Source organism: Lepidochelys kempii, chromosome 5 (assembly GCF_965140285.1).
Source record: "Lepidochelys kempii isolate rLepKem1 chromosome 5, rLepKem1.hap1, whole genome shotgun sequence".
Lineage (NCBI taxonomy): Eukaryota > Metazoa > Chordata > Testudines > Cheloniidae > Lepidochelys > Lepidochelys kempii.
Window position 1 is genome coordinate 42452249 of NC_136384.1, and position 542334 is coordinate 42994582.

The following is a 542334-nucleotide window of genomic DNA, read 5'->3' on the forward strand; positions in this document are numbered from 1 at the left end:
ACAGATCCACACCCATACTTAGTTGGGTTTGTTATTATATAAAGATACATAATTTCATTTGTTAATTTTATTTTTAATTAAAGAGTTTGAGGGGGGAAATCCTTTTCTGTGGCTTTTTATTATCTGTCTTTATCTGAATGATAGAAGACTTAATAATCGTGATAAATCAAGCAGCACTTGTATATATCCATTGATACAGAATATAAGAAATTTTCTTTAGTGAGCAAAAGTTATTTTTAACCAGGTGAGACTCTAACTTTAACCCTTCCTTAATCCCCTGCTAGCAGTGATATAACCTACATGAAGTAACAGATTGAGTGTCTCATTATTTTAATATTCACTCATGCAATTATTAATATCTCCTTTTCTTTCCCTCCTTCTGTCTGTTCCAATCTTCTTAATGTTTTCCACCATAGTGGTGAAGGGCAGTGATAGCTATACCTGACTCTTCTGGTGCTGTTAATGGAATGGACAAGTAATTAATCTTGTCATCTTCTTGGTAACCCCTGACACCTTTATTATTAGTCTTTTAAAATAATTACTGAGGGCCAATCCCTTCCCCCTCCCCAATGCGGCCGACTTTGAAGGGGATAAAAGGAGCAAAGATCCTGTTGAGGGTCCATAGTCAAGGGGCCTAACATCCTTCATTGGTAACCCCTGGGAAAATTCCTGTGGAAGTGAAGGCTGAGTTTAGTAGCATGATCAAAGCTATTACCTCAAGATAAATATTTCGACCTTTAAACATTGTATAATGATATCTTTACTATTTTTAAGACTAGGTAAACCTGCTGGTTTCACTTGAGTGATCAGATTACAGAGCTAACAGTAGCTTACTCAGCATGTGCATTTTTTCTAAATTAAATTATTTATGATTAAACACATTTATTTTAAAAGGTTGTTTGAGATCTGTAGTGATTGGTATTTACAGAGAACAGATCTCTGATCACCATGGTCTCAGTTCTGTGACTTAGGGACAGATCCTCAAAGGTATTCAGGCTCCTAACTTCCATCAACTTCCTTGGAGTATCTGGCCCTTAATAACCTACATTTTCAAACTGCATGAACATGATCTGCAAAGGAATAGGTAAGTGGACCCCACAATGCCTCTGTTAGCCTAGGAAGTGTTTAGTTATCAAGAAAACTTCAAAAAATATTTAAAACTGATGCTGATTTTATTTATTTTTGCAGCTTGTAGTAAGGAGCAGAGCCCATTATCATTGATCAACATACATTGAGGAAAATTAAACCTCTCCAAATTATTACCTCATGATGGTTAAGGATATTTCAGAAGTTGTTTAGTTATGTGATACGTATATTAAAAAGGAAGGCAAATGTAAATCTGACTCATGTTGTACTGTTCTCAGTGCCAAGCCAAAGTCAATTACAGAAGAGATTTGTGAGTTGTAGATATTTGCTTTACTCATAAAACTGCCACTCCCCTGTGCTTCATGTTCTGAAAAAGTTATCATTGAGGATTACAATAGGAACATCCCAACTTGCTATCTATGTTTAATAGGATAGAACTGATTTATCTTAGAAGAGAATATAATGCAAGAGTGTAGTCTTGTTCTTGATTTTTAATTAGATTTTGTCCTAGCATGTGGCTTTATCAATAATTGGATAATTGCATGAGTTCATCCTGTGTTTGAGAGCCTCTCTGTACACTTCCTGCCAATAGACTTTTATTATTAGCAACAACACACCTTTGAATAACATACTTCCTTTAGCCGGTCATTAGTTTGATCTGCTAAAGGACTGCAGTGTATTTAAAGGAGTGTTAAGAATGGACAGCAGTTTAAATTAACATTTCCAAATTTACATTTAATTTAGATTGTAAGGGACACTCTCAAAGCATTTGGATCTTGTCTGTTAAGTTGTAGGTTATATTTGTAAAAATGCTGCTTATTTTGTTAGCAGTGGGGGAAGAAGGGATTTAAAGTAACCTTTCTAGCACTGAATAACTTTCTTTTTCTAAAGCATAACATAGAATAATTCTTGCATATGTAGCTGAGTTTATTAATACTACTTTGTGGCTACAAACATAACTAATTCCTGGGCACCCTGCTGCCATGTGCAATTCTCAGCCCTGAGTTAGGTGCAAGGCACTGCATGCATTGTATGGAGAGAGTAAAGCACCTAAGAAAGGGATTCTCAGAGGCAGCAAACCATCTGGAGAGCCACCTAAACTAGTCAGGAGTGAAATGCAAAGGAAAGGGACAGGACTTGGGCCCAGAGCCACAAAGGCATTTTGATTCTTAAATCTCACTGATCTGGGCCTTAGGCACCTGACTGACAGGCTGGGGAGAGGCGCTGTGAATTCTCTCCTAGGTGCCCTCTGGTCAGCTCTCTCACAAAAAATGAAAGACCCTCAAGAGCCCAACTTGGATCCAAGAGACCTACCTTCAAAGTCCTATGCTGCCCGATTTGGTGTGGGGACTTGAACCTAGGTCTCACACATCCATGGTTAGAGCCCTAAACTCCATTGCTTGAAGGGGGCAGAGATAATTTTGCCTGAGCATGAACCTTAATTCTCTTTCCTGGTTTTCAGACGTTTGAGTTTTTTCTGAACTTGATGTTCTGTAAGGGCACAAGATGGCACTGTGCAACACTAGTTCTGAACTAAGTGTCAGTTACTTTCCTTGGGGTTTCGGTTTGGTTTTCGGTGTGTTTTTAAAAATGAAAGACAATTATTTGTTTTGTTTAGGAGTTAGTGACCATTGGCATGTAAGAGTGTAAGGCTCAAGCCTAGCCACTGACCCATCTACGGAGCGTAATCCTTCATTGAATAACATTTTCAATACTGCTTCCCCAAAGGGTGGTGGGTGCCATGCAAAAGCAGAGGTAAGTGTTGAGTGATTTAGACCCGCCGGAGCCCAATCACAGCTATGGTTTGAACTTCAGGAAACACTGGCAGAATCTCAGTCTTAAAAAAAATGCTGGTTTTGGTGGGGGACTCCATCAAATGACCCTAAATGTGGATCACTAACCAGGCCCTGCACCTTAATGAGGCACACCAAATTTCAAGGCAACTTGAGTAACCATGTGGGTTTTAGAGCACTTAAAAAAAGTCTTCCTATAAAAGGAAGGGTTTTCTCAACCTTAACTAAGTGGAGCTGGCATCCCCTGTAATGGTCAGGAAATCCTTGCCTGCATACTGAAGTTCAGAATAAAACTCTCACTTTGTTTTATCTTCTTTTGCAATAGCAGTATATATGTTAGTGATCATGAAGTAATAATTTCACATTCTGAGCAGTTAGTGGCATTGTTTCAGAATCACTACTTATTAATGTCACCATACCTCAGAAGTACAATAGTTAACCATAAAAACATCACTGTAACAGTGATTCTAATCTAGTGCTACCCTAGAATGTAGCTGCTATTTTAGGGGGCGAGTAAATAGCCCATACACCAATAAGATTGGTGATAACTAGAACACAGCCTCAAATGACAGGTTAATATATTTACAGTTTGATTTTAAAAAGGGTACAATAAACATGGTAGTTCTGTACTGTGTAAAACTAGTAAAATAACGAATGTGCATATTATATTTTTGCATTTAATATAAATATACCAGATTAATCAATGAAGGAAAAATACACTAAGACATACAGGTACTTCATAGGAGAAGTGCTAATGTGTTACTCGTGAAAAGAGTTAATTTCTGGAACACTAATAGGTCTACCTCAAGAAATTACTCATTTAAAAAAAGATTCTAGAATATATTTGTAAGAAACAACTGAACATTTTTACAGCCACACCCACAGGAAGACTTTTACCCCTTATACTCTATTTCCTATATGACAAAATGTTTGATCAGAGAAATTAACCTGGTACATTAGAAAGACTGTGCTGTTAGAAAAATCTATATATAGCTTAAATACTGGTGTGAAGCTCACTATCTGTGAGCTAGACTAATGCTATGTGGTATTCCAGGAGATTCCTTAACAGAATACAGGTTTCAGAGTAACAGCCGTGTTAGTCTGTATTCGCAAAAAGAAAAGGAGTACTCTAAGGTGCCACAAGTACTCCTTTTCTTAACAGAATACAAACTCTATGTCCCTAACATTTGGTCAGTCCAAAACGTATCTAGTAATCCTGCTGGCTCTAAAGTTAACAAAGCCTGGTTGACATATTAAACCAGGTATATTGTATACAAGGGAGAGTCAATGGGTTACTATGAGTCCAGTCAAGAAAAGTCTACTCACTTTATAATTTATTTTTAATTTGCAGGAATCAACTTGGAAGGCTGTTATATAAAATTCAGTCAGGACACTTACCTCCCTGAACCAAGGAGGTCATGGTGTTTGTAATTCAAAGACCATTCAGCATGGTCGTCTTATTCAATACCATGAATTCCAAATATAAAAATCTTAGCAGAGTTGGCAGCAAGAATGGAACTATTTCTACCCTCATTTAATCGCACTGGGCAAACCAGATCTATTATGACTCAGTGCCCCTGGAACAACTGGAGAAGGTTATCTGATATATTACATTACACCAGGATAAATAAGATTAAAGATCTTATTATATCTCTGGAAACCAAACAAGTGTTCTACTCAGGCTATATTCCCTCCACACACACACACACTCCCCACTAGTAAAGAATATTTTTAATCTCAGTCCCATATTTATATCCTGCATACACGCACGTGCATAACTACAAGCTTTTGCTGCTCATATCTTAACTGTTCTAATCTGCACTGCTTGTCAGAGAGTTCTCTTTCCATACTGCCACATATTTAATAACTGAACATCTTGCTGGGGTCAGTCACATTCCATTGATCTGATTGTACAGTTAAAACAGGAAAAGCTATCTGATTTCTATAATTATTGATTACAGGCCTTTCATAATCAGCTTCCTGTTCCCAATTGTAATTACCCATCCATAGTGCCATCCTGCTTGTAGTTTCAACACTTGCCCAACTTGTGGGCTTCACATTGAGATCATTTTCTGGTTTACCTTCCTACCCTTGCCTATAAACGTAAGGTTAATTTCTTAATGTGAGGCCCTATTTGAATCTAGTTTAGACTCTTAAGTATTGCTCTCTATCCTTCTATCCATGTCTTTTAAAACTTTGCACATCTAGGAAAACTATCACTTAGCTATCTTACATAGGGATGAATTGCATTGCACACTGTTTACAAGTAGGAGCAGTGGCAGCTCCATGACAATGGGTTTCAATTCTGACCTCATGGGGCTGCTTGTAAAGGGTGAGAGGGTAGTTCTGGCTACTTCTCCATTCAGCCCGTGGGAAATTACTTTGTTTGAGACAATGGCGTTTTAAACTTTTTTAGCTAAGAATGAAGACCCCCCCCCCATACCTTTTTCTTCTGCCTGTACAGCAGCTAGCACATCGGAGTCCTGGTTCATGATTTGGGGGTCCTAGGTGCTGTTGCAATACAAATAATGAACCTGGTTCATTTACAAGTAAGGTTGCTACAGTACATCTAACTCTTATACACCGCACAAAATGAAAACACTGCAGGTTTTTGGGGTTGTTTTTTTTATTAAAACAAAAGCCTAAACCTTAAGCTACATTAACAGGTACTTCAAAGTCTCAAAATTCATATATTTTGTTAATAGAGATTGGTTAGACTCTCAGCTGGTGTAAAGCGGCATTGTTCCATTGACTTTCAAAGGAACTATGCCAATTTACCCCAGCAGAGGATCTGGCTATGCTATTGCTGTGTGAAAATTCAGCTTATATATTTCAGTAATAGTCTTAACTCTGACTAGAGCGGGTAAAAGAAGAAAAAATGGACGTAACTTTTGTGAATGTTTTCATGCAAATCAGATCATTTTTGCTCTCCAAGCAACTCTTCAATGAAAAGTCTCATTGAGATGTTTCAATCAGTTTTTACACCTAACCAAAAAGTTAGATGAAAGTTCCCCAAACACAGCAAAATCTTAAGTATGTTTTGTTGTGACTGAAATTCAAAATGGCAATGGAAAATTGTCAGTGTGATTCAAAAATTTTTGACCAGCTGTAACTCAGACCCACAAGACATATTGACAAACTCTTCCAACACTGACACTTACAAATTATACATTAGACATAAATATACACATACAGTAACTCCTCACTTAACATTGTAGTTATGTTCCTGAAAAATGCAACTTTAAGTGAAACTATGTTAAACAAATCCAATTTTCCAATAAGATTTAATGTAAATGTAGGGGGTTAGGTTCCAAAGAATTTTTGGGTGGGCAGACAAAAGGCATTATGTACTGTACTGTGGTTGGGAAGTGCCCCTGGCTTACCTCACATAGGCACAGCCTGCTGCAGGCAAGGACGCTAAGAAGCACCTTGTGAGCAGCAGCAGCAGCTTCCCGCCAGAAGAACAGGCACTGACTTTGCTAGGGGATGCTCCAGGCCCGCCTCTTCCCATCCCTGCTCCACTCCAGGCTCACCTCTTCCGAGCCCCCACTACCTCCTCTCCAGAATATGCCCTGTCCCCACTCCTTCCCCCTCCCTCCCAGCACTTCCCTGTTGCCAAACAGCTCTTTGGCAGCGCTTTGGACTTTCTGGGAGGGAGGGGGAAAAGCGGAGACACGACGCTTCCCCATTCCTCCCCCTCCCTTCCAGAAAGTCCTAAGCACTGCCAAACTGCATCTTCTAGGGCGCAAAAAGGCATCTTTTAAAAAGTGGAAGTCAAATCCTAGAGAGGTAAATAGAAAGGAGCATAAACACTGCCAAATTAAATGTAAAAATGTAATAAGAAAAGCCAAAAAGGAGTTTGAAGAACAGCTAGCCAAAAACTCAAAAGGTAATAACAAAATGTTTTTAAAGTACAGCAGAAGCAGGAAGCCTGCTAACCAATCAGTTGGGCCCCTGGATGATCGAGATGCAAAAAGAGCACTTAAAGACGATAAAGTCATTGCAGAGAAACTAAATGAATTCTTTGCTTCAGTCTTCATGGCTGAGGATGTTAGGGAGATTCCCAAACCTGAGCCGTCTTTTGTAGGTGATAAATATGAGGAATTGTCATAGATTGAAATGTCACTAAACGAGGTTTTGAAATTAATTGAGAGACTTAATAGTAACAAGTCACCGGGACCAGATGGCATTTACCCAAGAGTACTGAAAGAACTCAAATGTGAAAGTGCAGAACTATTAACTATGGTTTGTAACCTGTCCTTTAAATTAGCTACTGTACCCAGTGACTGGAAGATAGCTAATGTAATGCCAGTATTTAAGAAGGGCTCTAGCGGTGATCCTGGCAATTACAGACCGGTAAGTCTAACGTCAGTACCGGGCAAATTAGCTGAAACAATAGTAAAGAATAAAATTGTCAGACACATAGAAGAACATAAATTGTTGTGCAAAAGTCAACATGGTTTCTGTAAAGGGAGATCATGTCTTACTAATCTATTAGAGTTCTTTGAGGGAATCAACAAACATGTGAACAAGGGGGATCTAGTGGACTTGGATTTCCAGAAAGCCTTTGACAAGGTCCCCCACCAAACGCTCTTTCGTAAATTAAGTTGTCATGGGATTAGAGGGAAGATCCTTTCATGGATTGAGAGCTGGTGAAAAGACAGAGAACAAAGGGTAAATTTTCAGAATGAAGAGGGGTAACTAGAGGTGTTCCCCAAGGGTCAGTCCTAGGACCAATCCTATTCAACTTATTCATAAATGATCTGGAGAAAAAGGTAAACAGTGAGGTGGCAAAGTTTGTAGATGATAACTATCTTGAGCAGTTTAGTAAGACCAAAGCAGACTGTGAAGAACTTCAAAAAAACTCACAAAACTAAGTGATTGGGCAACAAAATGGCAAATGAAATTTAATGTGGATAAGTGTAAAGTAATGCACATTGGAAAAAATAACCCCAACTATACATACACTATGATGGGGGGCTAATTTAGCTACAACTAATCAGGAGAAAGATCTTGCAGTCATCATGGATAGTTCTCGGACGATGTCCACACAGTGTGCAGCTGCAGTCAAAAAAGCAAATGGGATGTTAGGAATCATTAAAAAAGGGTGTGGCAAATTGCCAGCACTACTATGATGGGTCTCACACGTTCTCTTCTTGGTGGGGAGGGTCAGGGCACCATTTCTTGCCTCTGAACTGGGGTATTAATTGCCCCACTAGTGTCCTAGAGGAGAGGAGTGGAGAGGGAGGGACCGGGCCCGCCCTCTACTCCGGGTCCCAGCCCAGGGGCCCTAGGGATAGCGGTAAACCACTAGAACTAGCGGTTCCTTCCCCTGGGCTACTTCCCTCTCCTGCCCTTCAGCTTGTGGGGCTTCCTGCCCTCCCTCTGCACAGACCAGGTGTCTCTTTACCTAGGGTCTTGGTCTTCTTAGCCCACCGCAGCACTTCTCCAAACTCTCCTCTGCTTCTCTCCAAACTGCTCTCTGCTTCAACACCAATCCACTCTGTTTCAACTTCTCCAAACTGCTCTCTGCTTCAACTCCGCCTCTTGTCTGATTGAAGCAGGGTTTTTTATCATTTGACTGGCTCCAGGTGCTTTAATTAATTTATAGCAAACTTTCTTCCCTCTAGAGGGAATAAGGCTCCCTTCTAACACTCTCCTGCTTCACAAAGTTACGGGATCTCCTAGTTAACCTCCTCCTAGCCCTAGCTAAAACAGCCATTTATAAAACCAGAGAGGGGAGGTTGGCTAATGAAGCATCCTGTGATTGAAGGGTCGTTTTCCGATCCTCAGTACATTCACATATCCGGGCGGAGTTCCTCTAGGCAGTGTCCACCGTCTCCCTTGACGCCTTCGGGGAGCGGTGGGCGCTGTCCGAGGTTCTCTGTTCGGTGACCCCGTCCAGTTCCCTCCGTCTGACCCTTTGATTGAGGGGAAGAGCGAGAGACCCCAGCCCCAGCTGTTGCCGCTGTGGATACTATCATCACTGTCACCTAGGAGGGGTCCTATAACACGTGGGTGTAATCCCCCCCACCCTCAAAGCGCCCACCCCGCAGCCATGCCCATCTTGTTGGGCACTCTCAGGAGAGGAATAATCGGTGACACTGGGCGTGGCACTAGGTAACTCGAGGGGGTGCAAGACCACAAGTGTCGAGGAAGCCCCCCCGCTCTAGGCCACCAGGTAACTCAGGAGGGTGGAAGACCACGAGTGTCGAGGAAGCCCCCCCGCTCTGGGCCCAGGCTAGCCTGAACAATTCTCTCTCCTGAAGGCTGCTGTGTTATACCTTCTGTTTGCTCTTGTTTTGTTGCATAGTTTTGCTTTATCCTCTTTGGTGATTCTTTGTAAGTGTTACACAAATAAAATTCTTTTCTGCTTCAAAAAAAAACCACTCTCCTGCTTCACAAAGTTGCGGGATCTCCTAGTTAACCTCCTCCTGGCCCTGGCTAAAACGGCCATCTATAAAACCAGAGGGGGGAGGTTGGCCGATGGAGTTTCCTGTGACTGTGGGGCCGTTTTCCGCTCCTCGGTCCGTTCACATATCTGGGCGGAGTTCCTCTGGGTGGCGTCCACCGACTCCCTTGACGCTTTCGAGGAGCGGCGGGCACCGTGCGGGGTTCTCTGCTCGGTGTCCCCGTCCGGTTCCCTTTGTCTGACCCTTTGATTGGGGGAGAGAGTAAGGGGCCCCAGCCATTGCTGCTGCGGACACCACCACCTTAGAGGGGGTCCTTTCACATGTGAGTGCACGTGCCCCCCCCAGTTTGTCTACCCCACAGCCTGCTCCTCTTGTTGAGTGCTTTCAAAGGAGGGAATTGTTGGTGACACTGGGCGTGGCACCAAGTAACTTGAGGGGGTGGCAGACCTTGAGAGTCGATGAAGTCCTCTCGGTCTGGGCCACTAGGTAACTCAGAAGGGTGGAAGACCACGTGAGTCGAGGAAGCCCCTGCCCTGGGCCCAGGCAAGCTTGAACACTTCCCTCCCCTGAAGCTAATGAGAAAACAATTGTGATTGGTTGCTGTGTTACACATTGCATATGCTGTTGTTTTTGTTTTGTAAGTGTGTTATACAAATAAAAACACCTTTTTTTTTGCTTCCAAAAAAGAAAAAAAAACAACACAACACTCTCCTGCTGCTTTCTGGCCATGCTGTATCACAAGGGATAGAGAATAAGACAGAGAATATCTTATTGCCCTTATATAAATCCATGGTATGCCCACATCTTGAATATTGTGTACAGATATGGTCCCCTCATCTCAAAAAAGATATACTGGCATTAGAAAAGGTTCAGAAAAGGGCAACTAAAATGATTAGGGGTTTGGAACTGGTCCTATGAGGAGAGATTAAAGAGGCTAGGACTTTTCAGCTTGGAAAAGATGAGACTAAGGGGGATATGATCGAGGTATATAAAATCATGAGTGGTGTGGAGAAAGTGAATAACGAAAAGTTATTTACTTGTTCCCATAATATAAGAACTAGAGGCCACCAAATGAAATTAATGGGCAGCAGGTTTAAAACAAATAAAAGGAAGTTCTTCTTCACTCAGCGCACAGTCAACCTGTGGAACTCCTTGCCTGAGGAGGTAGTGAAGGCTAGGACTATAACAGGGTTTAAAAGAGAACTGGATAAATTCATGGAGGATAGGTCCATCAATGGCTATTAGCCCGGATGGGCAGGGATGGTGTCCCTAGCTTCAGTTTGCCAGAAGCTGGGATGAGGGACAGGGAATAGATCACTTGATGATTACCTGTTCTGTTCACTCCCTCTGGGGCACGTGGTATTGACCATTGTTGGTAGACAGGATACTGGTCTGGATGGACCTTTGGTCTGACCCAGTATGGCCATTCTTATGTTCTTAAGATACCACAAAGGGAACAGGGAAGCGCTGGGAGGGCGGGGGAGGAGGTGGAGAAGAGGAACTTGTGCAATTCTCCCTTGTAAAGTCACTGCTCTTCCACAGAATCTTACAAGCAGTGGACAGAGCAGGCAGCCAAACAACATTATAAGGAGTACTTGTGGCACCTTAGAGACTAACCAATTTATTTGAGCATGAGCTTTCGTGAGCTACAGCTCACGAAAGCTCGTGTTCAAATAAATTGGTTAGTCTCTAAGGTGCCACAAGTACTCCTTTTCTTTTTGCGAATACAGACTAACACGACTGTTACTCTGAAATGTTATAAGGGAGCATTGCACAACTTTAAACGAGCATGTTTCCTTATGGAGCAGTGACATAACTTCGAAACAACAATAAGCGGGAGGACGTTAAATGAGGAGTTACTGTATATTAATGATGTAATAGGACAAAAGAGTTTATCCATACGTCTTGTGGATCAAAGTTAAAGTTGTTACTGGCTACCTTGGTAAAGCTTCTCTGGGGAATGAGAGCTATTCATTGCGAGGGTTGAGAGCGGCAACTCCAAGAGGCACTTGAAGCCAGGAATAGCCCTTTTGAGCTTGTTTAAAGTTTTATGATTGTAGAAGCAAAAGGCAATCTCCAGCATTCACTACACCCCCTTTTGAAAGATGCAGCATGACAATTTCCCCCAGCTCCTGCTGCTGCTGGATGCTGTCACTCTCACACCTTTCCCGGTAAGTACCCATTGGGGCATAGAGCGCTAATGGACACATTAGCTAGTCCCCCAGTTTTGGTTGGAGAACATTAGGGCAGCATTTTTTCCGGACCCTACAGTGGCTCAAAGAATTGGGAAACTACTCTCTTTCCTCCCCTCCCCTTCCCCATAGGAAGGACACCAACATGTGTTTTAAAATGTATAATTGGCATAAGCTGGGCTCTTAATGTCACTGTTTGTGTGAAAAAAAATTTCAGTCTTTTCTGAAATTTGGCATGAAAATATGCTAATATCTTGAGTCCATACAAAGCGTTTGCTGTTGGAATGATGCTATCCAGCCCGTTAGATGTGTCATAATCCTGAAAGCAGAGTTGTGTTCCCACAGAGATCTTTTGCCCTTAATGGAAGTCCTTAGCCCATCCCCACACACCTCCTCTAAGATTACTTAACAGTGGTGGATCTCTAGGGACAGACCACCTCATCCTGATGTTGACAAATGCATCACTAAAGGGAATAATGAGTAAAATGGGCCCATTTTGGAATGGGAGAGGAGAGAACACTGCAACTTTCTGTGAATTTAATTATATTTCCTGCATTTCATAGGTGAGTAATAGAATAGAGGCAGCATCCTAGCTCACGCAGACAAATTTGCCATCCCAAGGGGTCCTGGAAATCCCACTGCATGAAAAAAAAAAAGAAAAGAAAGACAGATACTTTATTAGCTAAATATTGTCATAGTAACACTCCATCAAGTGCCTGTAGAAGTCCAGATTCTGCATGGCTGCTCCGTAAGTGCTTGACAGGAAGATGCAAGGTTTCCTCCAGCCTTTGCACCACTCTGCAGTGGCCAGGGAAGGGACAATGTCATTCCACGATGTCCCTCTTCGCATCTTCTAGGGTGCAAGATACCCCAAAGGGAACAGGGAAGAGGGAGCCCAACATGCTCTACCACCTAATCAGTGATCAGTAGAGCTGTCTCCTGGAGTACAGGGAAGAGTATGCTGCCCCAAATGGACACAGGAGTGTGATGAGGAGCTCCAGGAAGACTTCTGCTTCTCTAAGGTACAATTCCTCCTGTGGCTCTGCCCTCCCACTGCTCCCAATGCAGGTCAATGTTTATAAGGTCCCATGCGGCCCCGAGTGAGTAGCCATGGTTGTATAAAGTGGAGGAAAGAAATGTCTGTGGGTTAGTTAAGAAATAACTATTCGGGACTGTGGTGCAGTATGTGACTAGAGACTGTAACTGCTATACCCAGTTTTGGACATCACCTGATCCTGATTTATGAAATGTCATCTCCATTCTGCTAAATAACTATAGCAACAGCCTTTCAGAGTTGTGTCCACAATATTTTAATGTTGTTATGAGTAACAACTATTATTATGCAGAAAAAAACTCCTTTCCAATCAATACATGTGAACTCCACTTTAAAAGTGAATTAATGTTGGCTATTGACTTTTGACTTTGTATTTTAAGCAGATGGGATGTGTCCATGACAACTTCCCTTTTGAAAAGTTAAATCCCAGAGAGTTCAATTAAAAAGGTCCAGGATTTCTGTTGTTGATAAAATGGAGGAGAATTGGCTGGTTTTTTTGTGGTGGTGGTGGTTTTTTTGTTTTTGTTTTTTTTAGCTGAACTCAGAGTGGATATGACTCTTAGTATTTCTAATTTTAATGATCATAGCCTTAAAAGGATAGGTTACATTTTAGCATTTCTTATTCTGAAATAAAACCTTCCTATCTTCTCTTGGGCAGGAGCTTAAGACATCTGTGTGACTATGGAGAACTAAAACTCATTTAAAGTCACCCTGGTGGAAGGTTGCTGGGGAAGCAGAGGACTTGAACATCTTTTGAAAAGTTGCAATTTGAAAAGTCACAAAATTGGTACTAGTGATTTTAGTTACGGAATGACATTACTAATTAATGTATTTCTTGCATGTATCAATGATACACTCAAAATATAGATTTAATATTGAATCACTGTATGATGCTATTATGGATAGGATTTAGTCTGATAAATGAAATATATCAGCCAATTACAACATAAGCAAAACGCTATTGCTTGAAAAAGATGGACTGGGTCATCTTGTATGGCTGTTGGAGAGATTGTCTGGGTTTCTTCCTCCCTATAATCTTCAGGTTTGCTACTGAAATGGCATCCATTTCCTTTTTTCAGTTCCTTCTCCAAACTTTATAGAGCCATCATGGGGAATCTCCTTGATTCTAGTGCCCTTTCTCTTGACACTGCATAAATTAAGGGTGAAACTGGAACAGTGAATCATCACAGCAAAGGAGAAGAGCTTCTTACTAGTAATAAGTAGGGAAAAGAAAGCCACAGGGTTCTGCTGTTCCAGTTCTAACAATGCTTTCCTTTCTTGTGTCATTTTCACATTGATCAGGTTAACTGATGCCTCTTTAGACACTAATTGCTGTATTGATGAGTCTGAATTGGCTGGTCACACTGGTTTGCTGAAAAAAAAAATTCCTAAAAGGTAAAAATGTTAATTGTATTGGTAATTACTTCAAAGCTTTTACCTTATTTTAGCCAATGCCCATTTCCATGGAAACAGGAACAGGTATAGCAGCATTCAGCAGAGCTGTTCTGAACTCTTGGAAATGTCAGCCATGGCTGAGGGTGGAAGGACAATTATGCAAACTGCACTTGCAGATTTTATAAGACTCCTGAAGTTTCTAGTGTTTTAACTTAGAATTATAGGAAGGAAATTCATCTTAGGGATGAGACTCCACCTTCGTAGGCAGTATGGGCCCAATTATGGTCTTGATTTTGCCCTCAGCTGCATTGCAGGAGGGTCTGGGGGTTGCTTGGCAATCTGAGTCCTCAGGAGAAATTCTGTCTGACTCAACAACAACTTTTCTAGGGGGCTCTTGGGCTGAATACAGCAGCTACACAACCCTTGGCCCTTGTCTTCTAGGAACATCTTTGAAAAATTTCCCACCATGACTACCAGTTCATCTGAAATTGCAAGCAGTCTGATTATGTCTAGTAGTTTAACCTATCCAGATAATTTGTTCCTTTCTGTCAAGCAGTGACATAAACAATTTAAAGTGCTATCAATGTAACTGTGGAAACTTCTTAAATATCAAATACCTTTCAGTATTCTGGAATAAGTATTTTTTTTTATTTCAAACCCTGCAAAGGTTCTATATGTCTCTGTGTACTACTTGCACTTGCTTTATGAAGTAGGAATTATTTTGAATTCCTGTGACTAGTTTTTCAGTAGATGATGTTACTGGTCTTTATGAAGTTCTCATGTTTTGTGAAGCAGATTTAGGTAATGAATTATGATTTAAGTAAAGCATGAATAAGGGGTAAGGGAGGAGAACTATTGTGAAACTTAACATATGTCAAGGTGAATAAGGGTAAATAAGAGCCCACATTGGGACAATTAAGGCAAGTTGGCTGATATATGTGATGACTTCATTCGGCATCTGCTCTTTGCAGCCCTTCTCCATCCCTCACCAAATGAGAAGGAGGAGAAGCTTGGTAGCCTTGATGTCAAGGGGCCAATCTGAATGACTTGTTCATCAGAAGTTCAAACAAGGGGCAGTGTCACAGGGTAGCTGGTCCCTGTGAATAGACAACACCTAGCTCCCCTGGACCAGAGCAGGTGAGCCCAATCCAGCCAATTAAAGGGGGTTGGGGTACCTATAGAGGGCCTATACAGGACTGCTAGTGGGCAGCTGAGGGAGGGACTGAGAAAGGCTATGCCTGGGGAGGGAAAGATATTGCCTGTGGTGGGTCCCTAGAGCAAGGGGCTCAAAGAAGTAGCACTGGGGCAGTTTCTTCAGGGTGGGAGCAGAGCTGATGGAAACTGGGAAGCTACCAGGAACAGGTGTGCCAGACACTCCTGGGAGAAGGGGCCCTGAGGCTAAGCTGAGATTTTTTTTCTGTTTAGACTTTGCTAAATTTAGACTTTCTGTTTGTTTGTTAACCTCTGTAAATCAATAAATCTTGCAAGTGACTGGGTGTGGCGGCACATGCTTTGGAGCTGGGGAGAAACACAGCCTGGTGACACACAGCTATCACTCTCTACAGCAGAACAGTCATGCTATATCAATGACATAATTAGTACCCAGTGGGCAGCACTAACTATGGAAGGCATGTCTTGATCTGGCTTGCTGCTGAAACGGATTTTCCTTCCAAATGTCAAATTTAACCCCATGCACGGTAACCAAGCTGTCTCTGTCAGTCATGTTTCCTACAACATTTCATCAGCTATTGGCACATGATCAGGAAGAGTTTAACTGCTCGTCATGGCACTGATGTGATGTTACATTATATATTTTTTTAAAATTGTGTTACAGTAGCACTAAGTAATAAACACTTAATAAAAGACAGTTTCTGTCCCAAAAAGCTTACAATCTATATAGAGAAGACAAGAATGATTATTTTTCTCATTTTACAGAAGTACAATAAGGTACAGATTGATTTAGTGACTTGCCCAAGATTCTACATAGATAGATAGATTCTATGGCAGAGCCAGGTTTACAGCCTAGTTCTCCTAAATCTTGGTCCAATACCTTAACCACAAAACCATCCTTCCTCTCTAAAACAAGATTGAGAGACTGTGACCATGGGAGATAGAAAAAAGATTAAAATATCTAAACATGTCAAAGCAAATGTCAAGGTTTATAGTACATCTTAATTAAACATATCTGATATAGCATGAAAGTACTTCAATGCCAGCATGTTTTGTTTGTTTTCGAAATACCTCCTCCGTTGTATAGCTCCAATCAAATGTCAGTTTGATTGAAAGTTATAACTAGTGACTTGTTTTCTTTCAGTAGCCACTAGGACTACTTTAATTAAAATAACTTGTTCCATGAGCGAGCAGAGATCCCACTGCTTAAAAACACTGCACTGCTACACTCTAAATTATTTTGCTTAATGGCATTAGAAGTACTAGTTTGTCTGATCAACCGTTCTGCTGACGTCCTAGGTGCCAACTGAGAGCCAGAATGGGTGGGTCTTCCATAAACAAGAGTTTTAAAGGGAAATGTTAGGCCATGTAAATATTGTACCACAGAACAGATCTCTGCTCCATGGCACTTCTATTATAAACCCTGTTTTCCTGAGGTTTATGACCTGCCTATATGTAGAATTATTTTACACACAACCATTAACACTGAACTGAAACAGGGCCAAAAAAAAAGGAACTGCCTAGGACAAATAGAAATTCACAGTCAAGCCCTGTGTTTAAATGGGGTCTTAGGCAAAACAGTTCAGAACTGTCCTGAATCTGTGGCTCTCTCTCTAAACAAACTGACCTCACAGAATCACAGAATATCAGGGTTGGAAGGGACCTCAGGAGGTCATCTAGTCCAACCCCCTGCTCAAAGCAGGACCAATCCCCAATTTTTGCCCCAGATCCCTAAAAGGCCCCCTCAAGGATTGAACTCACAACCCTGGGTTTAGCAGGCCAATGCTCAAACCACTGAGCTATCCCTCCCCCCCAAACCTCAAACCTTACCTGTGGTTCTGCTCCTGTTGGAAGAGGCACTGCCAGCTCCCACCCCACCTGCCCCATCTTCCTTCCTTCCCATGACTTTCCCAACAGACCTGCTTCTTCCTCCATCATAATCATCCCAGACACACCTGTACCCTCTACATTTTGGAAGAACTGATTGCAGAACCCAGCAGTTCTGGCAGCCTCCGATAGTCCCTGGCTCCCATGGAGTTAAAATCTCCAGTGCTCTGATGTAAGTATTGTACTGTAAATCATGTAAATCTTAAAGACTGTGACTTTTGAATTCAGTGATGGCTGTAGCCCGATCACAAAGATGCCAGGGCTACAGTTCTCATAGCAGGATTGAAAGAGTGTGTGAGTTAGAAATCACAATACGACTTTCTCAAGGGTCATATCTTAGGAGTATTGGAGAGCCATGGAAAAACGGCTTCAAGATATGTAGATAACTGGATTCTTTTGCCCATCTTGGAGTTGCATACTGCAAACAAACATGCATGTTACACTGTTACCAATGAATATTGATAAAAATCTAAAATATCTTTGCAAGCCCAGCTCTACAATACTACCACACTGAACCATTAAATTTATTCCACTGATTTGCAATCTCAGAAGAATTCTAGCACACAGTGATGAGCCATTTTAATTGTGGCCCTCTCATCAAGTGCTGTGGAGTGAGACACTGTCTTCATCCCACTGGCAGCCCAATTCCAGGGGTTTGTATTCCTGGGTGGAACAGTTCACTGTTCACTCTAGGCTGAAATCTGGTGTATAGAATATCTAGGTATTAGACTGCTTTAAATAAGTGTCTTCACTTTGGAGAGATGTCTCTGGACACATGAGTAGTCCCACTGACCTCCACATATTGTATGTATTGCAGGATTGGACCCTAAAGAAGTAATTGCCAAATGTCAGCAAAGGCCCATGGCATGTTTGACAGCTTTGTCATTGTCTGGTGACTAACTACCAAAATAAATAGTACTTACACAGTATGTTTCAGTAGTCGGTACTCTGAACTTGTTGGGGAATCAGTGGATAATGTCTCCTGCTTTACTTACCATGTGACATGAAGGATTCTGAACGTACAAGTGCAGTGACTCATTGACTCTCTGGAGAATAATCAGCGACTTGCACTGGTGTTTCATACTGAATACCAAGAAACCTAACTGAGGTATGTGCATAATCTCTCTGTGATTGCCCAGTCATATGGTACTGTTCCTTTGGGATTAAAATGGGAAGGCTCCTTCTCCTTCCTAATGCTGCTGTGCTCCATTTGCCTAAAGGTTGCCCATGTTAGTGGATAGTAAAGTGCAGGACATACTCATGATAAAAAATATTTATGAGACGACAGAGGAACAGGTATATGCTCCACCATGCTAGTCAAACACTGTTCACCAAATTCTCTGACATGGTGTATATAATTTATAGGCTTGCCTCATTACTGAGCTACTTGCATGCATAGATGATTCTGCATGATTGGATAAATTGTTGGCATGAAATTTCCTTTCTCCTTTTTCAAACTATTGCTCTGTATGGTGTTACATTACTCTACATATTTGTCTGAGGTTCCTGTAATCTACTTTGGTCTAAACATGTTCTAATGGGTAATCCCTGGCAGCGGCATTTTTTGTTAAATGTGTCTTCGTTTGGAAAATTAAATATAAGCATTGGGAGGAAATCCCCCCCAATAATTTTAAAGCTAGAAATGGTTTAAAAATGGATTTTTGTTTTCAGAGCCGTTTTAAGTATAGGGAAGTAAGAGTATTGTATAAGTCATGCTGTGTTGGTATTTCCTTTTAACCATAATGTTTACTACCCCTAATCTATAAGTGATTGCACAATAACTTACAACCAGTATATACCACATAGAAGCATTCTAACCAAATTTTAATTATACTTAAAACTGATGTTTCCAAATTAGTATCATACTAACTTTGAGATTTTTCATCACTAAAAAGTCACATTCACCAAATTACAAAACATCTCTCTAGAGTCTACGCACTTGCTGTCAGTAAGAGGTGCAAATTTTCAATCTTCTCCAACTGAAAACAGCTGCTGACTAGTATTGTTAGGTACTTATTAGGTTCTAAATTTTATTTGAAAACTAAATAAGGAGGGAATTCCTAACATTGACAAGTACTGCCCAGAACACAAGGAACAATGGTTAAATGAGAAAATCTAGCATAATCAGACTAAAGCTATTTGGAAGAGTTAGAAACTTTAAGAAGTAACTCTTTAAACGTAATAGCATATAAAAGCCAAATTACCCATAAATCTATGCAGAGTGCATCTGTCTCTCCTGGATTAAAAGAGCTATAATATTCTCTTTATAATACAAAACTGTTCCAACAACTGGTAGCATCAAGTTGTGCTCAGGTGGAATTTTGGAAGAGAAATGAACCCTCTGATAATATTTTATGGGTCAGAGTATGGGATATACTCATAATGAAAAGCTCATGGATGGTCTGAGACATTGCCCAGAAGTGTTTGGAGGAGCAGGGTCTTAGATTGCAAGTCTTTTATGGCAAGAGCATCTATTAAATGTACGTAATTCATTTTGAGAGACATCACTCAGTTTGTCTCAAAGGTATTTATGTTTCACATAACTTTAGAATTGCCTCACTTTTATTGATAATTCATAATTATTTTTGTTAGAAATAAAGAAGTTGAAGTTATAGGATTTATTTACACTAAAGGAATGAATCCCACTGAATTTGAAGTTTCCTGAAGCTATAATCATTCTAAACAGTGTCTTGATATTTATAGACCTTTTAAATCCCTAGAATAACTTTTGTTATTATATATATTATATTATAAATTTTCTTACTTTGTATATATAGTTTTATCTTGTCTACATAAAATGTCATGAGGAGCTGTAGGCTAACTATTTTCTTTTAATCTGGGGCTACATTGTTTGGTTTGGGATGGCGAATACCATAAGTAAAACAAAATTTTACACTGAAACTAAAACTGACGATACTAGATGTTGCATGGGAACAACAGCCACAGGGAATTTCCCACACCCATCTATTATTCCAGCTGCATTATTAGATACATTAGGCAATTCACAACAAACATTGCTAAAGAGTAATCTGCACTAAACAAAGGGTATGGTAATCTCATGCATAAGGCAAGTGCCTGAAAGAGTTCATGAAGGAAAAAAAAGGAGGCCATCACTGGGAAATTACCATCTTGTGATAACATTAATTAAGATAAAGATGCATTGCTGGATACTGGGTAGGAACTCTCAGTAGTTCATGTGGGATGAGAAACTTGTGTACAGGTACCACTGTTGTGACACTATGCTGATGAGTCAAGAGGTACTTTGATTCAAAGTCTCTATTTTTGATTTTGGGGGCTGAAGTTTGTCATACTTGATTCTATCCCAAAGGTGAGTTGTTTTGAAGAAAATGACTTATATGAGCATGAGAAAATGATAGTGGTTTTATGGTTTTGAAAAAATATGTAAGACCTCTTCCCCTCTGACGGTTCCAATGCTTTTATTTAAAAGTTTAAAATTTGGCATAGTTGTTCTCAGTTCGGTATGTGTGCTTTATTAAACTGAGAAGGAGGGGATTATCTGAGAAAAATATACGAGCAATAAGTGAGTGAAAGTAGCCTAATGCATTATTGTTCTAATAAGTATACAAGTTTCTATATTTGGATAATTGAACATGATAGAAAAATATTATATATATGAAGATATTCAAATAAACAGTTGAAGGCATAGTCAAACTTATGTGCATTTATTTAAATATGATCATCTGCACTTAATTCTCAGCTACACTACTCTCACCCAAAACCCGTCATTGAACTGAATGTGGTAACTGAATGTGTCTTGAACTGGAGTGGTAATTGATCTAATGATCAGTCTCAGGGGAATGGCAACAGTATATAAAACTTTACACTTCTAGGGGCTTGCCTTCATGTACAGTGCTACAGGGGTGTAGCTGTAACGCTTTAGTGAAGATGCTACTATGCTGATGGAAGAGCTTCTCTCATTGGTGTAGTTAAACCACCTCCACGAGAGGCGTAGTTATGTCCATACCCCTGAGCCACAAGATTTCCCCCCCCACCCCTGAGCAATGTAGTTATACAGACATAGGTCTTAAGTTGTGTAGATATGGCCTAGGTGTAGGCTGTTAGCAACCAGAAATCATTACTATCTGAGGGCTTTTCAGTACCCTACATAAAGTGTTTGGGTTTAGTCCAATTCTTAATAGGCACATATTTATATACAAAAAGAAAAGGAGTCCTTGTGGCACCTTAGAGATTAATAAATTTATTTGAGCATAAGCTTAAGTGAGCTGTAGCTTACGAAAGCTTATGCTCAAATAAATTTGTTAGTCTCTAAGGTGCCACAAGGACTCCTTTTCTTTTTGCGATTACAGACTAACACAGCTGCTACTCTGAAACATATTAATATACAGAATCACAATTCCTACTGGCACATTTGCAGTCCCACTGCAGTGGCGAAGGATTAAATGGGCATGAAAACGTCATCCTTAGAAGTGGTCCCTTCAGAACATGATTAAGGAACATAAAGGGACCAGCATGTGGAAGTCTGCCCTCCTGTTACTAGTTCTCTCTGTCCTGTGGCTCAGCAGAACTTCAGACTCCAGAGTTGTCAATCTGGCATCTTACATAAGCAACAGATTCACTAAAACATTTAAAAACAACTAAGGCTAAAAAATGCAAAAACAGTTACTACTGCATATTGTTGAGATTTAACATGCACAGAAAGAAAAGGAGTACTTGTGGCACCTTAGAGACTAACCAATTTATTTGAGCATAAGCTTTCGTGAGCTACAGCTCACTTCATCGGATGCATACTGTGGAAAATACAGAAGATGTTTATATACATACAAACCATGAAAAAATGGGTGTTTACCACTACAAAAGGGAACTATAAGGGAACCAACTATAAGATGGTACTATTATTAGCATTTAACTCCTTTAACAGAACACACAAACATTTGTTTATTATCTTTTGGAAACTCCCCATGTGGCACTGTGCCCTTTTCTCCCTTCTCCCCCATAAAATACTGGATGTAAATTATACATTGGTGTGATAACTAACAAGGTTGTTATGAATGCAAGAGAACAAAAGCCAGGCACAGGACTGACTGTAATATGTGCAATTAATAAATTATGATGATGAGTTGCTTATACCGAAGGAAACAACTGTCATTCCAGAATCCAGATTGAGTTTGTCTAAACAACTAACACCTTCATTAAAAAGAATGAGCCACCGCACCTTTCACTGCATTAACTCTGCCAAAAAGTAGAATAAAATAGTTACACCTTTACCCTAGAAAAAACAGACAGCGAAACCACGTGGCGATTGCTTAATGAGGAAGAAAAAGGGCACCACCAATAAAGAGCTGTTGCTTTCTTATACACGGAACTGTAGCGTGCTAAAGGATACAGCTGCTGTAGCAGTGTGGGTGTAAAGAGAGAAACGGCGAAGTGAACGTTACGCTGACCTATGTCAAGCCTTTTCTCGGCTACTTGATTTCCTTTGCATCCTTCATTCCCCTTCCCCTCCCCCTCCTCTTCGCCCTCGCCTCTCTCGCTTCTACCTTCTCGTTCCGCCGCCGCTGCCGCTTCCCCCCTCCCCCTCCCCCTCCCCCTCCCCCTCGCCCTCGCGTGTTCCTCGCTCTCTCCCCCCCCACCCACGCTTCGCTCTCCCACTTCCCAGTTTCACGCAACGTAACTTGCTGAGGCCTCGCTCGCGGAGCGCAGTGATTGGCTGGGGATGGCCGCCCCTCTCGCGGCTCTGGCTCTGGATTGGCTGTGTCCCGCCGTCGCCGCTGGCACTCAGCCCCAGACTCGTTGTCTGGCTCGCCCCTCGCGGCCAGAGGGAGGGCGGGTGAGAGAGAGGCGCGTCCGCCCTTCCCTCCCGGCGGCGCTGCAGAGTCTCCCGCTGGTTAGGCGGCGGTGCTGCTGCCGCCTCTTGTATCGCGGGTCCCCGGCGGCGTGGGCGGGAGGTGGCTCGGCTACTCGCGGTTCCCCTGCGGTCGCCCGGGCGTGGGGAGCGGGCAGAGGAAGGGGCAGGTGAGGAAGGAGCTTCTCGTTCTTCGCCTCGCGCCCCTGGCGGCGGTTGAGGGCGCGGGGCGGGCGGGGCTGGGCTGCATGCGGCAGTCGCTATAGGACAATAAAGCGGGCGGGGCGGGGCGGGTTGGGTTCGGCGCGCGGAGCTGGCCTAGTGCGGGGAGAAGGCAGCCTGGGCTGGGCGGCAGGGGGCGGTGGCGGAGCGGGCCGGGCGCGGGGGGCTGCTGGGTGGGCGCTGCCGACTCGCCGTCTGTGGCTGTGCCCGGGGCAGGAAGTGACTCTTCAACTTCAGCGTCTCGGCCGGGGGAATGTGACTCGCCTGGGATCGGCCAGCTGCTGAAACCGGGATCGGGGGTGCCGAGAAGCCGGCGCTGCTTCCCCCCTGCCCCAGCCCTGCCTCCCGGCCGAGAGCGACTGCATCCGCTCGGCCCACGGGAAGAAAACTTGGTTGGATTTAAAATTCTCCTGGGGGTAGAAAGGAGCCCCGCTGGCGTGGGGTGAAAGACAGCCGCGATCAAAGGTAAGCGGTGCAGAGGAGGTTCGGTTAAGAAGCCTTGCGCCGAGGGGAGGGGAAAGGAAAGAGCTGGCGTTTCATTCTCATATCCTGTTTTTGGCCTTTATTTTGCTTGCTGGATTGTGTTGTCTGCCTGAAATAAGCACGAGTCTCCTTTTGTCTCTTCCAATGCTGTTTGTGTGAGTGGGATGGTTATTTCCATGGAGGTTGCAACAAGAATCTGGTGAGATCGAAAGTTTTTAAGCTCCTCAAACACAGAAGTTTCTTTGTTCAGCAGGATGAGGTATTGAAGTGAAACTGCTTGGTTATGCGTTTGTGATTTTTTTTTTTTAATCGTTCTCTTCAGAAAAAGTTACTAAGTCTGGCAGCTTGTTCCCTTCTCTGTGAATAAGCACTTCGAAAGGGTGCTACTCTTAAGCGTTTTACTTGAAAGAAGTCCAGAGGTTTTGGAGATCACTATATTTACTATTTTTCTTTACTCTTTCTGGGTGTTGGTTCCTTTCCTCTGACCATCTGATATGTGCACCCTTTAAAAAGAAGTACTGGTCTTTTTTTTTTTTTTTTAAATGTTCATTTATTTCTTTGTAAATAAGGTTGCATTACTTTTTTTCTGCTCTTCAAGATGAAGAGTTTGACTATGTATTTAATTGAAGAAGAGTTAGTTTAATTTTTATTTTAATATCTGGGGCAGGATAACCAACACTTCATATAATACCTCTCCTTACAATATAAATTGATTTTTTTTCATATGCAAGAAATATGTCCTAAATTTAGAACCTGTAGAAGATTATCCTGATAACATCTATGTAGAAGAAAGGATGGAAAACAGCGTACTTTAATGTGAGTTACTGTAAGGACTGATTCTAAACATTGATATGATATAACTTTGGTTAAAAAATTGGTAACAAAATTTTAGTATTCATTGCTTTCGATAAGACTTCTCATCAAAATCTGTTTGTAGGGGTAAGAAGATGCACAAGCTCAATTCAATGTGATATCCTTAACAAGATGTTTTCAGTATTGCATAATTGTGACTAGTGCATGTTACTTTGTGTCTTGACTAGCTACATTGAACAAAAAACATATTTAACAAAGTTTCTACATGATGTATCACAACTTGGTTTAAGTTGCTTCAAAGAGGCAATTACCAGATGTTGATTACATTGGGGTTCCAAAACTACCTGTGCTGAGAGAGACACTTCCTCTCCCCCAACCCGCATTTATGTAGAAAATCATTTATAAGTATACCTTTCCAAATAATGTATTAAAGGCCATAGCTTGGGACTGATTTGTGTTCCCCTTGGTAGAAGACAGTCTAAATTATTGTTCTTTTATAACAAATTGGATGGTGGTGTGTTTTCAGTTTTACTGATTGGATATGGTGTCTGATCAGTCTGGTATAGAAATATGGAACTGGCATGTCTGAGAAATGTGTGCATCTGACAGTCAAATAAGTTCACTTGTGTGTGAACTTTTTATACTTACTGTATATGTATCTGTGTATTTTTCAAGGAAGTAAAATATCCAATGATCCAGATCAGATAAATAACAGTAGGCAGTTTTGTGTAGATATGAAACAATTTATTCATCTAGCACAGACTGCTGTAGTAGTAGTAGTAGTAGTCTTTAGTGGAAAAATGACACATTTGTGTTGATACAAAATAGCTTTTTCAAGTGATAATGTACAAGTGATCAGGTTTATAATTTCTAGACTTCACAGGCAACAGAAAAGGTTATTCTTGGGCATCTGAAAGAACTAAACAAAACAGATGACACTGAACTTCATCTTCCTTATATGGTTTATGCTTGGCAGTAACATAATGAAGTCTAAACAGAGTAATCCTTTTACAAAGAATGATCCTTTCCAAAGCAGTGCTTCATTTCCAATAGTGACTAGGTTCTATGGGGGGTGGGGGGATGTAGTAACACATGACAAATTTAGTTGTAAACCACTGTATTCCTAATGGATGCAATTTTTGTTTCTTTTCAGACCTTTTGTTTTTCTGATGATGCACTAGATAATTTTCAGTGCCATGTAGAAGAAAAGATCCTTGTATTTTGGGGCTGCGACTTTTTAAACTACAGTTTTGTCACTGTGGTAGCTACAAGGCCCTTCTTAAATGATGAAAGTGCAGTTCACTGCAACTTACAGCTAGTGGTTATGACACAGAATGGCATTCATTTCATTAACATAGTTTAGTATTAGATAATTTATTCTTTTTTGCAGCCAGCAGTGTTTGAGACTAAAAAATTACATGGTAGTCAAATCTTTAAATTGTCATTTTTGATTAATTCATTTTATAAAATATTAAACCTGCTGGGTGGGTTGTGTGACTGTATATATGCTAACTGGTATTGTTTCTGTGTTTTCAAAAATGTATTTGGTATCATATTGAAATCTTTTAACTTGGTGTGCTACTGCCACTTCCCCCCCACCTCAGTTGAGTTAAATATGTACAAACAAATATTGTCTTATAACATAGCTACTTAAAATTAAAATATCAAAAATATAATTATAGTGGTGTACAAAATCCAGCTGTGGGTAGTAGAATAGCCACAAGAACTTCCCTATTCATGTGTAAACACTTGTTATTTAAGTAGATATGTACAAATACTGTCTAATAGCATATCACATTCAAATAGAGCTGATTTAGGGACTTTTGGGGATGAAGAGCAATTTTCATTCAAGTATTCATAAAATGTGGTGGTGTGCAAACGTAAATGTATGGGTTTTTTTCTTTAATGGCATTCATGCATAGTGTATGGCTTTAAGGTAAATAGCAATATTGAACTCTTCCCATGGGCTCAGAATATATTTATTACTTTTTTAGCAAGTTTGGGGAAGTTTGATATGATTACTTCCACTCAATTTAATGTAAATTGAATTTTTTTCACCTTTACAACTTTAAACCATTATTAGTTTACCTTCTTCTCTTTGAAAGTGAAACACTTCAGAAGAGAAAAGTTCCCTCTACTCAATGTGATGGGCATACTTCTGTTATTTTAGTTTGCTTATTTTATTTTAGTTCTATTATTTTAGTTTCTATTATATTAGTTTAGGTTACTTATGAATCTCTTGTTGCTTTTTGAGAATATTTACATTTATGAGAATATCAAGTGTAGGCTCTTCAGTGAGTTTCCCTTCTGGAATAAACTAATACTTTTGAGGGAAGCTTTGACAGTTATGGGAGGGAAAGCTTTTCTTATTGACCTGAAAGTAGCTCATACCCATGAGAGCATACTACTGTTAGTACAGACAGCTAACGTAGGTGCTTACAGGTGACGTGTTTGATTAAAATATGTTCTGTGTGGAAATTGCTATAAACACAGAGGTTCAGATGGAGTAATGTTGATGTTTTTGCATGGTTAAAACAGTTGAATTGATGTTCAAGTGATGATGATACAGTACTTGTCACAATAGAATGTAAATATTCAAACACAAGCAGAGTGTTCGGTTTATTTATAAAATGTATTCTAAATGATTGTGGGGGTTTTTTTTTGTAGTATTTTTGGGATATCCTTTATCTCTATTTTTTGTGCAATGTTTTTGCTTAGCAGTTACCTACTATTCAGCAATGTAAAATGTTTGTTTTATGATCCTTGATCTTTTCATATAGCTGGTTTTAACACTCTTGGTCTTCATTTAATCTCTTGTATAGTTTTATGTTTCTCTGGAGGTAGTGTAGAGGAATACTATTTCAGCACTGAGTTGGTGTTTGCACTTTGCAGATATAGGATGTGTCCAAGGCTTTGTACAATTGAGAGAAAGAGGTCTAAATGGAACCAAACTTTGTTTTTAACTCTAACAGAACCGTACTTCAGTTATGTTGGAGGACATCAGCATTGGAACGGGTTCTCAAATAAGCAAACTAATTTAATCTAGATCACATTTTCCTATTTATAATGTGGGTGCACAACTAGTTGAGGGACCATGCTGAAACAGTAGTTAGCAATGGTTCTCTGTCAAATAGGGAGGACATATCCTAATGTGGTCCTGCAGGAGTCAGTCCTGGGTCTGATGCTATTCAATGTTTTCATTAATAACTTGGATAATGAAGTGGAGAGTATGTTCATAAATTTGTGGATGACACCAAGTTAGGAGGGGTTGAAAGCACTTTGGATGGCAGGATTAGAATTCAAAACAACCTTGGAAAATTGTTGTCAGATGAAATTCAGTAAAGACAGGTTGAAGATACTGCATTTAGGAAGGAAAAATCAAATCCCCAACTACAAAATGGGGAATAACTGACCAGACAATAGTACAGTAGAAAAGAATATCGTGGTTATAGTGGATCACAAATTGAATATGATCCAACAATATGAAGCAATAACTAAAAAGGCTAGTGGTATTCTGTGGTATATTAACAAGAGTGTTGTCTGGAAGTTGTGGGAAGCAGTAGTCCTGCTCTACTCAGCATTGGTGGGACTTAGTTGCAGTACTGTGGCCAGTTCTGTGTGCCACACTTTTGAGAATTATGTGGACAGACTAGAGGGAGACCAGAAGGAGCAGCAAAAATTAGAAAAGTTTTAGAAAAACTGACCTATGAGGAAGGGTTAAAAAAAACTGGGCATGTTTAGTGTTGAGTAAAGAAAGCTGTTGCGGGACCTGATAAGTCTTCAGGTGCGTTAAAGCTTGTTAGAAAGAGGAGGATGATCAATTGCTCTCTATGCCTACTGAAGGTAGGACTGCTTAATCTGCAGCAAGAGAAATTTTGGTTATGTATCAGGAAAAGCGTTTTGACCGGAAGGGTTGTTAAATACTGGATTTGGCTTCCAAGGGAGGTTGTAAAATCCCCATCAGTGGAGGCTTTGTCTAACCTGCTCTTCAGACACCTGTTGGGGATGGTCTAGGTATACTTGATCCTGCCTCAGTGCAGGGCGCTGGACTAAATGATTTCTTGAGGACTCTTCCAGCTAGGGCTGTCAAGCGATTAAAAAAATTCATGATTAATCGCAGTTTTAATTGCACTGTTAATAATAGAATACCATTTATTTAAATATTTTGGAATGTTTTTCTACATTTTTAAATATATTTATTTCAGTGACAACAGAGAATACAAAGTGTACAGTGCTCACTTTATATTTTTGATTACAAATATTTGCATTGTACAAAAATAAAATAGTATTTTTCAATTAACCTATCTAAGCACTGTAATGGAATCTCTTTATTATGACAGTGCAACTTAAAAATGTAGAATTTTTTTTTTACATAACTAAACTCAAAAATAAAATAATGTAAAACTTTAGAGCTTTCAAGTCTGTCCATTCAGTCCTACAAATCCACTCAGATGTGGTATGGAACATGCTTTCAGATGTCTTTTAAAAAGCAACAGTCTCTGATGGGGAAACTATAGAACCCCAACCACCAAAAGGAAAATCAATTTTCTGTTGGTGGCATCTGACCCATCATCAGCATGGAAGCATGTCCTCTGGAATGGTGGTCGAAGCATGAAGGGGCATATGAATATTTAGCATATCTGGCATGTAAATATCTTGTGATGCGGGTACAAAAGTGCGATAGGAACACCTGTTCTCATTTTCAGGTGATATTGTAAATAAGAATTACAGCATTATCTCCTGTAAATGTGAACAAACTTGTTTGTCTCAGTGGTTGGCTGAACAAGAAGTAGGACTGAGTGGACTTGTAGGCTCTAAAGTTTTACATTGTTTTATTTTTGAGTTATGTAAAAAAAAAATTCTACATTTGTAAGTTGCACTGTCACAATAATCTTGTCTTGTCTTTTGCAAACAGGTTCCCCTTTAAGTATACGCCTACAAAAGCAATTCAGTTTTTGTTGGAGAAAGCTGTTTATTTCTGAATAATCTGTATTTTAAAAAGTTAGAAATCCCATCCATCAATTAAAAGAAAAATAGGGTACAACCCCTGCCCTTGCTTTCCTGTCAAGTTTTATGACACACACTTACATATTCCCCGATGTTGTATGAAAGACTCTTGGGAGCAGGGGAACAGCAATATTGGCTGTACACAGAGTTGTGTCAAATGCACAAAGGAAACATGGGGGGAGGGCAGGAATAAAAATTATTTTCTAATTCCATTCAGCTTTCTTAGGTGCTTCTTGTAATAGTAGAAAGTAAAAGCGACTGTCATACAGCGGGTGCTGAATCTGGGGTGTGGTCCTAAATGGATTTCCTTTCCCCTCCCATGCCAGAAATTCCTCCAGCATAGAATATTCCCCTTGCTGGTATAGAGCCAACATAATGGAGCTATGCCACCACATCTTGTAGTCCCTGTCATAGTCATTTGCCAGGGGTGAGGAAGGATATGTGTCCTATGTGCTTTGGCTATTCTGGAATGCCAGACAGCACCATAGGGAGCTATTGCAGGCAGCACAAGTGGAATTTAACTGCTAGAAACAGCCAGAAAGGAAATATATTAAAAACATCTCTACTGAGCTGTTGAGTGTGCGCACGCGCTCTCTCTCTCTCAGGTCATATTACCTGTTTGAAGCAGACACTCCGGCTATATTTGTCTTTCTGCAGACTGTTAGGTGAACTCTGTTTGTATATTCACGCACGCACGCACTCTGAGTGCTAGGATTTAGTTTTAGTAACTGAAGTGGTTGTAATCTCGCTAACCATTGCAAGTAATTGAAATTAAAAATTCCTTTAATATTATCCTGCACAAATCAGTTATTCATTCGCATTTGAAGAGATCATCACCAGAATTCATGCTTTTGAGGGTCAGCTCTCCAGTGATACTCTAAGCTTTTTTTTTTTTTTTTTTAAATCCCTACAGACAGCCATAGAGGAATGGCACAAGAGTCAGCCTTTCTGTTGGTCATCATGTGCCTGCCTCTGGAGTCTTCCAATCAGTTCTTTCTTGACTACGGTCAGTGTTGGAGCTTTCTGCAGGAGCTGTCTCTCTCTGATCTCTGCTCTAGCATTGTTTGATATCCTTTACTGTGCCACGCATTCTAGCAAGGGAAAATTTTATTAAAATTGTTGGGTGCTTTGGCTCACCTTTCCAGTAATGTTTTTAGCACCTTAGTGTGTTAGTCCTTTGCCTTTTGGGTGCGTATTTCAGCAGTTACGTAGTTTTGTGGTGCCTTGATGCTTACCCCTAGTGCTCTCGCACCTGCTTGTTGTACTTCTTATTTTCAAGCAGTTATTAGTTTCCTAGCCCCTCAGAAGGAAAGAAGATTGCTCAGTTGCTTCAGGTCATGTCCATACAGCAAAACAACATCTGTAACAGACTAACACACATTGCATCATTTGCTTCAGTGTCTGATTTGGCGGCTGCTGTCACTCTGACTATTGAGACAACATGGGGAATGCCTCCAAACTCTCTTTGAGGCACCTCAGGGGGATTCTTATGAAGCTGCTCGGAGTTGCTTATAGGGCTTACCGTTGGAAGAATAGTCAGAGTTGACTAAGAAGGACAGTTGATTGCTTGAACTCTGGATTGGTACAAATCTAGCTTCCCTTGGTAGACCTGGAGGGATTGCCTTACTATCGAAGTATTTTACATTGTTTCCATTTCAGCCAAATGCTTTGACAAGCCTTGGCACTTGATATGGGTGGTACTGAGCTTCAGCTCATCTTGGCATCTGGTCTAGTGCCCATTAAGTCAGTGAAAAGACTCCAATTCCCCCCTGAAGTTAATGGGATCAGGCCTCTGAGATGGAGCCTTGATGGAAGAAGCTAAGATAGGAAGTATCAGGAGAGCCAGCGGATCTTTGCATTGCTGTCAAACCCCACAACTTCAGGAAGTTTCACAAGAAGGTTTATGGAATTCCCCAGGAATTTGTTCTTGTGCAACAAATGAAAATGATTCAGAAGACATAGTGTATGCTCAGTGATTGAGCTAACTTGTTCCTGATACTCTGAGGTTGCTTTGAAGACATCAGTAAACTCTGATGGGGGAGTGCTAGGAACTCTTGTTGCAATTAGAACACTCCTTATGCCAAGTTAAGTGCCTATATTACCAGGAGCAGACTCTCTGCAATTGTTTAGTTTCGGCACTGATGTTTCTTGTCTTACAAGTATTACCAAGGCAGCTATTTGTGCTTCCTGGGGTGCATACTGCTTTCCTACCCCAATCCTTCAATTGTTTAGGCAATTCCAGATATTTGGGGAGGGAAGGCTGGCTGAAGATAAGAATTGTGAGGGTTGCTGCCTGGAACCCAGAGAAGTTCCAGTGTAGAAAAATGTAGAAGTTAGAGTTCTGGTTGTCTTCTGAGACCAGAACTGAGAATCCTTGTGGAGCTTATACCTTCTAAGCCAGGTGGGCAAACTATGGCCCGTGGGCCAGATCCAGCCCATCAGGGTTTTGGATCTGGCCCATGGCATTGCCATCCCCATGGCATTGCGGGGCTAAGGCAGGCTCCCTGTGTGCCCTGGCCCTGTATCTCTCTCCCGGAAGTGGCCAGTGCCACTTCTCTGCAACGCCTGGGGAAGGAAGGGGGCAGACGGCTGCGCGCGCTGCCCTCGGCTGCGCGCGCTGCCCTCGGCCAGGAACGGGGAATCATGGCCAATGGGAGCTTTGGGGGGAGCTACCTGCAGGTGAGGGTAGCACGCAGAGCCCTCTAGGCCCTGTCACCCAGGGGCTGCAGGGACGTGGTGCCAGCCACTTCCAGGAGTGGCGCAGAGCCTGGGCAGGCAGGGAGCCTGCCTTAACCGCGCTGCTGCCACCCCAGAGTTGCTCAAGATAAGCAGCGCCGGGCCAGAGCCTGCACTCCAAACCTCTCCTGTACCCTGCACCCCAACCTGCTGCCCTGAGCCCCCTGCCACACCTCGCACCCCTCCTGCAACCCAACCCAATGCCCAGGCTCTACGTTCATGGTCCTACATGCAATTTCCCCACCGAGATGTGGACCTCGGGCCAAATAGTTTGCCCACCCCTGTTCTAAGCAGTAACTTTCCTCCTTTATGTAGCAAATTGCTGTAAAATAGAAACTACAACTCATTTAAATCACCCAGAAGATGGGAGGGAAGCTTTAACTTGAAACTTAATTTCAGGAAACATTTACATCCAAACTGATGCGATTAAACTAGTGGGAATTATAGGCATAACTTTTTCTTTTGAAAACTTCTATGCAAATTTTGGTTCTGATCCTGCAAGTTCTTATGCATGTAGTTAAAATTACTCATATGCATAAATGTTTGCAGGATCAGGGCCTGTATTTTAACTAATGATAACAATAATACCTAGCTCTTAAAATGCAGCGTTGTTGTATCCATGTTGGTACCAGGATGTTAGAGAGACAAAGTGGACAGAAGTTGGTCCAATAAAAGATACTACCTCATGCACTTCTGTGGCTCTTAATAGTAAGTCAGGGTGGGTTTGGTAGCATACCAATCTAAGGCTTTCATGGAAAAATGCTCAAAGTACAGGATATAGTATGCAGATACAAAATTTGCATTGTCCTCTTTCTCACTGCAGTACACTTAATGGGTCACAAGCAAAGATGTTGATAAGCTGTTGCAAACAGAAGTGAAAGTAACTGCAGTAAACCAATGGTGGTTCAGAATGCTGGCCTGCCATCTAGCATTGGATGCTTATAGGAGGATATACCCAAATGAGTACTTCTGGTCACAACTTTTCTTACAGGACTATACCATAGATACAGGTTGTTAGAACTCAGGGTGTCAAGTCTTGGGTTGTCTTGAATTTTTAATTTTCACACTAAATGTAATACATCTCTGTGACCTGGAGCATCCAGTCATCTTATAATGGGTTATTGCAATGGTGGTTCATCGGCTGGCTATAAGGAGGGTCTTAAGTAAAAGAGAGTGACACTCAGTAGGACTTGCTTTAGACTAGTGTTCACCTCCTTCTCCCCTAAACAACTGTTCCATTTCTTCTTTTTATTGGGTAGAGTATTGAAAACAAACATCTGAAAAAAATTCTGGGTTTTTTGTAAGTCTCCCCTCCTCCTCCAAATCTATTTTACAGTGATGGGGAAAAATAACTTTTTAATATTGCAAAACACCTTGTTCTGTAGGACGTTAATAGGAAGTAATATGTGTAGGATATATGGATACCTTTTTAAGTTTTCTAGTTACAGAATGTTAAAATGTCACTGCTTGAGTGTTTCAATTTTAAAAGGAAAAAAATACAAAAACCCAAGAACCCTGAACTTTGAGTCTGATAGACAAGATCAGAAGTGTAAATACAGGAGAAATAGCTAACAGAATGTTCAGTTATCTCTTTCTCTAGTACATTACCTTTTTGCGTAATTCATTGAACAAAGAGAGGCAGTTTTTGAATGCTTTTTTTGGTTAACTTTCATGGAATCATGCTGTCAGAATTATTTTAAATTAGAAAGTCCTGCTTTTTCTCAGGATTGTTCTTAACACAGACTTTTTCAGTTCATAAGCATATAGTATCAAACTATTCTGAAACAACAGAACATTTAAAAACAACAGCAATAAAAAAGGAACGATTAGAAAAGCCAAATAGCTCTAGGAACTGCAGAGATGCTAACTATTCTAATCCTTCCCTCTCTCAATCTGTCCCAAAAGAGTTGAGCTGCAACCATTCCCAGCAACCAGAATTATGGTCCCAGCTTTGTCCTGAACTAAAACACATTGGCATAGGACCACTGAGCCAGTACCACCTTATTCCTGTCTGTCTCTATTACCCTACCATTTGTGTGTACCTTGTTGCATTCCCCTACTACTTCTGAGGAAAATAACATTTGTGCTACTGCATTTGTTTTCCTTAGCAGTGTGAAACTGCTGAGACTCATGCAATTCATACTGCTTCTGTGGGAGATATGTGGTGAAATAGGAATATTGTTCTGTAGGATTTTTCCTGCTTTAATCTTAAACAGGAGAGAGAAATCCTCTATTTCTCTCTGACCTTACATTTAAGGAATAATAATGAGGATTGGTGGTATTGCAGTAGCAGGCAGTGGCATCCTAAGTGAAGGATTATGCCCCCATTGCTGGAGAAAGTGGAAGGCAGTAGTGAGATGATTGCGAGTTCGTTAAACACTCTTCTGCCTCCCTCCCCATTCACTTCAATAGTGAAACGTGAAAAACTTTGGCTAAGTATCAGACAAAAACTACCAAGTAAATTCCTTGGGGTTGATCAGTTTTTGCTCTCACTAGTGAACACCTATTTAAACACTGGCTTCAGTTGGACTCCTCACACAAGTAGATATTTACCAATGTGATTCAACAGTGCTGAGATTGGACCCCTTATATGAAATGTTTAACCCTGTAAGAACCTGTAGATATGACTGACTTCCTTTGCAGAGGATTTTCAATGAAAATAATTTTTAAAATAGAAATTTTGTGAAACAGAGCATACCATAAATTGGTGTCGTTTACTGCTTGATTCTGAGTCTGCAAATCTCTCTGCTCCTCTCCCCTTCCCCTATTCCCCTGTTTGTTCTCTCCAGTTGTTTGCTGTTATGGTACCTTACCCCTTTTCTAGACCATTGCTTGTTCAGCAGTCTGAGAGAAGTTGTGGAGCAGACTTAAAATTAATTAGACATCTCCTGCCTAGAGACTATGAAAGTTGAAGCCCCAAAATTACATCCTGAATGGAATCCCAGCACTCTTCCCCTCTTTTTGGTGAGTGGGAGTTAGGCTTCTTACTGGAGTATTTTTGTATTTGCTTTTGGGTAGTAGATATCTAGCTAAATAACACAAGCCCTGCACAGAATAGAATAAAAGTAATTGTAGTTGGAGTACTATAGAAATAGAATTGAAACAAAGATTAATTTTAGATTTCTGACAAAGAATGGTAGTGGAGATAGATATCTGAAACTTAGGTAACATTAAATATCTAAACCCCTGTACAGACATGTCAATGTGTCTTTCACTTCCAGTAATGAGCAGGTGAGGGCAGAACTGAAGGCTGCTGCAAATTCTTTTTCCTGTAATTTGTTCTCTCCCTCAACTTCACTACTTACACGCAAAAAGGAGGGGTAGACAGACGTGTGATCATGGTTGCACAGGCATCTAGGAAACTGATTCTCAGTTTCAGATCATCTCACCTAATGAATAACATGTTTTGGTATTGTAGAAAAACTAAACATACCAATATTATTTAAATTCTGCTGCTTGTGACTGACAACATTAAGATCAAAACTTTTAAAAATGTTTTTTTTATTAAGATTCAAAATCCCTGTTTAGGCTCCTAAACAAATGGTGGACTGACTTTAAAAAGTACTGAGTATACTGTAATGACCATTGACTTGCAGGCACACAGTAGCCCACCCTTATTGTAGGTGCCTTTTAAAAAAAAAACAAAAAAAACCCCCAAGAAACTGAAAACTTAAGTGGACTAAAAATATCTATCTCTGAATATTAAATATTTATTGGTGGAAACCAGGGATATGGAAGCCGATATTAATGTAGAAATTGGGAAGATGAACTGGCCCATGACTTTTTCGGAAGTCAGTGGCGTTTCCCTTGAACTAGGACTAAAATACAGTAAACAAATATTTATTAAATAAACATTTAAAGGGACTTGTTATAGTTTTCTTCACAAAGGAAGTTTTTTTATTACCATGCAGTTTTTCTGTCGTAGCCAGCATGTCTGCTTAATGGTTGATTTCCATAAGTAGTGGTATCTTTTTCTGCTCTGTATAAAGAGAAAAATATTAGGCCTCTGGAAACCAACATCTAATAATTTTGTTACAAATATATTCTGAGAACCAAATTATTCTAACACCAAAACTGCCTATTGCAGCAGAAAACATGACTTCTATAGCTCTTCATATTGCTTCCTGACCTGAAGAGTGCAAAACAAACTGAAGAAAAAATAACTTTGCACAACTGTATCAGATATAACTAACAAGAATGACTTTTTTATGTTCTACCACACTTCTAACCTCCCTTCCTCCAGAAGTGAGAGAGACCATAAGTAGATAAACATTAAGCAGATTTAGTGAGAGTAAAGCTAAGTGAACATGGGGAAAGCAAATACTGGAACACATGGTGACTCACTATATGGCTATCCAAGCAAATGTATGGGAAGAGGCCACATTGGAACCAGTCTTCAAAGCAAACAGACTAATCCTCCATAAACTGCTATAAAAAGCTAGTCATATGGACCAGGAGGTATGTATCAATTAATGTAGAGGAAGCTAGGAAATAAATTAGAACAGGACATATGCTTTATCTCTAAGTTGTAGTTGCTGGCATTTTTGTCAAAGATTAACCTTTCTTTTGGTTTCCCAAAAATATTATTGAATTGGTATGTGAAATAATCATCAAATTAGATGCATAAAATCTTTTATTGATACACACATTATATGAAAAGAAAAGGAGGACTTGTGGCACCTTAGAGACTAACAAATTTATTTGAGCGTAAGCTTTCGTGAGCTACAGCTCACTTCATCGGACGAGCTGTAACACAAAAGCTTACGCTCAAATAAATTTGTTAGCCTCTAAGGTGCCACAAGTCCTCCTTTTCTTTTTGCGGATACAGACTAACATGGTTGCTACGCTGAAACATATTCTATAATGTACATAGATTTCTTACAACTTGCTTCCTACATACTGTGTGTGTACGTGTACGCGCACACACACACACTATAATATATATAATATCTCACTGAGATTCTCCAAGTGCTTTCCTTAGCACCTGACTCTAGAGCTTCTCTCCTTAGTATTTAATAATCGAGCATCATATATGAAGCTGTAAGAATGCTGAAATGTATTTCAGTTTCCATTGTAAGATGGATCTTCTCATTTCTAGTTTTACATTTTTGTACTGAGCTCACATAAAATTAACAGAAAAGGTACTCCGTGTGAATAACAAATTCTTTCCTTATAGTTCTTTGATAAGGAAGAACTTGCGGTTAAGAAGGAATGTTGAAAATTACAATAGTAAAAGATAGAATGACAGATGATCTCTGCTATGCAAAGCTGAGACAAACAAGTTGAAACTATATTACCTAGGATAAATGGGTCTGCTGTCATGGGGGTATAAGGTAGAATTACATACTGTAGGTTGCAGTGATAATATCCTCTAGTCTAGGTCCAAGGACAGTATCATGGTGAAAATCCTAGTCATATGTGTTCTTTCCCTTATCTCTAGGATTCCTTTTAGTGTGTTGTGCTGCATCTTGCTTGGGGGGGTTCATTTTTTTTTAGTATTGGCATCTGGGTGGTAGATGTTTGATTAAATTTGAATTCCTAGCATTCCTTCTCTCACCCTGGCTGCTGAAAGGAAAAGGAGCTTTTCTCCCCCTTCCTTATCCCTCCACACCTTGACCTTCTGGATCATTTTAGGGGATGGTGTCTGCTAGTCTACACTTCCTCTTGGCTAAGCCCAATTTGTGTATCTGGTGCTCTTTTTTTCTCCAGATTCCATGAAGTGGCTCTTATGGGAGCCCATTTAATTAATTTCTGGGTTCAGAGTTTGCTGTTTTCCACCATACTATTAACCAGATTGTTTCTCCTTCTTGATTCTGTGTTAAAGATGCAATGTGTCTTAAAGATGTTTTGGGCAATGGGTCCACTACCCACAACTCCATTCATTTGATTTGACTTACTGAATCTTTTTCACTATACTAGTTTTAGCTAGAAATTCTTGGACTTTTTTTAAACCTGTAATCCAGTATCTTTCCATTCCCAGGTATCCTCCAGATGGAGTAGTCAATACTTTGTCCTCGTTGTCTTTGAGGTTCATGTGAATCTGGGGGAGATGCAGGGAAATGCTTGCTTGTGGCTTTTTGTTTGTCTATTCTAACTGTCACTCCAAATGATGTGGCAGGAATTAGTAATTGCAGAGATTAATATGACTTTCATGGGAAGATGTGACAGGGGCCAGAGCAAAAACTCTGACAGGCAGCATCTTTGTAGTTTTTGTAGTACTTGCAGCTACTCTTAGTTAACTTAAACTTATTGGAGTTGAGGTTCTCCCCCCTTCCCCCCCATATGTAAGGATAGATTGTAATATGTGCACAAAGCGTTGCGTAAATGCTAATAATAGAAAATAAGTCACCAATCACTTCTTTAGTACTTTCTGAAATATTACTTGTTTCCTAAAATTTTGCACTAAACTGATGCACTGCAGATAAATTAAAATTATCTTCCGGTAATGTGGATTTATGTGGAAAATCCACTTAATAGATGAGAAGTTTTCTTGAAGTATCAATTTAAAAGTGCAGTTTTAACAATACAGCTTACTTTGAATATCTGCTGCAGATCATTGCATAATTTAAGGAGTGGTTTCTTGGTGGTTCTGTACAGTGCAGTATCAATATTATGAACCCATTTCTCTTCTGTGATGCCAAAATATATTAAATAATTGAAGAAGCAACATGTGTAGAAAGAATAAAAATGGTACATTCCTATGCAAAACAGAGTAGTATTCTGTATTTTAGTGTTAAAAATAAAATCTGATTTCTTTCCCCTAATTCTAAAGAATAGCATTAAATGAAGGACTTGTTAAGCAGCATTTTCAACACTTAGTACTTATTGACTTACACTTAGCAGTCTTCTCTTCTGTGTTTTCTTCCTGCTTCCTTTTCCTTTTTTATAACCTGTGCGCCAGAGTAACTTAATTTTTTTATTTATTAATTTTTTTGGGTGGCTGATGAAACCTCTATGGTTATCTTGAAGCTGAATCTCGGTATGTATTCCATTTAGAATTACATTTCACTTATGAGGGAAACACTAACTTGATGTCTACATATGTTTGCGTGGAGAGTAGATCTATCAATATGTGAGGTAGATGGATAGATAAATATTTATGCAGAATATGTATTTAACAGTGATACCATTAAAAGTGTTTGGTAACAGATGTCATCTTTTAACAGTAGCAGAAAACACTTTTTCTTTCTTCAGTGCAAAAATCCCCACCCAAAAAATCCAGAGTTATTACAAATATGAATTTGCAGAAAAGGACATTTCTCTCTGCCCAGGAAACTCTGCAGTTCCGAACAGACTGTCAAGGCAGTAAGTAGTAATCATATCCCCAAGAAGGGTATAGTACAATTTTATTATAATGGAGAAACAAGCCCAGGGCAAGATTCTTACATTATACTTGAAAGTGAAGTTGTATTTGAACTAAGGGACAGTCATTCTTTGATTCCTCTTAATTGGAAGGTGATACTATAAAAACTACATTGACAGGAAAAAACATGTTTTTGGAAGCTGTAATTTCAACATTTTTTCAGTTAGTCACTTTACCATAACTTGTGTAGCTTTGAAAGTGAAATGTATTAGACTCTTTAAATAAATTAAAAAAAAAAAAAGCGCTGTGAAGTGACCAGTGGACAGAAAACTTTTACTTTGACAGTTTCTTCTTTTCACCTTCTCCTTGTTCATCCCTCCAACCATTCAGGCGAGGCATATGGAAGTATGAAGGTACATTTAATGTCCACTGCAAGTTAACTCACCAAGAGCAAGTACAGGTTCCCCCAATGACATTTCTCCTTTGTCTAAGTAGAGCAGGTAGTGTGGCTGTGTGAAAGAGGATCTAGTTGGAGAGGTCAGTTCTGTTCCTTGTAGCAGTGGAGAAGTGGGTGCCTTCATGTTAGTCCTAGATAGAGTAACACAGTGATTTGAGGGCTGGCCAGGGCAGAGACCATAGGGATCAGTATTTCCATAGATTACAAGTGGATCATGGGGACTGGAATAGCAGTGGTAGATGGCAATGCAGCCCTGCCCCCCTGTATCTGAGGTGGTGATGGGGTGTGTGTGTAGGGGGGTGTTGGTATTTCTACTATGTCTTTAACATGACTATGTTCATGACAGTTATGCCACCAGAGCAGACTGTGGATGTGCTTCCAATCTGAAGAAAATTCTGCACTGAATTCCTTATGTCCTGGTCCTCTGACCAGATGGCTTCATACCTTTCCTGGAACTGCAGCAGTCATCCATGGCTGAGATGTTTTATTTTGTCTGGTCTGGGTCTGCTTTAGATTAGTCCTTGAATAAACTCTAGGAATTATTTGCAGGAAAATGGAAGAGCTGCCCTCATAGCTTTTTGCACCAACCCTTCAATGTGGGGTCTGTTTGTGTTCCATGCACCAAGTTTCCCTGCACTAGTTGAATGCAGAGATGTTGCACGGCTGCTGTTAACCAGAAGCATAGCCGAACTGCGTGACTGTACCATGTTTCAGTCCTGCTTGCCTTTTCTGACTGGGCACTGAAAGCTGATTTTATTTGGTATCTGAGAGGAATTGTAGGAAGAGCCAGAGGAGGAAGGATGTAGGAGATTTCCCCCTTACACACACACACAAGTACTTCCTGTGCTGTTTGATATTCTGCCTCTGCATCATCTTAAAAAGGTCTTCAGGTGCACCCTTCCAAGAATCTGTGGTCTCCCGTGGTCTTCACCTCATGTTATCCAGAGACATGTTTTTTATCCTTTCCAGAGGGGATTCCTTTCTCTCTGCCCCATCTCCTCTCACCTCCTCTCTTTCAGTGTTACCTAAGAAGGTCCCCTGAAAAATGCATTTGTTTAGTCTCTCATGGTATGTAACATTACTCCCACAAATGAGGTGGAAGATAAGGAGGAATTGGGTCTTCCTATCTTTCTCCAAGACAACTACAAAGGAGGTGCTACTTGTGGATCCTTCTCTCATTATGGTGGTCACAGCTGGGTAAGCATCACCTGTTTCTGTTATACACTCTGTGAAGAAAGCCCTTCAAATCTAAAGGCTAGACTTTACTTCCAGGATTCCTGAAGCTTTCTTCCTAAAGTAGGCTTAGTAGTGATTTTGCATTCCAAACACGCTCTTGAATTCTGACATCTCCCCCTTAGGTCTGTTAGGCACAGACCAAGAGTGCCATACAGAAAATTTGCCATTTATGCATCATACTAGTTATGACCTAGGGCTTTGCTGCTCAAGTTTATGGTTTTATGTGGTAAGTATAAATGAGGTTGAGCGTGTGTGTGTGTTTCACTGGGAGATTTGTGTTGACTTGTACTGTTGGCAAATGGGTGTGTGCTTTGTTAAGGGACTGTCTGTGTTTGAGATTGTTGTGGTATTGTGTGGATGGTTATGAAGAATTGTGGGTCTTAGGCCATCTAATCCACCATCTGGGCAATCTCCCTCATACAACCAATGAGATTGTTGCATCCAAAACAGTTGTACAGTAATGGTGGTGGTTGGGTGAGTTACCACTGATCTCTACAATAGTTTAGAACTCCTGGCGTGCCATAGATACATGCCTTACTGTTTTTTTTTTTGTTTTTTTTTTAATCTGTGTAATAAGATTCCACGATAGTCACACTGTGTGGTACTCTGAAGCCTAGAAGGTCTGTTGAATCAGCATGAAGCAATGGAAACGGCTATAAGCATGATTTGAGAGCTCTTTTTGTGTTCAGAAAGCTTCATCTTCCAAATGAGTTGCTTCTACATCCCGAGCACCTCATATGTGGTTTATCATATCAGTTGGCCCTTTCTCAGCTTCCTTAATCCTTTCAGGATTGGCGTAGGGTGAACGCCCTGTCACACCATCCATTTTGACTCTGAACTATACTTGTGTGTACAGCTATAATAAGGGCATGTATCTGTCATGTCAAGAGTCTATCACCATTGTGATATCAGAGTTAGCTCAACTAATCACCACTCTTAGTCTATAGCTAATATGTATGCAACAGTTTCATTGGTTGTATGAGGCAGACTACATGGATGGTGAATTACTTCGCCCAACTGCCACATCATGTGACAGCACAGGCTTTCAGCTACTGGTATATAAATGTGACTTGATAGATTTTAAATTCTTGAGGTCAGGATGTGTGCTGTCAGTTTGTGGATGATACCTAAAATTTTGTGGCTGCTACTGGAAACTTGGCCTTCTGTTTTCCCCCCATTCCTTTGGAACCCTCAAAAGGGACCATGTGATGCAGATCCTAAAATATTTTATCCACATTGGGGTGTGTGATCATTTCAAATTTGCAGGAGCAAACTGAGGGGCCAAAGGTTTATGCAAGAAACTACATAGGCCAAGAGGTCTGGGGAAGGGTGCGGAGAGAACATGTGGCCTGTTTTGAACTTAAAGTGGCTGAACCAGTTTGAAATATCAGAAGTTCAGGATGTAGCCTCTCCATTCAATTTTAGTAGCCATGAGCGAGAGGACTTCATAGCTTTAGTTAACTTGAAAAAATGATTGTTCAAACATGCTTGCCTGCCATAGGCATACGAGTGTCCTCTCTTGACCTGGTTCTGTGGGCCAAACTTTACTTCAGATTTTTCCAGCACTCTTTGCTACTAACAGGGGAGAACTTAAGCATTCGTATACAACAACTCCAAGATCTGGCCTTTTCCCTCCATACCGAGGGCTAAAATTCTCATCTGACCCCTCACCATTTCATGTCTGGACTAGTGCAACTGCTTCCTTTCTGGCCTGTCCTGCTGCAGCATTCCCCTTAAAGTCCATTGAAAATACTTCTGCTCAGATCCTCTTTGTGGTTTGTTGGTCTGGCCACATCAAATCCCTCTTTGAGTCTCTTCAATGCCTCTCCCTTCACCTCTACATCAAGCATAGGCATTTTGTCTTTATTTCTAGCCCTTCATAACTTAGCCCCACCCTATGTAGCTGATATAATTGACAGTCAGGGTTTAATGCTTTGTTTAAAATGATTTAGTTATCTACATTTGGCATCTTTAATTTGGCTGGGTACGGTTCATCCTTTTATATCCCAATCTCGGCTGTGTCTTCAGCCTGGGTATTTCTGATTTTCCTTCTCTCCATCTTTCCAGGACATTGCTAGTCTGACCTAGAGTCTGCACTGGCAGACAAGCATGCCATGGAAAAACAATTCACCTATTCTTGTGTGGCACCCTCCAAGGATATCACATCAGGCATGTATAAAGCAATTTTTAGGTGGAAGCTGTAGGCAGCACATGACACTTTTCACTTTAAAATGTCAACTGGAGGCCAGCTACTGGGAGGCTTAGAAGAGGTAGGACACTTAAGGGGTTGGAAACTTCCCATGCAGAAGAGAAGCCTGCCTATTTGACAGAGAAGCTGGCTCCACTCAGAACTGCCATTAGTTCCTCCACACTGCAGAAAACAACTTATTGATAGCTTATTACTAAGGCTTCATGTAAGAAAATGGATTTAACACTGGAAGTTAGGCTGCAGACTGCCATAAATATCAGGGATTCATTCCCGTATAGCATCTGCGTGTTTTTTCTGGTGGAACTGCTGTATCACAATGTTTTGTCTACTATTTCAGAGTAACAGCCGTGTTAGTCTGTATTCGCAAAAAGAAAAGGAGTACTTGTGGCACCTTAGAGACTAACCAATTTATTTGAGCATGAGCTTTCGTGAGCTACAGCTCACTTCATCGGATGCATACCGTGGAAACTGCAGCAGACTTTATATACATACAGATCATGAAACAATACCTCCTCCCACCCCACTGTCCTGCTGGTAATAGTTTATCTAAAGTGATCATGATTATGGCCCAACTTGATGATCACTTTAGATAAGCTATTACCAGCAGGACGGTGGGGTGGGAGGAGGTATTGTTTCATGATCTGTGTGTATATAATGTCTGCTGCAGTTTCCACGGTATGCATCCGATGAAGTGAGCTGTAGCTCACGAAAGCTCATGCTCAAATAAATTGGTTAGTCTCTAAGGTGCCACAAGTACTCCTTTTCTTTTTGTCTACTATTGTTACAGTAGCATCAAAGATAAGGATTTTTTTCTTTAACACTAATCTTCCAGTTAAGTAGTTTTTTGTGTTTGTCAGCACTCTTTTGTAAAGTCAGTAAATTTTTCTCCCTTGCATAGTCAGTTAGCTAGTCAGTTCCCCTGTTTTACAAAACAGGAGAAAAAAGATGCTTAAAAAAAGAACATGGGAACTGAGAGCCCACAGAAGGACTCCTGGGCACATACAGTAACTGAAACTTCTTTTAACCTTTTAAAAAATACTGTCTAGTTGAGATTTCTATCACAAAATGTAATCTTTGCTTTGATCTTGTATTAATAGCAATTTTAAGAAAAAAATAAATCAACCTGAAAAAGTTCTTATAACAAACTATTTTTAGCAGTTTTATCTTAAGATGTTTTTGCTTTTTGTTGTTGAAATAGTAAGTTTTTGGGGTATTTCCTTGTAGGTATACACTTAACAGAAATTATCCGTTTTATGGTAACTTTAAAATATCTCCCCCCTCCTAAAAATTCAAAAAATGTTTTCTGCCATATAGTCTACTGTATGTTGCAAAAATATGAACAGCTTTTTCTTAGCATGGGTGTCTTCAAGTTAAGAAGACCACATCCTGTAAATAGCTCTCTACAGTCTGAACGTAGAATGCACACTACAGCAATTAACATCTAAACTGCTGGCTTAATCTTAATCATAAAATGTTTACTCTGTTGAATGTTGTACCCTTTTCTGGGTATCTGACGTAGTTGTGGGTCAGAACATGTCAGTAGATACTCGGCAATCTAGGCGTGTGTGTGTGTGTGCTCTTATACCACAGTCATGACCATAGCGTCCAAGCACCTTCCAGTAGTACATTAAGCAGTATTCTGAAGTATCCTGTTACATGGTGGTTGGTGTCTCATCCTCTGACCAGGGGGAGAAGCTTGTGGAGTGTTGTGTTTTTGTTTTTGTTTTAAATATATAGGTTGCTATTTATTTGTTTAGAGAGTGCAAGGTCAAAGAAATGCACCTTGCACTTGAAAGTGGTGCAGTTAGCAATGATCCTTAGTTCTTGGAGTTAGTTCCAGTCTCTGCCTGTGTCTGGAGAAAGTTCTCTCCTGCACAGATGAGTTTTACTGTTGTTGTTGAGAGTTCCATTATTCCAGAAGTATGCAGTTGTTGATCATGGTCTTCATCTCAGAGCTTTAGATGCCCTTTTAGATATCCTGGGCGTAGACCATGGAGCAAGATTAACCACACCAATATCTTCTTCCTAAATCTTTGAACATTTGTTTTCATTGTCTGTTTTTTTTAAAATAGTGATTGACTAACACAAATCAGTTCATGACGTGTTAATTATGTTAAATTGTATAATGTAACCTAATACAACATTAAATCACACTGTAAGATTGTACTCCCATGCATGCTGTCACAGATACTAAATATCTGTGCTGACATGTGACAATTCTAGTTGTAGTACCCTGATCATGGAGAAGGCTGCAGGCTCGGTGGGAATCAATCAGTGTGTTACTGGTTGGGATTACTGATATGTAGTGACAGTTGTTGGGCTAATGAGGTAATTGGTTTAGTAATGGGGAGGATATATAATTGGGAGGAACCAGAAGTAAGGGGAGCTGAAAGGTAAGCTGGGCAGGAGGGAAAGCTGTGGAAGGTTCCTCCTGATTCTACTGGTGCGACGTCCTACTCTGTTTGGAAACTGAGGATTAAAAGTATATGGGGTGAAAAAGGAAACAAATTGTGTGTGGTTTTGACTGGGGGGGGAACCACAAAATCAAACTAAGCAGGGCTGCTCACTGGGTAGCCAAAGCAGCGTCTTGTGACATATCAGGCTACTTCCTTGTATTCAATATTAAAAGTAAATATACAAAATAATGAAATGACAGCTTTCACTTTAAAGGAGGCTGAATCCAGAAATCATGTGACTGACTTGGTGTTTCAGTGGAGCTCCATTTTTAGAATCAGTTGTAGCTTTTTCCCTTAAGTCTCTCACACTCCAGTAATCCCAGGCTGATGGGGTGAAATGTTCCTTAGCCAAGAATAATGAAATTCAGTTTAAAGTTCTTCATCTCTCCTTTGTTCTGTTTCTAAATCTCCCATAATATTCAGAACTGCTGTTAAAACATAATTTGGGAGAAAACGAGCATTTAACAGTAAAATGTTAATTAAAAACGCAATCATCCTTTAGCTTTTCTCACTGTGTACCAGGTACACCTTCCCTCAGACTTCACCTCCAAAGGCATCATCTCCGCTTGTTACCTGAGATTTTCAGAACCCAAACCTGTGGTAACTTAACCTGTTTTTGTCCAGGCTGTGTCAAGAATAAATCAACGGAGACACAGCTTTGTCTGTTAAATGATTGATACCAACAAGAATTCTTTCACCCAAAGTTCCTTCTTAATTGAGTTTCAAGCACATACACATGTGCAAAGACAATAGGTTGAGAGCATCGCAAACATAGTTACCGAAAGTCTGAGATGCTTTCTAGTGCTCAGCAGCTGGGCTTCTGGGAGCCCTCCTTTCGTCTAGCTGCTGGGGAGAGGATGTCAGTCTCTCTGCTTCAAAGAAAAGTTCCCTCAACTGGCTCAATATTTTGTTATCGTAAACATCGCACATACTTCATAGTGACTCCTAGAAGGTCACCATAGTAACCCCTAGTTTGTCACCAATTCACCTAGCTTCAGTAAATTTCATGACTTACCAGCAAAGTATTTCTAGTCATAACAATAAAACTTCAGAACCAAGGTTGGTTATTTACACACTCCCTTCCATTCTCATGGTACATTAACTCTCTGTTCCATCCTTCCATTCTGATTAGCAAACTGCAATCATGCAGCTATTTGGCCTTGCCTGTCAGAGTCCTAATAATTATTTCTAGCTATGTGGTATTTGGTTTTCAGCTAACAGTGGCTGGACACACAAAATGTATGCAGTTAAGTCAAATTCACTTCTCTCGTAACACAGTTACCTTCTATTTGGATTCTTCTGATGCTCACTCTCTCACACCAGTACGTGCCAGGCACCACATTCCATGTGTTCTAGTCTCCCCTTCCAACCTTCACGTGGGCCCTTCTATATGCAGTGTAGTTCTTGCCCTTTGAGACTTGCCTTCTACAAATTCCAGTGAGAATCTGAATTGTTTGGACAGCTGATGCTTGGGCAACAACAATATTTTACTCCCTGTTGGAAATAGTCTAGCTGTAATAAGTCCTAATGTGTGGTTCTTTAATTAGAAAGTAATGGTTGTGTGTTTTGTTAGTGGAGCGTACTCATGAGAGCTTTTGAAGCAATGAACATTAGCCTCTTGGTGTTTGGCACAGGTTGCTGGGAGGAGATGCCCTCCCTATCCATTGGAGAGGGAAGTTTATGTATGTATGGCTTTTTTTCCTCTTCTGCCTCTAGTAGGAAAGGTGTAACACCAAATTCAGAGGCAAAAGTTCTATGATCCCAGTGTCACTCCTTTTGAGATGTAATGTGCTAATTCTTATCCTCGTAAGAAAGAAATCTTGCTGTCTCTTAAGATGTAAATGAAGCTGGTCTTGTTGAAGCCTCCTTTTGTGTTGAACAGGGGATGTTTTCCCAGACATTGTGACGTGGTGTCATGGTTCCTTCCCAACTCAGAACTTGGGGGTACAGATGTGGAGACCTGCATGAAAGACCCCCTAAGCTTATTCTTACCAGCTTAGGTTAAAACTTCCCCAAGGCACAGATTCCCTCCTTGCCTTGGGATCACTGCCACCACCAAGTGACTTAACAAACAATCAGGGAAGGGACCACTTGGAGTCCTATTCCCCTCCTCCCTGCACAAATATTCCCCCAAGCCTATACACCCCCTTTCCTGGGGAGGCTTGAGAATGATATCCTAACCAATTGGTTACAAAATGCTCAAAGACCCAGACTCCTGGGTCTTGGAACAGTGGAAAAATCAAAGAGAAAACGGTAAAAATCACCTCTGTAAACTTAGGCTGGTAGTTAACCTTATGGAGTAGCAGAAAATTCAAAGAGCACAAAGGAACCCCCTCTAGCCTTAGTTTCAAAGTTACAACAAAAAAGAGATAAACCTCCCTCTAGCAAAGGGAAAATTCACAAGTTGAGAAAACAAAGGTAAACTAATACGCCTTGCCTGGTTGTTACTTACAAGTTTGAAATAAGAGAGACTTGTTCAGGAAGATTTGGAGAACATGGATTGATGTCCAGTCGCTCTTTAGTCGCAAGAGCGAATGGCCACAGAAAACAAAACCCAAAACAAAATCTTTTTCCCCTCCCCAGATTTGAAAGTATCTTTTGTCCCTATTGGTTCCTTTGGTCAGGTGCCAACCAGGTTACTTGAGCTTCTTAACCCGTTACAGCTAAGGAGGAATTTAGGCTACCCGTATGGTTATGACACCTGGCTTCTTTTTTATATCTTCCTGAGGAACAGGCACAAACTGCCACCCGTCCTAAGTAGTCTATTGTGAAGAAAGCAGAGGTTCGCTCTACAATAGTCTTTTGGATTCTCTGGTGCTCTAGTCTGAAAATGAGTTTACTTCTAGTTGCAGGTAAGGCTGTCAGAGATCTAGGTAGGGATCCAGTTACAGCATAGTAGTGTCACACATGGATGACTGAGACAAAATAGCCGGGTTACATTATGAGTTAAGTTTGCTTGTGGCTTCTGAAGAACTGACAACCTTATTGTTACTGGGGGCTTGGAGGGCCAGGTGGCCTAGTGATTAGAGCACTTTTGTGTCCCCCTACTTGGTAGGGGTGTAGAAGTCTTTAAGGTGAGGGGGACGGGAATCCAAGCCTTCCCACTCCACTGGGTCCCAGCTCAGTTTAGTCAACCACTAAGTAGGAGACCTCCTAGTGGGGAGTCTGTGTCTACTGACTGGGGCTACTTCTACCCACTGTCCCTTCAGTTTGGGGCATGGGCCCTATAGTCCAAGTCTCTGTGGTGGCTTGCCTCTACTAGTGCCCATTTATGGACCTTGGGCTTCATCCTGCTGCAATCCCAGATTCTTTTGGGTGGGACAGCTGTAAGTTTGGCAGAGTTGGAACCAGACAAATCTCTGTACTTCAGTCACCTAGACCAGGTGCTCCTCAGCCTCTTCCATCTCCAGTAGGGAGACTATGCTTGTTTCCTAGTGGCTGCCTTGGCTGGTAGGCTAGTGACCATTCCTTTCCAGTCGGGAGGGAGGGAGGCAGCTAGCTCCAGACTGAACCACGTTCTCTCCAGGCCTGGCATTGGGTGCAGGTGTAACAGGGTGTTGCTAGCTAGGCCCAAAGGCTCTCTTTAACTCCTGTGGTGCTGTCGGGCAGCTTCTCCACTTCATCACGCTTTTATGTAGACACCTGAGAACTGTTATGGAGTAACTTGGCAGTCATTGTTATGTTTCAGTCAGTAGCAGCAGCAGATCTAGGAAGTCGGTTCACTACTGGCTGCTGACTGAGGGAATGTCTACACTGCAATCCTAGAGCCAGGGCTGAAACCTGAGCCTGAATGGCTATACTTCAATTTAACAGCCTGTTAGCCCGAGCCCCTGGAGCCCAAGTCAGGGGTTTGGGCCAGCCATCAGTGTCTAATTGCAGTGTTAGACATACCCTGAGGCACTCTCTGGATCTGCCTCAAACACTGCTACTGCTTAACGATGCTCAAGCTGCTCCCTGGGACTGTCTTTTTGTACCAGATAGAGACTAGGTCTTGCCTCTCCAAAGAGTTTGAGGAAAGGGAAAGATGGATATGAAAATTATAAGATTTTGCTTTTTACACTAATTCCAAATGGTACCTGTGTTCTGCAAAAGTTTGTCTTGATAAGACTAGCTATTTTGCATGCTCTTTTAATCTTTTTTTTTTTTTTTTCCTCTTGAGATTTCCCTGTTTATATTTTACTGCAAGCCCTGAGGTTTTGGACAATTGTCTGGGAATTTCACACACGCTGTTCCAAAAAGCTGAAATAACTTTGGCCTCTAAAAGGAGGCTTCAAAGGAATGTTATATGGATCCTCTCCTGCTCAAAATCTATTGTCAAGAGTCTACAGATCAATGTGTCCTCTCCCATAAAGTAGGCCATTTTCAAGGTGTGGCCCTCCACATGGTTTTGTTAGTTATTGCACGAGAACTGAGGTTTAAATATTGTTAGACATGTAGATGAACATAATTTGTTGGGGAAGAGTCAACATGATTTTTGTAAAGGGTAATCATGCCTCACCAATCTTTGAGAATTCTTTGAGGGGGATCAAGTGTATGGATAAGGGGGATCCAGTGGATATAGTAAAAAGAAAAGGAGTACTTGTGGCACCTTAGAGACTAACCAATTTATTTGAGCATAAGCTTTCGTGAGCTACAGCTTACTTCATCGGATGCATCTGATGCATATCGGATGCATTCGATGAAGTGAGCTGTAGTTCACGAAAGCTTATGCTCAAATAAATTGGTTAGTCTCTAAGGTGCCACAAGTACTCCTTTTCTTTTTGCGAATACAGACTAACACGGCTGTTACTCTGAAACCAGTGGATATAGTGTAGATTTTCAGAAAGGAACCTCACCAAAGGCTCTTAAGCAAAGTAAGCTGTCATGGAATATGAGGGAAAGTCCTCTCATGGATTGGTAACTGGTTTAAAAGATAGGAAACAAAGGGTAGGAATAAATCAGGGTGGATTTGATTTAAATTAAATGGATTTAAATCATAATTTAAATCACTAGTCAGGAAGACTCTATTTAATCATGGATTTCTACATAAAAGTGCATTCTTGTTGGTTGTTATAACCTTAATACACATTCTTCGTGACTCAGATACGTGTAGGGTTTCATTTTTAGAAGGTAAACACTAGATATTTTTGATGTGATTTATTCTGAAAACTTTTCAGATTAGTTTTACAGCTGTATCAGAAAATGAATGATTGTTTGGTTATTTCATTTACCAAAGGTAATTGAAGCAGATATTTATGAAGTCATTGGGAAGTGAACTATTTCCAATTCAACGGTTAATCATTAATATTTGGAGGATTTTCTTGCCATGCTGTATTAGGAGAAGAACATCAGCAGACAAACATTTAAATTGTTTTATTTAACTAAAACAACAACATTATGTATTCTGGATTTTTTTTCTTCAACAGCAAACCTGTAATATTTTAACAATACAAGCATATGAATTTTTGAATTTAGTTAAACATTCCTGATTTTTTTAAAATCAGGTTTGTTTTTGTTAAAATTGTTTTTAACTAAAATAGTTAAATGAAATATTTAAAAATAAAATAAAATTTAAATAGACTATGTCAGCCAGGTCAACATGCCAAACTTAAAATATTGGCTTCTGCAGCTAACTCAGTCATCTTCACCTCCATTTTCCTGTTTGTTCATAATCTGGAGAAAAAAACCCAAGCTTTCCTGCTTTTTCAGGTCCCAAACAATTTCTCAGTTTGGAATGAATTAATCCAAAGGAAGAAAATATTCTTTCTACACCGGCAGAAGAAGCTACTGCTGTTAAAAGTGAGATTATCACTTCAGCGGTCTCTGAATCCAAGAGATTAAGTGACGTCAGCCAGTTCACTGATGTGACTTTCTTTAAAATATCATCAGCAAACATATTTCTTGAATGGTTCACCCTTAGCTCTGAAGTTTTATAGTTGGCATTATGGGGGGATGATTGCTGAATGTCCATGTCATAGACAGCTCCTCTTCTTCAACAGTTCAGGTTTGACCCTGGTACCGAGTATTGAGAATATTTGCAAGAAAATGAGCTGGAGATAGTGCTTGTCCCATTTGTTTTTTTTTTTAATGCTTGTAACTTAACTCCGTCATTGCATATTTCTTTTTTTAAGATCTCACTCAGTTCCTTCCAAATTTCAACAGCGTCCGCAATAAAACAGCTATTTCCCTGCATTTTGTTCAACACTACAGAAATAGGCTTCAGGGTACTAAGCATGTGTTCAACATTTCTCTTAAGCCCAGTGTTGAGAACTTTGGCTGTGACAGTGCCATCTATTTTTTCACGATTTTGTTCACAAACTGTCGTCAGATTAGGTCAGATCTTGATATAGTGTTAAACAGTCCACTACTGAGTTACATCGTGCGTCTTGTGGGAGAGTTACCTTAGTTCCTCCCACTTTTTTCAGAGCAGCTGCTGCAACGTGGTTGTTTCGGAAGTATTTTGTAATTTCAACAACATTAGCCTTTATTTCTGGAACACTGACGTCTTTGGCTAGGAGGTGCATCAAATGAGCACTGCAACTGTATGTTATTAGCTTGGGACTCTCTTCTCGCTCTTCTAAATTTCTTATTTTGGATACATTTGAGGCATTGTCTGTGACCAAGCTGCATACTAGACATTTGAATTTTTTTCAGTTTGTTATAGCTTTTACTGCTACTTCTTGTAAGCATTCTGCTGTATGTGCATTTCCTGATGTATCAATTGTTTCTGCAAGGAAAACATTCCCTTCTGTTGTCACACAAGCATATACAACAGGATCATTGTGGACATTGCTCCACCCATCAAGACTCAGATTTACAGTTTTACTCTCTAGACCTTTTGCACACTGCTCAATTTCTCTTTCATACACTTTATCCAGCAATTTGCCTGCAACATCTGCTCTGTTGGGTCGACTATATTCTGGTCTTAATGACTGAACCATGTTAATGAAGTGTGGTTTCTCAATCATACGGAAAGGAGAGTTTGTTGCATAAACAAACTGGTCAATGTTTTCATCAATTATCTCTTTTTGTAATCTGCTGGTTCTCATCACAAACTTAAATCTATGGTTGTTTCTGGATGATGGAGTTTTTTTTCTTTTAGCTACAGTATATCACCTGTAGCAATGTGACATACATGATGTAACTGAAACACGATCGTTGGCAGAGAACTCTGAAAATATAGAAAATGATGGTAATCTTGAAGGTGGATAGTCTTCAGAATCCTGTATGTTAAGGATGGATTCTCCTAAACAAAATAAGTCAATGCACTTAATTATTATTACCATGCTGCTCATTTAGTATTACTCATTGCATTCACTGACACTCAGTACTACTTTAAAGGTGAAATTGTAAAAGGAAGATCTGCCTCATTCAGCTATTTATTTTTTAATCACAACTGCATCTAAAATGGTAGTACCATAGAATAACAACTATATTTTTTCTCAAACATGAGAATTCAAGAATAGTCCAGAAGGAAGACAGGCAGTCCTTAAGAAGTATGAAATAAAAGAGTTTACCAATCTGAAGATCCTGCATGTTCAGACATGTTCCTTTCATCATCTTCAGCGCAGCTTCCTCCTGAGAAGGAACACTTCTCATGATTTTGTTTCATTTGGGCAACCAGGGCTTACATTTCTTTGTTGTACTGTTTGCATTTTGCATGCATGCCTGTCTTACCCACAGGTATAGGAACTTCATTAAAATATTCACAAACTGGGTCTCTTTTACGGCCTGCTGCCATTATAGGTTTTCCCTTCTAGTGAGAGAATGGTATGGTAGATCTCAAATCAATAAAGGTTACACTCAGAAAGACCTCAAGACTTCTGGAATAGGCTGCTCAGACAGTTTCACTTGTTTCTATTACTTGTCCCTCCCATCTCACATTTATTTCCAGACTTATCCTTGTCCAGATCAGTTACGCCCCCAACAATCTTCTATTCATTGAACTTTTTGAAACTTTGCACTTTTAGAGAGAGGTAAGGGATTGACTCTGTGTACACAAATTTGCGGTGAGACAATGGGGTTGAGGTCTGTTTCTCACCTGTTTATATATTTATATATTTAAAAACATTTTTGCTGTTAACGAGCATGTTATCTCTGGAGAGACAAATCCACAGTTTGAGAACGGCAAAACTAAGCATCTCTGATGGTATCTTCTAGACTGAGCACTGAGTCCCAGTGGGTAGATAGAAAGATTAACCTAAATCTATACAGAAGCCGCTGGAGCCCCATAAGATTGGGTCCCTAATCCATGAACTATTGGAACTCGTTTACAAAACTTAATTAAACATTACATTAATATATTCTCTCATACTATACAATTAGAGTTTATCCCTATTCCATGATGAGATATGTTATAGCTCAAAGATATCTTAATTAAAACTATCTTTAGATAGGTTTTTTTTCTCAAAGCATTTTATCAAAAAAAAATCAGAGTTAATTTTTTTTAATTTTTATTTTTTTTTAATCATTGATTTTTATCTACCCTGTAAGTGGTTAGTTTTCAGCATGGAGAGAGGTAAATAGTGGTGTCCCCCACAGATCTGTATTGGGACCAGTTCTGCTCAATATATTCATAAAATGATCTGGAAAAAGGGGTAAACAGTGAGATGGCAAATTTGCAGATGATACAAAAGTACTCAAGATAGTTAAGTCCAAAGCAGACTACGAAGAGTTATAAAGGGATCTCACAAAACTTGGTGACTGGGCAACAAAATGGCAGATGAAATTCAATGTTGATAGATGCAAAGTAATGCACACTGGAAAACATAATCCCAACTATACATACAAAATGAAGGGGTCCAACTTAGCTATTACCACTCAAGAAAGAGATAATTGTCATTGTGGATTGTTCTCTGAAAACATCCACTCAATGTGCAGTCAAAAAAGCTAACAGAATGTTGGGAATCATTAAGATAATAAAATTATCATTAAGATAATAAAACAGAAAAGATCATATTGCTTCTATATAAATCCATGCTACGCCCACATCTTGAATACTCTGTGCAGATGTCACCCCATCTCAAAAAAGATTTATTGGAATTAGAAAAAGTTCAGAAAAGGGCAACAAGAATGATTAGGGGTATGGAACGACTTCTGTATGAAGAGAGATTAGTAGGACTGGGACTTTTCAGCTTGGAAGAGAGATGACTAAGGGGGATACGATTGAGATCTATAAAATCATGACTGGTATGGAGAAAGTAAATAAGGAAGTGTTGTTTACTCCTCCTCCTCATAACACAAGAACCTAGGGGTCACCAAATGAAATTAATAGGCTGCAGGTTTAAAACAAGCAAATGGAAGTATTTTTTTTCACAACACTCAGTCAACCTGTGGAGCTCTTTGCCAGAGGATGTTGTGAAGGCCAAGATTATAACAGGGTTCAAAAAAGAACTAAATAAATTCATGGAGGATAGGTCCATCAATGGCTATTAGCCCAGATGGGAAGGGATGGTGTTCCTGGCCTCAGTTTGCCAGAAGCTGGGGTTGAGCAACAGGGAATGGATCACTTGATGATTACCTGTTCTGTTCACTCCCTCTAGGGCACCTGGCATTGGCCACTGTCAAGAGAGGATACTGGGCTAGAAGGATCTTTGGTCGGATCCTATATGGCTGGTCTTATGTTCTTAAAAATAACATCCAGTTGTTTCTACTCTTTACTGGACTTAAACAGAATAGAAACAAACAAGGTGCTTTGCATATTCGTGTCTTTTTGTTGTTGTTGTTGTTTGGGTTTTTTTGGTGGCTTTTTAAAAGACTTACTAACTAGCAAGTCTGCTTTTGTGAAAAGTGATATTTGTATGTTTGTTAATATAACTTTTCATAACAGCAGACTTGCTCATTAGCTGGGAAGCAGTAAAAAGTGGTATTAACAAATATACAGATATCACTTTTCACAACAGACTTAGCCCTGGAAAGTAGAGGGGAGAAATTTAAGACCTGGATGGGGAGGTGGGTAGGGAGGCAGCAGGGGCCAGGGGCGATGGGGGGGCCAAGTGAGGCAGTGGATGCCTGTGGGATGGATGTAGGACCAAGCGAGGCAGCAGGGGCCAGATGCAATGAGGTAGGTGGATGAAGGGTTGGGGGAGGCAGCGGGGGGCTCGGGGTGATGGGCTGGTAGCAAGCCTGAGGCTGGAGCCTGGGGGCCAGAGGACACAGTGGGGATCAGGAGTGATGGGGGTGGGCGTGTGAGTGCAGGGCTGCCACCTTCTGCTGCGTGGCTGACCTAGCTACTGCTGATCGTAGTGGGTAGCTTAATTAAATCAACGGGAGAGCTCTCTTCCATTGGCTTAGAACAGCTATACTAGAGGGCTTACAGCGGTGCAGCTGCATTGGTACAACTGCGCCCTGTAAGCTCTCTAGTGTAGCAATGGCCTAAGTCCCAAGGAGAGGAGATTTGTTCAGACCCCATTAGCTGAGTAGCAAGGAAAACTGTTTCAGCCATATACTTTTTGGAAATAGCAACCCCCTTGTTTCATTTCAAGACAAGCCGAGGAGAGTGTAACACAGGGAATGGAACCATGAATGTCCCTTACAGTTTCAGGTTGTGTTACATTAGACAAATGGCAAAGAGACCTTGTAGATGTTTGGGTCTGATGAGATGCTAAATGCATTAATTCTTAATTGTAAAAACATAGCGCCCAAGGCCATGGGCTAACTCATTAAATCAAGTGAAGATTCCAAAAGGCCACAAACCAAAATAGTTATCTTGTCAAACTTTAACTGGGCCTCTGTTCTTTTCAATTTATTATTCTAAGAATATTAGGAATAATGAGAAGTGTTTGGCAACATAATGGTTTTCAGCATAATGGCTCCTTAGAGCAGTTTCGTTCTCAGACTGGGGTGGGGTTGGCCCGCAGCTGGCCTCTGGGGAGATTGGGGGTGTGAGTGTCTGGGCTGGGAATGGCCCATGGCTGGGCTCTGGAGGGAGTGAGTGTGTCTGACTCCCTGGCTGGGGGAGGGGGGAGAGAGGAAGGGGCAGGGAAACTGGAACTGGGCTGTCATAGGGGTTTCTTTAACTCTGTACTCCTGGGGGAATTTTTGTGTGTCTGTACTGTTACAGATGTACTTGCTGACAGGTAGTTTGAAATAAATTATCGAAGTAAATGAAACTGGCATGGTTATATAGTGCTATTTTGAAAAAGAAAATATCCAGAATTTTAAAGTACTATGTGCCAAATTTTTAATTTGTTGGTGCAGAATTCCGCCAGGAGTACTTCATGAAGAATCTTGTTCTCATTTGAATCAAGGATTATTTATTGTCTGTGCAGCACACAACTGCTATTACAGCCTCGTCATTGACTCTTTGCCACCTTTGATGACGCACATGTTGCCACACCAGTCAGCACCAACTGACCCTGCAGTCCCATCACTGCACTCGGCACGGTATCCATCGGCACCGCAGTTTCTTTACCAAAGGGATTTTCTTGTTTCACCAACCCCTGAATCTTCTTTACTGGGTTCTGATGTCTCAGTGAGACTGTTGGCACCAAACTGACGATTATCCCCTCTCCCTTCTCACTTTTCTAGTGATGAGGATGACAAAGTGGAGGGAGTTTATTCGCCACACTACTCCTCCACATTCAACACACCCACTAATGCTGTACCAATAAGATCAAGGTCATAGAATATCAGGGTTGGAAGGGACCTCAGGAGGTCATCTAGTCCAACCCCTTGCTCAAAGCAGGACCAGTCATCACTTCTTTTTTTTCCCCCGATCCCAATTGGCCCCCTCAAGGATTGAACTCACAACCCTGGGTTTATCAGGCCAATGCTTAAACCACTGAGCTATCCCTCCCTTCTCATATGCCAGAGAGTTACCATCCTGGTATGGGCACCCTTGGATGGGACCACGCAGGCCCTTCCCCGGACAATGGCATTATTGGAACCCATGGGGGCCCTAAAGGGGACATCACACCACTTGACACAGCCCACATAGAGGTGACACCAAATCTCCTCCTCCAACCCTCACACATGTCTGTGATGGATGTACAGTAACGCCTCACTTAACGTCGTCCCAGTTAACGTTATTTGGTTATGTTGCTGATCTATTAGAGAACGTGCTCGTTTAAAGTTGCAGAATGCTCCCATATAATGTTGTTTGGCAGCTGCCTGCTTTGTCCACTGCTTGCAGGAAGAGCAGCCCGTTGGAGCTAGCTGGTGGAGGCTTGGAACCAGGGCGGGCCAGCAGTCCCCTTATCAGCTCCCTGTGAGGCAGTTCAGGTGTCCCTCCCCACACTGCTGTGTGCTGCTCCTGGGAGCCTCCTGCTTGCTGTGCAGAGGGTGGGAGGGAAGAGGGGTGCTAATTTCAGGGGGTCCCTCTTTTTCCCCACCCCAGTCCTGCCCTCCTGCTCCTGTACCCCATCTCCACAGAGTGGTGGGGGACGACGACATGACAGGGCTCAGGATGGAGGGAGCTTGCTGGCAGTAGCTACTGTCTCAGCTTGCTGATTTACTTAAATGGGCAGTGCACTTAAGAGAGGGGTCAGTGTACTTAAAGGGGCAATGCGCGTTTCTCATACACACACACACACACACACACACACACACACAGAGTGTGTGTCTTGCTCTCTCACACACACACACACGACCGTATGAGTTCATCATCACATTCAGTTTCCACAGGGAATGTTTGCAGCCACTGCCATGCGTCTATTGTGTGTCCTCCCTCCATTTGTGCGGCCTTATAGAGTGTGAGGCTACATTAACAACAATGTGTTAACTCTTGAGGGCTCAGCCGAGTGCTAGTTCATCATTTAGTAGCGAGGCATTCCCTGGGAAATATCCCACCCTGTGACTCTACCACCTCAACTAAACTTCACAGTCATCATTGCTGTGCATAGTATTAACTTGTTTGTTTAAAACTTATACTCTGTGTGTGTGAATATAAAATGTCTTTTTGTCTGGTGAAAAAAAATGTCCCTGGAACCGAACCCCCCCCCCCCCGATTTACATTAATTCTTATGCGGAAATTGGATTTGCTTAACGTAGTTTCACTTAAAGTAGCATTTTTCAGGAACATAACTGCAACATTAAGCGAGGAGTTACTGTATGGGAGGAACCTGCAGTGGTGCACACAAAGATGTGCCGTCTGATACCTCTCCAAATAACAACTCATTTTCCTCCCCTGGTGAGGCTATTATGCCGCCACCGCCAGCAACGGCAGACTATTTCATCCACTTTCAGAACCTATTTAAAAGGGTGTCTAGCGAGCTCAAGATCACTATGGAGGAGGTGTCAGAGACTCAACAGATATCTTGCAACCTACGGCCTCGTCCAAGATTGCCCTCCCGATCAATGAAGCTATCATGGACCCAGTCAAGAATATCTGGCAAACCCCAGCCACTATACCCCCAACCTGCAAGAGTAGATTGGAAATACTATGTCCCTTCCAAGGGCTCAGTGGCTTTTCACACATCCCAGCACCAAACTTGCTGGTAGTGGAAGCGGCGAACCAAAGAAACAAGCAGCAACATTTCCGGTTTACTCCTTCTGACAGGGAGAGTAAAAGAATGGACTTGGCCACAAGGTTTATGCATCCTCCACGTTGCAATTTAAGGTGGAAACTATGCCGCCCTCCTAGCCAAATATTACCATAGAAACTATAAGAAATGTCCCAGATTCTGCTCCAGAGTGGGTCTTGGAAAACATTCCATGGGGGACACATTTACGATCAGATGGAGCAGCAACCTACTTATACGCATTCCCACCGATACCACTGCTACACAAAATAGTATTAAAGATACAAATGGAGAGGGCCAGGATCATACTGATAGCCCCTATGGGCCCAGACAGCTATGGTACCCACTTCTAACATGGATGTCCACTTGTCCACCATTCTTCCTCCCCCCTCCCCCCACATGCCTCCGAACTTATTGTCCCAACGCAGGGGCCATCTACACCACCCAAACATAGGAATGCTCCACCTCAAGGCATGGCTCCTCAGTGGTTCTCCAATGAAGAACTAGACTGCTCTGAGCAGGTGCAAACTGTACTGTTACACAGCGGGGCACAATCTATACGTACCACATATATCCATAAATGGTCTAGGTTCATGGCATGGTGTTCTGCCAGGCAAACAGCTCCTACTTCTGCATCTCTTCCAATCATACTGGACTACCTTCTGGAGCTCAGACAATCTGGCCTCTCCTTCAGCTCCGTAAGGTACATGGCAGCAATCACAGCATTTCACCAGAAGATCAGTGACACCACAACCTTTGCCCACACTATCACAAAAAGATGCCTTAAAGGCATCCAGGCACTGTACCCAGACATCAGACCACTCACTCACCATGGGACTTACACTTGGTCCTCACATGTTTGACGGAAAAGCCATTTGAACTGCTAGCATCCTGCTCTCTACTACACCTATCTGTGAAAGCTGCATTCTTAGTGGCAGTTACATCCACCAGATGTGTAGGAGCTCTCATGCCTGACTCACCATACGTCTTTTTTTTTTTTAATTTTATTTTTATTTAAAAGATACAGTCATGCTCCAACGCATCCCAAATTTCTCCTGAAGGTGCATTGGTCCTTGCACCTCAATGAACCTATCCATCTACCAACCTTCTTTCCTAAACAGCATGCAAGCACTTTTGAAGCAGCAATGCACACACTTCATCTGGATAGGACTAGACTGTTCAGGGTGACCCCAAAATTTTTTTCTCAACTGCAGAGCTATCTAAGGGCAAATCGATATCCCGCCTGAGAATATTCAACTGGATATCAGACTGCATCCATTTATGCTACCAATTAAAGAAGATCCATCCTCCAACTTCAATTAAGACACACTCTACCAGATCTGTGTCAATGTCTGTTGCATTCTTATGTAATATTCCCCTCGTAGACATCTACAAGACTGCTACCTGGGCTTCGGAGCACGCCTTTAAGGGCATAGTGTTTAGCACTCGGGAACTCTTGACTGACACTGGAGTGGTCTGAGCTATGCTGTCTGACTTTTTTTTACCAGATCCAAAGTCCCTACCATCCTAAAGATACTGCTTCTAAGTCACCTGGAGTGGAGCACTCACAGGGACATCTCTCGAAGAAGAGGCTACTCACCTGTGCAGTGTCCATCCGGGTGTTCCACTACCCACCCTCCTCCTCTCCAAACGCCAAAGTAGAGAAGGAACTGAGGAGTCAGGGACACGCACGAGCAGTTAAGGCGCCAGCAGCACATGAGACCTCTGCAGGTACTGCTGTACAAATCTCCAAGCCAAGGCGCAGGGGTGTATCAGCACCTGGAATGGAGCACCCACAGGGACACTTGTCTCGAAGAATGTCAGTCACTGCACAGGTGAGTAATCTCCTGTTCTGAAATGGGATGCTAAAACTATGAGTACGTAACACCACCACCTCCTCTTCCTCCTCCTCCTCATGTTCTTTGCCATATTTTTGTAAGGTTATTTGAGTTGGTCTCAATAAATGTCATGAAGATAAGGTGATGGGTATGTTCTGTCTTAGAGTTATAGCTGCTGCTGTTCCAGTATACTAGCCAGGAACGTATAATAGAAATGTATGTCCTCAACATACATAATATACAGTAACAGGCTTGACAAATCACTGGCTGGGATGATTTAGTTGGGGATTGGTCCTGCTTTGAGCAGGGGGTTGGACTAGGTGACCTCCTGAGGTCCCTTCCAACCCTGATATTCTATAATACAGCAGCTCTCCAGAAGAGTTCTCTGTGTAGAACAGAACTTCCAGATAGAAATGGATCAAACCATTCAAGAGCAACTCCATCCCCTCCTATCAATAACCACAGACAGACATTCCTGTAAAACCTTACGTTGAACTAAAATGAAGGGCAGCTGACAGGTCTGCCAAATAATTGTGGACTCTTTATCCTAATCTGTTGCTAAGAGGGTCCAATGGAGAAGCATCACGACACAATGCTTTCAGCATACAGGTTCTCTGTCTTGTAATATGCCTCTGATGCTCTGAGATTGCGTCCTTAAATGGATACTGTCATCTGGTTTAGGCTCAAGATTTAATTTTTGTAAATGTTGTTTTTCAGTTGTTTTGTTTACCTATTAACTGTGTTCTAGAAACAAAAATGTTTTCTCACGCTATTTTGCATATGTGGGTTTTTGTTATATTTGAATTCAAACACTTTTCTGCAACCCAAATACTTTGGTGCATGAGAATGAAAAAAATTAATCAGTCTTATAGTTTCTGTTCTGATTTTACATTCCATTCATGTTTGCCCTTTTAGCAATAGCTGGGTCACATTAATATTCAACAGCAAGACTGATTGGTTTAGAACTTAGGTACTACGCTAAGTAACTATAGGAAATAAGGCAATCTTAGTATTTTCGATTTGTTGGATTGTATTTCCATTAGGCACTGTTAGTGGAAAAAAATTCTATGTACTCATTAAAATGAGTCTTAACTTTTTTACAGTTCCATGTGGATGGTTATATTGAGCTCATTGCTGCATCCCACTGAGTTCGAGATCCAAGTTCAGAAACCGATTCAGGCTGCAATGGTGTCAACTGGATGAGGTGGAGTGATTCGGGTAGGTAATAGTCTGAATGGACTAGAGGGAAGTACAACGCAAAAGTATGTCATGTTGTTGAAGGTGAAGGCATGTACGTTAGTGGATATTCCTTCCTCTGATCCTGTTTTTTTTGTTCTTCCGCCCACCACAAATTAGCAACAAAAAAGCATGTTTGTTTGGAGTCTGCATTGATAGCAGCATCTAGGGAAGGTATGGAAGAACTTGTGGGTGGCAGGTGGAGCCCCACTTCATGGAGGCTAGCCCCCGGCTCCACCCCTTCTCCCAAGGCACCCCCACCACCATCTATGGCTGGAGAACCATGGGCTGGCTGGAGCTGCCCCAGCTGCGCTGCACCTCCCCTCCTGAGACCCCAAGCTGCCCCGCGGGAAAAGCTCTTGTCTCTTCCTGAAGAACCTGAGCTTTTATGCCATGCAGGTTCTAGGGTGGCTGAGGAGGCGGTATCTGCTACTCAGCTTCCCGGGTTCTGAGATTACTGATGAACCCCGGGAAGGTGAGTGGCACATACTGCCTCCTCAGCTGCCCTGGAACCTACATGGGGCATAATAATCAAAAACTTCCCCTGTGCAAGCTGCCAAAAATCCTCAACTGGGCATCCGGCAGCAGCAGCTGTGTCAGGGGAGGCTTAGCCTCGACTGACCTATTCTACCAATCGCCTATGGAAGAACTGTTTTGAGAAGTGGTTCTTGCGAAGAAGTGGTTTGGCGAAGAGTGGTCAAGATTGTGCCACGTTTGTTACTCTTTTTATAACTGCAAAAGCTGATACATCGGGCTTCCTGTCTGCTTCCAGGCTCTGAGGGTAATAAAGGATGCATAGACTGGTTCACATCAGTCCACCGAATGAAAGGGAAGGGGAGAGAGAGAAACCAGAACTGTGTGATTATATATAAAAATGTATACTATGTATATTCTGTATACGTGCAGTATAAATGTATGTGTTTAATTGGAGCCTGTTGCATAATTCTTTGAGACTGCAGTTTATTTGGATCTTTTTGGAGTATAGGTGGTGGTCTCAGCCTTCTTAGGTAATTTCACCATAGAGAGCCAATTAAACCCATTAAGCAAACACACTCTCCCCCCACACCCTCTTCTCCTGATGCCAGAAATTAATGAACACTAGTTTTTGCTGATAGTAGGATTCACCCTAGGAACTCCTGACTCTCATATCGGAGATTTCACTTAAATTTGAGATTTAATAGTTCACTAGTAAAAACTGTTTCATTAAGCATTTTGTTGGTGAAATACCATTTTAGAAATGAAATAGCATGCTACTAAATGCAAATACCCAGCAAGACTGTTGATTGTTCAGTGGCTATAATAAAGAAAAGGTAGTACAGGAAATGTTGCTTGGACATTGTGTTGAGTCTAGGCAGTAGCATGGCAGTAAGTTTTTTAGGAGACGGAGACAAAAATAGTAGTAATGGAAAAGAGAGATGAGAATAACTTAGGGTGTAGCCAGAGTTGTCCCTAGCCATTTTGGTGCCCTACACAGTCCCACAGGCCTCTGCGGGGTGGGAGGTGGTTTCCAGGCCAACCCTGCACTCACGGGGGCATCAGGAAGTGGAGCGACCTGGCCCCAGCCCGTTCTGCTCTGCTCCCCTGGCTCCCAGCCTTGGGAGGCAGGGGGGAACCGTCCCCCAGCACTCACCGGCTGCATGGCTGAGAGCCAGAGGAGCGGAGCAGGCTGGGGCTGGGTTGCCCCACTTACTGCTGCCGGTGAGTGCAGGGCACCCGACCTCTGCTGCAGTTCTCAGGGGAGTGGGGGCGGGTGTTAGCCGACGGCCAAGGATGTTTGGTGAGGTGCCAGCTATGCCCGTTTATACCATCCGTGACTTTAACCGCTAGGACGCACTGTCCCTTCGCGGCGGGCAGCCCGGGCTAGGCTGACGGATGCCCCAAGGTCCTAACCACCCGTGACTTTAACTGCTAGAGCTCAGAGCTCCTTCGCAGCGGGCAGTCAATACTGACTGACAGGTGCCCCAATGGCAGCACTAAGAGCCTCTCCACACCCGTGACTTTAACTGCTAGAGCTCAGAGCTCCTTCGCAGCGGGCAGCCAGGATTGACTGACAGGTGCCCCAAGAGTTTGCCCCGTGGAGGCGGCACAACTCAACGCTAGGCTCTTAGTACTCTCACCTAATGGCCAGGCTTTAGAGCCAAAACGGCTGAGGTTCTTTAATTGTGTTGGCTGCTTTACAGTAAACCAGAGAAAACAAGTCAGGCTTATGCATAAATGGTTACCAAAATTTATTAAGCTAGATTCTAATCATGTGGTTACAAAATTGCTAGTGCCTACTTATTTAAATGTGGAGATGTTACACACACAAACAAGTTACAAAACTGAAGCCACAATCCCAAAGAAAGAAAACAAAGTATAGAGCTCTATTTCAAAATATGTGTACACTAAAGATAGGACTTGTGGCACCTTAGAGACTAACCAATTTATTAGAGCATAAGCTTTTGTGAGCTACAGTGAGCTGTAGCTCACGAAAGCTTATGCTCTAATAAATTGGTTAGTCTCTAAGGTGCCACAAGTCCTCCTTTTCTTTTTGCGAATACAGACTAACACGGCTGTTACTCTGAAACTAAAGATAGGAGATCAGGTGTGGGTGCTTCTTACCCTCCTTGCATCTCTCGATTCCAGCGGTGCCAAGCCAGGATCGGTCACTCAATTCCGCGGAAAGACGAATAAGGGACAAGGCGTAGGGACCCTCTTAGCTGCAGAAGCCTTGGGAGGCTGTCACTTATCTGACCAGCAGATAGATAGTGAAAAGCACTCAAAAATCATGGTGCTGTAGGTCCCCTACTTATACCTCTGTACTCCTTTATTCTCTTTCTCCTTTCTTATGCCAAATTGAGGCTGGTCTGTCGGGGTGACGCCAGCTTTCGCAAGAGTAGTTTACACTTGCAAAGGAGAGAAACAATAAGTTTCGACTACTGGACATTTCTTTTATCAGGGTAAATATTTTCCCACCTAGGATGTTGGTGTGTGTGCATCACGATATTTAGTAGGGGCTAAGAGCCATGTCTGTCACAGGGCCTCTGCCTGCTGTGAGCTTAATCCTTGTATCTGCTCCCAGAGGCACATTGTAGCAGCACACCTGTGCTTTCACAGCTTCAAAGGCTGTGCTGGAATATATGTTAAGTGCCCTGTTCCTGCTTCCTCCTGTGTTTCCAGCAATGCTGGTCTGGGGGGGGACGGGACGCCTGTCTGGCTACAGCGGGGCAGGGGCTTTGGGAAGGGGTCAAGTGGGAGCAGAGCTGGGGTGGGAAGAGGCAGGGCTGGGTCAGAGCAGAGGCGGGGGCCTTAGTGAAGAGGTGGAGCAGGGGCTGGAGCAGCACGCAGCTGCGTAGGGCATCAGGAAATTTGGTACCCTACACAGCAGCGTACTTTGCGTATGGGTAGGAACGGCCCTGGATGTAGCTTCCATGTACTGGGAGAGGAGATTAACAATTAAGTGTGTGTGTGTTTGTTTTAACGCTCTTTCTTGATGCTACGTTTGAGGTCTGGAGCAAACACTGCAATGCATATTGTAGACAAGGATTTTGAAAAGCAAAGAATCAGATTCAATTGCTGGCTTTTTGAGTCAGAAAGCTTTCTTTCATTTTTTGCTATTGTGGTACATACTTTCTTTTTTTTCATAATACTAATTTACATCTCCTCTTTGTGCTGTTTCTGATTTAATTAACTGGTAACTTTAATTGGGTTATTGGTAAGCACATACATTAGAGCACCACATAACATAATAATTAAGCTGGGAGTTTAAGAAGCAATGCAAAATGTTAACTCTGAGGTGGTCCATTTCCTGTTTGTTATGTTGGCTCAGGTTGCTTAATGTCTGTAGGGAATAGAATACTTTTCCCAGAGCCTCATACAGTGAGTATTTATTAATTTCTGCATGGAGAAAAAAGTGATCACCTTAGGCCATCAGAAAATAGAATACTGTTCTTGAAATAAAACTTTTTTATAACTTCTATATTAGTTTAATAACCTCCATTATATTAGTTTGTTCCATCTGAAGATTAATCCAGTTCTTTGTCCATTTCATCTTAAAAGCGACAGTGAGTAAGACCTGTTCCAAAGCTCACTGAGGTTTAATGGAAGGATTCCCGCAGACTTCAGTGGATCAGGACCTTACTGGCTTGTGTGGAAAACTTTAGTAGAGAATGATAATGCATCTCTGCTTGGGAGAAAAAATCATTAGCTAGCGGCTAATGGACAGGACTAGGTTAGAGCTGGTTTTTATTCCTGGCTCTGCTACAGACTTGTGTGGCCGCAGGCATGTCTCCTCAGATTTTTCTTTTGTAAAACAGGATTGTATGATGTACTACATCATAGGGGTCTTTTGAGGCCTAAGCAATGTTTATAAAGAGCTTTGAAATACTTGGATAGAAGCTGCTATAGAAGTGCCTGTTTGTGAAATAACCAATACACAGTTATAACAAAGTGCAGTCCATTGTTGAATTTATTGAGCATTCTGCAGATGCTTTAGTGTAAAATTTTAAAAATTCATTGCTTTCTGGGAAAGAAGCCATAATTTGTCTGATGTTAAACTTGGAATTTGGCACGCTGCTAAATGTCTAGATCCAGTGTGGAAAAAATATTAAAAATACGGCATTTAAAAATACAAGATAAAATCTTCAAGACTGACAAAAACAGTAAATTCTTCTTTGTGCAGAGATAGAATATGTGAAAGTCTAATTCCTTCTTAGCATTTGCTGAGGGATATTTAAGGCTGAATATTAAGCCATTGGATTTGCCATACTTTTTGACACCTCTAGATTGTTACTGGAACATACTGTACTTGGTGGATGGTTCTGACAAACTTCTGATATTTTCAGCTGTACGCAGTAGTGAAGTCAGTTCTTTCAGTATAATAATCTGAACAGTGTTCTTCAACTGGATATCTTTTAGCATCTTGCAAGGAGCTAGAGACATAAGTCATGCATGATTTGGGTGCTAACTGGAAAAATCTCTGTCTTGCCATCAAGAACACAGACAGGATTGCAAGGCCTGGGACAAGCAATGACCCCATGTCTCTATCCCATCCACTTGGCATATATGCGGCTCTTTCACCGCGTCACGGTGACCAGATATCTCAAGATTGCTGAAGGGAACTTTGGTTTCCTTCATGTTTCCTTTGTTAGCATTCATGACCTGTTGACACACTCTTGCATTTGTAGCAGTAGACATTGGCCCAGACCTCCTGCCTTACAGTTCTGCTGAACAGTTCCGGCAGGGAACCTGCACTCAAGGCTGTCTCTGGAACAACTGTCCCACCAACATGCTACCTGTTATGACACTACAGGCCTGCTGGGGTTGTCTCGGCTATAAGTATCAGGAACCCATCTTTCCAAAGGAGAAATGGCATTTTCCCTTATGAAAGGGTTTATGGAGTCCTTAGACAGTCTGATTCAGGAAGTATAACCACCCCCAGTTCAACAAAAAGGAATTGGCCATCAGAGAACCAGAGAATGTGGAAACCAGAGAGGAGGCGTGATGGTTTGTAAACAACAAAGGCAACAGGTGAAGCGGCATTCTACATGGCTGAAGGTACATAAATGCTGAGACTGCCAAAGAAGAGGACCAGGAGGAATTCCACACAGCTAGAAGTTTCCATTTGTTATAAGCATGGAACCTACAGCAGATATCTCTGAAGATCCAGCTGACTGAATGGAATAGGGAGCTGTACAGGACATAGCTGAGGATAGGTTCTCCACCTAATCACCAAAACAATCAAGCATGCCAACAAAGGGATCTGCAACCATACAAGGAAAATAGACAATGTGCTTAAATATTCTCCAAGGTGTACTGGAGTGTGACTTGGCAGTCCTGTCCTTGTAGGTGGAGGCCACAGTTATTTCCACTGAAAGCAAATTTCTGTCAAAGCACCCTTCAGACAAAGAGAGACTCCTCAACAGGGAGAAACTTGTAGATGACGCCGGTAGTACTAGTGTTTCAGCAACTTCCATGTATTTTTCCAGGGTTGTTAGCCTGAATGAATTCCTTCTAAAATCTCATATCCCTGAAGGTGTGTTTCTTTCATTTGAGGGGGTGCATCCCCAAGGAAAGTGTCCTTACGAGTGTTCATCATCACTGCCTCTCTAAACACTTTGTGCTCTCCCAGTAATCCTCTTGTTTAAGTAGACACAAAGACAGCTTTTTAAAAATTACATATATTATTTTGCCCGGTAAAGATAGTTTCAAACTGTACCTACACAGTTAATTAGTTTTCTCTGATTACAGGTATTAAAAATAACTTTTAGTAAATCTCAAGGAAATTAAAATATTCTCAAAATTAAACCTTCCTTTGAGTAAGGTGTTAACTTGAAGAAATAACAATTATCTTGCAAATATACAATGGCTCCAGAATATAAAAATCTTTATTGCTGTAATAATTTATTTGCACTTCAGCACACATCACTTGTGGCCCTGGATGGCTTTTACGGGTCAAAAGAGGAATAATGACTTAGATTCTGTTGTATTATAAAAAATCCAAAGGAACAGTACAGTTCTAGTTCAATCATATAACAAATCATTTATTTAGAATTGCCTTTTGTAGAAAATGTAAGAGCCTTGCATCATAGTAGAGTAGTTCTAAATTATATGACAAAAGATAATCCACACATTTTATCATTACTTACGTGGCAGGTAGTAAGGAGTTTTGAAACCGAGCCAAGGTTTAGTGTTTATAAACTGGCATTAGTCTTCTCAAGTGTAATGTGATGATGTCACATAGAAACAGATCATACCTCACTAGCAGATGGAACATGTCTGTTGGAAACACAATAGAATGAAAAGTATTTTTTGGAGTGATGTATACGGACAAGCAAAATCAAGTAGCTGTTGCAGCAAGATAAGAACCTAGTGTCAGTCACTACCATTATGACATGCAAACAGGAACTTATACTTCCTGAAAGTTGCGTGTTTTTAATTGCCTTGTTTTTAAAATGCCTTGACACTTGACAGTGTGTCTCAGTGATATCTTCCTTTTGGGCGGATCCTTCAGATTTTAAGAAGTTGTTCACATTTGGAGTGGAAAAGCATGGGATCTTGTCTCTGTAAGGCCAAACTCCTGGAATATTCAGCAACTTTTAAGGAATGGAACTGTAATAGAATGACATGTTCAATTATAAATTCAAGAATGAGCATACAAGACTACAGCAGTTCAGTACATATTATTAAACTCAGTTTAAATGAGTATTGCATTTTAAAAAGATCTCCATATAAAGGAGAGTTAAGATTGCAAAGCCAAATACTCAAAAACTAGGAAATTTCCAGCATTAAGATTGCTTTAATTTGGCTACCTTATGCATGTGCATTATGATAGTCTGGAAAAAAGAAGACTGAGAGGAGACATACCTTTTCAAGTATGTCAAAGGTTGTTACAAGGAGGAGGGGAAAAATTGTTTTTCTTAATCTCTGAGGATAGGACAAGAAGCAATGGGGCTTAAATTGCATCAAGGGAGGTTTAGGTTGGACATTAGGAAAAACTTTCTGGCAGGGTGGTTAAGCACTGGAATAAATTGCCTAGGGAGGTTGTTATACCAATAAAATAAAAACCAGCAGGATCTTATTAAAGAGGAAAAGGCAAAATACCACATTTATTGTGAATACAGAAAGAATCATAGTAAGCAGTTAGTTATAGCTATAACATTCCATTCAATCTCATATTTATTCTCACATACATTCATTCATACAAACACACACACACACAGGTTCTGCAAGGTTATCATAGTTACCAGCCTTAGAGTTGCTCATGCCAAGCCACTGGCCAGGTGGCCTGGACATGAGGAGGGAGCAGGGCCTTGTCAGATGCTCATCTGATGCTCCTGGAAGTTGGTTTGCAGAATCGGACCCCCAAAGTTCTCATTTTCTAGAGTCTATTTTTATAGGAATTTCTTCCTATCCCAGTCTATGGGAATTGCTTCATCATGCTGTTGCTGAATCAGTCAGCAGATAGCACATTCCTGACAGCTCCGTGCTGCTAGATGTCTTGTTCTTTGGTTCTCCCATTCTTGAGGCTGTTGGGTGGATTCCAGTCTGCCCTCTGGGGAGGTTTAAGAGCAGGTTAAACAAACACCTGTCAGGAATGGTCTAGATAATACTTAGTCCTGCCATGAGTGCAGGGGACTGGACTAGCTGACCTCTCCGGTCCTCTGATTCTATGATAACCTTGAATTCCATTATTCAGACTATTCTTTTTCTACATGACCCCGCCTCATTCAATGCTTAGGGTAGACTGTGCTCACTGGATGGGTAGCCATTAAATATTTATTTTTATTTTCCTCATTCACCATGTGACCCCTTCGCTTTCTTTGGTGCATGTCATTCAAACCCTGTATGGAATATGGAATGATCAATTTCCTTATGTGCTTTCTTATAGTACTCATCACTGTAGTGTATGAATGCTTCGTGAAGATAAATATTTGTAACACATGGAAGGTGAGGTGACCGTATTTTCTTTTTACAGGTAAGGGACTGAGGCAAAGAGAGTACTTTTCATAATTTGAGCCTTATCCAGCAACTTCAGGTCCCCAACTTGAAATGCCTGGGGTGTGATATTTCAGAGTACTTAATGTTTTTGTAGCATTTTGTATGTTCACAGCACAGCTCCAGTCAACTTCAGTTGGAGATGTGTGTGGTCAGCATTCTTGCAAATAAGTCCTCAGATGTTTCAAGTCAGCACCCATTTGGCCACCTGTGAAAATTTTAGCTTAAGTGACTTGTCCAGCCTCAGATAGGAACTGCAGCAGAAAGAGAATCTAGTTATTAAGGATGGCTTTCCATTGCATTAATTATGAGACCATCCTCTTTTACTGCAGTCCTTTGCCTCTTTCATTTAACACTTTCCAATTTCGCAACAAATGTGGCTGGGGTCCTGCAGCCAAGTCTCCATTAATTCATAGATTTAAAGGCCAGAAGGGGCCATTGTGATCATCTAGTTTGACCTCCTGCACATTGCAGGCCACAGAACCTCCTCCATTCAGTCCTGTAATAGGCCCATAACCACTGGCTGAGTTACTGAAGTCCTAAAATCTTGATTTAAAGACTTCAGGTTATAGACAATCCACCATTTACTCTAGTTCAGTCGTCTCCAACCTTTTTTGCACAAGATCACTTTTTGAATGTAAGGGCAACCCAGGATCTACCCCGCCCCTTTCCCAAGGCCCCGCCCCGCTCACTCCATCCCCCATCCTCACTCACTTTCTTCAGGCTGGGGTAGGGGTTTGGGGTTCAGGGCTGGGTCCGAGGGGTTTGCAGTGTGGGTGAGGGATGCAAGCTGTAGGAGGGAGTTGGGGTGCAGGAGAGGGCTCCGGGCTGGGGCAAAGTGTTGGGGTGCAGGAGGGGGTCAGGGCTGGGGCAGGGAGTTGGTGTGCAGGATGAGGTGCTGGCTCTGGGAAGGGGCTCCAGGCTGGGGCTTGAGGTGCAGGAGCGGGTATGGGATGCTGGCTCCAGGAGGGAGTTCAGGGATGAGGATTGGGGTGCAGCCTCTCACCGGGCAGTGCTTATCTCCGGTGGCTCCCGGTTGGTGGCAGGCACAGCGAGGCTAAGGCAGGCTCCTTGCCTACCCCGGTCCCACACTGCTCCTGGAAGGGGCCAACATACCCTTGCAGCAGGGCAGGGGACACATGGCTCTGTTCACTGTGCCTGTCTGCAAGCACTGCACCCTCAGCTCCCCTGGCCAATGGGAGCTGCAAGCGTGGTGCATGCAGACAGGAGCTGCGTGCGGATTGAGACCCATTCCCCCCCCTTCCCCCGGGGACCACAGGTAGTCTGCCCTAGTATTAGCCACACTGCACCACCAGAGATCGCGATTGATTGGGAGATACTCGAGGGTCGATCGCGATCAACCAGTTGGAGACCACTGCTCTAGTTCAATCAGCAAGAGGAAGGTGAAAACTCCCCAGGGTCTCTACCTATGTGACCTGGGGGAAATTCCTTCCTGAGCCCAAATACAGTAATTATTTAGACTCTGAGCATGAAGGTGAGACCCATCAGCCAGACAGCTGGGAAATAATTCTTTGTAGTAATTTAGACGACCTCATCTAGTCTTATACCAGCCGTTGGAGATATTTGCTAATAGCAGTCACAAATGGGCCATATGCCATTGTAGGCAACCTCACTATACTATCACCTCCATAAACTTATGAAGCTCAGTCTTGAAACAAGTTAAGTTTTTTGTTTTTTGTTTTTTTTTTTTGTTTTGCCCCCGTTACATCACTTGAAAGGGGTTCCAGAACTTCATTCCTCTGCTGGTTAGAAATGTTTTGTCTAATTTCAAGCCATGATGTGCCATAACCTTTGTTTTGTTAGATTAAACAAGCTAAGCTCCTTAATTCTAAAACCTCTCCAGCGCATCATCAAAGATTTACAACCTATCCTGAAAAATGATCCGTCACTCTCTCAGATCTTGGGAGACAGATCAGTCCTCGCTTACAGACAGCCCCCCAACCTGAAGCAAATACCAGCAACCACACACCACACAACAGAAACACTAACCCAGGAACCTATCCTTGCAACAAAGCCCGATGCCAACTCTGTCCACATGTTTAGTCAAGTGACACCATCATAGGACCTAATCACATTAGCCACACCATCAGGGGCTTGTTCACCTGCACATCTACCAGTGTGATATATGCCATCATGTGCCAGCAATGCCTCTCTGCCATGTACATTGGCCAAACCGGACAGTCTCTACGCAAAAGAATAAATGGACACACATCTGACGTCAGGAATCATAACATTCAGAAACCGGTAGGAGAACACGTCAACCTCTCTGGCCACTCAGGAAGAGATTTAAGGGTGGCAATTTTGCAACAGAAAAGCTTCAAAAACAGACTCCAACAAGAAACTGCTGAGCTTGAATTAATGTGCAAACTAGATACCATTAACTTGGGTTTGAATAGAGACTGGGAGTGGCTGGGTCATTACATCTATTGAATCTATTTCCTTAAGTATCCTCACACCTTCTTGTCAACTGTTCCAATGGGCCATTTTGATTATCACTACAGAAGTTTTTTTCTCCTGCTGATAATACCTCATCTTAACTAATTAGCCTCTCACAGTTTGTACGGCAACTTCCAACTTATCTCTCAAAAAGAAAAGGAGTACTTGTGGCACCTTAGAGACTAACCAATTTATTTGAGCATTAGCTTTCGTGAGCTACAGCTCACTTCATCAGATGCGTACTGTGGGGTATGCATCCGGTGAAGTGAGCTGTAGCTCACGAAAGCTTATGCTCAAATCGGTTAGTCTCTAAGGTGCCACAAGTACTCCTTTTCTTTTTGCGAATACAGACTAACACGGCTGTTACTCTGAAACCAACTTATCTGTGTGTGTGTGTGTGTGTGTGTACATCTTATTATATGTTCCATTCTATGCATCCGATGAAGTGGGCTGCAGCCCATGAATAAATTTAATAACATTTGTTATATTTATAATAGTATAGTAACATTGCTCTAATAAATTTGTTAGCCTCTAAGGTGCCACAAGTACTCCTGTTCTTTTTGTGGATACAGACTAACACGGCTGCTACTCTGAAACCTCTCTTTACGTGGTTCTCCATCCTCTAATCAATCTAGCAGTCCTTCTCTGCACTTGTTCCAGTTTGAATTAATCTTTCTTAAACATAGGAGACCAGAATTGCAAACGGTATTCCAGATGACTCACCAGTGCCTTGTATAGTGATAAAACTTTCCTTTATCTGCTGGGAATACCTTGCTTGAGGTGATACTATACAACCTTGATTAATTCAATGGGCGCTTACCCATTTTGTGCACTGAATGATTCAGGAATCCCTTAAGGAGAAACATAATATCATATTGCATCACACAAGAGGATTGATTTACATTTGCAAATTTTTGCATGTTGAACTTCGCAACCTTAATGTTTTTAATTTAGTTTTTTACATACGAAAATGCCTAGATTTTTAAAAAAGCTAACTGGCACGCACATTTCCACCGTGTGCAAGTTATTAACACCCACATGAGTCATTGGCAGGTCTGGAAACTAGATCTACAACACAGATGTCCACTATTTGAATGAATGGAATGTAGCAGGCTATTATCCTTTATGTGGGCCAGACACTAGAAGAGGATCAGACATACTTTGCTTAGGGCTTTCATGGGTATTTGCTGGCAGCAGGATGAGTCTTGGGTTTCAGTTCCATGTTCTGGAGGGGAGTGTGCTCTGTTGTTTCAGACCCTTCTCGATCTTTCTTCCCCAGTCTGCCCCCTTCTTCCCTTACCAACTACCAGGTCCTCTGCCCCCACACTACCAGAGTCCCTCTCTGCTTATCACATTCCCCCTACTCTGGTCCCTTCTTATTCTCTCTCCACTTCTCTGCAGCAGCTTTTTCCTTCTCCTTCTGCTTCTCTGTACTTTGTGGGTGGCAACATGACAGACTTTCCTTCCTGCTCTTTCAAATGTTTGTGTACAGTACCCTGCAGCTCAGACAACAGGGGTGTGAATAGCAGTGTGCATCAAAGTGCTGTGCTATAACTCCCCCATGTGCATGCTGCAGGTGTGAACTGAAAGGTTCCTAGTTTGCGTTAATGTAGTTCTCTTCAAACAGGACTGATATCCAACTTTTGTGTACGTCCAGTAGCAAGTTGGCTTTCAAGACCCTTTTGTAAAGATTCAACAGTAAAATGTCTTGCATTTTAGAAAAAAAAATATTGTATTTGGTATCTTTAAATGTTCAGACAAGTATATAAAGACTAGAGCTTTTAGGGTATGCACTTTTTAAAAAATGAAGTTGAAGAATTATTATAATGGTAACATTTTGTAAGTAGGTTTCAGAGTAGCAGCTGTGTAAGTCTGTATCCGCAAAAAGAAAATGAGTACTTGTGGCACCTTAGAGACCAACAAATTTATTTGAGCATAAGCTTTTGTGAGCTACAGCTCACTTCAAGCTTATGCTCAATACATTTGTTAGTCTCTAAGGTGCCACAAGTACTCCTTTTCATTTTGTAAGTAGGTACTACTTTCCCAGCCTACTTCAAACAATTCTCACTCCTCAGTCTGGTTTAATGAGTACAGAGTTAGTCTCAAACAAATTCATTGTTTTGCATCCTGGGTCTAGTTTAATGAAGTCTCTCTCAAAACAGTTTTCAAACAATTATACAGGAAACTGTCCTGGCCAAAGCCTTCTGCTCAGGGCTCCTCCTCCCTACACGAATAGGTTCCACACACACTCAGTCTTCGCTCAGCCCTCTTGCTCTCCAAGTCCTCCCTTCCCCCTCCCTCATAGGAGATAGCTAAGGATCCACTTCCTGCAGTGAGTCACCACCTACTTATCACTCTTCTAGCCAACTCATTCCTTGCTAACAGGGTGGGTGTGTTATGGAACACTGCTAGCTTGTTACACATTACAAAATCCTTAGCAGATTTAGTGTCCTATTTTCATAGGAACTCTACAAACACAAGTAAGACACATCCCTGTCCTGAGAACTTTGCTGTCTAAGGGCTTGTCTAAGCATACAGTGCTGCAGCGGTGCAGCTGCAGCTCTTTGCCAGTGGGAGAGAGCTCTCCCATTGGCATAATTTAACCACTCCCAAGGAGCAGCGGTAGCTATGCCAACAGCAAGCTTCTCCCACTGACATAGTGCTGTCGACACCAGCGCTTTTGTCGGTGTAATTTGTCACCCAGGGGTATGAACCCTCTTCCCACCCCCACACCTGAGCAACATAAGTTACACCAACAGACACGCCAATGTGGACAACTGTTATGTCAGTGGGAGCAGCTCTCCCATTGGCACAGTGGCTACATGAGAGATCTTACAATAGTGCAGCTGCATTGGTACAGCTGTGCTGCTGTACGATCTCTAGTGTAGACATGGCCTAATTTAAGATAAGAAGCAAGAAATGGGTGTAACAGAATATTTGAGGGGGTGGGGGGGAGGAGGGTCCTGGGGATAAAATAACATTTCACAAGTTAGTTAATCCGTAAGTTGATTCAGGGGTGGGTAGTATGTGTGAGAGAGAAAATGTGGCCCACATTCAGTTTATTTTTATAATTTACTTATTTACAGTTTTTAAACCTCTACTTTCAATTTAAAAAAATATTTTCCTTGATTGCTTCCATTTTCTCCTAGCCTTTTCCTTCCCAAGTTCCATTTGCCCTCCTCTCCCTCAACTAGTGTGAATAAGAATCGATTTATTGTGGGGGAGGAAGGGTTTAAAGTTTTTTTTTAATTTAAATCAGATTTTTAAATTTAATTTAACCAAATTCAAAGAATCCAGTTATTTAAATTATAAGTTTTGTTTTTTTAAAATCTGTTTAAGATGAAATCTGAATTTAATACACAATATATTAAGGCCTAAATTTATAATCATAAAACATTTAAATAAAAATAAATATGCTCTTTTGTATGCTTAATTAAATTCCAGTTACTATTCTAATACACCTTAACACAAATCATGAGCAAATAGTTAATTATCTAGTAAATAAACCCTATATCATTCACCATTTTCTAACATACTAAAAATGAACAATAAATAAGAATCTGAAAATATTAAGGTGAATAATTGCTTAAATGTAAATAGTTATAATATACCCTCCTTGGCAGCAGAAATAAGTCTAAAATCTAGTGAAAAGGTTCTATTTAGTTGCAAATCAACTTGTTTTAATGGTTACATCAACTCATGAGAATTCACCTTGCTTTAGAAAAATAACGGAAGTACAATGGAGAAGTTGACTAAAATCGACTATTTAAATTGAGGCTTTCCACTTGGTGATTTAAATCAATCTACCATACCCCTACATCCTCAGAAGTACACCTACAGTTAACCATTTATGATAGCAACTTGGGCTTCTGAAGTTGGATAGATATATTGCAAGTTTCTACATTGGTGCTGCTCCTCTGTCTGTGCTGCCTGGGGAGAACTTTTTAATTGTTAGTCTATGAACAGTTGTAAAGCGGAAAGAAACAATTTTTCTGAATTGTCAGCTCTGTAAACTTAAACTTGGAGTCTGAATCAGGTGGGATTTTTTTCTGTCACATGTATCATCACCAGTTATGACGAGTCTGCAAGCCAAATTAGGCCCAGTTGATTCTAGCCCAACTTCTCTTTTCCCATCAATGAGTTTGCACAAATGTCACTTTGGTTACTTAGTAAACAATCATGTCGACTCACAGGGCGTAGAATGCAGCTTCCTTTTAGTTCTGTTTGGTTCTCTTTTTTGTTTGTTTTTTAAATCAAAACTTTATTTTTATTGTTTTTAGTAATATAATCAGATATGGCTTTGAATACATATGGGAAGTAGTTTAGAGTTATAGGGGGTCATTTTTCAAAATAGACCTACACTTCAGATGGTCAACAGGGCATCCACAAGGAATTGTCAGACAACTGAAATCCAGGACTGCATGGTTAGGGAATGGGGACAAGTCAGGTGTAGAAAAGTAGATTTGCTAGTCTGTTCAGATATCTGCCCCCTCTGCCTCACCAGAACCCCATGCCCTACATTAAAAGAATGTTTAGGTTGCAAAAAAACAGTTTTATGAACTTTCAAATGTCATGACCCATGGGTTTCAAACCCAGGTCTACAAGTTTCATGGGAGTAGCTACGCAACAATCTTGCCTGTGGCAGCCTGAGTCTGCGACTCATGAAGTCGTGCCCCAATGTGAGGCGCTGGAACAGGAAGTTGTCCTGAATAACTTGGCTCAACTCTGGTCTGGACTGCCTGCTTCTCTGGCTTGATCTGGCACCTGACTTGTGGTTCTAGATCTTTGGTTTGTCTCCTGCCACTGACCCTCTGGTATCCTGACCCAGCCTGACTCTGGTTCCTTACTAATAGTTCTGATCTCCAGTTTGTCTCGCTTCTGACCTCCCAGTCTCCTGACTCAGCCAACTCTGGACTCTTGTCTTGTGATTGCAGATTCTGGCTCCAGGTACTAAGTCTGCCTGACCACAACCTGGCTGTGCAAAATGTTTGATTTTATTTATTTATTTATTTATTTATTTGCAACTGAAATAATGTTCTCTTAATGTAACCTTTTAAATCTAACTTCTAAGGTTTTTTATTTTAAACAAAAAGTCTAAAAATTTTGTATTAGGTATAGCAATCAACCCCATCCGTGAATGAATCATCATTAGCATTTGAATCCTGAGCCTTCGGCACTGCAGCACAGACTGCTACTGCTTGAGCTACCGGACTAACACCGCCACTAGCTGACAGCAGAAGGCTGCATTCAGGGGAAGGGAGGATGGATAGGCGCTGAGTTTTTCTTTTCCCCGAGGGTGCTCCACTGCTGCTTCGCCCCAAGACCCTGCCCTTGTTCGGCCTCTTACCACCCCTGCTCTGCCCCCTGCCTGAGGCCTCCGCCCACTCGCTGCTCTCCGCCCTCCCGCAAACCCCTTCTCCAGTCTCCAATCAGCTGGTTGGCAGTGCCTTCAATCAGTTATGGCTGGTGAGTGCTGAGCACCCTCTATTTTTTTTCCATGGGTGCTCCAGCCCTGGAGCACCCATTGAATCGGCACCTATGGAAGGATGTATTGGGGTAAGCCTGGCTTTTGATTCCCTGCTCCTAGAACTGGGCTGGGTCTTCTGCTGTATGTGTTGAACCCAGAGTGGGGATGTGCTGCTGCCATGTGCTAGGTCCCAAAGGTGTTTTTTTTTGAGGCGCCTGGCCCATCTTACTGCCCATCTGGAAGTTAGGGGAGCTCCTTCCTCACATGGAGTTCCCAGATGTGTGTGTAAATGGGTCATTGGGAACCACATGCTAGATTCCTGGGTTTGGAGAGCCAGGTTCTCTTCTCTCCTTTGCTACAGATATTGCAGCAGTTTTCTGAGACTTTCTGTGCAGTACAGGGTAGATTAATTTAAATCACTGGTTTTAATCATGATTTAAATCAGAAAGCAGGAAACATTGATTTAAATAATCAGTTTTAATCTTGTTTTATTCTTTTTATGTTCCTAAAGAGAGGTTGATTCTCAGTGGTTGATGTAATTTGGTACTACTTTCTGCTACTCAGGAGGCTATATTATATTAATACAAATTTATTTAAGCAATTATAAAGCTTAATATACATTTTTCAGATTCTTATTTTTAAATTTTTTATTACAAAATGTCACATTTCTTATTTATTAAGTGATAATATTTTTTACTCATGATTTGTGTCAAGCCACATGGATAAAAACTGGAATTCAATTAAAAATGAACAAAACTATTTTAAAATTGGTTTTATTAAATAAAACTACATTAAATGTGCTGGTTGCATAAGAAGAAAATGCACTTAAAACTGACTTATTAAACAAAGGGAATACTATTTCTCGTTAGTGAATTGAACTGATTTTCTGGTCAACATGTCCTTCAAGATTATAGAACTAGTAGTACTCTTTTTCTTGCATCTCATTTTTATTCCTAGATTTGAAGAGGAAGAACAAGCTTTTCTGCTTTTTTCCCCAAATGTTTTCTCAACTTTGAATGAATTAGTCATTGAGCTGAACTAGTTGAATAAAGTGAAATGAAGAAATATTTTCTCTACACATGCGGAAGAGGCGACTGCTGTCAAAAGCTGGTGTACCACTGTGGTGAACTCTGGTTCCAGGTGCTTAGCTAGTGACATTTCAGCAGTTCAGTGGATTGACTTTCTTTAAAACTTTGGTGGCAAACGTACTCCTTAAATATATTTTTATTTAATTTAAATGATTTTAAATAGATTTTAGTAAATTTAGGCTTTAACATAGGTTGTCATAATTTCAAATTTAATTTTAAATAGGTTTATTTTTAAAAAGAAACATGTATTTAAATCTTTTTAATCCACTCTGATGCATTGAGTGGTAGTGGCACTGCTGCTATTGCTTTGGTAATGGTTTGAGCCATGGCGGCGTGAGCCCAGCAGTGGAATGAATGTTGAAAGATTTAGGTTTGCGGCCCGGATTTTCCTGGAGAACACAATTGAGAGAAGACAATGGTAATAATTAATACTCTTTCTCGCCAAATCTGAATGGAATTTCATGGAACAAAGAAAAGGCTCTTTTGTAAGCTGAGAGGATTCCAAATATCGAAGGTCTGTTGCAGAAAAAGGAAATGTGAGATAAGCTTAAATAAAAAAATTATTCATAATGGAAAGTATTTAGTAATTGTCTGCTTCATAGCTGTATATCAAAGAATCATAGGAATGGAAGGGACCTCGAGAGATCATCTAGTACAGTCCTCTGCACTCATGTAGCAGGTTTAAAACAAACAAGAGGAAGTATTTTTTCACACAGCGCACAGTCAACCTGTGGAACTTCTTGCCAGAGGATGTTGTGAAGGCCAAGACTATAACAAGGTTCAAAAAAGAACTAGGTAAACTCATGGAGGATAGGTCCATCAGTAGTTATTAGCCAGGATGGTCAGGGATGATGTCCCTAGCCTCTGTTTGCCAGAACCTGGGGAATGGGTGACAGGGGATGGATCACTTTATGATTACCTGTTCTGTTCATTCCCTCTGGAGCACCCAGCATTGGCCACTGTCGGAAGACCGGATACTGGGCTAGATGGACCTTTGGTCTGACCCAGTATGGCCGTTCTAATGTTCTTATGTAAGTATTAATATCTACATCTGAGTAAAATCAGGTAGCTGTAATAGTATATATATATAAATAATATTAACTACCATGCCTTTTACTTTCCATTCTTTCACTCTCAGCTTGGTCTCTAGTTGGCTGATCTAAGAGGCAATGGCACCTTAGTGCTTATGTGCACTTTTATACAGTATCATTTTGTCCCAGAAGGATTAATCAAATATGGAATCACTTCGCTATATTACAAGCACTCCACACAGATGGTTTCTGTGTGTGGACTGATACGGAGAGAGGCGCCTCCCTAAAGCTCAGACTTCTGTGTCTGCCTGTGTAAAGGGACAGGCTTAGCACATTCTCTGTTCATCGGCATCTCCTACTGGCTAATTTAGGTGGGGAGCTGCCTAGCATGCTGGATTTTTGTGGATGGTATTCTAAGACTTCTGTCTATCTCAGTTCATTGTAAGGGGAGCCTGGATGCCTCACTCAGGCTCTGTGGAGGGCAGTGTTGTTCCTGAGACTCTTGTAGGCACCTAAAAGTTAGTTGCCATGACAGTGAGTGTTGCAACACCTAAGCCCCTTTGTGGATCTTGACCTTAATGCATGGTTCCCTGTGGTCTTCCTTCCTACTCAGTGTTCTGTAGAATTACGTTTATGTTCAGCAGCGCTTCAATGCATTTTACAGCTTTACTAAATGCAATGGACATGTTGATTCAGAGAACTGTTTTGATAGCTTTGTCCATTATTGCAGATGACATACTAATCTCTAAATCTAGACCTTGTTTAGGGCGTGTCTCTTCATACGAAATGAGAAAAAATGGTGGGGCGTGTGTGTGTGTATTATATCTAAAGTTATATATCTAAAGTTATATATCTAAAGTTAAGATTTTGTCACTGTTTGTTTTTAGTAAAACTTGTGGGCAGGTCAAGCGCAATAAACAAAGTCACGGGAAGCCTGTGACCTGTCCCTGACTTTTAAAAATAACCATTAGAAAATGGGGGCGGGGTGTCCAGCACCTACCATCTGGGGTGACTTGGAGTTCTGGGGGCCTGGGGCTGAAGCAAAAAAATGTCATGGAGGTCTCTGGAGTTATGGATTCTGTGACTTCCAAGACATAATAGCTTTAATTATACTGTATATGATTTTGAAGAAAAGTTTGCCAGTATGTCATAAATATGTTCATGCAGATATGGTGGTGGTTTGGCAAACTCAAAGGAAAAAGCTGTGTTTTGGTAATTCTTGTATATATTGGTGGTGAATTTTTCATACAATGATGTATATACAGAAGCATTTTTAGTTTTATTAAACAGCTTGATCTATAGGTCTGTAAGGGTGTAATGATATCCAGTTAATTGCTAGAAGAACAGCTTTAATTACCTAACATGCAGTTATAAAAACTGTAAAATAGTATTAGTGGTTGGTAGATAATTTGGAAAAACTAAAATATAGTCAAACACTACATACAATAGCCAAATGAAAATATAAATTCACAGCTTAATCTTTTTTTAATACTATGGATATACACTAAGAAAACTATTCCTTCCTCGATCATAGCAGAACTACAAAACAAATTAATACTACCAAAATTAGATTTTTCTAAACAGTTGTCATTCCCTCACCTCCTGTGAATAATCATACATACACTTATAGTTTTGGTATCAAAGATTAGATTATTTTTGGTGGAAGAGATCTGAAGTACCATATATCTTTAGGATCCAATGGAAATCCTAAAAGTACAGATTTTGTGGGCAGATTTTGAAGGGATGCTGTCATTTTATTTGGGTAGACTGACCTACATATTGTACATCTTACTTTGTAACATTTAGTGGCATTCCTTAGAATCATAACTATCCATTTTGTTAGTATGGCATACTAAATCAGTTATTCCCCCTGTGTTAATATTTAACAGGGTTATTCCTAAAGTTGGGCAGTGTATGTTCCTGCTGATGTCCTTGATAACGCTATAGTACTCAAAGAGGTAGTCAAGATCCCCATATTGAATTCTGCTCCCTTTTACACAGAGAAAAATCAATGATTTAACTAGATGAAAAGCTCAAAATGGTGAGAAACTAAAATTAACTTCTTCAAGACTGCATTGAGTTGTTTTGCATATCAGTAACAAAATATTTGGAGGCAGCATTGTTAGCAATAAGACAAGACTTTAGGAAACTCTTGCATTATGGCTTACTCTCACTATTGCTGTGTGATCATGAGCATGTCACTGAACCTCTTCGCACAGTAGTTTCACTGTGTACTAAAGACATTACATATCTCTTTTAAAAATGCTTAGAGATCCTAAGATGCTATATAAGTCAAAAGTATTAAAGAAAGCTGTATTTAGATCACAATCTGTTAAACCATTTTTTAGGAGTTGTGTAACATAGGCGTTAATAAACAAATATAATTACATCTAGTATTATTGTAGAAGTCATTTTGCAGCCAGGTACTAGCTATTAGCTTAAATTTTAAAGAAAATGCTTCATGTGTCTGGAAAGACATTGTTTTAAGCCATCAAAGTAACTCTAATTTTTTACTAGAAACTAATCCATAATTATGGAAACAAGTTAGCTGCTTTTGGTAAGATTACGTTTCTGTAGTGCATTTTTTTAATTGAAGTTTAGTGTTTTTTTTTTTTTTTTTCATTTTTAGCAGGAGTAATTTTTGGGAATCCTTTCTGTGCATGGAATATAATTCTCTCTCTAGTTCTGAGAACTACTTGTGACTGACATGTTTTATTATGGACATCCTCCATAAAATGTACATCTTGATAGATCTTTGCTTTTAGCAATGTGCAATGTCAAAGGCACTAATAGAATGAAGATAAAATTGTTATAGTGGGGAGGGGAAGGGAAGAGGACAAAGCTAGTCTGGGGTTTACATGTCAGATGTCAGTGTAAAACGTTGACTACCACATTATTCTTAGAGAGAATAGGGTTGCCATCTTTCTAATTACTGATAATCTGACCCCCTCGAGGCCTCATCTCCTGTCCTACCTCTTCCTGGGAGGCGCTGCCCATTGCCCTGCCTCTTCTCCCCAAAACCCCTCCACCATTTTGCTCACGCCTCTCTCCCTCTGTCCCTCTCCCTATTACTCATTGGATTGTCTCAAGGAGCCAGCCTGCAGGCAAGAGATGGCCCCAGCTGAGCAGGGGCTGGGGCGAGTCAATGACCCAGCACCTCCCCCTGCCTGACAGTAACCGAACTTTTGATTCAGGTGCCATTTAGAGTTGCCAGGTTCCCTTTTCAGTTGAACTTCCCGGTTGAAAATCGGGCACCTGGCAACCCCAAATGGCACCTGGACACAGAAGCCAAAAACGGGTGGCAACTCTAAATACAAAGTGGGTTAGGTAATATATTTTATTGGACCAGTTTCTGTTGGTGAGAGAGATAAGCTTTTGCGCTACACAGAGCTCTTCTTCAGGTCATTGTGTAGCACGAAAGCTTGTTTCTTTCACCAACAGAAATTGGTTCAGTAAAGATATTCTTTCACCCATCATGACTCTCTAATATCCTGGGACCAAAATGGCTACAACAACACTGCATAGATTATTCCTAGCAAATTAAAAAAAACTAAGGAGCCTTCTACCTGTCTGAGGACTTGTGTACGTTAGGGAGTTTTGCACTAGACAAGCTATAATGTACCTAACCTAGTACAAACTCTGTTTAGACACACTGCTCCAGTTTGCACCAGTGGAAATTATTCTGATTTTAACAGAGTATGCAGATCCTGCTGCAAACCTTCCTTTACACTTGTGCAGCACATATACATTAGTTTACCTACACTACTGAAAAAGTCCCTAGTCAAGACAAATTTGTAAAAGAGAAATTTAGATTTGTCTTAACTTGAGTCATTTTGGAGGCTCCTCCTATTTCCAACTTCCCATAAGAGAATAAACTATTACAAGCCCCTATTCATTATGGAGCCATGTCATAAATATAGAGGAAAGAGTAGCATAAAATCCCTTCTTGGCAGCTGTACTGAATTGCCTTACCTGTAAGGGGTTAAACAGTTCAAATAACCTAGTTGGCACCTGACCAGAAGGACCAATGAAGAAAGAAGATACTTTCAAATCTGTGGGGGGGAGCATTTGTTTGTTGCTTCTTTTTTTTTTTTTTTTTTTTTTGTTGTTCCCTCTCCAGACGGAGGGAGAAGCCAAGCAGGTATAGTATCTCTTGAAAATATACCTGGAATAATCCATCTAAAATCACTGAAAATGTAAGTAGGACAAGGAAATGCGTTAGGTTATCTTTTTGTTTTGGCTTGTGAATTTTTCTATGCTACAGAGGTAGTTTTATTACTGTGTTTGTAACTGTGGAGCTGAGCCCAGAGGGGAATCCTCTGTGTTTTTAAATCTTTTTATTAGCCTGTAAAGTTACCTTCCATCCTGATTTTGCAGGTTTGATTCTTCAATTTTTTTCTTTATGAATAAAGTTCTTCTTTTAAGAACCTGATTGATTCCAGTGTCCTGAAGACAAAAGGTCTGGTCTGTGCTCACATCGCTAAGGCAATTGGTTGGTGGTATTATTCTCAAGTCTCCCCAGGAGAGGGTGTTTGGGGGATCTTTTGTGGGGATAGGGACCCTTCCCTGAATTTTTGTGTAACACCCTTGGTGGTGGCAGCAATACCGTCCAAGGACAAGGAAAATAATTTTTGCCTTGGGGAAGTTTTAACCTAAGATGGTAGAATATAAGGATAGGGGGTCTCTCATGCAGGTTCCCACATCAGTACCCCAGAGTTAAAAGTGGGGGGGAACCCTGACAAAGCCATGTTCTACACATGATTGGTTTATTTGATTTTTAAGATTTCATTACGTGAAAGATATTTTAGAAGAAAGAAATCTGTTTTCAGCATACTTTAGTGTGAGAACTCACTTCTGTTCTAGTCTTCCCTTTCAGCCTTCTAATTTATCATAAAATTGACTCTTGGGTAAAATTTCTCTATTGCTATACGCCTCATGGTGAAATTTAGGAAAGTTTGAAAATCTGTTCAGCTGTTCTTGAATTATTAATGTTTAAAAGATTTTTTTCATGCCTTAAAATTGTTCAGAGGCTTTTTTTGGCATTTGCCTAAAACAAATAATGTTGTTGAAGTTCAAACTTGCCATGCATGCAGTTCTTTGAGGACTTGGCCAAGGGGATTTTTCATAGATTCATAGATACTAAGGTCAGAAGGGACCATTATGATCAGATAGTCCGACCTCCTGCACAACGCAGGCCACAGAATCTCACCCACCCACTCCTGCGAAAAACCACTCACCTATGTCTGAGCTATTGAAGTCCTCAAATCATGGTTTAAAGACTTCAAGGAGCAGAGAATCCTCCAGCAAGTGACTCGAGCCCCATGCTACAGAAGAAGGAGAAAAACCTCCAGGGCCTCTTCCAATCTGCCCTGGAGGAAAATTTCTTCCCGACACCAAATATGGTGATCAGCTGAACCCTGAGCATATGGGCAAGTTTCACCAGCCAGATACCCAGGAAAACTACAGTAATACAACATTGTGGTTTAGCTTGTACATGCCTCAAATCAGGAAATTCAAAGTTTTAACATTATTATAGAAATTGTGGTTTATCCTTATTGTGCATATACATATATTAGAGATTATTCTCCTCTGACCCCCCTGCATGTATGTATGTTTACACACATGTGCTTTAAAGACTCCATCCTGCTCCCAATGTAATCAGTGGCATTTCTTTAATTAGACTAGGAGCAAAAATGAGAAGACATAGGGTTCGTCTACATTACAAAATTATGTCAACCTAAGTGACGACTGGGAACATAATTTCAGTGTTCCATAATGCAGTGTTCTCCATCCCATAATGCTTCATGCATCTTTTCAAAAGCCCCGCAGACTCGTGTGTCCCTCCTCATTGTCTGCCATCTGTGGCAGAAACATGAATCCTGCACAGCTCTGCACTATTCTGATGAGCTTTGCGAGCATGGGGTGCCTAATCTTGCAGTATTTGCAGAGCTACCAGAGGAGCTCTGGGGAACAGAACAATTCCTTCGAGGCTAGATTGCTGTGGGACATAGAAACAATTCAAAGTTGTTGGTGGCATTCCTGGAATAGGTGCAGATGATGGAGCCGCTGGTTCTGGGCCTGAGAAGCAAGAACTGACTTGTGGGATTGCATTATCATGCAGATTTGGGATGACTACCGGTGGCTGCCGAACTTTTGGATGCACAAGGCCACATTCCTGGATCTGTGTGCAGAGATCGCCCCAGCCCTCTCGTGCAGTGACTCCAAAATGACACTGCACTGACAGTGGAGAAGCGAGTGGTGATCAGTCTGTGGAAACTTGCAATGCCTGATTGCTACCGATCAGTCAGGAGTCAATTTGAAGTTTGGAAATCCACTGGTGGACGCTATTGTGATGCAAGTGTGCAAGGCCACTTATTGCATCTGCTACGAAGGACTGTGACTCTGGGCAATCTGAAAGACAAAGTGGATGGTTTTGCAGTAATGGGGCAATAGATTGCACACATTTACCTATTTTGGCACCAGACCACATTGCCAAAGAGTCAAAGAAAGGGTTACTTTTCTATGATAATAAAAGTGCTGGTGGATCACTGGGAACACTGACATCAGTGTGGGCTGGTCAGGGAAGGTGCATGATGTGTATGTGTGTACATCTTTAAGAACACAGGACTCTTCAGAAAGTTGCAAGTAAAGACTTTCTTTCCAGACCGGTGGATTACCATTGGGGATGTTGAAATGCCATTAGTGATCCTGGGAGACCCAGCCTACACCTTACTTCTCTGGCTCATGAAACTGCACACCAGTCACCTCGACAGCTGGAAGGAGTGCTTCAACTATAAGCTGAGGAGATGCAGAATGTGCTTTTGGTTGTTTGAAGGGATGCTGGCATTGTTTACTCATGAGATTGGACCTCAGTGAAAAAAAATCCCAATGGTTATATTTGCCTACAGTATCCTGCATAATATTTGTGAAGCCCAGGGAGAAAAGTTTCAACCAGGGTGGAGGTGGCATAGCTGTCTGCTGAACTTGAGCAGCCAGATACCAGGGCTATAAGAAGAGCTGAGCGGAGCTGTATGGCTCAGGGAGGCTGAGAGAGACCATTTCAATAGTGAACCACAGTAATGTGTGTTGCTGTAGTGTGCTCTGCCTGGCCCTGCTCTTTTGCACCCCAGTATGAACCTTGTAATGAGTATGGTGTGTGTGTGCAGTAATAAACATTGCAAAGACACACATTACTATTATCTGTGAATGATGTCAGTCCCAGCCAACATATGTTGTGAACTAATAAAAATGATTCTCCAAGTCCTGTGCTTGATATCTGAAGCAGCAGAAGCTTGCAGGATCTGTTGGAACATGTCACCCAGGCCTTCTGGGGGTGGCGGGGAAGGGGCAATTGCCCAGGGGACCAGGAGATTTAAAAGGGCCTGGGGACTGTCGCCACTCCCCTCAGCACAGTGGAGCTAAGGCAGGCTTCCTGCCTGCCCTCACTCCGTGCCGCTCTTAGAAGCGGCCGCAATGGCCCTACAGCCCCTGGTGGGGGGGAGACCAGGTGGTCTCCATGTGCTGCCCCCACCCCACAACACCAGCTCTACAGCTCCCATTGGCCTACAGGCAGCAACATGCGGAGACCTTCTGGGTCCCCCGCCTAGGAGCTGCTGCAAGAGAGTGTGCCAGTTGCTTTTTGGTAGCCGCCCGAGGTAAGTGCCAACCCTCTGATCCTTTCCTGCACCCTGCCCCAGCCTAGAGCCTGCACCCAAACTCCCTCCCAGAGCCTGCACCCCACACTCCATCCTACACCCAAACTCCCTCCCAGAGCCTGCACCCCCTCCCACAGCCCAAATCCTGCCCCAGCCTGGTGAAAGTGAGTGAGGGTGGGGGAGAATGAGCGATGGAGGGAGGTGGGGATGGAGTGAGCAGGGGGTGGAGCCTTGGAGAAGGGGCGGGACAGGGATGTGGCCTCAGGGAAGGTGTGGGCAAGGATCTTTGAGTTTGCGCAATTAGACGGTTCGCAACCGTACCAGGCAGGCATGTGGAAGCCCTGGCTGTGCCAGAAGAGCGTGCCCAAATGTCAGATGGACTGCATCCATGTGGGCATGGCTTGTGTGTGCGTGGGGGCCCATTGACTGTTCTGCCCTGGGGCCCGGAATTGCTGTTGGTGGGCCTGATGTCATCCCATGTCGTGGGCATGAGTATATGCCAATAGGGCAGTTAAACTGAATCCTGGCACCATTTTCATCAGATGGTGGTGATTCTAGCTGGTACCTCTTTCTTGAGGATAATGTAGGTGGAAAGGGAATAGCTCTGGCAGGCATCCCACTGCAGACCAAGGCCATATGCTGCTAGCCTACGTGATGCAGTGGCACCTGCTGACGTAATTGGTGAATGGTGTGGGACAGTGTCCTACTGTGATGGAAGAAATAAGGCAGCCTTCCCCAGAAATCTTTGGTAAAGGATTGCAGACTACCTCCAGGAAAGTTTCCTCAAGATCTCTATGGAGGATTCATAGAACATCCTCATGCACATAAACTGTTCTGCGGGGCTCCCTCTTCCTAACTCTACAGGGGAATGAAAAGCAGATGACCTGTAGAGGTAGAGTTGTTATTTCACTATCTCTTGTTCCATAAGTAAAGAAGAGTAAATAAATAATGTCATGCTACTTTGGGGGTTCTAGAATGGTCAGTTGCATAGTTGCTAGGTGAGCTCTCCAAGAGAAACAGGAAATGCCGCCGCAAAATTTTGCAGGGCTTTAAAGGGCGGCTTCCTATGTACCTTGCGCTGGGCAGTGGAGTTCAAAACGGTGAAGGTGGGGCATTGTGGGACACCTCTTGGAGGCCACTAAAATCAGTATAAGAAATGCAGTATCTACACTGACACTGCTTTGACCTAACTATGTTGACCTACACTCGACACACCTCATGGAAGTGAAATTATGAAGTCATTGTAGGGGGCATTAATGTCAGCAGGAGTGAAATTTTAGTGTAGACACCTCCATAGTTAGGTTGACGAAAGGCAGCTTCTGTTGACCTAACTCTGTAGTGTAGACCACGCCTTAGTTAGCTGCTTTACTAAAGGTGATCCAGTTGATGGTCTTAGTTCAGTGGACAAGTATTCACACTACAAAACTGTCAGTGTTAGAGGCACTAATCACTTGTTTTATGTACAGTGTCTGCAGATGGAAAGAGTTGATCGAGCATAAGGACTGAACTAACCTCTCCTTTTTTTAAAGCTGATGCTGACAGAACAGGGTTGAGATGCATTGGTAGAGTGTAGTATATAAGGTTACCTTTTTTTGTAGATAAATAGGATTTTAGTCTCTATGGTTGCACCCATCTTTCATGAACAGTAGATTAACTTAAAAATCCCCCAAACCGTAAAACATTTTGTACGTGGTTGCAGGAGGAAAATGTTATGATGGCTGTGAGAACCATAAATGCAGTTGTCGTGTTTCACTAATGTAGCTATCGTAGTTGTATTTAATTTAAACTGTGTTTTGTAGTTCAGTGGTCAGGTGCCATATTAAAGTGCTTTGTGGATTTGTATATTGTCAGTTTCATTGATATATGTAGTATTGTACAACTAATAACTAGTGTACCATTGAACAAGCTTGTGCTAGATACGGTTTTCTTTTTACTTTGGAAGGTGTAGTGCAGGGGTCGGCAGCCTTTTAGAAGTGGTGTGCCGAGTCTTCATTTATTCACTTTAATTTAAGGTTTTGCGTGCCAATAATACATTTTAACGTTTTTTTAGAAGGTCTCGCTCTATAAGTCTATATGTTATATAACTAAACTATTGTCATATGTAAACAAGGTTTTCAAAATGTTTAAGAAGCTTCATTTAAAATTAAATTTAAAATGCTGATCTTACGCCGCTGGCCCGCTCAGCCCGTTGCCGGCCTGGGGTTCCGCTCACCTAGGCTGGCAGTGGGCTGAGCGGGGCCTGCGGCTGGGACCCCAGCTGGCAAGGGGCAGGCAGCCAGAACCCCAGACAGGCAGTGGGCTGAGCGGGGCTGGTGGCCGGGTCCCCAGACTGGCAGTGGGCTGAGCCGCTCTGGAGTCCCGGCCCTGTTCTAGCCTGGTTCTCTTCCTCTCTCTGCACTGAGATGAGGGTGGTGGTGTGCTGAGAACAGGGCTGGAGGTGAAGGAGCAGGTTGGGGTGCAGGGTCTGGCCAGGAGCTAGGAGGAGGGAGGGGGCTTAGGGTTGGGGCAGGAGGTTTGGGTGTGGAGTGCTTATCTGGGCAGCTCCCATTTGGTGCGAGGGGTGCAGGTGGGAATATGTGTGTGTGTGGCTGGGGGGGTGCAGGCGCTCCTGTTTGGTGCTCAGGGTGGGAGTGGGGATGTGGGGGGTGCAAGACTGAGGGCATAGGGTGTGGGGGGGCTGGGTATGTGTGGGGGGGATGCAGGAGTCAGGGCAGGGGGCTGGGGAACTGGATATGTGTGGGGGGTGCCGGAGTCAGGGCTGGGGTGTGTGGGGGTGTTCAGGGGTCAGGGCAGAGGGCTGGATGCGTGTGAGGAGGGTTCAGGGCAGAGGGCTTGGGGGTGTGAGGGGTTTGGGGGTGTGGGCAGGGATCGTGGGTGTGCTCCCAGCCCCCTGCCCTGAGCGGCTCGCGGCAGGGGCTGGAGGGGATATGCCCTGATTCCACCCCCTTCCCCAAGGTCCCCGGAGCAGAGAGCGCGCTGCGGCTCCACTTTTCCCTCTCCCGCTCTGTGGCAAGGGCAGTCAGCTGATCGGCCGCAGGGAGGGAGAGAAGGAGGGGCAGGAACCCTGTACGCTGGGGGAAGAGGTGGGGGGAGGGGGAAGCTTGCCTGCCCTGCAAGGAGAGAGCAGTGGGTGGAAAAGAGCGGTCTGGGTCGGGCAGGATTTTTAGTGCACGCTGCCGTCTGCCTGGGTCCAGCAGACAGCAGCGTGCCATTAAAAATTGGTTCACGTGCCGTGTTTGGTATGGGTGCCATAGGTTGCCGACCCTTGGTGTAGTGGATGGGGATATATCCCATACAGTATCTGCAGAAGTGATATCTGAGGCTTGGTTTCTGTCCAGTAAAGGCATAAGATCAAGCTCCTGAATTATAAGTGTCTCACCATTTTGTATCGCTAATAACCTTAAAACATCTCTTAAATTACTATCTTTAGTATTCTAGGTGAGATCTAGTTCATTGTAGCTCAATTGTGAGCATTTATTTTGTTTTTTAATAGTCTGACAGTTGTGCCAGATTACATACACTAATTTTTATGATATGTACTTGTCTGACCATACAGATAAGAATTCCTCCTTACCTGTAAGGGGTAAGAAGCTCAAATAACCTGGTTGGCACCTGACCAAAAGGACCAATGGGGAAAGAAAATACTTTCAAATCTGTGGTGGAGGGGCTTTGTTTGTGCTCTTTGTTTTGTGTGTTCCCTGGGGAAGCAGAGAAGCATCAGGTCAAAAAACTCCTTCTCCTAAAATCATCCTAAAATGAGTCTCAGTATTGCAAAAAGAGTAAGTAAATAAGGCAAGGCACGTTAGATGATCTTTTGTTTTTAGCTTGTGAATTTTCCCTTTGCTAAGAGGGAGGTTTATCCCTGTTTTTTTTTTTTTTTGTAACTTTAAAGTTTTGCCGAGAGGGGAATCTTCTGTGTTTTGAATCTGATTACCCTGTAAAGTTACCTTCCATCTTGATTTTACAGATGTGCTTCTTTAACTTTTTTTTCTTTATAATAAACTTCTTTTTTTTTTAAGAATCTGGCTTACCAATTTGGTTGGTAGATCATTCTCAAGCTTCCCCAGGAAAGGGCATGAAGGAGCTTGGGGGGATATTTTAGGGAAACGGGAACTCCAAGTGGTTCTTTTCCTGAACTTAGACTAACTCATTTGGTGGTGGCAGCAGTACCCATCCAAGAACAAGGAAGGATTTGTGCCTCGGGGAAGTTTTTAACCGAAGCTGGTAGAAATAATCTTAGGGGGTCTTTCGTGCGGGTCCTCACATCTGTACCCTAGAGTTCAGAGTGGGGAGGGAACCCTGACATGGTGTGAGCCATGGGATCATTTTGAAACAGAAGCACAAACCTCAGGATATTAAAAAGATTTTTTCTCTCTCTCTTTCTTTTGGCCGCTTGGAAAGCAGGGAGGCTTTTGGATTTTTTTTGTTTGTTTTTTTTTAAGGATATTTTTTTTTCTTTTAGCTGAGAGCAGCTATAGTTTTTTGTTTTTTTCTGCCTCAGTGCAGAGTAGTTAAATCCAGCAAGGGAATTCACAAGCTGTGTGGGTTTTTTTTCTTTCTAGCTCTCGGGTTAAGCTAGGCTAAGTGCAGAAAGGCTAGGATGACGGAAAGTAATGTCCAGAAAAAGCTGGAATTAGCCAGATTTGAAGCTGAGGAAAGACAGAAGGAACATGAAAGACAGCTGGAACTCAGACAGATGGAGGCTGATGCACAAGTGGCCAGAGAAAAAGCTGCTAGGGAGGCAGAAACAACCAGAGAAGAGGCTGCCCATGAGCGCGTTATGGAGGCCCAAAAGCATGCTCAGGAAGAGAGGGAAAGAGAGAGGAAGCATGAAAGGGAGTTAGAGATGGCAAGGGCTAAGCAAAATATACCAGACAACCCTAGCAATCCTTCTCCAGGTACCGCTTCCCATCCCAGAAAGTTCCCCACTTACAAGGGAGGTGATGATACAGAGGCCTTCTTAGAAAATTTTGGAAGGGCCTGCCTTGGGTACAGCATCTCTACAGACCAGTACATGGTAGAGCTGAGGCCGTAGCTCAGTGAACCCTTAGCAGAGGTGGCAGCTGAAATGCCTAAGGAACACATGAACAGTTACGAACTTTTTAAAAAACAGGGATAAATCTCCCTCTTAGCTCAGGGACAATTCACAAGCTAAAAACAAAAGATAATCGACTATGCCTTGCCTTATTTACGTACTCTTTTTGCAATATTGAGACTGATTTTAGGAGAAGGAGTTTTCTGACCTGATACTTCTCTGCTTTCCCAGGGAACACACAAAACAAAGAGCACAAAGCTCTTTTGGGGGGTTTGTTTTTTGAGACCACATCTCACTACATACCTCATGTTAGAGTCAGCTGAGATTCTTGTTTTTGGTTCTGAAGTCTTTTTAAACATTCCGTGACTGGTCATAGAATATCAGGGTTGGAAGGGACCTCTGGAGGTCATCTAATTCAACCCCCTTCTCAAAGCAGGACCAATCCCCAACTAAATCATCCCAGCCAGGACTTTGTCAAGCCTAACCTTAAACACTCCTAAGGAAGGAGATTCCACCACCTCCCTAGGTTACCCATTCCAGTGCTTCACCACCCTCCGGGTGAAATTTTTTTCCCTAATAGTCAACGTAAACCTCCCCCACTGCAACTTGAGACCATTACTCCTTGTTCTGTCATCTGCTACCACTGAGAAGAGTCTAGATCCATCCTCTTTGGAACACCCCTTTCAGGTAGTTGAAAGCAGCTATCAAATCCCCCTATCATTCTTCTCTTCTGCAGACTAAATAAGCCCAGTCCGCTCAGCCTCTCCTCATAGGTCATGTGCTCCAGCCATTTTTGTTGCCCTCCGCTGGACGCTTTCCAATTTTTCCACGTCCTTCTTGTAGTGTGGGGCCCAAAACTGGATACAGTACTCCAGATGAGACCTCACCAATGTCGAATAGAGGGGGACGATCACGTGCCTTGATCTGCTGGCAGTGCCACTACTTATACATCCCAAAATGCCGTTAGCCTTCTTGGCAACAAGGGCACACTGTTGACTCATATCCAGCTTCTTGTCCACTGTAACCTTTAGGTCCTTTTCTGCAGAACTGCTGCCTAGCCATTTGGTCCCTAGTCTGTAGCGGTGCATGGGATTCTTCCGTCCTAAGTGCAGGACTCTGCACTTGTCCTTGCTGAACCTCATCAGATTTCTTTTGGCCCAATCCTCTAATTTGTCTAGGTCCCTCTGTATCCAATCCCTACCCTCCAGCATATCTACAGCTCCTCCCAGTTTAGTGTCATCTGCAAACTTGCTGAGAGTGCAATCCATGCCATCCTCCAGATCATTAATGAAGATATTCAACAAAACCTGAGAAAGCAGGACAATCAGTGAGTTATCTTAAGTGCCTATACACAAATGCAAGAAGCCTGGGAAACGAGCAGGGAGAACTGTAAGTCCTGGCACAGTCAAAGAATTATGATGTGATTGGAATCACGGAGACTTGGTGGGATAACTCTCATGACTGGAGTACTGTCATGGATAGATATAAACTGTTCAGGAAGGACAGGCAAGGCAGAAAAGGTGGGGGAGTTGCATTGTATGTAAGAGAGCAGTATGACTGCTCAGAGCTCCAGTATGAAACTGGAGAAAAACCTGAGAGTCTCTGGATTAAGTTTAGAAGTGTGATCAACAAGGGTGATGTCGTGGTGGGAGTCTGCCATAGACCACCAGACCAGGGGATGAGGTGGACAAGGCTTTCTTCAGAACAGAAGTTACTAGCTCACAGGTCCTGGTTCTAATGGGGGACTTCAATCACGCCGATATCTGCTGGGAGAGCAATACACCGGTGCATGGACAATCCAGGAAGTTTTTGGAAAGTGTAGGAGACCATTTCCTGGTGCAGGTGTTGGAGGAACCAACTAGGGGCAGAGCTCTTTTTGAGCTGCTTCTCACAAACCGGGAAGAATTAGTAGGGGAAGTGAAAGCGGATGGGAACCTGGGAAGCAGTGACCACGAGATGGTCGAGTTCAGGATCCTGACACAGGGAAGAAAGGAGAGCAGCAGAATATGGACCCTGGACTTCAGAAAAGCAGACTTTGACAACCTCAGGGAACTGATGGGCAGGATCCCCGGGGAGAATAACAAGAGAGGGAAAGGAGTCCAGGAGAGCTGGCTGTATTTTAAAGAATCCTTATTGAGGTTGCAGGAACAAACCATCCCGATGTGTAGAAAGAATCGTAAATATGGCAGGCGACCTGCTTGGCTTAACAGTGAAATCCTTACTGATCTTAAACACAAAAAAGAAGCTTACAAGAAGTGGAAGATTGGACAAATGACTAGGGAGGAGTATAAAAATATTGCTCAGGCATGCAGGAGTGAAATCAGGAAGGCCAAATCACACTTGGAGTTGCAGCTATCAAGGGATGTTAAGAGTAACAAGAAGGGTTTCTTCAGGTATGTTAGCAACAAGAAGAAAGTCCAGGAGAGTGTGGGCCTCACACTGAATGGGGGAGGCAACCCTAGTGACAGAGGATCTGGAAAAAGCTAATGTACTCAATGCTTTTTTTTTTTTTTTTGCCCCTGTCTTCACAAACAAGGTCAGCTCCCAGGCTACTGCACTGGGCAGTACAGGAGGAGGTGACCAGCCCTCTGAGGAGAAAAGTGGTTCAGAATTATTTAGAAAAGCTGGATGAGCACAAGTCCATGGGGGCCGGATGCACTGCATCAGAGAGTGCTAAAGCAGTTGGCGGATGTGATTGCAGAGCCATTGGCCATTACCTTTGAAAACTTATGGAGATCAGGGGAGGTCCCGGATGACTGGAAAAAGGCTAATGTAGTACCAGTCTTTTTTTATAAAAAAAAAAAAGGGGGGGGGGGAGGAAGAGGATCTGGGGAACTACAGGCCAGTCAGTCTCACCTCAGTCCCTGGAAAAATCATGGAGCAGAGCCTTAAGGAATCCATTTTGAAGCACTTAGAGGAGAGGAAAGTGATCAGGAACAGTCAGCATGGATTCACCAAGGGCAAGTCATGGCTGACTAACCTAATTGCCTTCTGTGACAAGATAACTGGCACTGTGGTTGAGGTGAAAGCAATGGATGTGGTGTTCCTTGACTTTAGCAAAGCTTTTGATATGATCTCCAACAATATTCTTGCCAGCAAGTTAAAGTAGTATGGGCTGGATAAATGGACTATAAAGTGGATAGAAAGCTGGCTAGATCGTCAGGCTCAACGGGTAGTGATCAATGGCTCCATGTCTAGTTGGCAGCCAGTATCAAGCGGAGTGCCCCAACGGTGGGTCCTGGTCATATTTGAGTGCTCCCGTTTTTGGAATTGATTCTCCTTCTTGATCCAACTGGCCAGTCTAACACCCTTCAGGGAATGATGTGACATGCTTCTTTTTGTTCAAAGTTTGAGAATTGGATTTTCAATTTGTTTTTGAGAACAGTATCTCTAATTTATATTGTATAATCAGACATCTATTTGTGATGGTTACAGGTCAGCTGCACATTTTCTGATATATGAGTGCATCCCCATAGGTATTAGGCCTTGTGCTTTATCTTTGCTGGGGTGAAATCGCCTAATTCTTCCACTTTTTGAAGGGTCCTGGGCTACAGTATGCTGTGGACCAACTTTGCTTACCCTAGGAGGTCCAATTGGGTTCATGTACCTGTGGTTCTTTCCATTGGAAGCTTGTGAACAGTCATGGATACAGTGACCCCAGACAGTCCTTTTAAATAAAGAATTGTTTTTTCTTAACAGTAGGAACAAAGCCTAACTTAAGAGAAAAGGTTTTTAAAGCAACAAAAGGCCTATATGTGTGTCTTTCACCTAGAGTATCACCATACTCTTAATGGGGACCCTGGTATGTCATCTTATCCCCAAACTCTGGAATCTAGGTTCACATTCCTTTTTCGTTTCTGTATATGAGTGAGTCTTTTTATCTAGTCTCAAGTCTTGTTGCTCTCCTCTGTTTTCTGAGCCTAGATAAGCTGGTTTGGGTGGCTCAGCAGCAGTCGGTGTAGCAATGTTCTGGTGAAGAGAGTCATGGGTGTTTGCTGAGGTGATTATCTGAGTTGGCCTCTTCCCTGCCTGCATTTTCTGACAGTCTTGCTATGAAGTCACTCAATATATGCATACAGTAAACCACATAATAGTCAGACGAACAGAACGTGAAATATTGTTAAGTTATTACATAGCAGCTATAGATCTGTCATACTACTCACTGTGATGACAGGTATTATTAAAAATGAATTAGCAAACTCAAAAACAGCTAAACAGTTCCTTGGAAGTTTAAAAAAATAATTTTGCTTTTGGACTGAGTACATAAATGAAGAATTCCAGCCAACAGTGTAACTTTTAAAGGAAGTTGTAAGGTTTGCTAAATAGGTGTGTGTGTGGTGTGGTGTGTTTTTTTTTTTTTTATAAGAATGGGAAGGCCCAGGTTATCCATACCTATCGCTAAGCTACAGATTTTATTCAGTATTTGTGCCAACACTAAAGTTTGAGCATGACCAAAAAGATGGTTGCATTCTTTGGCTGAGTTGATGACACAGACACTGAAACAGGACCAGGTCAGGTTCAGGAAAGAGGTTACTACTTGGTATTCAATGTGACACACAATAATTGTTACTAGAGCTAACCAAAAAAAATGGTAAGACTTTATTTAAAACTAACTTTTTCTGCAAATTTAAAAACCTGTTTTTTCATTTATTTAAAGTTTTTAATGGAAAATTTTTCATCTAGAAAAAGTTGGGGTTTTTATAGGTTGTTGGGTATTTCCCCTTTCTCTTCCCTTTATTTTTGCCCCATTTTTCCATTGAAAAAGTGAAGGGAAAGGAGAACCTGGAGAAATGGAAAGAAAAATGAAAAATTACCATCTGAGGTTCCATTGAAAAAAATAAAATACACCCCCTCACCCCCCAAAACTTTCCAGATCAGGATGATGGGGAAAGAGCAAATTTTTTAACAAAATAAAAACTTCTTAGAAAGACTTTTGACCTGTTCTAGTTGTTACACGATCCAACTTTCTGGATTATGGTGACATATGTATACACATATAGTTCAACAGGGTTGAGAAATGTTAGATTCACTGGACAGACCTCTTCCCCAGGAAGTACTTTGAGGAAAAATTTGACAAATGGTTGTTAAAGCTTGGTATAGTTGGGGAGAGCATTATCAGCTTGACTGCATACAATATGATAGATATAGTGGGACTAAATTTAAAATTGAAGGTAAGTAGCTTGTTTTTGATGTGCTGGAGAAGGCACCAGTAGAGCAGATGGGAAGAGTGGGTGAAATGGTCAAAATGGCAACCAAGAATTTTATTTCTAAATTTCAACTGGGGATTATAATAAAAAGATCTTAAAGGTCTCCACAGTTGAATGGAGAATAGGGTGTGACTTTTTTTAAAATTGAGAGTAAGATATGCCAGGCTTACACTAAAAAGTTAGGTTGACCCAGCTATGTCACTCTGGAATCTGAAATATCCACACCCCTCAGCACTGTAGCTAAGCTGATGTAACCACTGGTGTACACAGCACTAGGTTGACAGAAAAATAGAGTTGATGTTTTATCAAATTAGAGTTGCCACTTGCCACCTCTGAAGTACAAAAACTCCATCACATCTGAGATGATCCTGAGCCCATGAAACTGGACAGCTGGCAGTCTGAACTGAACACTCTTACAGATTTTCTGGGAAAGCTATCTCAAAGAAGGGAAAACATGGACAAGTGGCAATTTTACATCAAATATAGATGATGTTGGAGTAAGAAGAATTAACTGCCAGAAAGATTCGTACTTGAAACAGAGAGCTAAGATTTTCTTCAAAATCATGAATTTTTTAAAGTAATTTTTTTCCCCTTCTGATTTTTAAGCTTTTTAAAGAATACATTTTCAGTCTTTCTCTATGGCCGTGATAATTAGAAACTTTTTTTAAAATGTAAGTTGGGTTTCTCATGTGGCTTCCAGAATCCAGAAGTTGGGGCTTGAAGAAAAACACCAAATATTTGTGTGTTGGGATTAGGGCTTTGTGCGCCATTAGCAATGGTTCAGGAAGTTGAACGAGAAGTAGTGCCCACTCTGTTGTGCTCATTATCAACTTGATCCTTCCTGGTATAAAAGTCTGAGGAATGCTGGTTCACCACTCCTACTTTGGACAGGCAGGTAGGTGAGTGAATTTTTCAAGTTCTGAAATTTTACAATATTTTTATGCCTGGCTGGTGGCTTGTATGAAAGCAGGAGCTGAGCAAGGACTGATAAATAACTTACTTATGTACAGAGAAAAATGGATTTTCATATTCCATCTCTTGTTTTTCCATCTTACCACTGTGTTCAAATAGAGTTAGTTAATGTGCTGCTGCTGCTTGTAAGAAGTTAGAGTATTTACTGTTGCAGTTGAGATCAGCGGGGATACTCAGCCTGTATCCCATTTGGTATAAAAGAGCGGGCACTACTGGCAGAGTGTCCTACATGAAGGCTAGCTTCCTTTGGAATTCTTTCTTCTCCCACCCTGTTCTGAAATAGCCCAATTTTTTTGCCCTTGTGGGGAGTTCTCAAAGCTCATATGCTTGAGTGGGTGTTGGTGAAGGGCTCAGGTGGTTGGGGGAGCAGGGGGGATTTCTGTGTGGCATGATAGCATGGTGAGGACAGTTGGGTTTAAAACCAGGTTAATCTGATGACTGGATGATATGTGGAAGTGTAAGGCAGAAGGAGAAATATGGTATTAGGTGATTTGTTCACTAACTTCTATGTACTGTTTTACCAGCTCATGATGTTTCGTGTTTATTTTGGTTAAACCCCAGCTCCTGCAGTCATCTGATTACATGAGAATTTCAGCAAAAACAACGAGGAGTCCTTCTGGCACCTTAAAGGCTAACAAATTTATTTGGGCATAAGCTTCATGGGCTAGAACCCACTTCATCAGATGCATAGAGTGGAAAATACAGGATCAGGTATAAATACACGAAAAGATGGGAGCCTTACCAAGTGTGAGCTCAGTCTAACGAGACAATTCAATTAACAGTAGGATACCAAGGGAGGAAAAATAACTTTTGAAGTGGTAATGAGTGCCCGTTTCAAACAGTTGACAAAAAGGTGTGAGTAACAGTAGGGGGAAATTATTATGGAGGAAATTAGGTTTAGGTTTTGTAATGACCCAACCACTCCCAGTCTTTATTCAGAACTAATGTGATGGTGTCCAGTTTGCAAATTAATTCAAGTTCTGCAGTTTCACACTGGAGTCTGTTTTTAAAGTTTTTGTTGTTGAAGAATTGCCACTTTTAAGTCTGTTATTGAGTGACTAGGGAGACTCAAGTGTTCTCCTACTGGTAAACAAGCTACTTACCTTCAATTTTAAATTTAGTCTATATCATATTGTATGCAGTCAAGCTGATAAGGCTCTCCCCAACTATACCAGCCTTTAACAACCATTCGTCAAATTTTTCCTCAGAACACTTTCTGTGAAATGTTATGTTGAATGTTATAATTCCTGATGTCAGATTTGTGTCCATTTATTCTTTTGCATAGAGGGTGTCTGGTTTGGCCAATGTACATGGCAGGAGGGGCATTGCTGGCACATGATGGCGTATATCACATTGGTAGATGTGCAGGTGAACGAGCCCCTGATGGCGTGGCTGATGTAGGTTAGATCCTACAATGGTGTCCCTTGAATAGATATGGGACAGAGTTGGCACCAGGGTTTGTTGCAGGGTTTGGTTCCTGGGTTGGTGTTTTTGTTGTGTGGTGAGTAGTTGCTGGTGAGTATTTGCTTTAGGTTGGGGGCTGTCTGTACGCAAGGACCAGCCTGTCTGCCTGTGAGAGTTTCAGCTCACTTTCATTTTCTTTATTAAAAAAATATAGTTTCTGGCCTTCATGGCTGTTTGAGTAAAGTTTGAAACTGTAAACCACGGAGGCTCAAAAATCAGAAGACAAAAGAACTCAGAAAATATTTTTATAATGTCATGAGTTCTAAGGCAATCTTGTGATTTTTTTTGGGTGGCTGACTTTGAATTATTTAGACGCTTAGGCAGTAATGCCAAAATGTCCATGGTATTATTTTTAATTGTATGCTAAGGGTGCCGGAGCTTCAGATGGGTAATATTTGGTGTGGAATGTTTTAGACTAAAATTGAAGTAAGTAAAATCTTACTCCTCTGTATTGGTATAAAGTTGCTGTCCGGTCCAAATATACTCTCTTATCTACATAACGTGTATTTACTTCAAAGGATACTGCAACCAACTCGAACTCCTTTGTGCATAATTGTTGTCAGCTGCAGAAAATGTTTTTAGCTGACAACACTAATATCTAAAGGAAAAAGTAGACAAGGTAGATTGATCTTTAGAGGCAATTGTACTACGCTCATTCCTGTTGTAGATAAAATTGCCCTTTTTATTGGGGCAGCAAATAATTTAAAATATGCACAAATTCATTTGAAAAAGAGATGTCTTTCACCTATGGGACAATTTTTGGTTCAAAAGCTTACTTATTACAAACTGTTCGTCCAATTAAAAAAAACAACAAACTATCTAATGTGCCTTGTCCAGCATTTGCTGAGAAGGCAGCTGGTAGAAAATTAAGTTGTTGTTAAATTCATCGGTGAAGTGCAATCTTGTCATGCTCCATTAATTTCTAGTTCTTATGTTTAGCTTCTCAAATAGATTTCTTCAGAATCATATGGAGAGAATGTTGCTGATATTCAGTTTATTAGGATAGATGTCTTTCAACATCATTATCATGAATTCTCAACTTTTTTTATATTGGGATTGGTACTTGCTAAGTATTCCAAAAATGATAGGTAAGGATTATAGAAGAAACAGTGTAGAAATAATCCTAACTCAAAATTAAAGTAGAGGAGAAAGTGATGTTGCCCTTTACTGTAGGGATACTTTTTGGCTACTGTTTCTGAAAAACCTTTCAAGTTCCCTCAGTTCTTCAGCAATCAGCACAACTTTTTAAAAATGAAGCTGACTTTTTTAAAATGACCTGAATGCAAAGTAAAATATCTAATACAGTGATTCTCAAACTTTTTTTTTCTCCTGCAGACCACTTGAAAATTGCTGAGGGTCTAGGCGGACCACTTAATGATCTTTCCAAATGTTGTTTGTACTGTTAGCTAACTATTGTAAAGCGCTTTGGATAAAAGCGCTATATAAAATAAACTTAATTAACGTTTTTTGTTCTACAAATAAAAGCACACAACTCATATTTTAATATCAGTAGTCTGACCTTTCTAATGCGATGGATGTGCCCTCTCTCCCCTGCTGTGGCAGCCCCCGAGCTGGGGCGGGGAAGGAGGCATGGGGGGAGAGGTGGGTCTCTCCCCGGCAGCCGCAGCCCTGGAGCTGGGGGAAGTCCACTGGCCCGTCCTACTTATCCCCTATTCCCTCCAAGGCCACCACCTCACCTTACATGTGCATCTGCTCCAGGGTCCAGGAACCTAATTAGTGGAGCCATGCCTGCACGGCTTCACTAATTAGGTGGGTGGCCCTTCATTCTCTTGTGTGTGGCTTCCCAGGGGCGCACCTTAAAGGGAACTATCTGCAGACCACCTGAATGGAACTCGCAGACCACTGGTGGTCTACGGACCACAGTTTGAGAACCTCTGATCTAATACATGTAAAAGAACATTATATCGAATTATGCAGAACATTAAGTAAATTTTTTGTCTCTTTTCTTTTCACAGAATGTTGGCTTTGAAAGCTCAGGGAAGCAGTAGGGGAAAAAACATAACACAGTGGTAAGTATCATGTTGTTTTTTTTCTTTTGAACCAACAGTATGTTTGTTAAAATATTTAAACACACTTTCAATTCTCAAACAGGATTGACTAAATTAATGTATTTTAAGACTTTATGCTACATCAGTCCTATGTTGTTGTTCTAAAATATTTTCCAATGAGAACTGATGCCAAATTTTAAGGTTAAAAATATCTGCTGTGAGAGCCAATTGAAGGATGCATGTTTTCAAGCTAGTTTAAGCACATTTATGTGTTACTGTCTATGTGAAAGGAGGATATACAGGGAACTAAGGGGAAAATGCCAGCCCTAGAATTTAACTGTCCATTGTAAAGCTCACAATATTTTTAATAAATGTTTGAAAGATGGTTTCTGGATCATAAAAATATTTTAGAATCATAGACTTTAAGGTCAGAAGAGACCATTATGATCGTCTAGTCTGACCTCCTGCACAATGCAGGCCACAGAATCTCACCCACCCACTCCTGTAACAAATCCCTAACCTGTGTCTGAGCTATTGAAGTCCTCAAATCATGGTTTAAAGACTTCAAGGTGCAGAGAATCCTCCAGCAAGTGGCCCATGCCCCATGCTGCAGAGGAAGGTGAAAAACGCCCGGGGTCTCTGCCAGTCTGTCCTGGAGGAAAATTCCTTCCCGACCCCAAATATTGCAATCAGCTAAACTCTGAGCATGTGAGCAAGACTCACCAGCCAGACACCCAGGGAAGAATTCTCTGTAGTAACTCAGCTCCCACTCCATCTAACATGCCCAATGGCCTGTGATGGGATATCTATTGCTAATAGTTGAAGATCAATTACTTGCCAGAATTAGGCTATCCCATCTCCTCCATAAACGTATCAAGCTTAGTCTTGAAGCCAGATATGTCTTTTGCCCACACTGCTTCCCTTGGAAGGCTGTTCTAGAACTTCACTCCTCTAATGGTTAGAAACCTTCGTCTAATTTCAAGTATAAACTTCCTGATGGCCAGTTTATATCCATTTGTTCTTGTGTCCATATTGGTACTGAGCTTAAATAATTCTTCTTCCTCTGTGGTATTTATCCCTCTGATATATTTATAGAGAGCAATCCTATCTCCTCTCAGCCTTCCTTTGGCTAGGCTAAACAAGCCATGCTCTTTGAGTTTCCTTTCATAAGACAGGTTTTCCATTCCTCTGATCATCCAAGTAGCCCTTCTCTGTACCTGTACCAGTTTGAATTCATCCTTCTTAAACATGGGAGACCAGAACTGCACACAATATTCCAGATAAGGACTCACCAATGCCTTGTATAAAGGTACTAACACTTCCTTATCTCTACTGGAAATACCTCGCCTGATGCAGCCCAAGACCGCATTAGCTTTTTTTTCAGGGCCATATCACATTGGCAGCTGATAGTCATACTGTGATGAACCAATACTCTGAGGTCGTTCTCCTCCTCTGTTACTTCCAAGTGATGCATCCCCAGTTTATAACAAAAACTCTTGTTGTTAATCCCTAAATGCATGACCTTGCACTTTTCACTCTTAAATTTCATCCTGTTACTATTACTCCAGTGTACAAGGTCATCCAGATCTTCCTGTATGATATCCCAGTCCTTCTCTGTATTGGCAATACCTCCCAGCTTTGTGTCATCCGCAGACTTTATTAGCACATGCCCGCTTTTTGTGCCAAGGTCAGTAATAAAAAGATTAAATAAGATTGGTCCCAAAACCGATCCCTGAGGAACTCCGCTGGTAACCTCCTTGCAGCCTGACAGGTCACCTTTCAGTGTGACCCGTTGTAGTCTCCCCTTTAACCAGTTCCTTATTCACCTTTCAATTTTCATATTGATCCCCATCTTTTCTGATTTAGCTAATAGTTCCCCACGTGGAACCATATCAAATACCTTACTGATTTCGAGGTAAATTAGATCCACTGTGTTTCCTTTGTCTAAAAAATCTGTTTGGTTTGACACGATCTACCTTTTGTAAAACCATGTTGTATTTTGTCCCAATTACCACTGACCTCAATGTCCTTAACTACTTTCTCTTTCAAAATTTTTTCCCAGACCTTGCATACTAAGGATGTCAAACTAACAGGCCTGTAGTTACCCGGATCACTTTTATCCCCTTTCTTAAAAATAGGAACTATGTTAGCAATTCTCCAGTCATACAGTACAACCCCTGAGTTTACAGATTCATTACAAATTTTTGCTAATGGGCTTGCAATTTCATGTGCCAGTTCCTTTAATATTCTTGGATAAAGAATATCTCGGCCCCCCGATTTAGTCCCATTAAGCTGTTCCAGTTTGGCTTTTACCTTGGATGTGGTAATATCTACCTCCATATCCTCCTTCCCGTTTGTCGTCCTACTGTTATCCCTAAGCTCCTCATTAGCCTCATTAAAGACTGAGGCAAAGTATGTTTAGATATTGGGTCAGGCCTAGATTATCCTTAACCTCCACTCCATCCTCATTGTTTAGTGGTCTCACTACTTCTTTCTTTGTTTTCTTCTTATTTATATGGCTATGGAACCTTTTACTGTTGGTTTTAATTCCCTTTGCAAGGTCTAACTCTACATGGCTTTTGGCCTTTCTCACTTTATCCCTACATGTTCTGACCTCAGTAAGGTAGCTTTCCTTGCTAATCCTTCCAATCTTCCACTCCTTGTAGGCTTTCTGCTTTTTCTTAATCACCTCTCTGAGATGCTTGCTCATCCAGCTTGGTCTACAACTCCTGCCTATGAATTTTTTCTCCTTTCTTGGGATGCAGGCTTCTGATAGTTTCTGCAACTTTGACTTGAAGTAATTCCAGGCCTCCTCTGCCTTTAGATCCACAAGTTCTTCAGTCCAATCCACTTCCCTAACTAATTTCCTTATTTTTTTTTTAAAGTTAGCCCTTTTTAAATCAAAAACCCTAGTCACAGATCTATTTTTGTTTATCCTTCCATTTAGTTTGAACTGAATTAGCTCATGATCGCTTGAACCTAGGTTGTCCCCTACAACCATTTCTTCTATGATGTCCTCACTATTCACCACAACCAAATCTAAAATGGCATTCCCTCTAGTCGGTTCAGCAACTACTTGATGAAGGACTCCATCAGCTATCACATCCAGGAAAATCTGAGCCCTATTATTATTACTAGCACTTGTCCTCCAGTCTATATCTGTGAAGTTAGTCTCCCATGATCACACAATTCCCATTAGTATTTACTTCATTAAAAACATTAAAGAGGTCTCTATCCATATCAAACTCGGATCCCAGCGGTTTGTAGCACACCCCAAGCACTATGCCAGGCTCTAGTAGCTTTCTTCCCCAATGTGATTTTTTTGCCCAGACAGGCTCTGTCTTATCCATTCCATCACTTATTTCTTTTCAGTCTACCTCATCATTGATATACAATGCTACTCCACCACTTTTGCCTTTATTTCTGTCTTTCCTAAATAGCACATACCCTTCAGTAGTGTACAAACATCTTAATTTTTGCTGTTTGGCTTCCTCACATTCTTTACCCGATTAGGCACAGACATTCTACCGCCAGTATCACCTATTAGACTGGTATGTACACTACCCTTCCGCCTTATGTCCATTCTGCTACCCCTGGCTGTATCCTTTCTTACTTCGTTTTCTTCCCTCTCAATGTTAAATCTGGCGTGGAGATTACCTGGCCATCTCCCAACCATCTCCCCCAAATTCCTAGTTTAAAGTTCTCTTGATCAGTTGTGCCATCCTCCATCCTAGAAGTCTATTTCCCTCCTTACTCAGGTGAAGTCTATGCCAAGAGAACAGTCCTCTGTCCATGAATGCTTCCCAGTGGCCATACATCCCAAAGCCCTCCTTATAGCACCACTGCCTGAGCCATCTGTTGAGCATCATAATCTTGTCACACCTTTGTTGCCCTTCTCTAGGAACAGGGAGAATGCCACTGAAGATCACCGGAGCCTCGATTTCCTTAAGTGTCTTACCCAGCCAGGCATAGTCTCCCTTGATACGTTCCAGTGAGAATCTAGCTATATCATTTTTCCCACATGAAGGACAGTCAGTGGATTCTTTCCTGCTCCTGTTAGGATCCTCTTCAGCCACAGGTCCACATCCCATATCTTAGCACCCGGAAGACAGCACACCCTTCTGTTCTCTGGATCAGCTCTTGTTACAGGCCTGTCTGTCCTTCTCAGTAAGGAGTCCCCAATCACGTAGACCTGCCTTTTCCCGGTTATGGTGTGATTCTCCAGTCTATCCCCTGTTCCCTCTGGCTGCAAGTCCTCCTGATTCCTGTTGTCCCTTGCAATCCTCTGCAACCCATCCCGTATCCTTCTGGGGCTCGTATTTGGGGTGATCTCCATTGACTCTTGCTCCCTTCCTATAGGACTAGCTGATCTTCTCTTCTTCCTTGCCCTCTCACCTTTAATGACCCCTACTGTGCCCCTTCATTTTCCAACTCTGCAAACCTGTTCCTGAGCTCTATTTCTCTTTCACTAGCCCGTCTTTTCCTCTACCTGGTTCTCTTAGTCACATGCTTCCACTGTCCCCTTTCCTCACATAGCAGCATCCCCTCAGAGTTCTTTGGTCCTGCTTCCCATTGCAAATATGAGCTTTTCCCGTCAGCCTCCTCACGCCTTTGCTCCATCATCCGCTCAACCCCCCTCCCCCCTTCTAAACTCAACCAGAATTTCCACCTGCATCTCCAGTCCTCGGATCTTTTCTTCCATCAGCTCTATCAGGTAGCACTTCATGCAGACAAAACTCTTTTCAGGTACCCCCTCCAGGATCATGTACATGCCGCAGCTTCTACATCCAGTCATCTTCATTGTGTCTTCCACTACTTGGGTCACTACCACTGCTGCCTCTGTATCTGTCATAGCCTTCTTGCCGAGGTCCTGTTAGTCCAGGAAACCAAACCAAAACACCGCCACCCACAGCAAAACAAACCCCCAGCAAGCACCACACACTCCCTTCACTAGCCTGTTGGTTCCTTTTCCTGGCTCTTAGTCTTCCCCCCAAAGTCCCCTTACAAACGCCCACTCAAACTCCCCTGTTTACAGCTCTGTTTGCTGGCTCCTGTGCTGCTGCAGCTGTCTGTGAGGCTTTTATGTGAGGCAGTAGATGCATGGAGGTTATTTGACAATTTGCAGGGCTTTTCCTCACCTTTGCCCCCAAATCTGCAAAACTTTTGCATCTTGGAAATAAGAGTTCAGTGCTGCCCTGTTTAATGTAGGATCATTGAAAGTATTTAAAATGTTTTTTATATATATATATATAGATTCATACATATCATATATATATATGATTAGCATATATTAATATAACATATATATGACAATTAATATTAATATATAATTAATTATTATGGATTAACATTATAGGTTTTTTTTGCTGCTTGTGGCCCAAATTTTATAGAAAAGCCACAATACGGAAGTCAGCTATCTTTAGGCTGATGTCAATTTAAATACCAATTTCACCTGAAGTTGTAAGGATATATAAAGTGTCTGCAACTGAAAAATAAAAAAGAATATTTAAATGAAATATTTGCTTATTTGTATCTACCAAACGTGTAGACAAACTTCTATGGTATGTCTTCCAAACAATATGACAGCTACTTCTGTTTACTCTGAGTGTTTTAATAAGATTTTCTAGTTTGTGGAAATGCTAGTTAATATTGACACCTCAGTGGTCATAACTGTATTTAAACTGACAGTATTTTTAATTAGTGTTCAAAGACACTTGTCTGAGTATTTTTCCTTACCATTGTTTCAAATAATGCATAAGATAATTACAATTGAAAGAGTTTTTTTGCTTTCTTTATTTGTGCATTAGACACTGCTTTGGGCTAGTGATCGCAGATGCACTCTGCCCTGAGTTACAAGGGACAGTGTGTTGCTGTTCTCTGCATTCTTCTTTTGCTGCACGAGGATTGTCATTTGCTGCTGTATAAATTACTACCACTATCTCTTCTCCTCCCTCCCCCAGTACTGGCTCAGCTGAGCTGGATAATATATGGCAGGTGAAACTAAGCCTGCACCTACTCCCAGCTGTGGGGGTGCTGGTAGTAGGAGCACAGCATTTACTTGTGTACATCCAAATGGAAGAACCATAAGGGATTAGGGAGGTCTTAATCCTTCTGCCCACTTGCTCAGCCCAAGTCACACTCTAGCCCACTTTTATAGGCCATCTTCATTGTTTGCTTAGTAACACTCCTACTACTCAGCCAGATACTGTGGATTAAAGTCAAACATTTAAAAACATTATTACTTCATCGGAGTACTATCAATACTCAGTAGAGAGAGACCATTCTTCAGACGAGATATTACACACCGTTTTGGTCTGACAATTTGATGGTTGTCCAGGTGGAAGCTAGTTTCCATGGCCCTTTCTAGGAAAAAAAAAAACCTGTGAGATGATAACCACCCATCCACCAGTTAAGGTTGTTTCAGTAGCCTAATGATCATGTAATGGGAATTTGAGGAGACTGGGGAAGAAACAAAGCTAATGACCATCAAATTAAACTGAACTAATTTGGGGCCCCAAACACTAAAATGCCTTAATCACAATCTTAAGGTTATTGTATGGTCTCACTATAGGTCAGACTTAAGGTTGTTCGGGTACCTTATCTGTACATTTCTATACTTGAACAATTTGGATTTCTTTTAAGTTTTTACCTTAACTCTGAATTTGATGAGTTTATAACATACTTGTTTTTGGATAATTACAACAACCCTATAATATATTTTAACTTAAATTACTGTCGGATATGTGCTCTCAACCTTTACTCTGTTAATGTTTTTGTCTCGAAATATAACCCAATAATGCAGCAGGTAGAGATTGCATGGAAACCGTATTGTGGCTTTTAAAAAGTCCTAGTTTTAATATAAGGTTGTTTGCTAAAAAAGTATCTGCTTTTCATCTCATATTAACAAGAAATGGTTATTTGATTTTACAATGAAGAACTAATGGTATTTTACTTGTAATTTTGGCCTAATTAATAGATGAAGTGTACTCATTTCCTAGTTGAAGTATTTCTTAATTATCATGAAAACTAATAGAAATAATAATTGTTCCAGAGAGCCTTCCTAATACTTATTTTGGTAAATTTCAGAAGTGCCTGCTAAGATGCTTGAGGTGGGATTGGTTTGTGTGTGGTTTTTACGAACACATTATCATAAATAAAAGCTGTTGATTTGTTGAACTAGTTATCAAAAGAGGGAATAATCATTACAACAAATTTATGGCTTGGTATGGTTATATTTTTAGTGAAATGCATTTGTGTTAAAGCAGGAAAGCGTAACACACCATCCCTCTTAATATTTTATTTCTAACTTGATAAAGAAGGCTAGATATACGTGTAAGATTTGACTAAAAACTCACAAATCTTAAAACGGAAAGACTGAATCTTTAATCTTTAATGTTAATTTTGTAATGTTAAGTTATCAGAATGAAGCTATTTAGAATTTTCATCATGAAACGAAAAATAGGTCAGCGAACAATTTAGTGAATAAAAAAAAAATTGCCTCATGCTAGTGTCATAATGCTGTGTCATGTGATGCATGTACAACTTGGCATCTAGACAGAAGATGACCTCCTCCTTCAGTTTAGGATTTTCATCCTGTTAGATGTCAGACCTGTGGGCCTCTGTGGGCATTTACATATTGATCAAATGTACTAGTGATTATATACAAATGCTAAAGTCTAACTAGTAAGATGGGTGAACTAGAGTGCCTGGCATTAAGTGAGGATACTGATATAATCATTACGAAAACTTGTTGGAATGAGGATAATCAATGGGACATGGTAATACTATAGTATAAAATATATAGGAATGACAGAGTCAGTCATGCTGGGTGCAGGAGTGGCACTGTGTGTGAAAGAAAGCATAGAGTCAAATAAAGTAAAAAATCTTAAATGAATCAAACTGTACCATATAATCTCTATGGCTAGAAATTCCATGCTTGAACAATAAGAGTATAGCAGTAGGAATATACTACCGACCACCTGACAGGAGGATGATGGTGATTGTGAAATGTTCAGGAAAATTAGAGAGTTTTCAAAAATAGATAACCCAGAAGTAAGGTAGTATTTCAACTATCTGTATGTCACCTCAGAAAGGGATGCAGAGAAAATTTTTGACAACATAAATGACTGCTGCTCGGAGCAGCTAGTCCTGGAACCTACAAGGGAAGAGGCAATTCCTGTTTTAGTCCTATGTGGAAAATAGGACCTGGTCCAAAAGGTGAATATAGCTAAATCGCTCAGTAATAATGACTATAATGTAATGTAATTAAATATAAAATCTTTTTGTGTCGGGGGGCATACCAAAGAAACCCACCACAGTACCATTTAACTTCAAAAAGGGGGAATTACGTAAAAATAAAGAAGCTAGTTAAACAGAAATTAAAATAAGCCACAAGGGTGAAATGCCTGAACACTTCATGGAGACTATTTAAAAACACCATAGAGACTCAAATTAAAAGACCAAATAAAAAACAGCAATAAGAGAATTGTCCCAGATTGAGGTGTCAATAGAGGAAGTTGTGAAACAATTTAAACAGTAATAAGTCACCAGGACCATATGCAGGTACCCAAGAGTTCTGAATGTTGAGTTCTAACTCAAATTAAATTGCAGAACTACTAACTGTGGTGAACTAACTAACTGAAGAAAAGGAGTACTTGTGGTACCTGAGAGATAAATTTATTTGAGCATAAGCTTTTGTGAGCTACAGCTCACTTCATCATGGATCCGATGAAGTGAGCTAAAGCTCACGAAAGCTTATGCTCAAATAAATTTGTTAGTCTCTAAGGTGCCACAAGTACTCCCTTTTTTTTTTTTGCGGATACAGACTAACACGGCTGCTACTCTGATAACTGTGGTATGTAACCTTAAATCAGCTTCTGTATCAGATGACTGGAGGGTAGATAATGCAACACTGATCTTTAAAAAAGGCTCTGGAGGCAATCCTAGCAGTTACAGCCTGGTAGGAGGATTAACTTCACTACCAGGCAGATTGGTTGAAACTATTAGTAAAGAACAGAATTATCAGACACATGGATGAACATGATATGTTGGGGAAAAGTCTACATGGCTTTTGTAAAGAGAAATCATGCCTCACCAATGTATTAGAATTCTTTGAGGATGTCAACAAGTATGTGGACAAGGGTGAACGAGTGTTCTTGGACTTTGAGATACCCTTTGACTATGTCCTTGACCAAAGGCTCTTAAGCAAAGTAGGCAGTCCTGAGATAAGAAGTAAGGTCCTGTCATGGATCAGTAACTGGTTAAAAGATGGAAATAAAGGTAGGAATAAATGGTCAGTTTTCACAATGGGAAGAGGCAAATATCAGAGTCCAACAAGGATATTTATTGGGACCAGTGCTATTCAACATATATTCATAAACGATCTGGAAAAAGGGGTAAACAGTTAAATTAATTAATTAAATTATTAATTAATCAAGATAGTTAAGTCCAAAGCTGACTGCAAAGAATTACAAAAGAATCTCACTAAACTGGGTGACCAGGCAGCAAAATGGCAGATGAAATTTAACATTGATAAATGTAAAGTAGTGCACATCGGAAAACATAATCCCACTTATATATACAAAATGACAGGAACTAAATTAGTCATCACTCAAGAAAGAGAGATGAGGCCATGTCTACACTACAAAGTTATGTTGACCTAAGTTACGCTGGCATACAGCCACTGGAGTTATTAAATCGTTTGTGTGCATGGCAGTTGGGTCCTTTTTATTGGCAGTGCACATCCTCACCAGGAGCACTTTTATTGATGCAGAATGCAGTGCTCCATGGATAGTATCCACTATCCAAATCACCACCTTCCAGTGCAGGGTCTCTTGGGAAGTTCTTGCAATGCCTGATGAGGCTGAAATGAGTTGTACAGGGGTGACTGGGCACATACAGTCAACTTCCCATAATATAGTGTTCTCTTGCCCATAATTTCATCTGTAGACCATAATATTGCATTCCTTCTTTACAAAAACCCACAAACTCATGAGTCCTTCCTTGCCGTCTGCCATCTCTGACGGAAGCGTGGAGCCTGTACAGCCCTGCACTATTGTCATGAGCATTGTAAGCTTCAGGTGCCTGATCCTGCAGTGTTTGTGGAGCTGTAAGAAGACCCACAGGGAACAAGACGATACCTTGGAAGCTAGATTGAAAGAAACGATTCAAGATTATTGGTGGCATTCATAGAGCAGCTGAAGGTGGTGGAGTACCAGTTCTGGGCCCGAGGAACAAGCACTGACTGGTGGGATTGCATTGTTATGAAGGTTTTGGATGATGAGCAGAGGCTGCAGAATTTTTGGATGCAGAAGGCCACATTCCTGGATCTGTGTGCAGAACTTGCCGAAGCCCTCCAGGGTAGAGACACCAAAATTAGAGATGCACTGACCATGAAGTGATTGGCAATTGCAATGTGGAAACTTACAATGCCAGATTGCTACCAGTCAGTCAGGAATCATTTTGGAATCAGGAAATCCACCTTAGGGGCAAATATGCAGGGCAATTAATCACATCCTACTATGCAGGACTGTGACTCTGGGCCAGGTGCAGGACATTGTGGATGGTTTTGTAGCAATGGGGTTTCTGATCTGCATTAGGGAAATAGATGGCTCACACAGCTCTATTTTAGCATCAGACCACCTTGCCACAGAGTACATCAACATAAAGGGCTATTTTTTTATGGTAGTGCAAGTGCTGGTGGATTGCTGGGCATGCTTTACTGACATCACTGTGGACTGGTCCGGGCAGGTGCATGACCCGTGAATCTTTAAGAACACAAGACTGTTCAGAAAGCTGTAAGCAGGGACTTTATTTCCTGGCAGGAGGATTACCATTGAGGATGTTGAAATGCCAGTAATGGTCCTGGGAGACCCAGCCTACCCCTGGCTCATAAAGCCATACACCATTCACCTCGACAGCACCAAGGGGCAATTCAGCTACAGGCTGAACAGATGCAGAATGACAATTGAATGTGCTTTTGGGCGTTTGAAGGGTCCCTGGCATTGTTTACTCACAAGATTAGACTTCAGGGGAAAAAAAATCCCAATGATTATAGCTGTCTGCTCTGTCCTGCATAATATCTGTGAAGCAAAGCGGGGAAAAAATTCTGCCGGGGTGGAGGTGGAGTGGCTGTCTGCTGAATTTGAACAACCAGATACCAGGGCTATAAGAAGAGTTTGGCTTGGAGCTATACAGTTCAGGGAGGTTTTGAAAGACCATTTTAATAGTGAGCCAGAGTGATTTGTGTTGCTGTACTGTGCTCTACCTGGGCTTTCTCTTTTGTGGTCCAGAATGAGACTTCTAGTGATTGCTGTATATGTAGGAATATAGCATTGTCAGTGCGCCTATTAATATTGTTTGTGAATGATGATGTTATAGGTTCTGTGACACAGTGCAGTAAGAGGAAATTGCTGTCAGACCTGCTCATTGCCATCCAGCATATGTTGTGAACTAATAAAGATACATTATATTTCAAAAAATAGAATTTTATTCTGTAACATGAACCAGTGAATTAAATAAAACACTTAGAACTTAATAAAACTTAATAGATTAAGGGAACAACTTATGAAAGGGAAAGAACAGTCATTTCCATTTCAGGTATAAATACGCCAATCATGTCTTTCACAGGTCAGTGTATGTGAAGCTGTTGTTTTCTTTAATGTCCCCCTGGGTGGAGTAGTAAGGGTAGTGCACTGACCCCTGATGCCACGTGGAATGTTTTAGGGTGGTACCAATATAGAGTTCTCTATGGGCTGCAGAGGGAGGCAAGCACAGGATTGTTGAACCTGCAGGTCCACCAGAGAATCCAGCATCTCTGTTTGCTCTCTGAGATGTGCAAGCATCTCTTACTGCATGTGTCTCTCCTTTTTTTGTGCCTTTATCCTCTCTGCTCTATCCTTGCCCATGCTGTCTGCAAGGATGATCCTTCAGGCCCTGTGCTCATTTCCTGGTGCACCACTGGCTTGTAGGATCTCCTGACATGTTATCCCGAGTCCTCTTCTTTCTCCTTCTTATCTGGGTCAGGCGTTTTGCAAGTGTGGAGGGATAGACCCTGAAGGCCACAGTGGCAACAGCTGTAGATACAACACACACAGTAACCATTGTCCTTGTATTCATGATGGAAATCGAATCTTAAAATGCTGAACTCACTCCCCTTGCTCTCCAAAAGTTGTAAGCACTACATTCTCACTTTTGCTTGGGAGTCATGATCAGTATGGCCTTCTGGGGTTTGGGACATGAGGCGGGAATAGCTCGCTTGTGTGATTCTAGTTGTATTGGGCAATGGAACTGAATTCTGGCCTAGGGAAAAATGGAAAGTCCTGCTGTTCACTGAGCTGGTCCATTGTTATGGGCATACATGTATTAATGGTCCGGTAGAGTCTGCAGGATACCAGTACTGTGCTTTGTCAACAACAAACTTGGCCGGGTGCCTTCATCCCTTAACAAATCTTGTGGTCGTTGGGCAGTTCACTCGAGGTCTGCTGTGCCAGCTGTCTGTGCAGGGCTGGGGTGGCACACAGAGGAAACACATGCAGCCAAACATCACAACAACTACTTTATTGATTTTGTTAATGTTATCAATATTTTTAAATGTATTTTGATGTTAGTATTTTATTTACTAATCTGTCTGCTAAAATTGTCCCATCACTATAGTTTCTGAGAATAACCCAAGTATCTTAAAATAAGTGGAGTTCTAAGTTGCACTAGCTGTTTAAGGGACCATTTGACAGTTGTGTATGTCTGGAACCCATTATGCTGTGCCTAGTCCATTCTATGTCTGAGATGCTCCTTGTGCTGGGGGGCATGTGCGAAGGGAGAGACAGGATTTCGTAACACTGACTTGATTTCTGCTTATTTCATTGACTATGCAAAAGTGTTGGCTATATCGGATGATATCTATCTTCAGAGAACACTTGCAGACATGGGGATTCCAAAGCATTTCATTGAATTAATTTTAAATCTCTACCACGATCAGACACAGCACTGTGTGAACAGGAACAGGTGGCAATGAGTGTTTTTTCACTGGACAGGGTGTGAGACAAGGGTGTACTCTGTCCCGAAGCCTTTTCAAGGTGTGGGCAGGGTATGAGACAAGCTGTGGAGGGCTGTAACAAAATGGAAGGATCTGGGGTTTTTATTGGTAGATGCCTCTTAACTGCCCTCAGATATGCTGTAGCTCTTTGCTACAATGACTGATGCAATGCAACAAATGTTGGAGTCTATTAAAAACAATTAGTAAGGAATATGGACTGAATATGGCAAAAATCAAAATGCATGGGTATTGACAGGATTAACAAAAATGCAAGCAGACCTCATGTTGCCGAACTAGGTAGTAGATAGGGTCCTACATATCCGACCAGCGGGGCTGTTCCAAAGAAATTAGAAGAAGACTAGGAATAGGTTGCTTACAAAAGTTTGGAAAAACCACGCCATCTCAAAACGTGCAAAGGTTCGCCTGGTGAAAAGCTTAATTTTTTCCATAGTGACTTGTGGATGTGAATTGTGGAAAATAAATGCTGCTGACAAGATGAAAAATTAAGCTTTTGAGATGTGATGGTGGCAGCAAAGGTTCTTGCGAATCTCCTGGTTCTAAGCCTCCCTCCTTTCCCCAAAATATTAGTTGGCAATATTATTTATTTATAATATTAGAAATCAGCAGGTGCAAGTTTGTGTACTTTAGTCACATGAGGCATATAGATGGAAATAACTTCAAGAAAGTTAGGGAAGGAAAGGTGGTGGTCATTGTAGTACAGGGCAAGGAAATGGATAGATGGCTGTGTGCTTGAAGTTAACAATAGATCAAGAAGGCATCTGAAAATTCTGCTATGATATCACCAATATTCAGACATGAATAAATGGATTTTTACTTTTCTGTATTCCAATCCCTGTACACTGATTAGGCAAAGAGATTATCTTTTTTATTTTGATTTAAATGACAAAAAAGATGACTATACAAAGCCCTATTGTAATACTGCTGGAGTTTTGTTGTCGTATTAATTATTTAGTAAGGAACTCTGACAGCCTGCCATCTACAAAAGGCTGCTTTTCCACCCTTTTATGATAGATGGAAATTCAGGCACTATAATAGTACTAACACTCATGCATGAGTTAAATAAAATTTGGAATGTAAGGCACCCCCACAAAATGAGTTCCAGATGAGCAAAGTATAATTTGGAATATGTAGCAGACTAGATACTCACAGAATCAAATTTGTAACTGCATAAATTCAAAGGTGGAACATAGATTGCAGTTACCTTTTGCACTGCCAAAAAAAAAAAAAATTCATTGTTTTCCATCAAAATCTTTTTCCTATTGCCTATTCATTTACTTTTAAGAAGTAAAACCAATGTTTAATGGCTTTTTTCTTAAAAATCTGTGTTTTGAAGCTTTCCAGACTGTGGGTGAAATTGCAGAAAATGAATAGAATTCCTGTGTCTGAGCACCTTTTTAAAAGTGTTTCTTTATAGTGCAATTTTTAGTGGCAGTCACGTTTGTAGTTGGATCAATTTACAGAAACCATACTGATTCGTTATCTATGTCCTACTTTTTGAATGAGGGTGCGGAATCAGAGAAATGTACGGCTGGAAGGGACCTTAAGGTCATTTTGTCATGCCAACAGATATTTGTCTAACCTGTTCTTTAAAACCTCCAGTGATGGAGATTCCACAACCTCCTTTGGAAGCCCAATCCAATACTTAACCATCCTTATAGTTAGAAAGGTTTTCCTAATATGAAATATAAAAGCACCTCTTAAAAGAAATGTCTACTTAATTTTCTAGGAACTAAAGCATAATGCTCCTGAGAAAGTGAAACTTTGCTGTAAGAAGTGGAGGTTTCAGTTTGATACTCTTTTTCTCTTTTTAAAAAAAAAAAGTAAAAATTTATAGCCTGATTTTCACCACTGCCAAGCAGCCACAGTATCCTTTTCTTCAATGGAAGTTGCAGGTGCTCTGCAGTCCTTAAAATGTAATAATTCTAAACTTTGCGTCTAATAAGCTGTTGAGGTAAAAAATAATATATTAGTTTCTCAAAGTGTAAAGATATTTCAGAAACCTCATTTTTGTTTACAGTGCCTGAAAATGACAACAAAGCGGAACTTGTTTGTGCGGTTGGTGCCATGCCGCTGTCTGCGTGGAGAAGAAGAAACTGTCACTGCACTTGATTATTCTCACTGCAGCCTGGAACAAGTGCCGAAAGAGATATTTACCTTTGAAAAGACCTTGGAAGAACTCTATTTAGATGCAAATCAGATTGAGGAGCTTCCAAAGGTATGGTGTTTGGGGTTTGTTTTTTTGTGAGGTGTATTAACCTTATTACTTTACTACATCTATATTATACAGCAGTGGAATAATAATTCTAAAAGTCTTTTGTCATTGAGGGCCCTCGTAGGTGACCAACTTCCATTTTCAACTCACCAGTTTAAACGTCTTAATATGTTACTGAAGACTTTGTTGCTTTTGCTTCTTTTCATCTTCATCACCAGTATATGGAAAATTTGATCATTATCCTGCCTGAATCATTGTTGAATATTTACTTTGCTAGGCTCTTTAAAAGTTGACAGTTTTTCACATTGATAGCTTTTGTAACCATTGGAAGTCCAAGCAATTGAAACCAATGAGGACGTTATTCAGTTTCTTGTTTACCCCAAATAGGGTGGTAGTAGCAGCTTACAGTTAATTAAGCCCACTGGATGTCAGTGGGAGCAGTTAAGCCAACACTACTACTAATACTACTACTAAGAGCTTGTCTACCCTTACTGGGGGATTGACGAGCAGCAATCGATGCATTGGCGGTCGATTTAGCGGGTCTAGTGAAGCTCTCCTGTCGACTCCTGCGTGCGTAAGTAGATCTAAGCTATGCCAATTTGAGTTACGCTATTCACGTAAGTCAAATTGCATAGCTTAGATCGAATTTCCCCTGTAGTGTAGACAAGGCCTAAGTCAAGATATTGTTTGTTTTGTCAACTGTCCAAACTGAGAATTCTCTACCTTTTCAGTAGGAATAGATGTTAATAGCAACTTGATGTTCTACAGGTCTTAAAAAGGCCAGAAGTGACCGTTTTATGATGATGTCGTCCAACTTCCTGTATATCACAGGCTATAGAATGTCTCCAAAATAATTTCTAGAGCATATCTTTTAGAAAAACATCCAATCTTGATTTTTTTTAAAAATTGTTAGTGATGGAGAATCCACATAACCCTTGGTAAATTGTTCCAGTGGTTATTTACTCTCACTGTTTAAAAATGCATGCTCCATTTCTAGTCTAAATTTGTCTAGCTTCAACTTCCAGCTGTTGGATGGTGTTATACCTTTCTCTGCTAGATTGAAGAACCCATTATTAAATATGGGGGAAGACCATGTGACATAGTGATCTAATGAATACATTTATAGATTCAAAAGGGACCAGTATATCACAGGCAGTTAAATTCACTCAGGTACCCCCTGTATTACAGCCAATAACTTTGTTCTTGACTAATGCATATCTTCCAAAAGGTCTTTATTTTTGAAGACTTAAGAGATGGAAAATCTACCACTTCCCTTGGTAGTTTGCTCCAGTGGTTAGTCATGTTCACTGTTTAAAAATGTGTGCCTTATTTCCAGTTTAAATATGTCTGGGTTCAGCTTTCAGACATTGGTTCTTGATAAGTCTTTGTCTGCTAGATTGAAGAGCTCTTTAGTACCAGGTATTTTGTCCCTGTGAAGGTACACTGTAATCAAGTTTCCTTTCAATCTTTTTTTATAAGGTAAACAAATTAAGCTCTTTGTAAGATTAAACTCTTGACGCTCTCACTATAAGGCATTTTCTTCAGCTCTCAAATAATTTTTATGGCTCTTCTCAGCACCCTCTGAGTTTTTCCAATATGTGGATACCAGAATTGTATACAGTATTCCAGTATCTGTCTCACTAATGTGAACTGTGAATCATAGACTCAAATATTGAGAAAGGGAAAGGTAGAAGGAGACTTAGGAGGATTAAAAATAAATATTTAAATAAAAATATGTCCCCAAGGAACTGACATAACTTAAGTTAGAAAAATTTCTTGGTAGCTGCATTGCATGTCTTCCAGCTAAAGAGAGAACCCGCAGAGTTAGAACCAATTTTTCAAGCTAGGCACGCTTCTGCCTACATCAAGCTTACTCAATCTTTCAAGGCTGTAACAGACATCTGCCTAAGATAACCTCCCAAAGCTAGATTGATGTGTAAAATTTGAAAGTCACTTATGCTCCTAAGTGCTTAAATTACGTGAAAGCTCCCAAGTTTAAAAAAAGTATCCTAAATTTTTAGGACTAGAGTAGGTTTTATCTACCATAGCTCCTTCCCCAGTAGGCTTTGACCAATGAGCCATATCCACTTGATTCAAAATGGAGTCTTCCAGCTAACACTAAACACTGAAGCTTCCTAAAGCTGCAAAACACCTCAATTACTAGTACAGCTTCCTGGAGGTAAATCTGTTAGAGGAAAGGATCAATCATTCCTGCACAAGCATATCTTTTAGTTGGATTCTACCTTCCTATTTTCCTTGCAACTTAAAGGACAGTTAGCCATATAGTTTTTACACCAGCCAACTCTAATTGGCTCCACACTCCCAGTGATGGACCACTGTATCAGAATACAGAAGATGAAAAAACAAAATTTTAAAACTTTTCACTTTTGTAAACCTCTTCCCCACTGCCTGTGCCATATGTTTTTCATTCTTTTCACATGAATAATTAGATAAATTTAGTATGATTTTTAAAATCTATATAACTGCATGCAGGGGTACGTTTTTGAGCACATTGTCTTGCTGGAAATAGTAAGAAAAAAGAATGGCTCCAAAAGATGTATGCCAACCAAAGCACCTATCCAGTACATAACCCAAGGAAATCCAACTAATGAAAGCACTGATGGTGCAAGCTAGTAACAGGTCCATATTTCTGAAGAAAAGGTACTGTGTCACTACACAGACTAGAGTTATTCTCTTGAATAATTTATCGTCCAAACTTTTATGGTTTGGGTGTTATGTGAATATCAAATTCCTGGGACTTGTTCCATGGTTTGTGGTTGAAATAATGGTTTATTATGTGAGCAATGCAATCCAGTGACTTCTCACTCATATTCATGGCAGTTGTTGTGGCAGTCACTAAAAAGTTAAAGTAAATCTTATCTATTCCAACCACATTCTCACTGTTTGGCCAGTTCTTCCTCAGAATTCTGTTTGAACATAAGTCGGGGGAAATGTTGCAAAAGAGATCATGATAATGAGTTGTGACTTACTCAAGATTATCAGGAACCAAATCTTCAACACCAGTGTTATGCACTACTTAATGACAGATGACAGTATTAATCTTTTGGAGGAATTACTGTCCATGGACAATGAATTATCTCTGGCCTACCTGTCCTCTCCTATTTGCTATCGAAACATTGACCCTTGCCTCTGATCCTCAGATTGTCTTGGCTGCCCGTTTGTAAAGTTTTCCAACAGGCATTGTCATGCTTTCTCCCATGTGGGAAGAACTCCCCATAAATACGTACGAAAACACTTGGTAGTCCTTTAGATCCTTCCTTAAAACTCTGCTGTGATATGTACAAAAACCTTGACAGTGTTTCGGCAGCCAGAGTGCTGTGACCACCACTTAATATGCTGGTCAGCATCATTCCTTTCTTTCCTTGTGCTTTCCCCCTCAACTTTATCTCTATTCACCAGCTGTCTCTTGTCTTTTATAGTTCGATCGTAAGCACTTTGGGGTAGGGGCCATCTTTTCATTATATGTTTTGTACAGTGCCTAGCAAAATGGGACTCTGGCTCTAGTCACTACTCCAATACAAATAATTTTTGTTAATATTGTTGTTAATATTTACAGATGCCATTGGCTGTCTATTCTCAAATTAACCCATGCATATATATGCACAGTCAGACTATCCTGCTCGTCTTAATAACTTCAAAATGTTAGTCATTTTCTCCCCTCCCCCCCCCCACTCTGTTAAACTTCTTTAGTATTGCCTTTTAAGGCAGGGGAAAATAAGGAGGCTGCATAATTTAGATTTATTTTAAATATATTCAATTTAGATGAACTTCATCCCTTTGTAAAAAATTAACACCACCTGTGTGGGTGTTAAAGCTTGTGTTCCAAAATGTGTGGTTTTAAATGCAGACTTCAGTTGTATTTATTTGTGGAAGCACATGTAATTGCTGTAGAAGAGGGGAATGTTGTTGCTGTTTAGTGCTTTTATTTTTGGAACTCTAGTCTTATCAGCACTAGTAGAGAGTGCAGCCTGCTAATTTTGCAGACCTTGATGTTATTCATAGAGAGAGACCACAAGCACAGTTTGGTGACAGAGGTGCTTGGCCAGATTTATTGCCCTTAAGGCACAGTTTTAACAAGCTGCACAACTTGCCATATTCATTAACACATGAGTGCACTATGGCAAGGAGCAGCTCAGTTATCAGGAATTTTTGCTATCCCCTCAGCGACACAAAGGGTTCAGGTGAGATACCCTGACATTTATAGACTGAGGTAAACAACTTAGGTGCCACTTTGTGTTTCTGTGTTTATCTCCACTTGTTTCTGATATCTTGGACAAAACATTTATATTTATTCATCTTATTTTGTACTAGATTGGGGTATATTTGTACTAGCCTTCTAAAATATATTTATGTAAATATTTAATGTCTAGTACACTAGCAACAACTTGGCCAAGTGTATGTAACAAACAGTGAACTTGTAAGCATTTACTTTAATACGTGGCCTGACTGCTTTACAGCCTCTGATGCAGGCCTCAAATTTTGCACCAGAGCCAGTGCTCCAGTCACGCGCGCGCCCCCTCTCTCTCTCTCTTTCTCTCTCTCTCCTACATTTGCTTCTGCTTTTTTATTTATAGATTTGAGAATTGTCAGGCATTTTGACTCTGAAAAGTGGATGTTAGTATTCCTCATTACTACATATTAGCTCTAGTTAATGAATTCTGAAGCATTGGAAGGCGTTTGTAGAGAGCATCTAATATAAGCGTTTGCCACACTTTGCTGGCTCTGGACAGTTACAGCTTTTCACTGATGCACATTTTGTAATTCAGTATTTCACAAATATTCTGATTTTCTAGTGAGACGGTCAGAAGTTAAAAAGAATTAAAAACAAAAGACATATAAAGAAAATGGAAAGATGCTCAGTCACCTTTTTCTTTGTTTCGATAGCAACTTTTTAACTGTCAATCCCTGCACAAGCTGAGTTTGCCAGACAATGATCTAACAACATTGCCAGCATCCATTGCAAATCTCATTAATCTCAGGGAACTGGATGTCAGCAAGAATGGTAAGTTATTTTATTTGTTGTTACGTTTTAGAGGAGCGAAAGGGCAAAACAGTATGAATATACAGAATCCCAGAGGCAACTATTATTACTTTCATAAAACACTTGTCTTAATATTAAATATAAATCACCAACCTAAGTGACCGTCAAACTTACTGTATGGAAAAACATGTTGATTGTAATGTGTCTGTGTGACATTTGTTGTTTTCAGAGGTATCAAAAATAAAATAAACTGTTTAGTTTGAAGTTCAGTACAAAAAAAAATTGATAGGGGAATGAAATAGACACCGATCCTGCAAACTTAAACATACCCATACCTAAACTGCACTACCTTGAGTTGGCCCATTTATTTTAAGTGGCCTAGTTGCAAAGCATATGCATAATTGTTTATAGGATCGGGGCTGTAAGTAGCAGTCTGAAGTCTGAAATATTGAGATCCAAGTTTTGTGAGTGGTAACAGGCAGAGAATAACCAGGAGCTCGTAATAATGATAGTTATTGGTTTACTGTATATTGTTTCAGCAGTGGATTCCATTTGCTGAATCCAAATATAAATGATTTATTTTGCTTAATACTAATAAAATTAACTGCTGAACACAGCTAATACTTAGTGTAATAGGAAAGTCAGAAATTTGAATGTTCTTGATTGAATTTTTGGTTTTTAAAATATTTATTTTAAGGTTTTGTTTTTTTGTTTATCAAATTGGTAGTTGTGGGCTAACAGGAGCAAATTCAAACATTTCATATTGTCAGGGCCGGATTAACGCAGGGGCTTTAGAGGCTGCAGCCTAGGGCCCCAGGCTAAGGCGGGCCCCGGTGCAGCAGGGCTCAGGCAGGCTGCCTGCATGCCGTGGCCCCACGCTCTCCTGGAAGTGGTTGACTGCTGGCATGTCTCTGTGGCCCCTGGCAGGGGAGGCAGCTACGCGCACTGCCCCAGCACCGTCCCCACAGCTCCCATTGGCTGGGAACCGACCAATGGGAGTTATGCTTGCAGGCACGGGTAGCACAGAGACACACTGCCCCCTCCCCCCAGGGGCGCGCAGAGATGTGCCAGCAGCCGGCCGCTTCTGAGAGTGACGTGGGGTTATGGCAGGTAGATAGGTAGGCTGCCTGCCTGCCTGCCTAAGCCCTGCTGCGCCGCCTGGCGGGAGCTGCCTGTGATAAGCACTTCCCGGCCAGAGCCTGCACCTCGCACTCCCTCCTGCACCCCATCCCCCAGGTCCGAATCCCCTCCTGCACCCAAACTCCCTCCCAGAGCCTGCACCCCTCACCCTCTCCTGCACCCCAACACTCTGCCCCAGCCTGGAGCCCCCTCCTGCACCCAAACTCCCTCCCAGAAAGAAACTAATATAACAGCTGTTCTAAGGTAAGAAGTAGGCTATTTTGAATTAACTTAACTATATTCTACATGTTTTAAGACTGAAATGTAACCACAGAATGGCTTTGTTAATTAAAAGGCAAGTTTAGTATAGTGTTAATAGCCTCGATGCCATAATTGTGGTGATTTTGTTTTAAATTAGGAAAAAGACTTGTATATAGGGGCCCCATAAAATCTTATAGGCCTGGGCTCACAGGAGAGTTAATCTGGCCCTGCATGTTGTTAGCAGACTTGTTTTTCTTGTTTATAGGAAAAAGTGGTGTGCCTGATCAGAAACTAAGTTGCTGCAGAATACAGTACAGTATCACCTCATTAATTCACTTTAATGATGGGAAACCTATTGCAGATTAACATACTTTGCCTTAATTAAATTCTCATACAATGCATAGCAATTTAAAAAAATAATTCGTTATAACAGGAGGTTGGATTTACCACAATCACAGTGAAGTTTTCTCAGCTTGGATTAATGGTTTTGTTTGAAAACTATTAAAAACATTCAAAGCCCAAGCAAAGTTTTGTTGCCTTTCCAGGGAATGAAAAAAATCATTTGTTATCCAAGAGGTATTATTGGAAAATAGCTGTTCTCTACAAGATTTTTCAACCTGGAGGCCTCCTAGTATTGTTTAGTAGTGTATTTCTGCTATCGTCTCTAGTTTCTCCTATAAAGGAGCACAATTACCAGACAATCTTGAATCCATATTGTAGGTTCTGCGCATGTAATTTAATCTGAAGTTTGGCATTCAAAGGGGTAAAACTAAAGGATATAGAATGTTTATTACAATATGCAAATATAGCCAAATAGGATGATAAAATTGATGTTATGCATAATGAAGCCTGCTATGGAAATTGTAGATGTCTGTTTTGTACATGATATCTCTTTCCTGAATGTCTCTAATGAAGTCCAGAGCTCTAAAGAAAGGAGAGATCCAAATGTCAGATTAGTCATGTTAATGAGTATTCTGTATATTTAAGCTAATTATTTCTGCACAATTCCATAATCTAGTTGTGTCAAATTTATTGCTTTATTTGGACGACATGTCCATTCATCCAACTATGACTCCACAGAGTTACAAAGGGTTCTGCTTTAAATTAAAATAATAATAATAATAATTATTAATCTTGTGGAAATATTGGTTTCCCCCTCATTGTCCTTTGTGACCAGCTTTATATTTGAGCTATTTTATTGTATTTTCTAATGAACACTGCATTTTTATTGAAATATAGTAATTTGATTATTATTATTATTCTGTTCCTGGTACAAGTGAATTAATAGTGTTAACTAAATAAGACCGTCCTTAAATACTTCCATTATGGCAAGAATTATAAGTTAAAAGAAGTGTTCTTCTGTCGAGCCTGAACTGCTGAAAGAAATAACTGTTTCCAGTATAGCAGTTATTAAATTATATTTAAATGAATCAAAAGGTTTTCTTTGTTTTAGTTCTAGGGCTAGCAAATTCCTCAGCTCACAGACAAGGAGAAACTGATCAGTTACCAGCTGTAGAGAGTTGTCCTTCCAAAATAATGCAACCTTTAACTAAGCGTACAAAGATCTACTCAAAGAACGTTTGTTACTGAGGCATAAAGTATTTTAAGGAGGCAGTAGCTGTATAATTTGGTATTTCAAACTGTGTGTAATAACTTTGTTTTTTGTAATAACTTTGTATTTTAAATGTTATGGGAGCAGTAGTAGCTACTTCATAGTTAAGATTGAAGTTCGCTTCCTATCATAAAACCTAATTTTCAATCACTCACCACAATTTGAACTCTTCCATCCCCAACCAAAAAATCCCCACCAATCTTCCTGAAATTTTACATGCTACATTTTATCCTCAGATAGACTCTTTCTGGGAAGCTTGGTAAAAAGCCAGAAAAGGAGTCGGTCTCTTCCCTTTCATCCTGGCTGGTGAGATAAGGGATACTAGAGTTCCCTCCAGAGCGTGTGATAAATTTGAAGCTGTCCCAGGCTTTTCAATTTGCTATGTAAAGAAAGGGGGAGATTCTCCCCCCCCCCCCCCCAATCACTCTCATTTTCCCTAGCTGCAGTTACTCCAACAGGGGAAGTTCTGTTGTTTCCCCCTTGTATCCTCAAAGCTTATTCCTGGCAATTGGCTACATTTAGTTGTAAATAATAAACATTTCAATGGTTATACCAACCAATGAGACTGAATCTTGTACAACCAAAAAATATGATTACAGTCAATGATTTAAATCAAGGTTTCCTATTTTCTAATTTAAATTGGGGATTGATGCAAAATTTTATTTTAATTGTACCCTAAGGCTAGGAGGTCCAAAATTTGATTTACTTGGAATAAGACAGCAGTCCAACATTCATCAACAATCCTGATAGGACAAACCAGTATATATGTACAATTAAGACAAGACAAATTGGTAAGGAAAAAGATATTTCAGAACTCTCAAATAGTGCCTAAAAATCTTTGTAAAATTTAGGCAGGGGTGGTGGTGTGAGGGGGAATCTTGGTGTCCTCCAGTAAACCATCACCAGGATAGTGTTTGGTGGATCATTAACATCATATACATTCTGGGAGGCAGTCTTATTGGTTTTGCCAACTCAGGGTAAGTTCAAATGGGAATGGGTGAATCCAGTGGAGACAGATTTTGTGAACTTCATGAACTTTAAAAAGTATCTTACAAATATACAAAATGTACATGAACTCCTTTTCTCCATATATGTAGTGAAAATATTATTCCACAGATAAAATGCAGTAAAGTATATATTCAGGCTCATATTGCATGTGTCTGGCAACAGTGGTATTATTTTCTTCCCTGTGCCTGCCATGGCAATTCTGAGACACGATGCTACCCTAATGTAGGCCAAGATTCAGCAAAGCACTTAGTCAGGTGTGTGCTTAAATGCCTTGGTGAATTGGGATCTCATTTTACTTGTATCTGTAATTCTTCCACCTACTGAGAAGCAGGCAGTGATTAATTTTGTCACAGATTATTTTAATTGATCCATCTGTATTTAATGTTTTCAACATTTTGGTAGAATGTTTTCTTGAGACAGAGTGTAATTGAAGTTACAGAGAATGGGCTAACGCAAACCCCTAACTGTCAAGACACAATGAAAAATTAGGTGAGGCACCACTCTCATCAAATAGAAGAGGCATGAGCAATTAAACTAACACAGTTATTGGTACTATATTTTTAATTTATATTTTATAATGGTTGAATGTTTGTACAGCACCTAGCCCAATAAAGCCCTGATGCTTACTGGGATAAGCAAAACACAGACCCTGCAGTTAAAGAGCCTAGACTAACAGTAACATACAAACCACATATAAGCAAAATATTGTCATAGTTACGTATGTTGGATTTCCCCAAGCCATTATTTTCTCTCTTTCCCCCATCCCTCCAGGACTGCCCTGGCCCACTTCTCTCTCCAGGGGCCTCACCCAACTATCTCTACCAGGGCTAATCCAGCATATCCTCCTTCCGCTCTGCAAATCCCACATATATTTTACTTAACCCTTCCTATTATGTTACTGCTACTTTTTGGTTTCTTCTAATGCCTTAAGTCTCACTCTTTCTTTAAATGACCCTCTCTAATCACCAGAAAAATGCTTTTTACCGCCTTCTACTTTCATGTATAGTTCAGTTCAGTTTTGCATGTGGACATCAGAGATTCTGAAAGCAAACTGAATGTCCTGAGTCTCTGATGGCATGACACTCCCCATGCTCTGCTGCTGCTCTAGCTGCCATTGCCTCAGTCTCTGCCTTCCTGGGGGAGTAAGGACCTTATGAGTAACATATCTTGTCATTGCCAGTTTCATTATAGTGACTCAGTGTCTCCATCCAGAATACACTTGAGTAATTAAATTTTGTTCAGTTCACGTTCAAAAACATTATATGCTCCTATTTAGGGAGCAATCTGGATCCTGGTCTCTTGTATTATTTTTGTGTTAGGGATAAAGGTATTAATTTAGGATTAGAGCCAAAGAGTTCCTAAATGATTTCTCAATGTCCATTAAAATTCAGTGAGGATTTTGTGACCCATGTTGTTGTGTTTGAAATAAACATCAGCTGTATGGTGTTTAGGTTTTATTGTGTAATTAGTAAAAACAAACATAGTCACTTAAACTTGTCGCTAAAACTAAATACTAAAAATCTTTCTATTTATCTAAGAATTAGCAATACAATTAGCGAATTGGAGCTACAACTGAAATTGAAATTGAGTTAATAAATCAATCAATTGATGACCATATGGAATGGACTCAGCAACTGTCCAAAGCATTAAATTAACACAATCGAGATTTAAATCATGAAGTTAGCATAAGGCTTGATTAACTGGTATCACTGGAAACTTAAGGAGACACCATCTACTTCCTTGCCCTTGGAAGTAGTGCTGAGTTCCCTTCAAAGCTGCATATTACCAGGTGACTTTCACCATTGGCTCTTTCCCCATCTGATTTATTCACTGTGATACAGGGTGGTTAACCACCTCTGTCTGTCCCTTTATGGGCAGACTGTGTGAGGTAATATCTTTTAGTGGACTAACTCGTCTCTCTAATATCCTGGGACCAGTACAGCTATTGCATACAACAGTTTCTGCAACATTCTTATGGCCCAGGATAGCACAAAGTGCTTTGAAGTAGGATTTATTTAATCTAAATATACACATGCTATTTCTTTGATATTCACCCACTCATTCACACTTTAAAAAGGAAAAATAAATAATATTGTGGATGTCTCCACTAAAGGAAAAAAAAGTGTTACTTAAATCTCTTTAGCTTGCATGGTCTTAGCTTCAGGGCTAGGACTGCAGTTCAAGGATCACGTGATGTCATCTGGGTGGTATCTCATGCTGGTGGGCTTTCTTTGGCTCTTGGCTAGGCCAGCTGGCATGGCCTGTGAAGTCTTGGTCTCCGCTTTCCTTCAGCTAGCTTCAGGACATAAGATGCACCTTTTCCCCTGTTTACTTGGATCTTTAAGGTTGCAACTTCTGGGTCGCTCCACCCCATGATAACTCACTGGAAATCTTCAGAGCAAATGGGGATTATAGGCCTGATACACCAATAACATGATCCACTCAGAGTTGAGGAGTGAGCAAGCTGACTTTTAAATTGTCTGAAAAGTGTTTTACTGACAGTTCTATGATACCATATAGAGTACCACCAACTGCAAGTATAGGTGTCCTGATAATACAAAAAACATGGAATCAGTAGGGGATGACTTAGAAGTGCTGAAAAACACATCTCTTAAATTTGGGGTGCCAGTTAAGAGATGCAGCTGATTACATTCCTCCTTAGGCTTCCACATGCTTTGTGCAGGATCAATGGCTATTGTTGTTGTTCTTAATCTTCACCCATACTTCCAGTCATGAATATTTTCACTCAGCATTTAAAAAAAATTCGGGGCCTTGCTAGCAACATTGAGGAACTTCACTATTTTAGCTTGGTAAAAAGTCACTTCTTGGCAACAGAGCTATCTTAAGCAATACAATTAAAGGTTGTTACAAAAACTTCTATTTTCTTGTGTTGCGTAGGCTTACATCAGATTGGCCTATTTGTCTCATCTGTCATGCTAAACATCTTCTCAGAATATACTTGTTAATGGATAATTTTGCAATCTAAGAGAAGGTGACCATGATTTGGTTTCCTAATAGTATTGAACTGGACAGGTGTTTAATATCCTTACGTGGTTCATTGAAGTACCAGCACACTATTGCAGGCATGTAATGCTCGACCTGTGGCTGGATTTGCTGAGCAGAAATCTGTCATTTCATCAAAGGTAGATTTTTGAAATTTTGAGTAGCAGGACCGCTAGGCAATGTACTGAAGAAACAAGGAGGTAGAAATTGTTGGAACAACTGTGTTCTATGTAGTGCTTAACTGAACAAAAATGTTTGCTCTGCTAACACTTTTCTGTCCTTCAAGTGCACCCAAGTTCCTATCCTGTCACAGTGGGTCTTTTGTCAAGTGTTTTGGAAGCTAGAAAATCTTGAACCTTGGGTCTGTTAGTGTTGCAAGCGCATAATGTGTCATTTTTAATATAACTTGTAATGTCAAGATCTTAGCTACAAGATGTGGATCGAAGCCGTGTCCTGGCTTGAAGGGGGCTTATTCCTTCACCCACTTACTTCCCTGGTCCTTCTCGCACGAACAGAGAGCAACAATACCCGAAGTCCAAAGATGCAAACAATTCGATGTTTATTGGGGTGAACTTCCAGCAAGCATGATTCCAGTTTCCTTCCTTAGTATCCTCCTTCCCAGCTCTGACACCACAGAGCCTTACACCTGTGTCCCTGTTCCCATTCCTACCCTTAGCCAAACATGATTCCAACTTCCTTACTCCCATTCCCTGTTCCCATCTCCCCCACTCACCCCCTCCCACCCACACCATGAGGTTTTCTGTTCATTAAAACACAACAATGCTAGCAACAAGACAAACACCACAGACAAACAACACAAAACATAGATCCATGGTATTCTGAGTTATTCTTCCGCTGGCGCCAGCTTGCTTGTAGAGTGTCTGAAAAACAAAAGAAACAATTTCCACCCCCCTGGTGGGGACAGATTATTGCTTAATAATAATACCACTTTCTTTTACAAATTTCCTTGCTAATTGCAGGAAAAACAGAAGAATTACCTCCAGGCTGTCCTTATTTTGTTCTATAGTCAGGCTAGTGAATTACCTCACTCACTGGTCATTTATGAAATTCATGAGATGGTGTACCTCAGTTTCCCCTCTTGTACAACAGACCAAGTTTGCAATAGTTTTTCTGCTGTACCAAGCTTTAAGTTTATTCTCAGGTAATAGCTGAGACACAGCTTCAGATTTTAGCACACCACACGCGCGCACACACACCTTAAGGTTAACCTGTCCCCCTTATTTTCAGGCTTGACTTTTTTTCACCTCCCTTTCCTGGAGGGCCATAATCTGAGTCTTCTAGTGGCTTGTTTGCTGACCAGATGTATTCGTTATTTGCAGCTCCTTTGTGCCCATCAGCTAGGTAATTTGCATTTACACACAGAGGCTTATTAGCTTGCTTCTGGATCCAAAGCTGTTAGCAGCTCAGACACTGTCTTAAAAGGAAAGCATTTTAGTTCCACCAGAGTTCTGATTACTTTCATCTCCTGCTCCAAAACACACAGAGATCTGAAAAAGAAAGCACAACCTATTATGGCTCCTTTTGGAGTCCTATTAGGATTTTAATTAAGTACCATGTTTTATTTGCATTTCTTTTACTCCTTCTCCAATATACACTGCACACGTCCTGAGAAAATGGCACATTCCTTCCGTATAGTTTAACCTCCATACATTATATTAGCCATATTAATTTTACACAAGGTGTAACTGCCTCCCCCATGCCTACAGAGTTTTCATGCACACCAACCAAAGCAACAATCCCCCAGAGCCATCCCAAGGCTCAGTGTTCCCATCAACCATCTGGACTAAACCTTGTTAAAGCTAGAATCAGCAGTCCATACTATTATCATGCTATAGAATCAGTTGGGAATCGGGCTCGGGAGCTGCACCGGGTCAGAACCAAGGCAGTCAGCTGAGGTAGAGTGAATGGAACAGAGGCAGGGCAATAGATGACAGTGTCAAGGTTCCTCCCCCACTCTGAACTCTAGGGTACAGATGTGGGGACCTGCATGAAAAACCTCCTAAGCTTATGTTTACCAGCTTAGGTCAAAACTTCCCCAAGGTACAAAATATTCCACCCTTTGTCCTTGGATTGGCCGCTACCACCACCAAACGAATACTGGTTACTGGGGAAGAGCTGTTTGGACGCGTCTTTCCCCCCAAAATACTTCCCAAAACCTTGCATCCCACTTCCTGGACAAGGTTTGGTAAAAAGCCTCACCAATTTGCCTAGGTGACTACAGACCCAGACCCTTGGATCTTAAGAACAATGAACAATCCTCCCAACACTTGCACCCCCCCTTTCCTGGGAAATGTTGGATAAAAAGCCTCACCAATTTGCATAGGTGACCACAGACCCAAACCCTTGGATCTGAGAACAATGAAAAAGCATTCAGTTTCTTACAAGAAGACTTTTAATAAAAATAGAAGTAAATAGAAATAAAGAAATCCCCCCTGTAAAATCAGGATGGTAGATATCTTACAGGGTAATTAGATTCAAAAACATAGAGAACCCTTCTAGGCAAAACCTTAAGTTACAAAAAAGATACACAGACAGAAATAGTTATTCTATTCAGCACAATTCTTTTCTCAGCCATTTAAAGAAATCATAATCTAACACATACCTAGCTAGATTACTTACTAAAAGTTCTAAGACTCCATTCCTGGTCTATCCCCGGCAGAAAAACCAGCATATAGACAGACACACAGACCCTTTGTTTCTCTCCCTCCTCCCAGCTTTTGAAAGTATCTTGTCTCCTCATTGGTCATTTTGGTCAGGTGCCAGCGAGGTTACCTTTAGCTCCTTAACCCTTTACAGGTGAGAGGAGCTTTCCCCTGGCCAGGAGGGATTTCAAAGGGGTTTACCCTTCCCTTTATATTTATGACACAGGAGCAGAGCAGGGGACCAAGAACCAGGATCGGGAATGAGACAAGGTATTAGGAGCAAGGCTGGAGCCGGGAACTAGAAACAAGGCAAGGCATCAGAAGCACACAGAAAAGTCTGTTGCAGCAGTAAGCTGAGGATCCACCTGGTTGCACAGACAACCTCTAAGCGTTTTCCTTATGCCTTAAATACTGTTCCTGGGTTACTCAGGAAATGCAGTAGGCACTGACAGGACATCCAGTCATGCTCGAACCCATAGGGCTCATAGACTGTCATTACCTCTTCGCCAGAGCTGTTGGTGGTGGGGTCAACACAGCAGTTTGCACACCTGGGTTCCAGACCCATGGATCCTCAGATGTAATCTTTCAACTGGTCAGTCACTTTCTGAGATTGCTGGCATGTAGGTAACGTGGCAGTCAATCACAGAAACATAGAATTGTAGTGCTTCGAGACCCTATGCTGAGTCAGGATCAAGTATACCGTAACTATCCCTGACATGTGTTTCTCCAGCCTGTTCCTAGAAACCTCCGGTCATGGGGATTCCACAACCTCCCTTGAAAGCCTATTCCAGAGCTTAACTATCCTTATAGTTAAAAAGTAGGGCTGTCAAGTGATTAAAAAAATTAATCGCATGATTAAAAAAAATTAATCGCGATTAATCGTGCTGTTAAACTATATTAGAATACCATTTATTTAAAATTTTTGGATGTTTTCTACGTTTTCAAATATATTGATTTCAATAACACAATACAAGTGTACAGTGCTCACTTTATATTTTTTATTACAAATATTTGCACTGTAAAAAACAAAAGAAATAGTATTTTTCAATTCCCTCATTACAAGTACTGTAGTGCAATCTCTTCATAATGAAAGTTGAACTTACACATATAGAATTATGTACAAAAATAACTGCATTCAAACAATGTAAAACTTTAGAGCCTACAAGTCCAATCAGTCCTACTTTTTGTTCAGCCAATCGCTCAGACAAACAAGTGCATTCACGGTTGCGGGAGATAATGCTGCCCACTTCTTGTTTACTATGTCGCCTAAAAGTCAAAACAGGTGTTTGCATGGCACTGTTGTAGCCAACATCGCAAGATATTGATGTGTCATGCTTCAACCACCATTCCAGAGGACGTGTCCATGCTGATGACTGGTTCTGCTTAATAATGATCCAGAGTAGTACGGACCGACACGTTCATTTTCATCATCTGAGTCAGATGCCAACTGCAGAAGGTTGATTTTCTTTTTTGGTGGTTCGGATTCTATTGTTTCTGCATCGGAGTGTTGCTCTTTTAGACTTCTGAAAGCATGCTCAACACTTCGTCCCTCTTGGATTTTGGAAGGCACTTCAGATTCTTAAACTTTGAGTCGAATGCTGTATCTTTAAGAATTTCACTTTGGTAACTTCTTTGCATTTTGTCAAATCTGCAGTGAAAGTGTTCTTAAAACGAACACATGCTGGGTCATCTTCCAAGACTGCTATAACATGAAATATAGGGCAGAATGCAGGTAAAACAGAGCAGGAAACGTACAATTCTCCCCAAAGGAGCTCAGTCAAAAATTTAATTAACACATTATTTTTTTAATGAGTATCATCAGCATGGAAGCATGTCCTCTGGAATGGCTGCGGAAGCATGAAGGGGCATACAAATGTTTAGCATATGTGGCACGTAAATGACTTGCAATGCCAGCTACAGAAGTCCCATGCGAACACTTATTCTCACGTTCAGATGATATTGTAAATAAGAAACAGGCAGCATTATCTCTCTTAAATGTAAACAAACTTTTTTCTCTCAGCGATTGGCTGAACAAAAAGTAGGACTGAGTAGACTTGTAGGCTCTAAAGTTTTACATTGTTTTGTTTTTGAGTGCAATTATGTAACAAAAAAAATCTACGTTTGTACGTTGCACTTTCATGATAAAGAGAATGCACTATGGTACTTGTATGAGGTGAATTGAAAAATACTATTTCTTTTATCATTTTTACAGTGCAAACGTTTGTAATAAAAATGTGAGCACTGTACACTTCGTATTCTATGTTTTAATTGAAATATATTTGAAAATGTAGAAAAACATCCGAAGTATTTAATAAATTTCAGTTGGTATTCTATTTAACAGTGAGATTAAAGCTGTGATTAATCACAGTAAATTTTTTTAATTGCGATTAATTTTTTTGTGTTAATTTCATGAGTTAACTGCGATTAATCGACAGCCCTATTAGAAAGTTTTTTCTAATATCTAACCTAAATTTCTATTTCAGCAGGTTAAGCTGAGTACTTCTTGTCCTATCCTTCAGTGGACATGGAGAACAACTGATCACTTGATAACAGTCTTTAACGTATTTGAAGATGTTATCAGATCCTTTTCTCCTCCACCTCCCAACCTCCTCCTCATGTTTTCTCAAAACTAAAGGTGCCCAGTTTTTTAACTTTTCTTCAAGGTCAGGTATTCTAAACCTTTTATGAGGTTCATGCTGCAGATTTTAACCTTATGAGATTTGTTAAAGGATTTGGGGTGAAGTAGTACCATTTTCATTCTGTCTCTATTGTAAATGTTTATGTGAATGGTGAGAACGAAGCCAGTGAGCAAATAGACTGTCCTCACGACACTGGTGAAAAGGCCACTTACTTGCGTGACTGTTTTGTACAACTTAATATATATTGGGAATTTCCACAAAAGAGAAATAGTGCACCATAGCTTTATGAAGCGAAAGTGATTTGACTTTTTCTTCTGTAGAAAATGGCATTAGATCTGTAGCTGCCATCTAATTTTTTCATGAGTACAGAGCAGAGCATTTTATCTGAAGAATGTTAATTACTTGTGTTTCTGCAATAGTAATGGAGAATCTAATGCAGGCTGAAATCTTTTTACAAGTCAGTAGGTCGTACTGGTGGGAGACGTAGGAGATGTGGCAGTAGAAAGAAGGGTGACACAGAGCTGCTGATCTTAGAAGTATCATCATTATCACACTTATAGCTCTCTTCCTAGTATCAGATTTCCATATTGGATAGCAGGCTCTTCAGTGATGTTCCTATAGGTCTCTTCCTCGACTTATGCTTTTATGATATGTACAAAATAGGATATACACCTCTACCCCGATATAACGCTGTCCTCAGAAGCCAAAAAATCTTACTGCATTATAGGTGAAACCGTGTTATATCGAACTTGCTTTGATCCACCAGAGTGCACAGCCCCGCCCCCCGGAGTGCTGCTTAACTGCGTTATATCAGAATTCATGTTATATCGGGTTACGTTATATTGGGGTAGAGGTGTACCAAGGTTCAGCTGTGCTGACTAAGATAGACACCATGCAGATGGGTTTTGTTGTTTGTTCTGAGGGTGCTGAACTCTTCTGTGGGCCTTGTGAACCGGCAACATAAATGACATAGCAGAAGATGTAATATTGTAGCAAGGTTTTGTTCCTTCATCACACTTGGATCTGAATTTCTATAATACATACAGTTGTAGAGAATGTTGAAGGCCTTTATAGGCCATGTCCAGCATGGAGTGGAGTATCAATTGAATTCCTTCAGGCTTAGTAGAAGACAAGTTTGTATGAAATTAGCATATTGCAGGACTGGGATCTGGGTAAGAGAGATCTCAAACTTTTTGTGTAAGGACTAGATCTAAATTAATATCCTCTCAGGAAATGAAAAGTTGTAAATAGAGCCAATTGTTAATGTTCTAGGTGCAACAAAATGTATTATTTCTTGCTTAATATTTTTTTTTGAGGTTTAAGCTCATCATCAGAATAAAAAATTAATTATGCATGACTGCTGCTAAGCTCATCTCCAGAAGAATAATCAAGAGTAGCACTGCCTTTATGTACTATGTTTGATCCTCAATCCTTCAAATAGCTGCATGTGTGACTACAAGTGGAACATAAACCCTCCTTCTCCCTCCCTCCCTCCCTCCCAACAAAAGCATGAGTGGCGTATTTTATAATTAAGGATACAATTCTGTGTCAGAGGTCATGAATTCCATGACTTTCCAAGATCTCTGTGACTACTTCTGGGAGAGGGCCGAAATAGCTGTCAGCCTTGGGCTTGCTGGAGCAGTGGCAACCGGAACAGCTGGCTAGCAGTCAGCCCTGAGAAGCTGGAATAGCTGGCTGGTGGTTAGCCCCTCTGTGGGGTTGGAGCAGCAGCAGTCAGGTCCTGTCGCAGGAGCAGTTGCCAGGCTGGGGCTGGAGCAGCTGCAAGCCCCAGCAGTGCTCTGTTTGCCCTCCCTCCACTCCAGGGTATTTTTAGTAAAAGTCAGGGACAGGTTGTGGGCTTTCCTGAATTTTTGTTTATTGCCTATACCTGTGACAGAATCTTAATCTTATTTATAATCCCACTGCATTCAGTACCAGTTAGTGTTTGGGTCTTTCTTACCACAACAGGATGTGATTTTTTTTTTCTTTAACGAGATTTTTGGCTTCTGTCTTTTGACTTTTGCCTGCCTGCTGAGACTTTGGGCTTTTTTTCTTGAAGATGGAGTTACTATTCCTACCTTTTGATTCTGGCAAGATGAAGAATATTGGCCCTTTTTTTTTTTTTTTTTAATGATGATACTAGTTGTTGGATTACCGGTGATAGGTGCCTATGGCTGGTACATTTATTTACTACATTTCAATCTATAACAAACGAGAGCTCCAGCCATCTGAGTTGTTCTTGATACAAGTAGAGTATTTACACAGATTTCAAGGCACAAGTTTTTTACACACACACTCACTCACTCACTCACTCTCTCTCTCTATATGTGACCAACCATATACAAACAGTGAGGACCCAAATTGCTGGGATTCTTACCAGTAAAGCAATTGTATCAATTGGCAGCATCTCTCAAGGGCTCAGAACATGAATTGATGGGACATACTGTAGGTGTCAAAAACTTTGTGCTCTATGGCTAAAGGCAGAGCTAGAGTAAGGCATAAATACTATGGATCCATGCCTGGGTCTGTGGCTTATAGAGTCATGTGATTACATTAACACTGGTTTTCTATTTTAAAAAAAGTAAATCTCTAGCTCTTTTGATTACGTAAAACATGATCAGAGTGTAACCGATGCAGTGAAACCTATCTTGAGTCTGTAATAAGCCTGGAACAATAGCTCTGAAAGGATTGAACAGCCCTGTTCATCTCAATGGAGTGTTGACTCCAACATCGGTTGCACTGAGGGCCCTTGCCAGCACCACCCCAACAAGAGTATGTATGACTGGAGAAAAGTGGGTGGGTAGGGGGAAGGTTCCATTTCTACTCAAAGTGAGCTGAGCATTGTTAGGAACTTAAGCATGGTGGATTGGATTTTCAAAAGTACTCAAAGTGTATATTTGCTCTTCTATTGGGCATAGCTTACCCTCCACCCACCCATCCAAGCAGATACAGTCTGGAAGAGCACATACACACTCTTCTGAATTTAGAGTTCACTCTGAGGGAGACAGAGATGGCCCTTGTTGCTTCTGGTAGGAAGAAAGGTGTCCCATGCCAGTGTCCTCCTCTCTCTGGGAGAGGAGTGGCCCCTGCCACTCCAAGTGGTGTGCAAGGCCATGGTGAGGCTTTGTGTCATGGTATACTTCGGGCCCCAGATTGCCTCAATCCAACCGTAGCTGTGGGAGAGACAAACTTGCTACCCTGAGATGCACTAAAACTACCCCGTTAAAGACAATAGAGATTATATAGGTGTAACAGAGTCTGTTCCTGGTGGTTTTGCATAAGGAAGGAAGAAATTAACTTTCAACTCTCAGCTTCTGTTTGTAGAGTCGATGGTTACTAAAAAGGAAGCTTAATGACAAGCTGCTCTCAAAGCCAGGAGGATCACCGGTTCTCTGGGGAAATGAGGGGTTACTTTCTGAACACCTAGTGATCAACCTAGAAGGTGGGGAGAACAACAATTTTTGGAATTCTGCCTCTAGGGACAGAAGGAAGAGAAGAGAGAGAGAGAATGAATCATCTTGCTTACTGCCCTTCTTGACCCTCTTTTCTAATCTCTTTCTCCAGGCTTTCTCCCCTGCCTGTTGTGTTTATCCTTCTACTTTTCCTTCTTTGTATCCTCAATTTCAGTTTGTTTTCTTACTAGAAGGAGAGATGAAAGATGGGATAGCAAAGAGAGGACAGAAGTGACTGCAACTCCATGCTTCTAGCGTGTGGGAGGTAAACAGCAGAAGGAAAGCGGGTGGCCTGGGGGTTTGGTACAATCGATTGATAAATATTGCCTCCTACTTCCTGATGGTTAAAGCCACTGAGACCCAGAGAACAGTGTCATTTAATTCACTTCCAGAAATAGTCTTTAGAATCCATAGTACTTGCAAAACAGCAGCAAAATAGGTTTGTTTTTCATTACTCTCATCCTTTATTCCCACTATTATGAAGTTTTGTGCTTTGAATGACGGCTTTTATCAGTGTTAAAAGTACTGAATGAGACTGGTAGACATCTTTTAGCAGGTAATGTGGTAGAAGAAGCTTTTTTTAAGAACAAGACATTAACTGCTGACCAACTTCAGTGTCAGACTTCTAGTATATGAGTTGTTCATTTTGTTCTTAATTATTGATTTAATAGGAATTTACCTCTAAGAGTTGTTCTGTTCTTTATTTGTAACTGAATGTAAAGCCAGATCCTCGGCTGGCATATCTCACTAGTAGCACCATTAAAGTTTATGTACACCAGCTGAAACTTACGTCTGTAGTGCATATACACAAAATCAAGACTTTGTCCCTGTAGCCAATACATTTTACTGCACAGCAAACATTTTCCCTCTCCAATCATCTCTAAATATATTTTCCCCTTTGATTACTTTACAGAGCCACACTTCGATGGAAAAAGGAGTATTGTTCTCTCAGATAAGCAATAACTTAGTCTTCACTAAGCAAATAAATTGTGTAAAACACACAGGGATAAGATTAGTGACAGTGGGCATGGCTACACTTGAAACTGCAAAGTGCTGTCGTGGGAGCGCTCCCGCGGCAGCGCTTTGAGGTGCAAGTGCGGTCGCCTGCGAGCGCTGGGAGAGAGCGCTCTCAGCGCTCCTGGTAATCCACCTCCACGAGGGGATTAGCTCCAAGCACTGGCAGCGCGGCTCCCAGCGCAAGGAGCCTGTTTACACTAGTGCTTTAAAGCGCTCTGACTTGCTGCACTCAGTGGGGTGATTGTTCACACCCTTGAGCCAGCAAGTTAAGCACTATAAAATGTAAGTGTCGCTAAGCCCAGTGGTGCTTTTAATGCCTTTTGCCGAGGCACAATCAAACATAAGGCTACTGCAGAGCCGTCTGTTTTATATATCAAGTGCAGTGGATTAACATTTCTATATTTGGATACTTGATATATACTTGGCTGTTGAGCAAATTTATGTTGATATTTTACTCTTCCTTAGTAGATGTTACTATATATGCAGTTTTATGTTTTTTGTAGGTGCTCATCACCAGTTTCATATGAAAGTTTAACAAGTCTTTTGTGACTTTTTCCTTAATACAACAAGTCTTTTGTGACTTTTTCCTTAATACAACAAGTCTTTTGTGACTTTTTTCTTAATACACGTAGTGTACTCTAATATTAAACATGCAGTTCAGCTGATGCTGGTCATGTTTGATACAGAAGAGTGGCAATATGCTAAAGTATTAATATAATAGTTTTTATATCTGTTGTACTCTTGTATGGCCATGTATGGCTTTTCTTTTAATGAAATATTTTCCACACATTCTTTTTCAAATTTGCCTTAACATTTTGAGACTGTTAACTGTCGGATATGACTTAATGAATCATAATAATTTAGTTGTCAGTGATACTCTGATAACTGGATAAGGATGCTATCCAGTTAATATAGTAATTGCCTATCATATTAACATGCATAACCTTTCTGAATCTCAACTATGTATATTTTTAACTTACTTTTGCCAATATTTGTTTAAAGATGTGAGTCAGATTCTGCTCTCATTAACGCTAGATGAAATCTGGAGAAATTTCAAGGTAGTTGCTCTGGATTTTCACCAATTTAACAAAGTATGCAGTCTGGCTGAGTGTACTTCAAACCCACCTTTGCATGTTCTGTTTCCTGATCAGGATACCGGTAGAGTACCAAGTGCAGCTTTTATTTCAAGTGTTTCAATTAGGGAGAATTTTCACTAAAAAGAAACAGCCTGTGTCTTTTGCAAATTTGGTATGATGTGATTTGCAAACAAAATGGATCACTTATTCTCAAAAAGATATAGGACCCGATTTTTGTCTGGAAGAGAGGAAGGGAAGTAGGCTCCCTGATTCTCAGAGCCAGTTTGCTCTGGTCCTGCTGAGGATTAGAGTAGCTGAAGAGTTGCTCTAACTTCTGTCCAACAGGGAACCTATGCCATCGGAGAATGTGTGATGGAGAAGCCATGCTCCCTCCTTACAGCTGATACAATTGCTATGCAGGTGTGGGAGGATGGGGCTGGCACCAGGAGTTGCATCAGTCTTCTTTACAGTGGTGGAGAGGTCTTCTGCACCAGGGCAATTCTTGACTGGCTTTTTATGGCCAAAGTCTGTCCCTTTGGAGGCACTTGACTGCTGCAAAGGGCCTGGATCTCAGTTGATTATATGGCCCATGACCTGTAATTTCATAAACGGGTATTTCAGGATATGAGATTTTCTGTAGATATCTGGCCAAGTGCAATGAAGTTTTGATTTTAGATGAGGATAAATGGCTAAACAGTGCAAAATAAAGAGTTTCAAGTTCCCAATTATATTTTGTGTCCTAATCATCAACATTCAGTGGGATGGTCAAGAATATTGTCTTTTGGGGATTTATATCAGTAACTTGTTGAGATTCCATTCTATATATTGCCCTCAGCAGTGTCGTGTGTTAGTAGTGCACTAAGTAACATAACTAACATCTGTCACATGTGATACGTTCTCTGTCTCATTCTGTACCCAAGGGGGAAACTGTGTGTGCAGTGTAGTGTTTTTGTTTTGGTAGGATTTTGGTTTTGGGGGCATTTTTTTTTTAAATGTACATACTTCCTGTGTGTATGTTAGAGAAAACAAGGTCAAAGAAGCACTCCTTGTACTTGGAGTGGAAGGTAATGAGATTTATGGTGGTCCTCAGTTCCTGTGGGAGTTTCTTCCACAATCTTTAAACAGTCCCCAAGAAGCTTCGTCTCCTGCACAAACTCAGTTTATCTTTCTGGAAGAAGGTTCCAGTGAATGGAGTTGTTGACCATGGTCTTCATCCTGAAACTTTATTTTGATATTAGAAAATTGATCAGTAAACATGCTGTGCAACAAAGGAGCTCTTACAGTTCAGTTTAGCAACCTTTTTCCTTCGGTAAGATTATTATAAATATAAATATTAATATAAAGTAGTCCTCTTATTGCCTTATAGATATTGTTTGTATTGAACAGTATTGTATTGTTAGTATATATTCTGTTAATTTAGATGGAATAAATGGGCCAAAGGTGTTAACATAAGCCCAGTCACTATCCAACATTAAACAGTGTTAATCAATGTTCAGAATTTGGTATAGGGAAACCTGCTTAGTACTATGACAAACAAATCATTAAAAATCATTTTAACCTTTTATTTAAAAGAAGGAAAAACAATTAACATTTGAAATGTAAAGTATCAAATAAGGCTTTCATTTTAACAATTTTTTTTGTTCCCTTTCCTTTGGCTGGAGAAAGTTTTACAAGGAGAAACCACTTCAACAGTCTCTTAAATAGTATCAAAGATGGTAATAACTGTCCTTGTGAGGAAAAGAAAAGGTAATTGGGATGGGCTGCCATTGGTGCTGCGGTTTTTAAAATTTAATCTGAGATTGAAAAGACCCCGTGATTGATAGTCTCTTAGCCCTGGTCTACACTAGGAGTTGAGGTCAAATTTAGCAGCGTTAAATCGATTTAACCCTGCACCCGTCCACACAACGAAGCCCTTTTTTTCGACTTAAAGGGCTCTTAAAATCGATTTCCTTACCGCACCCCCGACAAGGGGATTAGCGCTGAAATCGGCCTTGCCGGGTCGAATTTGTGGTACTGTGGACACAATTAGACAGTATTGGCCTCCTTGAGCTATCCCAGAGTGCTCCATTGTGACTGCTCTGGACAGCACTCTCAACTCAGATGCACTGGCCAGGTACATAGGAAAAGGCCCGCGAACTTTTGAATTTAAATTTCCTGTTTGGCCAGTGTGGCAAGCTGCAGGTGACCATGATGGAGTCCCAGAATCGCAAAAGAGCTCCAGCATGGACTGAACGGGAGATACGGGATCTGATCGCTGTATGGGGAGAGGAATCCGTGCTATCAGAACTCTGTTCCAGTTTTCGAAATGCCAAAACATTTGTCAAAATCTCCCAGGGCATGAAGGACAGAGGCCATAACAGGGACCCGAAGCAGTGCCACATGAAACTTAAGGAGCTGAGGCAAGCCTACCAGAAAACTAGAGAGGCAAACAGCTGCTCCGGATCAGAGCCCAAAACATGCCGCTTCTATGATGAGCTGCATGCCATTTTAGGGGGTTCAGCCACCACTACCTCAGCCGTGTTGTTTGACTCCTTCAATGGAGATGGAGGCAACATGGAAGCAGGTTTTTGGGACGAGGAAGATAGCTCACAGCAAGCAAGCGGAGAAACAGTTTTTCCCGGCAGCCAGGAACTGTTTCTCACCCTGGACCTGGAGCCAATACCCCCCGAACCCACCCAGGGCTGCCTTCCGGACCCAGCAAGCGGAGAAGGGACCTCTGGTGAGTGTACCTTTTAAAATACTATAGATGGTTTAAAAGCAAGCGTGTTTAATTATTAATTTTGCCCTGGCATTGGCGGCTCTCCTGAATGTACTCCTAAAGCCTTTGCAAAAGGTTTCTGGGGAGGGCAGCCTTATTCCATCCACCATGGTAGGACACTTTACCACCACAGGCCAGTAGCACGTACTCGGGAATCATTGTACAGCAAAGCATTGCAGTGTATGTTTGCTGGTGTTCAAACAACATTGGTTCTTTATCTCTGTGTTATCCTCAGGAGAGTGATACCATTCATGGTCACCTGGTTGAAATAGGGTGCTTTTCTTAAGGGGACACGCAGAGGTGCCCGTTCTTGCTGGGTTGTTTGCCTGTGGCTGAACAGAAATGTTCCCTGCTGTCAGCCACGGGGAGGGGAGAGAGGCTAGCCACGTGGTGGGGAGAGGCAAAATGCGACGTTGGAACGAAAGCACATGTGCTATGTTATGTGTAATGTTAACAGCAAGGTTTACTGTGAAAGAGTGTACCCATTGTTCTATAAAATGTCTTTTTCAATACCACTGTCCCTTTTTTTTCCTCCACCAGCTGCATGTGTTTCAAAGATCACAAGATCTTCTCCTTCCCAGAGGCTAGCGAAGATCACAAGGCAAAAAAAACGCACTCGCGATGAAATGTTCTCTGAGCTCATGCTGTTCTCCCACACTGACAGAGCACAGACGAATGCGTGGAGGCAGACAATGTCAGAGTGCAGGAAAGCACAAAATGACGGGGAGGAGAGGTGGCAGGCTGAAGAGAGGGCTGAAGCTGAAAGGTGGTGGCAGCGTGATGAGAGGAGGCAGGATTCAATGCTGAGGCTGCTGGAGGATCAAACTAATGTGCTCCAGTGTATGGTTGAGCTGCAGGAAAGGCAGCAGGAGCCCAGACCGCTGCTACAGCCCCTGTGTCACCAACCGCCCTCCTCCCCAAGTTCCATAGCCGCCTCACCCAGATGCCCAAGAATGTGATGGGGGTGCCTCCAGCCACCCAGCCACTCCACCCAAGAGGATTGCCCAAGCAACAGAAGGCTGGCATTCAATAAGTTTTAAAGTTTTAAACTTTTACAGTGTTGTGTGGCCTTGTCCTTCCCTCCTCCACCACCCCTCCTGGTGCTTCTCTCCTCCACCACTTCTCCTGGGCTACCTTGGCAGTTATCCCCCTATTTGTGTGATGAATGAATAAAGAATGCATGACTGTGAAGCAACAATGACTTTATTGCCTCTGCAAGAGGTGATCGAAGGGAGGAGGGGAGGGTGGTTAGCTTACAGGGAAATCAAGTGAACCAAGGGGCGGGGGGGTTTCATCAAGGAGAAACCAACCGAACTTTCACACCGTAGCCTGTCCAGTCATGAAACTGGTTTTCTAAGCTTCTCTGATGTGCACCGCGCCCTCCTGTGCTCTTCTAACCGCCCTGGTGTCTGGCTGTGCGTAACCAGCGGCCAGGCGATTTGCCTCAACCTCCCACCCCGCCATAAACGTCTCCCCCTTACTCTCACAGATATTGTGGCGCGCACAGCAAGCAGTAGTAATAGTGGGAATATTGGTTTCGCTGAGGTCTAACCGAGTCAGTAAACTGCGCCAGCGTGCTTTTAAATGTCCAAATGCACATTCTACCAGCATTCTACACTTGCTCAGCCTGTAGTTGAACCGCTCCTGTCTACTGTCCAGATTGCCTGTGTATGGCTTCGTGAGCCATGGCATTAAGGGGTAGGCTGGGTCCCCAAGGATAACTATAGGCATTTCAGCATCCCCAATGGTTATTTTCAGGTCTGGGAATAAAGTCCCTTTCTGCAGCTTTTGAAACAGACCAGAGTTCCTGAAGATGCGAGCGTCATGTACCTTTTCTGGCCATCCCAGGTTGATGTTGGTGAAACGTCCCTTGTGATCCACCAGTGCTTGCAGCGCTATTGAAAAGTACCCCTTGCAGTTTATGTACTCGCTGACTTGGTGCTCTGGTGCCAAGATAGGGATATGGGTTCCGTCTATGGCCCCACCACAGTTAGGGAATCCCATTGCAGCAAAGCCATCCACTATGACCTGCACATTTCCCAGGGTCACTACCCTTGATATCAGCAGATCTTTGATTGCATTGGCTGCTTGCATCACAGCAGCCCCCAGAGTAGATTTGCCCACTCCAAATTGATTCCCGACTGACCGGTAGCTGTCTGGCGTTGCAAGCTTCCACAGGGCTATTGCCACTCGCCTCTCAACTGTGAGGGCTGCTCTCATCTTGGTGGTATTGTGCCTCAGGGCAGGGGAAAGCAAGTCACAAAGTTCCATGAAAGTGCCCTTACACATGCAAAAGTTTCTCACCTACTGGGAATCATCCCAGACCTGCAACACTATGCAGCCCCACCAGTCTGTGCTTGTTTCTCAGGCCCAGAATCGGTGTTCCACAGCATGAGCCTGCCCCATTGCCACCAGGATGTCCAATTTGCCAGGGCAAACTTTGAGAGAATTCTGTTTCTGTCCTCATCACTCTGGTCACCACGCTGAGGTCGCCTACTCACCCGGTTTTGCTTTGCCAGGTTCTGGTGCTGCATATACTGCTGGATAATGTGTGTGGTGTTTAATGTGCTCCTAATTGTCAAAGTGATCTGAGCGGGCTCCATGCTTGCCGTGGTATGGTGTCTGCACAGAAAAAAGGCACGGAACGATTTTCTGCCGTTGCCCTGACGGACGGAGGGGCGACTGACGACATGGCTTACAGGGAATTAAAATCAACAAAGGGGGTGGCTTTGTGAGAAACAGAATGGCCCCTTCAAAGATAGAACTCAAAACTGGGTTTAGCAGGCCAGTTGATTTCACGGAGGGAGGGAGGAGAAAATGAATACAAAACAAATCTGGTCTATTTCTTGTTTTCAACCACTTCATCTATCTTTATACATATTGCTGGCAGCAGACTGTGCAGTACGACCGCTAGCCATAGTCATCTCCTGGGTGCTCTGCAGAAGATGGTGCAGTATGACTACTGGCCATCGTCTTCTGCTGGCTGCTGATTAAAAGACAGTGCACTGCCGGTAGTACTCAATCGCCATGAGACGAAACATAAAAGGGAAATGACCTGGCTGAGTCACTCCCATGTTTGCCCAGGTGCCCCTGACCTCATCGAGGTTGGTTAAAAGAGCACCCAGGACTACGTCGACGACGGCTACCAGTCATACTGCACTGTCTGCTGCCAAAAGGCAATAAACTGCTGCTGTGTAGCAATGCAGTACCACGTCTGCCAGCACCCAGGAGACATACTGTGACGGTTAGCTGAGCGGAGTCCATGCTTGCCGTGGTATGGCGTCTGCACAGGTAACTCAAGAAAAAAGGCGCAAAACGATTGTCTGCCCCTGCTTTCACGGAAGGAGGGAGGGAAGGGGTGCCTGACAATATGTACCCAGAACCACCCGCGACAATGTTTTAGCCCCATCAGGCACTGGGATTTCTATCCAGAATTCAAATGGGCGGCGGAGACTGCAGGAACTGTGGGATAGCTACCCACAGTGCAACACTCTGGAAGTCAACGATTGCCTTGGTACTGTGGACACACTCTGCCGACTACATGCACTTAGAGCATTTGTGGGGACACACACAATCGACTGTATAAAAACACTTTCTTCAAAACCGACTTCTATAAATTCGACCTAATTTCGTAGTATAGACATACCCTTAGATGGTAGCAAAGATGGTGGTAACTGTTATCTCAGGTAGGGTTTGGGATTCAGCTGAAGCAGGTAAGCATGGTGATATCATCTGGATCCCTTTCTTCCTGGCCCATTCTAGCCAGGAGATCACTCAGGAATCAGGTTGATGAAGGCCTGAGGACCTGGGAAATGGTGTGGGTGGCAGCCACAATGGTGAAGCTCACTACAGTATCCTCCACCTGTTGTTCCAGTCTGTTCTTGTTGTTGGTCTTTCATTGTTCTTTCATACTTTCCTCAAAAAATCTTTCTTTTAAAGACCCCAAGACCAAATGCGAACTGTGGGTGGAATAGCCCATCCCCTCATTTTGTCCACCAATTAGTCTTAATATCTGACATTCCAATTTTGTTTCTTTAACTTCTGGTTCCACATCTCCTATTTTTAACCAGCATAATTTCAACACAGTCCTCGAATCAAGTCAACTTGGCCTTTTTGTTTAGACTAATTCAGTTATTTTGTCTCCCTTTAATACCTTTACTCGTCAACATTTGTTGTTCTAGATTATTGTAACATCTTACATACCTTTACCTACTTTTTACAGTTGAGCTCACAATTTGAGTAAATATGTAGGCCCAGTTGTCACAACACATCCAAGAGGTCCCAATCAAGGTAAAGCTCCTTTTGTGTTGGCCACTGCACATGTTAAGGGTTAAAAATAGTTACACACAATAAAGGAGTTCAGGATCAGGTTGGTCTTTGGTCTAAAGTTACCTTTTAAACAGTTTTCATCTTTTGCTTTGTTTGTGCCATTAGAGTCTGATCTTGCAATATGCTTAGTGTTCACAATTCTCATCTCAATCAGAGTTGAGGGTGCTCATCATCAAGCCCTTCATGTGCAATCAGGAGAACTATATCATTAGTAGCCTAGTAGAAAGATGGCTTTTTTCTTTAGTAACCAGAATTTTATTGGCATGTTATAATTAAGATTTCTCAATCACTATGTTGTGGTGGTAGAGATAATCAGCTGCTGAGTCTCAACAGTACAGCACATGCCGCTTCAGTGTGAGGCCACAAAACATACTAGGCATCTGTTTAATTCAGATAGTCAGTCCTTTACATACAACCTTGTTGTGGACCTGTTATAATTGTTCAGTTGCATCAGTAGGTTTGCTACATGTCATAGTTTTGTGAGCAGCTCTCAATATGAAGGGGCTGGACCATGCCTTGTGGTTGCGACATAAAGGACACCCAAAATATTTTTGTAGCTGACTTGAGAGCCATGACACAACATAACAGTATTGACATGTTTGCAGTAAAGCAAGATGGGTGATAGAATTACCTCAGATTTTATGACACTTGCATTTATCATACAGAGCTTAAGAATTCTTATTCTTTGCACATATGACTTTAATTCAGCTTTTAGTTAGGTGGAACAGAAGAGACAGAACCACTATAGGGTCTTCTCAGTTTTATTTAGTTCTCAAGAACTCTGACATCCAGGCACTATTGGACCTCCAAAGCTCTGAACAGACCCTTTCTGATCTCGGGTAACTTGATGGCAGACTACATAAGCACCTTCAAGAGAAAGAGCACTTTATTACACCTTCACAATTGTCTAGATCCTAGAAGATCATGGATTCTTAATTCACCATGAGAAGAGGACTGATGACCAATCTAGAATGGGTTTTCTCAAGGGCAGGGATCTCTGGGTTAGTAAGGATAATGGTGACAACGTGCCAGGTTGGAAGGCTGGGAAGCATTCTTGCAACTCATTCAGAGAACTTCGGAAGTCAGATTTTAGTTTACAAACAACAACAAAATGGCTGTCATGCAACAGCAGGTGGGAAGGAACAAGATAGGGGATCCTCCTCCATTGGAGACCTCAAGACTTTCTAATCTGGGCAGGAATCCTCTTCTATTCTTGCATGCCCTCAACATCAGAGGCAAACTTACTGTATGGCAGACTGGCTAAGTAGGCTGCTGGTAGATCCAGTGGTGTTGGATCCACCTTCCTATGAAGAAATTCAGCTAGCCTAAGGTAGAACTCCTTGCATTTAAAAAGTCAAGTGCAAAATACCTATGTATTCTTTGCTTATCAAAAGGATCCAAGAGCAATAGCCCTGATGCACAATTCCAGTCTTGTTCAAGTACTGCACCTTCTCTCTCATATGCTCCCAAGTGAAGTGTCCCCATCTCACCTTTTGCTCTCCCTTGTTAAGTCTCTTGTGCTAGCTTCCCGGTTTACTCCTTTTTCTTAGTTCTTGGATGAACTAATAATAACAGCAACAACAAAGAGTTATTAATATGTTTGTGTGTAAATTCTGGCCTTAATTTGGAATTGGTAAATTATACGCTTGGGAAGGAGGTGAGAGAAAAAATGTTTAATAATTCAGTTATGTTTTTTTTAAAACATAGTAGTAGTGGCCTCATCACAATCACTATAAACTATCTAGAATTAATTGAAAACTAAAGTACTGTATGTAAATAGGTTGATATTTTTGAGAACTCTAAAGAATTTATTTTTAAGCCCAGCAAGGTCTACATTTCTGTTTGCAGTTGAGTTCACTAATTGCTTGTTTCCCTTTAATGTCTCTCACTGTCTTTTCCCAAAGGGGATCTATTTTAGGTATTCAGAGTTTCTTTAAAAACTTATTACCTGCTCATCCTTATATTAACACGGATGTGCAAAGTTCATAAAAACATTGAAAACTTTTACAAAGATACGTTTAACTGGTTTTTCTTTTGTCACTCTGTTGTTTAGACTGCCTAGGAAGGAGTACGGCGGAAAAGGATCTGGGGGTCATAGTGGATCACAAGCTAAATATGAGTCAAAAGTGTAATGCTGTTGCAAAAAAAGCAAACACCATTCTGGGATGTATTAGCAGGAGTATTGTAAGCAAGAAGTAATTCTTCCGCTCTCCTCCACGCTGATTAGGCCACAACTGGAGTATTGTGTCCAGTTCTGGGCACCACATTTCAGGAAAGATATGGACAAATTGGAGAAAGTCTAGAGAAGAGCAACAAAAATTATGAAAGGTCTTGAAAATATGACCTATGAGGGAAGATTGAAAAAATTGGGTTTGTTTAGTATACCCTTGTTCAAGTAAGTGGAACCAAATTAAGGTGTTTTGCATTGCCAAGAGAGATGCCAACTGAGATTTGGCCTAATTTATTTTTCCTTGTCCCATTTCAAATTTGGTTTCTTGATAGTTTTCAAAGTTTTAAATACATTAATTAATGGGCTACCTGCACACTTTTCTTATGTACTTCAACTTCTGGCTTAGTAATTCCCTTTTTTTTCCTCCAAAACCACCAGGGGGAGTAGAGAGGATAGGTTCATACCTTTTACAAGCAGAGTCAGCTTTGGCATTTTTTGCCATGCCTAAGAAATATTTTGCCACCAATCATCCGGTGCCTTCCCAGCCACCTTAAAACTTACTGATTACTATCCCATTCTTTTAAAAAATAAGTGTTTTATCCACCATGCTCATGTTGGAATGCTTATTTTGCTCACTTGAGTAGTTCATTAAAGGGTGACTGTTCATATCATTAACATTTAAGCACATGCACAATTGTGGCCTTGGTTTTATATATACAAAAAAAGTGTTAAGGTTGCCTAACGCTTTCCATTATTTAAAAAAAAACAAAAAAACCTTGCAATCTTTTTTTGGAGAGCTTTGTTGCTTCCATAGCTTGCAGTAGGGTTTTGAAATCTTGCAGGAGGGTACAAGTAGATTCATGGAAATTCATTCACATTTGGCTGAGTTATATGCTGTAGAAAATCACCAATTCCTGTTTGAGCTTTTCATAACAAAACACACATTCCTTTCTTTCTCTAGTTAAAAATAGAATAGATGATGTTACAGCAGCGCATCCACCAGCCAATCTGCATAGCTCAGACTGCACTGTCTTGCACTCATAAGTCAATTATGAGCAAGAAATTACCACCAAAAAAACCTTTAAATGTATTTTCTCAGTCCATCAATAGCTGATATTTTCATTCAGAATACTTAACTATCCATTTATCTAATAAAAACAACAAAAATCCTACCTCCCAGCCAATCTACTCTTCTCTTCTGCCAGCTCACTTGTCTAGTCCTCTGTGTCTGCTCACCAGATAATCTTTTGGTTTTAGATAAAAAGTTGAGTGATTAGTGTAAATCTAAATCAAATCTACAAACACCATTCTGTTTTGTGGATTGTAAACTGTACTGTGCCCTTCACTTTTGCCCTGTGACTTCCATCTTGAGCTGGGTCACCCAGGAGATATTAGAAGAATTTCTTACATCTAGCAGAAAAGGTAACAATGGGAAAGTAATCAAAATTCCTCAGCCTTGATGGACTGCTGTTCAAATGTGTTTATGCTAGAACAGCAGGCTGTCTGCAATTCCAGGGAAACTACTAGTTCCAGTTTAGATGCATGAGGAGGAGAGGCCTGTGAGTTCAGCAACTGATTACCTGACAGGTCCGAAGGTCACCTGACAGAGGAGGCCAAAATTTTATTTAAGGCCCAGATTTTTGTGTGTCCGGGCGCTCTCACTGTCCCTCTGTAGACAACCAGAAGATTGAGCAAGAGGAGTGGGGTGCAGGAAGGTACTGGGACCCTGAAAGGATAACAACCAAAATCCAAAGGGCTTTCAGAGTGGTAAGGACACTAGAGGGAGAGGGGTTTTACGTGCAGGTGTTTGTTACTTTTATCTATATCTGTACCTCTTGTGCTTTGTCTGTCTGTTTAGAAGCTCCTTTGTAAAGTCTGTGTGCTCCCTTTTTTTAACTATCACAGGGTGCTTAAAGGGTTAAACAGTAAACCAGAAAACCCACAAGGATGGAGCTCTGGGAAAGGGAGGCTTAAACTGGTGGGGAGAATTAGGGGTTCAGCACTGGTCTTGAGGCCTTGGATAGCTGGATCACTGGGTCCAACCTCCCAATAAGATGGTACAGGGTGTCTGTAGGCTTGGTGTGTGCCAGAGAGGCTGGAATAAGAGACAGTGTCTGGATGCTGCTCAGACCCAGTAAATTTAAAGGCACATGAGATCCAAAGGTTCAGTCCAGTACAGCAGCCTGGTGTCAGACCACAAGCGTGAGCTCAGCCAGGGTTGTAACAGAAGTTATTCCCAATACCATTCCTTCATTTTAAGCAGAAAAGTGATACCCTTAAGCAATACATTAAATCTTGAGGTACACTCTCAGTTAATGACAGATGAGTTCAAGAGGCCTCCTTAATTATATCTGGAACATTAGTCAAGCCTCGCAGAAGATTCTTCATAGTGTATATCTCATACATTGGTTTAAAGTTTCATGCCATATTAGGCTTGTTCTATCAGGAGATTTGGATGGCATTACTTGATGCAGGTCATATAGAGACTTCATGCTGCAAGTGGAATGTAGCTATTGGGTATTTCAAGTTATTGGAAATAACCTTTTGTTGTATAACAATTTTTGGAGCACTATAGTTATGAGTTAGTTTCTAGCTTTTTTTCAATTCCTGATAACTTTATTTAAAATCTTTTGAGATACAAATTTCTCTGCTTACTCTTAAAAGTGAACTTTTCTTGGAAAACGTGTGTTAAATTTGTTCAGTTTTTGTTTGAACCATAAGAATAAAAAAAATTGTTCTTTTCTTGTAAAACTTGTAAATACGTAGATCATGGAAATTATGCATGTTTTGATTTTCTGATATACACACCAGTTTAGAGTACTAAGCCAGTATTTTAATTTTGGAACTTTTTCATCTCTGTGGTGTTGAATTACAGCATAGATCAGAAGACAAATTTACCAGAAGACAAATTTAATGAAAATATAATTAAAACGATTGTAGTTCTGTTTTAGTCCCCATCCCAACTCCATTTGCTATCCCCATCTTTTATTTTCTGGGCTTTATTATTTTAACCAAAACATAATTTTTGTCTACTTGTAACTTTCTTTTAAAAAGTTGTTTAAGTATTAAGTTGTGGTAATCATCAGTTTACATATCATATAGTTTTTACATACCTACACGTTAAGTATTAAAAAATGCATTTTTCTTCAGAAGGGGCGTCAGACTTATTTGATGGATAGAGATGGTTTCTCTTTTTAATTAATCTCAGTGGGCGTGGTATATTTGTGACTGCCAAATGTTCTGTAATGTTTTTATGAAGCTGGTATATACCTCAGGTTTCAGAGTAACAGCTGTGTTAGTCTGTCTTTGCAAAAAGAAAAGGAGTACTTGTGGCACCTTAGAGACTAACCAACTTATTTGAGCATGAGCTTTCGTGAGTTTCCCCTGTGTGTTGCATTGTTACCTGGTGGGTGAAGAGAGACGGTGTATGTTCTTGGGGCAGGCTAAGACACAGGTGTGAATGATGCCTAGTTATCTGGGCCTTAGGTCCCATATCAGCAGAGCTCTTGAGAATATAGTGGCAGATCCAATTGCCTGGACGTGGACACATAGTAACCAATGACCCAGAGAGATCTAGACTCCGTGCCTCTCAGCACGGAGGCAGAGCCACATCTCCCCAGTTTAGATATTAAGGACTTGTGAGGTGGAAGTTAAGTATTGGCTACTGGAGGAGTCAGGGGGATGCTCACTGGGAAGTCTGATTGAGGAAGTCAGACTGACAGCGGGAGAGAGATTTGAGCTCTGGCTAACTAGAATGTACTTTGCAGTAACTTTCATTTCTCTGTGCTATCCAAGATCTTCCTATGCTGTGTTCTAGTCAGCTAATAAACCCTACTGTTGACGTCACTGACTGTCACTGCAGATGCTTGTGGGAGGTTCATTGCTCACTAAGGTTAAGTTTCCCTCAAGGGTCTCACAGAATGGAGCTCACAGTGTAAAGAAGGAGTGGTAAAGGCCCAATCTAAGGAAGCGGTAAAGCCGCATGGCTTACCCTGGAGGAGGAGTGGGACCTCCTGTGGAGTCTGGCACACTGAAGGGGTTCTCCCAGAGACTGTTCCTAAGCTTACTGCTGAGGGTATTCTGCTCCAAAAAATTAAAAATTCTGCACACAATATTGGAAAATTCTTCAAAATTCTGCCAATTTAATTTGTCAATAAATAAATCTGGAGGCTCCAGAATGGCAGTGGGTAGCACAAACCACTGACTGCACAGAGGTAGGAGATCACCTTCCCACCCCGTGCAAGGACCAGGATTGCCCCAGAAACACCCGGGGACCCTGCCCCTCTGTGCCAGGCACAGTAGCTGTAGGCAGGCAGGCTCAGCCCAGCAGGATACAAATATGGAGGGCTTAGCGTAGGGAGATCCAGGTGTGGGGTGATAGGGTTCTGTGTGGGGCAATCTGGGTGCAGGCAGCTTGGTGGGGGGCCCAGGTGTAAGGGAGATCTGGATAAACAGGGGCTTGTTGGGAGGGAGGGGTTCTGGGTACAGACACAATGGGACTCTGCAGGGGGATCTAGGTGAAGGTGGTTGGGGCTCAGCAGGGGGTGTCTGGGTACAGGGGATGAGGGTTGTTGGGATGTGGGGTCAGTGGGGGGGTTCTGGGTGCAGGGGCTGAGGCTTGGCAGGGCAATCTGGGTATGAGGTGGGTCCGGATGCATGGGGATTAGGCGGTGGGGGAGCAGCTCCCTGTACAGTGACCCCCTCCCCCGCCACGGCTGAGGAGCAATGGTGGCAGGAAGTGGGGGTTTCAGCGCTTCCTGCAGCTGGAGAGGTTTCTGGGGGTGGGTCTGACCCAGCCCGGGCCATTCCTTACAGGGGAAGAGGAAATTCTGTCCTCTCCAGCCCAGCCAGGAGTAGTACCTGAGCCTGGCACAGAGTAGGAGCCACTGGCTGAGGTGTCCCCAACTCTGCTCCTCCAGTGATTTACCACTTTGCTGGCTGCTCTGGGCACCCGAAACAATGCACCTGCACTGCTGGGGAGTGGTGCACGACCACTCTTGCAGCTTCCCTTTGCTTCCCTGTCAGAAAGTCTTTTCTTTGCTTCCCTGCCACCAAAAAAAAAAAAATCTGTGTGGGACATTAATTCTGTGCATGTGCAGTGGTGTAGAATTCCCCCAGGAGTAAAAGTTGGGGCCATAGCACTATTCCTGTGGATTTGACAGTATTACCTGAATCTACACCTGGACTACCACTGATTTGAATGAGAGGTTTGCTGAATATTTAGCTGTTTGTTCAATACTTTATTGTTGTATTCAGAGTCACTCAGTGAGAAAATATTTACTTTTAGGGCTTTGCTATACTATGCAAGTTAGAGTGCATTAAAGCAGCCCCAGGCACCCTAACTCCCGACCTGTCCACACCTGCAAAGCACTTACAGCACCTGGACTCTGCAGTTGGAGTGCTCCTGATAATCCACCTCCCCGAGAAGCATAATACTTGCTGCACCTTTGCTGAAACGCCCCAGTGTCAGTGTGAGTGAGGTGTTGTATTACTGCGCTGTGATCGGCCTCCGGAAACATCCCATAATCCCCTTAAGTTAAGTGGCCACTCTTGTCATTGTTTTGAACTCGGCTGTAGGAATGCAGATATCCCCTTTCAAAGCTCTGTTTCTGACAGCTGGCATGTTTATCAGCGCCGGGACAAAGCAACCGTTAGTGTGGAATACTGCTTGCTGTGAGTGTGTGAGAGAGAGGCAGGGGGTCTGAACTTACAAGACAGCATGCTGACACACTTTCAGCACCCCAAAACTCCCCCTTTCTCCCCCCACATACACACAACACACTCCCTGTCACACTCCAGCCCCACCACCCCCATTTGAAAAGCATGTTGCAGCCACTTGAATGCTGGGATAGCTACCACAATGCACTGCTCTCTGTGGCGTTGCAAGAGCTGCTAATGTGGCCACGCCAGTGTGCTTGAATCCGACAGTGTGAACACACTGCAGCGCTTTCCCTACTGCGCTCTCCAAGGGCTGGTTTAACTCACAGCGCTCTACATCTGCAAGTGTAGCCATGCCCTTAGACCATCACAAAGGTAGCCCTTTGTTTCTCTTCCTTCCCCACCCTTCTTTTTCTTTCCCTCTTTCTCTCCTCTCTCTTCTGTTCACCCCTGAGCATTTCCTACCCTGCAGAAGTTATTTCCCATCTCTCCGTGGGCTTCACTCCTACTCTCCACATTGCATTTGCTTACATGATCATTTGTGATTCTGTATGTTGTAAATATTTAAATATTTTGGTCTACTCAGCAAATGCTGCAACTTGTTTCACTTACTGGTATGAATTAATTTGAGGCTGAGGGTGGTAGTGTGTGCTGAGGAATGGTAACCCTCTTTGCTGAACCTAGGGTTGAGAAACAGGACTGTTAATCTTGTCTTGGGCTGAGTAATATTACATTGACACTGAAGAGTCAAAATTGGGCTTTGGAGTCACCATCCCAATGAAATTAATAGGAGGTAGGAAAATTTCCACCTCTGAAGTTACCTTCACTGCAGCAGGTGGTGTTGTTTTACAGAGGGATAACTAATCTGCATTAGCTGTCCCACTGTAAAATCCTGTTGGAGTCAAAGCATTGTAGTTTGAATAAAAACTTTAATGAGAGGTAGCTAGGTGAGGCTAATGCTGAATCCCCACCTGTGATTGGCCTGTCTTAACTTACCTCACGGCAAAACTACAGTGCCATGTCTCCATTAGGATTTTATGGTAGACTAGTTAATGCATAAAGAACGAGGAGTACTTGTGGCACCTTAAAGATTAACAAATTTGTTTGGGAATAAGCTTTTGTGGGCTAAAACCCACTTCATCGGATGCATGCAGTGGAAAATACAGTAGGAAGATATATATGCACAGAGAACATGGAAAAAATGGGTGTTGCCATACCAACTATAAGAGACTAATCAATTAAGGTGGGCTATTAACAGAAGGAGAAAAAAAACTTTTGTAATGATGATCAGGATGGCCCATTTCAAACAGTTGACAAGAAGGTGTGAGTAACAGACAGGGAAAAATTAGCATGGGGAAATAGTTTTTACTTTGAAATGATCCATTCACTTCCAGTTTTTATTCAAGCCTAATTTAATGGTGTCCAGTTTGCAAATTAATTCCAATTCTGCAGTTTCTCATTGGAGTCTGTTTTTGAAGGTTTTTTGTTGGAGTATTGCGACTTTTAGGTCTGTAATTGAGTGACCAGGGAGATTGAAGTGTTCTCTGACTGGTTTTTGAATGTTATAATTCTTGACGTCTGATTTGTGTCCATTTATTCTTTGGCCAAACCGAACAGTCTCTACGCAAATGTACATGGTAGAGGGGTATTTCTGGCACATGATGGCATATATCACATTGGTAGATGTGCAGGTGAACAAGCCTCTGATGGTGTGGCTGATGTGATTAGGTCCTATGATGTCCCTTGAATAGATATGTGGACAGAGTTGGCAACAGGCTTTGTTGCAAGGATAGGTTCCTGGGTTAGTGTTTTTGTTGTGTGGTGTGTGGTTGCTGGTGAGTATTTGCTTCAGGTTGGGGGGCTGTCTGTAAGCGAGGACTGGCCAGTCTCCCAAGATCTGTGAGAGTGGTGGGTCATCCTTCAAGATAGGCTGATGATGTGCTGGAGAGGTTTTAGTTGGGGGCTGAAGGTGAGTGCTAGTGGCGTTCTGTTACTTTCTTTGTTGGGCCTGTCCTGGAGTAGATGACTTCTGGATATTCTTCTGGCTCTGTCAGTCTGTTTCTTCACTTCAGCAGGTGGGTATTGTAGTTTTAAGAAGGCTTGATAGAGTTCTTGTAGATGTTTGTCTGTGTCTGAGGGATTGGAGCAAATGCGGTTGTATCTTAGAGTTTGGCTGTAGACAGTGGATCGTGTGGTGCGGTCTGGATGAAAGCTGGAGGCATGTAGGTAAGTATAGCGGTCAGCAGGTTTCCGGTATAGGGTGGTGGTTGTGACCGTCGCTTATTAGTACTGTCGTGTCCAGGAAGTGGATCTCTTTTGTGGACTGGTCCAGGCTGAGGTTGATGGTGGGACAGAAATTGTTGAAATCATGGTGGAATTCCTCAAAGGTTTCTTTTCCATGGGTCCAGGTGATGACGATGATGTCATCAATGTAGCGCAAGTAGAGTAGGTGCGTTAGGGGACAAGAGCTGAGGAAGCGTTGTACTAAGTCAGCCATAAAAATGTCGTTATACTGTGGGGCCATGTGGATACCCATAGCAGTGCCACTAACTTGAAGATATACTTTGTCCCCAAATGTGAAATAGTTATGGGTGAGGACAAAGTCACGAAGTTCAGCCACCATGTTTGCCATGACATTATCGGGGATACTATCCCTGACGGCTTGTAGTCCATCTTTGTGTGGAATGTTGGTGTAGAGGGCTTCTACATCCATAGTGGCCAGGATGGTGGTTTCTGTAAGATGACCACTAGATTGTAGTTTTCCTCAGGAAGTCAGTGGTGTCTCGAAGATAGCTGGGAGTACAGTAGCGTAGGGCCTGAGGAGAGAGTCTACATAGCCAGACAGTCCTGCTGTCAGGGTGCCAATGCCTGAGAGGATGGGGCATCCAGGATTTCCAGGGTTATGGATCTTGGGTAGCAGACAGAATACCCCTGGTTGAGGTTCTAGGGGTGTGTCTGTGCAGATTTGTTCTTGTGCTTTTTCAGGGAGTTTCTTGAGTAAATGGTGTAGTTTCGTATGGTAATGGCCTGTAGCAGCCTCTATTTTCTATGCCTGTTACCTGTGAGGAAAAAAAACATGCTTTTCTGGGCAGTGAAAACAAAGCCTATCATTGTTTCAGGCTCTTTGCAGAGTTAGGAAGACAACAGCATCAATTACACTTAATTAACATTTGGAAGTTCTCTGCAATCATGAAGGCTAGACTCTTAGTTATTTAAAGGAATGAAGTTTATATTCTGCATAATCTGAACATGTCTTGCAGGCCACATAAACCCATCAGGTGGTGTTGATCTATAGTCTGTCTAAATTTGGCAGGGGAGAAGGGGAGCACAATTTGTTACTGAAAATGTATCTTAGTGTAATTGATTGAAGGCTGACCCAAAGGCTCTGGATCAGGCCCTTTATTTGCCTTACTGATCTATGAAAATCACTGTTGCAGTGGTTCTCTGGAGTGTTGGTGGGAGCCTTTCCTGATAGAGCACAGAATGAAGCATTTTGAGAAACAAATAGTGGGTATCAAACAGGTATTGTGAGAGAAGGTAGTGCATGAAAAAGGATATTTCTCATATGAAGTGGTCCTCGAAATGAAAAATTGGAGAACCACTGCATTAATTGTTAAATGAATTAGTTTTTTTATGGTTTAAATTAAACATTTTTCTGCCTGTGATTGAGTCTAATAACTTAACATAGTTTTTCTGTTCTTTATTTAACAGGCATACAGGAGTTTCCAGAAAACATCAAAAACTGTAAAGTTTTGGCAATTGTTGAGGCCAGTGTAAATCCAATTTCAAAGTAAGTGTTTGTTTGGTTTTTTTCTCATTCTGATAACAAAACCTAAACTTCCTTGTATGTCTGTATAGCTACACATGGAGGTAGTAGTGCCTCCCATAATTAAAGTTGCCCAGCAGGTCCCATTATAAGATGCTCTTTTTCAGTTGCTTACAACTTTGCCAGACTTTAACTGTCCAGGCTGAAATTTTCTATGCTGGGTGTTTGACTCAGGTTGAGTTTGATTTAGGGATACAAGCCTCCAGCATTGTCCTGGAGACTCCAGGAATTGAAGATTAATCTTTAATTAAAGGTAATGTCATGTGATGAAACCTCCAGGAATTCGTCCAACCAAAGATGGTAACACTAGTTTGATTAAAGCTTCAGCAAAAACAATTCAACCATTTCTGCAAACAGGATTAGAGGAAGAATATATATTTGCCCATGGTTAAAAGAAAAACAAACAAACTGAATTCTTATGACTCTTTCATTGTGATGCGCTAGTGCCCCCATGCTCTGAAGCACAGACTTGAAATTTAGCAGGGAGATAGCCTGGTGTAAGGGACATGCTATCTAGTGTTTGTATGACTGTTTGCCCAAATTTGGCCAAGTTATAAACCTTTGAAAATTTGCATTTGCCACAACAAATAAATAATATAATAATAATTACTGTATAGTAGCAACTTGTTCGAGTTTGGCGGGTAAATTTCCCAGAGTCCATCTGCACTGATCAGGCCCAAGCCCAGGACTGCAGGCTCTGAGCAAGACTTTCCCTGCAATTGCTGCTCTTGGCTGCTAGAGGTGTCTGTGGCACTGGGCACTGGAACTAAGAATAGTGAGACTGTTTCTGGTGTCCAATCAGCATGGAGGCAGAAGCAGCCTGATTGAAATTCAGATCGGACAAGAACTGAGCCAGGATGGGGAGATAGATTGGTACAAGGAGCTGAGGCAGGGAAATGAGACTGGGAGCATAAGGGGGTTGTTGAGGGAGAGACGGGACTGGCATTGGGACAAGCTGGAGCAGGCAATGGCAGAAATGGGCAGACTTGGATGGGAATGGGGCAGAAGAGTGTGCCCACAAGAACATACTCCCCTCCAGAATCTGGAATTGAACCCAAGGTTCTTGGGTCTCCCCTGTCAGCAAATAGCTATGGATCTAGAGCAGTGGTTTTCAACCTTTTTTCATTTGAGAACCCCTACAAAATTTCAAATGGAGGTGCTTTGGATTTCCTTTGGAAATCTTAGACATAGTCTGCAGACTCCCACGGGTCCATGGGCCACATGTTGAAAACCACTGATCTAGAGGCTGATCCACACAGAGGATGACACAACCTACAACTGTTCTGAGTTACTCCTTTACCTCAAGTGGCAGAGGCCTGTGCTGTGGATCTAAGAGTTCCAACCCTGTTGATGAACCATGTGGGTATCAGTATGGTTCCACAGGATGGAATTTTTATTTTTCAATTAAAAAAAAACCAAAAACCTTACACACACAACTACATCTAAAAGCATGTTAAGGTTGCAAAGTCAAGCACTCAAAAATAAGGTAACCTGTACAACCTTAATTCAGCCCCCTTGTGTATATGCATTATGGTGGAGTCTTCACATGATTACGTCCTGTGTTTTGCACAGGACCTCTGCATCTTTGAGTACACAGGATGGACAGTGTTCTGGAAACTTATCAGGGTTGTGTAATGAATGTGGCTGTTGTCTGTGGAACCTAGGGTAACTAGACAAGAAGTGTGAAAAATCGGGATGGGGGTGGGGGGTAATAGGAGCCTATATAAGAAAAAGCCCCAAATATCGGGACTGTCCCTATAAAATTGGGACATCTGGCCACCCTAGTGGGAGCCCTGCTTCATTTGAACAGAATTTAGAAGGAGTTTAGTGAATGAGGCAGTTAAAGGTGTGTAGTGAATGGGGAAGAGAAAGCATGGACTTAGGTTAAATCAGTTGAATGCTGCTCTAAAAACTGGATTCTTTCCCTGCCTTTGCCACAGAGTTCTTGTGTGATGCTAAACAAGTTACTTAAACCAAACTTTTCATAGGTGCTCACTAATTGTGTGTTCCTCATTTTCTGGGTGGCAGACTTGAAATCCTTGGATGAGTACTAAGAGGTGCAACTGAAATCACTGGGCTAGAACAAAGTGTGTTATATAATGCTAAATACTGTGAAAAATCAAGTCCTAGATATCTCAAAGTGGGCAACCAAAATTAATGAATAGTTCTGACCTTAATTTCTTTGATCCTCACTTCCTTATCTTTAAAATGGGGATCATACCACCTCACCACACACAGGGTTGTTGTGCAAATCAGTTCATTAATGTTTGGGAAGCATTCAGATACTTTAGTGAAGAATACCATGGAAAAAGCCTATGAGAAGCTCAGTATTCAGAGCAAGGTTTGAATATGTGTAGTAAATAAGACAGTCACATGTTGAAAAATAAGGATAAAACAAGAATAGCTATTGGTTCTGTGAATACCATCTGTCCTGTGCACTGAATGAGGCAGGAGTTCTGGGGGAAGCAGAGGGAGGAAGTGACCTTGTTATTAAAGACAGTATCTTAATGGATACACATATGGGAGGTGACTTAGGGTTGCACAGACAACCTTAATTCTGGCATTTCCTTACTTTCCTTACTTCTGCTTGATTTTGCAACGTTGATATTCTTTTAACATAGTTTTTGTGTATAGTTAAATTAAGAAAGGGATTAACATTTTTTAAAATTTTTATAACCTTAATAAAATACCATTTGAAAATAAATTCAACATTATGTGCATGCACATATATAATTATATAATTTATATTTTAATGTGTAACTGTATAATTACATAATTATTGCTAATTAAGTGGAAGGTAAACTGTACTAAATTTGTATTGATTAATTGATCAGATGATCCACTACGCTCTAGTCAATTTAAAATGATGGAACTTTGTAGGCATAAGGGCTGAGTGGGCATGTTGGATAAGGATAAATAAATAAGTAAATATTTATTGATATAGCACACACTGCTTTACATGAGGGTCAGATTTTTGTTATCTTTTTAAGACTGTAAGGGTTAGAACCCCCTCTGCCCCCCCCCCTTTTTTTTTTTTTTTTTTTTTTTTTTAAGATTAAAGTTTAAATTGTTCAGGAAAGTATGACTTAGACAGTTTCTTGGGCTTCCCTTTCACTACTGGAGTGTATTTTTCAAGTCTTGGTTTTGGCCCTAAACTGAGCTTTTAATGGAAGCATTGTGTTACCCTTACTATAGAGAGACTAAGTTTACATAAACTTTTGGTTTTTAAAATTACAGAAGGTGCAGGGAACCACAATACCATCTCCTAGGGTGGGCAGAAACGTGTAGATTCTCGGCTGACTGGGAACATTATTTTTGCTTTTTATTTTAATGTCAAAGTCAAATCTTTTAAAATAGGAAATCACTGCTGTTTCTATTGCTTCTACTGCTATTTCTTAGGCACCTACAGCCATAACATTTGAATGCCATTACCAATATTTTTAGAAGTTGCCAGTTCTCTGAAGAAGATGGACAAATGTACATTACTCTTCCTCAAATATAAGTTGCTTAATTAAAAAGAATCCAGTCTGTCTAGTTTATTTCATGGAGCAGAAACCATGGACCATTTTGCAAACTCGTCTCCTTGGATAAGACTCGGCAGAAGCGATGTCTCTTGTCTCCCTGGTGACAAGATTTAGGCTTGGCCCAGTTTCTAGAAGTAGTGCTAGCACAGGTGGGATTTCTGCTGAAAATGACCATCACCCCACTTCCACCCTTAAAAAACAAACTAACTCAAAAAGTTTTACTAGTTTTTCGTTGGCTTCGGTATCTCCTCTGAGTGCATCTTCCACAGTGCGAAAACAAGCCTTTCAGATAACTAGACCATAACCTGTTCATAGCATTGAAAAACAAGGGCCTTGAAACTGATTCTTGTGTGAACAGTTAGCCCAGTGTAGGCTGAGACAGCCTTGTAGAAATGCTGATAAACCTTAATTTTACCATATATGTTCATTATGCTATACTAAACAAATTATACTGTGTTATAAGAGAATACGATATAATTACCTATGCTTCATTGAAACAAAAACACTACCTAAATTTTTTTTGTTTATCTAGGCTTCCAGATGGATTTTCCCAACTGTTAAACCTAACACAGCTGTACCTGAATGATGCTTTCCTTGAGTTTTTGCCAGCCAATTTTGGCAGGTAGGTTTTTAAATTTGAGTCTGAAAACCTACAATATTAATTCTTTCTTCTTAACTATTCAGAAGAGGTTTTGCTGCCTCTTAAGCAAGTGGTGGAATATAAATCTCCAACAAGTTTTTCATGTATTACATAGCTTAAAATAAAACAAAAAACACCAACATACTCTTTGGTAGGTCTTCCTGAGTGTTCTATTCGTACTCTTGAGAAACCTTACCAGACATCACTTACTGGAAAATAACAATTAGATGCTTGTCTCACTTCATGAGGTAAGTCTGTCTGGTTTTAAGTATGAGAAACTAATCTTGCTGAAATACAGCTTGGTCACCATTTAGTTGTTGGAATGAAGCAAAACAATGTCTGTCTTCAGCAATCCACTTATGAATTTTCCATCCGTTTCTGGTAGACACACAGATGTTTTTACACATAAGTAAACTTATGTAAACCAGTGATTCCTGAACTATTAGTGCTTAGGAACACATAACATATTCGCTATCAGTTACGCACAGAACCCTGTGTGATGGGTTCCCCCCAGGGTGTCACCTGGAACTGGGGTACCACTGAGCCCTTTGACCCACCAGCCTGGGCTCCCTCTCACACTGTGCTGCTGTGACAAGCTGTCAAGCCCTCCAAGCTTGCACTTTCACCAGCATTCACACAGACAGGGATACATCCAACTGCAGTTACATGCAGGCTCTCTGACCAGCCACTGCATGAATCAACAATAGAGAGGCTACAGTGAAAACTACCACATTCCCAGACACACTCTCACCCCGCTGGAGTATAAACCCAAAATTATACTGTCTTGCACTGCACAGGGAACTGTACAGTGTAAACTCAGAGGTCACCCCTCCCTCAATCTGAAGAGGAAATGCAGCAGCCCCCTGAGCTAAGATTTTCAAGTGCTTCACTCTAAACTTACTGGTTTAGATTAAAACATTAAATAAATTTATAAATTACAAAAGATAGATTTTCAGTGATTATAAGCGATAGCAAACAGATGAAAGCAAATTACCTAGTAAATAAACAAAATCACAAACTAAGCTTAACACACCCTGACTGATGATACAAGTGGGCTGCAGATTCTGAAGGCACAAGCTACACTTGCTTTGCAATTTTGAATCCCTAGGTTTTTCCTACACAAGCTAGAAATCCCCCTAGCCTGGGTCTAGCATTTCCCCCAGTTCAGTCTTTTGTTCCGTAGGTGTTTCCAGGACTTTTTTGGTGTGGTGACTGAAGAACAAGAGAGGATGTCACTCCCTGCCTTATATAGCTTTAGCATTTGGTGGGAATCCTTTGTCCCAACCTCAGTTTGTGGAAAAAACCCTGGTATCCAAGATGGAGTCCAGGGTCATCTAGCCTGGTCACATGCCCTTGCATACCTTGCTGAGTCAGAGCAGCAATTGCTTACAGGCTGGCAAAAACATTCACAGGAAGGTTAAATTCTTCCAGGGTCTATTGTTTTTACTGATGGACCGTCAGCACTGTCTGGCTTCTTCATTGTTGTATCAGAAAGGCTAGTTGTGGGTGTCACCCAGAGTAAGCACAATTGAAATACAGATACATAGTCAATATTCTTAACTTTAGGTACAAAAATAATTTATGAATACAAATAGGATAATCCTATTCAGCGAATCATAACTTTTCCAATGGCAGCTCACATGACCCATCGTGTACAAAATGCATTATAATTATGCCGTAATCATATCATAATCTTATCACGGAAGAATATGAGGTGAGGTGTCATACCCGATAAGCAAATTTGCTCTAAATCAGAGTTTAACATGAGGCAAATACTTATACCCTACCCTTTAAACTCCGGGTTAATTCTTCAGTGCAAAAATGGTAAGATAATATAGTTAAGAAGAACGTTATTTTTAGGCCAGTACTGTCTGTCCTTTCCTCCTGGTTCTTTTGGTTTGTCCACTTCTGTTTTGTTGCACTCTCCTTCCCTGTCCTGTCTGGCTTTTTCTTTCAACCCTTTCCCCTCCCATATCTCACCCAAACTTTTCTTTCAGAGCTACATCAGTTTACACCAGTTGAGGATCTGATCCTTGGAGTGCAAGTGACTAGGATCCTATAATCCTAGTCAATACAATTCCGTAAACAAGTGCTCAGAAAAGTGCAGAGAGCAGAAGCATAGCACTACTCTTCTACAGTTGCTGAAGTAGTTTGGCAGACCAGTAGGCACTCAGTGAAAAGCAAGAACAAAAGTAGTCTGTTAGCGATGCATTTACTAGTCATCTGAGACGCACACTTTTAGGAAATTTCCACTACATGCATCTGAAGAAGTGGGTATTCACCCACCAAAGCTTATGCTCCAATATGTCTGTTAGTCTATAAGGTGCCACAGGACTCTTTGCCACTTTTCGGGTTGGTGGCCTATATCTCTCTTTTGTATGTATTCATTTCCTGAATTCAGTATTTTAAAAAATCAGATACACCGTACCTTAAACATTTTGATCACAAATAGGTTGAGAGGGATTGTTTTCTTCACTTCACTCTTGGAACTGAGCCATGAGGTATGTCTACACTTTGAACTGGATGTGTAAATTCCAGCTTGAGGACATACCTCTGCTGGTTCTGATTGAGCTAGCATGCTAAAAACAGAGTGTAGCCACAGCAGGAGGAGAGCCAAGCTACCCTAAGTAGGATCCCATCTGAGACTCTAGGTAGGTCTTCGAGCTGGCTAGCTACTCACGCTATCATGGTTACACTTTATTTTCTGTATGCTAGTGCAGGGGTGTATGTCTCCTCAAGCTGGAATTTACACCTCTGGCTTAAAGTGTAGACATACTGTCATGGTGTTCTGGGTATAAATCAGACCAGTAAAGGATTGTGTCACTGCTTATCCTGCGATCTTGGGTGCATTACAATGCTTTTCTGCTGTAGCTCCGAGCCTGGGATACTCACAGGTAACAGTCTGTGTGCCAGACAACCCTGGTTCAGCAGCTCTGACCCCAAAACCCTCACAACACCATTTCCACCAGACTTGGTTACAACCAGCAAGTGACCGCAACACACCACATCCCCAAACTTCCCCAAAACCATGTGCCCTGAAGTGTCCAGCCCTCACCTGGGCCACTCGGACAAATATTAAGGTTTGTTGCTCCTTCAAAGAGACAGAAGCCCATTACATCTTATTAAAATAATGGGGGTAATTACACCCTTCCCTTCAAACACAGCACTGAGTTGGTTTATAGTCAAAAATAAAACAAATTTATTAACAAAATATACATAGGATTAAGTGATGTCAAGTAAAAAAAAATAAGTGGAGATGGTTACAAGCAAATAAAAGTGAAAATACGTATCTAATGGTCTAAAACTTAATCTTGCAAGGTACAGGCTTTGTTCAAGATGGTTTCTCTCACCAATCTTCCTTCTTCCCAGCCCTGGCTGACTTCCCCTCAGTTGGGATCTTCCACAGAAGTACAAGATGCTTGGTTCCCTTGTCTTCCTAGATGAAAGAACTTTGCCTAAGCTGTTTTCTCACCTATTTTCAGTTCTCTCCTTGGTTGAAGGACCCATCTTTCTCAGGTTGCAAGAGCTCTGGCCCTTGTGGCTGTCTAGTGATGGATGCCAAAGATGGCATCGGCCCTTGCTTATATCTTCCAAAGTTCAATGGACTTGTTTCAGAAGGCAGGATAACCTCATGCTGTTTTTCCCTTCGTGTGGGCTTCCAATCCCTACGTATGTAAATATGATTTCCATTGTTTTGATTCCATCATCCTTAATTTACATCAGAGACAAGTAAATAGCTGTTATGTTCCCTCCTGTCTGGGAGAGATCTATATCTTCCTTTGTTTGGACACAAACTGTAAAAGATAATATCAATGGGTACTCATAATTCCTTATATAATGTTAATACATACAGTTCACAATGATACTAATCACCAGTGTGTCATAGGCTTTCATAAAAGACCTCACTCTACACACTTTTATAATACAATAATATTGTATACAATCTGTTGACTCAGTTGCTTATCACTTGAGATTCAGCCCCCCTCCCCCCCAATCTTTATATTTGTTAGTTTGATAGCTTTGTTTACCTACTATGTAAAGGGACCTTCATTGTCTCTGCCTGGTGACCATGCTAGTCTAAGAAGCAAATGTACATACCTTTATCTTGGGCTGACCTATTTACTAACTCTCCCAATATGTCTGGTTTAAATACATTTTAGTCATAATTCTAGCCTATATCAGTTACTCTTGATGCACACTGTGTACATACATCATGCAAGAATATTATTGATCAGTGAGTTTTTAGTTTTCCAGTTACCTATCACATGACATCTTTTTAGATGCAGATTATAACCATAGTGAATTGGTGTACTCTGAACTAGTCAGGCCAGCTGAAACTCTCTACCTGATTCCAGTGAGCCTCTTGCCTTGAGATGCTTTTAGCGTCACACCTCTCCCATTAAAAAGTTACAGGGAAGTTAGCTAGTGGCTAACCCAGAGGCAGCCTTTCAGAGCCCTCTCTCCTGGACATGGCATCTGCCACTATATTTTCTTTCCCCTTTATATAGAAGAAACCTGGTTTGTCACCTTTGTCTGTTTACAATCTCCAGGACTTATCAGAGACTATACATAATTACACCTACTGGCTGGCTAAGAATTGTACACATCCTGTGCAATTGATTTGTTACCTTGTCTCCCTCAACACACCCCAGCATGCCTGATTTTCACCCACCTGTGTCTTTTAGACTATAAGCTTTTTGGGGCAGGAACTTCAATTTATCGTCTTTGTACATCACCCAGCACAATGAGATCCAGTGTCGTTGAGGCCTATAGGTGGTACTGCAATATAAAAGTGTTTATAATAATAATTTAAAAATTTAAAATTAATGGGAATTGGGATGCAAATCCCTTAATAGCTATGAAAATCTCAGCCTTGTTTTTTAAAATATACAGGTGCTGACTTAAAACACCCTAACTTCTAGGCTAATAGAGCTGAACAGGAATTAACAGACCTTATACCATCAGTTGATGTATATATTTTATTTAAAAAATGGGTTTAAACTGGGTTTACTGAAACAGTAAAATTTTCTGAGATAAGGTGGATGAGGCAGCATCTTTTAGTGGAACTTATCTTTTATTCTTACCTTTGTCTTCTATTCTGACCTGAAGACTAGCTCTGTGTGGCTCGAAAGCTTGTTTCTCACCAACAGAAGTGATCCTATAAAAGATAATACCTCACCCACCTTCCTCTAATATCCTGGGACCGACTGCTGTAGTTACACTCCATACAGTAAGATTTCCTGTTTAGTAATGTGCTTGTTCAGTTACTTAGTTAATTAGTCTTGTGTATGAATAGAATTATGGAGCGAAATTAGAAATTGCAAGACAAGTAAATTTTTTCATCTGTACTTGTTACATATTTGAAAATATTAGAAATGAGAGAGAATAAATTAGAACTAAAATAAACCCCACAAAATGTGCTTTAAAAATATTTTTGTTTTTGGTTGTGCATTCTGCAGATTTTTGGCATCTGTTTGAGGCTCACTTTGATACACGTTTAAGCTATTATATTTTTGTAGCAGATTAGTGTGCTTTTTTACAAGTTTTCTGAGCACAGCTGAGCTTTAGTTACCTATTACTCTGAATGTGGAAACAAAGTATAAGTGTCATGTGATGTCTGCCTAATTTATCTTGAGTAAGCAATGTCAAACAGAGCCTAAATGTAAACCAGTTGGCTATCTCACTAGCCGGTGCACCAAAGAGCACTCTTCCAGCCACAGGATTTCTGTCCTTTTCATCAAGACTTTTGATTTTAATTTTTTCAAAATAAACTTGTTAAGGAAAAGTTCAAAACATCAATTGTGTCCTTTCCCCCTGACCTGGAGTCTTCTGCAGGGCCTGTCTACTCCCCTCAGGATTACATTCTGCAGACTGTCTGCCTGGGAGCCAAGTCAAGGCAAACCTTTCTGATCCCATCTCCTTCCTAGCCTGCTTGCCTGCAGGATTACACTCTGCAGGCTGGCTGTCTGAGAATCACGTATAAACTGTGTTCTTTCCTCTGCCCCAGGACCTCTTGTCTCCCTACCTCCTGCAGCTCCCATCCTCAGCTAAGCTACTTGCTCACTTTTATGAGAACCATTTGATCTTCAAGCTATCATGTGATCCCTAGCCTTACAGCCTCAGGTGAGGGGCAGCTGATTAGTCTGATTGGGCCCAGCTGATTGGATGCAATTGAGCTCAGCTCCCCTTAAAAGACCAGCCATTCTGATACTAGCATTTGACTGTAATAATTTCATTGGTAGCAGTCTACAAAAACAGAAGTTTGGGACAAATAACAGTCTGATCTAGTGAGGTACTAGGTGCTAAACACACTCAACTCTTATTAAATTAAGTTAAATTGATATAGATTAACTCTCCAACAGGTTTCACTGTTTAGTTCTGATTTGAATGGCTGTCCTTTTCAGCTTCACTGCAGAAAACCTCCCTGAGGTTAAAGAGTGTTGAAGGAGCCTAGCACTTCACAGGAATAGGGCATTATGACAGTGAAGCTAAATAGGATAGTTATTCGGATCTGAATTACACATTAAAATCATAGAATCATAGAATATCACGGTTGGAAGGGACCTCAGGAGGTCATCCAGTCCAACCCCCTGCTCAAAGCAGGACCAATCCCCAAATGGTCCCAAAGCAGGACCATCTCAGCCAGGGCTTTGTCAAGCCTGACCGTAAAAACTTCTAAGGAAGGAGATTCTACTACCTCCCTAGGTAACTCATTCCAGTGTTTCACCACCCTCCTAGTGAAAAAGTTTTTCCTAATATCCAACCTAAACCTCCCCCACTGCAACTTGAGACCATTACTCCTTGTCCTGTCCTCTTCCACCACTGAGAATAGTCTAGAACCATCCTCTCTGGAACCACCTCTCAGGTAGTTGAAAGCAGCTATCAACCCCCCCCCCCATTCTTCTCTTCTGCAGACTAAACAATCCCAGTTCCCTCAGCCTCTCCTCATAAGTCATGTGTTCCAGACCCCTAATCACTTTTGTTGCCCTTCGCTGGACTCTCTCCAATTTATCCACATCCTCCTTGTAGTGTGGAGCCCAAAACTGGACACAGTACTCCAGATGAGGCCTCACCAATGCCGAATAGAGGGGGACGATCACATCCCTCGATCTGCTTGCTATGCCCCTACTTATACATCCCAAAATGCCATTGGCCTTCTTGGCAACAAGGGCACGCTGCTGACTCATATCCAGCTTCTCGTCCACTGTCACCCCTAGGTCCTTTTCCGCAGAACTGCTGCCTAGCCATTTGGTCCCTAGTCTGTAGCGGTGCATTGGGTTCTTCCGTCCTAAGTGCAGGACCCTGCAGTTATCCTTATTGAACCTCATCAGATTTCTTTTGGCCCAATCCTCCAATTTGTCTAGGTCCCTCTGTATCCTATCCCTGCCCTCCAGCATATCTACCACTCCTCCTAGTTTAGTATCATCCGCAAATTTGCTGAGAGTGCAATCCACACCATCCTCCAGATCATTTATGAAGATATTGAACAAAACCGGCCCCAGGACCGACCCCTGGGGCACATCACTTGACACCGGCTGCCAACTATACATGGAGCCATTGATCACTACCCGTTGAGCCCGATAATCTAGCCAACTTTCTACTCACCTTATAGTGCATTCATCCAGCCCATACTTCTTTAACTTGCTGACAAGAATACTGTGGGAGACCGTGTGAAAAAGCTTTGCTAAAGTCAAGATACAATACATCCACTGCTTTCCCTTCATCCACAGAACCAGTAATCTCATCATAGAAGGCGATTAGATTAGTCAGGCATGACCTTCCCTTGGTGAATCCATGCTGACTGTTCCTGATCACTTTCCTCTCATGTAAGTGCTTCAGGATTGATTCTTTGAGGACCTGCTCCATGATTTTTCCGGGGACTGAGGTGAGGCTGACTGGCCTGTAGTTCCCAGGATCCTCCTTCTTCCCTTTTTTAAAGATTGGCACTACATTAGCCTTTTTCCAGTCATCTGGGACTTCCCCCGTTCGCCACGAGTTTTCAAAGATAATGGCCAATGGCTCTGCAATCACAGGCGCCAATTCCTTTAGCACTCTCGGATGCAACTCGTTGGGCCCATGGACTTGTGCATGTCCAGCTTTTCTAAATAGTCCCTAACCACCTCTTTCTCCACAGAGGGCTGGCCATCTACTCCCCATGCTGTGATGCCCAGCACAGCAGTCTGGGAGCTGACCTTGTTAGTGAAGACAGAGGCAAAAAAAGCATTGAGCACATTAGCTTTTCCCACATCCTCTGTCACTAGGTTGCCTCCCTCATTCAGTAAGGGGCCCACACTTTCCTTGGCTTTCTCCTTGTTGCGAACATACTTGAAGAAACCCTTCTTGTCACTCTTGACATCTCTTGCTAGCTGCAGCTCCAGGTGCCATTTGGCCCTCCTGATTTCATTCCTACATGCCCGAGCAATATTTTTATACTCTTCCCTGGTCATATGTCCAACCTTCCACTTCTTGTGAGCTTCTTTTTTATGTTTAAGATCCGCTAGGATTTCACCGTTAAGCCAAGCTGGTCGCCTGCCATACTTACTATTCTTTCGACACATCGGGATGGTTTGTCCCTGTAACCTCAACAGGGATTCCTTGAAATACAGCCAGCTCTCCTAGACTCCTTTCCCCTTCATGTTAGTCCCCCAGGGGATCCTACCCATCCGTTCCCTGAGGGAGTCGAAGTCTGCTTTCCTGAAGTCCAGGGTCTGTATCCTGCTGCTTACCTTTCTTCCCTGTGTCAGGATCTTGAACTCAACCAACTCATGGTCACTGCCTCCCAAATTCCCATCCACTTTTGCTTCCCCCACTAATTCTTCCCGGTTTGTGAGCAGCAGGTCAAGAAAAGCTCCCCCCCAGTTGGCTCCTCTAGCACTTGCACCAGGAAATTGTCCCCTATGTTTTCCAAAAACTTCCTGGATTGTCTATGCACCGCTGTACTGCTCACCCAGCAGATATCAGGAAAATTAAAGTCACCCATGAGAACCAGGGCATGCGATCTAGTAGCTTCCGCGAGCTGCCGGAAGAAAGCCTCATCCACCTCATCCCTCTGGTCCGGTGGTCTATAGCAGACTCCCACCACTACATCACTAATCTCCTAAAGAATTCTGTATTTCTTTAATTAGTTCAGATCTTCTCTAAGGAAATGTTTCATTTAATCATAATATAAATTTATTTAAAGGCAGAGGTAGACATTAAGGGTGTACTATACTCCACCACATAAAGCCCTATATAGGTGGAGTGCTGAATGGTTGAGGAGGTGAAAGCCAACTTCCTCCACCCCCCAAAACCAGAATCAAGGTATTGATCTGCTAAACATCTTCCTCATGCTTAGACTGTGGATGCTATTTTAACCTGTTCATAAACACAGATCTGCACCTTTAGCCCACCTCCAAAGTGGCCTTCTACTCCATCTCATGTGGCAGCAGTGCAGAGACCTACCTTTTCCTGACGTGTAGGGTATGTACAGGTAGCCTTCTATAGCTACTCAGTCAGTGGATTCCCTGGTCAGCTATATTTTATTCTATATAGATCCTGTTTTTTCAACCAAAAGAAAACGGTCATCAGCCACTTTGCAATGATTTTATCAACTATTGAAATAGACCAGGATATTACTTCACCCACCTTGTCTCTCTGATATCCTGGGACTTACACAGCTACAACAACATTGGATATTGAAATAGAAGTCTTGTATGATTACAAAGGAATGACCTTTCATTTCTTGACCCAAATGTCTAATTTTGATGGACCCTACACTTAAATACATTTTGTGTGTGCTTCTAACTTAAATCATTGTTTAAGGCAAATCCAGGATGCTTGAAGAAACCTTTCGTGAAGTCCTAATTTTCTCCTCTGAATAGTGGAAATTATAGGAAGTAGGTACTCTCATTACCTATTTCATTTAGATAAAAGCAGGTGGTGAAATTGGTAAGGTGCAAAAAACTGTGGTCTCTTCGATTCACTTCTTTTACTTTGGATAATTATATACATTAATTCTAATTTGTATCTAAGGATTGTATTTAATATATACATATGTGTAAGAAGTGTTTTGAAACTGCTTTGCTTCCTCCAAAGCCTATGGGTAAAAATTAAAGTGTAAAATAAAGAAAACTTTCTGAATTCTTCTTTCCAGATTTCTTTCCAGATTTCACTTTGATAAGTGAGGCCCTGCCTTTGTGAATACAGTCCATAATAATAAAGTTCAGGCTGAGCAATACTTGGCATCTGGTAAACACATTACAAATTTAGAGGTTGGTGTAGTAGAATAAATGGTTAATATTCACACTACTCTCCACATTTTCCTCAGTCATACAAATCAGATGTCAAAGTAGTATTTCTCTCACTGTGCTTGGCTTTGGTCTTCACTCATATTTTTTTTCTTTAATATAAATACCTATATATAATATAGTTTGCTTCATGTGGCTCCCCTGTGACTCTAGTTCAGCTACATAGTAGATGCTGGATAACAATTAGAACACTTGCACTTCTTCCACAGCTCTGTTACAATTAGGTTAAATTACTCCTTAGTGAAATTGCCCTATGTAACATTTTAGTAATTAGTACTGACTTCGTTTATTACAATCCAAATTTGAAACCTTACAGAACTAGTCTCAATTCCTACTGATCCAATAGTATGCAGCTGTCATTCTATATTCAGTATTCATTAACATGTAGAGTCAGAGACATAAGAATCTGTTTTACTGTAAGGATGAATATTGGCCAGGATTCTGGAGTTAGCCTCCATTGCAGTATATACAAAATTCCATTTCAGTGGCACGTGCTCAGCACTTTTGAAAATTGGTTCATTCATGTCTAAATATACAAATCTGTAGGCTGTGCCTTTAAGCGAGGCTAATATCTGCATTTGGATTCTTATCTAACGCTAACATAGCTGTGCAGCATTATAGGTGTGATAGCCTTTGGGTGAGATATTATACTGTTGTTTTTGTCCCATTGGAAGTTACAGCCCATAGCTCTATTCAAAAAGAGTACAATGATGATCCTGGTGTCGCGATCAGCACTTTTAAATAAAATAGGTTCTAGTGTCCAAAACTGTGTATCTTGTCAAATAATGGTTATGGCATATGCCTACATAGACATCACATTCCCAGCTTCTGATTCATTGTTTTGTAGAGCACACTGGAATATTTTAAGAATGAAAGGGGCAGAATAAAGCCACATTCATTTCTACTTTACTCCATTGTGTCTTCCATTTTCACTTTTTTCATGAAAAGAAGACATTTGGGAAAACAATTACTTTTTCTACTGCTGCTTCTAGCCACTGATAAGCACTCTGAAGTGTATAGAAATGGAGCTGGTAAAGCAACAGCCGCTGCTGCTGCTCAGGTTTAAGTTTCTTGTTGATAGACCTGTTACCAAGGAGTTCAGCCCCAGCCTCTGGCACATGTGATCTTTGATGCTTAGAATCATTTTATAACTCAGCACTAGCTAGCTGTAGACAACCTTCCATGACTTTTGTAAATAAATTAATATGGCAGTGCTGTGAACTCATTTTTAATCTTACCTTTCCAGCGTTGTACAGTCCATATTTCAAAAAGCTGGTTCAGTAAAAGATATTACCTCACTCACCTTGTCTTTTTAAAAGATCTTAATTTTCCATAAATTTTGTACTTTTACATAAACTAACAATGCAGTGTTAAGATTTTGAGGCATTAATCTTTTAATGTTATCTCTTCAATTTTACAAAAATAATTTTGCAAGATTCAGAGGCTGCTACAGAGCAGAATGCTGATTATTTTAGCCTCCTGCTTTTAATAGTATTTAATTCAGAAAAACATTTTAAATTATAAAGAACTTGTGACCATGCTGAAAAAATAAACTGTCTGAAATATATATAATTCTATTTTGGAAGTAAAAGGGGTGGTTGTAATGTGACTTTGTAGGCATATCTTCTTGGAAAGTGAAACTATATATTTGATGTTGAGCTGTATTGATGCAGGATCTTAAACCAAAACAGACAGGAAATCAGATTTAACGGAGTTATTGAACTAATTTTCTGCTGACTGTGGTGCTCATACGTGGTATTAAATATTTAAATTTTTGTGTTTAAAAGTTGAGCTGTAATGTGTACAGGCTGCTTAGATAACAGTGGACAAAATAATTCCTAGAATATTCAATTGAAGTAAACAGTTACTCCAGGTATGAATTTGGCCCATTGTTTAAAATGAAATAAAATTACTTTAGCTTTGTTAGTTGATCTATAAACATTTTTTTTAACGAAGCCCCAAGTTTATCTAAAATATTCAAAAGGATACTAAAAAACTGAATTTTGGTATGACTGAGTATGTGTTTTTTGTTAAAAGTTTGAACCCCAGATGTTGCAGGAGTATTACACAACTCACTTTTGAGACACGTGTCATGTTGCTTTCCTTTTTGATTTTATGCATTTTGAATTAGTGTCTCATAATACATATCATATTTTCTGCTGCAAGGAGAGATTTTCATTTCCCAACAGTGCAAGGAGGTTTTTTCTGTTGCCTTTTTGTGGTAAAATAACATGTAAAATATATATTATATGCTATGATCTGCATAGACAACGTTACATACTTAATATAGGTGGAATACATAGGGACATCTATAGTTAAGGTTGTCTAAGGGTTTCCATTTTAAATAACCATCTCTGTTCGATTCCCGAATACCAGTCAAGATATTTGGATGTAGTTTCTGAAGGCCAGCAGATGAAGTAAAACTTTCTTTTGATTACCTCATCCTTCCCGTACATAGAAGAGGTTTTGTATCTCCCAGAGTTCTGATGTGTTTGTCTCAGTAGGTGGAACTAGCTGAGGAGATAACTTGAACATAGGAGAAAATGCAATAAATCTAAGGAAGGCAACAGAAACAACAATGTCTCTGTTCTGTTAGTGATTCATACAGCGGGAAGAAGTGGTCTGGCAGCGTTAGATGCAGATGAGGTCAGAAAAATTGGAGATAGTTTCCAGTGATACTCGTAAAAAAAAAAAAAAAATGAGGAGTACTTTTGGCACCTTAGAGACTAACACATTTATTTGGGTATGAGCTTTCCTGGGCTAAAACCCACTTCATCAGATGCATGCAGTGGAAAATACAGTAGAAAGATTATATTATAATATTTGTGAGAGAGAGAGAGAGAACACACACATGAAAAAAGGGTGTTGCCTTACCAACTGTAATGAGACTACTCAATTAAGGTGGGCTATTGTCAGCAGGAGAAAAAAACTTTTGTAGTGATAATCAGGATGGCTCATTTCAAACAGTTGACAAGAAGGTGTGAGTAACAGTAGGGAAAAAATAGCATGGGGAAATAGTTTTTACTTTGAGTAATGACCCATTCACTCCCGGTCTTTATTCAAGCCTAATTTAATGGTGTCCAGTTTGCAAATTAATTCCAATTCTGCAGTTTCTCTTTGGAGTCTGTTTTTGAAGGTTTTTTTGTTGGAGTATTGCGACTTTTAGGTCTGTAATTGAGTGACTAGGGAGGTTGAAGTGTCTCCGACTAGTTTTTGAATGTTATAATTCTTGACATCTGATTTGTCCATTTATTCTTTTGCATAGAGATTGTCCGGTTTGGCCAATGTACATGGCAGAGGGGCATTACTGGCACATGATGGCATATATCACATTGGTAGATGTTCAGGTGAATGAGCCTCTGATGGTGTCGCTGATGTGATTAGGTCCAGTCATGGTGTCCCTTGAATAGATGTGGGGACAGAGTTGGCACTGGGCTTTGTTGCCAGGATAAGTTTCTGGGTTAGTGTTCTCCAGTCCCTCAGACAGAGACAAACACCTACAAGAACTCTATCAAGCCGCTTTAAAACTACAATACCCACCCACTGAATTGAAGAAACAGATTGACAGAGCCAGAAGAATACCCAGAAGTCACCTACTCCAGGACAGGCCCAACAAAGAAAGTAACAGAATGCCACTAGCCGTCACCTTCAGCCCCCAACTAAAATCTCTCCAGCGCATCATCAAGGATCTACAACCTATCCTGAAGGACAATCCTTCACTCTCTCAGATCTTGGGAGACTGGCCAGTCCTTGCTTCCAGACAGCCCCCCAACCTGAAGCCAATACTCACCAGCAACCACACACCAAAAACACTAAACCAGGAACCTAAATTTGTTAGTCTCTAAGGTGCCACAAGTACTCCTTGGTTTTTTGCTGATACAGACTAACATGGCTATCACTCTGAGAACAGTGTTATTCTAGGAGATTTGCAGATACTGAGGTGAGCGTGAAGTGGACCAACGGGCCTTCAAGTCTAGCAGGAAGGCAAAGAGATCATTCAGCAGGTTCAAGAAGCCTTGGGCAAGCAAAACAAATGTTCTAATGGCCATGATAGACAGAATCTTGCAGAAGCTTTCTTGAGGTTTAATTTTGTAGCCATAGATTGGCTAAAGATGCCATGGTACCAAGATCTATTAGATATGCCTGGTGAAATACCCATCATTCTGCTTGTCACAAAGGATCTGCTCAGACAAAGTCAATTTTCTTAAAAAGAAAAGGAGTGCTTGTGGCACCTTAGAGACTAACAAATTTATTTGAGCATAAGCTTTCGTGAGCTACAGCTCAGCTCATGAAAGCTTATGCTCAAATAAATTTGTTAGTCTCTAAGGTGCCACAAGTACTCCTTTTCTTTTTGCAGATACAGACTAACACAGCTGCTAGTCTGGAACCTGTCAATTTTCTTAGAAATCCTAATTCACTAGCACAAGTGATCTAGGTATGACGGAGTCAAACCTTTAATAAAAAGGGAGGAGGTGTTGCCAGATAAGGTCATGTCTGCAAGAATAGTCATCTGAAAACAATGTACTTTGTTGTCCTATATAAGACTAAAGAACGCTTGTTTCCCCTTCTGGTACAGGAGAGCAAAAAATAGTTCCTTCTCAATCTGCAGTTCTGGATATCCTCCCGTTCCAGCAAGCTGGGCAGAATTGGAGTTGAATACCAGTTCCATAAAGACACAACGTAGCTATTATAATATTATAGGGTGTGGTGGTTCACTTTTCTGTGCACATCACCCAGATGTGACCAAAAGTGTGAGAGAGCTTTGGAGAAAAAATGATACTGTTAATAGGCATTCCAGTTCTACCTTAAATTTGGTTGCTAATATTCAGTGAAACTTAAATTTATTCTCCATATTCTCATAGCACCTTCTGTTGATCCCCTTAAGTCTATTTGCTGCATATCATGGCCTTTAATTTTTTTGCCATTACTTCTGCTAGAGTCAGGGAACTTTAATGTCCTATTCTGTAATGTGGAAGGACTGCCAGCAGGTAATACGCAGAACTCTTGTCTTCATGACCCTGCCTGCATTTATACATAAGGCAGTTTCTACATTTCATATAAAAATGAAATGTAGAAGCCATGTCACTTCTGTCTTAATCCACAGAATTCCAGAGGGTGTGCTACATTGCTTGGATGTCAAGACCCCGTTGAATTTATCTTGGCCAAGCAGCTGAGTTCAGAGACTGAGAGGTTATTTATCTTGCATCAAGGCTTTACTGTAAGAAAGGTCAGGCAGTTTCCAAATAGAAAACTTAAAAATGGATTAATGAGCTGACTAGGAAGGAAACTTGGGAAGGGAAGTCCAAGGTGCATCCAATGGCCACTTGATCAGATGGCTGACACAGTAGACCTGATGAATCTTGATTTAGTGACAATCCCGTGTGACATTCTCATAAGCAAACTTGGAAAATGTGATCTAAATGAAATTACTATAAAGTACACAACTGGTTGAAAAACCATACTCGGAGTAGTTGGTAACGGTTCACTGTCAAACTGGGAGGGCGTGTTTAGTGGAGTGCTGCAGGGGTCAGTCCTGGTTCCGATACGATTTAGGGGTGAATCCTGGTTCCAATACGATTCCATATTTTCATTAATGATTTGGATAATGGAATGGAGAGTATGCTTATAAAATCTGGGGATGACACCAAGCTTTGGGGAGGGGGAGTGATTTTGAAAGCACTTTGGATACAGAATTAGAATTCAAAATGACCATACCAAATTTTGAGAATTGGTCTGAACTCAACAAGATGAAATTCAATAAAGACAATGTAAATACTTCACTTAGGAAGGAAAAATGAAGTGCACAACTACAAAATGGGGAGTAGCTGACTAGGTGGTAGTACTGCTGAAAAGGATCTGAGGGCCACAGGGGTCACAAATTGAATGAATCAGCATTGTGATGCAGTTGTGAAAAAGACTAATATTCTGGTATATTAACAGGTATATTAACAGTATGCTCTACTCAGCACTGGTGAGCACTCAACTGGAGTACTCTGTCCAATTCTTGGTGGCACACTTTAGGGAAGAGGTGGAGAGAGTCCAGAGCAGAGCAACAAAAATTATAAAAGTTTCAGAAAGCCTGACCTATGAGGAAAGGTTAAAAAAACTGGGCATGATTAGTTTTGAGAAAAGAAGACTGAGAGGGGACATGTCTTTAAGTATGCTAAGGTCTGTGTCAAGGTTCCTCCCCCACTCTGAACTCTAGGGTACAGATGTGGGGACCTGCATGAAAAACCTCCTAAGCTTATGTTTACCAGCTTAGGTCAAAACTTCCCCAAGGTGCAAAATATTCCACCCTTTGTCCTTGGATTGGCCGCTACCACCACCAAACGAATACTGGTTACTGGGGAAGAGCTGTTTGGACGCGTCTTTCCCCCCAGAATACTTCCCAAAACCTTGCACCCCACTTCCTGGACAAGGTTTGGTAAAAAGCCTCACCAATTTGCCTAGGTGACTACAGACCCAGACCCTTGGATCTTAAGGACAATGAACAATCCTCCCAACACTTGCACCCCCCCTTTCCTGGGAAATGTTGGATAAAAAGCCTCACCAATTTGCATAGGTGACCACAGACCCAAACCCTTGGATCTGAGAACAATGAAAAAGCATTCAGTTTTCTTACAAGAAGACTTTTAATAAAAATAGAAGTAAATAGAAATAAAGAAGTCCCCCCTGTAAAATCAGGATGGTAGATACCTTACAGGGTAATTAGATTCAAAAACATAGAGAACCCTTCTAGGCAAAACCTTAAGTTACAAAAAAGATACACAGACAGAAATAGTTATTCTATTCAGCACAATTCTTTTCTCAGCCATTTAAAGAAATCATAATCTAACACATACCTAGCTAGATTACTTACTAAAAGTTCTAAGACTCCATTCGTGGTCTATCCCTGGCAAAGACAGACTATAGACAGGTTTCAGAGTAACAGCCGTGTTAGTCTGTATTCGCAAAAAGAAAAGGAGTACTTGTGGCACCTTAGAGACTAGCCAATTTATTAGAGCATAAGCTTTCGTGAGCTACAGCTCACTTCCTCAGATGCATATCATGGAAACTGCAGCAGGCTTTATATATACACAGAGAATATGAAACAATACCTACAGACACACAGACCCTTTGTTTCTCTCCCTCCTCCCAGCTTTGAAAGTATCTTGTCTCCTCATTGGTCATTTTGGTCAGGTGCCAGCGAGGTTACCTTTAGCTTCTTAACCCTTTACAGGTGAGAGGAGCTTTCCCCTGGCCAGGAAGGATTTCAAAGGGGTTTACCCTTCTCTTTATATTTATGACAGTCTGTTATAAAGAGAACTGTAATCAGTTGTTCTTCATGTCCACTGAAAGTAGGAGAAGATATAATGGCCGTAATCTGCAGCAAGGGAGATTTAGGTAAGATCATAGGAAAATTTCTAACTGTAAGGATAGTAAAACATTGCAATAGGCTTCCAAGGGAGGTTGTGGAATCCCCACCTGAAGGTTTTTAAGAACAGGTTGGACAGACACCTGTCAGGGATGGTTTAGGTGTACTTGATCATGCTTCTGCACAGGGGGCTGGACTTGATGATTTCTTGAAGTCCCTTCCAGCCCTACATTTCTATGATTGTTACTTGTGGAAATAGAGATCAGAGGTATTGTTTTAACATAGCTTTATGTATAGGTATAGAATAGTCCCTATAGCAGAAATTGTGTTTTAATTTGTTTTCCTTAATCCTGCCCTTTCCCCTCAAACAACCTTTTGTTTTGACATCTCAGGAGAATTTATATAAACTAAAAATTGTTTGAAATATATAAAAAATCTGTGGGTAGAAGAGAACAATTGTGTTCAAGCAAGTGCAAATCAGAAGAGAGATCCAGATTTAAAAAAAAACTAATGAAAAGGTGAGATTACAACAATGTGACTTTTTGTACGGACTATCTTTGCAGTCTTAAGTGAAAAATATTCCTGGTCTTTAAATGACTTTTTGTACAACTACTAAAAATAACTTTCAGTTTCTGTTTCTATCACAAAGTTTGGGTTTCGTCAGAAAATAGAAATGTTTTACCTTTTAATGGTCAATCATTCTATCATGTGTTTATATTGCAGGTTAACTAAACTCCAGATATTGGAACTGAGAGAAAACCAGTTAAAAATGTTGCCAAAGTAAGTACAGATGGAATATTTAAGGTACATGCCTGCTTGCTTTTCAGTTTCAGTAAACTCTTAATGACTACTAAAAAGTGGATTGAGCCTTAATTGACCCAAGATTCACCAAAACTTCATGATCAAACCCAAAGGAATCAGCCCTCTTGCAGAGACTCTTCCTCCTCCTCATGTTCAGTCTCTTCCTTGTCCTGGCTTTCCAAATTAGCTCTTGCTGTCTCTTCTCTAACCCAGTGGACTCCTTGATCTTCTGCCTCAGATACTTGAGTTTTTACTGATTCGGTACTATGTTAATTTTCTCCTCTTTCCTCCAGTCACTGGGACTGCATCCCAAGAATTGTGTCTTACTGCAGCTCTGTGAATGTTACGATTCTAGCTGAAAATACTTTAAATTCTAATCCCATCAATTTCCCTCTCCAGAAATCTTGACAAATTTTAGTGTACCATTGCTGCACTCTGTGTGTATGCATAAATTTATTTTAGTGGCACTAAGTCTTTTCGACTTTACTGTTGAAAACTGTTGTGGATATTATTCAAATTCTAATATTAAAATCAATGTATGTGGGATTAGTAGACGCTTATTGTTCAGAGTGACTGGGTGAATTTGCTTGTTTTTGAACAACTTTGATCATGAATGCATTTATTATTGATAAAATACAACACAGTACATACCTATGTTCTGTGGAATCTGTGATGCAAGATGTATTCCAAAACACTTCACCAAATTGTTTAACATAGCTAGTGTGAGTATCCCCCAATCACGTTTCCACAGCTGTAAAATGCTTGTTAAAATTTTAATCTGGGGTTGTTTTAATAGTAAAATTCAACTGCATGCTTTATTTTTTAGATTGTGTATCACTTCTAGTCCCTTCTTTCACCTCTTAATTTCAGGCACTGATTGTGGGTTGCTTTCCTTATTCTAGCAAGAGACAAACTAACCCAGGAATCTGACAGTGTTGTTACTTCTGTGGTCTGGCAAGGCCCTGAGTAATTTAATTTTCCACCTAATCCACATGGTGATCCTACTTAACTTAAGACTGTTTTCATTTGAGATATATGCAAGTAATGGCATACAGCTGAAATCCTTTCTTGGACAGAATTGATTCACTTATTTTGCACATTGTGTCTAGGTACTCTACATCAGGGGTGGTCGTACTTTACAACCCTCCGAGCCACATACGACAATCTTCAGAAATTCGAGTGTCAGAGCACACCTACCAGGGCTCAGGGCTTCAGCTGTACAGGGTGTGCCTGCCTGGGTTCCAGGGGTGTGGTCATGTGTCACCCCCCCGCCCCCTCCCAGATTTTTGCCAGGATTTGCGGACTCCAATTTGTCGTATGATGCAGCCAGGCCCCCTCCCTGCACAACAGCTGCTGGAGCTGAGGCTGTGAGGAGAGCCAGCAGCAAACAGCTGGGAGCTGCCAGGAGAGCTGCAGCCCCTCCTCACAGAGCTAAAACCTGGGAGTTGCAGGGAGGGGCCGCTGTGGGTAAGAGGGGAGGTGTGCCTGGGGATGTGTGACTCAAGCTGTTGAGGGGAATGACTGAACCTTTAAATTGTGCCCCCCCCGTCACACACACACACACACACTCTCAACAGGCACCAGTTGTCTCTTGCAGTAGCCTGTAGTCCCACCATCCCACTGCAGGGCAGAAGGCCTGAGGCCATTCACCCCCTCCCCTGCAGCCTAGTAGGCAGAAAATAGGGGGAATGGGGCCGTTGCGAGCTGCACTTTAACTGTAAATGAGCCACATGCGGCTCGCAAACCACAGGTTCGCCACCCCTGCCCTATATGGGGAAGGGCTCACCTGTCAGCATGTGACAATGGCCCGAAAAAGGTGGTATTGAAAACATTATTTAGAAAGGGAACTTCAAATGCTGTTTCAGAGTAACAGCCGTGTTAGTCTGTATTCGCAAAAAGAAGAGGAGTACTTGTGGCACCTTAGAGACTAACCAATTGATTTGAGCATAAGCTTTCGTGAGCTACAGCTCACTTCATCAGATGCATACTGTGGAAAGTGTAGAAGATCTTTTTATATACACACAAAGCATGAAAAAATACCTCTTCCCACCCCACTCTCCTGCTGCTAATAGCTTATCTAAAGTGATCACTCTCCTTACAATGTGTATGATAATCAAGTTGGGCCATTTCCAGCACAAATCCAGGTTTTCTCATCCCATCCCCCCCCCCCCCCCAAACCCACTCTCCTGCTGGTAATAGCTTATCTAAAGTGACCACTCTCCTTACAATGTGTATGATAATCAAGGTGGGCCATTTCCAGCACAAATCCAGGTTTTCTCATCCCATCCCCCCCCCCCCCAAACCCACTCTCCTGCTGGTAATAGCTTATCTAAAGTGACCACTCTCCTTACAATGTGTATGATAATCAAGGTGGGCCATTTCCAGCACAAATCCAGGGTTTAACAAGAACGTCGGGGGGGGGGGTAGGAAAAAAACAAGGGGAAATAGGTTACCTTGCATAATGACTTAGCCACTCCCAGTCTCTATTCAAGCCTAAGTTAATTGTATCAAATTTGCAAATGAATTCTAATTCAACAGTTTCTCGCTGGAGTCTGGATTTGAAATTTTTTTGTTATAATATCACAACTTTCATGTCTGTAATCACGTGACCAGAAAGATTAAAGTGTTCTCCGACTGGTTTATGAATGTTATAATTCTTGACATCTGATTTGTGTCCATTTATTCTTTTACGTAGGGACTGTCCAGTTTGACCAATGTACATGGCAGAGGGGCATTGCTGGCACATGATGGCATATATCACATTGGTGGATGTGCAGGTGAACGAGCCTCTGATAGTGTGGCTGATGTTATTAGGCCCAATGATGGTGTCCCCTGAATAGATATGTGGGCACAGTTGGCAATGGGCTTTGTTGCAAGGATAGGTTCCTGGGTTAGTGGTTCTGTTGTGTGGTATGTGGTTGCTGGTGAGTATTTGCTTCAGGTTGGGGGGCTGTCTATAGGCAAGGACTGGCCTGTCTCCCAAGGTTTGTGAGTGTGTTGGGTCATCCTTCAGGATAGGTTGTAGATCCTTAATAATGCATTGGAGGGGTTTTAGTTGGGGGCTGAAGGTGACTGCTAGTGGCGTTCTGTTATTTTCTTTGTTAGGCCTGTCCTGTAGCAGGAGACTTCTGGGAACTCTTCTGGCTCTATCAATCTGTTTCTTCACTTCTGCAGGTGGGTATTGTAGTTGTAAGAATGCTTGATAGAGCTCTTGTAGGTGTTTGTCTCTGTCTGAGGGGTTGGAGCAAATGCGGTTGTATCGCAGAGCTTGGCTGTAGACGATGGATCATGTGGTGTGGTCAGGGTGAAAGCTGGAGGCATGTAGGTAGGAATAGCAGTCAGTAGGTTTCCGGTATAGGGTGGTGTTTGTGACCATCATTTATTAGCACTGTAGGAAGTGGATCTCTTGTGTTGACTGGACCAGGCTGAGGTTGATGGTGGGATAGAAATTGTTGAAATCATGGTGGAATTCCTCAAGGGCTTCTTTTACATGGGTACAGGTGATGACGATGTCATCAATGTAGCGCAAGTAGAGTAGGGGCGTTAGGGGACGAGAGCTGAGGAAGCGGCGTTCTAAGTCAGCCATAAAAATGTTGGCATACTGTGGGGCCATGCGGGTACCCATAGTAGTGCCGCTGATCTGAAGGTATACATTGTCCCCAAATGTAAAATAGTTACGGGTAAGGACAAAGTCACAAAGTTCATCCACCAGCTTAGCCATGACATTATCGGGGATAGTGTTCTTGACGGCTTGTAGTCCATCTTTGTGTGGAATGTTGGTGTAGAGGGCTTCTACATCCATAGTGGCCAGGATGGTGGTGTTAGGAAGATCACCGATGGACTGTAGTTTCCTCAGGAAGTCAGTGGTGTCTCAAAGGTAGCTGGGAGTGCTGGTAGCGTAGGGCCTGAGGAGGGAGTCTACATAGCCAGACAATCCTGTTGTCAGGGTGCCAATGCCTGAGATGATGGGGCGCCCAGGATTTCCAGGTTTATGGATCTTGGGTAGTAGATAGAATATCCCAGGTCGGGGTTCCAGGGGTGTGTCTGTGCGGATTTGATCTTGTGCTTTTTCAGGGAGTTTTTTGAGCAAATGCTGTAGTTTCTTTTGGTAACTCTCAGTGGGATCAGAGGGTAATGGCTTGTAGAAAGTGGTGTTGGAGAGCTGTCTCTACATACAGTCTCTACGTAAAAGAATAAATGGACACAAATCAGATGTCAAGAACTATAACATTCATAAACCAGTCGTAGAACACTTCAATCTCTCTGGTCACACGATTACAGACATGAAAGTTGTGATATTACAACAAAAAAACTTCAAATCCAGACTCCAGCGAGAAACTGTTGAATTTTAATTCATTTGCAAGTTTGATACAATTAACTTAGGTTACCTTGCATAATGACTTAGCCACTCCCAGTCTCTATTCAAGCTTATTTCCCCTTGTTTTTTCCTGCCCCCCCCCCCCTGACATTCTTGTTAAACCCTGGATTTGTGCTGGATATGGCCCACCTTGATTATCATACACATTGTAAGGTGAGTAGTCACTTTAGATAAGCTATTACCAGCAGGAGAGTGGGGGTGTGTGTGTGAGAGAACCTGGATTTGTGTTGGAAATGGCCCAACTTGATTATCATACACATTGTAAGGAGAGTGATCACTTCAGATAAGCTATTAGCAGCAGGAGAGTGGGGTGGGAGGAGGTATATTTTCATGTTTTGTGTGTTTATAAAAAGATCTTCTACACTTTCCACAGTATGCATCTGATGAAGTGAGCTGTGTTCACAAAAGCTTATGCTCAAATAAATTGGTTAGTCTCTAAGGTGCCACAAGTACTCCTTTTCTTTTTTTAAATGCTGTGATATTAATTCATTTGACGTAAAGAATTTTGTTTACCTTTAGCTTCATGATGTCTTATTTCTGGTATATGTAAACTGACATCCCTCAAAGTGAGGGACGTTCGACATATAGTTACAGTTGAAATGCAAATATATCGGTAATTCCCAGACGAAAACCTACATGTAGATGGAGTTAAGTTTAAGAGAATATATCAGTAACTTAAGTGTAGTTCTCTTCTGGATAGAAATGTTGACAGGAATGTTGTAATGCTTCCTAGGTGAAATCTTGGCTCCACTGATGTCAATGAGCATTTTGCTAGCGACTTTAGTGGGGCCAGGATTTCATTCTGTATGCACAACAATAAATTCAGCTTTAACTATGCAGTCTTGACTAGCGCCACCATAATCTTCCTAGCAACACAGCTGCTGCCATAACTCTTCCACATCTTCTAGGATCAATTCAGCAAGGTACTTAAAGCTATTGGTTTTATTTGTGTGTTTAAAGATAACATCATGCAAAAGTACATTGCTGATCTGGGGCCTTAGAGAGTAGCACTATCAATATATGATATGGCTAAGAAGGAAGCCCAGCATAGCTGCTAAAACTCTCAGCACCCTGCGTCTACTTTGCAGGTGATATAATTAGCAGATTAATGCATGGCCCACCTTCAATTATGAAGTGAAGGCAGGGACTGTAACAAACATCTAAATTAAAATACTTTTAAAAGTCCAGATATATGTTTATAAATAAAGGTGCTTTATAACGGTGAAGAATGAGTTTGGATGAAAAAAATCCATATAGAACTAAATAATAGCAAAGGAAAAAAGACATTTGGAAAGTAGATGCAAAAGGGGGAAAATGCTTTATTGGTGCTAATGAGGTACACCAGCCTGAATAAATATTTTGCTATAGAGCCTAAACAATTTTCTTGCTTGTTTTCCTGTTGATTTTTCTGTATTTTTTCCTTTAGTTTGTTCACACTTATTGATACGTGTTGATTTTTATTTTTAATCATATATGTCATTGGACAAACATATTAACATACAGCTAGTACTCCTACTGAATTAGGTTTGAGTAAAATATTTAACACTGAAGCAAAAAGCACTTGTTAAAGCTGTTAATCAAAGTGAGTGAGTAATGTCAAGCAACTAAATTAACCTTAGTTTGTGCCAAATACATTATGTAGCTTTAAACTGATCCAATATTTAGAGTTTGAAGAATTGGAACTATTGTAATGCATATTAAAAATAGGTCTTCTATTTGAAAGGAAAGCAAGAGTACTGAACATTGCATAGATGGTTTATTTGATAGCTGAAATTAAAGACAAATTATATATGCAGAAACTAAGAAGCTTCTCAGTTTGGAAATGTTTTCATTGGCTTTTTAAGTGTACTTCTGATTGCATTGTTTTCAACAACAGTTACACTTACAGTGACCACTTCCTAAAAAAAAGGGGGGTTGGGGGGAACAAATGATTTTTAGGGAGGGTTACTTTAGTACTATGCAGGGCCAATTCCTGCAAACATAAGCACGTAACTAAAGCTGGGTGTCGTCCCACTGAAGTAAATGATATTGCTAGCATCAATAAAGTTATCCATGGGCCTAAGTGTTTGCAGTACTGGGGTCTAAGGCTTAATTAAAACTGTCTGTTAAATTCTTTATTTTTGACTAAATTGAAATTTTGATTGTGTTTTGTATAATATGACTGCTCCATTATGCAACGCTCACATTGATGAGGGAACGTAGATAGAAAACGAGCATTCTGGCTATAGATGGTACATCTACACAACAATAAAACACTCTCATCTGACCTTGGGTCAGCTGACTTGAGCTTGCAGAGCTTGGGCTGCAGGGTTGTAAAATTGCTGTATCGACATTCCAGCTCAGAGGTGAGGGTCTCAGCTCTTGGGCTCCAGCCCGAGCCCAAACATCTACACAGAAATTTTTAGTGCTGAGCCCGAGTCCAGATGACCTGGGCCAACCAAAGATGATGTAACGAGAGAACTCTGAAATGATTGCAGTGAGTTGGGAGAGATAGAAGGAAGTGTAAGTGGGTGGAGAGTAGCTTTACTGAATGACTTGGAATGATTGGTCATAATTTAATTTACAAAAATTAAGTGAGCTGACACTAGATTATTTAAAGCTCTGACTTCTTTTGTGTGATTTAGTCAACGGGATCATTAATGTATAGTTATTCAACTGAACAATGTATGAAAATCTTAACCTATGTAGCAACAAAACTGCATCACTCTTTAATGCTGATTAAAAAGATGTATTAGTATGAATACAGGAAGATTGGATGTAACTGGTATTTTTTTAAATCTAATTCCTTATTAATTCCTTCCATGTGCAGAACCATGAACAGACTGACTCAGCTAGAGAGACTGGACTTAGGAAGTAATGAATTCACAGAAGTGGTGAGTTTTAGTTAAGTAGCAGAGCTTAGAATCTTTTCCTAAACCTTTATCCTTAAATCTATTTTTAATCAACATCAAAATGTAAAAATCCGCCTACAAGCTATGTTACTGAACAAATGTTGCATACACTTCTTTCTGCTTTATGGAATCTATTGTAAAAATTCTGGCAAAATATTTATTTTCCCTTTTCCTTTTAAAAAACCCTAATGATGTGATAGGACTGTGACATTTGGTGGTAGATGCATTTTAATATGCAGGCATAGGAATTCTTTGATTTGGTGACAAAATATTTAAATGGTCCAAGTCTTCATTTGCTTCAGTATGGCAGGCAAATATAAACTGTAAAGAGGAACCTTCTATTGATAGATAGTGAGTGTAAATTATTTGGGCTCAAGAGAAATTATTATTTACTTGCTGTTTTGGGTAATGCCCACAATAGAGTTGGCTTGGGGTTCTCAGACCTTGTCATAGGGAAGATTGCCTCCTTTCCCATTCACAATGCTGCAGACAAGCACTTCCTCTCCCATTTACAATACCATAATGTTTCTGTAGCAACTACAGCAACTGCTGATACAGAAAAGTAATATTAGGAAAGTATTCAATGTATTTTTAGCTGTCTTATAATGGAATTTAGCAATTGGAAACATGATGAAGAGCCAACACCGTGTGATCGGCCAACACTCTGTGGACCACTAGTAAGTGCTGTGTGGGGGACAGTTTGAGGAGTGCTGTTGTACCAGGCACTTCCCTATGCACTACTAGCCTGTGTACTAAGAAAGTATACTGAGGATCAGATTACTTGGTTTCTGTTCCTAGCTCTGGCACTGGGCTGCTTTGTAACTTTGGATGAGTCACTTCATCCCTGTATGCCTGTTTTCCTTCCTACTTAAAAAGTTTAAAGAGTTTGCATTATTCTATGAAGATCTTTTGGCAATGAATGTTAAATTTCTTAAGGAATCCACTTTAAATCTTCACTCATGAACTAATTAAGACTTGCTTGGGAATTCTCAGAAAATTAGTTCTGTACTTGTAGTAAGAAGCGTAATTTTGGGAAGAGGTTGCTGTAGTCTTCATACATAATAAAGTGATTGAATCCCCGTTTTAAGTGCAAAACTCAACTCAGTCTTAACTATTGGGCTACAGCCAATACCTCCATCATATACTCTCTCTGTTTTTTCAGGAACACAGTATAAATATTTCCAGTGAAGCATACATATGTGTGTTTTGTCAAGTGGTATTGCCTCTTTCCTTGGGTTTGAGAAAACATTTGTATTTAAATGGGAAAACAAATTCTACATTCCTTTGTCTTCTATATGTCCTCCTTTGAGACCTATCACAAATTAAGGAGGAAAGTTATAATAGGATCTCATTGTTAAAATATTTTCTTCGCTGATATAATGGTTCATTTATGCCATATACACCTTTTGATTTGCTACTACAGTGTTACAGGTTTTAAGCTACAGCTTTTAAGTTTGCCTGGTCTAGCATCTAATAGACCTTAACTGGCTGAATAAATAGCCATGCTGAGGTGTAAAATTAATAGAATGTTTTTAGATCTCTCAGTATGAAAGGCGATAGGTACATGTAAGATTTATTTAATGTGTGTTGCAAAAGGAAAACAAGCTAAGTTTTTTGTAAAAATTGTTTTAAAAATTTTAGCCAAATGTTTACACTGGTCAGAGACTTACATTTTGTAAATTCGTTATCTGTGTTGTGTTCTGTGGCTCCACACAAATCAAGTATAAATTTAAAACTTGGATTAAAAAAATCTTATTAAATAAGACTATTCAAATGGCTGAATTGACTGTTTCACTGCTGCATTTAAACTGTTCTTTTGTATCTGATTTAAAAAAATTTTTTTTAACAGCCTGAAGTACTTGAACAACTGAGTGGGTTAAAGGAATTTTGGATGGATGGTAATAGACTAACTCTTCTCCCCGGGGTATGTCTTTTTGATGTTTTAAATGCATTGTATTTTAACTGTGTAGTAGTACTTGTCTTGTCAATTAACTTCTTAAATTAAGAATATTTAACAGAACCACAAAGCTAGGAGATTAAGTGCTTTTGCTTAAGTAACCCTTTTGAAAGCTGTTGCTCATCTCTTGTGGGATAGGTATAAACAGTTCCTTTCAGTGAAAGTAATTGTTCTGTCGTTTTAGATTCTTACCTATGCCTCAATTCTGTAAAGATTTAGATCCAAATCCTAGTTTTAATGTAGGGATATCTACTTTTTTTTTCCCCCCCGGGAAGAAATTTTACTTTAGAGAGCAAACTGCAATTCAGAAGATATATTTTGGTAAATTCTAATGATTACTGTAGATATAGAATATGGCCAATTATTATTCATCGCTTTTGAGTATCTCCATTCGGTGTACTTAAGAATTTTACTGTGGATCTGACCCAAAGCCAATTGAAGCCAGTGCAAATGTTCCCATTGATTTGTAATAGGTTTAGGGTCAGGCTCTATATTCTGGATCTCAGTTAGTTATGTATGGTCCACACTGACATTTTATTCCTGTTCTAATGAGCCTTAAAATAAATAGTATATACTAGGGGTCACCAAATAAAATTGATAGGCAGCAGGTTTAAAACAAACGAAAGGAAGTATTTCTTCACACTACACACAGTCAACCTGTGGAACTCCTTGTCAGAGGATGTTGTGAAGGTCAAGACTATAACAGGGTTCAAAAAAGAACTAGATAAGTTCAGGGAGGATAGGTGCATCAATGGCTATTAACCTGGAGTGGCAGGGTGGTGTCCCTAGCCTCTGTTTGCCAGAAGCTGGGAACTGGAGACAGGGGATGGATCACTTGATGATTACCTGTTCTGTTCATTCCCTCTGGAGCACCTGGCATTGGCCACTGTTGGAAGACAGGATACTAGACTAGATGGAATTTTGGTCTGACACAGTATGGCTGTTCTTATGTTCTTACAATTACAGCAAATTGATTATTTTGTAACTTCACTGCTGATTGTTTTTTATAACTTGTACTTCAAAGTATGGTCAATATGTATTTTGCTTTCAGACTTACAAAGTCGTAGTGCTCTTCTGACATTTGAGGCTTGCAGTCAGTCTACTTGTGTCTACAGCACTTTTCTAGGAACTGATCTATAGCCATCTTTAGTCTTTTTTTCCCATTTCAATTAATTATTCCTTGGATAAGATTTTTTTAAAGCCTTTCTGCTATACTGTACAGCCTAAGTTTGGTAAAACTGTCCATAAGTGACACATGGTGTTTTAGCTGGTTTAGTGTTCATAAACATTTGTGTATGCTTGAGCCATGTAGAAAAATAAGAAAGTTAAAGTAAAAATATGAAGAGCTTAGGTTTTTGCTTGTTTAATCCCTCAACTTAGTCCAGTTAATGATTGCCATTGGAGTTGCTTTTTAGGGGAAGGTAGGGTTCAACTCTACAAAAACTGTACGCATCAGGGAGAAAGTTGAGCGCCTGAAGAGCAATAATGCTGCTTCACCTATGATAAATTATGACACTTCCATGTTACATTAGGTACAGTCTCTGCTTATGCTAAATTAAGGCGTGTTCCTGGTCCAGAGATTGAATTGTAAAATGAATAAATTTTGAAAAGAAACCCCAATAAGTGCATTGTTTACATTTAAACTGTGCAGGCATGCATACAACTATACTCCACATTCTGATATTTATATATTATAAAAATAAATGTAGTAGCATGATCTAGTTTGGCTATTTAATATCAAATTACACCATGATGCTAATAACACTTAATTTTATTTTCTCTTGCAGCATGATACTTTAGTAGGGATTCTCAAACTTTTTTGCTGGGACCTCCTTTGAAAAATAGTTCAGGCTGTGACAACCCCCCTCCATACCATGCCGCCCTTACTTCTGCACTGCTGGTGGTGGCAGTGCTGCCTTCAGAGCTGAGCACCCGGCCAGCACCCACCTCTCTCGTGACCCCTGCTATAATAGTCTTGTGACCTCCTTTTGGGTTTTGATCCCAGTTTGAGAAACGCGGCTTTAGAATCAGTAGACTGTAAGAGATAATGGCTTTGTTCATTGACTGAAGTTGCAGAATTAACCCATTTTTCCCCCTCACGTTTAGTTAATTGGCAGCTTGAAACAGCTGACCTACTTGGATGTTTCTAAAAACAACATTGAAATGGTTGAAGAAGGTGTTTCAGGCTGTGAAAGCCTACAAGACCTGCTGTTATCCAGTAATTCACTTCAGCAACTTCCAGAGTCCATTGGTTTGTATTATCCTCTAATTTATGCGCTTTTAAAAAAATTAAGGTAGCTATTGGACAAAACTTCATGGAATACAATTTGGAATAGCCTATGGACCCAAAATCAAAACAGTAATCTTAAACTGTTCTATTAATAAATATGCAAGACATTGGATAAAATAATAATGCAGCAATATTGAGTAACATTCTGGGATTGCAGATTTATCACAAAATTTGAAAAAAATTTTGTAAATGAATGGTGAAGTATTAACTTTAACTAGAGATGAGGGGTTTATCTTTTCTGTGTGGCTGACATATGATAAGCTGAAAATGAAACTCTATAAACTAATGTGTTTATTTCCTCAAGAGATACATAGCATATATGTTTCCGAAGTTTTCAGGTAATATGGAAAACAACATGACTTGCCAGTAACATTTATTCTTAACTGCAACTTCCTTTATTTGAAGATATTACACTCTTTTCTTATTTGAACACTCTTTTTTGATTCGATTTCATTTTACAACAGGTTCACTAAAGAAAGTAACAACACTTAAAATTGATGAAAACCAGTTGATGTATTTGCCAGACTCCATAGGAGGGTAAGTCTTTCACCTGTATAAAACTTTGCCTTGTTTTTTTGCAAGTTCTTCATTAACAATAATCTACTTTCTGTACTTGCTTGGTATGACTGGTTGCACTAATCTCTCTTCATGAGATAATGATGTTCAACAGTAGCCTTCACATCCAGCTGCTAGTTGGCTGTATGTAACTGTTTGTATTTTCAAGGAGCAGAATCCTGCATTCAGAAATGCAGGCATCAGTATATATGAGAAATGAACTGGAAGTATGGGAGAATAAAATAATACTTATGCGTAAGGCTGCGAGTCTGTCATGGAGGTCACGGTTTCCGTGACTTCGGGAGTGGCCGGTGCTGAATCAGGAGCTGACCAAGCTGGGCAGCCCCATGGCCAGTAGCAGCAGTTTGGATGTGTTGGAGGTGGTTAGGGGTTGGAGGATGCGGGGGGTGCTTACTTGAGGTGGGGGGGCTCCCTGGCTCCCATTGGCATGGCCCTGAAGCTCCCAGGCAGCAGAGGGGCCAGCAGGCTTTGTGCTGACTGTGGCCACAGGCCCCGCCCCCACAGTTCCCATTGGCTGCAGTCTCTGGCCAATGGGAACTGCACAGCTGGCGCGTGTGGTGGGAGCAGAGTGCAAAGCCCCCTACCAGCCCCGCCAACCCTTCCCCCGCCCAGCACCAGCAGGGGTCCCAGGCCACCTCCCCCAGCACCTGCGGTACTCCCGGACCACCCTTCTTCTCCCCTCCAAGCACCTGCGCCCCCCTTCCCAAGTTTTTGTTAGGGGTATATAATCATGGACAGATCACAGGCCATGAATTTTTGTTTACTGCTCGTGACTATTTGTTTACTGCTCGTGACTGGTCCATGAACTTTTTACTAAAATATCCGTGACTAAAACGTAGCCTTTCTTATGTGTTCAGTAAAACATGCAGTCAAATTAAAATGTGGAGGAACATAGTGTATACAAAAGGTCCCCCAGCTTCATATTTTTGGCTGAGTGAGTTACATCCTGTAAACATTTCAAATAAACTGAAATAGGTATTTTATACATTCCATTTTAAAAATGAGACATGAATATCTTCCCCGATTAAACAGTCAACAAATCAGATTTGGGCCAACCCACTAATCTTTTATTGTCATTAGGTATTCACCATTTTTATCAGAGTGAACCAAGTTACGTAATAGTAAAAATCATTGGTTCATAAAGTAAATACTGTAGAGAATTTAGAATTTTTTAAAAAATGAGTTGATATAGTAAAAACTTACGGGCATTCATTCATTCTGTTATTATTTTTGCCTAGCTGTACTAAATTTGTTAAATTTTGTTTGGACATCAAAATTCAAGGCTAAGGTGCTAGGTACAAATTGCAGTTTATTTACTGTGAGACATAAGTGAACCAGCTGGTGTAAAACCATAGGTTATGTTTGCACCTCAGCCCTGTTTCTTCACCTTTTAAAAATGTTTGCTTAATGAGGTCATCATCACATTGACTCCGACTGCTCTCTACATGCCATATTCCTACTTTTTAGGACTAAAGAAGTCTTTATCCCTTCATTGCTGCCCCAGCTTAACATTCTTCTGATTCTGGCATGTCCACTTTGAATGTTTCCATTATCGGGTGTGCTTCAAACAGCACTGTATGATGCAGTGCGTAAAAAATTTAAGTGGAGATGCTGGGCCCTAGGAAAGAGGTATCTAGGTCATCATCCATTTGGATTTAAGGACTATGGGGTAGCAGAGATAGAAAAACAGGCCACAGGTAGTTAAGAGAAAAAAGTCTACTTTAGCCTGAATACATGAGGAGAGAGCATCAGTGTAGATCAGGTTCAAAAAGTATCTGAATTTTTGAATGGTTATTTAGGTTTCTGAAGCGTTTGAGTTTCATCCATAAATTTAATTGTAAATAAACTTAGTCTAATTATAATGAAAATTAATTGTATTAAGAATTATGTATTGTTAAAGCAAGTAAGTTTTTATGTATATATCAGGTTGATATTTTGAATTTCTTTAATTTTGTTCAGGCTAATATCAGTAGAAGAACTGGATTGTAGTTTTAATGAGATTGAAGCTTTGCCTTCATCTATTGGGCAACTCACTAACATAAGGACCTTTGCTTCAGATCATAATTTTTTAACACAGCTGCCACCAGAGGTATGTTTTTGCTCAGAGCTAATATTATTCCACATATTACCTGGATATTAGACTATATTTCATAGTTACCTTAGTTCCATTCACTTCAGATACCACAGTGACAGATTTTGGGTGGATTTTCTGAAAATGCTTTAAAAATTCATTGATGTACATATAGTGGAGTTAAAGCAATTGCAATCCAAGTATTCAACTATTTTGAGACAACCTTGGTTTTGCAAAAGTAATGTCTGAATTGTTAGTTCATAAACAACATGATGGAAAATAAAGGAAAGAATAATTGCTTATAGTTAATACTGTATTATAATGGTATATTCACTTTCATATTTAAGAAAAACAAATAAAATTGTACATACAAAATAAAATGTAATATTAGATGTGTTCATTCTAATATTGTGAATCAGTGTAGGTAGAGTTGTAAAGCTGAATAATCATTTATTTTTTCAGATTGGAAACTGGAAAAATGTAACAGTGCTATTTCTGCATTCCAACAAGCTTGAATTTCTCCCTGAAGAAATGGGTGATATGCAGAAATTAAAAGTCATCAATCTAAGTGACAATAGGTTTGTGAATTGCATTCATTTAGTTAAATATGGCATAAAATGCAGAAGCATGGCAGAGATTGGAATCTGAATGCATTGTCTCTCCAAGACACTTTGTACAAAATATAATCCTTTTCATTCCACCCTTCCAAAAATGTTTTGATCTTTCTATTGGAGTTCTTTCTCATCTTAAAACTTAAAATAACACCTTTAATTTATATTTTATTATTTGTCACACTAATCGTCATACTGCATATTTTTGGACGCCTCTACATTTTGTAAAATCTTCTTTATTCCTTTCCAGTCACTGCATTGGGAGTGATTCAAGAAGCAGAACTGCACTATTTCACATTTTTATTGCTATTGTACTCTTCCAGTTGCATGTGAATCCAGCAGATATGTTGTAGTTGTTAAGCCCAAGTGGTTTTAATGAATCTCTTTTCCCTTGTGTGGCACAGGTTCATCTCATTCATAGTCATCAGCATTTATTCTTTTGGAGTTAAATTTGTAAGACTATCTGAATCAGTATTTCAGGAAAGATTTGCATGCCATATATGTATGAACAGTACAAGGCAGGATACAGAGTACTATCACAGTATACTGTATAGTACTTTGAATGCATCTCTGCATTTACTAGACTGGTCAGTGAAACTGTGATAAAACATTTCTTTGCTGGAATTTGCCATTCCATTGAAATTGAAACATTTCACAGAGATCATTCGATTTTGGCAAAGTTCCTCTGGAAGTGAAGGAGGATTCCAGTGGAAAACAGCTAGTTTCTTGCCAGCTTGCCTACCTGCCTACCTTTGCGTTAGCGACAGTTTAGACATTTTGGGGTGGGGTGAGTGGTTGTAGCTAATTAGAACAATACCAGATTTCAAAATATTTGAACTCCTCCACAAAATGGAATTATCTTTCTCAACACAGCCGTAGCATTTACTGGAAATTAAATGGTTTGCCCCTCAAATTATTACCCTTCTATTTAGCTAACAATATTTTCTTGAAATGTTTCGCAAGCTTTTTAGAGGCAATATATATAGCATTGTTTCTGAACAGACCATTAGTCTTGACAGCCATACTTAGACTAAATTTTTGTCTTGTATATTGTGATGTTTCTTTCACAGACTGAAGAATTTGCCCTATAGCTTTGCAAAGCTGCAACAGCTGACTGCGATGTGGCTATCAGACAATCAGGTGAAAAGTATTTTTAATAAGTTTGTATAATTGATATTTGTCCAAGTTACTCTTAATAGAAATAGTTAATTTTATGGAGTAATTAGTTGGTAAAAAATGATAATCTGCAAATGCACCAAGACAACCTTGGGTTGTAATTTTCTCAGTTCTTATAAACTAAACAGCAGTGAGTGGCACATGAATGGGAGACATTCATACTTCTGGCAATCCAACAGTGTTGAAAGTGCAGGTAATTTAGTAGATAACACTCTCTCTTCTCTTTGAGTCAGTACTGAACCAGTGCCCAGATTGGTGTTAAGGGGTACTATGCTTCTAGAAATACATTTTTTCAGTTGCTATATAAAACAGAGGTAGCAACCACACTGGTAATTTCAGGATCCTTTACATTTTTTGTAAGGCAGGGCACTGAACCTATTGTCCTGATCAAATTTTAGTTTAGAAAATTGTTCTGTTCTATTTACTTCCCTGCAGTTTCAGATTGAAAATGTACACTGCAGATGTAGAATATTTTGGGACTATGTAATGAATAGAATGAAAAGTCCTAGAATGAAAGTGAATACTTTGTTGTATATACATATCCATCCATTTTATGCATCTCTAATAGACTATTATAGAGTGTGTGTTTATCAAATTCCCACACTATTATTATTAAATATGTATTTATTTGATATAACTTTGTTTTATATAACTTGTAAAAATCCTTCAGAGAAGAATACATGGGAAATAATGCCAGACAGATCAGTCTTCAAAATCTAATCTGCATTGGGTAGATAAGCAGCAGGGATTTCAATGTTTAGATCCTATTTGCATATTGCACATGTATATTCTCATAGTATTTTTTCTTTTCTCAGTCTAAACCGCTCATCCCCCTTCAAAAAGAAGTCCACCCTGAAACACAGAAAACAGTGCTTACTAATTACATGTTCCCCCAGCAACCAAGGAGTGAGGATGGTAGGAATTTCTGAGTGATTCTTTCTGTCAAAAATGCTGACCAGTGAAAGTAAAAATGGAAAGAGTTCAGAGAACATGACTTTCAATATATAAAACTTTTTAGATCTAAAAACAAGAACAATCTGATGAAAATTTGTCTGAAGAATGTGAACAATAACTTCTCAGAGGTAGAACTGAGCGAGTCCAGGGATTATTAAATCGGGGACGGGGGGACAGGCCAGAGAGAGAGAGAGTGTGTGTGTGTGTGAGACAAAGAGAGAAATAGAGGTCAGGACTGGCAGTGCGTTCTTTTATTATGTTTGCCTGACTCATCCCATTATAAGAGATATTGTTTTCAGTTGCTTATAATTTTGCCAAAGATTAACCTTTTGGCCTAGAAATTGCTCTGCCTGGTGTCTGCCTCAGACTGACTTTAAAAAAAAGTTTTGATCCAGAATGGTTTGGCCATTTCCAAGAATGAGGTTGGGGAAAGATATTTTGTTTTGTCATACTAAAAAAAATGTTCTTAAAGCCATTTCATTGAAAAGCTCCAACATGTCCATGCTTTGGCACAGGAACTTGAAAGTTGGCGGGGGTTTGGGGATGGCCTTTGTTTCAGGGATGTGCTGTTGCTGTCCCCATGAAAAAACACCCAAATTTGTCCAAGTTGTAAGCCTTTGCAAAATCTAAGGTGCACATGGTAGGTAGACATGTTAGAACTTTACAGATAAAATTTCCAAAGATTCTGTCCACCCGGGCATGCACCAGCCCCTCCCAGCTTCTACATCTGACCAAACTCTTCATGTGCCATTGCCATAGAATAACTGAGCATGCACCAGCCCAGAGATATAGGAGCTCAGCAGGACTTTCATTGCATCTGCTCTGATCCAGGGTGGGGCTGGGCACCAGATCTGGGAGCAGGGAGACTGTTTCTTCTGGTGGTGGCCAGGTAACGTAAAGGAGGAAGTTGCCTGATTGATGCAAAAAGGGTGAGCTGGACTGGGGGTGAGGGTAGGAGAAGTAGATTGAGACAAGGAACCTAGGGAGAGGAAGGGAAGACAGGGGCGAGTGAGTGGGAGGACTGGCACCAGTTGGGTAAGGAGTTTGGGACCAGTTTCCTGGCGAGGGAAACTGGGAGTGTGGGTGGGACTGAGAGTGGATGAGAACCTGGGAGACTGGGAGTGGCTGGGCAAGGACATTTAGAACAGAGAATCAATAAGAGTGGAGAAGATGGATAGATCTGATGAGGACTTGGATGTGAAGAGAGAACTAGGACTGCCTTGGCAAAGAGATTGGGAAAAGGAGCTGGGGAAGGGGGAGACTGAGTTTGCAATAGGAACCTTGACAGGGAGGCTAGGATTATGAGGTGGGGGTAGGGGGGAGAGAGATTGAGTGAGAAGCCAGAAGCTGGAACTGGCTGGGCAAGGAGTCTAGGAGCTCAGGGAGTGAGAGAAAAGGAATGGGGTAAGAGAGTTGGACTCGGGGAGTGTGGAGAACAGGGTTGGTTGGGCAAGGAGACCGTAACTGGGAAGAGACATGAGGAGTGGAGGCGACTGGCTAGATGACAAGAATGCCTCTGGGATGAGGAGCCAGGGTGGGGAAGAAGTGGCACAGGGACAGTTGGAGGGGTCAGGGCAGAAGGAAGTAGGCTTGTTGGAGGACAAGCAGAAGGATACCTGGCCACTTCAGAGCTTGGAATGGAATCCTAGATTCCATTTTTCTCACCATTCATCTGCTGTCAGCAAATATCTCTGAAACCTACTGGCAAAGTGTCTCATTCCCCCATTAGTGTTAGTCCACAAGGAGGATGACAACCCACTGCTGTTATCAGTTACTTCTTCAGCTCAAGGAGCAGAGTTCTGTGCAGTGAATGTAAAAATTCCAACTCTGCTGATTAACCATGTAGTTATCAACGTGATGCCACATAATAGAATTTCTGATTTTTTTTTTTTAAGTTTGCTTTTTCAAAGAACCTAGGAAATTACCCACACGTTAAAAGTTAAAGTAACATTATTAAGGTTGTGAAGTCAAGTACTCAGAAGTTAGGAAATGTCAGAATTGAGTAACTTCTGTAACCTTGTGACTTCACAACCTTAATAATGTTCTTTTAACATATATTCTGATCCCAAATTGTGAGAGTATTATCACCAAAAGGGGGGAGGAGTCGTTCCAACCCCATATAAGGAAGCAGAAAAGAGGAGCAAGCGCTCTTCCTCCACTTCAAAGCCGTCATGAAGGAGAAAGGTTCCCCCCCACCCCATCTGAAATTCCATCATCAGCAGAGTTGGAACTGAGTATGGCCCCAAAAGAGCATGAGATGAGATTAAAAATCATAAGATTTTAAAAGGGAGGGTATTTCTCTTGTCTTGCCTTCCAATTTTTAAGCTCTTTAGTTTATGCTTGGGTCATGTTTTCAACCTTTTCCTCTATAATTATGAAGGCTAGAAACTTTTTTGTTTCTTTCCCATGAAAGAACTATGCACCGTTCATTTGAGCAGCTGGAACCATAAGAAAAATATCACATCATGGCAAGGCTTGTAATGAAATTGCAAGAGTTCGTAACACTGATTTGCATATTAAAATGCTGGAGAGAACATTGGTGGCAATTAACGCTTTGTTGGCAACATTCCCTGTTTCACAGCACAAATGCCCAATATATTAGTGTAGTGGTCAGAAAAGTGACTGTAAAAATGGCAATTTCTTGCTTAACACATCTGCTTCCTATGGGTATGGGAATCATATTTAGAACTATAAATTTTAGTAACTTTATTATTGCTAATACCCAGATTAGGATATACATTTTCAAATAATTGTTTCTCATGCCAGTGAAGTTGGAGAGAGTGGATGAAAGTCCAGTGTCTCCATTTGGGCTCACCTGACTCTAAATTCATGAGTTGCTATCTTTTGGTGGGAATGGCTTATAGAATACATTTTTTTGGTTAAGGCCCAATAGATTGATGGGAGGACCTCCCTTTGATGTCTGGGGTCACCATCCCAAAACCAGGTTTCAAAAAGAACTATAGGTGGAATTTAGAAGATTGAATCCTTTATTTGTTTTTAGGAAGGAAAAACCTGCATAGTAATGCACTCCAAATATAGATTAGTCAACTGAAATTTGTCTTCGAAGATGTCTTTTGCTGAAATGTCAACATTTGCTTTATTTATTCAATACATATAATTTTAATCATCTTGACTATAGCAGGCTACATTTGGGGTTCATATAATCTAGAAATTTATTTTTCTATTGAAGCAGTTCTCAAACTTCAGCAACCTGAGGACCCCCAATTTGATTTAAAAGTTTTCAGAGACCCCCAAAGGCCCCCCACTCAGCCCTTGCCTTGCCCCCTTCCTGAAGGCCATGATTTTCCCCCTTCCCTGACGCCACGCCCCCACTCACTCCATCCCGCCTCCCTCAGTCGCTCGCTCTCCCGCACCCTCACTCTCACCAGGCTAGGACAGGGGGTTGGGGTACAGGAGTGGATACGGGCTCTGGGAGGGAGTTTGGGTGTCGGAGGGAGTGAGGGGTGCAGGCTCTGGGCTGGGAGTTTGGGTGTGGAAGGGGATGAGAGGCGCAGGCTCAGGACTGGGGCAGGTGTGTGGGGTGCAGGAGGGAGTGAGAGGTGTGGAAACAGGGTGTCTCCACGTGCTGCTCCCTGGAGCACTTCCAGGAGCAGCATGGGCCCAGGATCCCTGCTCCTCCCCCACCCTCCCAGTACCTTCTGGGGCCCCCAGAGGTCTACAGACCCTAGTTTGAGAAACACTGTTCTATTGCAAGTATAGGAATGTTGAAAAGCAGCTGTTTATGTGAGCAACCTCTTCATTGCTAATGTGATATATAGGAATGCAGGAAATTTTTGTTGTAAAGTTTGACAGATTAATACAGAACCAATTTATGTAATGTCTGTCATGAACATACATGCTGCAGTAAGTGGTGACAACAAGGTAATCTAGGATATTTCCTTTTGCTTAAAATAAGAAATAGTTTGTAAAACTGTTGTAATTTTCATAACTCCTGCTTAACCATGTGCTTATCTTAATGTTTTTAGTGGGCTTTTTTGTTATTTTTAAGGCTTAGTAGTAGTAGTAGTAATAGAAGTAGTGTGGATATTTGGAAGTCTGGCATATTTGTATGTAAGTCTTTCTTTACTGGAAATATTATAAATCTTAGTGAAATGAAGTTGAGTGTTGTCATATCAGCCTTTATTAGGCATATCAGAAAAGCAGCCTGCATAATTTGTTACAGTTGGCAAGCTCAGCTCAGGAGAGTTCCTTTGGTGAGAATACTTGAAAACTGAAATACAGCTTTGCAGAGGATTTTTTTTTGTAGATTGCAGCTGAAGTCACTATTAATAGAAAACAGGCAGGTTCTCAATACAATGAGCTGCAGCATAGCATTGGTCTGAGGATAGAAGATGTTCAGTTTCTGGTACTTCTGGTCCTGTACCTTCTCAAGCACAGGTATAAATACAAACCCCACCTAATAAAAGGAAGGAAAAAGAAATGGTTTCTAATATCATTTAATGTGTCCTGTATTTATTAGAATTGTGTTTGTTTTTTATTTAGTTCTGTTCATATCTGATAATGAAAGTTTCAATCCCTCTTTGTGGGAGGAGCAGAGAAAACAGCGTGCTCAGGTGGCATTTGAATGTGATGAAGATAAAGATGAAAGGGAGGCACCACCCAGGGTCAGTATTGCCAACTCCATTTTGAATTCCTAATTCTTCCCCTTTACTCTTGCTAATGGCTATCAACCTCTCTCTGCACTGATTAGTCTCCAGTAGCTGAAGAATTAAAAAGTGTAAAATCTATTTTCTTTTCGTCCCTCATATTTTTTAAATTACCCAAGGGAGAAATCTTTTTGATTAGTGGGTGTCTCCTTTGCCTGGCCAAATAGGATATGTTGTTAAAATGGAGCACATGTTATTAAACTGTGAGCTTTAAGGTTTAAGGCAATACTGTTTTTCTGGGATACTACTGAACTATGATGCTTTGCAAAAATTCAGGACAGTAGTTAGGAAGAATCATTGGCATCTCATCGCGATTAAGGACTGTATTTTGAGTTTTCTCTAAATATATGGCAAGGAGAAACTGCAACCACTTTAATGGGACAGGATGAGGCAGGCTTCCGTGCATTGGACAACAAACTGTTTTCTGGGACCCATTAATTTAGCCTCAGCATTCCTGGGCTTATCCAGGTATAATTCAAATGGCAAAATAGGTATGCAGGGTTTGTTCTGTTAATTCCTTCTTGTCAAATTCATATTTGATTAAATATTCATGTTTTAAGTTATTTTGTTGCTCTTATTTTCTTTGTTTCACAGGAGGGTAATTTGAAGAGATATCCAACGCCATATCCTGATGAACTAAAGAATATGGTCAAAACAGTCCAAACGATAGTACACAGACTAAAAGATGAAGAAACCACTGAAGATGCTGGCAAAGAGTCAAAGAAAGAAGGCCAGCAAGTTTCAGTAAAAGATGTGGGTGTAAAGGTTAGAATCAATTCCTCTTCCAGTTTTGACAGCGGTCCCAAAGATCTGGAATATAGTATTGCATAACAATATATTGATTTATTCCTTCTAATTCAGTCTTCTTTTAAAAAAATATTTCAGTGAGGGGAAAAAAAGTCAAATTAAAGATCATAACCTATGTATTCAGTACTTTAAAAGAGCCAGTAATAAATGGCTGCTTTGTGTTAGTAATAGTTGCTGCCCTCTGAATGACTCTGCTTAGGAAGCAACCCAAGTGACTCGCTCTTGAGGCCAGTATATCATACTCGCTTTTGATATCATAAAAGTAGCTTGTTTGATCTTCCGAAAGATGCATCTCCATCGCCTTTAAGCATCCCTTATTTGCTGACTCTCAAATTGGAAATCAGAATGATCACAAAGGGCTCTGCTTTTCCCCTGTCTGACCAGAAGGTTTATAGAAAAAGCTGAAAAAGGCAGCAATGATGAAGCATCTAGGGGATCCCTCACTGGCTGAAACATGTTGATTCTGTGTGATGGTAAGGTGGGAGAACAGTGTTGACAGCTGCTCACTTCTCTCATTGTCAGTCCACCTGTGTGTGTTTTGTTGTTTTTGATTAATGTGTTCACTTGTCTGCCATTCTAATTAGAATATATTGGTATGTATTGGATAAAATAGGCCTGTAGGGGGAAAAAAAAGGTTTTTTTTCTAATCAGCTGTCTTAATAATCCGAAAGGTTTTTTCTCTCATATTTGCTTCACAGTCAAAATTCTTTTTGAAGTTGAGTCTGTTTTATGTCATTGTATGGCTTCCCCAAAATATAAAATATTAGCTTTAGTTATAAAACATTAATAATTATAAACCTTTGCAGGGTGGTTCTCCACTAATCTTTTTTTTTTTTTTAAATTACTCTAGACTTCAGAAATTGCTTCAGCAAAGAGCAAAACAGAAGACAGAGATAACTATATGATGGAAAATTGCGTGCAGAAGCCCATTGAACCAGAAGCTGAGCACAGCACTGGAAATTCACAGATGACTGCACATGTTAAAAGCTTAGAGAACACGAAAATAATTGTCAACCATGAAGATACGCTTGAGGTATGGCAGTGTGATGAGCACCATGGCAGTAAAAGAATTGCGTTCGTGTTGGATTGAATCTGCTATTCTGAAAGATAGCAATGAAAAATTATGTTGACAATAGCAGAAAATGCCCATCCCGTTAGCATTGCGAGGATTTGGGAAGTAAGTATGGTTATTAACAAAGTACTGCAATGTTTTTCTCATTTCATATTATTTTGAAATAAGTTTTTATCTGCATTTATTTGGAGATACAGACTGAAATATATGTGAATTTTAAAAACCCCCCACTAAAAACACTGATATAAATATGTTGGTGCTGATTTTCTGCTTCCCCTTAACTGTCTCCCTTTTTGTTGCATAGGTGGTTGTGGCCACAGCTGTCATTTAGATATCCAAGTATCTGATTTGTGGGAGCAGTCTGAAACTTAGACTTTCAAGTGACTTAAATTATCCCTACACATTTTAAATGTAAAAAGGAGACATTTTTTCAAAAATCTGTCCCACTGTGATTAATAGAGACATCTACAGTAAAGGAGGTTTGAATTTAATTTCTGCAGGTTTATAAACTCACAACAGCTACTTTTGGTTAAGATTCAGGCAGAGATCTTGAATTCCTGTACTCTTTGTATTAGGTGTGTGATGAGTCCCTCATCTCTTTCTACTTAGGACCCGCTAGAGAGACATGACATAAACCAGTGGAACTCACCAGTGAATAAAATTACTTCAAATTACAATTTTTAAACTGTATTTTTTCATAGATTAAGTGCAGTTATGTGTTCATTAAATAATAAACAATATATATTGCATATTCTCAGAAGCCACCCTTTGGAATCATGGACAGCTGTATCTCCTTTCCCAGTAGCATGTTCTTAGTTCTGACAAGCCGCTGCAAATGTTTCTGGAAAATGTTATTTTTGACATTTAAAAAAAATGATTTGGTATCAGAGCAACAGGTTGGTTGTTTAACAATTGCACAGCAACTTTCCAAAGCCAGCAGTATACCAATAAGTGAAGGAGATGCCAGGATCCAGTTGATCAGACACAGGGACAAAATTCCTTGCTTTCAGTTGGTAACCAGGGTTATTCTCAATAGTGATGCCCATACACAGTGCTTGTTGTGCCTTGGAAAAGGACATATTGAAGAAAGGTGCAAATTTTTCAAGAAAAAAACACAAGTGAATGAGGGACTTGCTCCTTGAGCAGGTCATGAGGCCTGTTTCAGTACCTGAGACCTCTGCAGATCATCCAGTCACTCAGACTTCTTCAACGCTGGAGCAAGCCAATGTTCCTCAGCCAGACGATGCTGCCTACCCCAGGAAGAAGAGATCACGTCCAAGAAAATGGTCTCTCAAAATGGATCGCATTTTGGACCCCATCAGAGTGTGGGGAGATTAATCTTCCTGTTCCAGGAAGAGTGAAGACTGGCACTGTGATTCTTCTGGTACACAAGATGGAGTTGAGCTGTCTACCCACACTCTGAGGCAGCACGTTAGCTGCTGTAGTATTGACTCCTGTACCAGCTGTGGGATGCCTGTTGAGTCCAGTACCAATGACATTGGCACTAACTCTATGCACACCATTGGTAGACTAAGCAGCGTAATACCTGCTTTGCCTCACGGTTCCTGATACCCCAATTATTCAAGAGCATTCTGCTGCCAGGACTACTTTTGGGCGGTCCTCGGCATGACCTGCATTGATTGCAGACTTATCTCTGTCGTCTCTTTGGCACTGTCTAAGACTCGGAGTGGGCAGTTGAGATTGGCCTCTTTATCAGTATCAAGGGGCTGTCAGCACTATTACTATTGTATCCCTGACCATCTTGACTAATAGCAGATGATGGGCCTATCCTCCATGAACTTAGCTAGTTCTTCTTTGAACCCAGTTATACTTTTGGCCTTCACAACATCCCCTGGCAATGACTTCCGCTGGTTAACTGCATTGTGTGAAGTACTTCCTTTTATTTGTTTTAAACCTGCTGCCTGTTAATTTCATTTGGTGATCCCTGGTTCTTGTGTTATGGAAAGGAGTAAATAATACTTCCTTATTCACTTCTCCACACTAGTCATTATTTTATAGACCCCTATCATATCCTCTTTTAATCATCTCTTTTCCAAGCTGAAAAGGCCCGTCTTTTAAATCTCTCCTCATGCAGAAGCTGTTCCATACCTTTAATTGTTTGTTGCCCTTCTCTGTACTTTTTCCAATTCTAGAATATCCTTTTTGAGACGGGGTGATCAAAACAGTACACAGTATTCAAGGTGTAGGCGTACCATGGATTCATTTAGTGGCATTCTGATATTTTGTGTCATCTTATGTATCCCTCTCCTAATGGTTCCCCAACATTGTTAGCTTTTTTTGGCTGCCGCTGCACATTGGGTAGATGTTTTCAGAGAACTATCCGCAATGAGTGGTAATAGCTAATTTAGAAGGCATCATTTTGTATGTATAGTTGGGATTAAGTTTTCCAGTGTGCATTACTTTGCTTTTATCAAATTGAATTTCATCTTCCATTTTGTTGCCCATTTATCAACTTTTGTGAGATCCCTTTGTAACTCTTTGCAGTCTGCTTTGGACTTAACTATCTTGAGTAATTTTGTATTGTCTGCAAATTTTGCCACCTCATTGTTTACCCCTTTTTCCAGTTTGCTGCCCTCGATTTTCAAGATACCTTGTAGCAGTTTTCTTGAGTCATGGGAAGTTTCTGAGATTTGTAGTCATAGGCCAGCATTATTAATACATAGTGCTCCCCTTTGGCCTTTCCTGAGCTCCTCGGGTTTTCACCAAATGCACGGCTGTAGTAGCTGCACATCTCAGGAAGAGAAGAATGTGTCTTTCTCTGCCTGAATGATTTGGTTGAGGAGCAAGTCCAGAGATTAACTCCTCAACCATGTCTGGTTCACACTGCATCTCTTTGATCATCTGAATCTGATTGTAAACAAAGAAAAATCAACTTCAATACCAACACAAAAGATAGAGTTTATTGGGGGCCCTACTAGATTCCACAAGTTTGAGGGTGTTTCTGCTAAGTGAGCAATTTCAGATAATTCATTGTCTATGGTCCTCACAATAAGGCTGTGTCCTTCCTTACTGCAGCTGTTTGACCAGTGTAACCCTTCCACTAAGATTCATATATGCCTGAAGTTGCTAGTTCATATGGCCACATGTAAGTACGTAGTCCAGCATATGAGGTTGCGTCTTTGTCCTCTTCAGGCCTGGTTCAAGTTCACATATTGCCAGAGTTCTGAGTCATTGGACTGCCTAGTGAAAATGCCACCACCTATCCTGCAGTCATTTTAAGTGGTGGATGGATCAAATCAATGTTTGCAAAGATGTACCTTCATCTGTCCTCCACAGACCATAACAGTAATGTCTCCACAGTAGGTTGAGGAGCATATCTTGGGATTTTGAAAGTTCAGCGACTGTGGACAGATCAGGAAGCTTCTCTTCATATCAATGACGTGGAGCTTCAAGTTATTTACAGTGTGTGTCAGGTCTTTCAGTTGCACATCAGACACACAGTGGTTCGTATGCTTACCCGTAACAGTACTACAGTGTATTATGTGAACAAACAGGGTGGAGGCCACTACAAGTAATTCTGTCAGGAGACAGTCAAGTTTTGGCAGTTCTGTATTAGGGAGAATGCATCATGGTCTCACAATTCCAGGGGTGCGGAATTTCTTAGCCAATCACTTCAGCAGGATTTTCTTTCAGAATTATGAATGGTTTCTGAAGAACAGTGTGTTGAGGTCAATCTTGTTTGCAATGAAAGACATCAGATTTGCTCCTGAGCAGGCCTCAGTCCAGGTTTCTTGACAAACACCTACTTGGGTTGGGGATTTGTGTTCTTGTATGTCATCTTCCTGCTCCCAGTCATCTCACAGGTCATTCTCAAACTTAAGTGGGATCATGCCAGATTGATTCTCACTGCACCAGCTTGACTGAGACAGGGGTGGTTCTCCAGCCTCCTCAGTCTATTGGTTTGACCACCCATATCTCTTTGTCTTTATCCTGACCTATTGATCCAGCACCAGGGTCAGATTTAGCATCCAATACTGAGCAGTCTGGACCTCACAGAATGGTTGCATGGCTAGATGAAGAGGAGAAATGATGTTTAGAAGCTGTTTGACCAGTGTTACTTATTAGTAGGAAACCCTCTACTAAGGCTACTTATTTGGCCAAGTGGAAGCAATTTTCACTTTGGTCGCTAGCTCGGGAAATTCAGCTGATGCTGGCTAGCATTCAGGACATTTTGGAATACCTATTATACTTTCTGTATTCTGGTTTGTTGCTCAGTTCATTGAGGTTTCATCTGCCCATCGAAAGGAAGTCAATTTTCTTGAACTCCATGGTAGTGAAATTTCTAAGAGAGTTATTTGTTTCCACCTACCTATGAAAAAAATGGTTCTCTAGTGGAACATTAAAATTGGCTTAACTCCTCTTATGGGACTTCTATTCAAGCCCCTGGCAACCTGTTCTCTGTCCCTCCTATGCCAGAAGACAGCCTTCCTTGTTATAACATCTGCAAGGAGAGTAAGTGAGCTACAGGCCTTCATGGCTGAGCCCCGGTATACGCACTTTTTCATAGACAAAGTGGTAGCCCTACAGCCGCATCAAACCTTTTGTTGAGAGTGGTTTCCTTTTACCCAGATGATTTATTTACCAGTGTTCTTTTCTAAACTGCACTCGAATGCAGATGAATAGCAACTTCACGTGGATGTGAGATGGTACGTTGGCATCTTACCTAGAGAGGGATAAAACTTTTCAATCATCCCCTCATTTTTTTTTTTCCTATGAGGATCGAATGAAAGTTCAGGCGGTCTCTGCACAGGTGATTTGCAGGTGGATAGCTTCCTGAATTATGACAACATATAAAGTAGCTCAGACAATGCCTCCACAGAGATTACGGGCTCATTCAGTGAGTGTCTAGTGATGTTGATAGCATTCCTCAGTGATGTTTTGATATTAAACATTTGCAGGGCTGCTACCCGGTCTTCTGTACATACTTTTACCAATCACTGTGCTGTTACCATTGCATCCAAGTCAGATCCTGACTTTGAGAAAGCAGTCCTACAATCATTGTTTAAGTAGATTCCGAGCCTTATCTCCTAAGAGTACTGCATGTGTTACCTGAGGGGAACACGTCTGTAACCACTCGAAGGAAAAATGGTTATTTACCTATACTGTAACTGATCTTCAAGATGTGGGTGCAGACATATTCCATGATCCACCCTCCATCCCCTCTGTATTGGTGTCTCTACTCTTCATGTTCAGTGCAAAGGAACTGAAAGGGGTTGGGGTGGCACTGCCCTTAGCCCCTCCCCTGGCTATTCAAGGGCACAGGGAGCAAGCACCTCCCTGATGGGTACTGCTAAGCAAAGTTCTTTGGCTTTGGTATACTGGGCATGTGCACACAGGAGTAGAATTACACATCTGCAATTGTATCTCAAAGAATAACAATTCTAGTACAGGTCAGTAACTGTTTTATCTGCTGCATTAAAATCATGGGGAGAGTGATAGAGATGGTTAGAGTGAGTGACTATCCCAGTTACACTGAAACACATTTCTGTTTTTGGGAGGCTAAATTGTGTTTGCTGGTCCTCACAATAAGGCTGTGTCCTTCCTTACTGTAGCCAAAGGCACTATGGAATAGAGTTGTCAGTCAGTCTGCATCATGGAAGAAGAGCCATCTGTAGCTCCTACCAGAAGTCCTGCAGATGAAATTTCCTGAAACTCCTAGCAGGAAGAAATCTGTGTCAAAAAACGTTAAACTTGCAGGTTTCAGTTTCCAGTTTCCCTACTAGAAGGATTTTGCAGTATTTTTAAGAGGAAACAGACTCCCCTAAAAGAACCATCTGTGTCATGGAATGAGATTTTTTTCTTAAAGAGCAAACTGATAGCAAAATAAAGAAGTGACTCAAAGTATTATGCTCAGCTGCATCTTGGCAAACTGCTATGGTCTGTAATACCTTCACCAGAGCTCTTTTAGCTTGGTGTGATTAAATAAAAGACAAGCTGACATCTGCCTTGCACAAAACGAGTCAAGCTGGAACTCTATTTGTTTAATCTCCCTGGGTAAAGTTAAATGTTCTCCTATAAGTCCCTTAGTTTCAAATGTCACTTTAAAAATGTTTATTTGGATGTATCTCTGGAAAGTGGATGCTTGTGCAACTGATATTGCCCCCTCAAAGTTTACCGGCATCAATCAAGCTGTTCAGTGAGAGGCTAGAGAAGGAGGTAGCCAAACAACACACAAGGAAAAACATATATTACCTTCTGATCATCTCACCCTACTCTCCTCCTGTTCCATCTCTTCACCTCAGAAAGAGGTTGAATTTTCAGCTTCTCAGACTGAACCCTGACCAAAAGAAGCAGAAAACATTTTCCCTTGTGTATTCAGCCTTAAAACCTAGATTCAGAACTCAAACTTCCTAGCAAATACCTGCCCTCTGAATATAAATCTGATTTCAGTTTACTGCTATTCTGCACTTTAATTTAGATTATTAATAGAAGTGCCCAGAAAAAGGGGAGAGACTAAGCTATCAAACTCTGAAATTCTGCAAAATATCCAAGGACTTAGCTAGTTTCTGTTCCTGAAAGTGATTCCAAAATAGCATCACTTTTTGCCTCAGGATTAACTAGATCACAAAGTGGAGGGCACTCTCAGGTAGGAGGTTGAGCCCCTGCAGCCTACCTATCGGCTTTCCTTACCACACTTTGTTCTGCTAGAGCTGCTGTTTTAGATTTTCCAAAGTCACTTATGATTTTGAATACCTGTGTTTTTGGGTGCCAACCTGGAAACTTAATTGATATAAGCATTCATTAGTGTTGTTTGTAATATCTGGGCTTTCTATAGGGTGGCACTTTTTATAGCATTCACTTAACTTTTTAAGCAACCCACTACAGATCTACAGCATAAAAGCTGTTTGTTTTTCCTTTGGCAGGAGTCAGAAGAACTTTCCTCTGATGAAGAGATGAAAATGGCAGAAATGCGCCCACCGCTGATAGAAACTTCCATTAACCAACCAAAAGTTGTAGCACTTAGCAATAATAAAAAAGGTTAGATAACAAAACATACAAAATCAAGAGTACTGTCATATGGTTCTGAGGATTGTTCATTTCTTGTTATTGAGTAAATACCTAGGTATGGCAGAATTTGATTTTTATTTTTTTGTAAATTTGGTAGTTAATAGTGATTTATTTTTAACCCTCCACCCCACCCCAATTTTTATAGATTTAAAAAAAAAATTCACAATTTTGCAGCAGGGGGCACCCTATGTTGTCATAGAACCGTGTCAGCAGGGCTTCAGAGCGCTCTCTACATGGCTGGGATACAGGGTCCCTGTGGGCGCAAAATGTGGGGGAAGCTGCACTCCCTGGTAGCTATCAATGGATTTTTTTTTCCTTTGATGTCTGTGTGTCAGGTAAAATCAACCTTTACTGATGACTACCAATTTAAACTGAATCCTGCCAAGCCTATAAATGTTCTATTTTTGTGGAATAAATGGAAAGTTAAACTGCAGAAAAATGAAATTTGCCAGGTGCCTCTTTGCCATACCAGACTGGTGCTCATAAGTCCAAAGCCACTTTGTTCACTCTTTCTTTCAGGAGGAAACTTCGTATTACTAAAATTGTTAGAAGAACCAGAATTGGTTCTCTGGAAGATAATTGTTCTAGCCAGGGCAACCATTTTGTCAGAAGAGTAAGGGCTAGTCCAGATATTTGGGACACAAAATTTTAAAGGTTAGGAAAGCGATGGCTCTTTGCCCATTTTATATATTCTCCTATGTTGCCCAGTCCAGTTCCTTTCAGAGCAAGAAGCACTCTGGACGCCCTATATAAAGGGATGAGGGTCAATGAGACCGTATGGATCTGTAGGGCTTTGCCCTGCTTTAGACCCACATAACATTCATTCACTCACATGCAGAAGAAGTGTGAGAAAGGGAGATGATCTTGACAGTTAACAAAGCCTTCTCTGGCATCTGATATCTGGTTAATAAAATGAGCCAAAAGCTCTTTTTGTCCCAGGAGCCAGAGGCCAGGTGGGCAAGTTAATTCCTATTGGTGCCTGAGTTAGTCTCTTGGAGCCAGATTTTTAAAGTTAGGCAAGGTAAATTGTATATGTACATTTGCCTGTCTAATTTATGTGTACAAAACCTGACTTGCTCATGCACAAAACTATTTTAGTGCCTAGTAGGCCATGCACATAAATGATTGGTACTTGCTCATCAGGTATTTGTATGCATAGGTTAGGCAAGAACAAATGTGTGCAAGAATACGTGCCTTACTTAGGTCTTCATGAAAGTACTACAGAGTTCTGTTTCTGGATTATAGTTAGGCATAAAAACATTGTTGATCGTCTCTTGCTATATTTATAAAACTTACTCTTCAGAACATGACAGTATTTAGAGCACATCGAAAGGTTTTTCAAAGATTCATTTTCTTCCAGAATATTTTGTCTAATTGTGTTATAACTATATACAGTACATTCCTGTTTATCCAGATGACTAGGGGACATACAAAACTTTCAGATAACCTGGCATTCAGATAAACTGAACTGCTATTTTATGCATGCATCTGATGAAGTGAGCTATAGCTCACGAAAGCTTATGCTCAAATAAATTTGTTAGTCTCTAAGGTGCCACAAGTACTCCTTTTATTTTGAGCTGCAGTTTCACTGATACAGAAATTTGGGGAATGAAGGGAGTAATGCTGATGTTTGCTTAATACTTCGTACTTTTATTAAAGAATCGAAAAAAAACTTCATTGATTTTATTAAAACTCTAGATTGTATTAAAACCATTGTGGGACATAATTTAAAGTATTTGTCTATTTAAAAAAAACCTGACTAATCACAGTCAGTGATGAAGGCTATTGAGAAGTTATTAGCAGATGATTAACATTGGGCTACATGAGGGACACACTGGATTCAAATAAATGGAATTATATGGTAAGGTTAGCAAGTAGCAACTTTGTGTACTGCTGCATTACCATTTTTCTGTCACATGGAGCTGAACACTTTACTTGGAAAAAAAAAGCTAATAAGGTTTGTGTAATATAAAAGCACTTGAAGGGGGTGTCTAAAAACAAACATGTGAAACATAATTTGATTGATGGCCTTTGGAAAAGATTATATAATGTAACATTGGTACCTGGCCAATAAAACTCACAAAGAGTAACAAGTTGAATTTCAGTAATAGACAAGTACTGGCTGCACTTAGCCAGCTGTTCCTTAAAAAACAGGAACCATTGCTGACAAAAACAGAAATCCCATCAAATTATATGAAGCAAAACTGAACTTTGCAATGGCAATTTATTAATGTTTATTATTATTATTATTATTATTATTGATAGTGTTACAGTGTATGAATACTTTCTTTTTCTAGTAATGTGCATTACACGTTATTTATTTGTTGACTTTATAAAAGTTCAGTATGTACATGACTAAACTGACAAACTTTGTTTCAGATAATAAAGATGCAGATTCCTTATCAGATGAAGCCACCCACAACAGCAATCACAATAACAGCAATTGTTCCTCTCCTTCTCGAATGTCAGATTCAGTTTCTCTACATACTGACAGTAGTAATGACATTTCAGTGTGCTCTCCGGACAAAGAAACACATAGTGCTGCTATTTCCAAAATCAGGTTTGTGAAACAGTTTATAGCAAGGCTATAACAGCAAGGATACCTGAGCAACTGCAATAGAGAAACTTGTTTATCTTTTAGTACAAAATTGTTGTTATAGTCCAGCCTGACACCTTGATTATTGTTCATTAAATAATTAATTTAAATATGTTTGTGTTCTAATATAATTTTAAATAACAAAATAGTACTTTTATCTTGAAGTATACCACAAAATAACTTATTTTTCTTTATTTAAAAAAACAAAAAAGCACCCCAGCAAATTGTAATAGTCAAGAAACTGTTCCCATCTTCTTAAGGTACAGTGATTGGATCCTTTTGAACTTTTATTTTTCTACTATCTCTACAGAAAACTTCATCATATCATTTACGATTATTCAGAGGATGTTGGAGAGCAAATATTTTAACGACACAGGTTGCAAAAAGTGGTTAGCTTTCCTTAAATATTATAATCTGTGTTTAATGGCTAGCAGTCTATAGTTTAGTAATTAAAATATGATATAACAAACTAAAATGAAAGCATTTTTTTCTCATGTTGATCTTATCTTTAGAAGTATCCAGTCAGAAATACAATTTTAATTATTTATTGCAACAAAAATGACATAAGTACAATATTGAAATATTAACTCTAAACTTTCAAGTGGAATTCTGAAATTAGGGCTGATTTTACAACCCGTTGCTAATTCAAGAGTTCTTTTTTACATGGATTGTCCATTAATTTCAGTGCAACTTGTCATGCGAGTAAGACTTGCAGGATTAGGCCTTTAGTACAGAATATTTTTCCTAATAGGAATATAACATTATAAATTAGGTCAGCAATTGGTCTTTTGTCTCATCATGCATCCATTGTGTGGGACTTCTGCATGATAATACACAACTTAGCTGAACCAATACTTAAAAATAGATCAATGCTATTGGCAGCCTCTTCGGTTTTCTCAAAGAACTATCTTTTTTTTTTTTCAGGCAAGAAGATGAAAATTTTAATAGCCTCTTGCAAAATGGAGGTGAATTAAACATCACAGTAGAAGAAGAAATCAATGCGCAAGAGAAAGTTACAAATTTGCCTGAATATGAATTAAGGATTGAAGAGAGATTAGCTCTAACAGAAAAAGGTGTTGACCTAAACACAGCTACTGAGGAATCTCACAAATTAGACCAAATTAACATGAACATCAACAAACTGACTAGTGAAGATGCAATGCAACCAAGTGTTATGGAAAGATTAAAGACACAGGAAATAGTGTCGGTAACGGGCTGCTTAAACTATAACATGAAAGAAGAAACTGAGCTCTTCGAAAATAGAAATCAGTATTCTAACCTCTGTTCTATAAATAAAGTGAATGGACATTCTGAGAAAGCTCTGCGATCTCCAAGGAAGACTGAATTAAAGAGAAGCATTACAGTTGACACTGATTCTTCTGTGGATGTATGTATTTCAAAGAGCACTGAAGACCTGTCCCCACAGCGAAGTGGCCCTGTGGTGAAATCTCACAGTATCACCAACATGGACACTGGTGCTCTAAAAATTTTTGATATTGTTAATGACAGTGGATCCCAAGTGCCAAACTCAGTGGCAAAATCTGCATCTGCTGGTCCAGATGGAAAAAACATTGTCCGAAGCAAGTCTGCTACTCTTCTATATGACCAGCCTTTGCAGGTATTTCCTGGATCATCATCGTCTTCTGATTTAGTATCTTGTACAAAAACATTGTTCAAGTTTGATTCAAATCACAATCCTGAAGGTGCTAATGTAGTTAGACCAGTGGCAAGTGGTGCGCAGATTTTCAGTGCACCTCAGTATAATATCCAATATAGCAGCAGTACAACAGCCAAAGACACCTTGTGGTCCCCAAAACAAAATGCCCAAATAGAACAAGGGAGCTTACCACCTCAGCGCCTATCTAGGTCAGACAGCACAGAAAGTTCTAATTACGTAAAACATTCTGCCAACATGAATTTCTCCAATCATAACAATGTTCGAGCCAATGCTGCATATAACATGCATCAAAGGATGGGTGGAAGACATTTAGAAATGTGGGCTATTCCACCGAATGATAGACTTGTTCCTGGAGCAACCAGAAATACTCTTCAGAGACAGAGCAGCATATCCTCTACAGCTTCCATAAATGTTGGTGATACTGGACCCTCAAGGCGTGCCCAGGTTCCTGAAGGGGACTACTTAACATACAGAGATTTGCATTCAATGGGAAGAGCTCCACCAATAATGTCTGGGCAACCGAGGCCTCTTTCTGCAAGAACATACAGCATTGATGGTCCAAATGTACCTAGACCTCAGAGTGCTCGCCCTTCAGTGAATGAAATACCAGAAAGAACTATGTCAGTCAGTGACTTTAATTATTCACGGACTAGTCCCACAAAAAGACCAAACCCAAGGGTTAATTCTGAGCATTCTTTGTTAGACCCTCCAGGAAAAAGCAAAGTCCCTCATGACTGGCGGGAACAGGTGCTGCGACACATTGAAGCTAAAAAGTTAGAAAAGGTAAAAAATTGTTAATTATTGTTCATCTTTCTGTCTTCCTGTATTATAAAAAAAGCTATGTAATCTGTATTTTGATTAATTTTTCACTTTGTAATGAAAATGTGCTCTGAAATTTTTTAAATGGGACCTGTGAACATTTTTTTCAAAAAATATAGGTAATTGTAAATTTGTTGAATGTCTCTGAGAAATATTCAGATAACGGATTATAAACGTACCCTTCCCGAAAAAAGGAAAAAAACTTATTTTCCCACATCATACTTGTTGGTTCAGTTAAACTACCTTAGAATGAACCATTACGTAACATCATTGCTTCCACGCGGGAGCCTTGCTGGACTATAGAGCCAGCCCTTAGAGGCTCAGGTAAGTGTTTTTTATTGTAGTGTAGTTTTAAAAAATTATATTAAAATATAACATATTTTGCAAGGTGATTGAAAAGTTAATGGCTTTGTAGTTTCAGTTGCATCTGAGCACCAAAGCCATACTACGTAGATATTAATCTGGAATTTAGTCTTTTGGAGTTCGTTTGTTGGAGTCTTGAATGATCTTTTAATGCTCTGAGATAAGGCACTTAGTCATCCTGATCATGTAGTAGATCCCAGCAGATTTTTGATATGACTGACCATTGGGGGCAAAGAGACAGTGGCTGATATTTCTGCAGCTGCTTTGCTATACCCGGAAGATAAGAGTTGATTAGCATTGTTGAACAATTATGTCATCACCAAAATATATGCGGTGAGGATAGCATCTTTTAGGAACATAGTCATCCATGTTGCCCAATGTATATACAAAGCCTCTTAGGAAAATATTTTCTAAATATAGGGGAGTGTGTCATTGCACTGCTGATGATACACACTACTTGTCCTTGAAAACATGTTGCCTTGGATGACATTGTCAGTCAGATGCACCAAGCTGCTTTATCCTTACCCTCAAGAAGATGAAGTCTTTCTGGTGGGTAGCGATGATCATGTTAATATTTTCCTCACCTCAATGTCCCTGCTTGTTAAGGGGATATATTTGAAGATGATAAGCAAGGTTAAAAATCTTGGCATCATATTCAAGCATGACTTTTCAATGGATGTGGAACAAAAGTGTTTTTCTGAATCTGCACAATTTTTTTCAGGCTGTAATCTTCTTTTTATGTGATAATATCAAAACAGCAACATTAGCCCTCATGACCAAGAATCTTAACTATTATAATTCCCTCCTTGTAGGAATAAGTTGTAAACTCTGATTCAAGCCTTATCTGGGTAGGTACGTGAGCTCTGATATCATGTACATTTTAAGGATCTCACAATAGTGCTTTTATTGTGGTGGATCCTTGAGTACCCACAGAAACTAAGGACCATCACTACGGCCCTACCAGACTCAGTCCATTTTGGTCAATTTCACAGTCATAGGATTTTTAAAATAATAAATTTCATTATTTCAGCCATCTAAATCTGAAATTTCACGGTGTTGTAATTGTATGGTATTGCCACCCTTACTTCTGTGCTGCTGCTGGCAGGATGCTGCCTTCAGAGCTGGGCACCTGGCCAACAGCTGCTGCTTTCCAATCACCCACCTCTGAAGGCAGCGCAGAAGTAAGGGTGGCAAAACTGTGACCAGTGGCGGATTACGCTTTTCTGGGGCTCTGGGCCAGAGCAAGTGGGGGGCCTGCCCCACTCCTTATGCCTGCAATCACCCCCATCCCTCACCGCCTGTGCTCCTGCTGGGGAGCAGGGTCAGGGTATGGAGACTTGCCCCACTCCCTGGCAGGAGCGCCAGGCAGGTGGAGCAGAGCAAGCCCCCCTGCCCCAACCCCACTCAACAGCAGCAGCACCAGGGAGGCAGAGTATGGCGTGGGGGCCCCTCAATTGGCTGGTGCCCCTGGGCACAGACCCCATTGGCCCAGTAGCTAATCCATCACTTATCATTACTCCGCTAGAATAACCTTGCGAACCCCCTGCAACTCCATTTTGGGTCAGGACCCCCAGTTTGAGAAACGCTGGTCTCCTTCAATGAAATCTGTATAGTATAGGATAAAGGCACACAAAAGACCAGATTTCACGGTCTGTGATGCATTTTTCATGGCTGTGAATTTGGTAGGGCCCTAACCATCACAGACCTCACCACTTTCCACTCCCAGTGTAATGTGCACGTCTTCAACCTCGCCTTCTCTTGTATAAATACATAGAAGCGTAGACATAAAGAACAAAAACAACCCTACCTAAACAAAATACTACACTTTATGCACCATTCTCCCCCTGGGGATAAGATGAGAGAATGGGACGAGCTCTGCCAGTAGTGTCTGGGCAACAGAGACTTTTTTCTGCCAAAACCTATAGTACTGATGGTCCAAACAAACCAGACCTCAGAGTGCTTGCGCTTCAGTGAATGAAGTACCGGAGGGAACTATGTCAGTTTGTGACTTTACAAATGTTAGGCAGGGCACCTACTACATTACTGAACGACACCAGATAGTAGGTGATAAGGGTAGTGTAAGAACCAGAGTGTGAAATCTGCTGCCCTCACAGCTCATCCTTTCCCTCCATGTGTTTAATAACCCCTTACTTTTTTTCCTATTGGAATGGTATTGTGTAATAAATGCTGTCTCCTTAATTCTTATCCTTCCCTTCCACCAGTCTAGTTTAGTTTGTTGGAACCGCTAGGTTTATTTTTTCTTTAAGATTTAAGAGGGTGGCTTTGTTTTTATAAATAATGCTATTAGTTTTTACAGTGGTTTTTCATTCAGCAGTCTGAGCACAGTGCGGAGATGTATGTGGTTGTGTGAGACACTTCCTCTTTCTCTGTGAGTGTGCTTTTATAGGTAGCATTTATTTTTATATTGTTTTGGTACATGATAAACATCTCAAAACCATGCCATGAATGTCAAAAGAGCCACAGATGTGCTTCTCTTGGCTGGCTTCGAGAGACGGCTGGCCAATACAATAGTGAGGAATGTGAAAATCAGTTATTTGCTGCATGTTTCTCTGTCCCCTTCTGTTTAAGGCATTTAGGAAATAGCATTACAGTTTCCGTACCTTTTTGTTGTTGTTGTTAAGTTTTTTGTTTTTCAGGTCACTTAAATTATGGGAGTCCCATAAATCAGAAGTTGGTAGTTTCAGGTGTGCTTCTGTTTATAACTCAAAATGGGCTTTTAATTCTGTAGGAAGTTATTCCATACTGTATTCTAGACCTCTGGGATGTATGCTGGGGAAAGAAACTGTATTGTTAATTTAGAAGATCACAAATACATATTCTTTAACAAACATTTCACAACAGAGGAAATTAACAGATTAAAAGAATCTGCTGTGTTTAAGCATTGTAACGGTTACCAAATGAACAAAAAAAAAATCCGGAAAAACAAATTTAAGAATAATATCTCCATCTTTAATTCATACATTGGTGCCTGTACTTTTACATAGTAGTATGGTTAAGATCACTGTTCACCTTTGCTTTGCATTACCTGACTTTCAGGGGTTTATATAACATACTTATTATTTCTATTTAGGGATTTTTAGTAAAAGTTTTCATAAATTATTTTTGTAAAGTTATAAGTTCCATAGTTTCTAAACTTATACAAGAACAATCTTTTAAAATTCTAAAACATCAAAGGCTGCCTATAAATCAAAACCAGAGAAGCTAATTCTTGTTTTGTGACACTCTTGGACATTTTCGCCTGGTGATGTAAAGGGGAAATCATTTCAAGCAGCAGTTTTCATAAGGGATCAAATGAAATCCTGAAGTCTAGCAAATAAGATTAATGACTAACTTCAACATAGCAATGAATATTGTAAGCCAATTTAAATCACGTAAGGGATATGCTCCTATCATAATTGAGCAACCTGAAACTATGCAATGAGAGGAAAAATGATAGCTAAGACCTTTTTGAAAATAGATCTTAATATAGAGACTTGAAAATTCAATAAAAATTGTTCGATTGTTCACTACACTACGTTACTTTTTTTGTAAGTGGAAGAAAGTCTCTTCAAGTGTATTCCACGTCTGGAGTGCATGCATCCCATCCACACAAGACTGGAATTTTTTGTGTGTGTAGCATTGTGCATTGCAGCCACATCTGTGTCCTACATGCACCCCGATGTGCCGTATCTAAGGTTATAAAGCAATCCCATTCCTCTATCCTGGAGTTGGCCAAAACCTCACCCAGGTCCTCTGAAGAGAGAAGACATAAGGAGCACTGTTTGCTCGCTCTCTCGTCCTGAGCCAATACAGCCTAGGAGGCAATTCAAGACCCAGATCAGGTTCTGCTGATGCCTCGCCACTGAGCGACCACTGACCAGTCTGAGCAAACTCTCCAGGAGTCATTGATAGTCCTGTGATTGGATCAAAACACTCAGCACTGAAGTCAGCAGTGCAGGAGTGCTCTTCGGACCGCCTGGCACCAGAAAGTGTTCTGACCTAGATGCTGCCTTTGGTACTGAAAATCTCAGCACTGATTGCTTCGAGTCCACATTTGACAATACCAGCCAGCCTTCCCCCCTCTTCTTCATGGTACCTACATGCTTCACCAGTACTGGGAGACTTGGCAGTTTCAGATCAGCCTGAGTCTCTATTGCTGTCTTCTACTAAGAAACTATCGTCACAGGTTGCGAACCTTGCACTGCAATGACAGGAGCTGCCTCGTCCCTCTCAAGCACATGAGAGAGATGCTCCACCTGTGGAGGGGATGTATTCCTTCTCCTCCTTGGCCTCAGAGGATTAGGTGATAGGCAACACACCCCAGAACGATATGACCCTAGCCTGTGTGAAAGGACAATCAGAGACCACTCCCACAAGAGAGACTATGGAGATGTCTTTGAGCTGTACCCTGCATGATACTTAACCTTGCCTTATCCCCCTTTCCAGAATCCCATGCATTTGTGGTCCTTTTGGGCACTCTACTCTCAGGATTCCAACAGCCCCTCAGGAGATGAAGGCAAGGTCACCCTCTCTTTTGGGACCGCAAGAAAGCCACCCCAGTCAGCTGCCTCCTAATGCAGAGAGGGAGTAGGAGGACTTACAGGAAACAGAAGCCAAAAATCTCCTCCTCTTTGCCAGACGAAAGCCGACCTCAGTTCTAATTCAATCTGACAATCAATAGATTTTCCAGTAACTCCTCAGGAGAATGGTGAACACCCTGGAAATTCTGGTCAATATACTGCAAGAGTAATCACACAAACTTCTTGACAGCCTGCACTTATTGGCCCCTGCTAAATTGGCAGTGCTATTAAATGATGGCACTTGGAACCAGCCAGAAGACTTTGGCAGACTCCTGCCTCAGAAACACCTACATCTAAAAGAAAGCAGACCTGCCCTATCAGGTCCCCATCAAAAGTTTTGAATATTTCTATAACTATTCAACACCAGAGGTCCAAGAGAGGTCCAAGAAACAGGATGAACCTAAAGCGACTCCCAGGAAAAAGCCCCCTTAAAAAAAAAAAAAAGCTTACCTCTTTGGTCAGAAGTCATATTGTTCAATCACCTACAAAGTTCACTGCCACTTACCAAGCACTCCTCGCTAAATGAGACTTCCTGACTTGGGATCACATATCTCAATTTGCAACAGATAAAAATCCCTAGTGCAGGAAGGACAGCTGGTTGCATGGATCACATTACAGGTCTCTCTTGACACTTCTCATATGGTGGCCTGTGGTATTGCTACAGCAGTAATAATGCACAGGGCCTCCTGGTTGTAGTCCCTTTGAGGAATCTGCAACTGATGGGGTTCTTCACACACTGAAGGATTCAAGAGCGACTTTGTGCTCCCTGGGCATGTATGCTCTGGTTCCCAGAAAGAAACTGTACAAGTCTCAACTCTGTCAGATGCAGAGGCAACCATCCTAATATTATTTACAGTCAGCAGAGATCTTCCAAGCCTTGGAGGAAGAGGTTCCAGATGAGGAGATATAATCCCAAAATTTGACTTGACTAAACTAAACTGTAGCCATTCTAGGTGTATTTAGCTACTATTAATTAAAAGCCTGTTCCTCCTCCATTACACACCTTCCATCAACCTCATAATAGTAGGTTTGATGGTGGGGTTAAGCGTCTTGCAGAGACAAATTTTCTCACCTTTGGGAATTGTTTAAGTTTGTTTCAGGAGACATGGAATCATATGGTCTGGATCAGTGGACCCTGGGGAATGTGGAGAAGGGATATTCCATCCCATTCTAGTCCCTTCCATCTGGGACCCTTCTCACAAGATATTGCTCAGGAGGGAAATGGACTCCCTCATAGCAGGTGTACTGCCCTTGGAATTCCAAGGCAGGGTGGTGGTTGGTTGTTTTTATATATATATATTTCCTGGTCCCAGAGAAGAAAGGGGGATGGTACCCTATCCTGGAACACAAACAACTCAACAAGTTCAGGATGGTGACCCTAGCATCCATAATCACTACTGGATTCTCAAGACTGGTTCACAACGCTCGTCTTACAAGACACACACTTTCATATTGCAACACTCCTGCCCCACAAGAAATATCTCCGGTTTCTTGGGGGAAAAGTCTCACTACCAGTACAGAGTGCTTCCCTTTGCCCTCCATGTGGCACAGGGTCTTCATCAAATGTCTGGTAGTCATGGTTGCACATCTGAGAAGAGAAGGAATTCAGATCTATGCTTACCTCAATGACTGACTGATCTGAGGTCAGTCACCTCAGTTTAACTCCATCTGAGCAGTCCTGGCTCTTTTTGCCACGTTGGCCCTCAGAGTCAAGTCAGACTGTAGACTTCATAAGGAGCAGTGTTGAACTCCTCACTGGTGAAGGCCTGCCTGCCCACAGGACAGATTTCTTATCATTCTAATTCTCAGGTCAGATAGCTTCAGTCTCACCTGACAATCTGAAACTCATTGGTCCCAGGGTTTCACGCATCTGTGCAGTACAGTTTGCCAGATTTCACCTATGTTCCATACAAGGGTTCTTGAGATTAGTGTATCAACCAGGCAGATACCACTGAGACATGCTATTCACATTTCTCCAGGAAGTCCTCTCCTTGATCGATTGGTGGAAGGACCCTCTACATGTGTGCAGCACGGTGCCCTTCTCCATCTCTTCCCAGCATAACTAGTGACATGAATCTTCAGTAGGATGGAGAGCTCATCGGGGCCGCTTCAGATCCAAGGCTTCCATTCCACCCAAGAGGCCAGGCTTCACATAAACATCCTGGAACTGAGAGCCATTCAGCTGACATGCATAGCCTTCTTCCCATTTCTTTGAGATGCCACAGTACAGATGCTCATTGACAACACCACAGCAACGTACTGTATCGACCACAGGAATGCTTTCACTATCACGGTTGTGCCAGGAACCAAACCACCTTTGAGAATGGTGTATCAGTCACTATGTATCAGTCACCATGTCACATCAGTAGCATTACATCATTCTGGTCTACAAAACAGCTTCGCAGACCAACTCAGTCGTCAGTACTCAGCCATGAATGATCACGCAAGGACTCCATGCTGTGAGACCTCTTTTTGCACCTGTGGGCTTCCAGTTTTGGGCCGGTTTGCCATCTGACCAGTAAAAGAAGTGCCTCAGATTCCCCTTGTTCCAGGGGAGGAGCCAGTCCCAGCTCCCCTTCAGATGCATTTCTGATTGTGTGGTCACCGGCACTAATGTATGCCTATTCCCCAATTCCTCTGATACAGAGATTCCCTGGGAAGATCAGATAAGCTGGGGCTCTGGTAATAAGGATAGCCCCAGCATGGCCCAGGCACTTTTGGTTCTCAGACCTCATAAACCTGTTGTCATGGCTCCTGATCATGCTCCCTGAAACACACCCTGAGATAATACACAACCAGGTAGAAAAGTCCTTCACCTGAACTTAGCACCTCTCCATCTCACAGCATGGCTGATGGCTGCTGTATAGCATTTCAAAACATCCTGATTTGCAGCAGAAAAGATTCCACCAGACTGACCTATGCTGTTGAATAGAAGAGATTATCTATCTGGGTGCTGGAGAATAATTTCACTTCTTTGGAAGCACCAGTGACTGCCATCCTGGACTGTTTCCTCATCTAAAAGCATTTGGACCCTTCCATCTGTTCTGTCAAGTACATTTGGCAGCCATCTCTGCCCATGATCCTTTGATGGAAGGCCACACCTTCTGTTATCCGATAGTGTCTTGTCAAAGGTATCCTCCATAGTTTCCCACCAGTTAGAAAGATGCCGCCCTCTTGGGACCTGTGCGTTGTCTTCACAGCTTTGATGGAACCTCTTTTAGAGCCTACGGCAACCTGTTCCTTATACCACTTTTCTATGAAGACCTCCTTCCTATGGCCATAACCTCAGCCTGAAGAGATTCAGGCCCGTATGGTGGGTCCACCTTATACAGTATTCCACAAAGACAAAGTAACTTTTTAAAAATCTCATCTAAAGTTTTTACCCAAAGTGGTTTGATTTTCATCTTAACCAAATGATCCATTTACTTGTCTTCTTTCCCAAATCTCACACCACCCAGGGAGAGCTGAATCATGGAAGGTTAGGGTTGGAAGACACCTCAGGTGGTCATCTAGTCCAACCGCCTGCTCAAAGCAGGACCAACCCGAACTAAATCATCCCAGCCAGGGCTTTGTCAAGCCAGGCCTTAAAAACCACGGAGGAAGGAGATTCCACCACCTCCTTAGGTAACCCATTCCAGTGCTTCACCACTCTCCAGTTGAAATAGTGTTTCCTAATATCCAACATAGACCTCCCCTACTGCAACTTGAGACCATTGCTCCTTGTTCTGTCATCTGCCACCACTGAGAACAGCCAAGCTCCATCCTCTTTGGGAACCCCCCTTCAGGTAGTTGAAAGCAGCTATCAAATCCCTCCTCACTCTTCTCTTCTGCAGACTAAATAAGCCCAGTTCCCTCGGCTTCTCCTGATAAGTCACGTGCTCCAGCCCCCTAATCATGTTTGTTGCCCTCTGCTGGACTATCTCCAGTTTGTCCACATCCTTTCTGTAGTGGGGGGCCCAAAACTGGACTCAGTACTCCAGATGCGGCCTCACCATTGCTGAATAGAGGGGAAGAATCATTTCCCTCGGTCTGCTGGCAGTGCTCCCACTAATGCAGCCCACTGTGCTGTTAGCCTTCTTGGCAACAAGGGCACACTGCTGACTCATGTCCAGCTTCTCATCCACTGAAATCCCCAGGTCCTTTTCTGTGGAACTGCTGCTTAGCCAATTGGTCCCCAGCCTGTAGCGGTCCATGGGATTCTTCCGTCTTAAGTGCAGGACTCTGCCCTTGTCCGTGTAGAACCTCATCAGATTTCTTTTGGCCCAATCCTCCAATTTGTCTAGGTCACTCTGGACCCTATCCCTATCCTCCAGCATATCTACCTCTCCCTCCAGCTTAGTGTCATATGCGAACTTGCTGAGGGTGCAATCCATCCCATCATCCAGATCATTAATGAAGATGTTGAACAAAACTGGCCCCAGGACCGACCCCTGGGTACTCCACTTGCTGCCAACTAAACGTTGAGCCGCACCTTCAACATTGTCATGTCTCTTCCTACTGTCTAGGAGGGCTCTTAAAAGGCTTTGTTGTGTCCAGATTGTTCCTAGCATTTGCTGACAGAATGAAGGGTCAACCTATCTTCAGCCAAATACTTTCAAAATGGGTCTCAGATCGTATTAAGACAAACTATGTGGTGACTCATTTGGACCCATTCCGCCAGAACTCAGGCAACCTCTGCAGTTTTCCTGCAAGGTGTCCCAGTCTTAGAGATTTGCTGAGCAGCTACCTGGAGTTCAGTTCACACCTTCGCCCAGCACTATTCCCTAGTGTAGATCTCCCTGTCTGAAGCCTGCTTTGTCATGCAGTCTTTTTTCCAGTAAACTCTAGTAGTGCTTGCTGTCTCCATGCAAGTTATCACTTGAGTAATCTGGAGTGGAATACATGTGGACAATCACTTGAAGAAAGACGTTTCTACAGTAATTCTGGCTTTTCAAGATGTGTTAGGTACATGTTTTCCATGACCTGCCCTCCTTTCCTGCTATTGGGGAATCCTTGCTAAATTATATTTGGCGTAAATAAAGGAGCTGGAGATTTGATGCAGCTGCCAAATCCTTTATGCCCTTGGCTAAGGAGTGCTGGGAAGGCACACAGGCCGCAACAGACACTGCTACTCAGAAAGATTCTGGTGTTACATGTGAACCAGAAGTGGAACATTTGGACAACACATCACAAAAAATCAGTTACTTTACCCATAGAAGCCATTCCTTTTTCCTTATAATGTAAAGCTGCTCTCTAGTGGTCACAAAGTGTTTATATATAAGCTGCCAAGAAATATTTGCTCATCCATGCCCCGGGTGTGTTTCGTTTTTTTTTGTTTTGTTTTGTTTTTTTTTTAGCTTCTTGCACAGATTGAGCTTTATTCTGTTTTAAAAGCCTTTAATCTTTTTCACCAAATTGTCTTTAAGGATATGGATTACTTAAATGTACTTTACATCATGTCAGAGTAGTGTTTCTGTATTTATCTTGTTGCAAGTTCCCATTTTAAGTATTTAACTGAAACAAATCTATTTGAATTGTGAGACAGTACACTGTGTTCAGTGGAGGAGATGGTGAAGAGGAAGAAGAAACATAGTTTTGGAGGGTCTGGCGTATCTCCACCAGGAGACCTGATGCTCTTGTAGAGAGAGAACAAAATGTTGCCATGGATCCATGAGCACAGGAGTGGATCATAGGTTTCTATTCAGAGGGTGCTCATGGCTACATTGGCAGATTTCCTTTAGCTTCCTGGTGACCATAAAAATCAGTTGAAAAACCTCCTCTTTTTAACTCATTCCTCTGCTTTCCCCCAAAGAAATAATGTGTAAATACCTTCTTTGCTTAATTCAACTGTTCAAGGTGTTCTTAATCTTTTGTTAGCATTTACTATGATTTGTTAGTCAGAATGGGAGCAGAATGATGTCAATTAGGTCATTTTTTGGCACGTGTATGTTTTAACTATGGGGTCAGTACCTCAAAGTCTTAATGCTTTTTTCATTAGCTCAGACAACATCAGTGGCCTGCATCTGTAATGTTTCCGTGATAGAAATCTTCAAGGCTGCCACCTGGACTTTTGCCCACATGTTTACACAGCACTATTTTTTATTTTATTTGTCATTTAGATCTCATGCCCACTTTGGAAGGGTAATACTGCAATCCTTGTTTAATTAGGACTCTTTCCTGGGGGTTGGAATGCTTTGCTAGAGTCCCACAAATGGGAATATGTTGAGACCACCTTAAATGATAGAGGTTATTTGAAGAAAGGTAACTGTGGTTTTCTTAAAGTTGCCTTAGCAGATTCTCACCCATCTCACGCTGCTCACCCATCTTCCCCTTTCCTTTGGCATTGTATTCCCAGGCTTAGCAAAACAAAGTGAGACAGCTGGGGACTGTACAGCCTCTTATGTCCTGGGTTCCAAACAGTTGGTGCTGTAAGAACCACCATGTAGTCCCAATGGGCATTGCTGATTTAGTAGGTTCCCAGTGGTCAGTGGCGTTGGATGGAGCATCCCACAAGTGTAATGTAGTGGGAATGCTCCTAGTAGTGTAGTCTCTGGTGACTAGTATGCATTCCAAAAATCAGTATTGTATGTGCATTTAAAAACAAACAAACAAAAAAAGTGGTTATAACCCACAGTGGTTATAGTATTTTATAGTCCAATTATAAGTTTGGAACTTTTTGTGAGACCTTTTTTAACTGAAAACAATCACACAGGAATTTCATAGAAACAAACAAAAATGCACTTCCTGGCTTTTGATGTTTTGTGGCGTATCCTTAACATTATGAATGTAATTTTTTGTACACAAATATTGTCACGCAAAGGATTCAGTGTCAGTGTTTAAATAGGTGTCTAGTTCATTTGTCAGTTTGGTTAATTTTGGGACTTTCCCCTTCTTTATTTTGGATATTCCTGTTCTTTCATTTGTTTTGGCAAGACAAAACTTCGTGGGGGCAAGGCGGTAATGCTCTTGCTGCTTTTTTTTTAAACCATTGCCAGTACTACAGAGGTCAATGTTGCAAGGTACTGTAGCTTTAAAAAAAAAAAAAAAAAGCCTCCAAGTTTTCTTGAACTTACATTCCCTGCTAGGTAAATCTCTGCTCAGTAAATTTGTCTGAGTGCATGTTATTTATTTCGTGTTACTTTTGTGTTGGTAGAAAAAACAAACAAAATGTCTGTGGCTGAAAAAATTTTCATTGTTGGACAAATAATCTTGAAAACTGTTGAGACAAAATAATGGCTCTGCTGAGAATGAAATAATTTCAGCACAAGTGCATCTTGGCTGTCAGTTTTTCCTTTCCACCAACATACCTATTGGATATGTTGGAAATAATTAAGGTATGACAATTTAGATGAGTTAAACATCTATATTGTTTTCCTGAGCACATATACATCTGAATGGCCTTATGAACATGTAATTTTGTATGTGTACTATGTTAGGTTGCATGTTGATTTATCGTAAATAAATGTAAATAGAGTGTCACTGAGGTTTTTTGTACTTCACGATGCCACAGCTAATATAATTGCATGGTATTTATTTTTGCATGATATGGAATATATGTCTGTATAAGTCTGTGTATAACATGTCCTGTGGTTTATGCATGCTGCACTAATCTCTATGTTAAATCTGTCCCCTCTTTATTCAGAGCATGCTGTCTAGGTCCTTTAATTCCAATTATGCTGCAGTTAGCAGCTTTCACTATGGCAGCTCTAGGGATCTGCATGGCAGCCAGAGTAGTGTTGCCTTGAGTGTTGCAGACAGAAGAGGTTCTGGTGTGCACATTGTTCGTGTGAGTACCTACAGTAGGCTATTGCAATATATAGAGGGGAAAAAGGAAACATGAAATGTCTTTAAATCAATAATTAGTTTTGTCCTTTTATACGTGGAAAGCACAGTCATAATTATAAAAATAGTTTAAACTTGTGTTATGAATTCCTGGGCACTGAACCCAAACATTTAAATTGCCTTGCGTTCATATGCTCTACCTTCTTTACAAGGCATTACAACTTACAAAACAAATTGTTTTTCTAATTGGCTTCCGCATGCGATCTAAGATTATTTTCTGTTTTGTCCTCCTCTGTAACCAGATCTGTAGATGATGATCCTTTTATTCTGAATTTGATCCAGGTCTGAAGAGACCCGAGTTGGGGTTTACCCATTTATTTTCAATATTTGGTAAAGTAAACCTTATTTAAAGATGTCTGGAGGCAATCAAGCAAATTAAGTTGATATGTAGGTTGGAAAGAAAGATGAAGGTAGTTTCAAGACTGAACAACCTGAATGAAGATCTGGTGTTTAAATCTACCAGAATTAAGTCAACGAGAGATTTGTTTTAATTCTGTAAGTCCATGCATAGCAGCCATGGACATTTGTTCACCTTTCTTGTGAACCATCTGTGTTATGTGGCTTTAAGAACTTGAACAGTTGTAATTTTTTTTTTTTGAAAGTTGGGGTTAAATTTTATGGATCTCTCAGACTTGATTAATAGGATTAAGTTCTGCATGCAAACTCAGATGATATGATTAGCATCCTTACAAGCAAAAATAAATGTAAAAATTGAGCAATTTTTTCTAATATTTTAAGAAATATTGAGTCATTTTGATGATTTGAAGAAATATTTGCTTACTTATTTCTGTGCTGTTTAAAGCATCCCCAGACATCCACCTCAGGAGAGCCATGCCAAGAGGATGTATTCATTTCAGGACAGCAGAACTACTCATCTAGCACACTTAATCTCAAAGATGTTCCTCCAGACAGCATGAAGAAAATAGCTGCACAGGTACTGAGTAATATGATATCATATTTGGATAAGTTATCCTTTGCAAAAATGTATATCTGAAACATGGTGGAGTAGTTAGCACTTAAAATTGGTAATTTGTTTTTAAATCTAAAACGTTATTTGATTTTCATCCATGTATTTGTGGTGAAATGATAAATCATGTGGCATTAAAAGATCATTCTTGAAATAAGAAATCATCTCATTGGGACAACTGAGTGATTTGTTGTTTGTTTTATTTTCTTCTGGTCAGGGAAAGTTAATAGGGAAGGTTTTTAATAATAGGTTTCCCAATAACAGAGGGTCTGCATGTTGCATGCAGAATTCTGCATGTGGCAGACAATTTCAGAACAGTAAACAAAGCAGAATAAACTTTTTTAAAAACATGTCAGCATTTATTTTTATATCATGGTAAAATTGGGTTAATAAACTGCAGACACCAGAGAGTGAAATTCTGTATTCCTCTCTGAGGCACAGTACAGAATTTGCAGCTGGGGATGAAGTACTTAGGCCTGGTCTACACTGGGGAGAGGATCGATCTAAGTTACGCAACTTCAGCTACGTGAATAATGTAGCTGAAGTTGATGTACTTAGATCTACTCACCCGCGGTGTCTTCACTGCGGTGAGTCGACTGCTGCTGCTCCCCCGTCGACTCTGCTTGCGCCAATGGAGTAGAAGAGTTGACGGGAGAGCGTTCGGGGGTCGATTTATCACGTCTAGATTAGATGCAATAAATCAACCCCCACTGGATCGATCGCTGCCACCAATCTGGTGGATAGTATAGACATATACCCTAAGGGAGCTTTAAGCCATCTTTGCACCCTTCCGTTTCTGGATTACTCTGGGAGCTTGAGACATTTCCACTACATCGTAAAGAGCCCCGGAGAGCCAAAGTTATAACAGCTTCCTGGGCTGTCGTATGAGTCGTAGCACTGCCCAGAATCACCTCAGTGTGGCTGTGACTCTGACATGCCCCTACAGCCTTGCCTCCAGCACCACTCCCTAAGCCAAAGCATTTGTGGGCATCTTTATGGGGGAAATCCTCCTCCAACTAGATATGGGACTTGTGTGGCCCCTTTATTCTACTCCAGCCCTTTTATGCAGTATAAAGGGGCCAGAACAGGGGAGAACATCTTATCCTAGAACTGCGGTGACTTCCAACAAACCCTTGATCAGCAAACAAGGGTTCATTCTGTGTAGTATGGAATTTGGTTAATAAGATAGATAAATCACAAAACATACCGTTGTAAAAAACAAAACAAAAAAAAAACCAGTTAAACCTTCTACTTATCCTAAATTATACAGACAAAAATATTACATCAAGTAGTTAGAAGTTACAAAATAATTGAATACTTGATTTTTTTCCCAGATGTCAATTACAAGGTTATCTCTTTTTAGTTACAGTCTGAGAAACTGTTTACTGCCTTAAGATGTCGTTTTATTTGAAAAATGCTTATGTAACCGTCACAGTTACAGGTCTAGCTGCACCTTCATTCTGTACCTCCCAGGAGTCTGATTAGTGCACCCTTCCGGTGTTAGGCCTCTACCTTAACCTGTCTTGGGGTGGAATCCTGTGAGTCTTTCACTTTTAGACCGGGTCTCCAGCTACAGCACTTTGTGTGTGCCAATTGTGATTTTTCTGCAGGCCAACTAAGATTGGCACCAGCAAGACTTCCTTTCCAAAGTGGATAACAAAGCAACCCAAACAGCCTTTTCAAAACAAAGTATTGTTTAATCTTAAAGTAGGAACAAAACAAACAAACAAAAAGTTTGTAACACAATCAAGGTCTGCTTGCATACCTGTCTCACTTATGGTGTTAGGTAGGCCTATCTTATAACAGACACCTCAGACTCTGGAGTCTCAGTTCACCTGAGCTCAAAACCTCATTTTACTCCCTCTTTTCCTGCACTCTTCAAGTAAGGTATTGCTTTTTTAGGTCCAGTTATGTCCTTTGTTTCTCCTGTATCTCTCGAATCTGGTTAAACCGGTTTTGGCAGCTCACCAGGGGATCAGACAGAGCCCTCAAAGGGACTTTTTTTGCATTGTGTCAGGTGTTAACACATCCTTTTTTACTTATTGTAACTAACCCTGTTTGAATTAACCCCTTGTAATACATACAGTAAACATCACAATAACAAACAAGGAGACATAGTCATAAAATATTACAGACAACTCCCACTTCCTTCATGATAACACTAGCACCACCTTATGCAGTACACCCGTTCCTGGTGTGTTCAGAGATGCATCTACTTAACATGGACAAAAATAACTTTCTACTCCTGTTAAGACTTCAGGAGCCAATACAGCTAAAAGGAAGTGAGCTGGAACCTATACTTCCTTGTATATCATCAATAGTTTATTAACTTCCAGTCAACTACATTTGTGCAAACCCATTGAAGGCAGTGAGGTTGCTCAGTTGTAACTGGAGAGATATTGGCTTGTATGAACTTTTTTTATTGGTATGATTGCAGAAGAAGGAAAGAATCTTAACTTTTTTCTCAACTATGTTTTATTTTTTGTAAATAGCAGTTAGAAAAAAATCTTCTTTTTTTACTTGTAAACCAAACAAATCTGATATGTAAATAAATGAAACCATACATATTAAACCCCACATTGCCATTTTTCAGAATCACTTTACAACAGAGGTGGGCAAACTACAGCCCACAGGCCACATTCGGCCTGCGGGACCCTCCTGCCTGGCCCCTGAGCTTCTGGCCCAGTAGGCTCTCCCCTGGCCCCGCCCGCGCAGCTTCAGCACACCATGCTGCCGGCTCAACACTCTGGGCAGCCGGGCAGCACAGTTGCAAAGCCGCAGCCTGACCTGGTGCTCCAGGCAGCGCAGTTAGGAGGCAGGGGGCAAGCAAGGTTGAATAGAGGGCAGGGGGCGGGGAACAGCGGGGTTGGATGGGGCGGCGGGGGGCAGTCAGGGGTGGGAGGTTTGGGGGTGGTCAGGGGACAGAGAGCAGGCGGTGCTGAATGGGGTAGGAGTCCCAGGGGGGCTGTCAGGGGACGGGGGGGTTGGATGGGGCAGGAGTCCCGGGGGAGCTGTCAGGGGGCGAGAAGCGGGTGATGGTGGGGGGGGGGGGGCGTTGGATAGGAGGCGGGGGCCGGGCCACACCTGGCTGTTTGGGGAGACACAGCCTCCCCTAACCGGCCCTCCATACAATTTTGGAAACCCGATGTGGCCCTCAGGCCAAAAAGTTTGCCCACCCCTGCTTTACAAGGTGGAACCTCGCTTACTCAGAACAGGGTCTGAGATACAGAAGACAATTGACACAGCATGAATAGAAGCTGGAATTTTCTTACCTACTTATTTCAGTTATTTATGATTTAGAGAGAGTAAAACTTTATTAGTATTTGGACATACTAGTATGGTATATTTTGGCAGATTAATTCAGCATAGCAGTGGTGATCAGTAGACAAATAAATGGAAGATGATGGTAGTTTTGGAATGGGGGTTTTACAGAATGAGTGACAGGAGATATCAGGGTATTAGGGTATGGAGTAAATTTAGTAGGTGTTGGGGGGGGGGCGAGGAGGTGTTCTTGTTCATGGATATTGTGCTCCAGTACAAATTAATCACTTAAGAGGCCTTCAGTAAAAAATTTTGTTGTGCAGAGCCGCCACTTTAGTTAATTAATTAAATACGTATAGATATTCCTGTGGCACTAACCACCATAGTGTCTGCCAAATCAAATCAACAGATAAAGTCAAACCAGAGAGCAACATATACTGGAAAGATTCTCACCGTAGTTCTAAAATTAAGATTCTATAAGGTCTTTAGTTGTAAGGTCTTTAGTGGAAGGCGTTTTCCATGTTAAGTGGTAGGGGAAAACACACCCAATAGTAGCATAATTAGAGTTTACTAAACAGACATTTTGACATAGCATTCACACCTCTGTAATATTATTACACTTGTCTATGAATAGTTCAGAACTAGAATTGATAGACAAATTATATGAATAAAAATAAAATACTGTATAATTTAACAATGTAAACCAAATGTGATACGTTAGAAGTATCACCAAAAAACACTGGTTGAGATGAATTACAGTGAAACAAGTGTTTAAAAAGGAACAGGCAGCTGCCTACTCTGTTCTAGCCGATAAGAGTTCAAAGTTAGCTTAGCTTTTCATGCTTGTCTTTATAAGTTTAAAACTGAGATTTAGTAATGCTCATAAAAATGCAATGACCATCAAGCATGAGAAATGTTGAAATAATTGAATAAAAATTGAGGATTGTTATAAAATGTTATGATTTAAAGACGATTCATGTTTTATTCAGATACCTATGACAAATGGGCAGATGTGCCAGCCTCCCAGGCCTCAGACAAACTATAGTCAAGGCCATCATCCACCTCCCCAAGCATCTGTGGCAAGACATCCCTCTAGAGAGCAATTAATTGATTATCTGATGCTGAAAGTTGCACATCAGCCTCCCTATACCCAGCCCCAGTGTCCTCCCAAACAAGGCCATGAGATGGCAAAGCAAGAGGTAAGGATAAAAATTATATTAAGTCAAGAGGTAAGGTTTTTAATAAGTGTTTGAATATATGATTTGCACTTATTGGTAGCCATAAGTGCAAGGTGGTATTATTTTATTTGCTATTACTATTACTACTAATTGGGTGATGACAGAAATGCTTTAGGAATTTAATTCCAGCAAGAAAGAGCTGTAGCTCACTGGAGTTCTGTCATCCCACTCTTAAAAGAAAAATGGTTGCATGAAATCATACCTTCAGTTTGATTTTAATCTGTTTTGTTCCCTTTCTTGTGATGTGGATGTTATACAGAGAAATAAACCTGTTACTAACTTTTATCAGAAGTTAGAGAGGATTTTAGTTAAAGTATTTCTGCTGAAACTTGAATTACATCTCCCTTCAGCTAACTGATTATCCATGGCCCTTCATGCTTATACGATAATTAAAATATACAAAATAGTAATTAAAAACTCAAAATACCTATGGTTGATTTCAAGATCATCTGACTAGTAATACTCACCCAGATGTTAAAATAACCAACACATTTAATAGTGCAAAAAGCCTGTGGTAGAAAAAAGGTGACTTCTGCAGCAAGTCCAGAAAACTAATAAAATTCGGGTTTTGACAGACCAAAGTAGGGTAGAAAGTTCCACAGCCAGCGACTGGACCAATCTTGGAGGGCATCTTTCCACCAGCCCCCTTCTTTTGAAACAAGGGCTGTTAATTCAGTTTCCTTTAGTGATCACAACTGCAGTTGTATTATAATACTCACTCACGAACCTGTGATGCCTTAAAGATTGCTGTCAGATTTGCACTTGAACAAATTGATTAGTTTGAGACTTTTGGACGTTGCAAATTAAATGAGAGGAAAACCAAGTATTTTGGCTACGGAACTGAAGTGTCAGGCTATTGTGGAAGCCTTCAAGGCCTATTATCCATATTTACTAAGTATGGAATTCCTGCAGTACAGTGCTGTGGAGTGGTTTCTTACAAAGCACAACCCAGAAGGACACTTGTGGAGGTGGAATCACAAGCTGTCCAAATATATATTCATGGTTTACCATAAACCTTTGAAAGCCAAATGTTGGTTGTGGATGCACTCAGCTGGTGAGGGCAGTGAGAATAGATTCTAGTGAGGACATCTGGCAAGAACAGTCTAAGGCCCCTGAATTACTTTTGATGCACCAACACACATATCAAAGATACCCATATTGGGGAGGTTAAACACAGTTCAGGAATGATTATCTATTGATCTGGCTACCAACTTGCTGGTATAAGGATAACAGGATTGTATGGTCAGCAAGCTTACAGAAAACAGTACTGTCTTCATGATGGTGAAGCAGCAGACACCTGTGATATGAAAAGACACTGAGCAAGGTATATGGCAGGGTTTTTGGCTGGGCATGGCTGCAGAAGTTAAAAAGTGAGTACTTTCTTGTCTTATCTGTCAAGAAAGGAAAGCACAAGCAAGGGGAGGCAAAACTCCTTTAGGGGAAAGGGCCCCAATTTAATAAACCCTGAGAGTTCATACAGAATTACTTGAAAGGCCTATTACCAGAAACACCAGCTGCAAGTAGATATTTGCTGCTAGTGTATGACACCATCTCAAAGTATGTGATGGCACAACCACTGAAGGATAAAAGGATTGATACAGTTAAGGCTGCATGGATGAAATATGTAGTGTTGCAGTTTGGCCCACCAAGCTACATCTCCAGTGATCTGGAAAAGAATTTGAGTCACGGTTATTACATAAGTTCTGCTGACAACTCCAGGTAACCAAGGCGAGGACCAGTATTGCCCACCCTACGAGTAATTGTGGGGGGGAGGATAGCTCAGTGGTTTGAGCATTGGCCTGCTAAACCCAGGGTTGTGAGTTCAATCCTTGAGGGGGCCATTTGGGATCCGGGGCAAAAACTGGGGATTGGTCCTGCTTTGAGCAGGGGGCTGGACTGTTGGGGATTGGTCCTGCTTTCAGCAGGGGGTTGGACTAGATGACCTCCTGAGGTCCCTTCCAACCCTGATATTCTATGATTCTATAATAATAGAGTGGAGCGAAAAAACCGCACCCTTGGTTCCATGCTTAGACTCAGTCAGTGAAGAACAACAAGACTAAGATACAAGACACCTTTTTACTCCTGGGGAAATTCTGTGCAAGTGCAGAATTAATGTCCTGTGTAGATTTACACACACACAAACACACTTATTTATTCTGACAGGGAAGCGAAGGGAAACCACGAGAGGGATCACAGTGCAGTTATACCTTTCGCCCACCAGGGGCTGATGTGGTGCCAAAGAGAGGGCAGGTGGCTCACAGGCCAGAGCAGCTGGCTGCAGAGAGGGAGGGGGGCAGAGGCTGCCTTTCTCACAGTGCCCTGCCCACAGTGCCAGGTGAGGAGGCACAGAATATGAGGGGGACGGACAGAGCAGAGCACACCGGGCAGCTGGGGGGCAGTAACCCAGACTGGGGTACAGAAGGACTACTAGTGGGGGACAGACTGGGGTGGGGGCACAGGAACTGTTGGGGTGACATTGAGTGAGGGTGTAGCGCCACATGAGGATGGGGAAGAATGGGTGCAGGAACACATGGGGACAGGGACAGATGTGCCTGATTGGTTTGCTGACCAATTCCTCCCCCTGCCCCCGCTCCAAAAAAAAAAAAAAAAAAAAACAAAAAAACCCCAACCTGATGCATACTTTTGCCATCCACACCCAGCAACCCATCCAGGTTTGCTCCAGGACTGTCCCAGCAATTACTTCCCTCTCCCTCAGCTCCTCTGTTACCCCTGACTCCCCCAAGCCTTTGCATCGCTTCTGAGCAGTGTGGGAAATAAGGTTCTGAATTATAACACAAGGTTCTGTATTAATATGCCTAGTAAGGAATCTGTCAAAAAACCATTTCCTGAATCTTTTTTGTTGTCTGTATTGTTACAGACATACTTGCTGACAGGTATTTTGAACTAAATTACCAAAACAATGAAACTGGTGTTATTTTGACAAATAAAATGTAAAATTTTGAAGAATTTGTATTTTTTTGGCACAGAATTTTTAATTTTTTGGTGCAGAATGTCCCCAACAGTACCTTTTGTCATCTTTGCATATAACACCAGCCAGCTATCCATTACTCTCCCTATGAGATTATTTTTGAACTCCGTAAACACTTGCTTCCTTGTGAAGTGACGTTCAGGCAGCAAGAACCTGCAAGGCCCTCTGCACCTACACAGGTAGGTGATGCAGGAGAGTCTTTTATTAGTGACCTGAAGGCAGCATTCCAAAAGATGGAGGAAAATGGGTTGGAAGCAAGCATGACAGGCACAAGATACCAGAAATAAAAAAATTATGCCTGTCCCTGAAGAAGAGAAGGTATGGCTATGCAACTGGAAAAAGCATCCAGGAAAAAAATTGCAGGACTGCCAACAGTTGTAATTCTCATTTCTAGAAATCAAAGGAAGTAACAACTGCAAGTAACAACTCCAGCACACACAGGCAGGACTTAACTTCCTCCTAGTCCCTCCTCTTCCCCCTTGAACAAAGACGACAACATAACATCAAAACGAAACAATTTAATACTAAAATTAAGATACAGCACCGCATATTAGGGGAAGTGCTGTCTGCCCTGATCATTGCAGTATATAATAGAAGAGAAACTAGGTGAAACTCTAGGCATTATTCTACCTCAGTAGGCAGCGCCTTACTCTAGCTATACCCTAGGAAAATCAGTTGCTAGACGATAGTTCAGAGCTAAGTTTCCCTGATAGGCTGGAAAGCTCCTGATTTCTGGAGCCTCTTTCCAATCACCTGCTCCTATCTTCTGCTGTTATTGGGAGAAAGTTGTGTGGAGGAGGTGCTGTATAGTATTTTGCTGTAGGTAGTGTCTTGGAGGGCTGCTCTAGGACACTAACTCACAGAGATTCCTAGGAGTTCTCTGAGACTTGACCCATAGAGCCCCTACCTAGAGCATAGGCCCAATCTGTCCACACCATTAAGATATGGCAAGAGCACAAGGCAGTGTTTTGGATAGAGTGGTGGTACATAGGCAGCTATTTTTCTAGTCATATTTTTATGACCATAGTGAATTGGGGACCAAGCTTTGTCCACAGATGCTGTGCCTAGTGTAAGTTGTGGGGACTGAAAAATAGGATCATGTAGGAATGAGGGGAGCCAGCGAGAGAAAGGAGAGATAGGATTAGGTGTGGGAAACTCAGAGAGAGAGCCAGAATGGGGGAGTTCAGCTGGCGTGAGCCAGGAAAAGAGGCATTATCTCATTTACATAAGCTTACTCCCCTATTTGCCAGGTGTGCAGATTAGTGTGTTAAATCATTTGGGTTATATCTCTATATTTCTGGATTTATAGCCTTAGGAGGTGTGCTATAATCTAACTAAACTAATACACCATAAAACTTGGCTGTTGTGGCTATGTATTATGTTTTAACACACTGTTACCAGAAATTATATTTGAGATATGATTATTTCTTTTGAACTGTAGAGTAGGATCTTCAATATTTTTGTGTCTTTGTTAATTTGAAGGCTGTTTAGTACTAATTAAATCAAAGCATCTGTATGAATATTAATCAGCGTTCCGAGAGTAAAGTTTACTTTTGTTTTTTGATTGTTGATATTTTGCGGGTATATTGTATGTCTGTTACCATATTCAAAACTTCCTTGTATTAATATTAAAAATGGTAAGAGGAAAAACATTGAGATGGTGCTCTTTCCCACACCATTTGTCAATGTAAGTCTTGTTTGGTCATAATTCCAACTATAGTATTTAGACAGTATGATACAGCATTTTATAGTATGTCCATTTCTGTGGATCTGAGCTTTCAGGGCAGTTCCTTTTACTTTGTTAGATTCGAGTGAGAATTGAAAAAGATCCAGAGCTAGGATTTAGTATATCAGGAGGAGTTGGCGGTAGAGGAAATCCATTCAGACCTGATGACGATGTGAGTATTTCATATATATGTACCTGTTTTAAGAGTTGTTTTAAAGGCAAAAGATGTTTAAAATAGGTTTATTTTACGTGCTTCACTTTAAAGCATAATAAATGACCTGGCACATATCACCTCTTTGGTGCACTAAACAGTATATCATACACACTTGTGAGGTTTTTAATTGGAACTAGACCAACTGTATTTAGAGCAAAACAATAGTCAGTATTTATATAGTACTTTTCATCTTCAAAACACTAAGAGATTTATTATCAGACAAAACTGAAGCTGAACGATTAAGTGACTTGTCTACAGGTATGGAGTCAGTGATGGGTAACATTAGAACTCAGGCTCTGTCTTTTTCCAGTCCACTAGACCGCACTGCCTTTCCAAATAGTGTTGACTGGAACAAAGAGGTTATCTCCAGTATTTTTTCACCTCTAAGTGTTGTGTCACTTCCCATCCATACAACCGATGGAAAGAGGCATTTGGAATTAATGCCATGGAATCTCTCCATGACCATGTTTTTTTATTTTTTCAACTACTGTTAACAATATTATCATTAGTATTAGTAGTATTTATAAAATATCCAGATGTGCTATTGTTTATTTCTTTTAATAAATAATAAAAGATGTGCTATTGTTTATTTTTATTAATAAATAATAAAAGTGTGCTAAGCACTTCCTGGCATATTAGAGAATCCCCTACCTCAAAGAGCTTAGAATCTTAGCATACAAAAAATAAGCAAGGGATGGGGGAAGGGAAGCAAACATATGAGCAAGTGATTTGAGGTAGTATTTGAAATGCATTTTGTTGTCTGACTCTTGTAGGGTGTTCTTTTCCATTCATTTCCTTCCCCTATTGATTCCATTCTGTTTTCTCAGCAACCCATGCCCATTTGCTCACTACCTAGCTCTAGCCCTACCATTTCATCTCCACTGATTTAATCCTTGGATATATTCAGTCCTTGCCTGTTAGCTAACGCCTAGCCAGTCACACACAAGGTGCCCCACTCCTCCCGTATTTTCCTCACAGATCAACCTCATAATGCCACAAGAAATAATTTTTGCCTGTGAATGCTTCTTATACAGTAGGTTCTGTGGGGCTTGGAGTTTGTTTTTTTGTGAACAATTAAAAGCTAAAGTTGATTGTGATTACTGTAGGATTGTGGGGGAGGGAGACTGGCTTGCAAAAGTAAGGGAAATGAAGAGTGGAAGGTGAGTCTTGTAATAAAGCTGGAGTTTGTGCAGGAGGGAGGCTATGAAAATTGAGATAGAAAGGGATGAAAACAATTTGACCAAAATTACAGTACATAAAAGTTAGTGGTGGGGACAATCTAGATTGGGTGAATGGTAGGATTTTAGAAATGTCAAGCATTACAAACAAGATAACAGTGAATTATGGAGTTTAAAATTACGTTGTCTCTTAAAGGAAAAAGGATTTAGCCGAGAGCACTTACATCCAGTGTCGATACTACATATTATACATAATATACATCTGGCAATTTACACAAAGGGGTTAATTTAAAATTCAGATGGAGAAATATTTTCCCTTCAGTGTTCCAATTAATGCAATTCTTCTGTCTTTAATCTCTGAGAAATTTTTAATCATAAAAGCCAATGAACCTATTATTTTTCACTCTTTCACATTCTCTTTTGTTTAATGGGGAAAATCAAAGAATATCTTAAGTTACAATGGCTTCAAGTTGCTCCAATATCTATGAAATAAAATCAGTCAGAATTCTCCCCCCCCCCCCCCCCAATTTCTTTCTACAGGGTATATTTGTAACCAGAGTGCAGCCTGAAGGACCAGCATCTAAACTGTTGCAGCCTGGAGATAAAATAATTCAGGTACTGTAATTGTAATTAATGTACATAGTCCTTGTTTGTATGTTTGTTCTGTCAGTCAGTGCCTTTCTTATTTATGGCTAGTTAGTGGCAGAGTACATTCAAGTTTAGTACTTATATTCTTTACATAGTTTTATCAATATCTCTTCCAAAAGAAGTCTTGGAAAACCAGTTATAGTCTGTTTTATTTGAGTATTTTTCAGATATATTAGTATCTCAATTACAGTGCAGCCTAAAAACAAACAACTTACAAAAGTAAAAGCATTTTGATAGACAACGTAAGTTACCTAACATATGATAAAGCCACCGAGAATACAAACTTGGACTTGAGATTGAGCAGCTCCAGCTAAATGATTGCCTGCATTTGAGTGAGGCTTCAATAGTTCTGTGCAAATTGGTTCCTCCCATCATTGCTGGGAAATGAGACTGGCTCTGGATCTTAAAGGGTGCAAGTGCTGTTCCATTATAAGAGCAGATATATCTTTATAGTAGTTTATACAGTTAGGTTTTGGAGGTGTGTGTGTTTGTTTGCAAACATACATAACCGTTGATTAAGACACATGGGAGATATTTGAATTGAACTGTATTTTGTAAAATCGAATATGTGCAGAGGGTAGCCTTCTGTTGGAATAGATTGTTATTCCTGATATTTGAATGATATTTCAGTAGTTAAATTTTCCCTTTGATGTCCGTCTACATGGTGGGTTGGTTTTTATGAAGGAATTCATTTTCTGAAAAAGAGCAAAGAGAAAATGTCTGGTGAATGTGCTGAGGCAGTAATTACAGGTTCTTTCATCTTTCAGAACTCCTAGGCCATATTTGCTCTGACAGGTTTTGCTATTTGTGATGATTCTATTTTTCTCATGCAAATTGTAAAGCAGGATCTGGCAGTGGCAGAATGGAAAACCTGTCCTATGCTGCCACAGTGCCAGTTACACAACTTTTGTATTTGTATGTCTTAGTGAAGTTTCCCTGAAGCTGCTAAAGAGAGAATCCATGGTTGTACACATTTTGCTGATCGCACCTTTGTACACGTTACAACTTCTGTGTTTCTAAAGCACAAAAGCATCTCTGTGTTTGGATGTCTTTAGCCCTGGTCTGGATACAAAGGATGGCCTCAGAAGGTTATTACTTTCTCAGGAAAACATGCATTAAATGTATGTCATAATGTAAAATTTAGGCCTGACTGGTGGCTGTATAGGTTTGTATGCACTTTGGATATCAGTAGGAAGGTTAATATCTGGAATGGGTCCGGTACAGCAGTGGTTTTCAACCAGGAGTATGTGTACCCCTCGGGCTACTCAGCGGTCTTCCGGGGGTATATCAACTCATTTAGATATTTACAACAGGCTAGTTTTACAACAGGCTACATAAAAAGCACTAGCAAAGTCAGAACAAACTAAAATTTCACACACAATGATTTGTTTATACTGCTCTATATACTATACACTGAAATGTAAGTACAATGTTTATATTCCAATTTATTTTATAATTATATGTTAAAAATGAAAAAGTAAGCAATTTTTCAGTAACTGTGCTGTGACACTTTTATATTTGATATTGTTTTTAAGTGAGATAAAACTTGGGAGTGCACAAGACAAATCAGACGTTTGAAAGGAGTACAGTAGTCTGGAAAGATTGAGAGCCACTATTGTCCAGTTCTTGACTTATGAGTAGTTACCCAGCTTCTGCTCTTCAAAATGGAAGTCTTGCTGCAGACCACACTCACCTAAGGAGTTATTGCAGGGGTGGGATTTGGAATAACATTTAAAACACAATATAGGTGCCATGCATCTTATTTACATGACTCTCATTTAATTTTCTAACTCTTGTCCACTCTCCTACTCTACCTCAGTTCCCGCAATTGGGAATGCTGCGCAATTCTCCTTATTTGGCTGTGGTAGTAAAAAGTAGCAAGCCTTGTTCAGCTGAAACCTACAGATCCATTTGGACTATTAACTTTTATCAAAGATTAAGCTAAATTCTAGGTATGACTGACAGAGAATCAGTCAAAAATTGGTTTTAAATCTCCACTTTAATGGCTTTGTTATGCCAATAACATAGGAGCAATGCTTTCTGAAGCTGTCCAGGGTGATGTGTCTAAATACTACTTGTCTTTATGGTGTTCTTTTTTGGTGATGTCATGATGAAGTCTCTCTTTTATTAAACAATTCACTACTTGATTACAGTAAAAGCTTTGTAATCTGGCATGTTGGAGAAATGCGGGGTGCCAGTTAGTCAAAAATTCCAGTTAATTAAGAGTTATGTTTACCAATCGAGGGAGGGAGTTTGAGTGCAGGAGGGGACTTGGGGCAGGGGGTTGGCGCTCACCTTGGGCGGTTCCCGGCCAATGGAAGCTGTGGAGCCAGCACGTGGGGCAGCGCACAGAGACCCTGTGGCTGTTCCTCCGCCTAGGAGAAGCAGGAATAGGTTGCTGCTTCCAGGGAGCTGTGCGGAGCCTGATAGGGAGCCTGCTGGCTCCGCGCCAATTGGACTTTCAATGGATATCAGAAATACTGGTTTCTAGAGCTTTCTGTTTGGTAAAGTGCCGGATAACACAGTTTTTACTGTACTCATCATGAATTACATGGTAGAAGAAAATGGAGGTGCAGGTAATAGATTTGCAGATAACGTGGTAGATCCTTACAGAGTTGCTTGCGTGCACGATTCTGATATCACCGCTAAGAGGTGATCTCTCATTTAGTGAACACTGCTCCTGCTATACTGATGAGGATCAAGAGTCCCCCTAGAATTGAACAAGGAGCCAGCTACGGGATTTGTTGAGAGGGCAGAGCCCACGGAATAACAGAGGTGGATGCCCTCAGAAAAAAATGTAGTTGCTGGAAATGGACAGATTCTAAAGCAGTGGGTGGCTCCTGAAGTCTTGCAGAAGACTCAATGCTCTGAGGGTTGAGAGAGGACCTAATTTGCTTGCCTGGAAAATGTATAGGGCTGACTCCTGTTGAAAAATAATTAGTATCTTAAGCATCAGAGTTGCATCGTGGGTGTAAAATCCTCCCTCTCCTCCTTTAAAAATAAAAGTCAGCCTTTAATAAACTTAACCCACCATATACCACATTTCTAGATTCCAAACCTGTGGTGCTCAATATTCATTATACTCAGTAACTCCTCACTTAATGTTGTAGTTATGTTCTTCCAAATCCAATTTCCCCATAAGAATTAATGTAAATGGGGGGAGGGAGGGTTAGGTTCGGTTCCAGGGAAATTTTTTTTGCTAGACAAGAGACATGATATACATATACAGTATAAGTTTTAAACAATTATTTAATCCTGTACACAGCAATGATGATTGTGAAGCTTGGTTGAAGTGATGGAGTCAGAGGGTGAAAGAGGGTGGATCGTCCAGCTGCTCCTCCTTCTGTTTTTTCCAAAGTGCTGGGGGGTGCTCAACCCCTAGCTCTGCCCAGGCCTGCCCCAACTCCACTCTTTCCCCTGAAGCTCCCCTCCCCTCCTCTCCTGAGCACGTGTCCTCGCTTCTCCCCCCCAGCCTCGTGAAGGCCACGAAACAGCTTTTTTGCGCCATTCAGGAGGCTCTAGGAGGGGTAGGAGCGAGGATGTGGCGCACAGCCTCCCCCTTCCTTCCCCATGCCTCCCACCCGCAGCAATCAGCTGTTTTGGGGTGTTCAGGAGACTCTTGGGGGGGAGGAGGAGGGAGCTGCTGACCTGCAGGGCCATTGGCAGGCGGGAGGCGCTGGGGTCGGGTGGAGGAGAGCTGATAAGGGGGCTGCTGACCCACCCTGGTTCCAAGCCCCCACAGCCAAACAATATTATAAGCAAACATTGCACAACTTTAAATGAGTATGTTCTCTAATAGGTCAGCGATGTAACAATGAAACAGTGTTAACCGGGATGATGTTAAGTAAGGAGTTACTGTATTATACTCATTTTTTCTTTGTGGTAGAGGGCACCTGTGTTCAATTTATTAGTTTTGTCTAGTGCAGTCATACTAAGTCAAAGAGAGATAGGATTTATATGCTTTTTCAGTTCTGGTTCCTCTATTTTGGGTAGCTGCAAATGTGTCCCTATCGCCAATCTTTGAAGCAGAATTCTTCCACAAATAGTTAAACATGCAGATGACTTCACTTCCCTATCTTACAGTACAGAATGTTTCTGCCACAACATGAACAATCTAATAATGTGAAAACCTATTGAGTTTTATTGCTAAAATTAAAGACAACTTGCTGTTAGTTAAAACGCAAGTTACAAATAACATGTCCTGGGGACATTATTAATAAAATATAATTTCCTTCTTAGGCTAATGGATACAGCTTCATCAATATTGATCATGGACAAGCGGTGTCCTTGCTGAAGACTTTTCAGAACACAGTGGAACTCATTATTGTGCGAGAGGTTTCTTCATAAATACTGTGGGGGGGGGGGAGCCAGCAAGATTCATCGAAGGACTTGTGGGAAACTGAATATTTTGATTATTTTTATATATGAAAGGAACTTGAAAAAATTATGATCAAAATTTGTACAGTAATGAAATATTGAACTTGTGGTTATGGGGAAAGAACCACTGTATAGAACATACAGGAAACCATTTTTGAAATGCATATGGTGAATAATCCTGGTTATGTTTTTAAGCATTATAGCAATCAAGGATCACTCCTCCAAGAACAGACCGGTGTTGTTTTTGTACAGAGGGTAGGTTTATTTTTGGATAATTCTTATACATTACTAAACTTTGTGCAAGGCTGTGAGAAGCCTCAGTTGTAGCCAGTGGACAGATGGCAGGGCTGTCTGTCCTGTAGCTGTTTGTTGCCTTTATTTTTATTCACTGGGTATTAATGTGTTATGCTGAAACCACTTCTCTAGATGTGGGCAAGAGGTTTGAAATGTTGGCTTTGCTATGTGCATGTTGTATAGATGAATGGGTAGATGGAAGTTGGTGCTGGTTGGGTTAATTTAAAGGCCTAGTGAAGAACTATTTGCTATCAGTATCTGGAATCAAGAAAGAAGGAAACATTTGGTTAGTCTGGGAGTGTACGTCTACCAAAAGAATAATGCAACAAAAGCATAATGTCTTTTTAGGAAGACTATAATTACATTATTGTGAGCTCTTCAGGATTTGTTTTTCTCATCATCATCATCATCATCGACTATCCATTTGCTATGTGTGATTCAAGTTCTATTTTTTTATTTGCATACACAATTTTTTTCAACTGTACTGTGCCCAGAGGTTTTTCCCTGCCATGGAAATCCCCGATTTTGTGTAAATGGTGATACTTCTATCTTCTTTGTAATAAGTACTCAATTTTAAACTTATTTATAGATTTAAAAAAAAAAAAAAACCCAAAATGGCCAGTTTTTAAGGCTGTGTTGCCTGTAAAACACACACACAGTAAATGGGTTAGGAACGAAGGATTAGGAAAGTCATCTTGATTTTTTGTTTGGCCTTGCATTGCCTTCTTAAACTAAAAGGATACTACGCATGGAGCTAGGTAACCAAAGCAAGTTTGTGAAACTGTTGAACAGTGATGGATAATTGCTGTGGGTAACTGTAGAGCAAAAGGACGGGGTACTTGGAACCCACCAGTTTGTAACGGTATTTCTTAAAGGGCTGTTCCTACAGGTAACATTAAATGTGAACTAGACACTTCAGAGTCATTAAAGGGTTTCTAACTATATTAATGTAATAGTGATTTACCACAGGCTGCCTTTGTTCCTTATTACTGTGTAAAATATTTGATTATACTTTTGTTTGCCTGAAACATTAACTTTGTTTTCTCTTTATTTCCTATGTAATTGAGTAGAGATTGCATAATCTGCAGTGGTAATTAAAACATGGTTATTATGGACCAGGGAAAAGTGCCATAGAAGACCAATAACTGTTTTTAATCAGGGCTAATTATTAGCCTGTCATTGGAGCAATATTCATTTGTTGCAATTCATTTTTAATTAATAAATGAGTTGATAGTTTTAAACTGGTAGAAATCGACTTTTCAACCCATGTATAATAAAATGTTTTTAATAAAGCTAGCAAGAACACCAGCCCACTTTAGTTTTTTGAAAAATGAGCTGGAACATAAAGGAATTGTACATAGCTAGCTGAAATAAACAGGCAGTACTTTTTAAATACGTGAACTCCAATATTATTGCACTTCTTTCAAAACTGTTAATCTGTTGCTTCTTGTACTGTGTCTAGTTTAATAATTTTAACTGAAACCCTTTAACAACTCTTTGTATATTATAATTTTTTAGTTGATTTTCTGTAATATTTACATAGGAACTGATTTTTTTAATATTAGCAGAAGTGTGCTGTATTTTGATAAAATTCACTTATTTTCTGTGTGCTTTAATCTTTACAGAAAAGAACAAAAAATATAGCTATATAATGGCAGGCTTCCGCGTTCCTTTTTTTCCTCTGACTTTTTAATTTCTCAATATATTTTTTTATTGACAATGCAAAATGATCACATCACGTCTTCATTGCTTTTAAAATCATACTATTTTTAATCACACTCTGCCTTTTAAAGGGAATACATACCGATAAATCCTAACTTAACTTGACCTGATACATAAACTCTGTAACTCTGAGGAGGGAAAAGTCCAAAACCCAGAACTGATTCTTTACTGATCTTGGACTTATTTTAACTTTGTGTATATTATACAATAGGTTTAAATAGTTCAGTGAGGGTTTCTACTGTTGCAAATGCTGTAACATTTTTCTTTAATGTTAACAGAAGGTTTAAACTGTGTTGTGTCAATTAACTTAATTTGTAAGGTTGTGTATTGCAGAAAAACACTGTTACCAAAAACATTGGTTTGGCTATGGTATAACTGTAGGAGTTTAGTACTTCTTGTGGAAATACTTGGCCAAAGTCTGTCCTCAAGAAATTAGCAAATTAACCATGAAATAAAATATTGATGGTATTGATTTTACAAAGAAAATATTGGAGGTTTTTAAAAAATGTATTGAAAATGGTTAGGGGGTTAAAAAAATTCAGTGTATATTTTTTGGAGAGTGGGAAGGGAGAGGTCTGTTTAATTAGTTCATTCAAAATATAGGAGGAGGAGAACCATATCAAAATTATTTAGCCTATATTTTCAAACAAAGGAAAATCAAATTCATCAGCATAAGTGTGGAATTAATAACATTGACATCAACTCAATATTCTTTCTCATCATAACAATTCATTAAAGAATCAGTTCAACTGACAATGAAATTTCCCACGTATTTATTATGTAAATATTTTTCTGATTTCCTTTTTCGGACTGAAGTTTAAGAAGTGTGTATATACTTGAAAGCATTCTATGAACACAAACAGCAATAAGCAACCCAGAGAATCAAGCCTTTATGATTGATTTTGCTGTATTACATTTTTTTTAGAATTATTTCCTTGTCAGCAGTTCTGAAATGTTTTTATTGATCAGCATTTATCCAACATTCCAAATTTTTGTATATAAATAGATTGTTTCTGAGATAACACATGGAGAATAGATAATAAACTAATGCTCTTTAAAGCTGTGTGTAACTGACTTATTTAATGTTTAGAAAGTTCTCCAGAACATATTTTTCTGTAGTTTTATATCATTTGCATAATACAGACCTCAGTCTATCAAAATGTATTAGTACAGATTTACTTTAGCCCAGTGGGACTCTGTGTGAATGCTTAAGGGTCTACTTTAGTGGATCTTGTTGCAGGACTGGCTCAGAATTTGTGAGGACGCTTAATAGTTTTTTGGTTTTTTTTTTTAAACAAATATCTATTACTGTTTATAGTTCCAACCTGGCTATAACTATGGCTGTGTCCATTGCTATTCTATTGAGGCAGCCATTTCCCTTTAACAGACTGAAACTAAGGGAAATTAAGACAGATGTAAACTTGCTCTCCATTGAAACCAATGGGAAAAGCACTGTATTTTGAATAACAATTTGAGACTTAATATTCTTTTAAAATGCAGTTAGGTAAATGAGTCTGGTTTCCACTTGGATTTGTTTTATTGCTAAGGAGTGTCCAGGAATCTCAGAAGAATATGGATAACCAACTTGCCCTTGTCACTGAGGTATGGGATGCCTCAAATGTGACTACTCCAGCGTCAACAGCCCAGAAGGTGGGTGAGGTCAGGCAGCAGAGTCAGAGAGAGGACATTTTGGGGAGCAGTCTGATTTGGGAGGACTGGGCTACTTGAATTCTTTGAGGAGGTCAACAAGCATGTGGACATGGGGGATCCAGTGGTTATAGCCTACTTAGATTTTCAGAAAGCCTTTGACAAGGTCCATCACCAAAGGCTCTTAAGCAAAGTAAGTTGTCATAGGATAAGAGGGAAGATCCTCTCCTGGATTGGTAACTGATTAAAGGGTAGGAATAAATGGTCAGGTTTCAGAATGGAAAGAGGTAAATAGTGGTGTCCTCCAGGAGTCTGTACTGGGACCAGTCCTATTCAACATATTCATAAATTATCTAGAAAAAGGGGTAAACAGTGAGGTGGCAAAATTTGCAGATAACAATCTGGAGTAGTCCCAGGCAGACTGCGAAGAGCTACAAAAGGATCTCTCAAAACTGGGTGACTGGGCAACAAAATAGCAGATGAAATTCAATGCTGATAAGTGCAAAGTAATGCTCATTGGAAAACATAATCCAAACTATACATATAAAATGATGGGGTCTAAATTAGCTGTTACCACTCAAGAGGTCTTGGAGCCATTGTAGATAGTTCTCTGAAAACATCCACTCAATGTGCAGCAGCAGTCAAAAAAGCGATCAATTTTGGGAATCATTAAGAAAGGGATAGATAAGACAGAAAATATCATATTGCCTCTATATAAATCCATGGTACGCCCACATCTTAAATACTGCATGCAGATGTGATCGCCCCATCTCAAACAAGATATATTGGAATTAGAAAAGGTACAGAGAAGGGCAACAAAAATGATTAGGGGTATGGAACAGCTTCTGTATGAGGAGAGATTAAAAAGACTGGAACTTTTCAGCTTGGAAAAGAGACAACTAAGGAGGGATATGATTGAGGTCTATTAAAATCATGACTGGTATGGAGAAAGTAAATAAAGTGTTCACTCCTTCTCATAACACAAGAACTAGGGGTCACCCAATTAAATCAATAGGTACCAGATTTAAAACAAACAAAAGGAAGTATTTTTTCACACAACGCTCAGTCAACCTGTGGAACTCTTCACCAGAGGATGTTGTGAAGGCCAAGACTATAACAGGGTTCAGAAAAGAACTAGATAAATTCATGGAGGATAGGTCCATCAATAGCTAGTAGCTGGGATGCGCAGGGATGGTGTCCCTAGCCTCTGTTTGCCAGAAGCTGGGAATGAGCAACAGGGGATTAATCATTTGATGATTTCCTGTGCTGTTCATTCCCTCTGGGGCACCTGGCATTGAATGCTGGGATAGCTGGACCTTTGGTCTGACCCAGTATGGTGGTTCTTACGGGCTGAAAGGGCTGGGAAGATGGGTTAGCTGGACCTTTGATCTGACTCAGTATGGCCTGTTCTTATGTTCTTAATCAAAAATAAATATAAAGTGAGCACTATACCCTTGTATTCTGTGTTCTATTTGAAATCAATATATTTGAAAATGTAGAAAACATCCCAAAATATTTAAATAAATGGTATTCTATTATTGTTTAATGGTGCGATTAATCACAATTGATTTTTTAATTGCTTGACAACCCTAGTTTATACTTTTTTCCCCCCAGATAAGTATGTTTTGTTTTATTGGCTGTTTTATAGCTTGTTGCCACTTGTTGCTCCAGACCCTGGACTAGGCCATCTGGAGAACCTTATTTCCATCGGAGTTACAGCTGCTGCCACAAATCAGAACCAACTGCCTTTTGCAGCATAGGGGGTGAGACTATTCCCAGCAATAAACCCTCTGTACTGATAGAAGGAAACACTAAGAGAAGATGAAAATTATGAGTAAATAAATTCTTTATGTACATGTAGTTTTAAACTAACCTAAAGTTAATGTTCTACATCCAGTGTTTTTTGTAATTAATTTGCTACAGAAAGGGTGTTGAGTTGTCCTAATGACAAGACATCACACTCTGTTCAGTGGAGAGACTGTGGTGTTCAGTATTTGAAATGTTGGGGAGGTTTAGTGACTAGCTTCAGGAAACCTACATTCATAATCCTAAGGGCAGAATGTACTAGCATCCTTACCTTTATATTGTGTGTAGTATTTTACATACTGGGTAGCAGTAGTTTGAGTTAATAAGGAAGAAGCTCTTGTAAGTTAGCAGAAATTGAAATAGTTAAGAGGAAGCCCTGGGAAAATTGGGTTTGTCATTACTGTCTTCCCACTCAGAGAGATTACAAATGACATCGTGTGGGTTCACAGTCCACTAAAGAGACTTGAAGGTTGCATTTACATTTTTTTGCTGTGTGCACCTAGATGAGAGTAATGTATTGTTCCGCTAAAGCACTGATGCACAGTTATCACAATACAGATAATTTTAGGTGGTTATTACATTACTCATTTAACAATGAAATTCCTCCACATTTTGAAAACTTAGAGTGTAATTTCATACTTGAAGTGACAATTGCCTGAAATTTTAAAATGTTTCTGTTTGGCTAAACAAATGATTTTTCAATTTGTGCAACAGTAACAGTACATAATATAGATAAAGCATTACATACTGAAAGCCAGTCAGTTGCTGCTGGGTTTAGAAGTCACATGTATTTAATTCAGATTTTTATTCATCCTCAACAACTGAGCACTGCAACTGACTATTTAATTTCTTCTGACATTAATTCATCCGATTGTTCTTACAATTATGAAGATTTATGGCAAAGGAAAAGTGATGATGATGATGAATAGTGTATTCATCAGAAGAAGTTGTAATTGCAGACTAATATAAAGGGTGACAGGATACTACTAGAAAGAGTTTAACATCATGTCCTTTCCTCTTACGTTATAGTCAATTTGGCTTATGAAATGAAGTTGTCTCACCACCACCAGTGGTAATTAATCTGTGTCAAATTTGTGGATTAGTGTGCAATTAGAACGAAAAAATCTTTGTCCAAAATACTGAACCATAAAATAATTAACAGCTGTGGTAGTCTGACACTGAAAGACAATTTCTGGATACAATGGGACAACATTTTCCAAGTGATGCAAAATAATTTAACATATGACTAATGAACTCTTAGGCCTGGTTTACACTACGACTTTAAGTCGAATTAAGCAGTGTTAGAGCGATTTAACCCTGCACCCGTCCACCCGATGAAGCCACTTTTGTCAATTTAAAGGGCTCTTAAAATCAATTTCTGTACTCCTCCCCGAGGAGGGGATTAGCGCTGAAATCGACATCGCCGGGTCGAATTTGGGGTAGTGTGGACGCAATTCGATAATATTGGCTTCCGGGAGCTATCTCAGAGTGCTCCATTGTGACCGCTCTGGACAGCGCTTTTAACTCAGATGCACTAGCCAGGTACACAGGAAAAACACCGGGAACTTTTGAATTTCATTTCCTGTTTGGCCAGCGTGGCGAGCTCATCAGCAGAGGTGACCATGCAGTCCCAGAATCGCAAAAGCTCCAGCATGAACTGAATGGGAGGGACTGGATCTGATCGCTGTTTGGGGAGACAAATCCGTGCTATCAGAACTCTGTTCCAAAAGATGAAATGCCAAAATATTTGAAAAAATCTCCAAGGGCATGATGGACAGAGGCTATAACAGGGCCCCGCAGCAGTGCCGCATGAAAATTAAGGAGCTCAGGCAGGCCTACCAAAAAACCAGAGAGACAAATGGGGGAGACAAATGGCCGCTTGGGGTCAGAGCCCCAGACATGCCGCTTCTGCGATGAGCTGCATGCAATCCTAGGGGGTGAAACTGAAAGACTGTGGCTTTCCATGGCTGCCTGCAAGCCGAATTCTGTTGCCCGGCCCCGCGTGTGTGATCTCTCACACCAAACTGGCAGGCCCTCAATATAAGAGGCAAAATGTGACATTGTACCAAAAGCACAATGTTAATAGCTTGGTTCACCGTGAGTCTGCCCATTGTTCTCTAAAATGTGTCTTTTTAAATACTACTCACCCTTTTTTCCTCCCGCAGCTGCAAATGTTTCAACACTCCCCCTATCATCTCCGTCCCAAAGGCTAGTGCAGATTAGAAGGTGAGAAAAACACACTCACAATGAAATATTCTCTGAGCTCATGCAGTCCTCCTGCACTGAAAGAGCTCAGCAGAATGTGTGGAGGCAAACAATGGTAGAGTCCAGGAAAGCAGAAAATGAACGTGAGGGCAGGAGGGATGAGCAAGAGGAGAGGTTGCAGGAGCAAGAGGAGAGGTGGCAGCAGCGTGATGAGAGGAGGCAGGATTCAATGCTGAGGCTACTGGGGGATCAAACTGATATGCTCCGGCGTCTGGTGGAGCTGCAGGAAAGGCAGCAGGAGCACAAACCGCCGCTGCAGCCCGTGTAACCGCCCGCCCTCCTCCCCAAGTTCCATAGCCGCCTCACCCAGATGCCCAAGAACACTGGGGGGGAGGGGCCTCTGGTCACCCAACCACTCCACCCCAGAGGACTGCCCAAGCAACAGAAGGCTGGCATTCAATAAGTTTTGAATTGCAGTGTGGCCTTGTCCTTTCCTCCTCCCCCATCCACCACCCCACCTGGTGCTTCCCTTCTCCCCCATCCCTCCAGGGCTACCTTGGCAGTTATCCCATTTGGGTGATGAATTAATAAAGAATGCATGATTTTGAAACAACAATGACTTTATTGCCTCTGCAAGCAATGATCAAAGGGGGGAGGGCGGTTGGCTTACAGGGAAGTACAGTGAACCAAGGGGGGCAGGTTTTCATCAAGGAGAAACAAACAGAACTGTCACACCATAGCCTGGCCAGTCTTGAAACTAGTTTTCAAAGCTTCTCTGATGCACAGCATGCCCTGCCGTGCTCTTCTAATTGCCCTGGTGTCTGGTTGCGCATAATCAGTGGCCAGGCGATTTGCTTCAACCTCCCACCCCGTCATAAACGTCTCCCCCTTACTCTGACAGATTTTGTGGAGCACACAGCAAGCAGCAATAACAATGGGAATATTGGTTTCGCTGCGGTCTAACCGAGTCAGTAAACTGCACCAGCATGCTTTTAAATGTCCAAATGCACATTCTACCACCATTCTGCACCCGCTCAGCCTACAGTTGAACAGCTCCTGACTACTGTCCAGGCTGCCTGTGTACGGCTTTATGAGCCATGGCATTAAGGGGTAGGCTGGGTCCCCAAGGATAACTATAGGCATTTCAACATCCCCGACGGTTATTTTCTGGTCTGGGAAGTAAGTCCCTTCCTGCAGCTGTTCAAACAGACCAGAGTTCTGAAGATGCGAGCATCATATACCCTTCCCGGCCATCCCACGTTGATGTCGGTGAAATGTCCCTTGTGATCCACCAGTGCTTGCAGCACCATTGAGAAGTACCCCTTGTGGTTTACGAACTGGCTGCCAAGGTGGTCCGGTCCCAAGATAGGGATATGAATTCCATCTATTGCCCCACCACAGTTAGGGAATCCCATTGCAGCAAAGCCATCCACTATGACCTGCACATTTCCCAGAGTCACTACCCTTGATAGCAGCAGCAGCTCAGTGATTGCGTCAGCTACTTGGATTACAGCAGCCCCCACAGTAGATTTGCCCATACCAAATTGATTCCCAACTGACCGGTAGCTGTCGGGCATTGCAAGCTTCTAGAGGGCTATCGCCACTCGCTTATGAACTCTGAGAGCTGCTCTCATCTTGGTATTCTTGTGCTTTCAGGGCAGGGGAAAGCAAGTCACAAAGTTCCATGAAAGTGCCCTTTTGCATGCGAAAGTTTCTCAGCCACTGGGAATCATCCCGGACCTGCAACACTATGCGGTCCCACCAGTCTGTGCTTCTTTCTCAGGCCCAGAATCGGTGTTCCACAGCATGAGCCTGCCCCATTGCCACCAGGATGTCCAATTTGCCAGGGCCTGTACTTTGAGAGAAGTCTGTGTCCATGTCCTCATCACACTCGTCACCGCGCTGCCATCGCCTCCTCACCTGCTTTTGCAGGTTCTGGTTCTGCACATACTGCAGGATAATGCGCGAGGTGTTTACAATGCTCATAACTGCCGCGGTGATCTGAGCGGGCTCCATGCTTGCCGTGGTACGGCTTCTGCAGGAAAGCAGAGTTGCAGGGGAAGCAGTGGCTGATGACAGATGCCACGAGAATAGATATTTATAGAGAACGACAAGAGGACCTGTGAGGTGGATTCATGAGAGCAGGAGAGCAGAGTTGCAGTGGAAGCAGTGGATGGACGATGGTTAGCACCGTGCACATTTCCCAAGGAAGAACACGTACCTGGGAGCCCATGACAGACAACATGGAGAAATTCGCTACTGAGACAATAGCAGCAGAGCACAGTGGAAGCAGTGGATGACGATGGTTAGCAGTTCTACTGCACCGTCTGCTGAAAGCAGTATGGCGTCCGCACGGAAAAAAGGCGCGAAACGATTGTCTGCTGTTGCTTTCACGGAGGGAGGAGCAACTGACGACATGTACCCAAAACCTCCCACGACAATGTTTTTGCCCCATCAGGCGTTGGGAGCTTAACCCAGAATTCCAATGGGTGGTGAAGACTGCGGGAACTGTGGGTTAGCTACCCACAGTGCACCGTAGTAAGTCAATGCTAGCCACGGTAGTGAGGCCGCACTCTGCCAACTTACACAAGCACATTATGTCCCCGCTAATCAACTGTATAAAATCAAGTTTCTAAAAATCGACTTCTATAATATCGACCTAATTTCGTAGTGTAGACATACCCTTAGAGTTACCACATTTCTCATTTTGCCCTTCGTGAGAGAGAGACTTGATATTACAATGCACAGCAATTTTTTTCCCTGCATTAATGCATCTTGAAGAGTTCTTGCCTTTTTTGTTTTAGCCAAGCTAGCATTGGAAACTGAGACAGACCTCTGCATATCCACATAAATTCCTAATCCTTCTACATTACTTCGAAAATATACTCCAGTACTGGAAAACAGTCCTAAGTAACACTAACAGAGTAGGACAGGAGTGGACAAACTTTTTGGCCTGAGGGCCACATTGGGGAATAGAAATTGTATGGGGAGCCATGAATGCTCACAAAATTGGGGTTGTGGTGTGGGAGGGCGTGCAGGTTCTGATTGGGGGTGTGGGCTCTGGGGTGGGGCTGGGGATGAGAGGTTTGGGGTGCAGGAGGGTGCTCTGGGCTGGGAATGAGGGGTTTGGACAGCAGGAGGGGGATCAGAGCTGTGGCAGGGGATTGGGGCATGGGGAGAGGCTCGGGGTGCAGGCTCTGAGCGGTGGTTACCTCAAGCAGCTCCCGGAAGCAGTGGCATGTCCCTTCTCCGCCTCCTACATGGATGTGTGGCTGGGCAGCTCTGCATGCTGCCCCATCCGCAAGCACCACCCCTGCAGCTCCCACTGGAGCACCGGAGGGAGCCATTGGAGCGTGTCAGAGCCAGAGTGGGCTTCTGGGAGCCGCGTGGAGTGCCCCCGACCCTGCATTCCAGCTAGAGCGCCGGAGCAGGGACATGCCACAGCTTCTGGGAGCCGCATGGGGCGGCCCGTGACCCAATGCCCTGGCTGGAGCGCTGGAGTGGGACAAGACCCAGACCCCGCTCCCCAGCGAGAGCTCGCAGGCTGGCTTAAAACGGCTCGCAGGCCGTAGCTTGCCCAACCCTGGAGTGGGGGCTTCTTCTTTTTGGATAATTCTTGATTTGATATAACATTCTGAATCTACTCTTATTCTTCCTAATTTAGATCTTTTTTGTTTCCCACCATAGAAATCTTGCTGGTAAATTCCTGAGTTGTGGAGCAGCACCTCCACAGCTAAGGTAATAGAAACCTGACTTTCCCCCACACATGCAACTTTCTCAAAAAGAAATCGGTCTTTCTGAAATCTCATCCCTGGGTAGAAATTTTCTGAGAAGTTTGTGGAAAAAAAATCAGGAACGAAATGTTAAAGTAATGATGCTCACATTCTCCCCCCCCCCCCGCCCCCCATTGACTTTTAACAAAAATTCTTTAACTCTTTTGGTTCATCATAGCTCCAGAATGGCTTGCTCTACCACTCCAGCTGTTTTTGTTTTTCTCTGTCTGTCTGTCTTGCTAGGAAAGTGCTTTCTTTACTGTTTGGGGGGAAAGGGCAGATGCACGTTGAAGACTGCTTGTTTCAGATAAGGAGGGAGAGGAAACTGAAACTGTCCGTTGTTGTTTTGGTCTTTGGTCTGTATTTTAGGCTGGGGAAGAGAAATGTCCTGCACAAAGATCTGTGGCCTTGAAATGTAGAATACAAAATATTTTCTTGGTTTTTATTTTTCCTCCCCTTTTTTTAACTGATCTACAGATTGGCCCATGCTTGAACGGAACTGTTCTCCCATATCTACAGAGCAATGTTTAAAATTATTTTTAAATTTCCAGAAATATAAACTGACTTGCTGCTGACTGTGAACAGTTTGGGGAGGAGGAGATGTGGGAGTGGGAATGTGGAGGGCCAGAAGCTGGAGAAGGGCTAAGGGACTGGATTGCATTGAGTTGTGCTATTCAGACTTGCAATAGAGTTCTGCCAGGAGGCAGGAAAGGAACGGAGACAGAGATTAATGGAGATTTTATAATCCAATAATTTGTTCATACATGAATGTTAAGGGATGAAGTTACAGTTGAGTGCTGTTGTAAATTGGGTGGGGCGAGAGTGAGTGAGGACAGAATACATAAATATGGCGAACAGGCCAGACTCCCTAACGGCTCATTTCTTTTAAAGGTTTGGGGTTTTTTCTTTTTTTTCCCATTTTGAATTTTACAAGCAATCTGGGGGTTTTCTTCCATGGGTTTAGGTATGTTGAAATCCCCTAGACTGCTCTGAAATCTCGACTGGGGATATTTTCTTGCACTTATAGGATGGCTTTGCTATAACTGCTGGGATTGAGCATTTGGTTGAGACAAAGATTGATTAAAAATACTGATTTTTTTTTAAACTGCATTTTTATTTAAATCAGCATTTGTGGAGACTGGACACCACTTCAAAGAAGCATTTGAAAAGGAGATGACAAAGTGTTTTTAAAAAAGGTCCAGTGAGTGCCTGTATATAAATATAAATGGGTGGAATAACATTTACAATAAACCTACTGTTTGTGTATAGTAACTGCTGAGGGGAAGGAGCTGCTTATTTGTGGTGACAAACACTGATAACTCCAATCAACCACATTCATCTGAGTATTTGACTACAGTCAGTGGAGATACATTGTGTCTCACACCTGTTCATTTTAAGTGCACTGTGACTTGACAGACTATGCCTCTAGTAGGGCTAAGATGGGAGAGCTTTACAAGAAAAATTAATATATGGCTGTTCTGAACATTTCTAATCTTACTGAATATCTGAGCTCATACTGTGATTAAACTGATTTGCAACAACCACTTTGCAGCTGCCAAGTATGAATAGGAAGGTGGTAGTACATTTGTCATGACTGATGAAGTGAGTGCCTAGAAGTTCATGTTTCAGAGTGGTCCAAGCTAATGAAAATCTGAAGAGTATAGATAGGATATTGTCTCTTGTTTGCCATAAGGTAACAAATATTGATCTAAATAGGTATGCTGCAGAGTTGCCCCACATATTGAAGCCAGTAACAGTGTCACTTGATTGTATACAGAAAAATTCAAGTTCAACTGCTGAAGTTATTGACGTGTGAAAGAAGCTTGGAAAAACTTCTGAATTGCAATTAAGTGATGGTAAAATATATGTTCTGAAAGTATTATCAGCAGGCTCTAACATCATATTCATGGAAGTTAAGTCCATTAATGGCTATTAGCCAGGATGGGTAAGGAATGGTGTCCCTAGCCTCTGTTTGTCAGAGAGTGAGATGGATGGTAGGAGAGAGATCACTAGTTCATTACCTGTTAAGTTCACTTCCTCTGGGGCACCTGCCATTGGCTACTGTCGGTAGACAGGATACTGGGCTGATGGACCTTTGGTCTGACCCAGTATGGCCATTCTTATGTTCTTATCATGCCATTTTTTTTAGCATATTGGATCAATCTTCACAAGTACCTTTACTCTCAACAGGGGAATCAACAATTGCTCTTGAATATGGAGAAGAGGTTTACTCTGGAAGTTAATTTCTGCCAACAGTAATTCAGCTGCAAGTCAAGCTTCTTTCATTTCAGAAAGTTATATTCTTCAATGAAATACTGAAAAAAATGTAACAGTTATTCAGTGGTGATAATCTGAAGTAAATGCCCTGGGAGAAAACTAGGAAGCAATTATGAAAGTGATGTTTCAATTATTAACTGCTACAGCTTCTGGCAATGTTGAAAGGCTATTTTCATAGTTTGGTCTGGTACACCTAAAGATTAAAAATCACACTTGAACAGATAGAGCTTCCAAGTTGATATTCCCTCCCATACATTTTAATTCTGAAAAACTTGAAAACAACCTTGGTTAATTTGAATAGTAGGACTCGGTAGTTCACCTGTGATTTCTGACTATGGGTTGTAATTACTGCATTATGACCAGAGTTGGGAAAGTAACTGATGATCTTCTTTTGAGTGGTGGTCCCTCTCTGTATTCCACATGTGGAAGCACTTCTTAGTAGTGCCCGTTGACCTGCACATCTATAGTGCATCTCCTCGTGCTCCCAGTTTAGGGTATAGGAGGTAGTGCAGGTCAACGCCTCTCCAGTTCCCTCTTACAGCTGCATGGCCCAGGTCGGAACTCCTGTGCCTTCACGTTCATACTTTTCTAAAAGAGTGACTCACTTTTACTTTGTTGTAAGTAGTTGTATATAGTTCTTTTTAGTGTTAGGTAGCTAAGTTAGTATAGTTAGTTTAGTTTTTCTTCTAGTGCTTGTTCATGTCTCTTCCAATCAGGTGTGCGCGTTGCATGCATGACAACTGGAAGATTTTTTTCCCCTAGCAGTATCCGTAGGGTTGGCCTGGGCGCCCCCTGGAGTTGCGCCATCATGGCGCTCCACATTATGCCCTGCCAACCTGACCCCCTGTCAGTTCCTTCTTACCGCCTGTGACAGCTAGCTGGAACTCCCCATTGCTCTTGCCTTGGCAAGCGCATGTTTCGCAGTATTGTGTGTGTATAGTTAGATTCAGTAGTAGTTTCGCTAGTATAGCTAGTTTTCTCAGAAGTTTTCTTTGGGGATTCCCACACACACACGTTTTCCCCAGGTCTAGGGTACGCCTCGGTCCCCGGGCTTTAAGCCGTGCTCAGACTAGGGCAGGTTTATGCCAAGAAGTGACCTGCACATTTCGTGCTTAGTGTCTTTGGGAGGGTCACATTAGAACCCATTGTAAAATCTGTAGAGGGTTTCGCCCCAGACCCTCAAGGACAGAGAACAGCGCCTCCGAGTTCTGTTTGTGGAGGCAGCACTTAAGCCTCAGTCAGACCCTGGCGCAGCAGACCCGGCCCCAAGTGCCACCTCCTTGGTGTGCAGCGCTCTGGCACCATTGACGCATGAGCCAGTGCCGAGGAAGGACTCTCTAAGGACCCTCGGCACCACCACAGAGCTGTGCACAGGTCCCAGGCATTGGTCAGACACCAGTCTCCCTCCCCATGCCCCAGAAAAGAAAGAAGGCCAAAAGAAGGTGCTCTCTGACCAGGTGGCTAGCAAGCCCCCATTGGGTGCCCAATCGGTGGGGCCTCCATCAACTCCTGCCCCAAGAGGGGTCCAGTTGAGTCCGGACCTGCAGCGCTTGCCAGTCTGCCACCACGAGGACCTACAGTTTCGCTCAATGCCAGAAGCATTTGAAGTGGCATCGGACCTCCTGGTGCTTACAGTGCTACCCTCCCCTCCAAGGTGGGAGAGGTTGCTGGTACCGGTTCCTGGCCCAATCCACTCTGTGGGTGAGCTGGCGATTCTGGCAGTGATGAGGGTATCATCCCCGGTGTGCTGACCCCTGAAACCAGTGGCCCGTGTGGGGGAGCCGCTCTAGTCCCGCACATGGCATCACTTACAGATGCCGAGTGGCTCCGCTCTTCCATGGTCTTCACAGTTGGAGACCTCCGAGTCAGAAGCAGCATCTTCGTGCTCCAATAGGAGCAGAAGATCCCGCTCCTCGCCGTGACTGACAGCCCTACTCAGAACAGTGGCCAGGACAGTGGCAGGCTCCTCAGTGGCCCTTCTGGACACCCTGGGCCTATCACCAGAGCCATGGTTCCAGACAGCGTCGGTAGCCTACACATCCTTTGGGCCACCACACATGCCCTCCGCACTGCTGCAGGGGACCCATCCGGCCGCTGCACTGATGTCGATGATCTCTGCACCGATTGCTTCATCATCCTCAGCACCACTCACAGCTCCATCTGCGGCACCGCCAGCTGCACCAGCCGCAGTTCCAGTGTTCCTTGCTCCTAGGAACCCCAGAGGGGCTGAGGACGGAGCAGGCTCTGGTACCAGCCTCCATCTCTTCCTCCTCATCTCCACATGAGGTGGTGGCTGGCTGAGCAACTGCTTCAGCCTTAGAGGACAGGAGGGTCCTACAGCAGCTGCTGAGATGGGTGGCCCAGTACCTGAACATTAAACCTGAGGTGGTGGAGGCCAACCCAATGGTCGACATCCTTTCCCCTCCAGGGCCATCCCGTATCGCACTGCTGCTGATTAAAACCCTCAGCGATGTCATGAAGACACTGTGGCAGACCCTATCCTCATTGCCACCTACCACCAAGAGGTACAAGCGGAGATACTTTGTCCCCTCAAAGGGGTATGAACACCTTTACAAACACCCCCAGCCTGCTTCCCTGATAGTGGACATGACCAACCAGTGTGAGCAACGGGGCTACCAGGGGCCTTCTCCCAAGAATCAAGAGGTCAAAAAACTGGATTTCTTCGGGAGGAATATCTATTCCCCAGGGCTGTTGCAGCTCCGTATCACTAACCATCAAGTAGTGGTTAGCAGGTACAATTATAATACGTGGGGGGCCATGCAAAAATTTGCAGAACTCCTCCCTATGAACAGTGGTGGCCATGAGGAGTTCCCGGCTATAGGTCTCTGGCCTTCCATACGAGGTGCAGCAGACATCCAGGACCTCCCCTTTGAGGGTCAGTCTTTGTTTTCCAAGAAAACTGACTTTCGTCTGTACAGCCTCATGGACTGTCGAGCCACCTTCAAGTCCCTGGGCTTCCACACCACTGCCACCCAACAGAGGTACTTTAGATCCCAGGCCCTTCAGAGGAATTATCAACCTCAGGGTAGGCAGGAAGGGTCATGCAGGAGAAATAGGAACTCAAGGAAGAGACCTCATCCCGCCTCTGGCCAGGGTTCTGGCCAGTCTAAATCCTTTCTAAGCCCAAAACCGAAGGTGCACCTGGGGGCAATGCACCAGTGCAAAGACTAGATCCATCCACCCCACCTTACCTTTTCGTCCCATTTATCCCCTTTCTACCATGCATGGGCCCGTATTACATTGGACCGCTGGGTGCTCCACATGGTAGAGAGGGGCTATTTACTCCAATTCTCTACCCTCCCGCCCTTCCACCCCCCTTCCCCATCCCTCTTCAGGTACCCTTCTCACAAGCAACTCCTCATACAGGAGGTGCAATCATTCCTGTCGCTGGGAGCAGTGGAAGAGGTTCCTCAGGAGCAGAAGGGCAAGGGCTTCTATTCCCAGTATTTCCTAATACTAAAAGCCAAAGGCGGGCTCAGACCCATCCGAGACCTGCGAGAGCTCAACAAGTTCATGGAGAAACTCACGTTCTGAATGGTCTGCTTGGCCTTCATCATCCCTTCCTTGGATCCAGGGGACTGATATGCCACCCTCTACTTGAAGGACGTGTACTTTCATATAGCAATCACACCGTCCCACAGAAAATACCTCAGGTTTGTGGTGCACAACAACCACTTCCAGTTCAGAGTCCTTCTGTTTGGCCTGTCAGTAGTGCCTCAAGTATTTACCAAATGCATGGCAGTCGTGGTTGCGTTTCTGCGCAGGTACTGCATACAGGTGTTCCTGTACCTCGAAGACTGGCTGATCAAGGGCTGCTCCAGGGCTCAAGAGGAGGCACAAGTCAATTCATCATTGCAACATTCATAAAACTGGGCCTTCTCCTGAACACGGGGAAGTCAACTCTGTCCCCCGATCGGAGGATAGAGTTCATTGGGGCAGTGCTGGACTCAAACCAGGCCAGGGCGTACCTACCGGAATCAAGGTTCCGGGCCCCGGGCGATGACATTCAGAGTCCCAGGCAGTTCCCCACCACCACAGCAAGGAATTGCCTCAAACTCCTGGAACACATGGCCGCTTGTACCTACGTGGTGCAACATGCCAGCCTTAGACTCCAGCCGCTTCAATCATGGCTAGTCTCAGTGTTTCTGTTGGTCAGGAACAGTTTGGACAGGGTTGTGACTTTGCCTCACCCAGTCCTTGACTCCCTTCTGTGGTGGCTCGATCCACAGCTAGTGTGTGCAGGGGTCCCCTTTGTCAGCCCCCAGCCAACTCTCATATTGATTATGGCCGCATCAGACTTGGGTTGGGAGGCACACCGGAGAGACCTCAGGACACAAGGCCTCTGATTTCAAGCAGAGCACACTCTCCACATCCATGTCAGGGAGCTGAGAGTGGTACACTTGGCATGTCAGACTTTGAGCCCACTTGACTGGGAGATGTATATCAGTGATGACAGACAACACCATGGCAATGTTCTGTATCAACACCTAAGTGAGCAGGGAGGACATATTTTGTGCTTGCTAAAGGGATGGATTTTCTTTTCTCCCACCTACCCACCCAGCTCCCTGGTTGTCCAAGCAGCTGCGGAACAGGCATGGCGGCAGTCACAAAAGTCTACTCCTCCAGACAAGGCAGCTGAAAGACTGGACCTGCTGGGCAGGAAGGTTTATTCTTCTGCACGACTACAGTTCTGCATTGCCAGCTATCAGGCTCTGCTAACTAAATATGACTTTAACAACTACAACAGGCTAGCAGAGTTCAAGAACAAGCTGCCACTAGAGCACCAGCAGCAATTCCAGGTGCTGCTAGATGAAGGGCGACTGGTTTCTAAGGTTGCACTTCAGGCAACAGTGGACACAGCCGATATGTCCTCTCGCTCTCTAGCAACCAGGGCCGTTATGTGACGAGAATCGTGGCAACAATTGTCCGGTTTTCCCAGGGAGGTCCAAAATACAATTGAGAACCTCCCTTTTGATGAGAACAAGCTGTTCCATGATAACATGGACGAATCCCTCCACACACTGAAGGCTCAAACCATATTACGGTTCTTTGGTATATATACTCTGGTCCCAAGATGCAGATAGCAAAAACCAAACCTTTCCATCCGTGCCCACACATGCCCTACAATCAGCGCCAGTAAGAGCCCCTCATGTCAGTGACACCCATCACAGCAGCCTCGCTTCCCTGCCTCTGCCACAATCACCTCTTCGACCCTGTCCCAGCAGCAGACCAACCCACAGTTTTGACCTGCAGGTCAAGACGTACGAATCTCCACTGATGCCACCTGCAGCACTGCATACCATCTTTGGGGGCCGTCTTGCCCTATTCGCTCACAACTGGGGCAAGATCACCATGGACAGTTGGGTACTGGAGATCACCCATCACCAATATGACATCGAGTTCTTCTCGTTCCCGGCACCCCAGCCATGGGGACTCATCCCATCAACTGATCCTTCAACAAAAAGCAGATGCTCTGCTCCTCAAGGGGGAGAGAGAGCCTGTCCCACCTCATTATAGCAGGCAAGACTTCTACTCACCTTACTTCCTTATCATGAAGAAGGGCAGAGAGCATCGCCCCATTCTAGATCTTCAGGAGTTGAACACTGTTTATCTGAAAGTCAAAATTATGTATGGTCACACTGACATCGATTATCCCCTCCTTACTCCAGGGAGCCTAGTTCACAGTTCTCAACATGAAAGATGCATACTTCCATCTGGACATTCACCCAGCCCACCACAAGTTCCTCCATTTTCAGGTAGGGCACCAACATTAACAGTTTCAGGTCCTCCCATTAGGCATAGCGACAGCACCATGAACGTTCACAAAGGTCTTTTCTGTGGTAGCGGCCTAGATGTGCCCTTTCGGCTACTCGGTATTGCCCTACCTCGATGACTGACTCCTTGTGGCACTATCAGGACAGGAAGAAATCTCCACAATCCTCTGTCTTAGCAGACTCTTGGCATCCCTAGGTATCTACATCAATGAGGAAAAGTCAATGTTGACACCTTCACAGATGATACCCTTAATTGGAGTGGAACTCAACTCCATTGTGGCCAGGGCTTTTCTGCTGGCAGACTGCTTTACAGCACTGACATCTCTCATCGTGGACATGCATTTCAAACCATGGTCTGCCACTGTCTTTCTCATTGGACATATGGCAGCCTGCACCTATGTGACACCACATGCACATCTCCATGTGCATTGTCTTCAAGCTTGGCTCCTCTCCATCTGCAGACCCAACAGAGACCATATAGACTCCAAGGTCAGCCTTCCCGAGACGGGGCTGTCCTCCCTCATATGGTGGTCTAATCCCTCCAAGGTCATGATTGGCACCCCCTTTTCCCATCCCACACTACAGACCACCACAACGGACACCTCCCTGGTGGGTTAGGAGCCCACCTAGGCCACCACACAACTCAGGGTGTGTGGCTGCCATGGGAAGCCAGGATGCGCATAAACTTGTTGGAACTGCAGGCAGTCTGTTTGGCATGCGAGGCCTTCCTCCTGCTCATTCAATCCCTCCGTGTTCAACTGCTCTCCAAAAACATTGCAGCAATAGTATATATCAACAAGCAGGGTGGTACCCTCTGCTCAGAGTTAATCTGGCTTTGGAACTGGTGCATCAAGAACCACATGACACTTCAAGTCGCCTACCTACTGGGTACCCACAATTCCCTGGCCGACACCTCAGCAGGATGCCTTACCTCAATCCCAAGTGGGAGCTACACAACACCATGCTCATGTATCTCTTCATGAAGTGGGGCACAAAGAGTCCCCCCCATGACACCTCTTTGCTACTGATAAGAACAGAAAGCTGCCCCTCTATTGCTCAGGTGAAGCACTAGGGGAGGGCTCTCAGGGCTGTGCTCTTCTCCTCCCCTGGACAGGCGACCTCCACTATGCCTTTCCCCCCATTTTGGGCCCTCTTCACCTTCCAGTCTTGGATTTGGGTGGGCATAGAGGGTAGACCGTGCATGTTCTACCCTGGTTTGACAAATCCTTACCCAGAGCAGAGAGAATCCACCAGAGCCTGCTACCGAGCTAAATGGAGAGGCTTCACAGCCAGTCACTGAGCATAGTGTCTCTTCCAGTCATCCTCCACTACCTCCTCACCTTGAAGACATAAGGCCTGGTCCTCAATTCTTTTTCAGTTCACCTAGCAGCACTCAGTGCCTTTCTCCCTCCTGTGGATGGAGCCTTAGTGTTTACTACCCACCACTATCTGCCTCATGAAAGGTTTACTCATCACTTTTCCACCAATACTGACTCCCACACCACCATGAGATCTTAGTCTTATTCTTTCTGCCCTCACAAAGCTATCCTTTGAGCCGCAAGCAATATGCTCCCTCTCCTACCTCTAAATGAAAGTGACTTTCTTAGTAGCCATTACCTCAGCCAGACGAGTCAGTGAACTCACGGTCATAATGGCAGACCCTGCATCTCCAATGGATCTTGGGGTGCATCCATGAATCCAGTCCAACATACCCCTGGCTGATAGAATCATGGCACACTCTTCGTGAGTGCAAGCTGCCATATTGGCCTCACTGGCTGAAATGTCCTGGCAAGACATCTTTCGTGCAGCAACATGGTGTGCCATCCACACGTTCACGACACACCTACGCCATCACACAAGCAGCAGTCACAGATGCTGCTGTGGGCCAGGCTGTATTGTAGACCACACTTCATCCACCGGCATCCTCGTACCCACCTCCATGCTGATCACTGCTCGTGAGTCATCCATGTATACAATACACGTAGGAACTAAGAAGAGGTTACTTACCAGTAACTAGAGGTTCTTTGAGATGTGTGGTCTCTATCTGTATTCCACTACCTGCCCTTCAATTCCCTCTGCTTCAGACTGGATTCCATTACAGTAAGGAGGAAACTGGAGAGGCATTGACCCGCACTACATTATATCTTCGGCTGGGAACATGAGGAAAGGCACCATGTATGTGCGAGTCAACAGACACTGCTAAAAAATGCTTCCAGACTCTGGCACATAGCATAGTGCACCCACATGTGGAATACAGTTAGGGACCATGCATCTCAAAGAACCTCCAATTACAGGTAAGTGGCCTTCTCTTTTGGTTCTCTGGCAGTTCTGAAAAAAACCCCAAAAATTCAGATTGTGTTGAACCGAATCCAAACTTCAGTGACTTGAAAAAGTCCATTGCAGATGAAATGAAGTGTTTTGTTCAATCTAAACTGTTTTGTGTCCAGGCATTTTTAAATGACTACACTCACATATAAAATAGTAGTACTGGCCCAGTGGTTAGAGTACTCACCTGAGATGTGGAAGACCCAGGTTTGAATCCACCTACTGGAATCTCCCCATTCCTAAAAGGGTGCCTTAACCACTGTGCTAATGGTTATGCTGGAATGGGTTTCTCCTGTAGAAGCTATATAGTCTCTATAAATAATTAGTCATTGGAGCAGGGACTTCAACTTGGCTCTTATGCCACCTAGGGAACATTTATAGTTTAATTCATTAAAATTGCAATTATAACAATTTTCAAACTAGATTTGAGACTCTGTAAAACTGTGCTTAAAATGGGATTTAAAGACCTTTTGAACAGCAGGTTTTTTAAAACCCTGGACTATTACTGATTTGAAAGCTACACAGAAAACATCATTACTTTGTTTTACCATAACTCAAAATGTTATGGTCAAAAGCAAGAGCATGATCAATTTCACTCCAAAGAAGTCCAGTTATTTAAGACCTAAGCCAGACAATTTTATTGGCAGAGTAGATTTCCTGTGGATTTTATTATTTATTCAAAGCCATTTCAGTCACGCAATCCATTGATTTCCAGATACGGGCACTATGTGAAAATAGATATGGAGACAAAACTTGATAATTATCAGAAATGCTCACATGTTCAGAGCTGGAATAGGTACAGGAACATTGTAGTTGGACCTCAGCTTTTACCACATCAAAAACTGAACCTCCAAAGAAGTTGCCTGATTTGAGGAGGCAATGATGATCCAAAAATGTCTAATCCACTTACTCCCTTTTGGGAGATAGGATTTCTCCTCTCCTCTCCTCCCACTTTGTTTTGCGGCAAATTCTTACAAGCAGGGAAGACATAATGTTGAGTTAATGATAGCAGCAGATACTGGGAACCAGGACTCCTGAATTCTGTGCCAGATTCTGAAAAGGGCTCAGTATGTGGCTTTGATCAATTAATTTAGCCTGTGCCTCATTTTACTCATTTGTAAAACGTGGAGAATAATACATTACAGGGTGAGTTGCTAAATATTAATTAAATGCTTTCAGTTCCTTTACTAAAAGGTTGCTATACATACAAGCGTGAATATTAGTAAAGTATTATGGACCTGATTCTGCTTTCATTGAAGTCAATAGCAAAATGCCTTTGGACTTCAGTGGTGCAGGACAGGCTGTGTGTGACCAAATCTCCTTTAAAGGGAAAGGCCTCGTATATCTGTAATATGGGTATATGTATGGAAATCTTATTTTAGGAAGGGGGTTGGGGAATTTCTGATCTAGTTGCAAGTCATGTAAAGAAAGTTTAGTCTAAAAATGGCAAGAATAATGAACTACTAGCAACCTGAGGCTATGTCTTTGGAAGGTACTTTAATGATGAAGTTATTACTATCAAGAAACCCAGGGAGACAGCCCCTCTTTCTTGGCTAGCTGATCACAAACAGGCTTAAAGGAAGAGCTTCTTAAGATAGAAGGATAAAAAATACTTTTAGCCATTAAAGTTTCTTAAAAGCACCCTGCTGGACTTAAAAAGCAACACTGTTAACCAGAAAAGGCTTTAAAATAAACCACAAAAAGCTGTGAGGAAGATTAGAAATGCTGGAAGAACAGATGATGATTAAAAAGGAATGCAGTAGGCTGAGGAAGGTGTAGACTGCTGGAATTAAGATAACGTTTCAATGCATTTTAAAAAGGGGAATCACGAGAGAATACTTTAATAGGATAACCTAAGTTTGTTATATCTCCAAGTGGGTAGAGATGGAAATGGCCCCAAAGTAGTTTGTTAGTATATCTGAAGTAATACCAAGTTTATATGCTGGAACAGAAATATGGAATTATAAGGAATCAGTATTATATGAACTGTCTGCAAGCATTAGGACATATAGCTACCAGAATAATTTCTTATACTACTACTATTTTGTACTTATCTAGTGCCTTCCATCTGAAGAATTGCAGCACTTTAATTCATCATTTTGATGAATTAAGTCTTATTGAAATCCCAGTTATTTTTCAAGTATTAGCCACACTTTATAGATGGGGAAACTGAGGCAGCAAGCAATTAAGTGACTTCCCCTAGACCATCCAAGAAATGCTAATGATAGTGAACAGCTTCTTTTCCAGGACCACAGATTGCACATCTTTCCAGATTTGGCAAGGGCTGGGCAATGAAGACGATTAGATGGATCCAGGTATCAGTATTTCAGGAGTGTGCGGTACCCAGAGACATTCCTATACCCTACAAAACTGAGCATCAAAGCTCGAGTGGAATCAGGTCAATAACCTGTGTTCCCTCTAAGCTGCGTGGTTGGGCGGCCTCCTAGGAGAGATTCAAGCACTGCCCACTTGATTAGCAGAGCCACGCACATCCGGCAGCATGTTTTCAGGTGCTCCTCCTTCCCACTGCTTTGCAGCCAAATTGCTCCTGCAGCTTCTCCCAGGACCCTCCTGCTGGCTGTGCAGAGCTGGGGGGAAGCAGGTGCTGATATCAGAGTGTTTTCCAGCCCCTGTACCCCATCTCCACAGAGCAGGGGAAAGGGAACAGGGCTCAGGACTTGCGGCAGCTCTAAGGTCTGAACAAGCCTTCTGGTGAGTAACAGCCTTAAAGAGACAGCACATAGTCTCTGAGACTTCCCCAGCAATCAGCACATACAATCTCTCTCACGCATGCACGCAGGCAGAGGTGCTGGAACTAGGGGTGCTGCCCTGGTTTGAAGTGGCTTCCATTATATACAGGGTTTACAGTCTGGTTCAATGGCTCTCAGCACCCCCACGACATACACTGTTCCAACCCTCCTGTGTGCACGCTCTCACACAGTCTGTGTGTCCCATGCGTGCATACAGTCTCTGTGTCACACTGTGTGTGTGTCTTTTTCTCACACACACACACACACACACACACACACACACAGAGTCTCTGTATCACACATCTCCCAACACCTACTTAATTATTGTTGTTGTTACTTGGTACTTCCTGCAGTGCACATATATTCTCTGTAATTTTATCTTTCAACGTGTGTTATTTTAGTGTTTTGACTGGTCTATGCATTTCATAATTTTTATTTCTCTTTCATAAAATTTATTACACTTTTATATTTTAATTATTTGACCAGTGAGTTCTAAAATGCCTAACCTGTCCTGGCTGGAGTAATTATCCCTACTGGTAACTTTTAAAAAATATATATCTAGGTTTTTTGTTTCTACTGGTGGTGCAGATTCCGCACATTACCTTGGTGCAAATAACAAAATTTATTCCACACATGGGTGAAAAAATTAAAGGGAACATTATCAACAATCCATGGTGGGGTTTTTTTGGTTTTTATTTTTTTGAGGCTAGTACGGCTGTCTAGATTGTTGTTGTTGTTAATTTAAAAGCTCAGAAGTCCCTAACCTTTGATTGCAGAGACAACCTCCAAATCAAGTGCAACCGATGCTGTGACACTTGTTGAATTTGAGAATGCTGCCATATATAAGCCTTGAGCTCCCAGCATCCTTCACATTTATGTCAATGGAACTACAAGGTATGTGTGGCTTTGAGAATATTGAATATAGGTAGGACATGCCCTAAAAGCAATGAAAATGTATCTTAGACATGACCCATTTTCATAACGTATTTTTCTTCTTTGAGTGATGGTCCCTATTGTATTCCACTGTGGGCTACACATATCACCTGTGTGCCCGGAACCAGAGGATTTGAAAGTAGTGTCGGTTGGTCCACGCATGCACCCTCGTTCACCTTGTGCCTCTGACTGAGGGAATAAAGAGCGGGGTTGACCAACCGCCTCTCCAGTTCCTTCTCACTGCCACATGGTCCAGGTTGGAACCTATCTGTAGCTTCATCCCTGAAGAGAATATTTAACTTTGTTTTAGCATCTTGTACAGTTAACAGTTTTAATGATTCCATAGTTTTAGTGCTGGATTAATCTACAGGGGAACACTTCCCCTTCCCCACCCCATACCCTGTGCGGGTATTGGACTATAGGCTTTAAACTCTGTGCTTCCTGGCCATGATCCTTCTCGGTCACAACAACCTCCAGCGCTGCCTGTATGGCTTTGGGGAAGCTCACACTGCAGTGAGGTGTAGTATTTGCTGCTCATTCCCCAGCCATACCCGAGAAGGACAGGAACTCCACCTTTGGAAATGCCTCATGGAAAAGACCATATGGCCTCCATCAGACCCAGGCTGGGAACTCCCCGCCCCCTATATTGACCTGATTCAGCAAGAGGTAAGCCTCCTGCTGCTAAGTCCAACGCTGGTGCCAGAGAATCTACCCTCAGACACCCCTGGCGGAATCTTCTCGGGAACACAGGAAGCACTGTCATAATGAGACCAAGTCTTCCTCCAAATCCACTTCAAAGAAATCTGATTTGGCTCTGAGCAAGCCCAGCATCTCAGTCCAAGCAGACTTAGTACGTTTTAAGTCCCCAAGGCTTAACAAAAAAGCCCATAAACATCAGGATCCATTGGTACCAGAATGTGATCCACTGGTACTGTCACCCTTGGCACCTCCCAACCCTTGGAATCCACTGGCACTGATTAAGACCATTCATCGCCTATCCGTGGCACTGTTTTCAACAGTACTCTCTCTGGCTCCAGTGGTCTAAGCAGAGACAACCCCTTTCACACCAGGAAAAACTGAATACCATGCCACTTCATAGGACATCTTTGCACTGTTGGATCCAGAATCCCTTCCATAGGGTCCATTCCTTTCCAGCAATATCATAACACTCAGGAGAGTCAACCACTTGAATACATTTATCGCCTGTTCCTTCCTCGAGTTACAACTTCCCTCCAGCCGCACTGATGGTACCATATCCGGAACAGGTATTAGCTTTCTTCTCATCGGGAGATTCTGAACCACCCAAGGAGTCTTCATTTTCTTACCCTATGTAGCCTCAACTGCCCAAAAGACTTACACAAGCTTGGGACAAACCCTTGCATTTAGCTCAAACCCAATTTTTTCAATCTTCCCTCATAAGTCATGTTTTCTAGTGCTTTAATCATATTTATTGCTCTTCTCTGGACTTTCTCCAATTTCTCCACATCTTTCCTGAAATGTGGCGCCCAGAACTGGACATGATACTCCAAGTGAGGCCTAATCAGCATGCAGTAGAGCCGAAGAATTATTTCTCGTGTCTTGCTTACAACACTCCTGCTAATACATCCTAGAATGATGTTTGCTTTTTTTGCAACAGTACTACACTGTTGACTCATATTTAGCTTGTGGTCCACTACAACCCCCTGATCCCTTTCCACAGTACTCCTTCCTAGGCATTCATTTTCCACTTTGTATGTGTGCAACTGATTGTTCCTTCCTAAGTGGAGTACTTTGCATTTTTCCTTATTGAATTTCATCCTATTTACTTCAGACCATTTCTCCAGTTTGTCCAGATCATTTTGAATTATAATCCTATTCTCCAAAGCACTTGCAACCTGCCAGCTTGGCACTGTCCGCAAACTTTGTAAGTGTACTCTCTATGCCATTATCTAAATCATTGATGAAGATATTGAACAGATCTGGACCCAAAACTGATCCCTGTGGGACTCCAATCATTATGCCCATATAGTCCAAAATGACATCTATCTTTTTTGCAACAGCCTCACACTACTGACTCATATCCATTATAATCCCCATATCCTTTTCTGCAGTACTGTAGCCTAGCCAGTTTGTTCCCATTTTGTATTTGTACATTTGATTTTTCCCTTCCTAAGTGTAGTACTTTGCATTTGCTTTAATAGAATTTCCTCTGTTTAAATTCTCCAATTTATCGAGATCACTTTGAGTTCTATTAAAAAACAATGCTCTTCATGCTCACTCAGCCCCCTGGCGCAGACACCAGACAGTTGTACTTGGCTTGAAGCACAATGTGGTTGATATACCATCTTGTGATTGGCAAAGAGTGTGGTATTTTCCATGTTTTACTGAAGTATTATTAGTATTGTACACTACATTAACCAGACAATTGGCAGTCAAGCTTCCTTACAGATTCCCAGAAACCCTGTCTGTTCTTACTCACATCTCAGTGGCAGTCAAGTGTCTTTCATCTGTTTTACAACAGCAGAAGAAATATTAAGAACAACAATAGTCTCACTTGACAGTTGCATTCTTTCAAACGCTGTTCAATATCATTTCAATCAAACAAAGTATAGCTGATCTGCTACAATGGGCAGTTCTGGCCATCACAGTCATAAAAGTCTTTGTTAGGATCTTTCTTTCTCTTTGAGGAAGATAGATGATGATGCAGAATACCAGTGGATCGTCTCTGTAAAGAGGTCAATAAGTTTTCTTAAGAATATATTGTGATAAAGTTCCTCCTCTGCTTTGTTGGGTTCTGTCCTTTCTGGCGGATCTGCTTGCCTCAGAGGTTCATGGCAGTCCTCAGTTTGGCTCCTTTTGTTAGTGGCACAAACCTGCCATTCACTTGGCTAACCTCATCACTGGCCAGCATGGGGAAAAGGAGGAGAACAATCCCCGCAGTCTCTGCTGGCCCACCTAATGGGTCGGGGGACAGGTCATTCCCCTCTAGTGGGACCCATAGTCCAGATCAACTCCTCTTATATCAAGTGGGGGATGGGGGGAACCTGGGCCCGCCCTCTACTCCGGGTTCCAGCCCAGGGCCCTGTGGATTGCAGCTGTCTATAGTGTCTTCTGTAACAGTTGCGTGACAGCTACAACTCCCTGGGCTACTTCCCCACTTCCCCTTCTTTATCCTCACCACAGGACCTTCCTCCTGATGTCTGACAATGCTTGCACTTCTCAGTCCTCCAGCAGTACACCTATTCACTCTCAGCTTCTTGCTCCCAGCTCCTCGCACGCACCTCACTAACTGAAGTGAGGTCCTTTTAAAACCAGGTGCCCTAATTAGCCTGTCTGTCCTAACTGATTCTGGTAACTTCTTTATTGGCTCCAGGTGTCCTAATTAGCCTGCCTTAATTGGTTCCAGCAACTTCCAGATTGTTCTGGAACAGCCCATTATCTTAGGGAAAAGGGACCTGCTTAATCTGGGGCTAATATATCTACCTTCTATCACTCTCCTGTAGCCATCTGGCCTGACCCCGCCACAATATGTAAAGTTACTAAGAAGGATGAACATTACAATCAGATGTGTACCAACTATAAAAGATCTGGCCAAGAAAACATCACAGAAGCCTTTTGACAGACATCCAAAGATTTCCTTAGACTATTAGAAAATGTCTCTATTATTATGGCTATTTATTGGAAAATGTTTTTCTGAACCTCTTATCAACCAAGAATGATCTACTGAGGGATTTAACTGAGGAGAGAGCCCGACCTTTGCATGACACACAGATGGGCACTTAAACTTGTTAACTACAGATGAGTTCTCCATTTTGAAAGAGAAGGAGGAGAAATAAACACAAGGCACCAGGGCATTGTGTGTCCACTCACAGCATGTCTGTGTTTTGTCTCTGAGAAACAGAGATGCGGATATGTTTAAAGGATTTAAGTGGTTTCTTTAACTTCTGTAAGTCTCTGCCTTAAGTTTTCTGTATTACACTGAATCTAATGTAAATGCATATGGACAAAATACTGTCTATACATTTTACTGAAAGTGAATACTACACTTGCATCATAGTGTAACATTTACAAGTCTTTACATGATTCAAATGAAATCCTAGACATCCTATATGTCTGAAGGGTAGCAATATGAAAATAAGGTCCAGAACCAACCAACCAAGATGTTCAGAGCTTCAGCTATCCCTAGCTATTATCAGGGAGAGGTAGGGTGGATTTAAATCACTAGTCAGGAAGACTCTATTTAATCATGGATTTCTACATAAAAGTGCATTCTTGTTGGCTGTTATAACCTTAATACATATTTTTCACAACTTAGAGATAGATATAGGTTTAATTTTTAGAAGATACACACTATACATTTTTAAAGTGATTTATTTTGTAAACTTTTCAGATTAGTTTTACAGCTATATCAGAAAATGAATGATTGTTTGGTTATTTCATTTACCAAAGGTAATTGAAGCAGATATTTATGAAGTCATTGGGAGATGAACTATCTCCAATTCAACAGGTTAATCATTAATATTTGGAGGATTTTCTTGCCATGCTGTATTAGGAGGAGAACATCACTCTTAGAGAAGAATGAGAGGTTGACCCAGAGGCGGATTTGAGAACTGGCTTCTTTATTGGGATACTTGTTCCCCTGAACCCAATTGTCGAGTAAGCACTGGATTAGTTCTATCATGCTTCTTTTATTTAAGTTAGTATGTAAATGCCTACAGCTGCTCAAACCCCTAAAACTCTTATTAAGTAATAATTGCTATAATTGTTGCTACAAGTTCCCTTAATCAGCAGTTCTCAGGGGAGGGAGGAAGGGGCCATGACCCTGAGCTCGTTTATGTAGCTGGGAAAGGAAGGGAGGGGATATAACACTTCTTTACACAAAGGTATCCTTTAGACAACTATGTTTCTTATGCAACTGCAACACTTATTTATTCCCAACAAGATGAAGAGGACGGCAAGGGATAACACTTACTCTATCAAACAAAGAAATGGTGCCTGCCTGTGACTCTACTCCTTAATACCATACCAGCACACCAGCGGTTTCCCAGGTCTCTACTTAATCCTTACATATCCCAACAATCACCAGACAGACATTTAATTGTTTTATTTAACTAAAACAACAACGTTATGTATTCTGGATTTTTTTCTTCAACAGCAAACATAGAATATTTTAACAAAACAAGCATATGAATTTTTGAATTTAGTTAAACATTCAAGTTTTTTTTAAAATCAGATTTGTTTGTGTTAAAATTGTTTTAACTTAAAATAGTTAAATGAAATATTTTAAAAAAATTAAATTGACTGTCAACCAGGTCAACATGAGAAACTTAAAGTATTGGCTTCTGCAGTTAACTCAGTCGTCTTCACCTTCATTTTCCTGTTTGTTCATATTCTGGAAAAGAAAAACAAGCTTTCCTGCTTTTTCAAGTCCAAACAATTTGTCAATTTGGAATGAATTAGTCCAAAGGAAGAAAATATTCTTTCTACACTGGCAGAAGAAGCTACTGCTGTTAAAAGTGAGATTATCACTTCAACAGTCTCTGAATCCAAGTGCTTAAGTGATTTCCACCAGTTCACTGGTGTGACTTTCTTTAAAATATCATCAGCAAACATATTTCTTGAATGGTTCACCCTTAGCTCTGAAGTTTATTATAGTTGGCATTATGGAGGGATGATTGCTGGATGTCCATGTCATAGCCAACTCCTCTTCTTCAGCAGTTTAAGTTTGACCCTAGTACCAAGTATTGAGAATATTTGCAAAAAAAAAATGAGCTGGAGATAGTGCTTGTCCCATTCGTTGTTTTAATGCTTGTAATTTAACAGAGTAGCAGAGTTTGAGTAGCAGCCGTGTTAGTCTGTATTCGCAAAAAGAAAGAGTACTTGTGGCACCTTAGAGACTAACCAATTTATTTGAGCATAAGCTTTCATGAGCTACAGCTCACTTCATCGGTTGCATTCAGTGGAAAATACAGTGAGGAGACTTATATACACACAGAACATGAAAAAATGGGTGTTATCATACACACTGTAAGGAGAGTGATCACTTAAGATGAGCTATTACCAGCAGGAGAGCGGTGGGGGGGGGGAGAGGGGAGAAAACCTTTTGTAGTGATAATCAAGGTGGGCCATTTCCAGCAGTTAACAAGAATGTCTGAGGAACGGGGGGGAGGGGGGGATAATAAATCTCCTCACCGTATTTTCCACTGCATTATTTTCCACTCAAATAAATTGATTAGTCTCTAACGTGCCATAAGTACTCCTTTTCTTTTTGTAATTTAACTCTGTCATTGTATATTTCTCTTTTTAAGATCTCACTCGGTTCCTTCCAAATTTCAACAGCATCAGAAATAAAACAGATATTTCCCTGCATTTTGTTCAAGGCTACAGAAATAGGCTTCAGGGTACTAAGCATGTGTTCAACATTTCTCTTAAGCCCAGTGTTGAGAACTTTGGCTGTGACAGTGCCATCTATTTTTTCACGATTTTGTTCACAAACTGTCATCAGATTAGGCCAGATCTTGATATAGTGTTAAAAACAGTCCACTACTGAGTTACATCGCGCGTCTTGTGGAAGAGTTACTTGTGGGAGAGTTAGTTCCTCCCACTTTTTTCAGAGCAGCTGCTGCAATGTGGTTGTTATGGAAGTATTTTGCAATTTCAACAACATTAGCCTTTATTTCTGGAACACTGAAGTCTTTGGCTAGGAGGTGCATCAAATGAGCACTGCAACCGTATGTTATTAGCTTGGGACTCTCTTCTCGCTCTTCTAAATTTCTTATTTTGGATAGATTTGCAGCATTGTCTGTGACCAAGCTGCGTACTAGATGTTTGAATTTTTTTCAGTTTGTTATAGCTTTTACTGCTACTTCTTGTAAGCATTCTGCTGTATGTGCATTTCCTGATGTATCAATTGTTTCTGCAAGGAAGACGTTCCCTTCTTCTGTTGTCACACAAGCACATGCAACAGGATCATTGTGGACATTGCTCCAAGACTCAGGTTAACAGTTTTACCCTCTAGACCTTTTGCGCACTGCTCAATTTCTCTTTCATATACTTTATCCAGCAATTTGCCTGCAACATCTGCTCTGTTGGGTTGACTGTATCCTGGTCTTAATGACTGAACCATGTTAATGACATGTGGGTTCTCAATCATACGGAAAGGAGAGTTTGTTGCATAAACAAACTGGGCAATGTTTTCATCAATTACCTCTTTTTGTAATCTACTGGATCTTATCACAAACTTATCTATGGTTGTTTCTGGATGATGGAGATTTTTTTTTTCATTTTTTCTACAGGTGATATACTGTGGCTATGTGACATACGTGATGTAACTGAAACACAATCGTTGGCAGAGAACTCTGAAACTATAGAAAATGATGGTAATCTTGAAGGTGGATAGTCTTCAGAATCCTGTATGTTAAGGATGGATTCTCCGAAACAAAATAAGTCTATGCAGTTATTTAATTATTATTACCATACTGCTCATTTAGTATTACTCATTGCATTCACTGACACTCAGTACTACTTTAAAGGTGAAATTGTAAAAGGAAGATCTGCCTCTTTCAGCAATTAATTTTTTTAATCACAACTGCATGTAAAATGATAGTACCCTAGAATAACAACTATACTTTTTGCTCAAACATGAGAATTCAAGAATAGTCCAGAAGGAAGACAGGCAGTCCTTAAGAAAGAAGTATGAAATAGAGTTTACCAATCTGAAGATCCTGCATGTTCAGACATGTTCCTTTCATGATCTTCAACGCAGCTACCTCCTGAGAAGGAACACTTCTCATGATGTTGTTTCATTTGGGCAACCAGGGCTTACATTTCTTTGTTGCACTGTTTGCATTTTGCACGCATGCCTGTCTTACCCACAGGTATAGGAACTTCATTAAAATATTCACAAACTGGGTCTCTTTTACGGCCTGCTGCCATTATAAGTTTTCCCTTCTAGTGAGAGAATGGTATGGTAGATCTCAAATCAATAAAGGTTACACTCAGAAAGACCTCAAGACTTCTGGAATAGGCTGCTCAGACAGTTTCACTTGTTTCTATTACCTGTCCCTCCCTTCTCACATTTATCTCCAGACTTCTCCTTGTCCAGATCTATTACGCCCCCAACAATCTTCTATTCATTGAACTTTTTGAAACTTTGCACTTTTAGAGAGAGGTAAGGGATTGACTCTGTGTACACAAATTTGCGGAGGGACAATAGGGTTGAGGTCTGTTGTTTCTCACCTGTTGATATATTTATTTATTTTGAAACATTTTTGCTGTTAACAAGCATGTTATCTCTGGAGAGACAAATCCACAGTTTGAGAACGGCAAAACTAAGCATCTCTGATGGTATCTTCCAGACTGAGCACTGAGTCCCAGTGGGTAGATAGAAAGATTAACCTAAATAATCTATACAGAAGCCCCTGGAACCCCATAATATTGGATCCCTAATCCATGAACTATTGGAACTCATTTACAAAACTTTTCTTAAACATTACATGACTATATTGTCCCATACTATAGAATTAATAATCCCTATTCCATGATGAGATATCTTTGAGCTATAATGAATCTTAATTAAAATTATCTTAAGATAGGATTTTTTCCCCTCAAAAAAATCTGATTTAAATTTAAAAAAAAAATCCATTTTTTTAAATCATTGATTTTTAACCACCCTGGAGAGGTAATAATCTACTGCATGTGGGTTCAGTAACTCAAGGGACTAACTAAAGTCAAAGGGCCCAACGCAGGCCACAGATAGACCTATACAGCCCTTCAGGAAATCACTGGAAGCTGTGCATGCATGTCTAAGGACAGAATGAAGCCCAGAAGGTCAAGATGAGAATGCAGCTTTGATAAGTTTTTTTTTCTGTAGTATTGAAACTCATATGTTCGTAGAGTGAATATCTGGTCTGTGCATCCACGCCCCTTCTGAAACTCATAGACTTTTGCTGGCTGGTAACAGCTCTTGTTGTATACAGTATGTCTTATTGCTTACTTTGAAGTCTCTTGACTCTCCCAGTGCCCAATTCTCAATTTTTTTTTATCCCCGCCCTTCCAGGACTTCATAAACTCTAAAACAGATAATCTCTCTGACCAGCTACATATACCTCAAAGTGGAGACATAGCAGGATACAAACCATTTGATCACTGTTTTGTCCTATATAGTCTATCTCCCTTCCCTCTTCACTTCTGTGTATCTCTTCATCTTTCTCTCCCTAATGTTCTCTTTCCCTCTCTCACATCAGGCTAGCAGTGAGCAGTAGTCCAGCACTAAATGTCAACAATCATAGCACTACCGCCATATTGTGAACCTCAGAATGATGGTCACTTCACTCATTTGCACAGGCATCAGGAGTCAGCGCTATGCTGATGCCTTCTGTTGACCCAAAGTCCCTGTCTACACTAGTTTTTAATGATTTGTATCCAATTAGTGACCAGGTTGACTCAAAACATAGCTGTGTCCATATGTACACATTTACTTGTTTAGTAACCATGGCAACTAAATATATGTTCTATCATGGCCCAGAGGCTTAGGCAGCCACAGAGTTGTCCTCATATAACTCATTCAGCACAGTATATTTTGCAGTATAGACGGGACCCTCTGTGTCTGTATAACTGATCTGTCTGGTCAGCTTTTCCTCATAGCTTTCTTTACAGTGGACTATCTCAGAATACATTATTCCACATGCGGGTGGCACTTCTCTCTAAGTATCATCTCTGTGTCTCTCCCTGCTGAGGTACTCTGGGAAAGCTGCCCAGATTTTCCTAGAATGCACAAAAAATAGTTGTATTGTGGGAGATGGTGAACTTTATACTGGTCACAAAACATGGTGGTGGTTGTACTGTGAAGACTGAGTGGTCCATCAATAGTTAAATCTGAAGTTGAGTGTGCCCAATGCAAATGGCTTGAGATTAAGAACTTTGACTTTACATATCAACTCCATAAATTCTCTGCAGAGGATATTCCTGGGTGCAAATAAACTTTCGTGTTTAAAACAGGTTAACTACCATTTTTAGTGTTCCTATCCCACTTTTATCTGTATTTACTTTCCTTTTCCCTCTGTAAGTACATGTACTTTTGAATGTACATGTATTCCCTTTTCAGGTGGCAGAAAGCATCTGCCTTTATATGGCACCTAAAAATGTCTGGTAGTTTTTTAGCTTTTGTACTATCAGCCACTACACACCTGGGTATATAATAAGAACTTATAAGGCAGGGGTGGGCAAATGATGGCCTGCCAGCCATTTTAATGCAGCCCTCCAGCTCCTGCTGGGGAGTGGGGTCTGGGGCTTGCCCCACTCTGATGCTCCAGCTGGAGAGCAGGGTCGGGGGTCGCTCCGCGCAGCGCCCACAATCAGCAGCATGTCCCCCTTCTGGCTCCTATGCATAGGGGCAGGCAGGAGGCTCCGTTCCGTACTCTGCCGCCCGCCCCAGCCGCCGGCCAGTAGGAGCTGCAAGGGCGGCGCCTGCAGACAGGGCTGCGTGCAGCAAAGCTGCCTAGCTGTGCCTCCAAGTAGAAGCGGGAGAGGGGACATGCCACTGCTTCTGGGAGCCACTTGAGGTAAGTGCTGCCTGAAGCCTGCACCCGAGCCATTCTTCTGCACCCCAACCCCCTGCCCCAGCCCTGATCTGCCCTCCGAACCCCTCAGTCCCAGCCTGGAGCACCCTCCTGCACCCCAAACCTCTCATCCTCAGCCCCTTCCCGGAGCCAGCCCCCCCCCCCCACATGACCCAATCCCCTGCCCCAGCCCTGATCCCCCTCCTGCCCTTCGGTCCTAACCCAGAGCACCCTCCTACACCCCAAATCCCTCATCCCCACCCACACCCCCAGCCAGAGCCCTCAGGCCCCCCACTCTAGACCCCATCTCCATGCCCCTCAACTCCTCATTTCTGGCCCCACCCCAGAACCTGCACGCCCAGCCCAGAGCCAGTTACCTTCTCCCACACCCCAACCCCAATTTTGTGAGCATTCATGGCCCGCCATACAATTTCAATACTCAGATGTGGTCCTCAGGCCAAAAAGGTTTGCCCACCCACATTATAAGGGCATAAAACTTGATATGTTTGCCAATGCCAGTGAGGTTGCAACCAGTTTGAAGAAGACTCGCTGAATGTTTAAATCATCTCCTACTGGGAAACATGCTGCAGCAATATCTATGAAGTTCCAGGTCTCCTGTAAAAGATGTGTTAAAAATGCACTTTAATTAATTTATTCAGTTTTTAGTTTGTCAGGGAAGAGCATAACCTAAGTAGTTTTTTTACATGCAACTTTCTTTTCACTTCAAAGGTTTATCTGTTGTTTTGTATTTTGGTGCTAAAATTTAGAAAAAAACTATGAGAAGAATTATGATGTGATGTCAATTTTTTATAGTTTGTGCAAGAATGAGACTACTCTGGTACAGAGCAAGAAGTCTCCCAAATGTAGGCCTTGGTGCACACTAACATTCCCTGGCCTCAGATCCTCTGTGGACTCACATTTGTTATAGAGATGTTAGTCTTTTGGCTGTAATAACGATTTCGGCACATTTTCTGAGAATTCTTCCTGATGTATATTTTTAAGAAGACTTGTTGATCAGATATTGTTGGAATGGATTTCCAAGTCATCTGATTTTTTCTTAATGTTTACAGCTTTTGTTTTCATCTTTGAATTTTTTTCAGTTTCTGTTTCCCAGGAAGTTGATTATTTTCAGTTCCTCCCATATTAGATACAAGCTTAATTACCTTCACTTTGACAATACAATTTCTTCTATTGATTTTTAAAATATTACATATTACTTTGAAGAGTTTGGCCAGACCAAGACCCAATGTTTGTTTCCTCTGGTCTCTATGTCTACGGTGCCAACAATTTAATTGTTTCTCACTACTCTTTTGGGATAAAATTTGCTTTTTACTATTTTTAAATGGGCAATTTTGTGCCCTGTTGTTGGGGCTGTTAAACATAGTATTTTTTTTTTTGTTGGGGGGAGGCGAGTGTAGCTGCAAGCTATGATTATATTATCTTCATGGTCAAAGTGGCTGCAGGGAGGGCATCTCACACATCTCCTCAGATAAGTTTTTCCATGAGGTTTACTATTTCAGTGCTTCAGTAGCAGCTTAGCTGTTGATACTATATCCCAGCCAGAGAAGAGATGCAAGGAGGGGCTGGACATTAAGAGAAGGGTGGTCCACTTCCACTAACAGTTGCGACTGTGGCTAGCAGGTTGTCTATGTGTATGTGTAACGCATCAATCACAGAGTATTATGAACCTTCCAGTGCTGCTTTGAGCGAAGAACACAAAGGTGATGGCTTCACCCGTAGTCAGTGGAATTATGCCTGTGTGAATTTTGGCTAATATTTTAAAAACTTCTCCAACTAAGAGTTTCTTAATGTGCTCATGCTAAATAAGATTATTATGGTCTTTGGAGGTGCACGGGATTAAATTTAAATCTTCAATCTTAGTTTCTATGGAACCTAGACTAACTGGGAAGAAATTCATATGCCCATGCATTCACGGATGAGTGTCAGGTCTGAGCTGCCCTAAACATAACTGCAGGCAATTTTCTGGTGGTATAGTTTCATTAAAACTCCGTACCCTATCCTCATTGACTCTCTATCTTGCTCTCAATGTAATTATCCTCAGAATCAATAACTAAACACTGCCACACTTGCCTTAGTCTCTCTAATAAGATTCCACAACAGTTGACTAACTTAACTGCCATACTATCCTCAACTTCTTTACAACTTACCCAAGAAAGGTTTCACATGTATTGCAAAAACACACTTTCCACAAGTAGTGCCAAGTTTCCCATTTTCTAACTGACTTCCCAAACCAGCAGGCTCACATGTGTTTTCCCTGGTCTAGTGACTATTCATGAATGAGAGTGAATCATCACTGTGCCAGGGAAAGCACATGAGAATGAGCCATGAGTGATGTAGCTAGATCAGTGGTTCTCAACCTATTTACTAGGGCTGACAATCTCAGTTAACTCGTGCGATTAACTCAAAAATTTACTGTGATTAAAATTTATCTTAATAGCTCTGTTAAACAATACCCATTGAAATTTATTAAATATTTATGGATATTTTCTACATTTTCAAATACATTAATTTCTATTACAACACAATACAAAATGTACAGTGCTCCTTTTATATTTTTTATTACAACCTAATACAAGTACTGTAGTGCAATCTCTTTATAATGAAAGTTGAACTAAAATGTAGAATTATGTACAAAATATAACTGCATTCAAAAGTAAAAATGTAAAACTTTAGAACCTACAAGTCCACTCAGTCCTACTTCAGCCAATTTCTCAGACAAAAAAGTTTGGTTACAATTTACAGGAGATAATGCTGCCCACATCTTGTTTACAATGTCACCTGAAAGTGAGAACAGGCATTTGCATGGCACTGTTGTAGCCAGCATCACAAGGTATTTATGTGCCAGATGCGCTAAAGATTCATATGTCCCTTAATGCTTCAGCCACCATTCCAGAAGACGTGTGTCCCTGTGGATGACTGGTTCTGCTCGATAACGATCCAAAGCAGAGTGGACCGATGTATGTTCATCTTTATCATCTGCGTCAGATGCCACCAGCAGAAGGTTGATTTTCTTTTTTCGTGGTTCGAGTTCTGTAGTTTCCACATCGGAGTGTTGCTCTGTTAAAACATCTGAAAGCATTCTCCACACCTCATTCCTCTCAGATTTTGGAAGGCACTTCAGATTCTTAAACCTTGGGTTGAGTGCTGTATCTATTCTTAGAAATCTCACATTGGCACCTTCTTTGCATTTTTTGTCAAATCTGCTGTGAAAGTGTTCTTAAAATGAACATGTGCTGGGTCATCATCTGAGACTGCTATGACATGAAATATATGGTAGAATGGGAGTAAAACAGAACAGCACTCCCCCAAGGAGTTCAGTCACAAATTTAATTAATGAATTTTTTTTTTTAAACTAGCAATCAGCATGTAATCATGTCCTCTGGAATGGTAGCTGAAACAGAAAGGGGCATATGAATGTTTAGCATATCTGCCACTTAAATACCTCGCACAGCACTTTTGTAGCTGGCATTGCAAATGCCTGTTCTCGCTTTCAAGTGACATTGTAAATAAGAAGCAGTCAGTAGTATCTCCCATAAATGTAAACAAACTTGCTTGTCTTAGCAATTGGCTGAAGAAGTAGGACTGAGTGGACTTGTAGGCACTAAAGTTTTACAGTTTTGTTTGAGTGCAGTTATGTAACCAAAAAAAAAATCTACATTTGTAAGTTACACTTTCATGATAAAGAGATTGCACTACAGTACTTGTATGAGGTGAATTCAAAATAGTATTTTTACACTGCAAATACTTGTAATAAACAGTGAGTACTGTACACTTTGTATTCTGTGTTGTAACAGAAATTAATATATTTGAAAATGTAGAAAATCTATAAATAAATGGTATTCTATTATTAACAGTGGGGTTAATCATAATCAATTTTTTTAATCGCTTGACAGGCCTACTATTTAGAAGTGTGGGCTTTATCTAGTGCTACCTGTATGGCCCTCAGGATGTCACAGAGGCTACAAGTTGAGAACCACTGAGCTATATCAATCTAGTTTTCAGGTGTACAGCAGGCCTCAGCTAGGATGTGGGCCAACCACCTTCAAAGTCCCTGCTCCGATGACTAGAGAAAGTGGAACCGCTTCTGAGGAGAAATGGAAAGAGCCCACTACCAGGAGATCTCCTTACCTAGCACTGTCTGAGGTCTAAATTCAGATCCTTGAACCTGTGTGGGAGAGCTCCCTAACCACTTGGCGGGAGGCTGCTGCTGCTTTTCTCGAAATGGCCAAACCAAAAAGACGGGATCTGAGTGCAACAAACCCTTGTTTCAATGTGACCAAGTATTTTCGACCTTTCATTTTGCCAAAAAAAAAGGCATTGTTGGTTTGCCTTGACAGACCCTGTGAACAGCTCAGCCTGGGCAAGGAACCAAAACTCAACGGGGCCCAGCTCCCCCTTGGACAGGCGACCCTTGCCAACGCGGGTAGCTGGAGGGCCCCGTTACTCAAAAAGCCAGCGGGCCAAGTTCTTCACCCTCGGCAGGCGCGTGCCCCGGGGCCGGCGGCTCCCGCCTGGTAACGCCCTCAGCCCCACCCGCTGTCCGAGCGACAAGGGCACACGAGGAACGGGGCTGGCTGCCGCTCCCGTGACGCCGCCCAAGCCGCTTTTCTCGGCAGCGGCCGCCCCGGTGCGGCCCGCTAGGCCGAGCCCGCGTGGGGTGGTGGCCCCCGTGGGCGGCGCGCAGCACGTGCCCGGTGGGTGACCCGCGGAACAGGCCGGACCCCGGAGGCACGCCCGGCCGGGGCGGCGCAGCGGGCCCCCCGCCCGGCCGGGGCGGCGCAGCGGGCCCCCCCCCCGCGGAGCGACCGGCCCCATCTGCAGAGGGAGGGGTCAGCACGAAGCAACTCCCCCCGGCCCCAGCCCTTCCTCGCCGCTCGTCTCGACACCTCCCCCACGGGGCTAGGGGAGGCTGGAGAGAGAAAAACCGCCACGGCCACTGAGCACCCGATGTCGAGGCTAGAGCGTCCCCACGCCGGGACTCTCTAACAGGCACCGCACGCTCTTCTCTATGGTTGGGCCCGCCTCCTGAGTCTTTGGCTGCGAGTGCACAGGACGGAGCGGTTGTGTAGGTGCCGCCATGATGAACAGCGGTGGAATCGGGGTGCCGCTCGGCTTCCCCTTGGGCCCTACTTCCGTCATCCAAGTCACCAACCTCTCCTCGGCGGTAACCAGCGAGCAGATGCGGACGCTCTTCGGCTTCCTGGGAGAAATCGAGGAGCTGCGCCTTTATCCCCCGGAGTAAGTGAGGCCTTGCCCGGGCCATAGAGAGGGGGAGGAAGAGAGAGGCCCAGAGAGGCTTGTGGGATGCCGCAGAGGCCATCTTGGTGATGGGCGGCCAGCCCAGCTCCATGAAGATGGAGTCACGTGACCCCATTTATTTGTGCTACTGCCACTCTGCGGGAAGGAATGTTGCCCGAAGCTAAGATGGCGGCCGCCGTCCGTGGCCTGGAACCTGCCCCTCCCCCAGCCACGGGGAGGGAGCCGCGGGGTCTCTGTTGTCTCCGATCCAACCCAGAGCGGCCTCTGTAGCCTAGTAACTGGAGTTGGGGCTGTAGGCTCCCCACGCATCAAGTGCCTTGGGCTCAGCGACTGTAGAAAAGTGAAACACAGTCGTCCCCCGCCTGCTGTTCCGGAGGGTGCCTGGCCTGAGACTTCCCTGAGCCCCCTAGTGAGGGGAGCCCCCTCCTCCCTACACCGGCACTCTGGCCCTTGCCCTGAAAACTTCCTCCGCTCTGGTCTCTGTCATGAATCCTCCTCTCCCACTCCTACCTCCCGTAAGGGGACTCTTCACTGTACCTACTATCCCCAATGAGGGGAGCCTCCTCCCCACTCTAACCCTGGCCCTAACCCCTTCCCCAGTGAGTGGAGCTGTTCTTCCCCCCCCCCTTCTCGATGGGGGTGGGGGGGAGGGAGCTCGTTTCTTACTCCCTCTCTGGGACTAAACTAAAGCCCACTCAAATGGGGGAGTCTTCTCTCTACCACCTGGCGCTAAATCTCACACCGGTGGTGGAGTCTCATCTCTTGTTTATAAAGAATATAAGTTCAGAAGTAGTTCCTGGTATTACATCTGTCCCTAAGCCCACCTAGCAGTTTTTGTTGTTTTACAGTCTTGGTTTGTTTTTGTTTTTAAAGTGTTGCTCTGTAAAAGGCCCACACAAAGGGGAAAGTGATTATCACTTTAAACAGTAAAGGAGTACTTGTGGCACCTTAGAGACTAACCAATTTATTTGAGCATAAGCTTTCGTGAGCTACAGCTCCCTTCATCAGATGCATACTGTGGAAAGTGTAGAAGATCTTTTTATACACACAAAGCATGCAAAAATACCTTCCCCCACCCCACTCTCCTGCTGGTAATAGCTTACCTAAAGTGATCACTCTCCTTACAATGTGTATGATAATCAAGGTGGGCCATTTCCAGCACAAATCCAGGGTTTAACAAGAGTGGGTTTGTGTGGGTGGGGTGGGGGGGGGGGGAAGAAAACCTGGATTTGTGCTGGAAATGGCCCAACTTGATTATCATACACATTGTAAGGAGAGTGATCACTTTAGCTAAGCTATTAGCAGCAGGAGAATGGGGTCGGAGGAGGTATTTTTTCATGCTTTGTGTGTATATAAAAAGATCTTCTACACTTTCCACAGTATGCATCCGATGAAGTGAGCTGTAGCTCACGAAAGCTCATGCTCAAATAAATTGGTTAGTCTCTAAGGTGCCACAAGTACTCCTTTTCTTTTTGCGAATACAGACTAACACGGCTGTTACTCTGAAACTTTAAACAGTGAAACTGGCCTTGCACTAAGTGTTCTGAAATGATTACAGTAAACAAGATTGAAAAAAGAGAAAAATAACCATCTCTTCTAACTGTAATAGTGTTGAGTTCTATGTGAATGTGTAACCGCAGTAAGTAAAACATTTTCAGAGATTAGCATGATTTTATTTTTGATGGTTTAAGTTGAATGTGTCCCTTTTAAATATTTGCTGGGCTCGTGAGTAGGACTTCACAGAGCAAACAGGAAAAGAAGGCACTTTTTCCAGATGACATATCTGTTCTTTGAAACTGAAAGTGTGTGTATCACTGAACGTTTGAAAGCTATAAATAGGGATGAGGGGGGGAGGAAGAGGGGAAATAAGGATTCTTCCAACGAAATAATTTGGACTAGAAAATTGCTGAAAGGACAAAATGCAGGAGGTAGTCTGTTTTTAAAACAAAAATATGTGCTTCTTTAATAAGTATCTGTAGGTTCGTGAAATTATTTTTATCTGTTACCAAGCTATATTAGGTGGTGACAGTTTGAATGAGGAATGTTTAAAAAAAAATCCAAAATGAGATTTAAGATCTTATTGATATACGTACAGTACAATCTTCTATACCCACAAGGAGAGACTTAAAATAGCCTTAACATAGCACTTATATGCTATATTTTATTTTGAAAGTGCTCTACAGATATTTGCTAATTAATATGCTAATTAATAATTAATTCTTCCAAATGTATGGTTGGAGATACCGGTTGATCTCATTTATTATTATTGTAAGATTTTAACAAAGTAGATGCTCCTTTCACACCACAGAGAAATCCGTTTATGCAATATGTAGTATATATTTAAAACTTAAGATTTGCTGTGGTATTGGATTTCAGTTTAATTTAAATTTAATTTACATGTACATATTAAAAGGATTTAAAGCTCAGCTATGGTGGATCTATTCTATGTTCAGAAATGTTATAGGATAGAGGATATATTCCCATTTTTCTTTAATTTTGTTTTAGATTTTATTTTATTTGAACCACTTTTAAAATAAAAAAAAATTACATAATCTAGTGCCAAATGGTACTGGAGTTCCAAAACTTGACATGGTTTGCAATTAATATTTTAGATAAAACTGAGGATTTTAACTAATTTATCTTGTGAACCAACAAAAACATACTTATTGTTGACAATTAAAATAAATTAAAAGTAGGCTTTCTACACACAGCAGTAATTTGAAAAGCACTTTTTTAAACATTCAGACAAGCACAAGGAATAAAATATATATGCATTAGTAGCAAAAACCTATTTAGGAAAAAATCCTTTCTGTTAACAAAATGACAGAAACAAATGTCAGACAGGAATTCAGTACAGAATGTTGAGAATACTTTTCTGCTTTCTTTTTGTTACATATTTATTGGGTTTAGATTTTAGAATGGAAGTACATTTCCAAGAATCTTCCTCAAAGCTTTAAGAACAAAAAAGTGCACACTATGAATAGTAAAGGGTCACTGTTAAGCAGTTTGAGTTCAAAATAGAATAATATTTTAATAGATATTTTTTAAAAATTCAAGTGATAATTTTTATTTGAATTGAAAAATTTTGCTGTAGCAATTTCAGTGGCAGTGTGGCAGCATGGTACTGCCCCCGAGAAGAAGAAAGTGAAATTTACTCAAAAAAGTGAAGCTGATTATTTTGTCTTCAGTTTCCAAGTAAAATAAATAAATAAATCTAACAGAAATGATGATTAAAAAAAATTAGATTTTAAAATACCTGGTTTCAGTTGTCTGAGGTATTGGTGCATAGATGAAAAAATAACTCTTTTTTTTTTAAAAAAAAGTTTCATTGTTTTAACTTGACAGTGCCCTTTTGAACTCCCATACTTTCAGATGGAATTCACAATATCAGTTATCTTAGAAATCACCTGTCCACTATGTGGCAATTAAGATCTTCAGGATCACTCTTGTTTGTAGTTCGTGGAATTGTGTTATGTCCAACAACAGTGATAGGGCATTCTCAGTTAAGGGGCTTACTTTTGGAATAAACAGTCTCTGACATGCCAGAGCCCAGATTTGATGACTTTTAGGAAACAATGCTCTTTTCAGTTAGACCGCCAAGTGAATGGCATAATTCAGTGCATAAAATAAGTGAACCCTAGGTTCTGCCATGAATAGGAACTCTTAAGTGACAAATATTTAGATAAATTTTTTGAAGTGCTGTTTCACACTGAAAAGTGACAGTTTAAAAATGGCTCTGGGGGTTTCTATTATTAGTTTTATTATGGTAGTGCGTAGAGGCCCTACTTGAGATCAGGACCCTGTTGTACTAGGCACTGTAGAAACACATAGTAAATGACAGTCCCTATTCCAAAGAGCTCATGACCTAACTGGACAACACAGAAAAGGGGTACGAGTAAGGGAGAATTATTATCCCCATTTTCTGGATGAAGAAATGAGGCAGAGAGACAGATTAAGTAATGTGCTCAAGATATCTCAGTAATACTCATTTTCTGTCATTGAAACCATACTGAATGTTTAGTTTGCAAATAAAAAATATTTTAATGTCCAGATTTAACAAATTAAATCTCAACTCCGAGAGTCAACCTGGGTTTTTTCCCATGTATGCATCCTCTCCAGTAATAGTTTCTGCAGGATAAATTAGGGCTAAAGAGGTGCTTCTGTAATCCCATTGCCTTTAACGGGTTTGCACATATGAAATTGATTTTAATTTCTGTTCCAGTTCTACTGGTGATGCACAAGAATTGCTATAATCCATCTCTCTCACTCTCAGCTATGGAAGCTATACAGTGCTAATAGTAATAAAATTCAATACAAGTTAATTTTAAATCGAAGTCTTGCAGTTGGATCCGTGCAGACACAAGGGTCCACCTGTGAAGATCTTATTACAGGATCGATGTTGTGATCTCTAGACCCTCAATTCTGCAAGATTGTTGTTGGGTGTTTTGTGTGTGTGTGTGCGTGGAAGGTGCAGCAGCCTTCATATATGGACAGAGCATGCAAGGGTCTAGCTGCATACAAGAAGTTACATGATTGGAGCTCAAAGTAAATATGATTCCTAACATGAATCAGGAGCAGATCAGTTGAATAAGAAAGTATAGAGTATAATTCTGTTTTAATGGTTGTCAGGCACCCAGATGTCTCAGCAATGGATACCATATAAAAGTACCTAAATAACATTAAGTACAGCAAAACCCCAATTTTCTAATCAGGAATCAAAATATTATGGCCTCTTCCAGATGATTAAATGTTTATTACATAAATTATAAAGTAAATTTCCACTCCACCCCCACCCCTCCCATCATTTTTGGTCATAGAGGCTCAACTTAAATGTATACCTCTCTCAAGGTTCCTTCCCCACTCTGAACTCTAGGGTACGGATGTGGGTACCTGCATGAAAACCTCCTAAGCTTACTTTTACCAGCTTAGGTTAAAACTCCCCCAAGGTACAAACTATTTTACCCTTTGCCCTTGGACTTTCGCTGCCACCACCAAATATCTAACACTGGTAATATTATTATTAGGAAAGTGTTTGTTTGGAAACGTTTTTCCCCGCCAAAATCCTCCCAAATCTTACCCCCTTTTTTCTGGGGAAGGTTTGATAAAAATCCTCACCAATTTGCATATGTGACCACAGACCCAAACCCTTGGATCTTAAGAACAATGAAAAAAGCATTCAGTTTCTTAAAAGAAGAATTTTAATTGAAGAAAAAGTAAAAAGAATCACCTCTGTAAAATCAGGATGGTAAATACCTTACAGGGTAATCCGATTCAAAACATAGAGAATTCCTCTAGCAAAACCTTAAGTTACAAAAAGACACAAAAACAGGAATATACATTCCATTCAGCACAGCTTATTTTCTCAGCCATTTAAACAAACAGAATCTAACACATCTAGCTAGATTACTTACTAAGTTTTAAGACTCCATTCCTGTTCTGTCCCCGGCAAAAGCATCACACAGACAGACAGAGAGGCTTTGTTTCTCCCTCCCCCCAGCTTTTGAAAGTATCTCCTCATTGGTCATTTTGTTCAGGTGCCAGCAAGATTATCCTAGCTTCTTAACCCTTTACAGGTGAAAGGGTTTTTCCTCTGGCCAGGTGGGATTTTAAAGGTGTTTACCCTTCCCTTTATATTTATGACAACCTCAAATTAAAAAACATAGTAAGAGAACAAAAAATGTGCCACTGTGGCTAAACAACAAAGTAAAAGAAGCAGTGAGAGGCAAAAGGGTATCCTTTAAAAAGTGGAAGTTAAATCCTAGTGAGGAAAATAGAAAGGCACATGAACTCTGGCAAATGAAGTGTAAAATATAATAGGAAGGCCAAAAAAGAATTTGAAGAACAGCTAGCCAAAGACTCAAAAAGTAACAGCAAAAAAATTAAGTACATCAGAAGCAGGAAGCCTGTTAAACAACCAGTGGGGCTACTGGACACTGGAGATAATAAAGGAGCACTCCAGGACAGTAAGGCCATTGCGGATAAACTAAATGAATTCTTCGCATTGGTTTTCACGACTGAGCATGTGAGAGAGATTCCCAAACCTGAGCCATTCTTTTCAAGTGACAGATCTGAGGAACTGTCCCAGATTAAGGTGTCACTAGAGGAGGTTTTGGAACAAAATGATAAATTAAACAGTAATAAGTCACCAGGACCAGATGGTATTCACCAAGAGTTCTGAAGGAACTCATATGTGAAATTGTAGAACTACTGCTATAGTCTGTAACCTATCATTTTAAATTGGCCTCTGTACCAAATGACTGGAGGAAAGCTAATGTGACACCAATTTTAAAAAAGGGCTCCAGAGGTGATCCCAGCAATTATGGTAAGCCTGACTTCAATACCGGGCAAACTGTTGTAAAGAACAAAATTTTCAGACACATAGATGAACATAATCTATAGGGAAAGAGTACACATGGTTTTTGTAGAGAGAATCATGCCTCACCAATCTATTAGAATTCTCTGAGGGGGTCAACAAGCATGTGGACAAGGGGGATCCAGTGGATTTAGTGTACACAGGTTTTCAGAAAGCCTTTGACAAGGTCCCTCACCAAGGGCTCTTAAGCAAAGAAAGCTGTCATGGGATAAGAGGGAAGGTTCTCTCATGGATTAGTAACTGGTTAAAAGATAGGAAACAAAGGGTAGGAATAAATGGTCAGTTTTCAGAATGGAGAGAGGTAAATAGTGGTGTCCTCCAGTGGTCTATGCTGGGACCAGTCCTATTCAACATATTCATGAATGATCTGGAAAAAGGGGTAAAGAGTAAGTGACAAAATTTGTAGATGATACAAAACTACTCAAGATAGTTAAGTCCCAGGCAGACTGCCAAGAGCTACAAAAGGATCTCTCAAAACTGGGTGACTGGGCAACAAAATGGCAGATGAAATTCAGTGTTGATAAATGCAAAGTAATGCACACTAGAAAACATAATCCCAACTACACACATAAAATGATGGGGTCTAAATTAGCTGTCACCACTCAAAAAAGAGATCTTGGAGTCATTGTGGATAGTTCTCTGAAAATATCCACTCAAAGTGCAGTGGCAGTCAAAAAAGCTAACAGAATATTGGGAACTATTAAGAAAGGGATAGATAGTAAGACAGAAAATATCATATTGCATCTGTATAAATCGATGGTACACCCACATCTTGAATGCTGCATCCAGATGTGGTCGCCCCATCTCAAAAAATATATATGACAACTGGAAAAGGTTCAGAGAAGGGCAACAAAAAATGATTAAGGAGCTGGAACAGCTTCCATCTGAGGAGAGATTAATAAGACTGGGATGTTTCAGTTTGGAAAAGAGAGGACTAAGGGGGGATATGATTGAGGCCTATAAAATCATGACTGGTGTGGAAAAAGTAAATAAGGAAGTGTTATTCACTCCTTCTCATAACATAAGAACTAGGGGTCACCAAATGAAATCAATAGGCAGCAGGTTTAAAACAAACAAAAGGAAGCATTTTTTTCACACAACGCTCAGTCAACCTGTGTATCTCTTTGCCAGAGGACGTTGTGAAGGGCAAGACTATAACACGGTTCAAAAAAGAACTAGATAAGTTCATGGAGGATAGCTCCATCAATCGCTATTAGCCAGGATGGGAAGGGATGGTGTCCCTAGCCTCTGTTTGCCAGAAGCTGGGAATGGGTGATGGGATGGATCACTGGATGGTTACCTGTTCTGATCCTTCCTTCTGGAGCACTTGGCATTGGCCACTGTCAGAAGACAGGATACTGGCCTAGATGGACCTTTGGTCTGACCCAGTATGGCCACTCTTATGGTCTTATATCATCCTTCTATTTTCTCTTTGCACAGTACAATCCATCATATCTTTAGTCCAATCTTTAAATTAAAGTAAGTGTTACATATACATATTTAAATCTCTCAAAGTTACAATGCTATTCTTGTGTGATACTAATTTTGATTATCTTTTGATTGTTTTTAGCTTACAGAAAAATATGGACTTGGGTTTTAAAAAAAAAAGAGAGAGAGAGAGAAATGGGTCTATAACTATTATCCCATAATATTGCTATGAAGTGAATGGAAAGAATTAAGTTTTAACCCATTTTCCACCAGGAAGCACAATGAAAAGTTTGTAGGGGAGAACTCCTTACTTCTTGACAGAAGTCTTTAATTTTTTCCATTCTTTCAGGAAATGATCATTATATAATAGTTTCAGTTTCTTTCCAACAATATAGCCCCTTTGCAGTGCTATGATGGTAGAAGAAGGATGCCCTGATTGTAGGAGAATTGGTGTCACAGAACCCAGCATAAGTGGCTGTGGACCAGCCTACTCCCAACTTCCCTGTCTAAAGAGGACAAGGGCTTGGTTGGAATATCTGGCACTGTCCAGCTGGCATCTGGTCATTGTAGCAGTGTCACAGCTTTGCTATAGTTAAGCTTAAAACCAGCTTTCTGTTTAAAGCTTAACTGTTCTGAGTGCTCTGAAATCTACAGGTTAGTTGGATTGCCTTGTAATTTGGTGTGCAACATGGGGTATGACTAATGACCCAATGTTGGGGCCATTTGATCAACAGCTTCCTGAGATACAGCCTCGGGGATCAGAGGAGGCTTTTCTTAAAGTGGACAGATTTTGGCAGTCTGTTTTTGCTCACAGGTACAAATCAAACCAGGGCTTAGATCATTGCATACAGGTCTCAAGTGCTTGTGGATTACTCCAACAGAGTGCATGACACCCACTAGCCCTTAGGGGGAAATCAAATTAAAACATCATTTGAAAGAAATGTTGCTTCTCCTGTTAGTCATGCAAAAGCTCCCAAACCTGTTCATACACCTAATGGATTATATTGAGCATGTGTGGACAGAGAAATAAACAGAATTGTTAGTCTTTAAAGTTTCACACCAGCAGTATAAGCAGTAGTCCTTTGAAAATGACTCATTCTGCCAACATCAGGCCTGGTGTACACCTAAAACTTAGGTCAACCTAGCTTTATCTCTCAGGGCTGTGAAAAATTTCACGCCCTGTGAGATGCAGTTAGGTCGACCTAACCCCCACTATAGATGCAGCTAGTCAACCTCGCTACCACCTCTCAAGAGTGTGTATGTACTACAGCAACAAAAAAAACAACCCACTTCCATTGCTGTAGCAAATGTCTACTACAGCAGCATAGTTGCAGCTCTGCCATTGTAGTGTTTATAGTGTAGACATACCATTGGTTCAAGTCACATCTTGTGCAGCAATGTGGAAAAGATTGGGTGGCATATTGCAGAAATCTCTGAGTAAGGCTTTTTTAGATTTTGTTTTTGAGGAATATAATCAAAGTATTTTCGTTTAAAAAATAAATATGTGAATACTTGCTGGCAAGGGAGTAGAGGAATTGGGGGAATAAGGGTAAGATGAAGGTTTGGAAGTGAAAGAAGAGGTGGATAAATGGGGATGGGTAATACGGGCTGTGAGAGTGGTGGGGGCTCTGGGGAGGTACACATGGGGGGGAGTGGCAGAAGAGCTGGGAAAAATGGATATAGGTGACTGTTAACCTCACATTTTCCCCTTCTGTATATGTACCAGGATCTGGGTGGTCTGAACCCCTCTCTCTACCTCTCATGTGAGCTGGGATCTAGGAGTCTGCTCCCCAGGAGGCACTGTCTGTCCCCTGTGGGTGCCAGTACTCGGCCTCTGAGAGTAAATATATATAATTTTCCTTTTAACATCATCCATGGACAATTTTTTGTGTATGTATATTCCGCATACCAGGACTTCTTGTGCTAATAGACTGTTTACGGGTCCTACCATCTCCTTCAGTCCAAGACTGTGACTCTTCTTTTTTAATGCCTGTACTGGAGACAGTTCATACCCATCCAGAAGACCCAAAGGCTTGCTCTCACACAGCAGACTGGCTGTCAGCACTCGTCCCTTACCCACTGAACTCCCTGGTTTTAAGCATTGGTAACAGTGAGAAGAATCTTATAACCTCATTCCATCATCTGCATTAGGGGACCAAATGGCTTCAGAGGCTTTACTTCCCAAACAGAACCATCCACTACCTTCCTTCGCTCTGTTTGTTTCCTCCTGCATTATCATGAGAGAGCAAGTTACAGGCTAAGAGGTCCCTATGTGAGGAGTCTCCCAGAAAATACAGAGGAGAAGCTCTACCAGACTTGGTCCCAACCCATTGTTGCTTTGCTACGGCTCAGTGTTTTGGATGGCTTTTAGGAACCTCTGCATTCCCCTGCAGCAACCGAGATTCCTCTGAAGACACCACTGCAAAATCTGTTCAGTCCTCTTTAGCTCTTGAGTCTCACCAAACCAGACAATTCATACCAATCAAGACGCTTTGGGGTAAATCTGAAAAGCTACCTGATCCCTTGCTCCAGTCCACCTCTGAAGGGCATCTGGTCCCATCCTAATCTCTTAAGTAGGTAAATGAGTCACTTGGCAAAAAATTGAATATTGTTTTTCCCCAAGAGAAAGATCTGGGCTCTTAGGGACGTGTCCTTGTTCTTTCTCTCCACCTACATTTCAGATGATGGCTAGCCTGCTGAGCTGAAGACCCCTCTGACAGCAAGCTAGGTCCTCTAAGGTAATACAAGAATATCTTCCTTATGAGTGTGACTATACCCCCACAAAAGACAAAAGTAAACCGTAAAAGCCAAAAATCTCACTGTTTGGGTGAGCAATGCTTTCCAGATCCTAATCTCCTTCCTTGAATTCTAGCTCTTCTCCTGAAGAATTGGTTTTGGATTGCAATAACTCTGAACTAGAGAAGCTGGAGTCTCTCTTTCTCTTAGCTGTTTGTGACAATAGGGAAGAAGGCAGTATCCCATAGAGTAAATATGCATGTGCAGGCTAAAGCAGATACATAAAATTAAATCAGAATTCACCTTCTTTCTTCCTTTTAAGAAGTCGTTTGGGAAACTCCTGACAAAGGAGGAGGCTCAGTCAAAAAGTTCTTCAATTCTTCAACTTCTTCATCTTCCTTAAAGTTGATGCAGTATTGACATCCCTGGCAAAGATTGTGGTAACTCCTGCTAAGGGGAATTTCTTCCTAACTTCTCTTCAACAGACTAGGTGATAGAAGAAACCCTTAGAAAAAACTTTGAAACTTCTTCTTCATTAACTCTTAAAGCCTCACTGGCAACCATGTCAGAGCCACAATTTTCAGGTGGGACATCTTAAGCAGTTTCAACCCTCAGAACTATGACAAATATAATTAATAGATTCATACATTGTAAGGCCAGAAGAGACTACTGTGATCATCTAGCCTGACTTCTTGTATAACACAGGCCATAGAACTTCCCAAAATAATTCCTAGAGCATATCTTTTAGGAAAACATCCACTGTTTGTTTTAAAAATTGTCGGATGGAGAATCTTGGTAAATTACTTTCACCATTAAAAATTTATGCCTTATTTCCAGTCTGAATTTATCTAACTTCAGCTTTCATATCCACACTCCCCCACCCCCCGCCTTTCAGAATTCCTGTGTTTCCCTGCAGAAAACGACAGGGAAGCAAAGGGAAGCTGCACAGTGTCGGGGGGATGACCGTGCGTGAAGTTTTTGGGGCGGATTGCCCCCCCCCTCCACCAACAAAGGAGAGGCATGGGGAAGTACACAGGGTTATGTGCCACTGTCCTCCCCCTCCCCCCCCCCAATTTCTGCAAGCACAGAGCTGGCCAACTGAACGCTGCTTTCTAGTGCCAGTCATGCTCTCCTTCTGTGTGCTGGGAGCCTTCCTGTTTTCTATCCAACAGTGAGTGCCCACGGTGGGGTTGGGTAAGGGGGAGGTGGGGGAAATGAGGGAAGCAAAGGTGGTAAGAAGAGGCAGTGGGGAAGGAAGGAGAGTGGAATGTGGGGCAGGGGGATGGAGAAGGGGATAGGGGAATTGCAGGGTGGGAAGCGGGAGCCCATCATGCAGCATCCCTTCGGCAGTAAGTGGGGCTCCCCTGTTAAGCAGGCCCATCAAACCCTCACCCTGACAAGCTCTACCCCTCTACACTTAGACTCTTGTGATGAGCCCCCCACACCCAGACCCCCACCCTAATGATCCCCAAGCAGCTTGCACCTGGATCCCCACCCCATCAAGCTCCACTCCCCAGCACCTGGACTCACCTCCTCCTCCCCCGACTGAACCCTCCACACCACCCCTTGCTGAGCCTCAATCACCTTCACCTGGATCCCCTGCAGAGTCCCATTGCCCCTGCACTTGGAACCGCCCCAACAAGCCCTTGTGCATCCAGATCTCCCACTGAGCCACATGCACCCAGATTGCCCCACACAGAAGCCTCACACTAAGCCCCTCCACACTTGGATCCTGCTGGGCTGAGCTTGCCCACCCACACCTTGTGCACCTGGCACAGAGGGGCAGGCCCGGCCTGCAGTGTCTGGGTCAGGTGCAGCCTCACTGCCGAGTCCCTGCCCCGGGGTAGGTGAGGGCTTCAGGGTGATCTCCCACCTCAATGCAGTCAGTGGCCTGTGCTCCCCACTGCCATGCTGGAACCACATTTTATTTATTGACTAACATTTGCAGAATTTTAAAATACTGTGTTCAGAACTATTAATTTTTTGGCACAGAATTCTCCATAAACCCATGTTGATTTGGATTAATTACGTTATCTTCCTTTAGTTTTTTATTAATCAAGTTCCATATCAATCGTTCCATTATCTTGTTCAGGATCAATGTCAGGCTGACAGGACTATAATTACCTGGGTCATCCTTTTACCCTTTTTAAAAATCAGTATAATGTTACCTTTCTTCTGATCTTTTTGAACTTTTCCAGTGTTCTGAGGCTTATTGAATGCTCCTCAGCAGGCTGCTCTTTTAAAACTCTTGGATGCAAGTTATCGGGATGTGCTGACTTTAAAATGTCTAAATGGTTGAATTGCCTTCTCTATCAGCTTTCCACCACTCTTCTAATAAGAATGATTCAGAAGATAAAAAAGGAGGTGGCAGTGGTCATGGGTCAAATAGTCCATTGTACTCAGATCTAGTAGAAGATTGCATGGAGCTTTCTCGGACATCATCTTATCTAGAGGCTTGCTTATGCATTCCAGTTGAAACTACATGAACCTAACAGTTTGGTGTTAGCAGCAAACCCTAAACCAGTGGTTCCCAAAATTGTTCCACTGCTTGTGCAGGGAACGCCCCTGGCGGGCCGGACCGGTTTGTTTACCTGCCATGTCTGCAGGTTTGGCCGATCGCAGCTCCCAGTGGCCTCGGTTCGCTGCTCCAGGCCAATGGGAGCTGCTGGACGTACTGGCCGCCGCTTCCAGCAGCTCCCATTGGCCTGGAGCAGCGAACCACGGCCACTGGGAGCTGCGATCGGCCGAACCTGCGGACATGGCAGGTAAACAAACCGGCCTGGCCTGCCGGGGCTTTCCCTGCACAAGCGGCGGAAAAAGTTTGGGAACCACTGCCCTAAACAGAATAAGAGAGTCCTCTAGAGTAGTAAAGACTATCTTATCATCGTGCAAGCTTTCCACTCTCTTAAGCTATGCAAGTGTTTAGACAGAATTCTGCAACTGGTGTCAAGATAGAAAGATCAGTCTTTTGAAAATGAAGGAGTTCAAGATCATCTGGATTTTTTTTCTTAGCAAAAATGTCAAACATCTAGCATACAGGCCAGATCTGACCTACTGGATTTATTTATTTAGCAACGTGGCATATTCAGAGTCTGCTGAATCTAAAGCTTTTTTTTAAAAAAAAAAACAAACAAAAAAAACAACCCCAACCCCCCCCCCCCCCAAAACAGTAAATCTGTAGTCCTTAGGGGTTCAAAGTTAGCCTTTTACATGTGAAACAAGAATAAATTGATTTTTCTTATCAATTTCATTCCTTCCTTAAATGCCTGGGCAACCCAAATCCTCCATAGCCAGGTGGATACATATTGTGTCACAGAAGCTCACTCAGCTGCAGATAAACCAATTCCAATAGAGCTCAGAGCCTACTCCACATGTTTCTCTGTGTATACCATTCTGCTTGGGGGTGTGCATTTTTCACACTCTGAGCAGCATAGTTATGCTGGCCTAATTATCTCATGTAGACCAGGCCTACATTGCTCCACAGGAGCATTCTTTTGTGGGAAGGTGAATCCAAGAAGTGGTTCCAAAGTAGCATATTGCTGCTAATTTTAGGGAAAAAGGGGAAATATTCTTTTTTCTGTTCTCCTAATCTCTCACTCACCTATTTTTTTTTTTTTTCCCTCTTGCTGTGTCCCAAATGCCTCTGACTTGGGGAGAGGTCAGATCCAGAATGGCAAACTTTTTACCTAATGATTATCTTTCTGGAAATGACACTCTCCACTCCAGTCTACTCATGCTCTGAAATTTAAGTGTCCTTGGGTTGCTATGCAATGATTCTTCAGGTTCATTTAGGTAGTTAATATGGTGAAATAAACTTCTCAACAGAAATGCCTTATGTTCTGCTAATTAGGATTTAGTAATTGTACACAGTTCTGGAAGAACTTAACTGGAGTGAGGACTTAAGTGGTGTAAGCAATCTCAGATGCTTCATGGAAGGTCTGAACTGTTTACAGTATTTGCAGGAAGAGAGTCGCTGCTTAAATATATCTGACGGGGTAGAGGCCAGTCTCAGAAAGGAAATAATCAAATAGCAAATTTTCCATTGTTGGCTGCTTTATTAAAAGTCATTATCACATGAGCTTCTTCTGGGTTTTGCTGAATGCAATTCACAAATCACAATAATATCCCATTTTGTGCCTGTTCTTAGTCTTTTAAAACCTCCAACATACTACTAATCTACATTTGACATGAGGAATATAAAGTAAATATTTGTACAGTGGATACAAACCCTGTTTAGAGAACATTTCTGAAAAAATTATTTTAAAATTATTTTAACTGATTTCATTGTGCATAGTTAGGCTTAAAGGATTATATTTTTTTATCAGTAAATGTCGATTTCACCCTTGGCATGCAAATATTTTCCTCAGTAACAATAAAAATTTACAGCTAAGCAAAGTTAGAAAAATGCTGCTTGAGAATTTATTAGAGTTTGATTTAAGAATATTTACTTTGTCAATATCAATGTTAAAATATACAATTTTTGTTTTTTTATTACTATAAAGTTTTATCTTTTTGAATATTAGCATCTATTAAAATTAAATACGTATTGTCCAACCACCCCATAATTTCCCCCCAACTGGGAAAATTTTAAGAGATTAAAATTAAAAAAGCTTAAAAAATAACATTAACATTATCCCTCAAAATTGTTTTTTAAAAACATTAATTTCTGCCAAACCTATGCATAGTATATGATACACAGATATGAACTTGACTGGTCAGGACTATGGTATTTAGAAGAAATAAGGCTAAAACCTTGATTAATAGGGTGTCTAATGAATATGCTGACAAATATTTCTTGTTTTCTGTGTTTCACCTTAATCTGATCTGTGAGTTTTTTCATGACAAGGTTATTACATACTTCAATGCACCATGCTAAAGTAGCAGATAGAGCCCTTCTTTCGACCAGTGAGCTAAGGCCAATTTTCCTGCCATTGGAGAACATTTTTTTTATTAACAAGAATGAACAGGGCTTGGTCTAATTGAGGGCATAGACAAGAAAGTCAATTAATATGTGCTGCTGTCTGGAGGACCCACTACAAATGACTCAATTTTGTGCTTTAGAGTAAGTGAACAAAGACTATTTGGGAAAAGAAAGATTAAATGTTCTCCATTTATTTGACAAGTGTGCTATAGTTCAGTTTACATTATTTATGATTTTTGGATTATACTGATAAATGTTCTATAGCAGGTTCTCTAAAGGCACTAGTGCCTTGTTAATAGAAGACCTCATAGCTACACTCTGCCACTACTAAATCCTTTCTAAGAGGAAGATAGTACCATTTTTGTGTGTGTGTATGGATGAGAAATAAGTGATTCAGTTAATTTCTGCTAAAGATGTCTCCCTGTGAATGTATATAAGTAAACTAAAAAAGGCTTTTGAGGAAAACTAAAATCTGTGTTTTCATTACATTAATTGATTTTTTTTCCTTTTTATTTTGCAGCAACGCTCCTCTTGCTTTTTCATCCAAAGTATGTTATATTAAGTTTCGTGAATCATCGAGTGTTGGTGTGGCCCAGCATCTAACTAACACCGTTTTTATTGATAGAGCTCTGATAGTCGTACCCTGTGCAGAAGGTTGGTATTTCAGACATTCTTCTTTCATGTTGGTCTTTGTCCTGTATGTTGATTGCCTTTAGTTTTCCTAAAAACTGGCAAGTAACTGATGCTCTTCTTTTTATTTTTTCCCCTCATCTTTTTGAAAGCAAAATTTTAGATTTGAAGAAGGTAAAAAGAATAAATTATTAATAAAAGAAGTAAAAATATGTTGGCTACGCTTTTAAACATCTTTTGTATACATTTAGCTGTAACTATGCGTGAGCAAAATTAATAAGTTAATTTAAATTAGTAGTTTTATTCTGGTTTTCCATACTTGTATAAGAAAATACTTGAAAAAACTTTATAAAATAAGACTGCTCTCCTCCAGTCTGATCCACATGGGCAAACCCTCATGCCTATTCAGAGTCTACATTGACATCAGTGTGCTCCTGCAAAGGTGAGGGAGTCTCCCTGCACAGATCAGATTGCAGTTCAGGGCCTAACTGTACTTTGGTTTGTTGTTATTTTTAAAAAGTTTAGTAATCCCTTTAGTAGACTTCTTAAATTATAACATCAATTAAGCTGCAACTTAGTTCGGGCCCCAGATTTTTAAAGGCATATATAGGAATTGCTGCACTCAGCATTGCAATACCTAACTAGTTTAGAAATCCGTCTCTTTTTCTAGTGAGATTTAGGCACTTTGGGCCTAAATCCTTCAGAAAATGAGACTGAGACTTCTAAATGAGTTAGGCATTGTAGTGCTGAGTGCAGCAATGCCTATATGCATTTTAAAATCTGAGCCTTAAGCTAATTTTTAGATAGATTATTTAATCAAATATTTCAAGACATCTTCAGAACTGGACTGTCATCAGGAATTCCAGTTCTAATGTTAAGTACAGACATGACTAAGTATTTTGTCAATTTGGGTTTCTCCAATAGAAATATTTTCAATGTTTATGGTTCCATTTACTACTTGAATATAAAATGTTTGAGTTACTAGTTAAGCGCTTTGCAAATTGTGGTCTTGATACTGCAGTCTGATGCACATAGGCAGATCCCTGCACATAGGCAGAGCCCCATTGACTTCATTGGGATGCCATTTGGCATTTAGGCCAGGTCTACACTTAAAATTTAGATCAACAGAGCTACTTTGCTCAGAGGTTTGAAAAATCCACACTTCTAAGCACCATAGCTATGCTGGCCTAATCCACTGTGAAGATGCAATTAGGTTCCATCAATCTAGCAACTGCCACTCAGGGAGATGGATTACCTATAGTGACAGGTAAAACTCATTCCATTGCTGTAGAAATAGTGTCTACATTATGGCACTACAGCAGCATAGGCATAGTGCCATAGCTATGCTGCTTTAGTGACTATAGTATAGATAAGCTCCAAGTGTCCGTCCACATAGATCAGATTGTAGGATCTGGGCCATAAGTCCATAGAAATCATTTTCTTAAACCAGTGGAATGCAGCCATCTTTAGGTATACATACCCGCTGTCTTAACTTGCACAGGAAATCAGAGTGAGCTAATGATAATCTGCAAAGCTAATACATCTGTTGAATTCCACCACTAACCAAATAGTTAGTTAATAAATCGTAATTGATCTTTTAAAAAAATACTGTTTGGCTCCACAAAGTCTATTTTTGGCTTCTTTGGGTTTGTTAACAGTATCCCCAGAAAGCCTTATTTTGGCACAGCAAACATACCAAGAGTTGTTGCTTGAGTTCTGTGCTTACAGAATGATCCGTACTGGGATGTCTGTAGCAAACTCAACAGAGCAAGCAGACTTTCATGGATCCTTGAAAATATTTATTTTAAAGGTTATTTAAATCTTATTTATGTGCTAACTACACCCACAACCATGTTCATTTGGGCATAGAGCACATATTGCTGAGCTTCATGAAGTATAGGTTTTGATTTTTTACATTTACCTTTAAGTCAGGGAGAAAAGAATAATACTGTATCCAATTGAAACTGCAAAAGGAATTCAGGTAGGCAGAATATATCTGATGAGAGTTGATACACTTGAAAAGGTCCCACAAGATCATTCAGGAGGATGATCGGGAACAATTTTAGTTTTTATGTCTCATCTAGAAGACTCAAACACTGGTTCAGTACTGCCAGAGAGGGAAGATTGCTTCCTAATGAATCAACACCACTTCTTGGGTTTTCCTTGTGATGGGGTCACAGTTTGAGGTGGCATGGCAGCAGGCAGGTAAAGGTGAATTTTTCTGTGTCTCTTGGTGATATCTAATAATGGAGGAAGAATACAACAAAAGTTATGAGAACACATTTTTTACCTCCCCAATCATGTTCAACCCATTTCATAGCTGACAGAGGCAATCTGAAAGTAGCACTATTATTGTATAGCGGTTTGTTCACAAGTCACTGTGGACTCTACAGGAAAATACGGAGCTTGTGTACAACTAACTGAACACATGATTGGGTTGTGGGACAAACCCACTTGAAAATTTCACACCATAAATATGCTGTTCCTATGCAACTTTATTACAGAACCATTCATGTTAGTTTGAAAATGCTATCTGTATTGACGATAGTTTAACTTTCCAAGGAAATGTGTGTTGATATATATGGCTCTGGAGAACACAGTGCAATATTTGGTGATATAGCTGTAAACGTGATTGGTAAGGTATACTATGGGCTGCTAAAGCAGTAGCAGCCGTGTTCTACTGCCAAGTTTAAATTCTGCCGTTGGCCAAAAGTGCCATTACTGAAAGGCTTGGTGTACAAAAATAAAGCTTGATGGGATAGAAAAGAGAAAAGGGTACAGAAAGCTTGGTTTAAAAAAACAAACAAATTTAGAATGCCTTTCAACAGTCCAACCTCAGTAGTGTGTGAGGAAGGAACCCCTAAGCATTGAAAATAATGTTCATTTTATAACGTTCACATATGTACTTCACCATTGCTACTTTATTAACCAAAAATGTTATTTTAAATGAAGTAAAATTTCATTGCACTGTCAAAATGTTACCCTTTCCTTTGTTTGTGCATCACAGGTTTTCTTTTTTTGTTTGTTTGTTTGTTTGTTTTAAATGTTATACCTTTAGAAAGCAAAGGTTGAAACATAACAAAGATGTTGCCCTAACCATCGTTCTAAACTTTATGTCCACATTTTCTGGTAGATGGATTTTGACTATTAATTTGGTTTTGTATGTTTTCTCTGTGTGATATTTGTGCATTATTAGATGACTAGACTGGCCAAGGCAGACCTGTTACACTTGCCTGAGTTAGGCATTGTTTGCCATGCCACTAAACCTGCCGTCAAGTGAAACCTTCGTGGGGGGAAATGAGATCGAAGTCTGGCCCGCTGAAGATGGACGCCCTGTCTCTGTTTTTATTTTTTATTTTGCTTTTCTTTCTTTTCTTTTTATTTTGTCCCTTTTTTTGTTTTGTTTTTGCTGAATCTCTTTCACTTCTACTTGTGAACTGGTTCTTCAATTCTGTAAAAATGGTGTTTCTTAAAGGGTTGAATGATGTGTCATTTTAAAGTAGACTTTCTGAAGCTGTTTATGAGGGTGGTGGATGGTATATACACAGAGTGTTGAATTAGGTCAGCTAAATTCTCTGTTGTAAACTAGGGATAAACACTGCCTTAGAGATATGTTTTAGCATCTTAATTCAACTATGACAGGCAGATCAATATATGATGTCTGAAGACTAAAATAGTGATAAAGATATTTCAGCTCTCAGATGTGTGTGTTCCTCCTTCGACCATATTTTCAAAAGTACATGTCTCTGAAAAAGCCAGCTGAAACTTACTTTCTTTCTTATTACTTCTTTCTTAAGAATCTAGCTTTTCTGAACAAAGTCATGGATTTTAATCAGTCTCTTTCCCATGATCAGAAGCAGTTTTATTTTAAGCTGTATAACCAGCACAGCACAAGGTTTTTGTATTAATTTTTAATATGAAGAAGTTAAGATATCTATTTTGGAATGATTCTTGACAAAATTATGAACATTCTAGAATTTTTATTCACTGTGGGTGAAATTCTAACTCCATTGATGTTAACGGAGGTTTAGCCATTGACTTCAGTGGGGTCGGGATTTCATGTATTACTTTTCTTTAAGAAAAACCTTTACCACACGTTAGTGTAAATGGATTCTGAGGCCTTGATTGGAGAGTGTTTTGTCAGATATGTTGTCTTTTAACATTGCTATCTGTGGGAAGATGGAAACAACTCTTTTTTCTTTTTTCTTTTTTTTTTTTTTGAGGGACGGGGGCGTTGTTATGTTGTTTTGTTTTTTAACCTTTACACGCTAGAATGGCATTCTCATTTAGATGCAACAGAAAGGGATTTTCTAAGAAATGGTTTCATCCATAAATTTGTAGTTCCCAGTGATTAAATATACTAGGAAAATAATTTATTCTTCTAATCTCCAGATTAGATATGAGCATAAAGTGTCTTTGATTGAAGATACTTGTTCATCACTGAAGCGGGTTTTTTTTCTTTCTTTCTTTTTTTTTTAATCATCCAGCAGTTTATAGTACAAAACACAAGGAAACTGATCCCTTCTGAACACTTGCATGAGGATGGAATCTTGTGACTAATACACTATAATTTTACTGGTATCAGGCCTAATCATTATTTACACTAAGGCCACGTTACGTTGCTCTGGCAAGCCATGTCTGCCCTACAGAGCCAATGCTATCATAGCTGTGCTGGCATAGCTCTTTTGTGAACTTGCAGTGCACACTGATAGAAGGCGTTTTCTCCATGTGTAAGAGCATCACCTCCCTGAACAACATTCTAACAAACGCATTTTTCTGTCAGCATAGTTGTATCTACACTGGGGCTTTTGACAGCATACCTATGTTGCTAGGAGATGGGGACACTTTTCACACTTCTGACCCAAATAGTTATGCCAGTATAAATGTGAAGTGTAGATCAAGCCGCTGATCCGCTGAAGTATCTTAAAATGGATATAAAAGTAATTTACACCCCACTTAAAAGGTCCCTTTGTAATGCTAGAACAGTATAAAGGGGCCTTATTGCAAATGAGAATTAGATCTGTCATTTATTATTGAATACTGAAAGGTCATTAAAACCATTTTAAGGCACCGGCATACATTGAAATAAGTCAAGAAATTGATCTATGAAGTTGAAATGGTACACTTTTTAAATAAATACATATATTTGGGGAAAGCATTTCAGTTCAACTTTTAAGGATTGACTTCACCCATCCCATGGCAATATGCATTAAGAAAAACATGCAAGCCTTAAACCTGATGTTAAACAGATGTCAGATTGTGCAACAGGCTAAATGTTGTTTATATTTTTTCTGGGTTTGTATTCCTTTTTTATAAAAAAGATTAAAGAAGGTATAAAATATATATTTACTCAAGAACATAACCGGTTCCTTATGAGCTCTTAAATTGATATTTAATACTAAGTAATCTGATCAGCTTTTTACTAAAGTTCCGTTGAGAAAAAAATGGAAGTTTTTTTGTGGGAAATTTCTGAAATTTCTAAACTGTTTCCATTTTTCGGGGTTCTAGATTGATTCATTTTTTGGGACAGTTTCCACAGCATTTTACTGTGGGAAATTTTTGTTGAATATTTTTGAGCATGAGTTTGATTTTAAAAAATCAGTGAAAATATTGAAGAAACATCTGCAGAACCCAGATGTTGATAATTTTTCATGAAAAGATCATCTTTGAGAAAAAGGCACTTTTTTTTTTTTTTTTTTTTTTTTTAGAGTAAAACTGTGTGGAAAAACTTTGACCAGCTCTACTTAATTTTTTTTTAACATAGGTGAGAAAGCAAAAGTATTAGGGAAATGTCAATAAAAATTTCAATTTAAAATGCATGGTATACACCTGGCAGACTGCTACAATAGTTTACCTTATGTGGTCATGAGTCAGCAAGTTACTTTAGCATGTACCTAACTAAATGTATAAATAGTCCCAGTGACTTAAGTGGCATTGTTCTTACGCTTGAAGTCTTGGCACATGCTTAAGTACCTTTCTGAACTGATGACCCTCATTCAACTAAATATTTAAGCATGTTCTAAGCATGTTCTAAATTCAGTCCCTATTCAACAAAGCACGTCAGCATTCATCTACTTAAAGTTAAGTATATGTTTAAGTGCTTGCAGAATAGGGATAGATTTAAGTGCATGCTTAAATTAGGCATGTGCTTAAGTTCATTGTGGGGACTACATTAGAATGCAGTGTTACTATCTTTAGCTTCCTGTAGGTGGATCCACCCATGTAAAGTCCCATTGACTTTGTGGGATTTTATGTAGGTGCCACATGTAAACACAGGAGGATATCTCCGCAGGATTAGGGCCTTATTGATCTGTAATATGGACCTTCATGGTTAGTTCATGTTTCAACAGCACTTTAAAAACATAAATTACGATTTCCCCAAATCAGCTGTGTAAATGTATACCTAATTTGCATGCACAGTTACTGTGGTTATGTATCTAAATATCTGTTTAGATGCATAACTGACAATTTGTGCAAGCAAATACCTGCTTTTTCTTGAGGAGTCACGCAAATCGGGCATTATAACTTCACATGCTATTGCATGTCTAATTTTAAAACGAGGCCTGCAAAGTGCTGTATTCCTTCTAAATACAATTTTGGCTTTAGATCAGATATGTTTTTAAAAAGTTACGGAAGAAATTACTGTGAAGATAATTTTCAGACCCTAACAATTTTATTTTATTTTTCTCTTTAAGATAGCAATGTGGCTTGATCTGTTGTACATTATGGACCAAAGTTTCACAGAATGTATCTTAAAGTTAAATAGCTGTGTTTGCTTAATAGGAATACAACATAAATTCTAGATGAAATTGTGTGTGTGTGTGTGTGTGTGGTGTTGTTTTTTTTATTTCTTTCATTCCACATCTATTCCCATTAAAATGGATTTTATTTAGATTTATTTTCTTTTGAACAGAGCAACTCAAATCTATTCTAGAGCTGCAAATTGTGGTGCATATTTTCAAAACATTCTTATAGTGGGGTAACTCCCGTGGGCTTTAATGGGAATTGCACTGCCAAAACTTTGCATAGTGCTTTGAAAATTTGCCCCATATTTTACTTTTAAATCAGGAGTCCTTTTGTATGTATTCATTATAAACTCCTGAAGTTAGAGATCTGTAATGAAAATGTATGTGCAAATTGTAGTAGTACCAGACGGGTGCTGTTCTAGTACTTACAAAGTTCAGTATTGTAGAAAGCTATAAACACCTCTAAAATGCATGAGGTAATGTATGAGGGCTGTTTTATGGTTACTTTGGCAATTTGGAGCAGATTAGGAAGTCCTTAATTATTTCGTGTGATTAGGAATTCTCTGGCAGTTTTTCAGTTCACTGTTTATATTTTGTGGTGATTTAATTCCCTTAAATTGGAAATCAGTATTTGCATTTAGTAAATCGTTTAAATAGTACAGAATTTAATGCTCTGAAGATTTTAGTCCTGCATTTTTGTTATAACTATACATATAACCACATTCATTTTATTCAGATGAGAAATTATTTTAATAAACTGTTGGCATGACAACAGGGGGAGTTTGTTAGTCACAGTTGTAATATATATTTTTTATGAAAGTGTAGTGCATTTAGAAGGGAAAAGTAATTGAGCAACTATCTCAGTATATTTACAATTAGACGACAAGAGACTTAAGTCTCTTGTCGTCCCAGTTACATTGAGACAACCTAGAAAGAGAAACAGTGTAGGTCTTCTTTTTTTTTTTTTTTTCTTTTCCCTGTTGACTCTACCTGCAGTACAGAGTTTGTATGGGGTCATTGGTAATTTTTGTATTTTATTTTATTATTTTATTTTATTTTATTATCAAAAGCAGGTAGCAGCCGTAAAAGAAAAGGGACAGATTTCAATTAGCACTTTTTTTTAAAAAAACTAATTTGGTTATTTGCCATTTCTGGGGATTAAACTTTAAAAAATGTTCTTCTTTTCTGTATCTGATGTTCTGTGTGCTATTAGTGATGCAGCCTACACGAACGGTTGTCATGTGTAACACAACTTTCGATCACCGCGAAAACACCGCCCTGGGAAAGCGTCCATGCTTGATATCGTTTGGTTCATGAACATTAAGTTTCCAGTACAGGTGACCCATAGCTCAAAGTGTTAAATAATTGTCTACATTATTCAGTTTTTAAAATAATCCATTAATGAGATTGCTAGTCTTTGAAGTTTTGCTCACTTTTGTTTTTCCTAGTAGAGCAGGGTAAAAGGAAAAACTTAAGTTCTTATTTGTTTTTTGTAAGGATCTGGTAGATAGATTCATTTTTCTTTACTATTTTTTTTAAGTGCAAGGGTAAATTGTAAAATCATAAAAAGAATAACATTGGTTTGGTGTTCAAACTCTCTCTAACACTTCCATTTGCTTCTCCAGGTAAAATCCCAGATGAAGCCAAAGCCCTTTCTTTATTGGCTCCTGCTCCTACTATGACAAGCCTGATGCCTGGTGCAGGGTTGCTTCCTATACCCACACCAACTCCTCTGACCTCAGTAAGTAAAATTTAATCTCTTTGACTTGGAGTTAATAAACTGTTCTGTTTCTTCTAGCTCCCTCCTTCAGCCCAACCAAGAATTCTCCCCTTCTGGGTTGAGAGAAAAGGAATAGCCCAGTCCCATGACATCACACCCTACCTAATAAGTCAGTGAAGACACTTAATCCAGCTGTCTTGATTTTTCTCAAGAGGTCAGGCTAGAGTATGGCCAGCACATTCACTGTTTTTCTTTATTTCCAAATTCCTATTCTGCAAAGTACTGGGCTAGATTCTCTTTGATTACGTCCATCTTAGTTGGATGTATATAAACGGGGCAAAATCTGACCCAATGCATATACTACCAACCACTCCCCTTCCCCAAATAATAATTATAAAGTTTAAAATACTAGAGTTAAACACATTCAATCGTTTGGAAGGCTAGAATGCCACATTAGGGTACTCAAGCACACTCCCTCCAGTGACTGGGGCTGTTGCATGTTGGCCTCAAAATGCTATCACTGCAAAAAGAATGGAGGCTTTTATATTCTCTAGCTTCTACTTATTGCATATACACCTTCCCTTCTGTTTCTGCTAACCCTTTCTGGCAGCAACAGGCTACCATCCCCCTTCCCTCTCCACCAGGAACAGCAGAATAAGCAGACCTTCCTTCAACAAAACTGGGCTTAATGGGTCTTCCCTCTGTTCCCCTGTCATCAGCCCCATGTTATTTGAGGAAATGGGCCCTTGAGCTACTGACCTTGCTGCAGCTCCGCATTCACCAGAACTGTTGTTGGTACCATCCTAGATTTCTGCATTGTGCATTTGACAGCACCACTACAGACACTGGCAACAACAGTGTTCCCTTGAATGGCTCCTCAGCAAACCCTGTTTACCAACACCTTCAACTTCTTGGTTTGATATTGGTCAAACCTTTAGAAGAAATGAACATTCTAAGGTCTCTTCCTCATACACAAAATGGCATAAGAAAAGCAGGCTTGTCTAAGGGCTCAGGCAATAATTTCAGAAACACTGGAAAGGACCCTTTTCTTCCTTCTGGTAAGCATTATTCCTTTTTAGAATATGGTGATTTCTGCCTTATTAGTCCTTGTAGGCCATGTGAATATTCATAAAGAAGCAGTAGTCATCAAGCCACTAGTTAGACACGCATCATAGATTCATACTGACCTTCTGAAAACTAATATGCACAGTCTGACACCGGCTCACCCTAGTAGTTGTATAAGGGACACTGTAGTGTTTTTAAAATGTTCCTTTTAAAAAGAAAAGACAAAATTCCTGCAAAATTATTAATAGTTGAATCCTTTTGTAATTTCCTGTAAACAGTACCCAGGGAAATTTATTAGTCAAAAATGTTGTTACTGATACTTCAACCCCTTGTGCCTATAAATGCCCCTGCTCCAGCCATAAATAATCCGCTGTTTGGATTTTGAACCAGCTTAATCTAATCACCTAGCACAAATTACCTCTGTTTATTATAAGTCATCTTCCAGAAGTTAACTATTCAGTTTATCTGTGCTCTTGGAATTTAGCCAAGAGAACCTATTGAACCTTTAGCATTTTTAATAATTTTTTAGAATCTCTGCCCAATTCTACTCTCAGAATTTGCTGTTATTAAAGTAATTCAGGAAGAATTTAAAAGACACATTGAACAGTACTAAAATAAATACAGGTACTAATTTTTATAGTAGAATGATATAATCACTTAGAATCATCACTTAGAATGATAGAATAGACCTACTGTTTAGACTGTTCAGGAGTTATGACATTTGTTATACATACTTCTTCAGTAGCAAGGAACTTGCTTTGTTCTTTGTGGAGAAGACAATGCTTAGATTTGGACTCAACTAGTCAACTGATTTTACTAATCACATAATGTTATGGCATCTGTCGTGAGAGATCACTTCCATATTTTGGAAATTGAAGGCATTATTCTACTTTGATGCTGCAGAAAATGACTGACTAAATTTAAATTATAAATTATTTTCCTTACAAAGATATAGTTGAAGATAGATGGTAAAGAAATTTTGTCCAGAGGATATTGGCTTGCATAACCTGTTGTATGCCTTTTCCACTTCTCTCATTCAATAAAAAGCTTAGCTAACCTTTCCTTTGAGTGGATGGATGTACCGTATATACTCGATCATAAGCTGGTTCTTTTATAAGCTGCCCTCCCACCCCAAAGATGGAGAAGTAAAAATGGAAATTTTTTATGACGCGTTCATGACCCCCTATAATTCAGGGGTCGGCAAACTTTGGCTCCTGGGACTATCAGGATAAGCTGCTGGCGGGCAGAGACGGTTTGTTTACCTTGAGTGTCCACAGGTACGGAAGTCAACCTGAGTAAATAAACTGTCCCGGCCCGCCAGCTGCTTACCCTAACGGGCCAGGACAGCAACTGGTGGGGAAATTTGGGGGTGGGAGGGTCATGGGAGAAGCTGGAGGTCAGGGGAGTAACCCCTGTGACCACCCCACACATGACCCTAGCCCAGGACCCCCACACTCTCCCCATCCCATCTCTTCCACCTTAGCTGGGGTGGGTCAGGGGAGGATGTCTCTGGCCTGGCCGTAGCCTGCTCCAGCGGATGGGGCCGGGCAGCATGGCCGCAGCCTGCCAGCCCCAGAGCAGCAGCTGCCTCAGAGGCTGTGGGGAGAGCAGCATGGCCAGAAGCGGAGAGACTCTGGCCCCGCCTCTTTCCTTCTGGCTCTGCTGCCTCTCCCTGCCCACCTCTCCCACTCTATACCCGTTCATAAGCCGACCCCCTTCTCTAATGCTTCCCTTTTTTACTAAAAAAAATTCAGCTTATGAACGAGTATATATGATAGTTTGTTTAGAAAACATGCAGATTTGGAAAGTCAACACACCTATCAAATCCAGGAAACTTCTAACCCCTTGCTTCAGGCTTTGCATATTCCAACTTTATTATCTTCCCTTGTCATTCAGTCTAAGCAAGGCAAATATTTCTCAGTCAGAGATTTATTCCCCCCCCCACCCTACCCCCAGCTTACGAATTCTTATAAAGGCCAAGGAGGCAACCATCTGTGAAATCTTTGTTTCAGTCGTTCTCTTGCATGCTAATAAGGGACATAAGGTAAAAAAATGAGGTTCAGCATTTCGTGGTGGATTGCGACTCTTTTCAAAGACCTCTAATGTTTCTGTCACTGGGAAATAGCCTTCTCTAGTGTGTAGTGAGTTCCTGGTGACAAGGATGTAATGTGTTGCACTAGGTCACAATTTTGTAGTGTGATGAGTGCCCTCTTCCGATGCAGGGGCTCTTGGCTTCCCTCCAGAACCAATTGGAGTTGAGGGTGATCAACACTTTGCAGGATCAGGCCCTTAGAGCAGGGGTAGTCAATTATTTTTTGTCAGGGTCTAAATTTCTTGGTCAAGGTATAGTCAAGGTCCGGACTCCAGAGAAAAATAATAACAATAATGATAATAAGTAAATAAAAAGATTATGGAATGTGTTCAAAAGCATCTGGCGGTCCGGATTTGGCTACCCCTGCCTTAGAGCCATCTGGTATATTAATTAATAGGTTTGGATCCACTTTAATTCCCCTGTAAGTGGATGGATGTAAATGTGGATGTTTTAATATATTTTAAGAACATTTCTCATCAACACCCATGTGGTTGTTGTGTTGTTTCAGTTTTAAAGATTTGTTTTTAATAATGTCAGTGTATGTTTGGGAAACTAGATTTGCTATAAATAGCACTAAGGTACTTTCAGACTCATGTACAAGAGAAGACCATTATTCTGAGCATTTTTATCTCTGGTAGTTTACAGACTAAAATGAAAAGGGTTTCCAGTCCCCAAAAGTGTATTTATTTTTCCATTGCAAGTTCAGATTAGATCATAATACATATAGTACCACCAGAAAATATTGACCTTTTATATGCCAGATAAAGGACTGACAGTTGGGCTTGTGTAAAGCATTTGACAATATTTGATGTTTGTTTAGAAAAATTTTAGTTCTGTATTCCTTATGGATTCTCCAGGAGGTAAAAGGAGTGAATACAAAGCCAAAGTGAACTGCTGTTTGCCAGTGAATACGTTTTGGCACAAGAGGAAAGGGTGAAATTTGGTATCAGTGACATAAAACTGGAGAATCATTAAATTTACACTAAAGCTCATGATTTCCATTCTGGAATTAGGAAAATAGTGATTTATACATGATCTTAGAAAATACCTCATCCCTGCATTTTGAAAAAGGAGCAGATCTTAACTACTTGTGTTTACATTACATCTTAATGGAGAGTGTGTCTGATGGAGCAACTCCTCCCATTTCTTCATTTATAATCGTATATATAATTGTGCAGCATGCTTACATGGAATGCTAGTATAGAAAAGTCTCAGGTACTTTAATTGTTTTTAAAAGCAATTAGTGTTTTGTCTGTTTTGGAAAAAATAAGTAATTATCTCCTGCTCTTTGTTTCATTTCTTTCTGTCATCTGTCCTGTTTCCCACTCTTTCCCCCAGTCAGTTACATGTGTTTCTCTTTTGCCTGATCTCCCTACATGTGGTTTGTTGCTGCCTGTTCGTCTTTGTTATGGGCATATGCTGTTTGGCCTTTTTGGTTCATTTCTCTGCTCCCCTGCAGGCTGGTCCTCCCTTTCCAGAGGTACGCTGCCTGGTGGTCCTCTTCCCCACCTGCCTGTTTCCTTTGTTCCCTGAACATTTTTCACGTGGTGAAGGGCTCCGTGCACCTCTCATGGTAGTGCATGGCAGTTCCATTCCCTGAGAGCTATTACTCTTTACTTTCCTCCTCCTCTTTTTTCTTATATTGCAGTAGCCCCTGTGGATATAGCTAGGCTGGCACATCTTTGCTTTTAGACACCTGGACCCATGTAGAAGCAATTGGAAACAAGGAGAAAGTGGTACCATGTTACTTACCACGTCTCTGTTGCCTACCAGCTAATCCTTTACAGTCCACAGAATTACTACATTATGCTGTTTGAATGCTAGAATTCCAGATTTTCCACCAGCATAAGGAATATGAAAATCTAGCAATTGTCAAGATACATGTTAAAATCACTTTGGAATTCAATTGTGTGTATGTATGTAAGGGAAAGCGTGATAGTTATTTGAATTGTTGGATTTTTAAAACCTAATCTCTCTCAATCTACCAGGGATAGAAACAACTGCTATATACTTGCTATGGAATTCTATTTTTCCGGTGGTACATGGTGTTCATTTACCTCTCTGGTGTTGCACAAGATCTATGACTGATCCTCAAGACTAATGCTACTTCTGTAGTTCTGGACCAGGACTGAATAAGAAATATTTAGACCTCAGCCAGTTTAGATCCCCCTCTGAGCTTTCACATTAGCAGTGGGTCCAAGTTAGAAAACCTTTAGGCTGAGATTTCAAAGCCACGCAGGGGATTTGGATGCTCATTTTCCTTTTAAAATGAAGGAGAATGGAGTGTCCAGTTACTCCCATTGGGTTCTCCATAGCGCCTGTAAACATTGCAGCCAAAGCATTAACCATAAGAAACTCCTTCGTTGAGCAATATTAGTCTTTCCTCCCCCAATTTGTCAGTTTTTATATTAATCTGGGAAAAAGACTCAAATCTAATCACGTGTTTCACAAAAGAAAATGTAGACTGGTCTCTTTCTCTATAACATAAGACTTGGGAGAGAATTATGTCATTCTTGGCAGCATAGCTATGGAATTCTTGTTTATTGTCTCATGCTAGGAAGGTGCAGTAGACACAAAGTAGAAAGTTGCCTTTTCCCTAGATATCATGGGCATAAATGTTCATGTTCTGCAGGGGAATTCTGCCATTACCTTTCTGTTTGATTATGCTATAGCATCACTGGCCAAAAGCTTAAGCAAGACGGTGACTGGCCATATTTTGGAACATTTAATATATGAGAGGCTAGATTTGGGGGATAGAATTTTTGCAAGGTGAGGGTTTAACTGTAAAAAAAATATTATCTGTTTGTACTGAATTTGTATTTTGTTTTTTACTTGGATGTACTTGGGATAAAAGCCTTGCTGGGACACACAGTCTCCTATTTGTTTATAAATCATGTTTTTGTTTTTGTTTTTTTAGCTTAGTGTTTCACTTGGCACGTTGGGAGCTATACCAGCAGCAGCATTGGACCCTAATATTACAGCACTTGGAGAAATACCACAGCCACCAATTATGGGAAATGTGGATCCTTCCAAAATTGATGAAATTAGGAGAACAGTCTACGTTGGAAATCTGAATTCTCAGGTACCGTCCTTTTTGTCAAATTTGAAAAGTTAAAGGAAGATGTAGTTTTTAGCCCAGCGGTGGGCAAACTATGGCCCAGCGCTGCATCCAGCCCTCCAGATGTTTTAATCTGGCCCTCAAACTCCCGCTGGGGAGCAGGGTCTGGCACTTGCCCCACTCCGGCACTCCAGCCGGGGAGTGGGGTCAGGGGCTTGCCCCACTCCATGTGGCTCCCAGAAGCAGCGGCATGTCCCCTCTCCAGCTCCTATGTGTAGGGGCAGCCAGGGGGCTCTGCATGCTGCCGCCGCCCCAAGCGCTGTCCCCACAGCTCCCATTGGCTGGGAACCATGGCTAATGGGAGCTACAGGGGAGGCACCTGAGGACAGGGCAGCACGCAGAGCCACCTGGATGTGCCTCCACGTACGAGCCAGAGGGGGGACATGCCACTGCTTCTGGGAGCTGTTTGAGGTAAGCGCCGCCCGGAGCCTGCACCCCTGACACGCTCACGCTCCCCAACCCCCTTCCCCAGCCCTCCGAACCCCTCAGTCCTAGCCGGAGTACCCTCCTGCACCCTGAACTCCTCATTTCTGGCCCCACCCCGGAGCCCTCACCTCCTCCCGCACCTCAGCCCCCAATTTTGTGAGCATTCATGGCCTGCCATACAATTTCCATACCCAGATATGGTCCTCGTGCCAAAAAGTTTGCCCAGCTCTGGTTTAGCCCATGTCATTGTGATTTATGACCTTAAACAGTTTTGAAAAGACCCATATGTGCATAATGAGTTTGTTCCACATGGTAAAAATAGAAGATAATTCAAACAAATAAAAAAAAAGATGCTCTTGTGGTTATTAGTTGTGTTGTGAATGCTTCTTGGGAAAGGGGGGGGAAGACAGCCTGTAGAGTTCACTACTTCAAAGAAACAAATACTACAGATTTTGATGGTTTTATCGCTATGTATGCTGAAATAATGATGATCTGCATCAGAGTATAATAAACTGATTACTTCAGGGATTATGAAGGAATTTGTATCATCCCCCCATCCATGTACAGCATTGCTCTGTAGGATAGGTGCATTGTGGGGAAGGAATTTACCTTTTTCTCAAGTATGAATAATTGGCCATCACAGGAGGCTGGACTTGGTGGATTAGTTGTATAATTTAGTATGAAGAGTCCTCTGTATCCATAACAGGGAAACAAAGTCCTCTTCCTTAAATGGTCAATTATTTACCAGAGGGTTATTTAAATATGAAAATGCCACTCAGTCAAGAGTAAATGTGGCTTTTGTTTTATTCGCCTAACTATATACCTAAGTAGAAAGTTACTACTGAGATGAGTGCCATTCTAAAACTCTGGATGGGTGAATAGATAGAAACAACATGTTAAAAAATATTATTTTGATGCACTTTCAATCAGTATATGTAACACACATGAAATTATTCAATTTGAAATAAAAAGAAATTCCTTTTTAATTGATGATTTCAAATGTACTACCTTAAAAAAAGCAGATCCATATGGAAATATGTTTATTATTGACAGGTCTGATGAGTTCAGGGCTTGCAATGATCCTTTCCTTCATTTCTACAGGCAGTTGGAGGGGAGAGAAGGATAAGCATTTTCACCTCTCCTTTCCTTGATTATTTAAATTTGTTGGATTAACATACCTCTCTTAAAATGGTTCATCCAGAAACGTCTTTCTTTTTTTTTAATAATATGTAGTTTCCAAACATCACCCTTTCAAAATATCTTTTGTATTAGTGGCACCATTTTAAATAGAAGCAGACTTTTTAGATGTGTGGAGAAAAAAATGTGATCCTCCCTTTTCTAAATTGGCTAGTTTCCAAATAACTTTTATGGGGAAGGAAAGAAATATAGAAGTTTTGGTCCACGTTGCCTTTGACTAATGAAATCTTTTTTCCTAATCTCTGAAGTTCTTAGGTTACCTGGTATGTTGGATAAGTGTTTTTCATTACATATTTTACTTCACCTGAGCTTTTTGGTTTTTTTTCTAGACTACAACAGCAGATCAGCTGCTTGAATTTTTTAAACAAGTTGGAGAAGTGAAGTTTGTGCGAATGGCAGGTGATGAGACACAACCAACACGGTTTGCTTTTGTGGAATTTGCAGACCAAAATTCTGTACCTCGTGCTCTTGCCTTTAATGGAGTTATGTTTGGAGACAGGCCACTGAAGTAAGAAATTAAACAGAAAATATCCAGATGAATTCTGAATGAAAGATTTCTCAGTATCTTTATAAATATGTCTGTAATTATGGCTCTCATCTGTGGAGGTATGCCATACAAAGCAGTTTGCAAGGCCTGTATTAGCAGGGTGCTGCTTTCTGTAGCCTTTGATACCTGTTCTTTTACATTTTCAAGAGTGAAAGTTACTTCCCCTGGATAAGGGTATAGTGTAGAACAGAGCAGCGTATACTAATATTTAATCTCTGAGGGTGAAATCTATCACCGTGTAGATGACTCACACTAGGCTCTACTTAAGCCCTAAATATGGGGCTTATGTGGTAAATAGGTTTCAGGATATAAATTTCACCTTTAATTTAAAAAAGATTAAATTTCTTATTCTTCTATTGTTTGAAAACATGTTTGTATGCCACATAAATATGGGCATCACCATGTGTATTAATGCATTTATTCAAGGTAAAAAGGTTTTAGGCAATAAAAACCAGGTGGTATGTGTAAATACTTAAATTGTGTCGGTGATTATAAGGAAGAAATCTATAAACAAGCTAATTATGGATAGGGTGCAGTGTATATTTATCTTGTTGTTTTTTTTTTTTTTCTAAATCAAGTTTTTTAAAAAAAAGTGTGCACAAGCATAATTTTAAAGCTAGGTTTGTTCCTTACTTTAGAATAAATCACTCCAATAATGCAATAGTGAAACCTCCTGAAATGACTCCACAAGCTGCTGCCAAGGAGTTGGAAGAAGTGATGAAGAGAGTAAGGGAAGCCCAGTCTTTCATATCGGCAGCTATTGAGCCAGGTAAATCCATTATGTTCGCTAGTCAGGATGAAACCAGTATATCTCAATCTGTGTATCTTGATATGCATTTATAGAGCATTTTCAGACAGAGAAAAGGACTCCCTCAAGATGAGCAGTATTTGTCTTTGGTAAAAGTTGAATAATCAAAATTGTTTTCTTATTTGACAAGCCGGTGGAATCCAGGTTTCTTTTCAAATTTGTTTTGACATATTTTATTTTCAAAGATTTGTTCAATGAATGCTGTCAATAGCTTAAAATTGTGAAGTCAATACTATTATAATACCTAATAATGCTTAATGCTAATGCTGTTTTATATTCAAAGTGCTTTACAAACATTACATTTTTCACTCTATCAATTCTTTGTTGTTCTTCGCTTGTCATGAAAGAATAGGAATTTGTTTATCTTTTTAAAAAAACTTTTAATTAAGATAACAATGAAGATTTTTCATAGACCTTTGAGATGTTTCATTGTCATTAACAAACCTAGACACTGCATAATTATCTGCCCTGGACAAAACTGGAAGACACAACACTCTAAAATTTCCTAGTTATTTTTTTAATACTACTCATAGTATCATCAGATGGGACCTGATTCACTGTCCATCAAAGTCAGTGGGAAACTTTCCATTTACTACAGGATTTTTGGACCAGACCTTTACATACTTCTCCAGAGGGTTGTGAGGATTAAGTAGTTAATATTTATACAGTGCTTTGAAAATATAAAGTACTTTAAGTGCTGAGTGTCATTTAAATTTTTGTGCACGTTTTCAAAATTGCTACTCTGAATTTTGTCTATTCTCAGAAGTTAATTTTTTTTTCAGAAAAAGTAATTTATATAATTGAATAAGCCAAGAAGAGAACATGTTGTAATCTTGTGCATTGTGGCAGCAACATAAATCCCATTCCTTACTCAGCTAGCTGTTTATAATTATCTGGTTTATGTGTACTGCTGCAGGATGGCTGCACTCAACGAGTATATGCAATGACTTTCTTGGATGTTTCTGAAGGATTTTTGCAAAGAAGGAAGATGTGCAGAGAGTAGGCCCATTGCACTATATGTGGTACATTCCACTTGTGCCAGATTGTTAACTGGGATCTTTAAATGTTCTGAGCTTACACTGCAAAGTGGTTTTTTCCTCTCAGAGTCTGGAAAGAGCAGTGAAAGAAAAGGCGGTCGATCTCGTTCCCATTCTCGTTCAGAGTCCAGATCTAGTTCAAAATCCCGATCTAGAAGGAAAAGATCACGCTCAAAACGCAGGTGAGAATGCTTTCCATTTTGCAGTAAGAGATTACACTGTGTTTCTTGATGGCAGTAGCTTTTGAGATTGTCTTTGAATTCTGAGCCAAGAATTGCTGGGAGAGATTTATTGAAGTACCTGATACTGTTGACTGGACCAAAATAAGAACTTTATGCGTTTGGGCAGATTTTCATTCCCCAAAACCAGACAACCATCATGGAAAAGCTATTTTGGGATAGTGTTCAAAAGATACAGGACTGGTTTCAGTTAGAGCAGATGAAGATAAAATGCTCACATTTGAGTAGCTTGATTTTTGTTAAATCTTGAAAGGTCTCGATTTCAGAATGTGATACAATTAATTGTGCTTTGCTGGTGGACAGTGTAGTCAGATTTTTTTCCCCCCTATTGATGGCCTGGATTGTTCGATGGTATCGTGGCTTTTGCTGGTATGATACTCATAGTATCCCAAAATTATAAATATTATTTAACGGACTCAGTCTGAAAATGCATGTCACACAAAACCGCCCCACCAATTCTGGTTAAATTTTAACCCCCACTATTTTGGTCTGAGAATTTGTTTTGATTTTTAATGTTTAAAGTTTGGTTAGGTTGTAAATTCCAAGTCATCTAAATATGGAAGTAAAGTTGTCTGTATACTCTTAAAAAGTTACCTGCAAACTTTTTTACCCGCAAATGAGACAAGGGTAAACTCCTGTTATCTCAATTTTGGAAATGTCTCCTGAAATCAGAATTCCTGTTGTCTGAAACTTTGATTATCCAAATGGCTATGGGGATATTTCTAAGTTATGTACCCACTACCTCAGATAGCAAAAGAGTGAGAGAAATTTAGCATAGAAGTGAATGTAAAGTAACTTCTTTTTTAAGTTAAGTTTCTTCAGTATTGCATCAGCAGTTGTGTTATGCCCCTGAATGCATTGTCCTGTGATGTGGCAACTACCAAAACTCCATGGTGGGCAATGTAGGTGACCCATAAGGACTCACCACATCCATATACTACCAAAGAGAAGTGATTTGCACAATCACTGAAGGCTTGGCTTTAGTTTTGCAGTTTGTTCCAGTAGGTATAACCAGAGGTTGTGTTCTATGATGTTAGAAGATTGAAGAATTTATATTTTTACAATCAATTATTTGCTGAATGCCTATTTGGGACAGTCAGCACATAACTAGAAAACTTCTCTTTTAAGAAAGCTTTACATGTCACACAGTACAGTTTTCAGATTCTTTTGTCTATGGATAACTCAGAGCTGACTGTGCTTTAAGAGCCAAATTCTCACTTGCTTGCTTCAAAATTAGATATAGGTAAAGAAATGTCTGAATCCAGTGCTTTGCATGGTAGTACGATGAATTTATTTTGCAGTCAGTTCTGGGGACTTAACGAACTAAAGATCATTCTGATCCTGGCAGAGAGTCAACAGCATTTTCAGAATAAACCTCCCTCAGCCATTCCCTGTTTCTTGGTGGCTTATCATCCCCAAGTTACTTTCATCTCAAATTCATCAATCATAGAGGCCTTATTCTAACTGAGCTGGAATTAGTTTGGCATCTAGTTGACAGACTATTCCACATTAATATGTGAAGCACAGCTCTAGGCAGAACAACCCTAACCTTTCCCCTGGTATACCCTCTTTTGTGTATGCGTCTTGAGTTGCAGAACATAGGTGGTGCTGGCATTTTGTGCATCTTTTTGTTCCTCAGGATTTTGACAGTTATAAACATGAGTGCTTCCTGTCAACCTGCACTTTTCTTGGTAAGTTTAGATGGGGCAAGGCAACTTAAAATTGGTCCCTAAAATATCAAACTCAGTAGAACTGATCTGGAATTTTTTGATGAAACTTCTTTTGTGTCAGATAATGCTGATTTGTCAAATCCTAAACTGTTCATGTGAAAGGTGTTAATGAATTTTTTGTTTTGAAAATTTTTTGAAAGAAAGGCTTGAAATTTTGACATTTTCTAAACAAAAGTTCCCTTTTTTGGGTTGACACAACATTTAATTTTTAAATTGAAGTTAATTTATAGGTTAAAAAAAAAAGGAAAAGCGTAAGTTTGAAATTGAAACAAATCATTTTAAAATTCATTAAATGAATTTGTCTGATCCAATCCTTCTTCTCCCCAACCTCCCAGATTTTTGGTTTACGAACGTTTTCAAGATTTTGACTTTTCATCCTGATTTGGGGCAGGAAACTTTCAAAATCTTTAATATTCTTGTGGGACAAAAACAAACAAACGATTCCTGCCCAGCTCTAGTACAAAGTTTTTGAGAGGGATGTGCTTTTTTCCCAGAGTGAGGAGAAAAAAGGTTCAAATCAGTAAGTTATGATTTATTGACAATAATGTGGAGAATATCACAGCATGTCATTTTCTACAGAAATCTGAGTGCATACTGAGTATGTTTATACAGAAATAAGTCAAGCATGTTTCTACTTGAGTGTCTGCACATTGGAATAAATCTATTTGCATTTATTTCTATGATTTGACATTTAATAAATGCATACACTATATTGGAATGTCATATATACAGACTAAGGGAGAATATTTGGCATATGATGATATGGTAGAAAGGATTTATTAGCATGGATTTGAGATGGCCATGTTATACCCAAGTGCAAAGCCAGAGATCGGTTGGGCAGATAATCCAAAATGAGGACTATTAAAACTTGATATCACACCATCGTATGTTTGGATCTGCCATCTTTTACAGAGAAACCATTTGAGAGGTTTCACAGAGTCTTTAGAAGTATGTTAGTACTAAGGCTGGAAAGCCAAGATAGATTAAACCTGTAAAGCCAAATCACTTTAATGACCATGAGCTAACTGAACAGGACTTGGAGGAAGGGGAAAATGTAATTTAATTTTTTACAATCCTCTAAAAATTAGTGCTGTGTCCATCAGTACGTGTATACTGCACTTTTTTTCTAGCCCTGATGGTGCCAGATGTAGGACCTTGAATTTGTTACTGGTCCAGAATGAATATTGCCTATCCTGTATCTTATACTGGGATAACTTTGGAGGGAAAGAAAAGGGTGCAGATTTAAAAAAGAAAAAGGGGGGGGGGAACCCACTCAGAGATTTGAAGTGTTCAGTAGTCCCAGAATAAGGTGAAGGTGGAGAAAGTATAGAAAGGTTGGGAATGTCGAACATAAGAGAAGAAAAGAATGATAGAAGAAGAGGAGGGAAGGAAGAAGACAAAATAACATAGGAAAAGACAGACCGAGAATGGAGAGGAAAAAGAAGATAAATATTTACCCAACATAGAAAAGTCATATTGAAAAAGACAAAAGAGAAGAATCATGGTGGTAGAAAGGGAAAAATAAAGTTAAGGAAGTTAAAAAAGAAAAGAACAAATGCCAGGGAGAAAAAATTCTACCTAATAGATACTGTTCATGCAAAATGATACAGTTGTGTTAAAAAGGATGGGAGTGTGAAATGGGTGGGGATAGAAATTCTCCTAGAATCAACCTAACCTGGCTGTCTCTTCTCTCTACTGATCTTTATATTGAATAACATTCTTCCTATTCTATTTCTGCAACCCATTTTTTCCTGTTTTATGCAGACTGGGACCAGTACTGGAAAACTATGTTCTGATCACTGTTCTTTTAAAAAAAAAAAAAAAAAAATTGGAAAGGCTTTGGAAAAGAGCTAGAAAAATGGTTTGAAGTCTGGAAAACCTTCATTACATTGGGAGATTTAAAAAGCTAAATCTAGTTCGCTTATTCAAGAGAAGGTTAAGAGGTGATTGATCATGGTACCTTTAATTGGAACCACTTACTTAAGGATATAGTGGATTCTCGATTGCTTGATGTGTTTTAAATCAAGATTGGATATTTTTTCTATAATATATGCCCTAACTGAACCAGAAGTTAGGAACTTTGATGCAGGAATTGCTGGATGAAATTTTGTGGCCTGTGTTATGTAGGAGGTCGATGCTTTCTGGGTGTAGAAAATGCAAAAATTAAGATTGCCTGTCCACACATTGAATGATTGAAGAAATGCAAGAGAAAACATTAATACAATGTTACATTTTATAATTTAAACACACAAGAATAGGGTGATCCAAAATCTTGGTTCCTGTAACATTGTAACTAAGCTAAATTGTGTATACATACAAAGGTATAGATTTAACAGCAGTATATTGTAAAATTAAATTCTGTTTATTATAAAACTGTCTTTACAGTAAAATTCAAATAGCACAATCATATTTTTACCACAGGAATATTTAAGAATATTAACTGAGCAGGTGTAGTTTCTATATTGCATGCCAGCAATATGGACCAATTAGTGCAAATTTAATTTTGTATTAAACTTCACACTCTCGTTGGGATGATAATATGATGTATTAATATTTTACAGTATGTTCAAGGATGTCCAGTTGCTGTATGATTCATAATTCTGCTTTTCCTGACATTTCTGTGTGTTAATTCTTTGCTATGACATTGTAGTAGCAGAGTTTTTTAAATGGTATACTGTTTTGAAAGAGGTGGGTCAGTCTAATCAAATTTTAAACGTGGAAAACTGTGAAAAAGTTCACTGTGGACTAGGTATAATAATTAGATGAAATACTATGTATTTAATTTCGATGGTTTATGTATTTTTTTTCAGTTGTTTCTTTTCTGAAGTCTCAAGGTTAAATGTAGTATTTATTCTCTAATGTTGTTTGCTGCAGGAGTAGATCACACAATAGATCACTCTCTAGTCAGAAGGATAGGCGTAGATCCAAAAGTCCTCCCAAAAAACGTTCCAAGTCTAAGGAAAGGCGGAAGTCAAGAAGTCGTTCTCATTCCCGGTGAGCTTTCTTTGCTAACAGTTGGTGTTACACTTCTTATTACCTAGTTCATAGCTTCTGGAAAAACCTTACAAAATGTAGACTGCAGGTGAAAAATAAAATCAAGTTTGTCTCTAAGCTATTCTGTCTTGAATTTTCAAATTATTTCTATTTTATACCTTTGTGATATCAGTTTCATGGCTGTAGAAATGTGGAGACTTCCATGGTGTTTGAAATAATGTTTATTTCCCCAAGAAAAAGACTATGCAAAATAAGTACTATGGTTACAATTTTCAAACTGGGGTCCCTAAACTTATGTACTGAGCTTCCTCAACTTCCACTGAAGTCAATGGTCACTACAGTTGTTCAGCATCATTGAAAATAAGGTAGTTTTTAGTTAAATGCCAAACTTTAGGCAACCAAGTCTGAAAATTTTACTCTACATGACAAATTGAGCCATGGTGTAAGTGGGCACAAACTATCACTCCAAAGTTGTTGCACTGGCTTAGACTAGGGTTGAATTTGGTCACAAATCAGCAAGTATTCACAAAAGGGACATCCACCGCGTGTATGTTAGCTCTGCCAATTTTCTAGTTATTTCAGGTTGGTTGTTTTCCCTCCTATAAGTAAAACTATACATCTTTGTGTTATGAAATGTTTACTTGTGACCAGCCTAATCCAAATCCAGTTATTCATGTTCAGTCTTCTTGACTATCCGGTTTGGCCAACTACAGGATTCCATCAAGCTAATTCTTCATCTTATTGAACAATAGCATAATTCGCATACACAGGCAATCCGTCACTCTGGGATGGACTATTGAATTATCCACATCAACAGATACTCATGAGGGCAGCTTACTGGATAGAGTTTTGGCGCCAAAGTGGTCTGTAATGTCCTGCCTCCATCTGGCAGAAGCATCTTTCTATATTCTACCTCAGGGGTTCTCAAACTGTGGGTCAGGACCCCAGAATTGGTCAAGACCCCATTTTAATGGGGTCGCCAAGGCTGGTGTTGGCCCTGGGCCCCAACAAGTCTGAAGCCCAAGCCCTACCACCCAGGGCAGAAGCCCTTGGGCTTCAGCTTTTCCCCCCATCCTCCCACCTGGGGCAGCGGGGCTTGAGTGGGCTCAGGCTTCGGTCCCCCCTCCTGGGGTCATGTAGTAATTTTTGTTGTCAGAAGGGAGTCACGATGCAATTAAGTTTCAGAACCGCTGCTCTACCTCATGCATTTAGGGGAGCTTCAGACTTGCTTTTGTAGGTAATTTGGCCTCTTCTCTCCCCATGACACACACTCTTCCTCCAGCGTTTCAGAGAGCAATGCACCTCACTGCTGGAATTGGTTGGGCCTGATCCATTGATGATTAGCTCCTTCTGGCCTCAGGATGTTGGCGCTCCCCTGCTCCTGACCGGTTCAGCCTTTCTGGATGTATGTCCCATTGGTGGGAGCAGTGGTCTTCACAGGCTCCGCACCAGAGCCTTTGGCCACTGGATCTTGATCACCTGAAGGCCTCTGTGGAAAGAGTTTTGACCAAACACCGGCTCTGGTAGAGAAAGGTAGGGATAGTGGGGCACATGGCTGGACTCTGTCTGAAGGGAGCCCTAGCTACACTTATGAGCCTCCTAGAATCAGTCTCCTACTGGTGGCCAAAGCAGCTTCATCTTTCCCAACCCGTCTAACTATCCTGGGCGTTGCAGACCTATTAATGGCCTCATCTTATTGTGATCTCTTCTGGCATTTAGCCTCACGGAGTTCTTACTTATCCTGAAATTTCAGTGTACTTGATTTGAGATATTTATGCAATCACATAAGCTTTTCACTGGGTCCCTTTTTGGAGGGATCATCCCAAATGAGCCCCACAGCCAAGAGAAACCTTCAGATTTCATCTGACTCGTAAACAAAAACCACCAAAACAAAACCACCAAATTCTGCAAGATGGAACAATTACTTCCAAAAGCTCGGTGGCTAAAAGATTGGAACATTTTCTGAACAGTGATTATGATGCCTCTTCAGCAACCTCTGCTCTCAGATGACTACTCCTCACCAGAGACTTTCTGATTCGGAGATCATTTTGTTGTCAAGACATCGACAAGTTCTAGGTGTTCTTGTAGAACTTGAGAGGATGAATCTGTGGGAACTTGGGTACTCCAAGCAAATACTGGATGTATTCCTCCAATCCAGGGAGGATTCTATGTCGCAGGCCTACTAATGTGTCTAACTTGTCTTCAAAAATTGATGTGTTGAACATAGCCTTGGCTCATATTCAATAACTGTCCAAATTAGTCGTCTTTGATAGATTAAATAAAGATCTGAACCTCAGCCCCTTATATATCCATATGGCTGCATTATGAGCCATCTCAGCTGGGAAGGGAAAGTTTGTGTTCAGACTTTCTTATTTGCAGGTTCAATAGGGCAGTAGCAAAATTTCATTCTCCAGTCAAAGCTTCCGAGGCCAGCTGGAAGCTGAATTTTTTTGGCTGAACTAAAAGAGCAGCCCTTGGAACCAGGGCGTGCTTCCTCATTTTCTTTTCTTTCTATCTTGGTTCTGTCCCAATTCTTCTCATTCTAGGGAAGTTAAATGTCTGTCAATCCATTAATATTAGTTGGACAGAACAAACTCGTTCAGGAAAAAGATCATGCTGGCAAAACCAAAGGCCTCATAGCTCCAAAAATAACCATCTCCAGCTGCAAAAGAAACCACCTGCTGGTGGCTACAAGTAATAGATGTCTTATAAAAAAGATGGTAAAATCCTTCATTCTACAAAATCCACTTCTCACACATATTGAAATTGTTTGTTACAAAGAAATGTGCAAATCAACACCCTGGACATCTGTCCGCTCTCTCAAAAAATATTGCAATGTGGATATCCCATTTTCCTCAGGTATAGTATTTAGTCATTAGGGTCTACGGTCTGCCATCCTTCCGTGAGCCATATATTTCTGTTTTCTTCCTCCCTTTCTGCATTTTGGGTAGCTTGCCAACTCCTAATAGACTAATCCAGACTGATGAATTGCCTCTATATGAGAATAAGACAACGTTGCCTTTGCCTGTAAATTTGCCCTTTTATAACAAAGAATCCATCGGTCTGTATATTTTTCCCTCCTTTGTTAATATGTAACTTAACTTCCCTTGTTTAAAGTCCAATAACAATTATCCTGGATTTGTGGCACAGTTCCAGGATATAGATATAGATATAATGTGTGTGGTAGATTAGTTTAGGACTAAAACTATAGTTTTATAGTTTGAGCTTCTTTTGTGAGTTCCTGAGGATGTGGTCATCCTATAGCAGGGGTTCTCGCAACATTTTTGGTGGTCTCAGAGTGTGGCCACCAACTCTTGCTGGTAGCCCTTACAATTTTTCCTGAAATACTTATTACCTTGAGGGAAGAAAATTAAATATACACATCCAAATCATTGTACTTTATTTGTGTAGGGTTTCTTTTTTGCAGACTCAATAAAAATAATGTACAGTTGTGTCTATTCTTTACTGGACCTAACCACAAATAGAAACACTGTCCTATAGTCCATCCTAGGGTGATGGATTCCCTGTTATGAGAAGTAGCAGAGGGGTAGCCGTGTTAGTCCACAAAAACAAAACAAAACAAAGCCATGTTAGTCCACAATCCACAGAAACAATGAGGAATCCGGTGTCACCTTAAAGACTATCCGATTGATTTGGGCATAAGCCATACAACTGAAGAAGTGGGGTTTTTTTAACCTACAAAAGCTTATACCCAAATAAATCTGTTAGTCTTTAAGGTGCCACCAGACTCCTCCTTGTTATGAGAAGAAATGTTTAAAAGCCAAGTTTAAAAATTTCCCACAATATGCTGGAAAGTCTACTTCAGCATTCAGGTTCCTACAAATGTCCATAGACTGTATACTGCACTTATTCATAGTCTGTTCCTATGCTATAATGTCATTAGTCTAAAGATTAATTGTTTTTTTTCCTTTCTTTTTTATACCTCTGCCTTCAGCAGCTGCAGGGGAAAAAAGCTAGATTGTTAGGAATGAGGTGGGTGGGAAATTTACATTTTGCATAGTTGTGATTATTTTTGAAAGAGAGAGTTATGAGTTTTGTTGAGTGTTTATTAGTAGGGTAAAGGAGTGAATTCAGCTTTTTATTAGGGTCATTTCAATGATGAATGAATGTTTCTTTTTCGTAGGGACAAGAAAAAAGACAAAGAAAACAAAGAAAAGGTCAAGGAAAAAGAAAAGGTCAGAGAGAAGGACAAGGACCGAGACAGGGAGAAGGAGAGAGACAGAGATAAAGAAAAAGAAAGGGAGCGGGACAGAGACAAAGAGAGAAATAGGGACAGAGATAAAGAAAAAGACAGGGACAAGGACCGAGAGAGGGATAGAGACAAAGAAAAGGAGAGGAACAAAGACCGGGAGAAGGACAGGGACAAGGAGAAGGAGGTAGTCCGGGACAAGAAGGAAACAGACCTGGAGAAAGGGGGGGACAGGGACAAGGAAAAGGATCGGGAGAAAGAGGGGGACAGGGAGAAGGTTAAGGAGAAGGACAGGGAGAAGGACCGAGAGAAGAAGGAGGGTGACAAGGAGAAGGACAAAGACAAGGAAGGGGACAAAGAGAAGGAACGGGAAAGAGAAAAAGAGAGGTCCAAAGAGAGGGATGATAAAAAGAAGAAAGAGAAGAGATCCAGAACACCTCCCAGAAGCTACAGTTCTCTAAGAAGATCTCGTAGTTCCAGCAGGTTTGATTCTGTTTGATAATTTTGCTATGCTAGTTCTTAACCTGTCAGTACAATGAGATAACACAAAACCTAAATACTATGCATCAGTATTGCGATGTCATTTATTAAGAAGATAGTTTAATTTTCTGTGATACTGTTCTCTCTAAATTGATTCTGGGGAGAAAACCTTGAAGCTTTATTTCTCTGTCCTACTCTTTTTTTTTTTTTTTTTTTTTTTTTTATTTCTGTTCAGAAATTATTACATGTTTTATTTCACCTCCAGGGAAAGGAACATTTATTACGTTTAGCTTTATGACATAAATAATCAGCAGGAAGTTTGGGTTTTTTTATGTCCCATGTGAGATTAACATAGAACAAGACTGACAAAAGTTGGTTTCAGATTTAGCCTCCTACTCTGGTCCTTCAGTTAATTGGATGATAGCTCTTTTTTGAGGTGGTTGCCTGCTTCAAGACACACTCTTGGGATGAACCTATATTGTACACATTTGTCTGTGAGGCAGCGTGCATGCTCCCTTGTCCCACCAACCATTTGGTCTCTAGGTTATATAGTTCCTCAGTTACTTCTATCCACTAGAACCTCATTGCATTGTTCCCTACAATGCTAAAAACTGCCAACAGAGAGCAGAGGAATATTAGCTGTTTATCTTGTTCTACTTAGCTTTTATTGTAGTTTAGTAAAGTTAGTGTGAATTAGCATTGTGCAGTTTAATCCTGTTGTTTTATTTTCATATTTGTGTCAAGGGGATCTTCCTTTGGAACTGAGGACTGACACATCTGGCTTCTGTGGTACCCTTTGTGTAAAGCCAAGATGTACATGGCAGACTAATTGACACAATGCTTCCTATACTTTAGTGAAACTTGTCTATCTGAGAGGTTCTCTATAGTGCCACTTTCACCTGAAGAGGTCAGAGGGATTGATAATCTAATTTCTGATAGTCTAGCTCAGAAGGACTCTCCATCCACATCAGAAACAGGTCCTTCTTTTTTTGATGAAGGCCAAGTTGAACATGGATTCCAAAGTGCAAAAAGAGACCAGTCAGTTCAGGGACTAAGAAGAGTCAAAAAGGGAAAGAAATGTCACTCTTCTTCTGAATTCTGTAAATTGGACATACTGAAAGAGGCCATCAGTATTGAGATACTTCTTTGTGCAAAAAAAAGAAAAAATACATCCTCCTCTGTCTGAGTACTTGAAAGGGTCTGGTAATGCTGACGATGCTGCTGGTTTGAGGCAAATCTCGGAGCCTTCCCCATACTTCCCTATTTAAATAAGCGGGGAACCAATTATGAATGTGCAGAAATTCCTCTTTGGAACAGTTTTGTGTGGACTGCCATCTCTGAGGAAGACTGAGGATCATCGTGGGAGTTCTCATTTCCATGAGGATGTCCCACTTGCTCCCTTGTTTCTGTCAAATTTGGCACTGGGAATAATGGTGTAGACTACTGTATCAGGATCCAGACTAGACATTGCTTGACCCTTTTCACTCAGTGAAGGATCTGTTTCAGACTATCGCCTAATCTTGTTCTTTGCATTGTCGTGTTAAGCCCTACTATTCAGGATGGCCGCTAGGGAGCTGCGAGTAAGAAGCTAAGAGTCTGTGTAAAGAGGAAATAAAGACAGTTTTGTATTCAGGGTATCAAAAATGAGATCAAATAACAACCCAACAAATCCCTAGAATCCAAGAATGTCAAAGAATTAGTCCTAAAAAGTCAGAATAAATCACTGATACAAGTCTGAAGGTTCAGGCAGGCTATGCTATCTTTTATAGGTCTGTTATTTGTGTTTTGTGGTGCTTAAGGAAAAGTTTGGATAAAGGTTTTATCATCCTTCTGTTTTCAGAAAGGGGGAATGTAGTATTAGTTTCCGTAGTGAAGATGCAGCCTACCCCAACATAAGGAATTTTTCTGTCGGCAGAGGAACACTACCTTCCCAAATGATATCAGCTACATCAACTGAAGTGTTGTTCTGTCAACCTAGCTGCATCTGCACTGGGGGTTATGTTGGCATATCTACTTTGATCCCCTTTACCGACGTAGCTATGATTCTACAACTTTCAAGTGTAAACCAAGCCTTAGTGTAGAATCATAGAAATGTAGGGCTGGAAGGGACCTCAAGAGGTTATTTTATCCACCCCCCTGTGCTGCGGCAGTAATAAATACACCTCGACTATCCCTGACAGGTGTTTGTCTAGCCTGTTTTTAAAAACCTCCAATGATGGGGATTCTACAACCTTCCTTGGAAGCCTATTTCAGGGCTTAACTAGCATTATAGTTAGAAAGTTTTTCCTAATATCTAACCTAAATCTCCCTTGCTGGCCATTTAAGCCAATTGTTCTTTATGTCCACTGAGGGTAGGGCAAGAAGTAATCAATCACTGTCCTCTTTTTATAACAGCCCTTAACATACTTGGAGATTATCAGGTGCTCCCCTCAGTCATTTTTTCCCCCAAGATAAACATTTCCATGTTTTTAATCTTTCTTCATAGGTCATGTTTTCTAAACCTTTTATCATTTTCGTTGCTGACTTCTGGATCTCTCATATTTTCTACATCTTTCTCGAAGTTTGGTGCCCAAAACTGGACACCCCATTCTAGCTGAGTCCTCACTAGTGCTGAGTAGAGCAGGAAAATTATCTCTCGTGTGCTACATAAAAGACTCCTGTCAATACTCCCCAGAACGATATTAGCCTTTTTTGCAGTTGCGTCACATTTTTGGCTCATGTTCCGTTTGTGATCCATGATACCCCCCGATCCTTTTCTGTAGTACTACTGGCTAGCCAGTTATTCCAATGTTGTTGTATTTTTGCACTTGATTTTTTTCCTTCCTAACAGTAATACTTTGTACTTGTCTTTATTGAGTTTCATCTTGTTAAATTGGAGAACTGATCTAAAATCATCATTTTGAATTCTAACCCTGTTCTCCAAAGTGCTTGCATACCCTCCCAGCTTGATGTCATCCACAAATTTTACATGTAGACTGTTTACTCTATTATCTAAGTCACTAATGAAAATATTGAGTAGTACTGGATCTAGGACAGACCCCTGTGAGACCCCACTAGATACATACTCCCAGTTTGACCGCATGCTATTGATAACTTTCATGAGTATGGGCTTTCAACCAATTATGCATGCACCTTATAGTAATTTCATCTAGACTCCATTCTGTAGTTGGCCTATGAGAATGTCATGCAGGACTGTGCTAAAAGACTTACTAAAATCAAGATTTATCACATATACAGCTTCCTCTCTATCCAGTAGATGATTAAAACCCTAAAGAATGTAATTAATTATATAGGTTTGGCATGATTTGTTCTTGACAAATCTATGTTGGCTATTCCTTATCACCGTATTATCCCCTAGGTCAGGGGTGGGCAAACTATGGCCCACCAACTATTTTAATCAGGCCCTCGAGCTCCCGCTGGGGAGGAGGGTGGGGGCTTGCCCCATTCCAGTGCTTCAGCCGGGCAGCAGGGTCGGAGGCCTCTCCGCCTGGCTCCTGGAAGTGGTGTTATGGCCCCCCTCTGGCTCCTATGCATAGGGACAGCCAGGGAGCTCCACTCTGCATGCTGCCCCCGCCCCAAGCACCTCCCCCACAGCTCCCATTGGCCGGAACCACAGCCAATGGGTGCTGCAGGGACAGTGTCTGTAGACGAGTCACCTGGCCACGTAGGAGCCAGAAAAGGGACATGACGCTGCTTCTGGGAGCCGCTTGAGGTAAGCACCGCCCAGAGCTTGCACCCCTGAGCCTCTCCCCACACCCTACTCCCCAGCCTGGAGCCCCTCCTGCACTCTGAACTCCTCATTTCTGGCCCTACCCTGGAGCCCACACCCCCAACCAGAGCCCTCCCCCGCACCCCAACCCCAATTTTGTGGCCTGCCATACAATTTCTATTCCCAGATGTGGCCCTCAGGCCAAAAAGTTTGCCCACCCTTGCCCTAGGTGCTTACAAATTGTTTAATAATTTGTTCCTGTATCTTTCTAGCTATGGAAGTTAGGCTGACTGGTCTAAAATTCCCCAGGTCCTCTTTGTTCCTTTTTAAACATAGGTACTATGTTTGCCCTTTTCCTGCCCTCTGGGACCTCATTTCCATGAGTCTCAAAAATAGTTGCTAACAGTTTTGAGACTGCTAGTTCCTTAAAAGTATCATAGAGTGAATTTCATCATACCCTGCCAATTTGAATACATCTAATTATCTAAATATTATTTAATCTCTTCTTTCTGTATTTTGCCATGGGTTCCTTCCTCCTTGTTGTTAACATTAATTGTGTTAAGTATCTTGTTACAATTAACCTTTTTAGTGAAGACTAAAGCAAAATAGGCATTTAACATATCAGCCTTCTTGATGTCATCCATGTGCTCTCCTTCTCTAAGTAGTAGACCTACACTTTCCTTTGTCTTGCTATTGCTCCTAATGTATTTATAGAACCTCTTGTGTCCCTTGCTAGGTGTAATGCATTTTGTGTCTTCGGGTTTGTCTACGCGACACAGCTTTTCGCGACACAGTCGTGTTGCTAAAAGTTGGGCAGTGTAAACCTGTTAGTTGGCACTTTTGCCAACAAAATACTTCCACCCCCTACAAGCGGGGTTTGCGTTGTCAACAGGAGAGCACTCCTGCCGACAACGAGCAGTTTACACTGCCACTTGCCTTGGCAAAACTTTTGTCTTTCGGGGGGGTAGGAGGGGAGGCTTTTTTGAGCACCTGTGAAAAGTTTTGTCATTCAGTTGGCAGTGTAGACAAAGCCTTAGCCTTACTGATTTTTGTCCTACAGTCTTGTGGTATTCTTTTGTACTCTTTCTTAGCAATTTGTCCTTGTTTCCTGTTTTTGTAGACTTAAAGAGCCCTTGATGGAGCCATATTGGCTTCTTACTATTCTTTTAATCTCTCCTTTGTATTAGGATAGTTTTCTGTTGTGCCTTTAATATTGTCTCTTTGAGAAACTCCCAGCTCTCCTGAACTCTTTTTGTCCTGCTTCGTCAAATTTCTGAAATAAACCATGATAATTTTTGTTCTGAAAAAATGCCAACAGGAAGAGGGCATCCATTTTGATATAACTTATACTCTAATTTAATATTAAACTAATCTTTAGATCTAGTTAATTTATTCTTGTTTTATGCCTGGTTCATTGTACGTGCAGTCGGGGAGTTACGAGTATTCAGCAACACCCTGGATCAGATCCTAGAATAGCAACCTTCGGTAGCTCGTAAAAAACCCTACCAAATTCTCATTTAAATAAAATGTTAAGAATCTGACTTAATCTGAATTTCCTTTGTTTGTTGGATTTTATTGGGCTTCAACCTTCCCATACAACTATTGTGTCCTATTTTTTTTAATACAGCATTGTTTGTTAACAATAGCATGTCATCCTTTGAGAAGTAATAATAATAGAAATGTTTTAATCCATATTAAAATGTTCCCTGTCATGATTTACAACAAACACCTCTGGGACTGATTCTGTGAGGGTCTGGGTCCTCTGGCTCTGATCCCACAAAGCACTTCAGCTCATGCTCAAGTTTAAATACACTACTCACTACTCACATGCTTAAAATTTGTGCACATACCTAAGTGCTTTCTTTGATCAGGGCCAGAGGAATCAGCATATTTTACAGTTGAGCTTCAGAACACTGTAAGGAATGCAGCTCCATGCAAGGTAAATGTTAGTGGTTTCATCAGCTCCTGTAGAGGAAATTTAGATCTCCAAACTCAAGACAAGATAGTTAAAAAGCTTTTTTCTCATGCCCCTTTAAAATGTATGTATTTGTAATTCTTAAGGTATGTGTTCTAGTAATAGTTTCTTTCGTTACTTATCAACTCAGCTGATAATTTAAAGATTCATGTTTAATAATAGTAATTCTTGGCTCTTACGTTGAAGGAGGAACTTTTCTTATATTGCAAACTCTTCAGAGGAGGGACCATAGGTGACCCTGGCCCCGCTGAGGTCAATAGCTTCTAGTACAATGAGGTCCTCATCCTGGGCTTTATTGTAATGACAATAGGTGGTAATAAATTTAACTCTATCAGGTGCCCATTATCACCTGATAGAGGTGTTTGGGCTGAGAAGGTAAATTTATTCTCTTCCAAAATGTGATATAGCAGAAATCTGAAGAAGCATAATCTCCTTCTGCCACTTCCCTCTGCCATGCCTCCTCCCACAAAATTCTCACATACAGAAAGCTTTAAATTTCTTGACTTGTGTAATATATGTACAATCAGTGAGACATACACTTAGTAGTGGCCAGCATGTTGCAGGACATTAACAGTGTCAACGAGCTGTCATGCCAAAGAATAATGTTAAGAAACATCTGTTTTCTTAGGCCATTATCTAATGTATTGTGCATCTTCATTGCCTAATTTTGAACTTCTTGGTCTTACAGAGAAAGACGTAAGAGGAAGAGTAGAAGTCCTTCCAAGTCTCCAAAATCATCCAGAACATCAAAGAGAAAGTCCTCTCGGTCTCCATCACCAAGGAGGTGGGATTTATAAATATATTAGAACTAAAATAGACAGCTAAAAAGGAAAATCTTGAATGATCTTTCTCCCATACTGAAATTTCATTAGCTTCCCAGTATCATGCAAAAAAATTTGCTGAGGAGATTTGGATTCCTTCTGGGCAGTTCTTTTTTTTTTTTTTTTCTCCAGCATTTGTAAGAAGCTTTCTGCCTGTCTTGTATGTAAATGACAAGATCAGCCCTCTTTCTCCAAAACAGAATCTTAGGTGGAGAATCTGGGAATATGGAAAAAAACTTGTTTGGAAACACTGTTCTCATCAGTTCATCACCCCTGCCTGAGTCTCTTTTATTACGCTTCTGTCACTTCAGATAATTTCATTTGGTCAAAGTGATTCAAGTCTCAGTTCAATCTTGTATTGATTTATTATTTTGGAGCTGTTTACATTCTCTACATCCAAATCGATCAAAGATCCTTATTGCTCTGTACACTGTCCTTTGTCAATTCACTCCCCTCTTTGTATATTTTTGAAAATTAAATTCTTCAGCTCTTTTGAGTGAGAAAATTGACAGTGTTTTGCATTTTTACAAATATTTAATCTCTTCTCTCTTTTACCCATTCTTTTGGAAAGTCTCACAGATGTGGGTCTGGTGTGCAACTTAATGTTTTGATAGTAATTCTAGATCTAATTGGAGATTAAAGGAATCAAACTGCAGTTACTGATCTGCTAACCATTAAACTCCTTCAGTCAGTTGTTCATAAGAAAAAGATTGTGAATTTACTTTCCCAAATTCTGATAGCTATTAAACAAAAGAGCAAATGATGAAAAACCTTATATGTATGAGCAGTTATTTCCAGATCAATGCAAGTGACTTGGGCGTGTAAGACAAATGACCTTTTTTTTTTAATGGATATAAGTATACAGTATACAGTACAGTACTTAATAATTTTTGCATGGTTGCACTTACGGTACATATGGATTTTGGATTTTTTTTTTAGCATTGTTAGCTAAATCATATATGTATTCAATTAGAAATGCTTCTGATCATTATTATTTGGCATGAAGAGATTTGTCCTTTCAGTAAATTCCACACCTGTACATCTTCAGGGTCTTTTAGAAATATGCTGTTTGGATGATTCAGAAAATATTTTTTTTAAAATAAGAAGCTGCGGAATTACACAGTCTCTTACGTAGGAACCACCAGTTGAAACACATTAGTGTTACAGTTCAGTACTGAAAATGAAGGGTTGATTCTAAGAATTACAGCTTTCTAAAGAACTTTTTAGTATTCAATTGGTTTACTCAATTACTGAATGTCTACAAACTTTCTTAAGCAGAAATAAGAAGGACAAAAAGAGAGAGAAAGAAAGGGATTCAAATAATGAAAGAAAAGAGAGAGAGCAATCCACATCCAAGAAAAAAAGTAGCAAAGAAAAAGATGGGAAGGAGAAGTCTGACAAAACCACTACTACACTGAAGGTAAGCACTTGTGAACAAGTGATGAACAGGAAAGTGACTGAACAGTAGAATTTGATTGATTCTTGACAAAATCTGTCCTTTCTGTCTTCATTCTTTGCTAGTTTGGACACTTAAGTATAGTTCCTGCCAGCAAGAGACAGGTGCTCCAAAAGAAAGTTAATTTGGCAGATCCATTAGACTAGGTTTCCCTACTTGAACCTTCCCAACTCTTCAGGTGCTTGAGTGGGTAGGTAGGGAGAAATGAGTGGGATGGAATAAAGAAATATCGGGTGAGGAGTGGGTTGGCTGCCTGTCTGTTTGAGCAGCCATACGGCACATTGTGTAGGCAACCAAAAAAGGCAGCTCAGTTGCAGAACTATGTGTCTACCTTGTACTTCCCTTCCACAGTGCTGCCTCCTGGTTCCCCAGGGTCAAAGGCTTGCTAGAGAACTCTACAAGGAGCAAAGCTGGAGGAGCAGGCTCAGTAGGTGGGTCAGGGAACAGTGGTATACGGATATTATTAGCAAAAATCAAGTGTTCAGACTGATTACCTTGTGAGCTTTTAATTTTAACATTTCAAAAGTAGCCTGTCCTTGAGAGAGTTGTAATTGTGGCTATTTAACTATAGAAGTGAAAAAGTGAGACTGCCAGTGTCCAATTTAAAAACTGACTGACTTTTAATTGCTTCCTCTACAGACTTCAATAATTATTTTATCCAAGAGCTATCATAAAAATGTAGTGGACATCTGAACAGAAATTTTGGTAAAATATTTAACCATTAAAACTAGAAATAGAGAGATCTAGTCCTGGTTTAAGAGGAAAACTCCGCAAAGTCTTAACTATGGAGTTGTTAGTGATATCTCTCTAGTGTTGTTGTTCTGTTTTATTTTACTTCTGAATAATTGTATATAGCAAAATATAATTCTTTAAGGCAAAGATTTCAAAAAGTGATTTTGGTGTGTTTTGGGTGCCCAACTTCAGACACCCTTAAATGGGACAGATTTTCAGAGGCTATTGAGCACCCGTGCTCTTAAAACTGGCCTCTTTAAGCTGTCTCCCATTGGGTATCCAGAAATGTAAACATCCAAAATCACCAGTTACTTCTGGAAATCTTGGCACAATACGGAATATTGTTGTTATAAAAATATAACTTGTTAACATTCTTGGTAGGATAAAGATCACACTAAAGGGGATGCGAATTCAGAAATTAACAAGGCAGTAGAAAATAAAGATACACAAAGGACAGATGAAGTCAAACTACAACAGAATGGGAACTGTCAACCAAATGAAGAAAACCTCTCAGTTAAAATGGAAGAGGTATAAAGTAACGAATGGACCTCTGACTCAACTGTGGGGTGAATCCAAAGCTTTTTATTTCCCTGAAAGAGGAAGAAAACATCAAAGCAATCTACTGAGCAGGTTGATATGTACTAGTAGCTCTTCCAATTCTTGTGATAGCTTTGTTGTCTTCTTGCTGGAAAGCAAGAAAGACCATGGACCAGTAATATATGCCATGATTAAGGCAAATGCCATCAGAACTATTCATCTGTGAGAATCCATGCATTTCCATGATGGCTGTATTATTTGTAAAATGATTTATGTTAACTTTTGCCAAGAACTGTTTCAGATAAGGTGAAATTGAAAGATGTAAACCTGCATAAGCTGAAGGTATGCATTGGAAGTTGTTAAAATATTGCTAGTTAATGAATTTTGTATTGTTTTTCCTTGTGTTTGTTTTGTTTTTTTGTTTTTTTTTTTTTTATTTCAATGTGTACTGTTTTGATGATGTGCTTGGACATGGTGCAAAAATATACACACTTTCCCTTGTAAATGACAGCTATGGAAAAAAGGGTTTTTACTTTAATACATAGTTTTGCCGTTATTGCGTTAAACGCCCACTGACTATTAAGTTTTCATTTGCTCACTGCTCGGATTCATTTTTTCTTATTTAAAGTCATTTTCTTATTACTATCCCTGAAATGAATATTTCTTTTAATAGTAGTTGAACAATGCATGTTACTGTCCTATTTATAGAAGGAACAACCACCATATTGTAGATAATAGTTTAGCTTACTGGGTTTCTTCCCCCTCTCCTATCCTCAAAAGTAAGCACATCTGTATAGTGGTATCAGAACTTCTGGTTTTGTTTTGAGCCATATTGCAGTGGGTCTGTTCAGCTGCATATGGTACAGGTGGTGTTATGAAAATCAATACCCTGTTTTCAAAATAGTATATGGGAGCACAAGCTAAAGCTTTAGTGCCTTCTTAAAATGTGGTATATTTTCTGGAACTTTATACGTGCTATTAATTTTCGGTTACATCTTACATAATCTCGATCGCTGTTCTACCAAAACCACACCAGTAGACAAGAATGTGAGTGGTTTGTCAGAAAAGCTGTGCTAGGTTCACTTGGTTCAAGACTGAAGCTCCATTTTTAAGAAGATTTATATAAATGAATGCAAAAGTGTAGTTTGGGGACCATCATACTATGAAGTATGGTAACTGAATACAGAGCATGCTCTAATTTCACCAAAATCCAAAGGGAGCTCTTTAAACTTTTTCTGTACATTGGATGGCCTTAATCATTACCTCTCAATCATCTTCTCTAATGTTGGTTGTGTGATGTGAAAGGAATTGTGTGCAAAGTTTGTTTGAAAAGAATAGTAGTTGAATTTACATTAGAGTTATATGGTAGAGATTCTATGTCCTTCTTGGATTCATTCTTTGGGGAGAAAGCATGTAACTGGAGAGAATGATACACTGCAAATATTTTGTCAAGTAAAAATGTGACTTGTGCTCTGAAGTAATCTCATCATTGTAAGATTTCTTAAAAGACCTTTAAAACTTGTTTAATACTAAAATCAAGTAGACTTATTTTTAATACAATGAAATACAATCAAAAGACTCAATTGCCTTACCTCATGGGAAGAGTTATTTCTATCAATTTTAAAAGCTAAGTAGTATATTAGTTAGTTACTTTCAATTTGATTTTCCTTTTTAAAGTTAATACTTACAGAAGCCTAAGTGTTTTATGGGGAATGAGAAGTTGCCCACTTTATAAGGTAATGAAACCCAGTTTGTGCAGCTGCTTAATCACTCTTTATTTTTGTTAGGATTTGAAGTATCTTGCCGCTGTGTACCATTAAAACTATAGAAAATGCTTTACCATGTAAAGTATAGATGGTCATTTTTGTGATGTTTAAGCCACATGCAGTTGGCTGGTGAACAGTTTATTCCAATAAAAGAATAACAAATCTGTATGCTTATAGAAAGACTGTGAAGGATCGGGTCTTGCAACAACAGCTGTCTTATTTATGTGTAAGTAGCATAGAGCAAAGATGGTTTGTATACTTGTTATCTTTGGTACCATTTCACTAATAAAATTAAGTATTTTAGAAGGAAGTTTTTGCATATATATATATATATATATATATATATATATATAATATGAAAGGAACATTTTTCATTGAATAGTCATCTACTTTTTCTCAGGGGGTTGCTTTGATTTGGAAAGTGCATGCCAGTAATATACATAGCATTTAGAAAATTAACTTTGATAAGATATCTTTCCTTGTGAGAAGTCAAATGGTTTTCACACATGGCTTCATAGTTTCAGATGTCAATGTTTATTTTGATTCCTATTGGTTGTTTTTCTTTCTAGTATTCTGAAATTGCACATCTCTATAATATGGCAGAAATTCATAAAAAGATTAGCTATGGTTGTCTAAGAACAATGCCTTTGAAAATTGGCAACAGCAGACTAGCAGTTTTACTTGCTAGTTGGAGTATGTGTTTCATAATTCAGCATATTCTCTTGTACTGTGGGATTTTTCCTAGAAAGCATGATAGTTTTCTCTCGCTCTGGAAAAAATAGAAATTGCTGTTTTCTTACAAGTCCTAGTTTTTCTGTTTGCTTTGTAAATATTTTTCATTTCTATTTTCAGTTTTTCTTTAAAATAATTTTTTATATTTTATTACTCCATTTTCCCTTCCCTAAAAGCCCACCACCAGGGAACTAGCCTCATCTAAGAACAGTGACTCTGCAGTGGGTAGATCATATTTGTAAGGCTGCTGCTTAGTAATACAGTTCATGCCCTGCTCCCCAAGGATTGTGTGCGTCAAGTATTCAATATATATAGCCTTCACTAGATGTCCAGTGTTTCCTTCATAGCAAGGTTGCATGCTGAACTGCCATGTTACATTGCATGTATTATCAGTCTAGGTAAACTAGCTGAAAGTGAGTGAAGCATATATTTTCAAGAACAACATATTTAATAACGGACAGATAAATATTTTAAATACGGTTTTATCTGAATCAACATTTGCCGTAGCTGAAAGGGTTGGTGAATCATAGTTTCACTTTGGGGCTTTTTCCACTCTGAAAAGAGACTGCAAAAATGGCACCTTTTTAATCCAACAAATCTGAATGTTTGTTCAGAATTATCTGCTAATAGTAGTGACTGATATTTTTAAACTTATTCTTGTAGGGGTGACACAGCTAAGAAAAAGTAAGCTGGATTCTATTTCAAGGTTGTTGTTTTTTCAAGTTCCAGGTACAGGTCTACACATTTACCTCTGTGTAAATCAATTGAGGTAAATAGGGTTACACAGATGTTAGGAAGGAAATAATTTGCCCTGTAAAGCCTTTTATTGCTGGTGAGAGTATTGGGGAAGGGGAAAGAAGATCCTAGATCCCACAATTCCATGGTTATAGTCACTTTTCAGGGTAGAACTCATAAATTCAAAATTTCATCCTTTGTGCAAAAATTCATGTGTTGTGTTTATCCGTTGTAAGACTTAAAGGTTTGAATTTCTGTACTTTTTACCTAAGCAGAAAATAATAAGCAAAGGCAATTTTGGTTGGTAAAAAAATTGCTCACATATATGTTCTCTTCAGAATTCCTTCATTTTTTCCGTTTATCTAAATAATACTTAAAAGCAGGTAGTTTTTGCCTCTTGGAGAAGCTATCTTCTACTTGGGTTTTACAACTGAAATATCGGGTTTGTTTTTGTTTGTTTTTTGTTCCTCTTATAACGAAATAGGATTATAGCTAACCCATTCTTATTTTGCTAGACTTTCTTCACAAAAGATGATGAAATCGTAGATGTCTGTGGTAGATGTTAGCCTAAAAATTGGGTTTCAGCAGTATAAACTATGAACCATTTTAAAATATCTGCACTATTACATGCAAGTCTGGGTATATGATGGACCTGATTCACCACATGTTGCTCCTCCAGCTTTACTTTAGTATAACTATTCATTTCATTGCATTTTCAACCAGGTTAAAATGGGAGTGACACAAAAGTGACAGGTTTCAGAGTAGCAGCCGTGTTAGTCTGTATCCGCAAAAAGAACAAGAGTACTCTAAGGTGCCACAAGTAACAGTGATGAATTGGACCTAGTGGGTCTGATCCTTCAATCTTGACCATGGTAAAACTCCCATTAAAATCAGCAGGTGCTCATTTGAGAAAGATGTAGTGTTCCTCTCCAAAATATGGAAACTGGATAGTTGAAATTCATAGACGTATGTCGTTTGTTTTACATTGAAGGCTTGTCTACATGTAACTCTTTCAGCAGCACAGGTGTGCCACTGAAGCTGCGCTGCTGTAATGCTTCAGTGTAGAAACTACTTATGCTGATGGGAGGAATTCTCCTGTCGGCATAGGTAATCCACCTCCCCGAGAGGCAGTAGCTAGGCTGATGAAAGAATTCTTCTGTAGACCTACTGCTGTGAGATGGAGACTTAGGTCAGCTTACCTATGCCATTCAGCAGTGTGGTTTTTCACACCCCTGAGCAATTTAGTTATTCCAACTTCTTATCTAGTGTATACCAGGCCTTAGTCCTACAATCAACTTATCTTCAGATGGCGATTATTTGATTATTGTGTAATCATGAAAAAAGCTGAGTCAGCCTCCATCTAATGTTTATTATATATTGAAAATGAAAAGTAAAGCATTATTTAAATGTAGTTTTGTGTGAGCTAGGCATCCCCTCAGTCACAAACATTTCATTCCAAACTTATCAAGAGCTCCTTTGCATACAATATTTATATCCTATTTCAAATCCAACAACAAGGAGGCTTGCCATCGCGTTTTCTGCACAGCTCGTTCTGCTCTAGGCATCTATCTATCATACTTAGATGGCTCTCATCCACAATCTGAGCACATCAATGTATGGTTTTTTCTTTTACTGCATTCCATAGTCAACAATTGAATAAGCTGGTCTTCAGATGTGTCAGCTACCTTTCCTCCAGTGCATCTTTTACATTCGGTATAAAGCACGACCCACTCAGACATTGGCCTGGTCTGAGGGGGAAACCATTTTACCCCTTTATACTTTAATCAGTTGTATTTGTGATGGTATTCTACAATTCTGAAATTGTATCAACTATTTCTCACAGACCGTTTTAAAGTGATCAATTCTACAATCTAAGCAGGTGAAAAAAAGCTTTGTCCCAATAAAGTTTGACAATTTTGTGACTATTGGGCTTTTACTGCAGGATGAGAGTGCCTTGTAAAAATGGACTGTAGCTGTTTACTTGTTTTCTGCTTTAGAAATCTTTATCCTATGATTATTTCTGAGAACACTTGGCCTGTTTTGATTGTATATTGTTTTAAAGTCAGTTCAGTGCCATGTTTTGACAGACATGGATACTGAAGTCTTTTGATCACAAAATAAGTATCACCCTGGCAGTAGTGGTACAATCTTTCTCACACAGATTTGTTGATGTGCCTCACACCTGACCTGAAAGGACTGCCTTTGGCAACAGTAAGAGCATAGCTTAGTCTTACCATCCATTCAGCCCTTATTGAGTGGTTTTCAGGATATGGAGAACTGTTCGCTACAAACTAGATTTGGGACAACTGATTCATAACTCAGAGGTCACAGGGCTTTCAAGTCAATGACTAATTAATTTGGCTTTGAACTGCTGAGTTAAGGTAAAAGGTTCATACATCTACATAAATTCTGTGATCCAAACAACTATTTTACTTTTTGTTTAACCAGACCAGTGTTGATTTGAAACAGTTTTATCACTTTCCTTGGTTTCTGGTATGTCCATATTTTCTTATTTTTCAGTTTTGCCCTATTTCCTTTGCCAACTGAATGCCAAATGTTGTCAACAGTACTTCTATATCTGATTTTTTTTTTAATGAGTAATAAGCTTCCCCCCCCTAGGAATGGAAGAACAAATTGTTCTGCTTTTGATTCTTGATTCACCATACTGATAACATAATTTCTTGATAATTATTTCATTCTTGCTATAAATGTATGTTTCAACCCTACTTGAAATCCACCAAGCAAACCATCTATCCAATTTCTTTATCTAGGCGTTTATATCAATTGCTTGTTGTGGTATCACAGAATCATAGAAAATGTAGGGCTGGAAGGGACTTCAAGGGGTAATCTAGTTCAGCCCCATGCTGAGGCCGGGACTAAGTACCTAAAACCTTAACTGCTGCAGAGACCTAGATTGGTGCTAATTCTGTGTCAGTGATGAGCAACTCATGAACTGCTGAAAAATTGCCAGTTCACAGATTCATAACTCCACTATTATTTAAACAAAACAACCTGGTGGTGGAGCACTAGAGATAGGTAGATAGTTATGCACAGTTCATTTCATTAATCACTAGCAGATCGTTTGCATCTTCTCTAGATCTCTAAGGTGCAGAGCCCATGTTTTACTTTTTTGCACAATATCTAGCACAAAAAGCTCCCTGATCTGATTGGGGACTTGGCACTACTGTAAAAAAAATTACTAATAATTTCCCTTCTCCTAATATTAGATGTTTCTGATAACAAAGAAGTAAAATTGTTCTGTGTGGGTTACATATACTTGTGTGTTAATAAAGCAATTATTAAATAGTACGAGTAAAGAAATGTCAAATGCTGCTACTATTATGTTGCTATTTTTGAAAATAAATAAGTCCTAAGGGTTTTTTTGATTTATGTGTGTCTTGGAAATTCTCTCGCCTAACCCGGTCTGATTTTAGTGAAAAAATTGTTACCTTCTTGCTGGCTAGCCAGCATAGCAGATTGCTCAGATTTCTGAAGTGCTCCTCTTTGTGCCAGAGAATTGAATGGCTGGTAACTGAACTTGAGGGCTAGAACCGGAGAGTGTATGGAATGGAGGTGGGGGTTCCAAACAATGTTTAGCACACCAACATTTTCTAGTGTAGACAAGGCTTCAGAGTGCTAAGCGATCCCGAGAGGCTGGTTGGGAGGTTACTTGTCTCTAATAGTTCAACCAAGGATGCTTTTCCTTTTAAACAAAAGAGGTGAAAACTTGGTTCCATTAAAGTCAATGGCAGAACTCCCATTTATTTAAATAGGGTCAGAATTTCACTCAAGTTCTTTAGTGCTAACAATAAATAATATCAGTTCATTGAGAGTGTGATTGTCCAAAAGTATCAACAGTCTATGAGAGTTAGGCGCCTCACTTGTGTAAATCCCATCAGGTACCTATCTGCATCTTCCAGTGGCTAAATATCTTTGGAAATCTGGCTCTGAGTGGCTTAGGAGCACAAATCCAATTTGTTTTCCTATGTCACTTAGGCACTCTTGAAAATCCTGCCCTGTGTCAATAAGACTCTGCCATATGGGTTTTGAAAGTTGCCCTTTTTATTGTACATTTTTTGTCTGGTTTGACTTCAACTCTTCCCATTCCAGCTGACCACTGTCTTCTAGTCTGGTTGATTCTGCTTCATTGTGAGGAGACTGCATTGCTCTCCTCTGAAGGGTGAAGGGAAAAAAATCTTGTTCATGTGAGAAATAAAGTGATGCCTCAGCATGGGGCCCAGATCATGTCCTGCTTGTTGCATGCCTGAACAATGTGCCTTATGGCTTCATTAAATAAGGTTAATTTAAGCAAAGATATTTTTTAATCAAGGATGAATAAATATATTAAAGTAGGGGAACGGCAAGTGGACAGGGAGTGGTTTTAAAAATAAGATATGCCTCTTGTATTTAACTTTTTGTTTATAAGACTGTAGTCAAGTATAAATGATAGAAGTATTTCATTTTTTGGAGAGAGTCTGGAAGAAAAGATTGTAGGTTTAAATCAAATTGGATCAATATTTTAAAGGGTTGATCCAGACTACTTGATACTTGCACTTTCCCGTTGTTTTTAACAGTGATGGTAAATTCAGAGCGAATCTAGTATCCCAAGTAGAACATGCCCACTGAAGTGTTTAATCTTATACTTTCATTACACTTCTGTTTTACTGTGCTACCTGTCTAGACTAGCAATTTTTCATATATTTTTAAAGGAGAACATTCATTATTTTACCAAGATTCCTTTAAAATTTTGTTGCTCTTGTAAAATCCAGGAAACTTGCTTTTCTGCTATGTTAACATTTTTTTCCTAGTTGTGTTTAGCTATGGAGCATCATACTCCCACAGCTAAAGCAGTTCAGCAATAAACGTCTCCATAAACCATGCTGTTAAAATACATCTAGCTGAACTGCGAGGTCTGAGATTAAATTAGCTGCCTTGTGTATCACTAGAACTCATCACAAGGAATAACATTGAGAAGAGAGGTGGTAAGATGTGCTTTGTGTGAGCAGGAACAGATGTAAAGCCCAGAGCCACTTTTGTTGTTAGCGTTTTAAGCTGCTCAGTGTAGATCCCATTGATTAAGTTTGTCTTGGGAAGGTTGTTTTTTTAAACTGATCTGTTAGGGTGACAAGGAAGATGGATTATCCTTTCTTTTTTGTTAACCCCACTAAAAGCCTAAGGGCTTGATATGTATTAGACTACTATTCCTTTTAGCCAAATTTCATTTCACCTCAGCCTTGAGGCCCTTGTGATCAGAAAGTGACCCCACTCCTGAAGATATGCGGAAAAGGACCTAGGGGTGACAGTGGGCGAGAAGCTGGATATGAGTCAGCAGTGTGCCCTTGTTGCCAAGAAGGCCAATGGCATTTTGGGATGTATAAGTAGGGGCATAGCGAGCAGATCGAGGGACGTGATCGTTCCCCTCTATTCGACATTGGTGAGGCCTCATCTGGAGTACTGTGTCCAGTTTTGGGCCCCACACTACAAGAAGGATGTGGATAAATTGGAGAGGGTCCAGCGAAGGGCAACAAAAATGATTAGGGGTCTAGAACACATGACTTATGAGGAGAGGCTGAGGGAGCTGGGATTGTTTAGCCTGCAGAAGAGAAGAATGAGGGGGGATTTGATAGCTGCTTTCAACTACCTGAAAGGGGGTTCCAAAGAGGATAGCTCTAGACTGTTCTCAATGGTAGCAGATGACAGAACGAGGAGTAATGGTCTCAAGTTGCAATGGGGGAGGTTTAGATTGGATATTAGGAAAAACTTTTTAACTAAGAGGGTGGTGAAACACTGGAATGTGTTACCTAGGGAGGTGGTAGAATCTCCTTCCTTAGAGGTTTTTAAGGTCAGGCTTGACAAAGCCCTGGCTGGGATGATTTAACTGGGAATTGGTCCTGCTTCGAGCAGGGGGTTGGACTAGATGACCTTCAGGGGTCCCTTCCAACCCTGATATTCTATGATTCTATATGCTATGGTCATTTGGATGCTTAAGACAATAACTTAAACATGCTCAGTCTCAAAAAGGGATGGAAGGATGGCCATATACTTAAGGTGCAAGCTTGGGTTGTAGGAGACTGGGTGTACTTTCATTCCTCACAGACTTGCTGTGTGACCTTCAGTAAGTCATTTAAATACTCAGTGCCTCATTTTTCTCATCTGCATAACAGGGATACAATACTTACCTTTTTACGTAGGGGTGTTGCAAGGCTTAATTTATTAATGTTTGAAAATTGCTTTGAGATGTTTAGATGGAAGGTGCTATAGCAAGTCTGTGAAATGCATATAAAATATTAGAAGCAGACATCTGTGCCTCACTATTACGCTTGGAATAAAATATTGCAGTCAAATGTTAGAGGTTCAAATTCATGCTGACTCAAGATTCGTCCTTGATCATTCTTACTTGGTATACGTTTTAATTGTAGCTAGGGAATTAATTAAACTGATGGGTTCATGGATAAATGCTGGAAATCCTTCTTGTTTGTTTCAGGATCTTTCTTATCAGTCGTCCTGAAATACTGTGTCTCTCCCAACAGCATCCTGGCAAGACTAGCACACTGTTCTTCATCTGGTTTATTTGCTGGTTACTGCATTCACTATGTGGTTTTTTTAAAATAATTTTTCACTTAAATAGCAATTTTCAGCTGTAGATCTCAGTGCTTACAAAGGTGGGTAAATATCACTAGATCTGTTTTACAGGAGAGAAGGTGAGCTACAGGGGGGGTCTGTAAGTGACTTGCACAAGGCCATACAGCGAGCCAGTGTCACTTATGCAATTAGAATTCAGATTTTTCTGACTCCCAGGTGCATGCACCAGTCCAGGATGGACAGGGTTAGTGACCAACGTATTGCTGGCTTGTGATAGTGTGAAATCTTATGCTTAGATAATTATGAAAGGAGCATTAGAAACACTTTAATATTTAGACTGATAAAGCTCTAAATAGCCTGTGACTAGCCTTCTAGAAAGAATGCCTCTCTCCCCTTTATAGACTATCACAGCTGTGACCAGTAAAGGCGCTGATGGTAGATCCCCCTCACTATAAAACAGGAGGCATTTTCCACAAGGGTGGTAGGTCTCTGCAGTGCCCTCCCAGACTGATCTGAAATAGCCTGTTGATTTTCAGGACATTCTGTAAGGTCTATTTGTTTCACTGGGCCTTTAGGATTGGTAGAGGATTGAGGCATTGGCTGTGGCAGAGTATGATATGGTATCCACCACACACTTGCCCTGAAGAGGTTAATGGAGGCCAGATGGGCCTATTAGGCTGAGAGGAAAGCCCTAATTAGGGGAAGCTCACCCCTGCAGGGACAGGCAGGGCTTCTTTAAAGCCAGGGAACTGAGAGAGGAAGGGGGCTTCAGGGAGGTAGCCTGTAGTTACCCCCTGAGGAGAGGGAAGAGGGTTTGAAGCTGGTACAGCCAGAGGAGGGGGAGAGTAGGAAGCAGGCCAGGGAGTGAGCAGCAAGGTTGGGGACTGAACAGACCTTGGCTGTGTGTTGTTAGGGATCCCTGGGCTGGAACCCAGGTAGAGGGTGGGCCTAGGTTCTCCTAGCAGCAACTGAAGGAGTGGCACCTCAGGTGGTGAATGGGAAGACTGCCTAGGGTTGCTGAAGGAAAGACTGTGATACGGCTTGGAAAGAGAGAACGCTGAGTGACCTGGCCAGAGGGCTGAGTCATGAAGAAGATGTTGTGGTTTCTGGAATGAGAGAGGGTCTGCGGACCAAAGAGAGAGATGGAGTCATGGCATGTAACCGCAAGATGGGGTGTCGACCTGATGAGCTAATCTGCAGAGCTAGTAGGAGGAGGCGTCAAACTAGTGGTGAGTGGAGAACCCAGTCACACAAGGATTAATATTTGACTATGAGCTGCTGCTTGATAGAACACATGGTTGGTTGATTGGAACTGTGGTTTTGTTTTTAAATGGCTGCCAGTACACTCAGAGCCTGGGTATAGGTAGATACTTTATTTTCTTTTGATTTAGAACAACAAAAAGTTTGTACTCATGTAAATCATTTAGGCCTTACTCAGTCCTTGAGGCAATGGGAGTTTTGCCTGAGTAAGGATTAAATAAGGACCATAGGATTTTATTCCACTTGAACCACGCTAGACGTCCTGCTATATGGAGTACTCTGTGATAATAAGCAATGCTCTGGCACACAGGCATCAGAACTAGTTCCAAAGCTGCCAGATGTTGGGTGCATTGCAAAGGCAGCATACTTAAGCCAGAGGACAGAGGGTAAAGAGAGCTTTGTGTTTCTGTCTTCCATACTTCTCCTGATGATTGGAGTGGTTGGAGCAGCCTTCTGCTGCCTGTGTGCCAGTCAATGCTTTCTCGTCTTTCAAATCCTGCCTTCAGATGCACTTTTTTTTTTTTTTTTTTTTTTTGAAACCTTCCAATGGTACCTACCAATATACAAAAAATAAAACTTTCAAGATCTGAGGCCTAAACAATTCACTTTCTATAGCAATAAATACTACCCCACCAAAGCAACATTCCTTACCTTTTACATATGTTTTTTTCTTCCCACTCACCCCCATCCCTATATGCCAGGATCCCAGTTCATATTTTGATCCAAATTAAACTAGTCACAATATGTCACCTATAATGCTACATAGAAAATAAACAATGGTAGTAGCTAGTAAAACTTCTGGTGGACTATAGAGAGCGCTATGGTCAGCGCAAAGGTCACAACTACACTAGGCCTTTGAGGAGACCTAAAAAAGAATTTGGGGGGGAAGCAACTAAATGTAAAATGACCAAAAGGTGCTCAGTTAATATGGCTATAAGCACAATTATTAAAAGAATTAGACTGACAGAAGCACAAACAGCCAACTCAGATTTTGAGCTATTTTCTGACCTCACTCTTATTCTCAGCATCTGAATAGTTTATACATGATTGATGGAAATACAAACATTTTTCTGCAAACAATGGATTTGTTGCTAAATCTTATCGTTTTCATCCAGTACACGCATCCATATGTCACATCAGTTTCAACATAATCTTGCTGCAATCTCAGTGTTACAATTGGAGAGTGTGAGAGACCCAGTGCAACTGGACCTGACAAGATGAACCTTGTAATTAAATACCTGCAACTGCATTTAGCAACAAGGTACTTAGTTGCACACACTTTTATGACTACAGTGAATAATACTGTGCAAGGGTAAATAATTCAACTCTGTATGTTTTATGGGTACTGCCAGGCACACTTTGTTCACCTCATAGCAAAAACTCTATGCTGCTAATACACTATTATTTACATATATATTACTGACCTGGTGGCCTGTTGCTGTGTTTTTGCTAACATTGCAATAGACTGATTACACACCAGGCTAAATGTAGTAAGGGGCTATTGAAATTATCTGTTGTAGTTTGCAGTCATTTTAATATGTTTCTACAATATACGATTATCGAAAATGGCAAGCTTAGAATATTAAGAATACGTGGCTTAATTGTTTGCAATTGCTTCAGTACTGCCTGTTGGTGGCAGGGTGATCCTTTTAGTCTTTTCATTTTGCATATTTATTTCTGTGTGTCCTGATAAGGTACCTATTATTATTTTATTTAATAATTTTTAAAAATCCCTCTAACACTTCTTTTCAGCCTATTCTCTGCCTCAGTCAGGGGTGCTGGAACAATTCGTATAATGGGGGTGCTTACAGCCATTGAACCAAACTGCAAACCTTGTATATGATGGAAACCACTTCAAGCCAGAGGTGCAGCAGCACCCCTAGTTCCAGCACCAATGGCCTCAATTGCAAATGCCTTGGAACCAAGTTTTCATGAGAGGGGGGGAAAAAGTGATTAGACAGATGGTTTGCTGAGTCAAAAAGGAAAAACCTGACTGCTGTATGTGTATAATTGTCTTGAATCCCCCAACAGTCTCTACTCATCCATGACCACAGAACAGCTTGGCCAACAATAAGTCAGACTTAGCATTTGTTTTTGTATTTTTACCTAAGGTTTCCAATCTATGTTTGAAAAACTGCTAAATTCCTTTTCTCTTTGCTGCTCCAAATTTCTCAAAAGAGCAAGACAGGTTTTCCATTTTCCATTTAAGAAGGAGCACTTCTGACAGGCTAATAAAACTCTGTCACAGTTTCACTCTCGACCAGGTTCTGTTTTAGACTGTGTGGTATTTATGATTGATGTCAGGCTCTATTTTGAGGTGAATGAGGCTCTGTGTTGTGAATATGTGGGCATGGTACTGACTGGCTCAAGACAACAATGTGGCCAAAAAGAGAGAGAGAGAGAGGAGGTTATATAGAAAGAGTTATTTTGGGCCTATTATGGGGGGATGTGAAGTTGAGGACTGGAGTTAGACGAGCTCTACCACGTTTTATTTCAAATCTTGTTTTGGTGGAGAGAATTGGGATAATTTAAAGCTGCAATTTACTAATTTTCATATATGTGAGTTGACTGTGAAATTCACAGGAATGACAGCTGTGGAAATCACAGTCCTTTAGTTACTCAGAACAGGAAGAGGCGAACCACTCACACTGCTGTCTTCCTCAAATCGCACCAGCAATATGCAGCCCACTCCTTAGTCTTTCCATTTAGCACTAATAGAAGTTAAACATTAAATGGAAACCACCCTCTGGCTTTGAAGAGCCACATTCCATAACAAAGTATTTGTAAAATGTGTAAAAAGCAGTACTAGAGGCTGATTACAAGCCCTTAGTATCAAGATCGTTCACTTCTATTCCCTTGCCTGTCCCCTTGCAGAATTATTTTTGTTCATCAATATCACTTGTGTAGCTTTAGTTACCTGTACTACAGACGCATGACCTTGTTTAAAAGACCACCGCACACATTTAGTAACATAGCAACTGCCAGAGTGGAGCAGATTGTCTTGTCTAGGCCTCATCTCTGGCGAGTAGAACGTCATACACATTTTAAACGAAGGCATTTTCTTTTCCATGCTGAATACCCAAAGCCCTACATCATCAGTTTTACCCTTTCTCACCCAGCATGAAGAAGACTTGAAATTCTTTATTGAAAATGTATATATGAAAAGCACTGTATACGAGCTAGGTAGTATTCTTATGGTGGAATACTAGGGCCAAGTTGGGACTAATCTCAAGAAGCGATCTTTCCAAGCACTTTCAACATAAGGGTGCCCACCTACAGCTGTCACGTCCTCCTTAGTAAAACGGACCACAATACACACAATTTAACAAACAAAAGAGGTAGTGGTGGAGGTGGGACTAGAAATCTGGAATTGCTGACTCTGTTTTTGTACACAGCAAAAGATCATGTATATGTGGGGGAGAAGCTTTCAAAATTAGTTTTGCGTTTGCCGTGTTCAACAAAACACTGTGCCGCCATCTCGCCATTACAGCTGTGCAAATTTAGACCCATGGCAGGGCCAAAAAGTGAAACAATTATCAAGTTGGTATAAATTAAGGCTGTGAAGCCTTCAGAGGCTTATTTAAATCTAATAAGTGTTTCGTAATGTTTGAATTAAGAGGAAATTACAAGGCTCAGACAAGTGTGGAAGCTTCATAGGACTAGCGATTACTTTGCGGACTTTATAGCAGAATAAATTCTAACTAAAGACTGGATTAAACAAATGAAATTGAAATGCTCTAAAAGGGAGTTTGAAAGTTAAATGCATTTACAACATAATGGCAATAACAACTTTGCCCATAACCTTTTATAGCTTGCAGGTAATTTTCAACAAGCTGATTTTATATTCCTACTGATAATTACTCAGCATGTTCAATTTCCCTTTACTTACAGACGCTGTAGCTATTTTAAAAACTTTAGTTCACAGAGGTCAAAGTTCACAGAGGAATTTTGCCTGATCTCACATCTTCAACCTTGATCATTTAAACACATCCTCTTAATTATGGAATTATATTCATACTAAAGCTGGGCCCGAGCTGCAAATTTCAGCTCCAAACTTTCCCAAAGGGCAAGTTTGGGACACTCATATCCCTGGTTAGTATTGTAGTTGCTGGCAGCTGCCAGCAACATACAGCTGGACTGGCACTTCGGAAAGCTTCCTTTTTTTGGCAGCATCTGCACATGTACATCCAATACCAGGTCTTTTGCAGAAGTTTGGGTCATTAGTACAGGTGGAAAGGTATGTAGTATAAGATTCGGTAGACCTGCCAAAAAGGGGCACTTTCATGAACAGCTACTCAATGAAAAGTCTCCATTTTGAGGCAGCAGGAACCAGTTAAAATCAGGCAAATGTACCACAAAATTGTGACCGGGAACTGCACTGGCAAATGAATTAAGTGAACAACCGCACAATGCACTTGACCAGGTTGTATGGGAACTGAAAATGCAATTTATTCAACTTTTCAACCTACAGTTCCCTATATTAACTTAAATGATCTTGTTCATTTTTTTGAGCTCCTTGGGATAATGACTGGCTGAATGTTTGTCTCCTATGCAGAGTTAAGCATGTTGTTATTCAGCAAATAATACTAAATTAGAGTTGCCTATCACTGTCACAAATATTGCAACTGCATGCAATATCTTTGGGAACCATACTGTAATCAAGTTTATAAATGGTTTATATATCACTGAGCCAGGGACTGTATGCAACTCCAGTCAGGGGGTGGGAGACTAAGCGGTGGAGGATTACTAAGGTGAATCATTCAGGCTGTAAACCCCAGAGGGAGATACCACCTCCTCAGGAGGCTTGTATAGACTGGTTCAAACTGGATTTTCCAGAGACCAATAAAGAAAGGGCTTTTGGCATTTAACCTGACTCAGGGCCTTCTTTCTAATCCAGCAAACAGACAAGGGGCCCCAAACCTTGAGGAAGGGTTGAAAAGTAGGGCTGTCAAACAATTAACAAAATTAATCTTGCAATTAATAGAATGCCATTTATTTAAATAGTTTTGAATATTTTCTACATTTTCAAATATGATTTAAATTACAACACAGAGTACAAAGTGTACAGTGCTCACTTTATATTTATTTTTGATTACAAATATTTGCACTATAAAAACACAAGAAATAGTATTTTTAATTCACCTAATACAAGTACTGTAGTGCAATCTCCTTATGAAAGTTGAACTTATGAAGGTAGATTTATGTACAAAAAGTCACTACATTCAAAAATAAAACAATGTAAAACTTTAGAACCTACTAGCCCACTCAGTCTTACTTCAGCCAATTGCTCAGACAAACAAGTTTGGTTCCAGTTTGCAGGAGATAATGCTGCCCACTTCTTGTTTACAATGTCACCTGAAAGTGAGAACGGGGGTTCGCATGGCACTGTTGTAGCTGGAGTCATAAGATATTTATGTGCCAGATGTGCTAAAGATTCATATGTCCCATCATGCTTCAGTCACCATTCCAGAGGGCATGTGTCCTTGCTGATGACTGATTCTGCTCGATAACGATTCAAAGAAGAGCTGACTGACGCATATTCATTTTCATCATCTGAGTCAGATGCCACCAGCAGAAGGTTGATTATCTTTTTTGATGGTTTGGGTTCTGTAGTTTCTGCATCTGATTGTTGCTCTTTTAAGACTTCTGAAAGCATGCTCCACACCTCATTCCTCTCAGATTTTGGATGGCACTTCAGATTCTTAAACCTTGGGTTGAGAGCTGTAGCTATCTTTAGAAATCTCACATTGGTACCTTCTTTGTTTTTTTTTGTCAAATCTGCTGTGAAAGTGTTCTTAAAATGAACATGTGCTGGGTCATCATCTGAGACGTCCATAACATGAAATGTATGGCTGAATGTGCGTAAAACAGAACAGGAAACATACAATTCTCCCTCAAGGAGTTGAGTCACAAATTTAATTAACGCTTTTTTTTAAGCAGCATCATCAGCATGGAACATGTCCTCTGAAATGGTGGCTGAAGCATGAAGGGGCATACGAATGTTTAGCATATCTGGCACGTAAATACCTTGCGATGCCGGCTACAAAAGTGCCATGAGGATGCCTGTTCTCACTTTCAGGTGACATTGTAAAGAAGAAACAGGCAGCAGTATCTCCCTTAAATGTAAACAAACTTGTTTCTCTTTGCAATTGGCTGAACAAGCAGTAGGACTGAGTGGACTTGTAGGCTCTAAAGTTTTACATTGTTTTATTTTTGAATGAAATTATTTAACAAAAAAATCTACATTTGTAAGTTACACTTTCACAATAGAGAGATTGCACTTCAGTATTTCTATGAGGTGAATTGAAAAATACTATTTCTTTTGTTTATCATTTTTACAGTGCACATATTTGATAAAAAATAAAGTGAGCACTGTACACTTTGTATTCTGTGTTGTAATAGAAATCAATATATTCGAAAATGTAGAAAAACATGCGAAAATATTAAATTTCAGTGGGTATTCTATTGTTTAACAGTGCGATTAATCGCAATTAATTTTTTTAATTGTGTGTTATTAATATTAATCGACAATGCTATTAAAAAGACTTTGGCCTGCTAGGACCCCATCAGCCTGATGGGTGAACTCTGGTAAGGTTTTAGCATGCATACCAGAACTTTTATTTTTTATATGTATTTTTTGTAATTCTTTAACTTGAGAATAAAGATGCTTGCTGCGAAAGAGCTGTGTGGTAACTTGTAATTGCTGGCAATAGGCTGTTCATAGCCTTCAGGGAGAAAACAAAGCACAGGTGCTGGCCTTGAGGCTTGCTGGAAATACCACTGTGTAATGTAGAGAACTGTGCAGCCTTAAAACCCCAGCCACGAGGGAGCGAGACATAGACCTGTGCCTATGAGAGGTGATGGCTGGGAGCCGGAAAGCTTAAGTGAGTGTCCTTGAAGGCCCACAGAGGGGGAATACAGGTGCAGTTATCCTGAAACTGCAACAGTCACCACGTCATAACATCAGAGCCACACATTCAATATAAACTGAAGAATCAGGAGAGAAAAATGAGAGGAAATGCATCACCAAGAGTGTATGTGTTACATTAAAATAATGCCATTGTCCATGCAATTACACAGTGGAGTCTTCACTTCTCTGTGTATCCTTCCGTTGTGAGGTCTATGGCAGTGTTTCTCGACAGAGGGTGGTCATGAAAGCCAATTGTAGGGTGAGCAGTGCTGAAAATGTTGTTACAATTTAAAGCAAAGAAAATCTTGGTCCCTATTTCCACACAATCTTATCTTTCAAAATCAACCTCTTGAAACACACATGCAAATAAATTATATAGGCTTAGCATAGTTGTCATTCATACACTTTTTAGTCTAAATTTTATAGTAAATGTAAGGGGGGATTGAGCAAGTTTTGATTTTTGAAGTGGGGGGGGGGGGTCATCAAGCTGAAAAGGTTGAGGAAACACTGGGATGGTCAATTTTTCCAGTAGTTGTAAAAACATTCAGTTACACTACCAAGCCCCAGGAGCCATGCTGCAGAGTGATCATGTTGGCTATACAAAGTTAAAACAACAAATAGATTCTAGGTCTCCTGTGATCCAAGAAATGATGCAGTCTCAAACCCCAAAGAATTGTTACACCCACTTTAAAGTAGCCTTTTTCTCTTTCACATTGTGGAGCCCTCCTTCCACAGATCAGCGGAAGCATGAAGGGGCCAGTTCTACTGTAATAAGCTCTAATTGTTTGGTGGTGGGGGAGAGAGGAGACCTGGCTGAAAACCTGGGTTGGCTAGACTCTCAACCTTTCAGGGGTCTAATTTGTCTTGTGTACCCTAAGTTTCACCTGACTTAAAAACTATTTGCTTACAAAATCAGACACATTGTTACTGAAAAATTGCTTGCTTTTACCATATTGTAAAATAAATTGATTTTGAATATAAATATTGTACTTACATTTCAGCGAATAGTATATAGAGCAGTATGGACATAAGAATAGCCATACTGGGTCAGATCAAAGGTCCATCCAGCCCAGTATCCTGTCTATCGACAGTGGCCAATGCCACATGCCCCAGAGGGAGTGAACTTAACAGGTAACGATCTAGTGATCTCTCTCCTGCCATCCATCTCCACCCTCTAACAAACAGAGGCTAGGGACACCATTCCTTACCCATCCTGGCTAATAGCCATTAATGGGCTTAACCTCCATGAATTTATCCAGTTCTCTTTTAAACCTGGTTATAGTCCTAGCCTTCACAACCTCCTCAGGCAAGGAGTTCCACAGGTTGACTGTGCGCTAAGTGAAGAAGAACTTCCTTTTATTTGTTTTAAACCTGCTGCCCATTAATTTCATTTGGTGGACCATAGTTCTTATATTATGGGAACAAGTAAATAACTTTTCCTTATTCACTTTCTCCACACCACTCATGATTTTATATACCTCTATCATATCCTCCCTTTAGTCTCCTCTTTTCCAAGATGAAAAGTCCTAGCCTCTTTAATCTCTCCTCACATGGGACCCGTTCCAAACCCCTAATTATTTTACTTGCCCTTTTCTGAACCTTTTCTAATGCCAGTATTTCTTTTTTGAGATGAGGGGACCACATCTGTACGCAGTATTCAAGATGTGGGCATACCATGGATTTATATAAGGGCAATAAGACAGTCTCCATCTTATTTTCTATCCCTCTTTTAATGATTACTAACATCCTGTTTGCTTTTTTGACTGCCGCTGCACACTGCATGGACGTCTTCAGAGAACTATCCATGATGTCTCAAAGATTAGTTGTAGCTAAATCTTTCTCCTGATTAGTTGTAGCTAAATTAGACTCCATCATATTGTATGTATAGTTGGGGTACTTTTTTCCAATGTGCATTACTTTACATTTATCCACATTAAATTTCATTTGCCATTTTGTTGCCCAATCACTTAGTTTGGTGAGATCTTTTTGAAGTTCTTCACAGTCTGCTTTGGTCTTAACTAACTTGAGCAGTTTAGTATCATCTGCAAACTTTGCCACCTCACTGTTCACCTCTTTCTCCAGATCATTTATGAATAAGTTGAAGACGATTGGTCCCAGGACTGACCCTTGGGGAACACCACTCCATTCTGAAAATTTACCATTTATTCCTACCCTTTGTTCCCTGTCTTTTAATCAGCTCTCAATCCATGAAAGGATCTTCCCTCTAATCCCACGACAATTTAATTTACATAAGAGCCTTTGGTGAGGGACCTTGTCAAAGGCTTTCTGAAAATCTAAGTACACTATCTCCACTGGATCCCCCTTGTCCACATGTTTGTTGACCCCCTCAAAGAACTCTAATAGATTAGTAAAACATGATCTCCCTTTACAGAAACCATGTTGACTTTTGCACAACAATTTATGTTCTTCGATGGGGCTGACAATTTTATTCTTTACTATTGTTTCAGCTAATTTGCCCGGTACTGAAGTTAGACTTACCGGTCTGTAATTGCCAGGATCACCTCTGGAGCCCCTTCTTAAATATTGGCGTTACGTTAGCTATCTTCCAGTCATTGGGTACAGTAGCTGATTTAAAGGACAGGTTACAAACCATAGGTAACAGTTCCACAATTTCACATTTGAGTTCTTTCAGAACTCTTGGGTGAATGCCATCTGGTCCCGGTGACTTGTTACTGTTAAGTTTCTCAATTAATTCCAAAACCTCCTCTAGTGATACTTAAATCTGTGACAATTCCTCAGATTTGTCACCTACAAAAGACGGCTCAGGTTTGAGAATCTCCCTAACGTCTTCAGCCGTGAAGACTGAAGCAAAGAATTCATTTAGTTTCTCTGTGATGACTTTATCATCTTTAAGTGCTCCTTTTGTATCTCGATTGTCCGGGACCCCACTGGTTGTTTAGCAGGCTTCCTGCTTCTGATGTACTTAAAAAACATTTTGTTATTACCTTTTGAGTTTTTGGCTAGCTGTTCTTCAAACTCCTTTTTGGCTTTTCTTATTACATTTTTACATTTAATTTGGCATTGTTTATGCTCCTTTCTATTTACCTCACTAAGATTTGACTTCCACTTTTTAAAAGATGCCTTTTTATCTCTGACTGCTTCTTTTACATGGTTGTTAAGCCACTGTGGCTCTTTTACTGTGTTTTTTAATTTGGGGTATACATTTAAGTTGAGCCTCTATTATGGTATCTTTGAAAAGTGTCCATAAACAAGTCATTGTATGAAATTTTAGATTATACGGACTTTGCTAGTGCTTTTTATGTAGCCTGTTGTAAAACTAGGCCAATATCTAGATGAGTTGATGTACCCCTACATGCTAGAGGACTGGAAGGAAATCTCACTCCTTGTTGCCAGCCAGCCAGCCTGCCCCTCTCCCCATTGGAGAACAGGAATGCCACTCCAGAGCAGGAGCTCCACACTGCCCAAGTGGAGACAAGAGATTAACCAGGTGGCCTGTGACTAGCTGTGAGCCAACTGGCTGACACAGAAATGGGGGTGTAGAGGGGATGGAGGTGTGATCACACGCTGCTGCTGGAGGGAGTAGGGCCAAACATAGCCTGACTCAGGCCTAGGGGATCAACCTAGGAGTGAGGATGTAGCTGGGCTGAATGTGCAGACCCAGGAGTCCTGACCAGCATGGGGTTCATGGAGACACCTGTCAGGCAACACAGTCGAGACTGGGATTCACCCCTTCAAGCTTGCATCACCCCCAGGTACCAGTTCCCAGCTGAAGTGTATCCTGTTTGGAACAAGGTGACTGGTGTTGGGGGACCATTTGGACTCTTAATTGGCTTCGTCAGTATATTGAGGCAGTGGGGATGCAATACGTTGTGTTACTGCTCGGTGGGAGGTGTCAGGGGGGAGGGGGGCCAAATAGTTCCTGGTTCTCATTAAGTTGTCGTTTCTGCCCTGGTAAAAGTGTTTTGTAGCTGAGTGCAGTATTTATTTCTGGATTTAATTCCTGCCTCCCCAGAGGTATGGTAGGGAACCAGGAGTTCACGCATAGTGGGCGGGCAAGCAGGCTTCTTTCATGTATGTGACTTGGGCTCCATTTAGTGAACCCAGAGTTCCCCCCCTTCCCAATCTCACATCCCCCACATATATTGTTACTTACACCTGCACTTTGATTGTAGAAATGGGGATGAGTATGATTGATATAGCACCCCAGATACAAGTCTGGTCTCTCCATATGAATAATATGACTTGCTTCAGGGGAAGACTTCCTAAAACGAACTGTATTCTGAAACCCTGCCATGAACAGCCCAGAATATTATTGTTACATGCCTTCATAATGTGCTCATTGCCACAGTACTAGAGCACAGTTAACATAATTTAGATAAAAGAAATATACTTCCCCAAAGTAGGATGCCAATATCAATGCCACTCAGCCCAAGCTAGGCAAACCAACTGCATAAAATAGGGTAACACAAGCTTGGAAACCAATGTCTGGCACTTGTAGAAGCTTTAAACAAGGCAGTGCATTTTGAAGAGCTTTCTAGCTATGACCTGGTTTGGGTTCAGAGTGACTTCCAATCGGCCCATGGACCCGAGGTGAGGGACCAATACAGAGTGCACCTTTCTTCCAGTCCCCCATACCTCCTTTATGAAGACAGCTGAAGTATTTCTTCAAGTACAGATGCCATGGTAGAGCTGAGTGAGAGGTGGTCTTTGAGATAAACAAAGCCTAGACCATTCTGGAATTTATAGACTGTAACTAATATCTAGAATTTCACGCAGATGTGAACTGGTAGCCAGCATAGAGTACCAAAACTTGGTGTGTTAACATCTTGCCAAAATACCATATACCAAAGCTGAGCAGCCATGTTTCTCACTAGCTGAATGCCACATGGTCTTTGAGGGAGCCAGATAGAGAGCTGTTGTAGTCTGGCCTTAAAGTAAAATGAAAGCATGGATAAATGTAGCTAGGTCTGCACATGAAGGAAAGGTGTGCAATCTCTAAGATGAAAGAATGTGGTTTTGGTCATTTGTGTCTGGGTATCCAAAAACAAAGATTAGTCCATCAAGGACCTAAGACTGTAAATCACTTTGACAATCTGCAGCCAAATGCCCTCACTTGAAAGTGCATGTGATCACTAATTGCCAGTTCCTCCAAATGTTAGCCTCTAGATCACCTCTACTAGCTAGAGTCCATCTAGGACCCTATCCGCTACAAGGAGCTTGTTAAGCAAGAAAACACAGTCCTATTCAAGCCTGATGTAGAGATGAGTAATCAGCATAGTGATAATTACTTTAGTCCATGAAACTCTTACAGTTTACTTTTCTGGCTTCATACATATTTTGCTTCTCCCTTTCAGAGAGTGAGATTTTGGCAACTGTTGTTCTTCCCAGAGTGTGCTGTTGTGTTAATTTAAATGGAATAAGTAGAGTCCCATATAGTCAAACATGACCCTGTCACTGTAGAACACTAAACAGTTAAACACGGTTGGGGGTTTGAGTACAACGGCTTTGGCCTGCTTAGTCATATTGCAAACACACCATTATTTTTTTAAACGTTTTATTAAAGATACAGAAAAAGTATAGTTTCTATCTCTGGTGCTGATTTTTACTTGCAACCTTGCTGCTAGAGACACATGAGTCAGCACGTCATTTTGCACTCTGAGACCTGGCAAACCTAACACTGGTACAGCAGGTTAAGGCTTTTGGCTGGCTTTCTGGTCACAGGGTTCACAGTAATGTTACAAAAGATGCAGTGTTGAATATAATGCAAGATGCATATCCTTATTAGACAGAAGGCAAAAGGAGAAAAATAGGAAAGGAAAAAACATAAGACAGTGAAGGAAACAGACACAGAAAGGAGGAGGTGACTGGAGTCTTGCATCCAGGTGGTGTTTAGGATTGAGCCAGAGCTAGTTGAGGTAGTGATGTTACTTGGTTCCCTCTCTCTGGCCTCATCTCATAGGAAAACATCTTTCCAGACCAGGATGATGTAAGCCCAGTGATTTCATGATGGAGATGAACTCTATGCATGATTTCATAAATTTTTAATTTTTTTAATCTTGATTCTCCAACATGGTGAGAGAAGACATTTCCTCCGCTGCATCCCCACTAACTCCTTCTATAGATGTAGAAGCAGACCAGATGCATTTTCATATGTGTTTTAAATTCTTGAAGAAGAAGTAAAGATGTTTCTTCTTCGAGTACTTGTTCATGTCAATTCCAATCAGGTGTGCGCACATCGTTTGCACAACAGCCAGAAGATTTTTCCCCTAGCAGTATTTGTAGGGTTGGCCTGGGTGCCCCCTAGAGTCACACCTTCATGGTGCCCAGTATAGGGCCCTACCAACCTGACCCCCCCCCCGCCCTCCCAGTTCTTTCTTACCGCTGGTGACGGCTAGTTGGAACTTCTGTCACTCTTACTTCTGAAAGCTTCCCTAACACTGGGGCATGTGTCCATTGCCAGAGTTCAAATCATGTGAAGTTTGTGGTAAATTGATGCCAAAGAGTGACCCGCACACTTCTTGTTTGAAGTGCCTTGGCAAGAGTCACCAAAAGGACAAGTGCCGCATTTTTAAGGGGTTTCGGCCAAGGAACCTCAAGGATTGCGAGCAGAGACTCAGAATTCTCCTCATGGAGGGAGCCCTCCTCCCACAGTCCGACCCCTGGTTGGTGGAGCCCTTGCCAAGCACCGCATCCTCTGTGTGCAGTGCACCGGCATCAAGAAAGGAGGCTAAGGACTCCCGGCACCAACATAGTGCCGAACATAAGCAGGCACCAATCTTCTGGCAGGCACCAATCTTTGTCCCCGGTGCCCCAGAAGAAAAAGAGGCAGGAGAGGGGACGCTCTCCCTCTCCTAAGCCTAAGGAGCTAGCGGCAGGGAGGCCTCAGTCCATGCAGCCTACTTTGGGCCCGGCACCTCCCTGAAACTTGTCGACTTCTGCCCAGCAAGGGGTCCAGTCGAGTCTGGCCCACTACTGTTCTCCAGACCGCCATGGCCAGCACATTCAACTCCCCTCCACTCCAGAGACTTTTGAGGCGGTGCAGGACCTTATTCGCCTGATTGCACCGCCTTCTCCAAGGAGGGCTGAGTCACCAGTCATAACCTGGCCTCCTATTCCATTTAGGGGCAAGCCGGAGTTGATGACACACTGCTCCCCATCTCTGCTGTGCCACTTCCCAGTGCGGGCTGCCCACATGTGGGGACTGCACCAATCCCAAGAGGCTTGGTGCTGCTCATGGGCACCACCCAGTACCACTCCTCCGTGGTCTTCCTTTTTGGAGACCTCGGAGTCTGAGGCAGAGTCCTATCATTCACATAGGTCAAGCAGCAGGAGGTCTAGATCTCGGTGGCGTGGCCACCTCAATGGCAACCACCAGTTCAGTGGCCCTTTTGGACTCCCTGGGCCTATCATCAAGCCCAGGGTCAGAGCCAGGTGTCAAGATCCAGGTCGGCAAAGGTCATGTCACAGCAGCTGGCACTGGAGACAATGCTGATACCTCCGCCTGCTGCTCAGGCCCCGGCGCTGGCAACCATCCCAGCACCAGTGACCTCCTTGACACTGACCTCCTCGGCACCAGCAGCCCAATGAACAACGTGACCCTCTTGGTGCCGAGGGAAGTTACCAAGGCCATATGCTGGTGCTCTCATCTTCCTCAGATGAGGTGGTTGCGGGCACTTCGATAGCCCCGGCCTTGGAAGATAACAGGGTCCTGCAACAGTTGCTGCACAGGGTGGCCCAGAACCCGGGGATCCAGACAGAGGAACTGGAAGAGGATGCTGATCCCATGGTGGACATCCTCTCCCCCTCTAGGCCCTCACGTATTGCACTGCCATTAATCAAAACTATAAATGAGACCACAAAAGCTTTGTGGCAGACTTCGGCCTCTTTGCCCCCTACAGCTAAGAGAAATGAGAGATGCTATTTCGTCCCCTCAAAGAGATGTGAGCATCTCTATACTCCTCCTCTGCCCGACTCTTTGGTGGTGGATGCTGCAAAGGGAGTATCGGAGGTTTCAGGAATCCTCCCCAAAAAATCAGGAGGTGAAAAAGGTGGACTTTTTCGGGAGAAAAGTCTACGCCACCGGTGGTTTGCAGCTCCGCATTTCAAACCAGCAGGCCATCATTAGTAGGTACTTCTTTAACACCTGCAGAGCATTGGTCAAGTTTGCCACGCTATTACCACCAGACTCCTGCTCCCAATTTAATGCCTTGTGGAGGAAGGCAAACTCATTTCTAGGGCCTCCTTGTAGGCAGCTTTTGACTGTGCTGGTGCGGCTGCCCGGACCATGACTACAGGGATGGTCATGAGAAGCTTATTTCCTAATACCGAAAGCCAAAGGTGGGCTCAGGCCCATCCTAGACCTGTGAGGGCTCAACAAGTTCGTGAAGAAGCTCAAGTTCCACATGGTCTCTTTGGCCTCCATCATCCCTTCATTGGATCCAGGAGACTGGTATGCTGCCCTTGACTTGAAGGACACATACTTTCACATAGCAATAACTCTGTCCCACAGAAAATACCTCAGGTTTGTGGTGAATGACACCCACTACCAGTTCACAGTCCTTCCATTCAATCTGTTGAACCGGACAGAGCTCTCTTGCTCAGACCTGGTTAGACAAGTCCTCCTTGGCAGTAGGAAACCTTCCACCAGAGCTACCTACCTTGCCAAGTGGAAGAGATTTTCAATCTGGTCGGCGCAGCACCGTTTGTCCCCAATGCTCGCCTCCATGCCACTCATATTAGACTATCTCCTCCATCTCAAGCAGCAGGGGCTGTCCATGCCATCAATAAGGGTTCACTTGGCTGCCATCTCTGCCTTCCATCCAGGCTCAGAGGGCTGGTCAATCTTTGTCAACCCTATGGTCAGTCGTTTCCTCAAAGGTCTCGACAGACTCTATCTGCAAGTCAGGCAGCCAGTCCCGGCCTGGGACCTCAACCTGATCCTTTCCAGACTGATGGTACCACCTTTTGAACTGCTAGCGACATGCTCCCTCCTCTACCTCTCGTACAAGGTGGTGTTTCTGGTAGTGATAACCTCAGCCAGGAGGGTGTCTGAGCTCAAGGCCCTAACATGAGAGCCCTCTTACACCATGTTCTACAAGGACAAGGTTCAGCTCAGGCCACATCCAGCTATCCTACCAAAGGTTGTTTCCCAGTTTCACATCAACCAGAACATCTTCCTCCCAGTGTTCTATCCTATGGTGCACTCGAGTAGCAGGGAGCAAAGGCTTCATTATTTGGATGTCTCCAGAGTGCTAGCCCTTTATGTCAAAAGAACAAAACCATTCCGGAAGTCCATTCAACAATTTGTGGCAGACAGAATGAAGGGTCTTCCAGTCTCTTCTCAATGAATTTTGTCATGGATCACGTCCTGCATCCGAGAGTGCTACAACCTGGCAGGAGTGCCTGCCCCTCCGATCACTGTGCCCTCCACCAGGGTGCAGGCCTGTTCAGTGGCTTTCCTGGCTCAGGTTCCTACCCAGGAAATATGCTGGGCAATGACATGATCCTCCATACACACTTTATGCTATTACCCAGCAGGCCAGAGACAATGGGGCCTTCGGTAGAGCGGTACTCCAATCAGTGCACAACTCCAACCCCGCCATCTGAATTTGGGCTTGTGATTCACCTGATTGGAATTGACATGAACAAGCACGCGAAGAAGAAAAAACTGTTAGTCACCTTCTCATAACTGTTGTTCTTTGAGATGTTGTTCACGTTCATTCCAATACCCACCCTCCTACCCCTCTGTCAGAGTACCCAGCATAAAGTAACTGAGCGGGGGTCTGGTCAGCAGGGCCCTATATTGGGCGCCATGAATGTGCAACTCCAGGGGACACCCAGGCTGATCCTACAGATACTGCTAGGGGAAAAATCTTCTGGTTGTCATGCCTGTGGTACACACGCACCTGATTGGAATGGACATGAACAACACGTCTCTAAGAACAACAGTTACAAGAAGGTTTCAGAGTAATAGCCGTGTTAGTCTGTATTCGCAAAAAGAAAAGGAGTACTTGTGGCACCTTAGAGACTAACCAATTTATTTGAGCATGAGCTTTCGTGAGCTACAGCTCACTTCATCGGATGCATACCGTGGAAACTGCAGCAGACTTTATATATATACAGAGAATATGAAACAATACCTCCTCCCACCCCACTGTCCTGCTGGTAATAGCTTATCTAAAGTGATCATCAGGTGGGCCATTTCCAGCACAAATCCAGGTTTTCTCACCCTCCACCCCCCCACAGAAATTCACTCTCCTGCTGGTGATAGCCCATCCAAAGTGACAACTCTTTACACAATGTGCATGATAATCAAGTCTGGCTATTTCCTGCACAAATCCAGGTTTTCTCACATCCCCCCCACCCCCATTTTATATAAAGCTGGAAATCATAGCGCCTGTTGCAGGTTTAACCACCCTTCACTTAAGAGAACTGTAAAAGACAGTTAAACAAGCTCAAAACAAAGGAACAAGCAGGTCAGCTCAGGAACATACAATCTAGGTGGAAGGACTGTGGTGTGTGTGTGTGTGTGAGTAAGTAAACAAACTCAGGACAGAGAGAGACATAGCATGGTGTGGCCCTGGAAGAAGCTACAGAGGTGTTTTGGGTTGGGGTTATGGGCTGAAAGAAAGGATGCTGTTTTCTGTTGTTGTTTCTTCTTTTGTTTGGGGAAACTGGACTTTGTACATTCTGTATACATAAACAAAGAAATTGCATCAAAGAAATACCTGCCTCTATTTTATTTTCACTTCCTAGTGGAAACAACCCACAGGGCCTTGAACTTGGATTTGCTGCTTGGGTGAAAAGGCGGTGCACACCCATAATAGCACCACTACTTCAGGATGTAAGGTGCTGTATCAATGTGAAGTGCTGAACTCAGGGGAATCATTTCCTCCTCCTCTGAGTTTGGCTAGGTTGTCTAGGAAATACTCCCACTCTTGCAGAAAGTGTCACAGGGTCTCCGGTGGCCACGAGGGCTTGTTTTTCTTCTCATCCTAAAGATGCCACCTCTATCAGCGAAACATCTGCCTTGGGGGTTGATATATCATTGACTCAAAGAGTCTGGCTCGTTAACATCACTTACAGTAACCACTTAGGTTTTCATTGAAGATGTCTTATCCATATACTGAGCAAATTCTGTGCCTGGCTTGTGAGAGCCAAGACTATCAGAGCCCAGTGTGATATGGCTGAAAACTTGCTCTCCCGCTTTTGAGGATTTCCTGTACCCTTCTCAATGACCAAACACACAAGCTGATCAGGAACATCTCTTGGAAGGAATGAACAGGAAGTTTGTTGAGAAAGTTGCCACACTGCCCCAAAATGCAAAAGACAGACAAGTTGGTTGGATTCCTTTCCAACAGATCGAAGGGCTTTGTTAACCAGCTCTGAAAATCGGATCTTCGTTATCTCAAATTGGTCATCCAAAATTAAACACCACTTTTGGAGATTTTGACTTGCTTACAGCAAACAAATAACAAGGCTGGGACTAGAATCAAGGGTTCGTGTCTACCAGTGCTGCAGCTGAGTCACTAGACCACATTGCATTTACTACAGTAACACTGACAAATTATCAGGCTCAAAGTAGCAAGGAGCCATATCCAGCTAGACATCTTTGGTGGACCCAAACTGGAGCTTTGTCCATGTCATGACTGCAAAACTTAGTTGAGTATGATTTGTGGTAAGAGCAAGGGCCTGAAATGGCTAATGTAACTATACGCACAAACTACTTTATCTGTGAAACTTATTAAAGCAAAGAAGAATCAACATTCACAGAATCACCATCCTAAAATATTGTAACTGCTCCAATCAAACATCAAAGGTTTTGGGGCTTGCTTCTATGTCACGGGGAGGCACTGAGAGACCTCAGCTCAAACTGGCTTCTTCCATCAGTGTTGGTCCAGTTGGTGTAAACACCACCTGGTTCTGTTTCACATAGTCTTGAGGAGTAAACAGTGTGCGTTGCTCCACTTTTCCTGGCCTGTTGTTCAGTTTCCCCTCCATGTGAGGATGGACAGCCCGCGGAAGGAGATTCAGTGCCAGACTTAGCATGGCTTTCTGACTGAATTCCATGCTGGTGTAATCACTTAGGAGAGGTGCCCTCATGCTAGAGCTGACTCTTTCTTTTTCGGTTGCAATTGCTTTTTCAGGGATTTTCAAAAGACTTGGACAGGTGTCTGGGCTACCACCAGCACTTTCAGAGTGGCCTGCATCACACTCACTGTTGTCTTCTGTGTCCTCAATAAAGGGCTGCAGCTTCAAAGAAGCCTTTGAATCCTCTTCTATCACATGAAGGCTGGTAGTATCATTGTCTGTTTGTGTTTGAAGCAATAGCCTTGAAGTGGGTCCCTGGCTAGCCTACAAACAAAATGAAATGGAAAGAAAAAAATAATTGCATGTTTCTGCACATAGTGTAAACTTTTATGATATTGAAATAAATAATTTACTAATACTAAGCAATAGAAAAACAAAGTCAGGAAATGGGAAGCCTGGCCGCAGCTATTACTTTCTTGTTTAATTGAGCTGGCCAAGCTATTTTATTTACTCTTTAAATTCCATTTACAATGTGCATTGGTATGAGAAACTTAATTAGGGAAATAAATATTTCTGCCCAAGAGGACCATATTCTCCATCCCTTCATTGTTAAAGTGAGGTGAGGTAGGTAACACATAAGTAATGAAATGTAAACTGCAGGATGTTCTGTGCAGGGCCCTATAACTATTGATCTGTGTGATTCACATGTTGATATCAACATTTAACCGGTTGAATTGAACAGTGCAATTCTGCCTAATTACCCTTTGATATCAACGTCCATCTGCAGTGCCTTCTAGTCGCTTCACTATCACTTTGGTCTAGGTAAAGATTGTGTTGAAAGCTTTTGTATATTTTGGCTGGCTAAACTGCAGAGCAGTGTGTGATGTAAAGCCAGGTACTACCCGCTTAGAAATGTGTGTGTCCTGTTAGAGCCATACAAACTATCACAAAACACATAGAATGGAAAGGCTTTTTATAGTCCATAAATAGCATCCTTCCTTTCTGGTGACACTGCTTTGGTTTTTCCATTATCTATCTTTAATTACAGACTGGATGTCATGTTCTCTGACCCACCAGTAACTGCTTCAATCTTCACTTATTTTAAGTGGAGCAGGTGCATTCTAGCATTGATGACCTGAGAAATGATCAAGACTTTATTGTATTTCATTCATTCTTTCTGACTCCCATTCATGAGCTGGAGAATGACTGCCTGCTTCATAGCAGAAGCCATCCTCTAGCGGTCTAAGGAACAAAACTTTCCGATGGTTACGTTACCCCATAATTGTCCCTTAAAGTGATTCTGGCACCTTGCTCTGAAGAATGTGGTATAGGCACTATTGGAGATTGGCTACTGGATTTCCTGGATTGCTGGTCCAATCAGTTATGGAAGTTCCTGTGTTCCTAATCTTTGCATGCTCTATATTGGTGAGGTACTTATGACTACTGCAGCTATTAGAAAGTTCAGTGATTTAATTCAGTAATTCCTAGAATTTTTCTTAGATTGTGATATCTGGTATCCCATCTGAGTTTGCAGGGGAAATTTGCAGTAGGTACTTTTGATCATATGCTTGATCTCCTTTATTTCTTCTAGGAATTTACTACTGATTTACTTGACTGTGTTCGTTCTTGACTTGAAGAAATTTTGTGAGCGCTCTGACTATAGTGAAATTCCCTGAGGGAATCAGCTTCTATTTAACAACTTCACAATGCTCACTGGTGTATGTGGGTGCATCTATCACATTTCATGAGCCTTTGCTAATGTCAGGTTACCACTAGGTAATGTCTCCAAAAGTAGCTGCCTTGTTCTGCTGCCTACTCATTCTGAGCTATGTTTTCCCCCAAAAGCCTTTATGCTTCATCTGTTAACCATTATTTCTATTTCTGCCATGTTATCAGCACAGCAATATTTCTTACAGTATCAGTTTAACTGACTTGATTTCTTTCCACAGCTTCTCTCTCTGCTGTGTGTACAGTAACATTATGGCCACATACCAGCTATGTATTTTTCCCTCCAAGTACCTATTTTGGAGTGACATTCTAGGATGGAGAACTTCGCTATACAAGTCTTCCATCTTGCAGATGGAAATCACAACACCTTGCACCTGTGTGCTGGATACTTTGGGTTTCTTACATATGGGCAAATGTGCGCTTTGCACACACGATCTGATTCTTTTGGACAGCTGTGTCCGTTGGAGCCACACATGTGCCCTGTATGACCTTGGATGCAATTATGTGGACCCAAAACAAATTTTTTTCCAGAACTGCCAGTGAACTGAAAAATCAGTTATTGATGCAGCTCTAGTCCCTGATCAACTTATCTTAAAATGACCTCTTCTGACCATAGGCCTCTTTGCCAGCAACTTGAACAAGAAATGTCACATGCTTTTTGTCCTGAGGAGACATGTGAGCCCAGGCTCCCTTTTGGCTGTATTTATGAGTCAGTGGGACAGAAACCTGTAGGATGCCTTACCACAGAATTCCCTTAATTTCGAGAGTCCTGAGTAAAATAAGATAGGTCAAAGCCTTGTTAATACTGATAGCACCAGGATGGGTGTGTCAGTTTTGGTACTCTGGCAGATACATCTATTGATTAAACTGCCCTTCACTCTTTCAAATCTTCCGGATGCTGATTTCACAGAATCACTGTCTGCTCCTAAACCTGGTCCATCATTTCTCTACCTAACAGCATGGAGGCTCGCTGATTAAGTTCCACAGCCAGGAATTGTTCTGCATTTTGAAGCAGAGCAGAAACGTTAACATATAAAACCAGGTGGAAATGATTTTTGCTTTGGGTTGCTCAGGGTCAATGTTCCGGATCATTTTATTGTCGTTGAAACATTCAGGACTTTCAACCAGCTCAATTTAGGAGTCATTCGACAATATCGACCTGTTTCCCCGTCATTCAGGTTCACACAGTATTTTTTCACCTGACTGTTTCTGAAGGGCCTGATCCATGTGTTTCTACCCGTTAAAGAATTTTCCCTCCCTGGGAACTAAATGTGGTATCTCGGCACTAATGGAACATCCCTTTTTGAGCCTATGGCATCATATCATCTTTCTATTATGACAGCATTTTGGGTAGTTAGTATCTCTGCTGAAAGGGTGAGCCAGATTCAATCAAGTGTTTAATGGTAGGACCACCTTATATACAAAACCCAGGTGATTCTTGGACCTCTCCCAAAACTCTTATCCAACGTAGTCTCAAACTTACTTTTAAATCAATACATACACTTACCAGTATTCTTTCTGCCTGGGAAGCAATGCTCCATACATTTGTTCTGAGAGCTTTCTCCTACCTCAGTAGAGCAAAAATCTTTGAGTCACCATGGCTATTTATAGAGTTTGGGGACAGCTTTTGAGAGCAGGCTCTTTTGACCCAGAGCTTCTCACAATGGGCATCTGATTGTATTAAGGTCTTCTATGAACTACATACGTTAGCTGCTGCTTCTCAAATTAAAGCACACTTTACTAGGTCTCAAGGAACCTTCCTGATATGTTTTAGGAGTATCCCTCTATCAGATTTTCATGGCATCAACTTGGAATTCAATACATATTTTTACTTAGTGGCAGGTTCTAGACTGGATGCCCATTTGGCAGTGTGGTCCTAAGCCTTTATGTAGATAGAACATAGAACATGTCCACATGGCTGCCGTGATTGGTCCTCCTGTTTTGCTACTGTGGAGTCCTGTGGTCTTAAACTGTGTCCACACTGGAAAGAAAAACCTGTGGTATCAAGTCTCAAAGCCTGGGTCAGTTAACTTGGGCTTGTGGGGCTTGGGCTGCAAATAGCAGTACAGACATTCCTGCTTGGGCTGGAGCCCAGGCTTTGAAACCTGGCAGATGGAAGGAGGAAGGGGAGGGAGAGGTTACAGGTTACAGCCCGAGTGGGAACGTCTTACTGCTATTTTTAGCCCCTAAGACCAAGCCCTGCAAGCCCAAGTCAAGTGATCTGAGTTCTGAGATTCAGTGCCATGGATTTTCCTTTGCAGTGCAGAAATACCCCAAGTGCCTTCATTAATACATAATCCTGTGGGATGGTTGTGCCCACTCCTCCCTTTATGCCCTGGGTGGGGTGGGCAAGAGTAACCAGGGTGAATGTGTGGCCCCAGCAGACCTTGCTGGCCAAAATAATCTGATTTTGTGCTCATGGGGCCTATGTGCACCTACAGTGGGGTCCATGTGGCTAAAACATCTTACTGAACCTGGCGTAAGTAATCGTTCTTTCTAAATTCAACAATCCAAATATTTTAATTTTATTTTTGCTAAATGTCACTAACTGTCAGGGAAAGCGTGGGACCCTTACTGAATGGGGGAGGCAACTAGTGACAGATGTGGAAAAACCTGAAGTATTCAATGCTTTTTTTGCCTTGGTCTTCAAAGATAAGGTCAGCTCCCAGACTGCTGCACTGGTCATCACAGTATGGGGAGGAGGTGAGCAGCTCTCAGTGGTGAAAGAACAGGTTAAGGACCATTTAGAAAAGCTGGACATGCACAAGTCCATGGGTCCAGATCTAATGCATCCGAGGGTGCTGAGGGAGTTGGCTGATGTGATTGCAGAGCCATTGGGCATTATCTTTGAAAATTCGTGGCAACTTGGGAGAGGTCCTGGACGATTGGAAAAAGGCAAATATAGTGCCCATATTTAAAAAAGGGAAGAAGAAGAATTCAGGGAACTACAGGCCAGTCAGCCTCACCTCAGTCCCTGGAAAAATCATGGAGCAGGTCCTCAAGGAATCCATTTTGAAGCACTTGGAGGAGAGGAAAGTGATCAGGAACAGTCAACATAGATTCACCAAGGGCAAGTTATGCCTGACCAACCTGATTGCCTTCTATGATGAGATAACTGGCTCTGTGGATGAGGGGAAAGTGGTGGACGTGATATATCTTGACATTAGCAAAACTTTTGATATGGTCTCCCACAGTATTCTTGCCAGCAAGTTAAAAAAGTATGAATTGGATGAATGGACTATAAGGTGGATAGAAAGCTGGCTAGATCGTCAGGCTCAATGGGTAGTGATCAACAGCTTGATGTCTAGTTGGCAGCCGTTATCAAGCAGAGTGCCCCAGGGGTCGGTCCTGGGGCCAGTTTTGTTCAACATCTTCATTAATGATCTGGATGACGGGATGGATTGCACCCTCAGCAAGTTCGCAGATGACAGTAAGCTGGGGGGAGAGGTAGATATGATGGAGGGTAGGGATAGGGTCCAGAGTGACCTAGACAAATTGGAGGATTGGGCTAAAAGAAATCTGATGAGGTTCAACAAGGACAAGTGCAGAGTACTGCATTTAGGACAGAAGAATCCCATGCACTGTTACAGGCTGGGGACCGACTGGCTAAACGGCAGTTCTGCAGAAAAGGACCTGGGGATTACAGTGGACGAGAAGCTGGATATAAGTCAAGAGTGTGCCCTTGTTCCCAAGAAAGCTAACATTGGGCTGCATTAGTGGGAGCATTGCCAGCAGATTGAAGGAAATGATTATTCCCCTCTATTTGGTACTGGTGAGGCTACATCTTGAATATTGCTTCTAGTTTTGGGACCCCCACTACAGAAAGGATGTGGACAAATTGGAGAGAGTCCAGGGCAGGGCAACAAAAATTATTAGGGCCTGGGGCACATGATTTACGAGGAGAGGTTGAGGGAACTGGGATTGTTTAGTCTGCAGAAAAGAAGAGTGAAGGGGGATTTGATAGCTGCTTTCAACTACCTGAAAGGGGGTTCCAAAGAGGATGGAGCTAGGCTATTCTCAGGGGTGGCAGATGACAGAACAAGAAGCAATGGTCTCAGGTTGGAGTGGGGGAGGTCTAGGTTGGATATTAGGAAAACTATTTCACTAGGAGGGTGGAGAAGCACTGGAATGGGTTACTTAGGGAGGTGGTGAAATCTCCATCCTTAGAGGATTTTAAGGCCCTTTTTGACAAAGCTCTGGCTGGGATGATTTAGTTGGGGTTGGACTAGATGACCTCCTGCCCTAATCTTCCATGATTCTAACTGACCATGAACATACTATTTTACCTACTCATACTTTGTAAAAATCTGGAAGTGTTTTAAAACAACCACCACCACCACCACCACCAAAACAAATACAAAAAAGGCTAAAAAAAAGTCAGATCCACTCTGCTACGGAACACAGCAGGATATGATCATAAACACTGCCATACTAGATCAGACCTATGGTCCATCTAGTCTAGTATCCTAGCTTAGACATTGGCCAGCACCAGATGCGTCACAGGAAGGCGCAAGAAACCCAACAGTAGGTAAAAATGAGAGATCCTCCTGACCCATATAAGCTAGAGATTTCTTAAACACTGAAGTATGGATCTTTTAGCTAGCAATTTGCTAACACAGCGCTGATGTAGCTAGCTCCTCTGGCCCCTGCCCCAGCAGATGACATATGGCAGGCAGGTGTAGACAGGGAAAATTCATGACTTGAGTACACTACTGAGTTCTTGCAATACTTGGTTGGAATATAAGGTCTTGCTGTGATTAGTCTCTGACTAGTTAGAGTACCCCCAAAGCCCTCAGAAGTGTGCTGAAGCTGAGGTCAGTGAAGAACTAGTCCCAGAATCAGATAGCAGAAACCAGCTCCTTTGTGATGCAGCTGTGAATTTTGGTTCAAAATGTTTTATCTAACTTTCATATATTCCAGGATTCTATTAATTGTGTATTTGAACAATTCCAGATTCACGTGAACTTTCACACTCTGGATTTCTCAAGAAACCATCAGTCCTGGTGATTATTGACTCTTACATAATGGACTTTGTATAAGTCAAAAAAGTAACTTTTTTTTTCCTTTTTGAGTTACTTCATGGTTTTTTGTCTTTGTTTTTCACACATTTGCCTCAGTGCATGTTGCATAATGCTTGGGGAAAAAAAATCAATAGAACCTTTTTAAAAAGGAGTCGGAAAATCCCCTGTAAAAGCCTGACACTATGTTCCTAATACAACCAGAGCTTCTGCTAGATCTTTAATGCTGTACATTTACCAGGCACAATTAAAAAGAGAAGACGCTAGTAATCAGTGCTGCTGTAATTCACTGAAAGGGCCCATTCATAAACACTTTTCATACCCGTGGACTGATTCTTGCCACATCTTGGATAGCGCTGCTGTTTCTTGGATCTGGGACAGTTGGCCAGCACAATTTTCTTGACCTGGAAAGACATGCTTTTTAAACTGAGGCTCCAATTAAATGACTGAGCCTTCATATACTTCTGTTTTCATCACAAGTCATGTACATAGTTTGTCAGTATTTTCATGCACATCAGACCAGGATGTCTTCTAGCAGCTATAAACAACACACACAAACACACAAATTGGAGGTCCCAAACTATAGTCTATATTTTCACAGTAAGTTAGTGAGTTTCTGATGCAAAATTATTTAGTGTAATTAACGAGCTATGAAGGCCATCAGTATGTGACTCTCTTTCCATCTATACTGCATATCCACTTTCTCTTTCTTTAATCCATCACTATTTCCTGGCTCCTCCAACCCCCTTTCCTCCCTTGCAGGTTTACTTTGTCTTATCAGTAGCAACTTATAGATCAGTTTCCATTTAGAAATCTGCCCATCAATCAAGAGCAAGCATCTGCTCCTCCCCCATGATGCTACAAACCTGTGGAGGCCTAGGGACTAGAAGGCAGAGTGCAGCAGAGCTATATTAGCCCATGTCACCTCTTGCTTAGGACTCCGACACAATGGGAGATCCACCTACTTGACTGAAGGATCAGACATGGTATTCAGTGAACTAACTGTAGAGCAATAGTGTGGTGTTTAGATGCTGCTTGTAATTATTAGAATTGGGAGCACTGGCTGTTGGGAGTCTGAAAGGACAGGAAACAGGAAGGAGGGGGGGAAGTTGAGGAGGCGGAGTGAGAGCTACCGAGGGTGCAGCAGCAGCTTGGTAAAGAGATTTCCACTTTAAAAATAAAGGCCTGTTGAAGTTTGTTAGTATCTTGCCTGGTTGCTACAACATTTTGGCAACGAGGATGGATCTTCTGCCTCTGAACCCACCTGCACCCTTTCTGCAAAGCCCAGGTAAGCCTCCAATTGCTTTTATTGCCTGGATCCATATGTTTGAGACTTATCTGCTTGCAATCAGTGCTACAGAGATTTCTGAAGTAAGAAAGCATGCTTTGCTAATCCACTGCCTTGGAGCAGAAGGTCAGCATATATTTTACACGTTTCCCCTTGAAGATGATAAATATGAGACTGCACTCACTGCATTAAAGACCTTTTTTGTGCCAAAAGTGAATGTAGTAGTTAATCACTACAGATTTTGCCAGCATGAGCAGAAAACAGGGGAGCCTATAATGCAGTATATTGCTTCCCTGAGGAGTCTGATTGTAACTTGTGACTTTGGGAATATGGCAGATGAGATGATTAGAGACCAGCTCATTGAGAAAACAACCGTGCTTCATGTAAGAGAACGCTTCCTTTTAGAACCACAATTTACACTAGAAAAAGCAATAACCATTGCTACCCAGATTGAGTCAGCTACAGCTGAAGCCAAAATAATGAGCATGGATACAGGAGGCACAGTCCAGGCTGTGACTCCTTTGAAGAAAAGTTCACTGTCGCTGCAGACAAACAATTACAAGAGGAAAACTAATGAAAAACCACCGAATCAGCAAATTCAAAATACATGCTTTCACTGTGGATCCCCACAACACCTTGCAAGCTATACAGGATGTCCGGCAAATGTAGCTTAGTGCAATCATTGCAAAAAGATTGGGCATTTTGCTAAAGTATATCGCAGCAGCCAGTTCAATCAACAGGTGCATGCAGTTACAATACCAGATGTTACTGTGCTGAGCGTGGACAAAATCACTACTGCACATATTCCAAAACAAATAAAGTGCACTGTAAACGTTTCTGTCATACCCTCAGGCAAATCACACTCTATTCAGCTAATGTTGGACACTGGCTCAGCAGTATCTATACTACCTGATTCCATCAAATTTGCATTACTTTAAAGATGTGCCTCTTACTGAACCCAAACTTCACTTGGTGTGCTATTTGAAAAATATTGGCTGCTTTAAATCTCAGGGTAGTTAATGGACGAATTAATCTTCCTCAGCAAAGCACTTTTGCAGTACACACACCAGTTTCAGCTGGGACCCAACACCAGGTTGAGGAGAAACTTGGCTGTGCTTATGGATTTCTGCATAAAGTTAAAAAGCGGAATAATGTGATGCTTGTACGACAGAAGTTACGGCGCTTACCATTTTCAGTCAAGGAAGCTGTTTCAGAGGAACTGAGAAAACTTGTTCGAAAGGACGTTATTGAAGAGATTGACTCCTCAGAATGGGTTTCACGTATAGTACTCAGAGTAGCAGCCGTGTTAGTCTGTATTGGCAAAAAGGAAAAGGAGTACTTGTGGCACTTTAGAGACTAACAAATTTATTTGAGCATAAGCTTTTGTGAGCTACAGCTCACTTCATCGGATGCATTCAGTGGAAAATACAGTGGGGATATTTATATACACAGAGAACATGCAACAATGGGTGTTACCATACACACTGTAACCAGAGTGATCACTTAAGGTGAGCTATTACCAGCAGGAGAGGGAAAAAAAAGTGATAATCAAGGTGGGCCATTTCCAGCAGTTCACAAGAACGTCCAAGGAACAGCGGGGGAAGGAATAAACATGGGGAAATAGTTTTACGTTGTGTAATGACACATCCACTCCCAGTCTTTATTCAAGCCTAAGTTAATTGTATCCAGTTTGCAAATCAATTCCAATTCAGCAGTCTCTCGTTGGAGTCTGTTTTTGAAGTTTTTTTGTTGAAGAATTGCCACTTTTAGGTCTGTAATCTAGTGACCAAAGAGATTGAAGTGTTCTCCAACTGGTTTTTGAATGTCATAATTCTTGACGTCTGATTTGTGTCCATTTATTCTTTTATGTAGAGACTGTCCAGTTTGCCCAGTGTACATGGCAGAGGGGCATTGCTGGCACATGATGGCATATATCACATTGGTAGATGTGCAGGTGAACGAGCCTCTGATAGTGTGGCTGATGTGATTAGGCCCTATGTTGGTGTCCCCTGAATAGATATGTGGACACAGTTGGCAACGGGCTTTGTTACAAGGATAGGTTCCTGGGTTAGTGTTTCTGGTGTGTGGTTGCTGGTGAGTATTTGCTTCAGGTTGGGGGGCTGTCTGTAAGCAAGGACTGGCTTGTCTCCCAAGATCTGTGAGAGTGATGGGTCATCCTTCAGGATAGGTTGTAGATCCTTGATGATGTGTTGGAGAGGTTTTAGTTGGGGGCTGAAGGTGATGGCTTGTGGTGTTCTGTTATTTTCTTTGTTGGGCCTGTCCTGTAGTAGGTAAGTTCTGGGTACTCTTCTGGCTCTGACAATCTGTTTCTTCACTTCAGCAGGTGGGTACTGTAGTTGTAAGAATGCTTGATAGAGATCTTGTAGGTGTTTGTCTCTGTCTGAGCGGTTGGAGCAAATGTGGCTGTATCGTAGCGCTTAGCTTTAGACAATGGATCGTGTGGTGTAGTCTGGATGAAAGCTGGAGGCATGTAGGTAGGCATAGCGGTCAGTAGGTTTCCGGTATAGGGTGGTGTTTATGTGACCATCGCTTATTAGCACCATAGTGTCCAGGAAGTGGATCTCTTGTGTGGACCTGAAAACACCATCCTAGCCACTATGGATGTAGAAGCCCTCTATACCAACATTCCACACAAAGATGGACTACAAGCCGTCAGGAACAGTATCCCCTATAATGTCATGGCAAACCTGGTGGCTGGACTTTGTCCTCACCCATAACTATTTCACATTTGGGGACAATGTATACCTTCAAATCAGCGGCACTACTATGGGTACCCGCATGGCCCCACAGTATGCCAACATTTTTATGGCTGACTTAGAACAACGCTTCCTCAGCTCTCGTCCCCTAATGCCCCTACTCTACTTGCGCTACATTGAGGACATCTTCATCATCTGGACCCATGGAAAAGAAGCCCTTGAGGAATTCCACCATGATTTCAACAATTTCCATCCCACCATCAACCTCAGCCTGGACCAGTCCACACAAGAGATCCACTTCCTGGACACTACGGTGCTAATAAGCGATGGTCACATAAACACCACCCTATACCAGAAACCTACTGACCACTATGCTTACCTACATGCCTCCAGCTTTCATCCAGACCACACCACACGCCCCAATGTCTACAGCCAAGCTCTATGATACAACCGCATTTGCTCCAACCCCTCTGACAGAAACAAACACCTACAAGATCTCGATCAAGGGTTCTTACAACTACAATACCCACCTGCGGAAGTGAAGAAACAGATTGACAGAGCCAGAAGAGTTCCCAGAACTTACCTACTACAGGACAGGTCCAACAAAGAAAATAACAGAACGCCACGAGCCATCACCTTCAGCCCCCAACTAAAACCTCTCCAGAGCATCATCAAGGATCTACAAACTATCCTGAAGGACGACCCATCACTCTCACAGATATTGGGAGACAGGCCAGTCCTTGCTTACAGACAGCCCCCCAACCTGAAGCAAATACCCACCAGCAACCACACAACACACAACAGAATCACTAACCCAAGAACCTATCCTTGCAACAAAGTGTTGCCAACTGTGACCACGTGTCTATTCAAATTTATTTGAGCATAAGCCTTTGAAGTGAGCTGTAGCTCACGAAGGCTTATGCTCAAATTTGTTAGTCTCTAAGGTGCCACAAGTACTCCTTTTCTTTTTGCGAATACAGGCTAACACGGCTGCTACTCTGAAACATATTTATTCAGGGGACACCATCATAGGGCCTAATCACATCAGCCACACTATCAGAGGCTCATTCACCTGCACATCTACCAATGTGATATATGCCATCATGTGCCAGCAATGCCCCTCTGCCATGTACACTGGGCAAACTGGACAGTCTCTACATAAAAGAATAAATGGACACAAATCAGACGTCAAGAATTATAACATTCAAAAACCAGTTGGAGAACACTTCAATCTCTTTGGTCACTAGATTACAGACCTAAAAGTGTCAATTCTTCAACAAAAAAACTTCAAAAACAGACTCCAACGAGAGACTGCTGAATTGGAATTAATTTGCAAACTGGATACAATTAACTTAGGCTTGAATAAAGACTGGGAGTGAATGTGTCATTACACAACGTAAAACTATTTCCCCATGTTTATTCCTTCCCCCGCTGTTCCTCGGACGTTCTTGTCAACTGCTGGGAATGGCCCACCTTGATTATCACTACAAAAGGTCTTTTTTTTCCCTCTCCTGCTGGTAATAGCTCACCTTAAGTGATCACTCTGGTTACAGTGTGTATGGTAACACCCATTGTTTCATGTTCTGTGTATATAAATCTCCCCACTGTATTTTCCACCGAATGCATCCGATGAAGTGAGCTGTAGCTCACGAAAGCTTACGCTCAAATACCTTTGTTAGTCTCTAAGGTGCCACAAGTACTCCTTTTCTTTTTACATATAGTAGTGACACAGAAGAAGGGTGGAGCCATTCACCTTTGTGTGGACTTAAGGGAGCCAAATAAAGCTATTGTGATTGACAGCCATCCTCTTCCTCACATAGAAGAAGTATTTGCAGAACTCTGTGGAGCAAAGATGTTTTCTACTCTTGATCTGCAGAGCGCATACCACCAGGTTATGTTGCATGAAGATAGCAGAGACCTCACAGCATTTATTACACATGAGGGACTATTTCATTTTCAACGTGTTGCATATGGTCTTGCATCTGCCCCAAATGCCTTCCAAAAAATGATGTAATTGATTCTGAAGAATCAATATGGAGTTCAGTGCTATCTGGATGATTATCGTGTTTGGAAATACTTCTGAGAAGCATGACAATAACCTGTCGTCTGTACTAAACTGCATCGGCAAAGCAGGCCTCAAGCTCAATAGGTCCAAATGCAAATTTAGACAAACCGAACTCTCCTTTCTGGGGCATACAATTTCCCAGGCTGGAAAACCTATGTCACTTGCCAAATGCATGATAAGACAGCAGTGACATATACCCCTCCATTACAGCCTGTTCCTCTTCCTGAATCTGCATGAGAAAAAGTGGCAATGGACATTGTAGGACCCTTTGATACTGCTCCAAGTGACTGCTGTTATACCATCACTTTAATAGACTATTTCAGTAAATGGCCTGAGGTAGCGTTTACATCGCAAATCTCTTCTGCTACAGAATTAAGTTCCTCTCTTCAGTTTTTAGCAGGGAAGATAACCCCAAAGAACTGGTTTCAGATAATGGTAGTCAATTTACTTCCCTGGAGTTTGAAACTTTTCTAGCAGAGAGGAACATTTTACACAGAAGGTCATCCCTATATTACCCTCAAGCCAATGGGGAAATTGAACGGTTTAACAGAATTTTGAAAGGGAGTTTGCAAACTGCTAAACTGGAAGGGCGATTGTGGATAACCTTCACTACTGATTTCTTGCAAGCATACTGGGCTACACTACATGCCACAATGCAAAGATCACCCACAGAGTTACTGCATGGGAAACAGAAGAATACTAAACTGAACATTGCTGGATTGTTAAAGGCACGACCTGAGGCCCCAACCGAGGATGATGTGAGAAAAACAGTTGAACAGAACCAAGCAAAGTATAAGGATTTCACAGACAAGCGGTGGGGTGCTAAGGAACCAAAGTTTTAGAGTGTGGTTCCTTCGTTAGAATACAAAAACCTGGAATTTTATGCAAAGGGGACCATAAATTCACAGCTTCTCTAAAAAATCATAGAGAAGAAGGGATCAACTTTCTGATGGGCGAGTATAGAATGCTTCTTTTCTTGCACCTGCCTATGCACCAAGAGGAGATTACGTCAACACCCAGTCTGCACTGGATGACTTCACCTTAGTATCAACACAACAGGACATTGCACTGGAACCAGGGCTTGAGAGACAGCCTGTCAGACCCAGGCTACCACCTGTCTGGACTAGAGACTGTTATGTAGTATCTACAGTGTTTTCAGTGTAACATTTCTGCCAGCAGTATAGTGTCTTGTTTCATATTTGTTCCTGTGGTTAGAACAACAATGTTTATTTTAATTGGGAGAGTTTCTTAAGAGAGGAGGGAATGTGATGTTTAGATGCTCCTTGTAATTATTAAACTGGGATCACTGGCTGTTGGGAGTGTGAAAGGACAGGAAATGGGGAGGAGTTGAGGAGGCGGAGTGAGAGCTACCGAGGGTGCAGCAGCAGCTTGGTAAAGAGATTTCCACTTTAAAAATAAAGGCCTGTTGAAGTTTGTTAGTACCTTGTCTGGTTGCTACAACAAATAGGTACTTCCTCATGCAGACTTGATATAAAATCCAAATTCTAGCTGCATTTTCAGGGCTTAGCTAGTATGTCTGCCTCTGTGCTTAAATCCTATTAGGGTTAGTGGTGGGGGAAAACCTGTGGTGCTTTACCAAGGTAAAACCAAATTCATGAGCCTTGTTCAAATTAGCTTCAGCTGAGGGCCTTCATGAACACCACCTCAACGTGATTTATAATCTCTTATTGAACTTGGGACCTGAGAAATAACAAGCTTTAAAAAGCTAGCCACCTCTAACTCTGGCTAACTTTACCATGTATGTGTTCAAGCTAGGCCTCCAGGCCTACAAGAAATCAGACAGTATTTGATGGTTAAACTGAGAGGCAGCTGGAGAAAGGTGATACTATTTTATATAAATACAAAACTACTCTAAAATGGAAATAAGTATACATGCCACAGAGTGAGCTGGGCCTTTAAGAGGGTTAGGGCTCAAATGCACCAGTGGCATTCTTGGCTCACTACCCTGCACACCCTACCCCAACCCCCTCCTGCACTCCAAACCCCTCATCCTGGCCCCACCCCAGAGCCCATACCCCCAGCCGGAGCCCTCACTCCCCCCCCGACACCCTTGCACCAGTCTGGAGCCCCTTCCTTCACCCCAAACCCCTCATCCCTGGCCCCATCCCAGAGCCCATGCCCCCAGCAAGAGCCTGCACCCCCTCCTGCACCCCTTGGCCTGAGTCCAGAGCCCCCTCCTGCACCCTAAACCCCTCATCCTTGCCCTCAGGCCAGAGCCCATACCCACCCCCGCACTCCAACCTAGAGCCCTCTCCTGCATCCCAAACCCCTAATCCCTGGCCCCACCCCAGAGCCCACACCCCCAACCTGAGCCCTCACCCCCCTGCATCACAACCCTCTGCCCCCAACCTGGTGAAAGTGAGTGAGGGTAGGGGAGAGTGAGCAGAGATAGAATGAGTGGGGACAGGGCCTCGGAGAAGGGGTGGGGGCCTCAGGGGCAGGCCAGGGGTGTTTGGTTTTGTGTGATTAGAAAGTTGACAACCCTACTCACCTCCCCCAGGTGGTGGAAATGCCTGCTGAAGTTAGGTGATAATAGCAGGCCTGCTGTGGGGATAAGAGCAGCCTGTCAAGAGTGGATGAGGGAGACTCCACTAGTAAGGGCTTGTAAGTGAATGCTCTGTGAAAAGTGAACAGGAAGACTCCATGGAAGTAGGTCTGTGAGCTATAAAAAGTGGGAAGGAGCAATAGGAGGCCTGGAAGCATGTGGGAAGAGGCCCTGGAAAGAACGCAGGATAGCCTGGGATAACAGGGCAGACAGCCCAGGTGTTCTGGGTTCCCAAGGCTGGGCATCTGTAGCGGAGGCTGGGTGTGCCTATGCTGTCACTCTGTGAGGGGTTACAGAGACCCTTGCTATTAAGGGAAGACAGGAGTGACTTTTTTTTTTAAGCTGCCACCTGGTGAGGTGATGCATTGAACCCTGTGAATGAAGGGTGGATGAAAGGACCGAGTAGTGCCCAGGAAGGCTACAGCTGAGCCCAGGAGAAGGGTAATGCTGAAAGAGTGTGGTGTGGAAGAGAAAATGAACCCTTGAAAGGAGGACTGTGTCAGGTGAGTGTGGCATGGAAGACTTGTGTGTGTTTGGACTTGGCTTATACTCTGGAAGGGGAGGACTTTTGACTTGACCAGAAGGCCATGGCAGAAAGAACCATCTCAAGGCAAGGGGAAACTGAGGCAGGAGACAAGCCCAGAGCCAGATTGGGTAAGTCTCTATTACAATATGTATATAAAAATTATATCTAGAGTATCATTACCCCTCCCATCCCAGCCTTAATATGGGTCATCCTAGACTGTAAGCTTCTCAGAACAGGGACTGAGACTACCTCTGTATCGCTCTGAGCAACACAAGGCTCCATCCTGATTAGTTTGGCACTTCCATAACAATAACGGAGCTTCTGGCAATTATTTTCCAGTGGAAATGGTGGAGAGCAAAATGTGGAAGCAGGGAAGGAATTTCAAAAGCAGTTAATGTTGGCCTAACTCTGCTCCTGTTGAAGTCAGTGTGAGTAGAATTAATTTAACTTGGACTCTGTTGAGAATCTCCTGGCCCCAATTCTCTCTGCATATGAAATCAGTAGAATAGCACTCTGTATGTGTTTTTTTTTAAAATGATTCACTTTAATATTATCAGTGCAATACCTCAAAGCTAGATTGTATTTTGTTGGATGAATAAACATTTTCTGACTCTGCTCTCATGAGCTGAGAGGCTTCCGGAAGTCACTGAAGGAGTTCAAGCTGTCTGCCTGCTCTGCCTTTAGATGCACTTTTTAAGAAATCAGCCTAGCTCATGTGACTGAGTGAATTCATTTTCTTAGACCTCCACCCTGCCCCCTACCCCCACCCTCCAAAAATATCCTGTCAGAAACAACTGTTATGTAGGTTTCTGGAATCTTAAAAATGTTTATATATTTTTTCTCATGCAAAGGGTAGGGTCAGTCTTCAGGTTTTCGGTTGGTTGGTTGGTTGGTTTTATTTTGGCATGCTCCAAACTTTGAAATCATAACAGGTTCACATGATTTGACACACTATTTCCCAGTGCCCTGACACAAACTCAAGCTGTCACCTCCGGCTACAGAACAGATATCAATGAGCCTCAAATTCTGAAAGTAGCGATAAGCCAGAGAGAGGCCAGAAAGGATGAGTAGTTGCTGCAGGGAGGAGAGTTGTGGTGGAGCAGTAGACCAGAATAAATCATGCCATGGACCATATTTGACCTTAGGCTATGGTTTTGACATCTTGTCTGCTCTAGTCACTCAGCACTAATCAAGTCAGATAATGACAGGAGAAATAGTTAAAGCAGAAAAAACGGAGATGGGGGCAGGGTTCCAGGGTTTCCTTATAGTAATCTATGACAGGTTTTGCATTAGTAGACTATTGGTGCATTTTCAGATGCACACCAATAGTTTACTAATGTGCAACCAGTCATGGTTTATTATTTATTTATTTATTTTATTAGAGTATAGCTCCTTCAGTTTACATTTTGTAAAAATAATATTTTAAAAAGACTGTTCTCTGGGGGAGGGGATATTATGCAACATTCTTCCACTATAGAAAGTAGTTCCTCACAAAATGGGAAAAACCACCATCATGTCTCAACAGGTGCCTTGTTATCTCTGTCTTCTTCCCCTCATTGTTTCCTCTTCACTCATTTAACATAATGTTGGAGGTGGTACGAGATCATGTCCCAGATTTGCACTAGTGGGATTTGATGCACTACTTAGGCTAGTGGGACTTTCTAAATTATATCAATCTGTATGTGGCTTTGAACAATCAATCCACAGTCCTACTGTAATAGGACTGTGATCCCAGTTCATCAGGAAAAATAGGCCATAATTATCAATTGGACAATTATTCCTTGCATAAGAAGTTTTATCTATTTTTGGGACAGTAGGTGGTATTACATACTTATCCCATTGATGTATGAGATGGTAACTGGACTGGCAGCTGTATCAAAGACTAAAACATTCTGAGTTTGTGGCAAAGAAGCCTCTTTAGTCATCTGTAGCTTGCACATTCTTGGTTTGTTAAAGCTGTTCCAAACCCACAAGAATTGTGTAAATTATCAGTATAACTTGCTTTTTTGCATCCTGTCTCATAAGGACTTGTCATTTCTAGTTTCAAATTAGAAAGACTAGTTGTGCAAAAATAAGACATGACTCAACACTACAGAATGCAAGGTCAGGAAATGTACTTATGCTGTGCAATAGCCAAATCAATACTACCCTCTTACCTTCTAAGCATCAATGAACAAATGATGGGTAGAAAAAACATGGTGGATGTGATGCCAAGACAAAGGGCAGCAACAATACCTTCAAATTCCCCTTTATCTGATGAGAGATAAACAGAGATGAAAATCACTTATGGGACCAGGGTTTGAGAGACTGGAAAGAGATGGAGTTCTCTTTGCACAAAGCATAAACCTCACAGTTATAGCATGGGATCCCTGTGATCTTAGCCACAATCAAATCAATAGAAAACTAATTTCAAGTTCCACACATGACTGAATGATAAACCTTTAAAATCAAAAGCTGACCACAGAAAGGAGCTGTATAAAAAGTGGGTGGAGTAGGGAGTACTTTGCCTTGTAAGGCCCCATCTAAGCTATGGGCCAGATCTGTAGCCCCAGACTATGAGATTGCTTCAACCAGCATAATTCAGAGTAGCCCTAAATTAAATCAGGGGCCATTTTGGTCCCAGGATCTCCTCTTTTGTCCCCTATAACTATAACCTTGATTCTGTAATCAGCTGATGACCTGCTAATTTGACCTGGTTACAACAAAAAGGCAGCTTTATTCACAACACAACCATGTCAACCGTGGCTGTGTAACTACACCTACTACGCTGCCTACCATTATTTGCATCAACAATTTCTGGGAAAGTATTGCTAGAGACCCCTTTCTGCCCCCTTTCTGAGTGCCCAGAGGAGATGCACAAAGACCACCACCAGCACAAAGCTGTAAGGAAGTACATGCCATCTTGGTTACCTAGATGGCAGGTAGAGGGTCCTGTATACTCAGCAAAACCAACAGCATTTTAACCTGGCTACTGGAAGATAATCATATGCTGTTGATGTGGTCAATGCATGATTAGAACTAAGTATTAACTAAGTTTTGTGTGGACACAAACAACACTTACAATAAAGCTGGCTGAATTTTATTTTTTTTAAACAGTTGTAAATTTTTTCAGTTCCAAAAAAATGGATTTTGGTAAACAATACATCAGCCATTTTGATAATTTTTCATATTTTTAAATGAGTAAACTGTGAAACTTTGAAAAAATAGACACTTCAAAATAAAAACTCTGAAATTCATAATTTTTCTCATAACAAAATTTGTTGTTTTTTTTTAACCAGCCATGTCAGTAACTGGTCACATTCATTTGAAAGTTAGTGCAAATAGAATCTGATACAAACAGTGTGTCCTTGCTTTACTCACTGATTGTACCAAGCTTGATTCCTTAGCGGCAGCATGTCACAGTTTTTAAGGCCAGAAGGGACCAACAGATCATGTAGTCTGACCTCGTGCACATTACGAGCTATGGAAACCCACCCAGTTATCCCTATATTGAACCCAATAACCTAGATTAAACTAATGTAATACAGCCCTCAGGAGACTAAACTATTATGTGCCACAGGTAGAGAGTACAAGGGACTGAGGTGAACCAATGTCCGAGGCCCCTGCAATGGCAGGGAATTGATTTGGTGAGATATATATCCAGATTTGGTGAGATATATCCAGACGATTCTAGCAAGGAACCTGTGGCCCATGCTGCAGAGTAAGGCAAAAAAGCAAATCAAAACAACCCCTGACCCCAAGTTTCCTGCCATCCTGACTTGGGGGAAAATTCCTTCCTGACCCCAAATCTGGCAATCAGTGATCTGGAGCACGTGAGAAAGACCCACCAGCCAAGTGAATGGTACAAGAAAATTCTCTACACAGCCTCAGTGCACTAGCCCACCTTTTCCGGAGTCCCATCTGGGCATGGTCTTTTCTGATGCATCAGAAAAGGGAAGGGAAAAAACTCCGACTACATCAGGGATGGGTGGGAAGGAAGAAATTCCTTCCTGACATCTACAGCTGACCAGCTAAAGTCCTGCATGAGATTTAGGAACATAAAACTAACCCAAAAGGAACTCTTTGGGCCACCAAGCCCAGCCTCCCCCTCTTCCCAAGCAACCCCATCAAATCCCACTAAAATTTATCTAGATCATTCTTAAAACTAGTTAGGTTGTTTGCCTCCCACTGTTCCTGTTGGGAGGCTGTTCTTGAACCTCACTCTTCTGAGAGTTTATAGAAACCTTCTTTAAACTTCCAGCATAAAATTTATTCATGGCCAATTTATATCCAAGTGTTCTCATATGAAAATTGGTTTAAGTTAATGATGAACCATTTCATGTTTGCAGGGGAATTTTAGTTCCTTTCCCATTTCTGTCTGCTTCAAGCCCTTGGTGTGTGGGTTTGTTTGTTTGTTTTTTGTGCCGTACAAAAACTGACCAGAATGAAATTATAGGCCTCCCTCATTGCTTGTCTGCTGAAGAGAGTTCATGGGAGTCTATCATGTTTACCCCTCCTTCAAGTCAAAGGAGGGGTAAACATGATCACCCTTTTCCTAGCTCCGCCTCTCAGTTTTACAGGTTGTTCTACTCATGGCTAATATTGCCCAGGGCTGAGGTTTTGGAATAAAATACCACAACCCATTTTTATGGTGTGAATCAATGCAGCACAGCACAGTCACAAAAAGAACTTCACGGTACCATATTTCAGAGTAGTGAAAAACTGTGAACGACTTTGGGCTCCTTCTCCTGCAGTGGTGACTCCTGAAATCTGTACTCTATAGGCAGTTTTTTCTTTAAGTCCTGTTAACAGGTAGCAGGTGGTAGAAGAATTGACAGCAACAGCTGCAACACAAGAGGGTGAGGGATCAGCAAATGTACAACACTAGAGCCAAATTCAAGCTGTACATAGGAACAAGCCCATAAAGCTGTAGCTGAGAAGAGGCCCAACTTCATGCCCTCATCCCAAACCTGTAGGAAACCATACTCTGCAGACCTTCTACGGTTGGTGCCAAAGGAGGAAGCATTCTGTGGCGGATGCTGGGATTGGGACCCACTATGTAGCCTCTCTTCTTGAAATTAATCCGGATCCTGGAACAAGCAATCTCAGTGTATGGCTATTTGAAGATGGTGTGCCATAAACTTCCAGTATAGGTAATTGCCTGGGTATTTAACCCAAGAACTCCAGTGCTAAAAGCATGAGCCTCTACCACTTGAGCTATCCTTAAAGGGTAGCCATGGTAGGCTCGTATATACTGTAGACCGGGAGGGGGAGAGGGGTGTGAAACTTACTGAAAGTGAGTTTCCTGGGTATCTACTGTTGTGACAGTCGGAATAAGGACTTATCTGAATGTTACTGCCTAATCAGCGTGCTTGTACATCTACATTAAGTGACTACGCCCTGAATTTGACCCCTAATGTAGAATGCATGACTCAAAGGAACTTGTAGATGCCTGGTAACTGTCAAAGCAGGTGATAGAAGGAACATACCAGGGGGCCTTTTACTAACTTGAGCAATCCTCATTCATCAGGCAACACTCACTTTACTTGACTTCAGTGATGTACTATTCAGGTAGGTATTGGTGTGAGAAAAGACTGTATGTTCAGATCCACAGCTGTACTGCTTGGGTTTAGTTCAAAACTATTTCCTTTCTGAAGGTGCAGTGGATGATTTTGCTGTCACCAGAATAACTTCACTAGCAATACAACAGTGCCCTTTATGTTATAGAATGCTGCCAAGCATTTAGATACTCTTGATATGGAAGTTTTAATGTTAAAGAAAATAGCCTATTTCCTGAAAGCAAAAGGTGTGATCGTAGAGCTGAGTGAGGCAAAGAGTCTGTGAAATGAAGCTTATCATCCTTCCTTTCTGGAAAACCCAGTAATCATCTGTCAGGCTAATTGACATTGCAGTGACTTGAATTGTCACTACACTTCAGCAGTTTTTCAACTCTTTCTGCCGACAAAGTTCAAGCAACCCTGGGATTTGTTTTTTCAAAATACTCAAATTTCTAAGCAGGAACCTGGGGTGAAATCTGCTTTTGAGTCAATGGGACTCTTGCCATTGACTTCAATGAAGCCAGGATTTCATCCACCAAGTTTTGATTATTTTGATTATTTTGATTATTTTTTGATCATCCATTATGTCCATCCGCTGATTTTTGAGTTCTAGAAACCAGTTGCTCTTCCATTTTGCTCTTCTACTGTTTTCAGGAAATATTTGTCATCTCTCTTGATATGCAGACTGCACTATCTATGAAAGTTAAAGATCTAAACCTCAATGTGTTGTAACTTGCAGCTTGGAATCTTTCCCCTGCAGACAAGAGCAAGGATATCAATCAAAAGAGAATCTGTTGTAAATTTCTCTGATATGAGCTCAGGTAAAATGGAATCAGCCCACCATTCATTACCTTCTAACTAATCAATAAATCTTTCTTTGTAATTAATATCGTGCCTTTAGGAACCAACTTAAAACTATATTCTTTGGAGTTGGTATTAACTGATCACTTATTTAATCTGTCTTTCAATATGAGCAGGAAACTGTTGAGACTATATTTTATTTTCAGTCCGATAATGCATGATTCTTATTTGCTGCTTATCTTTGACCCACAGTAGAGATCTTCAGGAACTAGCTGAGCTGAGTCATAATGCAACACAGAAATAGTGTGAATTGTCACAATACCTTAAGCTAAGTGGTAAACATGCTGATAGCATATCCTTCCTTTCAGTGTTTAATAGAAATGGCTACTATATTTTTAGCAGCAGGAGTTTTAAGCATCTTAGCCTGGTGGGTTTTACTGTCATGAAAATGGCTGAAGCTTTAACAGCAACTTAGTCACTTGTAAATTAAAACAAATTGTATTGAACTGGAGGGTAATTCTGTGAACCTTTGAACACTTTTCTGAATTGAAAATATGTTGAGTGTTTCTTTCATGGCCTAAATTGATCTGAATTTTGGCCTCCTGTGGTGATGCTGATGCTAAATCTTTAAAGATACATTTCATAATAAATTGAGAGCATACCCTGTAATCATTAGAAGTCTCTGGATAGTCTAAACTAGTTAGAATATTAAAATGTTCACTGGCAGTTGATCTAGTGACAGATTCAACTGCCACTGAAATCAAAGGTGGATAAAGTTATATGTAAAGGCATTAAATAGCTCAACACTTGTAATTTGTAGGCAATGATTATGTCTGATTGCTACTGCTCTATGTGTGAAATGTTGCTCTTGTCTTTTATGATAATGTGACATAGTGACCTACCCAGAGAGAGATTCTTCATTGTGTCTGTGTAGTTGATTCTGTATCCCTGGAGGAAGCCCAAACAGTCTTCTGCAGGTACTTCAGTCCATTTCACAATAGCAGAATGCTTCATGATATTTGAAATTTTCACAGTAGCTGGACCTGTCCTAGGAACTTAAGCATCAGGTCATTTAAAAATAAATAACTCAAATCATACAGATAACTATTGCCTATAATCCAATGTGCAGCATGCTAATCCATACATAGAAATTGACCGCTGAATGGGAAGCATCTCCCCAGTTTGCAGACTGACACACAGATAACTAATGGCAGAGAAGGGAAAAAGTCCTGCTTAAACAATACCAAAGAAGGTAGAGACATATCATCCATCTGCTACAGATACAATTTCTAAGGATACCCTTACTCACCATAGTCACATTGGCATGAATGGCTACTCACCTAGGAAGGTGCTAGTCAATGTGGGTAAGGGTAGCAGAATCTGGCCACAATCACACACTGCAAGAAGGGACAAAACCCCTGCTCCATTGCCTTAACATCTCTGCTATGAATAGTAATAGTTACTTCATCATATCTCTGGACCTGTCACTAGCAAGCAACTTCATATTCACTCATACACAAAGCCAGCACATCACAGCTTAGAGTTAGGGGCATGACTGAGTGGATATAAGTGTTATGTTAGGTCATCCCATCAAAGATGTTGTGGTGGAGCTCCCTTATTACTGATGGTGGAGAAATAGGAGAAAAAGTGGAAGGGAACAAACGGGGCAAGGGGGGGAATGAAGATTTTCTAGGAAATACCTCCTTGAACTGAGTAGAAGTGGGTCACTCCAAATGTCCTCTCATGTCTCATGAAACTTTCACATTCACATATGTCAGATGCATGCACCATTATTTTGTACAATTTATATGGTTGTAAATGGTCTGGAAAACAATCACGTTGGAATCAGTATTTGCTGAACAGATAAGTAAGAGGAGGGAACTTTCAGATTTTCTGTATAACTCCCCAAATATAGTCTAACAAATTCCAGGTCTTCATGTTAAAAGTCCAAATGTACACGTTTTCCAGGTAGCTTCCTAGACCATCCTCATACAACCTGTACATTGGATTTTTTTTATAATTAAAATGACAAATATTAATATACAACGTTGTTTGTAAAGTATGCCAAATTGGTTTCTAGTCTGCCTCTGTTGCACAGATGGAGCTACAGGGTAGAAAGCAGGAAAGCTCAAGGTCTCTTGGCTCAAGAATGGATTTTTTTTTTCCCGTCTGGGAACTTAAACTGGATGCAACCAGGGGTTGCACACGTAAAAAGAGGATCCATTAAAATAGTGGATGAATTATTGATAACATTTCAATTGTGACCCTCAGATCAAATGTCTCCAATGTACATTGACATTAATCCTGATTGCTCTTTGCCAGTCACTTGTATGATCTCAATCAATATGCAGAATGCAAGTCCTGTAAAATCTTCCTGAACAGAAGCTCTTTGCACATAACTCAGATATGCTGCATAACAAGATTTGTTTTGTTGTTGCGACTTTACAAGGACAAGTTCAGGGGAAAGGGATGAAATGTCATCTACTGGGCAGCCTGTGACACAGCTGTCTGTCATGTAAGTGAAGTTTACCTGGGAGGGCAAAATGTTGTCACTCTTGTTATGCTGCAGCATATAAGCCTCTATCCTGGATTTGGGGGAGGGGGATAGCACAAACAATCTGTGTTTTTATAGCTGCATTTCTTCACTGACCACGACCAGTAGGCTTCCCAGAGAGGACTGAAACTCCCATGTACTTCAATTCCCCTCCCCCTCCCCCATATACACAGAACAAAGAAGAGTAGAGGTGTGAGGAAGGATCTTTGGCTGTCTCATGGTTTTTAAAACTGCAAGCGAAAGAAAGAGGCATGTTTCCCATAAAATAATTGGACAATCCATGAAAAAAAGTTGAATTGTTACCTAGTGTGAAATTTCCCATGGGCTTAGTTATTATTTTCATGTGCATATCTTCTTTACCAGTGCCCCAATCAACCACAAAACACTTTGGAATATATTCTGGAGTCCAGGTGACAACAGTGTTGTTTTCCTGTGGTATGGCAGTGATTTGTCCAGGCAAAACTGGGGCAAAACAAAATATTTTATAGATCAATGCATAGGAAAGCAAATATTTTTTAAAAATTTCACTGTGAAGTCAGCATCCTGTGACAAGTCATAGCGACTATGTGGGTAGTAAGGCTTAATGAACTCTGATCACTAGTAACAATGTAGTTCATAAAAAGTTTCAAGCTAGTCTAGTGCTTTGCACTGCCTTAGTGAAGATCCACATTTGATTTCTGGACATGGCCTTTACTACAAAGGGGGAAGAGAACATTCAAACCTTGGGAAGGGGGAGCACCTCACCTTACTCAACTGGAGTCCTCCCCCCAGGAAAGTCATATGTAGTGCTGCTATGTGAAACATTTCTGACTGGGGGAGACAGTCATGCTGGGCTTCAGATTCAGGGAAATAAGATGTTTTTGTGGTATTCTTCCTTATGTAAAGTCTGACAATAGTAGGGCTGGGTAGAAAATGAGAATTCCATTTCACAAGAAAAGCTGGGGTTTTAGCATTTAGTTTTGTGTCTGGGAGAACCAGAGAAGTTTTGAAACTCTGTGAAAAACCAGACAGAGACGACTCTAGCTTGGTAATTAGGGCACCAAGTTAGAGGGAGCAGGGACTGGTGCTTCCAAGTGAGTGTTCTAAACACCAGGCTAGAGTCAGTCTCTCTCTCTCATCCAATTAATATTTAATTATCTATACAAATTGGAATCGCTCCAACAGGAAAGAGTTGGGCTCCTCCACCCCAGAATACCCAAAGTTCTGGTGGTTAGGACACTCTCACCTGGGATGTGGGATCCCCACATTCAAGCCCCTGCTCCAAATTAGGCAGAGCGGGGATTTGAACCTGAGTGTCTGTCTCTCTTTCCCTGGTTTTTCCTAGAAATTCCATTCAGGGCCTGAGAAACTTTCCAAACAAAAGCTTCATTTGAATTGATACATTTCTGCTAAAAGTCTTGGTTTTGACAAATCAGTGTTTTCTGACTGAAAAAAACCATTTCATCTAAAAATTCCCAACCAACACTAGATCGTGTCATCTATTAATAATCAAAATTGGCAAGACTAAGAAGGAAGACTGGCAACTTATAAGTCAGTGGCTGATAGAAGATGAAATGGAGCTCTCTATTTGAAAAACAGTAGAGAGTGGCTATAAGGAAGAATTAAAGAGTGACAAAACTAGCTGAGGAAAACTTGATCTCAGAAAAGGTCATGAGAAACAAACTGAATGCCTATATCATCATAGTAATGCTTTTATTGATGTTCAAGACCATAGGCACATTAGGGAAAACAAAGGATAAAACTACAGCTAGAGTTGAAAATAAATGTGTAAGGAAAATCGTGATGCTTAAGTGAGCAGACTCGGTAAACCATTGACTATCAGTAGGATTAGTCAAAAAAGATTGAAGGGGTGGATACTATATTCCTCAGTGGCAGTGGGTGGATAGGAGACGGTATGAAACATTAACTGCAGACACATCAGCTGGAGAGTGTCAGCGGTACCCAGATGCTGATTGTTACTCACAGTATCAGGCCATAGGAAATCCTACCTTACAACAGTACATGTCCCATGGGAGAAATGAGCAACTGGTGCCAGCCCATGGGAACACTGATTTTAACTATGAATGCAGATATACAAGCAAGTGTCTAGCAAAGCATGGAAATTGTACTATGGCAATTATATTTCCTGGATTTCTTAGAAGCCTTCTAATTTTTGGAAGGACCTCCCCATCCTCTCTTAATTTTGTTCTTACCATCGTATTAGTTTCATGTTGGAAATTTGTGCCCTCATGCAACTTGCCAGAAGACAACATAAGATAAAGAGAGAATGGAATAGCAGTAGATCATCGTGACCTTTAATTGTAAATATTCACCTGGCAGGTCATATGCAGCTATAACCACCTCATACTAAAAAGCGTGTTTGTAATGCACAGTAAAATTAGTCTGCTAGTAATTAGTTAATCCAATGGCCTAGCTGATATAAATGTAGCTGTTCTCTCAGGTTTCCAGTTTATTTTTCAGATTTCTTGGTTTGGGTCAGCTCACACAGAATTCAGTTTGAATACCTCCTACAGCCATTAATTTGATATGAATAACTTTATTCTTCACAATAGATAGTGACATATAGTGACCACATGAGATAACATGTTGTGTTCTGACAGAGCTCCATAAAACTGTTCTTTTTGTCCAGTTTTCACATGAGTCCTTAATCTGGTGCGGGTTTAAAGAAAAGAATAAAGAGGAACAATAAGATCCTTTTCATCCCCAAACTGTTGCTATCACAAGGCAACATTGCCAACAAAAGAATATGTGTGTAGTTTCTTCACCAACTGGATAAAGTACCTGTTGCGGTGAAATCTGGGACAACATAAGTGCTCTGTGGAGATTCTCCTGCTTCATTATAGGCAGAAATATTAAACCGATAATAAGCCATGGAGAGATTCAGATGCACTCTTCTCTCTGTTACGTTGATGCGTTCAAATCGATCATTGCAACTGTTGGGTATTCTTTCAATATTAATATAGTATCCAATGACATTCCTGCTTTGTGTTATCTAATAGAAAAAAGATTATTACTGAACAATCAAATATCAATCCCTTTCTTAATAAAATTAGAACAGTTACAAAAAATTGTAAGCCAAAACACACACACGAAATTATGTATAAACAAATCTTCCTGGTGTTTTCACATTGATTGTTAAAAGGAGATAAATTTAGTGCTGTGATTGGAGATTTAAGAAATGATTTAACAAAGCACTTAAGCATGTTCTTGGGACTTAAGCATTTGCTTAAAATTATTTAAATATATAGCACATAATCCTGTGCTTAAATGCTTTGCTTAACTGGGTTCCACAAAATACGGCATGGAAATCAGTGCAGAGAAAACCAAGCTGATGACAAACAAATGTGATGGGATCAGCTCACATATCACTGTCAGTGGACAAGAACTAGAGCCAGTGAAACAGTTCAAGTATTTGGGGGCAGTCATCACTGATGAAGGATCAAAGGCAGAAATTCTGGCAAGAACTGCACAGACAGCAGCAGCAGTGGGAAAGCTAAAGCCAATTTGGAGAAATAAGAACATCTCTTTGGAATCCAAACTGAAAGTGCTGCACGCACTGGTCATCTCCATTTTTCTGTATATGTGTGAGACATGGACCCTTACGGCAGAACCTGAATGGAAAATACAGGAGTAGAGATGAGATACTTCCATAAAATCCTGGGCATCTTGTACTTTGAACACGGCACTAATGAAGAGGTCTGCAATATCATCACCCAATGTGCTGGGTCATATGAAGACCTTCTGATGACCATGAAGAAGCTCAAGCTGAAGTGGTACGGCCATGTAACAAGATCATCTGGCCTATCCAAGATCATCCTCCAAGGGACAGTAGAGGGGAAGAGAAGTAGAGGGGAAGAGAAGAAGAGATGGATTGACAACGTAAAACAGTGAACAGAAATGGGCTTTGCAGAGACTCAAGCACTGACACACAATCATCAGGGGTGGAGGCAATTGGTTGGTTCCTCATCAGTGATGGTGTCCCAATGACCAATACGGTTATGGGAGTAGTGATGATGAATTGAGTTCTTACCTGTGCAAATCCAGTAAACACTAATGAGGATGAAGCAGCTTAAATACTTTGTACGCTGCACTCAGAATGTGCCCCTATTTATTAGGAGCCTGAAAGTCAGTGAGAGTTAGGTGCTTAACTGCCATGTATGCCTTTGAAAATCTTAATCCCCTAGATTCTACAGGGCATTTTGAACTATCTTGTGAGGAAGAGGGGACTGGTAATTAAACTGCTACAGCAGAATGGTGTCCTTACCTACTGATATTAAGTTTGTTTAGTATGGTAACAGAGCAGAGCAATGCTCAAAAGAACAATTAATGATCTGGAGGATGGTGTGGACTGCACCCTCAGCAAGTTTGCACATGACACTAAACTGGGAGGAGTGGTAGGGATAGGATAGGACAGAGGGACCTAGACAAATTAAAGGATTGGGCCAAAAGAAATCTGATGAGGTTCAACAAGGACAAGTGCAGAGTCCTGCACTTAGGACGGAAGAATCCCATGCACTGCTACAGACTAGGGACCAATGGCTAGGCAGCAGTTCTGCAGAAAAGGACCTAGGGACAAGTGGACAGTGGACAAGAAGCTGGATATGAGTCAACAGTATGCCCTTGTTGCCAAGAAGGCTAACAGCATTTTGGACTGTATAAGTAGGGGCATTGCCAGCAGATCGAGGGACGTGATCATTCCCCTCTATTTGAAATTGGTGAGGCCTCATCTGGAGTACTGTGTCCAGTTTTGGGCCCCACACTACAAGAAGGATGTGGAAAAACTGGAAAGCATCCAGCGAAGGGTAACAAAAATGATTAAGGGGCTGGAGCACATGACTTATAAGGAGAAGCTGTGGGAACTGGGATTGTTTAGTCTGCAGAAGAGAAGAATGAGGCGGGATTTGATAGCTGCTTTCAACTACCTCAAAGGGGATTTCAAAGAGGATGGATCTAGACTGTTCTCAGTGGTAGCAGATGACAGAACGAGGAGTAATGGTCTCAAGTTGCAGTAGGGGAGGTTTAGGTTGGATATTAGGACAAACTTTTTCACTAGGAGGGTGGTGAAGCACTGGAATGGGTTACCTAAGGAGGTGGTGGAATCTCCTTCTGTAGAGGTTTTTAAGGTCAGGCTTGACAAAGCCCTGGCAGGGGTGATTTAGTTGGGGATTGGCCCTGCTTTGAGCAGGGGGTTAGACTAGATGACCTCCTGCGGTTCCTTTCAACCCCGATATTCTAGGATTCTAAGGTGAGCACTGAGCAAAGCAAATGTATCTTAAGCATCCAGACACTAGTACTAGATACTATAGTCTTGTGTCACAAACTGGTCTCTGCTCCAATACTGTGTAAACAGTTGAGTCTACATTTTTTTTCTTTAACATTTTATAAGTATTAAAGACTCGGACGTGCATCCCAGCTACTCTTATACTATTGTGTATCTTTAAAGTGATTTAGGCTCCAAGTCAGGAAAGCACTTAAGCATGCACTTAAGTGCATCCCTCTTGATTTGAATTGGACTAAAGTGCACAAAAGGCCTTCAATTTTATAGAAGATGGGATCAGATGAAACAATTACATAAGATCTAACTCAAGCTCTCAGTCTAAAGATGATTTCTTCCTTCAACTTGATATTGGAATTAGTATGTACAATTTAAGACATTACTGTAAAAGGAACAATTTTATTTCTAGTTTAGATTCATCACCTGCTGGTAAGAGGGGTAACTTCCTAAGAAGTTTCTTTCTTTTTTTTTTTTTAAAGCAGATTGTTGCAAAATGTCCCTTTTGATAGATTCCTTCACATACAGATATGGGTGTCTTTGTTGATTCTGACTTGGACTCTTGGCTTCACTCATGGCAACCCCCTTTGATCTAGAATTAGAAGCCCTCTTTTCCCCTCTGGTTTTAGATAGATAGTCTTTACATGAAGACCACAAGCCTTGAAGTCTACAATAGCTCCTTGCTCATCAAAATGTCCTGCTAGCCCACAGGCAGTGAACTCAAGGTTGTTGGATTTACTGCCCTCACATTTTTTATGTGCTCACTTTGTCAGGAAACCTTCACATCATTAATTCAGCAAAAATGGCTGATGTACAGTAGTCAGTCAATTGATGATCATGATGTCCATTGTGGAAGAAGGCACACTTCCAGATCTCAGCTTCTGAACTTTTAATGTCTTTGTGGTGAATATGCAGCACTCTGCATGGTGAATAGAGCACTCTTTTTGTCAGCAAGAGCCTCATAACCTATGCTGTATCTAGATTTTTGAATAAATAAACTTGGAAGGTGCTTTCAGATTCCTAGAGTGGGGCTCTTTCAAAAGCTTTAGTCCCATTTGAGAATAAGATGACAGCTTATGAATATGTAAGACAAAGAGAGTATTTTAGCTCTACAGCCTCAGGTGTCTCTGCCTAAGGGAATCTTTCAAGATGAAGTGTGAGGGTGATGGTGAGAGAGAGACTTGAGAATCCAGCTCCTAAAAATACTTAGTGTAGAATGGAAAGATGCTTCATTTAGGCCAAGGTCCAGAGTTCAGATGTTGCTGCATCAATCATTTTGTAAGTTTACAAAGGGGTTTTGCTCTCTCTTCTCTAAGACCATGTCCATAACACATTTATATATATAGTGCTAGGAATTGCTGTTGCAAAGGTGCACAACATTGCAATACTCAAATATAGTTTTGCTTGCATAAGAATATTTGCTGACATTTCAATATAATGAACAAAATCCTGTTTTGCCCAAAATGATTAACTTTTTTGCTATATCCATAATAATAACAACAACAAATACATTACCTGCCACTGAAGAAAAATACTTATTCTTCCCGGATTGATTTCTATGGTTTCATTAGCTGAAATTGTTGGCTTGTCAATTAGCTCTAGAGAAGAGAAGGATGGGGAAACCCAATCTCATCATTTGATTTTAATATTTTCCAATCTATAAATACAATATAACTTTATGCAACAACTGATTTATTTATATCAATCACCAGAACAACCAGAAAAACCAGAACAACCAAATGAAATGCCACTTACTATGAGGTACTAAAATCTCTTTACTCCAAACACAAACACAGTGGTGATCCTCGCTGGGTATGCATCTGAGCTGAATAACATATGAAGATGTGCTGTTTAAATTGGAGACAGTCACATTGACAGCATCGTTTGCTGTGGGCACCTGCCAACAAACAAATTTTAAACAATATTTGGCATCATTAAACTAAAGTTCCCTTTTAATAATGTTATACTCTGTAATCATTGCTCTCCTTTCTAAGGGCCCTGTTCTTCAATTTCAATGGAAGTTAAGGGTATTCACCAATACACATGACACACTAAGGCCCAGAGCCACAAAGGGAAGTAGGTATTGCAATGCTAAACATCATTGCACCTAACTTTTAGGCACTTAGAAAATCACAGGAACAACACTGTGATCCACAAAAGCCTGAGTTAGGCACCTGGGCTCCCTGTATAACTAATGGGGAAGAGAGGTGCCTTAGAATGCAAGCCAAAAGCCAGCACACAAGGCAGGGAACCGCCTACGCTATCCAATAGAAGATGCCATCAAGAGGGCAGTGTCCTAAGCACCATCTCTCTCTCTGAGGCTGCAGGGAGACCCTTATCTCTGCCAGTAATCCATGAACAGGAACTCCTCTTCTGGAGTCAGGTGGCTTAGGTGTCTAAGTCATTTGTTTTGGGACAGATTTAGGAGCCTGACTTGTTCCTCACAAAATGGCTGGAGGCGGTAGTGTCCAATGGTTAGATCACTCACCTGGGATGTGAGTTCCATTTTCCCCTCTGCCTGAGTGGGGGATAGAATTTGAACAGGGTTCTCCCATCTCTCAGAAAAGTGCTCTACCCACTGAGCTTATGGGATATTCTGACACAGTGCTTCCTACTTTCTTCTGGTGAAAGTGTTCTACTGTGTATAACTAACTAGTGACTGGAACAGGAGGACTGGACTCTAAATTACAGAAACATTCATTCTCTCTCTTTCTGGCCCAATGACTACTTAAGTATTTATTCACAGTGGAACAATCACTGGGCCAGAAAGAGAGAGAGAGACTGAATGACTGTATAGTTCAGTGGTGAGGTCATTGACCTGGGAAGTCCCAGGGTCCAGTTTCCCAGCTCCAACAGGATGCCAGATATTGAATAGGACCTGATCCAGTAGGCAGCCTCTGAGCATGCCTATTGGATTGGGCCCTGTGCATGACGTAGGAGGAGCACCTATCTTCCCCCGGTTTGCAGATCGGTCTGGGGCATGGGCAGGAGATGGGCATTCAGACACCGTGAGTGAGGTAGCATTGTGTATGCTCAGAGTCAGAGAGCACCTAGGGTACTTGAGTGAGTGTAGACACCTAGGGGGTTTGGTGGGAGTTTTGTGGATTGCAGTGGAGCATAAGTCTGGGACTTACATACCTAAGCACTTTGAGGGATTGGGCCCTAACAAAGCCATTAGACACTCAGTCCCATTACAGAAAAGTATCCTGAGTCAAGAAGGGCACTTAAGCGCATGTTTAAAGTTAAGCTTGTGCTTATGTCCCATTGACTTCAGTAGGACTGAAGCATGTACTGAAAGTGAAGCATAAGCTTAAGTACTTTTGTGACCAGGGATGGATTTAAACACAAGCTTAGGAGCTTTACTGAGTTGGGGCTTCATTTAGGAGCTCAAAAGAGCTGGAAATTGAGGTAAAATGAAATATTAGAAATGCACATTGGGCTCAAAAATTTTCAAAACTGTATGCACATACTTAGTGCCTCAATGCTAATTTGTGTATGGAGTTAATAGTAGCTTGCACAATTACAGTGATCACACAGGCAATGTACATAGTTGGCAGAGATGCACTTTTGAAAATTTGGGCCTAAAGTCTCCTTACTACTCTCCATATAAGTTTTTATTGCCATGAAAATATTTGTGATAATTATGAATAAAAGCAATTAGGTGGCTAGCTCTTGCTCTAGTGCTAAGACAGTGAGCAGAAGCATTTTTAGGAGACAATATTTTGTCCTGTAACATATTTCTATTAATAAAGTTGATCTGGGGAAAAATACAGAATAATGGAAAGATTTAGAGACTTTCCACTTTCTTTGGAGTTGAAGCTGAGGCACATGGAAGAGGTGAGATAATACATTCAAAACCCTCAAGCCACTTGTGCAACTGAGATTGATTTTTAATAAGAGTTATGAATGCTCAAAATGCTAAGCTAGCTTTTGCATTAGTACTGAAAATGCCTTGTGTATCTGATTCGTTGAGCACCAGCTTAAAAATGTAATGTGTGTGTAAGAGGTGGGGGTTAAGCATGAGCAGAGGGTGCAACATTTGGCACTTTTTTGTCAAGCTGAAATTAGCCATTCTGTAGCCCATGAAAGCTTATGCTCTAATACATCTGTTAGTCTCTAAGGTGCCACAAGTACTCCTGTTCTTTTTGCGGATACAGACTAACACGGCTGCTATTCTGAAACCAATGTATGGTCAGAGGCTCACTTGATGTAATTCACCATGGCTTCATTAATGTCAACAGATCTATTCTGATTGACACTAGCTCAGGATCTGTCCCACTGCCTGGAACATCTTAACAGAACTTAAATGGTGGTTAACAGGAGTATTTTTTTGTCTTGTCAGAACAGTGCTGTGTATCGTAGAACCAGTAATACTTCAGCTGAAGCTTTTAAATTGATATCAATCTTCATTTACTCACCAATATCCATTGTGAGGCTGCTGGACGTGCTTCTTTATATTGCAGTTCATATTGCATAGACTTTTTTGGTGCATCCCACTTAATTATTAATCTGTTTGATAACTGGTGAGCACGTATGGAGTGTATAGCACACTTCTCTAAAATGAACAATGCAGAAGCCGTAAACACATACACACACAGGAGGAAACCAATGATAAATACATTTTTTTCTCCCTTCTGTTTGTTCAGTACTAAATATGTCAATTTTCAATCTTCAAAATGGAGAAAGAATTCATTAGTGAAATTTTGCAGTATGAGACAAAGGCCCAGGTCTGCCACATTTACTCAGTGAGAGTAAGATCTTTCTCTGCAGGTAGTCCAGTTGATTTCAATGAGAATTTGTGGTATCAGATACCATTCAAAGTCAGCATGAGTGGCACAATCCTCAAATTAAAATGTTGACAGTACCAGCAATAATGCTGTTTAAAAAGACTATCCTGAACTCTGATTGCTTCTGTATTTTATGGGTATGTCAGAGGTGTAATTTCAAGTACAGTTTCTTTTTCATATGCCATCATGTGCCAGCAATGGCCTCTGCCATGTACATTGGCCAAACCGGACAGTCTCTACTTAAAAGAATAAATGGACATGAATCTGACACCAGGAATTAAAACATTAAAAAACCAGTAGGAGAACAATTCAACCTCCCTGGTTACCAATAATAGGCTTAAAAGTGGCAATTCTTCAACAAAAAAACTTCAAAAACAGACTCCAAAGTGAAACTGCAGAATTGGAATTAATTTGCAAACTGGACACCATCAAGTTAGGCCTGAATAAAGACTGGGAATGAATGGGCCATTACAAAAACTGATTTTACCATACTAATTTCCCCCTACTGTTACTCACACCTTCTTGTCAACTGTTTGAAATGGGCCACCCTCATTACCACTACAGAAGTGATTTTTCCTCCCTTGGTATTCTTCTGTTAATTGAATTGTCTCGTTAGACTGACCCTCCCACTTGATAAGGCAACTCCCATCTTTTCATGTACTCTGTGTGTGTATATATCTGCTACTGTATTTTCTACTCTATGCATCTGATGAAGTGGGTTCTAGCCCACGAAAGCTTATGCCCAAATAAATTTGTTAGTCTCTAGGGAGCCACAAGGACTACTTGTTGTTTTTTCTCTAAGGTTATGGCTACACTTTGAGCTGGGGGTGTGATTCCAGCTCCAGCAGAAGTACCTGAGCTAGCTAGCACACTAAAAATAGAATGTAGTTGCAGTAGCGCAAGTGGCGATAAGGGTTAGTTGCTCAGACTACATATCTAGCATCTCTGACAGGCATGAACTCAGCACCTCCCACCACTCTCACTGTCAGGGCTACTGTCTATTTTTAGCGTGCTAGCTCACTGAGAGCTAGCATAGGTATGTCTCCTCAAGCTGAGAATCACATCTCCAGCTCAAAGTGTAGACATAACCTAACACATGTAAAGTGGCCAAAGACCCCCACCAGAGGCTAGAGTAGCGGCTGTGCATTGGTTCTGGTAGGGTGCTGTAGTAGTGAGGACTCTGTTCTCCCTCCACCTCCAATCCCATGTCTCCTAGAAGAGCCCATGACCAAAGTCTCACTCAGTCTTTGGGCAGCGCTTGAGGATTAGATCAATATTTTGGATACCATGGTGAATTGCACTATAAACACCTAATCAGAAGAACAGGACTTGACATCTCATTTGTAATCAGGTAGTTCCTTTTATATAAAATTATTGTGTAACTAACTTAAGTATGTCTACGCTGCATTGTTAACCCAGGTCTGTGGGATCCAGGCTTGGTGTCCAAGCCTACACCTGAGCATGGACACTGCATTGTAAACCTGGACTTACAGCTGCTGGGCCCAGGTCTCAGCTGTGTTAATGTGTCCATATTGCACTACATAGACTGTCTGACTTGGGTCTACGTTTGAGCTGAGTCAATATTGCAAAATGGCAGGGCTTGGACTACAGTCAGAGTGATACTCTGGCTCTGACCGAGCCCTATAGCAGGGTTGTAGGACCCAGGTCCTGAAAGTTTGCTGATCCAAGTCAGACTGATTTGTGTGTGGATGGATGGGGGACTTGAGCTCAAACCTGAATCAGATTTGGTCTTACCCAATGGGTAGGTTTACACTCCCCCTCCCCCCAAATAAGCCACTGTAGTGACACTCAGAACCTGGGTCTACAGACTTGTGCAGGCAGTACAACATTACAAATAGCAGTATAGATGTTCCCTCTGGGCGTCTGAAACCCAGCAAGGAGGATGGGTCTCTAAGCCTGAGCAAGAATGTCTACACTGCCATTTTTAAGCACTGTAGTGTGAGCAGAGTTTGTAGATCTGACCTCAGACTCCCTGCCATGGCTTGTCCCCGCCCCCCGTTTTCTTAAAGTGTAGACATACTCTTAGTTGGTCAAGAAACAGACCGAAACTTGGAAAAGGTCTCTCAACACACAGAGATTCTAACTATATAGATTTCCTTAAACACAGGATGCTGAACCAGCCCTGTCTTCAGAAAGCCAGCAAACAAAATAAGAGCCTAAGGGGGTGTGTGTGTGTGTATTGATGTATGTTTCTGGATATTGCTCCTTTACAGTCTAGCAAACATTCCTGGTGTGAAATCCTTCCCACATGTATGTCACTAGAGTGGGGATTTCACCCCAGAGGTCCAAATTATGGTTTAACTATTTGATTTGGTGGTAAGAAGTGTATACTGAGAGTTACAATTTAGCAAAAAAATCCATACTTTAATAAAATTATACTGTAGTTTTAGCCAAACTATTGCATCTTAGATGCTATGGTAATACAAATAATGAACCATATTAGAGGCACTGTACCTGCCTTGCTGGGTATAATGGAGATGTTCTTTGTTTTCACATAGCTCTCATGGGAGTAATTTGCTGATACCCAAATAATTACAGCACGATTCATGTAAAGGAATTTTCGTTCTATTGTGATGGACGTTGATGTTGTTGTTCTTTCAAAACATCTCAGGATTTTATCCCTTGAGGCAAAGAGCATTAAAATAAACATTATTGAACTATAACTTATTAAAGCAGCAATATGACAACCGGTAAATTTTGGGGGCAATTAGAACACACACAATAACTTTAAAAGGCAATCTCAAAGGTGTAGACTTGCATTAATTTTGGTGGAATATATGGGCCCAAAGACTTAGTGGTGTTAACATGACCCTGTTATTGTCCAATATTAAACAATTTTAAATAAAGTTCAGGCTTGGAATTCAGTCACCTCAGCTTACTTAGTACCATAGCAAACAGATTTTTAAAAACAGGTGTTGTCGCTGTTAATGTCCAATCCCATTTCCTAGAAAACAAAACAAGACAACCGCATATGAACAGGGAAAGAAGAAAACAGCAAAGACAGAAAATGCAGCTTGTCTTTGGTGCTCACTTTTCCTTGCAATCTCACTGCTGAAAAAATACAGGCAAGGCACACTATCAGCCACTTCAAGATCTGGCAAACTTGTACCAGTGCTGGGCTGTTTAGGACATTGCTTTTAACTGTCTCTTTGGGTTTGTTGCAGTTTTGGCTGGCTAAACCAGACTCTTATTAGGGTGACCAGGTGTCTGATTTTCAACCAGAACACCCAGTCAAAAAGGGACTCTGGTGGCTCCAGTCAGCACTGCTGACTGGGCCGTTAAAAGTCCTATCGGCGGTGCTGCGGAGCTAAGGCAGGCTAGTCCCTACCTGTCCTAGCTCTGCGGTGCACCCCAGAAGCAGCCAGCAGCTCTGTGCACTGCCCCCATCCCGAGCACTGGCTCCGCACTCCCATTGGCCCGGAACCGCGGCCAATGGGAGCTACTGGGGCGGTGCCTGCAGGTAAGAGCAGTGCACAGAGCCGCCTTCCACGCCTCTGCCTAGGAGCTGGACCTGATGGCCACTTCCGGGGCGCAGCGTGGAGTCAGGACAGGCACAAAGCCTGCCTCAGCCCTCCCACCCCCCAAACTGTGCTGCTGACCGGGAGCCACCTCAGGTAAGCCCATGCCCCAACCCCAACTCCAAGACCCTACTCCAGCCCTGAGCCCCCCACAAACCCAGAGCCCCCTCCTGCATCCCAAACCCCTTATCCCCAGGCCCCACCCAGAGCCTGCATCCCCAGATGGAACCCTCACCTCCCTGCACCCCAACCCCTTGCCCCAGTTCAGAGCCCCCTCCCACACCCTGAACCCCTCTGCCCCACCCCCAGCCTGGAGCCCCCTTCTGCACCCCAAACTCCTCATCCCTTGCCCCAGCCCAGAGCCTGCACCCCAAGATGGAGCCCTCACCCCCTCTGCACCCAACCCCCTGCCCCAGCCCAGAGCCCCCCTCACACCCTGAACCCCTCTCTCCACCCCCCAGCCTGGAGCCCCCTCCTGCACCCCAAACCCCTCATTCCCAACCCCACCGCAGAGCCTGCACCCCGAGACAGAGCCCTCACCCCCTTCCATACCCCAGCCAGTGACAGTGAATGAGGGTGGGGGAGCGCAAGCCACTGAGGAGGGGGAATATAGTGACCGAGGGGGCAGGGCATGGCCTCTGGGAAGGGGTGGAGCTAGGGTGTTTAGTTTTAGGGTTGCCAACTTTCTAATTGCACAACTCTTATTAAACAGAAGGCAAAAGGAGAAGGCTGTTTGGAATTTAGCCAGAACTGGTGGCAGTGTCATCTGGGTCTCTCTCTCTCTTTGGTCAGGACATCTCTCAAGATTAGGATGAAAAAGACCCAGTTGTGTCACAGTGGATCTTGGAGTCCCAGGAGACCGTGGGTGGTCAGAAATGATGGAGAAGCTTGTTTTTTCATCTTTCACTTATTTCTAGCTTTCCCAAAAAAATCTTTTTGAGGAATCCAAAAAGTAGTAATGGGAAGAATAGCCCACCCCCTCATTATTCTGTTAGGCCTCACTTCAAACACATCAATTTTGGTTCCTTGATTTCTGGTCCCACACTTTTCTTGATTACCAGATGTGATCTTAACACAGTCCTTGAATTATATCATTAGGCCTTTTTGTTTAGATTAATTTAATCTGACTCCCTTTTGCACCTTTTTCCATCAACATTTATTGTTAATTTATTGTGTTATTGTTTATTGTGTTTATTGTGAAGTATTGTGATACTTCATAAACTTTTATCTACTTTCCCTCAGTTAGGCTCACAAGGCCCCAGTTATCACTACAGACCCATCCATTTGAACCAGACCAATGAATGTAACGCTGGTAACCAAGCAATTCTATTTCTGTTCAGATTTAAGTGTCTTTACAAATTTGACATGCATTTTTTGTTGAATATGAATGCAAATAAAATAATGCTAGCCTTACTTTGAGATTCCCTACCTGAACTTTACAAACACTTGAGGCTTTACAGTCAAAGGTTAACTCTGCCTCCACACATATCTGAATCACATGGTTTCTCAGATGTACCACTTTTCCCACAACCTTGTATGGTGAATCTTGTCAGGTGCAGAGTGACTGAGGCAGGGCTCCACAGGAACCTTTATTTAGTTACAGATCAAACCTACAAGATCAGAGGGTTCTCAACTGCCACTGTCCTCAGGATCAAACTCTTTTACATACCTGGTATAGGAATGATTTTCATACATTATGGTCTCAATGCTTTTCAGGAGGAGGAATGGAAAGGTATCATGTGCCGTACTTACCTCAGCCAGCTCAGTGCCAAGCTAGTTCCCTGGCATAAATTAGAACAGTCTGAAGACTGCCCTAAACTGTGCTAGCTGTCAATAGCTCCTATGGGACATTGAGGCATCCAGGAATTGCCTCCATGAAATCCCATTACTGTAGCCATGACTCCACTGGTGGGACCAGGAAGGGAGATTGGTGCAGGAGCCATTGTGGTGTCTCTGAACAACCCAATGACTCTCCTATCCTGGGGAAATCAAAGTGGGTGGAGTGGCCCCAGCAAAGCTGAGGATTTGGCCCTTTTTGCCTGATGGTCACAGTGTAGGACAAAGTTCTGTAAATGTTACATGTGTATCCATGGCTGTAGAAAATAATTGTATATTATAGTATAGGGCATTATTTGGGAAATAGTATGTGATGTAACTAAAAATTGCATTATAATTGCATATACACAAGGGGGAAGAATAACTTTATGTTCAAACCTTTACTTTGGCATTTCCTGACCTCTGAGTGATTTAACTATGGAGCCTTAATGATACTTAAACACAGATTTTAATATAATTTCCTGGCATGTAAACAAAAATGGGAGGTAAAAAGATAGACAGTCTGGGAACATCCTATTTCATACCCCCTAAAAGGTTATACATCCTTTCCCGTACACTGAAGACAGAAGACTTTGTACAGCTAAGGTGTGCCATCTCAACACTGTTTTTAAAATGGAATATTTATTTTATGGCTAGTGATATTACTTACCTACCAGCTTTTTTAGAATTCAATACGTGGTCACAATGCAATATTTAATACATGAACAACGTTTGAAGGTTTTCTCCCCCATCTTCTAAGTCTGATTTTTTGAGTGCACAGCTAGAGCATCTGTGTAAGGTTTTTCTTTAATCTCTTCCTTCATGACAGCTAAATCATATACAGTACTCTTCCAATTTCCAACTGATGTTAATTGCAGAAATCAATAATGTCCTCAGCTTGGCGTAAGCAAATGCTTTTTTAAAAACCCATAAAAAGGAAGAATATTTTCTTGTTAAGAGCACTGGACTAGAATTCGGGAGACCTTGGATCAAATCCTATCACTGCAACAGTCTCTCTGTGTGATTTTGGAAAAGTCACAATCTCTCTGTGCCTTGGTTCTCAGTCTTCTGCTTGTATGCTGAATCTCTTCTTTCTACCCTTCATCTGGCTTCTCTGTTCTGAATGTAAGCTTTTCAGGGCAGGATCTCTCTCTTGCTATGTGTATGTACAGCACCTAGCAAAATGGGGCCTGACGATGGCTGTGGCCTTCTGGAGCCATTGGAATACTCACATATGTAACCCTTTGGGGTTTAGAGAGTATGGCCCCTTTAAATCTTTTTCCTAGTGGGGAGGGGGAGCAGTGAGAGAAAGGAGGGAAACTTGGGGCGTGTGGCTCTGGAGCGCAGGAAGAGAAGGGCTTCAGCCGGGACGCCCTGGACAAAGTGAAGGAGAGAGAACCTGCCTGAAGCCTCGGAAGGACAGGGCGGCCGAACGGGGACACCCCAGGATGGGAGCCAGGAGGAGCACTGTGCCAGGGAGGAATCGCCCGAGAAGGACAGGCCGGAGCTGGACCCAGTATCACTGCTGCCCAGAGCTGCATGGGGCTGTGAGTACTGGGGCTTGTGACTCTGCATTGGGAGAAAGGAGGGAGGCTGCTAGCTAGTTAAGTGGGGAGATGGTCGCTCTGTGTGGCTTTGCAGAGAACAGCAGAAGAGGTGTCATAAATATAAAGGGAAGGGTAAACCCCTTTGAAATCCCTCCTGGCCAGGGGAAAGCTCCTCTCACCTGTAAAGGGTTAAGAAGCTAAAGGTAACCTCGCTGGCACCTGACCAAAATGACCAATGAGGAGACAAGATACTTTCAAAAGCTGGGAGGAGGGAGAGAAACAAAGGGTCTGTGTCTGTCTGTATGCTGGTTTCTGCCAGGGATAGACCAGGAATGGAGCCTTAGAACTTTTAGTAAGTAATCTAGCTAGGTATGTGTTAGATTATGATTTCTTTAAATGGCTGAGAAAAGAATTGTGCTGAATAGAATAACTATTTCTGTCTGTGTATCTTTTTTGTAACTTAAGGTTTTGCCTAGAGGGGTTCTCTATGTTTTTGAATCTAATTACCCTGTAAGATATCTACCATCCTGATTTTACAGGGGGGATTTCTTTATTTCTATTTACTTCTATTTTTTATTAAAAGTTTTCTTGTAAAACACTGAATGCTTTTTCATTGTTCTCAGATCCAAGGGTTTGGGTCTGTGGTCACCTATGCAAATTGGTGAGGCTTTTTATCCAACATTTCCCAGGAAAGGGGGGGTGCAAGTGTTGGGAGGATTGTTCATTGTTCTTAAGATCCAAGGGTCTGGGTCTGTAGTCACCTAGGCAAATTGGTGAGGCTTTTTACCAAACCTTGTCCAGGAAGTGGGGTGCAAGGTTTTGGGAAGTATTTGGGGGGAAGGACGCGTCCAAACAGCTCTTCCCCAGTAACCAGTATTAGTTTGGTGGTGGTAGCGGCCAGTCCAAGGATAACGGGTGTAATATTTTGTACCTTGGGGAAGTTTTGACCTAAGCTGGTAAAGATAATCTTAGGAGGTTTTTCATGCAGGTCCCCACATCTGTACCCTAGAGTTCAGAGTGGGGGAGGAACCTTGACAAGAGGGTACCGGAGGGATTTGTTGGGGAAAGTTCACTGGCACCGAAGACGACCAGGAGCACCCAAGACTCATCATTGAACTGGAACTTTGCTCAGGACTCCTGAACTCTGTGTGCAGACACATTGCTCGGTGTCTGCCCTTTCAGACTGTGCCACCACTGGGCCTGTGGGGCCTTGGTTTGGATGCAACCCTGTTCTTCTGCTCCCCCTCTACTTCCCCTTGTTGTTTTTCTCCTCTCATCCCTCTGTAAATAAATATCCCCCTTTGTTATATCCATTGTACTTTTCCTGTGGGTGTGCGTGTTCACTCTGGGGGGGTTTGGAACAGGTGCCCCTGTGGTGGAGGGAATTTTTCCTGCTGCATTCCTGCGCGCGCCATCTCTTGGCCAGAGCTGCCTGCAGAGCAGACTCCATCTTGGCCACGAGGTCGCTAAAGACATATACACTATGTATATAGAAACACACATTCAGCCAGGAGTGAGGCAAATGATAGGCAAGACCTGCCTGCTCTGCATAGCTACAGGGTGCCCCAATTGAAGTGCAATAGATTTGGTGCTTCTGCTGGGGCAAGGCAAGTGCAATGGGTTCTCAACACAGGTCTGTGCTCCAACAGGGTTCCTAACACTCCAGGGAACAGAGACGCTTTGGAGACTGAGTCGGGCAGGGGAGGAGTTGGAGTAGAGCTGGCTGGATCCACCAGCCATTCCCCACAGAAATGGAGAGTGCAGGAGTCAGTGGGGAGCACTGCAGCTATCAAGCACCTCCACTGCCATTCCGGCCTGTAAGAGATGATTCTCTTGCTCGCTGGCCCCAGTGGGTCTAGGGGAATTCCTCACTGCACAGCCATTTACTCAGCATTAGGATGTGCTCCTAATCACGGCTCTTGTAAATGTAAACAGCAAATGGTGTACATGTCAACCCACACAGTATAGTGAAAAATCAAATCACAGTTCAGACTGCTACTTCCCCCTCCTCCCCAGTACAGCTACCAACTTGTACTGCTGCTCTCTACTATTACTTTAAAACAAAACAAAACAAAACAAAACAAACATGGGCAGGTTGTCCCAAAGGAGGAAGAACCTTTGCAAGGAAACCTGTGAGATTGTGTTCATGGAGTTTCCATTGATTTGTCCCTAACGAGGAAGGGATGGTCACCTGCACCTTCCCCTGTGGAATTAGCAGAGCAGTTAATTCCTTTCCTTACTGAAATTAGATACTAGTGTGGTGGACTCTATAGGAAATGCTGAGATAGATACATAAACTGGTGGAGGCCAGAGCCATCTATGCAGAGGTCCTATATGCTTCTGCATTGCCTACTAGCTCACCTGTCTTGAATCTTTTTCCATCCTCCACACCAATTTCTCCCATCAGTTTCTAAAATGCAGTTCCCCCTGAAATCAGTGGGTACTACATGTAAGTACAAATCCGAGGGAAGACTTTGACCTTCAGCGTTTAACTATCTAGAATCTGATGGCATGCTTAATATAAGAGAGAGAACTTAAGTCAGGACAGAAAGAATCACATCAAGCAACAATGACAGACTTTCTGAAATGTCTTTCAAACTTACCACTTTAAAATTATTGTATAAGTAGTAGTTTTTGGAGCACAGGGGACAGGCAACCAGGAGCAAAATAGACTTATTTTTCTCTCTGTGTAGCAAGTCAGTTCGCCATGCCAATCTGCAAAATGAAAGCAAACTAAATAAGCAATCACACTATATAGTGAAGGACTATCTTGGACATCTATTTATAACCCCCCATTAACAAGAGGAAGACAACTCTCAAACTAAAGAGGCAACAAGTCTGAAATGGGATACAACTTCTTAATTAACCAGTGGTATTTCCTGTCAAAATGATAGTGTTTGGGCAAAGCAGACATCGATGCAATTAGTACTACAATCAGGAATTACTTAAAACCCAACCACTTTAGGGCTTGTCTATACAAAGAGCACCAGAGGGGTGTGATTTCTAAAGCACACCAGTGTGCTGTGCGGTAAATGCACATCTAGACCCTGCTGGTATATACTAAAATGTACCTAGTTCATGTTAACTTAGAGTTGTTTGAAATGAACTACGTCAACACAAACTAGGTACATTTTAGAGCATGGTCTGGTCTGTTGTGGGAGGCTGTGTGCTGAGCCAAGTGGCCGGCTAGGCTAGGCTGAGAGCTTACTAATGAGGCTCTAGCGTGCTATTCTTTGATCCCTAAGCCCTTTAGCTCCATGCCCTTGTTAAGGGATCCTATCTCAGTGAGAACAGGGGTTTAAAAAGCCAGCTCCTAAGCGACCAGTAGCAGCAAACAGGGGAGTTATGTGAGGGAGTTCAGAGAGGCGTTCCTTCTAGGTCCAGCTCTCAAGCAGAGTGGGACAGAGTGAATTACCAAGGAGAGTTTGGCAGCAGAGACAGTTCAGTGGCAGGAAGAGGAGGCTGAGGGGTTTTAACCTAACTACGCCAGAAAACCCTTGAGAAAAGAAACACAGAAAGGAGGAGAAAAACCAAACAAAAACACTCTTCTACACCTAACATTCTCTAAACTTAGGTCACAAACAAACCTTGCAAGAGTAAAAATAATACCAGCAGAAGTCCAGCAGCAGAGGGAACTACCCAGTTTATTGTATTGAATGCAGCATGTACAATTACCTGCCTTGTGGGCAGGTGGCATATGTGTATTTTCGGTGCAAGCAACTCATGACCCTCAGAGACTAAGTATGGACTCTTGAGACCAGAGTGGCTGAACTGGAAGAGCGAGGGGAGACAGAGAGGTACATAGACAAGACTTTCAGACACACAATAGTGTGGTCCCACCCCCAGTCTGACAGCATCTATACTGCTGAGGAGGATGAAAGTCTCAGGGAAGCAGATGTCAAGCTGGAGTAGAGGGAAATGTTTCCATAGCTGGGACCTCCTTCTAGATGATGTCATGATAGCCCCTCACACTGAGGCTCCCACTGAAGGAGAGGACCCAATAACTAGGAAGAGCCAGGTAGCAGAATGGGGGATTCACTTAATAGAAATATAGATATCTAGGTTTGTGATGACCAGGAGAACTGCATGATGAACTGCAGGAGAACTTGGCTGCCGGGTGTGAAGGTTGTGGATCTCATGAGATACCTAGACAGACTTTTGTGTAGTGCTGGAGAGGAGCCCACGTTCATAGTACAGGGTAGGTACTAATGACATAGGTAAAGGTAGGAGAGAGGGCGTGGAGGCCAAATTGAGGCTGCTGGGTAAGAGAGTTCCAAGCACAGGGCCAGGAAGACCAGCGGAACTGCAGGGTCTCAATACTTGGATGAGATGATGGCGGAGAGAGAAGGGATTTAGGTTTATTATGAACTGGGGAGGCTTTGGGGGAAAGAGGAGCCTATGGGAAAGATGGGCTCTTCCTAAACCAAAAGAGAACAAGATTGCTGGCTTGTAAAATGTAAAAGGTTATACAGGATTTTTTAAACTAAGGGGTGGGAGAAAGCCAAGAGGTACAGATGAGAACATGGTTCAGGCAGAGACATCCCTAAGGGAGGAATTTTTATTAAAAGGGGAACTCTATATCCTAGTAAAGAGGGTAGGAGAGAAGTTGGTGAAATTCAGATAGGAGCTACTGAGGAACAGTCAAATGTAAGATTCCCATTTAAATAGAACACATGAAGGTAAGCAACTGAATATTGACAATGTACAAGTGCTGTCCCATCTAGTGGCACCAAGACCACTTAGAGAGAAGTTAATGAGTCTGCTCTACAGCCTTAGCTAATAGCCGTATGGCTTTTAGCTCATGCAGTAGAAGCTCATGCACTAAGCTCTAGAGGTCCCAGGTTCAATCCTGCCTGCTGATGACCAGGGTCTGTCGGGTCTGTTACGTATACATATTGTCATAAATATAAAGGGAAGGGTAACCACCTTTCTGTATAAAATGTTGTAAAATCCCTCCTGGCCAGAGGCAAAATCCTTTCACCTGTAGAGGGTTAAGAAGCTAAGGTAACCCCGCTGGCACCTGACCCAAAATGGCCAATGAGGGGACAAGATTCTTTCAAATCTGGAGGCAGGGGAACAAAAGGTTTGGGCTGTCTGTGTGATGCTTTTGCCAGGAACAAATCAGGAGTGCAGTCTTACAACTCCTGTAAAGTTAGTAAGTAATCTAGCTAGAAAATGTGTTAGATTTTCTTTTGTTTAATAGCTTGTAAAATAAGCTGTGCTGGAGGGAATGTGTATTCCTGTTTTTGTGTCTTTTTGTAACTTAAGGTTTTGCCTAGAGGGATTCTTTTTGAATCGGATTACCCTGTAAGGTATTTACCATCCTGATTTTACAGAGGTGCTTCTTTTAACTTTTCTTTAATTAAAATTCTTCTTTTAAGAACCTGATTGATTTTTCATTGTTCTTAAGATCCAAGGGTTTGGGTCTGTGTTCACCTGTACCAATTGGTGAGGATTATTATCAAGCCTTCCCCAGGAAAGGGGGGGGCGTATTGGGGGCGAAGACGTCTCCAAGCGGTCTCTTTCCCTGTTTTTTTGTTTAAAACACTTGGTGATGGCAGCAGCATACTGTTCAAGGCCAAGGCAAAGTCTGTACCTTGGGGAAGTTTTTAACCTAAGCTGGTAAGAATAAGCTTAGGGGGTCTTTCATGCAGGTCCCCACATCTGTACCCTAGAGTTCAGAGTGGGGAAGGGACCTTGACACATATGCTAGAAGACTAAATAGTAAGATGGGTGAACTAAAGAGCCTGGCATTAAATAAGGATATTGATGTAATAGGTATCACAGAAACTTGGTGGAATAAGGATAATCAAATGGACGAAGTAATACCAGGGTACAAAATATATAGGAATGATAAAACAGGTTGTGCTGGTGGGGGTGTGGCACTAAATGTGAAAAAAAGCATCCAGGCAAAGTAAAAAAATCTTAAATGAATCAAACTGTGTACCACAGAATCTCTATGGATAGAAATTCAAGTCTTGAACAATAAGAGTATAGCAGTAGGAATATACCCCTGACTAGGATGGTGAGGGTGACTGAAATGAACAGGGAAATTAGAGATGCTACAAACTAGGGCTGTCAATTAATCACAGTTAATGCATGCAATTAATGCAAAAGAAAATAACTAGATTAAAAAATTAATTGCAGTTTTAATTGCACGGTTAAACAATAATAGAATACCAATTTAAATTTACTACACATATTTTTGTATGTTTTTCTACATTTTCAAATACACTGATTTCAATTAAAACAGTACAAAAAGTGTACAGTGCTCACTTTATATTTTTATTACAAATATTTGTACTGTAAAAAAACAAAATAAATAGCATTTTTCAATTCACCTAATACAAGTACTGTAGTGCAATCTCTTTATCATGAAAGACTTACAAATGTAGACTTTGTTTTCTTTTTTGATTACAGTTATGTTAAAAAAATGTAAAACTTTAAAACTTACAAGTCAAAACATGAAGGGGCATATTAATGTTTTGCATATCTGGTACCAAAATACCTTGCAACGCTGGGTACAACAGTGCCATGCGAATGCCTGTTCTCACTTTCAGGTGATATTGTAAATAAGCGAGCAGCATTATGTCCCGCAAATGTAAACAAACTTGTTTGTTTTAGCGATTAGCTGAATAAGAAGTAAGACTGAGTGGACTTGCTTGAGGTGAATTGAAAAATGCTTTCTTTTATCTTTTTTACAGTGCAAATATTTAACCAATATTAATATAAGTGAGCACTCTACAGTTTGAATTCTGTGTTGTAATTGAAATTAATATAATTAAAAATGTAGAAAAACATCCAAAAATATTTATAGTCAATTTAAATTAGCATTCTATTATTGTTTAATAGTGTGATTAAAACTGTGATTAATCGTGACTATTTTTTAATCTCATGATAAATTGTGATTATTTTTTAAAATAATTTGACTGCCCTACTACAAAGGCAGACAATGCAATAATAATGGGAGACTTCAGTTATCCTCATTGATTGGGATGCAGAGACAAAGTTTCTAGACCCATTAAATAACTGCTTCTTGGAGCAATTAGGACTAAATCAAGAATTGCCTCTTTCCTGGTGGGTTCCAGGACTAAGTGAAAACCTGGATCTAGTCCAAGAAGTGAATCTAGCTGAACTGCTTGGTAACAGCAGCCATAATGTAATTAAATTTAACATCTTTTGGGGGGTGGGTAGGAAATGCCAAAGACACCCACCATCATAGCATTGAACTTCAAAAAGGGAAGTATACAAAAATGAGGAAGCTAGTTAAATAGAAATTAAAAGAACCAGTTATGAGGGTGAAATGTCTACAAACTGCATGGAGACTATTTAAAAACATAAGTGGCTCAAATAAATGTGTATCCCAAATAAAAAATGAAGTAACAGGACCAAAAATACCACCCTGGCTAAACAGCAAAGTAAAAGAGGTGGTTAGAAGCAAAAAAAGCATCTTTTAAAAATTGGAAATGAATCCCATTGAGGAAGAGAGAAAGGAGCATAAGCTCTGGCAAGTGTAAAATTGGAAATCAATCCCATTGAGGAAGAGAAAAAAGAAGCATAAGTTCTGGCAAGTGTAAAAGTATAGTAAGGCAAGACAAGAAAGAATGTAAAGAACTAGCTAAGTACACAAATACTAACAGCAAAAAGTTTAAGAAGCAGAAAGCCTGCCAAATAATCAGTGGGGCCACTGGACAGTCGAGCTGCTAAATGAGCACTGAATGAAGACAAAGCCATTGTGGAGAAGCTAAATGAATTCTTTGCGTTGGTCTTCACTGCAGAGGATACGGGGGAGAACCCCATACCCAAGCCCTTCTTTTTAAGTGACAGATCTGAGGAACTGTCCCAGATGTAGGTGCGAGTAGAGGAGTTTTTGGAGCAAACTATACAGTATAAGTCATAGAATATTAGGGTTGGAAGAGACCTCAGGAGGTCATCTAGTCCAATCCCCTGCTCAAAGCAGGACCAAAACCAACTAAATCATCCCAGCCAGAGCTTTGTCAAGCTGGGTCTTAAAAACCTCTAAGGACGGAGATTCTACCACCTCCCTAAGTAACCCATTCCAGTGCTTCACCACCCTCCTAGTGCAATAGTGTTTCCTAATATCCAACCTAGACCTCCCCCACTCCAACTTGAGACCATTGCTTCTTGTTATGTCATCTGACACTACTGAGAACAGCCTAACTCCATCCTCTTTGGAACCCCCCTTCAGGTAACTGAAGACTGCGAACAAATACCTCCTCACTCTTCTTTTCTGCAGACTAAATAACCCCAGTTCCCTCAGCCTCTCCTTGTAAGGCATATGCCCCAGACCCCTAATCATTTTTGTTGCCCTATGCAATACTCTCTCCAAATATATCCTCATCCCTTCTGTAGTGGCGGCCCCAAAACTGGACTCAATACTCCAGGTGTGGCCTCACCAGTACCGAATAGAGGGGAATAATCACTTCCCTCAATCTGCTGGCAATCCTCCCACTAATACAGCCCAATATGCCGTTGACCTTCTTGGCAACAAGGGCACACTGCTGACTCATGTCCAGCTTCTCATCCACTGTAATCCCCAGGTCCTTTTCTGCAGAACTGCTGCTTAGCCAGTTGGTCCCCAGCCTGTAGTGGTGCATGGGATTCTTCTTTCCTAAGTGCAGGATGCTGCACTTTTCCTTGTTGAACCTCATCAGATTTCTTTTGGCCCAATCCTCCAATTAGTCTAAGTCACTCTGGACCCTATGCCTACGCTCCATCATATGCCTCACCAATCTATTAGAATTATTTGATGGCGTCAACAAACATGTGGACAAGGGTAACTAGTGGATATAGTATAACTGGACTTTCAGAAAGCCTTTGCCAAAGCCCCCAAAAGACTCTTAAGCAAAGTAAGCAGTCATGGGATAAGAGGGAATTTCCTCTCAAGGATCAGTAACTGGTTAAAAGGTAGGAAACAAAGGGTAGGAATCTATGGTCAGTTTTCACAGAGGAGGAAGGTAAATAGCAGGATTCCCCCAAGGATCTGTACTGGGACCAGTGTTGGATGTCTTATTTTAAGAATCTAATTAAGGACCATTGCCAAACAGTAGGATATGAGGCTTGATAAAAATATAGGCCTATTGAATTATGGCATTTCCTACTTTTTTAGTCTTTCTTTACACCCATTAGTCATGCTTCTCTCTGGTAACAAAGACTTATTGCTGTCTGACTGAACAGCATGTTATGGGTCTGTGAAATACTTCCACACTTGTTTAAAATTTAGATTGTGTATTCTGCTTTAAAAAAATTGGAACACACTGTATGCTCCTTAAATTACCTTAAGGGCTAGCTAATGTAGCTGCATTCTTTGCACACAGATTCCATTACTGAACTCTGCTTGCAGTGCGTATTCTGCATTTCCAACTCAGCAATGTTAACTCCCAGAGTTGGGGGGAGATGAACAGACAGCTGCCCTCCATTTACAGCTGATATCTAGATGCCAGAAGTAGGTCAAGATTGGCTTTTACAATCTCCAAAAGTTTTAGCCATTACCTTTTATTTAAGACATGTAAGCGGGGGAATAGTCCCACTATTGTGGGGAACTGGCTTCTGCATTACACCGGTGAAGTGGGCTAGCGAAAGGATCTGAGTCCTCGCTCCCACTTCCTTTACCCAGTGGCCTCCCTCTCCTTCCACTCTCCTGTCTGGCACAGTCCTCGTAACCCCAACAAGGCTGGGCCCAGGATTCCTGGGGGGTCGACCCCCAACCTTGCTGTGGTCACCTAGTACAGGGGCTAGAGTGTCCCCACTCCGGGGTACTCTCTGCACTGGGCACTTCTCTGACCCACTGACCATTACATACAAGTTAAAGCAAATGCAAGTTATTCAATCAACAATTAATTTTAAAAAGAATAAGGAAAAATGGGAAAGGTTAAAGGAAACACATCCACCCGCTCTGTGGCAGGGAACATGACAAACAGTGTCTCTGGAATGTCAGGGCAGTTCACAGTCTGTTCCTTGTAAGTCCCAGGCCTCCTGCTCAGGCTCTGGCTGTGCTGCAGGGATGCTGTGGGTTGGACACTTGCGCTGGTGGTGGCCACATGCTCTCAGGCTCTAAGCGGTAGGACTCTTCTTCCCAGTGTCGCCCCCGCCCTGTCGGGGTTACGATCCAAGCCTGGTCTGCAGAGCCTCTTGGCTGAGGCATCTCCCTGTGCTGGGCCTGCTGCCCAGGGTCCCCCTCGCTCTCCTCACCACACCCAGCTCTGGACCACTCCAGCCCCAGCTCCACCACTCTGTCTCAGCGCTGCTGCTGCTGCTGCTCTGCCTCCAGCTCCCTGGGCTGCTTCTTTGGCCCCTCTGCCTCTGGTTGCTACACCAATTCACACAGTCCCAGGACAGGTCTGCTCTGCAGGCTGCTTCTGTGACTCTGCTCCCAGCACTGACCGGCTTCGTGGGCTGCTTTTCTGGCCCCTCTGGTTCTGGTTGCTGCAGCTCTCCTCCCAGGGCAAGTCTGCTCTCTCTGGGCTGTGCCTCTGGCTTTGGGGCTGCAGCTCTGCTCCCAGGACAGGGTCTGCTCTCTCTGGGCTGCTTTTCTGGTCCCTCTGGATCTGGCACAGCTGTGCTCCCCAGATTAGCTTGGCCCCACTCTGTCTGACCCAGGCAAATCCAGCTCACACAGAGGATGGGACCTCCCTGGCCTCCTGACTCCCTGATTAGCCTGCTTGCCCTGTCATTCAGGCTGACCTGGAGCATTGGCCTCTCCCCATCGTTCCTGGGGACTATCAGTCTCAGGGTCCTGATTTCCCACAGACCCTTCCCCTTTTACTACTGGGAGCTAGCCAACCAAAACACCCCCACTGAATGTTAGTAAGGGGGCAAGAGTCCCTTTACACATGGAGCACACCACCCGCACTCACATCTTCATGAATTCTCAATATCAACACACTTTTTTTGCTTTAGAAAACCACTTGCAGATTTGCAGCTTTTGCAGAATGAGGCAACATGACTACCTGAGGGCCTTTGGTTGCCTATAGTCTGCTTAATGCAATCAAGAACTTTAAGGATATAAACAATATAGATCCAGATAACCTGAAGAACAAACAGCTGCTCTGAGTCCCAATCCAGAAATTGAGAATGACTGATTAAATTTTATTTTATTGTCATTTAAAGTAAGTTTTTAAAAAAATCAAGTGAATATTTGCAGAATATTTTTGCTTAACTCTTATTTTAAAGCATCTTTCTTCCAATGATCTCAAAGCACTTTCCAAATATTTAATGAATTTATTCACAGACATCCTGTGTTGTAGATAAGCATTGTTTATGACTATTGTATAGATGAATAATGGAAGAATTGGAAAACTTAAGACCAAAGTTTTTCAAAACGGACACTGATTTGGGGTGCTTCAGTGGTTTGTTTGTCTAACTTGATACCTAAATACTTGAACATGCAAAATTAGTGGACACTTCTGAAAATATAAGCCTAAATTATCTGTACAAGATAGCAATGAAGTCAGGAGCAGAGCTGAGAAGTTTAGGCATTCTGATTTCAGGTAACTTGCTGGAAACATTAGAGAATTATCCCTCTTCATGTTAATGGTTCATCCAGTATTAAACCTTGTTGAAGCTAATTCCAATCAGCTAAAGAAAACACAGAGCTTCTGATAATTGACACAGTAATGGCCCAGACCTGAATTCCTTGTGTACCCAAAACTCCCATACTACAAGGAATTCAGGATCATACCTTTAAACGGGTAGGAGTTTCTTTTAATACATTACATCATCATGTAACATTAGGCAAGAGACCAACGTTGGAAGATATATTTACTGAATCGCGTACTTTTGAAGTTATTCATAGAATCATAGAATCATAGAATATCAGGGTTGGAAGGGACCCCAGAAGGTCATCTAGTCCAACCCCCTGCTCAAAGCAGGACCAATTCCCAGTTAAATCATCCCAGCCAGGGCTTTGTCAAGCCTGACCTTAAAAACCTCTAAGGAAGGAGATTCTACCACCTCCCTAGGTAACGCATTCCAGTGTTTCACCACCCTCTTAGTGAAAAAGTTTTTCCTAATATCCAATCTAAACCTCCCCCACTGCAACTTGAGACCATTACTCCTCGTTCTGTCATCTGCTACCATTGAGAACAGTCTAGAGCCATCCTCTTTGGAACCCCCTTTCAGGTAGTTGAAAGCAGCTATCAAATCCCCCCTCATTCTTCTCTTCTGCAGGCTAAACAATCCCAGCTCCCTCAGCCTCTCCTCATAACTCATGTGTTCCAGTCCCCTAATCATTTTTGTTGCCCTTCGCTGGACTCTCTCCAATTTATCCACATCCTTCTTGAAGTGTGGGGCCCAAAACTGGACACAATACTCCAGATGAGGCCTCACCAATGTCGAATAGAGGAGAACGATCACGTCCCTCGATCTGCTCGCTATGCCCCTACTTATACATCCCAAAATGCCATTGGCCTTCTTGGCAACAAGGGCACACTGTTGACTCATATCCAGCTTCTCGTCCACTGTCACCCCTAGGTCCTTTTCCGCAGAACTGCTGCCTAGCCATCCGGTCCCTAATCTGTAGCTGTGCATTGGGTTCTTCCGTCCTAAGTGCAGGACTCTGCACTTATCCTTATTGAACCTCATCAGATTCCTTTTGGCCCAATCTTCCAATTGGTCTAGGTCCTTCTGTATCCTATCCCTCCCCTCCAGCGTATCTACCACTCCTCCCAGTTTAGTATCATCCGCAAATCATCACTATTTTTCAGTGATGTCTTCTAATTCAGAATAATAGGCTAACTAGGACTACAGTACGTTAGCATACTGGATGATATGTCAGTTTCTTACTTATCAGTTAATAAATAATATGACCACAGGCTTGGTATACAAAATGATTAATTTTTTCCTCAAGAACCTAAAATTTATTTAGTGTTTTTTACAGTTTGTCAAACACTGACAGTATTTTTAAAGGAACTTTTTTTTTAGTCTTTAGTGTCCCCTGGGTTTTCCGCAATATTTCAGAAATCTTAAGTATTAGAAATTGTAGTCATTTTTTTCTTTTCAGTGTATGAACTGTGAATTCACAGGAATTAAGAAATTATGTTCCTGGGTACCACGCCCTAGTTTATAAACAGACACCAAAATAAAATGTTAATGTACTAACTTTAGAGACAAGGATAAGGATCTTGAAATGTAGAAGATACAACTGTAGTTCTGTTTTCCTGATAACTGTAGTCAAATCCCCATTGTACAAATCTCATTTTCTCATTTGCACAGATTTAAAAAAAACCAAACCCCTGTCTGAGACGCATCTTATTACTTGGAAGTTAAACACTGAATGTAAGTAGAATCTCTCTGTAGAGCACTGCTGCCTTCTGTGGTGTTGCACTCTGATTTGTAGTGGAGTAAATGAGAGAAGAATCAGTTCTATTCTCTTCTGCACAGAGCAGAGACACATCACTGTATTTTAGAAAACTCTTCCTACAGAAGCACGATCTTAAATTTCTGGATCATCCCTCCCACAGAGAAACTTGTGGGAAGGAGCAGGGAGCCGGAAAACTCCATGAATTTGACTTTGTGACATTCCCAGGCATCCGTTCCTTCAGTCAGAAGGAGTTTTAGGACCATAAAGTGGAGAGGGAGTGCAGCCTTTAATTCCCGTGGCCCTAAAGCTTCACAGGGAAGGGAAGCTTGAATCCTACAGCCAGCCACTCTATGCTGTTTGCTGGCATCTGTTCCTCTGCCAATGGTCAAGCACGCTGCACCTTCACAAAACCCCCTGCACCCCTATCCAAGAGAAGGTCTTCTGTGGAGTCTGAATTAATGCTGCATTAATTTAAGTGTGGATACCTGTTACCTTTTCAGGGGCAGAGAGTAACTCTTTCTCCTTACCCCACCAGCCAAAATTTCCTGGATGCATATGGGGTTTTTATGGGGTCCAGGAAGAACTGGCCATAGTGTTGAAGAGTTCCCTATGCTTGTGCAAGTGGAGGAGATCATCTGACTCTTATTCCTGGTGGCTTTACAAAAATGCCTTCAGTTTGCAGGTGATTACACTATAATGAGCAACTTGGAAACATAGGAAATAGAGATGGACAAGGCCTATTAGCTCAGCTGATCCCTCTCCCCGCTAATGCAGGTCTGTTTGTACATTACATTCCTCAGTATCTTGACCAGGTCAGTTTTCATTTATTCAAACAATGATGTTCCCACCACTTCATTCTACAGTCAAATAAAGCTCCCCATTATCAAGTGTTTCCTTATTGATCTTAAATTTTCCTTTGCACAGTTTCATCCAATTACTTCTAGTTTCATTTCACTGTATCTCCTCCCACCAGAGATCTAATCTCTTTTGAAAAGACAAATGGGAAATGGCCCAGTTTTTTCACTTTGAAACCTCTTTTTATTAGTCAGCAAGATTTTTCAGCAATGTTTTCATAAGGGTTATAGTCAGCAGATGCCGAATTAAATGTGTGGCCTGGAAAGCTGTGGCTGATTGCAGCAAAAATGACACACCCAGCGCACATTGTGTACTCAGAGTCCATCTTCTATGCTGGAACTGTTTTTATTGGCAGAAAAATCCTATTTGCTGAAACAATTGTTCAGCACCCCAACTTTCTGAGAGGCAGCTGTGAAAGTTCCAGCAGGTTGCTCTACTCCTGCTGTGCCTGTCATCCCAATACTGCCAGTGGTGCAGCCTGGCCTGATTACTCTTGCATCCCCAGCTGGGAAGGGCAATGTGCCTGAGGGGGCTGCAGTAGCATTATTTTCACAATGTTTTCCAATAGCCTTTTTTCTCATCTATCTGCCACAGCTCTCGCCAGGTGCCTCTTCTGAATCACAGCATCCCTTGTCCGCCTTCTCCCCCTGACTCCATTTCCCCACTCCTCTGTAGTTCCCACCGGATCTACCTACTTCTGGATTTGTGCTGGTGGGAGGAGGGGGGAGATCTCACAGCAACATCCTCCTCTGCTGCCTCTTCCTCATCTCTGGTGACATTTGCCCCAACCTTGGCCCCCTCCACACGACCCACACCCATCCCCACCACCACCATCACCACCTCTTCCTCTTTCGTGCCACCATTCCCAGTCTCACACCCATCCCCCCTCCTGTTGTCTCTGGAATGCCCACTCCATCTCTAAAAAGATTGCAACCATCCATGACCTTTTCACATCTTTTTCCCTCCAGCTCATGAATCCCTTCATCTGACATGGCCTCTGGAGCTGCCCTCTCTTACAGAGGACTCTCCTTCTCTCACACTCCTCATCCTGAGTCAGACCTACCTTCATGACTTCAGCTTCCATATTGATGATCCACCCAGCCACTTAGCTGCAAGTTTCCTCTCCCTCACTTCTTCATTTCACCTGCTGCTCTGTTTCCCACTCACCAAAAAGTGACTCACCAAAGTGAGTCAAAACTGATTTGACGTTGTATTCACCAAGAACTGCTTTCTGATCTCTCTGTTGCTGAGTTCCACTCTCCAATCATCACCTGGTCTTCAACATCACCCATTAGCCCCTCTCTCATTCCCTGTCACTTGGCCTTTCCATTACTTCTAATCCATCAGCACTGATTACTTCTGTCTGCTTTCAGCCCTTTCCTCCGTGCCTTTTTTCTCCGTTGATATGGTTGTTGACTTTCTCCGTACTTCACGCTCCTCTGTCCTTGATTTTTTTCCTCTTCCCTTCCATTGCAAAGTCATTCCTGGCTCACCTCCAACGTCTTCTTTCTCAACTTCTGCTTTTGCTTTGCAGATCAACTCTGGCAGAAATTCTGTGAGAGGGTTGACTTCCTCTTCTACCAATTTGTTCTCTCCTCCTTCACTTTTGCTTCTTCATTGGTAAACAGCTCACTTCTCCAATTTAATTGAATCTCATGCCTGCAAACCCAACGGCCACCGTTGACTGTCCTCAACCCCTCCCATCGTTCTGCCTCCAATTCTCTCGCCACACAACATTTTGCCAATTTCTGCTAAGGGAAAATTGACAACATACAGTGTGACCTTTCCTTCCCTTCCTACCACTCCAGCCTCCTTTCTTCTGTAACTAATGCAGAAGTTTCTCATCTGTTCTCCTCCTCTAACCCTTCCTATGCGCCAGTGACTCCATTCCCTCTCTAAACCTCCTTGGCACATTTCCTCCCTCTTCTCCTTGACCTCTTGCTCTCCTCTGTCTCTTTCCCCTCACAATACAAGCATGCTTTAGTCTCTTCCATCTTAAAGAACTCCCACCCTTGACCTCACTTATCTCTAACTACTGCCCCATCTCCCTTTCATCTGTAAGCTCATTGAACACACTTTCTAAAAATCACTGTCTGGAGTTCTTCTCCTTCAGTTCCAACGTAGACTCTCTTCAATTCGGCTTCCATCCCTTGCAGTTCATCGACACCTCTCTTGCCAAAGTCTTCAGTGACTGGTTCCTAGCCAAAGCTCAGACCCAGTCTGTGGGGGTTCAACAGGGCTTGCTTGGTTCCTCATCCCCCTTCTCCTTTCACTCTACATCTTATCTCTGGGTAATCTCATCCACAGATCCAAATTCAACTGCCAATGCTATGCAGACAACTCACTAAACTACTTCTCTACTCCAGTTCTGTCTCCTTCTGTCCAAACTAAAATCTTGGCCTGTGTCTCAGACAGCTCCTTATGGCTCTCTAGCAGTCAGTTCAAGATAAGCATGGCTTCAGCAGAGCTCTTAATCCTCCCCTCACCCCCCCAAATCCTCTCTGCTACTTCCTTTCTCAATCACTGTGGACAACTCTACAATCCTGTGGTGGTCACTCAGGCCTGTAACCTGGGTGTCCTCTTCAACTTGGACCTCTCTAGGGCCTTGCATCCAGGCCACATCAAAATCTTGCATAACATCTCTATGATACGACCTTTCCTATCTATCCACACAGCTAAAACTCTCATACACTGGCTCCCTCTTCCCTATTGCATCATCATATTGCACCTCAGTTATTGCAACATCCTTCTCTCTGCCCTTGACAAATGCAATTTTACCCCCATTCACACCCATTCAGAATTCTGCTGCAAAGATCATTTTGCTAGCTCAACGTTTTGACCATGTCAGTCTCTCCATTGAGGAAAGAGAGAAGGGGGAACCAAAATAAGCTAATAGTCTTCATTTTCAAGTCCCTTCACAGCCAATGCCCACCCTACCTATTGTGTGTCATTCACTATCAAGCTGTTGACTCCTGCCTCAGATTGACCCTTGATGCCAGTCTCCATTGGCCACTTATTTTCAAACAAGCACTTTTGTGCTTTCTCCCGCACTGCTTCTTGCAGCTGGGCGGAGCTCCCTGTAAACATCTCTACAGCTACCACATTATCCTCCTCAAAATTCTCCTTTGCCACGATGCCTACCAAAAAAAATGGACAATGGTTAAGCTGGGGTGATGAGACAACTGCCTTTCATGCTGATTCCTTGCACTCCCCATCTGTTGTCTCATCTTCTAGCTACAGCATAAGCATTTTGGGGAAGGGACCATCTTTTTGTTCTGTTTTTGCAATGTCTAGCACAATAGGGTCCTGGTCCACGATGAAGGCTTAGAGATGTGACAGTAACATTAATAACAGCAGCATGTCAGTTGTTCCAACAATTGTGGTGAAAATAGTCTCTCTCTAAATTAGACTGTTTTGATTGCTGTGATAATGAGATATCAATCACTTGTCAGTAGATGCAAAAGCACTGTCTTTCTCTATCAAATATTCTAAAATCTTCAGCTTTTAACATTGTCTTGCTAGCTGGCCCCATTGCTATAGACTCCATTGCCTGGAGTAGCTGCATGTTTGCATGGATTGGTTGTATCCATACAATAGCAATGCTTGGTTGTTATACATCACCATTTCAATGGCATGAATGTCTCTGCTTTTCACTAAATCTGCAAACATAAAAAGTTAATCTTTCCAAGTAAAGCCCTCTGCTCCGTACCCTTGAATTCATTCATTGATTGCAGTGGGACACCAATGAGTAAAGGTTCATGCTCTGAAGAAACTGCTGGTGCTACTTTCAGAAATCCCTATCCACTGGAGATTGGATTGCAGCCAAAAAACTTTAATGAATATTTCAAACCCAAATTGATTATCCAATCACTTCAACTGTGGCATTTCCTTCACAAGTGGGGCCCATCCTTAACTGGCTACTGCCTAAAGAGAGTTATTTACCTGGAACTTGCTTGCAAAATGGAAGATCAGATTCCAAGCAATCAGAAGAATCTGGAAGATAATATAGGATAAAATTAACAGCAAGAATATAAAACAAATATGGAAAGAATAAATGTGTTGAAGCTCTCTCTTTTTAAAGTTTTTGCATAGTCTCTCCTGCCATGAGTTAATACAGACAGTTCTTTGGGCATGGGATGATCATACTTAAATAATTTATTACCATTTTTTACTGTTTGTAAATGGATGAGTTATGCAGTGAATGAAAACTCACCTGTTGTGAGCAAGGCCATAGACACAAGCAATAAGAAGCGCTTCATCTTCTCCTTTAAAAAGAAGCATAATCATTACTATGGGCGTATGCATGGGCTTCAGTCCACCTCTAGCTGAAGCTCTCCAAACTGCCCATTCAATCCACTACCCACTACACTAACATCAGGTGAATACCAGTGACTCTCTTGTGGTGCTTATTGGCGATACACTGGATTGTAAGAGATACCAAGACTCAAAGTTAGCTGTTAGTTATACCCAGGTGGGGAGGAGTGTCGGGGTGGGAAGCTCTTATGGCCAGCCACCGGAATAAGGATCTTTCTATGGATATGACTGCAAGGGGCCACAACTGGGATGCTGACTAGTGCAGGATAAAGAGCAAGCTGCTCAGGAGGATTTACATTCAAACTGGGGATGCCAGGAAAAAAATTGGCAGGGGAAATGTGACCTGTGGACTTTTTTCAGGAGCTGGACAAGATTTTGATCAATTACCCTACTGCCCAACCCAGGAAGGTTGTGGATGCTGCTGCCCACTCTGCTAACCTCCCGCACCACCCAAAGGATGATCAGTAAGATTCATTGGATGATGAGCATGAGGAGGTCAGTGAAGAGCTGTCCCCAGAAAACCAGGATCTCTTTGGGACAGAGGATCTTGATGCGAGCAACAGAGCCCAATTCCTGGCCAGAAATCTAGGCCCATGCCATGGAGGACACCGTGCCCACCCACCTATTTTCGTTTCCTCTTCCCACGTCTGTCCTGCCGGGTGAACCCCCTTGCACCCAGACACCATTTGGCAGCTCAAATCTCTGAATTCGTCCAGCTTTGAGTGCTGAAATACAGCCCAAGCAGCCTCTACCTAATCTGAGTTGCCAGTGTAGTATTGCTAAGCATTGTTGGGTCCATGCTGGCTGACAGCAATTCAAAAACAGAGCTAGTTCAATCAGAAAGGAAGCATGGGGTGAAGCCCGTGGAAACCTGCCTGGCTTCTGCTATGCATCCCACAATGCAGAGCAAGAAAAATCCCAAAATGCACACAGCTGAGCAGCAAAAAAAATAGCCATGGGATGCTCTAGAGAATGTCGTATGCTTAGTACTCAGTAAGCTGCCTCTGTGTGTACACAATAACACAGGCTGAAAGTGTGGCTTACATACTGCAAGTTAAATAATGCATGTCTAATCAATCCATTTTAAACTACCCCCTAGACAAGTCGTTACTTGTGAGATCTTTTAGGCTGTCCAGAAGAGAAGGGGTGGGGGGAGGGAAGGATACAGTAATCTGAAGCACTCAAAAATAAGATTGCTCAAAACCACTCAAGAATAGTTGACAGGGATTGTTCTTTTCCATCGTTAAGATATATCATTGCTAAAGAAAAACTCAAAAAATAAAAGTCAACTTGTCAATTATAGTTTGATGGCAGAAACAGTGGATCAAAGAGTTATAGATTAGATCATAAAAGACAAGAGATGAAACAAATGAGGAGGAAACAATAGAGCCAACTTCATTAAATACAAAGTACTCATTTGAAACAAGAGGGATAATCACATTTAAGGCAGCCTATTTTCCAGTGAAGGGAGCCTGCACTGTGAACAAGACAGTCCAGCAGCAAATATATTGAATTTGATAAGTGTAGGGTTTGGGGAAGCTTAGAGGGGAGAACACCATAAACTAAGTCCAAATTATATTTATTAGCACTCCAAAACTCAACATTGCTTTAATGCCATTTTAAAAATAAAGAATTTGGGCCAAATATAACAAGTATAATAGAACCGAGATGATAAAATGCTGAAAACTGGAATTTATAATAGGAATGAATAAGAACTCATCTTTAATTATAGCATAGCTGCCAGGTTCCTATAGTAACCTTTTTATGTATAATGAAGCCTGAATTATTCTATGTAAAATGCCCTTTAAAAATAGCCACTTTCTGCAACCTTTCAATCTTATCCTTTCACCCTTGCAGGCCTGGTCTTATATCAGAAGTGAAATGGAACCTGCAAACCAGATTGAATGTCATTCTCTGAGATATTGGCAAATGTTCAGTGTTGACTAGACTAGACCACCAAACTCGATTCATTTGGGATGAAAGCAGATTTTCAGCCCAAGTTTCCAGAGAAAAAAAAGGCTATTGCATAAAGTCAATGTTCTACTGGATTTCTTCAGCTCCTCCTCTCATTTATTTAAATTTGTACTATTCTACAATAAGACAACCATTGCAGGTTCTGGGCACTCTGCAGCCCTTCAAAACACAATCTTAAAATAAACCACTTCCACCAATCCATCAGTTACCCTAGATAACAATAACCTAGCAACAACAACAAAAAAATAATGTAACCAACAGAATCCCTCCCTCACTCCAACCCTCCCCTGTTAACAATCTCTTTCTATTTTACTCTGAAGAGGAATTGTTTTTTAAAGATAGGGGCCTTAACGAAGAACTCCCTGTGAGGCTTTTTCAGCTTTCTACCAATGGGGCTTCAGCTGATGCATCCCCATATATAACTAGCTGTGGTGGTCAGACTCTGATCCTGCAGTTGCACTCCTGTGGCTAGACCCCTGCATTCATACTGAGCCCCACTGAAATCAGTAGGAGTCTCCCCATGTGAATAAGTTTGTTTAATCAGGGTCTTGGATAGATAGGTTAGGCCATTTAAAGCTTCATAAGTCAAGCCAATGCCTTAAAATCAACCCAGAAACCAATAGGCACATCAGTTATACAGTTATATTGTATATGGTAAGCAATATAGCATATTTAATTAAGGTCCTACCTGGTTTGAAGTACAGTAGCTGAGAAATCTTCATTCCCCTTTGCTGAAATTGCATAATATAGTTATTTTAAATAAGTATTGTTTCTGTGGCCTATGGACATTTTACTAAATTAATACATTTTTGGTGTTTTAGTAGTAAAGGCTGAAGTTCAATTTAATTCCCTTCTAACCAAGCTTTCATTAAAAATCAGCTCACAGACAGTAGGATACTGTACCCAACGCCACTTCCTCTAGGTTCACCTCCAGGACTCCAAGATAGTAAAAGGTAGGACAGATTCTTGCAGAGTGTAGTTGCCAAAGAAACACATTGTGTTTCTGATCTCAGAGACTAACTCTGACATGTTGTACAGAAGAGATCCCACACAGCCCTTAGCCACGCCCCCTGAGGGAAATTTGGAACCACAGGGAAATCTCCACCCCACCCACTTTCCTCCTTGTCAATTTCAAGTTACACCATAAAATAACTTATTGCTAAAATATTTACATATTATCTCAAAGAGAATCAGGATGTACACCCTAATGTGTTCTCTAACCAGAGACCGTCAAAAGGTTGAGTTCCACACAACAGGGTGAAAAAATCCCCCCAGAAGCCTGTACAAACCACAAATAATATATACATACTAGATAGCGAACACAGAATACAGAAGAGCAAGCAATTCACAATCTCAGGGGTAGACAGACATGCACAAGTGTGCTAAAACTAATGTAGCCAAGATAGCATGGGCAGCTGGCATTCCAGGCAGGTTTGAACTCAGACAGCTAGCCCAAACTACCATCAGTGTTACCCTGGTGATACTGAAATTTGTAGTGTGCTAGGTCAAGCAGAGCTAGTGTGTGTGTGTGTCTGTCTACCTGCGCTGGTCTGGCTACCCACCCAGCTGCAGTGTCGATACACCCTTAGAGTATGGGGTTGTTTTGTGGAGAAAGTGGGAGTAGATGCATGGCATTTTACAGAAACAAGCACAACATGCAGGTCACATGTTGTGAGTACCTTGTTTTGAATCAATAGTGCTTTGATCATGGCTTGCCTCTGAGTGCACGTTACATGTTAATTTTACCTGTCTGTTTTCAGACATTACCAGCTTCTTCTGAAAATAGAAAGTGAATGTAATGACTGTTTTTAAAAACCCATTCCTCGTTCAGATTTATATGTTTATGTATGCTGTGACAAAGTTCCTCCTCTACCTTGATGGGTCCTGCGCTTATTGGCGGATTTTGCTCGCCTCACAGATCCACAGTAGCCCTCAGTTTGGTCACTTTCGTGGCTCAGATCTGCCGTTCACTCAGATAACCTCATCACTCAGCCAGCATGGGGAAAAAAGAGTAAGAACAATCCCCGCAGTTTCTGCTGATCCACCACGTGCGTCGGGGACCAGCTCAGAGACCTTCCCCTCTGGTGGAAGCTCCTGTGTTGGGTCAGGAGTTGGGAGGTTTGGGGGGAACCTGGGCCCGCCCTCTACCCCGGTTCCAGCCCAGGGCTCTGTGGACTGCAGCTATCTAGAGTGCCTTCTGGAACAGCTGCGCGACAGCTACAATTCCCTGGGCTACTTCCCCTTGGTCTCCTCCCAACACCTTCTTTGTCCTCACCACAGGACCTTCCTCCTGATGTCTGTTAACACTTATACTCCTCAGTCCTCCAGCAGCACATCCTCTCATTCCCAGCTCCTTACCCACACACCTCACTAACTGGAGTGACAGCCTTTTTAAACCAGGTGTCCTGATTAGCCTTAATTAATTTTAGCAGCTTCCCAGTTGGCTAGGTGTTCTAATTAGCCTGCCTGCCTTAATTAGTTCCAGAAAGTTCCTGAGTGTTCTGGAATAGTCCCTGTTATCTTACCCAGGGAAAAGGGACCTGCTTAACCTGGAACTAATGTATCTACTTTCGACCACTCTCTTGTAGCCACCTGGCCTGACCCTGTCACAGTGCTCAACACCTGGGGCCTATGTTCCTCAACAACCAACACTCCCATTCTCTGAGAGAAGGATCAGCCTCATACGATCACTAACAAAGTATCAATCAGTATAAAGCGAAATGGAAGATTGGCATAGGTAGTGTCTCTCCTGTTAGCACAGGTAGTGTCTACACTGAAGCACTGCAGTTGTGCAGCTGTGCTGCTGAAGCGTTTTAAGTGTAGACAAGACTTTAAATATTACCTTGTAACATGGAATACAGATACTGCAAGTGAGATTAGCACATGCAGAAACTTATAAACATTTCATAAAGTCTAAACACATTCTTACAATTCTAATTCCTATTTTAACAATAATAACACACAAATGATCCAGACTGGTTCCCACAATGTATTTATCTGTGATCAGCGGAGACATAGGGACGTTGGCTTGAGCTGGCACCTGGTCTGCCAGCATCACACTTAGCCTCTGGCCTAAGTCTGCTTTTGTTGCTCATTAAATAATGATGACTATAAACGTTAACCTAAGAAGCTTCTGCTGCCATCAATCCCACCTTCACATCAGTTTGGGTGTTCCTACTGTTTTCCTTGGCAAGATTTCTTTTCTTTCTCCATATCCATGTTCCACAAGAGAGACACTGAAATCCTTTTTAACCCTGGGTCGGAGCTAATAGGACTCACCTGGTCTGGCTTTCAAGCTGATTCAACAAGAGTGTTTTTCCAGCTCTATACAGACTTCTAGCATCTGGATATTCTGTGCATTTTGGGTGCTGTGAAACAAATTTCTTTTTGAAGGGTTTCATATTTTTATTTGGTTTTGTCATTTGTTTGTGATGCAAGATGCAGGAAATCACAGCTAGTGATCTGACGATGCTCTGTTTAACTTTCACCGAAAACCCTGTTACCTGTAAGCCCTAAACAGACAATTTCATCTTCACCCTCCCTCACATAAGCTATTTCCTTTGGACTTTTGTAAATGTAAATCATAGGACTGGCTTCTGCAATGTGCTGAATCACTATAACCAGTTCTGACTATAAAATGGAAAATCTCACATAGGGTACAGAAAAAGAAAATCAATAACCTATGTTCTCAATACCCACTGTTGAGATTGCATGGACATACAACTGGGAACTCCATTGGCTATGCAGAAAATAAACGTGTACATTTTGACAGGTTTTTATTTTTTCCATCCTGTGATGAAGTTTTTCACTACACTAAAATGCAGCCCATGAGAAGCAGAAAACAGATGTTGCCAGAAGGGAACATACTTCAAGCAACAAGCAATTGGAAACAAATTTTACTAAGGGGTCTTTTTTCAAAACGAAGCATCTAATGTAAAATAGACTTTTGCGGCCTGAATCTGTTCTTGGTTACACTGATATAAAGCAAGAGTAAAGTCGGTTGAATTACAGTGGTATAACAATGCTATTAGACTGATCAGAATGAGTCCCTTTTCCGCCAATCTATGGTGACATCTTTTACTGCAATTTCTATTAGCTCTTTGGAGACTGGGGACACACTATACAAAGCTGTACACACCCTAAAGTATTCATCAGCTGCTAATCTGAAAAATATCGAAGTTCTAAGTTATAGTGGCTAAACTGTTTTGTAAATAAATTAGGGCTGACAAGCGATTTAAAAAAATTTGTCATGATTAATGCATGATTATTTGCACTGTTAAACAATAATAGAATACAATTTATTTTAACAATTTTGGATGTTTTCTGCATTTTCCAATATATTGATTTCAATTACAACACAGAATACAAAGTATACAGTGCTCACTTCATATTTATTTTTTATTAGAAGTATTTGCATTGTAAAAAACCAAAAGAAATAGTATTTTTCAATTCACCTAATACAAGTACTGTAGTGCAATCTCTTTGTTGTGAAAGTGCAACTTACAAATGTAGGTTTTTTGTTACATAACTGCACTTAAAAACAAAACAATGTAAAATTTTAGAGCCTGCAAGTCCACTCAGTCCTACTTCTTGTTCAGCCAATCATTCAGACAAACAAGTTTGTTTACATTTGAAGGAGATAATGTTGCCCGCTTCTTGTTTACATCACCTGAAAGTGAGAACAGGCGTTTTCATGGCACTGTTGTATCCAGCGTCGCAAAATATTTATGTGCCAGATATGCTAAAGGTTTATATGTCCCTTCATGCTTCAGTCACCATTCCCAGGGACATGTATCCATGCTGATGACAGGTTCTGCTTGATAACAATCCAAAGCAATGCAGACCGTCGCATGTTCATTTTAATGATCTGAGTCAGATGCCACCCACAGAAAGCTGATTTTTGTTTTTGGTGGTTCAGGTTCTGTACTCGCCCTATAGGAGTGTTGCTCTTTTGAGACTTCTGAAAGCATGCTCCACACCCTGTCCCAGTCAGTTTTTGGAAGGCACTTCAGATTCTTAAACCTTGGGTCGAGTGCTGTAGCTATCTTTAAAAATCTCACAGTGGTACCTTCTTTGCGTTTTGTGAATCTGCAATGAAAGTGTTCTTAAAATGAACAACATGTGCTGGGTCATCATCTGAGACTGCTATAACATGAAATATATGGCAGAATGTGGGTAAAACAGAGCAGGGGACATACAATTCTCCCCAAAGGAGTTCACTCACATATTTAATTAATGCATTATTTTTTTAACAAGTGTCATCAGCATGGAAGCATGTCCTATGGAATGGTGGACGAAGCATGAGGGGGCATGTGAATGTTTAGCATATCTGGCATGTAAAGACCTTGTAACGCCAGCTACACAAGTGCCATGTGAACGCTTGTTCTCACTTTCAGGTGACACTGTAAATAAGAAGAGGGCAGCATTATTGGAGGAGAGGAAGGTGATCAGGAACAGTCAACATGGATTCACCAAAGGCAAGTCATGCCTGACCAACCTGATTGCCTTCTATGATGAGATGACTGGTTCTGTGGATACGGGGAAAGCGGTGGATGTGATATATCTTGACTTTAGCAAAGCTTTTGATATGGTCTCCCACAGTATTCTTGCCAGCAAGTTAAAAAAGTATGGGTTGGATGAATGGACTAGAAAGTGGATAGAAAGCTGGCTAGATTGTCAGGCTCAACGGGTAGTGATCAGTGGCTCGATGTCTAGTTGGCAGCCGGTATCAAGTGCCCCAGGGGTCAGTCCTGGGGCTGGTTTTGTTCAACATCTTTATTAATGATCTGGATGATGGGATTAATTGCACCCTCAGCAAGTTCTCAGATGACACTAAGCTGAGCAAAGAGGTAGATATGATGGAGGGTAGGCATAGGGTCCAGAGTGACTTAGACTAATTGGAGGATTGGGCCAAAAGAAATCTGATGAAGTTCTACAAGGACAAGTGCAGAGTTCTGCACTTAGGAAGGAAGAATCCCATGCACCGCTACAGGCTGGGGACCAACTGGCTAAGCAGCAGTGCTGCAGAAAAGGACCTGGGGATTACAGTGGACAAGAAACTGGATATGAGTCAGCAGTGTGCCTTAGTTGCCAAGAAGGCAAATGGCATATTGGGCTGTATTAGTAGAAGCATTGCCAGCAGATCGATGGAAGTGATTATTCCCCTCTATTCGGCACTGGTGAGGCCACACCTGGAGTACTGCGTCCAATTTTGGTCCCCCCCACTACAGAAAGAATGTGGACACATTGGAGAGAGTCCATCGGAGGGCAAAGAAAATGGTTAAGGCCTGGGGCACATGATTTATGAGGAGAGGCTGAGAAAACTGGGGCTATTTAGTCTGCAGAAGAGAAGTGTGAGGGGGGATTTGATAGCAGTCATCAACTACCTGAAGGGGGGTTCCAAAGAGGATGGAGATAGGCTGTTCTCAGTGGTGGCAGATGACAGAACAAGAAGCAATGGTCTCAAGTTGCAGTGGAGGAGGTCTAGGTTGGAAATTAGGAAACACTACTTCATTAGGAGGGTGGTGAAGCACTGGAATGGGTTACCTAGGGAGGTGGTGGAATCTCCATCCTTAGAGGTTTTTAAGGCCCAGCTTGACAAAGCCTTCGCTGGGATGATTTAGTTGGTGTTGGTCCTGCTTTGAGCAGGGGATTGGACTAGATGACCTTCTGAGGTCTTTTCCAACCCTAATATTCTATGATTCTATGATTATCTCCTGTAAATGTAAACAAACTTTTTTGTCTTAGCAATTGGCTGAACAAGGAGTAGGACTAAGTGGACTTGTAGGCTCTGAAGTTCTACATTGTTTTGTTTTTTGAGTGCAGTTATGTAACAAAAAAAATCTACATTTGTAAGTTTTGTAAGTTGTGCACTTTCACAACAAAGAGATTGCACTACAGTACTTGTATGAGGTGAATTTTAAAAATACTATTTCTTTTGTTTATAATTTTTACAATTCAAATATTTGTAATAAAAAATTATATACACTTTGATTTCAATTATAACACAGAATACAATAGATATGAAAATGTAGAAAAACATCCAAAATATTTAATAAATTTCAGCTGTTATTCTATTGTTTAACAGTGCGATTAAAACTGTGATTAATCACAATTAATTTATCTAATCGTGATTAATTTTGTTGAGTTAATCGCGTGATGTTAATCAACAGCCCTAAAATAAATCAAACATTTTAACAGAAACCCAACAGAGAGTTGTATGCTAACACTATCCTTTCAGCCATAACTTATTTCCTCTTGCCCTAACCCACTTTTACTTTGCATTCAGTTTTAATTTTTTAAACATTGTTATTAATCATATTTAGCAGTTGCTTGGTCAGATTCTGATCACATCTACACCAGTGTAAATCCAGAGTAACTTCAGTACTTTTGAATTGACATTGGTAGAACTAGGATACTGACTCACTATCTGCTTTTCATTCATGGAGCTCAAAAAACTTTACAAAACTAGGAAAGCTTCTCCCTCCCCACTCTCCCCCCACCCCAGTTGGGAAAAGTAAGGCATAGAAAATGTAAGTGATTTGTCTGAGGTCACACAATGAGTCACTGGCAGAGTGGGGAAATAGATCCCAAGTGTCTGCTCTCACTAACACCAGTTTTACACTCACTCACACCAGTGTAAGAGCCTGATTAAAGCTCCCTAAAGTCAATAGAAAGACTCTGACTTCAACAGGCTTTGGATCAGGCCCTAAGTGAGTGCAGAAAGAGTCACATGCCTGACTTCCTGGACCACAGTTCCGATTGTACGATGACTAGAACGGAAGACTAAAAGTCAACTATAAGCACAGTCAAGGTTCTGAAAACAGACAAAAAATAATCTGCAGAGTCCACTCATGTCACCAACAGTAGCTTGTTCTGGCTGGAGACTAATTTGATCATCACAAATAAGATGAAGTTCATGTAACATCATGCTAGCCAACTGGAAGTTAAGGTTACCGGATTTAAAAGGCTCCTAATGGGTCCATGCAACCTCTGAAGTTGCCTCTTCATTCACAGACCTCCAGGACGCATCTCTTTGCTAGTAAGTCAGTAATGGCTTCTTCATAGTCCCATCCCATAACTGGGGGAGATGGGACTGAATAGAAGGCAAGAAGGAAAAAAAGTTTAAAAAAATCCCCAAAACACAGACAAGCAGGCATAGCAGGAACAAGATAGGCTACAAGAATATTGCCATTTAGGGCATGCTTCAGATTATTTTAATTGTTGTATGGTGCTTCAGATACCATGGTGTGAGGCATCTTAAAAAAGTAAAACAGGCAGAATATTCATTTTACTTTGTCCAAAATAGAGCCTGAACCTGAACTCCTTATTTAGGCAAAAGTCACACTGCCTCATTTGAGTTTTGATTTCATTAAGGAAGGGCTCAGAATTGCTCTAAAAGATGCCAAGAAGTTTAACTGTAAATATCATCTGGGAAAAGTCTAGTTCCAGCATGTCAGTCCAGTTCCATCAATGCTTCCGGCCTGGTAGAGCATCAGTTTTGAGAAGTAATACTCTGCCTAGTCTGTACAATATATGATTTTAAATTACTGCCTTTGCAATAGTGAATTGCACTCATCCAGCCCAGAGATCACAAAGGCATGGATCACTGTGGCATAGAGCTGTGTAAACTGCAAACACAAGAAACACTGTTCCCCTCAAGGACAGATGCTGCTGCTCTTACAATCACTGTGTTAGTTACTCATTTCAAAGTTAGCCCTGTATCTTTGTTTCCTTCCCTTGTGTGGTTTTTTTTTTTTTTTTTGGTTCCCCCATCCAGTATCCATCTGTCTATATTGTATCTTAGGGTTTTGTATTGACTCCTTGTCTCCAATAGTACCTGTGAGCTTTCAGCCTAAAAATCTATTTAGCCTCAGATATAAAGATAATGGCAGAAATGAAGAGTGTAAAGAGCAGATAAAAAATAAAACTGTGGTGACTGCCAAATTAACCAGCATTATTATTTGCTTTACTCTACAACACACGTATAGTTTCAATAAACCACCACACTCACTGTCTGCACACTTCCCTTCATGAAGCTTTTGAAGCCCATTTGTCTCTATCAATTACATCTTGTTAAAATGCCTTAGTAGTTCAAAACAACTCGCGGTATTTTCTTTTCTGATGTTCTCTATTTTGTGAGACCTGACTATCACGTGGGTTCAGATGTGCCAAGTGTTGGTTAACCCCATTGTTCTCAATCAGGACGAAGTAAAGCCATGAGATGGGGTACAGGAAATGTGTTACATTAAGGGTGATTTATTCTGATTTTTTAAAAATTGGACTTGAGCAAACCTTGGGAGTGAAAGCGCATTTAAAAAAACAACAATAATGTACTACTGTGTTCTACAACAAAGAAACCCAGAACTCTGTATGCTGCAGTAGTCATACTGGAGTGTTTGGGGTGATTGCTGCAAGCCACTGTAATGTGCTTATATAAGGGGAAACGCCAATGGAGTGGGTAGAAGCAGCATGGCAAAAATGTATTAATGGTATAAGAGTCAAGGGGTGTGCAAAAGCTGAAGTTAATCATTAAAGATGAACTTGAACTAACCTTGTGGTTATGAAGAGCCCTAAACTTGAGAAAGTTTGGATCTAAGCTTTTTGGCTTGGTTTCTTCTACATAATTAAATAAACTCAATGACTCAACACTCAATTTCCTCTTTAAACAATGAAGACCAAAGCCAGGACCTTCACCATGGCTGCAGAGGGTCCCCATGCAGCAAAATGGCATTGCTCCAGATCTAGACCCCAGGGCTCTGGCTATGTAGCCAGGCTGGGTACTAGATAGATGTGTAGGAGGAGAGTTGTGGGCAGGGCCCTGGAACGAGCTACTGAAAAGATTCTCCTATCCCTCAGTTCTGGGGTGGAGGTGAAGGCAAGGAGGCTAAAGGCCCCCTGCAGTTCACTCCAGCCATTGGGCTGTAGTAACTTTGTTTGGCAAAGCATCTTCAAAGTCATTACTTGGACAAGAGATGAGTTTGATTGCCCATGAATCCACCCTTCCTAGGTTCTCCAGTTCACGCTGAAAGCTCAAAGGAGCTAGCAGAAAATATAAACCAAAATGAAATTAAGGCTATGTCTACACTATAGTCTATGTCGGTATAATTTATGTCGCTCAGAGGGATGAATAAACCATTCCCCTAAGCAACATAATTTACACTGACATAAGCACTTATGTACACAGCACTATGTCAGCAGGAGAGCTTCTCCTGCTGACATAGCTTCTGCTGCTCACGGTGGTGTTTTTTTATGCCAACAGGAGAGCTCTCTCCTGTCAACATAGAGCTTCTTCACCAGATGTGCTGCAGCGTTGTACATACAGACCTGGCCTAAAACAAAGCATATGGGAGCATCTCAGAGAAAAGTATGGACTATCTCTACAGAAGCAATTCAAGACTGGGGTCTGATTCTTCTCTGCACTGTATCTTGTATAGTCATTTATACCAATTCAAAGTGGGTGTAAAATGCTACCAAATGGCAATGACAGGCAATTTACCCTCATTTTGCACTGGTGTAATTATTAGACAAAGTCTTTAGGGCAATGGAGAATCAGGCCCAAGGTATTTACTCTGAGGAGAGGAAAAATATTTAGAGTTTGTTTGGGGTATGTTGTTATAGAAAGCTGTGAACACAAAAACGGAGAACAAACAACACATTTGAAGTGGATGGAACTGGGCTTGGTTCTCAAAAGCAAAACAAAGTGGGTTTCGAAAGTGAGAAACAGTGGCCTGGCACATCAGACCCAAATCGCTTGGAGCACCATTTCAACAGCAGTGAAGGGTAAAGGGCCAAGGCTCTGTTCAGCTCCATATTCAGCTTCCTAGGTGTGAAGCAAAAGCTAAAGGCGTCCTAGTCAAACTCTTTTAGAGAGGAGAAATTGAAGAAAAAAACATTGCATTAGAAAACAACAGAAGTCAAGCCAGTTTTCATTGCATTTAACTGATCTTTTTGGAATTATTTTTAGAGACATCAGATACCTTTTTATTTAAAAATAAAATTAAACAAATCATTTTATTTTCTTTCTTCCTAATATGAATTACATGGGGATATAATCCAAATAGAATGCTGCTGTGCTGGGATGTCTTTTGTTTTTGTTTTTTGAGTGGTTGTGATATTCGGCTTGTGTCTCTTAACAACCCACCTGATGCACAGCATTAGCTATCCCAATACCCCCACTTCTTATAGCACTATTGTGAAACCTTGTAAATCCTTCCATCAGACTATTTAGTCACCAAGGTGATATTTTGCCATAATGTCACAGTTTGGAACTACTTTGTCTTGCTGCAATGCATCACACATACACTGCACAAGAATGGCTTTTGGCCATTCAAACTGTAGGGCTTTCTAATGCCATGGAATGTCTTTTAATTAGACATCTTGATGTAAAAACAAACAAACAATAATTAAGCTTTTCTTCCTTCTTCGTCTGTTTTCTGTTGTTAGTAACTATTGTTTTAGGCTCCCTTATTTCTCTGGATCATGATTGCTGTACCCCAATTCATTCTTCTGTGTTTTTTAATTGCCATTTGTCATCTTTGCTCTGCTCTCCTCTTCCTCATTTCTTTCCCTTTTTCTGGGCCCAATCCTGGAATCCTTACACAAACACACATAGACCTTAGTAGTCATTTCAGCAGTTCACCCATCTGCTAATGGTCTGCACAAGGCTCTTCATGCCATTAGTCCCACTTCTCCCTTTCACTTGGGCATGGGCAGAATGGCTGCAAAGGAAGCTCTGTGAATGGGGGTATTGTTGGTTGTAGGTCCAAGGGGAGACTACTTGGATGTATACTTACAAGGAGCCAATTGTCCAAACCCCCCACAAAGTGTTACTAGGGGGCTGCAGCTGGTCTATTCTGGAACGTCACACAGAGCTCTCCGTAAACATGTTTTCTGTGGTGTGTGAAGTTCACTGCAGACATGGCAATGTCCCAGCATGATACACATCCTGTCATGTCTTTTTGCTTAACAGAGCTACTGAATCATGAAGAGAACTACACAAAATTTCTGACGCCCATGTCATAGATCAGAAACACCGATAAGCTTCTAGGTATTGCTGTGTAGGTTTTGTATGTATTTCTATGGTCAAGTTCTCAGTCACATTATAGCACATTTTGTACATAGAAAGAGAAGCAGTAAGTGAAGGGAAAGATCCAAGAAAGGTCACATTTATTTTAGTTACTATCTTAAATCTTATTCTCTCATTATTGGGAAACGTGTTGCTTTCATAAAAAGGAATTTAACAAGTGAAAATTACAGTGTAGACTAGAAGAAATTTAACTGCTACAGGATGCAGTTTTTTATCTTCTGTTCCCCTCAAAGAAACTTATCTTCACAGATCGAAAGACAAAAGCCAGACTCAGTAGTGTGCTATCTCACATCACCTGTCATACATTCTGTAAAAATCAAAAAGGAAACCTGAAAGCTAAAATATTTGATTCTAATATGGCAGTGTTTCCTAACAGGGTGTGTGTCGGCGATCCCTCGAGGTCGATCTCTTTCACAGGTGTTTATTTTTTAAAGGTCCTTTGATGAGTGAGGAGTCCGATCCTTGCGGCTCCACAGGCTCATTAGCAGACCTTGCAGGTGGTGTTGGAAGTTAGGGTTGGGCCACAATTGCTGCATGACAGTTGTCTGTCTTTTCTTTTCTGTCATTTTTTCTGTGACCAGGCAGGGGTGAATGTGTGCTGGTAAGAAGTGGCCGCCAGTACCCACCCATACACAGCCGACGTTAAAGTGCTACCACGGCAGCAGCCAAAGCTCTGGGCCCTTTAAATCACCATCAGAGCCCGTGGCAGCACAGGCTGGGCAGCACGGATGGGCTGGCTGGGGGAGGCTGGCCCCCAGCCCTGCCCCTTCCACCCGAGGCTCCACCCCTTCTAGGGGCCCAGAGGCGGGCCCCTGTACTTGTAAGCGCTTAATGTGACTTTCACCCCTGTGACCAGGGCAAGGTGATTTTCCTCAGAAATGGACTTTGCCACTCTGACAAGTTTTTGCCAATTATCCCTGTCCTGGGCTACTGTCTCCCAGTGTGTGGTGTCATTGCCATATCTCTTGATGTTTACCTTGAGGATGTCTTTAAAGTGTTTCTTTTGGCCTCCCCGATTCTTTTCTCTTTTGGTGAGTTGGGCGAACAGCAGTTGTTTTGGTAAGCATACATCAGGCATGCGCACACAGTGCCCACTCCACCTCAGCTGGTGCTGGATAATCAGGGCCTCAACACTGAAGATATTGGCCTCTGTGGGGACACTGGCATTAGTGTGGTGATCCTCCCAGTTAATGTTGAGGATCTTCCAAAGAAAGTGCTGATGCTGGCGTTCCAGGTTTTTCAGATGTTTTCTATACGTCACACAAGTCTCACAGCCACAGGGAACAGTTGGGATTACCAGTGCTTTATAAACTAAAAGTCTAGTGTGTGTTCTGATGTTGTGATTGCTGAACACACGGCCAGACAGTCTGCCAAAGGCAAGGCTGACACAGCAGATTCTGTGCTGAATCTCAACATCTATGTTGCCCTCTGTGAGAAATGGCTGCCAAGATAGGCAAAGTATTCTGCATGTTCCAGTTCTTCTTTGTCAATGTGATCTTCCTTGCTGGGCCTGATGATTGACCGGGAGCTGGCTGGTGGAGAACTTTTGTTTTGTTGATGTTCAGAGTTAGCCTTAGGCTTTTGTAAGCTTCAGAGAAGCAATTAAGGGCTGTTTGAGTGTGCAACTACAGCTCAATCATTTACATACTGGAGTTCAGTTATTGTTGCCGATATTACTTTAGTTCTGCCACAGAGATGAGAAAGGATGAAGAAATTACCACCAGTCCAATACTGGCAAACGGTCTTGGATTAACATTTTCATAGCTGCTAAGAAAATGGAGAAAAGGGTGGGTGTCAGTACATAACCCTGTTTTACACCAGTTTGGACCACAAAGTGCTTAGGATAATGATTAAGAGGTTGTCAGCATTGCTGCTATAAAAATATTTTACTGGGGCTAGAACTGAATTTCACACTAGCCTAAAACTTGGCCTTAGTCATACTGAGAGAGTTTTCTTTTTGTATTCTTCGCTATGAAAATAGAAGCCTTTACTAAATTATAGCAACAGAGCTTGTTAGTTTTGACAAAAAGAAAAGGAGTACTAGTGGCACCTGAGAGACTAACTAATTTATTTGAGCATAAGCTTTCGTGAGCTCCAGCTCGCTCAAATAAATTAGTTAGTCTCTAAGGTGCCACAAGTACTCCTTTTCTTTTTGCGAATACAGACTAACACAGCTGCTACTCTGAAACCTGTTAGTTTTGAATGCTTGATTCCATTCTTGTATAGTATCCATAAAATGGATTTACGTTAAAAAGTAAACTACAGCTGCTAAATAGAGGAGCCATGCTGCTAATGGATATGTCCCCCCACAATTCAAAGTAGCAGCCACAGAAGGGCCCAGGAAGAATTAATGCTGCTTCAAACATTCAAGTTGTTTTCTTAATACTCCACACTGGTCAGACATTTACTTTTATCTATAGAACTCCTCTTTCTACACCCCTTGCAGCAGTGCTTTTGGACTCCTGATTGCTCTTGAAAGATTAAATAGATTAGAAAAGGCACCCAAGAATAGAGTTAATTAGTAGAATGTAGATGTAATAATTCCTTTTGATCTCTAATTTGTGATTGTATGACCACTGAAACATTTGTTGTAAAATAGTTTAAATAGAATAAAATACCAGGGCATTAACCAATACACTGCAGTTCTTATTGGCTCAAGGTGACTACTTCAGTGCAGTGTAGTTCTAGCTGTTTCAGTCCCAGGATATTAGAGAGACAAGATGGATCCTGTACCAGTTGGTCCAATAAAAGATATTACCTCACCCACCTGGTCTCTCCCACATCAGTACAAACCATTTTCTTCTTTTTGTGGCAGGTTTCCAAAGGGCAGTAATAGACACCAGTTATAAGAAGCAGGAGACTGGCCTGTATACTTCTCCCCAAGGACTACTGCTAATAGTGGAAAGACATTTCACCCCATGCCATAAGCTGGCCCGCCTCAAGTCTGGCAGCCCCAGGCCTATAGGATTTCTGGTAGCTTATCTCTGAACTGTCCTGTAGAGGGTCGGGGAACTAGCAGTCAGAGCAAAGAGTCAAATGAAAAGCAGTGACCTGCACAGCCAAAGAAGACCAATATCATAAAGGTAGCAACACTGAAATGAGTCCAGTTTGATGGGCAAAGGTATGGAAGTAGCTGATATGACTAATATTCTGTGTCTTCAGGAAACACAAAGCACTAGGTATGCAACAAAGGTGTTGGGCTTAGATTGCAAACTCTTCTATGTAGGTGACAAAAGAGGGCATAATGGAGTTAGGTGGTAATGAGAATTACTGAGGAAGATGGGGTCTGAAGTTGTTAGATTAAGTGAGCGAGTGATGGCTATACAAGTCCAAGTTAAAGAGTGCATTGTGTCTCTGATATCAGTACATGCACCTCAACAAGGATGTAATGAAGAAGAGGAGAGTCTCCACCAAGTCTTGCAGGCACTAGCAGACACAGCAGCCCCTGGTGGTGCTGGGTGATCTGAATGCGCACACAGGCAAGAACTGGTGGTGGTGGGGGGGAACAGGTATGAAATGTATTTTAGGAAAATGCAGCCTAGGCAACTATGAATGAGAAAGGGAAAGCACTACTAGTCATGTGTATTGCAAAACAATGGATGATAGCCAATACATAGTTCCAAAAGAGGGTGACTCATTTGGTTACATACATCAATCAACTTGCCAGCAAGTTAAAGAAGTATGGGCTAGATGAATGGACTATAAGGTGGATAGAAAGCTGGCTAGATTTTCGGGCTCAACGGGTAGTGATCAATGGTTTGATGTCTAGCTGGCAGCCGGTATCAAGTAGAGTTCCCCAAGGGTCGGTCCTCGGGCCGGTTTTGTTCAATATCTTCATTAATGATCTGGAGGATGGTGTGGATTGCACCCTCAGCAAGTTTGCAGATGACACTAAACTGGGAGGAGTGGTAGATACACTGGAGGGTAGGGATAGGATAGAGGGACCTAGACAAATTAAAGGATTGGGCCAAAAGAAATCTGAGGAGGTTCAACAAGGACAAGTGCAGAGTCCTGCACTTAGGACGGAAGAATCCCATGCACCACTACAGACTAGGGACCAAATGGCTAGGCAGCAGTTCTGCAGAAAAGGACCTAGGGGTTACAGTGGACGAGAAGCTGGATATGAGTCAATGGTGTGCCGTTGTTGCCAAGAAAACCAATGGCATTTTGGAATGTATAAGTAGGGCATTGCCAGCAGATCGAGGGACATGATCGTTCCCCTCTATTCGACATTGGTGAGGCCTCATCTGGAGTACTGTGTCCAGTTTTGGGCCCCACACTACAAGAAGGATGTGGAAAAATTGGAGAGAGTCCAGCGGAGGGCAACAAAAATGATTAGGGGACTGGAACACATGACTTATGAGGAGAGGCTGAGGGAACTGGGATTGTTTAGTCTGCGGAAGAGAAGAATGAGGGGGGATTTGATAGCTGCTTTCAACTACCTGAAAGGGGGTTCCAAAGATGATGGATCTAGACTGTTCTCAGTGGTAGCAGATGACAGAACAAGGAGTAATGGTCTAAGTTGCAGTAGGGGAGGTTTAGGTTGGATATTAGGAAAAACTTTTTCACTAGGAGGGTGGTGATGGTTTGCCTAAGGAGGTGGTGGAATCTCCTTCCTTAGAAGTTTTTAAGGTCAGGCTTGACGAAACCCTGGCTGGGATGATTTAGTTGGGGGATTGGTCCTGCTTTGAGCAGGGGATTGGACTAGATGACCTCCTGAGGTTCCTTCCAACCCTGATATTCTATGATTCTATGATCATCAATGGTGGAAACAAAAGCCAAATTGATCTGATGTTCATGAAGGAATCTCAAAGGACTCAGTGGAATTATGGACTGCAAGTGATTCCTATCCTGTGCAGATGCTAACAGTGCAACACAAACTTCTTGTGGCAAAGATTGTGGTTGAGTGTCGGACAAGGGTAAAACTAAGCTTAAAAAAATGTAAGTATTGGAAGTTATGGGGAAATGTGGCACAGAGGTGTGTAAGCAGTACAGGATGAGTATCCGAAAACAAATTTGGTATCAGCAGAAGAAGAGTGGAACCACCTCAGAGGAACACAGACTGTGGCAGTGGAAGAGGTTTGTGGATGATGCAGATGAGGAAAGCCAAGGGAAAGAGAGGAGGGGTTGTGAACTGATGAAATACAAGTAGCGAAACGAAACAAGAAAATCCTGTGTTTAAAAAAAATAGATTCATTTATTTTTGAGTGTGAATGAAAATGACAAGAAAGAAACAAAGCAAGTTGCCATGTGGGCTGTGAAGAAGCCCAAAGAGTATCCTAGATGATTTGTGTGCTGAGCATGTAAATGACTCACAGCTGGTTGGCAAAAAGATCTATAACATTGCAAAAATGAGACACAAAGGGAAGGATGGTAACACCACTTGTAAATAATGTTCAGGAGAGACTGTTAGGAATACCTGAACAACTGAAGGAGAAGTATTGAGAGAAACAATACTTGAGAGCCTCTTATATGAGATAAACCCCTTTAGACTGGATTTGCCAAAATGAGATCCTAATGAGGTGCCTGAACCTGACATAAACAGAAGAGGAGGTGAGAAAGGCAGTCCAGGAAATTAAGAACGGCAAGGCAGATGTGCAGAGTTGTTAAAACCATACAGTGAGACAAGAAAATTCCTGAAGATTGGTGCAAGTCTATCCCGGTCCCAGTACATAAGAAGGGAAGCATCCATGAAACTATTGAGAGATAAAGCTATTGTTGCATGGGATGAAAATAGTGGCACATAGCTAGGATTAGAAGAATGGTGGAAGCCCTTCTTGAGCAAGACCAGTTCGACTTTAGGAAAAGATGAGGAACCACAGATGACATGTTTGTAATCGGCAGCAAACCAGCTGAGCAGCGGGGGACAGCAGAGCAGCACACAGCAGGAGTTTGCCTGGGATTGGTGAGTATCCGAGTGCGTGTTTGCTGAGTAAGTATCCGAGCGTGTGTTTGCTGGGAGGGCAGTGTGAGAGCCTGAGCGAGTGTCTGATTGGCTGGTAGCCTGCAGGGGGCGGGCAGTGGGGCTGTCTGTTTGTTTGTTTCAGGGGAGCCTGGCTGTTTAAAAATAGCCAGAGCTTCGCGAACCAGCTGGGCAGCGGGGGACAGCAGAGCAGCACACAGCAGGAGTTTGCCTGGGAGTTCGCCTGGAGTGAGCCCAGTGAGGCTTACATCTTGCCAACTTCTCTGAGGAAGCTCATAGTAAGACGGTGGTATGGAAGAGAGGGGTTCAGCTATTGTGACCTGCACTGGATGTGCCATGTTTGTCTTTCTTCCACAGGACAGAAGCGACTTTGTGTGTACAAAATGCAAGCTGGTCTCCATACTGGAAGAGAAGATTGAAGGTCTGGAGCAACAGATAATGACCCTGCGTTGCATATGAGAAACGGAGGATTTTCTGGACAAAAGTCAGGATATGCTTCTACGGGCACAAAGCTCTAAAGATTTAGAGCAGGTTGCACAGTGGAGCCAAGAGGCCAGTGAAGAAGCTTGGCAACATGTGACCTCCAGAAGAAGAAGGGGGAATGTCCGGGTTCCAGCAACGCGGACACAGGTAACTAACCGCTTTCATGTTCTCTCCACAGGTACCGTTGCGGAGGGTGGACCAGATGATATGTCTGGGGCGAGAAAGCAGAAGGAGACTCCGCTGGTTGGAAGGCATGAGATGCGCTGTCCTGAGATGGGGGGTTCCACGACCACCACTCCTAAGAGAAGGAGGCTGGTGGTGGTGGTCGGGGACTCTCTACTCCGGGGGACTGAGTCATCTATCTGCCGCCCTGACCGGGAAAACCGAGAAGTCTGCTGCTTGCCGGGGGCTAAGATTCGCGATGTGACGGAGAGACTGCCAAGACTCATCAAGCCCTCGGATCGCTACCCCTTCCTGCTTCTCCACGTGGGCACCAATGATACTGCCAAGAATGACCTTGAGCGGATCACTGCGGACTACGTGGCTCTGGGAAGAAGGATAAAGGAGTTTGAGGCGCAGGTGGTGTTCTCGTCCATCCTCCCCATGGAAGGAAAAGGCCTGGGTAGGGACCATCGAATAGTGGAAGTCAACGAATGGCTACGCAGGTGGTGTCGGAGAGAAGGCTTTGGATTCTTTGACCATGGGATGGTGTTCCATGAAGGAGGAGTGCTGGGCAGAGACGGGCTCCACCTTACGAAGAGAGGGAAGAGCATCTTTGCGAGCAGGCTGGCTGACCTAGTGAGGAGGGCTTTAAACTAGGTTCACCGGGGGAAGGAGACCAAAGCCCTGAGGTAAGTGGGAAAGCAGGATACCAGGAGGAAGCACAGGCAGGAATGTCTGTGAGGGGAGGGCTCCTGCCTCATACTGAGAATGAGGGGCGATCAGCAGGTTATCTCAAGTGCTTATATACGAATGCACAAAGCCTTGGAAACAAGCAGGGAGAACTGGAGGTCCTGGTGATGTCAAGGAATTATGACGTGATTGGAATAACAGAGACTTGGTGGGATAACTCACATGACTGGAGTACTGTCATGGATGGTTATAAACTGTTCAGGAAGGACAGGCAGGGCAGAAAAGGTGGGGGAGTAGCACTGTATGTAAGGGAGCAGTATGACTGCTCAGAGCTCCAGTACGATACTGCAGAAAAACCTGAGTGTCTCTGGATTAAGTTTAGAAGTGTGAGCAACAGGAGTGATGTAGTGGTGGGAGTCTGCTATAGACCACCGGACCAGAGGGATGAGGTGGATGAGGCTTTCTTCCGGCAGCTCGCGGAAACTACTAGATCGCATGCCCTGGTTCTCATGGGTGACTTTAATTTTCCTGATATCTGCTGGGTGAGCAGACAATCCAGGAAGTTTTTGGAAAGCATAGGGGACAATTTCCTGGTGCAAGTGCTAGAGGAGCCAACTACGGGGGGAGCTTTTCTTGACCTGCTGCTCACAAACCGGGAAGAATTAGTGGGGGAAGCAAAAGTGGATGGGAATCTGGGAGGCAGTGACCATGAGTTGGTTGAGTTCAGGATCCTGACGCAGGGAAGAAAGGTAAGCAGCAGGATACGGACCCTGGACTTCAGGAAAGCAGACTTCGACTCCCTCAGGGAACGGATGGGTAGGATCCCCGGGGGATTAACATGAAGGGGAAAGGAGTCCAGGAGAGCTGGCTGTATTTCAAGGAATCCCTGTTGAGGTTACAGGGACAAACCATCCCGATGTGTCGAAAGAATAGTAAGTATGGCAGGCGACCAGCTTGGCTTAACGGTGAAATCCTAGCAGATCTTAAGCATAAAAAAGAAGCTTACAAGAAGCGGAAGGTTGGACATATGACCAGGGAAGAGTATAAAAATATTGCTCGGGCATGTAGGAATGAAATTAGGAGGGCCAAATCGCACCTGGAGCTGCAGCTAGTGAGAGATGTTAAGAGTAACAAGAAGGGTTTCTTCAGGTATGTTGGCAACAAGAAGAAAGCCAAGGAAAGTGTGGGCCCCTTAATGAATGAGGGAGGCAACCTAGTGATGGAGGATGTGGAAAAAGCTAATGTACTCAATGCTTTTTTTGCCTCTGTCTTCACGAACAAGGTCAGCTCCCAGACTGCTGTGCTGGGCATCACAACATGGTGAATAGATGGCCAGCCCTCTGTGGAGAAAGAGGTGGTTAGGGACTATTTAGAAAAACTGGACGTGCACAAGTCCATGGGGCCGGATGAGTTGCATCCGAGAGTGCTAAAGGAACTGGCGGCTGTGATTGCAGAGCCATTGGCCATTATCTTTGAAAACTCGTGGCGAACGGGGGAAGTCCCGGATGACTGGAAAAAGGCTAATGTAGTGCCAATCTTTAAAAAAGGGAAGAAGGAGGATCCTGGGAACTACAGGCCAGTAAGCCTCACTTCAGTCCCCGGAAAAATCATGGAGCAGGTCCTCAAAGAATCAATCCTGAAGCACTTACATGAGAGGAAAGTGATCAGGAACAGCCAGCATGGATTCACCAAGGGAAGGTCATGCCTGACTAATCTAATCGCCTTCTATGATGAGATTACTGGTTCTGTGGATGAAGGGAAAGCAGTGGATGTATTGTATCTTGACTTTAGCAAAGCTTTTGACACAGTCTCCCACAGTATTCTTGTCAGCAAGTTAAGGAAGTATGGGCTGGATGAATGCACTATAAGGTGGGTAGAAAGTTGGCTAGATTGTCGGGCTCAACGGGTAGTGATCAATGGCTCCATGTCTAGTTGGCAGCTGGTGTCAAGTGGAGTGCCCCAGGGGTCAGTCCTGGGGCCGATTTTGTTCAATATCTTCATAAATGATCTGGAGGATGGTGTGGATTGCACTCTCAGCAAATTTGCGGATGATACTAAACTGGGAGGAGTGGTAGATACGCTGGAGGGCAGGGATAGGATACAGAGGGACCTAGACAAATTGGAGGATTGGGCCAAAAGAAAATCTGATGAGGTTCAATAAGGATAAATGCAGGGTCCTGCACTTAGGACAGAAGAACCCAATGCACAGCCACAGACTAGGGACCGAATGGCTAGGCAGCAGTTCTGCGGAAAAGGACCTAGGGGTGACAGTGGACGAGAAGCTGGATATGAGCCAGCAGTGTGCCCTTGTTGCCAAGAAGGCCAATGGCATTTTGGGATGTATAAGTAGGGGCATAGCGAGCAGATCGAAGGACGTGATCGTCCCCCTCTATTCGACATTGGTGAGGCCTCATCTGGAGTACTGTGTCCAGTTTTGGGCCCCACACTACAAGAAGGATGTGGATAAATTGGAGAGAGTCCAGCGAAGGGCAACAAAAATGATTAGGGGTCTGGAACACGTGACTTATGAGGAGAGGCTGAGGGAACTGGGATTGTTTAGTCTGCAGAAGAGAAGAATGAGGGGGGATTTGATAACTGCTTTCAACTACCTGAGAGGTAGTTCCAGAGAGGATGGTTCTAGACTATTCTCAGTGGTGGAAGAGGACAGGACAAGGAGTAATGGTCTCAAGTTGCAGTGGGGGAGGTTTAGGTTGGATATTAGGAAAAACTTTTTCACTAGGAGGGTGGTGAAACACTGGAATGCGTTGCCTAGGGAGGTGGTGGAATCTCCTTCCTCAGAAGTTTTTAAGGTCAGGCTTGACAAAGCCCTGGCTGGGATGATTTAATTGGGTATGGGTCCTGCTTTTGAGCAGGGGGTTGGACTAGATGACCTCCTGAGGTCCCTTCCAACCCTGATATTCTATGATTCTATGATTCTATGATTCAAGCTGGGTGGTCCATTAGGCAGTCTAGCTGGTTTTGTTAGGGCAACAGAAGTGCTAAGCAGGTGCAGCACAGGGCCTTGATCCTGACAGGAATAATGTCTCAGGGGTTGTATGACTAGTGTATGCCACTGAGATGAAAAGCCTAACTGTACAGAATAATGATGTTCCTTGCAATGCTGTGTGGTGCAGAAACATGGGCAATAAAGAGATGGCAGGCTCATTGTCTACAGGAGTTTGAATGAGATGTCTTTGCACCGTAAGTGGAATTATATTGAGACAGATTTATATTGAGACAGATTTCACGATGAAAGTATTAGGATGGAAATCAAAGTCCATGATGTGGCTGACATATATCACTGAATCAGTCATGTAAACCGTAATCATTATATTATCTAAGTTCCCAGACATGTAGACTTAAAAACGTTACAACAGAAAAAACACAAAACCACTACAGAAGTTAAAATAACTCATCACACAAGGATCAGAACTCCACAACAGAACTTCCTACAGCTTGGCTGACACAGCACAGTTTGGTTTTAACTATGCCAATTTTTTCAAATATGGCTGCTTAAAACCAGACATTTACATCCAAAATTAGATATGTCTGCAGAGCACTTACAAATCCAATTGATTTATCATTTGTATTCAATGTATTCAACACCTCTGAAAACCAGGCCACTTATTTAGGTGTCAAAATGTATATGTACATGTTAAAGAACACTTCAAAACGACCAGCAGGAGGCGCTGCTGGTGAGTTGCGCCCGGTTACACAGACAAACAGGCAAAAAGTGCTATTAATCATGAATAAGTTGACCTAGGAATCCACTTAAGAAACCTGGAATTTAAATATCTAATCAAAATGAGCTAAGGAAGGAATGGCAGGAGGCAAAAAAACAAAGGAGAAACATTTTTGAGACTTATGCCCACCAGTTGACAAAGTTGATATGATCTAAGGCTCAGTGAGGAAAAGCCAAGTGGCTTTATTTAGAATTCTAATAGGGCATTGTGGATTAAATTGTAATTTATTTCTAAATAATATGCACAAAGATGGATTATATGTAACACATATGGTCCAGGAAATGATAGAGCATATCCTTTGGGACTGTAAAGACTGTACCTGGGAAAGGAGGAATTTATATAAAAAACTCAGAGGCCTTAAACTAACAAAACTTTCTTTGCAACGTCTATCAAGAATACAAAGAAAATGGGGCCCAGGAGAAAAAGCTCTTCTACAGTTCTTCAGGAAAACTGGGAAAAGTGTGAAACTCTAATGGTATGTATAAACCTCTGTTAGACACCTGCAGCTGGCTGGTGCCAGTTGATTCAGAATTATGGGGCTCGGGCTGTGTGGCTGTTTAAATGAGGTGTAGATGTTCTGGCTTGGTCTGCAGCCTGAGCTCTGGGACTCTCTCATCTCACAGGGTCCTTGAGCCTGAGACAGCTGGCAAGGGCCTGCGGTTGTGTTTTTAAATGCAGTGTGGATTACCCTACATCATGAAAAAGATACAAAGTATAGTGCGTGGCAGTCATAGATTCAGGAAATGAGTCTGCTATGGCACAAAACTGAAGAAGGAGGAAGAGAGGCCTGACAGGGCAGGGAGAGAGACATACCCTGAGAGTTCCTGAAGAGGGATGCCTCAAAAATCTTTCCCTGGGAGGAAAAAGCCTTCCACTGAGCCAGACGGGCTAAAGGCCCAGTTATTCTCCTTTTCTTTGCTATTGCATCAAACTGTAAGACTTTGAGAGGGTAGTGAGTGGCCAAGGGAGGTAGCCTAAAGGCACTCCTGGTGCTGGACATTGTTGCTTCTCGTGGGGCCCTGAGCCAGAGCCCAGGGGGGTCCAGGCTCCCCTACCAATCACCTTGTTATGGAGGGTATGAAAACTCTTTCTTCCACACTCTACCATGTGCAAACCCACAGAGGTTAAATACTTTGCAAATCCCATGGCTGGGACTGAACAGGGATTCCTAAACAGACTGAAGGTCCTTCCCTGTTCCCCACCTTTGAAAGGGTATGGACCCACTGTCTTTCTTGGGACTCTGTTACCCTGGAGAGGGATACAGCTAACTGGTGACCTGACTGGAGGGTCAGGTTGACACCCACCAAAAGGCAGACTGCCATGGGATGTGACAGTGGTCAGTGAGAGACATTGAAGGTGGGGCTAGTAGAGACCTAGTACCCTAACCACTAGGTGATAGTACCAGTGAGCGCCACCCATCACAATCCTATACATTTTTATTTGACTATTCCATAGCCTAGACCAATTTCCAAGCTGTTTCAAATGATAACTGTGTTTCAGACAGTAATCTCCTTTGCATTTTGTCATCAATCATTAATGCTCAAACTAATCTAGGTCTTAGCATCTGTGTCAGAGTTAACCATAATTACAATCTTAAGAGAAGTTCCTCAGTTCTGTCACAAATTCTTCTACAGTGTCCCTGGATTTCTTCAACCAAGAGCTAAATTTAAATTATCTTACTGCTTCACTGGGTGTTCGGTTGAAATGTTTTACCAGATTTACTAGCTCCATCTCCAGGCTTTTCAGTGCTTAACAGGTCTCTTGTTAAACTGTAAGTCTTGGCCCCTATGCTGCTGAGTATGATGATTTTCTTCTTACCTTCATCTGTAATATCACTAGCAACGAATAAATAAGATAATATTTTGCAGTGTTCCCCCAAGTTTTGTGTTGCTGATTAAATGGTGTGAAATGTCCCAAATGTTGCAGCCATTTCCCTTGTATTTGTTGGGGTGTCTAGGCCTTATCTACAGATGACTTCCAGACCTATTTTTCTTTTTCGTTCTTGTGAGTTTGGCTCCATCTTGTTGCCGTATGTTGTAGTGTAAACCAGCTGTACAACTTCTTTGAGTATAGTCCTTTTATTCAGGCAGCCAATAGCTTTTCCTCAGTTGCTGACAACACAAAGTTAAACAAAAATGTGTAAGGATCCCCTACAACCCCTAGATAACAAATTCCTGGGGGTGAAAGTCATTCTTGTGAGGAGGACCAGCACAAGAGATGTGCAACCCACTTACACCCAAATCTGAGGAACTGAATGGGCTTTAAGTAATATATGCCTTGTGCTGTCCCTTTGCACAAGGTGAGTTTCACCTGATGTGTAAATGTGTAGGGGTGAATATTTTGAACTTTTTCTGACAGAATTCCTTGCATATCAGACAAACTCAGGTTCATTTTGAATTTATCATATTATAGTGACACCTGTTGGCAAAGATCCTTCATTTTAATAGAGAACATGCATTTTCAGCATAATACAATTAAACCAAATGTAGTAAGACATACACTGGGACAGATAGTGATGGGGAGTGACAATACAAAAGACTCACATTTATTAGAAATATCAGAAGAAAATAAAACACACTGCTGTAAGGAGAGAGACCTCGAGAGCAAAATGTTGTTTTATATTAGCTTTTTTAGGGACATGGACCAAGACTTGCTCAGGCCCTTAACAAAGTTAAAGTGAGGATCTCTGCACAGTCCCTCTGCGGTTAGTTGAACTTCACTGTCAGAGAGGTAGGAAGTTTAAGCCTCATGTTGGGCAACTTTTTTTTCTAAAAAAATTGTTTTAGGGAAATCATTCTTTCTAGGTTTCTAAGGTATTTGCTTTTAGTTCTTAGCTCTTACAGGTTAAATTTTCCCCCTAATATCTGCCTATTGGAAGCCAGGGAAGGAGGGGTAGAGAGTCACGTGGAAGAAGAAACAGTGCTTTATAATCCTAGAAGGACTAGTTCCTTTTAAGAAGTCTAACATTTAAAAAAGATAATTATGGACTTTATTTTCATTCCCCAGGAAAGGAAACACCACTAGGTGTCACTAAGTGTCAGGAGTATTTGAATATTGTTAGTTTAGGAAGGACTAAAAGCCCTACATACCACTAATATTTTTTTTCTCTCTCTCGGTCTCTCATTTGCGAGTAATATCTGTACTGTATAATCTGGCAAATATATTTTATGTTGGATACATATGCATTGAGCTTTCTTACTAATTTTCAGTTAAAGGACACTATTTTAGGTACAAACAAAAAATAAAAACTGCAGATGGCAAAATATGTCTATTTAGACATGCTTATGTCTGGGGACCATTTTGTTCTAGTAAGGATTAAAATCAGGCCAACATTTGTCACCAGTTTTGCTTGTAGTATGTTTTTTCCTGTTGTACCAAGGGAATCTCATATATGAGAAGGGAAGTGGAAACTGCTCTGATTGAAGCTAAGATTGCTCAACACATCTCTTGTTTTCCGTTTTTTGTAACTTTGCTAAAGTTTAACAGTTGGGATTAAAATTTTCCACATCAGATGTCTGCCTCAAGCAGGACTTTTTTTTTTTTTTTTTTTTTTTTAAATTTCTCCTACAATTGTTAAGATCATTCTGAGAATGATCTTTAGGAAACAATGTTTTGCCCAGGTATTAAAAAAAGAAAATCTTACAATTGTTTCGTGAAGAAGCTCCAGCACCAGCATGCTTTGGAGCAAGGTGCCAGGGAATGGCTCTGCTGGTAGGGATGTGCTTTTTGCTATCTATATGAAAATTTGTCCACATTATGAGCTTCTCAGAATCTCAGTTGACACATACATGCTCAATAGAGATTGGTCAGTTTGGCAGCTAAATCTTCTGAAGATTCCATCCTGTAGAGCAAGAGTCTGCCACAACCACTAAGGGACAGAGTAGCTACCTTTCCAGCTGTGTATAAATAGGTGACCCCAACAGTTGGGATAAGAGGCTATAGCCCAGCCAGATGGGGTTGGCAGCCAGAGAGGCTCACAGTTGCACTGCATCAGTAGCAGACTGCCTTTGAGCTACCCAAGGAGCAGTATCAGAAGCCCTTACGGCTTAGGATGAGACTTATGGGGGGAAGGAACAGGGGCCATGGGCCGGTACTTGTCTTATACTCCATGAGCAAGAACAGAACTGACTCTTTGGGGTCTTGGTGCCAGGGCCAGGTGGAATATGATATAGGTATTGGAGGATAGCTGGAGTTGAACTAGAAGGTTAGGAGAGCAGGTCTTATTTCCAATAGACCTGAGGCCAAGTAAGAGGGGCTGAACTCCCACACTGCATGCTGTGACAGCCTGCCTCTGAGGATTTGGTTGGGTGGGGCAAGCAAACAGGAGTGGCCTCTTCACCCTCACAGAGCTCCGGGTGGATAGAAGGATGGCAGGAAATCCCACCCTCACGTTGCACACTTTCCTGGGGTGTCCCACCAGGGGCTGAATGCACAGTGCTGGAGAGTGAGATCTGGGCAGCATCAGCTGCTGCTGCTGTTGCTCCAAGGACCCAGCAGGTTTGGAGTTAGAACTCTGGGCTGGGGAACAGAAATGGGGCCTTTGCAAGCACACATGAGGATCTGCCAGAACACCACAGGAAAGCGATGCCCCAATCTGTGACCTGAGGACTGGTAGTAAAGCCAAGTGTTTGTTACTGATAAGGGTGATTTCTGTGTGAGCTCCTCCTCCCTAAAGGTGGGTCTCTACCCCAAGCCAAGGGGTGGGAGCAGGAGCGGCCTTGCTTCTTTTGTTATCTCCTGCTCAACAGCAAAGCCCATCCCCATCTCCTTTCCCCCAAAAAACCCCAGTGGTATGGTGCCCTCTGGAAATTGGTGCCCCAGGTAACGTCCCTGCTCTCCCACACCTAGAACCAGCCCTGGGTGGCAGTTTGGAACTGACTACCACAGCATAGTCTGCACTGAGCACAGTGCATCCCCTCACAGATCCTATAGGCTGAACAGACTGTGCATGCATCATCCCGACAGCAACTGATTATGCCCAACCCGAAGCTGAGAAGGTCTTACCCTGCAGTTTTTCCTCCTGGCTGCCTGGGCTGTGACATCCACGGCCAAAGTGTATGTCTTATCCTTCTGTTGCAGCACACTGATGTAGAGGAGAAGCTTCTTCTAGCAGGTTGCTCTGTAATCTCAAGTGCTAGAGGTCTGAGCTGTGGATATAAAGGTTTGAACCCTGCTGATGACCCAAGTTGTGGGTCATTATGGTTCCACATGATGGGATTTCTGGTTTTTTTTTTTTCATTTTTTTTTAAAATTAGATACTGTGAAAATACTGTAGAAACACCCATGAGGAAATTATTTGTGCAGTTTGGATTGGATGGTGTGCCTTAAATAAGGCCAGGGGCCACCCTTGGGATGAGGAGGATAAACAGAGCCCACCCATTTAGGGGTTTTATGGAAAAAATAGTATGTGATCTTGTAATTAAAGACTGAATCCTAATGCATAGGCACAAGTGGTCAGAACTAAGATTGCATGGGCAGCCTTTCTTCTGGCATGTCTCAACTTTTGAGTGTTTGCTTGTGGTACTTTAACATTCTTAACATAATTTTGGAGATTTGATATCTATACACAAACGCCGCACCCCAAAAAATGCCCCTCCCAGTCATTGACCCAAATTGTGTGTGTATATATAAACTTTGACACATTATATGGATGACATGGAACTAAGGAGAAATGTGCCTATCGTCATTCTAATCATTTTGCTCGTTTTTTCTCTTTTCCCCACCTTCTGGCTGGACTGAATTCTCTTTGGGGAAGGCTTCATGTTTTCCCATGTGTTCGTACAGGGCCTAACTGTGGTATATTGAAAACTCTGTTTAAATTGTGATCTATCACTTTAAAATTTCGAGGTTTTGCTGGTCCTGTTTGCACTGTAGGGAACTGAGAATTTTCAGCCTACTTAGAGTAAAGAAGGGTGTGTCACTCTGTTTTAGAGGGAAGCCTGCTTTGTGTGACTGTTTTTGGATTCTTCTGTGTTGTTCTGAATTATAAATAATAAAGTAGGGGTATGCTGTAACTCTCCGGCAAGAGGATTTATGTTTTTATCGAACTACTGTGTGTGTGCCATGAACATGACACTAAAACAGTACAGCCCCAGTTACAACCTTTGTGTGCTCCCATAATATAAAAAATAATACAAATAACCTCTCTGCCACAATTTTCTCCATCTGTAAAATGGAGTTGAGGCTTTATCTACCTCATGAGGGTGTTGAGGCTTAAAAAGTTATTGTTCATAAAGCACTCTGAAGATGAAAAGTTCTGTGTAATTTATAAGTAATACCTTGTGGTGCCTTGAGCATAAGAGGCACATCACATTCTATCTCAGTATATCCTATGAACAGCAAATCCTGGCTGATCCTAGACATCCATAAAAAAAACATGTATGGGGGCAAATAGTCCAAAGATTTTTAAGTAAACAAATATAGAAACCATTTTTAAAATATTGACCGTTATCTTTCAGTTCTTTTGATTTTTAAATACAGACCTCAGAGTGAGTGTGTCCCTCTTCCCATGGCTGTGAAAAGAAGCTGGAGTAACTCCCAATGCTGCATAGATGCAAACAAATGTTTTGAAGGTAATAAGCATTGGGAAGTATGGGCCAGAGAGCATAAACTCATTTTCATGCACTTTCCACCTCCCAGGTGCTTATTTACACATGCTCTCCATTTAACAAGGAGCTCTGCAGTGTGTAGCTGATTTATTGACATTTATATAGTGCCCATAAGTGTACTGGTATTTTGCAGGCAGGTAAGAACACAGGGCATAGCCCCAAATAGCTTATGACTTCATTTTGACATCATTTGACCCATGCATGGCCTCCTTGATTTAAAGTACTAAGTGTGAGTATCTGTGGCAGAATTGGGCCCTAAAGTGATGACAACATAGTTCAAAAAGGGATAGAAACAAGGGGACACAACACTTTTTGTTCCTATTTTCTCCTGTATTTTATGTGTAGTTATTTGCCCCATCCTATTTTACTATCCTTATTTTTAACTCATGTTTTGCCTTTGCTTTCATTCAGGGCTCAGTTGTGCCCAGAAAGCACAGCCCTGTATTATAATGAGCAAGGCAGACTCTTGTTGCCTCAGTGGAAGCACCAGGAAGCAAAATGCCTTGTGGAGCTCCTGGCTGAGAAGAGACACCACCCTTCCATGGGGTGCAGCTTACTCCCACTGTGTGGTCAGGGCATGCGTGTGTGCATGCACGTGTGTATACACACACACACACACAAATGGGACTATTTGTGTGAGTAAAGACTACTCACACTGATGAGCAGGCCTCAGTCGTGCAACCCTCATGTCACTTTAATGGGGTAAGTAGTGTCTGTATGTGCAAGCAAAGCAGTGTAAGAAGGAAAGAATGGTTTTAAACTTCTCTTGAGATAAAACAAAGTTCTAAGCTAGCTTTAAATCTGTGACTCACCCATGCTCCAATCAAGTCCACCACTTATATACTTCTCTTCTCTCCTGCATAACATCAGAACTGTTCCACTGTGTCATAAACCCGTTACCACTCTAGTTCATGTGGTTTTTGGAGCAGATGGGTGCAAGTCCTAGCCATGCTGTTACTATGTTCTGAGTGAGCATGGTGTATTCAACGCTGAAAGCTATGAGGTGTAGATATGGACACACATGGTGGTCGTTTTTACAGTAGTGATGATTGAGGCATTGGTGAAAATCTATACCGAAGACTTTAAAACAGAAGAGTAATGAAAGGCTGTATAGAGTAACAGGAAAAGGCAGAAAGATTTGCTAATATCTCCTATAGTGATATTACTAGAGAGATGCCCTGCAACACTCCATTCTTTTATGAATGTAATCCTTATTCAGAGACTGAATTCTAATTGGAACAAAGATTTATCCGCATTAAATAGTATGGTACAAGCAAATCTATAATGCTCCTACTCTGTGGACCATCTTAAGTCACTGTCCTCATATGGCTTTAAGCGGTGAACTGCAACAGTATCATGTACCTAGTGGTATGCAGTAGTTTTAGAAAGCAGACAAAACATCCTTAAAAGCTGAGCTGGAGCTCTGAATTGAAATCTGAATGGATTTCATCTTCAATATCTTGAACATGCGTTGCTATCAACAAGGTAGGGATAAGAGAAGAGACTTTTGAATAGTGGTCCTAAAGATGCATAGAAGGGATGTTATGAAATCACAATATCCCCTTTCAAGCTAAATCTATCTAAATGTGACATTGAAGCCACAACTGAGGCATTTAATAATGTTAAAATACTAAAGTAACTCCCTTCTCAGAAGTAAAATTTTGCACTACAGAAGCACTGGCAAGCAGCTACAAACAAGGAAGCCAGAAGCTGGTATTCCATTCAATTTCCAGACAATGCTTAACCACATAGGTTTCATATTTTAAGATTTACAGCTTCATTTTTTATGGCTTCGTTTTGACACAATGTAAAGATTAAAAAATAGCATGGGGACAATGATTAAAAGAATTTTAAGAGTGACATTTTGACTATTTCCTACAATGGCTGCTGCTAGAGAAGAGCATGGGGTCTGCTGAATGACATTGTGGGATGTCAGCTGATTTCATCTTCAATATTAGCTGCCACAGCGATGAGCCATGGGAATCAGAAGACTGTTTGTTTGAACAGAGGAAGAGAAAAATATCAAAAGGCAAATTGAAGTCAGTGTTAAAATGAATGGCTTGCAATCTCAAAGTGAGATTACTGGGGTAATGATAACATAGTCATTGCAAAAGAAGGTTATTTTAAGAAATAGTTTCTCATACAAAAAAGGGGTGGGGGAGGGGAAGAATGAAGAAATCAGCACCACTGAAATGGCTACTGTCTACTGGAAGATAAATCATTCCTTATGAAACATTTCTTTACTGATCATCAGGACATTGGTTAATATGTCTTATAGTTCAGAATTTTTTAGCTTTATCCAAACCTTAATAATCTAAATAAACAGAATCATCATTTTATATGTAACAGAGAAAATGACACAAAGAAACCAAAGGGAAATTTCTAGATTAATAATATTACATGCATGGGACTTGTGCTTTGTAGTAATTTGTAAATCTGCACCTGTGGAATATTAAACCACACAGAACTTAACAAGATAATTAGGTAACATGGAGGGTTTGATTCTACAACAGCAAAAGGAAGAAATTGGTTCTTAGTCATTAACTCATCCTGTTGTGCCTATGTATCAATGTATGACACATCTGTAGCAGCTAGGCTATAGGGGTGAATTAATGAAGAGAAGGATCCTTCAAGTAGTAGTAAACTACTTTTTTAAAAAGACAGAAATGTTACTAACTTTGAATGTATGCAAATTGACATATCAGTTTAGACAAATTTTGAAAACACATTTATCGGATCTTATGGGTGAGCTCTGAGATGAAGCTGCTTTGGCCCCATGGAGCTTTCTTCAGTAAGGGTAAAGCTCCTCTGTGTTAGGAGACAGAGCTTTTTCAGGGGCTGGTCAGAGACTGTGTAATGAACTCCCTCAGGAACTAACTACCATCACAAATCTCACACCACCTTCCACTCCAAGTGCTAAGAGCATTTCTTTTACTTTACTTTTTCTGACAAACATAAAGCAGCATGCATGTCTATCTATAAATCCAAAACACTCCACTCCACCACATACTTTCTTCCCATGGAGAGGATGAGATAACACACACGACAGATTTGCTTAATGTTGCTCAATGAACTACTGTAAGGAGCTCAGATATTACAGTTAGAAGTGTGGTATAAGAACCAATGTGGAATATTACCAATGTAACTAATCTACAGTATTCTATCCTCACTACCTTTGTATCAGGATGTTTTACAAACAAAAATACAAAGGCAACTAGGTCTTCTTGCATCTCTTCAGTGGAACTTCCTAACTCCCAAGCATTAGGTTACCTCTTTGGTTTTTAATCATATGAAAACTTCTGCTTCCTGAAAACGGGTGGAATTCAGATTTAGTCTAAGTTCTTGTACTGTACCTCAGCTATGGAGCTCTATTCCCTGCTGCCATGAGTGTCCCTATGTATATTGACAGGTTTCAGGTGGCAGCCGTGTTTAGTCTGTATCCGCAAAAAGAACAGGAGTACTTGTGGCTCTATTTTCTCTGTAAATGGGTGTGTGTATATGTGTGCGTGCATGTGCATGCTAGGGCCATAGAGGCTACTCCAGTCATTGGCCTGGCATAGCTTCTGCGGAATGGCTCCACCGCTGGTTCACTGCAGATCTCCCCAATGCTCAGCTGAGATACTGAGGATGGACACGGAGGTGTAGTGAGAAAAAATATATTACCAGTGGAAAAATGCTTTTCACTCAGAAAACCATCTGTTCTGCCACCAGTTACCCTATGATACTAGGCTTGAATCTCTTGAACTTAGTAAAGATTTAGTGAAAAGTCTCCCACCCCATTTTAAGGGCCAAATTTGTATACGTAAATCATTATACAAAAAATGTGTGACTAGATTGGTGTATGCAGGTGGGTCCCTAATAGCCATCTGTGGGCAGTTAGCTGCACCGCTGTCCCTTCTGGGTCTCTTCAAGTGCACCACCAAGGCAGGTGTGCTCATCCCAATTAACAGCCCAGTCATTATTCTCTTAACAACTCTGAAGTGGTTTCATAGAATATCAGGGTTGGAAGGGACCTCAGGAGGTCATCTAGTCCAACCCCTGCTCAAAGCAGGACCAATCCCCAACTAAATCAGCTTACCTAGAGGTGTCTTATCTCTAGTAATTATTTGTTTTTTTCCTAGCAGCCCCCTCTGACTGAATTCTATGTAGTCAGACAGACAACATCCCTAAGCATATAGCATACAGAGTGTTCATCCATTAATACAGAGCAGGCCCACATCCTTTGCAAGAACTCCTGCTCACATTTGCTAAATAAATCTTCAGAGCTTCCCAGATGCATCAGCCCCTCGCTTCTCTCTCAAAGGATAAAGATGACAATATGATCCATAACATCTACTCCATGTGGATTGACTAATATCTGCCACTCCATTTGGAGAGGAGAGCAGGGTCACCCTTATAGTAGACCGTCTCTGAGTGCTGATTTGGCCTACCACAGGAAGTCATTTTTTGGATACTAGGCAGGTCAAGGTGAACTAATACCTTGAGGTAATTTGGCAATACATAGCCGTACCCTAAGCATGTCACGTATCTCACTAGGAGGACATCTCTATCTTTAAAACAATGGTCACTCTGTTTAACAAATCCCCAAGTGCAAGTTGTGTTTGCTTTATCTCTAATTTATGTGCACGTAGTGTAATTCCTCTTTTGTTTTCTCCCTTGAATGGGATTACTTAATTGTTCTTTTGGAGTGGAGAATGCTGCTTAGTTGACTTCTCTTTCTGTGCTGTTGTCATTCTTAAATTGAGAGTAATGATTCGGATATTCTGTTAAGTCTCAGTCAGAGAAAGGGGTTTTGCTGGCAAACCTCATTTTGAAAACAGTCTCTCTTAAGAGCAGAAGATTCAGCAGGACAGACTTTTACATAAATAATGCGTAGAATTTATTATATATGCTTTCCGGGGGCCGTAGGGGATTTCCCATTTGGAATCACAATTTAAGTGATGAGATGCAAAGAACACCGCAGCATGCTCGAGTTTCTGTGTGGAAGATCCTGGTCTCTGGGGTCCTACTGTGTGAGCTGTTGCAGATTTTGTTTGGTTTTAGGTTTTTAGCTGCAGAAGGAGAATTTTATGTTCTAGTATTTTATCTCAGAGCTTATTATGTTCGTTAATTGTGAAAACAGAATGAAGTATGAAACAGCATACCACAGAGAAACAATACCTTGTCTATGAAACACAGCCCTGAAAAAATAAACCCACTGTAACAAGCATATTTTTTTCAGAGATTGTTTCACCAGAGTTTTGTTTTTAATAGAAGGCAATCTGCAATTCAACTCCTGGGGAGTTTAAAAAACTCCTGTATTTTAAATATTACAGGAATATACAGGTATGTTGTTATTTCCTTTTGTTTTCAATAACATATGTATGTTGTACTTAGATTGTAAGCAGCCTTGGTGCAGGGACCATCTTTTTGTTCTGTGTTTGCACAGCACATAGCACACTGGGGTCCTGGCGCTAGGTGCTTTCACAATACAAATAATATCAATAATAATAAAACCATTAAGTGAGGGTGGCACCATGGCTATAGGATAATTATATCATGTGGACACAAAGCCATGTTCTTTATTCAGAAATATTCAGTTGTTCTTTCCCACTTCGGGCATGGCTACACTGGAAACTTCAAAGCACTATTGCAGGAGTGCTCCTGCGGCAGCGCTTTGAAGCGCGAGTGTGCTGGGAGAGAGCTGTCCTAGCGCTCCTGGTACTCCACCTCCATGAGGGGATTAGCGCTCCCAGCGCTTGGAGCCTGTTTACACTAGCACTTTAAAGCGCTCTAACTTGCTGCTCTCAGGGGGGTGATTTTTCACACCCCTGAGCCAGCAAGTTAGAGCGCTATAAAATGTAAGCATAGGGTATGGCTACACTTGCAGATGTAGAGCGCTGTGAGTTAAACCCGCCTCCGTAGAGTGCAGTAGGGAAAGCGCTGCAGTGTGTCCACACTGACAGCTGCAAGTGCACTGGCGTGGCCACATTTGCAGCACTTGCAGCAGCACTGGGAGTGGTGCATTGTGGGCAGCTATCCCTCTTCCCATCCTGGTGCAGTGGCTTGTGGGAAGGGAGCAGGAAGTGGGGGCATTTTGGGTCCTGTCCCAACACCCTGTGATGCATTGGTTCGCATCCCAGCATTCCCTTTGCTTCCATCCACATTTGGTGCCATCTTTCAACATTTTTTGCACTGCGCGCTCTGTCTTCCCTTTCAGTCTGCAGGAATGGAGTCTGAACTGCTGAGGAGTATGCTGACGTGTCTTGCCAGCACATCACATATGGCAGTAGAGTTATTCCTTATGATACAAAGTGACAGTGAGGAGTCCGATGATGATATCAACTCGAGTAACGCATATGACACGAGTTTGCTTGTGGCATTCACGGACATGCTCACCACCATGGAACGCCACTTTTGGGCTCGGGAAACAAGCTCCGCCTGCATTGCTATGAGCGTCTGTATCGAGTCTGCTTGGCGCTCCATGATGCTTAGCAGCTGCTCCGTGCTTTGGTGCCAGAGATCCGCATTCTTCTGGCAGACCCTCCTTTTACTCTCCCGCCATTCCTGCACTTTTTGATTTTCATTACTTGAATGCTGCATTATTTCATGCAACATGTCTTCCTTGCTTCTATGTGGCCTCTTTCTGATTCTTTGGAGTGTTTCGGCCGGAGATAACATGGACTGCTGAGATCTCAAGGTTGCATCTGTAAAGGCAAAATGCAACACTTGCCCAGGTGTTGGTCACCTGGGGGCAGGGCAGGAGTTCAAAGTGGTGACCAGAGTGGCTAGCACAGGCATTGTGGGACACTTCTGGAGACCGATCAGAGCTTACTATAGGACCAGGGCGTCCACACTGGTGCCGCGGCACTCCAGCGGGGGTGCAGCAAACGTTATTCCACTCGCCGAGGTGGAGTTCCAGCAGCGCTGTAGCTGCGGAGTCAGAGCACTCTATTTGCCTTGCCAGTGTGAACGGGTAGTGAGCTAGTGCACCCAGGGCTCCTTTATTGTGCTGTAACTTGCAAGCGTAGCAAACTGGTCTGAGTTCCCTGTTCTTGTCAAAGCTTGCTTCAGTTTGTGCCTTCCTGTGCCCAAGAAAGGGCAACAGCCTTCTTGTGATAGCATCATCCACATGTGATGTGTTCACTTTCAAAATGGCAGCTGGAACTCTGACCCTCTTCTGCCAGCAGAAAGAGCCAGCAGCCAGCTCCAGTGTTGCCTGTTCAAAGCTGCCATTTTTATGGGTTAGTGTAGTTAACTTCAATGCACATAAATGGTTATGTGCTGCAGTCTTGTACGTGCATAAGGACTTGGGTGCATAATTTGTGCAGAGCTTCAGAGCATTAAAAAAACAAAAACAAAAAAAACTAACCCAATCAGAACTAGTGACAGTTTCCACAGTCATGGCAGTAAAAGATCTCCTCAGGCAAAAATTGTTCCTTTGATTGTGCATATTGCCATCGGCCTTTGTCTTCAGGCAATATACCACAGTCTCAGAAACTATTTTACCCCCGGGCAATATTCTGTTGCTGCTATTCTTTACCAGTAGGTATTTGTGGAATATGCTGATAGGTTACAGGAAGTCTACAGATGAGCTCCACAGCGTCTCAGGATAATGACCCATTTCGAATGAAGAAAGGTGAAAGTGTAGCATTCAGAGGACTGGAGAAAAAGCAACATACAGGCCCCAATTCAGCAAGGGATTTAAGCTCATGCATCACCTTGAACACTCATACTCCTGTAGGCTTGTATGGACTGTACTAGGGAGGCCATTTGTCTGGTTTTGAACTAGACAGTCCTCTTTTTGGATGGTTTGTCTCCTATCTGATACTGAGACAAAACCGGGCGTGGTTTTGTCCAGTATCAGATGGGGGATGCCATTTCTAAGAGTGCGCCACTCCAGCGTGACCTTGCATGCACCATGTGTGCATGCACACTTTGGCAAGGTCACGTTGCTGGGGAAGGGGTGCTCTTTAAAATGGTATCCCCTGTGTGACATGACCTTGCACACCCCATGCATAGGAAGTCACACTGGTGCGGGCGGGCCCATGCCACCCCTGAAATACCAGAATGTCTGTTGTTCCAGGAATGTGCGAATGGCCACCCTAGACCATGCACAGGCTGAAAGGTGCAAACTTGCTTAAGTACCTAGCTGAACAGGGGCCACACAATGATCTACCTCTAAATTGAAAAGCTGTTGCTAATGTAAGGGTTACAGTCTTTTCTAACATTGCACATTTTGTGTGTCTGTGACAGGCAAGCAAGGAGACACAAGTCTATTAAAGACTGCTCTAAAGAACTTTGCTGAAAACTGACTGCACAGAAGTGAATTTTTTCTTCCTCTCAAAGACATTACTGGCCTTGGAAGTTAAATCCAGCAGTTAGAAAGTACCTACCTGGGCTCAAAAAAAAAAAAATTAAAAAAAAAATCTTCTAGGTATTAAAGGGATATTTTTAAAGCCTTGCACCTCTGTTTGTGCCCTTATAGTACTACCATGTTACTTCCCCCAAGCACAAATTCATCTAGTTTTTTGCAGAGCTGGAAAGAACTCATGATTATGGGCATCGTGTCCCCGTTTTTCTGGGATCATCCCTTTTTTGAAGTATCTGTCCTGTGAAGTCTATAGGGATGCTCAGTACATACTGGCAGCTGTCCAGTTTTTATGGGCTCAGGAACATCCCGAGTGTCCTGGGGTTTTGTACCTCAGAGGTGGCAACCCTAGATGGATACTATATTGAGTTAAGATAGTGGCACAGGTAGAAAAATACACATTTTGCCTTAATAATTGGCAGCCCAGTAGTTAAACTAAGACTGTTTTAAAGCAAAGTGTGAGCAGATTTATATACATCAATCATCTATCTTGAAAGAAATTCAACTCTCAAAGTATCCTGCCCCGTATGCACCACATATTGTATAAAACTTGGGATAGATACTTTGGGGCTGTCTACTTCACTTATTCTAGGGTCTGGAAAGTGGTGGGGATCTCTCAAGGACATTACACTGTTCTGGCTGTAGGCCTCCCAATGCCTCTTGGTTTAGGATGCAGCATTATACCCTAGAAAGGTTTGTCCCCAATTGGTCTGTTCATGTTTAATATGGTAGTTCTCGTTACACCAGTTTTGTGCAGATCCCCAGAAGTTAAAAGTAGCTCTTTCTCCATGGCTTTGCACCTTGTGTATTCCTTCTCATCTGGGCAAAATGAGTAAAATGCAGGTGTAAAATGCTACCAAATCATCTGTGCACTCCCTTGACTAATGGTGCAAGGCAGTGCAGAATCAGGTCATTGTTCTCTAAGGTTTAAATGCAGAACTGCCCCTTTTGCCCAAGATTGCTTGCAATCTGTAGTGCTGCCTTTTCACTCAAGTCACAAACGTCTCTGCTGTCATTTGTTCTGAAAAAACAAGGAGCGGGTTTAAGGATATTGATTGGGCCGATTTTTTTGATTATGCCTAGGAGCTGCTGGTATGTGCAAAAACATCTTATTAGGTGTGATCAGGCAAGTAAATTGTCCCTGCCCTTAAGCATGCTACAGTATTTAACTCTAATACTAAAAACTGAAAGTTAATCACAGTATTTGGAAAATGCAATCTCATTGTCCACATGCTAAACCTTTTCTAATAGTGGCTTCAAGGTGCTACCCTTTGTAATTGAGAGTTTAGAAGAAGTACATTTGAAATGGGCATTTCCTTCAAGTGAGAATGTTCTAATCATTATTTTCTAATTAAATTAGGTTTTAAAAAAAGGTTAACAATGACATTTTAATAGCTTCAGCTCACATTGATATTCTGAGGACACACTTTAGCTCAGCTACTTGTGATTGAAAAGGATGTTTTTCCAATTAGGGAATTTCTTTTTTGAGGGCTCCTAGTAAATGACATCCGTTTCTCTGAGGGGTGTGGATGGGAATATAATTTGTTTCTCTAGCTCCCTGATTTATTACAGCTAGAGTATGTTATCTCTTCTTTTTATTAAAATTACAAAAATGTAACAATGCAACACTGATGTTCTAATGTTAACGTGCAAAGGTAAAGAAACTTCATCCATTACAATTCTCAGTTACTGGAACTCATCCCATGTTTCAGAGATTAGATCAATTTTGGCTGGTGCATCTATGCAAATCCTAATGGAATTGTGAGCGTATACCTGAAGGCAGGCTCAGGCCCACTAGATACACTAACCAGCATAGCTGATCATCCAAAATATTCCATACCCTAGTTGTGATGTGGGTGAGTTAAGGTTACTATGATTTGAATGTTTGAAATTGTAATCTCAGTGTTAAATTTAACATAAGCTTTTGTGTGTAGCTTCCTTAAAAGAGAAAAGGCACTTAAAACAGTCAGTGACTCCCCGCTATTTGATTGGTGGGGATCCCCAGCTGAAAGACAAAGTTCACCACTCCCTCCTAAGGTGTTCTGCCCCGATAGCTTGTGGGGGAGGGAAGGTTGCAGCCCTACTGGAAATGGGGTATGCGGTGTTGCACAATGCACAGGCGTTTAGGTAGGCAGGCAGCTGGACATTAAGATGAGAGTGGCTATTGCACTGCCATTACCCTTGTCCTCTTCAGTGGACTTTTATTTCCACATCTGTCACTTAGCAAGTTTTCATGAACACTAGATTCACTGTAAACCAAATGAGATCATTGTTGTTTCTTGAGGCACCTAACAAACTTGCTGTGAACTGCAGTACAGTTTAAGATTCGTTTATTTAACCTAGTTATAAGAAAATGTATGTTCATGTCTTCACGAGTGCATGTTACATTTTTAAATGATTTTAAGTGCAGTGTTGTTTACTGAAATGTTGCAGAACAAGTAAAATGATAAGGTGGGTGATATTACCTCACCCACCTTGAGTCTCTAATATCTTGGAACCCAGGCAGCTACAACACCACTGCAGAATAAGTAACTCATTCTGGCAGGAAATGTTTAAACAGAGATTACCTGGTAACAGAAACAAGAATATTTAAAACCCAGGGAGTGTATTATTTCCTTAAATCAGTCTGTGGTTTGCCTTTGTAATACTGTATTTCAAATTGTATTTCAGTAGAGAGGAGCTCTCTGTCAGGACAAAGGGGGTAGAAATGCTGTCCAGAAAGTCCCCAGTAACCTAACATCCAGGAAACTCTGCTAGAATCATGAGATGCTTGTTAGCTGGCTTTGGAAGCAGTGGAGCCTGCAGCTGATCAGTTCTGGCTCTATCAGAAGGTCTCACTGTAGTGAATAGAATGACTATAGATGGTTTCATGGGATAAGGAGAGATAAATGAGCCAGACTAAAAGGCCTGCAGAAAATTGAATAAAAACAGTGTTCAAGTAAAAGATTCCCAGCTAAAACCTACTTCAAAGAAAATAATGAATCTGTTAGTTCAAACACAGGGTCACTAAATGCTATTGCATTCAAATACGGTTTACATTTTTCCTTTGTAGAACACATGAAAAGAGACAGCAACAGTATTCATACAAACTATGGTCATATTTTATTTCAGTTTTGAAGGATGTTTAATAATTTGTTCTAATAAGGGACAAGATTTAAGTGATTGCATGACACTGCAAAAATATTCATACAATGAGCTGTGCGGACGTGTGCCATTGCCTAGTGGCTTCTGTTTTGTCTTAATAAGATAGGACTTACCTTCTTGCAATATGTTGGCTTAATAGATATTCCATGACTACAGAAATTCTTGTAAAGGGCAGGCAGACACAGATTTTCTTGAGTATATTGGTAATGAATGGGTTTTTTAAAAAAAAAATAGAAATCTCAATTCCAGTACAAGATGCATTTTTTTTTAAATTCAGAACCCTCAAACTTATAATGATCTGATATCAGATAAGAAACACACAAGGCATGCAATCCTCAGTCATGTGAAGACTCAGTGCCCAGGGTTCAGAAGTAAAAATTATGTAACACAGTTTTCTGCAGCTTGAAAATAATAAATGTAAAGGGAAGAGCTTCTAGAAGCCTAGTGTTTTCATTTTAAAAGCTTTGTTTATTTGTTTTCAGACATGACATCAATTAAAACCTTCTGCTGGAGCTTCTAAGCTGACTATTTGGTCCGCTGTGAGTTTATGCACCCTAGCTTTTGCAATACTGTATACTAATTTCTTTTGTTGCCAGTGGCTTGGCTTTTATTGGCATATGTGTGCATACAATTATTTGCAAACTTTACACATTTCTTGCCTCTTAAATTTAGTGTGCTCTGTTGGCTGACTGGCTGGAGGGCTGGGGGCGGAAGGTCGGGGAAGAAGGGATTGTTCCATGAGTGGCAGTCAAAGCATCCAGAATAATCTGTGTAGCAACATCCCACATATCCTCTCCTTTTCTTTCTACTCCCAGCCCACTATGCCCATTTGCTATGCAGACCCCTGGAGTACAGGGTTAGGTTTTCCTTTTAGGGAATCTTGAATTACAAGGTTGTCAAATTTCCTTCCCCACTCTGACTCTAGAGTACAGATGTGGGGACCTGCATGAAAGACCCCCTAAGCTTATTCTTACCATCTTAGGTTAAAAACTTCCCCAAGGTACAAACTTTGCCTTGGCCTTGAACAGTATGCTGGCACCACCAAGCGTTTTAAATAAAGAACAGGGAAAGAGACCACTTTGGAGACTTCTTCCCCCAAAATATCCCCCTGAGCCCTACATATCCCCTTTCCTGGGGAAGGCTTGATAAGAATCCTCACCAACTGGTACAGATGAACACAGACCCAAACCCTTGGATCTTAAGAACAATGAAAAATCAATCAGGTTCTTAAAAGAAGAATTTTAATTAAAGAAAAGGTAAAAGAATCACCTCTGTAAAATCAGGATGGTAAATACCTTACAGAGTAATCAGATTCAAAACATAGAGAATTCCTCTAGGCAAAACCTTAAGTTACAAAAAGACACAAAAACAGGAATATACATTCCCTCCAGCACATCTTATTTTACCAGCCATTAAACAAAAGGAAATCTAACACATTTTCTAGCTAGACTACTTACTAACTTAACAGGAGTTGGAAGGCTTGCATCACACAGACAGACAGAACCCGTTGTTCCTCCTGCCCCCTCCAGCTTTGAAAGTATCTTGTCCCCTCATTGGTCATTTTGGTCAGGTGCCAGCGAGGTTACCTTAGCTTCTTAACCCTTTACAGGTGAAAGAGTTTTGCCTCTGGCCAGGAGGGATTTTATAGCACGATATACAGAAAGGTGGTTACCCTTCCCTTTATATTTATGACAGAGGTATTAAATAGTGATTAGAGAATTTACCCTCTTTTTCTTTGTTATAATCAATCCATAGGGGGGTTAATTTTAAAGTAATTTAAGAGCCAGATCCTTGGCCCTGTTCCAGCTGCTTTGTGCTGTTTTGTTGGTGCAAAGTGATAGGAAACCTGGGGGATCGTCTATAAATTCCTCCAGAATGGGAAGAATTGCTGCTCTGTCCCCCCCAGCCCAGGCAGAGGGAGGGCATGACTGAGGTGTAAAGCTGCACATAGGTAGGTATAATTTAGAGCAGTCTTAAGATTTTGCCAGTGGCTGGGATGGCACCCAGCTGTCCCAGGATTGGGAGCTCCAAAACATTCCTTTACACCTACTCTTTGTCTACCCCCAGTTGTATCGATCATATCACAGCCAGACTAAGGATCTGGCCCTAAACCTATTAATATTATCTATTTCAACTTAGTTTCCTCATCAGGATTCCTTCATCATCAGTCAGACTTTCCTTTCAGCAGCACTTTCCTTAAACAGCTGTGACTTAAAATGCAAAATGGGCATAATTATTATTTTTTTTTTAAATTAAACCTTTTTTATGTGCTCCTTCTTTACCAGTTACCAGTTTGGGGCAGGAGGGGTGAGGGTGCGGAGGAAGGAATGATTCAGATCTCTTTCCCAAATTGTGATACTTACATTAAGGATGATGTTTATGATAGGACCTTCCATGAACAAGCCTATTAATATTAATAAGACTTCTCTGAACTTTGAAGACCTAGAATACATATCTCCTCCTATCAGAAAATCATCTGCTAATATCCGTTCTTATTGGTTTACTATCTGATATGTCCTTTATTTGAGGACAGTATATTAAATTGATTTTTGAAACAGGGAGATGGAATAGGAGCTTGCTCTGTCCACCCCATGCATCGATCTGGTATTGCAGTGCCTCCAGGAACGGGGGAAAAAAAAAAGGAGCCCACCAGCGTAACCTCCTCCAACCTCTCATTAATTTTCAGCCCTCTTGATGTGTGAGTACATGAGCTATTTCAGTCTTTGACATTGGCCAGCTGAGCTGTGAATAGCTGGAAAAGAGAAGGGGGGGGGCGCATTCTTAAATACATTATTTGCCCGTCCTTCACTGCACCTCTCATCAACTTTTAACAGGTCTGTCTGCAGCACACTCTAATGTGTAGCAGATTTAGCCATAGGACACGTGATAGAGGGTGTCAGGCAAGAATATATCATATTTATTCATTTCATGATTTGTTTTCTTCTTTCTCTTAGATATTGCTAAGATCCTTTAGCATTGTTATGCTATGGCAATGGGTGCTATAGAAATCTGAAATAAAGAGAACATTTTAATTCCTCCCCTTGAAATTCAAGGGTGATGCTGAGGGTTATGTCCTTTTATTATTTTTCTTCCTCCTCAACCTCTCAAGTTAGTGGAGTGGGAGATTTGGGGATGGAAATCAATAACTTACTTGGAAATAAGTTACAAATACCACAATTATCTCAGCCAACCAACCCCGTCACCTGGTGTCCTCACCATCTCTTTCTGGCAGCATTTTATCCCTTCCCTCACACACAGGCCTTTTGTTACTTTACCCTCCAGACTTTGCACATTTGAGATCATGCTTATCTAAAATTAGAAGTCCTCTCTTCTAAACAAGCCTACTTGGGACCTGATTTTTAGAAATGCTGAGTATCCACAAATCCTACAGGTGCTCCCCATCTCTGAAAATCAGGCTCTTGAGCCTGAATCCACAAAGGGACTTATATGTTGTGGTTCTGAGTGTCACAACCTCTAATTCGTAGGTGCCTGGAACATCACAGGAACAACTCTGCCATCCACAAAGCCCCAGTTAGGCTCCCTGTACAACAAATGGGAAGAGAGAGGCACCTAAGAATGCGATCCCCAAAAGCCAACCCGCTGGGCAAGGAGCCACCTAAGCTAGCCACCGGAAGATGCCGGAGAGGTGTGTGTCCTAAGCTCCTCCCTGTTTCTGAAGATAGATGCCTGCCTCCACCCTGGATATAGGCACCTAATTCAGGGCTAGCCTACACTAGAATCGCTACAGCAGCGCAGCTGCACTGGTGTAGCTGGCTGCTGTTGTGCTGCTAGTACTCCACCTCCCCAAGCGGCGGTAGCTATGTTGGTGGGGGAGCTTCTCCTGCTGATATAGCTCTGTCCACACTGGCACTTAGGTCGGTGTAACTTACGTCACCCAGGGGGTGGTTTAAATTATACTGAAGTAAGCACTAGTGTGTACAAGCCCTCAGTTAGTGATCCACAACTGGGAAACCCTCTCCTGGAGTCAGGCAGCTTAGGTGCCTAAGTTGTTTGTTGAAAGGATGAATTAGGCACCTGCCTTGTTCTACACAAAACTGGGGATGATGGGGATACCTCTTGTCTAACTTTTAGCCCAGTGGTAAATGCACTCCCCCAGGATATGGGAGACCCAGGTTCAATTCCCCCCTCAGGCAAAGGGGGAGACAATATTTGAACAGGTGTCTCCCACCTCTCAGGATGATACGTAAACACTGAGGTATGGGATCTTCTCATATGGGGCTGCTTCAGTCTCTCCTGTTGAAGCTGTTCCACAGTAGGAGGGAAAATGCACTGCCTATGAGGCCTGGTGCCACAAGGGATAATGGGTGAAGAAGTCTATGGCTGCTTTGCCCATTGTAGTTATTCATATAGCTCTATTGGTGTGGCATAGAGCTTCTCTCTCTCACTCCTGCTGCTGCCTCTGGCACCAGTCATGCTCTTGGTGAGGAGTGGGAGGAGCAGCAGGGATATGGCTGGTCCCTACATTTCCTTGTTGCTGCTGCCTACTTATGGTTTCTTTAAATGGAAAGAATTGGGGGGCAGGGGGAATCCTTTGGGGAGTCAAATTTTAAACAATCCAGAAGTGCTCCCTTGACCCAATGGCTCCCCTAGTTCACAGGGAGGAGCTGGCTTTGAGAACAGTGCATATCAGTGCATGTTATGCCCGAGAGCAAACTTCTCTGACAGTTCCTGTGGTATTCACTAACTCACTCCAGCTGAGCATGGCCACAATTCCCTCATGTCTGGGTTCCTTGGTAATCCCTGCACAGAGTACTCTCAGCTGTGGCCATTCTCGCTGCTCAAGCCAGGAAGTGGTCTTAACCCTCTCCCTTCCAGCCATAGGTCTGGGGTCTGCACACTAGATCACAGTGTGCTATTAGAGCTGTTTTGAATTCTTCAGATGCAACCAGTGATGCCTTGATACCCATTTGAATCTTTGTTTCAGTTTTAAGGTACAGTAGAAAGGAGTGTGTGTATCTCTAGGGCTCAGCAAGGTCATAAGAGTACTGTGAGGTCTGGGGAACTCTCTATTGAAAGAGCTGCAGCCAAGGAAGGCAATTTTATATCTTGCCTAGCAGCAGTAGGGGTGATTCTCGTTGTTATTCCAGGAACTATCCCCTCTAGAAGAGGTGTTTTTCTTCTTTCCCTCTGCCATTTCTTCTTCCCCTTCATTTTGTTTCCTGCCCCTTATACGTCTTCACATCTCACCTCTTTCTTTATATACAAGAGCAAATGTGGCTGTCCCTCAGCTGAGAATAAACTCAAGAGGAAGGTGCCACTGCTGCTCCAGCATTGAGGCTCACTTTGACCCTTTTCTCACTCACTGGCTGTTCAGGGATGCTTCACGCTGTGGCATGTCCTCCTCTCAATGTTTGAGGAGATATGGAAATATTTCAGCTGTACAGCCAGATCAATCATAGATTGACCATCGATAAACCATTCTGATTTGAAGCAGAATTTATTTAAATTTTCAATTTGTAAAATGCAGCCATCATTAATAAAACACTACATAAAATTTCAGTAGGCATCATCTGAAAAAGTGACAGCATCAGAAACTCATGTGCAATTGCTTTATTTATGGACAGCTAGGAAAATGTTCAGAGGTCTGAGTCTGTCACACAAAATTCAAAGCACAAACAAAAACAAATCCCCTGCAGGATTAGGCAAATACAAGTGGTTGTCACTTAGTGGGGAATCACTGCTTTTCTTCTGAAGAGACATCTGCTTTTTTTTCTGTTTATGGGGCCATGTAGTACAGTGTACAGGGCACTAGACATGGGCGTGCGAGACTCGGGTTCAATTGTTGCTTCTGCCACGTAACTGCTATGTGACCTTGGGCAAGTCACTTCTCTCTGTGCCCTCCCCCGCCCCCTTTCATTTGTCTTCTCTGTTTAGGGTGTGCCTATACTGCAGACAGTAGGTGTGATGGTAGCATATGTAGGTGCACCCCAGCTAGCTTGGATCACAGCTTGATCAAAGTTAACTCAGGTATGGCTACCCATGCTGCAATCTCACCTCCCAGCTGTGGTATCGACATACCCTAAGGGTAGGGCTACGTTGCAGGTTGGAGGTATAAGTTTTGGGTAGATGTACGCATGCTAGCTTTGATCTGCAGGGTTGACAAGTGAGTCAATGTACCTAAGGTTTTAGATGAGATTGTACTCAGGCAGCTAGCCTGTGCCACAACAGCTACACTGCTCTTTTTAGTTCGCTAGCTCAATCAAAGCTAGTGTATACAGCCACCCAAGCTAGAAATGACATCTCCAGCTGCATTCTAGATGTATCCTTTGATTGTAAGGCCTTTCGGGTAGGGAGTGTCTTTTTCCATGTGTTTGCACAGTGCCTAGCACAATGGGCCCTGATCTCTTTTGGGGCTATAATAAATAATAATAGTAATTGTCTTTGTGAGAAGAAACACCAAGTTGAGATTCAGGCCACATTCATATGGTTTGATCTATTGCTATCCATCACTAAACACAGGGGTCCACCCTTGAGTTTTTGGGGAATGGTTTCTTGCATAGAACATTTCCTTCTGTGCTATATTTTTAATGCACTCTTTCGTCTAATTTTTAGGAACCAAGAATTTTAGTGAGTGCACTGAAAGCCTGTTTGACACATGATTAATTATGACAATTTGAATGTCAAACTTTGTAAGCAATTTCACTGCTTATAGACTAGTTTTATCAGAAGAAGTCACTTACAAAAGCTAGGGATTGGAGGTGGAGCTGGGCATTGTAGCTACAGCTGGAGTACCCCATTTTTGTTTTATCTTTTTAAAATTGTTCAGCTGTGTAGAATGTAGGCAAGAAAAGCAAAAAACAAACAGTCCCCTACCCTCTCTCCAGCTAGGGACTTAATTGTCATTTGCATAGATGGTGTATGTAAGCTTAACATATTTTTCTGCAAGAGGAACATGACATTACAGCAGATTTCCCAAAAGTGCAGACTTCACTTACTAAAATCTGTCAATGGTAAAGGTTACAAGAAAGCATCTGGACGTTTAAGTGCTCAAAATGGATTCATCCTACAGCCCTGAGTACTGACTATATAGATGGAAGGGGGACTATGTATCAGCTCTAAAGTTGGCTGATCCATGAGTTTTGCTTGCAAGAGCAAGGCATTTAAGGAACAGTAGTGAGATGTGTTATTTACACATGCTAGTGGTGGGTGAGATTTTCAAGATCCACTAATCAGTTTTCACTGCTTGTCACTATTTTACAGCTCTTCTTTTCCCCAGAGCATTTGGGATAGAATTGTACTGCAGATCTGACCTGGTACAGTACACTCAGGAAGAAAGTCTTGGATATTAAGGGCTGGGGAGCCTAGCTGTCTGGAACCATTCAGAAGATGAGCAGTAACTTTCTCACTAATTGACCATTCCATTCTAAGTGCACGTTTTCATTTGCTTGATCTAATCTCCCAGTCAGATGTGAAACTACAGATGGGTTACTAGTATGTTACACTCTGCTAATGTACAGGAAATGTACGATAAATCTACACTTACGTTTCAGCCCAAGGACTTGTTTAAGCAGACAAGTGGGACACAGTATCACCTCAATGTATTTGGGCAGCTCAGTGATTTCTTTGACATGTTCTGACCTGCTGTCTTTCTTATATGGACTCTCAACAGGTGCAGTGACAGCATGTTGTGGATATAAGCTGAGAACACAATGGAAAGAGAAACCAGAATGCTGGCTTTTTATACAAATGATAGTTTCTATATTTAGAGTTTCTTGTACATATTCTAAAGTTGTGTAGCTCTTCAGACATTTTTCAGGTTTTTCCCTGTCCTCGGTTGAAGTTTTTCTCAAGGATTTTTTTTTCTGGCCAAATGTGATTTGCAGGTGTTTGCTGACATGAACCCTGGTAGTGACCTACCTAATAAAGAGCTCTTTTTACTGAGAGCTGACTCAGGTTATCAGCAGTGTGTCTCAGTTGATACATAGCCTTTGATGAAGATAAAGTGGTTTGGTCTGCAATGTTATTAGTGCCACTGGTAACATGGGTGATAGTGCTACATCTCTTGGCACTTACAAGTGAAACAAAGTGTTATGCCCTTCACTTGTGACTGTGAGGACAATGAGACTTGAAATGGCACTTGGAGCCAGAATTGGTTCTGATGTCAGTGCTAAGTAATTAATTGGAGTTGATCTTGTATAGAAAGTTGAAAAATGCTTCGATGTTGATTTAAAACTGCGTTCCTTGCAACTTTTTTATGCAGGTGCCTGAAGATTCTTGCTGTGGCTAGTAACGCAGGAGCCTGAAACTCTGTTACGAGAGACAGTAATACAGAAGCCAGTTTTGTGACCCAAATCTTTAATACTTTGATACCTTTTAGGTGTCAAAAGTATAATTCTATTAAATATTGGGTAAAATACTGAGATGGGATTGTGAATAGAATGATTACAAGCAAAACTAGATTGTGAACTTTTCATATGGTGTCAGAGGTGGGAGAACTTTGGCAGAGATTTTCAGTAACAAAATGAAATCTTATAAGAGTGTAACTTGGAGCAGATACCAGTAGAAGTATATTATTTCCTGGTTGCACTAGTAGAGATGCAGAAAATGTCACTGTCATGAAAACCGAAGAAGCCAGATGTCTGGGACCCTGATTTTGGGGGTTAAAAGACTAGCTCCAGGGGGCTTGATCTGATTGATCAGTAAGTGGAGCCTTTTGGGGACAGGTAAAGATGCCTGTAAGATACCAGCACCTGCCAGTCTATAGAGCCACTGGATTTTAGTGCCCACAGGTCAGCCTCAGATAGTACTAGCTACATTTTAAATGTAACTGGGAAAAGGCTTTAGTTTAGCTTTGTGTGTCTAGTCCTACTAGGAGTTCATCTGAACATTATGTACTGAAATAAGAGTCTCCAAGACCTACCACAGAAAGACCCAACTTTAGATGTGACAAGTCATTTTGGGTGCCTCAATTTTTAGCTGCCCAACTTTAGACATCTCTAGTGGGACTGAATTTCAAAAAGTGCTCAGCACCTGTCCTCTGAAAAATCAGGCCTTGTTGCGGTGTCTTAAGTTGGGCACCTAAATGACTGGTCACTTCTGAAAATTTAGGACTGTGAAAGGATGTCATCCCGGTCCTGTCTCTTCTCTAGCCACACACTGCTCAGAGAGACCTTCTTCTGGTCAAACACCATGTGCAATTTATTTACAGTCTTCTCCCCACACCTTTACAAATTTGTGCAGCTCTGTCTTGGCTGCAGCAAACACTGCTTAGCTCACTCAGCCAAGATGAGAAGAGACAGAAGGTGTCTTCTCACTGAGAGATCTCTCCTGGCTCTGATTCTCCAGAGCCTGCCAGTCTCTCCCTCTTTTCTCCCCCCGCCCCTTCGCATCTTTCTGTGCCTTTCTACTTTCTGGGCTAATGAGCCTTGTGGTCAGTGGTGCAAGTGGAATCCATTTCTTACTGGTACAGGCTGGGGGGCCATGAGGGACATGTGACCTCCTCATGTGACCCTCCATGTGACTCCTCCCCTCCCCGCTCCCAGCCCAGGGCCCCCATGATCCACCCCCCTTACCTCGGGTGTGGGAGGCTCTGTCTTCTTCCCACTGCACCTTCAGAACCGCAGCAGCGAAAGGAGTAGGACGTGGGGCTGCTGGGTGACCCCAGGCCCGCAGCTGTTCTGGCACAGCTCCACTGCTCCCAGCCCTTCCGCACAGGGTCCCCTTCATCTGTACAGCAGCCCCACCGAAGGACAGAACTTCTTACAGTGAATTACAGTGTCCATTAAAGGGTGAGGGGGATGATGCTATGGAGAGCCAGATGTAGTTCAGCTAAAAGACATGTCTAGACGTGCTTTAACAATGCATAGGATTGATTGTCTAGAATTTCCCCGCTATTGTTGTTCTGGACCTCTCCTAAACCACGTAAATTGCAACAGGTTGTTGAGTATGGACCATGGTTCACTAGGAATGTGTGAGACCACCCAACATTTTTTCTTGTGATGAGGCTAGTCAGAGCCTTGTTCACAATGTAAGGCTGGTGTATGAAAACACAGCAGTACTAACCATCTGCTTTTACTGTGCGAAGTTTCAAGTTTTGCTGTTAAAAACCAAAACAAAAACTTGTTAAAGTGAAAATACAGAATTTTGCAAATCTGTTGTAATGTGACATTTTTACCCATTAAAACTGAATTTTGACAGCATTCCATATATTTTACAAATTTCTTAGCAATTAAGGCCCTTCATAATTCTGTCCCTCCCAATTTACCCACCCTTGCTCCCATTCATGTCCTGTTGGTTTAGTTTATTCCACAAGTGTGTCCTCCCTATACGTGGAATGCCCCCCATTAGCTAGTCCACAAGGCCACTGTACCCTTTTTGATTCAAGTCCCTTCGGAAGACCAGCTTCCAGCTATACCTAGAAGAAACCCACCAACTGATTATGGCAAGACTGTGGGATACTTGGGGACAGTCTATCTTTATTAAAAATATATAATACTAGAGCATGGCTCATCACCATTTGTCCATTATGCTTATGTATTGTACCTTTTTCTCTTCCCCCTTTTAAGAGGGTAAACTCCTCAAGACTGATTTTTACCTTCTTTTTTTGTCTGGACAGTGCCTAGCACATTGTGGATGCTACTGGAAACAAATCATGAAAAATAAAATAATGTAGTTAGGCTTAAATCTCCCTTGCCAATTCCATAAACAGGCCATTAGACTTCAACTAGACTTCAGTTGCAACTGATTCATTGGACCAGATTACAACAGAAGTTAATTTGTAGCGTAGCCAGGACTTGTGTAGGAGTGGATTTAACTATGTTCTCTAGCCAGCCTGGTCCAAGGCTTTAGCTTGAGCAGGGTTATAGTCATGTCAACAGGACAAATTGGAACTGTGTTGGAACCAGGTGCTTTAGATCTCCACATATAATCAAGGTTAGACCCCTCACATATTCTGAACAGTGCCTGTGCCAAAGACTGAAGCACCACAAGTACCTTGAAGCATACAGGCAGCAGTAGCCCTACAATCTCAAGGAATTTTGGAGTACTACTGCCAAAGTTCCTTCCCCACTCTGAACTCTAGGGTACAGATGTGGGGACCTGCATGAAAGACCCCCTAAGCTTATTCTTACCAGCTTAGGTTAAAAACTTCCTCAAGGTACAAACTTTGCCTTGTCCTTGAACCCTATGCTGCCACCACCAGGCGTGTTAAACAAAGAACAGGGAAAGAGCCCACTTGGAGACGTCTTCCCCCCAAAATATCCCCCAAGCCCTACACCCCCTTTCCTGGTGAAGGCTTGATAAAAATCCTCACCAATTTGCATAGGTGAACACAGACCCAAACCTTTGGATCTTAAAAACAATGAAAAATCAATCAGGTGGGTGAAATTCCGTGGCCTGCGTTGTGCAGGAGGTCAGACTAGATGGTCCCCTCATAATGGTCCCTTCTGACCTAAATATCTATGAATCTATGTATCTGGAAGCAGAGGGATAGCTCAGTGGTTTGAGCATTGGCCTGCTAAACTCAGGGTTGTGAGTTCAATCCTTGAGGGGGCCATTTAGGGATCTGGGGCAAAAATTGGGGAGTGGTCCTGCTTTGAGCAGGGGGTTGGACTAGATGATCTCTTGAGGTCCCTTCCAACCCTGATATTCTATGATCTATGAGGTTCTTAAAAGAAGAATTTTAATTAAAGTAAAAGTAAAAGAATCACCTCTGTAAAATCAGGATGGTAAATACCTTACAGGGTAATCAGATTCAAAACATAGAGAATCCCTCTAGGCAAAACCTTAAGTTACAAAAAGACACAAAAACAGGAATATACATTGCCTCCAGCACAGCTATTTTACCAGCCATTAAACAAAATAAATCTAATGCTAGATTACTTACTAACCTTTTACAGGAGTTCTGAGCTGCATTCCTGTCTGTTCACAGCAAAAGCATCACCCAGACAGACAGAGAGCCTTTGTTCCCGCCCCTCCAGCTTTGAAACTTGTCTCCTCATTGGTCATTTTGGTCAGGTGCCAGCAAGGTTATCTTAGCTTCTTAACCCTTTACAGGTGAAAGGGTTTTGCTTCTGGCCAGGAGGGATTTTATAGTTCTGTATACAGAAAGATGGTTACCCTTCCCTTTATGACAGGTTTTAGAGTAGCAGCCGTGTTAGTCTGTATTCGCAAAAAGAAAAGGAGGACTTGTGGCACCTTAGAGACTAACCAATTTATTTGAGCATAAGCTTTCGTGAGCTACAGCTCACTTCATCGGAGTGAATATTTATGATAACTACAGTCTTCAGCTTCCCTTCTGGATGAGAGACCGTAAGAGTTGGCAGGTTAGGCCCCCTAGCTGTAGGAAAGGATTAGCAATTTGTGAATGCTTTAAAACTATTTGGCAGGATTTGAGCTAACCCAGCTTTACATTCCACAATGAAACAATGGGGCTGATCCTCCAGTGCCTTGCATCTTGTGTAGTCAGCTATGCATAGCCATTGTAGCTGCTCAGATAATGTGCTGAGGAGGGCCATTTAAGTACTTAGATACATTCGTTTACATGCAAAAAGTGGTGGAAAATGCTTCCATTCTGATACTCAGTGGTGAAAATGACTGCACAAGAAATAGAGAATCAGCTATTATCTCTGATTACAGCAGATAACTTGAAATCAAGCTTCCTGAGCTATATTCCCAGGCACTGCCACCAATTTGCTGTGTGATCTTCAGTAAGTGAATTAGCCTGTCAGTGACTCAGTTTACCCATTTGTAAAATGGAACAATAAAAAATATAATCTACTAAAGAAGTACCTAAACTCTCCAGTTCCACTATTAATAAAATAGAGTAAAATCAAAGCTTTGACATTTGACTATAATTACTGCCGCGGTGTTATATTTTTAAAAGCTTTTGAAATTCTCACATCAAACACAATGTTCTCTGAACCACAGTAAAAGAAATTATCTACTTTCTCTGAGCCAAACAATGTACAGTTAAAATCTATCAAGCATATGTATGTTCAGAGAAAAATACTTCACACAGACTAATTAAAAAAAACCTGAAGCCCCACAATCTGCACAATTGAAAGATACCCCAGTGGCATCATAGGACATGCTCTTTCTTTTTCTTTTCCTGTCAGTCGCTAATGCTGAAAATGAGAGTTAAGTTACATGTCAAAGTTGTCAGATGATTTAAAATAAAAAAAAAAATCCACAGCATGTGTTTTGTCAGGAAATGAAGGGCAAAAATGCTCAGTTAGGACCAAATCTTGAGGTCTTTCCTCTGGTAAACACCCATTCAGTTCAGGGGTAAGAGTAAAAACTGCATAAAGGCTTCAGAATTTTCCCCCCTAACCCTGTTTAACGCTTTAATGTTTACTGGAATAAATGGTAATCAAACAAAACAGCTGGAACATGGTGTGACTGGCTGTGAAGGAAGCTTCTCCCATAGTCTAGCAGTCGCAAACTAAAAATGTCTGTCAACCTTACTGGGTAAAGCACCAATAATTAGGAATCAACAGAAGCTTGAGGACAGGTTTTATTAAAATCAAGGCAGTGGGGTAGATCAAAGAAGCCTGATGCTCTGGAAGTAGGGAAGGGTTCTTTATAATGTGCATGATTTTCGTGGTACAGAGGAAAGACGGTTTCCCTTTCCAAAGTGAAGCAAGCATTAAAAAAACCCATGCCCTTTAAGTTTTAAGTGCCCAAACATCCTGCGGATTACATAATTTTAAAGTAGATTAACATGAAGCATTACGGATCCTTTGTGGGAATATTTCTGCTTCTTCACAAAACACTGTCAAATCTAGAATGTGTTTTCAACCTAGGAGAAATGAACATGGTTTTTCCTGGCCCTGAGTGTAAAGGAAAGTTTTAAATTGAAAGAGTCTAGTCATAGTTCAGGGTTGATGAAAGGTGCCTTGTCCAGATGAGGCGTTTGAGAAGGGGCGGAATTGCATTTATTTTAGGAAAGGACTAAGGATAGCCCTCTGAGCTATGGGAAATCTGGTGATGCGGTCTCATGGGAATGGCCCTTAAGTTTGGTAAGGGTAAGAGACAGGCAGAGGCCAGCTTTGGGACATACGTTGTTGTTCTTCTGCTCTTACAGGAGGTCTCACTGAAGGAACAAGAAGAATGCCAAACAGAGGCCCTATCCCTCAGTTTTTCAGAGCCCAGGAAACTGGGAGGAAGACTCTTACTATATACAATTTTGTTATAAATGAGATGCCCAAGCTTGCCTATGTTACCAAGGCCTGGCTTGTGGTATATAACAGCATGCTGCTCCTCTAGTTCGTTCCCGGATCTGACTGAGCTCCTGTTGGATCAGACTCTTGAGCAAGAGACTTAGTGTTCTGGATAATTTTGTTGTCCATGTCAATGATAACTTGTTATGTTTGGTATGATAACTTGGTATGTTTGCTTGAAGACACGTTGCCTCCATGACAAACACCACTCTGTTAGGCAGTTTTTAGCTTGATGCATATTGGCAAGCACACTTTGCAGCATATTTTAGAATGGGAGTGGATATTGGAGGAATAAAATAACATCTTTTTCATGGTTATCACTTACTCCAGGGTCTTGTTAGGGTCTCCTCCTATCATGCTGAGACAGAGGATCTTTTTAAACAATGCACCCTAGGAACTGATGACATTTTCCTGTGTTCCAGAATTTTGAGGGATTATGCTGCTCAGTCACTGAGCCACTCAGCTGACATTTTAGTAGAATACTCTGACAGCACTCTATCCACAAACATTGACAGACCGCCACACAAATCCCTCAGCTCCACATAGGCCATCATGGTTTCCTTGTGATTGATGAAGGAAGGGGTTACAGCATCCGTGGTGGAAAGCTCATGAAATTAGATTAATTGCAGCATAGAGCAGTTTTACTCTCCTGTGCAGTGGCAGTGAAAAAGGTGAAAAAGTTTCCCCAACAGTGATTTTTCTGTTGATCAAAAGCCTTACAGTTATTTTTAAGTCATGAGACAGGGAGTGGGAGGAAATACACTTTAAGCTGTTGTAGAAAAATAAATCTACCCAGATTTTTTGAACAGTGCTACAGCAAGAAAAAATGAAGTTTGAAACACAGGGCCTGATTTTACAAACACACACGTGAGTAACTTGACTCACATGCGGAGAGTCCTGTTAGAGTTCAGGTGGACTTCTCACATAAGTTACCTGTGTAAATGTTTTCAGGATCCAGTTTTTGCCATGTACAAGGACTAAAATCCTTAAAAGAAGTATATGCTTTACTGGATTTGAAAATAAAATCTTTCTGATTTAACAATTATGTGACTGTTTGGAAATTACATATGAAGCACATGCAATGGAAAATTTCATTAAGTCTGCCGCTGCATATTTGACCAGTTGGCCAAGGGAGCTCAGATGTTCAACACGTCTGAAAATCAGGTCATGTATTTAAATGCCTAGGTATGGATTTAGGTATCTCTCTTGAGACATCTGTGTACTTGTGGCACCTTAGAGACTAACAAATTTAGTTGAGCATAAGCTTTCGAGAGCTACAGCTCACTTCATCGGATGCATCGGATGCATCCGATGAAGTGAGCTGTAGCTCTCGAAAGCTTATGCTCAACTAAATTTGTTAGTCTCTAAGGTGCCACGGATGCATCCGATGAAGTGAGCTGTAGCTCTCGAAAGCTTATGCTCAACTAAATTTGTTAGTCTCTAAGGTGCCACAAGTACTCCTTTTCTTTTTGCGAATACAGACTAACACGGCTGCTACTCTGAAACACAGAGTTACTGGGACTTGTGAGAGGGTGTTCACCCCGTACCAGTCATGACAGTGTTAAGGTTAGAATTGCCAAGTTTTGTTGGACATATTCCTGGAGATTTCATCACATGACATAATCTTTAATTCCTGGAGACTCCAGGACAATCCTGGCAGGCTGGCAACCCTAGTTAAGGTGGCGCAAAAGGAGGCAATTAACCTCATAGACTGCACTTGGGGGGAGAGTCAGGCTTGACTAATAAGCAGTAACTGAAGATGAAGCCTAGCTGGGGAGAAGCAGGCTTGACTTGTCTGAAGCCAGGAAGTTGAGAGCAGAAGGGGGCTAAAAGTTCTGTGAATCTCATGCCATGTAAGTATTATGACGCTACTGTGTGTGCTGCAGGTAGCAACTGGAGAAATTCATATAAATTTAAGGATGAAATCGTTAGATTTAGTCTTTTGGGATTACATTTAATTGGTGAAGTCAATTGAATTTTGGGTGAATAAGGAATGCAGGATCAAGCCCTTACTTTTTATATTTGCTAATATATACTGTAAAACATACAATGCAACCAAGTTAATGTTACAGCTGGAATCACTGGTCTAGATTGAGCATAGGTGGAGATGAGGGGCAAACTGGCTTTGTGATGGGCTTAAATTCTCCCTGAGTCGGGGGCGCCGGAATAGGAGGGACCACGGGGCCATGGTCCTCCCACTTTTTAAGTGGATGAGACTGGCCTGTCTACTTTTTGACATGGGCCCCAGCCCCCCTCCTCTTTCCCATGAGGCTCTGCCCTCGGGGCGAGGCTGGCAACTGGCGCCCAGCTGGGGACACCAGGTAGCTGTGGGGCACTGCACTGCAGACTCTCCACTTGCTGGGGGGCCAAGAGCAGCCCCTGGCCCATGTCCCTGCCCAGGGCAGGTGGGGTTCACAGTTGCCCATGTGGCTCTTACCATGGCTGGGCTGCGGCCCCCCAGCTGGAGCTGGGTCGGGGCAAGACTCACACGGGCAGCTGTGAGGAGCCGCAGACTCTCCTGCTCTGGGCAGAGGGCCCGCACGGTGGGGACACAGGCCAGGGCCTGCTCTCAGCCTCCCACCCCCGCCCTGGGCAGGTGGAGGGTCCAGGGCTCCCGGCCTTTCCGGTTTCTGGCTTGGCCAGGGGCAGGGCCTCAGGTGGAAGAAGTGGGGCCGTGGAGGGCCCTTGCCCCCCTCCCCCGCTTTTGTGAAGGCTTTGCTGCCCCTGTCCTGAATATTTTCTAGAGCACCAGGGCTCGGGGCTTCTGCCCTGCAGGGAGGTACCAGGTCTCCCATGGGTTTGAAAATATACCTCTACCCTGATATAATGCGACCTGATATAACACAAATTTGGATATAATGCGGTAAAGCAGCACTTTGGGGGACAGGGCTGCACGCTTCAGTTGATCAGCATGTATGGCTCTGACATGCTGCTCTGAGTGGCATGTTAAGGGTGCCGGGCCGAGGGGTTGGATAAGGGGCAGAGGGTCTCGGGGGTCAGGGGACAGGGAGCAGGGGGGTTGGATGGTTTGGAGGTTCTGGGGGCGGGGTGGTCAGGGGATGGGGATGTTGGATAGGGCATGGGAGTCCCGGGGGGCCTGTCAGGGGGTGGGGGTGTGGATAGGGGTCGGGGCAGTCAGGGGATAGGGAACAGGGGGGTTGGGTAGGGGGTGGGATCTTGGGGGTGATTAGGGACGGAAGGGGGTCTCTGGAGGTCAGGGGACAGGGAGCTGGGGGGCTTAGATGGGGGTGGGATTTTGGGAGGGGTGGTTAGCGGCGGGGGGTATCTGGAGGGGGTAGTCAGGGGACAAGGAGCAGGGGGTTGGATGGGTTGGGAGTTCTGAGGGGTCAGTCAGGGGGTGGGAAGTGACTACTAATAATGGAAATGCTTGAGGCCAAAGCAACTTCGATATGACGCAGTTTCACCTATAACGCAGTAAGATTTTTTTGGCTCCCAAGGACCGCATTTTTCGGGGTAGAGGTGTATTTACTGGATCTCCACTCCGGATGGCTCTGGCTGAATGTAAGCCCTGCCTTTGTGGTCCCCAGTCCTAGGGCTGGCTGGGCACTGCTCTGAGTTTCACGCAGCTACGCATGGTCCCAAAGAGCTGTTTCTACTGTGGAGTATTGATAGAGTGTAGTAACATTCTGGGCAATATCCTCTGCGAGAGGTGTACATTGTACATCACCCAGGGATTCCTCCTATAGAGGATTCTGACTCAGTAGCCTGATGGTTAGGGCACACCTGGAATGTGGAATCAGGTAAAGCAGGGACTTTAACCTAGGTTTCCCAAATCCCTGGTGAGTTATCTCACCACTAGTTTATGCTATTCTGGGAAGGGGGTGCTCCTCTCATGCATGTGAACAGTTGCATTTTCATTCTGATATGGAGCAAAAAGATGTCAAAATCTCAAACAAATTTCACAAAACAAATTCCTATTTTCCAGACAGCCCTATCTCTAACCTGCATTTTGAATACATGCTCTTAGCTTGTTAAAATAATGTTACAACATTTGCAACTATTAACAATCAGCCAAATAAACTTATCTATATGAAAACATCCTTTCCTGCAACCTCCAAACAATGAGGAGGAGAAAACAAGTCTTCCAGTGGTAAAGGGTGCAGTTTCAAGAAAATTTCTGTAAACGGTTTTAAATTCAGGTATAGTAAAAATGTCTAGCAAAAATACAAGGAACGGTTATTTAGTCCTTTTCTCTGCCACATTAGTCATAGCACTTTACTTCTATAGTGCTTTGGGAATTATTTGATTTTTTTTTTTAATGCTGCATTTACCCAAGCCAATGAACTCCAGATGTTTTTTTGTACACTCAATTTACATTTGCACACGTTAAATCCCATTTTGGTAATTAGCTATGGATAGTCAGGTTTACACTTCTCAAATTGCTTTGAATGCCACACTACTTAAACTGCTTTGGATATGTTTAAGTGCTTTGCAAATTGGGGCCCCAGGGTGCAATACCTATAATTTCTCAAAATGCCTCAATCCTGCAAAAATTATTGTTAATTATTTGTATTACAGTAGCATGTAGGAACAAGGTGCTGGGTACTGTACAGAGTAGTAGACAGCCCCTGTCTCATTGATCTTACAATCTAAACAGACAGGACAGACCAAGAATAGGGGGAAGGATATAGCATGTGAACAGAGTGATGAAGCATATTAGTGCTTCAGTTTAAAAAAAATGTTTTGGGTGGTATTTTGTTAGGGGACTAGCTAAAAAGACAAAGGAAGTGAGAAGATGCACTGAAGGAAGGAATGAGGGGAACAGGGCAGAGGAGCGGAGGAATCGGGGTGAACAGGTGGAGACTGTGAGAGAGGAGTGGAGGGCATTAGAGCAAACATCCAATTGGCACATGAGCTTAGTGGATTTACTTAGTAGGTGAAGTTATTCTGTGTGTAACTATCTGCAGGATTGTGGTCTGTGACAATTTGGGGAATCTGTACAATTTATGAATTCTGGATGATATTGTGAAGGTGTTATTATGAAAGTTGCTGTATCATGCAATGCTTCTATGTAAATATGGAATATACCATGGGCTGACAGGCCTCGTGGTATAGACCCACCATATTAGAGGCAGTGGAGAGTAGTTAACTTGAATGACCATACTCTGAGCTCACAAAATTGGTATGCTAAAGAGGCTGTAGCTATGAGAACCAGTTTTTCCCAGTCCCTCAAAAGAGGATTGAGGGCTGGAGAGTAGAAAACTATGGGGAGCAGGATAAAACAAACCAAAAGCCAAACAAGGTGTTGATGGTAGCCTTCACAAATCACAGGGGCTGGGTGGGGCACAGCAATACTCGGAAAGTCATACAAGAAGCTTTTGGCAAGAGAGAGGGAAGAGTCTGGCATGTTTTTGTAGGCTTAGCTGTGGGACCAACCAAGGTCAACACAAGATGACTTTTGGAGGGGGACAGAGGGGAGAAGGAGGAGAGAAAGCAAGAGAGAAGGCTCCATGATTAGCAAGACAAGCCCTGAACTTCAGGAATTGGCCCTGGATGCCCCCAGAGGGCTCTTATCCCAATCCAAGGCATGCTCCAGAGTAGTGAGGAAACTGAGGCAGGGAAGTGTGAGGGAAGGTTTATTATTTTTTTATAGATTGGTGTATTTCTTATATGGTTAAGTGAAGATCAATTATAGTTTAGAATCCTGTGAAAGTCTGTCTGTGAGTTATGTGTTATACCCATCATAGGCCCTTGAAAAGTTAATCTGTGACAGAGAGTGCCCACATAGTTTAAACACAGAACTCTAACTACAGGGGATTCTGAGGGGACAGCACTGGTCCCGGGGGATGGTCTAAACTCTCAGGGGAGTCTTCTAGATAGAGGATCTGCACCTTGAGAGTGTGCCTAGGGACCCACAAGACAAAGACAGTGCTTGGGCTCTGTCCAGACTTAAAGCACATGGGATCCAGCAATTGGTTCCCTCGGAGCAATCAGGTGAGGGTCCAGAAAGAGGGAGAGACTGGTGACTGGGAGCTAGCCTGGAAGAGCACAGCTCAACTAGATCTGTGACAGGTTCTAAAAGTATCAACATGGAAATACTCAATTTAAATGTAAGGTAACACAATTTAAATGTATAAATAAAATATAAATGAAGATTAAATCAGCAAACAGGAAAAAAATTACTATAAATCACTGTGGACCAAGTCCTAACTCATTGAATATTACTACTTGCTGTAAGGGTATCAGAATTGTGTTATGTAGTCTGAATTAGACATCTCTGGAGGGTAAAATTGAGACTACAGGCCACTTTCAACAAAAAGAGAATGGAGTTTTAATAATTGTCATTCCTATTCTTTAAAACTCAAAATTAAAGAACTAATAGTTCCAGTGCTAATTATACATTTTTCTCCAAGGAAAGTTATTAGCCAATTTTTCAGTTCAATAAAAATCTGCACAACTTGTTACTTATGGTCAAAAGTGCTGTATTTCTTTATGTAGAAAGCCTACTCTTTATTGTTACTCATTATTTATGTACTATTCTGTTTCAGCGACAAAGATATAATTTGTTAATTAAAATCTGTGGGGGAAAAAATAGAATCTCTCCTATGGTTCTAATTGCTGAGAGGAAAATCCCAAGGGGATAATTGGAGCAAACAATATCTAGGACTGTTACGCCTCAAAGCACCAAAGGAAGAAGTTTTAAAAGAATGAAAAATGAAATGTGAACTGGGGAATGTCCAGAAGCAGAAATGCTTCCTAGATTTCCCGGAAAGAGGAAGGATCTAACCCTGTAGGGTTTGGAAGTCCGACAATATCTATATATAAATATTGGAGTATCCTGTTTTGGGGCCCATTCCTGAAAGCCCTCGTGCCACGTTCAGTTCAGGCAGAACACACTCATCTCCTCACTGTACTGGGCACATCATGTGCTTTCAGGTTACAGCCCTTAATATATGGCTTGAGATTTTCTTAAGAAATGGGTTTGAGTGCAGAATCTGGATCCCAGGAATTTAGTTATAGCAAATGTAATTAGTAGAGACAGAGCCCCGAGGGGCAGCAAGGTAAAAACAAATCACACAGACGTAATAATTGTTCTTCCCATTTTGTAGCCCTATTTAGAACAAAAGGAAAGCACCAATGCTGTTAAATGAGTCCTTTTCTGAAAGAGAATGTGGTCCTAGCTGTATCGTATCTGGCAAAGCTTAGGATCACTAACATTAAAAGATAAATTTACTTCGTCAAATTATTATTAGAAATGCAGAGTAAGAGTTAGTTTTGGACACAGCAAAGGTGTTAATGACACAGCGCTTCTGAATGAAGCTCGGACTTCTTGAGACAGAGCAAACCAGCTCTGATGAAGGGATATACGGTTACTAATGCTTAGTAAACTGAGGTTGGGAAGGTGTAGTCCCCTATGGCAACACCCCTACCCCCAACCACCACCAAGTTACTTTTGGGCTGACTTCTTTGGTTATGATTAGATTTTGTATACTTGTGAAATTACATTTTGTAGGGGCTGTTCTTGGCCTATTAAAAGAAATAGGTATCTCAAGTACCATCTAGCTTCTTCAGAATATTATCTAACAGTGTATACGTGAGAGAGGCAGCATGATAGATGACTGAACACAGGAATTTAGAGAGACAAGATGGTGAGGTAATATCTTTTATTGGACTAATTTTGTTTGGTGAGAGAGACACACTTTCAAACTACACAGGCATTGTGTGGCTCAAAAGCTTGTGTCTCTTACCAACAGAAGTTGGTCCACTAAAATATATTACCTCACCCACCTTGTCTCTCTAATATCCTGGGGCCTATACTGCTACAACAACACTGCATGAACACAGGAATGGCATATAGGAATTCCTGAGTTTGAATCCAGGCTGTCTCACTGATGTATTGGGGGTGTTTGGCATACCACATTGACAAATTTGGCCTACAAGCAGGAGTCTCAAACACGCAACTCGCAGAGTTATTTCCTGTGGCCCGCCATAGGCTCTGACTCCACTGACAGCGAAGCTCTCCTCACCCCTCATCTCCCTCTTCTTCCCCACCCCAAGCGCATCGTGTCCCTGCTCCTCCGCCTATCTTGTAGCGCTTCCCGCTGACAAACAGCTGTTTGGCAGCACTTAGGATTTTCCAGTGGGGAGGAGCGGGGGACATGGCGTGCTCAGGGGAAGAGGTGGAGAAGAGCCAGGGCTGGGATAGGGATTTGGGGAAGGAGTTGGAATAGGGGCAGGGAGGGGGTGGAGTTGGGGCAGGGACTTCGGGGAAGGAGTTGGAATGGGGATGGGGCAGGGGTCGCAACAGGTGGAGCCTCATGGAAGGGGTGGAATGGGGGTGGGAGCAGGGGGGGTGGGGCTTTAACCAAGGTAATTCTAAAAGTAAATGTGTGTTTTGTCATTTGAGTGAGGTGCATTACTGAGTGTTTATATTTTATTAAAACCCCTCTTTGCATTACAGTTTTTAAAAGTTAATACATTGACTTTTAATAGCATACTATATTACTCTTAATTTTTTTTCATTTTTGACTATACTTTTGTATTGTTGTATGAAAAGGTTTCAGTGATGCGGCCCTCGGGCCAATGTACTAATCCTCATGTGGCCCTCGTGGTGATTTGAGTTTGAGATCCCTGGCCTAAAGTACCTATGCTGTAATCTACAAGTCTGTAAGGTGGTCAAAAAACTGGTGCAAGATGCCCTTTAACCAATTTGGTATTCTGCAAATGTGCAAATAGAGTGTAATTTATACTTGTTTAGTATTTTATGGGGACCAAGTTTTCCTCCTGGCATATGCAGGCAAAATTTGCACTGTGTATACCAGGGGCAGAATTTGGCACCTGACATCTCAGGGGTAATATAATGGTATAACATTTAGAGGGAGGGCCTACTTTGTCTTACATCCTGTTAATTTCTTTTTCATGTACATCCCTTCTGCTCCTGCTGGACCAAATTCTGCTCAGTTCTGGTCTACAATGGGGTTCTTGGCACCAGTATAGCTACACCTATGAGCAACCCCCTAGTGTAGACACACCCACAGTGTAAAAAGTGACGTGCACTAGGGTGGCTTGGTTGCAGGATAGAAAGTTTTTTCTACCATCACATCAATTTTCTTTTAAATGAAGTGAAAAACTGTCTGTGCATTCAGGTTGCCTGCCCTAAAGAGCCTGTTTACTCAAATTACCTCCTTCCCATCAAATGGAAGATGGACATCTCAGTGAAAAAGAGACGGCAGCTTTACAAATTGCCTTCCATTTTTTCACTCTAAGTACCTGACCAAGTTTTAGTAGTTTCAGGATAATGAACACCTTTGGGAGTGTCTCTAAAAGGAAAGAATGAAGTAAGTTGGTTGTCAAAGCTCTCCCATAGCCATAAAAAAAACAACAACCCCAACCCGTTTTTTGTTCGTTGTAGCTGATTTTGCATCCAGAAAAAACACTAAAATGATTTATTATCGATATAATGCAAAGGATAGAAGCAACTGGCTCTGAACAAAATAACAAAAACTCGTCAGCATATGGTGCTGATTCGTGTTCATGCCTGTGTAATTTCACCCTTTTAGAAATACTGAGGGCCAGATTAACCCAACGCGAAGTGGATATAAAATGCTCTCATTCTGAGCTGGTATTATTTTGTGCCTACTTTGCACCGATATAAAGTGCAGGGCAATGCTGAATAAGGCCCTGAGTGTCTATCAGGCCGGCAGTTGGAAGTTCTATTATCAGTGCAAACAATGGGGGGGTGAGGGAGAAGGAAGAAGGGGTCTTGCGAGCCCTCTGTGGTTCCTTTTGTGTGGGAAAATATTCAGCAGTCTCGTATTAGTCATTTTTTTTGGAGGAGCAGCAGATGTGGAGCCATAATTTGTCTCCATCCACCACAAAATGATTAATATTATGGTTTTTTTTCCCATTCACACACTTCAGCATGAATGACTTACTGAAGATTAAAGGAAAGAACAAAAGTCAAGTCTTAGTGAGAGAGCACAGTGTATGTTCCCTATCCACCTAACGAACATGTATAAGCTCCCGTTACTGTAGTAGCTGGGTGCCTCACACTCTTGAATGTATGCAGCATAGTTGTAGCCATATTGGTCCCAGGATATTAGAGAGACAAGGTGGGTGAGATAATATCTTTTATGGGACCAACAGAGACACTGAGTCAAAGAGTTTAAGGCCTGAAGGGCAGTGCTTAATTTGTAAAGAAAGAGGTGCCCTGGCTCAAGCAGTAATGATAATTCCATTCCGAAGAACTGACATTCAAAATTATAAGTATATTTGAAAAAGTATTTACCATTGTTAATAGTGGTGTGATCTATTTCTCCAGAAAAGCCCATAAAATCTCCATATTTGTCTGGTTATCCTCATATTTTCTTCCTTACTTCTTGTGTTATCTGCTGCTCTGTGCCCTTTGGCAAGAATGAACATTGAATTTCTTCAATGATGAGCCAACTAGATTCAGGGATAACAGCAAGGAAATAGTTTCAATAAGCTGGATGCTCGTGTTGGTATGCATGTGAGATGCATTTGTGGAAAGCATTGCTCACGCTCCGTGTTAGAGATTGCAGTAGTACTCACTGCTATCAACAGGTCCTTAAACAGCTTCTGATTTTCCTTCTTACTCAACTTCTTAAACATCCTGTACGCCTAAATGGTTTCCCGGGCATAATCAATGTCAAATCTTTCGCAAAGAGACTCAATCTCACTTTCTCCATACACAGTGTAGGTAGCTTATCGGGCCAGTAGTGCTTATATAATACTTTCAGTTTGGTAATTAGTTTCTCATGCTCCCTCCTGTAGGCAGCATAAAATTTCACAAATTGCCTGCTAAGCTGTGAAAAGTCTGTCCTGGATGAATTTTCTTGTCACAGGGGTTTTTTTCCATGTGAGATCACACCCCAAAACATTTTCTCTGCTATGGCTTTCCTCACACTGTGCGAAATATTTCCCTTGCTTTTCTACCGTTGCTTTGAACACAGATCTTTAGCGGCAGATAGCTCAGTGTGCATCAATGATTTTACAATTGTGTTGTTGCTATTCGAGAGAGAACTCTGATGACTCCTGCAGCACATCATACCTCATGCCAAGACTACTGATGACTTGACCCAGTGTTAACCGCTTTCTTAGACCTGAGTAAGTGTTGCGCTGTCCCAAGAAATGTCATTAGCTGCCTAAATGAAGTGCTTATACAGATTTGAATACATATTCCAAGTAGCCCCCTCTATTCTAAAGCTTGATGTAACCCATTGACTGTCTAACTAACACTCAACCTGTTTTGCAAAGCTGAATGTCAGGAGCTTCAGCTCACTCTTTTAGCTATAATTGATTTTTCCAGATGTATTATAAAATGCATATAACTTGTCTAGGAAGCTTTTATGTGATTTGTAGTTTCAACTTCTTTCATTACATCATTGACTGCATACTGTAAATGATGGGCAGAGCAGTCCCATCCTATAATATTGGGAAATGTCAACAAGTCTTGCAACCTCTTCACAATACCAGTAGTGTGCCCAGACATCACTGAAGCTCCATCACAAGCACTGCTACCCGGCTCTTGGTGAGCAAGTCTTCAGTTATAGCAATCTTTTGGACAATAAACCAATAAACCATGTTCCTCTGGACGACGGATCATTTAGCTCAACAAGGTCTACAAATACATTAGCAGGAGACTGCATCCACGTGTACACAACTAAAACGCTACTCTTGTTTACTGCAGTAGTTTCATCAAGTAAAAGACTCACTTAAGGAACAAGCACAATGATTTGGGCAAACAACTTCTCCATGTCAGAGGAAATGTGATGTTGAAAGTTAGAGCATGCCACATTTGAATGCAAAATCCACACTAGGTCCGTCCATTCAACTGCCGGCAGTCAATTTTTTTTCTTTAAAACCATACGAAGGGCTGTGTGTCACTTCTTCATAAGCAGTACAAAAGATTCTTCTGGCTGTTGTAGGAGTTTGAGCAGACTGGGCATTTGCAGCTATTTTGCAACAATGTGTCTTTTTCTTTCTTTTTTTTTTTTTGCCTGCTCCAAACTATGAGAAGCTGCTACCTGTGACTTAGTTTGTTCATGTTTTCCTATCTTTTTTCAGAGTGCTTTTTGTTATACTGGGACCAGAGGGGCTGACACTAGCTTCTATCCATTCTTTAGACAATTTCATTCCTGCAGATTTTTCAGGACCCAAGTTACTGACCTGTTGATATACCCGGCAACAGAGATTTGATCTGTTGATAACTAATCACAGTTTCTTATTCTGGAAATATTAATTTGTTTTTGTTGGGGGTCCATCCTGCTTGAAGGAAATCTGTTGTGAGCTGCGACATGTTCAGTTAATTCATCGTCTTTGCTATCAGTGCTCTGCGTTTCAGAATCACTATCAACAGAAACGTTTTCCACACCATTTTCAGTCTTGTGAGCTTGCTTTTCTTGTGTAGGGCTGATGCCGACATATGCAACTGATGTACATGGTGAATCTTCTGTTTCTTTTCTGTGCCTTTCATCAGTCTTTTTATCTTCCTTCTCCTGCTTACTAACTGGCTCATTTGCACTAGTACCTGATTTAGAAAAGTAGAACCATATTTTCTTCTGACCTTGGGATGTCATGACAGTTGACCATACATATCGCTTCAGCAAAATGATAGAAAACTGATGGCTGCTGGGTAGAAACACTTATGCATGCAGCAGCAGATGCTTCCATGTCAGCTGCCTAGTAACAAAAATAAACATACCTGGCAGCAAACCTTCTCTATCTTCAGCTTACATGAGAATTTGCAGAATGGATAGATTGTGTTGAGAACTTTAAGTAAATATTGGCTTATTATACACATGCCTGACTGAAAATGTTAAATACTTAGGCAGCATTCAAGGGGGGGAAATAGTATGAGATTTTTAACTTTCATAACAGAAGAGGTGCTGGGGCTGAACTTCAGCAAGCCCCAGCACAAATTAAGCTGTGCAGAAGGGAGCACTAGATCAGTGTTTCTCAACAACCAGTCTGTGGACTGGCGCCAGTTCCTGAGATCTCCCTGACACAGTTTAGGAAGGCAGCAAGCCAGGCCCTGGTATCGAAAAGGTTGAGAAACATTGCCCTAGGTTATCTCATGTGACATGCCCAAGGTCACATGAGAAATCTGTGATGGAGCAGAGAATCAAAACTGGCTCTCCTCAGTCGCCGGCTAGCACCTTAACCAATGGACCATCCTTCCTCACCTCTAATTTATTGTATTTGAACTGAACACAGAATGGGCACTGCATCTTGCAACAGGCAAAATGTGCTCTGTATAAGCACTTTGCCTACATGTAAAGGTTTAGTCTGCTAAACCAGAATGCCATTATCTCCTTTCAGGAACATAAGTCCCATATTTGTTAGTGCCCCCAAGGAACAAGGGAGTCCATGGGTGAGAGTCAGCAAGAGCGTAGCTGAGTATTAAGTGCTCGTGTTTTGGCATAATGCTGAAAGCAACTCTAGCATGGCAGCGCAGTAGAAGTGCACAAGCCTGAGGCTTCTGACACAGAGGAGTACATCAGTTTAATGTGAATGTTCATTAGCTATTGTGTTACGATACTGACCATCTTATTAAGACCTTTAAGTTTCTTGGTATTCAGTTAACCATTCAGTGACTCCTTACAAAGGACAGTCACAGCAGCATCCCCTCCCGCAGCAGTAATGGTAGGGAGTGGAAGAGACCATATTAAATGTCCTCTTTGGTTTTTCTTGACTGAATTGTATTAAATGTTTGACACTGTACTCAGATGGACAGGAGAAGGACTCTCATCAGAGCAGTGGGTGCTCCTGCCTCCCAGCATCTCCCCACCCCTGGGTCTGGAAGTAGCCCCCAATAAGGAATCTCCTTATGTCCCCTGGACTCTCCCCTACACAGGTGAATTTCAGGCTTCAATGCCACAGACATTAACTTTCCTCAGATGTTTCTTGCAGACTGGTCACAGTGTTTCTCCCCTCCCATTCCCCTCCATTTTCGGGAGGTGGAAGGAGCAGGAAAGGAGAGCAGCTTGGTGCAACTCCGAACCTCAGCCTACAGCCATTTTTCTGTGTGGCTGTCTATGCTGTGGAGAAGGGCACAGAGAAGAGAAGTATTCTTTGCAGACACTTTCCCCTACCGCATAGCCCAGCTACAGTATTGTCTGTGGATATGCTCTCCTCTGCACCACACAACTGGGGGGCCAAAGGCGGCAGAGCTTCTGAGTTCCACTCCAAACTTGATGGATATTGTTAATTTTCCATGGAATACATTTGGTCTCTAAACTCAGTTTAGACTCAGGCTCAGGTTGATAAATCTTGCTAAAATTTTAGCAAAAAATATTCTGATTTATATGAATGAGTCTTGCCCATTAGAGGAACAGTCACACAGACTAACACGGCTGCTACTCTGAAACAGATTTTTAAAAAATCCTTGTGACAAAATAATGTCTAGGAGGGAAACATCTGCCCATTAGCTAAAGGGTTTGTGGATCAATCCAACTTCCAGTGAAGTCAATAGGAGCCTTTCCACTGACACCTCAGTGCCATTGAACAAGCCCTTGATATGGAAACTATATTTAAAAAAAAAAAGCAAGACTAAATTCAGGAGTTCCTTCAGTTTTCTTTGCTTTAACTCTTTTAGTTATGCAGGATGTATTCATACATTTCTGGTACAATTTCTCTTGGGGGTCCCATATTAGGAACACCCTTGCATTTAGGGCCTGATGCAAAGCCCATTGTTGTCAAAGGAAGTCTTCTCTTGACTTCAATGGTCTTTGGATCTGGACTTTTAAATTTCTGACTAAGCCACATTCAAAGGGCTGCTGCAATGGAGATATGATACAGCGAAGGAGCTAAGACCATGAATAGATTATTCTCTGTACAGTGAAAGGGTCTCCAAGACCCAGACTAGTCCATTAAAGAAAACTGCATTTACTAACATTGCTCCAACCTTTTTTTTCTTCTACCTTTTCTCCCATCCTCCACACCATGGAAACCAAATTGACCATCAGCTCTCATCATTTATATAGCACCAACAGGGCATTATGGGCTTCACAGACAAGTATGAAGACTAGATCCCTCTCCTGAAGAGAGAGAGATACAGTAGTCTGATATGTATTAACTTCAAAATGCAAGAATTGTGCCTGTTAAAAGCACCTGCTAGCAGTGCAGCTGGAGTTGAGGACACTCGATTATTCTTCATCTGGTGAGCACTGATGTTGTATTCAGTACTTTGCAGAACATAGACGATATAGTCCCTGGCCCAAAATGTTTATAATCTATGCTGCTTACACTGCTAATCATCCTTCATATTCCCCATTATGACGACATTCTCCGGCTACAAAAATTGATCTACTAGCTCAAATAGGATGAGTCCTGATGAGGCTCTGACTAGTGCCAAAGCCAGTCTTACCCCTGGGGTCACTAGAGGCTTGTAGTGCTCTTCAAGTAGTGCAGTGATTGATTTTGGATTACTTGCCATTTCATATGCATCAAAACTTCCTTCTGGCTTTTAAGGAGGAGATCAATATGCTCCTCAAGAACACCTTAGTCATTTTCTTAAAAATACATATTGTAAGAGTCATTGTTGGCCCGAAAATACCCCGTTGTTCCTGAATTAAATTCCTGAATAGGCACTTGAACTTTCCTTTTATCCCTGCTTTGGAATTAAAGGCACAATGCACTTAAACACTGCCACATACCATACAATTTATTTTGTATTAAATGAATTTGATATTCAAGATCTTCAATTCTAGGCCACCCATTACGGGCACACACAGTAAATGAGTGGGCCTGTGTGGTCAGAGAAGCAATGCATTTTCACTAATATTAAAGGGAACCCCAAAATATTGCCTACCTAGGCTTCCATCATTTAAAGAAAAGTTTATCAACTATAATGTATGTGAATTTAAAATCCATTTGAGTGCATCAATCTACAATATGTTTAAAATTTAATCACCACCTACATTTGAGAGTTGCCTGAACAAGGCCTGCACGATCAGGTGCTAATCCTCTAGTAGCTGAATTACAGGGAATCTTTGAGATCCTATTTTCAATGGTAAAGGGATAATCACTATATTGAAAAAAACTCCTCTTCTTATCTTCTAAAAGGTGATAAGCTGACCTAGCAATTCAGTTGAGTTTGTAATATGTGTTTGATTATGGGGAAGAAAGGACCAAAACATATGGGAATGTACAACCTGTTATCTAAGGCAATCCTGCCACCTTTTCCCCTTGTACACATAGTGGCCTGAAGATGTATTGATCTGTGACCAGTCGTTGGCAGCCCTCACGTAAAGGAAGGAACCCTATCTGATCCACCCAATTCCTTTTTAGTGTAATATAGTTTTGAACTGCACGGTGGATTTCCTGTAATTTAAAAAAAAAAAAGCTACTTGAGATCCACTGCCATTTAAGAAAATATTTTACAGTACATTGAACTGCTAACACCAAAATGTTCCAAAAAGTAAATTTGATCTTGTTGCCAGAAATTATTTACTGGGCTTTCTGAAAAGGCATTACCTTTCCTTGACCTTCATCAGTAACTATGGACTTGATGTATCCACTGCAGACCCTAGCAGAGGATCCCCCCAAAGGCAGTCTGCCTGAAAGGTGGGACAGGGCTAGAGAAGTGCAAAGATCCACAACCAGCTAGCAGAGCTTGGACATAGCCAAACTGCCCAAGGACTGCACTGAATCAACGCATCTCCTCAGACAACCTCCCCCAAAGGAGTGCCAACGGAAACAAGCTGCAAACTAAAGCTGCCTCCTCCTATTGAAAACAGTGGGCAAGATGGTGGTATATGTCCCCCATGTGACAAAAGGGTGGCAATCTGAATCATCCTATCCCAGCAGTTTGACTCAAGCTCTGTATCCATCACCACACAATGCTTTTGGAAGCGCATGTGCACCACTTAAAAAGCAAGCTAATTTAAAAATATTAAATCGCTGCTAAGCAGGCATATAGTCTGTAGGGAGAGCTGAAATTCACAGGTAAGAAGTAGTCTATACATCAGTAATAAGCACTGGCATTACAACATTGAGTTCTAACTCATATTTCACAAGTTTGGGTTTTTCATTGTCTTGCCTCTGAACATAAGCAAATAAAACAAGCAAGAAAAAACCCATTAGGTAGGTTGGCTTAAACCACTCTTTTGTAGTGTTGTCCAGGCTTCAGGAGTATAATTCCTGGGATGCTCAGGGTGCTTGGATGATGAGTCTCACGGAAGCAGTAAGGATATGATCCTAAGAACTGGGCTGCAAGTCTTTTTAGAGGCAGACCTTTCTTCTTCCCAATGACACATGCATTTCCATTTGAACACTCATTTTGAACAAAAGGGGGCTTTTGCCTCACTCCATCCCCCTGGCTGCTAGCATTGTGGTCTCTCATTTCTTGTGGGGAGGAGCATCTCATCCTCCTGGAATAGATAGTTTACATACCTCTCTACCTGAGGGGATAGGAACCTAATTAAGAACCCACATGTCCTACTTAACTCTACAACGGTGCAACCTCAGTTTTGCAGTAATAAGCCAAATACTTGGAGAAAATGCAATGCAAAGTCTTCTTTCTTCAGCCTTTAAAATTAAGACCTGGATGAGCATAACAGATGTAATTTCTTCTGCATGCACCACTAAAAAAAGCATTTTGTATACAATAACAACATGGCCTATTTTCATCACTACAGCTGAATGGCAGCTTTTAAAATGAGGAAGACCTTTAATGTGCTCCTTTTTCAGATCTGAAATGGAGAGATTTAGATCAAAGATCCTGTTAACTTTGAAGCAGCTGTTTCCGAGCTTTGATTATGGAAGGTGGTTGTTCATAAGCTCACTGAGTATATATCCTCCCACGCTACAGATGGACCGAAGCTGCAAAGCAGGAATGTGGGTTTTTTTTTTTTTACCAGATCTGGCTCCAAACCTTTCTAAAGCTCAGGGCTATTTGGGTCTGAGATTTCAGCTCAAACCATTCACTCCACACTAGATTTGAAAGAACATTAAAGATGATTTGCAAATTGAAATAGTTGTCTAAAATGCTATCTAGATTTTCATGAAAATCTGTGCTATGTTAGTCATGGATGGTGTAGCGTTCTGCAATGTACGGTGAAGCCTTTGATTTTAAACCTTACATCATATCAAGCAGTGGCTCTCAAACTTATCTGATTGTGCCCCCTTGTTTTGTGTCTGAAGGCAGAGCAGAGAGCAATGGCTGCTGGCTTGATGCCTAGCTTTGAAAGGTGGCAATGCCATACTATGCTACCCTTATTTCTGCGCTGCTGCTGGCAGCGGTGTTGTCTTCAGAGCTGGGCACCTAGCTAGCAGCTGCCGCTCTCCAGCAGCCCAGTTCTGAATGTCTACAGTAATTTTTTTTTCTTCTGTAAGGCTTCTCGTGCCCCCCCCCAGAATACACCCCCCTCCCCAGTTTGAGAACCTCCAGCAAAATTTACTTTCTTCGGGGATTTCTTCTTTATTCCTCAATTTCATTTTGATTCCACTGCAGTGCCAGAGTTCCTTTGCAGGGTTGTCCTACTGAAGTTTCAACAGCCTCCAAACCTCACCCAAGCCACAACTAATCTACTGCAGTGATTCTCAGACTTATTTGATCACGCCTTCCTTCTTTGTGTCTGTAGTAGATTGTGCCTCCCCCGCCACATATACCATATGATTAAAAAAAAAATCAACATGCAACTCTTACTGAATATTAAAAACAGTAAGGCACTGATTCAAACAGAGCCAACAATCTATTTTTACAAGAGCAAAAAGCAAAACTGCGATACTTACAATTAAATGTACACACCACATCGTAGCAAACAGATTAAGGTATAGATGGCAGTGAATTTTTATAATGCTATGCAAGCTTAAACAGAAATCTGTCAAAATGCACAGTGCCATCTAGAGTCAAATGCGCAGCACTGAGATGTCTGGAGGAATCAGCTTTGCTAGTTATTGCTGTGGGTAAAATGCGTGCAGTACATTGTCCTCCCCTCCCCCCCACAAAAGCTTCTAACGCCTTCCGCCCCAGAATACATTCTGAACACCCCAAATCTGAGAACCTCTGATCTAAGGTAATAATAAGCTAAAGCATTTCTATACTTCCAGTGTTACCACTACATCATTAGTGATGCATTCAAGAGTGAAAAGACAACTTTGCAATGACTTTCAACAGCTTTAGCCTGAAGATGGAGAAGTTAAAAATAGTTCATATGTTAAGGTTGCATAGCTTCTCCAAGCATGTCACCTTGGTGGGAGCAAACTGTAGCCATAATAGTCAATGAGCCTGTCCTGGGTTGCAAAGAAAGTCTATATGCAATGAAACTTTCACCCTAATACAGTGTTTATGCAGGTATCTTGATAGGAGCATCTTGTCATAAAGACTTTTTCACAGCCACAGCAGTATTCTTCTTCAAGAGACAGGCAGGCCAGATTCTGATCTCAGTAAAACTGTAGAAACTCCATTGACTTTAAATTCCTCCAGAGTCACACCAGTGTACAGGAAGCAAGAGTTGAATTTGGTCCCATCTACTTATGTTTTATGTAGTAGTTATATAATGTTAGACTCTATACTCTTTATACAAGTGTAGATACAACTGAGCATGTCTGAGCAGTATTACACTCCAGAAGCACGCTGTAAGCCACGGCATTCAGAAGCCAGCCCTTTGTTATGTTGTAGGTAACCTTTCCATACAGCATTTGACACGATCAAAACAGCAAGTAATGGATGAAAATATTCCCAGAATGACAAATGCATTTTACAGTGGCTTGTGAAATATTCATGGAATTGACTTGCTGGAGAAAATCGACACTAAGTACAACAGGTCTAATTCCTGGTACAGATACTCCACCAGCAAGCAAAGCAAGAGAATGCAGACCCCACCAGGCTTGTCTTGGATTACTTTGTTTTCCTTCTACCAAGCTGCTTTAAACATTTAAGAACAGATTCTGGCTGCTCATGGACAACTGTGCAATGGGGTGGGAGGGAGAAGCACTTTCCTCCACCTGCGCAAGGGATAGTTAGATTCCACTAGACACCCCAAAGGGGACAGGTGTGAATACTGCACTTCTTGAAAGGAGGTGGAGGACCTGCTGCTCACTGTGCTCAATCCGCTGTCAGATGAGCCCTGTATGTGCCTCTCTTGCACAGCTGGAATGCCTCCAGTCACTGCTGTGGTGCACCTTTGCACACTTCCTCTCCTAGCCTTCTTCCTCCCCCCACTTCAGCAGCTGTGCTTATTAAAGCTACAATGTGGAACTCAGTGTTGTGCAACCAACCAATAATTTGATCTTACTGGCTCTGTCCAGGTCAGAGAGTGTTGTATTTTGAGGGTTTTTTAAATGAAAGAACTGATCTTTTTTCCTAAAGAAATAGCTGCTTTTGCAAAAACTTGCCACAAAATTGTGCTCCACCTGCTTTTTTCATAAGAAGCTGTGATTCCCCCCGGCCTTTAATTGCTGCACAAGGTGTAATTTGTCTTTGGGGCTCTGGAGTTGCTGAGCTCCTTCCTTTCTTCACCTGATGTTTCACTCAGGCAGTATGCTTAATCAATGTTTGCTGATGTTTATAGTCTAATGCTTACTGACAGCAGGTGCAGAAGTAGTAAATCACCATCTGCATAAAAATCTTCCTTAAATTCAGCAGCATGCTGTTTTGCTGTAATTTTAGTAGACAGGTAATTTTTCATGGCACCTTTATAGGGTTCCCCGCCCCGATAGCTGGTTCTATTTTCCTACCTGCTGCTTTCAGAAGTTATGGCCTTTTTGGTGGACCTGTGTGAGGTGCCACTTCTAGCGTATCTATTTGTTTTTCTTGTTGACGGACTTTCCCTAGTATTCAATTGTGATATTCGGCTCTCAGGGTCTAACTCTAACCCAGTTTTCATCATGTCTTATGCTGAAAGCGTTTGAAAGCGTTTCAAAGAGCTGCTCTTGCTTGTATAGGGTGGACAAAGGAACTCTGTAACGCTTCTTTGAAGGATATAATTTTCATCATGGCAGGTAAAGATTTAGCTGCATAATCAGCACTAATATTAATGGGACGTATATGGCTAAATCTCCATGTACCAGGGTTGCAACATTTCTCCTAAATCCTGCATCATTGGTTTTAAGGATGGGGGCAGGAAAAAAACCAGACCAATTGTTTCCGAAACTGAGGTGCTCCAATTAGTTGCCTGTCCTGCGAGTGCTTCAGGTCCTCAGTGTTTCCTAGCCACTGCTAATAGTCCATCAGTTTATTTCTGAACCAGCAGAGAAAGGCTTGATTTCTATTAGCTAAAACCATTTAAAGCTCTAAGTTGCTAGTACAGCTCTCCGTCTTTTCCTTATATATTATTGTATAGAGGCCTAGAGGCCTGCTGTTGTGCAAGGCACTCTATTAACACATAGTCTAAGAGATAGTCCCTACTTTGAGGAGCTCAGTCTAAACAGAAGAGACAAGGGGCAAGAGGGGGAAACAAAGGCACAGAGCAGTGACCCAATGTCATACAGCAGATCAGCGGTAGAAGCTGGACTAGAACTTGACTGCCAGTGAAGTGTCCTAGAGAGACGAGGTGGGTGAGGTGATCTTTTATTGGACCAACTTCTGTCTTCTTGAAGAAGAGCTCTGTGTACGCTCAAAAGCTTGTCTCTCTCACCAACAGAATTTGCTCCAATAAAAGACATTACCTCATCCAATTTGTCTAATATCCTGGGACCAACACCGCTACAACAACACTGCATACAATAGTGAAGTAGCCTGTCTACAGGACCTTGCTATCTCTTCAAATTATGCTTTGTTTTATTAGACTGCCTGTTGATGCACTACCAGAAAAAGCAGGGATAGTAAAATCCAAGGAATCATGGAATCATAGAATATCAGGGTTGGAAGGGACCTCAGGACGTCATCTAGTCCAACCCCCTGCTCAAAAGCAGGACCCATCCCCAATTAAATCATCCCAGCCAGGGCTTTGTCAAGCCTGACCTTAAAACCTTCTAAGGAAGGAGATTCCACCACCTCCCTAGTGAACTGGCAACGCATTCCAGTGTTTCACCACCCTCCTAGTGAAAAAGTTTTTCCTAATATCCAACCTAAACCTCCCCCACTGCAACTTGAGACCATTACTCCTTGTCCTATCCTCTTCCACCACTGAAAATAGTCTAGAACCATCCTCTCTGGAACCACCTCTCAGGTAGTTGAAAGCAGCTATCAAATCCCCCCTCATTCTTCTCTTCTGCAGACTAAACAATCCCAGTTCCCTCAGCCTCCTCATAAGCCATGTGTTCCAGACCCCTAATCATTTTTGTTGCCCTTCGCTGGACTCTCTCCAATTTATCCACATCCTTCTTGTAGTGTGGGGCCCAAAACTGGACACAGTACTCCAGATGAGGCCTCACCAATGTCGAATAGAGGGGGACGATCACGTCCCTTGATCTGCTCTCTATGCCCCTACTTATACATCCCAAAATGCCATTGGCCTTCTTGGCAACAAGGGCACACTGCTGACTCATATCCAGCTTCTCGTCCACTGTCACCCCTAGATCCTTTTCCGCAGAACTGCTGCCTAGCCATTCGGTCCCTAGTCTGTAGCTGTGCAGTGGGTTCTTCCGTCCTAAGTGCAGGACCCTGCACTTATCCTTATTGAACCTCATCAGATTTCTTTTGGCCCAATCCTCCAATTTGTCTAGGTCCCTCTGTATCCTATCCCTGCCCTCCAGCGTATATACCACTCCTCCCAGTTTAGTATCATCCGCAAATTTGCTGAGAGTGCAATCCACACCATCCTCCAGATCATTTATGAAGATATTGAACAAAAGCGGCCCCAGGACCGACCCTTGGGGCACTCCACTTGACACCAGCTGCCAACTAGACATGGAGCCATTGATCACTACCCATTGAGCCCGACAATCTAGCCAACTTTCTACCCACCTTATAGTGCATTCATCCAGCCCATATTTCCTTAACTTGCTGACAAGAATACTGTGGGAGACCGTGTCAAAAGCTTTGCTAAAGTCAAGATACAATACATCCACTGCTTTCCCTTCATCCACAGAACCAGTAATCTCATCATAGAAGGCGATTAGATTAGTCAGGCATGACCTTCCCTTGGTGAATCCATGCTGACTGTTCCTGATCACTTTCCTCTCATGTAAGTGCTTCAGGATTGATTCTCTGAGGACCTGCTCCATGTTTTTTCCAGGGACTGAAGTGAGGCTTACTGGCCTGTAGTTCCCAGGATCCTCCTTCTTCCCTTTTTTAAAGATTGGCACTACATTAGCCTTTTTCCAGTCATCTGGGACTTCCCCCGTTCGCCACGAGTTTTCAAAGATAATGGCCAATGGCTCTGCAATCACAGCCGCCAGTTCCTTTAGCACTCTCAGATGCAACTCATCCGGCCCCATGGACTTGTGCACGTCCAGTTTTTCTAAATAGTCCCTAACCACCTCTTTCTCCACAGAGGGCTGGCCATCTATTCCCCATGTTGTGATGCCCAGCACAGCAGTCTGGGAGCTGACCTTGTTCGTGAAGACAGAGGAAAAAAAAGCATTGAGTACATTAGCTTTTTCCACATCCTCCGTCACTAGGTTGCCTCCCTCATTCATTAAGGGGCCCACACTTTCCTTGGCTTTCTTCTTGTTGCCAACATACCTGAAGAAACCCTTCTTGTTACTCTTAACATCTCTCACTAGTTGCAGCTCCAGGTGCGATTTGGCCCTCCTAATTTCATTCCTACATGCCCGAGCAATATTTTTATACTCTTCCCTGATCATATGTCCAACCTTCCACTTCTTGTAAGCTTCTTTTTTATGCTTAAGATCTGCTAGGATTTCACCATTAAGCCAAGCTGGTCACCTGCCATACTTACTATTCTTTTGACTCGTCGGGATGGTTTGTCCCTGTAACCTCAACAGGGATTCCTTGAAATACAGCCAGCTCTCCTGGACTCCTTTCCCCTTCATGTTAGTCCCCCAGGGGATCCTACCCATCCGTTCCCTGAGGGAGTCGAAGTCTGCTTTCCTGAAGTCCAGGGTCCGTGTCCTGCTGCTTACCTTTCTTCCCTGTGTCAGGATCCTGAACTCAACCAACTCATGGTCACTGCCTCCCAGATTCCCATCCACTTTTGCTTCCCCTACTAGTTCTTCCTGGTTTGTGAGCAGCAGGTCAAGAAAAGCTCCCCCCCTAGTTGGCTCCTCTAGCACTTGCACCAGGAAATTGTCCCCTACGCTTTCCAAAAGCTTCCTGGATTGTCTATGCACCGCTGTACTGCTCTCCCAGCAGATATCAGGAAAATTAAAGTCACCCATGAGAACCAGGGCATGCGATCTAGTAGCTTCCGCGAGCTGCCGGAAGAAAGCCTCATCCACCTCATCCCCCTGGTCCGGTGGTCTATAGCAGGCTCCCACCACTACATCACTCCTGTTGCTCACACTTCTAAACTTAATCCAGAGACACTCAGGTTTTTCTGCAGTATCGTACCGGAGCTCTGAGCAGTTATACAAGGAAAGGAGATTCAAGGAAACAGCTGAAAGGAAAGCTACATAGGAACATACAGAATTTAGTGCGTAAAAATGACCACGTACAGCATGGAGGCTGCAAAGAATCCATGGAAATATGAAATACCAAATGATAAATGTTCAAAACTATATAGAATATGAACAAAGAGCCACTATTTACTATTTTTGATCATAAACTTCATATATGGACTCTTAAAAATCTACTGGATGATCAGATAAAGCAGCTTAAGATAAGTTAAGAAAAATTTTAATTAAGCTGGTTCAAAGACAAAATGTAAAGACCAGTAAATAATTAAACTGAGCCAGTGAGAAGAATCTTAAAGCAAGATGTAGCTGAGCCAATAAAAACTCAAGATCAATTGTGCCTGCACATCAAAGACAAGCTGCAGTACAGTGAGAGAGAATTCTAGGAGGAAATATACTAGAATATTATCTATTATAGGATGAACTGCATCATATGTCAGAGAAAAATGAGACACTTTGCTCCACTAGGATTGTCAAAAATCTTCTGGGTAAAAATCAACTTCCCCTGGATAGAACAGATGTCTTATCATTACCAAGTAACATCCGAAAGAGAGTAAGTCAATTACTTAAAATGCTCAGGTTCCAGGGCAGTAGCCTTTCTGGTCTTAAGGATAATTCTCCCTATTTCTGAGTCTTTTAAAAAAATAGTATAGGAACTACACTGTTGCACAGACAGTGGCAACTGGGAGATTTCCATGAGGAATACAGGGTGGCACCCCAGCTACGGTCAATGTCCAGAAAACTACTTCTAACAAAGCAGTTTTGGCCTCTCCTTTATTGGAGGGTGGCAAGGCTGATTCCCCACTCTGGCACTTTGAATGCAGAAGGTGAGGGCCTGCAGGGATTCTAAAAATTAATACTGGCCACTCCAGGCTTGTATTAAACTCCCAAGGTTACAGCTTTTCTCTGATCTTGGATGGATAGATGCTGCCACCACCCTATAGCAAAACTCCTTTGAGAACCCAGGAAGGCACACTTGGGAATTCCTTCCTGTGGAGTACCCCCAAGCCCTTTCACCTACCTCCGGGGAAGAGCTGAGAAAGAAAAACAAAGGAAATCAGCTGTTGCCACCAACTAATTAAACAGCATGTGCACAAACCTCTTAGGACACAGAACTCCAATCCTGTTCTTAAAAAAGGTAAATTTTATTTTAAAAAAAGAAAGAAAGAAAAGACATCTGGAAACTCAGGCTATCGCTAGATTTTAAAAGAGAAAATACAAGGATTAAGCACTAAAAATAGCTTTCTAAAGGTCCAGCTTAAAGGTTACAAGCAAAACAAAAGCACCTGGGGTTAGCGCAGAGGAATCCACAAGCCAAAAAGAGATAAACCTAATCACATCTTCCTAGACATTTCCTGATCTACTTTCATATCTGGGGTTTTAAATGAGTAGTTTCTAGGTATGATTCAGATGATTTTTCATACCTGGCCCAAAACTTCTTACAGCATCGCTGCTCTGTCCCCTCTCCCTGGGAGAACAATCACAGACAGACAAAGGGGAAGCTTTTCTCAATTTTAAAAAGTTCTAGCCTTCCCATTGGCTCTTTTGGTTAGGTGCTCACTCTCTCCCTTTTACCTATGCATAGCATGGTGATTTTTTAACCCTTTACAGGTATAGCAAGTAGAGAACAGCTACTAAGAGGGATTTTATAGATAGCTGGCTGGCTGGGTGTCCATAAAAGGGAGCTACCCCCCTTTCATTTATCACAGCGGGATATAAGGAATAAGCTCTGATTAAAAGTGGTGCCAGAAAAGTTTGCTGTCACCAATTAGGTAAGTTTGTCCAGATGCCAGTTAAAGGCTTATATGAGGAAAGTAGAGGATATATTGTCAAGCTAGCTGTTATTGAGTGACTAGTGTCCTTTCAGTATCTGGACACTTCCAACACTATCCAAGTGTCTCAGGTCATTGATGAAGTCCTGGATGAAGATACATAGCTGTAAATGAAACAGTTGCCCACAGTCCTTGTACACAACAAACCTAAAAATTGCCACAGTTAACAAGAGAGTAGAGCACACTATTAGAGATAATGAAGAAAACTAGAAGGTTAATTATGTTGGCCAACAGCAAAATAAGATCCAGCCCCAAAGGAACAGATGTTATCAAACCAAACAGAGTTATTAGGAGGAACAGATTGACCAGGGATATGAAATGATAATTGATCAAGCTTCTGGTTATCAGATCCTAGCTCCCCAGACAGAAAAAGCAACAGAAGATAACTGTTTTGCTATAGGCCAAATTATCCCTTCAGTTATACCCATGAAAGTGAGGTTGTATATGTGCAGAATTTGGCCCATAAAATGTTTAAAGTCTGAAAACACTAATCCAGTTGAACTGAGAAAAGTCTGTTACCAAGCATAACCCTGAACTGAGACTAAACTTTATTTCCTGTACATAGTTTTATGAGGTGGGACAGGGTTACAAAAGGCTAATATTCCTGTCACATGACAGGTCAGTATCCACAGACTCCAGTTACTATTGTGTGTGTGATTATGGTAACAAGGTCATAGAATGGTACAGAACCAAATTTGAGGAGAAAAGGTCAGTATGGTCAGCTCATAAAAGGGCCCTTTCTCCTTGGGGGTCATTCTGATAACAGGCAAGTTGCTAGGCCTTGTGGATTCAAGAAACTGAATAGATTATTGAAGTCAATTATGTATGCAAATCTAGGCTGCCTATTTCACAAGAATGGCCTTTCCCACAGTATTTTGGCACATCCACTTTCATACTCTAGAACATATTTTCTGTATTTCTCTTCCCTCGTTTTTTATTAGAAATATTTGCATGAAAACAGGAGTGCTGATTAAGAGTTTGCTCATTCCCACTACTTATCACTAACTTGAAGTCATGAAATATTCTGTTTGTGACATCAAACATGTCCACAGCAATAACTGTTGTATCAGTTTATGATTTCAAGTGAAGAATAAATGAAAGGCGCAGAGTTCGTGCAAATACAGGATCCCTAAATAGTACAAATCAAATGAAGAGAAATACAGAAAAGTGCCTGCTATTTAAATTATGCCATTCTACATAGATTGTTTTCCATGAGATATCTGTTGCGATGATAGCTATTAATACAGACATGTTTCTTAGATAACTCTATTGAGGCAAAAAATATGTGTACACACAGCACCAGGGAAGAATAAAAGAAGAGTTCTGTTAAATGGTAAGTGAGAGTATGAAATGAAATGTATTACTGCTTTTAAAAAGTCTGATGTGGTCAGTGCATTCACTAGATGAAGGCTTAAGGCAGGGCAAAAGGCAGGGCTTAAGAAAATGAACTGGCTAAAGGTGAGTAGGAAACTTTCCCTCGTAATTTAGGGTTGAGTGGGGTTCCCTAAGCCATCATTTGCTATAGAATTTAAGCTTTCATGAAGAAAATTTCTAGCCTTATGGGCTAGGTCTACCAGCCTGGTTTAACAGGCTCATGCTAGTGGGGCCTGCGGTAGAGCACTAAAACTAGCTGTGTAGGCATTGCATCTTGGGCTCTCAAGCCCAGCCCATCCCTCCAGGCTTGAGAGCCCAAGCTTCAGCCTGAGCTGCAACGTCTGTACAGCTATTTTTAGCTATCACAAGTCTGTCAATCCAGGCTGGGAGGGTCACTCCCAGCTGCAGAGCAGCCATCCCCATGGTTGAAAAGAGAACTTTATGAACATGAGCAGAAGTGGGGTTGTCTTTGTCACTCTTACAGTGCTAGTTGTAACTCTGGCCCCTTCTCTGGTCTCCCCGAGGGCACCCATCAGGTATGAGGCCTCAAGCCTTTACCTCCTTGCGGTGTGTCATGGGGTGTACCTCTCACCGCTGGACTGGCGCCTCTTCCTGGTCGCTCTGGGAATTAGGTCACGGCCAACACCCCCATCCTCAGTCTGCACACTGTCACTATGTCTCTGCTTCAGCCTATGATTCCTCTCTCGGCTTCCGGAACCGCAACATCCTCTTTGCACCTTAGCCTCCCGGCTAGGTCTCCATCTGTGTTTTCCCCCTTCTGGGGTTGTATATCTCTATCCAACAGTCCAGCCACTTTGCCAGTGGCAACTGGAGGGGAATTGGGGCCTACCCACTACCCCAGGTCCCAGCCCAGAGACCCTGTAAATGGCAGCCTCCTGGTGTGCCTCTTTAACTTCTCTCAATACTGCTATATTTCCCTGGGCCCTTTCCCCATGGCCCCAGTCAGAGGTGACAGTAAGCTGGTACGCCCTGGTATGGTGTACCGGTAAGAGCTGGTGCGCTGTACCGGGGCTGGCTTTCCCAGAGGGCAATTTAAAGCCCTGGGGTAGCGGCGGCGGGGCTGCAGCAGGGATTTAAAGGGCCCCGGAGCTCCAGTCCCCGCTACCGCCCCAGCCCTTTAAATCCCCGCCGCCGCTACCCCAGGGCTCGGGCAGCAGGGCTCAGGTGGGGATTTAAAGGGCCCCGGAGCTCCAGCCGCTGCTACCCCCCCCCGGGGCCCTTAAAATTCCCGCCTGAGCCCTGCTGCGCGAGCCCTGGGGTAGTGGCGGTGGGGCTCTAGCGGGGATTTAAAGGGCCCCAGAGCCCCAGCCCCCGCTATTGTCCCAAGCCTTTAAATCCCCGCTGGAGCCCTGCTGCCAAAGCCCTGGAGTAGGGTGGGGGGGCTCCGGACTGTATTTAAAGGGCCGGGGCGGTAAGAGTGGCTGGAGCTCCGGGGCCCTTTAAGTCCCCACCTGAGCCCTGCTGCCCGAGCCCTGGGGTAGCGGTGGCGGGGCTCTAGTGGGGATTTAAAGGGCCCCGGAGCTCCAGCCCCCACTACCCCCCCCGGGGCCCTTTAAATTCCCACCTGAGCCCTGCTGCCTGAGCCCTGGGGTAGCTCTGGCGGGAATTTAAAGGGCCCTGGAGCTCCAGCCACCGCTATCGTCCTGACCCTTTAAATCCCCGCTGGAGCCCTGCTGCCGGAGCCTTGGGTAAGGGTTGGGGGGCTCTGGAGTGGATTTAAAGGGCCGGGGCGGTAGCAGTGGCTGGAGCCCCGGGGCCCTTTAAATCCCCGACGGAGCCTGGCCACCGCTACCCCAGGGCTTGGGCAGCAGGACTCAGGCGGGGATTTAAAGGGCTCTGGGCTCTGGCAGTCGCTACCACAGTGGAGCCCCAGGCCCTTTAAAGCTGTGCCAGAGCCCAGAGCCCCGGGGTAGCGGTGGCAGCCAGGGGCCCCCAGGGCTCCTCAGTGATTTAAAGGGCCCAGGGCTCCGCTGCGGTAGTGACAGCTGGAGCCCTGGGGCCTTTAAATCACCCCCGAGCCCCGGGGTTCCCAGCCACCTTCACAGCTGGTAGCTCGGGGATGATTTAAAGGGCCTTGAGCTCCCAGCTGCCACTACCGGAGCTGGAGCCCTGGCCCTTTTAAATCAAGATTTAAAGGGCCCGGGGATTTAAGGCCCTGCCTCTTCTGGTTAAGGCCACGCCTCTTCCAGTTGAGGCCACACCCCCTGCTCAGGACTCCAGAGTATTGGTAAATCCTCTAACTTACTTTCACCCTTGGCCCCAGCACTTTCACTTTCAGGTGAAATTAGAAACTTGTTTGTCTGAGTGACTGGCTGAACAAAAAGTAGGACTGTAATCTCTAAAGTTTTACATTATTTTATTTTTGAATGCAGTTATTGTTTGTACATAATTCTACAATTGTAAATTCAGCTTTCATGATATAGAGATTGCATTACAATACTTGTATGAGGTGAACTGAAAAATACTATTTTTGTTTTTTACAGCACAAATATTTGTAATCAAAAATAAATATAAAGTGAGCAGTGTACAGTCTTGTATTCTGTGTTGTAATTGAAATCAATATATTTGAAAATGTAGAAAACATCCAAAAATATTTAAATAAGTGGTATTCTATTGTTTAACAGTGCAATTAATCATGATTAATTTTTGTAATTGTGTGATTAATCACAATTTACTTTTTTTAACCACTCGACAGCCCTAATCACATTATTTACCTTGTCCAAAACAGGAACAACAAAACATATTCAGGAATACATCATTCAGCCAAACTTGCTACATAAAATCTGCCACTTAGTCAAATGGCAGCCTCACAGAGCCTGCATTCACTGTGTTCCAGTCTACAAAACAGACTTTTGCTGAATGCTACTTTGCCCAACAAAACCCAGAGTTAGTAGTGATATGTTTTGTAACATTGGTGATTCATCAGCCTGAAGCATAGCTGTTACCCGCTGCATATCCACCTTAGCCTGCCAAGAACAAAGTAGGAAAGATGAATAATCATTGATACATATCACACTTTACATAAGAATTCAAATAGACAGTGTGTGAAGTATCTGTCAGGATTTTACTTTCTATGCGGATTGTTTCATTTCTACTAAAAAACCACATAATGTGCCAGTGGTATCTGTGTTAGACTGCATGAATCATAGGTAAACAAAAATTCACTTTTCAAGATAAACTGCATCACCATGCTTCTGTTGTATTGTCTGATTGCAGATATATACATATATTATAGCTATGCAGTCTTGGTGCCTGTATTTCACTCTCTATAAGAAAAGTGTTATTTTACCTACCTGGGATTTGCCTTTAGAACAAATGAAGCATTGCATTGAAAGATGATGAAACTGGAAGAGACTAGGTTATGAATGGTTTCAGAGTAGCAGCCATGTTAGTCTATATCCGCAAAAAGAACAGGAGTACTTGTCGTACTTTGGAGACTAACAAATTTGTTAGCGCATAAGCTTTCGTGGGCTACAGGCCACTTCATTGGATGCATAGAATGGAACATATAGTAAGAAGATATAATCTTCTCTGTATTATATATATATATATATATATATATATATATATATATATATATGAATGTCTCTAATATCTGGTAGTTAACTCCAGGAATGTGTTTGCCCACTTCTGTAGTATTACAGTGCCATTGTGCAGAGTAGAATTCAGTATATTGTATCAATTCAATCCAAGTCCAAGTGACAAACAAGATGGGAGGCCATCTTTGAATTAAACATGAACCACTAGCTATGTATGTCAAAAAAGGTATCAAGAATTCTGGTCATTGCAAATTCATCCTTTACATTCCTCTGTTGGAGAGATTGTGCAACACTAAAAACTTGATATTTGCTTCTAGTTTTGACAGCTTGAGTGCTACTTATTGAAGAATTCACTCCCCCCACGGTAGGTACACCGAATACTGTGTTTCTACTGAGCCTACTGTGAACCAAATTAAACTCTGCATGCTGTATATTCTGAACTAGAAATCTTCACTTCTCAATCTTCCAGTGGTCCTCCCTTTTTTTGGATTTAAGGTTCTGAATGCACTGAGCTGTGAGTGTTTTTACCCCCTTGCGTGATGATCTGTTAACCACCACAGACTCTGTTGCAATACGTGTATGGATACTTACTTTGACGAGAGCTAAACATGTAGGTTTGTCATAGCAAACACTGAAAGAAGTTCTGGAATATCTCCAATCTTGCCCTTTCATTGCCTGTATTCCCTTAAACTATCAGTATGGAAAATAAAAATACTATTTGATCTAAAAAACCACATGCACAAATAAAAAGAGAATTAACAAGACTTATGCAACAAAAGCCTGATCCAAAGTCCATTGAAGGCAATAGGAGTCTTTTGATGTATTTCAATGAGCTATGGATCAAGCCTATAAAGCATAAGTCATGCTCTTTTACTGTTACCCTCACTCCATTTTATGATCCCTCCTCTTGTAAGTTACTGCTGTTATGTTACATTAATTTTTATTATAAGCACCTCACATTACATAAAAACCCATATTACAGGAATATAAACACACTATTTAAACCTATGACATTGTAGAAATGAATAATAGTAGCTGTAGCAAAAAGTTAAAACTGAAAGTCACAAAGCTGTGTTTTAAAAAAATCGGATGACTCAGGACCAGGGGTGGCACTGGGAAGAGAGTGGGGGGACTATAGCCACCCCAAAATTTTCTTTAGCTCCCCCAACCCTGTAGCCACCCTCTAGCAGCAACCGCTGTCTGGCTGCCCAGGTCTCAAGGCAGCAGCATTGCCACCAGCAGCAGCATAGAAGTAAGCCTGGGCATGGGGTTGGGGTGCCTGAGGGCAACCCATGGCCTGTGTCCCTGCCTGCCGGGTGCACCGCTCAGGGCAGGTGCAAGGGACTGTAGCCTTTTATTTTATTTAAAGTGAATATAGTTAATTTACTATTTTAAGTAATTTTTGTATTATACCATCATGGGTCTGGTTTTGGTGGCTACAGTTGCAAGCTCAGAATGAAAGTTACCTCTGTCATTTGTCTCAGATCTAAAGTTTCTGGGAACACATGAAGACCCAGGAACATAAAACAGACATTCACAACGTCTAGTCTGCCTTATCAATTTTATTAAAGTTACCAACAATGTTATGACTATCGAAGCACATATAAATCCTAAAAATATCCATGCACAAGTTATAGCTATAGTCATACTCACGTTCTCCTAGATAATCTTAAAGTCTGATGGATCCATCACAGATTGATCATCAATAGGGAGATGGTTCCTGCTGGAGTTTCCCCAAAGGTAAATCCCAATCCAGGCACTTCCTTTTATAACGTGATTCTGACTATACCTTATACCCTGCGCATGTGCATGAAAGGGTCACCCCTCTTTTTCCTTATCTATATTGTGTTCCCCAAGAATATTAGGGTACCCTGTTTTTCATAGGTTGTTTATAGTTCCCTTTATTCTCATTAGCATTTGCACACACAGTGCACTCTGCGGTTAGGGCATGTTAGAAAAATGTGACTACTGGGTGTTGTGTAATCAAAAATTAATCTTGCGATTAATTTTCTGCAATACCACCCATTGGTACATCTCCAGTAAATTTGAGGCACCAGGTTATTCTCTGGTCACGTACGCATGTCAAGCATTTCTTAAGCCTTAGGCCTAGAATGGCTAAGCTAAAATCTTACAGGCCTCAGCCTGTAGGCCTTGCATTCTAGCCCTACTTACTTAGATACCTAAGGCATATTTATCGCTTCTGACTACTGATCAACCTTTTGTTTCTGTAATCTTGCAATATAAATCTATTCAGCATACAATGATTATATGTGACATGAGATATTAGTTAATCATAACATCACACAATAAATTAATGATAAAGTGAAGTAATTGGCTACAGTCCAGGGCTCCCCACAGCTGCCTGGACTGACCCGCTCCTGCCCATGCTCCTGGGATCTCCCTCCCGATGGTCACTGCCTGTGGCTGCTAGGGGCTCTGTCGGCCCCAGAGCCAGGTCGCCCCACCCTGGTGGCTGTTACCAGCTGCGAGCAGTCAAAGGACAGTGGGGAGCAAAGGAGCAGCCACAGCCCTGGTCAGGGAGTGGGGCCACAGAGAGGGGCAGGGCCTCATGGCGGGGGGAACACAGTCCCCCCAATTTTCTGTCTAGCCCACCTCAGCCCCCACACGAGAAAAAGGCTGGCACCTCCCTCCCCCACTCAGCACACTCTTTAAAGGTAAATTTAAAGAAAACTATTTTGGTGGCACAATAACATTCCCTTGGGTAGTCGGGCACATCCCTCTTTCTCTTTACATAATCCTGTCCAGATACAGTGCTTATTCCCTGTTTTTAAAAGTTAGTGAAATTAAATTTTGGAAGGATCCTTAGCACTCAGCTGATCCATGTATTTGCTTCTGCTGCCCTAGGAGCTCTGACATGGAATTAAAGTTTCTGCCACTGGGACTGTGCAAACATAAATGCAGATGTTGTATAAAGGCAGTGTCAGCTTTTAAAAAACAAAACCTCTCTCTCCAAGTCCAAGGCAACCAATTTTAAAAATCTGAGCTGCCTTTACTTTACATCAGTACTTAGAAGTTGGCTCTCTTCATTTTAGTGGAATGCTAAAGAGCTCTCGTTTCTCTTTAAAAATCATGATACGTAGCAACTCTGTAGTGCTTTATATTCTAGATCTCAGAGTGCTTTACAAATGCATGTCATCAACATTACATCCAGTGTACAGATGGGGCACATGGAGGCTTAGAGATGTGAAGTGTTTTGCCCCAGACCATGCTGCAAGTCAGGTGCAGAGTTGGGAAGAGAATGCAGGTCCGTTCATTCCCAGTCTGGTGAACTAGCCACTGGATCATGCTGCCTCCACGGTCAATAAGTTCTTTCCAAAGACAATCAAAAGTAATTTGTAACAATTCCATGCAGGCACACTCATGAGCCTGTGCAGAGCTCCATCAAAACTGGTGGAATTCCATGGGGACAAACCGGTCTTCCCTGTGGCAGGATCAGGGCCTGATTCACTTTCTGGAGTAGATTTAGTGCCTAAAATAGGTATCTTCAACTCCCTCAGGAGGAAAATGTATTTTGTTACCTTGAGGTTTTGTAGATTCTGTGGGTGGGGACCACTATATAAACCCTTCTCCAAAAGCTTAGACTGTTGAGGAATAAAGAGGTATTTAGTGGCTGTTCCCTATAACTCAGTGTTAGCTCCCTAACACCACGAGCTTCTCAGCCATTCAAAAAATTCTCCTCTGGACTATGTCAGCCCTATCTTTGCCTTGCAGGTTAACAAGAGGTGCACCCTGACCCTGAGTCCCCTGGAAGTGTTTTTTTGTGATATCCAGCCCCTGACTGTGGCTGTTCACAGAAATTCCAGATCCTCTGCTCCCAAAGGAGCAGTATATCCTAGTTTACCTTAAACAACCACTCCTGCATAACACACAGCACTCATAATGAAACAAAACAAGGTTTATTTAAGAAAGAATCGAGATTCCACTAGAAACAAGAGAGAGTGATGGAAACAAATGGTACAATACAAAACAAAATCATAAAACATTAACAAGGGCCTACACTTATTAATAGTTATCTTTCCTATTTAATAAAGTCAATTTTTCTCCCCAAAGTTCAGTCTGTTGCAGAGCTGGCTGACTTCACAAAAGCAGGGTCCAATCTTTCATGAAAAACATCCCTGTGCAACAAAATGCATCCACAGTGAATGGATTCAGAGTGTCTCTCCGCACTCTATGTTACAATGAAATAGTCTCTTGTCTTTATTCCCTGTCCAGTATAATGACCATTTTTAAAATCTGCAAGTGGTTTCAATTGTTTGCAGTTAACTTTGATGATTTTCCATTGACTGTTCTGTGATGGGGCAATGGAAGATAATTGAGCCTTGCATTACATCACCAGGTAACCAGGGAAGGGTGGCAACCCATTCCTGCATGAATAGGCCATCACCAAGTGATATCACTTCCCGGTGACTCCTTTTAACCTTAAAAGCATAAGGGCATAAACTTCATTATTCCTTAAATATCACCCATACACATATCACACCATAATTATGAACATTGATAAGTTTCAACCTTTCATTACAGACCTTACATCTTACCCTTTATGCATAACTCCATGAAAGCAATGTATTTGATGTAGTGAATTTATCAGCTCTGAGACAGGAGTTGTTTGCAAAGAACAGAGGACCTTTTGACAAGGAGCCTTTGTGGATGTCAGGAACTGCAGGTCATGAACCCTGGTCCACACCCAGTGACCTGCTCACAGTTGCTAGGGAAGAAGCTGAACCCCAGCAGAGGACTCCAGTCCTGGAACCTGACTGGCAGAACGCTGGGGATCCTGATTGGTCCATAGCTTCTATATAAACCCAGCACAGGAACAGAAAGTGGCCTATGCAAGTGGGATCCACTCTGCTCTTGATTGATTTCCGACATCTGACTTGTGGATCTACTCTCAAGTTTGTCTTCTGCTTCTGATTTCCCAGTATCCTGAATTGGCTGACTCTTGATTCCCATCCCGTGACTGTGGACCCTGCCCATGACCTGGCCATGACAGTGTCACACCCCCTGCAGATGGGACTAACAATCATCCTACAATATATATTTAAATGTTCATGTGGTGGTTTGAGGACTGTGTTAGAATTGCAAGCTATCACTTTGGGTGTTGGGGTGGGTAGGAAGGTCCTGCTTGCAGGGTAGGTGGCTCTGAGGAGAAGCATGCCATCTGAATCAGTTCTGCAAAGAGCCTGTCTAGAGTAAGGTGGGGTGAATTGTGCCTCTCTGTTTTAGGGAGCAAACTGCTTTGTCTCTCTGTTTTGGATGCTTGTGTTATCGTTCTGAATTCTGAGAAATACCAGTGTTACTTTGCAACCTTGCAGCAAGAGGATTTTTGTTTTTATCTAACATCTTTGCATGTCGTGAACATAACACATTTTTTTCAGAACTGTATCAGGGTGCAATTCAGTGTCAGCTGTTTTGATTTCAGTTTTGGACAGAGTTTAGCCATGCACCTTGCAAGTCAATGCTGGTCATACATGACTACTATCTTCAAACTCTGAAATTTGAGACAATACAGTTTAGTGGTCTCATTCTGCTCTAATTCTGCAAACTCTCATTGACTTTAATGAGAGCAGGGCCAGTTCCTAACAGTTAGTGTAAGATGGAAAATAAAACAGGTGTCTAGATTTAAATAAACCTGTGTCAGAAGCCTAGGAATTAAAATATATTATTACTGAAAGAAGGAAGAACGAAATTGGCATAGTCTTTCACTGATGATTGATGGATTTCTGTACAAGGAGACTTGGAGATCATTATGGTGCCTCTGTTGAATTAGACAAAGAGTGAGTTCCATCTGTTTCTGGAAACATGCACGTCAACATGTGAAGATTTTATTTTCTTCCCACATCATGGTTGTTGCATACAGACTAGAGTGCTATATTCCAGTGGCACAATTGTTGGGCTTCCTACCACAGAGAAACTCTACTTGTTAAAAGACCTGAAAGTTGATGAAAAGTTAAGGTATCAGGACAAATTCCATGATCACTAAATGACCATGATGCTTCCGTGCAATTGCCTCTTGACTCTGTGGAATACAACACAGGAACTTTCTTACCTAGGCTTCTTTCTCCCATTTTAGCTCTATTGTTTGTGCAATTGTTTCTCACTCTGAGGAGGAGTCTGGAATCAATTCTAGGTGGTGAGATTTTTGTGCTAAGATAATTTCACAGTTTAAAATTGAGATGTTGCCATGCAATTTTCAGTATGACATAAGATGACAATGGTGAGCTTTATCTATTTTCTGTTACACATAGACTGCTACTAAAGATGAAAGTAATTTTTACTAATTTTTAAACATTAGTATATTGTAGTAACACCCTGGTTTTTAGCTGAAGGTTCCTTTGGGGTGTAAGTTGTTATTTTACTGTTATTTTATCAAGTGAATCAGTTTACCTCTAGCTGGCAGCGTTCTCCCTCTAGGGTGCCTTGAGATTTTTGAAATGCTGGCAGGATCTGCCTGTGTTCTTGTAAACTATGCTACTGAAATTAGTGCCTGGATGGCTGTTTAAGCCCAATTACATCTTGTCTGGCCATATTTCCTTGGTTCTATGCCCTTCCAAGCCAAGGCTGAACGATACCAGGATTTTTATATGTATTCTGGACTGTTTTATGAAAATACAAAAAGATAGCTCTGTGAGTGAGGGTGTTGTGAGTTTGTTCAGCCTTTGATATGTAAGGAAACAAAGATGTTGCCTGGAAATAAAGTATGTGAACAAATGAAAAATGGCAGAAAAATTGGTGAGGAGGGAAAAGCTGCTACCTTGACCATCCAACCCACTAGAAACAACTGGATTTATAACCATCATGTATGCAAATGAGTCATGCAGTCAATGAAGTTCTGGATGGTGTGAAGAAAATAGACTAACAATTTCTAGTTGGAGGGTTGATGGTAGAGAACACACAAGGAAAAGGATACTACTTATGGGAATCTCGGTCCAGGTAGAAAATTCTTCTTTCCTTTGTTTTGTCTCTTCCTTCCTTTTCCAACAGCTGTCTCTCCCCCTTACCTCATCTCCTGTGTTATGGTCTGTGTGTACTTGTCCCAAAGTAAAAATGACTAAATATGGATTTCTGAAGTATATCGTTTGGATGCATAAAAGCTTTTTTATACTTGTGTGTACACCTCACATTTACATAGTATGCACCCTTCTTTAACTTACACCTTCTGGCTTCTCAACATGTAAGAACATAAGAAAATAAGAATGGCCATACTGGGTCAGACCAAAGGTCCATCTAGCACAGTATCCTGTCTTCTGACAGTGGCCAGTGCCAGGTGCCCCAGAGGGAATGAACAGAACAGGTAATCATCAAGTGATCCATCCCCTGTCACTCATTCCCAGCTTCTGGCAAACAGAGGCTAGGGACACCATTCCTGCTCATCCTGGCTAATAGCCTTTGATGGACCTATCCTCCATGAATATATCTAGTTCTTTTTTGAACCCTGTTATGGTCTTGGCCTTCACAACAACTTCTGGCAAGGAGTTCCACAGGTTGACTGTGTGTTGTGTGAAGAAATACTTCCTTTTATTTGTTTTAAACCTGCTGCCTATTAATTTCATTTGGTGACCCCTAGTTCTTGTGTTATGAGAAGTAGTAAACAACACTTCCATATCTACTTTCTCTACACCAGTCATGATTTTATAGACCTCAATCATATCTTAGCTGTCTCTTTTCTAAGCTGAAAAGTCCCAGTCTTATTAATCTTTCCTCATACGGAAGCCGTTCCATACCCTTAATCATTTTTGTTGCCCTTTTCTGAACCTTTTCCGATTCCAATATATCTTTTTTGAGATGGGGCGACCACATCTGTACACAGTATTCAAGATGTGGGCATACCATGGATTTATATAGAGGCAACATGATATTTTCTGTCCTATTATCTATCCCTTTCTTAATTATTCCCAGCATTCTGTTTACTTTTTTGACTGCCGCTGCACATTGAGTGGATGTTTTCAGAGAACTATCCACAATGACTCCAAGATCTCTTTCTTGAGTGGTGACAGCTAATATACACCCCATCATTTAGACCCCATCATAAGGTATACCAATATACCTTCCTTTATATGTGAATAAAGCAGGTCTGGGTGGGGAAGTCTAGGGCAAGGAGTCTAAATTATATCACCTTATGCGTCACTTCTGAATTTGGCCCAAAGTTTCCATGATTTGCTAGTGACACTTAGTGTATTCAACCTTTGTAGATAGAACATTGCACTTATTCTCCAGTTTTCTTTGCAGCTATGAAGAATACTGAGTATAATCCTGAATGCTTCCTCTTTGTCTAAGATGGCCACTCAGACACTCCCAGAATACCGGACATTCTGGTACTTCTGGGAACAGTGTGGGTCCACCCCTGCTGGGGTGATCCCATCCTGGCTGGTGTGACTGTGCATGTGAGGTCATGTTGCATGGGAGATGCCATTTTGAGGTGCGTGCCTCCCCGTCCCTGCTGGCATGACCTCAGATGCACAATGTGTGCGATGTTATACTGGTGGAGTGGTGCGCTCCTCAGAATGGCATCCCCCATCCAATACTGGACAAAACCATGTCCAGTTTTGTCTCTGTACCAGATGGGGGACAAACCACCCAAACAGAGATGAGTGGCCTCCCTACCTTTCTCTGACACGTGTAGCTTCACACCACAGTGGGGATGCAGCTTGCTTTTCACTGCCACGTGTGCAGAGTAGACATAGCTTAAGAGAGCTCATTACTGTGAACTCGATATACCTGGAACTGTTCATTGCCCAGACCAGTTGTACTAAAAAAATGTCTTATGTGGGTTGGCTAAGCTTGCCATGAACAGCTTAGCAAGACAGTGTTTATATATAGCTATAGACACACAGCCCTTCCATGACTTTCTCAGTGTTTCATGTCACTGAAAACATCAGTCTTTTTCTCCTGGATCAAACATTTAATTGCTGAATTTGTCATTGTAGATATCATTATTAAATTTAGCAGGACCCAGATCTGTGTTAGAATAGCTAACAGCCCTAAAAACTTTCTTTATATTTGCTATCAATTCTAATGATCACATTCAATATTCCAGAATGACAGAAAGATATGACTTATCAATATGCCTATGGATGCCTTTGAACACATCATTTATGAAAGGAGGAAAGGATGCAACTGTGGTAGGACTCTTTTAAACTGCAAATTAATAGTTAACCAAGTTATTACTAAACCTCATACAAATGCTTGATTGCTTTATTAAAAATTATTGTTTATCTTCATTTTAGAAGATTGGCTAAGACAGCTTTAATCACCTTTGTATCTCATTCATATACATTTATTATAATATATATTAATTCACACACACAAAACGATGTTAAAAGAACATTAAGACTGAAAAGTCAACCACTCAGGAAATGACAGTATTAAGATTGTCCAGGTAAACTTACTTCACCTCCCATGGGTGTATGCATTACAATACAGTCTTAAATTACACAATCACTTTACAAGATCACATGATAAGTGCTCACTGAAGGGATACCTATTCAATGTTTCTTTCTATCCTCTTTCCTGAATGTGTGGTCCCAGGCCTTATTTGCTGCACACCATCCAAATCCTGCACTGAATATAGAATTATTATTTTCCTCAAAGGCTTTTACTATGGCGCTTTTCACGGTGGTGCCTTGTTTCTTTAGAAAAATGTATTAATTTATCTAGCCAACAACTTGTGAAATAAGGTGGAATAATTATCTGATTTTACACAGGGAAAATGGAGGCTAAAATTGTCAAAAGTCCACTAATTTTGGATGCTTATTTGGAGAGCCCTAGGGCCTGATTTTCCTCCCACGATACTTAGTAGAACTGGTCACAAATTTTGATGGCATGTTTTTACGTTGCAAAATGCCAATTTGTCAAAAGTGAAACATTTAGTAGAAACATGTTGATTTTGGCAAATTTTGTGTTGGGGGAGGAGAAATTGGGGGGAAAAAAGGATTTTGATAAGGTCAAACTTCTGTTTTTCCATTTTTGGAATGGAATGGTTTCATTTTGTTTTGAAACAACTTTCTGTTTCAAAATTTCTTATTTGTATTAATTTCTAAAAATTAAAAAAGTCAATCAAAATGTATATTTCAGTTTCATCAAAACAAAACATTTCAGTCAAACAGAATTTTTTTTCAGAATTTTGTTTCATGGGAGATTTTGAAAATGTTTGGGTTTGTTCTATTTCAGGTTAGAAAAAAAGTAAGAATTTGCAGAATTTCCTGGAAAAAATGGAAAATCCAGTTCCTGCCCAGTTCTAGTAGGTAGCATTATATAGCACATTGTATAGTCAGAACACATTGCCACTATCCTCATTTGTAGTTGTGAGTGCTCAGCACTTCTGCAAATCAGACTCTACTTGTTGGGCACTCAGAAAATGAGGAACACATTTAGACACAATGAGAAACCATTAGTGGCCTCCAGTGAACATTTGTGTTTAAGAGACTTGCCAAGTATAAGATAGGAACTATGGCGCAGACAGAGAGAGACTCCAGTTCCCCCAGGTGGCATCCAACTGCCTTAGCCATACACAGTCAGATCAGCACACAGGAGTTGTGAGAAGATCGAGTTTGCTTGGTACAGACAAGCTTTGGAGAATGTAGCTGTCAAACTCTAACAAGCCTCTACTGACCACATGTAACGAAGATTTTCAGAGGCTTATAACCTGGCTATATTTGGGGAGAATTTAAAATATATGGAAAAAGATACATCCCTCATGCCAAGGCCACCTCCCTGCCAAATTTCAGGCCCTGGTTCCAGAGCATGGAGGTGCTGTGGCTTCTCATTGAAACAGTTGTAAGAATTTTTTAGCAATGTATTTTTCTGTAGCTACATTCTTGGAGGTGGCTGAATTGATTTGGCTGAAACTTTCACAAAACAGTCCCCATAGCCAAACAAGCAAATACCCCCAGCCTCCACCCCACCACCACCACCAACCTCAATTAGAGGCGGATACTCACCATGGAAAATTTCAGTTTGAATAGTTAAAGTTTGGCAAAGTTATAAGCAACTGAAAACAGGTTCTTATAATAATGGAAAGTGGTAGGTCACCTTAATTACTGGCATCTCTACCAGCTCCATTTAAAATTAATTTTATCTCTGAGAGTATTCCAAATGGAAAAAAGTAAAAAAATTTCATAATTTTGAGAATATATGCCTAAAATTGTTTGAGATTTCTGGGTTTGTGTCAGGAAGGGTGTGTACTAGGCCACAGGGATTAACACTAGTATTTTGCACAGGAGTATGAACATGACAATTTTGCTTTCACATCTAAATATTTTGCTGCTTTTTTTCCTTGAGGCCAAAATGCTCACGATATAAATTATTGCTTTTCTATCTCCACCATCAGAGAAAGACTAAAAGTGGAGAAACATATTCTCTAAGTGGCAATAAAATTATACACTTAATTAATAAATGGAGAGAACCTCATTTAAGCACTTTACATTTATTACACTTGTTGCCATGACTAAGAAACAGGGAAACTGTCACCAAGATTTGAATTGCAGATTCTAGTCTATCTTATTTAAGTTCTTATACCAGGTCTGTTCTCAGAATATATCAACATCTGAGACAGGTTCTTTACAGACTAGCTGGCTATACTAGTGGCACATTACTTACCTCACACAGGATTTATTAGATGATTTTTTTTTAATAAAGCACTTTGAAATTGAAAGCACCAAACAAGTGCCAAATACTTGGAACACTGAAATGATGAGCCCCTGTTATACAGATATGGATGATGATAATGATTTCTTAACAATCTTCCTGTCAGGTTTTGGAGTCCTAGTTTCCTTCTGTGTGCATTTTACAGAAGGACAAGGCACTTCCTCCTCCACTTTGAGATGCTGCTCCACCCCCATTGGTGCTTTCCCTCACCGTGGAGGGCATGGATCAGCATTCATGTCGCACTCCCCATCAGTACCTTGCCCAGGCAAGCTAATGATCCAACCAGTGGATCAAATTAGGTGGTGAATCCTGGTCACGTGCCACCTGAGGCACATTGCACATATGCTAAGAAGACCCCCACCATTTCTTTACATGCAGGTGATGGGAAAAATGGGCTAGCTGCTACGTAGTGTGAAATTTGCAACAGGGCTCAGCTCCTGTTGTTCTCAGTTTTTGTAAAGAGATCGGCTATGGATGGAATGTTGTGCCCTGCATCACCGACTGGTGTCTTTCCTAGCTTGTTTTTCTCTGTGTGTGTCTGGCAGCACTCTTCCTGGTTACTGTTCTCTCTGCACTGAGAAAGATTGTCCTCAGTTGGAGCTACTGGAAGCTGAGCTCTTTTCAAAACTCTGGCCCCACTTTATTTAGGATCCTCAAAGGTCTTTAGGTGCCTAACTCCCATTGAAATGAACAGGATTTAGATGCTTAAATACCTTTAAGGATCTGGGCCTACAGGATTTAGATGCTTAAATACCTTTAAGGATCTGGGCCTATTTTCTTTTGAAAATCTAGTTCTTAAATTCTTTCTCCCTCTCTCTCTAAACGAACATTCAAGGCTCTCCCAAGACAGTGTGAAAATTGCAATCACATGCACGTGTATTATGGAATGATGACAGTTTCCGCACAGTTAAGATTGTGACCAGATTGCATTATAAACCCTATTGTTGGCTTCTCCTCCTCATAATTTTAGATAACAGAATAGCTTGGGCCTGGAAATTGCTATGCTTCCTCTGAAGAATAAGAAATGTAAAGTTTGAAGAAAAAAGGTAAAAGGCTTTGTCAGTTACAGGTGACTCAATAATGTACTCTGATTTGAAATTTTGATTTGTGTTTAATTGTTTTGTTCCTCTGGCTCAAATATGGCTTATCAGCCATTCAATTTTTTTCCATAGTTAAATCTCCTTAGAAATTCATGTATAGGCTCTCTTAGAAGAAAATAGGCTGTAATCAAGCAAAGTTATTAATGATTGGTTGTTGTCTCTGTCTGTAAGTGTTATTGTGTGTGTACAGCTGCTCTGCTTGTAGCTGTCGGTTAGGTCCGGGAAGAAACAGCTGTAGATTGCACTGGTTGAGCTGTGACTAAACTGAATACATTGTCCCAAACAAAAAAAAAACCCTATTATTTATTATTATAGGCAGAGCTGGCACCCCCATGCCTATAATAAATAAGGTTCCCTGACACTTTCCATTGTAAGACCCTATTTTAAACTGCTTGTAATTTGCCAAATATTTTCTGTTGAGTCTGAAATCTTCCATGCTTACCTCAGACTGAATTGTTTTGGAAAGTTTCAGCACAAACAGTTCATCACTTTCCAATAAAATGAAATTATAGAACTACTAACTGTACTATGTAACCTATTATTTAAATCACCTTCTGTACCAGACGTCTAGAGGATAGCTAATGTGACATCAACTTTTTTAAAAGGCTCCAGAGGTGATCCTAGTATCAGTACCAGACAAATTGGCTGAAACTATAGTAAAGAACAAAATTACCAAACACATAAATGAACCTGATTTGTTGGAAGATTCAATGCAGCTTTTGTAAAGGGAAATCATGCCTCACCAATATATTAGAATTCTTTGAAGGGATAAGCAATCATGTGGACAAGGGGGATTCAGTGGATATAGTGAACTTGGAGTTTCAGAAAGCCTTTGACAAGGTCCCTCACCAAAGGCTCTTTGTAAAGTAAGCTGTCATGGGGTAAGAAGGAAGGTCCTCTCATGGATCAGTAACTGGTTAAAAGACAGAAAACAAAGGGTAGGAATCAATGGTCAGTTTTCAGAATGGAGAGAGGTAAATGACAGTGTCTCCCACATATCTGTCCTGCAACCAGTGCTATTCAATATATTCATAACTGATCTGGAAGAAAGGGTGAACAGTAAAGTGGCAAAATTTGCAGATGATACAAAATTACTCTAAATAGTTAAGTCCGAAGCAGACTGTGAGGAGTTACATAGGGATCTCACAAAACTGCGTGACTGATGAAATGACGGATGAAATTCAATGTTGATAAATGCAAAGTAATGCACATTAGAAAACATAATCTCAACTAAAGATATAAAATGATGGGGTCTAAATTAGCTTTGACCACTCAAGAAAGAGATCTTGGAGTCATTGTGGATAGTTTTCTGAAAACATCCACTTAAGGTGCAGCGGCAGTCAAAAAAGCGAACAGAATGTTGGAAATCATTAAGAAAGGGATAGATAATAAGATAGAAAATATCATATTGCCTCTATATAAATCCATGTACGCCCACACATTGAATACTGCTGCATACAGTTCTGGTTGCCCCATCTTAAAAAAGATATATTAGAACTGGAAAAGGTACAGAGAAAGGCAACAAAAACGATAAGGGTATGAAACAACTTTCATATGAGGAGAGATTATAAAGACTGGGACTTTTCATCTTGGAAAAGAGGCAACTAAAGGGGGATATAATAGATGTATATAATTCACATAATACAAGAATCAGGAGTCACCCAATGAAATTAATAGGCAGAAGTACTATTACTTCTGAAGTACTGTAAAACAAACAAAAGGAAGTACTTCTTCACACAATGCACAGTCAACCTTTGGAACTCATTGCCAGGGGCTGTTGTGAAGGCCAAAAGTATAACTGGGTTAAAAAAAGTATTAGCTAAGTTCATGGAGGATAGGTCCATAGATGGCTATTAGCCAAGATGGTCAGGGATGCAAACCCATGCTCTGGATGTTGCTAATCTCTGACTGCCAGAAGCTAGGAGTGGATGGCAGGGGGATCACTTGATAATTGCCCCATTCTGTTTATTCCCTGTGAAACACTTGGCATTAGCCACTGTCAGAAGACAGGATACTGGGCTAGATGGACCAATGAGCTGACCCAGCCTGGCCGTTCTTATGTTCTTTTAACAGTTTTTTTAATGCAATTAATTATTTGCATTACAATAGTACCTAGAGATCCCAACCAATATCAGGGCCCCACAGCGCTAGGCATAGTCCAAATGCATCTGGTACTTCTTCACTGAAGAGCTCAGAGACTAAACAAGTGAAAAAACAGGGATACAAGAAGTGAAGTGACTTGCCCAAACGGACCCGCTGACAGAGGGGAGCAGAGGGGGCAATTGCACAGGGACCCAGGCAATTTAAAAGGGCCCGGGGGCCACCGGCCACTGCTGACACCGGCAACACAGAGGGGCTAAGGCAGACTTCCTGCCCGCCCTTGTGCCGCGCCACTCCTGGAAGCGGCCGGCACGTCCCTGTGACCCTGGGGAAGGGGTCTCCACGCTCTACCCCTGCCCTGAGCGCCAACTCCGCAGCTCCCATTGGCCGGGAGTTGCAGGGGTGGTGCCTGCAGGCACTGGTGCGTGGAGACCCTTTGGCCCCCTGCCTAGGAGTCACTGTTACTTTCCACTGAATGCATCCGATGAAGAGAGCTGTAGCTCACGAAAGCTTATGCTCAAATAAATTTGTTAGTCTCTAAGGTGCCACAAGTACTCCTTTTCTTACTGCCAGAGGGGTGTGCCAGTTGCTTTTGGGAGCCACCCAAGGTAAGTGCCAACCCCCTGATTCCCTCCTGCACCCCAATCCCCTACCCCAGCCTAGAGCCTGCACCCAAACTCCCTCCCAGAGCCTGATCCCTCACTCCCTCCTGCACCCAAACTCCCTCCCAGAGCCTGCACCCCTTGCCCCACCCCAATCCTGTGCCCTAGCCTGGTGAAAGTGAGTGAGGGTAGGGGAGAGTGAGCGATGGAGGGAGGGGGATGGAGTGAGTAGGGGGCGGAGCCTCAGAGAAGGGGCAGGACAGGGGTGGACCTTAGGGCAGGGGGCGGGCAAGGGTCTTTGGGTCTGCATTATTAGACAGTTGGCAACCCTACCGGGCAGGCATGTAGAAGCCCTGGCTGTGCCGGAAGAGCGCACCCAGCAGTGCAGGCGGCAGCTTGCTGGGCACCACCCAGTGCAGGAGCAGCACGGCCCAAATGTCAGGTGGACCGCATCCGTGTGGGCACGGCTTGTGCCTACGTGGGAGCCTATTGCCTGGCCTGCCCTGGGGCCTGGAATTGCTGACAATGGGCCTGTGCCCAAAATAACAGAGCAAGTCAGTGGTAGGGGGTGGCCCAGGTCTCTCGACTCCCAGCGCAGCACCCTACCCATTACACCAGACTCTCTCTCACATCATGTATTATGCTTCTGTGTGGGTAAGTATAAAGCATTGTACGAGCATTTCAAGGACAAGATGTTCCAGCTGTTTGTTGCAGTGCCTTTTTGTCTGGTGCACACATGGCTAGAGAGAACAGAACAGCAGAAAAGTGGGCCAAGGCATGAGATAGTAAATAAAGAGAGGGGACTTGAACACAGAAAGAGACATTGAGAGAAAGATTAGTTTGTAAGCGAAGAAAGAGAGAACAGCACATATATGTTTAGGCCCAAGTCTGCTGTGTCATTGACATCAGAATGCTGAATTATTAAACTAATTATAGAAAATTGCAAGCCCATAAAAATTAATCCCACATCATTTCATATTCCCTCTTTATTTTTTATCAACTTTATTTTGAGTCTTATCCATTGTTCTGTTGGAGAATAGAGAGTAATGCTTCCTTTTCTTTGTATAGCATTTTGGCCTTGTCCCCACTATATCAAACTGTCTGTCTGACAGTGAGGCTGTCAGTTATACTTCATCTTTTTTATGGACAGTCTTGATAAGCAATGGCCAAAGTTTTCAGACCTGGTTGTCTAAAGTTCGGTTCCTAAATGAAAGAGACCTGATTTTCCCAGGACCTGCAAGTGGTCATTTAGGAGCCTTAATATGGATTTAGAAGTCGTTCTTTATGCGCCTAGGTTTGTAAAGTTTAGCCAACACTTCTAATTTTGAACCTCAAAATGAGGCTCAATTCTGCCCTTAAACTTCATGTGTTCAGTGTTTGGATGAATTTGAGATTCCCTACATCCCGACTAATAAGGCCTTTCAGTTTAAACTGGCAATTACTGGTAAAAATAGTATTGAAACAATGATAAGGACTTATTGGCAAATGTGTGTTTGTCTAAGAATATAGAAATTGTCAATTTTAGCTCACAGTAATCAGCCTCATTCCACTTTGCAGTATTTCTGTTTAAGTTTAACTATCGTAGTCTGCTGCTGACAATCAGGAGAGCACAATATGAAATAGAAGTTGAAAAAGCCTACATGTTTGGACTTCCTCATGAAATATTCTTGGCAAAACAAACAAACCAACAGCTCAGTTTTTTTTCAGCAAACACATTCAAATGGAGAGCTCTACTAAAGCAATTAATGGCTATACTTGCAGATGTAGAGTGCTGTGAGTTAAATCAGCCTTGGAGAGCGCAGTAAGGAAAGCGCTGCAGTGTGTTCACACTGTCAGCTGCACACGCACTGGCGTGGTCACATTTGCGGCACTTGCAGCGGCATTTGGAGCGGTGCATTGTGGGCATCTATCCCACAGATCACCTCTTCCCATTCTGGCGCGGTGGCTTGTGGGAATGGGAAGGGGGCGGGGCATTCTGGGTCCTGTCCCAATGCCCCGTGATGCATCACTTTGCATCCCAGCGCTTCCATCCACATTGGTGCTATCTTTCAATGTTTTTTGTACTGTGCTCTGTCTTTCCTTTTGGTCTGCGGGAATGGATCCTGAAGTGCTGAGGAATATGCTAATGGGTCTCGCCAGCACATCACGAATGGTAGTCGAGTTACTCCTTAAGCTACAAACTGACAGTGAGGAGTCCGACGATGATGTCGACTCGCATAACGCATATGACATGAGGTTGCTTGTGGCATTCACGGACATGCTCCCCACAGTGGAATGCTACTTTTGGGCTCAGGAAACAAGCACTGAGTGGTGGGATCACATTGTCATGCAAGTCTGGGATGACGAACAGTGGCTGCAGAACTTTAGGATGAGAAAAGCCACTTTCATGGGACTGTGTGATGAGCTCGCCCCCACCCTGCGGCATAGGACATGAGATTGAGAGCTGCCCTGCCGGTGGAGAAGCGGGTGGCTATTGTAATCTGGAAGCTGGCCACTCCAGACAGCTACTGATCGGTCGCTAACCAGTTTGGAGTGGGAAAGTTGACCATTGGAATCGTGTTGATGCAAGTTTGCAAGGCCATCAATCGCATCCTGCTCAGAAGAACCGTGACTCTGGGTAATGTGCATGACATTGTGGCTGGCTTTGCACAAATGGGTTTCCCTAACTGCGGAGGGATGATAGACAGGACACATATTCCAATTCTGGTACCAGCCCACCTAGCCTCCGAGTACGTTAATCAGAAGGGGTATTTCTCTATGGTTCTCCAGGTGCTCGTGGATCACCATGGGTGTTTCATTGACATTAATGCAGGCTGACCCGGAAAGGTGCACGATACACGCATCTTTCGGAACACTGGCCTGTTCAGGAATCTGCAAGTTGGGACTTTCTTTCCAGACCAGAAGATCACCATAGGGGAAGTTGAAATACCCACTGTGATCCTTGGAGACCCCGCTTACTCTTTGATGCTATGGCTCATGAAACCCTACACAGGGAGCCTTGACAGCAGCAAGGAGCAGCTCAACAACAGGCTGATTTGGTGCAGAATGACTGTGGAGTGTGCTTTTGGCCACTTAAAGGGCTGCTGGCGCTGTCTGTATGGGAAGCTGGACCTGGCCGATGACAACATCTCCATGGTTATATCCACATGCTGTACCCTCCATAACATTTATGAAGGGAAGGGTGAAAGATTCACTCGGGCATGGACCTCAGAGGTTCAATATCTGGAGGCTGACTTTGAACAGCCAGAGAGCAGGGCTATTAGAGGGGCCCAGCGTGGCACTGCAAGGATTAGGGATGCCTTGAGGGAGCAATTTGAGGCTGAAAGCCACCAGTAATGTTTGGTGTCCTGCTCGGAAGTGAAGTGCAGTGGTTCCAATGTTAGTAGGAATCTGTGTTTGCTACACTGACTTGCAGTGCCTGTTGCTTTCCTGGGCTAAGGTGTCTTACTTAATGCAATAATAAAGAATGTTTTCAAAGCCAAAAAATCCATTTATTGAAAAGAAAATTCATTTACTGAAATAAATAAAACACAACTGCTTGGGAAACAGAGGGTATGTCTACACTACAAAATTAGGTCCATCTTATAGAAGTCGATTTTTAGAAATCCATTTTATACACTTGATTGCGTATGTCCACACTAAGCCCATTAAGTCGGTGGAGTGCGTCCTCACTACCATGGCTAGCATTGACTTACGGAGCGGTCGCTGTGGGTAGCTATCCCACAGTTCCCACAGTCTCTGCCGCCCATTGGAATTCTGGGTTAAGCTCCCAATGCCTGATGGGGCAAAAACATTGTTGCGGGTGGTTTAGGGTACATGTTGTCAATCACCCCTCCCTCCGTGAAAGCAACATCAGACAATCATTTCGCACCTTTTTGCCATGCAGATGCCATACCATGGCAAGCATGGAGCCTGCTCAGCTCAGCTCACCGTCACCACTGCTGTTGTGTCCTGGGTGTGCTGTCAGCAGACGGTGCAGTAGGACTGCTAACCATCATCATGCACTGCTTCTGCTGCAACTCTGCTCTCCTGCTCCCCAGCAATGAGCTCGCGGGATCCGTTCTGGTCTTCCTGGGTGCTGTATGACTGCTAACTGTCGTCATCCACCGCTTCCGCTGCAACTCTGCTCTCTTGCAGACGCCATACCATGGCAAGCATGGAGCCTGCTCAGCTCACAGTCACCACTGCTGTTGTGAGCATTGTAAACTCATTGCGCATTATCCTGGAGTATACGCAGAACCGGGCTAAGAGATGCCAGCATGAGGAGGATTTTGATGAGGACATGGACACGGACACAGACGTTCCTGAAAGCACAGGCTGTGGCAATTGGGACATCATGGCAGCAGTGGGGCTGGTTGATACAGTGGAATGCCGATTCTGGGCCCGGCAAACAAGCACAGACTGGTGGGACCATATAGTGTTGCAGGTATGGGATGATTCCCAGTGGTTGTGAAACTTTTGCATGCATAAGGCCACTTTCCTGGAACTCTGTGAGTTGCTTTCCCCCACCCTGAAGCGCAGGAATACCAAGATGAGAACTGCCCTGACAGTTGAGAAGCGAGTGGTGATAGCCCTGTGGAAGCTTGCAATGCCTGACTGCTACCAGTCAGTGGGGAATCAATTTGGCATGGGCAAGTCTACTGTGGGGCTGCTGTGATCCAAGTAGCCAATGCAATCATTGACATTCTGTTATCAAGGGTAGTGACTCTGGGAAATGTGCAGGTCATACTGTATGGCTTTGCTGCAATGGGGTTTCCTAACTGTGGCGGGGCGATAGACGGAACGCATATCCCCATCTTGGCACCGGACAATCTTGCCAACCAGTACATACACCGCAAGGGGTACTTCTCAATGGTGCTGCAAGTACTGGTGGTTCACAAGGGACGTTTCACCGACATCAACATGGGATGGCCGGGAATGGTGCATGACGCTTGCATATTTAGGAACTCCGGGCTGTTCGAGCAGCTGCAAGAAGGGACTTACTTCCCAGACCAGGATGTTGGGGATGTTGAAATGCCAATAGCTATCCTTGGGGACCCAGCCTACACCTTGCTCCCACGGCTCATGGAGCCTTACATAGGCAGCCTGGACAGTAGTAAGGAGCAGTTCAACTATAGGCTGAGCAAGCGCAGAATGGTGGTAGAATGTGCCTTGGGATGTTTAAAAGCTCGCTGGTGCTGTTTGCTAACTAGGTCAGACCTCAGCACTACCAACATTCTCATAGTTATTACTGTTTTCTGTGTGTTCCATAATATCTGTGAGAGTAAGGGGGAGACATTTATGGCGGGGTGGGAGGTTGAAGCAAATCACCTGGCGTCCGATTTTGAGCAGCCAGACACCAGGGCAATTAGAAGAGCACAGCAAGGTGCGCTGCGCATCAGAGAGGCTTTGAAAACCAGTTTCATGACAGTTGTGTGTGTTTCTCCTTGACGTAACTTCCCCACTCTGAACTCTAGGGTACAGATGTGGGGACCCACATGAAAGACA

The 542334-nt window shown here is 41.6% G+C and overlaps 4 protein-coding genes, 1 long non-coding RNA gene and 1 other non-coding gene across 21 annotated transcripts; 4 read left to right on the plus strand and 2 right to left on the minus strand.

Moving 5' to 3' along the window:
* The first annotated feature begins 22760 nt into the window (after window positions 1-22760).
* Window positions 22761-249458, plus strand: ERBIN (erbb2 interacting protein). 12 transcript variants are annotated; one of them, XM_073344084.2, is made up of 29 exons: window positions 22761-22984; window positions 23274-23501; window positions 62117-62231; window positions 103077-103130; window positions 118181-118378; window positions 123281-123398; window positions 159854-159932; window positions 164025-164114; window positions 182496-182552; window positions 189761-189824; window positions 191692-191766; window positions 193906-194050; window positions 194554-194626; window positions 196625-196754; window positions 197199-197314; window positions 198418-198487; window positions 199339-199438; window positions 203981-204102; window positions 204739-204909; window positions 205802-205984; window positions 212908-213022; window positions 215432-215612; window positions 216573-218109; window positions 230710-230853; window positions 231712-231843; window positions 236127-236336; window positions 241170-241262; window positions 243023-243097; window positions 247370-249458. In XM_073344084.2, exons 5-29 carry the CDS (start codon window positions 118190-118192, stop codon window positions 247475-247477), a joined length of 4377 nt encoding a protein of 1458 aa, XP_073200185.1. In that variant the 5' UTR covers window positions 22761-22984; window positions 23274-23501; window positions 62117-62231; window positions 103077-103130; window positions 118181-118189; the 3' UTR covers window positions 247478-249458. The 12 variants fall into 12 exon arrangements, 10 of the variants coding, with proteins under 10 accessions (XP_073200185.1, XP_073200188.1, XP_073200186.1 ...); XM_073344085.2 differs by lacking the exon at window positions 22761-22984 and adding an exon at window positions 60684-61010 and having other exon boundaries at window positions 23180-23501; XM_073344088.2 differs by lacking the exon at window positions 22761-22984 and adding an exon at window positions 70618-70704 and having other exon boundaries at window positions 23180-23501.
* LOC140911316 (uncharacterized) lies at window positions 142967-145157 on the plus strand. The gene is made up of 2 exons (XM_073344101.2): window positions 142967-143946; window positions 144526-145157. The coding sequence occupies exons 1-2, from the start codon at window positions 143415-143417 to the stop codon at window positions 144942-144944; spliced, it is 951 nt and encodes a 316-aa protein (XP_073200202.2). The 5' UTR covers window positions 142967-143414; the 3' UTR covers window positions 144945-145157.
* On the minus strand, window positions 243266-288978 carry LOC140911317 (uncharacterized). The gene is made up of 3 exons (XR_012158903.1): window positions 288746-288978; window positions 266790-266863; window positions 243266-243825 (listed from the first exon to the last, which is right to left on the minus strand). It is a non-coding gene; the product is annotated as an uncharacterized LOC140911317 (long non-coding RNA).
* Window positions 288143-346590, plus strand: SREK1 (splicing regulatory glutamic acid and lysine rich protein 1). Of its 5 annotated transcripts, none has more exons than XM_073344095.2 (12): window positions 288143-288831; window positions 304831-304964; window positions 313312-313427; window positions 319481-319645; window positions 321634-321812; window positions 322490-322620; window positions 323764-323878; window positions 328540-328659; window positions 332804-333352; window positions 339722-339817; window positions 341130-341274; window positions 342424-346590. In XM_073344095.2, the coding sequence occupies exons 1-12, from the start codon at window positions 288671-288673 to the stop codon at window positions 342574-342576; spliced, it is 2064 nt and encodes a 687-aa protein (XP_073200196.1). In that variant the 5' UTR covers window positions 288143-288670; the 3' UTR covers window positions 342577-346590. The 5 variants fall into 5 exon arrangements, with proteins under 5 accessions (XP_073200196.1, XP_073200197.1, XP_073200198.1 ...); XM_073344096.2 differs by having other exon boundaries at window positions 288147-288831; window positions 341133-341274; XM_073344097.2 differs by lacking the exon at window positions 288143-288831 and adding an exon at window positions 312900-313023 and having other exon boundaries at window positions 304877-304964.
* Window positions 346591-370650: 24060 nt separating this feature from the next.
* LOC140911933 (uncharacterized) lies at window positions 370651-390710 on the minus strand. Its single transcript, XM_078853015.1, has 3 exons — window positions 390641-390710; window positions 379645-379726; window positions 370651-372900 (listed from the first exon to the last, which is right to left on the minus strand). The coding sequence occupies exons 1-3, from the start codon at window positions 390679-390681 to the stop codon at window positions 372409-372411; spliced, it is 615 nt and encodes a 204-aa protein (XP_078709141.1). The 5' UTR covers window positions 390682-390710; the 3' UTR covers window positions 370651-372408.
* Window positions 390711-478438: 87728 nt separating this feature from the next.
* Window positions 478439-478629, plus strand: LOC140912159 (U2 spliceosomal RNA). The gene has a single exon (XR_012159237.1). It is a non-coding gene; the product is annotated as a U2 spliceosomal RNA (small nuclear RNA).
* Window positions 478630-542334: the final 63705 nt, after the last annotated feature.

Coding starts and splice junctions, on each gene's coding strand:
- ERBIN (XM_073344084.2), top strand. CDS start 118,190: ATGACAACAAAGCGGAACTTGTTTGTGCGGTTGGTGCCATGCCGCTGT. Junction 194,051..194,553: donor GCAACTTCCAGAGTCCATTG/GTTTGTATTATC, acceptor ATTTTACAACAG/GTTCACTAAAGAAAGTAACA. Junction 231,844..236,126: donor TGAAGAAAATAGCTGCACAG/GTACTGAGTAAT, acceptor TGTTTTATTCAG/ATACCTATGACAAATGGGCA.
- LOC140911316 (XM_073344101.2), top strand. CDS start 143,415: ATGATGGAGTCCCAGAATCGCAAAAGAGCTCCAGCATGGACTGAACGG. Junction 143,947..144,525: donor AAGCGGAGAAGGGACCTCTG/GTGAGTGTACCT, acceptor TTCCTCCACCAG/CTGCATGTGTTTCAAAGATC.
- SREK1 (XM_073344095.2), top strand. CDS start 288,671: ATGATGAACAGCGGTGGAATCGGGGTGCCGCTCGGCTTCCCCTTGGGC. Junction 323,879..328,539: donor AGATCACGCTCAAAACGCAG/GTGAGAATGCTT, acceptor TGTTTGCTGCAG/GAGTAGATCACACAATAGAT. Junction 339,818..341,129: donor CGGTCTCCATCACCAAGGAG/GTGGGATTTATA, acceptor AACTTTCTTAAG/CAGAAATAAGAAGGACAAAA.
- LOC140911933 (XM_078853015.1), bottom strand. CDS start 390,681: ATGTTTTTTCTACCCATCATTTGTTCATTGATGCTTAGAAG. Junction 379,727..390,640: donor TGTTCATTGATGCTTAGAAG/GTAAGAGGGTAG, acceptor ATGTCTTTCCAG/GTCAAGAAAATTGTGCTGGC. Junction 372,901..379,644: donor TGGCAAGAATCAGTCCACGG/GTATGAAAAGTG, acceptor TTTTGTTTGTAG/GCTAGCCAGGGACCCACTTC.